Below are 456217 nucleotides of genomic sequence, written 5' to 3' on the forward strand. Positions count from 1 at the left end.
CTCCCCCCTCCTCCTCTCCACTCCTCCCTCCAGAGAGTGTAAAGTGCCCTGCAAGACACTGTCCAGGGCTAGGACATTTCAGCAACTCTGCTGCCCCAAATATTCTTGGCGCCTAATCCCCTCCTGAATGTGCCTGAGGCCTGAAAGAATCGAGATGCTTGGCTTGCACCCTCGAGCAGCCCGGACCCCAGGACAATTGGGGCTGCACATTTCCTTTCAAACTGGTGGGGATGCGGAACTATCCATCCCTCCTTTTGCACATACAGCTACATATTTTCTCCATGAGTTTTATTTGCCTTCCCGGTTTTCAGCATGAAAGATTTCTAAAATCCCACTGGAGGAGGAGTGAGCCCGGACCCCAGCAGTGGTGTCAGGAATGAAACTGGAGATCTGGACAGAGGCAGGGCTCTGACCTCCCCAGCTGTCCCCTGGAAAGGCTGGCTTCCTTGCAGGGAGCACTTCTGCAAAGTCACCTGACAGTCCCTGGCTGCAGGGCAGGGGGACAGGGACCACCGGGTTACTCAGGTCTGCGGGCTCCGCATCCTTCCTGGTGGGCTGAATTTGATCAGACCCAACCAGTTTGCCATTTCCAGTCTCCAGCTCTGACTTCAAGATTCTTCTCAACCTGGTGGCAAAGTCACGCCCGGGTTCCTGGCCACCACCAGCCTCATCACAATGGCTGGGGGGTGGTTACCCTCTACTCACTCCAACCTGCACTCACATCTCATTTTTTTCTCAAATTAATCTCCTGGGGGTGGGGGGCCGGGAGGGGCCTTTTCTGATTATTCTGCTTACCATGGGGGCTCTGTTCCCTGATAAGTGTCAATTGAAATGGTTCGTGTTGGATTCACAGAAACTATACTCATTTTTGAGTTACTGTACATGCTCTCGGAGGTTCAGATTTCACAGGTATGCAGCTAAACTCAGCTGTATCTATACCCTACAGTAGAGAACGAATACAGACGTTCTGGGGCATGTAGTCGGTGAGCCATATCGGGCACTTTACACCATCTCAGAGATTCCTGACACACACCCCACAGGGTTATTTCTATTTGCAGAGGAAAACTCCTGACTGGCCATAATCTGGACCCTGCTCTGCCTGCTTCCCCACCCGCTCCCCGCCAGACTGGGCCTCTGAGGGCCGGAGCACTGGGCCTGCTTCGGCCCAAGTTTCTGGGTGACCTCTTCGCACCTCCCTGAGCTCCAATTTTCTCCTCTATAAGAGGGCAGGGGTGACTCCTGAGGTCCCTTCATGTCCCACATGCATTTTGCTGGGGGCTGGGCACGGGGAAGGAAAGAACAGAACTGCCCCTCCCCCCCTCTCCGCTCAGGGACAAACCCTGTCCTCATTAGCACCTGCATTTGCTTCGTGCCAGAGTCGCCAGCGAGAGCCATCTGCACCCCTCTAGCCATTAACCCCAAGAGCCCCTTCCTGCTCATGCAGCCGGGGTCACTTTTAGGCCCTTTTAAAAAGTGACCCGTGACTGGCCAGCCCTAAGGCCCTGGCAGAGGCAGGCCTGTGAGCCCAGCCCGGGACCGCAGAGAAACGCCTCAGGAAGGCGCAGTGGCCTCCTGGCTGGTGATCAACACACTAGATGAGATAATGCCAAATTCCCTGAAGTTTTGCAGCCTGGAACTAGACGCCAAGAGCTTATTAACTCCATCCCCAGCAAGGCTCATTCCTGGGCTGCGAGCGGGGCCAGTAAACCCAGAAATGGAATTTCCAATAGCCATTTTCTTCTAATTGCCCTTCGTGGTTTTTTGCAACCAAGCTAAAAACTTTCCTTAAGAGAGTTAAGTAAACCCTCCTTGTTACCCTGACAAAGCTTCATGACTCTAATATGCCCGCTGGACACTAAAATACTCACCTGGTATACTGTTATTTTGCTAGTGTGTGTTGTTTCACAGGAGTCTTTCCTCCACTAGATTGTAAGTCACACAAGAGCAGAGAAAAATGCTATTAACACTTCTGTGCCTTCACTCCCACCACCACACTTACCGTGAGGCCACCCATGGGCTTCAGGCCCTGCGCTGGGTACTTTACAAATCAATAGCACATTTCATGACCATCACCTGCTGAGGCACGGCATTTCATAGCATTGACCATGTGCCAGGCATGTTGGTTATGTGTTTTCATACATCTATTAACTCATTTAATCCTCAAAATTAGCCTATGCGGTGGGCACTAAGATTACCCCGATTGTACAGAAGAGAACACTGAGGCACAGAGAGGCTAAGTCACCAGCCTGAGGTCACCCAGCAGGTGGGAGGGGAGCCAGCAGTCCTGGAGTTGGCGCTCTTCACCATCATACTCCACTGCCCCACCCCCTGCTGTCCTTGACACAGGGTTGACACACAACAGTGCTCCATAAATACTAGTTTCACTGGCAGACAGTTCCTCAGTTCACTCTTCGGCTTCATGTTTCAGACAGCCTCTCTGCTGCCTACGATTGAATTTCCTATCCGAGATCTGAGATTCGTGGCTTCTTCTGTCAGTGGGTAATAATAATCCTCTGCACTTGAACAATGCTTTACATTTTTTACAAGCGCCAACAGATCACCTCTCCCCCAAACACAAATCTGAGAACGTTCCTGTAATGTAAGTAGAACAAGTATGTGTAAGCCTCTTCTAATGAGGCGGAACCTTTACCCAGAGAGGTGGTGTGACTCACCCAAAGTCACACAGCTTTTCTGGGTTGAGGCTGAGGCTAAGACTAAAACCCAGGCTTCCTATTTCTTGGTTCACTCTTCTTCCCACCTTAGGAAGAGATGGCTACAAACACTAACGGGAGATTGGCTCTGTAGTGGAATTCCCCAGATAGGAATATATGAATATGGATGGAGATGGGGATAGAGATAGAGATCAAGATAGAGATAAATAGGAGAGGATGTGCAGAGGTGTGGAGATACCTGTAATAGGTACCATAATTTCAAAATTTTATTTAAATTAGTGCTGATGAGGGTCAAAAGATTTAAACTTTTTTTCCAATATTTTTAGATGGCATCAACATTTTAAAATAATATTAAATCCAAGTGGTTGAAAATTCAAGAATCACAAAATGGTGTGCAGTGAAAAGACTCCCTATCATGGCTTTTTATTCGAGGGCCCATCTTCTTCTCCAAGCCTCCCTCTTCTTTCCACACTTGGATGACCTACTGTAACAATTTAGAAACCTTACCCCCTCCCAGCCTCAGACCAGCTCCAATTTTCCTTCAAGCCATACATGATGGTGACTTTTATTTTATTTTATCAACAATAGATAATACATGAACATTGCTCAGGTTCAGAAAGTACCAAAAAACAATTATAATGAAAAGTCAGACTCCCTTTTTTCTCTGGTCCCCAGTCATCCAGAAACTGTTACTCCCTTCTCTTATTCTTTTCAATGAGAATCTAAGTATTTACAAGGATATCCATACATTTTTTCTCAACTAAAATTGTAGACTTATGCACACTTTTCCGCATGTGTTTTTTCACTGAACAGTCTATCTTGGAGATCTTTACATCTGTACTTATACAGCTCCCTCCTTTTAATGGCTACATAATATTCCATTGTATGGATGTACCACAATTATCTGATGGACCTTTAGTTGCTTCCAACTGTTTGCTACTAAGAACAATGACTCAACAACCATAGATAATGGCTGAGGCAGAGGCTGCTGGGTCTCCCCAATATCGGGGTTCCCCTTCTTCCATACGAGAGAATTTTATAAAGGCCACATTTCCCAACCTCCCTTGCGACTAGGTGTGGCCACGTGACTAAATTCTGGCCATGGATGTAAGCAAATGCATATGTGGGGATTTTTAGGAACCTCCCTTGAGAGAAAGCAAACGTACCCCCTTTACTTGCTTCATCTTTATCTCGCCAGGAAACATTGTGAAATGAACAAAAATAATTACTGGTGTCCTGTCCAGGGCCCACTTCTGCATTATATCAGACTCTGGCTGTCTTTGAGCTACTTTACAACTCTGTGAGTGGTCAAATACTGTCAATAATGCAAATGAGCCCCATTCATAAAAATGCAAATTACGTCAGTGGAGATGAAGTTGATCTCGCAGTGAATATTGATCCATTTTGCATCTAAGTTCACGTCAGCATTCTTGTGGCCTATATATGTGTATGTGTTCAGCTCTCCTTTGAACCAACTATGACATCTTACTAGTTCCCTCATTGAGTTAAATAACATCTTTACAATGTGTTTATTTTTACATTTGTATGACAGTTATGATTTTACCTTTAAAAACATTATCCTTTAATAACCCTTTTCTCCATCCTGCTGCTTGGAACACAGATGGTTCCATCTTGGACAATAAGCTTGAGACCACCCTAGACAGAAGGAGCCCGGGTGCCTGAGACCTGGGAGCACCCCACCCACCTTGGACTTCATCTAGACTTTTATGTGTAAGAAAAACACATGTCTGTCTTGTTTAAGTGACTGTTATTTGGAGTTTTCTGTTAGAGTGAAGCCTAACAGTGAAATGACTTCCAAGAGAAATTTTTACTAACAGAATATGTCGCGATTTCATCTTTATGCAGCTGCAAATTCTCCTTTAGACTGTTCTTGGCAGACATCATTAATCAATTCCCCCAGAGCCCTTACTCAAAATGCTTCTTCAGGTCACATTCTAAGTGGTCATTAGTATCAAAAAGAGTCATGAATGACTTTTAATTACTATTCCTGCTACAGGGTAACAAATCAGCACAAGTTTCTCAAATGTCCAGGTTCTAACACAAACTTATTGATTTAGATGCCATCTTAGTCCTGAGAAGACTTAGATCAGAAAACTATAGGGACCTATGTGAAGGCCTGTAGAGTTTCAGGATGGGGGATGGGGGGTGTCTCAGCCCTTCCCATCAGTCCAGGATGCACCCAGACCGAGGTCCTGGCCTGCGATGAGTTCACTCACAATCTTATACCCACAAGGTCACAGAGGGAACAAGTCACCTGGATGGATAAGTACCACCGGTGCTAGTTCTGGGTAGACTGGGGCAGGGCACAGTCATGACTTAGAAATATTGGCCTGCCAGTGGGTAGGGGGCAGGATATATAAAGAGACCCCAAACTATAGTTCTACACGTGCCAATCCAGAGTACAGTTGCAGAAAAAGCACTAAGCTAGGATCAGGGAAGAATCAGCCCTTTCAGCTCTGCTCCTAATTAGCGCTCCTTCACTGGGTCTCAGATTCCTCAGCTGAGACTGGACTAGGTGATTCCTAGGCCTAAAAGTATATACTTCTTTCAGCAACACAGTCTCTTGAGAGCATCTTCAGCTCAGCAGGGCCAGGTGCAGAGACAATCCTCGCGCCCACCCCCAACCCCAGGCAGCGGGGGGGCTCCAGTCCTGGCAGCTCCCTGGCAGCTAGCTCAGTGGTAGAGGAAGGGCTGGCGGAATCGGTGATTTCTCCAGACTGTACACAAACAGGAAGTCAGGGAGGGGTGATAATTGTTTAATCAGCTCTCTAGCAACACCTGTTGTGTTGAGTTTCCTCTAATCACACGAAAAGCCAGGCGTGCAGGGAATAACAGTTTCTTGTGCTGGTTAATGTTGATCGCGATGTACCATCAAAGATGACAGGAACAGTATTCCCCTGACAATTTTCTACAGTTCCCTTTCTCAAACTTCTAAAGCTACAAATGTCATTGATCAAGTAGGTATATTTTGAGTGTCTATTACTGGTGCTCACCAGGGTAAAACACACATTGAATGCTGAAGGGGAAAGAAAGAACTGGAAGGCTCACTCCTTGCCAGCCAGCCACCTACAACTCACGTTTGGGACAAGACCAACCTTCAGAGAAGTTAGCCGGCGAGAAAAGCCGAGGTGAGTAGGTAGGGTGCTAAGGGTTACAGGTGATCAGAGAGGGAGCGACCACTGCAGTCTGGAGTGACTCAGAGTACTCGGTGAGCTGAGTTCTGAGGGCAGCCTTGCAGGATAGATAAGATCCCCATTAAGTAAAAGAAAGAACATTGCAGGTGCAGGGAGTGGCACAGCAAAGGAGCGAGAGTAGAAATGTCCCTTGTATTTTCAAAAGGGAGACTAGTCTGGCTGGACCAGAGAGGTTGTGTTACACAGCAGGCGAGAGAAAGCAGAAATGCGGGCTGGGGGGAGGGCGTGGCTGGAGCCGTGGTCCTCAGCCTGTGCGTGCACCAGCGGGCTGGTTAAATCGCAGCTTGCTGGGCTCCACCCCCAGGCTTTCTGCTTCAGGATGTCTGGGGTGGAACTTCCGAATTTGCATTTCTAACAGGTTCCCAGGTGATGCTGATGCTAATGGTGCTGGTCTGGGGACCGCAGTGTGAGAACCACTGCACCAGACTGTAGAGGGCCGCGAATGCTGAGCCGCTGCAAGCTCCGGGAGATCTTTCCCCAGAGGAGAGATGGAATGGGAGTGGCGCTTTGTTTAATTTGTATCCTGCTCTTCTCCATTTCTATGAATAGCTTTCTGCCCTTTGCTATTGTCTGTTTGTGTAGACATAGGATCACTAGACCGTCAACCACGACCTACCACCTCTATCACACTCCCACTTCTCATTTCTGTGTGAAACACATTGTTTTAAAGAGAAATTAGCAGTCATAACCAGAAAACACTGTCCAGGTGAAGAGTTCACCTTCTTTAAAAATGCCGAGTGAGTGTGAGAAGCCCAGATGGGATCATTCCAGCGTTACTATTTGTGAACACCTATGTGCCGGACACAGTACTTCACGCTTTACGTACATTATTGCAAGGTAGGGATTATCATCCCCATTTTACAGATGAAAAAACTAAGGCTGAGACCAGTTAAGTGGCTTGCTCAAGATCACAATATCTAATATGGGAGTTCCCTGGTGGCCTAGCAGTTAGGATTCCGGGCTTTCACTGCCATGGCCCAGCTTCAATCCCTGGTCGTGGAACTGAGATCCTACAAGCCATGGGGCCAAAAAAAAAAAAAAAAAAAAAAATCACATCTGATGAAAGACAGAACCAGTACGCAAAACCAAGGTCTACCTTCTCCCCAGCCTGTGCCAGGCCTGCACCCTGTGGCCTGTCCTGCTCCGTCCACCCAGACCTGCGGAGAGCTCTTGCATGCTGTTTCAGCCCCTTCTTGTCAACCTCAGTGAGAACTGGCTCTCTGGGCAAAACGTCTGCAGGGACTCAATTTTGAAACCAGCCTCTCAGAAGTTCTGAGTGTCAGGCCCTCACCCCTCCGCACAGGCCCCTGGGGTTTCAGGGCTTCCTCAGTCCCTTTCCTTAGGCCCCTGACTCACCCATGGTCTCTCCTGGCACACTCTCCTCCTCAACCCCCTCGGGTCCTCCCTCACCTTCACTCAACCTGAGAACAACTGAGGGGACAGAATCAAGTCATCTGAGTCAAATAAGCCAGTTACAAAAGGAGAAATATGGTGTGATTCCAATTATACGAGATACCCAGAGTAGTCAAAGTCACAGAGCCGGAGAGCAGAATGGTGGTTGCCAGGGGCTGGAGGGAGGGGGGATGGGAGTCAGTGTTTAATGAGCGCAGAGTTTTAGTTGGGGAGAATGAAGAGTTCTGAAGATGATGGTGATGGGTGCACAACAATGTGAATGTACTTAATGCCGCTGAACTAACTGTATGCTTAAAAATGCTTAAGATGGTAATTTTTTTTTAAATTTTATTTATTTTTGTCTGCGTTGGGTCTTCTTTGCTGCTCGTGGGCTTTCTCTAGTTGCGGTGAGCGGGGGCTACTCTTCATTGAGGTGCGCGGGCTTCTCATTGCGGTGGCTTCTTTTGTTGCAGAGTACAGGCTCTAGGCACGTGGGCTTCAGTCATTGTGGCATGTGGGCTCAGTGGTTGTGGCTCGCGGGCTCTAGAGCGCAGGCTCAGTAGTTGTGGCGCACGGGCTTAGTTGCTCCACGGCATGCGGGATCTTCCCAGACCAGGGCTCGAACCTGCGTCCCCTGCATTGGCAGGCAGATTCTTAACCACTGCGCCCCCAGGGAAGTCCAAGATGGTTAATTTTATATTATGTGTATTTTACCATAATTTAATAAATGAATGAATGGAGGATCCAGTGATAGAAGACAATGGGATCTCCCGAGTCCCGCTCCAGGCAGCCTATATCTCCTGTATCCACTGCTCACAGAGGTGCAGCAGGAGGTGGAAATGAACATGAGCTGAGCGAGAGATAGACATGCTTGAGCCAAGAGAGGGGTGCGGCGGGGCAGTGCTGCTGACGGGCCAGTAGTGGAATAATAATGCTGTGTATGTGTAGGGTGCTCTTCAGTCCACAAGCTTTTTCACACACATGAGCTCGTTTGGTTGATGACCTGGCCAGGGCCCCCAGAGCAAAACCCTTCTAGAATCTACTTTCTCAGTGATATACGTGTGGAGTATGAACTTTCCCCTTGAAGCCCGGGATGAGAGCCCCAGCCTCACCTCCTCCTGTCCCCTGGGGCTGCTAAAAGCCCTTGAGCTCAATTCAGCAAACACTGACTGAGTGGGACATGGGAGCCCAAGGGCATGGGCAGGGACACGCTGGATGGCTGTGCAAACTTGGGCAAGTTCCTTGGCTTCTCGAAAGGTCGTTTCTTCCCGTGTGACATGGGAGCACTGTGATAGGAGCAAGGAGATAATGCATGCAAATACTTAGCACAAGCTCTCGATAAGTGAAAGTTCTTTGAGGATCTTTAATTGCCAAGGCCTGTTCTTGTAAGACCTTGTCCTGTCCTCCAGAAGTCATGGCCCAGGGAGACAGACGAGGAAAGGGCAGACACAGGTAAACACACCATGGTGGGCTGGGTGAGCGTCGAACGCAGCCAAGAAAGGAGGATTCATCCCTAATTGTGTAACTTCTCCTCACCAGGTTCTAAATTCCCTAAGAGGCCCTATGTATAGTGGTTAAGCTCTTACAACCATGTGGCTAGCCTGGATTTGAATCCAACTGTGTGATCTTGGACAAGTTACTTACCCTCTCTGTGCCTCCATTTTCTTATCTATAAAATAGGGATCCTAAAAATAGTGTCGAACTCATGGGGTTCCTATAAAGATTGGATAAATTAATGCTCAGAACAGTATCTGAAAAGGAAAAAGAGATATTCACGGCTTAGCTAGTCTAATCATTGGGTCTTTGACTTGTCTTTCGTATTCCCTTCTCCTTTGCTTCCAAATATCTAACCTCATTCTAGAAGGATTTAGGCAGCAGAACTGGGAACATACACTAAGTGCTCAAAAAACAGTTGATGAAGTTAAATGAACAGAGAATTTAAAGGCTTAATACAAAATCTCCCAAAGAAGCAAACAAATAGAGACGTCTTATGAAACAATCAAATTTGATTCCTGGTCGGCCTTCCTGTGCTAACTTGCCCTAATCTCTGATTTCCGACATCCGACGTCAACATGGTGGAGCCTCCTGCCAGAGACTTAATTCCCTGGGTCTCCATAGTCACTGGGCAGAGGAGGGGGCAGAAGAGCCATCTTTTCTCTCAATCCGAGAGCTGAATTGCTTTCCAAGGGGAACCACGTTCCCTCTCCATAGCACTGGTCTCCGCGAGGAGCTGGCCAACTCCAAAGCCCATAGAGCTTTAGGTTTTCCCAGGGCTTGGTCCTTCCCCTACCCACAACCTTCGGCAACTCAGAGTAGGAGAAGTTATTCCTAATCAGGACAAAGCCCTGGAAGCCCATTAGAATAACCTGCAACTACCTGAACACTGCATGCCCGGGTCCTCTCCTCCAGATTCGGTTCAGTAGGTCTGGGGTGAGGCCTGGGCATCCATATGTTTTAATGCTGCTACAGATCGTGCCGACGCTTAGCCAGGGTTCAGACCCACTCCACTATTTTCCCTAACGACTCTCGGCTTTAGCTACACGGCATTAAGCTTGCTGTACCTTGCTGCACCTTCACAAAGCTCTCATGTGTGTCATACACTAAGCACTCATGGCAGACAAGACATTGAACTGAACGCTACGGCAGCGGAAACAAAGATGAATCAGCCACAGACAGCACCCCCGGACCCCCTGTCCAGGAAGGGAGATATGGGTTCCCGCAAGACAGTGCATCTGACGCTAGGCTCAAACTTGTAACCAAAGGTCCTTCTCCCAGGATGGGTTGAGGATGAGGACCTGGGAATCCTGACTTCTAGCTTTGCCCATTTAAATAACATTCTCTCTGCAGAATCTCTGCAAGTTTAGATAGACTATTTTATGGGACTACCCTCCAAAAAAGCATAATACATTGTTTGAAAGTAAATTTATAGTGTATACAATATTCTGGGGGGAAGCACTCTGTTACTAAATGTTTCAGAAACAATTTACCAAACATTTATTCAGTGTAGCCCACAGTGGCTGAGCCAGCACTCATAACTGCTAGGGATGGCGACAAGTCCAGGACCGTCCAAATCCAAGCCATCAACAAATATTAAAGGCCAGTTTACAGCTGGAAGCAGAGAGGGATTCAAGTTAAAAGCCTCCCAATGACCACTCTCTTAAGGCAAATGTGACAAGCAGGGCCAAAGGGGTTCTAGGGAACCCTTCTCTCTATGACAACGCCAGTGGGAAAAGCATAATCACAGGCCACCTTCTGATGGCAACCCATGGCCAAAGGCAGCTGACACTGCCCAGGGGGTGAAATCCCAGTGGGGAAGACAAACTGAAACTTGATGATTTCAGGGTTAGTACCAGCCCCTACAACCCCACACAGACCCCGAAGCACTGTCCAACATTCTTGTTCTTGTCTTATTTTGCAATGCAAAATTGTCACAGCTAAGGGACCACATCATCTTGTACAATTCCAACACCTGGGCATACGCCAAATCTTGTTCTCTTGCTTCTAAACACTCCCCTTTTGCTCCGGGACGTGTAGCAGTGATTAACATGATTTCTCAGAGATCCACCACTGTCTGACATTTTAAATTTTGAATTTTTCATCAAAGTAGCTTTGGCATATTGTTTAGAAATTAGGTTCCAACTTTTAAGGCACATTTTACTTTAAAAATATGCATCTCTGTCTACATATCTGCATTTTGTAATATTTTTCATAAAATTAGTTGACTTCCACACGAGTTGGACTACAGTTCATCTAACAGTTGAGCCTTCCACAATAAACAGGGGATAGCAGTGACACCGCATCGTATACAGATGCCAGCTGTGTTCTCAAGTCAGGGACTAAGCAAACTGAAGTAATAGTCAAAATTGTCCTAGAAAGTCTTAAATCACCCACACCATGGAGTATGTATACTGTTTATGCTTATGTTTCTGTGTCCAAGGATCTTAATGCACCTTGAAGTTTGAGAACCACTGAACTGGATCTTTTTTTTTATAAATTTATTTATTTTTTATTTATTTACTTTTGGTTGCGTTGGGTCTTCGCTGTTGCCTGCAGGCTTTCTCTAGTTGCGGTGAGCGGGGGCTACTCTTCGTTGCAGTACGCAGGCTTCTCATTGCGGAGGCTTCTCTTGTTGTGGAGCACGGGCTCCAGGCACGCGGGCTTCAGCAGTTGTGGCGCACAGGCTTAGTTGCTCCGCGGCATGTGGGATCTTCCTGGACCAGGGATCGAACCCGTGTCCCCTGCATTAGCAGGAGGATTCTTAACTACTATGCCACCAGTGAAGTCCCTAAACGGGATCTTTATGGAAGGAACAAAAGGAAAGCCCCTATGTATTCACAACTCTTTCTGCTTTTAGAGAGCTATCAAATCCACTGCCATGAAAGGGGGCTGAATGGAGTGTTCTAAAGTGTTCCAGCTTTCCTGGAGGGTTTACTCCATTTGTTTAGAACTGTGCCTTAATCCATTTTAATTTGTTTGTCGTTGTGAAGATTAAGCCAGAAGACAGCCTCATCTTCAGTGGGAGGTAGGCTGTCAAGGGCCCTATAATAGTCTTACTCTGTTGAGATTTTCGAAACACACATTAATGACAGCAGTTCATCTAATCTCAGACACCATCACTTTTAAGATAAACCATTATTTTATCTATCATTAAGAAAGAAAAAATGCTGCCAATTAAAGTGTAACAGACATTTGTAAGATGTATCTGGAATTCATAGATGCTAAAAGGCACAAAACTGCATCTTAGACTCAAGGAAACAGCATAATGCTTTTAAACCTGAACCTAGACGGTAGGTATTATTATCCACATTTTGCAGAAAAGGAAAGGAGGAGAGGTGCAAGATTAGCCCCAGTCCCAGGGCTGGTACATGCAGCAAAGCTGGGACCCTGACTCGGTTTCCTGACCAGTTCTGGGCACCATCCTAAGATCCACGGTGGCCTCCCTCCCTCCCTTGGGCAAGGCAGCTTGCCTGGTGGCCGCCAGGAGACATCAGGGAAGGACATCCTCTTTGGGACCTCACTTCCTTTCCCCCAGAACCTCTACTCTCACTGTGCGCCCCAGGCCTTCCACAGACCCTTCTCCACCAGCTCCCAAACTGGACCCCTCATCTCCCCTCAACCACCCCTAACACTCATCACTAAGTCCTGTGGATTCTCCTAAATATTTCTCCAGTCTGCCCCCTCCATTCCAATTAACATGCCCCAGTCCTGTTCGTGCCACCTTTTGCCTGGATTCTAGACAGCCCTCAAATTGGTTCCCTGCTCTGGTCTTCTCCTCTCTAAATGCATCCCTGATAAATTCATTTCAAAATCCAATCTCTAATGAGACACTAAAAATGGCGACCCTTCAGCTTCAAATCCTTCCATCATGGCCTCTGAGACCAACGAGGAGGCACCCAAGCCTAGCAAGCCGGGCCCCCAGGTGTGGCTGACGTTCTCCAGCCTCACCTCCAACCACCCTCCATCAAACCTGGTACACCCTACCAGGTGTACCCAGAACACTCCAGCGTTGTCACTCACCTCTCTGCTTTTGCTCGCGCCGTTCCCTCTTCCTGAAATCCCTTTACCAGCTAATTCTTATCCATCTCTGAAACTTGCTGAGGAATCTTTTCTGACACAGGTCAGCAATCCATTTCCTTTACGGCTGCACTGGTGTCCGTGTACTGTCATGATCTCTTCTGTCTACCTCTTAGGGTGGATTTGAATCACCTGGTGGGGAGGAGCTGGGACCCTGGCTCATTCGTACTTGTGTGTGAGTGCCTAGCATAAGGAGAGAAGTCACGAATATTTGTAGAAGGAAGGAGGGCAGCCAGCTTTACTAGTTCTGTTCTACCCTCCTTCCCCAGTTTTACCTTTTTTTAATTTTTTAATTAATTAATTTATTTTTGGCTGTGTTGGGTCTTCGTTTCTGTGCGAGGGTTTTCTCCAGTTGCGGCGAGCGGGGCCCACTCTTCATCGCGGTGCACGGGCCTCTCACTATCACGGCCTCTCTTGTTGCGGAGCACAGGCTCCAGATGAGCAGGCTCAGTAGTTGTGGCTCATGGGCCTAGTTGCTCCGCAGCATGTGGGATCTTCCCAGACCAGGGCTCGAACCCCGTGTCCCCTGCATCGGCAGGCAGATTCTCAACCACTGCGCCACCAGGGAAGCCCCCTTCCCCAGTTTTAATGATGGGAGTTTTATTTTGTTCTTCTGCCTCGAACTCCATAGGTTAAAACTCCCCACGAGGCTTAAGGCATGGTCTTGACCCCTGCCCAGCAGCCACTTCTGCCAAATCGTGGTTGTCTCTCGTCCTTTTCTCTAGTCCTTAGTCCTTCCAGGGAACGGAGGCTGCCCTTGAACCTGAGTCTAAGACCGGGTTCCCAGTGCCTGTTGCCAGAGCCTGTAGCCTGCCAGGCTTTAGTACCTGCCAGGTACTAAACTACCTCCTTTAGTACCTGCCAGGGCCTGCGGGTCCGCTGGGGGTCTGGTCACCCCAGGCCTGGCCTGAGATCATGGCCAAAGACACAGGTGACCTGACTGCTCTCTGGAGTGGCCGGCCTAGGGTGGGGCTCTAGGGAAGGCGGGGCACCCTACCCCACCTCACCTGGCAGCCTGTGACTGGACTGAGCAGAGTTTACAAAACTGCTTCTTGCATTTGCTGTAACACGTCACCCAGTCTGGGGCAGCTTGCCTCTTCAGCACCGACTCCCACCCCACCTCCTGCAACTGTACGTTCATCTACTCAACGTTATACAGCCAAGCGAACCAGGTAGGAAATCCCTGCCAGCTTGGCCAGCCTGGAGGGAACTACCCACATACCTGTCCTCCCCCTCCCCAGGGCCACCAGGGGGGCAGTACGCCACCCCAGCTCTCCTCGCCTCGTGGACGAGAAGTCCAGATATCCAGATGCTAAGGGCTTACCTCCCTCAGCCACAGCCCGAAGATGCGATGCCAGCTCCCAATCCTGCCTGTGCTGGACAGCCCTGGCCCGGCCCTGCTTAGAAAGCCATGCGTATCACAACATACAAAAAAGTTTAATTTATTAAAAAAGCACATGGTGTTTCTGTTGCTAAGGAGCCAATGCACAGTACAGAGCCAGCGCGACACATTACTCTAATCATCTCTCTCGTGTCAACATAATTCAGGCCCCAGGGACATGTTTCCCCACATTTCCTGTCCCAGGTCCTCAAAACCAAAGACGACTATCCATATGCCAGGAAGATGTGTGTGTGGTGCTGCTTCAGACAGTGGAGACCAACCTGGCTTTGGAGTGTAGGGAGATTTGAGGGATCTAAATGCTTAAGTAAGAGAAGCAGCAAACTAATTAGTCTGAACAAGTCTTCCTTTCATATCACATGACTGAATGCAACAGAGTCTTGTATAACCAAGTATATTTTTCATCAGTGTCAAGAAATCACTTTTGGGCTTCCCTGGTGGCTCAGTGGTTAAGAATCCACCTGCCAATGCAGGGGACATGGGTTCGAGCCCTGGTCCAGAAGATCCCACATGCTGCAGAGCAACTAAGCCCGTGCACCACAACTACTGAGCCTGCGCTCCAGAGCCCGCGAGCCACAGCTCCTGAAGCCCGCGAGCCACAACTACTGAAGCCCACGTGCGTAGAGCCCGTGCTCTGCAACGAGAAGCCACCACAATGAGAAGCCTGCGCGCCACAACAAAGAGTAGCCCCCGCTCGCCGCAACTAGAGAAAGTCCGTGTGCAGCAACAGACCCACCACAGCCAAAGATAAATAAATAAAATAAATAAATTTAAAAAAATCACTTTCTTGCTTCTCTTTGCGTCCCAATTCCTTGTTCCAGAGATACTCATGAATTCGTGTGGCATTGGTTGTTGCAATGACAGCTGAGGAACATTTTGCAATATCGATTCACACTACTCTTAAATGTGTGTAGACTTAGGTCTAGATATAGCAAGAGAAAAGTGATATTGACTCTGTATATTGACAACTAAATGGATTAGAATCCTAAAGCTGTGAATGGTTTTATTTATATAAAAACATCTAATGAGATTTAATTAATTTTTCAAGTTAAATTAAAATTTTAGGGCTTCCCTGGTGGCACAGTGGTTGAGAATCTGCCTGCTAATGCAGGGGACACGGGTTTGAGCCCTGGCCTGGGAAGATCCCACATGCCGCGGAGCAACTAGGCCCGTGAGCCACAACTACTAAGCCTGCGCTTCTGGAGCCTGTGCTCCGCAACAAGAGAGGCCGCGATAGTGAGAGGCCTGCGCACCGCGATGAAGAGTGGGCCCCGCTTGCCACAACTAGAGAAAGCCCTCGCACAGAAACGAAGACCCAACACAGCCAAAAATTAATTAATTAATTAATTAACTAGAAAAAAAATTTTAGCTTTAAGTAATTTTAATTAAAATTTAATATTTATTAAATTATATATTTTTGCCTTTTAATTTCATGGATAATTTTGGATATTTTAGAAGAAGAATATTTTTTGAAAACAATTTAATTTTTTAATTTTTATATTTATTTATTCCAACTTATATATCTGATTAAAAATATATTCAATTTTTATACCTTGAATATAATTATAATTTATTGTGTAATTCTTTAGATCACTGAGGATATGAGATCACAGTAGAAACAGAAAAGAAAGTGGAGCTCAGAGAAAAGAAAAAAACAAAAGAAAAATAGAATAGAAAATCAGTAATGAAGGAAAATGTTACATTTTTTAAAACTGCAAACACTGAAAGAAAAGAGACTTCTGTTGAGCATGGCCTACCTACAATTTGAAACAGAATATTACAGATTCTTGATTTAGTAAAGATTCAAGACTTAACTACTGATCAAAACAATGAAAATTAGGGAGACAAATATTCCCATCAAATGTGCAAGCTGAACTTAACATTTTGCTAATAACTTTCAATCATATAAAACTCTGGCTTTACACATTTTTTTTTAATAGATCTTTATTGGAGTATAACTGCTTCACAATACTGTGTTAGTTTCTGTTGTACAACAAAGGGAATCAGCCATATGCATACATATGTCCCCATATCCCCTCCCTCCTGAGCTCCCTCCCACCCTCCGTACCCCACCCCTTTAGGTCATCACAAAGCACCAAGCTGATCTCCCTGTGCTATGCTGCTTCCCACCAGCTATCTATTTTACTTTCGGTAATGTATACATGTCGGTGCTACTCTCACTTCGCCCCAGCTTCCCACTCCCCACCCTGTGTCCTCAAGTTCATTCTCTATGTCTATGTCTCTAACGAAAAATCAGAAAGAGAAATTAAGGAAACAGTCCCATTTGCCATCACAACAAAAAGAATAAAACACCTAGGAATAAACCTACCTAAGGAGGCAAAAGACTTGTACTCAGAAAACTATAAAACACTGATGAAAGAAATCAAAGATGACATAAACAGATGGAGAAATATACCATGTTCTTGGATTGGAAGAATCAACATTGTGAAAATGACTATACTACCCCAAGCAATCCACAGATTCACTGCAATCCCTATCAATCTACCGATGACATTCTTCACAGAATTAGAACAAAAAATTTTACAATTTGTATGGAAACACAAAAGACCCCGAAGAGCCAAAGCAATCTTGAGAAAGAAAAACGGAGCTGGCTTTACACATTTTAAAATTTTGTTATTCTGAGGATATATTTGTCAAGCTAGGAAGCTAGCACATATTTAACCGTTAATTTGTTTCAATATTCAGATACATGGTATTCAGTTAGCACCTACACCACGTCCCATGAATGCTGGGGGCAGCACGTATATGAGCCTAGGCAGGAAGCAGTGTGTCTCAGTGGTAAGAGCACGGACTTTCAAGTTCAAATCACTGCTCCGTACTTACTAGCTAGATGACTTAACTTCTGGGAGCCTCAGTTTCCACATCTATAAAATGGACATGGTAAAACCTAGCTCGTATTATACGTTCCATAATGTAAATTTCCCTTTCACATTCTTTAATTCCTTATTCATGTTTCCCATCTGCCTTTTACAATCTCATTTAGCCTAATCCAAAGCAACAGTAGTTTCAGCCGTGCGCTTCCTTTGCACAAATGACTCCGCGGCTCCTTGAGATCCAGCTGGGACAAAGTACTTAAAGCGGTGGCCCTGGAAACCTCATTAAACTTGGCCTCTCCAAGGATACCAAGGAGCTGGTTCCCAGGTTTATGAGATTATGCATCCCCGAGAATTCTTCACAGGAATATAAGATGAGGAAATGGGAACAAGGCTACATCCCTGTTTTCTGGCAAATCCAGGGGCTCTGTAAGCCCTGGACATTTGCTGTACCGGCTGTCTGCATTCTCATTCTAACCAAAATCCAGCTGAATACCAGAGCCCCGTGAGGAGGCCTAGACCCCCTCGGCCTTCACCGAGATAAAGCACAGCATCATTTACCCTAAAAGCATAACACCAAAGGTGCCAAGGCAGCCCCAGTTCAAAAAGATGATGAAGTGCATGGCAGCCCTTCCTGAGTGTATGGAGTCTCAGCTGTCCGTCCCAATAGGCCTCTGCCCTAGCAGGTGAGACCCTCCAAAAGGACCTGGTGCAGGGCCTGTTCAAATGCTCAGTCTCTCTGAGGGGCTCCACCACCTTCCACAGCATCAGTGGGCTCAACTGGTTTGCACAGGGAATAAATTGAGGGGAACAGTGATTTCAGCCCTGTTCCCAGAAGATTACAAAATAAGGCATAAGAGGTGGCCCCCAAGCTCTGGAAAGGACACTTGTGAGAGTCAATAGGTCTGCTATGCACCATTTTACTCGGTCCACAGGTGTAAACCAGGACTGTCCAGGGCACACTGGGATGCGCTGTCACGCCAGTCATGGAGAGCTGAATCACTCCAGTAAGGATGTGGGGATCCGTGGCTCCGCTCCCCAACCCACCCAGCCAGCTGTCTTTGGTCTGGGTTGTGCTCAAAGAAGACTGAGCAATGTGGCCAAAGGAGTAAGGTGACAAGATCTTGAACTCCGCAAGTGGCCAGCTGTGTGACGTCTGTGTGACGTCGGCTAGAGTGGGTTTGGGGGCAGTTTCTCCACGTGGACAATAGGCTAAGAATACCCTCTGGTCCTGTTACACAGAGGAGGTAATAGGCAGTGTGAAAATATCACACACTCCACTCCCTCCTCTCTCCCCTCCTTTTAAGTCTGTATTCTCTGAAACACCTTGGACCCTCCTAGGCACATACTCTCCTGCATTGTTATATCTCAAATAAATAGCAAGTAGAGCTATGTGACCTTGAATGATTTTTTTAAGCTACTTTGTTATCTTTACTTGTAAAGTTTAAAAAGAAAAAACTCATGACCTTTCCAGCTCTACAATTCTTGACCTGAGCCTGAGCGAAATGCCCGCTAACTAATAACGATGGCTCTCCCTATTGATCACGACGCACCGGCCACTGTTCTCAACACTTTACCTCTATTTGCTCATTTCATCTCCCCAGCTACCCAGTGAAGTAGATATTATAGTGACCCCGTTTACCAGATGGAAAAGCTAAGGTCAGAAAGGTTAAGTTGACTTGCCCGGCATTAGACTGCCCAAGTTAAGGCAGTGCCTCTTCTCAGGTTCAAGGTTATTGATAATTTCAGTTTGGTAAATACTAAACGGTATCATAGGACATCAGTAATAGTCAACCCTTATGTATGTGGCGCTTACTATGTACCAGGCATTGCTCTCAGTGCATAACATATAGGAACATTTAATGCTCATGACATCTCTAAGAAATAATTATTATCACCTTGTTTACACACAAGGACACTGAAGCATACAGAATTAAGTAACTGCTCAAGGTTCCAGCTAGTAAGCAGGCTGGGATTTGAATCCAGGCAGCCTGGCTCCTTGTCTGTGTTACCAAGCACATTACGCTAACTCCACCTGGACGTTTTGTGAACATAGAAGAGGGACAATGAACCTGAGGCAGGGGTTGGGGTGGAGATCCTGGAGAAGATGTCAGAGAACTAGCTGGAGTTAGGCAAGTAGAACAGGGAAGGGCATTCCACACTGAAGGGATAGCATGGGCAAAGGCACAGCGGCACGAAGCATTACGGCATTCAAAGAAATGCAAGTAAGGCTAGAGTGAAGGGAGACGAGGATGGGAGAATTCCTTAGAGATAATGAGCTGTGTTTCCTTTTCTATTCTTTTTAACTTTCCTGAATGCCTGAAATTGTTTGTAATAAGAAAAAATTTAAAGCAATGTCACGCCTCAGTAGAGATCATACAAAAAAAAAAAAAAGGCATAAATCCACAGTGGACAAATGCATGGAGTCCAAGGGCACTGCCCAGCTCTGCCCGGCTCCTAGTCTCCTGGGTGGGGTTGGCAGGCAATGAAGTGAGAAAGGGCTCAGAGCATAGCGGCCGATTGCCAGAAAGCCCCTAGGGAGGGAATCAGAGCCCAGGGAGCCAGGGTGTATGGTTCTGGAGTAGCTGACTGTGATCTTTGGGCCAGGCAGGGAATCTGGTGTAGCCAAGCAGCAGATCACAGGCTGAGTAAATTGAAAATGTTCAATCATTCAAGGTTCAAGGGAGAGCACAGGTGTACAGAAGGGGAAGACGTGGAAGGTAGGAGTTAAGGAGCCCGAGGTCACAAAGCACCTGTGCCACAAGATGTCTCAAGAGTAGAAGCTCCAGGTGCAACCTCGGGTCCCTGCGGCAGACACATCTGCTGGAGCAGGACCGGCAACTCTGAGCCCGGGTGCCTGGCTGGCTCATGAGCATGGGTGCTGCAGTCTCTGGAAACCCCAGTGGGGTGGGACCTGGAGGAGAGGAAGAGGGGCTGGCCTCAACTCCTCAGGAAGGTGGAAATGGGCCCCTCAACCTGGCAGCAGCAAGGGAAGGGTGGGTGGCACAGAGAATAAAGAGTTTGGAAAGCAACAACAAACAACTACAAAAACTGGATCTGAATTGTTCTGCTCTCATTGCCTCTGTGATCTTGAAATTTCTACGTCTTTGAGGTTCTGCTAAAAAAGAAATGGGGCACTAACAGCCCCTCCGCCATATGGTTCCATGAGAATTGACTGACACCGTACCACCCAGCACACTGACCAAGCACACAGCAGGTGACCAGTCCACGATGGCTCTAGTTATGATTACGATTGTAAACGACTAGAAATGGAGAACGACGGTACTTCAGCCACCCAAAACTGGCACCATGTAAGGAAGACAGGAAGTCAGAGACCCTCAGAAGGAAAAGAACAAAGCTGTGAACGATCAGGGACCAGTCACACTTCTCCCCCCCAGGGATGGCACTGTTGGGTGATCGTCACGCTCTTCCTAAGATTTCTAGCAACAGCAGCACCGAGTTTCTTCCCCAGGCACTTTGAACCACAGAAAAGTTTTGCACCGGGGACTGTGCTAGAATAAGGCAGGAGCTGGGAAGATGAGCTTCCAGTTTCATTCAGGCTGATTAACCCTTCCCTAATAGATAAGAAGAAACACAACCCTGAGTGGAACCCTTTCCTGTCTGGCCTGGCAATGCATTTGCCATTTTCAAAAACAAAAACCTCTCCCTGAATAATTCATTATTCAAAGGAAACATCAGCCCAGAGAGCTCCACTCCATTTATTCCGGCATAAGTGCTAATCTTGGGCCCTGTGTGTTTTTGAAAAGGATCCACATGAGAAATCACTTTTTAAAACGTCGATATCTGAGAAGGCAAGCAGAGAGTTTAAAAGGGCCATAATTCATAAATCAGTGACGCCACCCTCCCGAGGAAGCGTTCTGCATTGACTGCTCAGCAATTCCATTTGCAACAGGCTGAAACATCTGCGGCCCCTGAGTCTCCAGCCAGAGTGGAGAGCCGCTGCCCCTCAATAATGAGGCAATGTTTCAGTGACCGTCAGAATCTTAGGTTCTTTGGGATTCAGGAACTGGGCTGAGGGATTACTCTGAGTTTTATCTAAATCTATTCGCTTCTGTTATGCACCAATAACCACAACCAACCTGAATCAAGCAAAAAACCAACGCTTTGCACAGTCATGACTCAGCGCCCTTTTCACCTGGCTGTTTAGCAAGGTAAGACCCTGTCCTCATCCATCACAGGCACCTGCACAGGTTCTGGCTGAGCCCAGATCCTGGACCTAAACCTACAGGAGTCCCTCAGTATCCGCCAGGGAATTGGTTCCAGAACCCAACCCCCGCCTCTCCCAGTGGATATCAAAATCCACGCATGCTCAAACCCCATAATTGGCCCTCTGTATCCTCAGGTTGCACATCCACGGGTTCCGCATCTGCAGATTCAACCAACCACAGATCTTGTGCTATGTTTTCATCGACGGTTGGTTGAATCTGCGATGCGGAACTCGCAGATACCCAACCCGCGGATACCGAAGGCCGACTCTATCTGTGGGGAAATTTAAACAATTGTTCCTTTTATTGATGGTTCCGGATGGCCTCAACCGAAGCACAGAGGTTGGCGTTGACCAGGGCTGTGCAAATAGAGCCCCACACCTGGCACTGGCTAGCTACCCAACATATGCTTATTCAGAAGTAAAAGCGAGAGCATTAGAGAGAAAATCAGGAAGCCGAGGAGGCCGTCTAGAAGTTGCTTTTTGACACAAACCTCACACTGCTGGAGGAATGCAGGCCGAAGCTATTGCTCAGGAATTCTGTGACAGAGAAACAAGAGACAGAACACCTGAGCGTCCTCAGGGTTTCCAAAGAGCAAGGCTTGGGGAAGTCTAGATACAATTTCTTCTTCCTTCTTCCTCTCTCAGCGTGCTTCCCTCCCCCAGAACTGTCTAACCAAACAGAGAACACAGGCTAGCAGCAGAAGAAAGAGAACAAGCGAGAAAGAAGAGCAGAAGCCCAGCAAACAGACCAAGAACAAGTGGGATTCAAAGCGGTACGTCTTCACCATTCACCCAAATGCAACAAATAGGAAGGATCCTTCACAGCTCTCTCACAGTCATCAGAGTTTTCCAATACATTTTGTTTATTGAGTGCCTCTTCTGTGCCCTGTTTTAAATCTATTCTGGAAAAAGGGAAGGTAAATAAATGGATTATACCACCTACCATTTATCAGTTCTTATGATAGATGGATGGATACATTAATAAGCATTATCTCATTCAATCCTAAAAACAAATATAGGATTATTGGAGGATAACCCCATTTTACAAGTGAGAGACCCTAGGCACAGAGAAGTGAAGTAAATTGCCCCAGGTCACACAGTCAGTGAGTGGTAGAAGTGGACATGAACTTGGGCAGTCTGGAGCCACAAGCCACACTCAACCACCACACTCTCTGGTGTCTTAGAGCTGGAGGAATAAGCTGAACAGGGGTGAAGAGGCGGGAGGGGCTATTTCTCTAGCTTTGTGTTTAGGATAGTGATGGGAAGTGCTAGTGACAATAACACTTAAGATTTATTGAGACCTTACTATGTGTCAACTGAACCCCATGTGGTCATTTACAACACCCTACAAGGTAGGCGCCATTATCCTCATTTTATGGATGAGAAAACCGAGATCCAGAGAGGTCCCGCAGTGGGCTTGTACTAGAGCCAGGATTCCCATCCACACAGCCGGTGGCAGAGTTTATGCTATCAACCATGATACTCTTGCTGGAGTTGGAGCTGGCCGTGAGTATCCAAGCTTCAGTACTGCTTTACTAGCAGCAAGGGCAGATCTGGGCACAGTAACCCCCCATCAAGACCAGGCTGTCTTTAAGGAAAGTACAACTGCTTTGTCAAGCTACCCATAAGATGGGGGGTCAAATTAGCTATCAGGATTCAATTCAGCAGGTGTTTACTGGGTTTCTATTTGGTTACTTAACTGACTCCATACTTCAAGAAAGAAATTAAAGAAAGAAAGGATATGGAAACAAATTAGGGCATTATAAAAGTACAGTGTATGTGTCACTACTATATTTAAAAAGGCTAACCAACAAGGACCTACCGTATAGCACAGGGACCTCTGCTCAATGCTGTGTGGCAGCCTGGATGGGAGGGGAGACTGGGGGAGAATGGATACATGTATATGTATGGCTGAGTCACTTTGCTGTGCACCTGAAACTATCACAGCATTGTTAATCGGCTATACTCCAATATAAAATAAAAAGTTAAAAAAAAAAAGTAGGGTGTATGTGGATCCAATTGGCACAAAGGGGTGCCTGAAAGAAGGAAGCAAGACCTCTTGGGTACAGGACTGGGCTGAGGGGCTGCTATATGGGCTCCGCTGGGCAAAGGGCTCTGGACCGGGCCCTCCACCTGCTAGGCTATGGCCTTTCCCCCATTGGAAGCCTCAGAGCCAGACTTACAGCTCCTGGGGTCTGTTCCATCTCTAGGGTGAGTTATTCCAAGTAGTGGATTTCAGTCTTTTAGTAGCAGGATCCTCTTTATCAGAAAGTCCAATATCTAAAATGGACAGAGGGAGCTGATCAGGTGGGAATGGGGGCTGGGGGCCAGGAGAGTGTAGGCCACCATGACCTATCCCTGCCAAGCCCATATAGGTCATGGGCACCTCTACAAGCCAATTTCTAAACCTCCCCTTGTCACCAAAGTGAGCTGGCTGTAGACAACAAAAGGGGAGAGAGGTGGACCTGACCTCCTTGGAAGGCCAAGATGCTTTTATAGGGGTCTAGAATCGAGTACAGGCCACAGGTCTCCTGGGCTGTGCCCCATCCTCCACCCCCATCCCCCAACCACCACTATCACCACACCATCTGGACCACAAAGTTATACTGTCAGCTGCTCGGTTAGAAAATCAACAACCTTGAAATCTTCCAAGGAAGGCAGAGAAAGAGATACAAAGTGTGTTCACAAATCAATTTTCCCAATGCCCAGAGCTTAGTACATCCCTCCTTAAGAGTGATAGCCTTCAAAGTCTGCAGAAGATTAAAAAGGAGCAGAAAAAAGTAGAGGGTTACCCAAGGTTGCAAGCACAATGGCCAGAATGTGTGTAAATACTGGAGTGGCCCTGTGCTGCTTTGGATCCCCTGATATAACGGCCATTTCCTGGAGCCCCGTTTCCTCTCATTGTGTTTCAGTGGAACAACAATGTTATAGTGAGAAGCTGCTCAGTCACATAGGTTATTTTAATAGATACATCCTACAAGCCTTGAAAACCTGCTCTATGCTCTGATAACAAGGCTAAATATATCACAAGCCCTAACAGTGAATTGGAGAATCAAAAACAGTGAGATTGGAACACACACGTGTGTGTTTTTTTCTCAGCGCATCCTGCAAGTTTTCTCACATTCTGGCCTCCTCGACACAGATTCTCATGATTCTTCCCCGGAGCTCGGTTTAAGTCGCTGCTCTCATGCAACACTGGAGAATTTTGCTGCATTGATTTATCTTTTTTGGCATCCCTCATTCAACTGCACATTTGATCTGAAAGCTGAAGGATGATGCTGTCATTTACGGATATGTGCATTGTTGCAAATACAAACATGCAGGTGAGAAAACACGGAAGAGCTAGTTACACACAGCTGTCTGTCCAGGCGGCCATCACAAAAGCTGATCCTTCCACAAACGATTTGGGAGCCCTGCCAGACCTGTAATTCACGGCTGCGCTTGGGATTTCCACTCTCAAGATCAGAGACAAATTTGTGGCATCCCAGGTGTTTGATCAAAGTTCTCCTTTCCTTCCTATCACTCCAACACGAGCAAATGCTACCGATTGGGTGTTCGATTTGTAAAGCTAATCTAAAGACAAATGTTGTCATTGTCTCCAGAAAGACGCTGATACATTTAAAAAAAAAAAGATATCCGAGCCCTTCAGAAAACACAGACTTATAACGAGCAATATTGCAGGCAAAATGTCTTACAGCAGTGTGGTTCTCAGCCCCGACTGCTCATTAGAAGCACCTGGCAGCACAGGCGCCATCATCCACATGGTTCTCCTGTGCAGCCCCGTCTTAAAGGAACACAGGGCTTTGGTGTGATGCTTCTGCAGGGATTTAAATCAGTGGTTCTCCACCTGGGTTGCATATTAGAATCTGCAGAATTTTTTTTTAAAACATCAATGTTTGGGACTTATCCCCTCCAATGATCCTGACTTAATAAGTCTGGGATGGGGCTGAGCCCTGATAGTTGAAAATTATTTGAGAATTCAGCCAGGGTTGAGGACCACTGGTCGAAGTCACTGTACTTCTCTGATTCACTTACCCTCAAACACATGAAGGTGGAGAAGAACTCAGGAAATTTATCTTCAGACCTTTTTTCAGATCTAAAAATCCAGAGAACAGCACTACTTTGCCTACCTTAAATAGGAAGCAAGTAATAAAGGCATCTGAGTGAACAACTGAATTTGACGTCATGATGGCCACGCACATCTTTCAGGCTGAGTGTTCCTCGGGCCCTCATGGGGAGCGTGTTCATTTCATTGCATACACCGTTGAAGCAAGATCATGTATCTGGTTTCTAAACCAACAGCAGATTAGAATCATGCAAATTAAAAGTGATAGAGGGGGCAGGTAGAAAAGAGGAGAGAGACTATTAGAAGCAGGTCCCCTGACTGCAGTGAGAAGTGAGCGCTAATAGGGAGGAGACAGAAAAACTGAAATCAGTAGACACAGCACAAAAGAAAGCATGAAAGTCGGGGTTCTTTAATGAAAGGACACTGTGGACATCAAGGTGCCACAGCACTGATAATCCTAAGAATAGTCCAGAGTCACTCAGGTCAAGTTAAATGATGCTCACGATAAAGTGGTTATGGAAGCTGAAATATATATGATGATTTCTCTCAAAACCAGTAATAATAAACAGCAAGTGCGATGAAAGGGATGAATCTTGAGCTCTTTGGAAATTACTGCCACCCAGAATGACTCAGCTCCTGAGGCTCCCAGGTAGCCACAGACTTCTGTAGGAGACATTTTAGCAGGAAAAGCTTCAGCTCGACCAAGAGGAAATCCACCTCCCTATCAGATTCAGGAGAAAGTGAGGCCGGAGAGGGGGAAATGGTGCTGGATACTCCTGACCCTCAGGGTTTCTAGGTACCGGGGCGCAGACACAGTCCTCTGAGCTCTCACTGACAACCTAAGATCAGGCCCAGCTAAGTCCCAGGGCATCCTTCTTGGCTGGCAGGACCTGATTGCTCTAGCTGGGCCTCCCATTAAATGGATCTCCAATGCACAGGGTCTCCAGGCCTGCAATCCCTTCCTAAGAACGTTCTCCCTGGAGGCCACGCTAACCACCATCTAGACAATTCTTTTAAATGCAAAGCCCTGGGATGATACCTGAATCCCGACCACTATTTATATTGTAAGGCCCTTGTTTTCACATTTTCCCCTCTGCAGATGAAATCTTATATGGAACCCAAATATATTACAAAGATAACATGGGACACCCCTGGTTGAAGGGCTCTTAGTAGCTGAAGTCTTGTTACTCCTCCCTCCCATTAAAATTCCATGAAACACCATTAGGAAACCATTTGGCAAGGACCTATCAGGTCCCCAACCCCAGAACCCCCCTACAGGCTAAGTCCGGCCCTACAGCCAATATTGCCCAGTGTTAAGGCTGGTGTGGAGGTGAGAACCCCCTCCTTACATTTTATCTTGTTAGGCTCTCTATTTGTTCCCCAAATCCATCCCCAAACCCATCTATGTCTGCCAATTGAGCTCTTGTACCTGGAACTTCATTTTGACCAAGCTCCTAAGTCCAGGCTCTGTTCCAGCTAACACAGATGTCAGGAAGCCACCTGCCAGCAGCTCTGCTCCCAGCAAAGCCTACAACCACAGCCTGACTCCTCCCAGCTGAGGGGACAGCACCTCACTTTCAAATGGCCTGGTGCAGAATTTCCTAAACCCACCACCAGGTAATTCACTAAAGGTCTCTAATGGATGTGTAGGTTTCTAAACCCATGGGATCCTAGTTCCTGGTGGAACCATCTGAGTTCCATCACATGCACCAAAGCCTCAAGTGATTCCTATAATTGGATGAGTTTGAGAAACACTGACTTCACGGTTACCCGTAAGGCTCAGGAACCAGAATGCCTGGGTTTGAATCCTGCACTTCTATTGCCATGCCGTTTCATGCAAGCGACTGAAGCTGTCTGAGCCCTCGGTTTCCAGATCTGTAAAGCAGGGGTAGTGACAGCGGCTTCCTTGCTGGGGTGTTGGAGGATTCGGTGGCCTAGAGGGCGCAGAAAACACTTAGAGCCCACCTGGCGCACGGTAACCCGCCAGGAAGGTTCGCTGCTATTGATAACGAACTTAGACCTTGCCGCCTTGCCCACCACCTCCGACCTCTCACACAAAATACTCTGCCTTCCCACCGAACCTCCAGCATCCAAGATCACTGTGCCCCGGAGGCCTATCCCGTCCCTGGGAGCAACCCCTTCAGGTCTACCCGGTCTTATTGCGGTGAAGTAAATTGTAGGCAGATGGAATCGAAAGATAAAATGGCTGAAAGGAGATACGAGGAGCAGCCAGAAAAAGACAGAGTGGGGTGTGTTGACGGTGTACAGAGACGGAAGACGGGGCAGGGACACAAACTTTGCCGATGTCACAGTTTTCTAGGAACCCCATGGAAGGTGGTTGAACAGCATCTGTCACTTGAACTGTCTCTTCACTGTAACCCCCCTCCCGCCCCCAGAGATGTGGGATGAATTCTACCGTATTCGCAGAGACATTGGGCAGCTGTCCAGGAGAGCCCGGGCTTCCTGGAAACCAGAGGACAGGGTCAGCACTGGGCGTCAATAACTCACTAGAGGGCCGCAACCCATGTTCCCCGTACATTACTTATTTCAAACAAAGATCCCAGCGGGTGTCACTGCAAGGCCTCGGCTCCCTGGAGAGAAGGGGTATCTATTCAGCCCCACGATGAGCCAGCAGGGCTGTGAGACTCTCAGCCCTTGGGCAGCGTCAAGGCAGCCTGGCCGTAACCTGTTGCTGTTCCTGCAGCAGAGCCCTAGAAGGCACCGGACAGTCACAGGTGAGCAGGGAGAGGGTTCAGGGCAGTTTCCTCTCTGTCTCATTCCAGTAGGCAGCGCAGCCAAGCCTCCCAGCGACCAGGCGCTGCCCGTGAGCTGGAGGTCAGAGTTTTGCTTCCGGCTGAACCACTGACATCTGCTGTTTCCTCTAGGCCTCACAGGGGCCTAACCCTGACGGCCGCCTCTCCATGCTGCTGGTTCTGCGGCGAATTGTTGCCAGGAGTTCAGATAGCAAAACCAAACTCTGCGAGTAACGTCTGAGTGACACTGTAAGAACAGAGTACTTTCCAGTAAGACCCTTCTCCTCTGCCCTACAGGGTGTCTCCCCATTTCACCAAGGGTCCTCAAATGTCTGCCCGTCACCTCCCACCTACAGTTTTCACTCTATATCCTCGCCACTTAGCTCTCTTCTTAAATAATTTTATTTTTGAAGAACACACATTATACTACTACTTAGGAAAGTTAGTATCAGTGATCATAAGCAATTATTTTTTTAATAAAAACAATATTCTTCTGAGGCCTTCTACTCTTGTTTTAAAAGGGAGATAACTATTAGAGACATATTACTGATACTCTGACCCCAACCTGAGAGTTTTTCCTTGATATGATCAGAAGGACTGAAAGAAAACTGGGAGAAAAGAAAAAAAATTATTTTTTTGGAGGTAGAATTATATGCTGTGCAACGCCCAGGTCTTAAGTGTGCACAGTTCGCTGAGTTTCACAAATGGATACACCTGTGTCACCGATGCCCCAATTAAGACAAAAAACTATCATTATCCTAGAAAGGTCTCTCATGCCCCTTCCCCTGCAACCTCTCCTGACGACCAGAGGCCACCACCATTTTCATTTCTATCTTCATAGACTAGTTTCTTCTGTTCTTGAACTTCATGTTATTGGCTCACAGTGATGGTTTTTTCATTGTTAAATAAAAGTTATGATAATGTCATACTTTTGTATGTGCTTGAAATTTTTCATGATAAAAATAATTTTTTCAGTTATGGAACACCCTGTCCATAACTTTACTTACAGTCTTCTTCAGAGACTTCAACGGCACTGAGACCTACAATTCGGGGCACCTTGAACTAATGAAAGGGGACGATGCCAAATTAGGAAATTGGATTCTGACTTGGCAAATCCCAACATGATGCTGATTATAGCGCTGATTTGCCAAATCTTCTCCCCTAAATCCCAATTAATCTGATTATCTTTTAAGCTCCCCGTAAAAAGTCTTCTCCTAGGCTTGCATTCCTTCACAACCAGCCCCATTCTTCCTCCTTCTTTGGTCAGGTCCTGCGCCCCTCCCCACCCACACGTGCCCCTCATCCCCAAAGTGGACCACTGCTCACGCGGCTCCCTCTGAGGGGCTGCTTTCCCACCTACCTCCTGCCCTGCGCTGTCCTTCCTCAGGGTCCCGCCCAAGGCCACACCTCTCCTCTCCTTTAAAATCAAGTTTACACTACACACTTGCACTTAGCCTTCCTTGCCTTCTGTTGTTACTTATAATACGAACACACCTTATCTCTTCAACTAGACCCTGAGCTCCTTGAGGGCAAGCACAGAATTATCTTGGCATAAATGAAAAGATACTGGAGATAGAGGAGTACCTAGGGGTGAATGTATGAGTGACTACCTACAGGTTCAAAGTCAGAGCCCTAAAGAGAAAGAAAGGAAGAAATGGTAGCAGCCCCAGTATTTTCAATGATGGCATTTTATATACAGACCAACACTGTTTCTGTGAATTTCCTATCACGGATTTCTGGGGCCCACTCTTAGAAATTTCAGATTTAACAAGTCTGGAATAGGGCTCAAGAGTTTGTATCTTCCCCAGCTCCCAGGAGATTCTAATGTCAGTGGTTCTGGACCACGCCAAGAGACATACCACCTGTGAACAGAGAACAAGTTGGGATACGGAACATCCTCACACCTAGAAGACCAAGCAAAATGGTGTTCCCGGATGGCATGCAGAGCCCAACTTGAGTTCTAGTTAATTCTACCTCTGTCCCTGGAGGTGGGATTAAACAATAAGAAAACTACTTGCATACGACCAAAGGTGGCACGAAGTAAAAAAATGCAGATAGAAGTAGATTCCCAATGAGGGCAAAGCTGAACCCCAGCAAAGGAAACCACAGTTCCTGACCTGGGACCTTGTCCTGTTTTCCTTATAACATTACACCATGGTGTTTTTCTGTTCCTGGAAGGAAAACCAAAAGTAAGGTAAACTTCAGGGTACAGCCTTGGGCGGGTGGGGCTGTGTGTGCGCACAAATGGACAGAATGATTTAGAAAATGTTTTAAATAAAAAGGCTAACCACAGGACAGCAACCAGCAGGATGATGCCAAGGGAACTGGCATTCTTACCACAACTAATAAAAACCCCAAGTATCTGTCCTCCGCAACCAGAGAACAAAGGCGGTGTTGACATGGCTGTGTGTGAAGGAGGGGGGAGTCATTCCAGCACTTAGAGCTTCAATTGAAAATAAACAAACAGCCCAGGCTGCCCAAGGACCCAGGCTGCCAAGCAGAGGCCGGGAGCACAGGCTGGCCTGGCCGCCGGGGCTAGGACATGGCTGTTTGTATTTGTAATCCAATTTGGATGGGGAAGGCGCGTGCAAATAAATTGATTATCTTGAAACTGTAAGAGCAAAATTCTCTGGGACGAAAAGTAATGAAATAATAAAGAGGAAGTACCTGAGTAGGTCAATTGAGGGCATGTGTCTTATGAACTGTTTCCGACCCAGTTTGCTTTCTGGATTCAAACATGAGGGAACCATACTAACAACTTACCAGAAATCACAGGCCAACTTGCAGGTGGAGGTTTGCTGAGTTTCCCCACTTGCTCTGTGTGTGTGTGTGTGTGTGTGTGTGTGTGTGTGTGTGTGTGTGTGTGTCCACGTATATGAGTATATAAAATCAGTCAAACAAACAAACAAAAAGACTCAAGAGGCTTTATGACAGAGAGCTGATTATCTCAATACAGTTTTTAGCTTGTGAGGAAGAAAAGTGGGTAGTTCATAAAAAACAACCAACTTTTCCAAATCTCAGGGTCAGACAAAAGCATACATTATCCTGAAAACACAGGCCTTCTATCTTAGATCTCTCTCCTCCCTGCTTCCCTGAAGGCTGGATTCAACTCTGCCTCTCCACGGTTACAATGGTGACCATTTATTAAGCATGTGGTATTTGCCAAGGGCTGGAGATGTACAGTCTGGAATGGCCATGCCAGTCCTGGGATTGGGGTTGTCAGCCCATTTTAGAGGGAAAGAAACTGAGGATCATAACCTAAGTGACTTGCTCAAACACCACATTGCTACCAAGTAGGATGTGAACCGAAGTCTGTCTTGGGTTTGTTTCATTAAACCACACTGCCTCCAGGCAAGGATGTACATACAGTCCCCCAAATCAGCATGGATTCCCAGGAAGTGGGCAGCTGAGCCTGTGAGTACTTGTTAGGCCAGAGTCAGAAGAAGGATGTGAACAAAAGGACAATAAGAAGAGCCCTGGTGAAGCACTGGTAACTTAGACAAGAAAGCATCCCTCCCTTAACTCAGCTCCAAAGACTTTATATGGCATATTTCAGAAGGAATAATCCCCAATTCACAAACTGCATATATGAAGGATGTCCTTCATTATGGACTTTACCTTGTGGGTAAATCATAAAAAATATAAGGATTTTGATAAAACTCAGACAGACATAACCGAAGACTAGGCCCAAACCTCACCTCTACTTATTACCTATTGATTCTGAGAGATGATATAATCCATCTACGAGTCAGATAATATTTTTTTTTAAGTGAAGGGGCAGGGGAGGGGATGGCTCAGGCAGAATCCCGGACCAGGTTATTACCTGTGGTCCCCTCCAGCAGGGAGGCTGATGAATCCAGTTTCTAAGAAAAGTAACCCCATCCTCTGGTATCCCCGACTCCTAGGAGCTCCGGAAAGTGATGATGAGAAACTATCTTTAATATTTCAGAAGGCCTAAAGAAAAGCATACATTTTACTGAGATAAGACTACATAGAAAATTAAGTTATCTTCTGGGGATGAGGTGGGAAGGAGGATTTGGAGATTGTCATTTAATTTCTAAATTAAATGATTCTTCTGCAGGAGTTTGTGATACAATGTGTAAAGCATTTCAAGAGCACGGGCAGTGTCTGTAAACACTGTCCAGATTTTTCCTAACTCTGAGCTGAGACAGTTAAGCTGTCCTCAGTGGGTCAGCAGTGTCAACTGGATGAATGAGTTGAGAAGAGGAAAGAAAAGCATTTTTATGGTGGGGGGTGTGTGTGTGTGTGTGTGTGTGAGTGTGTGTGTGTTTTAAGTGGAGATCTACTACTTATGGGAAGAAGGGAAGAAAGCCAGGGCAAAACCACAGGAGGAGGAAGCCATAGGCTGCCACTTGTCATGAGAGCCAGGTGCTGGTCAGATGATGGGATCTGATGGCCCCAGATGGCCCCCGGAAGGCGCTGATGAGATGCAAACCACGCCCCCCCCGCCCCCCAGCAAATGAGCATCCCAGAAGCCAACCCTACAGAGGTTTGGGGGCACCCCCGCCCTTTGTCTCCTACCTGCACCTAGGAAGAGCAAATCAAGGGGTTAACTTTGGGAGGCCCATGAAGGGTCCCCTTCTTTCCTAAAGCCACCACTCTTGCTCCTGGTCACCTCATTCCCCTACCTAAGGAGCTCCAACCTTTTTGCAAAGAAATCAAGTCTGATCCTTCTCCAGCCCCTCTAACTAACCACCTGATTATAAGAAATATAGGAACAGGGCTTCCCTGGTGGTGCAGTGGTTGAGAGTTCGCCTGCCGATGCAGGGGACGCGGGTTCGTGACCCGGTTCGGGAAGATCCCACATGCCGCGGAGCTGCTGGGCCTGTGAGCCATGGCTGCTGAGCCTGCGCGTCCGGAGCCTGTGCTCCGCAACGGGAGAGGCCACGGCAGTGAGAGGCCCACGTACCGCAAAAAAAAAAAAAAAGAAAGAAATATAGGAACAGAGGAACAGGTTAAAAGATACAACGGGGATACAATCAGCAAATTCAGAATGTGGGAAACTACAGGGCACATGACTCATTTCTTCAACAAATACAGGCAAAAACCAAAAAAGGAAAAGGAGAAAATAGAAACCTATGAATGAAAAGAGACTTAAAAAGCATCAACCAAATGCAATATATGGACCTTATTTGAATCATGATTCAAACACATCAACTGGCAAAAGGGAAGTTTCTAAGACAATTGGAAAACTTTGAACACCGACTAGATATTTGATGATATAAAGGAGTTCATGCTTTCTTCAATGAGATAGTGGCATTTTGGTTCTTTTTGAAGTGTTCTTGTCTTTTGAGATAGATACAGACATATTTACAGATGAAATGTTTGACGTCTGGAACATTCTTTAAAATAATCCAGTTGGGAGGAACCTATGGAGAGAGGTAGAGGTAAAACAAGACTGGCCATACACTCACAAACACTGAGACTGTCAGAGTAGATTTATTACACTGTTTTATTTTTACATATGTTTAAAAGCTTCCATAGTAAAAGACTATTTAAAAAGCTAAAAGGTGACCATAATATAGAGTTTTTATAAAATTTTAAAACTGTAGTTAAAATAATCCTATTTAAAATAACTCATACTATGACTGCATGGATTAATTTATGTATATATGAATGGGCATGTTTATCTATATAAGTTTACAGACATAGGAAATCTTCTGGAAGCACATACAGCAAACTTTTATCAATCCTGTTTTGGGGGGAGGATGGAACTGGAGGGAGGTATTTGTTTTTTACTTTACATACTTCTGCCTTATTTCAATTTCTTCCATCAAGCATGTCCCGCTTCTCAATTTACAAAGGCAGTGTGGGAGTAGACACAGTGACTCCCTGGAGCCCCCAGCCTAGCTCTCAAGGCCTCTGCATCCTGGACCTCCATCCATGACATGAGGCTCAGCTCTAGATTGGCTAATATTCCTTACTCACAGACAGCCCCATTCCTGTGCTACTTCTGTGCCCTCATTCACCAAACGTTTTCCTCCCATTCAGACTTCCAAATCCCAGCTCCAGACCCACCTCCTCCATCCAGGAAGCCCTGCTAGACTACCTCAGGGCACAAGGGGCTCTCCCTCCACAAGATGGCCAGGACCTGACAACACTTTGCCACTCTGTCTGGTTAGTACACTTTTAGAGGAAAACAAGCCATAATCTGCATACTACCTAGGAGGCCTACGACACAGGTGAGTTAAGGTACTTAACCTTTCTGAGCCTTGATTTCCTCGTTTGTAAGTGGGGATGCAGGTACCTACCTCATTGGACTGCTGTAAAGATAAGCCAGGGGAAAGCAGATCAAGCTCCCTGTGCCTATTTCAGAGGCTCTGTCTGCTATACACAAAACAACCCCTCTAAGACTTGCAGCTGCAAGTTTTAAGAGAATGGGAAGGGGACCTGAAATCCACTTGAATCCATACACTGGGAAGAACACTGTACTCAGAACTGCTCCTTAGTTTAAATGTTAATAATAGAAATAATGTGCTGGGGTCAGGAGGAGGAGCTCTGAAGGTCACACTCTGAACTCCCACTAGGTGGCAGTAGCGTTTTCTCGCCATTATGCAAATAGAGAGGAGGGCCATCCGAAGGGGAAAACATTCTTCTCATACTGATACAAAGGAGAACATTTCTATTAATTTCCCCATAATACTCAAATAGAGGTTAGCAGGAGAAAATGCACCAACTTAGAAGAACATCCATCAGTACCAATGATGAAACCCCATCCAGGATCCCTTGGTCTCTCTGTAGGGGTGGGTGGGAATGTTGGGAATAATGGGGGGAGGGGCAGCGGAGGGGATGTTGAGCGAAAGTGGAGGTACCGTCGCAAAGAGGGAACTCCAGTTGAGAGTGAGAACTTGCTAGAAGTCCAAACCATGACTCAACCTTCCTCATCTGAAGAGGAACATGAATGCGACCAATGGCAATGAGTCCCCCCTGTCAGGGACTCCTGGGAGCACAAACTCTGTGGACCTAAGCAGCCAGGCGTGTCCTCTTGGGAGATCAGCCTCCAGAGAAACATAGGTGGAAGATAAAGCCCTCCCCGGTTTTCCTTCTTCAGGTCCCACTGCCCAGAACCTCACACTGGCACCCCAGTGCCTCAAGACCAAATGAACTCCTCTGCCAGTTGACAGTCATCAGCCACTGGTCTGAAGTCCAGCCAGTGACCTACCAGGCAATGGACTTCAGAGAACATTATGTCACCCACCCTCACTCTTCCTCAATGTTCCCAATGAAGAAAATTAATCCCAGGAGGTGATCTGACAGGTTACTCCCAAAGCCGACCCTTCCCCCAGCTGGGCTTTCTCATCTGTGCTGTATTGAAGACACCTTTTCTCAAAAAGACTGTAGTTCCGTGAGGGCAGGGAAAATGTCATGGTTTAGCAGAAATACTGCAAATCGAGGTTCTGGTAGGAGGAAGTGCAGGGTGGTAATTAGGAATGTGGGGGGTCTCTGCAGTCAGGCTGTGTTCAAATCCTGCTCTCCTGAGCTAGCTGTGTGACCTTGAGGGAGTACTTAACCTCTCTGGGCATCAGTTTCCTCATCTGTAAGCAAGAGATAATATCACTGACTTAGTACATAGAGATGTTAATGAAGATTAAATATCAAGAATGTAAAGCACTGGCACTATGTCTGGCACATGACAGGGGTAAATGCGGTGTGTTTCAGTCCAGGTCCTGCTGTTCATCAGCTGAGGGGCCTGGACAAGTCACATTATCTCTTGGGCTTCATTTTCTTCATTGGCAAAATAGAGGAAGAGTGAGGGTGGGAGACGGTGGGTTATGTATTGTTCTCTGAAATCCACTGTGGCTGTGAGGTTCCATGATTCTCTGGAACACTTATCTCCCACTCGCCACAGGACATAGCTAGTGTATGAGTATGAGGAGAGAGAAATCCAGGTACTGACTCTGTGTACTTAAAACTAGCCCTTGCGGGCTTCCCTGGTGGCGCAGTGGTTGAGAGTCCGCCTGCCGATGCAGGGGACGCGGGTTCGTGCCCCGGTCCGGGAAGATCCCACGTGTCGCTGAGCGGCTGGGCCCGTGAGCCATGGCCGCTGAGCTTGCGCGTCCGGAGCCTGTGCTCCGCAACGGGAGAGGCCACAACAGTGAGAGGGCTGCGTACCGGAAAAAAACAAAAAACAAAAAAAACTAGCCCTTGCAACAACTGAAGCCCTCGCTCCTAAGAGCCCGTGCTCCACAACAAGAGAAGCCACCGCAGTGAGAAGCCTGCGCACTGCAACGAAGAGTAGCCCCTGCTCGCCACAACTAGAGAAAGCCCGTGCGCAGCAACGAAGACCCAACGCAGCGAAAAATAATAAATAAATAAATAAACTAAAGAAAACATAAAAACTAGCCCTCTATTGACACCCAGCTCAAACATTGCCTTCTCAAGGAAATTTTCCCTAACACCCCACTCCCACCCCATCCCCCTTCAACTAGGTTAGGTCCCACTGTTTTATGCTCTCATAACACTCTATACTTTGCTTTGTAATACATACCCCAAACGTCAACTGAATTATTGGTTGTGGATTGCAATCCCCATTTTGCAGATGAGCAAACTGAGAGTCGGGGAGCTTTTGCTATTCATTTAAGACCCCCACAGCCTGTAAGTGGCAAGACAAGATTCAAACCTGGTCAGTTTGACCACAGAACCCGCAAGATCTTTTCTCTATAACCCCATGTAGCTTATTATTTAATACTTGATATCTATAAAAGGATATTTATATGTGTGAGTTATGGAGAAGAATTCTAAGGAACCTAAAATCCAAACCAAACACTAGAATGGAGGCTTGAAGCTGCCCACGCACGGCTCTCCAATACCACCTCCCTGCCTTCCCCCACCCCAAGGGGGTGCTACCCTAAATTTGTGTTTGTTATTCTCTTGCTTATTTTCTCTTCTTCTTAACTTTGGATTGAAGTGGAATATATTTACAGAAAAGTGTGCAAGGTGACAGCACCTGCGTGACCGGTGCCCAGATCAAGAAACAGAGTAAGTCTACGGCATCCAGAGGCCCCTGGTACCCCGTGAGGTCACAAGACCTGCACTCTTCTCCCGAGGCCACGCTGCTCCTAAGGGCTGCTTATAAAATGAAATAATAAAATGAAATTTTAATTTCTACATTTTAATTTCTAATACATTTCTAACACACTGAACAATATCATATTAAGGCTGGGATCCTTCTCATAGGTGAGATAATCAGCAGAAAAGGTTAACATTCTAGGCTCTTGGGAGGAGTTTGCTTGGAGAGTTCTGGTCCAGAAAAGAACCAGAATCAGTCATCTATGAAAAGAGGCCAGTGGGGATGTCCAGCCATGTGAGGCTGGCCTCCTCTGACAGTTTTCTCCAAGGCACTCAACCGTGCTTGGACTTCTTTAAACAAAATCAGAGTGTAATGGGGGTGGGGGTAGGGTAGAGGATGAGGGGTAGCATCATTAAAGCCTCATGTGTGGTTTTGATTAGATCATCGGAATTAATAGTTCTCAGAGGCAGGGCTTGAGTCAAAGCAAATAAATTTGCAAGCAGACCACCTACTGGAAAATACCAAACCTGATGCTGGAGTTAAGATTCAAGTCCCCTAAGGAAAATCCGGCCAGATTATGTGGATGAGAGTCTAGGCTTGGTTAGTTTATTAAGATGCCCTGAGAAAAGTCACCCTTTGTCCTCTAATCTGCAAGTTCCTGGTTATTCATTCTCCTCGGTGGGCAACGGCAGTTTCCGTTCCTCTCAAGTCAACTGCATTTATTGAGGGTGTGTGAGGACGAACGCCTTGTATGATGTCTGATTCCTGACCTCAGGGAAAACGCCAAAGGAATGGCTGAGAAAACAAGAAGAATCTAAGTATGGTGGAGCTGGTGGCCAAGAAACAATGTCTTCTAGAAGAAGGGCTGAGTGGGGGAAGTTGGAACCGGGCCTTAAGCAGGGGCGGAGTCTCCATCAGACTGTCTCTTCTCAGAAGCTTCACTCTTCACTCCCACAATAAGTGCTGAATCCATTGTCTAACTAAAATATTGGAAGGCAGAATTATAATTCTATAACACTCCCGTGGTAAATGAAATCCAAACGCTCCAAGAACTAGTTCAATCCTACTGGGCTCTGTTATAACCCTTCAAACTTTCCCCTACAGTCCACGAAGATCTGAGGCTGAGGGAGAAGAAGCAGCTTGGGTCCCTGGTACCTGAGCGCATGCAGGGATGAAATGCCCTTAAATTACCACACGAAGCCTAAGTGAAGCGTTCCTGTCTCCGTGGAGACTTCCAAAGCTTTCCCTTCATTGGAACTCAATGTTCTGAAAGGTGCTCTCAATGTTCCTAATTATCACCCTCTCGGTGGCCAACAGGATTTTTTTCCTGGCCATTCTGGGCAAAAGGGATACCTACTTCCAATGAACACACGCTACTATAACCCAAGGCCTAGCTTCGTGTATCCTGGCCCTTCATGTTCAAAGATGATGCTACCTCTGTCACAAAAACCTACAGTTACATGTGCACCCACATTACATGGGGATTAACTCTCTATTTGCCGTATTTCCACACTTCTCTCTTTCCATTTTTAAGAACACATTATAGTTATAGGTTATATAGTGCTTTTCAATTCCAAACTACCAATTGAAGAAACACCCCTCTTTTGTGCATTATGTCGTTCCTCAAAACTGCCCTTCCATGCAGGAGGCCTGTGGGGTTCAAGGGGCCCGGTCAGTCAGCTGGGCCCCACTTTGGGGCCTCTCAAACCACAGGTCGAGTGGAAAAGTTTAATAAAGGCTTCACATCCTTCTTGAAAAAAAAAATCCATAGCTCATTTACGTTCCTGATTCGCGGATTTGTAATGTTAATTATTTTATGTAGTATGTATATCTAATCTCCATGAGTAGAACAGAAACTTCTTGAGCGAAAGGAATGAATTCACCCCTCACTGCATCTTCCTCGGCCCCCAACGTGATCCGGATGGTGAGTCCCTCTAAAATAGACAGGTGTATGCTCATGCTGGGTGGCTTTCAAACCTGTTCCATGTTGGTTCTCAGAAGCTTGGAACCCCAGCCTGGAGGATTGGGGAGGAGCCTGCAGGGGGACGAGAACGCAAGTCGCAAGTTGGTCTGGATCACACTTCCCTGCAGGCTCTCTTCACGGGAACCTACAACTCAGCTTGGCTGGAGAGGAGGGGAGGGCTGCAGTGGTGCCCGGGCCCTGGAAATCAGCTACCAATGTGTCCTTCAGTGAGTAGCCAGACCCTGCCATGGCTTTTTTGCAACCCCCTGGCTTACTTTAGCTGCTACAAGCATCAGGACCTGACGACGAGGTCTGCGTGACGACCAGGACTGCGTACGAATGCGGTCCTGGCCACCCAAGACCTCCCAGGAAAGGAAGAGCAAGACAGAGACCAGCCCACAGGAAACTGGGGGAGGGGAGCAGGACCCAGACAAGTGGGCTCAGCATCAAGTCTGGTTCTCTGTGCAGCTGGCAGGAACGTGAGGGCCAAACAGCTAGCTTATCAGTGCTGTTTTCTCCAGGGAAGAACAGGAAAGAGGCTCTGAGGCCAGACACATCTGAGGTTAAACCCAGCTGTATCTCTGAGTAGCTGCGGTCATGGGCACATCATTTATCTTCCTTGAGTGTCACTTTCCTCCCGGGAAAGATGTGCAGACACGTGAGATAATGCATACACGGTACCTGGCACATATCTCATGCACAGTACATGTTGAGGCTCTTCTGCTTTCTATGCCCGTGTTAAGTTTTATCGTAAATATATATACGTGTGTGTGTGTGTGTGTGTGTGTGTGTGTGTATAATTGTTCTAACACAAACACTTGGGGGGAATCCTTATCTTTGGAGTAAAACACCAGGTTCTATTCATGAGTCCCTCACTAACCTGATATGCGATTTCATTCATTCATCCAACATTTATTAAAGTGCCTACTATGTGCCGGGCACTGTTCTAGAGGCTTGGGCTATATCAACGAAGACAAGAGGGGAAGAAATCGCTGTCCTAGGAGAGTCTACATACTACTGGTAAGGAAAGTCAATTGTATGACATTTTAGAGTGTGATAAGTACTCTGGACAAAAAAAAACAGATAAAGCAGGGCGAGGAGGATCAGAATGGGGAAGGGCGTGGTGGTTTGAAGCAGCGTATCCAGGACGGCCTCATTGCCGGGTCATCAGAGCAAGACTTGAAGGGAGAGGTTCAGCTATCAGAAGTGATCCAGGCAGAGAGAATGGCCAGTACAGACAGGAAAGTGCCTCGTCCGTTCTAGGAACAGCGCAAAGGCCAGTGGAATGAGTTGGGAGAGCAAAATATAAAATGAAATCAGAGACGTAGGGCTGGGGGTACAGAGCATACGGGGCCATGTAGGCTGTTAGAAGAATTTCGGTTTTCACCATGACGAAGACCCATCATGGGAATCCAGGGAGACGAATAACATAATCTGAAGACTGTGTTGGCTGGGGCAGTGGGGAGGGAGCAGGGGTAGATGCAGAGAGACCCATGGGGAGGCCACTGCAGTGATCCTGGCAGGAGATGGTGGAGCCTCAGAACAGGGGGTAGAAATGCAAAGGAGGGGTCAGATCCTGGATTTCTTTCCTTCTTTGACCCTCAATTTCCCAACCTGTAATGGTCTCAGCACTCCCTTTCCATATTCCAGGGAGGTATAAAAATAAGTGGAAAACAACAACTATCTGGAAATGTTTGGGGCCACCTCGATTTAAAATGCCCCTGGAAACTCATGGTGGGATGAATAAATTCTTGCTGGTGGGAGGACTTCATGAGCCTCAAATATACTGCATGAAGCATGCGGATGGGGTTGGGGGGAGGGGGCCTTATGGAGTCCATCTTTCCGTGTGTCTGCCCACACACCCCCGCACACTCAGGGTAGGAAGACATAACCCCTGGAGAAAGGCAGATCTGTCAGGAGCCCAGCTAGGACACTTTTTAACCATGTGACCATGAGCGACTTATTTAAAGTCCACGAGGCTTAGTTCTTCCTGAGCAAACAGGATAAAACAGGGACAAATGAGGTTTAGGGGACAATGACAAAAACAAATGTGGGTAAAGTGCCTGTCACAATGCCCGGCACATAGTACAGTCTCAATAAACCTTAGTTCCTTCCTTACTGCTAATACCCCCTAGGAACCAATCCCACCTTGGGAAGAGAAAGCCACGGATTATCCACAATGCAGATGAATCCACTGGTAAATAACTGCGAAGCGTCTACACTGCTATTGTTGTTTTACTACCCTGTTTACCATGGATGAAAACAACTTCCTTCACCACACCCTGCTGGGACGGTGTCACTGTGCTTCCTCGGGTCAGCGGATACCCTGGACTTGGAGACAGCCTGGGGAATGGGGGGAGCAGGGACGCTGCTCAGAGGCACAGGGGGAAGGGTGTGTGCTGGCTCCAGGGATGCAGCCTGGGCTGGCCTCTCCAGGAAGGGGTCAAAGTCAGGGTGGCCAGGCCTCCTGGCTTGGATCAGCTGTCAGGAGTCAGGGATGGAGGGAAGATGGTCCCAGAGGCCAAGGCCTGTCTGTCTCCCCAGAGGCCTGCGGCTTCAGAACAACCCCTGGGCAGAACGCCACTCCTCCCCCCGCCCTGCTCTGAAGGGTCACACAGAAATCCATCCCTGATTCCTAACATTCAGCGCTCCCAAGGCAGATAACCACGCGGGGGGAGAAGGGGGCACAGAGCGCTTTGGCACAATGGAGGGAAGACAGGAGAGACGGGGAGGAAAGGGATGCGGTGAAAAAACCCCCAAATGCAGCCCTCAGCCCCTGAGGCCGTGCCGAGGTTGCCTTTGTAAGCCCTGCTGGGGTTCTGCCTGGTCCTGTGTTCAAAAGTCAAGTTCAACACATATTCAGGGAGGCCCTCCACAGCGGAAGGCTGGAAGTCGCAGGTGGCAGGGTGAGCCCCCCTGCCAGGCTAGCGTCAAATCACCTTCCCGGAGCTTGAGAAGCAGCTGCTGAGAGAGGGGAGGCCTGGACATCGTAAGCCCATCGCAGGGCCTGACCACACGGTGGTCATCCCAGTGGGGCTGGCCCTGGAGCTCCCAGGCTGACACATCCCTGGCTTCCTCCAGCCCCCTGCTCCTCCGAGAGAGGCCTCACCAACTAAGGCAGCACGGGGGGCCCCCCAGATGAGCGGCAGCAGTGGGAGGGGAGGGCTGGGGGCCCAGCAGGGAGTTTCTATTTCTAACCTGATGTGGCAGTCAGCGGCAGCTGTGGGATGACAGCGGCAGAGAGCTCTGACTGGTGAGCAGCGCGCTCTGCGGGGATGGTGCTAAGGACCCAGCCCGCAACGGGGGGCGCCTCAGCCATCCCACCCCAGTGCACCTCCTCCAGGGATGGGCGGCTCTACATAAAATAGCCCCTAGAGTCCCCGAGTGTTCCCAGCAGGGCAGGTGTGCTCAGGGCGGCCAGCGGAGAAAGAGCTGAGAAATTGGCCCTAGGCTGCCGTGGGGCAAACGGTCTCAGCAGCTTGGGTTTCCTCCCCATCATTTCGGAAGGACCGTTGTTCCCAAGGCCTATGCCTTTACAATGTCCCTGGGGACACCCTTCCCTAAAATTCTAGAATGATGGTGCCCAGAGGGGCCCAAGTAGTCAGTTCATTCAAGTCCTCATCTTGAGAGAAAAGAGAGGCCCAGAGTAATAGCTAAGGGGACAGTATGCCCTAATCATTAGGGCAGCATCTCGGGAGTCAGGAAGAGTGGGCTTGAATCTCAACTCTGCTTCCCGGTGCCCATGAGTTCCTGAGCTTCCACTTCTTCATCTGCAGGAGGAGGGTAAAGACAGCACCCCCTTTACACAGCCACTGGGAAGATCAGACGAGTTGTGTCTGTGATGTTCTACACCGTCTGGGCACAAGTAGTGGTGACTATTGCTACCTTCACCATCGTTATCTTCACCTAAGCCACACAGCTGGCCAGGAGCAAGCCTGGATCTGGGTCTCCTTTGCCCCCACTCCCACCTCGCCCCACCCTCCTGCAGCCTGGGTGCCCTTCTCCTGGGGGCATCCTGGGGACAGTGACACAGCCTCTCTGGCTGGCTCGTCCAGCAAAGGGCAGTGTTGGAGGGCTGTAGGTCACAGGAGCTAAGGCAGTTTCTTGGACTCATAGCCTGGAAAGAAAACCCCTTCCAGGGGCCAGTCAGCCAGTGCCCAAGGTAACCTGAAGGGGAAGGGACAGAGGAGCCGGGAGGAGACCACTGGGCAGGGCTCTTGCCTTCCCGGGAACGACAAAGCTGCCTGCTTTCAGAAAGGCTTTATATATCCAGCCCAGACATCTTACCGGCCACCTGCCATCACCACCCCATTCAAGCAAGCTCGATTCTGAACACCCAGCAAATAGGTCACTCGCTAGGCTGTCACAGGTGCAGAGCACCGTCTGGGGCATGGCGCCAGCACTGCCCACTTTACATTCTCCAGTGCCTTTCCCCATGAGAGCGGGAGGGGTCCCATTCTCTAGCTCAGGCTCCTCTCCCCTGAGACGCGCCCCCCTGACCGCCTTTCCCACTCAGAGTCTGTTCCTCAGAACCCACGGCTTGGTCCTCGATGGAGCCGACCACACGGCAGATGCTCAACTCAGTTTCTCCATCAACAACCTCTTGCTACACTACTTAGCGCTTCCAAGCATGATGGTCCCGCATAGGCTGCAAGCTTACTGAGGGAAGAGCCTGTCTCTCCTCAATCTCAAGTGTCCCCAGAAGGCTCAGGGCCAGGCAGAGTGACCAGAAGATGATCAGTAAGCTTTTTTTTTTTTAACTGATTAGTGAAAGTGATCAAGAACTAAGAGGGCAAGTGAACAAAATCTGCATTTCCTTCTCTCTGCGACCCTTGCAGGCAGACAGAACATCTCACTAACTTAGGAGAGTCCTAACGTTCCCTCGGTTCCACCAGCTCCCTTTTCTCTGTCCTATAACTCTCTGTTTCCCCTTTCTCCTTCAGTTACTTTTACTGCCCTTGTTTTTCCCTTGCTCTCCAGCTTTATGCAAAAGCACTAAATTAGGCACCAGCACGTCTAGGGGCTAATTCTGACTCTACTGCTTAACCTGGTCGAAGAAGCCACTCAGTCTCTCTGGGCCTCAGTTTTCCCTTCTGTCAAATGGAGACATTTCCAAGAGCTGCTGGGAGAACGAAATGATACAAGGAGGGGTTGCCCTCCCTTCCTGCCCCTTCCACCCATCTACCGCGTGCTTCCAGAGGGTAGGGGCAGTGGTTGGGCCCTAATGGCAATGACTGAGCATCCCAGCCAGGCAGCTGGAGTTACGCGTGTGGTTCTAGCTCTACTCTCTTCTCTCCACCCCTGGCAGCCTATGCAAGATTTGGGACCCTCGGAAAAGGCTTCCAGCAGGGGCAGAAAGGGGCTGGGGGCGTCCAGAAGAGGAAGAGGCACACCCTGCCTGCCCCTGGTGGTGGGCAGCTCCCCCCACAGCCACTTTCAGAATCACCCCAGTAAGAACCACCCCACTTCCCCTGTGTCTCAGGCAAGTGTAAAAGCGGAACGAAAGTTCTGAGAGAAGACAAAGGGGGAGGAAGGGGAAGATGGCCAGGATTCAGTCCACGTCACAAAGGGCTGCTCGCAGGAGGAGGAGAACCCTGGGCGGCAGAGCACATGCGGCGGCATCGTGCCCCAGAGGAGCCGGCAGCTGCGGGGAGAGGTCAACCTGGGGCCGCCAGCTTCCCCGTCTCCGCAGGCTCGCTCGGCGAGGAGCAACCTCTCGTTTGCCGTCTGCGAGGCTCTTCCCCAGCCCACCGCGAGCTGCAGCTTCTGCCAGGAAAAGGATCTGCTTAATGCAAGCCCTATATAAACAGATCCCGCTTGTTCCCTTTTGCTTTGCCTTCCTCCTAAGTCCATCCCTTTGTTTTCCCTTTAGCTTCTAGGGCATCTCCATCTTGGCCAACACAGGACAAGAAAGAATGTCAGCCTGGGGAAGCCTGAAATGACCATCCTCTCCCACCCCCAAGCTCCCTGTTCACCCAGGGTCCCCCTAAACACTGTGGCAGCCCCTCCTCATCCCTGAGTTTGGGGGTGGCCTGACCCAGTCCCGGAGTACTCTAGAGCTAAGTGGACTCCTGGAGAGAACAGTACAGTGGTTTCCAAAAGTCCATTCCTAATGCAGCCAAACTGGCCAGCCTAAACAATGACCAAACTTAAATATTTTCCACTCACATTAATCAGCTCAATAATTCCTTAATGACTTCCTAAGAAAAGTGTAAAAAAAAAAAAAAAGCCCTTGTTTGTTTGGATTTGGTTGGTCTTTTTCAACCGTGGTTGAGGATTTCATTGTCTCCGCATGGCCAGAAGCAGCCTGGATTTTTAGGAAGGAAGAAATAATCGGCTGCCAGTGGGGCCGGTTCTGGCAACCCACAGGTCAAGAGAGAGGGTGCAGTTAGAGGGCTGGCATCCCGGCCCCTGGGCTTCTCACTCTCTCAATTTCATCATCCACCTATGAAGTAAAGATAATCATAACGGCCACCACCTGTTTTTGTGGGTTTGGGGGCGGGACCACGGTTGTGCCAGCCTGGTCCTCCTGTGAAGGTATAAAGCTAAAGCGATATCCAGGCTGCTGATAAAACAGAAATTCATACTCCTGCTGGCCCCAACAGCACTGCAGAAGGGATGCCATGCACCTGACACCTCAGACTCTACCTCTAATGTTACCATCTCCATGACTGCAAACAGGACTCAAACACCACAATCTTCACGAACATAAAAGCTTGGGCAATACTCATACTTTGGAAACAGAAGAGTGACATTATGTCCCTAAAATAAAAAAGCCACAGCCAGGGTTGTGTTTTCCAGACAGAGGAAGCAGAATTTCCACCTTCCAGATGCATCTGGATAGTAATTCCAGCTCGTGCCTGACCGCTCAGCGCTTGACCCTAGGGAAGAGGAGCAAGCAATTCCACAGGGCAAGGGGCGTGGGGGGGCAGCTGAACATCGCCCACCGGGAGGGCGGCCCCTGAAAGCGGGTAGGAGCTCACCCCCAAGCCAATGCTCGGCATCCCCTATATAAGAACCACCTAGGAAAGGGGATAGGAGACCCGTGAGGACAAGAGGAGAGTGTTTCCTAGCCCTACCGCTTGCAGAATTGCAAATCCTTGGTGGTAACCCTGCGAGACTATTTACCCAGGCATCCAGGAGTGAGGATGTGCTTGAGTGACTGAATAGGGGGTAGGCACACGCTTGCGCCCTGGCAAGAGCAAGGAACCATGGAGACTGGGGTTGTGTACATGCATCTGTCCATCTGTCCCTCCCTTTTCCTCCTACGGTTTTATCCAGGGTGCTGGAATATGAGGGTTTGGAGACAAGTATGCACTTAGCAAAGGCTAACCGTCCACAGGTTAATCTATATCTGATTGATCCTAGACCCTAGGGATGACGCCAGCTAGCAAAGCACACCAAGATACATGAGCGCCGTATACAAAACTTCACGCTAAAGGCAAGCCGGCTTAAGCCCAGAGAAAAGAAAATAACTTACAAACTCAGGAACCAGAATCCCTCCACAATTCTGCACCACTGGTTAAACAAACTTAATGTCAGTGAGGAATAAACTACAGTCTCTGAGGGAAAAAAGTGATTTTGTTCACTTTGTTGGGGCCCTAGATCCTACTCACTTGCCATGTCAGTCAAGTAGGGGCTATTCACCAGCAAATGTGCGTGGCTATGTGCACGCACAACACTTAGATACACACACCGAAACCCACACACGTGTGTGTACCCATAGGTGTGTGCAGATATACACATATATACATATGTGTGCACGAGTACCCACACAAACCCACACAGACACATCACAAATGCAGATGGACACACACACAGACACACACACACACACACACTCCTTCCAGTCAAGCTGAAGGGGAGGCAGCATGACTGTGCAGTCATAAAACCTAACAAAAGGGGTAGAAGAGAAAATGGCAGCTAAAAAGTACCCATGAGGAGGAAGGAGAAAAAAAGCTCTTCGAAAAGCAGTTTGACTCAAATTTTTTTTTTTGCAGTACACGGGCCTCTCACTGTTGTGGCCTCTCCCGTTGCGGAGCACAGGCTCTGGACGCACAGGCTCAGCGGCCATGGCTCACGGGCCCAGCCGCTCCGCGGCATGTGGGATCTTCCCGGACCGGGGCACGAACCCGTGTCCCCTGCATCGGCAGGCGGACTCTCAACCACTGCGCCACCAGGGAAGCCCCGACTCATAGTTTTGAAGGCGCAAGGTGGGCAAGGATAAAAAGACCTTCATCAGGAGCGACAAAGGAAGTCAGCGCAACAGTTGGGCCTTGCTGGCTCCTACACAGAACAAACCCAGCCAGACTCCAGATGATTAAAACGGAGCTAAGCCGATTAGGGAATTGTACATGTGGATGGATTGCCCAGTTCACTGATAAATGGGAACAAATAACTTAAATCTTGCCCCACGGCTCTGCTGCCAAAACGGCCCACAATCTGCTAAACACTGAAACCAGGGCTTGACAAGACGAATGTGTCCGAAGGAGGACAGTCAGATGACCAATAACTATCGGTGGCTAAGCCCTGTCCTGGCAACGTGGTCATGTAAAGATGTCCAATCAGTTCCAGGCCACCAATAACCTACTGCGAGGCAGACACACACCATTTAATACGAGAAACAGTGTCAGTGGGTGTAAAATTTGTATAAAACTTTGTGGTAAAGCCCATAACTGCTGCTGCTACTTAGAGAAGGGACAGATAACTGAAAGTGAGGGTGGGCTTTCCTTCATCCTGGCATATGGAGGACACAGAGGATTTGGAAAAACAGAGGGAAGACAGCATCACTGCTCAATATCGATTCTCCTGCCCATCTGTCGGGAGCACTATTCAGTTGGGGCTCCAGGTAAGAAGGAAAAGAATTAACTCCCAACCCTGACTGTCCCCATTCAAACTCTCCCCTATCCTCCTACCCCTCTGGCCAACTGTCAGTTGCTTAAGCTTTTGTGGAAGGAAAATAGGGAAAGAAATGCTGAAGTGTCTTTCATTTCTCAACCAAATTGGATAGCGCCTGCAAGAAGAGAGCCAGCTGATGAAATGCGATATGGTTCCTTCCAGAACCCATCCCCATGGGACTCACACATAGACCATGTCATTTGGAGTTAATCGGATGTCTCTACAACTAATTAGAACCAGGCCAGGATAGGACCAAGGAGAACAGCACTTCCACAATGTACATTTAGCAATGAAATGGCTTTTGGAGGTTCTGTCCTTGTTTTGACTTTTTTCTATTAACAAAATTGTGAAACGTCCTCGGAGGTGGTTTCCACCTATCGGAAAACATCTGAGTGAAAAGGGTGTGAAAAGCTCATTCCCTCAGAGCTCCTTTTCCATGATCTCAGACATCTGGGCTTGGGTAACTACCCACAAGGCCCGGCCAGGATTTTTGCTTCTCACCAGGGCACTGGCACTGCTGTCAAGGAACAGCCCCTCTCCAGAAAGCTTCTGGAGGCTCAGCTCTCAGAGTTTTAACTCCTCTGCTTGGTATCAGGCTAAATGTTGCACTTTAGGCTATTTCTGCATGAATCTACTATTCCCACAAACGTTTCCTATCCCTCGGTGTTTCTACTTCACCAAGCTCTGGGAGGCAAACACCTGTGACAGCTGGAAGGGTAGGGTTAGAGAGGTCCTTAACTCCTAAAATAAAGCCCTAAGTCTTCCTCCAGTAAAATTATCCAGTAACGAATCCAACTCATGGATCCTTCCCAGCGGACGCCCATGCCAGGTAGCCAGCAAGTCATTAGAACTTCTGCTGAGAGTGAAGGCACATTCTCTGTAAGGCAGTTTCTTTGATCCTTCATAGAACCTGAGGGCAATGATTAGAGAAAAAGTATGCTCCAGTAGTTTAAGTGTGCTGGATTAGAAAATCCTTCTGTTAGTTATGTACAGCCCTCAGTACCACAAAGACTATGCCAGGGTCTTCCTGTATAAATTCTCTCTGTAATAGGAACTTGATTGATGACATACTCTGTTTCTACATACATGCCCTCAGAATGAGAAGAGGCAAGACTTTGGGATAAACACAACAAGGATGCTGAGATGATACACATTCCTGACATCAGCACTCTTCCAAATCCTGAAAGTGCTTAAAATGGCCCATTAAGAGGCTGATTAAAAGGAGACAACGTGGTACAAACATTTTATTTCCTTGCTTTTTTAAAAAAAAAAACACACACACAATTACAAAGAGCATCAATGTCTTGAGAGAGGAGGGCTAATTCCACCCTCCTTCCTGCAGGGAAGTTTTTGAGAAAACCGTTGCCTTCATCTTATTTTTGTGATTATTTGCGCAGATCCCATTCAAGTAAATAGTACATCTCTGAGGGAGGTAAACATGAAGACCAAAGTAGGTCAGGGGCATGCCATTTTCACAAATTTACTCAAGCTGTCAGACCTTTTTTTTTTGTCCCACTGCTAGGAACTTGAATGTAAGTGGAAGAGGCCCCTCTATGAAGCATGACGTAAGAGGCTCAGGATATGCTATTCAAAACTACCCTCCTGAGCTGTGACAAAGCAAGAGAGAGGCATGGACATATATACACTACCAAACATAAGGTAGATAGCTAGTGGGAAGCAGCCGCATAGCACAGGGAGATCAGCTCAGTGCTTTGTGACTGCCTGGAGGGGTGGGATAGGGAGGGTGGGAGGGAGGGAGACGCAAGAGGGAAGAGATATGGGAACATATGTATATATATAACTGATTCACTTTGTTATAAAGCAGAAACTAACACACCATTGTAAAGCAATTATACCCCAATAAAGATGTTTAAAAAAAAAAATACCCTCCATCCATCAGCCCATCCCAGGGTCTGAAATTCCATCTTTAAGATTCATTATAACTGGGGTTAAACAGTTACACCCCAGGCTCTTTTTTTTTTTCCTGGTCTTACTGTGATTTGTTTATCAAACTTCTCTCAACACCTCTTCTCTGCCTCTCTCTGTATCTCCATTAATTCTCTAGGAATTTCTCTGATTTTATTCAAAGTAAACTAGAAGGTCTGCAGGCTGGAGAAAAATAAGAGAATGGAACCAAGCTGCAAGTGGCCACAGGGCTTTCTCTCTTACTCAAGTGAGAAAGTGCTAGAATGGCCTCTCAATTCTTTCAGAATCGACAAAGATCTACACAGCACCCTGAACCCAAAAGGTAATAGTACATTGGTGCAAATCCTTCAGATTAATAAACAGCCTTCTCTTTTCCTTCTCCCAGTTGATTATCTTGGCCCAAAGCTTGGGGATGAGCAGGAAATTTAATTGACTATGGAGCCTGCAGAACTACACACTTCTATCCACCGCAGTTCAACACTGCAAATCCCCATAAACATGGATAAACTTGGGTACCTGCCAGCAACACAAGGGAACTGCTATGCTTGCCAGAGTCCTGAGAGAATCTCTCCCATCTCCAGTATTTCTTTTAAGTTTTCTAGTTGCCGCCTGGAAGTAGGTGGTTGCGGGGGGCGGGGGGGGGGGGGGGGGGGGGGGGGGGGGGGGGGTGGTGATGTCGGGTTGGAACCAGCCTCCATACTTGCAAGTTCACTGCAACAAGGTTCTTGGTTATTTCAGCTACCTGCATTGACCCAATGTAATTCCCTTTTCCTAAACTTGGTCGAGACTGGCTCTTCTGGCTGGAAGTGGGAAGGGGGTGGGGGGTGGGGGGGGGGCAGGAAAAAGGGGAAATCCCCTTCTGTGCAGTAATGCTCTGAGTTCTGAAAAGCAAACTCTGCCAACAGCCCAGTTCTGGGACGCAGCTCTGGGGGCAGCCCAGGATCCTGCTGGGTGGTCTCATTTTGGGGCCCGGGGTGTGGGGGTCAATGCTCCAGAGTTCTATTTCCATCACCATCAAAACTTCAGCCAAGGGCTTCCCTGGTGGTGCAGTGGTTGAGAGTCTGCCTGCCGATGCAGGGGACACGGGTTCGTGCCTCAGTCCAGGAGGATCCCACATGCTGCGGAGAGGCTGGGCCCGTGAGCCATGGCCGCTGAGCCTGCGCGTCCGGAGCCTGTGCTCCGCAGCGGGAGAGGCCACAACAGTGAGAGGCCCGCGCAAAAAAAAAAAACAAAAAACAAAAAACAACAACAACAAAAAAACTTCAGCCAAGATATTTGATCTCTTTTCATAAGCCCTTTCCCCCAAATGAAAGGGAAAGAGAGGAGGAGGAAGAAAGAAGTAGAAGAGGATGACCACACACTGCGGGGAGAAATACTAGGTACTGAATGAAGACTTTGGCAGCAAACCACAAAAGGTATTGCTACACAGCATAGTTGTCCTGTAAGGAAGGAGCAGAGTTTGAGAATGAGGCCAGTTTGGAGGTGGGTACCCTGTGACTTTGATGCAAATGGAGCATCTCCTCAGAACTCCATCCACAGGTCACACCTGAGAGCCCAACCTGCCTATTCCATAGCCCTTGGCCATTAGTTGTATCTTTCTATAAACATATTGTTTTTGTTGTCAATGAAACCTCTTCAGAGAGCAGCTTAATCTCCAGGCTTATTCATCATGTGACTTCTTCTTTTAAAAAAATGAGAAAAAAACCCACTGAAGAATTAGGTGCAAATTAATTAGAAACACATGGCGAAATTTCTCAGAAAGTTATACATGGCTTAACAACATGTTAAGGGTAAAACACTTCCTCCATCCGGGCTTGAGGATTGGCTGAGAGCAAGGTCCACATGTCAGCGGGTGGGTTCTGAGGATCTGACATCTAGAACTGCCCCAGGCCAAGGCCACAGGGAGGAAGGCTGGTGGCTCAAGTGGGGTCCAGGTTCTTCAGCATGTCTGCTCCTGATGGCAAAGAGAACCAAGAGATGCCAGAGGTCCCTCTGTCTCTAAGGCATTCACATCAACCCATTCCGTGAGATATAAGGGCAAGACCGCAAAGAATAAAGGGAGGAATTATAGATATTTTTGCTGTATGATTTCAACTTTCTTCTTCAATGTAGGCTAATTCATCTCCCTCAGATGGTAATTTCTTTCCACTCCAAAGGTAATAGTAACTCCTTCCTTTAGCCTCTGACGTGAACATAATAATTTGAATTTACTTCTGGGTGGGCTTACTAAATGAACAGCTGAATTGTTCTCAACTTTTATAGGTTTTCAGCAAATGGATAAAGAAAAATTTGGAGAGTTTAAACTTGCTGTCGCTCACCTCTTTCACTCAGCCTCAGATCTGAATTCCTCTGTTGGGTTTAAGGGCCCTGACCGTCACACTATACACTCTTTGAGCTGCAGATATTAACTTCCACGCACGCGTGTACATACAGGTCAAGCCTAAAGAGTGAACCCTAGTGACAACAGAAGCCGGTTAGCAGATTAATTCGTTCATCACTTAATTACTCCTCACGTAAGGTCCTACTTTGGCTGTAATTGTCAACTATACTCATTTCTTTCTTTGAACTAAATCTTCTACCTCCATTTACAGGCTCTTAGTAAAACATGTGCTTGAATTTCCTCAAGCAGATTAAAATTTCATCCATCTGGTACTGCACAAGTGTAACTTAAGTGAGTCAATAGTTTCACCCCATTGACATTCATACAGGTGGGCTTTGCTTTAAGAAACTCAGAATAAGAAAATCAGCATTTTTTTAAAAAGATAAAAGATGACTATTCTTGGTGTGGAAGTCCTCTTGGTTCCTCCAAAGAGTAACCAGTAATAAGAACTCCTGGGGTATTATAATTGAAGCACTGACCTCAGTCTAGCGGTGAGTGCCCACAAGCCTTTCTCGAGAATGAGGAGAACGCTGTAAATGATCATCTAAAGCATTTGCTCTGAAGGGATCGCACTTCGTGGCCTCAAAGATTCCTTCCAGCTCTGAGAGTCTGTGATTTGATACTAAAAATCAGAACCAGCCTAGAACATAAGCAGGATGGAAGGGTACGGGGAGAATGGGGTTAATTCAGTAAAAGGATTTTAGATCTAAGTGAAGAAATCCCAGGCACGCAGGAAAGCATCCACCCAAACAAACAATACACAAAGCTCCCAATCTGTTCATTTCAGGTTGGGATTCCTTCAACAAGGGGGTAGAATTCTTCCCTCTGCCATGAAAGAGACACTTTCTGCTCACTGATGAAATGAGTAGATTAAACTACATGCCCCTTAGGTCCTTCCTGACTCTGGGGCTCACTGAGTCTAGGCCAGAGGGCAGCAAAAGGGACTGGAGAGGAGAGGGGGGGCAATGACTGAAACAGTGTGAGGGGTTGTTACCAAGGGAGACTGGAGAATCAAGCCCTAGACTGGATATTACAGAATCCAAATGCTGGGACTTTCAGAGAGGAAGGGAAGTCAATGAGGGCTGAGGTCATCTCCAGAGGACATCCGGGGAGAGAGATGGGACATGGTCAAAGACTTGACATTTCCCGCACTTGGCTGTGTAGCACTGGGTCTGGGTTTGGATGATGGGGAAGAAGGATGATATGAAATCATTTCAGCCCTTACCCTTTGGCATAAACTTCTACCGGACAGGTCTCTGCTGTTTTGTACTGCAACTGTTCCTCATCTGAGGAGGAAGCACCTCTCCCATCCACACGCCCAAGCCAAAGCACGTCCAAGATCTCCAGGGGCCAAAGAGGGAACCACCTCAAAGGGCCCTTGGACCACTCTGGACCTTACGACCTGAGGGCTTCCTATAGCACAGGGTCTTCCCATTCTGGTCCTGCTATTTTCTCATCTGTAAAATGGGCTAATAGGTATGTGTTAGGTTGCTGTGCAGATTAAACAAGTAATACACTCGAAGCACTTAGCGAGCACTCAGTAAATGGCAGCTACTGTGGTGATGGAGAAATTAAGCCATCAGTGCACTTTCAGGTGTAGAGTCCCAGGTGAGAGCTGCTTACAATGTACCTTTTATTTATTTTTTTCATGGAAGTGCAATTTTATTTGAAAGACTGACCAATATACAAATGGTGGTTATTTGGACTTGGATATTCAACTGATATTTTCTCCAAATTTAACGAAGTGACTCTACCATACAGTATATCTTTTAGACAGCCACCTTCTTTGCCTTCCCAGGCCAGCCCTTCCAGCGACAGCCAAACACAAGAGGCCAAGTGGATCCCACTGAAAATACTGTCCTTCAAAAGCTTCAAAGAATAAAAAAGAGTCCTGGTGTTCCAGAAGGTTCCCTCTGAGCCTCTGAAGATGTGCATCCAAGGCCACCTAGTTCTTCTCATCCTGTTCCCAGTGACAGAGGTCAATGGGAGCCGAAAAGAGACCGAACAGGGGCGAAGGCAGGGATTTCAGCCTAAACCCGAGTTACTCAGCTGGTCACCAGCTTTCCCAACACAGGGGGACCAATTTGCCATCATCCCCAGATACACAATCTCTTCCTACAGAAATAAATGCACACTGATCCTGGGGTCCAAAGACAGCAAGAATCCCAAATCTGGGACTTCCCTCGTGGCGCAGTGGTTAAGAATCCGCCTGCCAATGCAGAAGACAGGGGTTCGAGCCCTGGTCCGGGAAGATCCCATATGCCGCGGAGCAACTAAGCCCGTGCGCCACAACTACTGAGCCTGTGATCTAGAGCCCACAAGCCACAACTACTGAGCCTGCGTGCTGCAACTACTGAAGCCCGCGCGCCTAGAGCCCATGCTCCGCAAGCCCCTGCTTGCCGCAACTAGAGAAAGCCTACGCACAGCAACGAAGACCCAACGCAGCCAAAAAATTAATAAATTAATAAATAAATAAATTTATTTTTTTTAAAAAAGAAGAATCCCAAATCTTTCAGAAGTAAGACAGCTTGGGACTTTTCTGGTGGTCCAGTGGTTGAGAATCTGCCTTCCAGTGCAAGGGACATGGGTTTGATCCCTGGTTGGGGTACTAAGATCCCACATGCCACGGGGCGACTAAGCCCACGCACCGCAACTACTGAGTAAGTGTGCCCTGGAGTCCCACGCGCCCCAAGTAGAGAGGAGCCCGTGCACTGTAACGGAAGACCCCGCATGCCACGATGAAGATCCCGCATGCTGCAACTAAGACCCAAGGCAGTGAAATAAAGAAAGAAAGAAAGGAAGGAAGGAAGGAAGAAGGAAGACAGCTTAACAAAATGCTTTCCTCCTCCATTGATGAGAGTGCAAATCTTAATGCAGTTTTCAAGTATTTTTGATAGGAGAAAATGGCACTGACACATGGCAGCTATGTCCCTGGAGAGTGGCTGAGCAGAGAGCCAACCAGGGGAACCCAGGTGAAGGGGTGGAATGGAACCAAGAGCCAGGCTTCACCCTCCCTCAGTCCCTGATCCGCGGTACCCCTGATGGGTAGCAGGAATTTGCTGGAAGGTCCTGAATGGAACACGGGCTGTAAAAACAAGAAGACCTGGACACTGCTTTTATGATTCTTGGAACGGACTGATGGGATGCAGACAGAACTGGTTCAAGCATAAAGGATGAGAAAGGGTGTGACTCTAGGGACAGACATGGCAGCATGAGGCCCAGAAGAAGAACCTTTGAGATCAGATGGGGAAGTGCCTTTCTCATACAAAAGGCCAGGGACTAGCAGGATACCCAGGACAAGCTTGAAACAGAAAACCTCTGCCAGGCATGATATGGGAGAGGAGGAGATCCATGGCCAGGGATTGGTCAGGCAGCCAGGACTCAACCCACAAGATCCCAAAGTGAGGCCAGCTGGAATCTTCCTCAAACTGGAGGCTTAAGAGTATATCTAAATCTCCACAAGCCCCAGTCTCTCCAATAAAATGGAGATAATAACAGCACACACCTCAGGAAGCTGTTCTGAGGATGATATAAAGAGAATGTAGGTAAAGTGCTTGGGACAGAGTAAACACTCAACAAATGGCAGATAGCGATAGTAGGAATAGTTACAAAGCCAACCTACTAGCATGTAATCTCTTCTGTACTCGTGCCTATCTTGGATTCATTTTTTTAAAGTAAAACTACCCTTTCTAGACTTCAAACTGCTTGAGAAATTGTCAGAGACAAGAGCCAGTGCTTTACGGCCTCAGTTAACATAGACCAAGGGATAGTGTACTAAGGGGTGCTGGTAACAGAGACAAGACCAGCTCCAGACTCTGGAATCAGACGTGTGTTTCCTTTTGTGTCCCAGGCCGCCAGGACACTCAGCACCAGATCTGATCCCCAGACAGGATAATTATATGCTGGACAGTGGGAACCCAGGGAGACAGGATCCACATCCTTTCCCTGGGTATAATCTCACCAGGACCAAGGAGGTTTCCCCTCTGAATTTCCACTAGAAAGGCTCCATCAGGATTTCTCCTCTGTCTACTCTTCCAGAGAATGATTCTCAGTTCATTTTGCATCAAGTCAGAGCCCCCAAAGCCACATAACTGGATCTTGCCAGCTTAGCCACTGGCCTGATTACCTTCACCGGGTCACACCTTGGCATTCAATCCTCCACATTCATAAAGGTTTTTGCTGCTGATGGATCAATGTCTATTACGCCCCTGTGTCTTTTGTATAACCTCCTACATGAGAAAATGATTTTGGAAAAATGTGCCAGGAAGAATTTTGCTTCCCCTCAGGAGCTGGTAGATTTTCCCCTTTCTGATCAAGAGAGCTACGTAATTAACCTGGTTTTCATCCTGGCCTGGCTGCTCCAAACCAAATTCAGGGCGCCATCAGAGCAACTAGATTAGCCACTTCTTTCTTTTTTATGGCCTCAATTTTCTATTTATGTTTGTTAACTTTCTTGTATAAGATGCTTCCACCCTTAGTAGACAAAGGCAGGGCGAGGATCAAGTTAAAGCAAAACATTCTACCCCTAATATTTTTACCTTTTCACATGCTGCTTCCTCCAGGAAATATTCGCTGACCACCCAGTCCACAGGATCCCTTCCTGCCCGAATGCTAGCAGCTCCTACTGCCCCTCGCATGCAGTGCTTTCAGATGCAGCCTCTTACCTGTGCACAAGTGCTAGTCCTCTTAACGGGCACCTAAGCTAGGGCCCAAGGGCTGCGTCCTGCGCTTTTTAGTACCTCCCATAAAATCCAACCCCAGTCACACACTGGGGACTAAAGGAATATTAAGTGCTTGACGGATCACCCAGTACAGAAACTCTGAGGGATTTAACCCAGGATTTCCCTAAGATCGTCCACCTCCCCTCCCCCAACCCTAAATGCCAAATGCCTGACATTCACTCAAACTTTGAACAGTACATGATGCCATGTGAATGCTTTTAGAAGATTACTCACCCACGCTGACTAGCTATTTCTGTCTTACTCCTGAGAGCATAACCGAGGCGCTTCTATACTTAAATCAAACAAGTGTAATAACTGACATTTCAGATTACAGCTAAGAGGAGGTCTGCCCTGAAAGAGGGTGCGCTAATTGCTGAACTTGAGGAACAACCGGCGTCTCCCAGCCGCTGCCGCCCCTGCTTCCCCAGGGAGCTCAGGTGCCAGGGCAGAGGCCCAGCCTCCCAAGGGCCGAGCAGCGTGGAAGCCTCCAGGCAGCGCCCAGCCAGCCTGGGCTCCTTCCCGGCCCCGTCCTGACACGGATAAATCAGAGCCATCTGGCTGGCCCCTCTTCTGACACATGTGTCAGCGCCTCTCCCAGCCTCCACGCCCCCTCCGCCTAACGCGTTCCTTCCGCACAGAACCTGGAGTCGGCTCCCCTTCAAAACGGAACAGCTCATGACAGAGTAAACCGATGACCCCGCGTACCTCTCCCGGGGCACCAACTGGTGCTGCCTCGTTCTGGCATATTCATTTCCTGCGTGTATCTAGAGCTGGGACTCTCCCTGTGAGGCATGAGCAGGAGAGGGCACCGTGCCCAACGGGAAAAGGAGAAAGTTTGGAAAATCACAAAGGTCCCTTATTTATTAATTTTTTTTTTAGTGCTTAAATATGCTTATTTGCTTTAAAAACTTCAATTTGGAAAAACTGCTCTGAAATTGTTTATAAAGTTATGATGCAATACTTGGAATAATTCTGTAAGTTTTTATGTTCAAACACTGTAATGGGGATAACACTTGAAAAATGAACACTTCACAGAAACTAGTTCAAAAAGATTTAATTTAATTATATAATTTTATATTACTGATACCAAGATTTTTGCCATTTCCTAGTGCAACATCTAGAACCACACATGCTTCTTTGACTCATTTCATTGCTAGGATATTATAAAGAAAATTTAAGGTAGCAATATGTGCCTTGCTTAATTTACTCAACTCTAGTCCATCAAGAACATACCTTGAACTTTTAACAGCCAGAAAACACTATCTATACAAATTAGTTTCAGTATTATTTGTATGTGAATCTTCTCCCTTATGGTTATGCAAATATTTTAATTTTCTTAATTTCTTCATATATTATTAGAAATTCAATTTTGTTGCATATTTCACATAAAGTTTTTTTAATCAGAAAAATAATTTTCTCTAAATTTTGAACTAGTGTATTTTAAACTGTCTAAAATTAAAGTATCCAAATTAGGTTTGTTTACCGTTTTTACTGAAGTATATAGTTGACTTACAATATCGCGTTAGTTTCAAGTGTAACACACAGTGACTCATATATATATATATATATATATATATATATACACACACACACACATATTTATGTGTTCTTTTTCAGATTCTTTTCCCTTACAGTTAATTACAAAATATTGAGTACAGTTCCCTGTGCTGTACAGTAGGTCTCTGTTATCTTCAAAGTTACCTTTAAATGACTGAATTCACTTTGTCATTTCAAACATGTGGGAGGCAGAACATGCTTAAGTCTCAAAAAGTACGAGCTTTAAAGAAAAGGAGGGGAACAAAAACTTGTATGTAAATGTTCACAGCAGTTATTATTCATAATAGCCCAAAGGTGGAAACAACTCCACCAACTGTCCATCACTGATGAAATGATAAACAAAATGTGTCATACGCAATATAGTGGAATAGCATTCAACCATAAAAAGGAACAAAGCTCTCTTGATACATGCTACAGCATAAATGAACCTCAAAAACAACATACTAAGTGAAAGAAGTCAGCTGCAAAAGGTTAGCATTCAGGGTCCTGCCCAATAGCAGATAATGATAATAATGATGATAAGGATAACAGCAGCGGCAATAACATTTATTGAGCACTTAATATATGCCAGGCATGGTTCTAAATACGTTTTGTACATTAATTGGTTTCACGTTCACTGTAATCCTATGAGATCTGGACTATCTCTCAGATGAGAAAACTGAGGCTCAGAGAAGTTAGGTAATTTGACCAAATGCTGCCCAGTTTCTAAGTGTGTGCATCCAAGACACACAGCCAGGCCGTCTGCATCCACCCCCTGGGCCCTCGGCCACCAGCCCATGCAGCCCTACTTCTTGATATTAGCCCTTCTCAAACTGCACCACTGGCCTTCCTTGTATGGCCTCTTCTTTGTAATTCAACACAGCTTGTGGATTCTATCTTTTAGGCCTTCTTATTTGGCACCTCTGTGCTTTTAACATTCTCTTCATTCTGACCAATTCTCAAAGGCAGTTCCTTTTGTTTTCGCCAGTACTAGCTTCCATCGAGGCCGGCCCTTCCTTGCCATCCTAACCTCCTTGAAATTGTCCGTTCTTTCTCTTCTCATTTCCACTGAAATGAAGCAATTCTAGTTCAGGAGTGGGCAAGTTCGCAATTATGACTTGTTTGATTGAACTGAAATGAAACTCTCAATCACCACTTTATTTGTAGCAGCTTTACTGAGGTATAATTAACAGACAATAAATTGAACACCTTTAAAGAGTAAACTTTGATAAGTTTTGACATATATATATATACACACCTGTAAAACCACCACTATAATCAAGACAATGAACATATCCTGCAGCCCCAGAAGTTTCCTCATCCGTCTCTGTGATATCCTCCTCCTGTCCCTTCTGCTGTTTTACTTTCTGTCACTATAGATTAGTTTGCATTTTCAAGACTTTTATACGAATGGAATCACAATATGTATTTTTTTAAATCTGGCTCTTTCCATCCAGTATAATTATTTTGAGATTCAGCCAGTTCTTCCTCTTTATTTCTCAATAGTAGTCCATTGTATGGACATACCACAATCTGTTTATCCATTCATCTCTTGACGGACATTTGAGTTGTTTCCGGTTTGGGGCTATTACAAAGCTGCTATGAACGTTCCTGTACGAGACCTTGTATGGACATATGCTTTCATTTCTCTTGGGTAAACACCTAGGAGTGGAGTGGCTGGATCACATGGCAGGTTTATGTTTAACTTTTTAAGAAACACTGCCAAATTGTTTCCCAAAGCCATTGTACAATCACCACTTTTCTAAGCCTGAAACTTTGCTTCTTTCCATCGTCCCCAACCCATCTCAGTATTTCTTTTCCAGCTAAACCACCAAAGCCCTGGGGCAAGAGCCCCTTTATCCTCTTCTTCCATCCTGCTCCATTATCTGGTATTTGGGTCCACGCTTTCTCAAAACCCAAGAACTTAGATAATAGGATGGCTCTCCATCTGATAAGTGAATGTTTATCTCGGCTTCAACCTGACTCATCCCCATCAGTCTCACCAGGAGCTTGGAGTGAGCATCATGTTTTAAAAATTTTGTAGCCACCCTTCCCTGCGGTCAGTCTATATAGTTCTCGGCAGTTCACTGTGTGTCTAGTGAACACCCAGAACTCGGTGGTTCCAAACTAATTAGCCACACCTTTTTATGACACCCAGCCATGGAGATTCAAAGCCTCCCCTGATCTTCCCAGCACCGAACCTGCTCTCTCTCCTCCTTCCCCAATTCTCCATGTGCCAATCAGTTCCAACTCCCTATAGGAGGGTTCTCCTGATGACTCCAGCACCCAGGGAGCTCTCCCTCCCCTAATTCAAAAGAAGCCTCCGTCTGAGCCATTTCTTTAGCACTCCCCAAACATAGCCTTGCATGTCATTGGGCAACTAGATTTAGTATGTATAAACCACAGTGGCAAGGCTAAGGAGGATGAAAAGAGAAACCAAGCATAAATGCCACCCTCATGCACCATAAAGTACAGATCATGGATAAGACATAGTTACAACTGAAATATTTCTAAGCAGCCTGGTAACTGCCATAAGACATTTGAGCCAAATGTCATGCGGGTTTGCCAGGCAGGAAAAGGTGAGGAACAGCACGTGGTTAAGGGTTTCTCAGCAAGATGGCAGCCAGGAGCAGTCACGTTAGAATGAAGCCCCATGGCTTGTGCAGGTTAGATGTACTATGATATTCAGGACCATCTCTGACTTGCTTTTGTACTGTGTGCTTAACCTAACTCACCACAAAGACCCCTCCCTTCTCTCCATTTCCTGGGCTGCAGTAATGTGTTCGCTGCACATTTACTGAGTGCCACTGTGTGTCAAACAGCAAGATGGTGAACATCACTGCCCCTGAGGATCTTCCTGTCCAGAGGAGGATAAGAATAAGGCAATAGCCCTTTATAATCCAGTGTGGTTGGTGCCCTGATGAAGCACACTGGGGACCACAACAGATGCACAAAGGGGGCTGTCAGGGGGTCGGGGAGGCAGCACAGGGGCTGAAATGAGGCCATGAGCCAAGCTCTCTCCCCTCTCCTCCAGGCCCTCCTTGTGGGTCATCTAGGGCAGCTCCATGCATAGTGTTGCTGCTTGGTCCCGAACCTTGAACCAATGGTCCAAAGCCCCCGGAAGCCGCCGACAATCAGGTCCCTGTCCAGAAGGTCCCTCCCCTCCCGGCAGCCTCATGATTCCATCCTCAGCCCAGCTTGAAGTTGGCAGCCCCTCTTAGCACCAGGCTGTGGCCCATATGGTAGTACAGCGGATGCTGCGTGATGCAGAACAGCTCTGCTTTCCAATCCACGTCAGCCCCAGCCACGGGTACACTGTGGCATTTAAACTGCAGCGAGGGACCTTTGATTTTGATGCGGAAGTTAAATTAGAAGCCTGTAACACGTTTGAAACACCTACGTGAAAGATGAGCATGGAAGCAGGGATGCAAGGGGGCCAGCCACAGCACATCAATATTTATTCATCATACCTCTGGCAAGAAACCAGGCCACCCAAGGGGACTAGGTGTGTGTGCGAGCTCCCAGAGCCTGCAGCTCCAAGGAATCCTTCCCCCCGCAAAGCATGGATGGAGGGTGGATTATTAACAGAGGGAGAAAGGAAAGCCCGTGGAGAATAAAACACACATCCCAGACACTCGAGAACACCCACAGCCAAGAGGCCTCGGGGCGAAAGACTCTGTTGCCGACCCCGGGCAACTTAGCTGCTTTATAAATATCTTCTAACAGATACATATTCCCACATGAAAGCAATTCACGGAGCTGGAAGTCACACGCCTGGCCTCCTTGCCTCTGAAGATCAAAGAAAAGAGAAGAAAGTTAAAGCGCATCTGTTTCTAAGACATAGACGTCTCTAAGCCCCCGCAAGAGAACTGCGCTCTTCTCACAAAGCCTAACTCAAAACCCGCTTTCCCTACTGTAGACACACTTCATCAGCCGTCGGCAACTAGGAGCAACTATCTATCCCCAACTCCCTGCAGATCCCCTGACCCTCCAAAATAGCAAGTTCGAAGGGAAAGGTACTTAACAGTCAAAGGCAATGTGGACATAGACCTTTTTTGCATCCTGATCCAACTGGAAGTTTTTGAACAACTGGGGAAAATCTGAATATGGTTTGAACGTTAGATGATACTGAGGACTTACTGTTGGGTCTGTGAGTTGTGATAATGGTCTTGTGGTTGTGCAAGAAATGTCTTTATTTTTTAGAGATGCAGTTGGAAATATTTGAGAGGGGAATGTGATGATGTCTGGGATTAGCTTTAGAATACTTCCACAAAAGAAGATGAAGCAAAAATGTTAAAAATCTAGACGATGGGTATATGGAGTTCATTGTTCTACTCTCCTGACTCCTAAAGGGCAGATGTATTAACAAGAAAGTTTTTTTTTTTAAAAAAAAAGCTTCAGGCAGGGAAGAATGCTACAGGCACACCAGCCAGCGTGACCACCTGACCTCAAGGGAAGAGTCAAAAAAATGTCAGATGCAAACCAGCAACTCAAATAGCCTGGGCCAACATCCAGAGGGTCTAGGACATTCCAAATGACAGCCGACCACAATAATGAATAATCAACATTATGACTATCGATATCAAGAAGATATTCGATTATTTTTTTCAGTATACTATGGATACAAGTGAAGGATGTTTACCTAAAAACATGGACAGAAATATTTTCGTTTCAACTTAGTACTTAAAGAAATGTAAAGTTTCAATTCCCTGGTACAGTTGGTTGCCAAGGTGTGGTCCCAGGAGTAGCAGCTTCAGCAACACCTGGAAACTTGTTAGAAATGCAGATTACCAGGCTCCACCCCAGACCTCCTGAATCAAAAATTCCAGGATGGGGTCCAGGTGCTTTAACAAGTCTTTGGGTGATTCTGATGCTCTTTAACCTGGGGTGCTAGGTGGGCCAGACATTGCTCTGAGCCTGTTGTACACACAGCAGTGGTGTAAACACACACACTCCTGCTCAGACAAACCCCGCTCTGCAGCCACTGCCAGGGCCAGAAAGCTGGTAGTGGAAGAGAAACAAAAAGACACAGCCGCCATTAAATGCCTGTGCCCTGGGAAGCCCCATACACCCTGAGGAGCCTCCCCCTAAGTCCACGCTCCAGGAAGCCCCAGAAACAGCAGGCGCCCCGTCTGCAGTTCAAAGGGCGCACACTCTATTAAAATGGATCGTAAATGGCTTACATCACCCACTAAATCCCAACCGCTGGGCAAACCCCACTGACAGCGTAGGGGCCAGCTGGAGGCTTCTGCAGGCACAGAGAAGTGGGGAGAGGTACCTGGGTCAGGGTGACCCGACTGGATGGAAGATAACACGCCTGCAGGTGTGGAGATGAGGAAGCAAGCGGGGAAGGACACACACCAAAGCAAGTCCCCGCTTCAGTGTTTAATTCATAAAATCACAGAATGTTCTAGCTGAAAGACAGAGATCGCTGAGGCCAGCTCCCCGATTTATAGGTGAGGAAACTGAGGCTCAGAGAGGCAAAAAGTGATCGTCCTAATGTCTTACAACCAGTGAGTGCAAAGAGGAAAGAGAATCCAGCTTCCCTGAGTCCCAGTGCTGATTTGTTCTATTAAACATGGGGGATGGGGCATCTCAAAGGGTATGGGGAGGGGGGAAGGTGAGTAGAGACCCTAAAGTCAAACTGCTTGTGTGTCAAACTTAGCTCCTCTACTTATAAGCCTTGTGACCTTAAATAAGTTAACTTCTTTGCGCCTCAGGAGGTTCCTAGTCTATAAAATGGGGATAATAATAACACCTGCCTCACAGTGGGAATACATGAGTTAAATCAGATAGATAGGCAGCAAAGGGCTTAGCACATAACAAGCAGTCATTAATTATGTTATTTATTACATACAATATTAACTTGTTTTAATGTCAGTAGTGGTAGCACTAGAAGTGAGATTACAGGTAATGTTTTTCTTTTTTGTATTTTCAAAAACTTGTAAGGTACACACATGTTGCTTCGTTAATTTTTGTTTAAGTTAATTACATTCATCAGGTATGTATTAATCCTATTCTGTCTGCGCAACCTGGTGCTGAATGCCATGGAAGATCAGAGAATAGAAGAAGCCAAAGGCCCTCCTGACTCACATCTGATTAGAGAAACAAGAGGAACTGTTTGGGAACTAAATCAGTACGTGATGTCAAGTGAAGATTTCACATATATATATATATATATATATATATATATATACACATACGCATATATATACATATATATACACACACACACACATATATATACATATGCATACAGTTGTCCCTCCGTCTGCAGGGGACTGTTTCCAGGACCCCAGCGGGTATCAAAGCCACAGATGCTCAAGTCCCTTATATAAAATGGCCTAGTATAGTCGGCCCTCCGTATTGGCAGATTTCGCATGGGTAGATGCAACCAATTGCTGATTGTAAACATAGTAGCTGAATATGCAGATGTGGAACGCGCGGATACAAGAGCTGAATGTATTCACGTACAAGTGTGGATACACACACATACACACACACACACACACACACACACACACACACACGGAGTCATGAAGAAGGGAGAATGAAGGGCGGTGATGACAAGCCAGGAGTCTCCAGGAAGGAAGTATTCCACACGGGGAAGAGAGTAAACAAAAGCACAGAGGGGCAGGCCTCCTTCCTGGAGTAATCTCCAGAAACAGCACCTGAAAGTAGTTTGGGGTCAGAATGATGAAGGGGTTTGCTAAAGGTCACACCGTTCATTTGTGGCACTGTTGGCCCCTCTTCAGCAAGGTGGCGTTGATCAGTGTCACACTAATTAGCCATTTGCCTACCACAAACCTGGAGAAATGCTGGAACACAAAATGGGTACATTCTGAAGTGTGGAAGGAAGGAGGGAAAGGCCTCAATCAGGAAAAGGGGGCCTGGCTATGGCAGCCCTGTGAGAGGGTCGCTGGGAACCCAGTGTCCACATGGGAACACTGGGGGCCAGGGTATAGTTTGGGAGCCTGAAAGGTCAAAATGGACAAACTCAGCCTGTCTCCACAACTGGCTATGACTTCATTGACCACTGATTTCTTCCCCTAAAGAAAACAGGGGTTGGGAAGAACCACGGAGATCTCTCATTTTAATTCAATTTAATACATGATTATGGAAACTCTAGATGCAAGCTTCCATCTAGGCACCCACGGGGATATAAACATAAGATATGGCCTTATTCTCGAGGAATGTGCAGTCTAGCTGGGAAAGCAGGTGTGTACAAACAGTCCTCATAGAATGATGTAATGATATGAGATGAAGATAATTAACACATCCTGAACAATTACCAGATGTCTCCCACACACATGTGCTTTTTATCTCAATTAACATTATTATGTACCACATGTCATCTTGGTCATGTACTGAGATTATGTCAAATGATTTCAGAACAACCCTATGATGTCCATACAATTATGATGGATGAAAGAACTGAGGGGAAGAAAGGAGCATAGCCAGGTGATGATGAGTGGAAGGGCATTCCCAGCAGAGCGAAGAGTAGGAACAAAGGCACAGAGGCTGGAAAGCCCAGGGGGCCCTTGTGGACCAAGGGTGGTCCAGCATGGTGGCAGGGAAAGGGTTCATGGGGAAGAGGATGGAAAGAGGAACCAGAAAGGAAAGAAGCGAGATGCAGAGGGTCTTAAACACAAAGCTAAGGAATCTGAACTCTCCAGGTAGTAGAGAGTCTTGGAAGTTTCCTGAAATGAAGAGTGAGTGACCAGCATGGCTCTGGTGACAACGTTCAGGTTGGGTCTGCAGGCAGACAGGCCACTGAGGGGCCTCCATTATTATCCCAGTGTATGATGTCAGGCCTGGTCTAACTCATGCCACCAACCAAGCACGTGATACTGACATATATGAAGCCATTCCCATATGCAAGCGTCCTTCTACATACTTCCATGTATTTCCTCATTCAATCCTCAGAAGAGCCCCATGATGCAGATATTATTATATCTTCATCTTATAGGGAAAGAAAACTGGGGCAAAGAAGGGTTAACTAGCTTGCCTAAGGTCAAGAACAAGGAGCTTTACATCATTTCACTTAATCCTCCAACGACCTTGATCAGCTCAAAGTCATACAACTTGCCCAGCTCGATCACTCTGATCCTGAAGCTGTACCCACCTTGGAACACAGCTCCCCACTAGAGCAGTGGGGCTGCAGATGTTGGTATGGAAAGGAGGAACCATGAGTGATAAAGTTGACAGGACACACACAAGGCCGCATACTATAGGTTTCCATTGATATGACTATCTAGAATCAGCAAATCTATAGAGATACAAAGCAGATTAATGTTTGCCAGGAGCTGGAAGAGGGAGGAATAGGGAGTGACTGCCTAATAGGTACAGGGCTTCCTTTTCGGGGTGATGAAAATACTTTGGAACTAGATAGTGGTGATGGTTGCACAAAACTGTGAATTTACCAAATGTCATTAATGATATATTATATATAGTATGTATTTTACCACAGTTTAAAAAAAAAAAAAAACCCTAACAGGAAAGAAAAACCCTTGGGGTATAAGGACAAGGGAATTGTTGAAGTTGGTATATTATTCACTACTTAAGAGCCAAGAGAAATCAGCCATGCTGAAAGAACTCAGGCTGCAGACAAGTAAGTTTTCCTTTAATACAGAGTACATGTTCTCCCCCCAGAATTCCTCATTCTTGTACATGGTTTTTGACCCCTACAAATATCTCTGGAAGAATACTAAGTGTGGACAAGGTAAGAGGTATTTCTATTGTCTTCCTTTTTTCAGCTGATGTCCTATCTTCTGGTAGCACGTGTGATGGAGAGGTGGTTTCGTGCAGCACTGGAAAGCAAAGACTTGAGAAATGAAGCAGAATCACGTTCAAGCCTGGGTTCCATCATCTACCACTTGTGAGATTCGGGAGAATTCACTCTGCCTCACTAATAATAGTACCTGTACTTCATAGGATTTTTATAAAAAATAAGTGAGATTGCATTCATAAAGTAGCTAAGCACTCATAATGTGGGTTATAATTTTATAAGTGTTAAAATATGCAATTCACATCTTATGAATGCCGTTCCATATCTGGAACTGTGGAATCCCTCTTGGAGGCTGGTGAAACCCTCTCTATAATGACTTCCCTTAGTTTTTGTCTGATGTTCATCTAAGTGGTTGGTCTATGTCCTGTAGCAGAACTGCATCCCATAGGCTTTGAGCCACATGCCAGCGACACTCCGGGGTAGACATTCAATCCCAATGAAACACGAAGCCCAGGGAGCTAGAAAAATGCATAATCCAAAGACGACATCTCTTAGCTTTGGACTACACTGTCATTTGTTTGTAGCATATTTCCTTCCTGAATATATTTTGTTCAGCCTGACACTGAACAGGTTGGCTTTTCTGAGCACACACCCGCCGTGGGTCAGGGAAGATGATTCAGGAGCACATTAAAATCCTGTTCCCTCCCTGTTTTGGCGCCCTGACAGTCTGCACTACACCGTTTACTCGGCTTTCAAAGGCACATCTCTCTTTGCTCTAGAGTTGCATTTGCCGCCCAGTCCAGCCCCTGGGTGTCTAATCCTTCAGAGTGGGACTGTCTTCCCATCCCCCTATCCCAGCACAAAGCCTCCTCTGCCCAGTGCTAACTTCCTGTTGAATCCAATTGATTAATGCATGTGAACAGCTCTGAGAAGTCCTAAGCTAGAAGCAGGACAGTGGAGATAACAGATTGGAAAAGCCAGAGTATCTGCCCTCCCAGTGAAGACTGGGTAAAGGAACCCCAGGTATCTGAGTCAGGCGGAGATCCGAATGCAGGGAGGGATCACATTTTGCAGAGTCAGGGGTGCTGGCGGTGGCTCGCTTGCCAGTCACAGGGGTTTCTTTAATGAAATCCAGAGAACGAGAGTGATGAGCAACACATGTGTGAAGCTGGCTTGCAAGCTCTCACACGCAGCCCGAAGGCCCAGAAGGTGAGGGGAGGCAGGCAGGCATGGCTTCACCTCCCGGTTATGCCATTGACTAGGCTGGAAGACCTTGAGTAAATTATTTGACCTCTCTGAGCCTCAGTCTCTTCATCTGTAAAATGAACGTGATCTTGCATACCTTCCAGGATTGTTGTGAGTTCTGAGAGCGGGTATGGAAAATGCCTGGCGTGTGTCCACAGGTCAGAAAAGTTCTTTCAAATTACCTGCCAGCTGGCATTTCAGGACCTTCAAATGCAGACTCCTATAATACTGTGTGAAGGGTTAGCAATGAGTTCCCAGTCAAAATTACCCAGTTGTTGCAAACCATATATCGGATAAGGGGTTAATGTCCAGAATATATAAAGAACTCTTCTTACAACTCAACAACCAAAAAAAGAAACCACCTGATTAAAAAATGGGTAAAGTACGTGAACAGATATTTCTCCAAAGAAGATAGCAAATGATCAATAAACACATGAAAAGGTACTCGATATCTCTAATCCTTAGGAAAGTGTAAATGGTGGCTACTGTCAAAACAAAGTATTAGCAAAGTATTAGCAAGGAGGTGGAGAAATTGGAACCCTTGTGCACTGCTGATAGGAATGTAAAATGGTGCAGCCACTATGGGAAACAGTACGGTGGCTGCTCAGAAAGTTAAACATATGATCCAGCGATTCGGCTTCTGGGTATATACACAGGAGAACTGAAAGCAGGGTCTCTAAGAGATATTTGTACACCCATGTTCACAGCAGCATTATTCACAAGAGCCAAAAGGTGGAAGCAACCCAAGTATCCTTTGATAAATGAATGGATAAACTCAATGGTGTGTGTATATATATATATATATATATATAATGAAATATTATTCAGCCTTAAAAAGGGAAGGAAATTCTGATACATGCTACAACATGGATGAACCTTGAGGACATTATGCTAAGTGAAATAAGCCAGCCACAAAAAGACAATTATTGTATGATTCCACTTATATGAGATACTTAAAGTAGTCAAAAATCATGAAGGTGGAAAGTATAGTGGTGGTTGTCGGGGTCTGGGGACAGGGGAGAATGGGGAGTTGTTGTTTAACAGGTACAGAGTTTCAGTTTTACAATGAAAAGAATAATAAAGATGGAGGTTGGTGGCGATTGCACAACAATGTGAACGTACTTGATACCACTGAACATTACACTTAAAAATGGTTAAGATGGTAAATTTTATGTGTATTTTACCACATTTAAAAAAAATTTGTCAAAAATAAAAGTGCATAGTTGTTTCATGCTATGTACTATAGGGATGAAAGAGAATGAGAAACAAATTGTCCTGGCCTCAAGGGTTACAATCTCTGAGGAAAGAAGATAAACACATGCAGAATGAGGCAGGGTACCATCTAATGTGGGTCAGTCCTGGAGAAATCAGAGAAGCAAGTAATCAGTGCAGCTGCAGAGTCAGGGGGACTCAGGTGGTGGGAACTAAAGCCTTGAAAGGTAGGAAGAGTCTAGAAGGGCTTGGGAGATAGAGGAGGGCATTCCAGGCCTGGGATTGGGAGAGGAACAATGTGAAAATCTGTCACCTTGGAGAGAAGAAGCCTGTTGAGAAATCATTTGGGTAGACAGGTTTTGATAGAGATGTGTAAAGCAGTCTTGAAGAAAAGCTGGGTTAAATGTCCACGTGATGCTGCAGGAAAAAGGGGGGCACTGAATGCTCTGGGGAAGGTGTATAGTATAATGTCTTGCATTTACCCAGCACCACTCTCTCATTATGTCCTTGTACTTCCACTACAGATAGTAATATTATCCACATTTTAGTGGGATAGAAACTGGGGTAGGGAGGTGAGCGACTCCTCTGGTGACACACATTTCATTAGCTGCAGAGTTCGGAATGGAGCCCTCCATTCCTGACTCCAAGCACAAAGGTATGAACTCTTCATTTTCTTGTTCTTTGTTCTATAAATATTTATTGAGCACTGACTACGTGCCAGGCACTCCCTCTTCTTGGACAGCTGAAGTGTGAGAAGACTATTAGATACCCAGGCAGGTAGATACATGAGTCTTAGAGGGGAGGTTTGGACAGACGTAAAAATTTAAGAACCATCAGTATATAAGATGTATTTGAAGCCATGGAACTGGATATAGATGATAGTCTTTCCTATAAATACAAATAAATGCTTGAAAGAAAGAAAGAGTGGAAAAAGAGAAATTCTCAGAAATGAGAGACAGGCATACTTAGGATTGCTGCCTAATTTCCTTCAGTTCCACTGCCTGGTTTCTCTTAACTATCACACGTGGGCACACAATAATTGACATAATTTACAAAAGAGAAAAAACATCATAGTACAGTAAAAGTCCACAGGTTTGTGGCTTGATGTATAATGACCTCTTAGACCATCCCAGTGACTCAGGGCTAGAGAGAGTTGAAACAAGGTGGAAAAAAAAATTAGATGCTGACCCAAACAAAACAAAATACAGAAACTGAAACTCTGACTCTCAGAAAGAACGCCGATATTGTTCTGGTTCCCCCATCTCACCACTGTTCAGATATTGGGGATGCTCTGGTCCACATCCATGATCTCCCTGGGAGACAAACTAATCAGGCTGGTCAGAGCCAACTCTCCAGCCCCCAGGCATCCCATTAACCACCAGAAACAAACTGACTGGGATTAGAAGTGAGATTAAAATTTTCTTAATGCCATACCCACTTCTGTTTGGGGGAGGTTATCTATACAGACCCTAAGCACAGAAAAGGAAAACCAAGTCTTTCAGTTTAAATGAGAAAACTTCCTCAAATTACAGCAAGATCCGGAGGTCAGATACCCTCAGGGCAGAGTGAGTGATGTGGATAGGGCATGAGAAAGAAAAGCTGTTTAAAACAGGGATGAGAGGGCTTCCCTGGTGGCGCAGTGGTTGAGAGTCCGCCTGCCGATGCAGGGGACACGGGTTCGTGCCCCGGTCCGGGAAGATCCCACGTGCCGCGGAGCGGCTGCGCCCGTGAGCCATGGCCGCTGGGCCTGCATGTCGGAGCCTGTGCTCTGCAACGGGAGAGGCCACAACTGTGAGAGGCCCGCGTACCGCAAAAAAAAAAAAAAAAAAACCAGGGATGAGAAAGGTAAACACACCAGAGCAGATGGAGAAAGGAAGCCTCGAAGGCTGTGATTCTAGGCACAAGTTCTGAGGCCACTGCAGGGAGAGGGGCAGCAGGCCTGTCAGAGCACAGTGAGACAAAGGGCATCTGGGTATCAGGGTTCCCCCGTCCCAGACTCACCACTTCCACCACCATCTGTCTCCATCGCCTCGGGAAGGGGCAGATTACGCAGAATGGAGTGGTCTCTAGAACCCCCAAGAACAAACAAGGACAATTATAAGAAGTGGTTGATCTCAGAGTCCCCAGAAAGTGGCCATCCTTCCCTGCAAACCTCCCCTCTTTGCACCAACTACACTACACCCCACAGCAATATCTAAAATTCCACTGGGGCAATTCATTCCTTTTGGTTCAACCAGAAAGCACATCAGAATCACCTGGAGAACTTTGAAAAATACAGTTTCTAGGGCACCACATGAGACTCACAAATCATATTGTCTCTTTTTTCTCATATCAAACAACACAGTTGGTATCTCTATTCCCATTTTACAGATGAGGAAACTAAGCTCAGAAACATTAAGCAAGTAACTCAACGTTACCCAGCTTGTGATGGTTGGGATTTGAACCCAGGGCTATCTGCCTCTTTCCCATACATTATTTATTAGATGCACTATCTGAAAAAACAACCGCCAAATCCACAATCAACTTAGCTCTCAGGAGTCAAGCTCCTTCCTGTACATTCAGGTCTCCGCACCCTTCACCAGGGCCCAGCGATGAGGTCATTCTGGCACTCAGGCTGTCTCTGGCCAGGCCAGCTTCCTATTTTGATGGCCCAGAAGCTGAGAGAACATCTGTAGGGACCAGGGCCGGAATCAAGCTCTCTGCAGAGTCTGCTAATGTGGGTGTGTTGGCTCAAACTATTTGGACTAAACAGAATCTAAGACCTCATGCTTGGGGCAAGGTTTTGAAAAGAAGCAGTGGGGGAGTGGGAGGGGGGTTACCCACGCCCACAATACGGATGTGAAGAATAAGTAAATGTACACAGATGTAGCCAGGCAGGGCAGGATCTGAAAGATAAACCAGAATTGGCTCAGTAGGAAGGGATGAGCTAACTTCCGACGTCAGCTTCTCCTGGTTGCTTTCTCCGAAGCAACTTCAAAGGCAGAAAAGCATCAGTCTAGTCTGGAAGGCTCCTGGACCCATCTGTGAGGGGTAGGAAATAGCAGGAGAGGAGAAAGACTTCCATCAAGATGCCCTTGGCCGACTCTTTATCCCCGATTCTTAGAATTTTTAGTGTTAATAAAGAGAAAAGAAACCAAGGCTATTCAGGCTGTCGAACTACGCCCCCTCTCCTGGATATGTTCTAAGCCTGCCTCTCTGAGACCAGGACAGCCTTGGCTATGTCCCCAGGCATGAGCTGTCAGCCTCCTCCCTCCAGACCTCAGCCGGCTCCTGAGTCTATACCTCCTTCAAGGAGGTAGATCCAGAGGCTCACCCAAGTCTATCGCTGCTAATAGCTCCAATATGTGTCTTAAGGCACCTGTTTCCATCCCTGAGAGGAAGCAGGGAGCACCCGGAAGCAGGAACACACGAGTCCTCTGCACTCTAACCACAGGTTGTCTTCCCAACATCACTACAGCACAGCGCACCCGCCGGTGCTGTCCGAGGCGGAGCAGGTAACTAGCATTTCGGGGGATTAACTGGGAGACCCTTGCATCTCATGACGTCGAGGATGGTGCCAGAGGCGCAGAGCCCTGCTGCACTCTCTGGCCGCAGTGGCAGTGGTGCTGACAGCCTTCCCGGCTAATCCAGCACAGGCTGTATTAGCTTCGAGCTCCCTCCTGAACTTGCCTTTCGAGACCACAGCCCACAGCCTGTCAGCAACGCGGTCCAGCCCAGGCACGAGCCCAAAACATGCACACGCCCATCTGCTGGGCTGGGCTGGCAAGATCTCCAACGTGATTGGTGGACCCTGGCTGGGGATCCACCATGTCAGAGCAGGAGAGCAGGCCTCGTTCTACCAGGGCAGTGCTGGCTTCCCCCAGAGGAGCTCCTGGTCTCTCTCTGCTAAAGCCAGGCCGCATTCTTCTGGCACTACCCGCCCCAGGAAGACCCTGATGTTCGTTCCCAGTGGGCTCAAGCCCCTTGTCTCACTCCCTATAACTGATTGAGTATTTTTGTGTAACTTAACTGGAAAGTGTCAGACCCATTTAGCTAAAGGCAAGCTATAAACAACCGCCAGGAGATGTTTCTTAGGAGCTTTCTTAGAACTAGAGTCTAGGCTTCAACCTTGTTTCCAGGGTATGTATTTCAATCTGATTTCCAACTCATCAAAAAAATCCTTTAGGCACAGTACTGGAATTCCCAAGGCGTGAGTGTTGGCATGTATCATTCAGAGTGGCTGGCATGTAGCTATACACAAAGAGGAGTTAGGAAACAAGGGTGAAAAGGCAGACCTTTCCATTAGTATGTTTACCTGGGTCATGACCATACTAGTTAATTAACTACTGCTTTACGTAGCAGGGTATAGATCTGGGTGTGTGGTAGGCTGAGTTCACCCATATTGTTCTTTGAAATTATTTGGTTCTTCTTGCCCTTTATGCTTCTATGTCAATTTTAAAATCAGGTTGTCCAATGTTGTAAAAAATGCTAGTTTAGATTTTGATTATAAAATTGAATTATTGACCTTATCAGATTCATTTGGGGAGAATTTCTATTATGTTTTCCCATTCAAAAGCACGGTACGTCTCTCCATTTATATAGCTCTTACATTGTTCAATAAAGTTGTATATTTTTTTCCATAAGTCTTTCACACCTAAAAAAAATATAAATATGTATATATGTATGTGTGTGTGTGTGTGTGTGTGTGTGTGTGTATATATATATATATATATATATATATCCCTTAGATGCTGAACACATAAAGGTCTACTCTGATCACTGCTCTTACCTGCAGCTTAGTACAAACCTGCCTCCATAATCAGTGACTCCTTGACAGGCAGAGATAGAACGGATCCCACCTGGGATTGCTGAGACAAGCTTCCTAACGCCTCAATTCCACCACTAGAGCTTTCTCTATTTTAGTTTGTAATCAGCAGGCAACATTTTTTTTTTTTTGGCAAGAGCATTATTTCAGAAAAAATTAAAATGTTTGCAGCTTATATATATTTTTAATGAGATGCTTTAAATCAGAAAATGTGATAGATTTCTACAGCTGAAAGTATTTCTAATTTTCCCGTCAGTAGAGACTTCCACGGAACAGAAGGCGACTAAACCTTCAGAAACCATCTGTCATTTGTATATTCTATAGTATCACCTGGTAACGCCTCACCTTTGAACAAATGTGGTCTGAGATGAGACCGAGTTGCGATGAGGCAGGAGAAATCAGAACATTTGGGGGTGCAGAAGGGAATAATCAGATGGGAATGTTAAAGTGAAATGCCCCCATTGTAATGAGATGAGCTGAGAGAGAGAGAGCGGGGAGGAGTTTGGGAGAAGAGGGAAGACACAGACTGGCATGAGACAGTCCCCTGGGGACACTCCTGGAGCCAAGGACAGGGAAGCTGTGTGGGGAGGACTCGCAATGGGGAAGGGGAGGAGGCATCTAAGTGGATCATAGAGAACAACAGAGTGGCCAGGGTGGCAGAGCAGCGGGGAGGGGGATGAGGGGGGTAGATGCTAAACACTGTGAATGGTCTTACTTTCCCCCTCTCCTGCCAACTGATCAGCCTCTGTCACCCATGCTGTGCCCTAAGCCCTCTACACCGATCCCAGATCCCCCTCATTCCCTAGAAAGCCTCCACCCCTGACTCAGCCCAAGGGAGGGGAGCTGGGACACAGCCTCCCTGTTCCAGTCTGATGGCGGCGCAGCAGAAGAGCCACTGATTCACTCAGCTCGGGGAGGGCTCGTTCCCTTCCCAGGGAATGCGAGTTATTCTTCTTCTTCTTTTTTTTTTTTTAATGTATTTATTTTTGGCTGCGTTGGGTCTTCATTGCTGCGTGCGGGCTTTCTCTAGTGGCGGCGAGCGGGGGCTACTCTTCCTTGTGGTGCGCAGACTTCTCATTGCGGTGGCTTCTCTGGTTGCAGAGCACAGGCTCTAGGCACACGGGCTTCAGTAGTTGTGGCTTGCGGCCTCTAGGCACGTGGGCTTCAGTAGTTGTGGCACGCGGGCTTCAGTAGTTGTGGCTCACAGGCTCTAGAGCGCAGGCTCAGTAGTTGCGGCACATGGGCTTAGTTGCTCCGGCATGTGGGATCTTTCCGGACCAGGGCTCAACCCGTGTCCCCGGCATTGGGAGGCGGATTCTTAACCACGGCACCACCAGGGAAGTCCATGAGTAACTATTCTTGAATGACTCCAATACTTTGTGGTTTTTCATTCTTGCTATTAGATTGTGGTGGTATCTCGAAGCTACTTAGTCCATCACAATCTAAAGTTTTGATGCTCATTAAGACGCAAATCTCATGGTCACTCAGGCTTGAATAGGATCTAAGATCAGGGGTTTTTGTTGTTGTTGTTGTTTTTATTAAGGTATCATTTACATGCTGTAAAATTCACCTGTTTTTGTGTATGGTTCTGTGAATTTCGACAAATATATACAGTCTTGTAAACACCACCACAATCAAGATATAAAACAGTCTATTACCTCAAAAATCTTCCCCTGTGTCCCTTTGTAGTCAATCCCCTACCCCTACCCCTACCCCACTCCTGGCATCTGTTTTCCAAACCTGAAGTTGCGCCCTTTTCCAGAATGTCATATACACGGGATCATATAATATGTAGCATTCCGAGTCTGGTTTCTTTCATTTAGCATAATACTTTTGAGCGCAATATCAGGTTTTTAAAGAGGATAGGAAGAAAAAGAACTAGAAGGAACTGGGCATTAGCTGAGTCTTCAAATAGTCCCCGAAAGGTCCAGGCAAAGGAAAGTAGGAACCCCCAAAATACAATCTGCCGCCTTTGCAGCTAAGGGCTGCCCCTAAATAAAAAGGGCTCACACACAGACGTAGAAAGACACTGGCTGCCTTGGAACAACTTAGGCTAACATGAACTGTGGTCAGAAGACACATACTTCAATTCGCTTTGTGATCCTGGGTAAGTCACTTAGCCTTTCTGAGAGTCACAATTTCCTTCTGTGTCCAATGAGGACCAGACCCAGCCAATCAGAGCACCACATCTCCTTGGCCACAGTGATGACCTCAGGGACAGACCCTCCCAGTGACTTCTGCTGAAGCTATGAAGAAAGATACCTCCTCTTGTCATTCTGTGGGTTCCTAAAATATCAATAGTTGAACTTAGGCCAGGAGCTGCAGGTGGCCATTTCCGCCACCACATGGGAAGAACTTGCCTGTGAATAGAGCCAGCCAGAAGACAGCAGCCTGCAAGGACAAGACAGCAATGTGATGACACCAATGTGTGAGCACCCTGATCCAACTTTGTTTCCATCTATCCCTGGACCGGGCTTGAACCAATACAGTCCCTTTATTTGCTTAATAAAAGTAATACACAAGCAACCTCACTGCTCAGAGATGTTGGAAGGATCATAAAATAACACCTATGACAGGGCCATGTAAACTACACAGATATATGGTGTTAAAATTCTTCTATTTCAGACTCTAGAAACATGATTCCCAATCCTGCACCTTTCAGAGCTATCACATCTTAATTCCCAATAACCCTAAGGCCAAAGGCAAAGCATTTGTTAGGCCACACATTACGGCCAAACATTCAAGACTTCTCAGCATGGCTCTTTGCAAGGTGACCGAATCCAGTCCAGTCCAGCCAATGCTTCCTGAGAACAAGGTACAAAGCTAGGATCTGTGGTTATATAAGGCTTAATAAGATACAGTCTTTATCATGAATGCAATTCAAAGGAGAGAGAAAACACATCTGGTTGGGAAAATCAGAATAAGATCCTTGAAGACATGTTATTCGAAAAGGGATGGGATTTCAAACAGTGGAGGAGAGCAGGAAGGCACAGAGGAAGGAAATACTCGGCTAATGCAGAAAACAGCAAATAAGTCCTTTGCTTCAGGTGTAGTTTATCTACAGGTATAAAGGAATTAAGTCAGAAAGACTGAGAATACTGAAGAAGACTGTAATTGCTAGGCAAGAAGTCATTATTTAATTCTAAAGGGAAGAGAAAACCCTGAAAGATTTGAGCAGGAAAATAACATAATTAAAACTGTGCTAATTAATGATTTCAATTAACATAATTAAAACTATAAACCTGGTAATAGTGTGTAGGCTGAGCTGGAGATGAGAGAGATTGGCAGCAGGGAGGCCAGTGAGAGGAAACCACAGGAGACCAGGCAACAAGTGACACGTGCCCGCACCGGGACTGCGCACAGGAAGATTTGGGTGGCAGAGACTGTCAGCACCAACAGACAGGACCTTCCAGGAAGTACTGAGGGAGAACAAGGAGGGAAAGGAACGCTATAAAGGGTGCAAGCCAGGGAGACCAGAAGAATGGAGGTGCGGTTACCATCACGAAGGGAAGCTAAGGTTAGGGAAGGGATTTTAAGTGCATTGCTGGATTAGTTGAATTTGGGATGCTGGGGTCATGTCCAATTGAGATGTCCAAGAAGCATTTAGAAATGCAAATAAGTTAGCAGATGGGGAAAGTCTCGGGACCCAGAGGGAGGAGAGAGGAAGAGCTGTGGGGTGGACGAGGTCCCCGAGCAGAACATGGAGAGCCTTCAGGAGAGGATGGGAGGGAGAATCAGCAGAGGGCACCTGGTTGGACTTGACTCTTCCAACCCTGACTGTCTACAGCTTGTGGCTCCAGGGTAGAAGGGGACCAGTGACGGCAGATGCTGGGGAGCAGCTACATGTCAGGGATGAAAGGAAAGGCACCCATGAAAGAGGCAGAAAAGGAGCCGAGAAATCAGAGGAGAACCAGTATCATTCTGCCAGGCAGCTGAGAGGAGCCATGAGCCTTGGACAAATGGGCCTCCACTTTGGGCCTCAGTTTCCAGCTGTATGGATGGACACACTGCTTCCCGCCCTGCCTCTCGGCCCACCCGTGTGAAAGGTAGACAGGTAACATGTGTATGAGTGTCCCAAGGAAGAGCACGGAGTGTCCCACGACTGGCAGGCCTTGATTCTGCCAGGGCAAGGAGGGGGAGGGGGAATGACTCCATGAGGAGTGTTTGGGGGTTCCTGATTCATCTAAAAGATGAGCGGACGCTCAGGCAAGCAGGCAGCCTGTAAGCGCGCCAGGACGTGGGCCAGGGGTAATTCATGCTCGCTCGCTCACCCACCGGCCGTCAGGATTTCATTCTGAAGACAGCTGTGTAGGAGGAACATTTGGTCTCAAGTTGGCAAGGCTGGCATATCCACAATCCCCCAGGGGAACCGTCCAGCCCCCTGTGTGGCAGGAGAGACGCTGGTCACCAGGTTCGGCCCTGACAGCACACAGCAGGAGAGGCACCCACAACTGACAGCTGCCCCTCCCACAAAGGTGACAGCTCCCCCTCAGAATGATGGTGCTCCTCTTCCCTCTCTGCCCAACCCATCCCCGAATTGTTCCCATTCTCCAAGATCCGGGTTTGGGCCTCACCTCCTCAGAGAAGCCTCCCCTGACTCCCCGTCTCCAAAATGATGCTTATATCCATCGGATTTCTAAAACACGTGAGGCTGCAGGACCCAGTCACTTATTACTGTCTAGTGTTCCTACTTGTTCATTCTTTCCATGAGACTTTCCGCACACTTTGGAGGATGCTAGGGGACAGGCAATGTGCAGGTCAATGGAAGGAAAGAGGTTCAGCCTCTCATGTTCTCCAGAAACTGGACTGTGTTAACAGGACTGAGAACGGCTCCTCAGGTAAAAACAACACCTGGCAGGAAGTGAGAGGAGCTTTAAAGCTGATGGAGATGTCCTCAGCATCAGAGAAATCAGAGCAAGGGGCAGACTCCAGGACAAGGGAACTCAGGAAAGGCTTCCTGGAGGAGGTGGCTTCTCCGTCTGATTTGCCTAACAGGTTGATTTAACCTTAAGCAACTGATTTCTTCTCATGCCCTTCTGGCCCTGGCACATGACAGCACTGAAGCAAAATGCTTTAGGCAGTGTGACCTAGCCACAGGAACACGGGCCCTATTGTCACACAGACCTGCCTTCCAACCCTGCCTATCACATAATAGCTCTCTAATTTGGGGCAAGCAACTTAATCTCTCACAACCTCAGTTTCCCACCCACCTATGAAATAGGCATGAAAGTACGTATGTCAAATGGAAACGGTAAGGAGTAAATGGGAAAATATATGGAAGGGCTTAGCACAGCACCTAGCACACAGTACGTGCCCAATTAGCGTTAGTTCCCTTCCCCACTCCCCCCCGCCCCCAATGCTAGAGTCTGAGCCCTGGCTTTCATGAGAAGTGTCTCCTGTCCTTGCTCCCATCCTCCCCAGGATAAGGGTCTGGCCTGCCTTCCTCATTCATTTGCATGTGCATCTTCAGACAAAATGTACAAAACAGTCACGTTCTAAGAGCCATTTCCTCTTTGGCGAACATTTGACTTTTCTGCCTCCTCCCATCTCCCCTGAGCTCCTTTCCCTTCCTATTACTCTTCCAAGAGCCAACACTCACACAGGTGTGTGTCATGAACCCCCATAACGGCTTTGCAGGCACTACTTCACTTAATCTGCAAAACAACCCTACGAGGTGAGCACCATCATTAACCCCGTTTCCCAGATGATGAAGCTGGGCACAGAGAGGTTAAAGGACTTGCCTGTGGTCACCGAAGCTAACAGGGAAGGGGCTGAAATGCAAACCCAAGCAGTCCCCATTCAAAGTCTACGTCCTTAGCCCCAGACTGCACTGCCCACGTGTCTTACAGTTTCGTTAGGTTACTCTTCGCAGGGACTAAATCACTCTGAGATATTTGTTCATACCGAGGTGATGATCTCTGAGGAATGCATAGAGCCATAGGAGAGCCTGAAGCAAGGAGCACATTTAACTCAAAGACATAAACTTCCAGTGGGGATAGCGATGGTGGACAGCCTTACCGTAGTCCCCAAAACACCCCCCAGGGTGATGGACCACAGACAGCGAGGCAGTCATGTCTGTCCCTATGGCTCCAGGGATCTGCCCACATCACCGGCAACTGTTTCCGCCAGAGGCTGGCCTGGCCTAGTGTCACAGGTTGGGTCCCCAGAGAGCCAACTCTGAGACGGACATTTGCGTGCAGGAGGTTTATTGGAGACTGCTCTCAGCATCAACCCCTGTGGGAGGAGTGACGGAAGCGGGATGGGGCCCAACGGACTGTGATGCAGCCTTAAAGGTCTTAGCCAAGTCTCAGGGGTGCTCTGCAGCGAGGATGGCTTTACAGAGCTGTCTCCCATTGAGGTAAGGGGGCAGGGCCTTTTGACTCCCCAGAAGCAGGTCATTCCATAGGGGCTGCCCCCAGGGAGGGGTGGACCTTGGGCCAGAAGGCTCTCTTCCTCTGAAGGCAACAGACTGGAAGAGAGGGGCCTGTGGTGATTGTGAGCCGTCAGTCATCCCTCCCGGCAGCTGGGGGAATGAATGCTTCAAGCCTGTAGGGGGTCCGTGCACCACGGCATCCGCCACTACCCTGAGGCTCACGGGTTATCTTGACACTAAAGGCTCAGGCCAAAGTCCTGCTGCTCCCAGGAAGGCGGGAGCACAGACCTGGGCGCCTCCCTCCTCTCCCACGTGTCAGACTCCAAAGATGCACCACAGTGCGGGCTGTTCCCCAGACACTCACTCACTTCCAATGCCCGAGCCACGCAACACAGGCAACCGTGCACTTGCCCGGACGAACATGCTGCCTTTCAGGATTGCACTCCTTGCCTAAGATGAGGGCCGACTGTAGACCAGAACTGAATTTCAGTTTAATGTTGTCCATCGGGCTGCAATTCCAACCCGAACAACCTAAACTGGGCACTTTTTAACCAATTCACGATCACCCAGCCTCGACGGCACGTTCCGTGCTATGCCATCTGTTGTATGGTATATGTCCATAAAAAGTAGGGGATGGTCCTGCCTTCAAGGAGATTTTCTTGAGACCACCCCAAGAACTGTTACACAGTAACAGTTCCACACTGGATCGCACGAGACACTGGCTTGCTGTGAAATCAGAGTTCTGAGAAGGCGGGGTTCAGCAGGCCTAGGGCAGATCATGACTCAGCAGACAGAAAGAGACCACAGGGTGCATCTGGAATCCACAACTCCCTAAGCCCTGAGCTCTACCTACCAACTGCCTGGGGTAAGAGAGAAGGATGGCATGTGGGGATGTGGAAGGGAGGAGAAATGGCATTTCAGGCAGCTACCTGGCCGACTCCATGACCTGCTTCAACTCTTGGCTCAAACCCCATCCTCTCAATGAGGCCAATGCTGACCGTATGTACTACTGACTAATCATACCCCAGCCTGCCCACTCCCTCAGCACCCAGGGGCTTCCAGTGCCCCTTACCCTGCTTGGTATTTTTTTTACCATAGTTTTTATGATCTCGTCACATACTATATATCATTTACTATTTACTCCGTTTAGTGTTTATTATTTGTCTTCCATTTAAGCTCCATGAACACAGGCATCTCGGTTTTCTGTACTGATGTATCCAAAGCTCCTTGAATGGAGTTGGAATATAGTAAACACTCAATAAATACTTGTTCAATGAATGAATAAGAGCTAGTATCTGTTGAGTACTTGCTATGTACCGAGACAGGCCAGCCACCAGGGAGGTGGTGGTGAGTGGCCAGAATCCCTGCCCTCACCAAGCTCACCATCAATCTAGTACTTTCTCAAACAAGCTCTGAGAGAGGAACAAACCCTAATGCCCTAAGCCATGGAGGTCAGCAAACTACGGCCCCTGGGCCAAATCCCAGCCACTGCCTGTTCATGGACATAAAATTTTATTGAAACATTAATTAATTTATTAACTCATTTATTTGCATTGTCTGTGGTTGCTTTTGCGCTACAATAGCAGAGTTAATTGTTTTGACTGGGATTGTATAGCCCACAAAGCTAAAAGCATTTCCTATCTGGCCCTTTGTGGCAAGAAGTTGCCAGCCTCTGATCTCGGGCGTCTATTAATCATAGTGAATTAGCATCTCTCCTGTGCATCTACAGTTGTCCTAGTTATGTACCGTCCTTGGGAGGATCGAGAAAATAGTCATTCATGTCATTTTGTTCTGTGCTCCAGATGTGGAATTCTACTTGAGAAAGAAAAGAAACAAACGAACAGGAAAATATCAAATAGTGTGTTAGGTACTGACTGGGGGAAGTGAGGCAAGATACCACAGAAGCACATAGAAATCTGCACATAGCCTGACATGGAGGATCCATGAAGGCTTCCTGGAGGAAGTGACATCTAAAATAGTATTACTGGACATCCCTGGTGGGGCAGTAATTAAGAATCTGCCTGCCAGTGCAGCGGACATGGGTCCGAGCCCTGGTCCGGTAAGATCCCACATGCCACGGAGAAACTAAGCCCGTGTGCCACAACTACTGAGCCTGTGCTCTAAAGCCCATGAGCCACAACTACTGAGCCCACGTGCCACAACTACTGAAGCCTACACGCCTAGAGCCCGTGCTCCACAACAAGACAAGCCACTGCAATGAGAAGCCCGCGCACCACAACAAAGAGTAGCCCCCGCTCACCGCAACTAGAGAAAGCCCGCATGCAGCAACGAAGACCCAACGCAGCTAAAAATAAACAAATTAATTAATTAATTTAAAAAATAGTATTATTATTGTTACCAGCACTACTACCAGCCACCAGGGTAGTCCCTGCACTTAAAGTTTTTGTTAAAAGGGTAGACCTCATGTTAAGTATTCTTACCATGATTTAAAAACAAAACAAGGGGGTGGGAGGGAGGGAGATGCAAGAGGGAAGACATATGGGAACATATGTTTATGTATGACTGATTCACTTTGTTATAAAGCAGAAACTAACACACCATTGTAAAGCAATTATACCCCAATAAAGATGTTAAAAAAATAAAAAAAAAAAAAACAAAAAAAACAAGGGCTTCCCTGGTGGCGCAGTGGTTGAGAGTCCGCCTGCCGATGCAGGGGACACTGGTTCGTGCCCCCGTCCAGGAAGATCCCACATGTAGCGGAGCGGCTGGGCCCGTGAGCCATGGCCACTGAGCCTGCGCATCCGGAGCCTGTGCTCCACAACGGGAGAGGCCACAACAGTGAGAGGCCCACGTACCACAAAAACAAAACAAAACAAAACAAAACACCTTAAGACAAACTCAGTCAATGAGACATCTCCAGACAGACGCTTTTTACTCTAATAATACTCATCTCCCCACCCCTTTGGGCATCTCTCCCAAAGGGGTACATTTACACATCAGACCCACATAAGTCATAGAACTGATGGTCCTAAAATATTAACCAGAAAACCACAGGGGCTGCTCTTTCAAAGCGAACACTCTGGGTCCAAGAGGCTGAGCTGTGAAAAGTAGGCCATCTCTTCAGCAAGTGGCCTCCATCTTTAAACCACGGGAAAACACCACGTGTCAATCAGGGGCAAAGACTGTGTGTCTCTCAGTGAAGTCATGCCGCCTTGCTACCCTGACGGTTGTTGTAACACCCCTCTTCTCTAAAAGCAAAGCAGAGCGCTCACTAACCATGGTAATCAACTGGCCCTAAAATACCTTCTTACCAGTCCCTAGACCACTGCCTGATACTTCTTCCTGGTTCAAAAGCACCCAATCTTCCATCATTTTCCACATTCCTATTTCCTTCACCTCAAAATTTTCATTAACAGTCTCCATGTGTCGTTTCACACCAGTGGGATTTGGTTTCCTTTCAGGAATATCTGGGGAATATCATTCTCATGGCCCATGAATGTAAAAGTTTATTTAAAAAATTTTTAAAACATTTTACAAATAATAACTCTCTGTCTCCTATGATCTGCTGGGCATATACACAAAGTTGATTTCTTTTTCTTGGGAGAAGTGTCTCTTAAGAGACAGAAAAGAAACTGGTGGTGATGAAAGCTCTTGACAGTTAAAAATGTTGTGCTCTGGGGCTTCCCTGGTGGCGCACTGGTTAAGAGTCCGCCTGCCGATGCAGGGGACGCGGGTTCGTGCCCCGGTCCGGGAGGATCCCACGTGCCACGGAGCGGCTGGGCCCGTGAGCCATGGCCGCTGAGCCTGCGCGTCCGGAGCCTGTGCTCCGCAACGGGAGAGGCCACAACAGTGAGAGGCCCGCGTACCGCAAAAAAAAAAAAAAAAAGTTGTGCTCTGTTAAGCCCCAAATGGCAATTCAGGCTTGGTGTCCTCGGCAACACTACTGTACCCCCAGTGCTGTTCTTCTGATGTGTGGTTCCCATTTTCTTCCTCTTTTCTAATCCAAGGTTAATGAAGGGACTCAAAAGCATCCACGCTTGTCAGTGTCGTTGCACTATAAAATTATGACCCTATATCCTTTAAAAAAAGGCAAAATATGCCCGTGACCCAAAGATCTTCTCCATAGTGATCTGTTTCCCTCATAAGAACCCAGAAGGGTCTAGAACCCTGCCTCCAGTTTGGTAGACTTCTAAGTCATTGCCAAGTCTATCTTTCTTGCGGTGAGGTGAACATACCAGTTTTATCCCTGTGAAGGATAACCAGAGCATCCCTCAGCCCCCACTCTGCATCAGAGTCACCATGCAGGCTGATCAATTACATTCCCAAGGTCCCTTGGACTATTTTCTGCTCAAACTTGAAAAATAAGCCCCGTAGAGGATGAAGCCTCTGGCACAGCCTAGAATCTCTGGTACAGATTCAAAAATGGCTACATTCTTGAGTATACATGTCTCTCCAATACTGTGTTAAAATTCACGTAAGCCAGAGGTCATAGCCTTATGGGGTCTGAGTAATATCCTTCAGGCTACTGCTATAAGAAGGGGAGAAGAAAGACAGAAAAGAGAATGAAAGGGAGAAACACAGATGCAATGGTGGGAGATGCAGGCAGGAGCCCCTCAGCTAGCTTAGCACCGCATCTGCACTGGTATATCCTAGGCCATCCAAATTGGGAACATACTCTTTGACAATAAAGATGATGCAACTGACTCCAGCTAAGAGGGCATGTGTTTGAGCTGGAGGTGGGTTTCATGGAGCCTTCCATCCACTTTCTCTCTACTATATCTTGCTCAGTCTCTCACAAACCAATGCAATAAGGGACTGCATTATGCCGTCCACTGCCCTAACTGCCTCACTTAACGAACCCAGGACTCCTGGTATCAGTGATGTGATATCAGCCCCTTTACATGCCCAGGATGATGATTCTGAACCACTGAAAAGGCTCTAAAGGAAGGGGCCCAGGCTCCTGACTCATCATGGCGGCCATGTACCTTTGTACCATAGTAGAGAAGGAGGTCCCCAGTGGGACAGGGGAAAGGAGAGAGGGTTGGAAATGGGGGAAGAAGTGAGAGCAGAGAGAAAACCTAACGGGAAAACTTCCTGCATCAAAGGAAGCTACGTGCACAACAGGGGCGTGTGAAGAGTGAGTGAGTGTGTCTGGCGTGGGAGTGTTGGGGGAGGGGTGAGGAGGGGGTGGGGTGCCGCTGGTTAACCACAACTGGCATTGCTTGCATTGTTATGCTTGGGTTTTCTAGACCAGCAACTAGAGAAGTTTCTGGCCGTCTAGGTACCAAGAAGGCAATTCAGGTCTTGTTAAAAACAGTTTCCCCTGAAATCAGGAGAGCGAGATGTCTCTTCACCCTAACCTTGATTCTTTGTCCTTTGAAGCCAAAAGCCAAAGCGCCTTTAATTTATATAGAATGGCTTCTCACCCATCACCTTACTCCCTTGATGGACTACAAAAGGCTTTCAGAAAGGATGTGAAGTCACACTTTAAAAAACATACTTAAACAGAGAGCGAGGCACGGTGTTTACACAATACTCCCCCTCCCGTAGCCTAGTTTAAACCAGTCAGGGCTTCAGCATCAATGGTGTCCTTCCTGGCTTCCCAGAGTTCTGATACAGTGTGAAAATACATGCCCCAAGCGTGGCGCCAAGAAGCAGAGACCACTGCAATGGCAAGAAACCAGTGTCATCAGGGCTTAAGTGACAGCCAGCACATCTGGGCGGAATGACAGATGTTGCACAAAAGCTTGGCCAAATCCTCTAAGCTACTGGGAATGCCCTCCCTCCCAGTCCAAATCCTCTTATCCTTGAAGGCAGAGTTCAACACGCCTGCCCCCTCGTCCTGGAAGCCTCCACTGGTAATACTGCACCCAGTGTCTCTCCCATTAGGGACACCCTCTCACATTTACTGCTGAGCACTCACTGGACATGCAAAGCGTTCTGCCATTGCTTGTTTTCTGTCCTCCAAATACACCTCGTGCTCGTGAAAGGACTTCCAAAGGGTTTTATTTTATCTCCCATTTCACCTTGCACTTGGCTCACACGGAATAAATAACTGTGGCTTAAATGTGTAAGTAAACCATTCTTAATGTGCACCTAATTCTCTTCTCAGGAGAAGATAGCACCATTGGCCTAATAAAGATCAACTATACCCAGTCATAGAAAATTAATTTCACCTTGGGCAGATAAGTAAGTGTACTATGACACACATCCGGGAATATATCCTCACCTAGAAAATTTTCTCAGCGAATGGCAGGTCTATTAATAAGAACTCTAAGGCCAAATTTTAAACTGAATGGAGCCTGACCATACTAAGCCTTCACATGCACTCTTATACCTGTTTCCCATCAGGAAAGTGAGGCTCAGAAAGGTTAAGTGGCTTAACCACGGTCACCCAGCCAACACACAGCAAAGTCAGCGATCCAGTTCCAATTCCTTTTCCACTGCCCTACAGCCACCCTACAAGGCCTTTCATGTCACCTGGGAAAACAGGAGGGCTGAAAGCACAGGCACTATAAGAAGCCAAAGGCTCCCAGGACACATCTGATTCGTTAAATCAGTAATATTTTGTTTAAGAAAAATAGATCCCGAGAAGCAAAACTAGGCAGTGGAGACCCCCGCACACTGTCCAGGATCTGAAGCCAGGCAGTGGTAACTAGAGCTTCTAGACTGTTTAAACTGCTCACAAAACAAGAACCAAAATCAGGATCTCCTAAAAGAATGTAAAAACAGGCCATGTCATCACAGCATGAAGAAATTAAAAGAACATGTGTTGGAGTGTTCAACTCAAAACCAGTAAGCTATCCTGAGCAGCAGAAACTCCACAGTGGGCAGAAGTGAATGGTGAATCATGACCGTCCACGGGCCAAACTGGCTATAGGAAAGAGGACGGTCCCTTCCCAAAGGACAGCAACAAGCAGCACACGCTTACCTTAGAGCACAGAAGCCCACAAGCACATCTGTGTTGAAAACTGACACTTAAACCTCGGGCCCTGAAAGATTCCTGGGGCTCAGGCAGGCACCCTCTAAGTACTTTCAGGAAAGCACATGGGAACTGGGTTCTGGGCTCACCGGGGCCTCTCTTCCCCTATTGCATATTTTAGCAGGGAGGATTCATGGCATTTTCTCCCAAGAATCTCCAGGGGTGGAAAACCACATGTGTAAACCATGTGGACTGAAAGCTCCGAGAGGGTAGAAGTCGCCTCTCATACTCTGCTTGTTTCCCACTGTCAGGAAATTCACAGGAAATGCTGTGAATTTAGCTTCTAACTGACAACAGTGTATTCCTGGGTTTCTATGAAGAGAGCCATGAGGTGCCTTTGTTACACACAAAAGGCGAGATTAGAACTCCAAATGGAAACAGGCCAAATCTGTCACCAGCACTGAATCACACCTGGTTAGTACACTCAGATTCAAGAGTCAGATCACGCGATCATTCCAGGAAGTGAAAGGACGGTGTCCCGTCTGCTTTCTTTCTTCTTCTTGTTTCCCAAGGGAGACTCACCAAGACCATCATCCCAAGTGCAGCACCCTCTTCTGCCTACATGAAAGTTCTATTGATTCCTAGCAGTGGTTCCCAACGTGTGATCCGGGGATACCTGGGGGTCCCTGAGACTTCTTCAGTTGGTTTGCAAGGTCAAAATTATTTTCAGAATAATACACACACATTCTTTTTGGTCTCTTTCACGCTCATACTCTCAGGAGTGTCCAGGGGGGTTTCCAGGGGCTACATGATGTGTGATATGGCAACAGTGCAGAAGCAGATAGAAGAATCCAGCTGACTTCTATTAAGCCAGACATTAAAGAGATTGGCAAAACTGTAAAACAATGCCATGCTTCTAAGATTTTTGTTGTGGAAAATGTAGTTAATATTGCACAAAAATATGCTCTTACATTAACATGAAATGGGTTTCTTTTTAATTAATTCGTTCTAAAATGTATTGGTTTTAATCTTAATGTGGTAAATATTGATAGATATAACCCACATAAACAAAAAAGTCTCTGGAGTCCTCAGTAATTTTAAAATATTTAAATTGAAATCATTTCAATTTTGCTCTTGAGACCCAAACGTTTGAGAACCACTGGTTCGTAAGAAAGATGCTCACATCCCATCTGTTTCTTAAGAAACTAAATCTGAATAACCCTGCTGCTTTCTGCCCATCAGACCCTACCCATCCTTCGGGGTCTAGTTCAAGCTCCATGTTCTCCTTCAAATCCTCCAGATGACCCAGCCCTCTAAGAATTCCACCCTCTGATCTCCCTGACAACTGGTTTTTCCATACCACCTAGCATTTCATCACACTCTGCCCTGTGACCTCCCCTGCATTATTGTCCTGGGTTACGTAACTCCTGTTATTTAACTTTCCCCAAGGGTGTGTCTTGCTTCCCAAGGCAATGTGGAACTGTGCAAATGGGTCCCAATCACAGCTCTGCCTCTTAACTAGCAGGCTGACCTTGGTCGAGTTACAAAGCCTGTTTCCTCATTTCTAAAACTCAGGGCAGGCAGACTTTCTGTGAACCACAGGCAATTACCTGCTCTACCAACACCACATAACTTAGGATTTTTCTGAGAACGAACAACCAACAACCTTGAGCTCCAAGCAAGGTGCTGGCGTGCAGGAGGTTCATCAGTCTTCTTCCCAACTGTGTTGCTATGATAGGCAGAAATGGCCTTAACTATCACCCACACTTATTAGGTGAATGAATGAATGAGGCATGAATCAATGCACAAAGTTGGGGTCTCACCGGGGTACAGTATGCCCTTCCTAGAGGGACACTAGGAAACAAGGGAGGGAAAAGAGGGCTACTGGCTTTTAGTGAGCATGAATTATTGGCATTTAGTGGGCAGGGACCTACCTAAAACTCCATCCACCCAAATGCCACAGATTTCTATCTCAGACGTGAACATCTTCTCAGCATCCTGGTGCCTCATACTGTACCTCTCAGGACATAAGCTTCTCCCTCACTCATAGACGAGGGGCCCCAGTGTTCCTGCCCAAGCCATTCCCGGGGGGGCTCTCCAGGGTATCCGCAAACCCCTAGGAGGAATGCCAGTTCCTCCAACATTCCAGGTGGTTAGTTCTCTCCCCAACCAATAGGCTGAAATGATGGTGCATCACTTCACTTACTCTCAACTCCCAGAGGGGTGGGGAGGTGTCTACTCCCAGCTTTGGGGGTGTGTCCCCTTCACCTAGTGCACCTCATCACAGTTCTCAGCCTTCCGGCCCCACTCCCTCACTCTCTCTCTGGCAGGCAGCCCACAGCTCCGTCAGAGAGAGACAGGAAGCAGACAAGGAATGCTGTTACTGTGTGAATTCGGATTCCACTGCTTCGAACTGTGATCCCTGGGAAGGGACTTCAGCAAACAAGCCCTGTGTGAACTCACGACAGGCAATCTGAGTATTTTAATTGTTTTACGGGGAGGCATGATTTGTTCGATCCAGGTTGCAAAGGAGTGAGAGGAAATTTCTTCCAAGCCATAACTACACGCTACGTGTGTTTAATGACTATATATTATGTATTGTGCACATGTATTTCAGATATATCACACCTTGAAATATTTGTTAGATAAAACCCTGACCCTGTCTTTCAAATGCAACTCACCATCAATTCATCCACCCATCCATTCAGTATACATTTCCCAAGTGCCCAGTGCCAACCACTGCATTCCTGAGAGTGGGAAAGAGCTGGAGGAAACAAAGATGGGCAGATGCCCAAACAGTTCTTCCCGTGGTCTACAGGACACCCTGGGGATATGGCCTAAAGGGGGGTCAGCCCTCCTGACTCCACTGATATCCTTCTTAAGAAAAAACTTTAAAATAAGAAACACAGTTTGCCCTCCAACAATAAAACTGTAAGATCAACACAATCATGAATCAGCATAAAAATTAAAAAGTCAATCACTTAGAATAGATCTCAACCAGATTCAACACTTTAACATCATCTCAAAAAAGTAAGAGGCTGGGATGGGGCTGGGGCAGGGGGGACCGACAAAGAGAGCGAGGGAAGAGGGAAATCTCAAAGCATACAATGACAGTGCCCAGCACTGCCCGCAAGGGAGGGGATTTTGTGGTGGGAATTGATGCCTCAGGCCTCCCCCACCTGTTGCTGATAAACCTTTTTTTCAAACTTTAGACTAACATCCAATTCTCCTTGTAACGGGATGAACTGACACCCCAACATTATACATCCGTTGCAAACACTCGGTTACCATTAGCTTCCCCAAATACCTGGAGCCTCTCTCATGTTCGAACCTAGTGGGTCCCAACTAGGAATGTTTTGCCCTGGATGGGGGGTATTTGGTAATAGCTGGAGACGTATTTAGTTGTCATAACTGGCAACAAGATGTTATTAGCATCTAGTGGGTAGAGGCCAGGGACGCTACTAAATAAACATCCTATAATGCAGCAGTCTGCAACTTTTTTGGCACCAGGGACCAGTTTCGTGGAAGACAATTTTTCTATGGATGGGGGGCGGAGGGGTGGATGGTTCAGATGGGAATGCGAGCGATGGGGAGCGGCAGATGAAGCTTTGCTCACTTGCCCGCCTGCCTCTCCCCTCCTGCTGTGCGGCCCGGTTCCTAACAGGCCAGTACCGGTCTGCAGCCAGGGGCTTGGGGACCCCTGCTACAATGCATGGAACAGCCTCCACAATAAAGAGTTGTCTGGTCTAAAATGCCAATAGTACTGAGGTTGGGAAACCTATAAACCCATGGTCTTGGTCTGCAAGGTTGAGAATCTTGATAAATTGACCAAAACAATGAATGCTACCCCAAAAGGACTGTTGACAACCAGCCATCAGCCTCTGCAGGTGGTCAATCTCTGCTCACCCGTACAGAAGGAGCCTTTTCTTTAATGTCCACAAGATATACAACCTGGGGCTGGGCACAAAGGCCAGTCACACACAGAGTGACCCTGTGACAACAGGTCCTCGGCCCTGTCCTCCACCTACTTAGTTAACGGACACATGAAGCCATTTACACAGCTGGAATGTCATTTGCTCAAAAAGTAATGACCAGCTAGTGGAAGCAGCCAGGCTAGTGGGTACTCCAGCTGCCTCCTTTCCCATCACAGGGGAAGAAGCAAAAGATGTGAATGTTAGTCGCAGACAACTTCAGTGGACCAAACGTTGTCATCACCACTAAAAACACAAGACATTAGGAAAGAAGCCTCAGTATGCTCTTCCTGAAGTCGAGAGAGATTAAAGACCTCAGACAGAAGGGACACATTGTGCTCTGTGGGACCAGCAAATATGCACAAAGACCAGCTATGCTTTGGGGGGAACCCAATGCTGGTTTCCTTATGCAAGCAAAATGCTCCAAACTATGGATGTGTCTGTGTTGACACACATGTGCCCTTGCGTAGACAGACAGAAAAAGACAGATGGTGAATAGGTAGATAGATGGTTGATGGATGGATTGAGAGAGACTCCCAGGTGGCTGGTATCCAAGTGCTCTCCTTAACTCACAGGTCCAGCTCTCCTCCCTGTCCAACGACACAGACACACCAACAACCTGGAAGCCAGAGAGGCTGCACTCTGGGTGACAAATGAAAAGACTAAGCTCCTCCTCCCACAAGCAGTTATGTCATCCTCACCTGGGCCCAGCCTGAGCTGGGAGGTGGAGGACACAGTGGGAGCCCCATCCGTTCCCTCAAGGACCTTGAACAGGTTGGGGCAGCTGGACTATCACCATGGCCTTGGCCTTGACCTTTGAAAGCTGGAGAAACAACCCTTCCGGAGGATTCTAATTCTGCCTGGGCCTCCACGTAACAGCTGAAGGTGAGTAAGAGACGAGTGCAGAGAGGGAGGGAGGGGACGGGAGGGTTTGCAGGCTTCAAAAGGCACTTTCCAGGTTAAAAACTGAAAACCGGATTTGGGCAGGTGGGACTCAACCGAGAATGTGGGGCACGGCCCTGGGAGGAGGGGCCTGGGTGCCTCTCCCCAGGAGGGAGGGCTTCAGGGGTGCTTTGAGGTGAGAGGCTCCAGGGACAAAGTGCAGAAAGGGAGGACAGGCAATAAAGACGGGCTTTATGGACTCCGTTTGCCTTCAGCTAACACTGCTCAACCTGTCCCAAACCATCAGACCCCATCCTGTCCCAAAAATAGGAGCGAGAGGAAATAACTGAGTCACCAGAGACAAGCAGTTTATGTGGTGAGGAAAGATGGCAAGAAGGAAGAAAAGTTGAACTAGCAGACAAGAGTTCAAAGTAGGAAAAACAAGACAACTTAAGCCACGTTGATAAAAAGTGAGCACTCCCAACACACACACACACACACACACACACACACATACAGTGCCATTATTCGCCAGGAACCAGTGAGAGCTCTCAGCTGAGGAAAGGACTCACCATGGTAGAGTGGTACATGCATGGGCTCCAGAGCCCCATAGACCGGGCTCAAAGCCTGGTTCCATCACAGAGAAGCCGAGTGATCTCGGGAGAGGTGGCTTACCTTCTGAGACACAGTTTCCTGCTCTGCAAGATGGTGACAAGGCCTCCTTCCTAGAGCTGTGAGGCCCGAGATGGTGCAGTGGTGCACTTCCCTGTTGGCGCAGTGGTTAAGAATCCGCCTGCCAATGCAGGGGACATGGGTTTGATCCCTGGTCCGGGAAGATCCCACATGCTGCAGAGCAGCTAAGCCCACGCGCCACAACTCCTGAAGCCCTCATGCCTAGAGCCGGTGCTCCGCAACAAGAGAAGCCACCGCAATGAGAAGCCCGTGCACCGCAACGAAAGGCAGTCTCCACTCGCTGCAACTAGAGAAAGCCCGCGCACGGCAGCAAAGACCCAACGCAGCCAAAAAATTAAATAAATAAATAAAGTAAAAAGAAGTGACATTTGAAAAAAAAAATCCATATCCACTCATCCCTATATAGATGGATTCTGAGGGGGCACTCAGAATCCATCCATATATGGTCCTCCCTTTCCCCACTCACCCCATCTTCACCCCATCTTCAGCCCCTCATGGTGGGATCCGTACCCCACCATGCAGACTTTATTTTTGAAAGAGATCCAACTCCTTAGAATATACTAGTCTGTTTCTATGGAGACAGTAGACAGACACTCCTAGAAAATTCCAGAAGAAGCCGAGTCTTTGTGAGAGACAGCAGGAGTCCCTCGCTCCTAAGCAAGGGACATTGCTCCATGACCATGAGGGACAGTGGATGGATGAAAGCAGGATGTGAGGGTCTTCCTCCAAGAGGAAGAGCTGGAACTGGTCAGAGAGAAAACCAACCATGTCCTTAAGGACACTGATTTCCCTGAGGATCTGAAGGCGGGTGACATAATTTAAGATTCAGTAGCTCCACCTGGGGGTGTCAAGGGGCACCAGGTGCTGAGGGGGTCAGAACAGAAAATCAAGAGAAGCTCCCTCCTGGTAGAGCTTTCATCTGGCAGCCCATACACTGGGGAGAGTCCATGGGAAAAGACGACAAAGTGCAGATCAAGGGAGTCCAGGGAAGCCACATACACAGCTGCATACAGTCGGCACTCAAAAAATATTTGTTAACTGAATGAATGATTTATTCACTCAATTCACAGCTTTGCGTCGCTCGCCTTCGGAAAAGCTCTGTGAAATCCCATCTCATTTTCTGCTAGGGAACAATTCCAGCCTGTTTCAGGGAAAACAACAAAGTCTGGGGAGGAACCTGTAAAGGCTGGAGACTGTGAAGCCGAGAGGCGAAGTGCCTTGCGGTTGTCAGTGCCACCCAAACACGCAGACCACGAGGCTGTAACCAGCTTACTCACAGATGTGGCAGATATTAATACTCTCAGGCCAGTGGCAATGCCTCCGGTCTGCCTTGGTTTTAGGGACACAGAAATTACACTCCAAGAACGCCAAGAGATTCCAGGACAGGCTCAACAGCCTCAAGGTCCGTCCACTGAGTCAGGGAGGTCATCTGTGAAGCCTAACCTTGATCCCCCAGGCTCCTCCCCCACATGATCCACACTCCCCACATGGACAGGACATCGCCTGTTTAACAGGCTTAACAGTGGTGAGACAAGAAAACCTTTTACTAGGCCACAGCACAATGAGGCAGGAAGGGAGGGAGGAAGACAGAAAGGCAGACATTGTTTTGAGTTTTTCATAACACTGAATATATTTCATTGAAAGAGCCATCCTTTATTCTGAGATATGTTTGTCTTACTTTTTGGATTTTCTATCTTGAACACACCAAGTCCTTTCCCACCTCAGAGCCTTTGCATATGCAGTTTCCTCTGCCTGGAACACTTATCGCCCTTTCCACCTCCAGCTCCTTCGCTCCCTCTGCGCCTCAGTTTCATTGTCCCTTCCACGGGGAGGCCTTCCCTGGACATGCCACTGGAAGGCAGCCTCCTCTCCTCACCTCAATCTTAGACCCTTGTTTTTCTTCAAATCCCTTCTTAGAACCTGTGCTTATTTATCAGCTTGTTTCGTGCCAATCCCCCACCCAACTCCAAGTCCCATTAGAGCAAGGGCCATTCCTGTTTTGTTTGCCATTAAACAGCCACTACTTAGCACAGCATTTGGAGCACACACACTCTCAATAAATGCTTATCCAATCATTGAATGAAAATGCTCTGTTTGTGAAATAATTATGAAGGTAAATTTATTTTTAAATTCTTACTTAGTAAAATTAAAAGAGCGTAACTCTAGGTTGGTACCTTCCCCTTTTTCAGGGGAGAAAGGTGGAGGGAGAGGAGGCATTTTGTTGCTTCAAGAAATGAAAAGTTTGCAAACCAATGCTTTATAGAGTAAGTCCTTTCGCATAAGCAAACATATTATGGGGTCCCTCTGTTAAAACCACAGACCTACTTCTGAAACAGATACCTATAAACAAAATGTGTGCAAATCCACATCTACTTCCAAAGAGACTCCCTTTCTTGGAGGTGTTTTATCTTCACTTCTCATTCCCCAACAGTGGACACTAATATCACAGCTTTAGCATCTTCTGCCTTTCCCTTTCCTTATCAAGCTCTTTATTACGTAGGTTTTAATTTTTCAACCCATAAACATTTAGGGGTTCCTGCTTAAGGAAATACCAATGGATCCTTTCTTTCAATGGAGAACCATTTCTGATCGCATTAATGATCTCTCAGTGTACGGATTTGGATGTTCGGATACTGAGTTTTCTTACAGCAGGGTTTACCTGTGCACTGGCTGGCTCCCCGGGGGTGGGGGGGGCAGCCTCCCGATCAGTAACGCAAGAAAAGAACACTTATCCCTGCAGCTACATGGGACATAATGAGTCTTTACAGCTCTCCATTTCCACCAGGCACTGCACAACTAGGTAGGGCACAGAAAAACATGCATTAGCAGCCATGCCCAGGCTTGTGCTCTCCCGTAGCTGTTCCCATCTGGCCAGGCGATCGGCCATGAAGTCCAAGGGCAAGATGTGCAAAACAGTGACGCCCTCCGTATGTCTAGAGCTCCATCCTAAACAAATTCTTCAGTAAGCATCCACTCACTGCTACAAGATCCTTGATGTGAGGGCGACTGCAGGTCATTTACAGGTAGAAAAACTGAGGCCCAGGGGATGAGCTAGCTTACTGAAGGCAGTGCTGCAAGTCAACCCCAGAGCAGAACTAGGATGAAAATGCAAAGGTGTCAGAGCCTTGAAATCATGATGTGCATTGGAGATGCAAGGCAACAGTGCTGTAGTTCTCATCATTATGTTTCCACTCAAGATCTCTGGGCATTGACCATGTGCCACAGGCTCTCCCAACCTCAAGGAGGTAGGCATGTGGCAGGGGCTGGGCGGTACAAAGGTAAAGGATGCATGGTCCCTGCCCATCAAGGAAAGGGAAGTGTACTAGAGGAGCTGACCATCTCTTTTAAACAAACCTGTACCGCACAATGGAAATCTAGAGCCTCGCAGCTAGGAGCCCAGACGAGGACAGCCTGACTGTCTGTAGGAGCAAGGAGGAGGGGGCATCTGAGCTACAACCTGAAGGAGGGCTTCGCTGGGTGGAGAAGAAGCAAAGGGCCATTCCAGCCTGAGGGAACAGTGTGCCAAGGCCCTGGCGGTGTGACACATCATGAAGGGACTGCAGATGTCTGGTGGCATCAGCCAGGGTCAACTAGCCAAAAGGCTCACGGGTCTCACTAAGGAGGGGAGATTTTCCGGAGGCCAACAGGACCTGCCTGCATCAGAGGTGTTAAACAGCAGGACAGCACGAACAGATCTGGCTAGAAGTTAACAGGAGCACCTGGGGACACAGATCAGTGAGAAAATATAATTGTTCAGGCAAGGGGGGGAGCTTGCAGAAGATCTGACCTTGTCACTTAGCTCAGTGGGGGAGCTAAGCAGAAGATCTGACCTTGTCACTTAACCTTTCACCTGAAAAGTGAAATAATAATATTTGTCCTGCCTCCCTTATGGGGCTATGATAAAGTTGTTAATCATAACAAAAATATAATAAAAATAATGACCAACATATATTGAGAACATATGTATTTTAGTTAACAAATAGATAGCATCTGATAGGTATCAGGCATTGTTCTAAGTGCTTTACAAACACTAGTCCATTTAATCCTCATAACAATCCTATAAAATAAGGATTTTAATTATCCCCATTTTACAGATGAGAAAATTGAGGCACAGAGACGTTAAATGACTTACACCAGGTCACACAGGCAGTAAGTAGCGGAGCTGGGATTTATATCCAGGCAATCTGACCCCAGTCCCTTCCTTGGCTCTTGGTCACATTCATGGCCTCTTGCTCGTCATGTCCCAGCACTGTGGTGAGTGCCTTATAGTCACTGTTTATTACTTTGGTCCTCACAATGATTCCATGAGGTAGGCACTCATTTTTTTTTTTTTTTTTTTGCGGTACGCGGGCCTCTCACTGCTGTGGCCTCTCCCGTTGCGGAGTGCAGGCTCCGGACGCGCAGGCTCAGCGGCCATGGCTCACGGGCCCAGCCGCTCCGCGGCACGTGGGATCTTCCCGGACCGGGGCACGAACCCGTGTCCCCTGCATCGTCAGGCGGACTCTCAACCACTGCGCCACAAGGGAAGCCCTGGGTAAGCATTCTTTCTGTGCCTGTTTTGCAGGTAAAGAAACCGAGACACAGAGAGAACCAGCACTTCGCCCAAAGTTACGCATTCTAGTAAGTGGTAGAGTTACAAACTGCACCCTGCAGTCTGCTTTTAACACACTGTGTGACTGCTTTTAACCGCCCTCCCCTCTCCCTTCATTCTAAAAGTACGAAAAACAGAAGGAGCAGCAACTCAGTGGAAGGCTGAACGCTGAGAGGAGTGGGCAAGCAGCCGGAATAAGTTTTTCTACCCAGTGTTAAGCAGAGAAGAGAGAAGGCAAGTTCCCCTCTCTCCCAGCACCCCTGCTCAGCCTGGCATACAAGTCAGACCCTGTCAGCTGGGCAATAAAACACCCCGATCCCTTGGGCGTGAGGATCTGCAGGCCGTGGCACTGGGAACGGGGCAGGGGGGTGGCAAACAATGATATCTCAGTCAGGTCCGGGCTTCACTGATTGGTCTTGGCAAAAACAAGATGTCAGTTAGCAACAGCTGTAAATCCTGGTGACAGCAGCGCCCCAGGCCCCAGGCACACTCTGGGCCATGCTGGAGCCGCAATGTCCAGAGCCTTCTCCTGCCACTTCTCGGGACTGGGAGTCCTGGCCTGGGGCCTGGCCATGGAATCATTAATCTATGGACTGGCTTCCTACGGAGGAAAACATGCAGGAAATTTTACCGAAGGAAACAGAGCTAAAAAATTCACCAGGGTTTAGCTAAGACCAGACCATTTAAGGCAGTGATTCTGAAGCAGGAGGGCAAAACCGCCAGGAGGACATTTTAAAGGTTCTGTGGGACTTTGAAGGAGCACTTATGAGAGGCTGAGTATCACAGCGGTCAAGGGTGTGGACTTTGAAGCCAGACTCCCTGGGTTCGTATCCCAGCTTGACCACTTACTGGTTTAGAGACTTGGGCATGTTCCTTCATCTCTCCAGGCCTCAGTTTTCTCCCCAGTTATAGGAGGATAATAATAGTACCTGCCTCATCAGGTTATGGGGATTCAATGAGTTAATATATAGAAAGCTCTGAGAACAGTACATCACACCTAGGCAGTGCTATATATATGTTGATTAAATAAGATAAATGGGCTGGGGGAAACATGAGACATCGCACGTCTCATGGTGGAGGATACCATCACGCACAAGTTCATGGAGGCCAGGGATGGGGACGAGATGTTTCTATGTCTTTTAAGAGTTTATAGATTTTTTAAAAGTTGAAAGTTACTGATTTCGGGTCCCAGGGAAAGTTGCAGTGCTATTCAACAACGTGCCACAGCAGCTATCCCAAGGCAGAGTCAGGGCCTTGGAATCCAGGATGGGGTGGCATGGCCCAAGGATGCTAGAAATTCCTGGGGTGTAGTTTATACTAAAGCTTTCAAAATTCACACTCAGAAATATCCAAAAGCATCCAGTGCACACCCAGCCCACTGGGCAGGAAAAGAATCACGCTGAGAGCCAGAGAAGGGTCTTGTCCAAGGTCACGGTAGCTGGCTGGTGTGGGAAAGGAGGAGGAGCCAGGGGCTGCTGGATCTGGAGCAGCTGCGACCACCTCGGCCTGTTGGCCGTGCCCCAGGGAGGCTGGGAGCCCAGCATCTAGGTCTCGGCATGGCTGAAGCAGCTGCCACCCGGGGCTGGCAGGGCCTGCCGTGCACCGGCCCCAGTGCAGGCTGTTCCAGACCAGCACCTGCCACCAAGCTCTGGCAGTCCCTAGAGACCTCAGGCTCAATCTCCTCTTTCGGAAGTGGGGATTGCGAGTCCTCACCTCCTACGTGTTCACACTGGAGGTGGCTCCGGGCCTGAGCACGAGTCTAGAAGAAGCAGCCCAAAAAGTTCCACAACCTCACTCGTCTCATCCAGACTGATTCCATGTTCCTGACTCAAGCCAGCACCTCTGTTGCTAAAACTGGCCTATTAGGGAAGCAGGGAAATCCCCAGATCTTCAGGGGCTCAAGGCAATTGAAGTCCCACCGTGCGCCGCCATCCACATGGGGTGTGAAGACCATGGCTCCTTCCTCCTTGTGACTCTGCCACCTTCAACTCATGGCCCCCACGATGACCACAACTGGCTGATACAAGCCAACGGAGGTGGAAGGCACATGGGGCGTGGCCCTGGAGGGTTTGCGGGCTAGCCCAGAAGAGCCACTTATCCCTTTCATCCATCTTCCACTGGCCAGGATTTAGCCACCTGGCCACGCCTGGCCATACCTGTCCATAAGGGAAGCTGGGAGGCGCAGTCTAGCTCTTTGCCCAGGGAACAGAAGAAAGAGGCTTTGGTGGACACAAAGGCCACCTGCTGCCATCGACCTCACGCCTTTGCTCTGTGGCACTTGATGGTCCTAGACTGGAGCCCCAGCTTAAGCTGGAGGATTGCTCTGCCCAGGTGACTTTAAAGGGAATCTGATGGCCCTCAATGTCCGGGCTATGACATGCAGGGAGGAGCGAGAGGGACAGATTGTAGCAGACGGGGAACTCTTCGAGGGCAAGAACCGTGTGGCAGCTCATGCGGCAGCCCCGCGTTCCTCGCCCATGGCCTGTCACAGAGCAAGCCCCCCCCGTGCGTGTCTGTCGAACAGGAGGAGGGGAGGACTGGGGCCTGCAGGGGTGCCAGGCACCAGCCGTCTTGCAGGAACACCACGGTCTGACTCACCGGAGCTTCATGCCTGGGATTCCCTGATCTACTTTGCAGGGGGGGAAGCAAGGAGAAGGGGACAGCCAGAGCCTCCTCTGCCCCCATACCCGCCCCCATGCCCAGCTCTCACGTCAGAGGCAGACTCTCGCCTCATCTGTGTGGGAAGGAAGAAGGAGCTGTTTCCATTTTATTTCATATTCATCACGAACTGTGTCCCACAGACATGAGAAGCCACAGAAGCAGCATTCTCCCTCCCCCACTGCAGCATCTCCAAAGCAGGGAGCCAGGAAAAACGTTGGTGAGGACACCCTTGCCTTCAGGGGACAGACAAAGTCCCTCCACCACCAAAGGGGCCAACAGAGGGGAGAGATCAAAAAGCAAGCACAGCTATTAGCTGGCTTTGTGACCTTGGGCAAGTGACAGATTCTCTGTCTCCATTTTTTCCCCATCTGTCAAATGGAGATAATAAAAGCTGTTCGGAAGTTAGAATGAGATAATCAATGTGTAAATGGCTCTGGAAAGTATAATGCTTTCTACGAGAATATAAGGTGTTATTATCCACTCACCCTTCATGCCTCTCCAGCAAATTCAGATGTTTGATAACAATTACAATCTGGCAAAGGCTCCGCCTCAATGAGTCGGAGCAACGTGGCAGCCTCCACATTTAAGAAATGGGTCCTGAGGCAGAAGCCCGTGCCAGACATAGGCCCGGTATGTTCTGGGATGCACGCTGTAATCAAGAAACATCTGCATGTAAAACAGCGAACTGTGATCCACGAGGATCACTTCCACCGCATAGAAGCCGACTCTCACAGACTCAGGTGTGGTATCTTTGAACTGCGAGGAACACACAGTCAGAAAAAATCCGAGACTTCTACACTCGGTGCGGACCCCAGTCCTTGAGGGAAACGAGCTAGTTCCCAAGTAAAAGTGGAAAACTGACTCGTGAAAGGCAAAACAGGTTTCTGTCTATCATCACTTATTTGGATTGGGATCTTCAGCAAGTTATTTAACCACCCCAATATGCCAGTTTCTTACTCAGAAGAGTACAGGATGGGGAAGCACTTTGGCAACTAAAAGACACTGATCAGATGAAAGGTATTTCTTCCCTACGAATCCCCTACAGTGTTCTCAGATTCCCTCACACACAGAAGACAGGGGTTCCCATTTTCCTTCTTCTGGAATTTAATTCACAGTGGTGGGTCTCATCTCTCCTGCAGCCAACACACAATGCTACCTCGGGATGAACAGGACAGAAGACACTGCTGGGATGAGACAGTAGAGGTTGTGACACCTGTAAACTGTTCATTCAGAACAGAAGCAAGAGCAAAGATCGTTCTGGATTCTAGTCTGACTCTTGCCAAGGCTGAGCCCAGGTTTCCAGATACCTTTCCAGACTGGTTGACAGATTGGGTAAGGCCTGAAACAAGGGCAGAGAGGATTCAGGGAAAAGAAGGGAAAGATGAGAATGAAGAAAAACAGGACACTTTCAGAGACTTATTTTCTCATTACCATTGCTGTGTACTTATTTCCTCTGTTGGAAGGGGAAAAAAGTTTTCCATTGAGAGTCTAGAGCAATTCTGTGTAATATTTCACTTCATAGCCTACTTTTCTTGCCAACTATGACAGCAGCTGTTAAGCCCTAGCCTCCCCGCCAGCCCTGTGGCAGTTCTACCCCAGCATCAACTCAGAATCGTCCCCCCCCCCCCCCCCCAAATCCCTGGGCTTCCATTTCTTCTCCTTCTACCCCACCCCCCCCAGCTTTCATCTGGACACGTTGCTGTTCAGGTGAAATCCCTGGTAGAAATAGTTTCCAGTCCTCAAACAATGGAAAATTCAAGCAGGACCAGAGATCCCTTTATCTGCAAAATGACCTGTGGGACAGAGTGAACAGAGCATAGAAAGCCAGGCGCAGAGCTGCAAAGCATACATCTAACTTGACACGTCTGATAGTTATACAAGCCGGCTCAGCACGCAGCCTCAGAACCATCTTAAAAAAGCCCCTCACGTCCCACCAGCCAGTGCGCTGGACAAACTGATTATCCTCTGCTCCAAGGCAAGACAGGAGGCTTAATCAGGTCAGCAGCATTTGATCTGAAAATAAGCACCTTCTTTTAACACTCCGTGGATTATAGGAATTATGTCTGGTAAAGCCACCTATACCACCATCATGTCAAACAATATTCAGGGATATTCAGCTGAGAGGAATAATTATAGAGTCAAATGCTATCAAAGCCACAAAATGAAAGCGAGCCCACCCATCACTCCAGAAGCTAAAGCCTTGAGGTTGATCTGACGGTGGAAAAAACAGACAGTTCTTAAGATTTTTCCTGCCTCCCCCCTCCTGTGGAGCCTGTAACCTATACTCGGGGGAGGGCAGGGGATGGTATGGTTGCAATTACACCCAGCCTTCTCTGATGGGGACCTATGCCCCCCTTTGCAGTCATTCCTATGTTTTCTGACAAGCCATCGTTTCCAGCTAAAATTTTCCACTCCTGGATTCAATTCAAAGGTGAATTTATTTTGGAAAGTCTGAGCCAAGTTTTTCTGCAACTTAGAGTTTTAAGCAGGTGAAAGAAAGGCTGCTACTTCCCCCCACATAAAATTATGTCCTGTGAGTACAGCAATAGTTCAGGCCCCTAGGGTTACATGGGGCCAATCTCCACAGATCCAGGGACAAAGTATGCATTAAATGTGGTGTGAAAAGATATGCCTCCAAACGTGATAGTGAATGAGGTGCTCAAATTTCATTTCGACCTATGCAAATAGTGATGATAGTGAATTGCAAGCGTTTGTAAGCTTTAGACTTCTCAAAATACTTGATCCCATTATCTCATACATACCACATGGCTGCCCTGGGGCTAAGAGGGGACCCACCCCCCCACCCCCCCACCCCAGCTCCCAACTGACAGATGGTAAAATGGGAGCAAAAGAGGGGCTGAGAATGACTTAAGGTCACATTACACCACGGTTGGTAAGTTCAAGACCACCCTCTTGACCCCTGGTCCTCCCGGGCCAAGTTTTATAGCCTTTAATGGTAAGTACAGGAGTTCCAACAGAATCTTAAAATATGGCGCTGAACTACGTTATCAAAGGTTCTTAAAACTTTGTTATCTTGTTTGGTATCTTCACAAATTAGGAGGAGGAAGAGACTGACATTACTGAGTATCCACACTTTCCAGACACAATACCAGGCACCTCATTCTCACCAAACTTCCACAACACTGGTACCACGATGCCCATTCTTCAGAGGAGGTGGATGAGATACCCAGATAGTACACGCGGACCTCAGAGATATTGCAGGTTTGGTGCCAGACCACTGCAATAAAGCGAATATTGCAATCAAACAAGTCACGCAAATTTTTTGGTTTCCCACCACAAACGAAAGTTATGTTTCCATGATACCGTAGTCTAGGTAGTGTGCATAGCATTCTGTCTAAACAATAATGGACATACCTTAATTTTAAAGTACTTTATTGCTAAAAAAAAGTGCTGAATATCATCTGAGTCTTCAGCGAGTCACAATCATTTTGCTGGTGTAGGATCTCACCTCGATGTTGATGGCTGATGACTGATCAGAGTCTGGTTCCTGAAGGCTGGAATGGCTGCGTCAATTTCTTAATAGAAGCCGATAACGAAGGCTGCCATACTGACTAACTCTCCTTTCACTTGAACACTTAGAGGCCACTGTAGGGTTATTAACTAGTCTAATGTCAATATTGTTGTGTCTCAGGGACTAGGGAGGCCTGAGGAGAGGGAGCAAGACAGGGGGAGAGCCAGTCGGTGGGGCAGTCAGAGCACACACGTCTATTGATAAAGTTCACCATCTTATACGGGCATGGTGCATGGCTCCCCAAAACAATGACAACGGTAACATCAAAGATCACTGATCACAGATCACTATAACAAACTAATAATAATGAAAAAGTTTGGAATATTGTAAGAATTACCAAAACGTGCCACAAAGACAGGAAGTGAGCAAACACTGTTGGAAAAATGTCACCCACAGACTTGCTTGATGCAGGGTTGCCACAAACCTTCAATTAAAAAAAAAAAAATCTGGGAACTGTAATAAAGCAAAGTTCAATAAAACAAGGTGTGCCTATAATTGGCAGAACTAGTACTTCCCAGTGGGTACTTCAAGTGGATCTGCTGGCAAAGGCCATGTCTTCACACTAGAATGCCAGGCTCAGGAAAACTGCAAGACCCCAAGTCACATTTTATACAGAAAAATCACTTTAGGATTTGCTAACAAAATCTAAACTAAAGACTTGTCCCTCCTTTCCTGTCCCTCTCCAACCGCCCAGTCTCTGAAAAGAGACAGTCATAAGATCTAAACAGACAATTCTCCAAAGAAGATATACAGATTGCCAACAAACACATGAAAGGATGCTCAATGTCACTAATCATTAGAGAAATGCAAATCAGAACTACAATGAGGGATCACCTCACACTGGTCAGAATGGCCATCATCAAAACATCTACAAACAATAAATGCTGGAGAGGGTGTGGAGAAAAGGGAACCCTCTTGCACTGTTGGTGGGAATGTAAATTGATACAGCCACTATGGAGAACAGTATGGAGTTTCCTTAAAAAACTAAAAATAGAACTACCATATGACCCAGCAATCCCACCACTGGGCATATACCCTGAGAAAACCATAATTCAAAAAGAGTCATGTACCACAATGTTCATTGCAGCACTATTTACAACAGCCCGGACATGGAAGCAACCTAGGTGCCCGTCAACAGATGAAAGGATAAAGAAGATGTGGCACATATATACAATGGAATATTACTCAGCCATAAAAAGAAACGAAATTGAGTTATTTGTAGTGAGGTGGATGGACCTAGAGTCTGTCATATGGAGTGAAGTAAGTCAGAAAGAGAAAAACAAATACCGTATGCTAACACATATATATGGAATCTTTAAAAAAAACAAAAGGTTCTGCTGAATCTAGGGGAAGGACAGGAATAAAGATGCAGATGTAGAGAATGGACTTGAGGAATGGGGAGGGGGAAGGGTAAGCTGGGACGAAGTGAGAGAGTAGCATGGACATATATACACTACCAAATGTAAAATAGATAGCTGGTGGGAAGCAGCTGCATTGCATGGGGAGATCGGCTCAGTGCTTTGGGACCACCTAGAGGGGTGGGATAGGGAGGGTGGGAGGGAGGCGCAAGAGGAAGGGGATATGGGGATATATGTACATGTAGAGCCGATTCACTTTGTTATAGAGCAGAAACTAACACACCATTGTAAAGCAATTATACTCCAATAAAGATGTTAAAAAATAAATTAAATAAATAAATAAATAAAATATTTTCTCTGTAATCATTTCTCTGGGCACCTCTTTTTCAAGTTTTGGACACTTTCTTCCTTGTGCTACCACTGAACCTTGCATACTTCCTATGCATTTGTTTTTGTACTTCTTACACTGTTCGGTAATTAAATGTTTGAAGTTCCATCTAAAAAAACAAAAACAAAGAAAACAGACGGTCATAGTCCAAAAGTACTATGGAATGTTCAGGGGATGGGGAAAGAATGAAATGGAACAATGTACAAGCCAGAAAACCATCCCCTACATAGTAATCCAGTAGTGTCCTTCAGATATACTACACTGAAGAGGCACATAGAGTTGTTTTTCCTATATTTAATTCTAAAGACAATGAAAGAAATTAAATGGAGGTAAAATGTTAATAATCTCAAATATTATACACTGCTCCCTGCCATGATTTCCTTGGCCTTTTTCTATGCAGGTATATATCACCCATGTGTCTCTGGGCCTGCCCCAAGTAAATGCTCAATGAATGTTGGATGGATGGATGGATAGATAGATGAATGGATGGAATAATACTGTTGTCAGTAATAATGCCTCCCAATCTAGGTGGAATTTAAATCTGTACTATTCCAGTCATTTGATATTTGGAGACATGTTTGTCATTTTAATACTTGTAACACAAGCTATTTTAGCTTTATCTTCTGTGAGCATATGGAGGAAAGAATATGAATGTTTTGTTGCAAGTGAACAGGCTGCATAGTTAAAGATAGTTTTCCAAAGATTGTGACAGAAGCCCAATTATTGTCTTTTTAAAGACAAAACAAATGTTCTAGGAAAGAATCTTTACAAGCATAAGTGGAGCTTTCTATTTAGGACAATAAAAAAAATCCAAAGAAGAATCATTCCATGAACATGAACAGAGGGCCTCTGTGTGTCCTTCAAGCGGGAGGTGCTCAGGAAATTCCAAATGAGCCCTGCCCTCCAGGAGTGTCAAATCGAGGTGTTCATTTATGGGCTAGAGAATAAAACTTAGGAGGAAAGGAAATGGTGTTGTGGTCTTTAACTCAGGTAGGGAGAACCTAACAACAGTCACCAGGAATGCAAAAAATAATTACACAGAAGCTGAGGCCCAACACATTCCACCCTTACTAAGAACAGCTAAATTTTAAGATTTTTAGTTAGGAGTAAGGACTGACTTCCTGAAAAAGCAAAAAGCAAAAATCCTTTCTGGTTCCAGTAGAGTTTTCAGTCCTATGGTCAGTATAAGGTTTTCAAATTGCTCGTTCTAGGAAGTTGTCTTCAGTAGGATGAAGGAAAGGGAATGGGGACAAAGAGAGGTAGCCCTTGCCCTGTGTTCAACAAGAGAAGCTCCTCTTGGATCTACCCTAGAGCTTTATTTAGGGAAAAAAGGGGAGGAGGATTCCTACTACTAAAATATAATAATAATTTTGGATACCACTGTTGTAGAACATTGGCTAAATCTCATTCATTAGTCATTCAATAAATATCTATGGAATCAGGTACAAAACTAGGTGCTTTAAGTAGCCAAGCTATGGAAACTACCTAAGTACCCATCAACAGATATGGATTAAAAAATGACATGGAAATGATATGACCGATAAGGGGTTAATATCTAAAATACATAAACAGCTCATACAACTCAACCTCAAAAAAACAAACAATCCGATTAAAAAATGGGCAGAAGACCTCGACAGACGTTTTTCCAAAGAGTTCGTGCAGATGGCCAACAGGCACATGAAAAGATGCTCATCACTAATCATCAGAGAAATGCAAATAAAAACCACAAAGAGGGCTTCCCTGGTGGCGCAGTGGTTGAGAGTCCACCTGCCGATGCAGGGGACACGGGTTCATGCCCCAGTCCGGGAGGATCCCACATGCTGCGGAGCGGCTGGGCCCGTGAGCCATGGCCACTGAGCCTGCACGTCCGGAGCCTGTGCTCCACAACGGGAGAGGCCATAACAGTGAGAGGCCCGCGTACCACACACACACACACACAAAAACACAAAGAGATATCGAACAGTTACCATCAAAAAGAACACAAATAACAAATGTTGACAAGGATGTGGAGAAAAGGGAACTCTCATACACCGTTGGTGGGAATGCAAATTGTTGGAGCCACTGTGGAAAACAGTATTGAGGTTTCTCAAAAAACTAAAAACAGAACTACCAAACGACCCAGCAATTCCATTCTTGGGTATATATCCGAAAAAAACTAAAACACTAATTTGAAAAGATATATACATACAATGGAGTACGACTCAGCCATAAAAAAGAATGACATTTTGCCATTTTCAACAACATGAATGGACTTGGAGAGTATTATGCTTACTGAAATAAGTCAAACAGAGAAAGACAAATACTGTATGATATCACTGATATGTGGAATCTAAAAATTACAACAAACTAGTGAATATAACAAAAAAGAAGCAGATTCACAGATACAGAGAACAAACTGGTGGTGACGGGTGGGGAGAGAGAAGGGGGGAGGGACAATATAGGGGTAGGTGATTAAGAGGTACAAACTATTATGTATAAAATAAGCTGCACGGATATATTGTACAACGTGGGGAATATAGTTAATATTTTATAATCACTATAAATGGAGAGTAACTTTTAAAAATTGTGAATCATTATATTGTATACCTGTAACATAATATTGTACATCAGCTAGATTTCAATTTAAAAAAAGAAAAAATGTGGTATCTATATAGTAGTCCCCTGTTAGCCTCGGTTTCACTTTCTGCAGTTTCAGTTACCTGTGGTCAACTGTGGTCCCAAAATATTAAATGGAAAATATCAGAAATAAACAATTCATAAGTTTTCAATCACACGCCATTCTGAGCAGGGTGATGAAATGTCACGCTATCCCGCTCCATCCTGCCCACTTGGCCAGCATATCTCGCCCCTTAGTCACTTAGTAGCTGTCTTGGTTATCAGATTAACTGTTGCGGTATCTCAGTGCTTATGTTCAAGTGACCCTTATTTTACTTCATAGTGGCCCCAAAGCCAGCAAGAGTAGTGATGCTGGCAATTCAGATATGCCAAAGAGAAGTCGTAAAGCGCTTCCTTTAAGTGAAAAGGTGAAAGTTCTCAACTTGATAAGGAAAAAAGAATCATATGCTGATGTTGCTAAGACCTATGATAAGAATGAATCTTCTGTGCGAAATTGTGAAGAAGAAAAAAAAATGTGTGCTAGTTTTGCTGTCGCACCTCAAACTGCAAAAATTACAGCCATAGTGCATGTTGTTTAGTTAAGAGGGAAAAGCATTACATTTGTGCAATAAGATATTTTGAGAAAGAGACCACATTCATATAATTTTATTATAGTATATTGATATAATTGTTCTATTTTATTATTAGTTACTGTTGTTAATCTCTTACTGTGCCTAGTTTATAAATTAAACTTTATCATAGGTATGTATGTATAGAAAAAACATAGTATATATAGGGTTTGGTACTCTCCAAAGTTTCAGGCATCCACTGGAGGTCTTAGAACATATCCCCTGTGGATAAGGGAGACATACATATAATGGAATATTACTCAGACACAAAAAAGAAGGAAATCCTGACATTTGTGACAACACGGATGAACCTGGAAGACATTATGCTAAATGAAATAAGCCAGACACAGAAAGACAAATAGTGTATCATCTCACTCATTTGTGGAATCTAGAAAAGTCAAACTCATAGAACCAGAGAGTTGAACTGTGGTTGCCAGGGGCTGGGGGTGGGCTGGGGGAAATGGGGAGATATTGGTCAAAGGGTACAGTTATAAGATGAATAAATTCTGGGGATCTAATGTACAACATGGTGATTATAGTTAATAACACTGTATTGTATACTTGACATTTGCTAAGAGAGTAAATCTTAAGAGTTCTCACCATAAAAAAAACCCAGTAACTATGTGAAGTGACGGATATGTTAATTTGATTGTAGTAAGCATTTCACAATCACTTCACAATGATCCCAATGTATACGTATGTTAAATCATCACATTGTACACCTTTAAAAAAAGTCATGTTGCATAACCTAAATACAGATGGCCCTGACTTATGATGGTTCGACTTAGGATTTTTCAACCTTACGATGGTACGAGATTGACACACTTTCAGTAGAAGTTGTACTTTGATTTTTGAATTTTGATCTTTTCCCAATATATCAATATGCAATATACACTCTCTCGTGATGCTGGGCAGGGCAGTGAGCCGCAGCTCCCAGTCAGCCACATGATCACAAGGGGAAACATAAAGTAGGCTTTGTGTTAGATGATTTTACCCAACTGAAAGCTAATGTAAGTGTTCTGAGCACATTTAAGGTAGGTGAGGCTAAGCTACAATTGTCAATAGGTTAGGTGTATTAAAAGTATTTTCGACTTGGTATCTTCAACTAACGATGAGTTTATCCGATGTAACCACGTCATACATCAAAGAATATGTGCATATATAATTTTTGTCAACCATACCTCAACAAAACTGGAAAAAAAATAGAAAAAAGAAAAACTAGATCTCAGAGATCAGCCTTCAGGAGGCATAAATCCCACAGCTCAGAGTAAACACAGCAACATCTGACTTGGCAACTTACTGATGCTCTCATTTGATCACCGGCACAGGACAGCATGCAGTGGCAGGTACTATCATCTTTATCTTACAGATGAGGACACTGACACTGACAAAAGGCAAATAACTTGTCCAAGGGCTGGGACTAGAACCCCAGGCCACCTGACACCAAGGCCTCCTTACCAGCTACCAAAACCACGTTGATTCAGGCTTCATTGGTAACTCCCCATTTCAGGTTTACTCACCTTTGTATTTGCTTTGTGATTTTGTATTGCGAGGTGAGTCTAATTTTCAGATACCAAGGAAGGAAGGAAATGATCCAGACCCATTGATGTCTAAGAATTCAGATGTTTTCTAAAACACTGATGTAAAAGATGGGCCTTTATCAGCCTGGAATGTAAGTGGGAATGGGAAGCTGCCTGGACCAACAGGAAGAGTTCCGCCTTCACCTGGGGCCATGCCTGGGTTAACCTACAACAAGTTGGGCAAAACTTTCTTTCTTCACTGTGTTATCCCTTCTGGAATGGCCTCTTCTGTAGTTCAGGCCTTTATTGCCCTAGTAGGCTCTGTGCTCTCCCCTCTCTAGATCAAAATTGTCCCCAGAGGATGTGGGGCATCAATCATTTATCCGCTAGTGCCTCTGCAAGTCACTGTGACCTACCTCCCAGGGCACCTGCATTTTAAAGCTCTGTCCTCTGATAAAGGGCCAGAGATCTTACCATAGGTGGACTGACCAGGGCATTTTTTTGAGCATAAGGAAGTAAAAATTCTCTACCGTAGCTATCAATAGTCTATCTATATAAGGCAGCCCGATTTAACTTTTGAGTTTTTCCAGTTTTTACAAAAAGAAACACAAAGTATGTGTGCATGCATACACACACACACACACACACACACACACACACACACACACAAACCTGAAAAACAAAATGGAATCTACCCAATAAGATAACAATAGTTACTGGACTATATTATTTTTCAGGTCTTGTTCTAGGTGTAAATATCTTATGTTTAATCTTCAACACAAGCCCTCATTTTCCTTTCTTCCTCACTGTATTAGTTTCCTAGGGCTGCCACAACAAAGAACCACAAACTGGGTGACTTAAAACAACAGAAATGCATTCTCTTGCAGTTCTAGAGACTGGAAGTCTGAAATTAAGGTGTTGGCAGGGCTGTGCTCTCTCCAAAGCCTCTAAAAGAGAACGCTTCCTTGCCTCTTCTAGCTTCTGGTAGCCCCAGGTGTTCCTTGGCTGTGGTAGCATCATACCAACCCCTGCGTCCATCCTCACATAGCCATCTTCTCCCTGCATCTGTCTTTGTGTCCAAATTCCCCTTTTATATAAGTATACCAATCATATTGGATTGGAGGCCACCCTAATGACCTCACCGTAAGTTGATTACATCTGCAAAGACCCTACTTCCAAAGAAGGTCATATTCTGAGATACTAGGTCAATACTAAGGTATCCTGGGTTAGGAATTTAACATACCTTAAATTGGGGGAGGGGGACACAATTCAACTCATAACACCCACCTATGAGAGAGTGATGACCTCAAGGTCCTACAAGGTCCTGGTCATAGCAACGTTCAGTTTCATTTCCTAGATTATCCTCAGCCAGGTGGAAGCACAGACTCAAATACCGTGAAGGAGTCTATGACATCAAAGATCAACAGTGCTGTGCTTCTCTTGCGGCTCCCTCTGCTTCAGACCTCCTCTCCCCAACTCTTTGCTCAACTCCTCCAAGGAGCTCAAGCACCTGACCCGAGGGAGCCTTCCCTGACCTCCCAGACCAGGTCAAAACCCCCTACTTCAGGATCTCTGCACACCATCTCTCTCTCCCTCATCGCCCTCATCACTGTTGCAATTTTCCATTTGTTTGGGGATTATCTGATAGGTGTCTCTCTCCGCTATCCGACTGCAAGCACCTCCCTGCTTTGCTCACGGCTGTCTTCCTGACTCTTAGCACAGCTCCCGGCTCTCAGGGGGGGCTCAGACCTTAGTCCTCTGTCCTTGGAAAGAAAACTCAGCTAACCAGTTTATCCTCAGCCCCAAGCAGCCTGGTTAGTAGAGGGCAGTCATTAGCCTTGTGCCCTAAGCCTTCCACCTTCACAGGCTGGGCCCAGACTGCCTCCCCTCTCCAGCCCAGCCCATGGCTGGCAATCGCTGAGAACGAAAGGGCTCTCACCCAGCGCTACCCCCTCAACTCCACAGCTCCCCGCACCCTGCATCCAGCCCTCATCAGTGTGGGAAACAAATGTCTTCACTCCCCAGTAGACACAAGAGGCGACATTGGCACTAGAGTTTCCCAGGGCCCTAAGGGGTGTTTCCACTTCACACCTTCCTCGGCGGCTGCCAGCCACACACAGTCTCCTCAAAGCCACTACTTTCTGAGGATTTAATTTCGTGCTTTTAACACCCTGCTCAACCCTGAACACCACACACACCTATATGCTTCTGAAATTCTCCAGGACCATCGAAAACACGGCAGGTTTCCTTGAGATCCGTTTTAAACAGTCACCATGGCTAGAGCAAGCTTGGCCCGTGTATCGATGAGGACAGCAGAGCTACGCCTATAGTGACCCAGCACCGGGACTGGTCCTTCAGCCCCCATCAGCAGCCCCTCAACCTGAGGAGCTCTGTGTGGTACCACGCAGGAAGGCCACGTGGCCATTCCTTCACTCTCACTTTGTAACTCGTATCGCATTCACTCCCTCAGACAACCTTTACTGAGTTCTTACAGTGTCAACGGAACAATTTAAGACAACGGGACTGATAGAGGGAAAGAAAAAAAACAGAGGTCCATTTTGTCCCTACCTTAGAGACGCTGGAGAGAGAGACAGGGAATCAGATAATGAGAAGACAGTGAGGTGAATGCCCCAACAGAGTTAAGTGCAAAAGGGCTACAGGGGGTGAGTTCTGGGGCTTTGGGGAAGCCCCTCCTCTGCCTGCAAAGGCCAGTAAGACAGGGAGGAGGGTGGGAGGGGGTGGGGGGCGTAGGGCAAAGCTTCCAAGCAGAGGCAAAGAATAAGATGTTATGGCAACAGCAAACCACACCACTTGCCTGTGGTGTAGGGTATCCAGTAAAAATAGAAATAGATGAAGCTAAAAAGATAAAACTGGGGGCAGTTCATAAAGGGTCTTATGATTAGCTGACAAGGCATAATTTGTTACCACTCCCTGGACAATACGTAAATCTTAACCTAAGACTGATGGTGAATTTTGAAGGTCACAGATGTTCATTCTCTCAAAAGGGGTGTCAGCACCTATTGCCTCTCTATATGATGCCTGTTCGGTTCACCTCTACATGCACAACCAGATCCGAAGAAACCCAGAGGACTCCAGGCCGCACGGCTGCCCTTGGTCACCCTCGGGGGCTTCCTCAGATTGGTGGGTTTTCCAGATGGATTCCTAAGCTCCGTGCATTTGCAATCATGCCCAGATACAAGAATTTGGATTTGAAAGATGGAATCTCATCCTTGTTGTTTCCTGCTCACATTGCCGACCTCTCTCCCCTCCTCTTCCGCTCTTTCCTCTTCCCTTCTCTCTTCCTCTATAATATTTTTTTTTTCCTGTGCTCACTGCTGTTTGCAACAGCTGCTGAATTTCACATATCTGGGAAGTCCATTAACGTGTTGTTTACCGGAGCACCGCATCGTTAGCAGAGATGTCGGGCAAAAGCAAGGCTGTCACCTCCCCCACCCTCCCCCCAGGGAGCCATAGCCCCACGCTGACTGCGGGGGAGGGGGGGACACTCCCCCCAAACAGCCCCTTCCCTTCACTCCCAGCCCCCAACTGGAGATTTCTGTTTTATATCAAGCCAGATTACATTAACTTTACTAAAATAAGATTCGAAATACAATTTGGGACTCTGGTAGAAAACAGATTCCATCAAATTCACCTACCCGTAATCTGGGCACTTTAATGTACATCTACGAAGTAGATAATCACACACAAAATCCTATTTTAACCTCTTGTCCAGAAGCTCGTCCACAAAATGAGCGGGGACTGTTCACATTTGTATGTGGCACCCAATGGAGCGCGTGTGGAAGATAAAGCTAGCACAGGCTTGGCGTCCACACCAATCGCAGATGCCTGGAAACTGAAAATAAGTCTACAGGGAGATGACACACGCTCACAGCTCTTTGGAAACTGGTCTCTTTCTTCTGTCAAAAGGCTGCACTCCATTCACACTGGCTGAGAATGAAGTCCTCAAGAGTTTTAATGTTCTGAGTTTCTTTCAAGGTAGAAAGCGAATCCACACACAATTGAAGAAACTGGGGACAAAGTTTACCTGCCTGCAGGAATATCTGGGTGCTGGTTCCTCAACACAAACCTCGCTGGGAATTGGGGTGGTGAGCTGGGCTGGTCTGGAAATTCATTCAGTTTTAAAATGGGAGCCTCAAGGAAAGGGCAGGGCTTAGAAACAGGAAGCTCCTTCCGGCCAGCTCCTGGGAATGGAGGTAGGTGAGGTCCTTGGGCCTCCAGGTGAAGCTGGCACCTGCAGGAAGCCACCTAAGGCATGAGGTAACCAGGGCCAGAGTGAAAACAGGGGGCTGGAGATGTCCCGTACATGTGCCAACCAGTCCACACGGAGTAAAGAGCAGAAGCCTGTTCTATGCTGGACCCCAATTTCTTCACTTTTGGGGGGAGGTTCTGGTTGCCATTCCCACTCTGGTTTGGTTTGGTTTTGTCTGTTTGCTTTGGTTATTTCACTTTGTTTTTGACAGTAGAAGTCCTTATCTGTCCTAGTTTAACGAAGAAGAAAACGGATTTACAGCCATATTTTGGCCCAAACCAGTAGAGAAGCAGAACACCATTAGGAGGCAGAGAGGGCAACAGTGTGAGCCAGACCAGAGTTTCCCGAAGCTCAAAAAAAAAAGAAAAAAGTCCTCAGGACCAGAGCCAAGCAGAATGTGGGCAGCCAGGAGGACGGGGCAAGGCCAGGGGTGACGTTCCCCTCCCCACCTCCCAGGCCTTCCCAGGCAGAGCACTGGCTTTGCAAGGAGGAAGTGATCACTTGTCATCTTCACCAGAGCATTTCATTTTATATGGAGGTATCTTCCTGAGTATTAGAGTGAAGTCCACCTTTGATCTCAGGGGATAATCCCCAGTATCACCATGGGCATGAATGGAAGAGCGGTCATAAAAGGACTTCCCTTCAGCTCTGTACCAAACATGGCCTTTTTTGGCTGGTACAGAAGCCAAGGGGGAAAGGACGTTCAGAATAAAAAAGGAAGTGGGGTTCAGAGTTCCAGGGGGAGAACAGGAGATCTGTGTCTAGGGAGCTGTGGTCACATGACCAAGCCGTGTCCTGAGCAATCGCTGCCTGGTCGTCCTTCCTGCACAGGTAAGGGCATTAGAGCTCTTCAAGTTCTGTGATGAGTCTAGAAATGTAATGAGAGGTCTGATGCTGGAACATCACACACAGACCATGTGGAACAATCTGACAGTCAGCATTCTCTGCTTCCTGCGAGAAGATTCTAGCTGGGTGGGAAAACTGAGATCCAAGTTCTCAGGTCTGCGCTCATCCCACCATCTTGCCAGCTCCCTGTCACACCTTTTGCTTATTCCAGACAAGGCTTAAATTTTTCAGAGAAAACGAAAAGAGGATGCCAAGTGGCACCTTCCTCTGCCCTGTGGCCCTGTGACTTCTCTCCTGAGAGCAGTGGGAAGATGGAGAAGCAGAAGCAAACCCAAGACGGGAGATGGAGAAATCGAAGAAGGCCTCAGGAGAGCAAAGACACACAGAGCACTGCAACCAAAAGCCGAAACGTGAGGGCAGGAGGAGAGTGGGTGTGCTTCGCTGCCTCCTGCCAAAATTCCCACAGGGATCTGGAAAAGCAAGGTGTCTCTTTTGTGGCCCCAGCAAATCTATTGCAAGGAACTGCAGCTGATATGTAACAGGGCCCCCCCAAAAGCCTTTTTCATAATTTAAAAAGTAATTATTTTAACCACTGATGTGTATAATAAACTCTTGTCAGCCCGACATTAAAATCTGTTTCTTTTCTCTGCTGCCTACCCCCTTCCCCACAAAGCCCTTGCTGCCCACGAGCGTGGCACATGTTCTATTATTGTTATTTTAGGATTTCTTCACGGAGCTCTGTGATGGGTAGTTATTTCATTAAGTGGTGGTGCATTTATCTAATACACACGCCATCTCCCCGCAGGAAAGGTGAGAAAGACTGCTACGCAATCGGCCTCTCCACCTCCGGTCTGGGATTGGGTTCTCTTCTGGGAGCGGTGATGGTTTCAGAAAACTCATTGTGGGAATAGGAAACATCCGAAGAAGAATGTTGTCGAGATCCTCAAAGGCTAAGGGCAAAAGACCAATGTTGGGGGGGGGGCGGGGAAAGAAGAGAAAAATTGAAAAACAGGTTTTTCCCCTCAAGCTTTACAGTAACCTACATTCTGCAGTTTGGAGGAATGAACCCAAGCTCCTGGGGGATGTTTCCTAACAGAGAGAGGAGAAACAGGAAGGAGGAAGTGCCCTTCCTGTAGGTGAGTTCCACAAGGGCAGGGAACACAGCCAACACATCTTTCATGAGCCGGTTAGCTCTACACAGCCAAAGTGAAGTAGACAGGAGAGGCAATTCTTTCTCCAAAACACTGACTTGCCCATGTGACCCCTACTCTATAATGTTCAGCAGCTCCCACTCACTCTCAGGAAAAAGTCCACTCTTCAGCCTTATACTCAAAGCCCTCCAAACTCCAGCCTCCTTCCTATCCGATCACATTCACTCCCAGATACAGTCCCCTCTAGTCTGGCCAGTCTTTTCCTTGTCTCATGGACACGCCACGTTGTTTCCAGCACGTTGACCATCAACCTGGGATGCTACTGCGTTTCTTACCCATCTATGCAATCGACCCATCATTCATAGTCCCACTCTTGTCTTCCACGAAGCCCTTCTCAACCACTCCAGCCAACACCGACCTTGCTTCTCCTTTCTGAACCACAACACTAGCACACATGCAATTCTCAGGGAACTCTTGTCTCCTCTACCAGCGTAGCACAGGCTCTAAGTCCCACGGAAGTCCATGAAGGCAGGGAACCCATCCCTCTTTTAGCTGGAAGCACTTAGCACAGGGCTGGACTGACTGATGCCTTTGGTAAGTATAAGCACGGCAAGGGTTGAGGTCACTCACTTCAGGCTTCCTAACCCCACCCCCACTCTCCTGCCCATTTCCTGGATCCAGATCCAGAAATTCAGATCTAGAGAGAGGTAGGGTGAGGAGAAAAGCATAGTAGTTCCTCTGGATGGTGACAGAGGGAAAATGGCTATTTCTAGGTCAGGTTCCTATAGCGATTTTGTTTACCCAGAGGACACATTAGTTCCTGGGTCAGAGAAAGACTGTCTAGGATGGCGGAGCTGTCCCTTAGTTTGGGAAACAGCCATAAAATGACAAAGTTAGACACTCTCTGAGGAAGTTACTGGAGCTGGGTGTGACCCTTCAGTCCCCGTGGCGGTGGGGTGCAGCAGAGGCCAATAATCACAAAATTCTGTGTCCACAGGTCAACTAGTCCATTTTCTAGTCTTCAGGGAGCCCCCCCACAAGAATGATCCTCATGGATTAAAAATCCCCACAAGGTTCACACTGCAGTCACACCATGACTCCTTACACTGTTCGCAAAATTCCCTTGAGAGTCTCAATTAAACTTCTCCTTCTCTCCCGGCTACACACCCCACAGCCTGCCGGCTCTTCCAAAACTCAGTTCACCAACTAATGATCCGCTTTTCTATCTTCCTGACTGACTATTCCTTCTTTTTACTCTGCTTCTTCAGGTGACCTGCCTTCTCTCTTCATCCTGGCAAGAAGTGACAGTGTACCCTTCTCTCCTTTTCAGGAGTGACAGTCCACCCTCGCTGCCACATCTCCCGCTCATCTCCTCAACCTCTTGCAATTTGGATTCTGCCCCCATCACTTCACTGAGAGGGTTTTCTCCCCATCAGCCTTCAGACAGAACACCAGCTGTCAGCTCTGACAGTCTCCTTAGTTTCCAGTCTTCTCGGCTAACGCAAGGCTGCTGCAGCCCTGCTGGGTGTACTCTCTCCTCTAAACTCTCCACTCCCTCCCTGCCTTTCGACCTGCACTGTCTCTTACCCCTGTCCATCCCCCGGGCATTCCCCAAGGCTTGGGCTTTGCCCCTCTGCTCTTCTGCCTCTGTCCCCTCTCTCTCCAGGTCACTTCATCCACTCCCATGATTCCAGCTAGCATGCTGGCATTCTCGCCTCCAACCTGGACCACTTCCTCCGGAGTGCTAATCTCAAGTTTCAGAATGTGTGCTGAGCCTCTACACCTAGAGCTACAATGACCTCAAACTCAGCGTATTTACAAACAAACTTATTATCTTCCCTTTCAAATGTGCTTTCTTCCTGAGCTCTCCCTCCTGTCGAAAGGCATCACCCTCCTCCCAGTCAATCCCACCATTAGTCTGAGGGTCAGCTCTCCCCTGACCATCTCCCCCTACCCGTCCATTGCCACCTTCCACCAACTCCCCAGCCCCCAGCCCACTCCTCATAATCTGTCCCTGACCTCTCACCCCACCACCATTTCCAAGTTCAGGTCCTCCAGAGCTGCCTGGGGCTCCTATAGAATCTCCCAACTGGCCTCCAGTCTCCAGATCTCCAATCCCGCCCTCACATTTCTGCCGGAAGCATCTTTCTTCCCAGGTCTAACCAAGTGTGCTTTCATAACTTTGCTCACACTTGGTTTATTTATTTATTTATTTGGTTGCGTCAGGTCTTAGTTGCGGCTCACCAGCTCCTTAGTTGTGGCATGCGAAATCTTAGTTGCAGCATGCAAACTCTTAGTTGCAGCATGCATGTGGGATCTAGTTCCCAGACCAGGGATCGAACCCAGGCCCCCTTCATTGGGAGCACAGAGTCTTAACCACTGTGCCACCAGGGAAGTCCCTGCTTACTGTCAGTTTGAAATGCCCTTCACTGCCTACTTCTCTAGAACTAAATCCCATCCTTCAAGGCCACATGCCCGGGAAAACTCCTCCACAGAGCCTTTATAACTTAACCATTCCACATCATGCCATAGGTGCATGTTTGGTATTGGGAGTGTGTGTATCCTTCCTTGGACTCTTACAACACAGTGCTTGGGGCTCTTATAGCACTGATTTCACCATCCTTTTCCATCAGTTTCCCTCATGAATTGGAAGGTACCTAAGGACAGGTGGGGCTGTGGGTTGAATTGTGTCCCCCAAAAAGGTATGTTGAAGTTCTAAGTCCTCACACCTGTGAATGTGACCTTATTTGGAAATAGAGCCTTTGCAGATGTAATCAGGTGAAGATGAGGTCATTAGGGTGGGCCCTTTATCCAATGACTGTTGTCCTTATAAGAAGAGAAGACAGAGGGAGGGAGACAGCCATGTTAAAGACAGAGCCAGAGCCTGGAGTTCTGCTGACACAAGCCGAGTAAAGCCTGGGGCTACCAGAAGCTGGACGAGGAAGGATTCCCCTCCAGGCTTCAGAGGAAGCACGGGCCAGCCAACACCTTGACTTCAGACTTGTAGCTGGCAGAACCTCGAGAGAATACATTTCTGTTGTTGTAAGCCACCCAGTTTGTGGTACTTTGTTGCCGGCAGCCCTGGGAAACTCACACAGGTTGGAACTGCATCTTAATTTCTCTTTGTGAACTCTCAGTATCCACAGAGTCCTTGAAACTCATTAACATCCCGGTGAATTCATGAACAAAAATGAACCACGCACACCAAGGAACTCTGGCCACGAATGCAGAGTTTTCTAAAAATTAATCCCTTAAACTTGAATGTATATTCATACTTAAACTATAATTTCCTAAGACAGAATTACTGACCCATAATCACTAGAACCTCAGCTCTGTGTTTTGTGTCCAGAAAGAAAAAGAGATGGGCTGAGTTTAAGCTACCTGTACCCTCTTCACCTGGCCTCCCCATACCTCATGGAAACGTGGGCAAAGCAGCTGGTGGGGCCTGCAGGTGTCCTCCAAGGGAGAGCAAGGCCACCCTCTGTGCAAAGCTGTGACCTTGGACTCATTAGCACAGGGCCCTGTTCCACTAAGCTGATGACCTCAAATACCAGCCAGCAGAAATGAGACTCACTAAAAGGGGCATGGGGAGTGGAGGCTGATAAGGACAGCGTCTCTCTTCACACGCAAAGTGAAGCAGAGTGTAATTATCAAGATGTCCATGCTGACACCAAAATGCTTGCAATTCAGCCAAGTGGACCCTTGAACCAAAGGCCTTTGGGAATGAACAGGGTGGGGAGAAGGTGGCTGAATTCGCCCGAGAATGAGTTTTTTCTCTTTTCTCTTTTTGAACACTGAAAGCCAACATGCTGGGGGCGTTCCAGAAAAACCTCTGAATGGAAAGAGGGGAAACACTCTCTTAGCTTGTGTCACTCCGTCTGTGTGTCTCCACTGGTGTGGTGGCCATAAATAAGGCTCATGAGTCACAGTGAAAACCCACAACCTCTCTGGAGACACAGCAGAGCAGCGGCAGGTGTGCCCAGCCCTGTTCCTGTGAGGAAACCAAGCCTGGGGTGGGTGGCAAGACGACCACCCCCTGCCCCACAAATGCAAATGGTCCATTCTTCCCTGCCCGGCTTAGAAAGGGGAACTGCCCAGCCTGGCCACGGACGGACACAGCTCGCTGATTTCCAGAAGCCCCCTCTCGGGCCTGGTTACAGCCTGTAGATCCTCAGTCCTAAAAACTCAGTGTTCCCCATGTGTGTGATTTTAAATAAAACAACTACTAAGCCATAAGAGGAGGATGTCCAACAAAGTTCAGGCTTTTCCCATGATGACTACTTTGAAGCTTTTTGGTAAACACTAAACATAAAATTCTTTCCAAGATAAATGTGCTGTGTCCCCACTCTGCCAGCACTTCATCTGCCTGGGGCTAGCTGAGCAGGGCCCACACTGCCACTGTCACTTGTTCTGCAGCTCGGGAGCACCTGGGCAGTCCACGATCGCCTTTCCACTGTCCCCTCTGCAACCCTGAGAGTGCAGGAGTCTCTTCACTCAGCCATTAGATACAGAGGGAAAATCACGCCACCCTCTACCTCCCTAACTGTGAACTCCCTTACTTCGGTCTCCCACACCACGTGCTCAGCCCTCTCTTTGAGAGGTTCTTCGGCAACCCCAAATGCTTCTTTTAATTTTCTGAAATGCAAAATCTCTAACATGTATTTATCATTTTAAAAGGCAGTGAAGTTTTGGTCTCAAATCTGATTTACCCATTTACTAATGAATGACCCAGGCGTCAACAGGGGTTCTCACTTGGGTAAAAATGACAGTGCAGGAGGCCCACCCTGTGGGAATCAACATGCTTCCTCTATCTCCCGCCTCCGCTGATGTAAGGACTAGAGTTTCATCTGTCGCCTCACTATATACGCACCTGTGGTCAAGAGCTGATAACAGGTGGGCTTCTATCTCCCAAGAGGAGCAGTACATGTGATTTGTAACAGCTATCTTTTTTTTTTCTTACTCAGATATCTTTTCACCAAGATGTTAAAGCCATAGGAATTTAGAGCTATAGGGAGTCGAAGGAAAGATCTATGGATATAAACTGACTCTTCATCAACAAGACATTAGTTAAACTAATGACTGAACTACGGATTATCATACTGTAGAGTCTTTAAAAGGAAGAAAGCAGATGGAGCCTATAGTTACAATTCCCAAAATTGTAAAAAGTTTGCAAAATGGTTAAGTAAAAAAGACAAGAAGCAGGACAGTGTGTATGACAATTATCCCATTCATTTTCAAGAGATATATACATAATACGCCTATAGAATATTTTCGGAAGGATATACAAGGAGCTAGTATAATGGTTGCCTCTGCAGAGGGAGCTGGTAGTCTGGGATAAGGGGAAAGGTCATTTTTCGCCATCTGCCTTTTTACTGTTTGAACTCTTTACAAAGTATATTTATTAAATCTTTTTAAATATTATAAATATATAAATGTATAAACACAAATAAAGCATAGATTACACACTTTTTATTTTTAACAGGGAGAGAGACCTTGAAACTGTCTAATACCTTCATTTCAACAATGAGGAAACCGAGGTCCAGAAAATGGCCTGAGGGTGGCTGGAGGCTGGACCTCTGGCCCTTCAGTTCTCGCTGCTCTTCCACAGCACTTCCGTATTCATGGCCCTGTTCCGGTTGCCCAGGGTTACCTGAAATCTACTCCCCAGGTAAATGAGGCGTCACTGCTGTTTGTTTTATTTATATGACATGCTTAAAACAGGGAATCTGTGATCCAGATTTTCTTTTAAATCAAATTCTATTCCCAAGATGCTACAAGTTGTGCTTAAATCTCTCCCTTCATGAAAAGCAAAGAAATGCTCCCTAACTCATTCACGTTTCTTTCACCCTGTTTTTCCTGTATGAGGTTTGCTCTCAACAGAGCAGGCAGATGGCTCATCTGTGCCTGCAACATTTGGTTCATTTTCCTTGTGTTCTTAAGGTTCTGGCCACATCAGTGAGATCTGCTTTGAAACATGAGCTCCCAAAAGGTCATCACCAATTCGCTTATGTTGTTGATGCTCAACTGTTGAATTTTGCTTCATGCAGGCATTTCAGAAGCCTTCTGATACAACAGTCTCTTCAGCTAATGCCCTTGACCCCAGGCCCAAGGTGCATTTGCTATCAGTGCAATTTATAAAACGATCGTAACACATCACTACAGTGTATTCTTCCAATCAGATAGGAAGCTCTATTTGAAATCCTGTTCCCCGTGCCTTATTTTTCTTGACTTAACCAATGCTCTAGCTGAAGTGTTACATAAGTCAGAGAGTTTCTAAATACTTGGTCTCTTTCAAGAAACCCACAAAATCAACACAATCATTTGGTGGTTTAGGTGTTTGCCATTAACAAAGCCCAGACCGATGCTCTATTTTTTATGCATAATGTATTCATCCAAGTTAAATTCTCTTTGTTTTGGTAAATTCTAGCCTCTGCTGTTTATGAACTCCCAGAATGGTTATTTTTTTAGGCCTTATTTGGGGGTTAAGAGAAAAAAAAACAAGGAAATATAACAAAGTATTTTAAAATGATATTTTAAAGAAGAAAAGAGATTAAAATCAAAGTTTGAGCCTCCGTGAATTTCAGCTTAACTTCTTCTAGTATATATCCTTTTCTGGACAGATATGAGCTATAACATCTTATTCTAGGACTTTCTTTTTTTTTGCAATACGTGGGCCTCTCACTGCTGTGGCCTCTCCCGTTGCGGAGCACAGGCTCCGGACGCGCAGGCTCAGCGGCCATGGCTCACGGGCCCAGCCGCTCCGCAGCATGTGGGATCCTCCCGGACCGGGGCACGAACCCGTGTCCCTTGCATCGGCAGGCGGACTCTCAACCACTGCGCCACCAGGGAAGCCCTCTTATTTTTTTTTAATAATAAAATCTTTCACCTGTCACCCATTAATTACTTGAAAATATTTCCTTCTGGCCTCCAACTGCTCAGGGACCTCCCTTAGCAATTTCCTTACCTATAATTATGCTGATGGGCTGTGTAACAGGTTGCATCATTATCTGTGTCAAATTAATGTTGGTGTGAAAGTAATGTCAAATCTGAGGGCTCTCCACATGCTGGACCCAGGAAGACAGCCCTAGGAGAGCTTCCATCTTGAGGCATTCGGGAAGGTCGGGCCACATGTCCCCAAGTGGTGAGGTGTGCTTTGACCCATTGCTCCATCTCTTGAGGCCCTGTGCCAAAAAGGCTACCAGCCATTCCATCACGCTGGCCTCCAAAGGCCTTCCAAGTGTTTCCAAACACAACTCTTGATACCAGAGTAGCGAAGCAGGTGTAAACCTAGCATGGCTGTGCTGGCTTTGCCCTGGTATTTCAAAGCACAGCCAATCGCTTTATAATTGAGACCGTTTTTCTGAAACAGCAGAATAATGTCCTGAATTTAAAGACTACCTTTCTTCTTCTTTCAGGCAGCCTAGCTTGTTTCTGAGATGTTCTTATACCAGCCATTTCAAGTCTCAGGAAACTAGAATCATTATTCCCACCTCACAGATGAGCAGAATGAAACACAGAGTAATGAAGACATTGAGATGAGGCAATGAATCTTCTCATACATATCTTTACACATAAATATTTCTGAAGGATAGCATTTCTGGAAGTGGAATTATTGAGTTAATGTGCACTTTTTATTTTCATAAAAGAGCATCAAAACACCCACCATGGAAGTTGTTCCAATTTATGCTCCCATTATGCTTGAATGTCTGGTTCCCTTCACTCTCAATGATAAATTTTTTTATCATTCTGATAGTTAAAAAAATTTTAACTACCATTCTGATAATCAAAAAACAAACAAACAAACCCTGTTGTAGGTTGAATATCTTCTTATATATGTGAGTAACTTTTATTTCTTTTTTCTGTCAATAATCTGTTCTTGTCTTTCCCCATTTTTCCATTATGTTGTTGATCTTTTATTAATTGATTAGAGCTCTTTATAGAGGATATTAGTCCTTTGGTTTGTTTTTTTTTTTTTTTTTTTTTTTTTTTTTTTGTGTGCGGTACGCGGGCCTCTCACTGTTGTGGCCTCTCCCGTTGCGGAGCACAGGCTCCGGACGCACAGGCTCAGCAGCCATGGCTCACCGACCCAGCCGCTCTGCAGCATGTGGGATCCTCCCCAACCGGGGCACAAACCCGTGTCCCCCGCATCGGCAGGCGGACTCTCAACCACTGCGCCACCAGGGAAGCCCAGTCCTTTGGTTTTTATACATAATTCTCTGTTCATTGTTTGTTTCTTGACTTTCTGATTGTCCATGAAGCTGTCAGGGACCTAGCCTCAATGAGGCCTGGGTTTTTTCAGTTTTTTGAAATTTAATATATAAATCTTTTTATTTATGATTTCTAGGGTTTGTGTTATACCTAGGAAGACTGTATTACCACAAGACTTTTAAAACTTGTCTTCTACTACATTTAATATTTAAATTTTTATCCATCTGGCATTTATGTTGGCATAAGAAGTGAGGTATTGTTCCAATTTTTGTTCTTCCAGATGGCTATCCAGTTGTCTCAAACTATTTATTGAATAACCTATCATTTTCCTTACTGATATAAAATGCCACCCTTATCTAAAGACAAAGTTTCCATATATATATCGGTGTCTTAGTTCTGGATTCTGTTCTATACTACTGATCTTCCTGTCTATTCAAGGGTCAGTATTATACTACTTAAATATGTATAATATCACTTAAAATATATAATATCCTGTAAAACTAGCTCATCTTAATTATTCTCACTTATCCTTGCTATGAATGGAGTCTTTGCTTCCACTCTATTTCCTATTTCTACCTGGTTGTTTTTCTCTAAAGCTATTTTTGTATATTAATTTCGTGTCGAACTACCTTACTGTACTCTCTGGTTTTTTATAATAAACAGTATATCATTTAGTATATAAGCATAGCACGTGCATATAATGATAATTCCACCTCTTGCTTTCCACAGGTATACTTTCTCTTGTCCAGGTGCCTCAGCGAGTACCTACAGAACAATGTTTAATACAGGCAGTGGTATTAGACATCCTTATTTTGTTGGCAGCATGACCCTTAACAATCCATGGAATCCTGCTTGGCTCTGTATTCTGCAGAAGCTCAGAGGAGAAAAAAAAAAGGAGGGAGAATATCAAACTGCCAATATCCACTCTGGGATGTGGGGGAAACAGAAGCAAGGAAATTATGAAGAAGGAAAAGCTTTTCTCTAGGACCATCCCACTGCACTCCCCCTGCTGGGTCTCTCTGGATTTCGGCTTGCCTTCCCCTCCCCTTTATTTGCCATGCTTGATAGGGTCAGGAGTATGTTTTGTGGATGACCAAAAACAAGGAACTAAGATTCCATTCTAAGAACTTGCAGGTGTGATTTCCTCGGTTATACCTACAAAATCTCCTGTACTTAAATTTTTAAATAACAATAATAATCAAAACATGCTAAGCTACAACTTGACTCTTGGGACTACTGGGTGGTCAGGGCTCTATCAACGGACAAGTTGCAACCAAGCTGCCAGAGGAGGACCTTCGCAAGCTCTATTACAACTGCCACAGCAGAGGATGGGTCTAGTGTACAGTGAACAGGGTGTCAGCCAATCTCATCCAAATACTACCCAGTCCATGAAAGCTTGTGTCACATCCCACCTCCTTTACAAAGCTTTCCCACATCCCTTTACCCCGTGCTTGGGGAGAGGCTGCTAGTTGCTTACCTTAATATCGAGTCTCCCCTCTTCTCCTCAGTAATAAACCTCCTGAATTTTAGCTGTGCATATGACTGCCTAGAATAAAGACTATATTTCCCAACCTTTCTTAAAAGGGAGAAAGTATGCCCTCCTTCTTCTCTTTCTCTTAGAATGACTATGGCAGCCACACTGGAGCTGGAGCTCTGGCAGCCACATTGGACCATGTGAGAGAGGACCACACACTAAGGATGGTGAAGTGGAAAGTTGGATGGACCCTGGGTCCCTGAAAGCATCTTGGAATACCATATCAGCCCTGATCAAGACTTCTTACCCTTGAAAAAATAAAACTTTGTCTCTTTAAGCCACTGTTAATTTAGGTTTTCTATCACATGCAGGCACACTTAATCCTAACTGGTACACACTGAGTAGGACCCTTAGTGATCCCCATATAAGGGGGTCTCAGGGCCCTTTCTTGCTCATGAGTAAGCCTTACCTTCCCCTCAACCCTGCTCCCTGAGGTCAAGGATTTCTTAGTCCTGCTTCATGCCAGGTTCCTACTCAGGGTCTGCAACACAGTGGATATTCAGTAAGTATTTGCTGAATGATAAACTCTGAGTGACACAAAAGAAATGCCTGTTAGTCTTCTATGCTTTCCATAGTGTAATCAGGAACACAGGGGAGGGCTTCCCTGGTGGCGCAGTGGTTGGGAGTCCGTCTGCCGATGCAGGGGACGTGGGTTCATGCCCCAGTCCGGGAAGATCCCACATGCCGCGCAGCGGCTGGGTCCGTGAGCCATGGCCGCTGAGCCTGCGCGTCCGGAGCCTGTGCTCCGCAACGGGAGAGGCCAAAACAGTGAGGGGCCCGCGTACCAAAAAAAAAAAAAAAAAAAAGAACAGGGGGGAAAAGAAAACTTTTCCTTACCCTAGGAAACCTGGCAATGGTTTTGTTAGCTTTAATTAACTCCCTGACATTCCCTCCTGGCAAAATGGTCGTTATTTGAATAACAGTAGTTGAGTCTCTTCTGTTTTCAGGAAATTTATGCCTAGTGACTAGGTAGAAATAAAGAAAAATCACAGAATTCAAATGAGAGCGCTCATGCAGATGGGTAAATCTCATCTTTTTTCAAAAGAATTTATTGTAATCCATGGTGACTATAAGAAGCTATTTAAACAATGTAGTATCTGATTCAGTCTCTGGTACAGAGAAAGTTTTCAACAGATATTTGCTGCCTTTATTGTTTATTTTCATTTTTTATTACATGTATTTTTTCCTTATTGCTCTTTCCCAATTTTTCCATCACAGACGGAAATTTAGCTCCTCCCTTCAGAGAAATCTAAGAAGCAGTGGCCAGTGTCACATGGGCCCTTTTCTCCTTGTCGTGGTTCAGCACCTTCCTGATCTTTTGACCACAAAGCGAATGGGACGCAAGGAAGAAGCCGGGAACAGATACAGTTGGAGCCTCCATATCCGCGAATTCAACATCTAAGGTTTCAACCAACCATGGAGAGAAAATATTTGAGAAAAAAATTCCAGAAAGTTCCAAAAAGCAAAACGTGAACTTGCTGCATGCTGGCAACTATTTCCATAGCATTTACATTGTATTAGGTATTACAAGTAATCTAGAGACATTTGAATATGCAGGAGGAGGTGCACAGATTATATACTTCAAATACGTCACCATTTTAGATAAGGGACTCGAGCATCCACCAGTTTTGGTATCTGTGGGGCGCTGGAACCAATCCCCGTCAACTGTACTCTCACCAGTGCCAGAGCCATAGCAGGCATCCTTTCTCACTCTGGATCTAGTCTCTCCTGACCTGTACCTTTCTACCCTCTCTTTCTCCTGCACAGTGCCTACTGTCAGGACACTACCAGCCACAGAGATCTTATTTGTAAATTCCAAATGGTGTTGGGTGGGGAACACAAGTCCCATGCATACAAGTCTTGGGCACAAGGATCACTCCATGTACACATTCTAAAAGGCACCCCTTCTTCTGGAAGACCCAGCCCCAAGTCTGGGCACCCGCTTGGCAAGAGAAATGAGAGTCAAGGTTCTGCCCACACCAGCCCCCTGACTAGGCGCCCTGGTACAGGAAACCCAAAACTGCAGCTTGGCCTGGCCCTGTAACTCACATGCTACTTGTGGGTAGTGGAATCGGTTTAGTAGATCCAGTCAACATTATTTAAATTAAGCCATAGGTTATTAAAATGGATCAGGTGCCTCTCACGTAGGAAGGTAAATATTCTTCCATTCCTCCTCATGTGTGCGCCCTGTGCCACAGGCAGAAGGTATTTCCTACCGTGGGCCTAGCTCGTATCTCTGAAAACCCAGGGTGAAGCTTGCCCGCGGTGCTCTCCTGAGTGCACAGGAGGCAGGCCTTCTCCTCCCGAGTGTCATCTCAGAATCGGGCCTGCCCATTCCTCAACTCCTTATGATTCCTTCACCAGAAGCCCAGGCCTTTCGGTTCACCAAGAAGACCCAAATTCAAAAGGCAAATTTCCTAAAAATGGGAACCCAGAGGCTTACAGTCATACTGGGGTCTACATGGCTGATAGCACATGTGTCGGAGAGTAAGTTTTGATGAAGTGACCATCAAAACCATCGCATTACTGAACGGAGGGGAGGGGAATGAAGATATCCCCACCTCACTTCACAATTTTGTCCAGCTCTGGCATAACTTCTCACTTCCTCCCTCCCCCAAGTCCCCCAAGACCAAGCCAGTTGTACTCTGAAGCTGTTTGTGGTGTTAGATGGCAAGAAAGATTGAAATTTCTGACTAGTAAGGCCTTGGGTTGACTTGGGGCTCTAGCTTCCCACATTATTTCTGTCCCCCTAACACCACAAATGATTGAGAATTGGCTGCAAATTTAGCTGCCCATTAATGGAAACTGTCTGCCTTGCCAAGGGATGGGAAAACGGGAGCCTCTACTACTACAGGCAGGCACTGGGTCCCCGCTGAGTGTGGATGAAAGGGGAGGGAGCATTCAGGACTGTCTGCAGACTGTTTGTTTTCTTAGACTTTATTCTCTTGGCAGCAGCGTCCAGTTCCAGCTCTAATGACTCGTTCAAGGTAAGAAAACGCCTTCTGAAATGTCCATAAATACTGCTCCCAAGAAACATTTCCCCAGCTCCCATGAAACATTAAGGCTTGATTACATCCCATCTCTCATTCTTTCCAACTCGACTGGCAGGTACTTGAGTGCAAAGACCTTAAGCATCTTCTTCCTGTTGTACTAAGCCCACAGCTAGGTTTAGAGTGAATATTTCCTGGCACCTGTCTCCTCAGGTATTTCTTTTCCTTATCTCACTTCCTCCCTATTCCTGAGAAAGGCAGGACTTGCAGAGACAGAGCCTGAAAATAGTTTTTCCTCTTCCATGATTCCAAAGAAAGATGTCTCACCTTTCCTAATGCCACTTGGCTGACTGCTTGGAGGGAAAAAAAAATTGTTACAGTCTATGGGGGTGTTAATTAGAATCAATTAACACTCAGCTGGCCTGCCCTGGCACTCAATTTGCTTGCAGGACTCACTCAGCCCTTATGAAAATCAAAGAAGGATCCAGAGAGGAAGAGATTCTGCAGCAATAAGAATATCCACCTACTTTCCTGACTGAATCTTCCAACCAAGCCTTGGCCAGCCAGCACCCCTTCACTCAGAAAGTAAAATCATCTGGATTTGTCAAGAGGATAAAATGTCCTAAGTTGCAGAGGGCATTATAAACGATCCTCCATTAAAAAAAAAAAGTACGTGAAGTGACAGATATGTTAATTAACTTAATGGTGGTAATCATTTCACGATATATAAGTATATCAAATCAGCATGTTGTATGCTTTAAATAGGTCCGTTTTTATTTGTTAATGATACCTCAGTATAGCTGGGAAAAAATATATTTTTAAAAACTGTCCTTCATTAAAAAATAAACAAATAAAAGACGTAAAATACTACTTTTTTAAAGGGCACAGAGATGAAGACTTTACGACTACACACACATGACCTTCAGTGAGCAGGATTTATCACATGTCCACTGCATCCCAGAAGCACCCCAACTCACCAAGGCAGAAAACTACAATTGGAAAGTCATCTGGGAGCCAAATCACCCCCTCACCACCACACAAGCGTCATTTTGAAACTTCCTACCTCACACTCTTAGATTGGCAACTTACACAAAGTCGGTGCTTACTGAATTTTTTTGGAAAAAAAAAAGTTATCGAGTCCAAACTTATCAAATTGTACACTTATCACCTGTACACATGTAGTTTATTCTATGTCAACGATGCCTCAATAAATCTGTTTCTTAGAAGTAGGCTCGATTAGGCAATTTATAATTGTTTGAAAAAAATACTTATATTTTAATAAATCAAACACCCCTATTTCATAATAAAAACAATCATCAAGTTTGCTCCCCATAAAGAGCGCTGGGAAAGAATTTGAATGGGGAGGAAAGCCTGTAACTACACCAACGGGGCAGTGTAGCTGGGGAGGAAAAAACAGATGCATGCCACGGTTGCTAATAACCCAAGACAGGATGTAATAAGTGCCAAATGAGTGACCCAGACAATACACGTTATAGGAGTAGCGACTGCTGACTGTATTCACTTAGGGGGAACCCAGCCCCTTTGCTGTTTTAAATACAGGGTGTGCATTCCTCTCACAGTCTCAGTGTTTGGATTCCCATAGGCATTACCCATTCCTGTCCACTCATGTGGGCCTGGTAGTTGTGTCACCAAGAAATGACCCTAGCTTCTGGTATCCCTGGTCTCACCCCCAGGCCGAGGAAGGGATAACCAACACAACTAGACAAATTTTGGAATATAATAACACAGATGAAATTGCCTAAGGAGTCAAACGGGGCATTAACCACAGGTAAAAACACTAAAACCAAAACAGATCTGATTGGCCTCTAGTGATGTGCATAAATTCCTACCCGGTCACTCTGAAAACTTTATGACTTGGTTTACAGATAAATATAACAGGACCAATATCTAAATGGAAATTTAAAAAAACACCTGGCTAAAGTCTAGAATAACTATGTGGCCCTCGATACTCAATCACAATCACTTCCTATCATGAGGAAAATGAAGAGTGGTTATAGTAAGTATAGGAAGAAAATACGATGTCTTTAAATGACATTTTATAGGTTGTAATGCCTAAGTTTCTCAAGGTTTAAAATATCTAACCTCTAGCACAGTGCCTGGAGCATAGTAGTCAATAAATGTCTGTTGAGTGAAGAACAAATATGATGTATAAGAACTGTAGAGTGTTTAGGACAAAGCTCTGCTTTATGTGTATCAGTCAGATTTTTTTATAAGCACCTTGAGACAACCATACCTCCTCATTTACCTTCACAAGCTGAAATGTAGAAGGCTATGGGCAAGTCTCTATAATATGGACATTTGTTCAAATGTTTTTCTGCTCTCCTGAAGATCATTCAACAGCAAGATGCCTTGGTTATGGAGGTATGCATATATCCAAGAGTGTGTGAGTTCTGGTCTAATGGCAGAAGTGGGCTGTGCTTTATCTTACTTTCCCAGTTTGGCTCTCCATGTCCTGAGCATATAAACAGCTTGACTTTAATGTTTAACCCTGGGCACCAAAAAACTATCAGTCAAAGGAACAGGTTTGAGCCTAAAGGGCTGGGGTGGGCATCCCTACCATGTATTAGCTCATATTTGGGATATCAGGAGGATGATCCTCTTTTTCCATTCTCCCTCCCAGTGAGGGGAGACAGGGGTATGCTGAGTCCATTCTATTAGCCTGAACACACCAGAATCTCCTAACTTGGAAAGAACAAATCTTGCAGCGAGGCCTCCTGTGATGGCTAGTGCTCACCATTTAAACTCAACAAAGTTGACAGCCTCTAGAAATTTCCCAATACAAATCCACCCCTTCATGATTTGTCTGGTGACTTTTATTGTTTCTAGGACAGCCAGCACCACATCTGTGAATGCTAGCTTCAAACCCATACCCTCACCCTTCATCCCAACACACACCTGTTCATCTCTGATTCTCTTTGCCTCTCTCTCTCTCAGTATACCCTCTCTCTCAAAATCCTCTATTAACATCGAAAGACGCTAAACCCCTTCCTAGATCTAATAACATGGAATAAAAGTGCAGGAAATAGGCAGAGCCTGGATTTGGAAAATAGATTTCCCATGACCTTTGCCCTATTGGGCAAAGACTTCACCTTCACCTTGCATAGTCCTCGGGCAAAACCCAGAAGGGCTGAGCTGAGCCAGCCTCTCTGTTCCAGCTGGCAGAAACCCAGATGACGGAAGAGCAGAGTGTCTACACAGGTCAATCAACAAACCCATAGCAGAGGCCCACATACACCTGCAGGCGCCGGGCTACCTGCTCTTTGCGATCACACGCTCCCCACACCCGCTTCATTGTGTAAATATCGCACATGTGCTTCAATCCACCCCATCTTTCAGCCTATCACTCAAGTTCCACTTCTTCTAGGACTTCCCCAACTATTAGAGCCCGTACACCCATGAGCTTGACCTTCTTAGATATATAGTGCTTCCTGTCTCTATCACATCCTTGGCACTTATTACAAATGGACTTAGATTTTAATATATGTGTACTTTATTTTCCAAACTGGATTGCAGAGGGCAGAGTTTTCCCTAGCAAAACCACCTTTTGCATAGTAGACATGCTATAAAACTGAATGAATGAGGAATAAAAACGAAGTTGGGGCCTGTGCCTACCCCACTACAGGTCTCAGAAGAAGATGTCTCAGTTCCAGTGGAAATGCATAATTAGGCTTCCGATACTGTGTTTTTCTTTTGGACCTAATGTGTGTGCCTGAAGTTGAGTATTTACAGCGAGAGATTTTCTATGGAAGTTCAGGGGCAGAGTTTATTGTAGTCACGTTGCCATTTGCTGCTTACATGTTTATGAAAAATTATCCTTTTGGGATGAAATTTTCCATGATTGGCTTCTGACCCAAAATAAGGGTGTTTCTTTCTCTTTTGGAAAATTTGAACAATATCCAGTCAGCCATGTAGGAGTTGGGCATGAGTGAAAAAAACAATGACATGTTTTGTCTTCCAAAATCAATGTAAGCCTTTCTTTGGCGTGACCAATTAAAAAACAACTAAACTTCAAAATGAGAAACTTTCCACTTGTCTAGGCTTCATCAAGGATGAACCTTGCTGATAATGAGATAATGGAAGGAGAATAAAGCAGAAACAATTGAAATATTTATCTCTTCATTTTATTTGCACTAAGTTTCCCAAATGCCCACAGATGCATGACTTCTAGAATTTAAAAATACATTGTATTTGTGAAATCTGAGTCCACTGAGCCTGAGCTTACACTCAGAGAAATGAAAAAGGTTTCCAGAAAATTCCAGGATAAATTTCTGAATGGTAAATAATTTAATTGTCTTGGAAGAAGAGTTCCCTCCAAATTTTCCTTAATATAAATGTTTTTGCCTTCTAACTTCTCATCTATAAAATGTCCTTACCTAATACTTGTTTTAACACTCTGATTTACCCAAGTTTACTCTGTGCCCTTAAAATCAGAAAGAAGTTTAGAAACAATTGGTGCCCTTAACTAGCACATGCATTTTTTATTTGGCAAGAGCTGTTGCAAAACATTTGCAATCTGCAGAATGTAACAACATTGGAGAGATTTTTAAAACCTGATCCTTCACTAGAATTATATCACACTAGTAACAAATACCAAAATAAAATTTTAAATCTTAACTTTGGTTTCTTTTATTTTTTTTAATTAAAAAAAGGACATTTTAAGAATATTTTGCACTATATAATTCAAAAGAATTGTACTGTATATTCCGAATGCATGTGAACATGGGTAGAATATTAAAAGTTTAAGCAGAAAAGCCCAAAATTTCAATAATGAAGTATTTACATACACATATAATCCAAGAAAACCAAAAAGAAAGACTTGAGGAAGGCAGAAAAGCCAGGTAAGTCAAAATTCCCTTGTTACAACAAAGAAACAAAGCTTTTCTCCTGGATCAGTGGATGAACCACCAACTTGGTTGATTTGGTCCTAAAGGATATTTCAGACTCACATAAAATAAGGTTGATATTTACACTGTGCGGGCAGAGAAGAGGGCAGGAAAAGCTAGTGATATGCTCATCTCACTTCCCACTATCTCTGCAGACCTTCTATCACTTAATTCACGTTTCAACTGTCCGCATGTTCGCTACCTTAAACAGCTCTATCTATTCCAAGATGAAATTCCCCAAAGCAGATCTAAAGCAGCCATCAAAGACCCCAGCACCCACAAAGACACCCAGAGCCATCCCATGGCTCAAGCCAGAAACGTGAGGTTCATCCTAGATGCTAGCCACCCTCGTCCCCGTGTTCAATCCACCGCCAGCTCTGCCTTCTCCGATCACTATCAGCCCTGCCAATTCCCACTCCAGGTCACCGGCATCTCTAACGGGTTAACCACCACAGTTCCCTAAGTTTTCAATCTATCTCTGGTCCATCCTCCAGGGTGATAAATTGCAAATCTGGTCAGGCTATTTCTCAGCTTAAAACTCTTTCCCTGGCTCCCCTGTTGCCCCCAGAATAGAGCTCAAACTCACAAATTGCTATGCGCGCAAAGTAGCTCCTCGTGATCCAAGGATTAATTCTTAAGGAAAGAAGGAAGAGAAGGAGGGAGAAAGGGAGGGAGGGAGACAGGAAGAGAGGGGGAGGGAGGGGGAGGGTGGGGGAGGGAGGGACCAGCTGACACAAAAAATCTTACTCTTGCCCAGGCCTCCAACCCACTCCCATCCACCACCCCACTTCACAATGCAGTCACGTTTTTAGTTTCTCATTTTAGGTCTCTGCTTAAATGTCATCTTCTCCCAAAAGCCTCTCCCTACCCCACAACCTAGTTCGAGGCCCCTTTAGAGTGGCACACGTCACAGCACTTCCATACTATGTAATTGCCCATTTGCTTATCTGTCCCCCAATTTGACTGGAAGGTCTCTGAGGTCAGGGTGCATACATCTATCATGACCTAGTTATATCCCTAGGGCCTGGTTTGATGCCTGGCACAAGGCAGGGGTTCCCTAATGATCTGTTGAATGAATGAGTGAATGATCTAGAAATGAGGAAGAAAAAAGGGAAGAATGGAGATGCCTGACACCTCCCTCCTTCAGCAACTAGCAGTGACTAACCACAGAAGGATGGGCGTGTGCTGCCTTTACTCCAAACCTCCCTAGAACCTGGACTGAGCTTTTCACTACCCTCTTCATAACCACAAATCTTCCATCACAATGGAACAATGTGTGTGTCTGGCAGAGAATGAAAGGGTTATGGTATCTGCACCCCCTGGTGCCACTTCCTGGCTTTCCTTTGGTGGGTGGGTCAGAATTTACTTCAAGCAGAACCATCCTTCTCTCTATCTACACTCCAGCCTTGAACTGAGTTCTCCTCTTAGTGTGAAAATATAGTCTTTATTGATGTCATTCTGAACTGCATGTGTTAGGCGAGGAAAGGGCTCTGCATCCTTTAAGAAATTATTAAAATGTTTTAAATGGTTTTGTTGCACTTGTTTGGGTTTTTAAAAATCTCCTTCACAGAGCAACACTTCAATCACTGTAATGCTTGCCCTGTGAGGCAAACAATTATCAAAATACAGGCTCCTGGGGGCACCTGCTCAGGTGAGCTATGAAACGTCAACAGGGCTGAACATCTAGCAGAGAAGCCAGGGGAGGTGGGGGCAGACATCCTGAGATTGCGGGTGATTCTGGTAATGATCCCCTCCAGTGACGCTGTCTTGGGGCTCCCTGAACTTCCCATGACCCAGAAGATCTCCCCACTCTGGTAGTAAATAACTTCGCCAAAAAACCCAACACACCTGGCATCCATTAACCACCATGATTGTAGAGCCGAGGCAGAAAGTCAACGTAGAGAGGCTAAAGCTGCTCGTGTCAGAGCCTGGAGTGGAGGCGGTGACTTGAGGAAAAGAAGCAAAATGCTGAGATACTTTCATTTCCACCATCAGAGTTTTGCCCCCTCCCCTGCCCGGCATGTGTTAGCTGGGAGCTTCCTGGTGGATGGCGGCCTCCCACCTGGGGCCCTCTGCGAGCTGAAGGCCAGCTCCCCAAGACCCCTGGGAATTCCCAGCGGTGCTGGCTAACAAGCAGAGGCCTGAATGCTTCTTGCATGACCTTCAGCCCAGCCCCTCCCCAGTCTCCCCTCCTCCCTACCTCAGATGATCAAAGATAACTGTGCCAAGTAGACCAGCTTGCTGAAAAGGAACAAAGTTGGAGGGAAATAAGGGGTGACCAAACGAGGAAATGCACCGCTGAATTTCCCCAAACCACATGGACCTTAAAACTCGTCTGACCGGTTTAAAAGTAGCTAATACCCAGGAGAATTTATTAAATGCAACTGTTATGATTCATTCAGATTCACTCCAATTCTGAAACAAGAAATGACAGTGAAATGACTACTCCCCCCATACGGTCACAATCCCCCCACTGCTCCTGAGATGGGATAAAGGCATGAACGCAAAGACTTACAGCATCATGTGTATCCACTGTCAGAAAAGGACAGCTGAAAAGAGTTGAAGGCTTAGGTTAAGATGATACAAGGCTTGCTGATCTTCCTAGTTTGAGGAAACATTTTCTAGAAAGGAGACTGCTTCACGTATGTGTACAAAGCGCTTTCTTGTGCTGGTCCTACTTTGCTTTGCAACATACAATGTTCTAGAGTGTTCTGTCTGTCTGTAATTTATGATGAAGTCCAGCCCCCAGGATCTGTCTGCTTTCTCCCTGGTCAGCCAGCCTCAGAAACTTCCACACCATCCCTTCCTTTCCTTCTCCAACATTTAACAAGCCTCGAATTGGAATCAGGTGTACGAATGACCTAGGGAATTCTTCCCCTTGCTGAGGCGAATGTAAATTAAGATACTGGATCCACAGCAGGCATAATCCAAACACAAAGATCTTGCTACCAAAAATAATCACTTTTCTCACCTACTTTCCAAACAGTTCAACCCCCTGCTTCCCTTTGCCTTCAAGTTCATCAGTTTGAGGCCCGGAGTTCTCCTAAAATCCTCAGGGGCACCAGAAGACGAGTTTCTACAGACTAAATTCAAGTCTCTTATCCCTCCGCTCCCCTTAGGCAGCGCCTCCCTCTTTTCAGGAAGCAATCTCTCTTTTACATTTGACTTTCCATAAAGAAGCTGGAGTTTTATTTTTCCTTGGCTTCCAGACTGTGCTTTGGACAGTGCCATAAAATTCCTCAGTAATTGATGGCCTGTTTTTCCTTTAAAGCGGAAAAGCACTAATCCCTCACAGACGAGGGAGACAAGCATTTCAGTGTGAGGTAATCTCGAGATACGTCCACTCAGCATAGGTGAGCTGGGTCCTGACCCACTGCTGAAGGTTTATGTGAAGACCCTAGCCCTTGACATAGTCTCAGTAATAGCCTGGTCACAGGACAGTACCTGGTTTGAAAGCTTCCTCTCCGCCAAAAAAGCTCATCTTCACCTATCACTGACATCTGAAAACTCCAGAGGTGGAGATATCGCCCTCTGGGTGAAGGGTTGCTCCCTCCCCGGCCTGTGTAACTCATTATGTGTGGACAACCCGGTGTAAATGAGTTTATCAGCCAAGAGGAACCCAGGAGCCCTGACTGGGCCCCAGGCGAGGAGGGGCCCTCAAAGACATGAAAACCTGAAATCAATCTTTGCCTCCTTCACGTTTTTTAACTGCAGGTCTGCTCCCACGATCACACTCAGATCTTTGCATGTAGCTTTCCCCCAATCTTTTCTAATAAACAGAAGGAAATGAAATATTAAAACATGCCTCCACAATAGAGTTGATTGGTAGCAACCCAGTAACAAGTGATTTCTGAAGAGAAGGAGCAAGAGTTAAATGGCACTTGGATACTATTCAGCCTGACCTGAGTCAGGAAGGAGGAGGAACCACGGGCCTCTGACCTCAGCCCATGTAATTCTATATGAATGACCCCAGGAAGCATAACATTAGCTTGGCGACTGCTTTATAATGTCACTGGCTAAAGACAGAACAACAATGAACTACTAGAATATCATGTAGAAAATCCTACTAATAAAAGCCCTGTTTGCACTCCTTTTTTCATATAAAAGCAACTGTCCAGCCTCAGCTTCTCTCCCTTTAGGGTCAGAGGCCTATAAACAACACTTGGGATCCTATTTTTAAAAAACAAAGGTTTAGACTTAATGATTAAAAGATTAACGGGGGCTTCCCTGGTGGCGCAGTGGTTGAGAGTCCGCCTGCCGACGCAGGGGACACGGGTTCGTGCCCCGGTCCGGCAAGATCCCACATGCCGCGGAGCGGCTGGGCCCGTGAGCCATGGCCGCTGAGCCTGCGCGTCCAGAGCCTGTGCTCCGCAACGGGAGGGACCACAACAGTGAGAGGCCCGCGTACCGAAAAAAAATAATAAAATAAAATAATAAGTAAATTAATTAAAAGATTAACGGAAACTAATAATGATCCCTTCCTGCTCACCACGTCAGTCTCCCTCGGTCAACAGCCCCAAATATGTAGTATTTGCTTTATATGGTAGAGGCCAGATTCTCAGATAGTACTTCCTAAATGATACTACTTCAAGATATATAAGGACTGTCCCCCAAACAGTGTTGTATGGCCCAATGAGTCTGGGAACACTATTCACTCAATTGCCATAAAGAAGACTAATGGAAATCAGCACATTAAAGGCTCTGAAAAGTCCTACAGTAAGCGTTTTGCTTTATTTAATCCATTGTTTGCCAAATCTACTTGACACAGCATTCCTTTTTTGAATGTATTCCTTTTTTGAAAGAATAACTTGTTTTATTCTGCAGAACACATTTTGGGAAACCCTACTCCAACTTGAAAGGAAGGATCTTGTCAGTACAGGAGGCTGAATTACAAAATCAACGTATCCTGACACTCCAGAGAATTCTGGAAGTCGGGGGAAGAAAAAGGGAACTTATTTTTTAAAAATTACCCCTCATCACGGTTTTTACCATCCCCTTGACATGTAAAGACCAACCCCAGAGAGACAGGCAAATGGTCATCTCATCAAACAGGCAAGTTTCAACTTTTGTCAGCCCAAAGGTGGTCTGATCATCTGCCCCAGTCAACAGCTGAAGAGCAAACTGAAAAGATAAATAAATAGATCAACCACCCTTACTAAAAGTTTTAGACACATGGTACTGGCATTAACTTATGACCAATAAATGGGATGGATGGAAAATGCTGGAGGATGGAAGCCTGGTAGGTGGGTGATGGTTGGATCCAATGTGGTAGAGCTATACAATCACCTTGATAGGAATGAGGAAACCTGTTTTCTCATATTTTCACTGTCTCTACTGGAGTTTTTACTTTGATCAAATCACCGACGTTCTGAGCTCTTAAGAGTTTTCCATCTATACATAAGCGTTAAGTGAATATCTCTTATTAAATAGCAGTTTTTGCATAATTTCAGCTGGAGGGAAAATGTTCCATGGACCTTTCCTCCATCTGATCATTCCTAAGAGAAAGAGAGAGAGAGAGAGAGAGAGAGAGAGAGAGAGAGAAGCAAGAGGAGGGAAAGAGAAAGGTAGGAAGGAATTTTTTCTTTTTTTTTTGTGGTACGCGGGCCTCTCACTGTTGTGGCCTCTCCCATTGTGGAGCACAGGCTCCGGACGTGCAGGCTCAGTGGCCATGGCTCACGGGCACAGCCGCTCTGCGGCATGTGGGATCTTCCTGGACCGGGGCACGAACCTGTGTCCCCTGCATCGGCAGGCGGACTCTCAACCACTGCACCACCAGGGAAGCCCTAGGAAGGAATTTTGATTCATCTGAATGCCTTTTGAATACAGCTTAAATGTACAAATATATAACGGTATTAAGTGTATAATGGTATTGATATCAATACTTTCTGGACCAGGCCCTGGGTCCCCTAGGTCCGTGTGTTTGGGAGACTATATACCTGTACCTGTGCAGTAAATAGCCTCATCCTAAAAACCAAGAGACCCAGGTCCTCATTCATCTGCCCCAGCCTCCAATTCATCATTTAACTTCCCTGGGTCTTGTTGTCCTCGAATGTTAAATTACGAGGGAGAACATCTATTTACCACCATACAAGTTTGGTGGGAAAATCAAGAGAAACAGTACAGGTTTTTGAACAAATGTATTAACCTTGTGCAGTGCCATGAGGGGTGAGGTCAAAACACATTATTTTCCAAAGACACCACATTCCTGATGAAAAAGTACAAAACTATCCTGTGCTGGCTGAAGTGTAGCTAGTGCTGGAGAAACCCACCACACATCACAGGGCACGAACTGAGCTCTCTAACCTTTAACTTCGGATAGTTCAACACATGAACACTGAGGCACCACTATCTGATACTGAATGCCATTTGCAGGGGTGTCAGGAGATGGGGGCTCTTTGAGAACATAAGGTATTTCAGTTCATCAGGTCACTTTTGCATCCTACATTGTTGTGAACTTGTTCACTAAGGAAGACTCAGGCAGGTTTTCCAGAAGCAGTCTATCCCACCCATTCTTCAAAAGCCACCACCTTTATGGAATTTTGGGGGTGAGGAAATTGGAAGCTTACTTTTTTTTTTTTTTTTGGGCTGTGTCGGGGCTTCGTTGCAGTGCGTGAGCTTCTCATTGCAGTGGCTTCTCTTGTCGTGGAGCACGGGCTCTACGCTCGCGGGTTTCAGTAGCTGCAGCATGCGGGCTCAGTAGTTGTGGCACGTGGGCTCTAGGGCACACAGGCTTCAGTAGTTGTGGCACGCAGGCTCAGTAGTTGTGGCACACGGGCTTAGTTGCTCCACGGCATGTGGGATCCTCCCCGACCAGGGATCCAACCCTTGTCCCCTGCATTGGCAGGTGGATTCGTAACCACTGCGCCACCAGGGAAGTCCAACTGGAAGCTTATTGAATGCAGGGAAACCTATCTTCTTTCCTTTCTTATCTCCCTCTTACTGGTACTCATCAAAAGTCTGTTAAATTAGAAATTGTGTTCTACGCCAATATTTCTCAAATTTTTTAAAATTTTTACTGGGACCCACAGTGAGAATTAAGATCATCATATAAATAATACTCACATAAAACTGAAGCAAATGTTTTCTAAAGTAATATTTATGCTTACTGCCTGCAATGCATTCTGGTCATTTTGACATTGTTCTATTCTATTTCCATATCTAAAATCGCTGTTTGAGAGCCACCTAATTGATCTCATGACCTCAGTGGATGGGCCCTGACCCGTGGTTTGAAAAACTCAACAAGATGTACCCTTATTCTCTTTTCTCATGTCTTTCCCCATCAAAAAGAAAAACAGATCCTCCTACAAAAAAATAGACAAAAGCTCCGAAAGTTCTTAATCGACTTAAATTTGAAAGGGTCAAATGATGCTCCCTTGTCTAAAATCCCAATTCCATCAGAGAAGTCACATGGCAGTCTTCACGGTATGCGGGCACCAACATGGCCCCCCCCTTCAGCCATCAGGGACAAGCGATGGTTTGGATCTCAGATAGTATCGGTGTAACATATCCATATGATTGATAACTAACAATGGAATTAATTATAAATATTATCTGGATTATATACATTTTGGTTTTTACAGATACTACCAGCCAGGCTGCTCTCTAAAAAAAGGCTTCACTAATTTATACCTTCACCAATAGGTTAGGACAAGACCCAGTTTCCTCTCACTCTGAAACTGAGGTGAGCGGTCTTTTCAAGTGGGCATCGCTTCACCCTTTCCTATTCCCAGGGGGCAGGCGCCAAGGCCTCTGCTTTGGAGCCTCCACTGCACGTAGCACGCCCCAGACACAGAGCAGGGCCGGAGGGCGTGACTTATGGATCATGTGCTCCTTCTGGGCCCTGAATCTCTCCCAGCACAGGGAAGGGCTTCAAAACACATTCACGACAGGCCTAATTTACTCTCCAGGCACTCAGGGGGCCTTCTCAGTCTCAAAAACTGCTGTACATCCCACCCACAGGGGACGACCACATGACTCCACTTTCCTGCTCTTTTCTGAATCACTGTCTTATCTGTCTTCCTCCCCTTTTCCCCTTAAAATAGTTGGCGTTCGGTTGTCTGTGCCCAGTCATATGATAAGCAGTGATAAAGACAAAAATTTTAAGAGCCAAGAAGGGATAAGGAAGCAAGGAGAAAGAGACATGTTCTCTTGCTTGTGGGGGTGGGCTTCTAAGACGCCAGTTTCCTAGAAACAAAGCCCGCAGATCAATTTTAAATCCTCAGCCCTAACGATGTGAGGGTAAGGCAGACTGTTTGGCTCAGAAATCCAAATGTTGCTCACCGCTCAGTTTTATCAGGGACTTTGGGGAGATAAGATCCACCCTAGTCCCTGCCAGGGGACAACCTCTAGTCTCAATTTTCCCATCTGTAAACTTCACATGAAAATGCCACACCCCTCCCCCAAATCCCAAAGTGGTTCATCATCGCTGCTTAACATGTGTGTGACATATTTCATTTTTCAGAGGTATAGTAAATGAGTCTTTCAACACCATGAGGTAGGCAGAGCCAATATGACTATTCCTATTTTACAGTAGAGGAAACTGAAGATCAGAGAGGTTACATTTCTTCCCCAAGGTCACACAGCTCATTAGCAGCAGAGCTGAGTTGATAAAGAATAAACAAGCCACTGTGAACACAGCACTCTGTGAATGTATGCTGGTCTATAAATGCCTGACGCAGACAGCAAATACAAACTCGGCAAACCACAGTCATTTCCTATGTCACTCATTACAACAAGAACTACTGTCTATCGGAGACACGGCCCTCAGACAAAAAGCAACCCCCAAGCCCAAGTCACCCTCCAACACAGAAAATCAAATCAAATGGACTCTGACATCATAAATCCCAAACCACATAATCTACAATTTATTTTTTACAATAGAATTAGAATAATAATAGCTAAAATTTTAAAGTGATTATCATGTGACAAGCACTTTTCTAAGCACTTTCTATGCATTATATTATTTATTCCAAACAACACAATAGTAATAGGTAGAGATTACTGACCTTGTTTTACGGATGATGAAGGCTCAGAGTGGTTACCCAGTTTGTCAAAAGGTCACACAGCTGGTTCAGTGGTACAACCAGGATTAGAACCCACCTCCCTCTAATGCAAAGCCTCTGCATTTAACCATGACACCACCTGCCTCAGTTTGCAGTGGCTGTGTTGCATCTTTCCCCTGCTTTTTTTCAAAGTCAAAATATATATTAAATAATTGGGGAAACCTGGGGTGGTGGGGGACAGAGGGAGTTTATGGGATTCTCTGTACTGCCTGTTCAATTTTTCTGTAAACCTAAAACTGCTCTAGAAAATAAAGTTTATTAATTTTTTTAAAAATGCTGAAATAAAAGATAAAAATCCTCCCCATGTATCAGCACTCTCTCTTGCCTTTTTCTTTTTTAAAGCACATACAGATGTGTGTGTGTGTGTAATTTTTAAAATATGACATTCTTTTCTGTCATAGAAGGAAGGAGAACACCCCAGAACAAACATCTAAAGGACATCTTTTTTTAGGTAAATCTTACTGTATTTAACGTTCAAATTTTTGGCCCAGCAAGTATCTATTATGTTCAAGGCAATACGCCAAGTGTTAGCACAAAATGGCACAAGTTTTTCCTCTCAGAGACCTTTGCTGCCTCTGTGAGAGAACAGAGACAGAGGGTATGGGGTCGTCAACAGCAGACACCAATACTTGTAAAGGGAGGGCACAGATGCGAAACCTCACCAGGATTCCAAAGGCCAAAAGAGCAGTAGCCTGGAGAGTTCTACGAATCATGGCCCAAAAAGGATGAGACTTGGTTGGGTGGCAAGAATATCCCAGGAAGATGGACATGGGGAATCAGAGCACAAGGAAACACTGGGTGCAGAGGACAGAAACAAGCCCTCGTGGAGGAGGTTCCTAGCGCAGAAGATGTGGGATCTGCTAAACGGGGAAGGGGGCAAGCCACGCAGGGCCCTGGATGTCTGGCAGGATGATGGGGCTGGACTCTACCCTATAAGCTCCTGGGGTGGGTGGAGACTATCCTTGGTTCTGAGCACCCAGAAAGGGGATTTAGTGCTACCGTACAACTCTCGCACAAATCCTCTGGATTCCGGAGAACCAGACTAATAAAGATACGAAAACCAGTCCTAAAGCTGCCGTCCTGAATTAGTACTCAGGCACCTGTAACAAATGAGATAGTCTTCTCTAAAATGAAAACTAGTACTAACGCTTTTTATAAACTAGGAAACCAAAGTTTGAGGATGTTAAGTGAATCTTCACAAAGTCATAAAGCTACAAAAGAACCAGACCTGCTGCTCCTGGGTGAAGTCTGAAGAAGGATTTGAAGGAAGAAAAGGACTTTATGACTGAAGAGAAGAAAAGGCAGTTTCTGAGAACTGACCCATAAAGAAGGGCAGATGAGCTATCTGCCACACTTATTTTTGTTATTTCAATATAAATTATCTAAAATGAAATCTGAGCTGAAAGACCAAGGGTCTTAACAGAAAATTAACCAGTAAATGTATAGTTCCTTATGAGCACACAGTAATCTTTTCAAAAGACTGGCTATTCTTCAACTCTTGGTACTCCTTAGCAACTCCAGTGTCTGGGTCAAAAGCAAAGTCTTACTCTCTAAATGGAGTGGCTTTGGGTGCCGCCAGCATTTCGGCTAGGACAACAGAGCGACCGGCATGCACTGCATTGGAGGCTGGGCTTACAGAAGACACACATAGTAGGGAAATGAAGTCAGATGCTTTGGCCCAGAGAAATGGGACATACACCTGGACCACAGCAAACTGGGCTGTTAAAAAACCCTCAAACCTCAGTTACCACATTAGGCTCACAAACTGATGCAGGTGTTGTTCAGGTCAAAATGCAACACTGTCTCTGCTTTTTAAAAAGGCAAGAGGGAGCAACTTGTTGGGAAGGTCTGTCCATCAGGACCAAAGGAGAGCCCAAGGGCAGGTCATCTATGTTCCCTGTACCTCCCACCCCAAGGGGTCACCTAAGAAGAGCTAAGTGTGGGATTCTAGTTCTGCACACTTGGAATTAGCAAACCCTGAATTCCTGTTGCTAGCTCATTTCAGGGAGGGAGGGAAGTAGGGACTGAAAAAGGTTTTGCTTAAGACTCCTTAGCTGGGAATTACTGAACAAAATCTTCAAAGCACAATTTTACCTGTATCTAGTAAGAAATATTAATTGCAGATATTTCCCAATAATAATTAACTACCATTTTTTTTAAAACTTCCTAGAAGCTGGGCACTTTCACATTTCTCATCTAATATTACAATAACTCTACAAGACAGCTATTATTCCCCTTTATAGATAAGAGGCTGGTACAGATATAAGTCAAATAATTTGCCCAAGATCATGCAGCCAAAACTGATAAACCAGAATTCAACCCAGGATGGACTGACTCCAAAGCCCACACAATTTTTTTTATGTTCATGAATTTGGACAAGCCACCACTCAATTACATGAAGGATGCTACAAAGCTATTCTCCATCTCTATTAGGCCTATCAAGAAATAAACAAAGGAAAATTAACTGGAAATACAGGATGAGAGACTGATGTTAGCCCTCAGGATAGTTTTCCTTGCTAATAAAGAGTTCAATATATCACGAGTGATTTTGTTCAACACTGTGCTCTGAGCAAAATTCCTAGAACATAGAAACTATTCAATATGTATTTGTTGAATGGCTGGCCGGCTAGTTGGCTGGCCAGCTAGACAGATGGATAGATTAATGAATGAATACCCCATGCTACTCACTGTTCCCTTTTATTGGATATCTTATTCCTTGGGGTTTTTTTGTGTGTGTTTTGTTACTGAAGCAATTATTTTTGGAATGCATTCTTACTTTAATCTCACTGATTTCCTGACTGCCCTCATAACCCAAAATGCTAGAAACTGCCAGTCCAATATTCTTTATGGTCTCCTTTCAACTTAGAGGCTCCCTTCCCTGTCTATTCAGATTCCATTTTCTACAAGGACTGGCTCCAAATCTTACCAAGAAGTCTCTGCCAACTATCAGAACCCACAGTAATCCCCCCTCCTGTGAATTCCCACAGTTCCTCGAGTTCACTTTCATAAAAGGGTGTTTTGAATCCCCAAGTGGCCCACTTGAGGAAGTCCATTCTTTCTTTTTTCTAATTATAATATTTTGCAAAATATGTCCACAAAACACTAGCTCTATGGTGCTAACAGTTTTTAACAAGTAAGAGCATTCTATGACAAAATAATTTTGGAAATAAGTGGTTCCACGCAGAGTTATACAAGTCCCTTTGCTACAGGCCATCTTGGAGTCTTTAATATACTAATGTGTATTTGACTCTGTAACATTTCCCAAACTCTTTGATCACAGCAACCTGAAACTATTTGAAAGATATGCTGGCAAATACTGGTCGATCACATGCTCCATCCTTGCTGGCGGATTGATGATTCGATCAGCTGCCCCAAACATTTTAGGTAATCATCAGTCTGGAAGGTAGAGAGATGGATTCACAGACCCTGCATTCTAGAAATTCTGCTTGCTTGTTTGTTTGTTTTTAGAATATCCTTTGAATGGCTCAAGGATACAGAGGGCTCCATTTTAAAAATAAGAGTATTTTTGTGGGCCTTGAACACTAGGCGAAGAAGTGAGCTTTCAAAAATAACTTTGTGATTTTGATCACAACAACGAAGAAAGATAAGGAGGGGAAAAGGCAGAAGCTGGAATTTTCTCAGGGGAGACAAGACTTAGCTACATGGAGACCAATAAAGATAAAATACTATCAAGTGCTAGGTTGAGCACAGTCAAGGCCCCAAATGCAGACAGCCAAGTCAGGATCGTTGTTCACACAGGCCTTGCTAAGTCTCTAGACTGTGCAAACTCCTGCTTTCACAGACGTGGAGTTTAAGGTCCAATGCCACTTGGTAATAGAAGTCACCTGACTCACCATTCAACAAATTTTTCAGGGAAAGAAGAAGGTATTAGCCAATCCAACTCTGAAGAGGTGAGGTCTAGGTGTCCCCAGGCTCTGAAAGTTTTGTGAAGAGCTCTCCTTCTTAGCTGTAATTTTGCATACCAGGACATTTGTGTTATTCCTTGATTAATATTGTGTCTCCTACTAGTCTATACACTCCATGAGATCGGGGACCAGCTTCTAGCATGGTGCCTGGCATATAAGGTATTCAATGAATATTCACTAAATGGCTGAAAGGATGGCTGGAACAATGAAGGAAGACTCCTCTTTGTCGACTGGTTAGAATCTCTTGTGGGTTCCACCATCCTTCTTTTCAGCACTGTACTGGATGATGAACTTCTAAGAGGGGCAGAAGCTAAGTTCGTCTGATGAAAGAGTGCTGCTTATTTAAGATTCTACAAGACAGACTCCAAAGAACCAACCTTTTACTCAACCCACGGATGAGTGAGTAGGTTACATGCACCTTCTGAGTGGCTCATACTCTGACTGGCGTTGAAGACACGTCTGCTCACAAGATGCTTATATCTGAGAATTTTTAGGGCAGTGAAACTGCTTCATATAATACTATCATGATGGATATATGTTATTACACATTTGTACAAACACAGAATGTACAACACCAAGAGCGAACCCTAATGTAAACTATGGACAGTGGGTGATTTTGATTATGGTATAGGTTCATCAGTTGTAACAAATGTACCTCTGGTGGGAGACGCTGATAATGAGGGGTCACATGCATACATAGGGGGTGTATGGGAAATCTCTGTATCTCTTCTCAACTTTTCTATGACTCCGTGACTGACGTAAAAAAAAAAAGTCTTTTTTTCCTAATATATAAATAAACCCAGAATTTATTTTAAAAGAAGAAAACAAGATGCTTACATCTGGCTGCAGAAAGACAATGGGCACCAAGAGTTGCTCTAGTCTGAAAAAAACAAACAAATCTATTCAAGAAGGACATAAGCAAACTCCAAGTCAATTTTTTCGTCAATAATTAATCATAGATGCACCCGCTAAACCCTTCTTGAACCTGATTACATCCTGAAGCTGGGTCAGTAGCTCAATGAGTTTATTCCTTGCTGGCAAATGAAAGTGACTTTTCACTAGCTTCAAAACTAACTCTCTGAGACTTCAAGGTGAGGTAGAGGGGACCAGGACAGGGGATGGGGGGGAGGTCCTCATTCCTGAACCTGGATCTGGTGACAGGCTTGTGCCCCTCCTCTTCCCAGGCAATAGATACTACAGAGCTCAATCGTATTCTGTCCGGAGTTTCCATTCCGTTTAGAGGTCGGCGAGGTACAAGGACAACAGTCCGTCCCTGTCCTTCCCGTTCTCCCAGCACAGTGCAGAGTTTTGCCCACTTTGCATGGTTCCTGCCAGAAAATTAGATTTCAAACAGGTGCAGCCTGCTAATTAGCATTATAATAGATTGTAATTACTTAACAAGCCCATATATACCCGGAGGGACTTGAAGAGAAATATAATGTTTTGCCAAGTGTAGCTTTTACTTATGTTAAATACTGCAGGCCTGCTCCAGAGTTCTTTTCAACTAAGTGAAACCCCTGGAAGCTTTGTCTGCATGTGCTTCAACGAGCTCTGTGAGTTCAGGTGCTGGAATGTAAAATTTCACTTCCTGTTGCTGCCAATTACAAAGGGTGTTGCATCTAAAGCCCTTATGAGAATTTAAACTTAGTTTTAAACTCTGCGAAGGAAAGACGAGTGGGCCTTTTCCTTCTCCCCCTATCACAGCACCTTGCATGGGCCCTGAGCACCCACAGGGTATACAGTTCCCTCCTTCAGAAACCTCAGATAATCATTTTGTTCCGTAATGGTTATACAGCATTTGTAGCCTTTACTTTTTATTATTTTAAATTTATTTTATTGAAGTATAGTTGATTTACAATGTTGTGTTAATTTCTGCTGTACAGCAAAGTGACTCAGTTATACATATATATACATTCTTTTTCATATTCTTTTCCATTATGGTTTATCACAGGATATTGAATATAGTCCCCTGTGCTACATAGTAGAACCTTGTTGTTTATCCATTCTATATATAGTAGTTTGTATCTACTAATCCCAAACTCCCAATCCATGCCTCTCCCATCTCCCCTCCCCCTTGACAACCACAAGTCTGTTCTCTATGTCTGTGAGTCTGTTTCTGTTTCACAGATAAGTTATTTTGTGCCATATTTTAGATTCCACATATAAGTGATATCACATGGTATTTGTCTTTCTCTGTCTGACTTACTTCACTTACTATGATAATCTCTAGTTCCATCCATGTTGCTGCAAATGGCATTATTTCACTCTTTTTATGGCTGTAGTACTCCGTTATGTATATGCACCACATCTTCTTTAACCATTCATCTGCCGATGGACATTTAGGTTGTTTCCATGTCTTGGCTATTGTGAACAGTGCTGCTATGAGCATAGGGGTGCAGGTATCTTTTTGAAGTATAGTTTTGTCCAGATATATGCCCAGGAGTGGGATTGCTGGATCATATGGTAACTCTGTTTTTAGTTTTTTGAGGAAACTCTATACTTTTTGGAACCTTTATTTTTTTGTGACAGCTTCCACCCTTAAAAATGGTTTGACAAGGACCTGCTGTATAGCACAGGAAATAATATTCAATATCTTATAATAACCTGTAATGGAAAAGAATCTGAAAAAGAATATATATATATATATATATATGTATGTCTGTCTGTGTGTATATATATATACATATATAATTTTTTACAATGTATATGTATAGTAAATCATCACACTGTACACCCTAAATGTATATAATTTTTGTCAATTATATCTCAGTAGGCTGGAAAAAAATAAAAAATAAAGAAACCTCAGACTTGATAGAGATGCTTCAGCTTGGTGCAAATTGCCTCATGGAAACAATACAGCATTCTCTCACAAAAAGATCCATCTTTAAGGATCCCATAGATTTTTATAAAATAAAATATCCTCTTCTCCTGCCTTATCCTTACTTCTTTCAACCATACAGAAAGATCGTTTAAGGAATTCACTCAACTGCTTATCTTACTGGTCTTCCCAACTAGACTTCCTACTCCTCAGAGGCAGGAATGATACCATACACCACTCTGTTTTATCAAGCCCCCAGTATCTACCACAGTGCTAGACCACAGAGGGTGCTAGGGGAATACACCTTTGTTTGACTAAATTCATTCTTTAACGCAATGGTGTGCCAGGAATTGTTCTGAGTACCAAGAATAGAGCAGTGAACAAAAACCTCCACATTTATTGAACCTCTGTTCTGGTGCTAGAGATGAAGACAAATAATAAAACTATATAATATATAAGATAGATAAGAGCTAAAAAGCAAAAATAAAGCAGGAAAGGAGCATATAAAGTTTCAAGGAGAAGAGTAAAATTTTAGACAGGATTGTCAGAAAAGGCCTTACTGAGAATGTAACATTTGAGTAAAGACTTGAACCATGAGGGTATCTGAGGAAGGAATATTCTAGAAAGATGGAATAGCAGGTGCAAAGACTGAGGCAGGAACATAGTGAGTAAGTGTAAGGGTGTCAAGTGGGTCAATGTGACTGGGAGAGGACTGAACGGTGAGGAGTACTGGGCCATGGGGTCAGAGAGGTCATAACAGGAGGCCTGACCATGGTGGCCTTACAGATGGTGATAAGGGTTTTTACCCTGAGAGGTCTGTGAGCAGAGTGACATGATCTGTTGAAGTTGGGGCAGGGGGTACCACTTAGGAGGCTGTTGAAATAATCCAGGCATGAGATGACTTGGACTTGGGCCAGAGTGGCGTCGGCAGAGGTATGGAAAGCTAATCAGATGTGGGACATATTTTGAAGGCAGAGACGAGAGATGTTGCTTGAGGGACTGCATACGGGGCAGGGTGCATGAGAATGAGAGGCGTCAAGAATGGCCTGGGCAATTGGAAGGATGGAGTTGCTGTTTCTTGAGATGGGGAAAACTACGAGAGGCTTAAACTGGGGAGGGGGGACATCAGGTTGGGACATAATTGAGTTTGAGATGCCCTTTATACCATCATATGGCCATGACAAGAAGGCAGTCGCATATATGAGTTGTGAGTCTCAAGAGCAGGTATGGGCTGGAATTAGGAATTTAGAGTCAACAGCACTGAGAATGTATTTAAACCCATGAAACTAGATGAAATTGCTACAGCAAAACCAAAAGAGCAGCTCCCAAATATTCTTATTTCCAATTACTCATATGCTTCAATAAATAATTAACCTTTGACTCCAGAGGTCACAGTTCTAGACTTTCCAAAACAACCTCATTTCAAGTAATTCTAATATTTCCAAAAAGGCAATTGTTAAGGGTAACTAAATCAACTTTATTTTTAGACAATGTGAGACTTCTCATATAAATACATTCACAAATCAAAGAGAAAAATATCTTTCACCAGACAATATGTTCTGATTTAAGATTCTAAAACTATGAATAGACGCACATAACCCTTCAATTATTAATAAAAATTGTTAGAATGTACTGTAGCCTGGCCCCTTGCTAAGAACTTTACATAGATTCCCTTATTTCTCACAGCAACCCTAAGAGGTAAGAACTATTATATTCCCATTTTACAAACAAAGAAACAGACTTGAAGAGCCTAAGTCACGTACCCAAAGACACACAGCTAGTGACTGGTCCGGGCATCCTGCAGTTAGAGCTCACAGATTCAGGGCGAGGGGCCCACTGAGGAGCTAGGGAGCTGATGGTCTTAAATATTCACTAGATCTGCTGCTGGTCAAAGACAGAGAAAGAGGAACAGGACAGACAGACAAGGCCTGACAGCCCATGAGGCTCGAGGCCCTTTAACTTCGGGCACCCAAAGTCAAGCAGCTCTCCATGATAGCACTGGATCAAGAATCACTCTTAGTGATTAAATAAGTAATTAGGTACCGTGGGGAGCAATATTTAATTAGATGGTTAAGTATTATATGAGTCGGTAGGAAGTAGAGCAGGGAGAGATCTGGAACCTCAGGTGCTGGGGGATGAATTCAAGGCATAGGTGCCCACAAAGTGGGTGTGGACCCTTCCCAGGGCTTCGGTGCCCCTTTCCAGACCATCCCACCTCACTCTATTTAAATGATAATAGAAGTTTTCAGAAATCCTCCGAAAGATTGCCTTACAAGAGTCCTGAAGACAGAGGAGATGGGCCTTTAGGCAGCATATATCAACACGTGCTCAGGCCACCAGCAGAGCAGACTCAGCTAGGGTAGTTTCACTGGAACACGTGTCCTCAGGCTCTGCCCAGGGCACCACCATCTGAACCACTAGGCCCCTCTGTTTGGCTTTGGCATTGTAAGACTCTCCCCAAGGGCTTTGGGGCCCAGGGGCATCGCCAGCCCCCCCAAGCCTAACCTCTCCAAAAGGGGCATCGGCCTATCCCCCAGGGTCAGCAGGGTGGGATAATTTTAAGAAGCCCTGTCAATGCGCTACTTTGGAAAAATGAAACAGAAACACTAGAGTCCCATTCCTTGCCAAATGAGACTCTCCGAATGAAAAACATTTTGGAGGCTAAGAAAAACTGGCTTCCTTAGGTCCTGTATAATAATCAACTCAGGAAAGAACCTTCTCTAGGGCCAGCCCCCTGGTAGGTTTAGGGGGACATAACAATGACAGCTATAGCTGTTAAACATTCACAGAGCCCTGACTGAGGGCCAGGCATTGGCTTATGCACTTGATGTGTTCCTTCTAGCCCCATGACAAGCCCGTTTCATTACAGGTAGGGACTTGTACTATCCCCACTTTTTACAGGGAAGAAACAGAAACACAGGTTATATCACTCCCTAAAGGTCTCGAAAGTAGTTGGTGGTAGAGGTGAGATTCAAGTCCAAGCAGCCAGGCTCCAGTGCTCTGCCCTTAGGTGCTCTGCCATGCCACCTCTCAGACAATGACTTTCTGTCATTAGCACTGTTATGAGTGCCTCTTCCACAGGATGAAGCATGGGAGTGACACCAACCAAAGATATCTTCAGAGGCAGGAAGGGGAGAACAGGAGAGAACTGAGGCTAAGGATATAGACTACTGAGGTGACAAAGAGCAAACTCCAGAGTGTGACAGGACTAGCCAGCTGTAGCGGCACGCTCCACCCACCCTCTCTGCCATCCCCCTGCTCCCCCATCATCTGTCCTGAAATGCAAGCGCGGCTCCAGCCAGCATCCATTCAGCCTCTGGTTCTCACGGGAATCCCAATACTTCTAGTCTACCCAATCCTGCTTATAAATCTTGCTTTAGGAACGATAAAAGTCCATTCAAAAATCTCAGGACATTTCTATGTACAAAGTCTTGGTACATTAATTATCTGGCGGCTTCTCCTGCCCACAATTTCTATTCTAATTCAGTGTTTCTTAAGGTATGGTCTGGTCAGAATCTCCAGGACATCTTGTTAAAAATGAGTATCCCTAGCACTCGTCCTAAATTACAGAATGAAAAGCTCTGAAGGTGGGGCAGGAGAACCTATATTTTTAAGCCCCTCAACCAGTGATTCTTCTGCACACCAAAGTCTGAGTAGCGTCATTATCTAGTTCGTAGGAAACAAGCTATGGCAATAGTATTTAATGGGATTCTGCTTCAAGTACAAATGCAATCTTCCCCTCTCTCTGTAATAAGCTTTCTTTAAAGCAATCCCTTTTGTCATCAGAACTGATACATCTCTCATGGTCTGGAGAATAATGATCTCAGCCTGGTTTTAAACATTCTAGAATCCACCTCAATTTTCTAAACTTTCTCCCGCTCCAGTGTTTCCAGAGGGTGGCCCCCGTAGCACTAATGATTTTAAGAGGCATCTGAGATAAACTTTTCTTTTTCTTTTAGAGGCCCAATGTTTATGTTAATATAAATGAAGAAAAATTGTAACTACAGTATCCAAACCTGTGATTTCATGAATACTGGGACTTCAGTGGGAAATAAAAGCATCAATGTTTAAAAATATTAAATAAATATGTCATAGTACAGGCAGTACTCAGATAAAGGTCTTAAATTTGGGAAACCTCAAACTTGCCTTTGTCCTTTCTGACAGGCACCATCCGTTCCAGCCATGTGTCTCTGACCACAGGCATTCTCTGCCTTTATTCCAGAATGTCCGTGCCCATGGAACACTATCTCCTCTTATAAATGTCTCTTTAAATGTTACCCATCATTTCACACCCAGTTCATGCCTCCTTCCAGGAACCTCCAGATTCTTCCAGCCACCCCAGCACACTCCCTTTTGGAATTCCTGTAACATACTTAAGGTACCACTCATTTATAACATAATCGCTACTTAAGTGTCTATATGGATCTATGCAGTGTCATTTCCCTAGTGAAACCGAGCCTCCTGAGAGTAACCCATGGTCTCTTTTACTCCTGGATTACCCAGAGAGCTAAACGTCCCTGGTTGGATCCGAGCACAAAACAGGAACTCAGTGACTACGTGGGAACTCATCATGTAGCTGAATGAAATGTTCCACAGCACTGAGAGAAGTGGCTGTTGCAGGCCCTCTGCATCTCCTTACTCCAGGCCAGATTTCTCAGCCACATCTCTCCATCACTGTCAGGTGAAGAGCACAGAAGCCAGAGCCTAGGAAATTCTACCCAAAGGTGTGATTCTGTGGGTGTCCCCTGGCTGACAGGGATGGGAAAGGTGACCTCAGCCATTCCAGTGGCAGCTTGTCTGTTTCCAAGGGCCAGTCACCCCTGCTGCTGCATCCTCACCCTCAGTCTGGAAGAACCAGAATGGCCAAAGAACCCTCGTGGAAACAACCACAAATGGGCAAACAGAACAAGCTCCACTACTTGATTCATCCTGTGACTTTGGCCTTTCCGTATCTCAAGTTTTTGAATCTATCCAATACCTGTCATATCTAATACATACTTGCTATAAGGCAAAAGAAACACTGATTTTGAAAGCAGTTTAAATTATCAGGTACAATAAAAACATCAGGGACCACAGCACATGACTCTGCAAGGAGAATTAGACTGGGAGGCCAGAGGGGTCAGTTCTCCACTGGGCCAGCCGTGAGCAATAGGAGGTGTGGTCCCTCCTTCCAACTCTGCCCCCTTTGCTTGTCACATGACCTCAGGTACCCACTTAGCTGCTCTGGGACTCAACGTCCTTGTCTGTGAAACTTGCCTGTGCACTAGATGATCTGGTCTAGGGCCAAGTTCCACGTGAATTTGAGTACCTTAGAGAATGATAGCCAAACAAGACTAGTGCCCAATGCACACTTCACTGGACATGCTCCAAAGTGGGGATGGTGCCCCAATGTGCCCAAGATTTGGGTGGGCCCCAGCAAAGCATCATCAGAGACACTCAGACACCTTTCCCTCCAACCAGCATCTGCATATGGATAAAAGCAGACCTGCTGTTCACCCTACCTGCTCTCTGCCTCACTGTCCAACTCCTTCATCTGAATACACGGCAAAACGCCCCATCTCCTCACTACCACAGTCATAGCTTTTTCTTCCCCTTCACGTTCTAAAACAACAACAACAACAACAACAACAACAACTTGAAAACCACAGGTTTTTGGTGTTAAGATTTGGCTTTGAAATTAGTTATACCTTCAGCTCCCCCTCAGACATGCACCGCTTTCATGAGTGAAAGGACTGGAGGCCAGTGTGGAGAGGAAATGGGGAATGAGTGGGAACGCCAGTGGTGCGAGGGAGGCAGTGGCAAGGGCCACTGGTGAACTGGAATGGAATGGAATAGCATTGTGTTCTTTGGGATTCCATAAAGGTTTGCCTGCTTCCCAAAGTGTAAGCCACAATCTCCTAGGGCTATACTTGGTGTGGTCTGTTGGAGCTTCCCTGTAAGCCCCGTAACCATGGTTTCGGGCAGACTACATCACAGCTGTGAGCATAAAGGGAAGAGGCTTCTTCCTATTTTCCCCTAAAATTCCATATCCTTAAAATATATATACATCTATATATGCATATATACGGGTGTACGTATATGTATATATATGTAAGGCGATATGCCAAGGTGATTCATGTGCAACCTCTGACCATAGGACAATCATGAAGTTATTCATTTTCAATAAGTAAACACCTCTCCATGAGGATCAGATATCTCTCTTTTGGGGTAGACCAAAAAACCCTGAAAACATATATACCCAGAGCCACACCTGCTCTTGGTGGAAACACGTAACAAATCTGAAAATAAAGAAATCCATTTCCTAATTGAACACCTTCCCCCTAAAAAAGAGCTAAAGCAAGCTTGCTTCTCCCTGCTTCTCTGAATGCCAAGGTTTAATGCATTTGGCTTATAGTAGGTGCACAAGGCCTGTTTCCAAGTCCCTAATATTTTGACAATGTCATCAATTAACTCAGTCTCATACTTAGTATCTCATTGCACAGTGTCTTGAAAATCAAAACAGGGAAACGACATAACTTGAAGTCGGATTCAAAGCACTGACTTCCAATTACTCACTAGCAGAACCATTTGTAGAATACAACACTCGTTCTGGATGGATAGGCAATGCATCGGGCAAAACCAGCTCGGCCGATGTTTCTGGGACCCTGGAGGGGACTAGAGGAGAAGACATTTTTCTCCCCGTATGTCAGCAGATGAGCTAACCGCCAGGCAAGAGAATAGAAACGAGCTAGCTTCCTCCCGGAGGGAAAGATAAAACAGCTCCTCAGTGCTACGCAGGACAAAGCCAGGACGTGCAAGAAGCCTTCAGTCTAGGGCTCCACGTGCCTCTCCGAGGACGGAGGAACCCACACACACACAATCACACACAGCCAGCCCACCGCGCGCCTGCAGAAGGCGCCGGGTTCTCCGCCAACCTTCAGCACCGGCGGCTCGGGGCTCCCAGCTTGCGAGCTCCCTGTAGCACCCGCTGTCTGGAAGGGGCAGAGGGCCGTACCCTCTTTCCAAGTCTCTTCTTCCTTGCCCCAATGCCTACTTCTTCCCAACTACGAAGTGGACTGTGCTTCCCCAAAGTAATTGAGACATACACACACACACCTCAGATGGCACTAAGACCCTGCGCCCCACGACCAAAGCCAAGGCCAAGAGTCTTCCCCCGGAACCCCAGAGCCGCGCTCCTGGACCAGGAGGCGCCCAACTCACCCAGTCCTCGAAGTGGCGGCTCCCGTTCTGCAGCAGCTCCTCAAACTGGATGGTGCAGTTGGCCACGAAGTCGTCGTAGCCGATGGGGGCATCATGGAAGACAGCCAGCTCGATCTTGCGCCCGTTACACACATCGGTGACGAACTCGTCGTGCCAGGCCGGGCTGTTGGTCTTCTGCTTGGTGGCCGTTTGGCCGATACGCGAATCGTCCACGTTGAGGGCGATGTAGGGGTCGAGAAGGAAAGTCTGCGGCCGGGGTCCCACCGCATGGCGCAGCGACCAGGCTGTGGGCTTCAAGCTCACGGCCTCGCAGATTTTGATCTTAAGAAGGCCATTGAACACTACCATGGTCGGGGCGGGGAGTGGGGGCCGGGGTCACTCCGTCCGCCCCGAGGGCAGGAACGAAGAACCGACGCCGCGGCGCTCCGAGCACGGGGACTCCTGGGTCCCCTCTCGCCCCACCGCACACTCTCCCTACACCTTGTAGCGTTGCGCCCTGGCGCGGGCGATTCTCAGCCAGTGCATGTATTTCCTCGCCGGGTTCCTAACGGAAAACAGGGAGGGGGGGAGAGCTGGGGGACGTCCGTGTTTGGAGCAAGTCTCTCCCCCCCCGCCCCAACAGCAGCACCTCCAGAAGAGGAGATGAGGTGCTGGCTCCGCTGCAAGCCGCGGGGGCTGTGTCGTCGCCTCGCCGCCTCACTGGGTCCGGGCTGCGGGGAAGCGGGCTCCGCGCCCGGCGCTTACCTACCTTTCCGAAACATAATCCCCGGGAAATTTCGACTCCGGGAGGGGGAGGGGGCGGTGAGACGGGGCGGGGACGAGAACCGGGGGCGCAGATTTCAACCCGGATCCTCTTCGCACACCCAGCGCCTGCCTCTGACCGCGCGGGGCGGGGGGATGGACCAAGGGATGTGCAGTCTATCCGGAGGGATGCATGTCGAGAGGAAATGGTCCTCCTCGGAGCCAAATTTTTAAAAATCCACAAGCCACACGGCCAGCCCGGCCGCCTCCTCCTGGGCGAAGCCGCGCCGCGCCTCAGTCGGCGATCGGGAAGCGCCAGGAGTCGGGAATCTCACATCCGCGCGGGGTCGGGAGTCGGGGTGGCCGCCGCTAAGGCTCGGGGCGCAGGCCGGCAGCGGGCGGTGCGCAGCGCGGCGGCGGGGACGGGACTGCGACTCCGCGCGGCCCCACCTCCCGGGCGCCGGCGCCCGCCTGCCGCGCTCCCCGCGTCCCAGCTCTCGGCTGCCGCTCGCTCGCCGCCCGCCCGCCCGCTCTCCCCCTCGGTCTCTTCTCCCTCCGTCGGTGTGCGAGCGAGTCTCCCTCCCTCTAATGCAGGAAATGCGCAAAAGACGTCAGTGTGTGTGTGTATGTGTGTCTGTGTGTGTGTGTCTGTGTGTGTGTGTGCACGCGCGCGGGCGCGCTCCTGTGTTTGGGGAAATAGAAAGTTTTGCCGGTTGGGGGAGCAGTACGGGAAAAGTGAGCCGAGGAGAGGACGACCGAGAGCGGGCGAGCCTGCCGGGGTCGCGGCGGCGGGCGGAGGAGCCAGACCGGGACCCCGCGCGGGACCCCGGAGAGTGGCGGCCTTGGGGGCTGGGGTGCGAGCCCGCCGGCTGTCGATACCTGGTCTGTGGTCTCCGCCGGGAGACGAGCGGGCCGCGCATCTCTCCAGGCTCTGTGGCCAACACTGTCTTTTAGAGCCGAGGGTGGAGAAGTGGCAGGGGTCGCGCAGCCGGAGAGGACTCGGGACCCTCCCCCGGCCCCACCCCTCCTCGGACCGTGGCTGGCAAGGGCAGCCTGCGGAGTATTGGTCGGTCTGTCTGTCATTCTGTCCGGAGACGCTCTGCTCCGCGGTGGTGGGGGAAGGGGGAAAGGGAGGGGCGTGCAAGGCTCCGTATGAGTTTTAAAACATTTATTCTCTCTTCCCTTTCTTTGGGGGCATTCTCCCTTTGGGGGTCTGTCCCAGACTTATCGGGCTGCGAGAAACTTGTTGACAAGTGAAAGCTTAGTAGCACCCTGGCTCGGTTTGTGTGTTTGTTTATATTTTACGAAGTGACTTCATATTTACTCTGGACCTTGTCTGTGCCCTTCTGGGCTCTGATCAGCGCGCTGACAGCGGCCGTCCCAGATGCGCGTAAACGGGGTGCGTCCTCCGAGGGGCGAGGGTCTGTGTCCGTGCTAATTTCCTCCGTAACCTTTAAACTCTCGCTGAAAGCCGCGGCGGCTGCTGATCACGTGAGGCGAGCCCTGGGCTGCTGGGGAAGAATTTCCTCCGCGGGGAGCCGAGGACTGGGAAGGCGGCCCGGCGAGGGACGGCCTCGCGCCTGGGGACACGAACCTGGGAGGCCGGGGCGGAGAGCGCGGAGGTCCCGGTGGCGGCCCTGGCTGGAACAGCAGAAGGACAGCGCTGGGAAGAGGTCATCTCCGCAACCTGCGAGCCGGGGGGTTGTGCAAACGGAAAAAGAAAACCTCGGCCCTGCCCCGTGTGCCAAGTCAAGTCAGGGAGTTTGTAGGAATCGTGGTAAGCTGAGTGTTTATCTCTCGAGTCTGGTTAGTGTCGGCCAAAATTTGAAACCCACCTCTCGATCACTTTTTCTCAGTGGAAAAAAGGTTATCATTGTGGCTTAAAGGCTTAAAAAGGCTTAAAGGCGAAGAAGAAGGCCGGCCCCTGGAACAACAGGATACCAAGTGCAGCACGCAGGTCGCAAAAATGATCCGAAAAGCCCCAGGCAGATCCTCTCCGAAGGCCTGCAGCCACCGCGCTCTCCTGAACTTAGAAGTAATTTCTCGAAGCCCGCCCTGTTGGATGGAGCAGCGGGGTAGAGAGAGAGCTACCAAGCAGTCTTAAGGACAATTGAGACCGCTCACATGTAAAATGTCGAGATATAAAAGTTGTGCCTTCCAGAGCCACTCCCACCAACTGGAGGCATATTTTAAAATCTGCCCGTTTGACAAAGCACAGATGGGATATCTCGTTGCTGTTTAACTTTATTTCTTTGATCATCAGAACTTTTTCCACCTTGTTTCTTACTGCCATCATTCTGTTCTTACTAAACATGTTTCCCCCTTCATGGGGCATGTGATGGGCGAGAATGGCAAATAGGGCTTATGTTTTAAAAATGCATTTGGGAGCAGAGCAAGAGCTAGAGAGAGATGACTACGATGCCTGACAAAGAGGCAAAATTGAAGGCCTACCAACAAACTCGGCCATCAAGACAAATAATATTTTAATGCAATATTTTTTTAAAAAAAATCAAAACGAATGTAGAATTCCAGGGTGAACATAATATCCAAATTTTGAATAATTTAAAATATTGCATTAAAATAGTCTTTGTATTACTGAGTTTATTGGCACCCCTGAAATTTTGTGCCCGAGATGAGGGCTTCACCTGCCCCACACCAGCCCCAGCCCTTTGGGGCGGTGGAGAAAGGCACAGATTTCGTGAAGTTAGGGATTCTTGAGTGTTTCACACCTTCTCTCTACTCTTTCTCTGGGTGAGTCCTATCTTACCTGCAAACAGAGAAGTACAGGGATTGAAGGACATTGGTCAAAATCCCTCCTCTTCTATGTGTTCAACAGGAAATACGTTTAGAATTAAAGACACACTAAACTTGAACTTTTGGCATGATATTAGATTCCCCCCACCTCCCCAGGCAAGAACCCCAATGATATTAAATAGGGTCTGTTGCCATCCCAGTGACCAGGCGTTGTTAAAACCAATAAGCTACAAGTTGCTAATCCCATATCCTTGGACCTGGGTAAGGTTACAGGAAGGCAGCATCCGCCTCTTAGCAGAATGTTTGTTACACCGTGTGAATAAATCAGCCTGCAGTCCTCAGATGCAGCCGATCCCAGGGTGACCTTTCCTTTCAATTACAAGTCTTTCTGTCTGGGGGTGGAGGAAAGTGGGGTAACTAAAAAACTTGGCCAAACAAACTTTCTGTTTTGTGTTGGAAGAGTATTTAAATAAAAAGGGAGAATGCTGGCTGTCTACATACAAACATTGCTAATTTCCTGCCCTTATTACATCCTTATTTCTAAATAAATCTCTCACCATCCTCCTCTCAAACTTGGCTGAATGAAAATATGTATCCTCCAGGGGCACCATGGAGATGCCAGACGTGAACCTCTTTAGGGGGAAACCCTTAAATTTACCTGAGGAGTAGGGGCAGTGGGTCTAAAATGACCCTCTGCTCCAGATTTCATGTGAAAAGAAAAACAAGCCCTTGCAGGGCAGAAGTTTTACAATGTACAATTCCAGTCAATAATTACTGCCTACTTCATCCTTCTCTTGGCCCCTGTATAGTCTTGAAAGACAGGACAGCCACAGGTATAGACATTCAGTAAAACACCCTTTGGATTCCGACTATGGCCTAGTTGTATTGTGATCTTTGGGAGAGGGAAGAGGAAGGGAAGAAAAGTGATAGAAGAATTTGACAAAAATGATCAGGATGGTGACCTTCTCCTTTTAAAATTAACCTCATGGAAAAAGGCTGATGGAGCAAGAGTCCCCAGGGCAGTGTGACAGTAGCCGATGGAGGGCTGCACCAGCCTCTGGGAGAGCACGGAAGAAGGATCAGCCCTTTGCCTGGGGCTGCCTGGGAAGGCATCACCCAGCAGGCCTAGGCTTTTCAACAGGAATTCCTTCAGAGGCAAAGAGGAGAGGAAAGGGCATTGGAGGCAAGGGGAACAGAGTGTATAAAGCACAGGTAGGTAAGAGCATGGCTGTTTGGGATGAGTAAGGGACCGGTGTACCTGGCCTGTGAGGTAAGAGGAGGTGAGGTAGGTTGGACTGAATAATTAAGGCCTTGTAGAGCCTGCAAAGGAAGCCTGAACTTCCTCCTTGAGAGACAATGATCCCTGTAAAGTGGAGAAGCAGCATAACTGGATGGATCCTTTCCTCTTCTGTAATTTTTCTCCAGAAGACTCACCCCAAACACAGGCTGTCGGAGAAACAGAAGCTCCAAGTCTGAGGATGCTTTACACTCCATCTGATCGAAAATGGAACGGTCTGCGGATATTGTTGAGCTGGGTAAAAGGAAGCAGGGAGGGGCGCCAGAACCTTAGACTAGCGCGTTCAGATTCATGGCCTTGTTGCTCTGCTGGTTGTCGCCGTTTACAGGATGTTAATGGCTTCTGCAAAGGTCTGCCTGGTCAGGGTCTCTCATACATTCCACACACGCTCCGTGAAACAGAGTGCAACCACCTGGGCCCTGTGATGGAATATGCAGGAGCACAACAGTAGAAAACCTTGCAGAGTTTTGTTGACCCTGCCCTGGCTCAGTCCCCACCTTAGTTCCAACCCCAATTCTAACCCCGCCCTAGGCCCACCCTCCTGTTTCTGGCCCATATCTGGCCTGCCACGTCTGCTTATTTGGGCCCTGTCTCTGCTCTAAACTCTGGTGCAATGACCCAGAGACCAGGCTTCATTCACACCCTGCAGAGGGATGGAGGGATCAGAGGTAACCCCATAGAGCTTAAAGGTGGATGTGGACAGGAGAGGGCCTGGCGCCCCTCCCTCCTCAGTCCCTTTGACCCTGAGCCCCACTCTCTCAGGTGCCATATGGAAAATAGTATCACATACCACATCTTCTTTGGCTGTGATGTTGGGCTGCATCTTGGGACTTTTAAATCCATGAATTAACCCATCCGTCTTTACTGAGTACCTGCTATGTTCAGAATACTGGGTGTTCTAGGGAGAACAAACAGATACGTGGATGATTCCTACTCCAGTGGGGGAGATAGAAAGATCAATTCAGGCAGTCATTCACATATTTAGCAGTCGGTATTGAGTGCCATGTCATCTAGAGCACTGAGGAAATGAAGATGATGACACACAGTGACCCTTTATTAGTTGGGATGGGCCAGTTCATGCTGCTCTAATAAACAGTCCCCAAATCTCAAGGTCTAAAAATAACAAGAGATCTCTTCTCACACTGCTGAAAGTCCATGGCAGGGTTGGCTGCAGGTCTGCCTCCGTATCAGCATCATTCTCACTCATTCACGTCATTCTCACTTTCTGGAACATAGCTAGTCACAGGCAGAGAGCAAAAGAACCTCTAGAAGGTCTTACTCAGGCAATTCAATAGCCCACCGGAAGTGCTAACCTCCATTTCTGCTCACTAGTTGTTGGCTAGAACGAGTCACGTGGCCTCCCTTCCCCAGACATGAGGGGGCTGGGAAGCTCTCCTACTCGCAGAGGGGAGGAGCCTGGACTGTTTGGTGAATAGCACTGAAGACTGCCCTAGACCCTGTCTTCAGATAACTGGTGCCTAGAGATAATTCAAGGTAGCACATAGTAAATGGCAGATAAATGACACAGTCAGAAAGAGCTATAGTCATTTAGGGAGAGCAGCTATCACAATCAGAGTGGGACTGTTTGACGTCCAATGGCCCTGGGCCACGGCATACAGAAGACTTCCGGTGACTGGAGAATCCTACCAAGTGTCAGACTAGCAACCACCTAAGCTCCTCTTCCCCTTCCCTCAATATGTCTAACTTCACAGGACCTGCAGGTCCTTCAAAAGCGACTTCAGAACCAAATCAGCACTAAGGAGGCATTTGGACTCAATAGAACTAAAACTTGTTTGTTTCACTCTGCAGGATTTGAGAGATTACCTGGCCTATATCCTTAATCCTTATTACATTCATCTATTAAATGAGGAAACTCAGTTCTAGAGAGGTTAACTGACTTGCCACACAAGAAAATTGAAAAAAATAATCATAATAACCAAAACACTATTTAGAGGTCAAAACCAATGCTTGCACTTACTAGTTTAAGTTCACTTTTTTTCTACATTGTCCTGCTGGAACCAATGCAATGCCATGTAATGATAATAACCCCAGTTCCATTTTAATACCTCGGAAACAAAATTTCTGCAAATCTAAGGTTCAGGTTTGTTTTAATGTATTGGTTTCAAGTTTAACTGGCCTGGGTGAAATACAATATTATAGACTTACAATAATTCTCGGGGGACTATGATATTGATAGAGGTCTTCCTGAAAACAAAAGGACTTTATTGTTCCTCAACTTCTCCATTTTTACCTCTTCTCTCCTAACACCAATCAGATGTGTTTTCGGCAGATGGTTTTATGATACCTGCACTAAGTATAGCAGCTGTTTCCCGAGGCTCCCCGTGGATATCTTATCAACTAGCAGAATGACTGATCTGACTGTTCAGATCAGGTTATAGATATCTAACAAGTTCTGGACATTTGATTAATCCATTTCTACTTCTAATTTACTTTTCAGGATCAAGGAGCTGGGGCTCCAGGGCAGGGAACGTTGCTTCTCGTTACCAATAAGGATCATGTAGTTATAACAAATGTAAAACCAGAACAGGTTAAATTCACAGGTTTTGTTACAACCAACATGTGATGCAGGGTGGCAATTCCTTCTCTCCTTTAAGGCCCAAATCTTCCGTGGGCCCGGTCCTTATTCCCCCAGCTGAAGCTATGCATCGTCCTCCCTGAACTCCCGCTACCACCTCCTCCTCACTTCTTATTGCCCAGTCAGCTATAAGTCTCTTATTTGGTACCTGTCTTAACTCTGCCCCTTCTCTGAAATATGACTCATCTCCATACCTGCTCCCCAGTACCTTGGACATGGTAGGTACAAGTTGGCGCTCTATAAATATTCGTCACAAGGATGGCCCTGTGAAATAAGAGTGTCACGAATCTTTTAGCCTCTCCCGTCCTTGCCCAGATGAGCGCCTTGGCGATGGTTGGCTCGCTCCGCTCCAAGGCAACCAGGGGCTGTAGTGATAAGTCACTGGGGCTGCTGGGCGGCGTCGCGAGGGCACCTCGGGGCCTGCGGCCACTGCGCCGAACTCCGCGAGCCGACAGCGCCCTCTGGCGGACGCGAGCGCGCCCAGCCCGGTTTTTCCGGCGCTCTGACCGCCTCTGCTTACTCTTGTGTCCACGGACTGGGGCTCCAAACTCTGGGAGCTCTAGGATTTCTTTAAAAGCTGAGGTCAAGGGGCAGACCACCTGGCATGGGACCATTGACTTTACCCACATGCCCATCGGGAGCAGGGGACAGATGCAGTCAGCGAGCACCTGCGGTATGAAAATACTGTGAATAATGTTCTTTTTTTTTTTCAACAACTAGACTTCTTAAAGTGAAGAATTATGTTCCTATCATTGCATTAGAGCAATAAGCCATCCGTTTGCCAGTTAAATCCATGCTGGGTCCAGGAAAAACAGAAATGAAAGAGTTGCGGTCCAGGTTTTTGAGGAGTTAGAACTCAAAGGGCCTCCCTGTGGGCCACAGAGACCGACCCTGCTTTTTTCTTGATTTAAGACGGCTGGTCAGTTCCCAAAGCTGAGGTGAGGGTTGTGAGAAATGGCCAAGGAACCCTGCTGGAGGAGTCGCATTCAGAATGGGAAGCACTGGGAGTGGCAGAGGATTGGGGTCCCCTCAGAGGTTACTCCCCTCATTCCAGCAGATAACTTGGTTTCCTTTTACGAAAAACACAGAAGCCATCATCTGGGGGCTGACCTGACTTTGCCACTTAACCCGACAACCACCTAGGAAGGAAGAAAGGATGAGTGTCATTTCTCCATCCCACCAGTTGTCACGGAAGCGGGTCCCTCCAGCTCAGGCCCCCACCTGTGCCCTGGATCCATTACCCACCCCTCCGTTTCAGGGACTTCACTGCTGATCACACCTCACTCCTCGCCTTCAACCTCTCCCTCTCCACCATTCCTTCCCATCAGTAAGTCTCACCCATCCTAGAAAATATTTTCGTCACCACACATCTCTCTCCAGCTACCTCTCAAACCTCTTCAAATAGACAAGTCTCACGTTGTCTATTTTCTTACAATCCACTCCCTCCTCAGCCCATGCCATGAGGCTCACTGAGCCCTCTCTCATGGAGGGGACGAGTCACCTCCACCCCGCTAAGCCCAGTTTTGGAGTGAACACCTCGCTTGGCCACTCTCTCGGCAGCATGGGATGCTGTTCCCCCTCTGTCCTTAAAATGCTCTCTTCCCCTGGTTTACGTGACATCTGAGCTCTCCAAAATGTTCTCCCTGCCTCCTTGGCTTCTCCTTTCCAGTTTCTTTTGTTCTTCTCTTCCTCTGCCCATCTCTTAAATGCATCCTTAATTACACCGCAGAACGCTAAGACAATAATGCAAATGTTTTCTCGATGAAAATGTCAGGTGAGTGACCATAGGTTCCGTACACTTTGAAGGAAGGAAAGATCACTACGGCCTAGAGTGGTAAGGGAAGCCCCCGTGGAGAAAGAGAGATGGAAAGTGGGCGCGGACATGGGGTAAAGTATCAGAGAGAAAGAGAAATGGCATTCCTGGTGGAGGAACTTCCCACTAAGTGCACAGAAGGAAGAAAAGATTTAATCCAAAACTATTAAGCATCTCTTTGCTAGGCATGGCATAAAATAAAAAAGGAAGACATGAGTCCCTAGTTTAAATTTTAGCTTACGTTCCTGTGAAATGATCAGAAAGCAACATAAGGTAGCATTTGATAGAGGTATAGATGGTGCAAAGAAGGAAGAGATCAGCACGGGCTTCCTGGAGATGGCAGGACTTGTGGGCTATATTGCTCTGTTTGAATTAGGGTAGGCTAACTGCTCTGTCAGAGATACAGCCTCTAATATATAAAAGCTCAAACACAAGAGACGTTTATGTTTTCTCACCTAACGGTATTGAGTGGGTGAATAGGTCAGAGGGGTGGCCCTGTCCCTCTCAGGCTTCCATAGTCACCCTGGGGATTGTAGCCAATGGACCCATCCATAAAGAGAAAAGAACATGAAGGATCATGGAGCCAGAAACATATTTATGGGCCAGGTTGCTCACATCCTATTGGCTAGGACTTAGTCACATGGCCACATATAGCTGCAAGGGAAACAGTCTGGTCAAGTGCCAGGAGGGTGAGGGGAGCATGGCTTTTGGTGAGCAAAGAGCTGTTTCCCACTTGGTCCTTTCCCCTTGGCTGGAGATTAGGATGACATTTGGGTTAACCTATAGTACAAATTTGATCCATTCTTCATTATCCTCATTCTTTCCCTATCTTATGTGTTAAAAAGAGCTACAAAGACTCTACAGTTGTGAAGAGAGATACAGGTGCAGGTGCGAGTCAAGATAAAGGTCAAGAAACAGGAGAAAGCAGTGTGCTGGGCTACAGTGTCTAGAGAGGACAGCGTCTTCCAGCCCCTCCCTGTCTCTGCCCATTAACATGCCAAGTTGCCCTTATCTTTGGTGAAAGTTGTGACGTGGTGGGAGACACCTGTTGTTTCCTGGTGGGGGGAAGTTCTCAACCCATAAGTGAACTTGGTCAAGGTCCTCCCTCCAGGTGACCTGGGAGATGCTGCAGGGCAGTGTGGGGTGAAAGTGAGTCACCAGGCGCAAGCATCAGATGTATAATAATACTGTTCTGTACTTTGAACTTCTAAGGAAGATTTTACGTCTATCCCTCCTTTACTACTCACTTCTCAACCACAAGTTCAAAGCAAATATTATCATCCCCCATTTTACAGAGGAGAGTAACTGGAACTCAGAGAAGGGAAGGGACTCAAGTGGACACAGGATCAGGGCCCAGAGCAGAACCTGGCTCCCTAGATGGGGCCTCCCACAAGACCAACCTTACCCCCTCTATCTGAGTATGATCAAGGCACTGGTGGGTGGCTCTTCTCCCATTTCCCTGGAAACTGAGTCTCCAAGGACGCCTCATTGCCCTGCAAGGCAAAGGCTGCTGCTCCAGCTGGTGGGTTGCACGGAGACATCGGCTCAGACGTGCAGGCCGTTCTACCCACCCTCAGCTGCCTAACTGGCCTGGGCGGTGTGGGTGGTAGTTAACGAAGGAGTGCTGGCTGGGGCACATTTGCATCCTGGTCCAGCGGGGAAGGCACTAAACATGCCCTTTGCCCCCTGAGGAACTTAGAGCTACTGGGCACCCTGCTGATTGCTTTTCCTGGGATGGGGTGGTGGTGGAGGGTTGGGGGGCACTACCTGCACCCCCCTCTGGGTGAGGATAGCTATCTCTCAAATTCTTATCTCACTGAAGGATTTTCTTATAAAAGTCAGTCTTTGTCTGCTTTTTTTCCCTTCCCCTCCCTTATCTTTTCTTTCTCCAAACCTGTTGCACTTCTGTCATTAACTTCTAACAAAGGAAGCTTTTCTGGATTGTTTTATTCTTGCAAATGCAAACAACCTAACCAGGAGAGTCAGGCCAGGCCTAGCGGAGGCAGGCCTTTGTTGGTGGGGTGCAGGAACCAAGCATGGGAGCCCTTTTCTGGGACCGGAGATCCCCCAGGGAGCTTGGAGGAAAGGTGGAAGCCCTGCCCGGGATGACATCCTGTTAACCTCCAGGCTGTGGCCCCTTCAGGGCCCTGCACTGTGGGAGGGTCGCTGAGGCCTGAGGTCTAGTGAAGGAACGAGAAAGGACATTTCCCTCTTCACTCCCTGAAAACCACGCCAGCTCCATTTCCTGACCTGAGTCCTGCACCCAGTTATTCCCTCTGCCAGGGCTCCCTGCCCCATCCTGTGGGTCTCAGCTTAGACAGCACTTCTTCCCAGAGAAACGCTCCCCCATCAGCCCTGAATACACGTTGTTGTTAGTGCTGGTCTACTTGTTGGTTTTCACCAAAGGCAGAGTTACAGCAAAGCTAATACAGTTTAAATTTCAGGGCCCTTCCCTTGCTCCTTCCAAGGCCCTGTTCCTAATTTTATGTTCCTAATTTTGTATTCTTTTTCCTAAAGGGGGCTTTTCAAATGTTTAAGCTTCAGGCCACATGCAACCCGGGTCTTCCTGTGGTATTTCCCATTGCTCTGCAAACTCCCTGATTCAGGGACTGTATGTCAGGTTCCCTGGGGTACTCTTAGGTCTCAACAGACAGGCTAGGCTCTCAGCAAACGTTTGTTAACTGAAAAAAATGAAAGGAAGAAAGGATCCTTGGCTAGTGTTTAGCAGACCAGGGGTTCTCATTAAGAGCCCTCAGCACTGTCACCTGGGCAACCTGGACAGGCTGGCCTGTCCCTTTAGCACAGTGCAGTGTGGAGTGGAGTCCAGCTTGGAAGCTCAGGGACTTAGTTCTGGGATCTGGGGCAAATTACCTGCCTCTCAGTGGGCCCTGGTTGATTCAAATGTAACAAGGTGTTGTAACAACCGCCTTATCGATTAACAATAGGCATTGTGCTACAGATGGGTACAGTGCCTGACACTGAGTAGGTCTTAGGAAATGCCTTTACATACTCACTCCCTAAGGCACTTTTTTTTTTTTTTTTTTTTTTTGCAGTACGCGGGCCTCTCACTGTTGTGGCCTCCCCTGTTGTGGAGCACAGGCTCCAGATGCGCAGGCTCAGCGGCCATGGCTCACGGGCCCAGCCACTCTGCGGCATGTGGGATCTTCCCGGACCGGGGCACGAACCCGTGTCCCCTAGCATCGGCAGGCGGACTCTCAACCACTGCGCCACCAGGGAAGCCCCCTAAGGCACATTTTATAAAAATCCTTTTTATCTCTAGCATTGACAGCCCACTCTCCCCATAGCCTTTTAACCATGGCTTCTGGATAGTGCGGTTTTGGTGTGAAGGGTCCAGGCACACAAAGGGATTTGCCCTGGGCCCAGCACCCCACTAAGAATGGCCCTGAGACCATGTATGGGGTACCCCTTCTACACTGCTCCTTCCTACGATAAGATAGAGGACTGTAGGAAACATTCAAGGAACTTGAATAAAAATATAAATAATAAGAAAACAAGTCACGTGGCTAACCAGCTTCCGTCTGCAGCTGCGGTTGAGTTTTCCAGCCATTTAACCCAACTGGAACCCTCAGTGGCTGTAAAGTAGTAATTATTTATCTCTGTCTCTCAGAGAAGAAACAGACTGAAATGGCGTGAAGCCACCTGCCTATCTAAGGTTCCAGGGTGGGCAGGCGGCAGACCCAGAACTGCAGACAAGGTCCATGCTCCTGCCACCCTGGACACGGCCTCCGGTCCCCGTCCCTTGGCGCAGGATTGGCACAAACACTGCTCCATTCGTTCAAGTTCCCACTCTGACTCCCTCGTCTCGTGGGAACCAGGGCACAAGCCAATGCAAGAACTGACCTTGCCAACACAGCCCGGAGTGTGTCATTGTGGTTTCTCTCTAACAAGAATAGAGAAGTGGTAAATGTTTCTCACGTTTTCCTCTGGTCTCGTCCCACATTCTGTGTTTGCTCGTGCCAGAGCTTGAAAATTCAACAGCAAAGAGGGTAGAGGGGGGAAGAAGGCAGGGTGGAGTGGGAGGGGCAGTTTACTACCATTTACTGCAAGGCTAGTCTCCTACTCTTCACTTCTTAAAGTAGTAATAGGAGTCATAGCAACAATAGTAGCAACATTAATAATAATGACAGTTAACAACTACTGGTTGAGAGCTGTGTGCCATGCATTAACACATAACAACTCTTTTAATCATTTAAACAGCCCAGTGAAATAGGTATTACCATATTTCTCCAATTCTAAGACATTTTTAAAAATCACCTTTTAGGGAATTCCCTGGCGGCCCAGTGGTTAGGACTGGGCGCTTTCACTGCCAGGGCTGGGTTCAGTCCCTGGTTGGGGAACTAAGATCCCACAAGCAGCGCAGCACCGTGCCTAAAAATAAATAAATAAAATCACATTTTAACATTTTATAATCCATGGTAATATGTCATATTATAATGGCTGGTGAAATTTTTTTTTAATCTCGTAGTAGTACATAAAATTAGGGTGCATTTTACAGGTGAAGCAAGTAGAATGGAGAAAAACTAAGCAATGTACCCGGGGTCCTACTGCTAGTAGGTAGCAGAGCCTGGATTAAGACACAAGTAGCCCAGAGTCCACCTGTTTGTTTGTCTGTTTGTTTTGCAACCTCAGGCATCCTGCAAGCATCTCCCCATAGGTCTGCCTATCAGGAACCGGGCTCATGCTGACTGCATACTCGGTAAAATAGGATATATATTTCTTTCATTCATACTGATTTTGTTTTAACTTGTACACATAACCATGATTCTGTCTCTCACAGAAAACTCTGAATTTAGAAACTGCCTGAAGAAAAACAGAAGCCCAATTAAACCTGGGTGAGCCTGTGGTAAGAAACAGGCATCAGAGATATGTTCCAAGAAAAAATCCACCCCTGTGGCTGCTTTGTAATTCTTTTGGGCTTATGTTACATTTGCCTTCTGGCCTCAGTTTCCCCAACTGTAAAATAAGGGGCCCGCACCAATCCCAAACTTTTTTTGATGGTGCATCCTTAGCATTTTAAACATTTGAGCACAATGTCTTCAATATATGTATCCCCTTTTTATTTACAAAGAGTGAAGTGTACTTGGATGTGTACGTATGTGTGCGTACAGTTCTATGAGTTTTAACACATGTATAGATTTATAAAACCACCACCCTAATCAATACAGAACAGTTCCATCACACACACCCCAAATTCCCTTATTTTAACATAGGTGAAATTCTGCCCCTCATGCCTGGCAACCACTGGTTTGGTCTTCATCTCAGTAGTGAATTGTACACTTTAAAATGATTAAAATGGTGAATTTTATGTAATGTGAATCTTATCTTAATAAAATAATCTGTCTTAAATGAGTTCATCATATTTGTGAGGATCTATTTCTAGAATCTTATTTTGTTCCATTGATCTATGTGTCTAAACTTTCACCAGGACCACACTGTCTGGATTATTTAGCTTTAGGATAAGTTTTGAAACTGAGTAATGTGAGTACTCGAACTCTTGTTTTTCTTTTTCGAAATTATTTTGGTTATTTTAGGTTCTTTGCCTTTCCACATATATTTTAGAATTGGCTTGCCTCTATCTACCAAAAATCCTGCTGAGATTTTGATTGTTATTCCATTAAATCTATAAAATCAATTGGGCCTTGTAGAATTGCCATTAATATGTAGGACATTCAGTTAAATTTGAATTTAAGATAAAAATAAATTAATATTTAACATCATAGCATTCCAAATATTGCATGGGACATAATTATACAAAAAATTATTCATTATTTATCTGAAATTCAAATTTAACTTGGCAGCCTGTAATTTTTTTCCTAAATTTGGCAACTTTAGTTGGGGGAGAATTAACACTTAACTATCTGAGTGTTCTAATTTATGAACATAGTATTTTTCTTTATTTATTTAGGGCTTCTTTGATTTCCTTCATCAGTGTTTTGTAGTTTTTATAGTTTTTAGCATATAGGTCTTACACATGTTTTCTTAGATTTATACCTAGGTGTCATTTTGGGGGGCCTAATATAAATGGTATTTTAGAAGATTTAAGTTTTCAGTTGTTCATCGCTAGTATATAGAAATACTATTGCTTTTTGTATGTTGGCTTTGTATTCTACAACCTTGCGCTACTCAACTATTAGTTTTAGAAACTTTTTTTTGTAAATTCCTTGGACCTTCCTATGTAAGCAGTCATATCAGTTGCAAGTAGGGACACTTTTATTTCTTCCTTTCCTTTTTTTCTTGCCTTATTGCACTGACCAAGACTTCAAGTACAATGCTGAATAGGGATCATACGAATGGACATCCTTGCCTTTTTCCTGATCTTGAGGAAGAGGTTGGTTTTTGTAGATACAGTTTATTAGGTTAAGGATGTGCCCTTATATTCCTAGTTTTATGAGACTTTTTTTTTTTTTGTCATGAATGGATGGGAATTTGTCAAATGCTTTTTCTGCTTCAATTAATATGATAATTTTTTTCTTTAGTCTGTTAATGTAGTGTACTACATAGATTGATTTTCAAATGCTGAATCAGCCTTGTTTTGGTCATCATGTATTTTTTTTAATATATTGCTAAATTTCATTTGTTAATATTTTGTTAAGGATTTTCACTTCTATATTCATGAAGGATATCAGTCTGTAGTTTGCTTTCTATTCTCATTTTCTAATTTAAGCATTTAGTGCTAAAAATTTCCCTCTAAGCATTATTTTAGCTGTATCCCATAAATTGACATGTGTATTTTCATTTTCATTTAGTTCAAAAGACCTTCTAATTTACCTTGAGATTTCCTCTTTGATTGCTTTCAAGACTAGATAATTTCTATTAACCTATCTCCAAGTTCACTGACTCTGGTCATTTCCACTCTGCAACTGATCCTCTGAAGTGATTTTAAAATTTTGCTTATTGCGTTTTTCAGTTCTAAAAACTCCACTTGGTTCTTTTTCAATGCTTCCATTTTTCTTCTGAGACTTTTTATCATTCCATTTGTTTCAAGAGTATTCACACTTACTTACTGGAGCATGGTTATAGAAGTTCCTTTAAAGTCTGATCATTTCAACATCTGTATTTTCTAGAAATTTGTGTCTGTTGATTGTCTTTTCCTTTGTTAGTTATTGAGCTGTTCCTGGTTCTTCATTAGTTGAGTACTTTTGGATTGGATCCTAAATGTTTAAATTGACATTTAAAATATCGTAAGAATTCTGTGTCTCATTTAAATCCCATGGAGAATATCAACTTTTTGTTTGCCTGTTTGTTTTAACAGGCAATAAGCCTTTTAAGTTCAGACTGCAGGGTCTAATTTGCCTCCTATGAGCTATGATTTCAATGTCCAACTTTCAAAGACTTTGCTGTGCTATTCAGATCTGTTGCACATCAGTGCCATCCAGTGACCAGTCTGAGATGTGTCTGGGTGATCTCCTCTATAGTTCAGTTAAGTCTTTGGTATGAATTTAGGATCATAGCCATGCATGTGCAGCTCAGGTGTGAGCCCAAAAATTGATACATACTTTATAGAATCCCTTTCCTGAGCTGCCTCTTGTCTAGTTTCCAAGGCTCCCCTTTCCTGGTCTTCTGATTAGAAATCCAAAGTTTTAATTTCCCTGTTCTGCCATTTACTTCCTGCAAGTGAGTCTACCTCTGGGGCCAAACAGCAGGAGAATATATAGAGAAAAAAAGCAATGGGGATTCTCCCTATATTTTTAGGATCACATTCCAATTGTGAGAGATGAGCAATCCCCTCCCTCTAGGTTTTAGGTGCCTATTGGCAGCCACTGCCATTACTGCCCAGATGTTATCCATCCATCACAGGACTGTAGTTTTATGTCTGGGGCTTGCCTGGGGCTCGAATGGGAAAGAAAGTTAAAAAAGAAAAAAAAAAAAGGTTGGGAGATTTTCTCAGATCTCTGTATCCCATAGGGCACCACTTCCTGCTCCTCAAACTTCCTAATCTTAGAGGAAAAGCTTTCAGCCTTTTACCTTTGAGTATAATGTCAGCTGTGGGGTTGTCACATATGGTCTCTATTATGTTGAAGTACATTCCTTCTATACCCAATTTATTGAGAGTTTTTAATCATGAAAGGAGGTTGTATTTTGTCAAACGCTTTTTCGGCATCTACTGAGATGATCATATAATTTTTATCTTTCATTATCTTAATGTGTTGTATCACATTTACTGATTTGCATATGTTGAACCATTCTTAAATCCCGGGGATAAATCCCACTTGGTTGTGCTGTATGATCCTTTTAATGTGTTATTGAATTTGGTTTGTTACTATTTTATTGAGAATTTTTACACCTATATACATCAGGGATACTGGCCTATAGTTTTCTTTCCTTGTAGTGTCCTTACCTGGCTTTGGTATCAGAGTGGCCTCGTAAAATGAGTTTGGAAGTGTTCCTACCTCTTTAGTTCTTTGGAAGAGTTTGACAAAGATTGATGTTAATTCTTCTTTAAATGTTTGGTAGAATTCACTAGGGATACCATCTGGTCCTTGGTTTTTCTTTGTTGGGGCAGTTTTGATTACTGATTAAATTTCCTTATTCATTATTGGTTTGCTCAGATTTTCTATTTTCTCATGATTTAGTCTTGGTAGGTTGTATGTTTCTAGAAATTTATTCATTTCTTCTAGATTGTCCAATTTGTTGGTGTATAATTATTCATAGTAGTCTCTTATGATTCTTTCTGTTTCTGTGGTATCAATTGTAACGTTTCTTCTTTTATTTCTGATTTTATTTATTTGAATCTTCTTTTTTTCTTAGTCTAGCTATAGGTTTGTCAATTTTCTTTATCTTTTCAGAAAAACAACTCTTAGTTTTGTTGAGTTTCCTTAAAACAGCTATTTTGAATTCTTTGTTGGGTAAATTGTAGATCTCCATGTCAATGTGGTCAGTTACTAGAAAATTATCGTGGTCCTTTGGTGGTGTCATGTTTCCTTGATTTTTCATGTTCTGTGAAGTTTTGCATCACTGTCTTGGCATTTGAAGTAGCAGTCACCTCCTCCAGTCTTTACTAACCTCTCCAACGTGTCCAAACTTGCATTTTCTTTGCTCCAACAGTGTGCTGGAACACCTCCACTGGAAATCTGGACTTCCACAAAGCCTCTCTCATCCACGGGTGATTGTCTAAGGCAATGTTTCCCAGGGGCTCTCAGTCCATGGTCAGGAAGGGCGGAGTCTGTTCATGGCTTTGAGGTCTGTATGCTTATTACTTGATGCACAGGTGGGCAAGAATACTCCCAGGCCCCTTGGCATGACACTGGATTCCACAGCTCCCACAGGCACTTTTGTCCATGGATGGATGCCAAATTGTTGCTGTTGAGGGGTGGGACACGACGAGGGACATCTTATTCAGCTTTGATGCTGATGTCACCCTGCTGGAAGATTTTTGCACACAGAAGCTAGGTCCGCCTCAGACTCCTCTAGTCCAGACAAAAACACCTCAAGTACATTCCACACATGACAGGGCTTAAAACCCTAGGGACCTCCTGGTTGTCCTTCTTGGGACACACTTAGGTTTTTCAGTGTCCCTTAAAGTTATGTATTAGTCATCTATTGCCATGAAACTAATTACCCTAAAACTTAGTTGATGCTTTAACTGTGTATTATTTTATATCATTTCTGAGTGTACAACTCGGTGATTTTCTTTAGTATATTCACAAGGTTGTGCAACCATCACTACAATGTAATTCCAGAACACTTTCATCAGTCCAAAAAGAAAGAGTCAGGAATCCACAAATAGCTTAGGTGGGTTGTCCTGGCTCTGGGTCTCCCATGAGGTCCCAGTCAAGAGTCAGTCATTTGCAGGCTTGACTGGAACAGGAGGATCTGCTTCTAAGAAGGCCCATTCACATGCTTGGCAAGTCACTGCTGGTTTTTGGCAGGAGGCCTGAGTTCCTGGGGGCTTTAGCTCCTCGCCGTGTGGAACTCTCCATAGGGCTGCTTGAACGTCCTCAAAATATGGCAGTTTGCTTCCCTCAGAGGTAGTGATCCAAAAGAGAGAGCAAGAGGGAAGCCATAACATGTTTTATGTCCTAATATCAGAATTACACACTATTACTTCCTCCTTATTCTATAGAAGCCCGTTACAAAGCACAGCCTACACTCAAGGAGGGAAGTTTAGTTTCACCTTTTGAAGGGGGCTGCATCAAAGAGCTTGCGGACATAATCTAAAACCATCAGTGTGGTTTTCAGAACTGGCCATGATGGCCAAGATGAAGTATGATTAGTGTAGTTGGCTGTCAGGCTATCACCTTCCTTGATCTGGACTTTAATCTTTTCTTAACACAAGTATGGTGCAGTGGTCAGGTACATAGTTCCCAAAGTCAAATTAACTGGGTTCAAAGCTTGGCCCTCCCCTTCCTAGTTGGGTGACCTCGGGCAAGTCACTTAACCTCAGATTCCTTTTCTGTAAAATGAAGATAATAACAGCCACTTACAGAGTTGTTCTGATGATCCTGGAAATGCTTGGCCTAATTCTCAATATGTTCTCAGTAAGCATTAACAAAACTCAAGATGGCGTACTCTCTTAAGCAGCCATTTCAGTCTGTTGATTCAATTAAGAGCTCACAGCCAACTCAGAATTGCTGTTTTGTTTTCACCTTATTAAACTATGAAGTCTGGTCTCTCATACTGATTTTTTGTAAATAACTTTTTTTTTTTTTTTGCGGTACACGGGCCTCTCACTGTTGTGGCCTCTCCCGTTGCGGAGCACAGGCTCCGGACGCGCAGGCTCAGCGGCCATGGCCCATGGGCCCAGCTGCTCTGCGGCATGTGGGATCTTCCCAGACCGGGGCACGAACCCGTGTCCCCTGCATCGGCAGGTGGACCCTCAACCACTGCGCCACCAGGGAAGCCCCTGTAAATAACTTTTTAATTAATTTTTATATTAAGATATAACTCACATGCCATAAAATTTACCATTTTCAAATGTACAACTCAGTGGTATGTAGTTTATTCACAAGATTGCATAGCTATCACCACAATCTAATTCCAGAACACTTTCATTATCCTCCAAAGAAACCTCATACCTATTAGCAGGCATTCCCCAATGCCCCCTACCACACCCCCTGCCAATCACTAATCTACTTTTTGTCTCTATGGATTTGCCTAGTCCGGACATTTCATATAAATGGAATCACATAATATGTGGCCTTTTGTGTTTGTTTTCTTTCACTGAGGATAATGTTTTTAAGGTTCATCCATATTGTAGCATGTATCAGTATTTCATTCCTTTTAGTGGCTAAATAATATTCCATTGTGTGGACATACTACCCAACCATCAATTGATAAGACAGTTGGGTTGTTTCCCTTTTCTGCTTTTGCAAATGCTGCTATGAATGTTCATGTACAAGTTTTCGTATGAACACATTTTCATTTCCCACGGGTGTATATCAAGGGGTGGAATTGCTGGGTCATATGGCAGCTCTATGTTTAACTTTTTGAGCCATCAAAGTGTTTTCGACAGCATCTGCACCAATTTTTACATTTCCACCAGCAACATAATTTCTCCACATCATAAATGACTTTTTTTTTTTACAATCAAAGTAGAGGTGTTCAAGATCAACTTTATTAAATTTCCTTTTATTGATTTCAGGCACATTTTCAGTAATTTGAGGTGATTTTGAACACTGGTTTTCCCGTTTTCCCAATCTTATGTTTTTATTTGATTTATTGATCAACCTGTTGCATAGAAATGTCAGCCTGATTGGAACTAGATGGGAACCTAATCCATATTTGTTCATCACTTCCATAAAGATATCATGAAAAACATCAGACATTTTGCTTACATCAAAAAACTCTTGATCTTTCAAATTTCCTACATTAGAGTGATAATATATAGTTATATGTAATATAGTTATAACCAGATTATAGTTAAAATGTAATTTACAGAAAGGAATTTAGTAATCAATAAATGAAGTCTCCTTATTTTAGATAAGGAAAAACAAAATGTGTGACTTTTCCAAGGTTACTAGGTAGCATCTGAGACATAACTTGACTCCAGTTCCATTTTTTACCTTGTTGTCCTTTGTAGTGTGTCACTCAGAGCACAAGTGAAGGTAATGTTCCCTGACTGTTGGCAGGGCAGTCATTTAGTATGCTGGCAAAGCAAGCTTCTCTTCAGTTCCTTCCCCCTCACCATAGCCACAACCTAGCCATGGCATAACATTTCTAGTGAACCTATTCTGGTTCCTTTTAATCACCTCTTTTTTTTTCAATTAAAATAAGCATGACATTTTAACTTTTTAAGTGCTAATAAACTGTATTTTTAATAATGTATTTTAAAACTTATGAATGGGAAAATTTGCTAGTCTGTATTTCCTATAATTTTCACTTTTGTACAAATCTTTCACCACATCTTCAGTCACCTCTTCCTTCATTATTTCACAAAAATTCCCCCAAGTGATTTTGTCATGTCTGTGTGTTTTAGTGCTGTGGTTTGTATTTGTTCGGGTTCAGAGGCTTTCACTCCTATAAACTATCTAGACATCATCTTACTATTCTTTTTTCTTTTATGGCAAACTTGAGCCCTTTTTTCATGATATCTATCCTACACTTTCCAATATGAATATCTTTATCCTTGGAGAAGAAACAAGCAAAATAAGGGTTATTATGGTTTTTTCTTTCAGTCATCTGCAGTTTATTCACTATCTTTTCCAAAGAGTGTCCTATTCCTTCCTTTTTCACTTTCTGTCATAGAACATACTCATTAAAGTCCTCTTTTCACAGTTCTCCCACATAAAAAAGGAGGAGGAAATACCTTATGTACTGATACGAAATAAGCTCCAGGATGTATTGTTGAGTGAAGCAAGCATAATACAGAATCATAAACATAGGCTACAATCTTTTGTGTAAAATTTGAAAAAAAGAATATAAGTCATACTTCATTGATTCTAAAATGCACATATTTTCACACTTTGAATGTCTCCGAAACTAGAATTCATTGTATAATAGAGGCAAATCACAGTTTAATTGACAGTGCTTTTTTAAAAATTTCTTTTGTAGTAGTATAACATACTATAATTATAGTATATGTATAATACATACCATATAATACAACACACCATATAATATATATAGTATATGTATATTAATAATATATAAACATAATAATGGCACATCTTCCAATCAATGGGATCCTAGGTTTGCTAAAGTATATTATTTCATTTGATTGCATATGCAAAGAATTTTCTCTAGGAGAATTTGCAAGAAACTGGTAAAAAAGATCACTCAAAGGGAGGGGAACAAAGTGACTGGGAAGCAGAGGTGACGATTTCTGTTGCATTCCCTTTTGTATCCTTCACATTTTTAATCATAATTATATTAATAAATGAAACATTTGAACAATAATTCAAACTCAAAAAGTGCAACTGGACATGAGTCCTCCTGATACCACTACTTCTGTGCAGATTTGTACATGGTTTTGTGATTGTTCTTAGTAATGGCTGTGCCATCACGTGCCCCAATCTCAACCCAAGTCCAGCATTGTGCCTGGCTGGGCACTAACTCCAACTGACATTGTCCCTTTCTCCCAAGTTTTCTGTTACTTGTAAATAATCAAGCAGATTTTTATTAGTTAAAATTAAGTTCACTATAGCTGTTCGCCTCATTGCTTCCTTCACATTTCTACTGATGAAATTGTTCTATAAGGCAAAGCATAAATATATCAGATGCTCTTCTTTTATAAGACATGACTTTCAGCAGAATCATCTAGCAGTATCTAGGGAGGGTGGGGTGAGAAACGTCTTGAAAAGTAAAAAAAAAACAAACAAACAGTTTAATTGGCACCAAAGCACTTGGCAACCATTGGGTTACCATGATAGCTCATTCCTAGTGTTTGCTAAATAAACCAGGAGGCAGCTGCAATGCATGACTCTAAGATGCTGGCAGTTACGTGTGTCACTAAAACAGCATTGCTGATTCATTTCTGTTGATGATGATATTTAGAAATGGAAGTAGCCACTTCCCAGACCACTCTGAATGTTTTATACACACAAAAGTAGTATTAAATCTCAAGTAAGCAAAATCAATCCTAGCAATTCCAGATGGCAAAGAATAGTTACCAAGTAGGGCCAAGCTGAGATCTCAGGCCTATTCCAAAAAGAACTCAAAAAGTTCAATACAGAATAGAGGCAGAATTTTCAGGGCCAGAGCTTTCAAGTTTGACATAGATAGGATCCTACCAGTGCTGGTTGGGTGTGGATAACAACAGGTTCCAGGGTGATTACCATCAATTCTTGTTGGCATTTATGGTTCCCTCTCATCAACAGGCAGGTTTGAGGTAAAGAAAGCTTAAAGGCCCAGCAGTAAAATGAACAATTTTCAGGGATTTGTGTGCTGGGGTACAGAAACAATACTTCCTAGAATTAGGACAGACTTACTTTTACATAAATTTACTTTTTAATAAGGTTGATTATTTAACATGCAACTGACATAAAACAGTTCCTTCTGATGAGAACTCAAGATCTACTCTATTAGTAACTTTCAAATATACAATATAATATTGTTTACTACAGTCATTATGTTGTACATTACATTCCTAGAACTTATTTGTCTTATAACTGGACGTTTTTGCTATATTATGAAATAGTTGGGACATTATTTTCAATATATCTTTGAATATGCACTCTTACTTGACCAGACTCAGTCTCTCTGGAATCCAGTTCATCCAGTTTATTTACCAGGAGGTTATTTAAAATATTTACAGCATGAAAAAAATATTTCAGGGTAATGTGCTATACAGCAATAGATAAATAATATATAAGCGTTTAGTTGAAGTAGGTATAAAAGTATTTTGCATAAAACTACTCTTTCAGTTTGTGATACATTTATTTAATAGTGCTCTGTAATTTGGGGTGAGTTTGGGTGAATGCTCTAAGCTTCAGTTTTATCACCTTAAAATGGGGATAAATATATCATCTATCTGCCTCAAAAACTATTTTAAAAACAAAACAAAAAAGTATATAATTACCATAATTATCTTACAAATATTAAGCAATCTGTAAGTATAAGTTATTTTCAGTTAATAAACTATACCATCATAGTCAGTGTGGCTAGCAGGAACTATCTGGTCTACCTTTTGGAAGGTGGCGTTTAAGGTTAAGCACCATAAAACACTGTAGAAACCCTACTGCTACAGCTCAGTCCTCTAAGCTTTCTAAATCAAGTACATGGTAAGAATTAGGCCAGTTTTTCCAGTAATGTATAAACACCCCATCAGAATCATCCAGTGTACTGAGATACATGTAGATGCCATGGTAAACTCATTCAGTTGGGATTTTGGGTGCTAGGGGCTGGAAATTAGCATTTAAAAAGAAGTTCTGCTGGTGATTCTTATGTGCATTAAAATTTGAGAAGTACTAGCTAATGATTTCTAGAAACAGGCCTGAAAGTTATAGGAATTATAGATCTGGGTCTCCTAACTAACAAAAGCTCATGGCAGGGACTTCCCTGGTGGCGCAGTGGTTAAGAATCCGTGTGCCAATGCAGGGGACACGGGTTCGAGCCCTGGTCCGGAAAGATCCCACATGCTGCAGAGCAACTAAGCCTGTGTGCCACAACTACGGAGCCTGCGCTCTAGAGCCTGAGAGCCACAACTACTGAGCCTGCGAGCCACAACTACTGAAGGCCACGTGCCTAGAGCCTGTGCTCCACAACAAAAGAAGCCACTGCAATGAGAAGCCTGTGCATTGCAATGAAGAGTAGCCCCAGCTAGCCGCAACTAGAGAAAGCATGCGTGCAGCAATGAAGATAAACACAGCCATAAATAAATAAATAAATAAATGTTTTTAAAAAAAGCTCATGGGAGAAAGTTATGAAAGGCCCTTATATATGCCACACCTACTTCTGCTAAACTCTCTTTCAGAAACCAACAGGAGTTTCTTGGTAAACTCTTTGGATTTTCTTATACTCAGGTCATGGTCCAGTCTAAACAAAATACCCACTTCTGTATGAACATTATGGTTTAGCTAACTTTCCACATAATTTGCTAAAAGCTTGTGCATGCCACTTTCTCAATTTTAAAGCATTCCTTTAGGGTGACAAATGCTGAGGGTATTTTAAGCTCATACTTTTATCATCCTTCACTGTGAAGTTAGGCCATTTTTCTACAAAGAATGTTTTCTGTCTGTGGTAATGGTCGTTTCAGGAAAATTCATGCATGTAAAAAGGTTGGTGGTTTTGATACCATCTGTTAGCTAGCCTCTTGAAGGACACTTGGCTGTGGTAGAGCTTTCTTCATAGTCAGAGGAGGAATCATTTTTCTGTGTGCTATTATGATGGCAGTTGCCTGTAATAACTCAAAACTCTTAAAGCCAAGTGTCATATTTAATAAAGAACTAGTATCCACAACATATAAAGAACTCTCATAATTCAACAATCAAAAAATCCAAGTAAAAAATGTCAAAATATTTGAACAGACACTTCATCAAAGAGGATACGTGAGTGGCAAATAACTAAACATTAGTCATTAAGGAAATGCAAATTAAAATTCTAATCAGATACTCCTACACACCTATTAAATGGCAAAAATCAAACAAACAGACAAATAGACAAACCTGACAATATCAAGTCCCTGTGAGGATGAGCATTTGGAACTCTCATGCATTGCTGGTGGGAATGCAAAATGGTACAGCCACTTTTGAAAACAATTTAGTAGTTTCTTATAAAACTAAACACTCACCATGTGACTCAGCAATCCTGTTCCTAGGTATTTATTTACCAAGAGAAATGAAAACACACGTCCACACAAAAACTTGTCCGTGAGTTTTCATAGAAGCATTGTTAACAAGAGCCAAAAAGTGGAAAGAAAACACCTAGATGTCCATCAGTTGCCGAATGGCTAAACAAACATTCACACAATGGAATGCTAACTGGCAATAGAAAGAAACAAACTACTGAAACATGCAACAACATGGATTCATCTAAAATGCCTTCTACTAAGTGGAAAAAAAAAAAAGACTCAAATGGCTACATAGTGTGTGATTTTGTTTACATGATAATCTGGAAAAGATGGAATTATTGGGACAGAGAACAATGAATGGTTGCCAGGGGGCTGGCATAGGGGAGGAGGTTGACTACACAGGGGCATTTTTTTTTTTCCTTAGGTGATGGAAATGTTTTATATTTTGATTGTGGTTGTGTTCCATGCCTGTATGTGTTTGTCAGAATAAAAAAGTTGAGTTTTACTCTATGTAAATTATACTCAATAAACTTGACTTAAAAACATGAGTACACACAAACTTGGACATAGACTGATTTGACACGTGATGCTTTTCTAAATTTGAATTCCAGCTAGTGTGTGAAGCTCCTAGTATTAAAACGCTGACTATAGGGTTCTGGATGAGTGTTTCAAACAAGCACCTTGCAGATAGTTCCAGTTTATTAAGCTGGAAGACGGGACTCAAGGTACTGCAAACAAACTACTAGTTCTGATGTATAGAGTCTTCAGACATGGCTCCCTGTGGTGATGAACAAAATAAATCTGGTCCCACTATACTGCCTTCCATTCCTTCCCTGCAACTCAACCAGCCATGCCATCATTAGGATCTCCTAATGAGCTCTCTGGGGTGTCTATGCCTGGATCTCAGGCCATTCAATGGATATTGTAGGCCTTTGAAGTGGTCCCTGGACACTTACTTGAGGATGAGACACTCACCAGGAGAAAATTTTGCAATATGTCTGCTCATGAGTGCAACTGATTGAGTGCCAGTGATTGAGCCAGTGACTTCGCCAGGCAGATGATAAGTGGAACAGTGGGCCATGCAATAGATACAGTGGTTTGTCGATGATTCAGACTTTTTTCCCCCTTAACATTGCTTTTAATTACATTCATTACAAAAATCCTTTGAGGATTTGTAAAAGATTAAGTGGACAAAACACTGAAAATTTCAGTTTTCAGCGAAAGATTAAAATTATATTCTAGCTTGATATGTAAATCCCACAATTTTACTTCACGTAAGATAAATTTAAATGTGTATAATCCTTTTGAATGATGCATGAATATCCATTTCCTTGAAAAATCTGTACAATTAATTTCCTCACGCTTAACTGATGCCTTCTCAAGATCCATTCAATATTTTTTCAAAACTCAGGATTTTAATCCCTTGAATCTTTTTTCTTTTACACAAAAGACTGACAAACTCACTCTGGGTTAGAGCATTGTCCTCAGTACTAGACTAGCACTCCGGAATTATGCTGCTGTTCCTAGCCAGAATGAAAGAGCAACAGGGAAGTCTAAGTTTGGGAACTCGTCTACCAGCCCAGTCCACCTCACTTGACAAGAAACCCCTTTCTCATTTGGGAAACAGAGGCAGTCCCCTCTCTGCTTCCCAGTGTCTTAGATTTTGCAGAAAATCCTCCATATTCCTGGCTGAGTTATTGAGGGAAGCTCATTGAAGCCAATGAGTTGTAGTGTTTAGGAATGAGAGCTTCTGATAGTGGGAAAGTGGATGGGCAGGAGGTAACACACACATTTATGAAATAGGGCTCAGTTTCAATTTGTACATCCTCTAATCTGAAACAGACTTTTTTGCCTTTGCTAAGTGATTGACTCTTAAGTGACAAAATGTTTGAATTTCCAAAAGTACACTTGATTTTTAAAATGGTAACCCCCCCTTCTGTGTGGCAGGAGCTTTAGATTACTTTTCTAGTACAAGGAAGGATTTTTCTTTACTCCAGGCACATTCTTGGGTCCAAGAGCTAGTCTACTATTTTATTGGGTACGTATTATTTGTAACGTATTATTAGACACTGTGTGGGTGGAAGGAGAAATTGGAGACGGGGAGACTAAAATGATTAAGACTTAGTTCCAGGACTTAGATCCAAATATCTTACAATTTAGTGGGTGAAACAGTTGCATCTATATTAAAAATTTTTGTTCTCATGGAACGTAAATTAGTTTGAAGTCAATAGGGAAAATGGCCTTGCTATGTTTTAGGTGGGTGGATAGTACTTTATTTAGTACATTTAGAGATTCAATGGTTCTTGAGCATCTCAAGGATTTTGAGTCTTACACTGGCCACCATCATGGAGAAAGAAAAGAACTTGCTTCAAGTTGGTGGTAGTATATGGATGTCTTTAAGAGTTCTAGATTTGGAGTAAGGCAGATCACTGGGTTTGAATCCCAGATCTGCAATTTAATAGTTGATGTGACTTTGGAAGAGTTATTTAACTTATCTATACCTTGGCCTTCTCATTTCATAAAAAGAGGATAATAGCAACATCTCACTGAGCTGATATGAGTTAAATACACAAATACATGTAAAAACATTAATTTAGCACCTGGCACGTGGTAGATGAGGAATGACTGTAAGTTATTACTATTATTATTACAGTAATACATACCAATAAATAGCATACAAAGAGCTATTTGCTTTGGAGCAATAAAATAAATAACCTCCAAGAAAATCCAAAACATGTTTTCATTACTCCCAAACTCTACTGCATTAGTCTCAGGCTGGTGTTCAGATTATTCCAGGCTGTAAGTCTAAACCCATGAATTTCTCAGAATTCAGCACTTAAGATCCAAAGGTAAACAAGAGACTGGGCAAGGTTCTAGAGAGAAAAGACAGTTTTTGCCGTGGAGTCTGGTTTATACCTAGTGATTACAAATTTCCCTTGACATATTTTAGTGGGAGTAGCTTTCTTGCAAAATTCTAAGGGAAATATGTTCTGGACAAACTTACTTGCCTTTGGAGTAGGTCACTACCTACATTAATTTTGGAAGATACTGCCCTAGCTTTTATTTTCCCCAGGTGTCTGATGTCTAAAACCTCACCAGGTTATTTACTTTAGCTTACTAATCTTTTTTCTTCCCCAGTTGAAAGACAATTCTCCCTGGTAGAGGAGAGGGGAATCAAGGTCCAACACTACGCTGGCCAGGCCCTACTCTTGTTCTCACTGGTAATGTGGCTACTCCCATGTACAACCTAGTCCTTGAATCTAGACTGTCTTGTCTGAGTCTCTGTCTCTTGTGGCTGTATCTAGTCCCCAGTCTTATTTGAAAATTCCTTCAGGACAGGAATTTTGTCAAAAGATTTTGTAGAATATTGGTTAAACTTTACCCACCTGTACCTTAAACCTACGTAGCACACTTCGACATCAAAAGTAGGTGAATGATAAATTGTAAATTGTTGTTGGTGATTATTATGACCTGGTTTCACTTCCCCATATCCTGAACTATAATGTGTTCTCTAGAATTCCTTCAGAACTAGAAATTGTGGAGCAGACTGATTGCAGCAGAGTTGCAGATCTACTGCAACCATTGCAAAACGCAACATAAGGCTGCAAATTAAGAAAGAAAAAACAAATCCCTAATCAATCTCAGAAATGGATCCTTATCACCAAGGATCTTAGATATAGACAAAGAGACCTGAATAAGGTTAAGGGGTCCTGTTTTCCTCCCCATTGCAAAAATTAGCCAATAAAATTTATGTTCATTGTGGGTGAATCTGTAGCACCCAAAGGGCCATTTCAATAGCTTGCTCAGCTCTTCAGCACTTAAGAGTTCCTGGAAATGATTCAGTAGCATGGAAAGCTGCTCTTTAGAGTCTTCTAAGACGAATCCATGGGGTTTTGATTTGCTAAATTCTAATCTAGACTAACAGCCTTATTTCCCTAATTTTACAATCTAATTTCTTTGGCGCTTAGAGTTTAATGTACTTTGTAAAAAACACAACACCAAAAAACAAGTCATTTTTCATTTCTAATGAGAACTGATTTTGAGAAAATATATTAAAGGGAAAGTGAAAGAAGAATTGTTTGGGAGACCTTTATAATAGCTTTTAAGTTCCGTTAGTGAAAAAAAGTGGGGCTTTGAGTATGGAAGTGGGGTTGAGATACTTGGCCTCATCAAGATAATAAGTAGGGGCTATTTTTGTTTTCTGGGAAGGGAAATGGAACTGCTGGATATGGAGGATAGCTCACCTAGGTTACTAGGTTATCAGGACTTAAGACACAGCACTTTTCAAGAATCTAAAAATGAAATGGATTTTTCCATTCTTGCCCCAAAAGGTTAGGTAACTGGGACCTGCATTTGCCTCAAGTAAATTAATTCAGTGAATATTCACCACTAATATGTGCGGGGTACCTTATCAGGTAAGGAGTGAGATGGAGGGGTAGGCCGTGGAAATAAATCCAAAGACATAAAGTATTTGCCCAGAGCACGAGTAAGTTCCTGAGAAAACCGGGTTTCCCAATCAGTGTGTTTGGCAGTGTACCAAGCTGCCTGAGATTCCTTTTTTTTTTTCTTTTGTCCTACCTGGTCACGTGGAGATCTTTCTTGTGATTTGGAGTGTTTGAGCTGTTTTGCCAGCGTTCAGCAGGTATTCTGTGAGAATTGTTTCAGATGCAGATGTATTTTTGATGTACCCGTGAGAGGAGGTGATCTCCCCTGTCCTTCTATTCCGACATCTTGATGGAAGCCTCCCCCAAGCTGCCTGAGAGACCAACGTAAGACAGTAATGACTCTAGGGCTAAACTCTCCCATAAACCTCAGGGGCTGCGTGAGGGCTTAACAGAAGAGGCAAAACTGGGATAGTTCCATAAGCCTCGAGCAAACCTTTACCTCAGGGTTTAGGAAACACCCTTAGGGAAGTTAATTACTGACATTTAAGATTGACGTTAGAATAAAGCTTGATTGTTTTTCGTTTTTCCACATTTGCAAATTACAAATAATGCAATAAACAGAAACATTCTTGATTAAACTTAAAAGAGAAGAAAATACAAGCAAAGCGGATTAACAGAAGATAAAGAAATAAAACTGGGAAGCCGTCGACCTTTTCAAGAACCTCACGACCCCCTCCGCCGGATGTGGGTAAATGGAGCTCCGCCCCCAGTCGACGAGCGGGTCCCAAGGGATCCTCGCTCTAGTTCCGCCTCCGCTTGGCTCGGCTCCACCCCTCTCCGGGAGCTGCGCGCCTATGCGGCGAGTCAGGGAAAAACCAGGCGGGACTTCCGGCGTTTGAAAAACTTCCGGCGGGAACCGGAAGATGTGGTCGCACACACAGAATCCCGGGCCTTCTGACACGCCGGGCGGGAAGGTGAGCTGAGCGTCCGCCTTGGCGGTCTTCCTGCGGGCTCGCGGGAGCCCGCAGGGCTCCGGTATTTTTGGGGCCATTAAGAAAGTTCTGAGCGCTCATTTGGGAAATAACATCCCTTTTTAAAGTGAGAAGTTTCATTACAGTTTACTGTCTGCAGTCTGTATCTCATACCGTACCCTCGAAAACCCCTCCTACCTGCCGCGTGTCACCTGGCGCGTCTTCTCAGACAAGCTCTTAGCGCAAAGGGGCAGACGTGGGAAAGCCCGGGCAGACCTAGATTGTTTTCAAACCTCAAATCGGAGATGGGGGAGGAAGCGCCCTTTTCACTATCAGATCATGGCCCTGGCAGAATCAGCTGCATCCTCAGTAGTGTGCCTGGCGCGTAGGAGGTACTGAATAACTGTAGAGGAAAGGAACGAATGGGAACACTCCAGGCACCTCTTCTCGAGCCTCCCATTCGCCAGCATGTCATAAATATAATGTATGTGCAATGGGAAACGAGCCTAGGCTTTGTGTTTGGGGCTCTGGGTTCTGGTCCTTATGCCACATAGATCTTCCCTTTGAGTAAACCATATCACTTCACTGGATCTCAGGCTTCTTATTCATAAAAGAGAATAGCAGGACTGTCTGATTTCTGAGGCTCTTTCCAGCTCTAGTATTTTATTTTTATTACTAAGTTAGGGATCTGTGCTGACATTCCAAGGACTTTTGTTGGTACACAGGGTAACTTCTTTAGGTGCCTCTTAAAAAGTTGTTCCCCCTGTTTTCCTTTAAGTTATCTAATTGTTGTTTTTACAATTTTAATGTAATATTTGTGTGTGTGCAGGTCTTTCCAGCCTCTCCTCCGCTTTTCACTTGCCCTGGCTTGGTGCCTCCTCTCAGTAACATCATAGCAACCTCCAAGTTATTGATTCTGAGTCAGCTTTCGTACCCACAGAGATAAGAGAGCTTGGAGGAGTGAAAATCTCAAGCCACTAACAATAGGGATGTTCTCTTGTACCATCACTTTTTCAAGAAAGCAATGAGTGCCATGTGTGATGTTGCCTAATAGTGCTGGGGAAAAAAATGTATATTCCTGTGTAGAGACTATTTATATATATATATTCTTATGTTCATTTGAAAATAGTTATAGAGCAGCTATTAAGTGCCAGGCTCCATGTGATACAGAAGTGAAAAAGACAAATGTGGTTTCTTCAAACTTTGTGGTGCTTACCGCCATGAAGTAAACGTGGGGAATGCAGACAATAAACAAGGATAATTATAGATTATGTTACATAGTACTGTATAAAGGAAATAAATAGTGTCCTATAATAATACTTTATCTGAGAAATGCATGTTAGGCCTAAAATATTGAGATCTAAGCGCTGAGAAGGAGCCAGCCTATTGATGAGCAGGGGGAATAGTGCTCCCGGCAGAGGGAACCTGGGGTGGGGAAGGATCACGCTTGTTACACGGACTGAAAGAATGTTGTGACTATGGCTGAGGAGCTACAGGGAGTGGTAAATGTGGTTAGAAAGGTAGGCAGTGGTCACTTCTTCAAGGCGTTCTAGAAGGCTGTGGTAAAAAATATGATTTGACTCTTAAATGGAGGATGGAATAGGAAGTCATTGAATGGTTTTAAAGCATTTTCTAAATGTTAGATTGAATGGGTTTGTGGAGGATGAGTTTTAGGAGCAGGAGTGGAAGCAGGGAGGCCAGTTAAGAGGCTATTACAGTAGTCCAGGTGAGAAGCGTTTGGGACTGAAGCCTCACTGGAGATCATCAAGATTTAAGATACATTTTGGAGGCAGAATTTATGTGACTTACTTACAGACTGGATGTGGGAGATGAAAGAAATAACAGATTTGCAAGGTTTTGGTTTAGCAAGTGAAACTTTAGAGGATGATGGTTATGTTCAGTATCTTGATGGTGGAGATAAGTATACATATGTCAAAACTTACCAAATCTGTACACTTTAAACACAAATAATTTATTGTATGTCAGTTATAGCTCAATGAAACTGTTAAAATTTTAACAACGTTCTAACTTAGCAAAGAACCATTCATCTTAGGTGGATGGTGGTGCCATGTACAAAGATGGGAAAGACTGAGATCCGAATGGGTTTTAGGACAAGGAATAGTTTATCAGGAGTTCCATTGTGGATATGTTAAATTTGGGATAACTGTGAAACATCTAGATGGTTTCATAGGCAGGCAGTTTATTATGTAAATCTGAATCTCAGAGGTAAGATTTGTGATGGAGGTATTAGGTTTGTTAGTATGTAGGTGATACAAGTATTTAAAACCATGCAAATGGATTATATTTTGGTTAATCTACAAATCCTATGATAGGAAATAAGAGAACATGGGAGGATTGGAGATGGACACTTCCCAGAACATTGGTGGTAAAACTGGAGTATGGATACCCCTGGGAGTATACATACCCCTGGGAGTATACCTAGATAGGTACACAGTTTTTAAGAAAGAATTTCTAAGTCCTTACCTTCTGTATATACTCTTTCTAAAACTGATTTGCCAGAAATAGGCCTATGTGTTCATGCATATTCTCCTTTCCCACCTCCTTTTTCAAATTCATATTGTTTTTGCTACTTGTCAAAAGACAAGTTCACCTCTTAATGGCAGCATTGCCTCCAGAGTGCCTGATAAAGGAGCATTTGGAAATATTTGTTTTAGGAAAGTCTTCTCCAGTGGTTAATTACAATTTTATGAGCTTCCCAAGGATTTGTCTACCCCTATTTATAACACATTTCTGTTCAAGCTGAAGTGTGGAGTTAGAATTGGTGCATGGTGGTCTGTGTGGGAAAGTTCTGAATTCAGGTGTAATGTAGAAGGGGGTGATGGGAGCGGATGATCTGGTTGGGCTGTTTGTCGAGGAGCTTAGCACCTTCAGCTTTTTATTCTTGGGCTGGTCAGATTCTCCAAAGAATCTTCCCATGCTCCTCCCTGGAGGGTAGGAGGCTTTTTTAGGAGCATAGTGGGGGAAGGGGGCCGGGAATCTCAGTTTAACATTCAGCCTGTATGGTTCCCATGTCCACAACTGTACTTCATGTCCTCTAGTCTAGAGACTTATTTTACCTTCTCCAGAGAATAAACCTCCAGACTTTTTCCTGGGGCAGTTGTTAATAGCACGAAGTGGAGTAGGGCATCTAGAGATATTCCTTTGCTTCAGACAGCTTACACCCAGCCCTGACTCCCTTTACCCTTAGTTCCAAGGTATCAGATACCATGTCCTGTGATTTTTTTTTTTTTTTGAGGATACTGCAGAGTAAATTGGTTTGGTTCTGAAATGCTCCCACTGCTGACTTGGGGTTTTAATTTTTATATAGTAAAATTTGCTAATCTTTTTGGCTTTTGGAATTTCGAGTCATGCCTAGGAAAACCTTAATTCTCCCACCTCCACTCAGAATTATCAAAACAGTCTTCTTTGCCTTTTGTAGTACTGTACTTTTATTTGGTACATTTAAATCATTAGTCAGTGTGGAATATATTTTAGTTCATGGTGTGGCAGCAAGAATTAAACACTTCTTTTCCTCCAGAGGGATAGCTGTTTGTCTTAATACCACTTATTCAATAATTCATTTCTGGACTTCCCTGGTGGCACAGTGGTTCAGAATCAACTGCCAACGCAGGGAACACCGGTTTGATCCCTGGTCCGGGAAGATCCCACATGCCCTGGAGCAACTAAGCCTGTGCACCACAACCACTGAGCCTGCGCTCTAGAGCCCGCAAGCCACAACTAGCCTGTGCGCCTAGAGCCTGTGCTCTGCAACAAGAGAAGCCATTGCGATGAGAAACATGCGCACCACGACAAGAAGACCCCGCGCCACAACAAGAAGCCCGTGCACCGCAACGAAGAGTAGCCCCCACTCGCCGCAAATAGAGAAAGCCTGCGCGCAGCAACAGAGACCCAGCGCAACCAAAAATAAATGAATAAATAAAATTGATTGAAATGCCACTCCATCATACACTGACTTACTCTTTCTGTTTTTGTTTTATTGTGGTAAAATACGTACAACACAGAAATCACAAATTATCCATTCCTTTATGATCAGTATCTAGGAGCACTTATTTGAGGAATGATGACCTTGATAAACATAAAATTCAGAAAAGGCAGTGAAGGAAAAGATGGAAGAATATCCTGTCTACTTCTTTTGTTGTCCTGGTTCCCCTCTGGGCACTCTCCTGTCCAGTAGTTCTGTACCCACTGGACTGAGTTGAGCTATAGCTGCCAGGGAGACATGTTCCCTTTTGTGACAACCACTTTGGTATTTCTGTGAGGTGTTTGTTCCTTCTCCAAGTGGAAGTTAGAACGGAGGCATTGTAACATATGACAGGTTTAGGAACTTGTTTAAAGGTTTACAAGCATGTCAGAGTCTAATGTAGTTTTTATGGTTTGACATACAGTCTTTAGGTAATAAAATTTATCAGCTAAAGTAAATTTGTTTACTTCCTGTATTGTGTGATGTCTCTGGTTATTTGAGTCCTTTTTTTTGTTGTTTTTTTTAGAGCTGGGCCTTTGAATTTGGGAAATGTTTTCTAGTGGCATTTGTGATTAATTATTTTACTTAAAAATTGTGAGCTTTTATTATAAGGGACTAGATTATCTTGTTTTAGGAATAGCCTGGCTGCTTATTCAGTCAGTCAGCATTGCTTATTTGACTGCCAACTTTGTAGATGGGCCTCTGCTTATACTGTAGAAGATAAAGAAGAAGGAAGGTATTTCTTGTCTTTGAGATAGAGTTTAATAAAGGACTTTATAATTTGCTTTCTGATAAATTATCAAATAATACTTGCAGTATATGCAAGCATATAATTCTAAAAAATGAAGAATTCTCACCCTACAGGAACTTATATGTTTCCAGAGATGGCCCATACTCATCAGGCTTTTGAAACCATGGGAAGGCTGTTAGCTGCCCTTATAATTGGCAGCCACATAGGAGGGGAAACAAGTGTTTAGGCTTGTGAATGACTGTCATTTTCCCCCGTGACATTTTCTAGCAGCAGAGGTATTGGAGTGTTAGTTTTGAATGGCACATCATTTTGTAGAGAAAATAAGTGATCAGTGATTTAAATCACACTGATTTCATGTTGTATTTCTTCTTTTAGATGTCATCATTGCCAAGAAGAGCAAAAGTAAAGGTCCAAACTGTGGTATCCAAAGATGAATTCTCTTCCTTCTCTGAGTTGTAAGCATACTGGTTTCATATGGGGTGGGAGAATGATGTGTATTTTAAGGCGATGCATTCTGCCATTTACTAACTTCTGAAGTCATTTGTGTTGAAGAAGGCTGTGTCTTTTTCATTCATTTATGTAACAAATATTTATTGAACTCATGCTGTGTCCCAGGCTGTGTTTAGGTGTTGGTGATAAACTATTGAACAAGGAGAAAGTGACCAACTAAATATAAAATATATACACTAGAATATAAGGTCCATGAGGGCAGTGGAGTTTGTTATATTCCTTTAGAGCACAGTTTCTCAACTTCAGCACTATTGACCAGATAATTCTTTGGTACAGGGACTGTTCTTTACATTGTAGGATGTTTAGTAGCATCCCTGGTCTCTACCCATTAGTTGCCAATAGCATCCCCTCCCCCACCTCAGTTGGGACAATCAAAAATGTCTTTAGACACTGTTTAAAAATGGAAAACCTCACTATGACTATGGTGTGACATGACCCACTTATTACTTAAGGTAATACATGATTTCTTATGTTTTGAGTGTACAGGTGCGTGTATTGGTTAGGTGAGAGGAGAACGGAGGGAGACCTGTGATTTATAACGTATTGGAGGGTGTTTTTGGTCAACTCTCTTGCTTTAGTTCTTAGCGATATCTCTTCATATTCTGTGTTCACATCACTTCATTTTATATTAAACGCCTTCTACCTTATTCTTTTTTCAAAAAACATATATCTCTTTTTCACCTTTAACATTTGGCTTCATTTTTTCTGGAAATTTTTCTGTTGTTTTACTTTTAGATCATCTGCCTCTGAAGATGACAAGGAGGATAGTGCCTGGGAGCCCCAAAAGAAGGTCCCCAGAAGCCGTAAGCTGCCTGTTTCCAAGGAATCCAAACTGAAGAGGGCGCCACGGGTGAAGAAGAACACCCTACAGACCAAAGATGGCTCAGAAGGTGTGGCTGTTAAGGAAGAGCTGGTAGGTGCTTTAGCTGGATAGAAGGAACACTGCTGTGCCTTCCTAATTAGTGATGCTACTTTCTCCTTACATGGATTAGGACAAAGCAGGTAAATGGCAAAAACTGCAGGGCAATGGTGCCTTCTGCCAGGGGCCTTAATAGTATTTACCATCAGATCCACCGTGTTGGAGCAGAAGGAATATTTATCAACTGGCACATATGTATATCGTGCTGTAAGCAAACACTGTGGCTACACCAATCTGGATTAAAAAAACCAACAACAATAAATTATAGGCTCTGTTGCAGTACCAAAAGGATTATGCATTTCCAAAATCATTCACTGTGGTATTCCTTTAAATAACAGCTTCCCTAGTTCATTTAAAAGAATACTCTTTTAATATGCAGTGGATGCGTGACTTCCCAGGGACTCATTTATCGTGTATAGAGGGGACATTACATCGTACCTTGCTGTACCCTTGGATAGGACATTTGAATCGATCTTTTCTCCTATCAGCCAGCACCTCTGTTTCTTCATCTTTGCATGCAAGCTTTTCACTGAACACACTTTTAGTGGGTGGGTGGGTAGGCTTTATCTATAGCTGAGAAAGTATTGACTTGTTGGCAGAATTTGGAGGTTTTTTGTTGAGCATGGCATAGCTGCACTTAAAAGTAGCTTGACTGCCTAATTAGGAAATATCTCTTAGTTCCGGGGTTCTTTGTATTGGGGTCACAAACCCTTTGAGAATTTGATTATAGTTATGAACCTTCTCTTCAGTAAAATGTACACATAAGTTTTAAAGTATGGTTCAAGAGCATACAGCTTAAGAACGCTTGTCATGGTGACTTCTTGATCCTTCCCATGGTGCTTGGTATATGTATATTTCTTTTAAAGGGAAAAAGGGAATTCACATAGAAAGTCTCTCACTTAAGAGATATTCCACAAGTTTTTTGGCTCAATCAAAGCACATAGAGCATGTTAGACTATTTCATTTCATTGGTTTGGCATCTTGTTCTTGTGTAACCACCACCAAACAAAATAATTGAAAACCCTAATTAGGTGGAGCTAGAATTGGTTTTGGGTGGAGGTAGAATTGGTAGCCTCTTAATAATTTAAAAATCTATGGTTAGCAAACATTGTAGACAAAATCCATCATTACTCAGTCTCTTCCTCTCCATGTTGCTGTAATTTGCCAGTCCATTGGCCATTCCTCTTCATTCTTTGAAGACTTTAGCTCCTGCTTTGTATCTTCCTCTCTGCATCTTCTTTCACTCTTCTCAGTGATACCCTCCTCCACTTGGATGAGCCTTCTAATACCCTGTGTTCCTGGTTCTTTAACCTCCCCACCTCCAGTGCCTTTTTCTTCTTCTCTGCCTTCACCACACCTTTCGTGAGCTCAACCTGAATCTTGTCATGACCAGAAACTGTGCTACCGCTGACATTTCTTTCCCTCCTATCTCACTTTTGTACCATCAGCTCATCATTTCCTGTTTTTCCAGCTTACTTGCTCAGGTGCCCTTACTGCTGTAATTTTGCAAATTTGTCACAACTTCTCATCAGTAGTTCTCAGCCTAGGGAACTTGAAAAAAAAAAAAAAAAAAAACCAATGCCCAGGCCCCTTTTCCAAACCAATTAAATCTGGAAAGAATTTTGGAGGTAGGCCTTGGCACCAGTGGTATTATTTTCTTAAAGCTCCTCATTTGATTTTTATGTACAGCCAGAGTTGAGATCCATTACCTAATTCTTTGACTCTAGGGCTCTGTCACTGTCCATCAGCCCTTTTCTTTTCCTACCTAATCTAGCCTAGATTACATAATCACTTTTTATTGAATAGTCTCACCATTTTGCCCTTCTTTTATTCGATCCTACATGGCTGATTAAACCCCAGCACTGGGTGAGCCATAGCCTCTCCTGCCTGCACTGAGCAGCTAACCATTGCAGGAAACAGTCTCACCAGTGGCCTAATTTGTTTTACTTTAGATTCATAATCTCAGACCTCAAAATTGCATCAGAAATATCTGGTAACCTCATTATTTTTCTTCAGCAGGTTTGTTTTTCCACCTTTTTCTCTTTTCTTAAACTTCCTGAATTCCTTTCTCTTCTCTCACTCAGCTGATGACATTGCCTTTTATTTATTTGAGAATATATGAAGTTTCCAGTTTTCTCACGACCAAGCTATCTATATTTGTGTTCACCTTCTGTCCTATTGCCATGGAGGAAATGTCATTCCTCCTACCAAGGATTGGTTCGCCGCTTGGGCTTAAGATCTCATCCACTCTTGTGCAAGGTCTCTGTTCCCTCTGTCATCTCCTTTCTTTTCTCTTGTCAACTTTTCTTCCTCAATTGCTACAAAGTATAAAATGCTGTTTTACATCTAACTTTTAAGAAGCCTTCCCTTGACTCCATATCCCTTTCCAGCTATCTTTCAAGCTCACACAATACAACACAAGGTCAAGGCCAAGGCCTGCTGACTGATTCAACTGGTAAAGATATTTACAGTGAGCCACTTTTTTGATCTAGACAGTTTACGACTTTCAGAGATAGCAAAAAGAATGGTCAGATTCTTCCTGGAGTTCTGGGTTTAGTTATAGGCTACATAATTACCATTTGAAATGTTAAGAGTGATTAAAAAACCCATGAAGGCAAAAGATAATGAACTGTGATTTTTCAGTGTGTCAAAGATTCAGGTTAAATATAAGGAGGAAAAATATTTTCATAGCTTATTAAACTTGAGTATGTCACTGAGGAAGGCTGTAGAATCTTAGAAGCTTTAAAAATGGAGAGTTATTTCCATATTTTTGTTTGTTTGTTTATTTTATTTTTGGCTGCATTGAGTCTTCGTTGCTGCACACAGGCTTTCTCTAGTTGCAGCGCGTGAGGCTACTCTTTGTTGTGGTGCATGGGCTTCTCTTGCTGTGGAGCACGGGCTCTCGGCGCGTGAGCTTCAGTAGTTTAGGCTCACGGGCTCTAGGGTGCAGGTTCAGTTGTTGTGGCGCATGGGCTTAGTTGCTCTGCGGTATGTGGGCTCTTCCCAGACCAGGGCTGGAACCTGTGTCCCCTGCATTGGCAGGCGGATTCTTAACCACTGCACCACCAGGGAAGCCCTTTCCATATGTTTTTGATCTGTGTTTTGATCTAAACATGTTTGGATTCACTTCTTTCAAAATTTTTGGTCTTTGGAATCCTTTACACTTTTAGAACGTACTGAGGACCCCAAGGAACTTTTGCTGAGTTGGGTTATATCTGTAAATATTTACCATATTAGAAATTAAAAATGAGAAAATATTCATCAATTAAAAAAATAATAATCCTATTACATGTTAATGCAAATAACATGTTTTAATGAAAAATAGGTATATATTTCCCCAAACAACAAAAAAATTAATGATAAGAATGACGTTGTTTTATGTTTTTGCAAATGTCTTTAATGTCTGATTTACTAGAAGATATTTGAAATAAAAAAGAAATCCCAGCCTCCACACAGATGTGTATTTGGAAAAGGGAATGGTGTTTTAATAGCCTTTTCAGATAATTGTAGATATTATTTTATACTATACCAAAACTCAGTAAGTGGTAGTTTAAAAGGTTTCATTGTGGAATCTGTAACCATACTATATTCTATTACATTAAAATCCATTGGTCTGTGTTGTTTGAATGGCTCTTTTACCTATGCATGATTTTGTAACGTTATATGTTGGTCATTTGGAAAATACTGGTTCACTAATTGATTTACTGTGAGACAACCACTGCACGTCAGTATGCATTGGCCTGCAGCAGAAGTGCTTTATGTGTACATTTGTGCTTTATGTACATTTCAGTACAGACTGTGAAAAAGATGTGCTTTCAAGGATTGAAATTTTAAAAATTAATAACTTTTACTGCTTCATTCTTAAGTGAAGCTGACCTTGTTTTATTGCAAGTGTGTGACAGTGAAGGGAACAGTGATTTCTAGTACAGCTTGGTGCCACTGCCTTGTTTTTTTGCTGCCATTGCTCTTGCACCATCAGTGAAATGTCAAACAGTGCCTTGGCATTATTATGAAAATAGTTGTGACCTTGCAGACCCCCTGAAAGGGTCTCAGGGGTCTATGAACAACACTGAGAAACCCTAGGTATATTTTGCCTGAAGACTCCAGAGAAGATACCTTTAAGTGTCTAATTTTTGACTGCTGGCTTTTCTTTTTTTCCCTCTTACTTTAAACCCCCCACCTTTAGTCATTTTACTTTTTCTTTATTTCTTCATCTACTTCCTTTTCCCTCTCCTGGGAGGTAGTCTGGGTGTGGTAGTCATGGTAATGATGGTGGTAACAGCAGATATTTGATTGCTTACCGTTAGCCCAGTGACATGTTCAGCACTGCATTTGCATGATATCACTTAATCTTCACAACAATCCCTTGAGGCAGGTGCTTTAATTATCCTGATTTTATAGACCAGAAAGCCAAGGGGAGAGATGTTAAGTGACTTGCTCATGGATCACAGATAGTAAGTAATGGAACTGGGTTTCTAAGTCAAGAACATGATTTTGTCAGCATTTCAGGAACCAATATATCTCTCGTGGGTGTTTTTACATCAGCCATGCTCATAAGAGTGGTGTATAAAACCAGAGTGCTGGTTTAATAATTAATAGTTTGATATAACCGTCGCAAGGAGTTAAATTCTTATGACTAGCACTGTCTCTCGTTGGAGGCTGAAGTAAGTAGGGAATTAAATAATAGTCAGAAATTTACTTGATGAGCATGGGCTCCGAATAGGAGAATTAGATAAATATTCATTTGGGTTTATTGAATGCCTTCTGTGGTCGAGGTACTGTGCTTGTCACAATGAGAACTGAATGTTTTAACTGCATGAGTCTAAGGTAATCTGATGTATCCATCTCACAGGAGGGCTGTCTTAACCATTGGGAGCAAATTACTCAGAATCTGTTTGCTAACCTTTCCTCTTCTTTGTATGTTACTTAGAATGCTGATTGTATTTGCTTTCTACAGTTCTCCTTTTTCTGTTCCTCTAGGGCTGACAACTCTCTGTATGATTGACACATTCTTTTGCTATGTCAATTAATTTGATCAGGTTATTATCAACTCTTATGGACTTGAGGAGGCATTCTATTTTTATACCTCTGTTCTTATCTATTATGTTCCAATTAAAAATGTAATACTTGGAGGGCTATTTAATGTATTATATATCATTTCCAGGTTAGGTGGTGGTGGGTGGGCATTAGGATGGAGGAGGTGTGCTCTTTATTATAGTTCCCAGTGTTTTCAGTAGTCAGTAATTATGGAAAATTATCTGATAGGAGAGAAAATTCAATATTGACTGAAATTTAGTTTGGGAGCAGTTCTTTTGTTTGAGTTTGTGCCATCTACATCACTTAGGTAACTAAAAACAGGCTAGCTTGTGAAATTGTGAACTCTGTGGGGCAGGGTCTGTATCTTATTTACTACTCTAGTCTCAAAATGAGTGCCAGATGTCATTGCTTCACACCTGAGTTGTCACCTGGGGGGAGGGGTGGGTGGTGCAGAGAGTAGCCCTCGGACACCTGCATGTACTGCTCTGCAGCCTCTTACTAAGGAAAAATGCCTGGTACTACCCTGCTGTCCTGCCATGTTTTGTGTTCTCTTTCTGCGTAAATTGGTGGCAGGTGTAGCATGTTAAGTTTTATGAACCTGTGAGTGTTACTCTTCTCCCTCTAAAGTGTTGACTTTTGCAAGTTTTAAATCTTGTTTTTTCTGCCAGGTGTACACCTATTCTCCACTTATTTAAAAAAATTAAACCTTCACCTGCAGTTGTGAAAATAATACAGAGAGATATCATGTACCCTTTATCACATTGACCCCTATGGTCACATCTTGTAAAACTATAGTTAAATATCACGCTAGGATATTGACATTGATAAATCCACTGATCTTATTTAGATTTCTCCAGTTTTATTTGTATTCATTTATATGTGTGTATGTGTATGTGTATATTTAGTTCTGTGCAATTTTACAATATGTGTAGGTCTGTGTGTCCACCACGCAGGACAGTCCTATCACAAGGATCCCTAGTATTGCCCTTTTATTGTCATACCTACCTCCCTCCCAACCTCCACCCCCATCTCTGACCCCCAATAACCACTAATTTTTTCAGGAATATTGTATAAATGCAATCATATAGTATGTAACTTTTTGAGATTGGCGTTTTCCCTCCACTCAACATAATTTCCTTGAGATTCTTCCAAATTATTGTGTATGTCTACAATTTGTGCCTTTGCATTGCTGAATAATATTCCAGAGCCATTGGTTTTTATCATCTAATTCTTGTGTGATCTCTTTGTGATTTGATAGGATAGCTCTGTGCCTATTGCTGATGTTGATTTGGAAGACAGAAAAACTAAATTGGAGACTGTGCAAACTCTGAAAACAGCAAAGATGAAACGGAAAAATTCAGCTCAGTCACCTTCAGCTCGGAGGACCAAAAAGCTGAAAGCTGATGAAGAAACCAACAAAGCCAGCAGCTTAGAGAGCGGGAATAACAGCACAGAGACACCGTCCACAAGCGCCACGTGGGAAGGTGGGTGCAAGAAGGAGGAGAGTGAAGACGACTTCACATGCAGTCAGTCCCCTCTGAAGAAAGTGAAGACGGAAATGTGTCCTCAGGGGCAGCCTGTCAGGTTTCCAGCAAATGCCAACAATATTAAGGAGGAGGTGGAAATGAACTGGGACATAGTACAGGTATGTGCAGCCTCTTTCTGTCACTTCAATTTGTTTGATTCCTTTCTTTTTGACTGGGATGGGGCTAGGGAAGGGCTGGGAGTTTTCAGTTCTCTTTTCACTTTTGCCAGTGGTCTCTGGAGGCTTTGCGCACTGGTTCCTTTCCTGGGTATGCGGTTTGGTATTATTGCTTATTGTCATCAGTTCTTTAGCTAAAAGCTGTGACCTCAGGCAAGGTAGATCTCCGCCTTGGTGTTCTAGTGAACATGTCCTATACAGACAGATTGCATCAACAGATTGGGCCCTCCTAAGTTCCTTGTTAAGTTTTTGCTTTGCACTTGGACTATATTGCCTATAAAAGCAGTGCAAGTTATTGTCATTGACCATTAGTACATCTGTTAACTCTTAGTGTAATGTTGTAATAGATGACGAACAAGGCCTAGTAATTTCTTAAAGGAAAATTTTATCCAAATTCTAACTTGAGCTGCCATAATTATATTTCTTAATACAGGAGAAATTGGATTTCTCCCAGTTTCTTTGGCTGGCTTTGGGGATGGTAGAGAAGACCTGAAGAGTGACTCTTAAACAGTGATTCTCAACCTTTTGTCTGTCCCAACACTCTGGGAATGGTTCAAACTTAATCATAGCAGTGCCCCTCTGTGTAAATGGGGATAACCTCCCTCCTTATTGTCTGTCCCATGGTGATTTGATGTGTACTCCTTTCTCTGCTGTGAATTACTGCTCTAGAGCTTAGTGTCTCTGCTGGGTAATACTGCTTCTCAGTCTCGGATTGTCTGTGTGTTACCTTTTTTTCAGAGGAACTTCTTTTTATCCATGCTGCCTTTTCTATTACCTATTAGTTGAACATCACCAGTAATTTTTAATTATGATTTTTCTTCTCTCTGACTTATTAAGGAATAGAATGTTGCCTCATAGCTTTCTTCTCCTTCTTGTTCCTGAACAGTTCAGAGTTTCCTGGAGAAACAGTATAATTAGGCTCCTTTCTATGCCTTCTTTTTCTTTTTTCATTTAGGCCTACAAAGAATTGTTTTAAAAGGTTGGTTCATGGCAGCCTGAATCAGATTCACCCTGAAGCCTTTCTTAACAGGCAGACTCCTTGGTTCCAGTCCAGACCTACAGGGGCAGGTGGATGTGTCCCACTTCCCTTCTCTTCTCCTTTACTTTTAAGCTTACCTCTGACATAGATCTACCTTTAGTAGCTGACCCTGAGCAGGAGGGAGGGAGGGAGGGAGGGAGGAAGCTTTCAAAGCCCAGGAAATCGCTTGAACTGTGGAAATAAATTTTACAAAAGGAAGTCAAGGGCTACTTATTTTATGAAACTTTGCTTCACACCCCTATCTCCTAATCTGTGTAACAGAGAAAGAGATGAAAATGACGCTACCTTTGCCAGCTGTCTCTTGGTTACAAGTAATAGAAACCTGCTTCTAATGAGCTTAAGCAGAAAAGAGTTTATTACCAAGGACCAGGGTCCTTTCAGAGATGCAAGGGACAAAGTGTGATCGAGTCTCCTAAAGGCCTTGAACCAAAAATTGGAAAACCGAGGACTCGAGGAAGTCATTTTCTCAGTTTTCTCTCTTTCAGAGGTTTCATGATCACCCAGTTTTGCCCCTTCTCTGTTTGTCTGAGTTGTTATTTCCTCTCAACAGACCAGATTTCCCCGCTTCTTCACTGAAGGTGGAAGATGACAGCTCCACAATTCATTTCCCATTAGTTTTAGCTTGTGAAGAGGGAGAAGTGTACAGAGAGAACAGGTTCTCAACTGCCAGAGGGTGAGTCGCAGAAGAAGAGCAGCCAGGAGTAAAAGCTTCATTTGTAAATCGGTAGCAGCAGTGTCCATGGTTGTGTTGTTTGAATATCAAATGGAAGCAAGTTTTCAGGTCCTAGAACTATTTTTATGGCCTTTGGCCATTACTATTTGGGTAATATGGGTGTGCTTGTCTTTCTGTTCAATTCCAAGCATTTTTTCTCCTCCTCCTTACTGAAAGTGATTTTGACAGCTCAAACAAGCCTATACTCAGAATGTGGCACTCCTTGCTTGTGAGTTGGGAGAAGCGGGTGCCTCAGCTGCCGCCCTCGCTGAGCACCCTGAGGACAACTAGTACGCTCAGCATTTTCTAGATCGGTTTAGGGAAATTGCCTGGGGAACTTTAGGTGTGATTTACATGTTTGGGTTTTTAAAAAATTTACCCAGATTCAGTCATCCTTGTCTAACCTTGAGTTACTTTTACAGACAAGTCTTTTAGTGTATGTGGACTTCCTGTCCTATACTTTTTATTCTCTATAAGCAGGAGAGAGAATCATTCTATCTTAGCACTGCATTCCTGCTTCCAAACATGTTTTACAATAGTGGCAGGTGTTAGGGGGAAAGGGGCTGAGAAGAGCGAGGGTCAGCAATGCCAAGTCAGACAATCAGGAAGGCTTTGAACATTTGAGTGAGGACCAGAGTCAGTGAAATGCCTGTGCTATGCATTTTATCTGTCACAAAATGAAATGTATGTCCAAGTTCTTTGGGGAAGTCCTAACAAGTTCCTAGTTAGTAAGAAATAGTCAATGGAAATTAATTGTATAGGAATTATTATTACTAATTGAACATGAGGGAAATGTCATTTATATTTCCTTCATTTTGTGTGCTGTTCCCCATGGACCCTACCCACCATGACACTTCGATCCTCTAAATGTTTTTTCTCTTCAAGGTGTGTTTCTCATTTCTGAAAAGTCCACAGCTTTTTCAGGAATATCACTGTCTTGTTTGGGGAGGGAAAACTACATTGTCAATACTTAATTTATTTGTAGACTTTACATATAAACACACTTTGTGTCTATTTCCTAATCAGGTTTGGCGATCACCAGACTCCTTGAGAAACAACCTACTTCAGCCCTTCCCCCAAGCCACACATGTGTGGTTGCCATTAGAAACTAGTTTTTGTTAAAGTATATTTTATCATTACACAAATATATTGTGAGTACCATAACCTTTGTAAGAATTTTAAGAGGTGACTAGCTACAAGCAGTTTTTGAGAAAATTAAATGCTCCCAAGTGGTGACTGTTGTTATGTAGTGTCTTTATTTTGAGGGGGGTGGGCGTGGAGTAGCCATATAGAATATCTTAGTAATGTTTGCTAAATTAGGGAAGAAAAGCAAGCAAAAACCCCTTTATTAGCCATTTTCCCCATTCTTGCAAGAAGATGATGTGGGATTATATAGGTGAAGAAGAGCATGGGATGAAAGTATAGGGGAAGGAAGAGGGACAGGAAGGAGGCAGGTGTCTCTGAGTTGGCTTTCTCGTTGCACTTCTACACCTAAGCATGCACCATCCGTTAGGTCAACCTGTGTGTTCCAGGAGGGATTAAGGAAAATTGTATTGGCCCTTTTTATTTTTATAATTTAGCTCGTGGTATTTATTATGGGCTTAAAAAAAACTTTCTGAAATATATGTATACATATATGCATATATATATATAAAATTGTACTTAAATATGCAACTCATGAATGTTCAAAATTGTAACCAAAGGGCTTCCCTGGTGGCGCAGTGGTTGAGAGTCCGCCTGCCAATGCAGGGGACATGGGTTCGTGCCCGGGTCCGGGAGGATCCCACATGCTGCGGAGCGGCTAGGCCCGTGAGCCATGGCCACTGAGCCTGCGCGTCCGGAGCCTGTGCTCCGCAATGGGAAAGGCCACAGCAGTGAGAGGCCTGCGTACCACACACACAAAAATAAATAAATAAATAAAAATTGTAACCATTGTAACAAGCTTTCAGATCAAGAAACAGAACATTACCAGCCCCCTACAATCCCTTCATACACTTTTTCAATCCTCCATCCCCTTGCCTAAAACCACTCTTCTGACTTCTAACAGCATAGTTTTTCCTTTTGCAGTCTTTAAGGAAGCTTATGTGTGTGGTAAAATAAGTGGTATAATAAAATGAATAGGTAAGGGAAAAGAGAACAGCAGTAATCAAAACTGTTTTAGAAGGGAGGTGTCCAGTTGCTGGTTTGATTTTAAATAAAAAATTATCTGTCAATCTGCTCATTTGAGTGTCATTTAATTTAGATGCTAGTTCTTTTAAAATGCTGCCTGTATGATTAAGGCAATAGTTTAGCTGTTGATACCCAGCAGTTTCCTTTTTTAACTGAGGAAATGGGAATATAGATTTTGAAGGAGGAAATTCTCATGCCACTTGCGGAGAAGGCCATTTTGTTGGAGGTTTTAGACAGTAGAGGACAGTATGAAGGCACCGTGTCTCATCGCAGTTGGATTCAGGAGGAAAAGTAAGGCGATTTGATTAATTTGTATTGATACTTGTGGCTGAAGAAAATCATCTTGCTTTGCACACAAATTTCTGAAAAGGAAATATAGCTTGTGGGACTTTGGGCTATTTACTTAACTTCTTTGGGTCTCAGTTTTTGTATCTGTAAAATGAGTTAATATTGAATATGTAAAAGTGTGTAGAGCATAATAAGCCCTATACAGGTATTAGCTTAAAACAACAACAGTCACAAAAAGTGTCTGTCTATTTAAGTCTTAGACGTGAAAAAAATATCGAGACTGCCTTCCTTTTTACTTTACCCTCATTCCTATTCACCAGTTAACTATAAAAATTATTAAAGTAATAAGTGTAATAGTTGAAATAAGTAGTAGTTTAAAAGTAAAAATTTTAGTCGTTCCCTGCCCATCCCTAAAGTTTGATCTCTACTTTTAACGCTTAGCTGTTTCTTTGGCGTTTGCCTCATCTGTCTAAAACACAGATGCTGGGCCCCACCCTAGAGGTTCTGATTCAGTTGATCTGGGGTGGGGCTCAAGAAGTTACAGTTCTAACAAGTTTCCTGATTATGCTTATGCTGCTGGTTTGGGAATCACATGTTGTGAACCACTACTCTAGTCCCCAAATCTCATTGACTCATAAAATGTCAAGGGAGTTTACAGGGTGGGGGGTTGACTCAACAGCTGAAATCAAGTAATGAGCAGATCAGTCATTGAGTGGCTTGATATTAAGTATAGGATAAAGTTCAAACTTTTTTTAGAATTCACCATCTAGCTCCATCCCTTTTTCCATTTCTCACTCATCTCAATACACCTGGTACATTTTAGCATTACTGAACATAGGAATTTTTTTAAATGTGCAGTGGTTCCTCATCAGTGGCTTTTGATATGCTCTTCTCTCTTCCTAGAATTCCTGCCCTCATTTGGCTGCCTGAGATACCTTCATTCCCTTGTTACTTTTCAATTTCTGCAGAGGTAGATGTTTCTTCCTCCCACGTGCTCTCAAAGAGCCTGTATATGCTTCTGTCAGAGTACAGATCACACTGTATTTTAACTGTCTACTTGAGTGTCTTTCTTCTTTCTAGCTTATAAGCTTCTTGGCAAGAGGGACTTGGCTTTTTACATTTTATTACTGGCTTAGTATGGTTATTGGCATATAATATGAGCTAAAATAAATGTTTGACTAAATTAAGACAGAAGAAATTGGATGATTTGGAGGCCCCAAAGTTGTGACTGCTTGTATGTAGTTTTATTATCCTTAATTTCAAGAAGCAAATTTTCATAAGCAGCAGTATACACTCTCAACACATATGATGCTTCTGGATTTGTCAGGACCTGGTACACTTCAGATGTGGGTCTGGAGTCTTAGCTGTCTTGGGCCCCTTTTAGTTAACAGTCACTGAACTAGTTTAGGATAGTGGGAGCCCGTGGGTTCTAACAATCACTCAGTTCCAAAATAATGAGCATTTTTGTCATTTTCGTGTCTTATGTCCATCTTTCAGAACCTGGCCTTTCAAGGGCCAGCTGAAATGCTGCCCCTGCAGCAAGCCTTCCTTGATTACACCAGGGAGATGGTTCTCTTCTCTGAAGATGTTATACCACTTATTCCCTGGTGTATTCTGTTTTATTTGTACTTATTTATATTAATGTTTTATCTTCCGTTCTAGATCGTTTATTCCGTGAGGACAGTGAAATTTGGGAGCAAGCTTGGGAAAGGATTTTAAAACTATGCTACAATGGTTGGACTTTTACTAGTAGTTGGGAAAGAGTCATTGAAGCTTATGTTCAAAAGAAGAAAAAGAGGAAAAAAATAAGGGACTTATTATAAATGTGTCTTAGAAGTATAATCAGTAGTAATGCAGAAAGGTTGGGTGGAATGCATAGAGAAAAAAAAAATGCTCTGTGGTTTAGATAACAGAAGATAATAGAAAGGGAGCTTGAGGGGAAAGAACAGACATTTTAGAAGTTCAGTTTGCTTCCTTGGTGACAGATTAGAAGAGCGAGATAGAGAACACACAGTGAAACTGAGGACATTGATTAGAATGCTTTTGGTTGCAATAAGAGAAAACCTATCTTGAACTAGCTTAAGCAATAAAGGAGATTTACTGATTTAGGTAACAGGAAAGTAACCTAAGTGCACTGCAATAGTCTCTCCACAATTCTCTTTGCACTGCCATCCAACTTCAAGATTCTACTTGTATAAACCATATTTCTCCCGAGGAAGAAATTGTACCAGGGTCCAGAGTTCTAAGCCAGATCTTGAGCGTCCTGCTGACTGGACTCATCTCTCTGTCCAAACTCTGGCTATTGTAATTCTAAAACAACTGGTTACTGAACAAAATGCTGTAGAGGTGGAGTTGAGGTCAAGTGTTCTTCAGCCACAAAGCTGCTACATAATGGGGAGGTATTGTTGGGGGAGATAACCACAGTATCCCCAAAGGTTTCTGTGGTAGGAGATAATGTTAACTGGAATAGGAAACAGGAAGAGGTACAGGATGAGAGAGAAAATACTAATGAACATGACTTTGTAGGGGTCAGGAATGATATCAAGCAAGAGGAGCATTTCTGCATGATGGCGCAGCCTCGTGAAGGCCTCTGAAGAGGGAAGCAACTGAGCTTGTTCTAGGAAGTGAACATTGTTCTAGGAGCAGCCCATTGGGGCTGGCTTCTAATGAGGGGAAGACTGGATAAGATGAGGTTGGAGAGGGACGCCCATGTTTTTTGGGTCATGGTAAGGACTTTGGATTCTAAATGCTATGGGAAATCATTGAAAGGTTTTGACTAGTCAGGTGACATGATCCAATATAGATTTTGGAAAGATAATTCTTGTTGTTTTATGGAAATTGACATAGATGAGATTGCTATGGATGCAAGAAGAATAGTAAAAGGCAGTTGCAGTAATCCTGGCTTGAACTAGACTGGGCTATAGGGCAGAAATGAAGAGCAGTAATAGACTAAAGAAATATTTTGCCACTAGAGTTGATTGATTCTTATGATAGAGTAGATTTAAGAGTTAAAGGAGTCAAAAGAGTTGAAGACTCTTAGTTTTCAGGCCTGAACTGGTAATTTGAATGGACATAATAAGGGGAAAACTGGAAGAGGAAGAAGTTTGAGAGGGAGATCACTTTTGCAAATGCAAAGTTTGAGATACCTAATAGGATTTCAAGAGGTAGGTCAGGTAGCTGGCTAAATGAGTCCAGAGCTCATGCAGAAGAGAGGTAGGGCTGGAGACGTAAAGCTGGCATTCTGAGAATGGGTGCTAAGATGTAGGCCTTCAGATATACAGTGCACAGAGGAATGAGGGTATCCTTAATAGTCTCTGGAGCTCAGCCATTTATTTCATCTGTAGTTTTGAAATTCAGTGTATTTTATATATTGACTTGATTTTGTTAAGCAGTTGACCATGTTAATGCTTTAATAATTTTTGAATTTTTTCTTACATTTTTGGTATATCTTGAGCATCAAGATTGAAATAATAATAAAGCTTATGCCTCTCATGCTTTACTTTAAAAAAATCGGCATGGGGCCTTCCATGGTGGCGCAGTGGTTGAGAGTCCGCCTGCCGATGCAGGGGACACTGGTTCGTGCCCCAGCCCGGGAAGATCCCACATGCCGCGGAGCGGCTGGGCCCGTGAGCCATGGCCGCTGAGCCTGCGCGTCCGGAGCCTGTGCCCCACAACGGGAGAGGCCACAACAGTGAGAGGCCCACGTACCGAGAAAAAAAAAAAAAAAAAAAAAAAAAATCGGCTTAGGTTTTGAGAACAGTTACTGAACAGTTACTGGAATTGCATTTTATTCTTTCTTTTCTCCAGGCTGACTTCTCTAAACTTTTCTGCTTACATGTACATTTTTGCTGAAACCTGTAGACTTGTTTTTTAAAAAATAATTATTTTGAATATGTAGTATATGGGAATGATACAAGATTCCAAAGATATAGAAAGATCTTCCTGCCCTAGTTCTAAGCTAACCAGGTACCTTTCCCCAAAATAAGCCATGTTCCAAGTTCTTGTAATTCATTCCATATCCGTTCATATAAGAGTAAGTTGAGTGGTATTCTGCTCCACGGGCATATCATAATTTATCAATTCCCCATTGTAGACTATTTTTTGCTGACTTCTACCATACTGGAAAAAATTCTTCAAAAAATATCACTGTAAATAATGTCATTTTCCAGAGGTATGAATATATCAGAACAAATTTCCAGAAGTGTAACTGGTGGGTCATAGAGTTTATACATTGTAAATTTTGATAGATATTGCCAAACTGTTCTTCTTCCAGAGGTTTACCATTGTACTTTCTCACTAGCAATAGTTGAAAGTGCCTTTTCCCATCACTTATGCCAGCACAGTGAGTTACCATCTCCTTCTTTGGTGCCAATCTGAGAGATGAAAAATGCATATCTCATTTGAGCCCTGTAGAGTTCGGGCAATACAGAGTGGTTTCGATTGGATTTTATAGAATGAGTGAAATGACTATTCTGTGATTGTCAGTATATATATATATTTCATACAATTTCCTTTTCTTCTTTTTTTAAAACCACAGCAGTTTGTTTCTAAGTGGCTGGAGAACATTATTTAATTGCTGTATTCTAAAACATATGTTATAATACAGATGTTTAATTTTCAGAGTTTTAAATCATTAAATATTAATTTACAGGTTTTATCTGAGAGAACTGATATTGAACTTTGGGTTTGTGCCAACGTTATTCGTCTCTTTAATGATGATAACACAATTCCCTTCATTATACGTTATCGAAAAGAGCTTATTAATAACCTTGATGCTGATTCCTTGAGAGAAGTTCAACAAACTCTAGAGGAGCTACGGTAAGAAACCTGGGAAGGGATGAGCTTTGTGTAAGGGGAAAGAGGGTGTGTGAGCCAATGAGGCGAAACAGTGAGGAAGTGAGTGATAGTATATTTTGACAGTTCCAATATTTTGTTTTCTTGATTTATTGTAATCTGGATATAGTCCCCTTCTGACAGAGGAAGCCAGCTCCATTTTACTTATTTAGGGGTGTGCAGAGTCCCTCTGCTGGTGTGTTCATGCATAGCTTGGGCATGTATCTGCAAAAGGTGGTTTGCATTATTAAGAGTCTGTGCCTATGAGTTTGAATGTCATCTTCTCTCATAGAAATGATTTTGCATAATGGAAAAATTAGAACTACCAGCAGGTAACTCAGAAAAATACATTTTAGTCTAAGTCTTCAATAGCTTACATAAAACTGTCCTGTTAATACTGTGAAGTCCCTAAATGGAGAGTTCTTTGGCTATATAGAGTTTGGTAGGAAATATGTATATTTCCTTTTTCTATTCTTTTATAGGGCATGGTAATTTAATGTTAGTGGATTGTGAGTTTTGTATGGTTATAGAATGGAAAGCACTCTTTAAAAAATTATTCCTCTGGATTTATTGTAATAACTCAGAAATAAGCATATAAAGGCTATAAAACTAACTGTATTCAGTAGAGTTTATTAAAACAGTCTTTACCATTCATTTATTTTTTGCATGTCTCCTACATGCCAAGTGCTGTGTTGTTGCTATGTGTGTTCTTCAACAAGGATATGATTTATATTGGATATAATCTTACCATGAAGCCATTTTAAAAGCACTAAGGGTTATTTTTAGAACGAGCCTAATAAGCCTCTGTGATTTTGGAGGAACTTGCCTCTCACTAACATTTTTACCCCTTTTGTTGAATTTCTTTTAGTGCCAGGAAGATTTAAATGCTAATATGTGGAAAGTTATATTTCATCAAGAGGCAAAATCAATTAGCCAACCCAGAAAAATAAATGACTAGTTATTCAAGTGGTTTCAGATTCCGATCACCCAGGGCCAGGCTAGTATAATCAAGCACCAAGGGACGCAAACTGGAGATCACAAGTCCTGTCTAAGAGGGGCAGCTGCTACTCATCTCCATCAGATTATAACATGTGGGGTTCTCTACCCAGATTGCTGTATCTTCCTATTTTTGAAAAACTGATAATCTGAATTTTTATGTAAAAAAATTTTGAGGTCAAACAAAATCATCTACAGGCCACATCTAGAAGTCCAGCAATTTGCAAATTCGGAAGTAAGCTTTCTGTTTGGTTGAAGGCAAAGTAATGAAGAAAATCTTAAGGGTTTGGGATCTGAAATTGGGGAAAGTGTCACAAACAATCAAGAATAGTTTACTTAAAAAAATTAAAGGTATTCTACCAGTTTTTGATTGGGTGGGGGACAAATAGGAGCTTTATGTCAAGATTAACATTATTATTTTCTTTTTCTCTAAAAACACACTTTAGCTGCAACAGAGTTCATTCTCTGGGTATCTATTAATAGAGGAATACATTAAATATTAGTAGAGGACTATTTCTCCAAGTAAGTGGTGGCATTGACTAGGACTTAGAAGATCTTTTTATATCGTACAGAGATTTCTTTTTGGTAATGAGGTATGGTCTCTACTTTTCTTGAGCTCAGCTTTTTCTATAACTAGAGCATTGGTTTTTACCCTATTAATTGCTACTCATAAATGAGTAGTGAAACTGATTTGGTAGGTCATTACCACTTTAACAAAAATGAAATAGAGAATAGAAAATATGAGTGCAGTTTCTGTGGTTAAGGTAAATATTATTTCATGAAACTATCATGTTTATTAACTGTTTATTAAATATGAAATTATATATGTGTATATACTGGGTTGCAAGGTAAAAATATTTCTTACTGAGGGTCACTTAAAAAAGTGAATCAAAAAATGATTATGGGGCTTCCCTGATGGCGCAGTGGTTGAGAGTCCGCCTGCCGATGCAGGGGACGCGGGTTCGTGCCCCGGTCTGGGAGGATCCCACATGCCGCGGAGCGGCTAGGGCCGTGAGCCATGGCCGCTGAGCCTGCGCGGCCGGAGCCTGTGCTCCGCAACGGGAGAGGCCACAACAGTGAGGGGCCCGCGTACCGCAAAAAAAAAAAAGATTATGATTATGGATAGTAAGAAACGTCTGAATTTTCTCTAAAGATGCCTTTCCTCTCCCTCATATGCAAGCCAGTAGGTCATTGGCCTTTTGTCGAAATGACCCTGGTAGGCTTCAGCCTCTGAAAACAGTCTTGGGCTACCAGGAATGTAGAAGACACAGAGGTGTGATCTAAGGACTGCATATTCTTCCTCATTAACTTATAATCTTCTGCCTTTCTTTTTTTTCATAAGTAGATTTAGTTTTCTTTTCCATCAGTCATTTTTAGTAATTTATATTATCATCTCTCTAACTTTTGCCCATCATTTTAGCAATACCATTATTAGGCAGAAATTATAAATCGTAACAGGTAATGAAATAGGATGAAAGGCTGTAATAATAATACATTCTAACGTATCAAGGTTTTGAAAATCAAGGAGAAACTGAAATACTGTTTCAGCTTGAAGGAGACTGTAGACACCTAGCAATTACATAAAACCCATTCTTAGCTGAATTCACTATCAAGGACATATATAGGAACAATTGGTGAAACTTAAATGAGATCTGAGGGTTAGAATATATCAGTATTATATCAATGTTAATATCAATTTTAATTACCTGCTTTTGATGGTTATAGGAGAAGATTCTTGTTTATAGAAAATACATACTAAAGTACTTGGGGATGATGGTAACTTATTCTCAAATGGTTCAGAGCGGGGGAAAAGTTCTTTTTACCTTACTTACAACTTTTCTGTAAGTTTGATATAGCTTCAAAAAGAAAGTTTTAACATATAGGTCTTGTATATTATAAAAGTTTCTATTTTCAGGGCTGTTGCAAAGAAGACTTATAACACAATCCAAAAAATTAAGAAGGAGGGGAAGATGTCTGAGTGCTTGTTAAAAGCCTTGCTGAACTGTAAAACTTTTGAAGAACTAGAACACGTGGTAAGGAATCCTTTTTATCTTTTAATGTAATACTTACCTCAGTATATTATGATTTGGGTCTTATAGTTAAAGAGCTTGAAATAAAAAGCTAAAGTCATCAGCCACCATCATTATTTAATTCAATAAAATATTCTTTATTCAGTAAATATCTATTAAGCACTTTTTTGTGATAGGCACTTGGGTTTATTGGGTTGGCCAAAAGGTTCGATCGTTTTTTCCCATAATATGGCTCTAGTAGCACTTAGTTGTCTTTAACTTCATTCAAAACAATTTTGTTAGATTGTATGTGACAGCTGTCATATCAGCGTGCATTTAAAAAAAGGACTTATCAAAACTGGTGAATTTTTGTGTAGCCATTTTAATATTAAAGATGAAGGAAAAAAGCAACATTTTCAGCATATTATGCTTTATTATTTCAAGAAAGGTAAAAATGCAACTGAAATGCAAAAAGAGATTTGTGGAAAAAAAGATTTGTGCAGCATATGGAGAAGGTGCTCTAACTGATCAAACGTGTCAAAAGTGGTTTGCGAAGTTTCGAGCTAGAAAGTTCTCACTGAACAATGCTCCACAGTAGGGTAGACCAGTTGAAGTTGATAGCGATCAAATCGAGGCATTCATTGAGAACAGCCAACATTATACCACGCGGGAGATAGCTGACATACTCAAAATATCCAAATCAAGCGTTGAAAATCATTTGCACCACCTTCGTTATGTTAATTGCTTTGATGTTTGGGTTCCACATAAGTTAAGCGAAAGAAACCTTCTTGACCACACTTCCACATGCGATTCTCTACTTAAACGTAATGAAAACATTCTGTTTTTAAAACAAATTGTGACGGGCAATGAAAAGTGGATACTGTCCAACAATGTGGAACGGAAGAGATTGTGGGGCAAGTGAAATGAACCACCACCAACCACACCAAAGGCTTGTCTTCATCCAAAGAAGGTGATGTATATATGGTGGGATTGGAAGAGAGTCCTCTATTATGAGCTCCTTCTGGAAAATCAAATGATTAATTCCAACAAGTAATGCTCCCAATTAGACCAACTGAAAGCAGCACTCGACGAAAAGCGTCTGGAATTAGTCAACAGAAAATGCATAATCTTTCATCAGGACAATGCAAGACCGCATGTTTCTTTGATGACCAGGCAAAAACTGTTACAGTTTGGCTGGGAAGTTCTGATTCATCCGCCATATTCGCCAGACATTGCACCTTCGGATTTCCATTTATTTCGGTCTTCACAAAATTCTCTTAATGGAAAAAATTTCAATTCCCTGGAAGACTGTGAAAGGCACCTGGAACTGTTCTTTGCTCAAAAAGATAAAAAGTTTTGGGAAGATGGAATTATGAAGTTGCCTGAAAAATGGCAGAAGGTAGTGGAACAAAAGGGTGAATACGTTGTTTAATAAAGTTCTTGGTGAAAATGAAAAATGTCTTTTATTTTTACTTAAAAACCAAAGGCACTTTTTGGCCAACCCAATACAAAGATGACTAATACATAGTCCTTGTCTTCAAGGAATTCCCAGTTGAGTGGGGAAAAAGGAGAGTAGGTAACAGAAGCGTAAGCTTAAGGGAGAGTGTGCTGAGCTGGAGGCATAGATGTGAGTGTCTGCAGCATGTAATTGGTATTTGGAACCATGAAAATGGAAGATTTCACTCAAGGAGAGATCATGGGGTAAGCAGGTCAGGATAGACATTGAGGAACACTAACTTTTGAAGCATGGGTGGAGGAAGGGAGAGCCTAAGAAGGAGACATGGAAAGAATAGTCAGAGAAGTATGAAGAGAATCAGGAGATGATGATACCCATAAAAGATTAAGGAAGAGAGTCATAGAAGGAGGTAATGATCAATGGTTAAGTAATTAAATATAGCAGGGAGTTTTGGCAAGATAAGGACTGAAAAATGTATATTTGGTAATTAGAGGATCATTGTGGATCTTTGTGATACCACTTTCAGCAAGGTGTGTGGAAAGAGAAGCCAGGGGGCAGTGGGTTGAGGAGTGAATGTGGACTAAGAAGTAGAAGCATTGTGTGAGGACATCTTTTAGAGGAGCTTGCTTGAGTTGAGGACTTGCAGTCCTGGCAGTCCAAGCACTGAGTTTGTGTGATGAGTGAATCCAAGCAGATAGCTAACTGTAAGCATGTAGAAAAGTATAAAGAGTCTGATAAGAAACAACTGTTTTCGTACAACTTGTATTCTCTGTTAGCATTAATCTTTGAAGGAAGAGGAAAGGGTTGAGAAGAGGATGTCTTTAGCATTCTCACATGTCCTCTAATTTTGTGTCCTAATTTTAACTTTTGCTTTTTAAAACTGAATAATTTGGTATGTTGTCTGACTTTTTTTCCTAGTCAGCACCATATAAAACTGGGAGCAAGGGCACCAAAGCCCAGAGAGCAAAGCAGCTGGGATTAGAAGGAGCAGCCAGGACACTGCTTGAGAATCCAGGGGACCTCAATCTGCTCTCTTACATTAGGCCCAATGTTAAAGGTACCAGCTTTACTTAATAAAGAGGTCGCTCCTGTTTCTTTCTTTTTTTAATTTGAAAACCTAGGTTAAAAAAATTGTTTCATTAAGTAATGATGATACAAAAGAATATTACAGCATATAAAGAGTAAATAATTCTAATAAAACAAATCCCAGTATACCTCCTGCTTAGCCATTCAGATTTCCTCTTTTAATGAAGTGCCTGTTCTACTCTTTTGCTCATTTTTCTATTGTGGTGTTTCACTTTTTCTTATTAATTTATAAGTATTTTTTAGATATTCTTGCTCAGTTACATGTGCTACAAATCTTTTCTCCCAGCTTGTAACTTCTCTTTTCACTTTCTTTTATTTATTTATTTGCGGTACGCGGGCCTCTCACTGTTGTGGCCTCTCCCGTTGCGGAGCACAGGCTCCGGACGCGCAGGCTCAGTGGCCGTGGCTCACGGGCCCAGCCGCTCCGCGGCATGTGGGATCTTCCCAGACCGGGGCATGAACCCGTGTCTCCTGCATCGGCAGGCGGACTCTCAACTGCTGCCCCACCAGGGAAGCCCTCTTTTCACTTTCTTTATGCTGTCTTTTGGTAAATAGAAGGTCTTAATTTTATCATAGTTAATTTATTAATCTTTTCAATTTTGTTAATCTTTTCTTTTTAGATAATTGCTTCTTTTTCTTTTTAAAGAATTTCCTTTATATCCAAGGTTATAAAGATCCTCCTGTATTGTCTTTTAAATTTTTTATTCTATTTCTAAAAACTTATTTAATTATAAAAATCATATCTACTTTTTGAAAAGAACTTCAACAATTCGGACAGACATGGATTGTAAAGTGAAGTCCTACTTCCACACTTCTACTCTCCATGAATAAAGTGTTTGTCTTTTTCTTAAGTGAATCTTACTTTCACTTTGTGTGTGTGCGTGCACAGGAGAGAATGAGAGAGGAAGGGGGTAAGGGAGAGATATTTCTAAGAAGAACCCAAGGAAAGTGTCAACTGATACGTGTCAAGGTATATTGGTTTTATTGTCAAAATTAGCCTTGGAGTGAGAGCTTTTTGAGTAAGAGTGGCTTTTTCCAGGGAGTGGAAAGGATTGAATGGGGAGATTGATGCTAGGATTGAATGGGGAGATTGATGCTCTGGTGATTACTACTCTCATTCTAGTTCCTTTTAGCCTTCCTTCCTTTAAGCTGGGAGAGTGTCTGTAGGGGGCAGTCTCTGACAACAAAATCTACAGGATGTATGTACTAAACTGTAGAGAATAAGCATACCAAAGTCTATGTTTATTTTATATAATCTGGCAAATGTGAATTTGCAATTAAAAAAATTATGTGTCTGTGAAAATATGAATATCTGCTCATACACAAATACACACATTCTAATATCTATATTGAAAAGGGCAATAATGAAAAGAAAAAGCAATGGTAAATATTTGAATTTAGAGATGGGTTGAAATGAGTAAAATTCAAGTTTGTTCTACTTTTTTCGTTATGTTTTCAAATGTTTGCAACTTTAATATTTTAATATTAACTGAGACCATATAGCCATGCGTTAAGATTAGCCACAGTGGGAACTATCTGTGCCCAGTGATGGTATATTTTCTTATCAATAGAATCAAACGTTGGAGCTTTCAGAATGTTAGATGCATAATGATTTATGGTCAGTTTTTATTTTTCTCTTCTGGTCTATTTTCTTTCCTTCCACTCTTCACCTCCTCTGGTACAAAGTTTTCCTTAATTCACACATATACTGAGTTCCTACTAAGTAGGTTTGATAACATAAGGTTTACAAATTGTTTTCCCCTGAATGATGTGGGCTTTACAAAAGCCCATTGTTACAATTGCAAAATCTATAATTTCCTCTTTCTAGTCTCTCTCATTAATTGGTCTCATTGTAGGTTCCATCTTTACTACTGACTTCTCACCCTGGTATTCTCATTAAACTTCGGGTAACGATGCTGTGAGGTACTTTTGGACTCCAGGAATGAATGCATAGTGAGTGGTTTTCTAGGATAAAGACTGATCTAGTGAGAAAGCTAACACAAGAGCAGACACTTACTGACTCCTGACTATGCGCCACAGCTGTTGTAAGTCTTTACGTATACAATCTAACACCTCTCAAAGGTAATTTGTTCCTGAAAATTCCCTCATAGGGAAACTCTCTTAAAATGTAAACAGGATTCCTATTAATTTCAGTGGCCAAATTTCTTTCTTTAAATTTCTTTGGAATAAATGCAGTTACATCATTAGTTAAGATCAGTTATCAGTTATCATAATACAACCCAACAAGGCATTTTCTCTTTATTAATTACTCTGTAAGTTTGTTCTCCTGTCCTCTTTGTCTTCTGTACTTGTTACTCACTAAAACCATACCCTCAGAAAAACATACTTATGATACTTAGTGCTTGTGTAATTCAAGTTTTAATGGAAGAAAAAAAAGAAGCTTTAATGAAAATAGAGCAATAAAGACAAAAGAAATAAATAATGCATTGCAAATGATCTCTCTCAGTGTATAAGTTCATATTGCAGGAGCCATAATGTACAAGACACACTGCTGTAAATTAGCAAACTGAAAGCACTTGGAGAGAACTTCATGTGCCATTGGTAGACAGTTCAGCTGTGAAGATGAACAACCACATAATGGCTCTTGTTTTGTGCTCATTTGAGGTTTGAGAAATTCAAATAGGTCATTGAAAATGTGAATAACTGTCTCATAAGCCAAAATAGGAATATTAATAAAATTATTTGCAAAGGAGAATTTTTGTAACTGGAATGAAATAGTATACCTTGGGATATGACTCTATTAATATATATTTCCTATAACCTATAATGCTTAATCCTATAATGCTTAATCTTTGTAAATACTTCATGAAGTAGATACTATTATTATTCCATTTTTATAGGAAACTGAGGCACAGAGAGAACAAGTAACTTGCCCAGGGTCATACATTTGGTAGATGGTGGAGCCAGGATTAGACCAGGCAGCTGGCTCCAGAGCTGCATTTTTCACCACTAGGTTATATGGTATGTTAAGGTCCTGTATTATTGTTTTTGGAGACTTGATTTTGTTGCTGAGGGAAGCTAGTCACTGCTATGATACTTTTCTGTCTTTTTGTTTGTTTGTTTTTTAAATTTTTATTGGAGTATAGTTGCTTTACAATGTCGTGTTAGTTTCCACTGTACAGCAAAGTGAATCAGCTACATGTATACATATATCCCCTCTTTTTTGGATTTCTTTCCCATTTAGGTCACCGCAGAGGATACTTTTCTGTCTTAAGTTTGTCAACTTAGGGTTTTATTTTGACTGGAATAAATTTATTGTGATTTATTTATAGATTTAAAAACCAATCTGTAGTTCTTGCTTTTGTTTTCCCTCTTACCCTTCTCCTAAAGGGCTTTCAGCACTCCAGGATATTGAAACAGGAGTGCAGCATATTTTAGCAGACATGATTGCTAAAGACAAAGACACGCTTGACTTCATTCGGAAATTGTGAGTAACTCTTAGAGTTTTCTACCTTGTGGACTCATGATGTTAAGGGTCGCATGGTTAGTGCTAACTCCAGTGTTCATTAAAAACTTAGTTTCAGACTTTTAAAAATTAAAATTTTTTTTTAGTAGCACAGCTCTCTGCTCAAACAACAGAACCCGAATACATAAAACATAAAAGTAAAGTTGCTTTAATTGAATTCTGGGCAGGGAGCCTGGAACTCTGCCTGTTCATCCTCCTTACCCTGAAGCATCTTAGCAGAGGCCTCTGAGGAACACAGTTTAAAAACCACTGCACTGTGCAATATATGCTACAGAGAGATTCATAACCATTTAGAATGGGTGGCATTGCTTTTTAAACGTATGGAGTTGTATGCACTTAATTTTATAATGTTTACCAGTGGTTGGGTTAACTTGAGAATGTTTAATATCAGGTATGGATAAAAGTGCTGACGTCAAAATGAATTTTAGCTGATGGAGAGAGCAGCTTATCCATAGTATCATAGTCCCAATTTATAAGAGAGTAAAACCCTTTGACCTAGACCCTACTTGGGCTTATGGATTTTATGCCTCATTAAAAAAGGATATTATTTTAAAAACCTTATTTTTAGGCACTCTGTCCTTCCTGTGCTTCTGTGTATCAGAGGACAGGGTTTGGCAGAGGTCTACTCTTCCTCTCTCTCCACATCTCTAGCTGTGTGAGCTGTGCAGAGGAGAGTAAAGGTGAAAATGAACCGGTTGACTACTGTAGCTTGTCAGGGTTTTTGTTAATGTAAGGGAGAGAATTTTTCTTTTTCCTCAGTGGCCCTCGCAGGAATGAGTTGAAGTAGGAGAATTGTGCAGGTTTTTAAATGTGTTTTTACAAGTAATTATGCTGCTGAAATTTGGTTCAATTTCATAAATTGTCATTGGAAGCTGTCCTAACACATCATCTTGTTTCCCTTCTTTTTAGCTTTTAATTGGTTCTGACTCTCTAACTCAGTGGTTAGAAAAGGATGATATCTAAGCCAGAGTTATTAGTCTCTTGCATAACTGCAAATAGTATCTGAACTCATTTAGGCATTTTATGGGAGGATTGGGTTGAAATATAAATAGATCTGGAACACCTATGCTAGCATGAATAGGCGAGGAGTCCCCTTTTGATGGGTCAATAACATTTTTATAGTTGAGCATCATTAAAACAAATCTCATGTGGTAAATCTCATTTAGTTTTTTGTTAATCTTCTTTCTATATAACGTGTTTCTTTACTAAAGCACATGTTAATAACTACTTAATGTTTGAATATTTGTGTATCTGAACAGGTGCCAAAATAGATATATTTGTATCCAGTCATCTCTGGCAAAGGTATCCTCAAAAAAAGTAAATGAAAAAGATGTTGATAAGTTTCTGCTCTACCAAAATTTTTCGTGCAACATAAGAAACATCCAACATCATCAGGTAAATAAGAAAACTGCTTATGCATGCTGATAGTAGTAATAATGATAATACCTCAGATTTGCTTATTTATTTACTAAAGAATTTTCAATCAACTATTTTCTTCCTTCATATAAATTTTTATAATATTGTTATATCCTCCCCATTTGACAAATGGGGAACTCAAGACCCACAGAAGTTAGTAAATGACACTGAGACTTACTAGCTGTGCTAACAGTATAACACTTCCGTATCTTGACTCTCTGGCTGGTGATCTTTCTTATTAGAGTTTCCTTCCCAGTATGCTTGGATTTGAGCTCAATTCTGGATCTTTTCCATGTGAAATACAAAATAGAGATAACTGATTTAGAATAAATAAAATATGAGAGATCTCAGTTATATAAATCATACTTATATCTCAGTCTTTTAATTTCACATTTCATTTTATTAATTTTTATCCTAATTGTAGTTATAGGTTATATATCTACATTGTGGAATGTGGCTTTAAATCATATAGAAAAAAATTTTTTTTACAAACCAAAAATACAGTAATACTGACTTTTGTATTTACCTGTATAGCTACCTTTACCAGTATTCTTTACTTCTTTGTATGCTTTTGAGTTACTATCTAGATTTTATTTCAGCCTGGAGGACTTTCTGTAACATTTCAGGTAGGGCAAGTAAACTCCCTCAGTTTTTGTTTATCTGTACAGTCTTAATTTCTCCTTATATTTTAAAATTTATTTTTAATTGTGATAAAATACATATAAACTTTACCATCTTAACTGTTTTTAAGTGTACAGTTTAGTAATGTTAAGTATATTAACATTGTGCAACCAATCTCCAGAATTTTTTTATCTTGCAAAACATAGATTTTCTGAATATAGAATTCTTGGTTAACAGTTTTTTCTTTCAGCACTTTGAATGTTACCCCACTATCTTCTGGCCTTAATGGTTTTGACGAGAAATCAGCTGTTAACCTCACTGAGCCCTTGCACATGATGATTGTACTTGATTTTCTTGCTACATTTAAGATTCTCTGACTTTTGACAATTTGATTATAATTTGTCTTGCTGTGGATCTCTCTGAGTTTATTTTTCTTGGAGTTTGTTGTGATTTTTGGTTGTGTAGTTAGATGTTTCTGATCAAAATTGGGAAAATTTTGGCCATTATTTCTTCAAATATTCTTTGATCCCTTTTCTCCTGGGTCTCCCATTATATGTGTGTTGGCATGCTTGAGAGTGTCCCACAAGTCTCTTAGCCTTTGTTTATTTCTTTTTTTTCTTTCTTTTAATTCTTCTCAGACTATGTAATCTCAATTGACATATCTTCAAGTTTGCTGATTCTTTCTTCTGATTGTTCAAATATTGAACCCCTCTAGTAAATTTTTCATTTCAGTCATTGTACTTTTTTGCTCAAGAATTTCTCTTTGGTTCTTTTTTATAATACCCAGCTCTTTATTGATATTCTGTATTTGTTGGGATAACATGCTCATGATTTCCTTTAGGACTCTGATTTCCTTTAACTTTGAGCATATTTAAGACAGTTAAAGTGTGTCTAGTAATGCCGAAGTCTGAACTTCCTCAGAGATGGTTTCTGTTAATTTCGTTTTTCTGTAAATGGGTCATATTTTCTTGTTTCTTTGCCTGCCATGTAATTTTTTGTTAAAACTTGTCATTTTGAATATTATAAGTTGGCAACACTGAAAATCAGATTCTTCCCCCCTCCCCGGCATTTGTTGTTGTTGCTGTTGTGGGGTTTTGTGGTTTATTTAGCGACTTCTGAACTGTTTCTGTAGTCTGTATTCTTTGTCATGTTTGGCCACTGAGGTCCCTGGTCTATTAGCTTAGTGGACAGCTAGTTACTTGACAGAGATTTCCTTCATTCCTAGAGCCAAAACAAATAACAACTTTCCTGGTCCTGCGTATTTGCTCTATGTTGGGGCACCCTTCAATGCTTAGCGAGGCTGTTTACAACTCTACCTTAGCCTTCACTTTGTCTTTGTGTGGAGCTCAAAGGTCAGACAGAGGTGAAAACTTAATGTCTTCCCAGGTCTTTTCAGAGCAGGTGTCTGTCTAGTCCTGAATGCGTGCATGACCTCTTAGATTTCCTAAAATATGTGGAAATTTAAAAAAGCCCCTTTCCTCTCAATTATCTCCTTTACTAGCCTCTTCCTTCCCAGGTTTTTCTGGTCTGTCTGATGGTTGCCCTGACTATAATCCCTTATCCCCAGGTGTTATCCCTTACCCCTTGAAACTGCAGCTAACACATTGCCTTTAAATACTTTGAACAAATGCCACCCAGGAGCTTCCTGGGGAAGCTCTGAGACAAGCAAAACAAAGGCAAGCCCTTGAGCCAAACCGTCAGGGAGCCATGAGACAGATCAAAACACATAATCACAAACTTTGGAGAATAAGGTCCATATTGCTCCCTCTGGTACTAGCAGAAGTAGGCTGTTATCTTCACTGCCACTGCTGAACTGCAGAGTGGAGGATGGTAAGTGGGTAAGTTAAAAGTGCTCTTTCACCAAAATTCTGCAGCTTCTTTAAGTGTTCCTCTGATTGTTTTAAGTTTTTGATTAGATTCCAGAGTTCTGAAAAAGTAGAATCTGGCAGTTCTTGCCAGTTTGTTGCTTTTGTAGAGGTTTGGAGTTTTGGAATTCCCTACTCCACCACTTTGGTGATATCACACCTGACAGCATCTTTAAAGTGTGGTGTGTATTCCCCTGTTCTATTCCAAAACCAGCATGTGGCCTTAACCTTATGAACTGTCCTTCTTTATCTTGTTTAATCGTTTTTAGCTTGAAGTCTACTTTGGTATCAGGATTGCAACCTGTATTTTCTCAATGGAAATTGATTTCACCCTTGTTTTACTCTTAGCCCTACAATTATATGAAATGCTTGCCCTTAGTCCTTTTGCCAAAATTTTCCAGTCTTCTTTTAAGCTGATTGAAGCTTATTCTCTAGTCTAGTATGTAGTTGGCAAAGTTTTTCTGTAAAGGATCAGGGAGAAAATATTTTAGACTTTGTGAGCTAGATGCCTCTTCCTGCAGCTACACAACTGCCATTGCAGCATGAAAGCAGTCACAGCTAATACATAAATGAATGAGCATGGTTGTGTTTTAATAAAATTTTATTTATGAAAACATGTTAGACTGGATTTGGTCCATGGGCCATAGTTTGCTGGCCTCTGCTCTTGTATATTTCTCAAGAAGATTTTATGTGTATAGTACAGGTATGCCTTATTCCGTAGTGCTTTTTGCTTTATTGTGCTTTGCAGATACTGTGTGTTTTACAGATTGAAGGTTTGTGGCAACTGTGTTTCATACAAGTCTGTTGGCACCATTTTCCAACAGCATTTGCTGACTTTGTGTCTCTTGTGTCACATTTTGGTAATTCTCTCAATATTTCAGAATTTTCCATTATTATTATATTTGTTCTGGTGATCTGTGATCAGTGATATTTGACATTACTGTTGTAATTGTTTTGAGGTGCCATGACTGCACCCATATAAGACAGCAAACTTAATTGTTAAGTATTATGTGTGTTCTGATTGCTCCATGGACCAGCTGTTCCCTCCGTCTCTATCCTCCTTGGGCCTCCCTATTCCCTGAGACACAATAATATTGACATTAGGCCATTTAATAACCCAACAGTGGCCCCTAAGTGTTCAGTGAAAGGAAGGAGTTGCACATCTCTCACTTTAAATCAAAAGCTAGAAATGATTAAGCTTAGTGAGGAAGATATGTCAAAAGCCAAGGTAGGCTGCAATCTAGGCCTCTTGTGCCAAATAGGTAGCCAAGTTGTGAATACAAAGGATAAGTTCTTGAAGGAAACTAAGACTGCTACTCTAGTGAACACACAAATGATAAGAAAGTGAAACAGCCTTATTGCTGATATGGAGAAAGTTTCAGTGGTCTGGATAGAAGATCAAATCAGCTGTAACACTCCCTTAAGCCAAAGCCTAATCCATAGCGTGGCCCAAACTCTATTCAGTTCTATGAAGGCTGAGAGTTAAGGAAGCTGCAGAAGAAAAGCTTGAAGTTAGCAAAGGTTGGTTCGTGAGGTTTAAGGAAAGAAGCCTTCTCCATAACATAAAAGTACAAGGTGAGGAACTTCCCTTGTGGCACAGTGGTTAAGAATCCGCCTGCCAATGCAGGGGACATGGGTTTGATCCCTGGTCCGGGAAGATCCCACATACCGCAGAACAACTAAGCCTGTGCACCACAACTACTGAGCCTGCGCTCTAGAGCCCATGAGCCACAACTACTGAAGCCCGCGTGCCTAGAGCCTGTGTTCCGCAACAAGAGAAGCCCGCGCACTGCAACGAAGAGTAGCCCCCACTCGCTGCAACTAGAGAAAGCCCACACGCAACAGTGGAGACCCAACGCAGCCATAAGTAAGTAAGTAAATAAATATTTATTAAAAAAAAAAAAGTACAAGGTGAAGCAGCAAGTGCTGATGTAGAAGCTGCAGTAAGTTATGCAGAAGGTCTAACTAAGATAATTAATGAAGGTAGCTACAGTAAACAACAGATTTTCATTATAAACGAAACAGCCTTATACTTGAAGAAGATGCCATCTAGGACTTTCATAGCTAGAGAGGAGTAAAATGCCTGGTTTCAAGGCTTCAAAGCTTCAAAGGATAGGGTCTTTCTTGTTAGGGACTAATGCAGCTGGTGACTTGAAATTGAAGCCAATGCTCATTTACCAGTGCTCTATAAATGGAACAACAAAGCCTGGATAACAGCACATCTGTTTACAACATGGTTTGCTAAATATTTTAAGCCCACAGTTGAGACCTACTGCTCAGGAAAAAAGATTCCTTTCAAAATATTACTGCTTATTCACAATATGCCTGATCACCCAAGACCTCTGATGGAGATGTACAATGAGATTAATGTTGTTTTCATGCCTGCTAACACAACATCCATTCTGCAGCCCATGGGTCAGGGAGTCATTTCAACTTTCAAGTCTTATTATTTAAGAAATGCATTTCATAAGGCTATAGCTGCCATAGATAATGATTCCTCTGATGGATTTGGGCAAAGTAAATTGAAAACCTCTAGAAAGGGGCTTCCCTGGTGGTGCAGTGGTTGAGAGTCCGCCTGCTGATGCAGGGGACACGGGTTCGTGCCCCGGTCCGGGAAGATCCCACATGCCGTGGAGCAGCTGGGCCCGTGAGCCATGGCCGCTGGGCCTGTGCGTCCGGAGCCTGTGGGAGAGGCCACAGCGGTGAGAGGCCTGCGTACCGCAAAAAAAAAACAAACAAACAAAAAAAAAAAACCTCTAGAAGGGATTCACCACTCTAGATGCCATTAAGACCACTTGTGATTCGTGGGAAGAGATATAATATCAATATTAATAGGAGTTTGGAAGAAATTGATTCTAATCCTTATGGGTGACTTTTAAGGGTTCCAGACTTCAGTAAAGGAAGTAACTGCAGTTGTGATGGAAATAGCAAGAGAAACAGAATTAGAACTGGTGGCTGAAGATGTGAAAGAATTGCTGAAATCTCATGACTAAACTTTAATTGATGAGGAGTTACTTCTTACGGATGAGCAAAGAAAGAGGTTTTGTGAGATGGGATCTGCTCCTGGTGAAGATTGTTCAAATGACAACAAGTGATTTAGAGTGTTACATCAACTTAGTTGATAAAGCAATGTCAGGGTTTGAGAGGATTGACTCCAGGTTTGAAAGGAGTTCTACTGTGAGTAAAATGCTATCAGCATTGCATGTTACAGAGAAATTGTTCCTGAAAGGAAGAGTCAGTCGATGCGGCAAACTTCATTGTCGTCTTCTTTTAAGAAATTGCCACGGCCACCCCAGCCCTCAGCAGCCACCACCCCATCAGATAGCAGCTGTCAACACGGAGGCAGGACCCTCCACCAGCAAAAAGATTATGGCTTGCTGAAGGTTCAGATGATGACTATGACTTTTTAGCATTAAAGTATTTTTTAATTTTAAAAATTTATTTTTAATTTTTATTGAAGTATAGTTTATGTACAATATTATATAAATTATAGGTTACAGTATATTCACAATTTTAGAAGGTTATACTCCATTTGTAGTCATTATAAAATATTTGCTACATTCCCTGTGTTGTACAATATATCCTTGTAGCTTATTTTATACAGAATATTAGTAGTTTGTACCTCTTAATCCCCTTATCCTATCTTTGCCCCTCCTTCTTTCCCTCTCCCCACTGGTACTCTAGTTCTCTATATCTGTGAGTCTATTTGTTTTTTGCTATATTCACTAGTTTGTTGTATTTTTTATATTCCATATAAAAGTGGTATCATACAGTATTTGTCTTTCTCTTTCTGACTTATTTTACTTAGCATAATACTCTCCAAGTCCATCCATGTTGTTGCAAATGGCAAAATTTTGTTCTTTTTTATGGCTGAGTAGTACTCCACAGTGTGTATCTATATCTGTCTATCTATCTGTCACATCTTCTTTATCCATTCTTCTGTTGATGGACACTTAGGTTGCTTCCATATCTTGTCAATTGTAAATAATACTGCTATGAACATTGGGGTGCATTTATCTTTTCAAATTAGTGTTTTTGTTTTGGGTGTATACCCAAGAGTGGAATCCGGGCCATATGGTAGTTCTAGTTTTAGGTTTTGTTTTGTTTTGTTTTTTAATTAATTATTTATTTATTTTTGGCTCTGTTGGGTCTTTGTTGCTGAGCATGGGCTTTCTTTAGTTGCAGTGAGCAGGGGCTACTCTTCGTTGTGTTGCGCAGCCTTCTCATTGCAGTGGCTTCTCTTGTCGCGGAGCACAGGCTCTAGGCATGCAGGCTTTAATAGTTGTGGTGCATGGGCTTCAGTAGTTGTGGCACGCAGGTTCAGTAGTTGTGGCTCGTGGGCTTAGTTGCTCTGTGACATGTGGGATCTTCCCAGACCAGGGCTCAAACCCACGTCCCCTGTATTGGCAGGCAGATTCGTAACCACTGTGCCACCAGGGAAGCCCTAGTTTTAGTTTTTTGAGGAACTTCCAAACTGTTTTCCACAGTGGCTGCACCAATTTACATTCTCAGCAACAATGTACAGGGTACCCTTTTCTCCACATCCTTTCCAACATTTGTTATTTGTGTTCTCTTTGATGATAGCCACTTTTAATTTAAGGTATGTACATCTTTTTTTTTAGACATAATGTTATTGCACACCTAGACTAAAGTATAGTGTAACATAACCTTTATATGCACTGGGAAACCAAAAAACATGTATGACTTGCTTTATTGTGATGTTGTTTTATTGTAGTAGTCTGGAACTGAACCTGTAATATCTCCGAGATATGCCTGTAATTCTGAGTTTTTACACAGTCACAATTGTTTCCTATGTCCTTGATACTTGAAGGATAGTTTAGCTCAGTAAATATATATATTTTTAATAATCCAATGATTTTTTTAAATTTTATTTTTTATTTTATTTTTGGCTACGTTGGGTCTTCATTGCTGCACGTGGGCTTTCTCTAGTTGTGGCAAGCGGGGCTACTCTTCATTGTGGTGGCTTCTCTTGTTGTGGAGCACAGGCTCTAGGCGCACGGGCTTCAGTAGTTGTGGCTCGTGGGCTCTAGAGCACAGGCTCAGTAGTTGTGGCGCATGGGCTTAGTTGTTCCGCGGCATGTGGGATATTCCCGGGCCAGGGCTCAAACCTGTGTCCCCTGCATTGGCAGGCAGATTCTTAACTACTGTGCCACTAAGGAAGCCCAGTATAATATTTTTTGTTTGCACTTTCTTTCCTTAAGTTTGTCAAACGTGTTGCTCTGTTGTTGTCTTACTTTGCAAGTTTTTTTTTTTTGTTTGCTTGTTTTTGAAATCAGATGCCAATCTAATTCTCTGTTTCTTAGAAATGCTGAAGATGTGGGTCCTGTGTTGTTTTATTTATTCACTTTATTGGTTTTATAGGAGTATGAGGGGGGGGATTTAGAATGAGGGGCCTGCCAGTGTTCTTTAAACCTGAAATTCCTCAATGAATCATTTTTTAAATTTACTTTTTCTTCCTTTCTGAATTTTACCGTTATAAGGAGAGGATAATGAAAAAGACGAGAATGCGTCGCTTTTCATTGATAATGTTTAGTTATCTTCCTTAAAAATGTAATTAAAAAAACTTACGGTGGTATAGATATGAAAAGGTATGTTATTATTCTGTGTGTGTGTGTGTGTGTGTGTGTGTGTGTGTGTGTAACATAACATGAAGAGTCTTCAGTTACGCTACAAATACTTCTTGAACACTTATTATGTATTGGTGCCTACTTGGGGTATGTAGATGACATGGTCCCTGCTGTTGAACTTTTGAAGTGTTTCTCTATTATATCGAAGTTGTTCTTTTTACCTTTGTGTACACTGTAAAATATGTGGTGAAATGAATACTTTTGATAATTGGAAAAATTGTTAGAAGAGTGAAATTTTACTTACCTAGCTATTGTCTACTGATAGAGCCTAATGAAAAAGAGTTTTTAATAAAGCCAGTGACTAAAATACTAAAATTCCTTTTGCAGAAATGATTTTGTGCTGGATTTTATCTCCCTTTATTTGATTTAATTTTATTGCAACTTTGGAAAAATATGAATACTTTTACTCTATTAAAACTTAGTCTTTCTAGTATTTGCTTGAAAACATTTTGGTCTCTGCATTCTAACTAGTGTGCTTATTAGCACATGTGGCATTCTGAGTTAGTTTGTGGTTGAATCTAAGTTTGTGACTAACACAGGCTTCTAAGTGTGACAGTCTTAAGACCTGAGAAAGTAGAACATTTTGGGAATATCAGTTTTGAAAAACGGACCCGTGTTTTGAGAACTTTCTAGTTATCTTGCAGGCTAGAGTGATGATATACTAGCTCACAAAGATGGATTTTTAATCCCTGTAGTGCTAAGGCCTCATGTCCCTGACTCCAGACTCTGTTTTTCAGCTTTCACCTAGATAGCCCAGCATACAGCATCCCAGAATACAGAAGTGAGGGAGAATGATGATAGACAGTGGTAAAGGAACAGCGGTACCTGGAACTCCTTCTCCAAATGCTGTGGGAAGAGCTGTTATAGCTGTCTACTAAATTAATTCTTCTAGCTGCATCTTGTTTTCTTTCTTCTCCACATTGGTCCTTAATGTGCTGCTTTCCACTACATGAATTTGTAACTCAGCCTTCCCATTCTTTTCTGTAGCTTCTTTCACTAATGTCTCACTTTCTTTGTCTTTTAAAATACCTGTTTCACATTCAGTACTGCCATCTACAGTAATTCTGCTTTAACTCTGTATTTACTTTCAACCTCAGTTTTTGCCCCAAGCTCTGTTTCTGCTACTCCACTCCCTTTTATACCATGGATCTTCTATGTTAAGATTTTTTAAAGTTTGACCTATGACTTTACTAGGTATGGTGGGAAAAAAAGCACCCTCCAATAATATATTTTGATACAATAGTGTATTTATATTTTTATTTATTTGGGTTTTTTTTTTTTTTGGCCGCATTGGGTCTTTGTTGCTGCACGTGGGCTTTCCCTAATTGCGGCGAGCGGGGGCTACTCCTTGTTGTGGTGTGTGGGCTTCTCATTGCAGTGGCTTCTCTTGTTACGGAGCACGAACTCTAAGCGCACGGGCTTCAGTAGTTGTGGCACGCGGGCTCAGTAGTTGTGGTGCACGGGCTTAGTTGCTCCATGGCATGTGGGATCTTCCTGGACCAGGGATCAAACCCATGTCCCCTGCATTGGCAGGTGGATTCTTAACCACTGCACCACCAGGGAAGTCCCTAATAGTGTATTTATATAAATCTGAATTAACTCTTTTTCCCCTATAATATTGTATTCTGCATGAATGAATTTATTACTGATAAATTCTTGGATGAAGAACTTTTATTTACTGTTCAGTGTTCCTTTCAGTATTTCAGAGAGCTGGCAGACATTGAAGATTTTGTCCAGCCCAAACTAAAGTTTATTTTGTATTAGAAGTTTATTTTTAACTGATTATTTTATTTCTGCCAATGTTTACCTTAGAAATTTCTCAAATATATTTAAAGAATTTTTTTAAAGTATCTGTAATTTTTTAAAATTTATTTATTTATTTATTTATGGCTGTGTTGGGTCTTAGTTTCTGTGCAAGGGCTTTCTCTAGTTGCAGCAAGTGGGGGCCACTCTTCATCGCGGTGCGCGGGCCTCTCACTGTCACGGCCTCTCTTGTTGCAGAGCACAGGCTCCAGACATGCAGGCTCAGTAGTTGTGGTTCACGGGCCTAGTTGCTCCGTGGCATGTGGGATCTTCCCAGACCAGGGCTCGAACCTGTGTCCCCTGTATTGGCAAGCAGATTCTCAACCACTGCGCCACCAGGGAAGCTCCAGTATCTGTAATTTTTTAAACTTTGAGGATTTGTTCTATATTTAACATTTTACTTGAAAATACCTTTAGAATTAATATAAATTAATGTTGCTGTTTTCCAGAGTGGCTATACCATTTTACCTTCCCACCAGCAGTTTATGAAAGTTCTGTTTCTTTACATCCTCACTGATACTTATTTATTGTCTATCTTTTTTTATATATAAATTTTATTTTATTTTATTTTTGGCTGCATTGGGTCTTCGTTGCTGCACGTGGGCTTTAGTTGCAGCGAGCGGGGGCTACTCTTCATCGTGGTGTGCAGGCTTCTCATTGCAGTGACTTCTTTTTGTTGTGGAGCACAAGCTCTAGGTGCGCAAGCTTCAGTAGTTGTGGCACTTGGGCTCCATAGTTGTGGCTTGCAGGCTCCGTAGTTGTGGCTTGCAGGCTCTAGAGCACAGGCTCAGTAGTTGTGGCACACAGGCTTAGTTGCTCTGTGGCATGTGGGATCCTCCTAGACCAGGACTTGAACCTGTGTCCCCTGCATTGGCAGGTGGATTCTTAACTACTGCACTATGAGAGAAGTCCCTGTCTCTTTTTGATTATGGCCATTTTAGTATGAACTGATTTCTCATTATGGTTTTGGTTTGCACTTCTCTTCTAACTAATGATGTTGAGCATCTTTTCATGTACTTATTGGACATTTCTATATTATCTTTGAAAAAATGTCTCTTTAGACCTTTTGCACATGTTTGTTAGGTTGTGTCTTTTTATTGTTGAGTTATAAGAGATATTTGTATGTTTTAGATATAAGTCCTGTATGTGATACATGATTTGTAAAACTTTTCTCCTGTGCTAAGTGCTTTCTTTTCAATTTTTTGATAGTATCCTTTGAGATATAAAAATTATAATTTTGTTGAAATCCAATCTATTTATTTTTTTCTTGTGTTGATTATGCGTGTGGTGTTTTACCTAAGGCCTTATGTAACTCAAGGTCATGAAGATTTTCTCAAGTATTTTCTTCTAAGCATTTTATAGGTTTGGTTTTTATATTAAGGTCTATGATCAGTTTTGAGCTAATTTTTGTGTATGGTGTGAAGAAGCTGTCCAACTTCATACTTTTGAATTTGGCCATCAATTGTCCCAGCATCACTTGTTGAAAAGACTGTATTTTCCCCATTTAATTGTCTTAGCACCCTTGTTGACATTCACTTGATGGTAGATGTATAGATTTATTTCTGGACTCTGAATTCTATTCCATTCATCTGTATGTTTATCTGTAATGCCAGTACCACACTGTCTTGATTACTGTAGTTTTGTAGTAAGTTTTGAAATTGAGAAGTGGGAGTCCTCCAGGTTTGTTCTTTTTTTACAAAATAGACTTGGTTATTCTGGGTCCCTTGCATTTCTATATTAATCTTAGAATTAGTTTGTCAATTTCTGCAAAGAAGCTAGCTGGGATTTGATAGGGATCACATTGAATTTATGAAGTAATTTGGGGATTAGTGCTATTTAGCAATATTAAGCCTTTTGATCCATGGACCTGGGATGTCTTTCCATTTATTTAGGTCTTCTTCAATTTTTTTTAAAAACAATATTTTATAGTTCTCAGTGTATAATTCTGAACTTCTTTTGTTAAATTTATTGGAAAGTATTTTATTTGTGCTGGTGGTATGGTAAATGGAATTTTAAAAAATTATTTTTAGGGTGTTTATTGCTAGTGTGTAGAAATTGATTATCCTGCAACCTTACTGAACTCTATTAGTTCTAATAGTTTTATAGTGGTTTCCTTAGGATTTTCTGTATACAGATCATAGTATCTGCAAATAGTTTTAACTTCTTTCTTTTCAATCTAGAGGGCTTTTATTTCTTTTTCTTGCCTAATTTCCCTAGATAGACCCTCCAGTACAATGTTGAAAAGCAAGTGCAAGAGGAGACACCCTTGTAATCTTAGAGGGAAAGCATCCAGTCTTTCACTATTAAACATTATGTTATCTGTGGAGTTTTTGTATGTGCCCTTTATCATGTTGAAGAATTTGCTTTCTCTTCCTAGTTTCTTGAGTATTTTTATCATAAACAACTGCTGGAATTTTCTCAAATATTCTTTCTGCATTTATTGAAATGATCATGTAATTTTTGTTTTTATTCTATAGTTATGATGTATTACATTACTTCTTTTTTGGATGTTAAACCAACCTTGCTTTTCTGGAATAAATCCCTTTTGATCCTTGTGTATAATCCTTTTTATATGTTTCTGGGTTTAGTTTACTAGTATTTTATTGAGAAATTTTACATCTATATTCATAAGAGGCAATGGTCTTTACTTTTCTCTTGCAGTGTTCTTGCAAGAACAGGGTAAATAGAGTCAGGAAGTTTTTTCTTCTATTGTATTTTTGGAAGAGTTTGTGAAGAATTCTTATTAATTCTTTTTTAAATGTTTAGTAGAATTCAGCAGTGAAGCCATATGAGCCTGGGTATTTCCTTGTGGGAAATTTTAAAATTACTAATTCTATCTCTTGTTATAGATAATTTTGAATTTTCTATTTCTTTTTTATTCTAGTTTAGAAGTTTGTGTCTTTTTAGGAATTTGTTCGTTTTATTTAAGTGATCTAATTTGGCATACAGTTGTTCATAGTATTCTCTTATGATTCTTTTTATTTCTATAACATTCATATTAATGGCCCCTCTTTCATTCCTGATTTTGATAATTGGAATGTCTCCCTTTTTTCTTTGGTCACTCTAGTGAAAGGTTTGTCAATTTTGTTGATATTTTCCAAGAACCACCTTTTGGTTTTGTTGATATTTTTTGTTGTTTTTCTATTCTCCATTTTATTAATTTTCCCTCTGTTCTTTATTATTTCCTTTCTTCTTCTTGCTTTAGGTTTGTTTGCTTTTCTTTAAGGAGTGTTTTTAATGTGTTTTAAAGCAATTGTTCTTTTAATATATTAATTAAAAGCAGAGACAGGTCGATCTGCATTTAAATTCCTCCTTTGCTACTTGCTAGCTTTGTGATTTAGGAAAAGTTAGTCTTAGAAAAATTATCATACAAGAGTAAGATGTTAATACATACATCACTGGTGGCTTTGAAGATAAATGAGTTAATGTATTTAAAGTGCTTAGATGGGCCTGACAATTAGTAAGTGCTCAATAAATGGTAACAGTAGTTATTAAATATTCCACTTAGAAATTTCCATGTTTGTATTTATCTTAGTAATGTTTTTTCACAAATATAAGAAGTATATCCTTCTAACTCTAGATGATCAAAAACTTTCAATTAATAGGATCTGAAATGAGATTTTTAGATCAACACTATCTCTTCCTGTGAATATTATAGGCTTTGTACCTGTATTTTATTTTGAAAATACTTGAAAAAATATAAAGAAATGATTATTTTTGAATACATTCTTGGTAAATAAATGAATACAAAATTGATATAGCTCTAGGCTGGATAACCACCCAGTTTGTTTCACAAATATTGACTGGTTAAATTGATCATTTATATATTTTGTGGATCATCAGTCTTTGCCATATATGTTTGCACTCAGATTCTGGCAATTAACCGTGGAGAAAATTTGAAGATACTGACGGTCAAGGTTAACATTTCTGATGGAGTGAAGAATGAGTTCTGTAGGTGGTGCATCCAAAACAGGTCTGTTTATAGATTTTTACAGAATATTCTTTTTTTCATTTTTAAAATGCTATATTGAGATCTATATGTACTGATAATGGAAAGATGTCCATTGTGTTAAAAAAAACAAAAACAGTGACAGGCAATGGATATAGTGTCTTGTAGTGAAGTGGATGGACCTAGAGTCTGTCATACAGAGTGAAGTAAGTCAGAAAGAGAAAAACAAATACCGTATGCTAACACATATATATGGAATCTAAAAAAAAAAAGGTTCTAACGAACCTAGGGGCAGAACAGGAATAAAGACATAGAGAATGGACTTGAGGACACGGAGAGGGGAAGGGGAAGCTGGGACGAAGTGAGAGAGTGGCATGGACATATATACACTACCAAATGTAAAATAGATAGCTAGTGGGAAGCAGCCGCATAGCACAGGGAGCTCAGCTCTGTGATTTGTGACCACCTAGAGGGGTGGGATAGGGAAGGTGGGAGGGAGACGCAAGAGGGAAGAGATATGGGGATATATGTATATGTATCGCTGATTCACTTTGTTATAAAGCAGAAACTAACACACCACTGTAAAGCAATTATACTCCAATAAAGATGTTAAAAAAATTTTTTTTTAATTTAAAAAGTACATATGTTGTGTATGTTTAAATAGGAAATATCTGGGAAGTACATAAGAATTATTAATAGTGATTATTTCTAGGGAGAGAAATATAATATATTTTTACTATAATCCTGTACCATATGAATCTTTTATAAAGAGTATATTTTCTTTTATGAAAAATGAATTAATAGAACCATACTGTATATAGTATATCTGAAATGTTTTGTTTATTAAGGATAATTGAATCAAAAATGTAATTTATCAGATATTATAGGAATAACAGATGAATGACTGAGGCTGGCTACTAGCTTTTTTTCTTTTTTAAAACTAGCTTTTAGTGCCAATGCATAGGATAGTCTTGTAAATTATTCTGTCCGCAAATGTCTGTCATATCACTTTGAGAAAATGCTACACTAAATGGTGCTGCTTTTTTCTTGTGGTAGATTTAAGGGGAACTATATCCTGTATCCATTTTTATTTTAAATGTGGGAAAATGAAAGCTAGATGGAGAGAGCCTATCTTTATCTATAGATACTGAATGTGGGGGAATATATTTCTTTGCCAAAGTGGAGAATATTTCTTTGTCTGTAATGGGTGAATAAAGCATGTCTCTGTCAAAAACATACGTATAGGCCCTGGGTCTTATTCATTTGTTTACAGTACTTTCCTGACCCCCCGTAGGTATTTGAGTTTGTGACCTCTGTCTTAATTTGTATGCTTCATTGTGCACATCTTACATAGCATGTATTTTGTATTGTGAAATTTAGTTAAAGTGAGGTCCTTCTTAGTTTTATTCAGCAGTGTTTAACTATTGAATTAGAGGAAGAATCAAGTTTTACAGTGATACCCTGTAAGGGAAACCCATTGTATTTCCTTTAAGTTTAGAAGTAATAAGGTCCGTGGCTTCGCTATACTGTTTCAGGTCCCTTCGAGTGCTAAATGAATAGATCACAGGAAGCCAGTCAAGAGACAGAAATTGCTGTGGGGTGAGGAAGAAAAAGGAGTTTCTGTAATGCAGGAAGTGAGTATAGCTGGGTCTGTGGTCTAAAGGTCACCGTGAATGAGTATAATTGAGGCATCCTTAGTTATAAAATAGACCCACAGCACTCTGTTCCAGGGAGGGGAGCAGTCACGCCACAGGAGAACCTTGAGGTTTAAGGAAGCCTACTGGGGTTTCCAGAGAAATTGGGTATCTAATGTTAAAGATTTCCATTTTTTTTCCTACAAGCAATGTGGAAACCTTGGTTTGGCTTTAAAGGGAATAACCCCCCAGCAGACATCGGATAGATTCATTATAAGAATCATTCCTTTAGGGCCTTCCTGCCTCTAAGGACTCTTTTCCTAGTGTATTGTCCCATGACCCAGGGCTGTCTATGTTCTCTCCTAACTGGCCAAGCTCCAGAGTATGGTGATAAGAGCCTCAGTAATCTGGCTACTGCCATACTTTCTAGCCTCATCTACCCCGCAACCTGATCCTGCAGCTTTATGCCCTTGTATTACTAATCTGCTTCTAGTTACTCGAGCTTATCATGCTCTTTCATGCCTCTAAGCTTTTACATATGGTATGGTTTCTTCCCAGAATGCTTTTATTCCTTTGTCTTACTTGGTAAACCACAATTCATTTTTTTAAAGCCGTCTCAGATGTTTCTTCTGGGATGTCTTTGTTTGACATTGAATTTCCCCAATTAATAACAACAACACAGCTATAAGTTTTATTGCACTTTGCTTTATTGTGCTTCACAGATATTGGGGTTTTTTGTTTTTTTTACAAATTGAAAGTTTGTGGCAACCCTGTGTTGAGCATATCTATTGGTACCATTTTTCCAATAGCATTATTTTTTTGGTTAAGGTATATACATTGTTTTCTAAGACATAATGGTATTACATACTTAATAGACTACATTATAGTATAACCATAACTCTTGTATGCTCTAGGAAACCAAAAACTTCATGTGACTCACTTTACTGTGATATTCACTTTATTGTGGTGGTCTGGAACCAAACCCACAGTATCTCCAAGGTATGCCTGTAACATAACAAAATAATATTAATAACTTTCTAATTCATATCCTAGTTCTCCCTACGTTTCATGCCCTCAGGTATAGGTGACAGTAGGGAGAAACAAGGATTTGGATGGAAGGAAGGATGTATGACCTGCCTAAAAGCACTTTCGTTCAAATTAAAAAACAAAACTAGACTCAAATAATACCCTTCTATGGAAGGGATTCAATTAGTTATTATTATGTAGCCTTTGGTGTATCACATTATAAGTAAGGGAGATGACAGTGCCCCTGAAGTATATTAATGGTTTATTAGGAACCATTGATAAAATATTAATGTTTTCTATTCAAGAGCCATTGAAGGACATGGGCAGAGATGCTGTAGAAGTAGGGAACACAGAAGTGGTAGGACTGAATTTGTTTGTCCTTTTTAGCTTGTGTTTTTCTCTTACTGTTCTTTCTCCAGTTTCTACTAACAGTGGGTTCTCTGGCATTTGTATTTATCAGTATGTATGCAGATACACTGCCTAGTAGAACAGTACAACCTGAGGAATAGAGTGAGTTCTACTCAAGGATGACAAGAGGCAAAGGTTAGAACAGAGTTTCTCCTTTGCTCAATCTACTTTAACTCTCAGGAAGAGATTAAGAAATGGAAAAAGAAGGACATAGTGCTTGTCTTAGCTTCAGCTGCCATAACAAAATACCATAGACTAGGTGGCTTAAACAACAGAAATTTATTTTCTCCCCGTTCTGAAGGCTGGAAGTCCAAGATCAAGGTCAGGCTGATTTGGTTTCTGGTGAGAACCCTCTTTTTGTCTTGCAGACAGCAGCCTTCTCATTATGTCCTCACCTGATGTGGGGGGAGAGAGAAGGGGGTATCTGATATTTCTTCTTTTAAGGGCACTCACTAATCCTCTCATGGGGGCCCTACCCTCATGACCTCATCTAAACCTAATTACCTCCCAAAGGCCCCGTCTCCAAATATCATCCGATTTGAGGGTTAGGGCTTCAACATACTAATTTTAGGGGACATAATTCAGTCTATAGCAGTGGTTCAGTAATTTTTTGGTGACTTTCTCATATCTTAAAAATTTTTACCATTATTAATAATGCCTTGGGGACTCTCCCCAGAATAGGAAAGTTTTTTCCTCCCTTAAGTTTTATGTGTTACCATGGTTACCAGGTTTTTAAAAATAAGAACTCCAGATGTCATAGTAATAATTTTCAGACATCACTGTCTCTCCTTACAGATTATGTTACTTTGGATTCAATAAAGTTTCTTCTCCCCTTTTCCACTTCCTCTCTGCTCTTCCAGGAGCCCTTTTATGGCCTTATTATTGTTACATCAGTTTTAGTATAGGCTTTTCTTTTTTGCAGGTGGAGACCACGTGGCTTTGCAAGGCCAGAGTTAATGAAGATCTTATACAACTCACTGGATGATTCCTTTAAACGCCTTATTTATCCTCTCCTTTGTAGAGAGTTCAGGTATGCATCTTGTCTTATTTAACTTTCTGGACTGTTTACTTTTATGTATGGTAATAGGCCCATTAAAGCGTGTAGTAAATATTTGTTGATCCATTAGCCAATCAAAAGAACTGAGTCATAATCACAGAGTCTTAAATTTAAGCATAGATTTCAATCTGTAGAGGCATTCACATGCATAGATCACAAAACACAGCTCTTAATTACGGTATACTTTTCAAATCTTGACCACTTAATGTGTACCCCTTCCAGTTCTGCAATACTAGTCTTGCAATTTGACAACCAAGCCAAACAAATGGTTTTATTGATGAGAGATTTGGCTTGGGAGAAACAAACTAAGAAGTTAATGGAGAAGTTAGTTGGCAGCAGTTTTAGAGGTAAAAGAGCCAAAAAAAGCATAAGGATATCAGGGGAGCACGTGATGAATGTATTACTATGAGAGAAAGCTAATATATATTAGCAGATGGAGTTGTTTCAATGAATAATTATCAGCAGTGATGAACAAATATTAGGAGATTATTAAGGTGACCATCTAAATGGACTAGCAGAAGAACTAAAGGTTACAAAGAACTGCAAAAGAGGTGAGGTACCGAATTGTTTTTAGGGGAGGAGGTGGACAGAAATGTTGGGAGGCAAAAACCCTCTTTCCTGCTTCTCTCTAGCCTTTGTCTTGGTAGTCAATGTTTAGACACCAGCCATGCCTTCATATATGCCTTTCTATTTGCTATAGATTTTCTTCATTCCCACTTATTTAGTGTTTCAGCAAGGGTCACCTGGAAACTATAGATTTCTAGCCATCTCTTCAGCCTCACTAGAATTTATAGCAGCCTTTATGTTTGTCTGTTTTTCTTTTACTGGACTTGGCCATTGACTTTGGAGGCATTTAGAGTCAGGAGTGAGCAGGTACTATTAAAAAGGACATATAGCTCCTTTGTCCAACCTCTTTTTTATCAAAATCATTCATTCTCTTGATTCATCCTTTTATCTTGTGTTCTCATGTCACATATAATGTCCAGTGGTGCATTTGACATTTTTGCATATATTTGATGTGAATAGCTTTACTGCTTGTGGAATAGTTTCATTGAGATTTAATGTGTGCAGTTTGCTGTGGGATTATTAATGTATAATTCTTCTCCGACTTCCATTAGCAGTGGCAAGCAAGAGCACTTTCCTCCTCTTTTTCTAAAATGCCTGTGGTTAAAAAATATGTCTTATTTCATTCCATAAGTTGGTTTGCAGACATTGTCTACAGATGTGTCTCTTCATAGAAATACTTGTAATTACCTGAAACAGCAGTTGAGGGGGAAAACCCTCAATTGATTTATTAAAGTAATTAAATTACTTTAATTCTCTAATTAAAAAGAAATTTGTCCAAATGCAGAAAAATTGAAAGAATCAGTAAAACAAAGGAAAAAAAAACCATATAATTTCACCACGTAGAGATAGCCATTGTTAACTAGACTTTTCTCCATTCATATGTGTGTATTAAAAGAGATCAAATAGACTATATTATTTTGCAGCCATTTTATTCAGTTGACTATATAAGATTCAGAGTCTACTTCTGCATTTTTGTTTCCATGACTGTCATGATCTTTCATCCCTGTGTCATTTTTCACACATACCTCTTTCATGAAAACTACATTATCAGTATTACCAAGTGCTGTCTATTATGCCATCTTTTATTATATCTTGAATTTTGCTTCCTCTTTATCTCCATCTTTACTAGGAGAAAGTATATCCATGGTTAGTTCAGGTTATCATCATTTCTTGTCTGAATTACTATACTAGGATCATAGATGATCTCTGTCTTGTATTTTCTAATACATATTCCACATTGCCATCCTTAAATTCCCATCTGATTATTTCATACTCTTCTACTTAAAATCCTTCAGTGGATCTTCTTTGTCTCCAGGATAAAATCCAAGCTCTTTAGAATAACCCTTTGTGGTCTGTGTTTTTCTTCCTCTGTAGCCCTTTGTCTTGGTATTTCTTTTTATTTTATCATATGAAGTTACTTGCTTTTTCTATAAATAAGCCATGAGCTTTGACATCTGCTGCTTCTATTGCCCAGAGTGTTTTCTCAATGCTCTTCAGCTACTATCCCTGCCTTTGTTTGCTTAACTATTACTTATCCTTCTTGATTCACCTGAGAAGACATCTCTTAGAAAGTTATCCTAATTTAGCTATCCCTACCGTGTGTTATACTCATCTGTTTATTTTTCTGTCTCTTCCACTAGACAGTGATCTTCAGGGTAGGGATTTTTTCAGCTTTGTATCTCTTACATCAATCACAGTACTTTATATAAGATTGAGTACAAGTGCTCACTCAATAAATAAAGTTAAACGTGAAGATTTAGAGATACCTGAAATGATATCTTCATGTTGCTTGGCTGAATGCAGGGAGAATGACAGTGAAATATTAGAGAAGATGAGAGAAAAGCCGTAAGAAGCTGAATTAAGCCAGGAAAACAAATGTTGGTTAGCTGTATGTGCCTTTAGATATGTAGATAATTCTACCTCAACGCTGATAGAAATGTGCCCTGAATTGCTTTTGCTCTTGTGGCCATTGGCATGCAGTTTGTTTTTAACCTAGGCTAATAGAGAAGACACACTTTTAATAAATTCTTTTGAGTTTCAGGAGATAATATGTTAAGAACTCTTGTTAAATAGGCAAATGGTGTAAAACTTAGTTTCCAAATGCCTTTAAGTCCAATAGAGATATATATTTTTATCCTAGAAAAAATTTGAAAATTAGACTTTTAATAGCTTCTCTGGATAAAATTGGGAAATTATTTATGTGAGACAGGGTTCTGGACTGGTATTAATATCTGTGGTCATGTCACATCACTGTGAGAATGACGAGGGGATAGATGTGGGGAATGGAATAAAGTGAGAAGATGGCCTTGAGATATATATAGGTGAGGGTATAAAACTAAGCATTGTTGGAGGAGGCTACTTATGATTCAGTAATTGACCACTAATTATGTGTTTATATTTTTAATCAGCTGATAAACTTTGACATCCCATGTAATGTCCAAATCTTTATACACCCTGTCTCTCTCATATACACAGATACTTTATACATGTAGATTTCTTATATAAGGGTGAGCAGATAGAGGAGTGTAGGTATGACAAACTCAGCAGGTTTGATACCACAAAATTGTTTGAGGTATCTGCATTACTGAGCTTAGCAAAAAGAGAGTCAATATAATTTTGTATGTGATTTTTTTCTCTTAAGTTATTTTGTTATAATGAATGCTCCAATAAGGAATAATTGTGTTCTTTTTCCAGAAGAAAATTTGAATGAATGAAAACTGAATACTTTATCTTTTTTCTTCTCTTTTTCTATTTCTAAAGATCTTAAGTTATTTTGTTATAATGAATGCTCCAATGAGGAATAATTGTGTTCTTTTTCTGGAAGAAAATTTGAATGAATGAAAACTGAATACTTTATCTTTTTTATTCTCTTTTTCTAAAGAGCCAAACTAACATCAGATGCAGAGAAAGAATCAGTAATGATGTTTGGACGGAACCTTCGTCAGCTCCTTTTAACAAGCCCTGTCCCAGGGCGTACCTTGATGGGAGTGGATCCCGGTTATAAACACGGTTGCAAATTAGCTATAATTTCTCCTACCAGTAAGCATACCTTTCAGCGTTTTATATAGAAGTTGTTTGGTTGGTCATAAATTTCACTTCATATACTTCATGAGGATTTGGAAATAATGCTAATTTTCAAGGAACAGAAGATGGTTTTCTCACAAAAAGCGATATAGGAATCAGGATGAAGCTTCCTGTTGGGCCTGTTTGTAGACTCAGTCAACATTTACTATCATTTATGCCCTTTCCTAGGTCACAATAGATATATTGAGGATTAACTGGGCTCAGACTTTAATAACTCTGCTTATCCCCCATCAACTTCTGTTTATACTGACTGCATTTATATATGATACATTTTGATTCTGTGTATATTTTATTTTTGTTTTTTTTAAAATATTTATTTATTTATTTGGCTGCATCGGGTCTTAGTTGCAGCATGCAGGATCTTTTTGTTGCGGCACACGGGCTTCTCTAGTTGCTGTGCGTGGGTTTCTCTCTAGTTGTGGCACGTGGGCTCCAGAGTGCGCGGGCTTAGTAGTTGCAGCTCACAGGCTTAGTTGCCCTGTGGCATGTGGGATCTTAGTTCCCCAACCAGGGATTGAACCTGCGTCCCCTGCAATGGAAGGCGGATTCTTAACCACTGGACCACCAGGGAAGTCCTGATTCTGTGTATATTTTAAATACCATGAGACATTTTTATTGTTTTGTCCAGTCAGTATTTTTTTTCCTGTTTACTCATTTATTTGCCCTTTCTATTATCTTCATTTCTTTCTGCATTTCTGTGTTTCCATTTGAGATCACTTTCTTTCTTCCTAAAACTCTAGTCTGTTTCTTTTTAATGTGGATCAGCTAGTGACAAATTGTCTCGTTTTTTTTGTCTGAAAGTTTCTGATTTGCCTTCGGTTTTGAAAAATATTTTTGCTGGGTGTAGAATTCAAGATTGGCAGTTATTTTCAGTGCTTTAAAGATGTCATTTCTTTCTTTCTTTTTTTTTTTTTTTTTCCTGGCTTTTACAGTTTCTGTTGAGAAGTCAGACAAAAGTCTTATTATTGCTCCTTTGAAGGTGATAATTTTTTCCTCTGCCTGCTAAGATTTTTTCTTTGTGGCTTTCAGAAGTTTTCTTATATGCTTAGCTGTTTGTGTGTGTGTTATTTATTTGTTTTGGAGGGAAGGGGATGTGAATTCTGCTTGAGGTTTGTAGACCTTCTTGCATCTCTTTCTGGAATTCTAATTACGTGTATTTTAGACCATTCAATTTCCTCTTCTATTTTCAATTCTTTTATTTTTTATTGATTGTCTTTAAGTTAATTAATCCTCTATTCTGCTATGTCTAATGTGCTATTAAATCCATCCATTGAGTTATTTATTTAAGTTATGTTTTTAAGTTTTTGAATTTCCATTTGGTATTTATAAAAAATAGATTACAGTTCTGTGGTGAACTTCTTCACCTTTTAATTTTTTTGATTGTTTACATTTTTCTTATGTTTCTTTTGGTTTAAGTTTTCATTCCTAGAATAACTTTTTCTTTCATATTTAATTCATTCCTAAGTTCTTTCATCTTCTGACATTTCTAATTCTGATTTATTTTATTCTCATTTTCTCTAATCTTTTTTTTTTTTTGGTAGCTTGTTCTTATATATTAGGTTACAGTTTTTCCTCTGTTTTGGGGCATATCTTTCTGTAAGGACATCATACTAGTCTTTTTTATTTCCTGATTTGAAAAATAATCATTCTATATGAAATTTGACTATGATCCTTTTCTGTTGCTTAGTTTTACATCAAATTAGTTTTTCTCAACTTTTAGGATGGAAAGCTAGCTGTATATCTCTAGAACTATCATTTCTACTTTTTCCAAACTATTGAGAAGAAAAACTTTATCTATTTGGATAGAGAGATAACCTTATACTTTCTGAAATTTGCTTTCCTATTGCTTTCTTTCCTTTTATCTAGACTTTTTTTCCCTTTTGTCCATACTGTCCTTACCTTGCTCAATGTGAATATGATGCTCAACAGTTTTTTCTCTGTGGGGTTTTGTCTTGAAAAGAATGTTCTACTTGTTAATTTCAAGAGTTCAGAGATCAGAGTTTTCCAGTCCTTTCTGAACTTACTGTGCAACCTTTGTACTGACCTATAAATGACAGTATGCAAAGGTCTTTTCCAGTTTTACTTTCTATTCTCAGATGGGCCAGTTTTGATTTCCAGGGAAGTACCTTCTGACATTTTGAGGCTTCCTCCAATCTCAGGTCCATGAGATACTCCATTGTTTCTCTGTGCCTCCTCCCACAGAAATGCTGATGCACATTGGTCTTGGTGGTTATTGGTGCATTGTTCCCACCTGCTCACCTTTTGTGTTTTGTGGGGATACTTTTTTTTTATAAATATAGTCATGGGCTTTTGATTTTGCTGCTCTAAGTTGCTCTTTCTTCATGCTGTGCGTTTTTACAATAAACGGGAAGTATATTCTGTCAGTGTTTTTTCCTGAATCTATTGAGCTATCATATGGCTTTTGTCCTTTACTGTATTTGTATTGTTTATAGAATGGTTCTTTTTAAAATTTTATGCACACATACATACATACATGCATATGTATTTTCAGTCTGTTTTGGTAAGACTTTTCCAAGAATTTATCCATTTCATCATTTAATCTAAATTAACATCAAGTTGTTTATAATAATCTCTCTGTATCTTTTAAATTTGTGCTGAATCTCTAGTTATACTCCCTTTTCATTTCTAATATAATTTACTTGTGTCATCCTTTCTTTTACTTGATTGGTATAGCTAAAAGTATGTATTTTTCTTAACAGGTGATTTAAATTTTTAAGCTTCATTGGTCCTCTCTGTTTTATATGTTTTTTTTCTATTTCATTAATTTCTGCTTTTTTAACTTTATTATTTTCTTCCTTCCACTTCCTTTGAGATTATTCTGTCGTCCTTTTCCTAACTTCCTAATTTGGTCACTTAGCTCATTATTTCTGTTCTTTAGGAGTTACCCTCAAAATTTAAAATATATTTCTGTCTGAAATATAGTACAGAGAAGCTCACAGTTCATAAGTATGCAGCTGAAAAAATTACATAAGGTAAAGAAATTTACATATCTACAACCCAAAGGAAGAAATAGAATAGTATTACAACACTCACTGATATATAGTAAATATTCAGTAAATGTTAGCTTTTACTATTTTTTTTTAATTTTATTTATTTTTTGGCTGCGTTGGGTCTTCATTGCTGCATGCAGGTTTTCTGGCTTTTTCTAGTTGCGGCAAGTGGGGGCTGCTCTTTGGGTGACTACTCTTCGTTGCGGTGCGCAGGCTTCTCATGTGGTGGCTTCTCTTGTTGCTGAGCACAGGCTCTAGGTGTGTGGGCTTCAGTAGTTGTGGTGCGCGGGCTCAGTAGTTGTGGCTTGTGGGCTCTAGAGTACAGGCTCGGTAGTTGTGGAGTATGGGCTTAGTTGCTCTGTGGTATCTGGGATCTTCCTGGACCAGGGCTCGAACCCATGTCCTCTACATTGGCAGGTGGATTCTTAACCACGGCGCCACCAGGGAAGTCCCAGCTTTTACTATTTTTGATGTTAAGTGTTATTAAAAATCATTTCTCTTTTAGTATCATGGCATATTATCTAGTTGATAATGATTTTTGTATAGCAAAACAGAGTTCTAATAACTTTGGAGGTAACAGAATTTCAGAATGCTTAAGGGGGAATCTGATTAAGGAATATGAAAGATTCAGACTGCATTTTAAAAGGTGAACCAGTCCCCTTTTCATTTCAACTTGCTTAATCAAATCAGTGGTGTGTTATGTTTTGTAATTTCTTACAAAATGGCCTTTTCTTTTCATTTTTTCCTAAGGTCAGATACTTCATACCGATGTGGTATACTTGCATTGTGGACAAGGCTTCCGAGAGGCAGAGAAAATAAAGAGGCTTTTGCTGAATTTCAAGTATGAAAATAAGTAACCTTTTGAGTATTTCAGTGGCTCAGCCAATCAGAGATATCTTTGAAGTCCGTAATTTGGTGGGAGGGATTAAGGGAAGTGCCTTGGTGTTAGAAAAGGAACCATGTAAAACAATGCTGGGGCAAATTGCTGGAGAACTCTACATTTGGAGACTCTGGAGGAATGCTACTCCCTTCCTCTGCCGCCTTCACTAAACAAAGGTGGTAATATGACCAAAAGTGAGATTTTAATTCTTCAGTTTGGGCCTTCTCTCTCTTTCTTTCTTCCTCCCTCCCTCCCTCTCTCTCTCTCTTTCTTTTTCATGGATCTGAGGAATGGATGTGGCAGTAGTTAGAGAAGCTTCAGAAATTACTTGAAAACATATCACATAATTCAGTCATAATTCTTTATTATGGCTTAGAATGTTCCAGAGTTTACTTACTCATGTCTAAATTTCATTCCTTCTAGATGGGAAGAAAGCTGACTATTCTTGAGATTGTGTGACCATAAGACATTTCTCCACTGCCTCCTATAATACCAAGTGCAGGAGCAGTGTCTTTGATTCTACATAAGTCTGCGTGGCCCCTGTGAGATAGTGGAGAGATTGCTTGGATATATGAGAGAATAAGAGCATCTTATAATACTGTTCGTGCATTCTGTCCATTTTCTCCTGATTGATTTAGAAGCGTGCCTTGATCTCATCCAGTTTCTCATTCTGTTTCTCCTTGAAGCTGCAGCACAGTGGTGATTGGAAATGGAACTGCCTGCCGGGAAACAGAAGCTTACTTTGCTGACCTGATAATGAAAAACTACTTTGCACCACTGGACATTGTTTACTGGTAAGGATGTTAGGAATGTTTGTTTTCTTTGAGAGGCAAAGGAACTTCTGAAGTTCCTTCTGTGATAAATTCTCCCTTGTCTTTTTAAGATGTACTTCTTATTTGCCCTCATATCACTTCTTCCTATTCATAAGAGCTTTGCAGGACAATGTAAAGTGTCTGCGTCTTGGAGAAATTGGCATTTCAGTATCCTGAAACCGCTCACAGATGCAGCAGGTTAGGGCTTACTTGAATTCATGGGATTTTCCAGGCAGTACTTTGTGTGATGGCTCTAGCTAACTAGTGACTAATAAGTAGAATGGTGTATAGGTCTAGCAGCTATAGACCATGGATAACTTAGCCTTCTTCTCCCAAAGTTTTGATGACTATGAGTCATTGGCCTTCAGAACTGAGAGCCAAGGTAAGTATTACAAATTAAAAGTGTTTCTTTTCTTTTTTTTTAAAACATTTCTGATGTTCGTTTCTTGTTAATCTCTTCATCACATGCTCTCATTTTGTATAGGCATACAGTTGACTTCTAAATAACTTTGTATTAGCATGACCCATTTCTTTAGTCCTGCTCCTAGATCTGTAGTAGTTTTGCTGTCATTCACCATTGTTTCCTTACTTTCCCTTTTAACCTCAAATGGCCACCTTTACCTTTTCCAAAGTATGGTAGAATGCTAAATCCTAAAGGGTTTAACTCAGGAGAGAAGATAGTTATAATAGATGATATCTAGGGGAGAGCATGTAAGAGCCATCTCCCACTGCTTTTTGAGAAATGTAATAACTAAGAATAGTCAACTGATAAGTATGGGATCAGGTTCAACAAAACAAAGCCAAAAGCCAACACAGGAAGAAGAATTCTAGGATCCATTCAGATAGGCCAAAAGAGAGGGGTCTTGTATTTAGTGTAATATTCCGTGTGCCAAGAGTATAATCAAGATGTTAGAAAAACAAATGCAGAGTAACCAAAGGGGATTAGAAGGTCAGGGACAAACTGTAGGTGCCATGGGATCATGGTTCAGTAAAGGATTAGGTTGAATAGTTTGGCTCAGCGTTTTTCCCTCTCCTTCTTATTCAGTTTGGTCTGGGAAATACTGTGGATCTTCTCTATTCTGGGAATTGCACACGTACCCAGTCCTTTTGAGAACCTACCATAAGGACCTGACATAGCAAATACAGTTTATTTCAGGCAACTTCTTTGATTTCTTTTTAACTTGTTCACATTAATTGGATATAAATATCTTGGGTACATTTATAGTGATTATAAATAGAACTTTCAAATTATTAGAAACATTAAATAGTGAAGACTTGTTGGATTTCACCTGAATTTGCTTACAGAGGCTCTCTTTCTTGAACTTGCAGCAGTATATGGTAGTAGAAAGAGGATGAGCTTTGGAGCCAGACAAATCTGGGTTCATCTTTTGTTGTCACCATTTACTAGTTATGCAAGTTTGGAAGACTTACTCTGCCTCTCTGAGTTTCTCTTTCCATCATTAAAATGGGGAATGCTTTTGCTTTCAGTAACATTTTGAAGTTTTCTTTATAATTATTTTTTATATTCAATATTAAAACTTTCTTTTATATGTCTCTCTTTTTGTGTTTGTATTAAGAATTACTTTACTACGTTACTTTATATCTCTATGAAGGAGCACTTTTTTAATGTTAGTTTGGTCCCCCAACCATAGTACAGAATTCTTTGATTGTTTATAATTAGTTTTTCAGTTCATTTTCTTGGATTTCAAGAGATATGATATGGTCATATCATCTGCAAAAGATGATGAATTTATCAGTTCTTTTTCTAGTTTTATACCTTTTTATTTTCTTCTCTTTAAAGGTATCATGCAGTATCTTTGAAAAGCTATTAAATAGTAGTAGTGATAGTGGATTTTTTTTTTCCTCTTTTAATTTTATTAGAATGCTTCTAGTGTTTCCCTTAAGTATGGTACTGCCTTTTGTATGTATTTTTTTTAAATCTTTTAAAGGAAATAGTCTTATTTATGAGTGTTTTAAAAATACTGATTCCTGTTTTATTATACTTTAAAAATCAAGAATAAAAGATAACGTTAATGCTTTTTCAGAATTTTGCCATAATAATTTTTCTCTAAAGAGGTTTTTTATCCTCTTTTGATCAATATGCTGAATCGTAAAAGTAGTAGATTTCCTACAATTGAACCATCTCTGCAGTTCTGAGTTGAACTTTTCTTTGTCGTAGTGTATTATTCTTTTAATGTACTTTTGGAATATATTTGCTAGTATTTTATTATGTGCTTTTGAAATCCTCAATGATGCAAATACTTAATCAGAAGTTACAGTGTGTGCTTAGGGAATCAGCTGTTCAACTTCATTTTGTTATCATTTTGCCAGTTCAACATGCCTTTATGAAGAAACCATATTTTCTCATCTACTGGTTTGAAATTACATCGCAAACTACACTTAAGTTGAAATTCCCATGCTTTTCTAGCAGTCATTTTCAACAGATAATCTGAACAGATTGTCTTGAACAGATAATCTGATAGGCATTCCTATAATTCTGCTCATCCTGGAAAACCTTTTCCAGACACATCCACCAGCACATTCCTTCTTATCTGTTCCTTCTAACAGCTTTTGCCCTGACCTACTTGCCATAGGTTAACATACACCATGATTTATCTTCTAACTTGTAAACCCCATGCATCCTGACCCATCCATCCAACTTCTTTCTGTCATTTCTCTTAAAATACCTTGTAAACTCTGATACTTACATCTCTTATGGAGGAAGTCATCCAGAGCTTCAAATCTCAGTTACCAAAGGAGAAAAAAAGTGGATTAAGTTGTAGAATATAACTATGCTAGATCTTAGTTTGTCACACGTTTAAAGTTGCAAGTGTTTGTGAAAAGAAATTCTACAGTATTATATGTGTCATTTGTTTTAAGTATGTGCTAGAATGATCTGTTCTTTTCAATCCTCTGGCCCATAGTAGGCGGTCACTTTATTTTTTGAGTGTCTGAATATTTGTTCCCATTCATTTTAAAATGTCACACTTGATTATTTTCTTCTCTCTCTTTTTTTTTTTTTTTTTGCGGTACACGGGCCTCTCACTGTTGTGGCCTCTCCCGTCGCGGAGCACAGGCTCCGGACGTGCAGGCTCAGCGGCCATGGCTCACGGGCCTAACCGCTCTGCGGCATGTGGGATCTTCCCGGACCGGGGCACGAACCCGTGTCCCCTGCATCGGCAGGCGGACTCTCAACCACTGCGCCACCAGGGAAGCCCTTCTCTCTCTTTTTTTTTAAAAAAAATCCGTTTTTCCTTGGTAAAAAATAGTGTTTTCTTTTGTGTAGCAATGGTAAAATTTATTGAAATGTAGAAATGGCTAGCTCCTTATGAGACATTTGTGTTTATATGCACTGTATCTGGTTTCTCCTACATTGATACCTTCTTAAATCAGGGTACTATGTTTTACTTATCTCTGCCTCCTTCACATTGCATATTTCTGTACTTATAGATAGATGCACTGCCTCCTTCACATTGCATATTTCTGTACTTATAGATGCATCTCAATAAATATTACTAATTTGAATTGTCAAATATTAACAGTAAAACTGTTTTTAATCAGATAAGTCTTTTCAAGGCTATAGACAGGAATTAATGTCTGCAACAATTACGGAAAATTTCCCCTCTGCTTAATGCTTTGGTAAACCTATGATGTACTGTTTTCTGTATTTTTTCATTGATATAGAAATTTGCATTTGATGGATTATAGACTTATATCTTGCCAAAGATAAATGATGATTTCTGAAATAAAAATATTGTATGGTTAGAGTTATATATTTATTAATGAACTATGAAAGAATTATAAGTAATCTCTAATACTTGCTGTCTTATATTTTAAACCATGATTGGCAAGATTCATGCTGTTAGTGGAAACATTGCTAGAAATCACAGCATTATGTACATTCTGGAGAATCACAGATACATGAAACCCCTCAAAACCTGGGAGCAGAAAATGGAAAATAAAATTTTGTGCTGTTAATTCAGACCCCATGCTTAATGTTTCTACTCTAAAAGCTGCAATATATGAATGACTTTGAGCAGGCAAATATAGAAAAGAAGAGAAATTAATTTTGCTTCCGAATGACATTATTCATTAGCATAGTGAAAAGAATTAGAAAATGGAATGAACCGATAAGGTGTGGTATGTGACGACAGAATGAGGAAAGGGAAGGGGAGCTGTGGTGGAGGATTGGAGTTTTAATTTTTGAGGTTAGATGTATACCAAGGGGCCTGGTCAGTGAAGGTTAAGCAGGTAGCCAGACCCTATTAGGAAAAAAGCGTTGGTTTTGGATATCTGTGGAATACACATTGGACCTCTTTCTTATTCTTTTATTTCAGAAGCATACCAGACATTTAACAGAAGGAAGATATAATTTTTTAAAATTAATTTATTATTATTTTTGGTTGCATTGGGTCTTTGTTGCTGTGCGCGGGCTTTCTCTAGTTGTGGCGAGCGGGGGCTACTCTTTGTTGCGGTGTGCGGGCTTCTCATTGCGGTGGCCTCTCTTGTTGTGGAGCACGGGCTCTAGGTGCACGGGCTTCAGTAGCTGTGGCACGTGGGCTCAGTAGCTGTGGCTCGCGGACTATGGAATGCAGGCTCAGTAGTTGTGGTGCACGGGCTTAGTTGCTCCGCGGCACGTGGAATCTTCCTGGACCAGGGCTCGAACCCATGTCCCCTGCATTGGCAGGCGGGTTCTTAACCACTGCGCCACCAGGGAAGCCCGGAAGATACAATTTAAGGAATCATGGCTCTGTTGCTTGAGATAACTTGATGTACCTTTCAGAGTATAACTTAATTGGAGGGAATAGATTGATCTTCAAAGGGTTAACTTATTTGTGAAAACTGCATAATAGTGAAACTAATGAGAATCTTTTGATTAAAATTTAAAAAACATATATTTCTTTAAAGATAATAATATTTATTATAGATTGATTGGAAAATATAGATAAGTGACAGGATTTTCTATTATCTAAACCGTTATTTATATTTTAGAGCATATTTCTAGATTTTTCTTGTGTGCGTGTGTGTGTGTATTATGAAAAGGAACTCACTGTACATGGTTTACAACCTTTTCCCTACTTAATATATTATCATCTTCTCATACCAATAAACCTGTCTCTATTTCAGTTTCATCATGCATAAAGTGGAATAATAATAGTACGCATCCTATAGAGTTATCATTGAATGTTAAATGAGTTTATATATAGTATAAAGGGCTTAGAACAGCACATTATTATTGTTATTAATGAGGTCAAATATCTTTTTATATATTTATTGGCCATTTCTGGATTTTTTGTGTATGTATGGATGGCTTGTTTGTGGCCTTTGCCCATTTTATTTATTTATTTATTTATTTATTTATTATTTTTGGCTGCATCGGATCTAAGTTGCAGCACGTGGGATCTTTCGTTGAGGCACTGGGTTTCTCTCTAGTTGTGGCACGCAGGCTCCAGAGTGCGTGGGCTCTGTAGTTTGCAGCATACCGGCTCTCTGGTTGGGCTCAGTAGTTGTGGTATGCGGGCTTAGTTGCCCCGTGGCATGTGGGATCTTAGTTCCCTGACGAGGGATCAAACCCGTGTCCCCTGCAGCAGATTCTTTACCGCTGAACCACCAGGGAAGTCCTTTGCCCATTCTTTTTTTCTTTAAGAGGTTTTCATCTTGTTCATAATTGCTTATCTTGTTCAGATTTGTAAATGTCTATAGTAATGATTAATCTGTCATAATTTCTGCAAATTTTGCTAATCATTTCCCCTGTTTTTGTGTTTACAATTTGAGCTGTATTTCATATCGAATTTAAAATATTATTTTCTCAGATTTGTCTATCTTTTTCTTTATGGCTTTTGAGTTTTGTATTATGCTTGAAACTTTTAAGTCTTCTGACTTTTTGTTTTGAAGCCACAAAACCTCATTATCCTCAGTTACTTGTATGGCTGCTTTGAAACTTTATTCTCCAAGAAACCAAAAATTAATGAGAGAACTTCAGTCAGCTTAGATAACAGAAACAGAGTAGAAGGCTGTTAGATAACCTGAGGGTAGTTTTGAACAAGGAATGGGTGCCGATTTCCCCCATTCTTTCTTAAGGCCTCTCTTTTCGCCAACTCTGGTGTTTTGTAAACAGCAGAGACACCTGATTTCTTCCCTTCCTTTTCCTCCCCTCCTCTCCTTTCCTGCTTCCTTTCTCCTTCCCTCATTTTTTTTCCTTCTTCCCTCCCTTTTCCCTACCTTACTTCTCTTGTTTGGTTATACCATATTTTTGACATCTCCTGTTGTTTGACAGCTGGATTATTTCCAATCTTTGATGTATCTTTAGTTTTAAACCTATCAGTACAGACTTATTGACCATAATTTCAGTATTTATTTATAGGCATGTTTAGTATGGTGTTTGTAATGAGCTGAGGAGAAAGGGCATTTCTGTTTCCAAATTTATCATTGACAACTCAGTCAGAAGAGTATAGCTATGTTGATAAGAAATAAAATATCAAATTGTTTATTGTTCCTTTTTGCTATTAGGTAGCATTTATACTGCTTTCTTTATTTATTCTACTTAAAATTTATTGGGATTCTTGAATCGGTGGAGTGATATCTTTTCATTCTTCAAAATCTCAGCCATCATTTTTCAAATATTACCTCTGTCCCATTTTTTCTCTCTGTTCTCCCTCTGAAATTCTAATGTCTATTCAGGCTTCTCACTCTATCCTCCATGCCTTTTAACCTCTTTCTTTTCATTTTCCATTTCTTGTTTCTCTGGGCTGCTTTGTGGTTGATTTCTTCAGATCGTTTCTCCAATTCACTAGCTTTTTCTTTAGCTTTCAGACCTGTCCATTGAATTTTCTTTTTCTAGAAGTTATATTTTTCACTTCTAGAAGTCCTATTTGTTAGTTTTTCAGCTTGAGAGATAATTGGCATATAATAAACTGCACATATTTAAAGTTTTCAGTTTCCTAAGTTTTGACATATGTGTTCTCCCATGAAACTATCACCACAATTAAGATAATGAGGGCTTCCCTGGTGGTGCAGTGGTTGGGAGTCCGCCTGCCAAAGCGGGGGACGCAGGTTCGTGCCCTGGTCTGGGAGGATCCCACATACCGTGGAGCGGCTGGGCCCATGAGCCATGGCCCCTGAGCCTGCGCGTCCGGAGCCTGTGCTCCGCAACAGGAGAGGCCACAGCAGTGAGAGGTCCGCGTACCGCAAAATAAATAAATAAATAAATAAAATTTAAAAAAAAGATAATGAGCATACCCATTAGCCCCCAAATTTCCTTATGTTCCTTTATAATCCGTCCTGCCTTCCCTGATCCCTCTGTTTCCCAGGCAACCTCTGATTTGCTTTACGTAGCTATAGATTAGCTTGCATCATCTAGACTTATATATAATTGGAATCATACAGTATATATTCACACAGTGCAATAATTATTTTGAGGTTCATCCATGATGTTATATATGCCATAGTTTGTTCTTTTTGTTACTGAGTATTCTGTTGTATGGTTAAATCATAATTAGTTTGTTCATTTACCTGTTGATGGATATTTGGATTGTTGCCAGTTTTTGGCTATTACAAATAAAACTGTATGAACATTCTTGTTCAAGTCTTTGCATGGACATATGCTTTCATTTATATTTGGTACATAAGTATGAGTGTAATGGCTGTGTTGTATGGTAGGTGTATGTTTACCTTAAGAAACTGCCAAACTGTTTTCCAAGGTGGTTTTACCATTTTGCATTCCCACCAGCAGTGTATCAGAGTTCCAGCTTCCCCATATTCTCATCCATCTGCTTGGTATGGCCAGTCTGTTAAATTTAGCTATCTTAGTGGATGTGCAGTGATATTGCAGTGTAGTTTTAAGTGACATCCTTAGCAATAAATGATGTTGAGCATCTTTATTTGCTTATTTGTCATCCATGTATTTTCTTCGTAGTATCTGTCCGAATCTTCTTACCATTAGAAAAAATTGGATTGGGCTTCCCTGGTGGCGCAGTGGTTGAGAGTCCACCTGCCGATGCAGGGGACACGGGTTCGTGCCCCGGTCTGGGAAGATCTCACATGCCACGGAGCGGCTGGGCCTGTGAGCCACGGTTGCTGAGCCTGCACATCTGGAGCCTATGCTCCGCAATGGGAGAGGCCACAGCAGTGAGAGGTCCGTGTACCGCAAAAAAAAAAAATTGGATTGTTTTTCGTCCTATTATTGAGTAAGAGTATTTTATATTTATTCTGAATACAACTCCTTTGTTAAATACATGTTTTGTAAACATTTTCTCCCAGTCTGAAGCTTACCTTTTCCTTTTTTAACATGGTCTTTGGAAAAGCAAACATTTTAAATTTTGATGAAGTCCAGTTTATCAATTTGTTTTATAAATTCTTGCTTTTTGTCCTGTTTAAGTAATGTTTGGAAAAACTAAGGTCACTGTGATTTTCCTCTGTGTTTTGTTTTATAAGTTTTATAGCTTTAAATTTATTTAGGTCTGTGATCCATTTAAAGTTAATTTTTATATATGATAAGCAGCTCTTTTTTTCTATATGGCTATGAATTATTCCAGTACCATTTGTTGAAAGATTTTTCCTTTCCGCATTGAATTGCTTTGACATTTTTGTTGAAAATCAACTGCTCATAAATGTATGGATCTATTTCTGGAGTCTATTCTGTTTAATTGAGCTGTATGTCTTTACACTAATCTTTGTATCTTTAATACTACTCAGTGCTGATTTGTGTAGCTTAATATGTGATGAAATTAGATAGTGTAGTCCTTCAGTTTTGTTCTTCTTTTTCAAAATTGTTTTGGCTATTCTAGGTCCATAGCACTTCTACATAAATTGTAGAATCAGCTTTTCAGTTTCTTCTAATGGGCCTGCTGGGATTTAGATTAGAATTAAGTTGACTCTATAATTTAATTTGTAGAAAACTGACATCCATCAATTTAATTTTTAATTTCAGTTTTTTTTTTATATCTAGAAAGTTTATATTTTTCAAATCTGCTTGATCATTCTTACAGTTTTTTACTTGTTCCTGAATATATTTTTAAACCTATCTTTTATTTCCTTAGTCATACTAAGAATTATTATTTTGCAGACTGTGATAATTCTGATATCTAAAATCCCTGCAATTCTGTTTCTGCCATCTGTTGTTACTGCTGGTTCTGCTTTGTTTCCTTTTCTGTTCGGTTAATTTTTACTGAAAACTCCTTATTTTCATGGAACTTTGTGAGAATTCATGGAGGCCTGGATTGATTGTGAATCGCTTGAAAGAAGATTTGCATTTGCTTCTGCCAGGCTCCTGTAGACACTTAAATTCTCAGCTTGAATTTTTTCCTGGCCACCCAGGTCGTGTGAATTTAGGCTGCAAACGAGAGAGATGGCTTATGGTTCCATATTCTTATCAGAGATTCCTCCTGTGACAAGGTTTGAGATAGTCCATTTTTTATTGCAATATCCTGGAGTTAGGGTACAGGGTATATACTTTGACCCTTATACTGCAGGTTTAACCCTTTGGGATATCGGCTTTATATGTGGGAAGGGAGTTGGGGGAATCATTTGTTACTATGATCTTAGGTGGACCCTAGGTTTTGTCTTCTAATCCTCTAGTTCTGTGAAGCTCTCTGAGGCCATAAAATTCACCTGGCTCAGCAATGCCCTCAGGTGAAAGCTTCAGAAATCAAGGTTTCCATGTTCTTTTTTTTAGCTTGAGTATTTTTATTTTCTTGCCAACTCACTGATGCATTTAAGAAGCTGTATTATATCTAGTATGTTTAGTTGTTTTCAGTAACCTGTTGATCCAGGTAGCCAATCTTCCCTATTACTGGCAACAAGGTCAATACTTGATTTTCTACTTTTAGTCTACTTTAAATTTCAAATTTGGCATTTTCAGACAGCAGAGACATAAACCATAAGGGAAAATTAGAAGATGATCATTTTAAATAATTTTGATTTACACTTTTTTTTTCTTTTGGCCGCACTGCTTGGCTTGTGGCAGTGAAAGCTCCGAGCCCTAACCACTGTACTGCCAAGGATTCCCTCAGTTTATACTTTTGAATTAAGAATTACTTGTTTCTTTTACTTGTTTCCTCTGGGTATGAATGCCTGTGAAACATGTGTGTGACATTTTTCTCTGTCAATTTAATAGTCTTTCTTTTCTTTTAAGCATGCTCAAAAGAGTTTTGAAAAATCTAGGAAAATACAAAAAGGAAAATAAAAATAATTTGTAATTCACCACTCCGAGAATGCTATTAATATTTTATTATATTTTATTCTAGTTATTTTAGTTATATATTCATTTATTTGACAAATATTTATCACATGTAAATGATTAATTGACTGAAGTAGACTCAGTAAGGTACAAGAAGAAAACTTAATTTCTATCCTACTCCGTAATCATGAGCCATGGCCCCTGAGTAGTTCTTTTCATCCTTGTCTGAAATAATGGAGAGATCTCAGCTTCTTCATTTCCTTTTAGTCATTAGAACAGTCTCATTTTAGCAATCAAAATATCTTCTCTAGTGTAATAATCAAAGCTCCAACTTGAGATAAATTAAATTCCATGTCCTTCTGGGAAATACTACTTTACTGTAGGGCTTTGCAGGGGGCTTGTTTAGCTTTCTCTTTCTTCCCTTCTTATTTTTCTCTTCTCCCCAATTCACTAGCTGAATTTTCTCTAGGTTTAGTCCTCAGAGTTGAGAATAGGGAAAAGGAGCATAGTCATACAAAGTGGGGACAGTTGCAGTCTAAGGATAGAGTCCTTTCGGTGGCCCATTTACCACTGCTGATTCATTCTTCCATGGGCTGTTTTTGAAAAACTTTTGTTTTTGTTTTCTGAGATTTTCACCAACAGCGTCCTTGAGCTGCCATCTGTGTGACTTGGCAGATATCTTCTCTGGCTGACTGGTTTTGACTCTCCTTCTTCAGATCCAGGCTTCAGACAGGCTGCTCTTCTCTGGTTCCTTTTGCTACTCAGTGCTCTTGGACAGAATCTCTTTCAAGCTACCTCCCACTTCCTCCTGCAGGCCCGATTGGTTCATACATCCTTGCCTACTCTCAAAGGGGGAACAGCAACTTATCCTTAGTGCAGCTCTCCCCTTTTTCATTCTCTTTCTCTCCTATGCTTGTTCTTACCTTTATTCTCTTTCTTATGTTCACATATTGGTTGGTCCCAGTGAAGCCCCATCACTTGGCATGGGGTGAGTGGGACACTTTCACATGAGGTATTGGAGCAGCCGGAGAAATGCCACAGCATTCCAACTATCTTTTTAAAGAAATTGTCTCTTTGAGCTCTAACTCCCTCCTGTCCCTCTCCTCAAACACGTACCCATTTTATAGGACGAAGTTGGAGGATTGCTAACGTTAGCAAAACAGGCTTTTGGGACTTGAGCCAGAACAAAACCATCCCATGTGCTCTCATACAATCAGCAAAGTACTGTTAGTACCAAAGTGTATGGCAGGCACAATACTATGTGCTGGGAGTAAGAGCAGTGAACAAGACAGACAAGGTGCCTGCCTTCTTGAAGCCTTTATTGTAGTGAGGAAAACAGATGAAAACGTGTGTGTGTGTGTGTGTGTGTGTGTGTGTGTGTGTGTGTTTGTGTGTATACTATGTCAGTTAGTGATAAATTCTATATAGAGAATTAAAAGCAAGGTAAGGGGATAGAGAGGGAGAAGAAGTGACATTTTTTGGTAGATATAGATATAACAGGTATTCTTTTAGTGATAGGAATTCTATTTGTGTGGTATGGTATATGAGATATATTTTAAGGAAACCACCCAGGCTGAAGTAAAGTGTGATGAATTTATATCCTCATTTATCTACAGCATCCAGATTCATGTCCTCATTATCCTCATCTTTTCCACGTCATATGAGCTCTCTAGGGCCATGTTTTTCAAATTGTAGGTTGCAGTCCATTGGTGGAAGGTGAAGGCAATGCAGTGGGTCCCAACAGCATTAAAAAAAAAATTCAATAGAAAAGAATAGAAAATAGAGTACATTTCATATAGTAAGGCTAAGTATTATTTCATGAATATTTGTTTTAGTTACATACATGTATTGTGTACTGGGTTGACATGTAGAGAGTATTTCTTATTGTCAATTCTTTTGGGTTCCTTGACCTAATTTCAAAGTGTGTGTGTGGCGTCCCCCTATATATAGTCCCCCATGTATAACAAGCAGTGCTCTGACACCAGCTGGGTGTCCTACCATTCAATTCAGTTCTTATACTATCTACCTAGAAATAACATCAGATTCCACAGGTTAAGGGCTCATTCCCACAGGACTGTTAACTCCGCCTCCACCCCCCACACTTCAGATGCCAGTCCCAAGCCCAGGTTGTCACCTGGACTTCTGACCAGCTAACTGGCTGTAGATTGGAGTTCCCAATCGATTAATTTCGATTAATTTGCTAGGGTGGCTCAAAGAACCCAGGAAAACCGTTTACTTACTTAAGTGGTTTATTATAAAAGGATACTATATAGGATACAGATGAACATTTAGATGGAAGAGATGTGTAGGACAAGGTGAATTAGCTTTAGAACTAGAACAGCCTAAATTGTTTTTTGGATATTAGTTTGATTATTATGCTTAATGACAAGTTAAGGTGTTATAGTATTTGTCTCACTTCTTTCTACAGCGATGGCTTTAGAAAATGTGCTGTGATATTCTAGGACTTTGTTTCCTTTCACCTACTGATACTCCTTCCTCCATTTCTTTGACTATTATAAACACTAGAGTCTTGTTTATAAGGCTTACTTTCTGGGATGTTTGTGAAGTTAAGTAAATTTAAAACTAAAATTGTTTTACAGCCAGTGTAATTTATGTTCATTTTGTTGAAAGGGCCAGAATATTTTTAAAATATACCTGTATAAGTACACCATTTCAGTGAGGTATGTTGGAAAGGAGACGTAAGGAATGAATAATTATGGTGTGTGTGTGGTTTTAAAATACTATTTGGATTCGGATTCAGTTTGACAGTTTTTGATCAAAATAAAATATGTTTTAGCAGTTTGTAACCCATGTGTTTCTGCATCTCCAAGTCCAACTTAAGTATCTGCAGGAATTACCCAGCCTCCCTCTCCCCGCCTTAACTCTTGGAGATCTTTGTTTATTGACTTAGATTAGAACTGGCCTAGAGCCCAGTGATGGTCATTTCACGTCTTAAGGTTTTTGGTTACAAATCTGCTTTTGTTGCCAGATCCAATAAAGATTCTTGGTTGTTTTTGTTAGTTTTATTATAAGTTCTTGCCAAAGATACAATGCATTGTAACCAAAACAGATGTTCTGTTTAGACAAGTGTATTTGCTATAACAGAACCAAAAATGTATATTAAATATGTTCAACATTAATGTAAGAACTGATGAACTTTGGAATGTTATGAGTGTTTTTGATAACCTTTAGAAATGAAAGGAACACTGCCTTATTTTGAACAATCGTTTTATATTTTTTCTCCATCCATATCAGTTTGTGTATGTACAGTCTTATATTCTTAGATCCTCCTCTAAACTAACATTTTACTATGATCTTGAAAGTAGAGTGGAGTTCACCAATTTCATATATACATATGAAAATACAAATAACATAGTTCTGTTATTTCTTAAGTACGTGCATCAGATAGATGCTGTTTTGTCATAGACACATTGTTGAGTAGAAAAAATCATTTTTAAGATTCTAATGCTTGTAAATAGGTAGGTGAAATAATTATACATTGATCTTTCAAAAACTCATGTATTTGGTGAAGTTAGCAACCATATTATAGGGTTGTAGTGTAGATATTTTGGAACTGTAAGTGACCGTCTCTGTGATTAGAGCCCAATTCAGTCCTGATTTACACTGAATTCTGTGTTATAGTGAACACAGATGTATAGTGAATACAAGAAGAATGTATTCGTATTATGTAATTTTACTTCTTTTTTAATCATAGTTTCTGGAATAAATTAGATGTGTAAATGCATTATCAACAAATTACTAACGGAATGAGTTTTGCCTTGAGATTGTCAACTCTTTGGCCTATTCTGATTCATATTTTTCTCTTTTCTTTGGCATTAAACAGCTTGCTTTTCTCCCTCACCTTTGGCCAGCATTGTATTCAGTTGATTATTTGGGAACATTAAAATTTTTTTCTTTATGAGAATTGTTTGGGTTGTGCAGAATCACTCTGGTTCTGTTTCATAGTTCAGTTGCATTAGAACAATGCAAAACTGCTAGAATTCTTTGTTGTTGACATCTTTTTCATTTGGTTATGTAGAACTTGAAGATTCTGGGGCCAGAAATTGGTATTTGTAAATAGTTTTTGAATCCACCTTATTTGTGTTTTATATGTTTTTTTTTTTTTGAGGGGGCACCTTTTGATTCTAATGTATTTTATGTGGCTAAATCTTTGTGTTACGCTTTCCTAACTTATTGAAATACCACTTTCAAGTTTCCCACATCCGTACATTTCTAAGGTTACACCCAGCTTAATTCCCATTACTTTTCCGCTTCACAGCACTTGCATTTTGAAGGGACCCTAACATTTGGGTTCACATTATGATAATTAGGTTTCAGGGGCATAGGGGATTAAAGATGTCTCAGGTCTAGTTGCAGAATAAAGTTCAGAAGCACTTGTAAAACTTGCCTGATTGGTGGGTAGAAGAGCTTTTATTTATTCACTGCTCATGCAGCATTAATCCGTATTTCATCAGGTACCTACAGTGCTGTAATTCTAGATGTGACCTTGGGACTTGATTTACTTCAGCTCCGTTTTCTTTATTAATGTGCCATGAAAGAGGTACATGAAAGATAGCCAACATCAAAGTACCTTTTAAAGTAAAATGGTTGATAGGAATTCCCTGGTATTTAACACTGTCTGTCAAATGTTTCAGCTGTTTTGCATCCTTTTACAAGCTATCGCTTGCTGCACTAAAAGAAATTTAAAGCAGTTGTTTCCAGTCTTGGGGGGGTGCTTCACGGTGGCAGTGGTGGTGGTGGTTGAGTGGCAATGGTTAGCTAGAGAAGAGAGTGAATGAAAAGTTAAGGACATATTCTTTTTCAACTGTGCTCCTCCCACGATGGCTTGTTTTTGTATGTTCCTTTGGGCTGGGGGTTGTTTAGTCCAATGTGGTACTTATGATCAGAATGATGAGGCACTCATCTGGGTTATAAGAAGACTTAAGAGGGTGACCAAAGAGAATTCATTAGACCTCTGTGAAAGCAAGAATAAAAGGCAGTGTCAGTATCTTATTAGAGATTGTTTAATTAGTTTAACTTCACAGCCTGTTTATTCTTTACTGAGCCAATTGAGAAAAAGCTTTTAAACATAGTAATGTGGGAAACTGAGTCTTAAGAAGAACAAAGGAAACAGGACTCAGAGGAGGTTTGCCATATGTATTGTGGAATATTTATTTTCCTGTAAACGCCTGTTTTAGAGGCTATTTATCGTCTCTGTTCTAGGCTGAATATATGGGGTAGAACTTCTCGTAGCTCAGTTTTGAAATTGATTCCTTCTTTGTTTCACAAATATTTGTTGGATGTTTCTCTTACTTAAGAAAAAATATTTAAAACCATTTTTGCTTTTTAGATAATCACAAGCATTGTTTGTGGATCTGTTCCTATCATCTTTACCATAGAACTAAATCAGAATAGTGAGGAATAGAAATTGCAGAATGTCATAAAATGAAATTTACTTGTTTCCAAATTTATACTTTATTTTCAACTTATTAACATAACCTTGACTTGTGGAAGTCTTTTAAAATCTATTGTAATAAAAACTTTTTTGTGATTAGCATCTGTTAAGATGTATTTTTATAGTATTAAAATGCTTTAAAAATAGCATATTCTCCTGATATTCTTTAATTTTGTTCGCATTTACATGTTTAACTTTTTATTCCTATATGGTGGGAAAATAAATTATAACCCAGACCTGGTCTTGGTGATTTATTGAACTAAAGTGTTTGGCCTATAAGGTATAAGAAACCAACACTACAGTTGACACAGAGGAGTTTGGTAATGGCCTTTTCTTTCTAAGGAAAGCAGATATTTGAGACAGACTGTCAACATAGAATGAGCTACAGAGGTTTCCTGAAGGGGGATAGTTTACTTAGTATATGTCGAAAGTGAGCAGTGTATTTAGTTTGCATGGCATTTGAGTCTGTGATTAAGGAAGGAGGTGGGAGAGGTACATCTTGTCCATTTGTTGATATAGGAAATCCAGAGCTTGCTGCCGTTGCCATAAGCCATATATGGCTCGCCCCTGGCATTAGAAAGACTGGCCTCTGGAGTTGAGAGAGATGGAAATTAGCAAATGAATAGTAGAATGAAAGCTGGAAGATGTATAGATTTCCATTCATGCCACAATTTTCTTCAACCCCTTACCCATCCCCCCTTCACAGTTAACAGCATCTTCTTTTGCATATAAGATATGTTCCTTTAATTTTTTTTTTTTTTTTTTTTTTGCGGTACGCGGGCCTCTCACTGTTGGTGGCCTCTCCCGTTGCAGAGCACAGGCTCCCGACGCGCGGGCTCAGCGGCCATGGCTCACGGGCCCAGCCGCTCCGTGCATGTGGGATCTTCCCCGACCGGGGCCTGAACCCGTGTCCCCTGCATCGGCAGGCGGAGTCTTAACCACTGCGCCACCACGGAAGCCTCCTTTAATAATTTGACATGACTCATCATAGTCATAGGGAATTGGGAGACAATGAAGCATGACACTGCCTAAAAAAGTCATCAGGATCTTTTTTTGCAAGGATTTTAGCTTTTCAGAGGCAGACTTGTGGAGTGTTTTGGTTGACATAGTGACTCATGCTTTGACCTTTTTTTTTTTTTTGAGGTTTTGTGTATCCTATCTAATTTAGGACTAGTATCGTTAAAAGCACATGATTTGGCCCTACTATTGCATTTATTATTATTCAGTATTATTGCATGATACTCAAACTTATTAACTATAAATTAATGTAAAGCTTGATCGATAAGAGTCAACATAGTGAAGGGTTGTAAGTGACATTTATTAGTTACTTAGTGATAAGCAGTTTGAGCTTGGAGGTGAGTCACCAGCTTAGCAGTTGATCAGTATATTTCTGACTGATTCTTAGTTTACTTAGTTATCTCATTTACCCAAAACTCTACTATTCTTCGAAGTATTTTTATTTTTCCTTTCAACATAATTTTCATGAACCGCAGAAGGGGCCATAAGAAGTTAGACTACACTCCCAACTTCCAACAGGTTTAAATTCAGATAGTTCCATGGTTTAAATCATGATGCGGCCATCATTGTCATTGTCATATTCTACTTGCTATTTTAAGCGACACTTAGTAACATATTGTGGATGTCTCTGGCTCAGAATTCAGATGTTGGTGTGACCAAAATGCAAAAACTTTGACGAAAGATACAGATGTGAAGAAGCCTCTATAATGTCTTCAATGTATAACAAGAAATACTTTAAGGATGTTCATTTCTATTCAAGCCACGTGCTCTAATTTCTAGGATTCAATGATTTCCTTCTCTTCCAGGTCCTAGGTTTATTTTAAATTAAAATTCACTGGTTATATAAGAAGAACCCTGATATCTGTTTTCTTTCTTATCTCCGCTCCTTTGTTAGGGGAGCCCTACCTCTTAAGCCTTTTGGGAGATTCTGTGTCTGGTTCTAAAAATGAAATGCTACTTTTAGGTGGTTTAGACTTTGGTGGGAAGAGTAATAATTAAAATTTCTATCAAGAAATTGGTATTTTTTCTATTTTAATAAAATTTTGTTGGATGCAGAAAGACTGGAAGGATGTTAAGGACCTCTCCTCAAATTTTTCAATTTGGGACTCGATATTTTTCTCATTCATGGTTTTTGGCAGGCAGGTATGAGAAGTTGATAGAGAAAACTGATCTGAGACTCTCTCAGGAACGTGTTGGACTTTTGAAGTATCTTAGATTTTTCAGGTTTGATTTCTTCCACTCTTTCATTTTCTTACTGCTTTTTTTTTTTTTTTCTTTTCTGTCTTCCTTCTGACTACCTTTCCTTAGTGAGAAGTGACAGGTTTTTGTTAAGTGGAAAAATGTAAACTGTATCTGTTCTGTTGAATTTAATATCTTGAGGGGGAGTTTGTCTCCAAAATCTGGTGTATGCACAGCATCCTTTTTTTGTTACTACATAGAAGTGAAATATTTCAGTTACCCTTTGGTCGAGCTCATCTGGACTCCTTCTCAGTTTCGTATACTGATATTTCTCCCACTGCTTTTGAATGATCTTACTTGAACTTCTGCTAGTCATCCTTTCTATGCATCCTTCTGTGCTCTTAGACAGCACCCAAATATTTTCTTCATTCCCTTTTTCTTCTCTTTATCTTCCTGTATCTTCTTTTCCTTGATAATTTCTCCATCCACTTCTGGGACTTCATCTTTTGCATCTCTGGGTTCTAAATCTACATCCTTAGTTTCTCCAGAGATCTGGACTCAAATTTCAGTGGCTTGCTGCCAGTCTCCTGAGTATCCCACTGTTTCAACCAAACTTAACTCCTTGCTTTGGCTCCCAATCCCAGTTTTCTTCATGTGATTTTTTTTCTTCTTTAAGCCCCTCCTTCGCTGATGGGCTAGCAATTCCTTGGGCCCCAAATTGGTAATCTTTTATTTCTTTTTCTGCTATATACTCCATTCATACTGTCAGCAAGTCCTGTCAATTCTCCCTCTGGAATGTTTCTCCTGTTTCTTTCTTTCAGTGTCTCGTGTTTGCTGGTCTTCTCCCTTTGAGGGTTAAGGCTTAAGCCTTTCATGAGCTGGCCTCAAGCTACTTTTCTAATATAATCTCTTATATTTCCTTTCAACCCAAGACATGATATTCATCATTCAAGCATTTGTAATCCAAGTCTACATAGTTATCTTTTTGGTATGCCATTCATTAAGTAATCATGTAATTTAATCTTATAACCAACAGTTGATTCATTATAAGAATTAGCACAGTTATAATTTATAAGCCTATATTTTATTAAATGTAAGCTAAAATATATCCATTTTCAATATTTTATTTTGCAAGGTAGTCTCATTTAAGTCCTCCCCTGATCTGCTCCTTTATTTACAGTGATATTTTGGTTCTTGTTTTCAGTGGATTCCACTTAAGTGCCCTTTCTCCTCTTACCAAGTATCCTCAGTTATCAATAATTGTTATATGCCAGGTAAATTGGAATATTTGTTGTTTGAACATGTGTGGTTTTCTTTTTTCTACCTCTTTTGTAGTTGAAAGAACAGGCTGTGGAGCCAGATTCAAATTACAGCTTTATTTCTTACTGCCACAATGACAAGTTATTTAATCTCTCTGTCGCTTCATCTCCAAAGTGGAGATAATAATAGTATCTACCAAAGGATTTTGGTTAAGATTATATGGGGTAATACATTTTAAAACACTTAGAATAATGCTTGGCACATAGTATGCAATTAATAAATATTAGCTGCTACTATTTTTATTATAACTACTAAAAAAATGGAATACCCTTTCCTCATCCTCTGCCTATTATAATCCTACCTATACTTCAGGGCCTGTCTGAGGTGCCACATCCTCCATGAAAGTCTTTTAGGTGCCTGCAGTTGGAATTAATCTTGTCTTCCTTTGTATCCTCACAAAACTTTCTATGTACTTCTACTATGACACTTAAAATATAGTGTTCTTTGTACTGTTCCTACTGTGTAACTGTTATCTGGAAAATCCCTTGTGTCTAGGGGAGGCATTGTTGTCCATGCTTTTAGAAGAGTACCTTGTTCAGTGTTTTGCCTGTGCTGGTACTCAGAAGTGTGAATTGATTTAAAACTGGTTAACCCCTCCCTCTACCTGCACATATGTATGTGGAGAGTACGTATATATATTTATTTGCATACATAATTCTTTTGGGCATCATGTACTCCTGTAAGGGCTGTGGAGGATACAAAAAATAAAAGGTGTGTTTTCCAGGTTAGAACCAAATGTTATCAGTACATTAAAAAATTTTTTTTAAAATATACCTTACAAACAAAAGAAAATGTATAATTTAAACAATTATATATTGTGTCCTCACCATTCAGCTTTTAAGACATATAACATTATCAGTACTCTTGAAGCCCCCCTGTCTGTCCCTCCTTCAACACATCTCCTGTCTCCCCTGCCAGAAATAGTCACTCTACTGAACTCTGTGTTAGTAATTCCCTTCCTATTTTTCATGATGGCTCCTTTATAGAAATAGAATCCTACTGCATGTATTCTTCTGTGAGTAGTTTTTCCTTTCTTATCCAAGATTATTTCATAGACTCATTCATTTTGATATATATACATATATAACTGTGATTCATTACTTTTTAGTGTTGCATTCCATAATTATACAGTATTTTTCTATTCTAGAGTTGATGGACATTTGGGTTCTTATTAGTTTTGTTTGTTGTTTTGGAAGCCTCAATTCACTTATTTTGTTTAAATACCACCTTTATTGAGATATAATTCACATACCATGCACTTTACCCATTTGAAATGTACAATTCAGTGATTTTTAGTATATTTACAAATATGTGCAGTGATTGCCACCGTCAATTTTAAAACATTTCATCATCTCAAAAAGAACCCTGTTCCTTTAGCTATCACTCCCCATCCCCTTCCTCCCAGCTCTAAGCAACCATTAATCTACTTTTTGTCTCTATAGATATCTCTGTTTTGAACATTTCATATTAATGAAATCATAGCATATATGGTCTTTTGTAACTGTCTTCTTTCACTTAGTATAATGTTTTCAAGGTTCATCCATGTTGTAGCATGTATCAGAATGTTATTTTTTATGGCTGAATAATATTCCATCATATGGATATACCAGTTTGTTTATCCATTCATCAGTTGATGGACATTTGGGTTATTTATACTCTGGCTATTATGAATAATGCTGCTGTAAACATTCATGTACAAGTTTTTGTGTGGACATGTGGGGAATTGCTGTGGTGACTCTTATGTCTAATTGGCTGAGGCAATGCAGACTGTTTTCCAAAGTGTTGGTACTGTTTTACATTCCTAACAGCAGTGTATGAAGGTTCTGACTTCACATCGTCACCACACTAATTATTTGACTTTTTGATTTATAGACATTCTAGTGGGTATGACGTGATGTCCTTGTGGATTCAGTTTGAATTTCTTTGATGACTAATGGCGTCCTGCATCTTTTCATATACATAGTGGCCATTTGTATAAATTCCTTGATTACATACCTATTCAGATCCCTTGCTAATTTTTCTTTTAGATTATTTGTCTTTTTATTACTGAGTTTTAAGAGTTCTTTATAAATTTTAGATACAAGTCCCTTATCAGATGGATGATTTGCAGATACTTTCTTCCATACTGTGGATTGCCTTTTTTACTTTCTTGATGATCACATTTAAAGCACAAAAGTTTTAAATCTTGCTGAAATCTAGTTTATCTTTTTTTTTCCTTTGGTTGCTCATGTTTTGAGGTCATCTGATGTAACAATCCTTTGCCAGATCCAAGGTCATGAAGATTTACTCATATGTTTTCTTCTAAGAGTTTTATAATTTTATCTCTTACATTCAGGTCTTTCATCTATTTTGAGTTAATTTTTGTATATGGTGTAAGGTAAGAGTCAATTTTCAGTTTTTTGCATGTGGCTATCCAGCTGTGCCTGTGACATTCATTAGAAAGACTATTTTTTCCCCATTGGATGATCTTGGCACCCTTAATGAAATCAGTTGACCAAATAAGTGTAAGTTTATATGTGGATTCTATTTTATTGATCTATTTGTCTATCCTAGTGCCACTTATCACACTATCTTGATTATCATTGCTTTATAGTAAGTTTTGAAATCAGGAAGTGTGAGTCCTCTGCTTTGTTCTTCTTTTTCAAGGTTGTTTAGGCTATTCAGGATCCCTTGCAATTCCATATGAATTTTAGAATCAGTTTGTCAGTTTCTACAAAGCAGTCAGCTGAGATTCTGATAGGGATTATTGAATGAGTAGATCAATTTGGAGATTATTGGAGATTGTTATTATTTTTTAAACAGTAAGTCTTCCAATCCGTGAACATGTTATGTGTTTCCATTTGTTTAGATCTTCTTTAATTTCTTTCAACAGTGTTTTACAGTTTTCAGAGTAAAAGCTTTATACTTCTTTTGTTAAATTTATTGCTAGATATTTTATTCTTCTTGATGTTACTATAAATGGAATTTTCTTATTTCACTTTTGGATTGTTCATTTCAAGTGTATAGAAATACAACTGATTTTTGTAATCTTGTATCTTACAACCTTGCTGAACATGTTAATTAGTTCTGACAGTTTTTTAGTGTATTCCTTAGGATTTTCTCTATATTAAGATCATGTCGTCTATAAATAGAGATAATTTTATTTTTTCCTTTCCAGTCTGGATGAATTTTATTTTATTTTACTTTTGCCTAATTGCCCTAGCTAGAACCTCCAATACAGTGTTGAATAAAAGTGGCCAGGATAGAATCCTTATGTTGTTCCTATTCTTAAGGAAAAGCATCCAGTCTTTCACCATTAACTGTGATGCTAGCTATGAGGTTTTTGGGTTTTTTTTAAAACATGCCCTTTATGTAGTTGAGGAAGTTCCCTTCTTATCCTTATTTTTTTTTAGTGTTTTTATCATGAAAGGATGTTAGATTTTGTGAAATGCCTTTTCTGTGTCTATTGAGGTGATCATATGAATTTTGTTTTTTATTCTGTTAATAAGATATATTACATTAATTGATTTTTGGATGCTAAACCAATCTTGCATTCTTGGGGTAAGTCCCACTTGGTCTTGGTGTATAATTCTTTTTAATATGTTGCTAGATTTGGTTTGCTAGTATTTTGTTGAGAATTGTTACATCCACATTCATAAGTGATATCAATCTGTAGTTTTCTTGTGCTGTCTTAGCCTGGTTTTGGTATCAGGGTAATACTGGCCCCATTGAATGAGTTGGGAAGTGTTCCTCCTTCTATGTGGAAGAGTTTGTGAGGAATTGGTGTTAATTTTTTTTTTTTTTTTATGTTTGGTAGAATTCAGTCATAAAGCCATCTGGTCCTGGTTTTTCTTTGTGGACAGTTCTTTGATTACTGGCTCAGCATCTTTATTTGTTACTGGTCTATTCAGATAGTCTACTTTCTTCTTAAGTCATTTTCAGTAGTTTTTGTCTTTTCAGGAATTTGTCCATTTAATCTAAGTTATCTAATTTATTGGCATTTTTCTTATTATTCCTTTAAAGTCATTTTTTATTTTTATAAAGGTAATAATGTCCTCTTTACATTTATAATTTTAGTAATTTAATTCATCTCTTCTCTTCTTCGTCAGTATAGCTAACAGTTTGTTAATTTTGTTGATATTTTCTAAGAACCAACTTTTTATTTCATTGAATTTCTGTATTGTTTTTCTGTTCTCTACTTCATTAACTTATGTTCTTATCTTTATTACTTCCTTCTGCTTGTTTTAGATTTAGTTTGCTCTTTTTCCAGTGTCTTACATGGACATATAAGTCTTTATTTGCAATCTTTCTTTTTTTTAATATAGGCATTTAGAGCTGTAATTTTTCCTCTAAGCAATCTTTCAGCTATATTCCATAATGTTTGGTATGTTTTGTCTTTACTTTCATTCAGAATACTTTCTAATTTCCATTTTTGATTTTTTTCTTTGACCAATTAGTTGAGTGTATTGTTCAGTTTCCCTATATTTGTGAATTTCCCAAATTTCTTTCTCATTTCTAATTTTATTCCATTTTGGTTGTAAAACATACTTTGTGTTATTTCTATCCTTTTAGTTTTTATTTATCACCAGCACTGCTTTAACTTTTTTTTTTTACTGTAGTATACATAACATGTTATTTATCATTTTAATTATTCATAAGTGTGCCATTCAGTAGTATTAAAGATATTTGCAATGTTGTGTAACAATTGCTACCAGCCGTCTGTATCCAAAACTTTTTCATCATACCCAACCCAAACTTTGTACCCATTAAATAATAATTTGCCCTACCACCTTTCTGCCCACCCCTAGTAACCTCTTTCTCCTTTTGTCTCTATGAATTTGCCTATTCTAGGTACCTTAAATAAGTGGACTCACATAATATTTGTCCTTCTCTGTCTGGCTTCTTTCTTGAGCATAGTATTTTCAAGGTCCATCCATGTCGTATCATATATCATTCCTACCAGCAGTGCACAAGGGTTCCAGTTTCTCCACATTCTTGTTAACACTTATTATTATCCCAGGTTTTTTTATGATTGCAATCCAAGTAGCTGTGATGCGGTATCTCATTGTGATTTTGATTTGCATTTCCATAATGACTAATGATGTTGAGCATCTTTTCATGTGCTTATTGGCTGTTTGTGTGTCTTCTTTGGAGAAATGTCTGTTCAGGCCCTTTATTCATTTTAATAGGCTTGTCCGTCTTTTGTTATTGAGTTGTAGGAGTTAGTTATATATCCTGGAACTGGTGCTCTCTTCCACTGCTTCTCAAGCTCTTTGCAGCTTTTTGGCTGCATTCTGGTGGTGAATGTGGAGATCTTGAAGCTGTCATCAAAGATGCCAAAAGCAAACTGCTCTTTGGCAGTGTGAACAGTTGTGAATCTTTCTCACAAGGTATCCTGGGCTGCCAAGGGTATCTCTTCCAGATGCTCTTCAATCAAACCAGATTCATAACTTGAACAGATATACTTCTGCAGGCATGGGCCTGACTGAACCCAGCAATAGCACAGAAGTACCACTGGGGCCACAGAATCTGCTGCTCCTGATTTTGCACTGCCCACTGCTGACTGCTTTTGGGCCCTCCTTGACTGACATCTGGAAATGCTTTTTTTTGATTAGTAATTTCCTGGGATGTAATTTTCCATTCTTTTACTTTTGTCTTTTCTGTGTCTCACGTTTTAGATATATCTTTTTTTTTTTTTTTTTTAAAGTGTAGTTTAGTCAGTCAAGTAGGAATGAATGCTCCTTGATGGTAGCTGTTTAGTTTAAAGAAGGGAAATTCTGCCTAAAAACACACAGGTCTGAATTTTTTTTTTTTTTTTTTTGGCCTCAATACTGTTTTATTTTAGTTCTTTTTTTTTTTTTTAACATCTTTATTGGGGTATAATTGCTTTACAATGGTGTGTTAGTTTCTGCTTTATAACAAAGTGAATCAGTTATACATATACATATGTTCCCATATGTCTTCCCTCTTGCGTCTCCCTGCCTCCCACCCTCCCTATCCCACCCCTCCAGGCTGTCACAAAGCACCGAGCCAATATCCCTGTGCCATGCGGCTGCTTCCCACTAGCTATCTACCTTACTACATTTGTTAATGTGTATATGTCCATGACTCTCTCTCGCCCTGTCACAGCTCACCCTTCCCCCTCCCCATAACCTCAAGTCCGTTCTCTAGTAGGTCTGCGTCTTTATTCCTGTCTTACCCCTAGGTTCTTCATGACATTTTTTTTTCTTAAATTCCATATATATGTGTTAGCATACGGTATTTGTCTTTTTCTTTCTGACTTACTTCACTCTGTATGACAGACTCTAGGTCTATCCACCTCATTACAAATAGCTCAATTTCGTTTCTTTTTATGGCTGAGTAATATTCCATTGTATGTATGTGCCACATCTTCTTTATTCATTCATCCGATGATGGGCACTTAGGTTGTTTCCATCTCCGGGCTATTGTAAATAGAGCTGCAATGAACAATTTGGTACATGACTCTTTTTGAATTTTGGTTTTCTCAGGGTATATGCCCAGTGGTGGGATTGCTGGGTCATATGGTAGTTCTATTTGTAGTTTTTTAAGGAACCTCCATACTGTTCTCCATAGTGGCTGAACCAATTCACATTCCTACCAGCAGTGCAAGAGTGTTCCCTTTTCTCCACACCCTCTCCAGCATTTATTGTTTCTAGATTTTTTGATGATGGCCATTCTGACTGGTGTAAGATGATATCTCATTGTATAGATATATCTTTTTTAAACACTAAGAGCAACTTTATAAGGTTGTTGCAGGGATTAAATGATTAAGTATTTTGAAGAGTACTCCACTGCTATGTAGCAAAGGCAAATTCCATCCTCTCTGAAGGGAAACCATGTTAAACTCAGACATCAAAGATTTTTCTGGAGTTAAAATTCCAGAGAAAATTAATCCATGCTTAAAAAAAAAAAATCACGTAATATATGTGCCTGAGTTAGCAGAAGTAACAAATTTACTTTTGAACCAACAAACATGCAGTTGTTGGGATTATCACATAAAGAATATAGTGTACACATGTTGAATGTATTTAAGGAAATAAAAGAGAGTAGAATGGAAGAGAGGGAGAGCACAGTGAAAATCAAACTTAATCAAAGATAACCTTGTAAACTCAAATGGCCACCCGGGCCCTTGGAAGCACAACAGGCCAGATGAACTTTTTGTTTCTTTTTTGCTTTGGTTAAGGTGTTCCTTTCCGTGTGCCTGTGGAAGTCAAGGTGTAATTTGAAAGAGATGTGAGGTAAGGTGAGGTGGTAGTGAGGGCAAAGGGGTACCCTTGTTGTACAGTTGAGCACCCTTGAGTATGGTAGTTTGGTAAGGGCTATAAAGTTGTTCCCTTTGTCTTTCCAGGAATAACTGATACTTATCTGTATTTGAGAAAACTAAATATTTTGTTTTCTTTTTCAGTGCCCTCCTAGGATCCATCCATTCCTTACCTCTTTTTTCAGCCTTGTTCATTTTCAGGAGCTCACATTGAGAAAGTCGTAGAGAAAGTCCAACTCTGTCATCTCTGAGCAAAATGAGATTGAAATAAATTTTTTTAGTTGTACAAACAAAATATGCTTTGGCAGTTTGTAAATTGGCTCATTAATGTGAACAAAATAATCAAACCAGATATTTGTGTTTAAAGTGATTTATTTGCTTGAATACAACTATGTTCTTCATATAGAAAAATGTGGGGTCATTATTCTGTGATCTGTCCTTTTCCAAACTGTTCCTTTATAGTATTTCAAAAAGATAAAGAAGATGATTCTTAAGAAAGCCCCGGGCATGTTGTAAAAATGCAAAGTGGAAGATTACTACCTACCTCATCCTTAGCTGTCGTTTTCCAAACAAAGTATTACCTGTATTCAGGTAATGAGAGGCATGACCTGGGGCTTTGAGACTTCTTCCAGTACCTCAGTTCTTTCTTCCCTCTTCCATTCTGCTCACAAATACCTGGATTGACTAGTGCTGCCAGCCTTGTTTGGAAATTTCTACATAATACTGTTCTGCTATTCATTCTGCTCAAAATAATCTCATGTAGCAGGGCTCAAGTAAGTTGGGAGGTGTTGTGGATAATTACTTAAATATTCGGTAGATTCTTTGAAGGGTCTGTATTGCATAGAAGAATAAGGTTAACTTTGATATTTTATAAGTTTTATATACTTGGATGATTTATTTAGCCTTTCAGTTTTCCTACCTGTAAAGATGTTCATGATAATAATACTTAACTCATAGGGTCGTTGTGGGGGCTAAATGTATTATTGTATTTTAATGAATCTAAGATGTTATCAGTTTTAAGACACACCATTTTTTTATGTACCTTTAAGAAAAAAAGTGACTATTAAATTATGACATTGTGCTTTATCATCACATAGAGCTTTTCGAATTACCTAGACTTACATTTTTTACCATATTTTACTCTTGTATGTACATAAAAAGTAAAATATCAAATTGATCAGGTTATTTCTGAAACTATATTCAAAGACTTAATTGAGAGTTAACTTTTTTGTAATGTCAGCAGGAAATTTCGACAAATTAATGCTCAGCGAATTCACTAGACCTACTCAGAGCTTGTCACACCAGCCTCTCCTTTCTCTGAAACAGCTTTCATCTATTCTGAGGGATTTAGCACTTTTCCTGCTTTTAGTTGCCCTGCTGTAACCTACTTATTTTTTAGACTTGTTTGTGATCACAGTATGTTAAAATGAAGACTCTCACTAATGTAAAAGTTGAAATTAAACATATTACAAAGCATTGTGACACTCGCAAAAATAGGAATAGAGATCACTAAATGCAATAGAAAATGCCAAAACAGGGCTATTTAGAAGATAAAATAAGCATAGGAAAACAATGGGAAGAATATATGTTTTAATAATGTTTGCATTTATTTTTTTAAATTTAAGTAATAATGCTGACAAGTGTGTAGCGAGATAGATATCCTCATATACTGTGTATGAATTAGTGTGTATGAATTAGTATAACTCTTCTGGAAAGCTGTTTTTTGGTGGAAATTTGTATTTTTTTATTGCTATGGTATACTGTGACTCAATATCAGTATATATGTTTTTCGCTATTGAGTTTTATACATTTTCAATTTAATAATTAGTAAATATTTACTAACATATAAGTTCCATGGGCACAGGGAAGTTTGGCCATTTACTCTTATCTCCTCCGGATATAGGGCAGCATGTAGCACATGGTACTTACTCATGTATTCTTGACTAAATGAATGGATTCTGTCTAACCAGAACTTAATGGGTTCTAGTATATCTTATCTTGCATTTACATTAACAAAATGCCTTACCCTACAGAACGATTTTAAAATCCCTTACAGCATATATATGGTGAAAGTTCTTAGTTTTTTTTAAATTAAGGCTTTATCTTTTTTTTTTTAATAGCAGTTTTAGGTTCACACCAAAATTGAGAGGAAGGTACAGAGATTTCCCTTCTTCTCCCTGCCCCACACACCACACATTCTCCCCCAGCTATTAACATCCCCCACAAGGGTGGTACATTTGTTACAATTAGTGAACCTAAATTGATACGTCGTAATCACCTAAAGTCCAAAATTTACATTATGTTTCATTCTTGGTGTTGTGTAGTCTGTGGGTTTGGACAACTATATAATGATACTTATCCATCATTGTGGTATCATACAAAGTAGTTTCACTGCCTTAAAACTCCTCTGTGCTCCACCTGCTTATCTCTCCCCCCACCTCCAAACCCCTAGCAACCACTGATCTTTTTACCGTTTCCATAATTTTGCCTTTTTCAGAATGTCATTTAATTGTAATCACATAGTATGTAGGCTTTTCAGATTGGCTCCTTTCACTTCGTAGTATGCATTGAAGTTTCCCCATGTCTTTTTATGGCTTGATAGTGCATTTCTTTTTAGCACTGAATAGTATTCCATTGTCTGGATGTAGCACAGTTTACTCACCTGTTGAAGGATATCTTGGTTGCTTCCAAGTTTTTGGCAGTTGTGAATAAAGCTGCTATATATAAACATCTGTGTGTAGGTTTTTGTGTGGTTGTAAGTTTTCAGCTCCTTTGGGTAAATACCAAGAAGCGTGACTGCTGGACTGTATGGTAATAGTATATTTAGTTTTGTAAGAAACCATCAAACTGTCTTCCAGAATGCTGTACCATTTTGCATTTCCACCAGCAATGTATGAGAGTTTCTGTTTCTCTGTATCCTTGTCAGCATTTGGTGTGGTTGGTGTTTTAGATTTGGGCCATTCTAATAGTTTTGTAGTGGTATCTCATTATTCTAATTTGCATATCCCTGATGACATACCATGTGTAGCATCCTTTCATAAGCCTAGTTGCCATCTGTGTTTCTTCTTTGGTGCAGTGTCTTTGGCTCATTTTTAAATAGAGTTGTTTGTTTTCTTACTATTGAGTTTTAAGAGTTCTTTGCATTTTTTGGATAAAAGTTCTTTATCAGATAGTTTTTGCAAATATTTTCTCTCAGTCTGTACCTTGTCTTCTCATTCTCTTGACATCATTTTTCGCAGAGCAGAAGTTTTTAATTTTAATGAAATCCAGCTTATCAATTGTTTTTTTCATGGATCGTGTCTTTGGTGTTGTATCTAAATACTGTAAGTCATTTCCACGCCCAAGGTCATCTTTCCTGTGTTATCTTGTAGGAGTTTTATAATTTTATATTTAGCTCTGTGATATACTTTGAGTTAATTTTTGTGAGGGTGTAGGGTCTGTGTCTAGGTTCACTTTTTTACATGTGGAAATCCAGTTTTTCTAGCACCGTTTGTTGAAAAGACTATCTTTGCTCCATTGTATTGCCTCTGTTCCTTGTCAAAGGTCAGTTGTCTATATTATGTGGTTCTGTATCTGAGCTCTCTGTTGTGTTCCATTGATCTATTTGTCTATTCTTCACTAATACCCACTGTCTTTTTTTTTTTTTTTTTTTTGCGGTACGCGGGCCTCTCACTGTTGTGGCCCCTCCCGTTGCAGAGCACAGGCTCCGGACACACAGGCTCAGCGGCCGTGGCTCACGGGCCCAGCCGCTCCGTGGCACGTGAGATCTTCCCAGACCGGGGCACAAACCCGTGTCCCCTGCATTGGCAGGCGGACTCTCAACCACTGCACCACCAGGGAAGCCCCCCACTGTCTTTATAATAAGTCTTGAAGTCATGTAATGTCAGCCTTCCAACTTTGTTCTTTTCTTTCAGTGTTATGTGGGCTGTTCTGGGTCTTTGCCTCTCCATAAGCACTTAACCCGGGAATAACGTAGGCGTTAGGGATGCCAACACCCCCCATGAAGTGGAAACTCCATGTATAACTTTTGACTCCCTCAAAACTTAACTATCAATAGCCTACTGTTGACCAGAGCCTTAACATAAACAGTCAGTTGACACATATTTTGTATTATGTGTATTGTATACTGTATTTTTACAATAAAATAAGCTAGAGAAAAGAAAATGTTAAGGAAATCATAAGGAAGAGAAAGTACATTTACAGTACTGTACTGTATTTATTGATACTATACATTTATGTCATCTGTTTCTAAGATGAATCATCCGTCAGTACCTACATCAGTATTGTCTTACATGATATAAAACACTGTAGATGTTATATAGTTAGTATTACTAACACTAGACATCAAAAGCAAAAAGGTAATATAAAAAAGAAATTCATATTTATAGATATAATGATTCAAGCATTGATAATGAAGAAGTAGCAACGTGATTGCTTTATGGTAGCCTAGTGTAATTGATAAGATTGCTTCATGGTGGCCTAGCCTATACCCTAATGAATGAATCGTTATAAAATTTTTGTGGCATACAGTATTAGTCATATTTGTAATACAGTATCAGAAATACTTTTTTTTTTTTTTTTTTTAGTACCACTTACCTGTAATGGTAGGCTGATATACAGTTTCTCCATTTAGGAGAAAGAGAGGCACACTGTGCAATAATGAAATTTTTTGAAAGCAAGGTAATAAAACAGTAAGAAAACTAACACATTATTAGTTTTATACTAAGTATCACTCTAACCTTATGCCTATGTAAGGCTAGGCTATCCACTTCAATACAAGTCTTGTGCACAATGTTATACACAGTGATTTCTTAGGTGGTGATGATGATGACACAAAAATGTCTCAAACAGTTTTGCTGTACAGTTACTATATTTTTACACAGACACACACATACACAACAGATAAGTTTATTAACTGTATGGCATAATGATTATTTACTATTAAGTGGAAGTGGATCATCATAAAGGTCTTCAGCCCCATTGTCTTCATGTTGAGTAGGCTGAGGAGGAAGAGGCGGGGTGGTCTTGCTGTCTCAGGGGTGGCAGAGGCTGAAGAGGTGGAAGAGATGGAAGGGGAGGCAGGAGAGGCAGGCACACTCAGTGTAACTCTACAGAAATACATTGTAATTTCTGCCTTTTGCTTTTTCATTTCTCTAAAAATGTTGCTATATGGCACCAGTCCCTCTTCCACTGTTTGCTTTAGTTTCAGAACCTGTATCATAGAAGGTCCATGTTGTAAAAGAAGTCAGAAGCAGTGTTGAATAATGGGAACCCTTATGTCAGATTGTATAATGTCAATTAGTTCTCTGGTGTTGCTTCTTCTACATCTTCTTCCTTGTTGTCTGGCACTGGGTTGGAAGCACTCACCTCCATCAAGTCTTCTGTTAATTCCTCTGGTATGGTGTCAGTTTTCTCTTGAATTTCTCCAAGATCCATATCTTGAAACCCTTCACCCCCAACCTTTTTTTTTGCCATATCCACAATCTCTTTCATGATGTCCTTGATTGGCTCTGTTGTAAATCCTGTGAAGTCATGCACAACATCTGGACACAGTTTTCCCCAGCAGGAATTTATCATTTCGGGCTTGATGGCTTTCATGGAGTTTTCTGTAACATAGTCATCTTCAGTGGTGTCATCCTTCTAGATTTTCATGATGTTCTTTCTATTGGGGATCTCTTCCATGGTGTTGACAGTCCTTTCCTTAGAGTACAGCATGTAGTAAGCCTTAAAGGTCTTTATGGGCCCCTTGGTCTAGAGGCTGAATAAGAGATGTTGTGTTTGGGGGCAAGTAGACCACTTTGATACATTTGGTGTCACACTGGTGGGGTTCTGGGTTGCCAGGGGCATTGTCCAATATCAAAAGAATTGTAAAAGGCAGTCCCTTACCGGCAGGGCACTTCCTGACCTCAGGGACAAAGCATCCATGGAACCAATACAGGAAAAGGGTGCTTGTTGTCTAGGCCCTCTTGTACAACCAGAAGACTGGCAGTGTTTATCTTTTCCCTTCAAGGCTCAGGGGTTAGCAGCTTAATAGAAGGGCAGTTTTGTTGCACAGAACAGTAGAGTTAGCCTATCCCTTTCTGCCTTAAGTCCTGGTTCTTGTCTCTCTTCCTTACTAATAAATGTCCTTTGTGGCATTTTCTCCCCAGAATAGGGCATTTTGGTCTGTATTAAAAATCTGTTCAGGCAGATATCCTTTCTCCTTAATAATTTTCTTAATGGCTTCTGGGAACTTGTCTGCTGCTTCTTGGTCAGCAGAAGCTATTTCTCCTGTTATCTTGACATTTTTAAAGTCAGATCTCTTTCTAAAATTATTAAATCATCCTTTGCTGGCATTAAATTCTCTCTTTCACCTTCCTGTTGTGTAAAGTTGTCATATAATGACTTCATTTTTTCCTCAAATCATTTTAGAGTCTATAGGTGTATGCCTTTCTTATAGCAATCCTGCACCGACATAAAAACTGCATTTTCAGTACAAGAAAGAAAGGTATTTTGCAAAAAGCATAAGGTTTTTGTGCCTGCTGGCATGGCTGCATTGATGGCTTCACAAATTTCCTTTTCTTTTTTTACATTGGTCCTTACGCTAGACTCATTTGTCTTGAAGTGGTGGGCAACCATAGTTGCAGACCTCAATCTATGGTATATATCAAGTAATTCAACTTTTCCTTATAATGTCATGACTTCTCTGCTTCTCGGGAGCACTTCCATCATCACTAGTTGTGCTTCATGTGGGTCCCAAGGTGTTATTCAAGGTTTACAGTATTGCACTAGATACAGTGAAAAATATGTGAGAACCACAAGAGATCACTTTTTACTGTGATATGCAATTTACTAGAGAAATGAACTGCTCAAACAGATGATTAGCATCACACAGTGTTTTAAGCAGATATTGCAACACTTGAGCTTAGCGCAGTAGCAACAGGAGGTGGCTATGGAATTATTACAGTAGTACAGTATGTAGTGCAATTAATTTTATGCAGTTATGATTTAATGCTGCATCTTTACATTTGTTTATGTTTCTCTTGACCAGGAATAGCACCAGGAATACAGTCCGTAAGTGTATGTGTGAATAAGTTTTGATAAATTTTAACTTTTCATGATAGATTTGTGTATATTTTATGATAAAATAGACTAGTATCTACATATATTTTATGCATTCATGACATATCTAACTTTTTCTTAATTTTCAAGCTATGCAGTTCAACTGTGAGTTTTTTTAATTGTTGCAATTCTTCAAAAAATTGTCCAATATATTTATTGAAAAGAATTTGTGTATAAGTAGACCTGTGCAATTCAAACCCATGTTCAAGGGTCAACTGTAAACTGTAGATTGTCCATATTCATAAAATAACTTGCTGGGATTTTGATTGAGATTGTATTGAATCTATAGATCTCTGGGAAGAACTGACACCTTGACAATATTGAGTCTTCTTATCCATGAGCATGGAATATTTCCCCCTTTATTTAGTTCATCAATGTTGTAGTTTTTTTTTTTTATAAATTTTATTTATTTATTTTTGGCTGCATTGGGTCTTCATTGCTATCTGCGGGCTTTCTCTAGTTGCAGCGAGCGGGAGCTACTCTTCATTGCGGTGTGCGGGCTTCTTATTGAGGTGGCTTTTCTTGTTGCGGAGCACGGGCTCTAGGCGCGTGGGCTTTAGTAGTTGCAGCATGTGGGCTCAGCAGTTGTGGCTCGCAGGCTGTAGAGTGCAGGCTCAGTAGTTGTGGTGCACAGGCTTAGTTGCTCCGCAACTGTGGGATCTTCCCGGACCAGGGCTCGAACCTGTGTCCCCTGCATTGGCAGGCGATTCTTAACCACTGTGCCACCAGGGAAGTCCCCAGAGTGTTGTAGTTTTACTCACTTGTACATAGATCTCATGCATGTATTGTTAAATTTATACCTAAGTATTTCATTTTTGGATGATAATGTAAATAGTATTTTTTTAAAAATCTATCTATCTATTGCTGAAGTATAGTTGAATTACAATATTTTCAGGTGTACAATATAATGATTCAGTATTTTTATAGATCATACTTCATTTAAGATTATAAAATATTGGCTATATTCTCTTGTACATTACCTCCTTGAAGTTCATTTTATACCTAGTAGTTTTTACCTCTTAATGCCCATCCCCTGTTTTGCCTTTCCCCCTCCCCCTCTCACCCCTGGTAACCATTAGCATGTTCTCTGTGTCTGTGAATCTGTCCAGTCAAAAGACTAGGGTGAGGGGGAAGGGTAAGCTGGGATGAAGTGAGAGAGTGGCATGGACATATATACACTACCAAATGTAAAATAGATAGCTAGTGGGAAGCAGCCACATAGCACAGGGAGATCAGCTTGGTGCTTTGTGTCCACCTAGAGGGGTGGGATAGGGAGGGTGGGATGGAGACACAAGAGGGAGGAGATACAAGGATATATGTATATGTATAGCTGATTCACTTTGTTATAAAGCAGAAACTAACACACCATTGTAAAGCAGTTATACTCCAATAAAGATGTTTTTTAAAAAAAAAAAGGCTAGGGTGGCAGATTGGATTAAAAAAAGACCCATCTATATGTAGCCTACAAGAGACTCCTTTCAGAGCTAGACACAGATTGAAAGTGAGAAGATGGAAAATGATATTCAATGCAAATGGAAACAAAAAGAAAGCTGTTGTAGCAATACTCATATCAGACAAAGTAGACTTTATTTTTTTTAATTTATTTTATTTTATTTATTTATTTTATTTATTTTTTAAAGTTTTTCTTTCATTTTTTTTTGGCTGTGTCAGGTCTTAGTTGCGGCACACGGGATCTTCGTTGTGGCGCGAGGGCTTCTCTCTAGTTGTGGCATGCAGGTTTTCTCCCTCTAGTTGTGGTGGGCTCCAGAGCACGTGGGCTCTGTAGTTTGCAGCACGTGGGCTCTCTTGTTGAGGTGCACAAGCTCAGTAGTTGTGGCATGCGGGCCCAGTTGCCCTGCGGCATATGGGATCTTAGCTCCCCAACCAGGGATTGAACCTGTGTTCCCTGCATTGGAAGGCGGATTCTTCACCACTGGACCACTGGGGAAGTCCCCAAAGTAGACTTTAAAACATAGTCTATAATAAGAAACAAAGAAGGGCATCATATAAAGATAAGGGGATCGATACAAGAAGAAGGTATAGCATTCATAAACATATATGCACCTGACATAGGAGCACCCAAATATATAAAGCAAATGTTAACAGAAAGGGAGAAATTGACAATAATACAATGACAGTGGGGGACTTTGCATCCTACTGAATGATAACTGCGTACACTATGCTAGATTGTCGGATTTTTTTGTTTCATCACTTTGAATATATCATGCTACTCCCTTCTGGCCTGCAAAGTTTCTGCTGAAAATGATAGCTGCAATATTCTCTTGTATATAACTCATTTTTTTCTTGCTGCTTTTAGAATTGTCTCTTTAACTTTTGACATTTTAGTTATGATCTGTCTTGGTGTGGGTCTCTGATTCATCTTGTTTGAGACTCTGTGCTTCCTGTACCTGGATATCTGTTCCCTTCTTCAGGTTTGTGAAATTTTCAGCCATAATTTCATGAAATACATTTTCTACCTTTTTCTTTCTTCTCCTGGGACCCTATCATGTGAATGTTAGTATGCTTGATGTTGTCCTAGAGATTTCTTAAACTATTCTCATTTTTTAAAGTTTGTTTTTCTTTTTTGCTGTTCTGATTGGATGATTTCTATTATTCTATCTTTCAGATACCTTATGAGTTCTTCTGTATCACCTAATCTGCTGTTAATTCCCTTTAGTGTATTTTTCATTTCAGTTATTGTATTCTTCAGCTCTGTCTGGTTCTTTTTTGTTTTCTAGTTCTTTGTTAAAGTTCTCATTGTGTCCATCTATTCTTTTCCCCAGTTCAGTTACCATTCTTATTACTGTTGCCTTGAACTCTTTATCAGGTGAATTATTTATCTCTGTTTCATTAGGGGTTTTTTTCTTCTGTTATTTGAAACATATTCCTCTCTCTTCTCATTTTGTTTATCTTTCTCTTACTCTGTGAAATTAGGTGAAACAGTTACCTAGCGAGGTCTTGAAGGTGTGTCCTTGTGAGGGAGTTTTCCTCTGCAGGATATGTGTGCCCTGTGGCTTTGGTGGGAGAGCTAGATCTGAAGTGAGCACGAGCTGCATCTTCCCCTCGGATGTGCTGGCAGCCACCACCTTGGTGGGAGGTAGGGCTGGAGCTGGAGGAGCTAGAGTCAGAGCTAGGTGCAAGTCAGGGCTTCCCCTGTTCTCAGTGACTGTCACTGCCCAGTTGGGGGTGGATTCAAGCCCAGTGGGCTGGGCCTGGAGCCCTGAGGGGATTGAGTTTCTGTGATGCTGCCTCAGCTGGGAGTGTCCAGGGCCCGAGGGCTTGGGGCTGTACTTCTGAGCTGTTGCAACTTTTTCCCCCAGTGTATGCGCCTTGGTTAGAGGCTGGGTTGGGGCTGGAGGGGTTGGAGCTGCACTACTGAACTGGTTCTGCTCCTTCCCAGGTATGTGCTTGGTCATGGCCAGGCCCACCAGCAGTTACTGCCTGTGCCCTGGTCATAGGCAGGTCTGTAGCCCAAGCCAGCTCCATTCCCTCCAAGTATGTGCACTACTGTTGGCAATGGTAGCCTCTGCCTTATGGGGGAGCAGCATCAGAACAGGAGGGTCAGGAACAGGAGCCCAGTACAGACTCTGGGGCCATCTTGGCAAGCTGACTAGAACACCAGGCAGTTTTCAATCTGCTGCCTCTGTGCTAGGACTGGGAACAAGAACGTCAGTGTGAGCACTCTTTAAGAGTAGAGTCTTGGTTTCTTACAGCTGTTCAGGAAGCTCCACTGGTTTTCAAACCAGCTAAGGGGGTTTGTTTTCCTGGTGTAGGACCCCAGGGCTGGGGTGCTTAATATGTGGCTTGAACACCTCACTCCTCAGGGAGGATCCTTGAGCCTGTGATATTTCCCCCTCTTCTAGGTCACCTGCTAGGGGTGTGCGTCCCAACTAGGTCGTTTTTCCTCGCCTCTCACCAGACTCTGTGTGGTTCTTTCTTTGTAGACTTGGTTGTAGAAGAGCAGTTCTGCTAGTCTCCAGGTCATTTTAAGTGCGAGTTGCTTTACATGTAGTTGTAGGTTTGTTTTTTGTTTTGTTTTTTGGGTTTTGTTTTTTGGGTTTTTTTTTTTGGCCATGCCACATGTCTTGCGGGGATCTTAGTTCCCAACCAGGGATTGAATCCGCACCCTCAGTAGTGAAAGCATGGAGTCCTAACCATGGGACCACCAGGCAGTTCCCTGTAGTTGTAGTTTTGATGTGTTCATGGGTGGATGGGGGCGGGGGCGGTGAGCTCAGTGTCTTGCTACTCTGCCATCTTGATCCTTCCTCCCTGCCATGGTATTGTGTTTTTAATTTCAAATTTAACTTGTTCATTCCTAGTTTATAGGAAAGTGATTGACTTTTGTACATTAACCTCGTATTCTGCAACCTTGCTATAATTGCTTATATGTTCCAGGAATTTTTTTGCTGATTCTTTCAGATTTTCTACATAGAAAATCATGTCATCTGTGAACAAAGTCAGTTTTATTTCTTCCTTCCAACCCTGTATACCTTTTCTTTTCTTTTCTTTTCTTGTCATGTTGTATAAGATAGAATTTCCAGTGTGATGTTGAAAAGGAGTGGTGAGAGGGGACATCCCTGTCTTGTTCCTGATCTTAGTGGGAAAGCTCTAGTGTCTCACCAATAAGTATAATATTAGCTGTAGTTTTTTTTGTAGATAGTCTTTATCAAGTTGAGGAGTTTCCTTCTATTCCTAGTTTACTGAGACTTTTTATCATGAATGGGTATTGGATTTTGTCAAATGATTTTTTGTATCTATTGCTATGATGATGTGAGTTATATAGCCTGTTGATATGATGGACTATATTAATTGATTTTTGAATGTTTAAGCAGTCTTGCATTCCTAGGATAAATCCTACTCATGGTGTATAATTCTTTTCATACATTGTTAGATTTGATTTGCTAATATTTTGTTCAGGACATTTGTTATCTATGTACAGGAGAGATACTGGTCTGTTGTTTTCCTTTCTTGTAGTGCTTTTGTTTGTTTTTAACTATATATTTTGTGAAATTGTAATGTGTCTTCTCTATGTGTACACTAAGTACTGACAAATTAAGAATACTTTTATTGTTTTTGTGTAAATATGTACTCCTATAAGCAGTTCAAACAGTATAGAGTAGTCTAAAGAGCAGTGTAGAAAATTATCTGTACTCCACCATCCAGAGGTCACAGTCATTATTTTGGTGAACATGAGTCCAAATATATCTGTGTTGTGTATGTTATACAATTTAACATTAATGAATACCTATCTTTTTCCTCACTCTTTTATGTGTTATAGATAATATCATTTTTTAAGGACTGCTGAATGCTATTTTATTGCATGTGCATATTTTATGGTTCTTTTATAGAATATGAATTTTTCTTTCCAGGGTTATTATTAAGCACACAGCTTCCATCTGTGAAAACAACTCCAACTACTAGTTACCCCTAGTACTTATTTTTCAAAAAAATAGTGTTCTGCCTTATAGTTTTGTTTATATGTTATAGTGTCTACTTTGCTCCCTTCCTAAGTGTAAAAGATTCTTATTTTAACTCTTGGTACAATCTGTATATTTAGTAGTATATCTCAAATCCCTTTTTTCTAGTTGAACACAGTAAGTTCTGGCACTTTCAAGTGAACTTATTAGATCTCTCCCTTTCCTTTTCCCTGTGTTTAGAGTCAAGGCTGAGTACTTGATGAAAGTGTTTTTTGAATGGAGGAAAAGGTAGGCAACAAAAAGGACAAGACAGGGTTTGCTAAAAAACATCACAGTTACACCCAGGGATTCCCTGTAGTGTGTCTCCAGGACTTATCATGGAGCGAATCAACTAACATTCACAGTGATTATGGAAAGGAGATTTTATGTTCTGCCTCTTGATGACATATTTAAAAAAAGTGGTGATGATGGTTTTTCTGAATATAGAGCTGACTTAGAAATAATCACAATACTTAGGTGATGTTTCAGGTCTTTCTCGGCTGCTCATTTTCCTTCTTCACATAATTTATTTTAGTTTTATACCTACCCTTTTATGGCAGTGAGCTATAGCAGGAGAAGTAAGTATCACAGTGATTGGTGAGGGGTTGTGGTGGTGATGTAGTCACTGCCTCCTTGGTAGGTGGTGTGTACAGTGCTAAGTATGAGAGCATAGACTTCAGAGTCCTACAGTCCTGGGTTTGAACCTCAGCTCTGCCTCTTGCTAGCTGTCTGACTTTGGACAAGTTTCTTAATCTCTCTGAGCTTCAGGTTTCTACTTAGTAAAATGAGAATAATACCTGCCTCTCAGGATTATGACGTTTAATGAGGTCTGTACTGTGCTGAATATAATAAATAGCTCAAAATAGTGGTTAAGAATATGAGCTCTTGAGTCAGGACTACCTGTGCTCATATTGTAACTCTGCCCTTACTAGTTGCATAACCTTCAGCACATTAGCTAACCTCTCTGTACCTAGGTTTCCTCAGTTGTTATATGGGATAATAACAGGGTGGTTGTGAAGATCAAAGACATTAATATGTATGCAGCACAGCAGTGTCTGACCCTGTAAATTCTAATACTCATTATATTATTATTTTATTATGGCTAATAATGTCTTCTTTCATTCTGAAGGGGTTTTACACTTTGTGTCCAGTAGGATAAAATTTCATCTACTCTCTTGTTCCCAGATTCTCACTGAATTTATTGTTCTTGAGCTTGAAGCACTATTAGTTTCCACGTGTCACATTGTTTAGTGATATGTTTTCTCATGAGATTGAGAAATTCCTTTTAAAATTAAAGAGTGACATACAGTGATTAAAGGACTGGATAAGGATATTTGATAAAAAATATGGTTTGTCATAGCTGTTCATAATCTAAGACAGACTTAGAGTTTTGGTTGAAAATGCCTTGAAAATTGTTTGTGCTATAAAATTTGAAGTTATAAGAAAGTTGTTTATATAAGGTATAAGTGATTAATAATTTTTAAAGCAGTTTAAATGAGAATTTGAACACTTCAAAAGGCATTTGTTCCAGAGAGCCTATGATAAAAATAAATATTTTCTCTGGAAAACCAGAGTCAGACTCTTCATTGATTTTGATAATGATGGAGCCTGAAGGTGTCAGATAGTCCCAACACCCTCCCTCCCCCATTCCATTTTATTCTTGCCGAGAAGGGTCCAGAAGTATGACGTGTATGTGTTTTCATTTCAGTCATGGATTGTGTAAGCATGTGAGAAAATTATTTTGCTACCTAATTTTACCTTGAAAGTTAGCTAAACTAAGTCATAATTAAATTGTCTGTGTTGGGATGTGTTTTTGAATGGTGTTTTTGCACTTTCGGAAATAACGTGTGGCAGTAAAGTAATCATTTTTCCTTTTCTTCCATAGGTGAGTTGCCTAAATTTTATTTCTCATATTTATTTTTGTTGAGATTCATACCCATTAACTTGTGAAGTTATATTTGTATTATTTAGTACTGCTGGTTATCCTGCCTGCTACCTCTCCACAATAAATTATCCTGGCTTCTGTGCTTTTATCAGTAGGTCACTGACTCATAGAATGTGATTTCATAAACTGGGAATTTGTGAAGAATTAAGTTACAGGAATTAAAACTCTTAGTAAGAATTTAAAATAGTTTATTTTTCGTAAAGAAAAAAAATGGGGCGGGGGGGAGTTACTCCCCTCAAAACTCAGGAACCGGGCTTCCCTGGAGGCGCAGTGGTTAAGAATCCGCCTGCCAATGTAGGGGACACGGGTTTGAGCCCTGGTCCGGGAAGATCCCACATGCGGTGGAGCAATTAAGCCCGTGCGCCACAACTACTGAGCCTGCGCTCTAGAGCCCGCGTGCCACAACTACTGAGCCCATGTGCCACAACTGCTGAAGCACATGCGCCTAGAGCCTGTGCTCCGCAGCAAGAGAGGCCACTGCAGTGAGAGGCACGCGCACCGCCAGCGAAGCGTAGCCCCTGCTCGCTGCAGCTGGAGAAAGCCCGCGCACAGCAACAAAGACCCAATGCAGCCAAAAATAAATAAATAAAATTAAAACGAAACAAAACAGAAAAACAACTCAGGAACCTTGCCTTCAAATATTGACTTTAGGAGTTTTACTTGGGAAAACTATTTTTACTTTATAGTAAATCACTTTGTGTTGTATTACGTATTTCTAACTTAAATCATGATGTACTTTTCGTAGAGTTGAATAAAAGAAGATTTTTTGTGTGTGTGTGCTGCGTGGCATGTGGGATCTTAGTTCCCCAACCAGAGTTCGAACCCATGGCCCCTGCAGTGGAAGTGGGGAATCTCCACCATGGGACCGCCAGGGAGGTCCCAAAGTAGATTTTAATAAGTTCTTTGATTCAGAATTCTTTGTAATAATGTCCCATGTATTTACTATTGCTTATCAAGTGCCATTACACCTCTTCTTATTTAGCTCTCATAGTAAACCCCTGGTTGTATTATTCACATTTTACAGGTTTGGGACCTGAATTGCAGGTTGATACGAATGAAAGAATTAGTGGAATGGGGACTCAAGTCCAGGTTACCTGATCTTAAATCTCATGCTATTTCCAGCACACGTGCTTTGCACCTCTCTGTTGTTTAAATATGGTGTTTCCAGAAAGTTTGGCTTAAGGAAATAAGCTTGCCTATTTTTAACATTCTTAATTTTACCTTTTACCTTTGATCGTTCATTTGGAGATGGTGGAGAAAATAGCAAAAAACATCTTAACGAAACTGAGTTTATATTCAGATTAATCCATTTTCATCTGTTTTTTAGCATTAAGGAATTTTCCTAAGTCATACATGATGTAGTATTGGAGGTAGAATACCCTCAAAGATATAGTCTAACAGCCCGTGTTCCAGAAGGGACTTGAGGCTGCGTGATCAAGCCAGCCAGATTTTGTTCTTTGTGGGCCCTAAAACTCTTTTAGATAGTTTTGTAAAGGTAGTGAAACGCAACACCTCTTTTGAATTTTCCACCTTCTTCAACTTTTAAATGTTTTCAAATTCAGCATGAACTAAATTTGTCTCAATGCTAAGTTGAAACTAATTAACTACTTTATTAACTGGTAAGGTTTTTTTTAAAGGGAGCATTCTGGAGGAGTAGAACTCTCTGGGGTTAAGCCGCCCTTGTTATGTAACTAGACTGCAGACTAGTCATATGTTCTCATCAGCACCCAGATGAGCCTGAAATCTCAGCAGGTGACAGGAAATAATCACTTAGGGATTCCCTTTGGCCTAACATAGTTTTATATGTTGAAGAAAGTGGAGTAAGAAAGAGAAGATCTCTCCACCACTTCTACTATGCTATCCTGGGGGTGTGACCTTGCTGGAGCAATGGGTTAAATGTTATAGAATAATAGTGGCATGAACAGGAAGGAAAGAGTTTGAAGGTGGAAACTGATTTCTTGGATTTGTAGGGGAGGAAAAACTCTTCCTTGACTCTCTTGAGCTCCCTGGCTGGACCTGAAAATTAAACTAACAAAGACAAATTAGCAGAGAAAAGCATACAAATTTATTTAATTATGTTTTACATGGCACAGGAGCCTTTATAAGGAAGTGAAGATCCAAAGAAACGGTTAAGCCTGAGTGTTTTTATTCTAGGTTTGTTGAAGAGTAGAAAGTTGTGGGAAATCATGATAGGAGACATAAAGGATATGAGCTAAGGGTAGTAAACTGGGGGAAACAGCAAGCTTGTGCTTTCGGATTCCTCTCAGTATCGCCCCATCTTTGGAGATAAGGGTGCTCCTTTCCTCCAAATATAAGGAGGACACCTCTCACATGAGAATCTTACGACCTGCTTCAGGGTAGAAAGGGAAGCAAATCCTTCCTATACTTGCCATTTCTCAGATTCCTTCAGCTTAAAATAATTATTCTGTCAAAGTGGCATATTTTGGGGTGACATATCCTGATTCCCTTTACTTTCTGATTTTGCTTCCTGTTAGCTGAGGAGTGTACTCCAAGGGTAATTTGTGAGTGGTTATTGTATTCTTGCTTGGTCCTTCTCAGAATGACGTTTTTAACTCTTCCCAGTTTCCTTGGGAACATAAACTAGATGTACATTAAGGGGATAGACCTATCTTTCCTCTAACAGTAGAACATAGAGGTCCATGTTTCCATGATTAACATAGGTGTGGTACAGGCTTAAAGAAAAGTATTATTCACTATGCGAATTCTAAACACAAAATCACAAGTTAAAAGCTCGTAATTGAAAGGATGATCAGTTGCTTTACCGGTGTTCTTTGTACTGTAAAAAGTTCGTTTTGTAGTTCCTGAGTTCATGAGCTCTCTTGTTGCTTTTAAAATGCAGTTAAAATGGAATTTGACTTATGAAAATTCAGGTTAAGAAAAGATTTTAATAAGTCCACCTACACATGAAGCAGAATCATGTTTTTTTTGTTCAAAGCCCCAATTGGTTGTCATTTGGAAATAGTAAAGACTTAGATATGTGCTCTTGGTATAAATGCCTGAATTTGGTGTGCCAGAAAATTATATTATTCTTTGAAATTTAAAAATCTCTCCTCAACGGATAAGTATAATTTAGTTTGTTGATAATATTATTCTTTATAGATTCAGGTTTTCTTTACATTGGGTTAAGGGATGGGCATTCTTCCTGAATAGACAAGACTGAAAGTTTCTAAGTCCAGAATTGTGGTTAGCAATAAGGATCTGGAAATTAAATATACTCAGGTCATGCAAATGTATGTAAACTAAGGAAATATAGTCTATAGGCAGCGAACTTGGGGAAATGAGAGTCAGTTACATGAAAAGTTTCTTTTCCTTTCTTTAAATAGCTTTCAGGTTTAGAGGCATACTTAGGAAAATGTTTTAACCATGAAAACTGCTTTGTTCAAGACTTAGGTCTTGACGAAAGCATGCGGGTCTGCGTATTACTTTGCTTAAGAGATGGTTGGTAGTGATGGGGGAGGAGAGAAAGGATTCAAATGTATTTCAGCAGCTTTGCAGGATAGGGCAAAGCCAAGAAAATAGCCATGCTGTGTGTCTTAAAGGGCCCTAGCGTGGGTATTTCACCTTGAAAGGGGATTAGCATTGGAAGTCTGTGATCATGTCAGACATTTGAAATTGAAGGTGGCTGTTGAAAATAATTCTTAACATAACTGGATTCTAGCAGTCTTGTTGGTGATGAAGTAAGTGGAGGGAACAGGAAATGATCTGTTTGCCATCGCTTGAGCCACAAAGCCAAGAAACTTAGTGTTTGGGAATGGAGACTTTAAAGGGCAACAATATTGGGAAATGTTTGATAATTCAAGTCAAAGAGGCTTTTTGTGAAAAGTGCAAAAGAACTGTATACGTGGGAATATATACATATCATTGAATTTTTGCTTTTAATGTCCCTTGCCACAGTTACAATTGAACCTTTTGATTACTTCAGTAGCCACAGGTCATATAATGATTTTTGCCAAACTGTAAGCCTAGGCAACTTAAGTACATGTCTCATGTAAACAGTCTTATTCTGTGAGTTTGTCTTGTTGCTTGTATTTCTGTCCTTTGAAATCAAGTTTTAGAACCTTTGGGGGGAAGTTCATGGACAACCAGTAGCTCTTTCTAGTACATGGACATGGCTCACATTTCTGTGGGTAGATTACAAATGTTGCACTATATAAATTCATCTGGACTATCAGGTAAAAAAAAAATACAGTATGATTTGGCTGCCAAAGAACATCTATTACCTCTGCACACTTGTGCTGCTAACAAATGAACACTTCAACGAGGCAGCCTCTGAGAGATAGGCAGCTTTCGGTAAAAAACCAAGTGAACAGGAAATGTTTTTCTTGGAGGATTTTAATAGAGAATATTAAATGATTTGTGGTGGATTTTATTTTCCTGAAGCAACTTCTACAACCCGAAATTCAGTCATATATTGTGCTAAGGGATGGGTGCACTGACCTTGTCAAAAAAGTAAGCAAGAATTTCATTTGACTTTGTTTTGTTAGTTCACAATACTCATGTATATCTGGATCTCTAACCTTGGCTTTTTATTACCTCTGTAATCCTAGGCAGTCATTCACTGTGAAAACACTCGTGTTTCTCTTTTTTCTTTGTATTTGTTCATTTGAAAAGCCTTTCAAAAGGAATTGCAGCCTGCATGTGATTATAGCTATCAGTAGCACTTAAACTAACTGCTGAGATGAAACTTTTCTTTGGGGGCCCTACTAATTTCAGATATCAATAGAAAAAGAAAAATTTTCCCCATTAAAACACCCGACTTTACTAATTGGTAGCTGCTCTTTGGGTTGAGCTAGATTCCTCAGGGACGGCATTTGATAGACTAATTTTTGACATTTTAATTTGACAAGAAACAATTCAGGGAAACAACTTAGGCATGTGCCTAAAGTCTTCTCTTGCTATGATTGTGATACTCAGTGCAGGGAATGCCTTTGAACGTCTGCAACACTTTGTAAACCCTGTGATCCATTTAATATGATAGCTCAAGCTCCTTGGCAGGTGTTTTCATAGGAGCTTCACCTAAAATACTCCTACATGGTTGAAAGAATTTTTTCTGTAGATGTTAGGATGTGGGGCTAATGCAGTAAATACTAATCTTTGTGACAAAAACAGTATTCCATAAGGACAATAAATTCAGGTATAAAATGTGAAAACTTTTTGGCCTCTTTTCTTTAATTATGTTATAATCTACATCTTTCTAACTCAGAAGTATTATTTGCTTTAAAAATTTTCCCTATGGCATTTGAACATGGTGGAAGAGACTAATTTCAGTACAAGTTATTTGGTGTGTATCTCTTTCTATATAACGGAAAATTTACATTTTTAAATAGAGAAGTTAAAGGTTGAAGAAAATATAGAGTGCATACACAATACATAAGCATGCATGCTAATTTATTTCTGAAAAACTGTCTTAGAAACCTGCGTTTCTCCAAGTATTTTGGAGAATATTTAAGGGCCAAATTGAAACCGAAGCATGTGTTTGAAAAATATCTGCTGACAGAAGCCTGGTTTCTATGCCTGAGAAATAGGTGAAAGAACAGAAAAGAGTGCTTTTTAGTTTCTTCTTTGTGAGTGTGTTTCTAATATGTGAGGTTTTGTTTTTTAACCAGTAGATAAGGTTGGAAATGGATACTCTCAAACTTGCTCATGATGGTAGTGATTTATTCCAGGTGAGGAAAATGCATTCATTTCACTACCAGTGTATCCCCCTGAGATTGGGGTGGGTGGATGATTTGGAGAAGTAGACTGCTTAGGGTTGATTGGTTATGTTCTGTTACTTCTTTACAAGTCATTATTACTTTGTATCCTACATAATTTAGTGAAAAAAAAGTTTTAATAGATTTGCCAGTCATATATGTGTATGTGTGCACTTGCTCACTCTCTCTTTCCTGAAAACATTTATCTGTTTCCCTTCCCTTCCCTTGCCTTCCCCGCCTCCCTTTCTCTCTTCTTTTTTTCCCCCCTCCCATTTAAATAAGGGAAAAAGAAGGAAAACATCTTTCATAGCATTGTTAAGAATGCCTATGACTATAAATGATTTGTTTTGTTTCATGAAGACTTAGGATTTAAATCACTTTTATATCCATTTTTAGTAAAATCACTTATGACATCTATCAATTCACTGTTTATAATTTCTCATAAAGAAGAAACACCACTATTCAGTTTTCCTCTAGGAGTAAAAAGTCAATGTTACATTAACACATGTACACTGGAGTTTGTATTCTAACATCTTTTTGTTTTTGTTTTTTTTAACTTTCAGATGAAAATGATGTTGGAATATGATACCAGTTGTGTGATGTGAAACATTAATATTACTTTAGAGATTGTAACTTTACTTGTAATTGTCCTAAGTTTGAGTTACTACACTAGAAATTAACAGGAAAAATTCACTGGAGCCCTTTGATATAAAATGTATTTTCAGAAAAACATCAAATCATTTAAAATTTACTTTGGAATGGAGACTTCATACTTAAAACAAACTTAGGGGAAATGAAATAATTTAAAAAGTTCTTTCAGCCATTGCGCACAGTTACTGTTGGATGTGATTGCCAGCACTGGGGAATCAGGAAGTCTGTAGTTTAAATTCTTCAGGATCAGATTATATCGCAGATTTTCTTTACACATGGTGTTAAGTACATATTAAGTGACTGCTATAACTTTCTTTTCCTTTCTTACCTTTGGGAATCTCAAGAACACAGCTTTAGCTTTCTTCTTATTTGTGTTATCTTTATATTTGTTTTTAATTTTCAAGAGTTTATACCTTCAAGCTACAGCATGACTAAGTATCCAAACAAACTTCTAACTTTCTTTAGTATATTGTGTTTTAAAAATTGTATAAATATCTACTGGCCAGGTTTTAAGAATTTGGGGCAGGAAACTTTATGAAGGGATAGGGGAGATGTCATTACTTTTAGGTAAGATTAGACCAGGAGATGATGTTTTTTCATTTGTTAGTTTTGGGATCTTCCCCCCCCCCCCCACTTCTGATTTCATCTTAGCATTGTTGAGATAAAATACATTTGCCCAAAATAAGGCCCAACAATTAAGATTTAAAATTGCCAGGGATACCAAAAGAGATATTAGAAGATCTTAAGTTTTAGAGAATGTTCAGTGACTTTTAATAAGCATAGGCTTAATTAAAGAGGTTGCGGTGAATGTCATTAACCAACTAACATTTAAGTGCCCTAGCTTGTACTCTTGCTTTTTTGTGGAATGAAAAAAAGTGATGACTTAGTATGACTCTTTACAATGACATTGAAAATTATGAGCTATCTGTTTCTGGCTTGTCCTAGTTCTGCTTTTATTTCATTTGAAATGTATACTAAATCTGATGCCAGCACAAAGCTTGTCCATTTCATGTGTCTGTTTATCATTTGCATGATTTTGAGCAATAAACATTCCTTGACAACAGCATCACACTTTGTTTTTACCAACACTCATCTTTACTCCAAACATGAACACAAATTGGTTTTTATCCGTGTTAATGAAAAAAACAAATTCTTCTATTTCAATGAGTAAAACAGAAAAGCATGAGATGCTGGGAAGTCTGGAATCAATTAAGTTAGCAAAGTGTGTAGGAAAAAGACAGCAGACATGGAAAATGATCACATCAAAATGACTTGTTTTATAGAAATAGAAACTTGCAGACTAAATGGTGAATAAGAAATTAATTTAGGAAATTTCTGTTTATTTAATACTTTAATTTTATTTAATACATTTGATTTTCAAACTGTAGAATATGTATGTGAGAATACTCTTAGTCCTTATCTGAATGTGGGTCTGTGTTAATTAGTATTTACTTTGATCCTTTCTGTGCCGTATATGTTAACTGGCCTTAGAATAAGATCGGAAAATACAAAGATGAGAAATTACTTGAACCAACTGCACAGAGTTGAAGAACAGTACCTTCTAGGTGCTTAGAAGGCAAGACAAGACAATGCAGACTCCAGTGAATTGTTTTAGTTTGAAAATATGCACAATTGTGTGGCAAATTAATACATTTCAGTGGTGTAGCCACAGGGAGTAAAATGTTAAGGAAGAATCCGATTTCTTTGTGCAATAATTGGAAGATCATGCTTGTTCTGGATGCTTCCAAATGTCCTCATTTTGACACTTTTATTTTAAAATACTGTTAACTTCAAGGAAGTCCTGGCTCTTGTTTGTGCTTTGTCTTTTGAGGTATGAGAGGAAATCAGGTGTTTTGAGGTATCAATCCTTGGCCCAGGGATCCTTTGTATATTCCAATAGAGTATAAAAACCTAAATGATATTGAATATTCTTTTCCACGGATGGTTATATCATTAACTATGTACTGTTCATCTGAATGAATCCTAATTTGTTTAGTTTCTGATGTATCTAACCAGATGACTTGACAGTGAATGCTCCTCCCTAAAACATAACTTGTTCTTATGCTTCTTTGGCATCTCCTGCTTTGAGTTTTCCTCAGAAACCATTACATTTTCATAGACTCAGATCTGAGGAGAAATAAAGTAGACCATCATGCCAATTACGTTAACCTCTGGGAACAAAAATGCTTATTGATTGACCTTCACAAACAACTTTCAAAAAGCTCCAAAGCTGGGCTTCCCTGGTGGCACAGTGGTTGAGAGTCCGCCTGCCGATGAGGGGACATGGGTTCGTGCCCCGGTCTGGGAAGATCCCACATGCCGCGGAGCGGCTGGGCCCGTGAGCCATGGCCGCTGAGCCTGCGTGTCCAGAGCCTGTGCTCTGCAACGGGAGAGGCCGGAACAGTGAGAGGCCCGCGTACTGCAAAAATAAATAAATAAATAAAATAAAATAAAATAAAAAGCTCCAAAGCTTTCTAATTATTGGGTAAACCTGTGAAAAGATGATTGGGAGGCGAGAAGTGGGCAGAGTGTAGGCATCTAAGTAGAAAGAAGCCTGGCCTAACAGTACAGAGACCAGTTTTTCCTTTTTGAGTCTTAGTTTCAGATGATCTTGATTTAATTTTATTTACCTCTTTGGTTCTTTCTAACCCCACAGGTAAAATGAACAGGGTACTTATGATCCTGACTTCCTTATAGGAGTTAAAACGCTTTTAGAAAACTATAGATATTATGGGAGTGCAGAAGATTCATATTATTTACTTCAGATTAACTGAAAATGACCTTGAGGAAATAATACTCACTTGTAGACTAAGCAAAGAATTCTATGGCAATTTTTCATCTCTGCATTGAGCCAGTTTGACCAAATTATCAGACAGGATATGGACAGGTGCCACTGCACTCAGCTATTTTCCCTTTTGTGAGAGCTCTGAGTTGAATGTTTCTCTGGGCAGCTTTGCAAATGTTTCTCACTGCAGCTTTTTCTGAGAGTGGCATCTGGCAGTAGATTGATTTAACCAAGTCTGAGGTTTGCTCTTTTCAGAATGTGCTCTCTAGGCAGCTTCTATGTGGCTCTGACATGACCACATACTGCTGCTGCTTTTCCTGCCTTCCAGCACCACATGTGAGGCTAAGGCATTCTGACACCTGCCATTTGGAAACCTTACTTGCTGAAAAATGTCAAGATTTTCAGACAAGATGAAGACAGATATAACTGATCATTCTTCCCTTTCTCAGGAATAGGCTGAGGGCATTTGTTCATAAATGGATGAATTGCTGAAGTGGTATAGTTCTGTTACTTTGGAGAGAGGCACACCGATTTTGTACAGAAGAGTCAAAGGTGTTTGTTTATGTGTTCTTATTCACTTTTGTACCTATTTGGCATGATACTAATTTGCTGTTAGTATAAGCAGAGGTTTTAGTGATTACTTTTTTGGATTTTATGGGATAAATGGTAAGAGCTGGGGTCAGGGGGTGCAGTTCTCCTTGCACCTTATTGTTATCAAGAACCTCACTAGGAAATTGCAGATTTTGGAGGATGGACTTCTGTTATGATCATATTGTCATACAGATACACACACTGATGACTGTCAAATTTTAAATGACCAGGAGTAAGACCTCCTGCTTGAGGTCCTTGCTGCTGCTGCTTCCTTTTTTTTTTCATTGAGCCTTAGTGTTCTAAGACCAGAGGACTGATTGCTAAATAAGGACAGGAAAAGTAGTGTAACCTGCTGAGTTTGTTCCACCTAGTAACTGGTATCTAACTGGTTGAAGAAGGGACTTGAACATGTCATAAAATGAAGGCTTAAAAACCTATTAACATTATTTTGCTTATTCCTACCTTTCAATCTTATGGATAAATTATAATTGGCTGTATGCTGTTGAGTAAACTCGTTCCTTTATTTCTTACATCTTGATCTTTATCTTGGATCTCAGGGCCAGTAACATCACAGAGATGATGATAGCTTAATTTTGTGTAATTTGGGAAAGATGTTCCAATAACTTTAGTTATTTTGAATTGCAAAAAATGTAAAAAGGTTGGATGAGATGCCCTGTAAGTTTTATTAGGAGCCAGACCATGTTGAGAGACTGTGGATCACTTGGGAAACTGTATTCTCTGACATCTCTTTGGACAACTTCTTAAGTGGCTTTGAGCGGCTCAGTGAAAAAAGGAGAATGAGTTTTGGCCAGCAGGCTTCTTCCTTGTATTGTAATTTATAAAGACTAGTAGAATAATAAAATCCATCTCCAGCAACTGAAAGGCAATGAGGACTAACGGCTTTTATGAGCAGGGTCCATGAATTAGAACATAAATATTTGAAAACATTTCATAGCAGAAGCATGGGAATTCTTCAGTATACAAAACTTCTTGCTTTGGGTCCTAGGTTGACTTGAATTATATAAAGAAGGATTGTTGTTGCAAATTTAAATGGGTTTTCTTTATCTTTTAACTGGATCCTTCTTATCATTATAGTTTTTCCATAAAATCACAAAATCTGTATCTTAGGTCATGGTTATAGAAATAGTGTGTTCATATAAGCTTCTTTTTCTTATGATTTGTTTTGTTATGATTTGTGGACATGGATAATCATCAAGAGGTAAACGTGTAGTAATTTGGGTTTCACCCTGGAAATGAATCATCTTAATATTGCTTATACCTGAATCAAACATATCCTATATTTTCCTGAAGTATGTTTTATACATTTGCAAGTTATGGTCCTAGACAAGATTTGAATTTTAGCTGCCATCTTTGGCTCCTCTTCACTTAAGGTACAGTGAATTTTCAACAAAGAAAGGGCTGTACTGGTATATGAATTGTTTTAAAATGCCCTGACGTGAAGACTAATAAAAATATCAAAATAAATCAAATGTATCTTTCAGGTAATATGCTCTTTTTCTATAATATCTTCTATGGTGCACCATTTATCTTTATTCCCATTAGTTTGTAAGGTGGACATATTTCTTATATTCTTAAGAATGGTGTCAAAAGCCATGGACTGACCAATGCTTCTGAAAACGCTGACATGGGTCCATGTTCTTTAATGCCAGCATGCCATCCAGCATTCCCAGGTAGGCCCACCTGCAGCTGAATTTATTCATTCCATAATGTATTAAAGCCAGTAAGCTGCAAGTTCTCTTTTCCCTTTCTCATAAAAAGAATAAGTATGTTTAGGATGGTAGTTCTGATAGGCTTTGCTAAAACAAAACAAAACAGAAAAGCAGATACTATGCATGACATTTACATATTGCTTATTGCAGATGGAAACCACTAAGCTTTCACATTTTTCAAGGGTTTACTATTTCTTTTGAATTTTTGAGGCATTTTTGTTGTTGTTGAGAAAAGCCGGCATAAAGCACTTGTATTGCAATAATAAAACTTGAAACTCATATGTAGTGTGGAGGTAAGGGAGTAGGCAGCAGTTTCTCTCACCACATCACTACACAGGACAGCAGAGGGGTGAGAGGGAGAAGCCAGGAAACTCTGAGATCAGCAGGGGGAGCTGAGCATCAAAAAACAGGAGATGCTGAAGCTGTGATGACCAGCATCATTTTCTTAAGACAACACTCAGGGATTTGTCATGATGGCTGGGCTTTCATGGGTGTGAAGTGTCTACAAACAGCGCCTTCAATTTAACTTTTGATTAAAGTCCTTAAAATTTAGGAAGTGGAGCTTGGATAGCTATGAGATTACGAAAGTCCTGAATATCCATTAGAAAAACCACAGGATGGAAAGAAAAAAAAAAGCCAGGCCATGAAGAAGGCTTCAGAGGTCCCTGCTAGCCCAGGGACAGACCCTGTAGTGTCCAACATCTCAGTGAAAAGGATATGCTTTCAAAAGGCAGAGGGTTAAGGGGAGGGGAGGGTGGGGCAGTGGAGGCCACTTTAGTTTGGGGTCGGGCTTTTCATTCAACCCGAGGATGTCTCTCAACTTGGAGAATAATTCGGTCCTCAAGAGCGCCTTAAATCAGCTATGGCTCTGCAGCACAGCAGCAGGAATGTTTAATAGATATATATAATAGATAAAACTTTCATCCAAAATAAAATAAAATAAAGATTCTTGCACCCCACACACCAGTTCCTATTCTGAAGTCAACCCATTTCTTGTGCTGTTAACACTTGACTAGTACTTAACTGGAAACCTAGATCCAAAGGACTGAAACTCAGTCTTCACCCCAAAATGAAAACAAACTAAAATGAGTAACTCGAGGTTTATGTAATGTAGTTCAGCTCAACATACATACCAGGAGAAAGGGGAAGAGCAAAGCTGGTGACGGAACACATTCAGCCAAGGAAGGTGCTTATACAAAGAGTGTAGTGGAATTTCAGGAAAAGCTCCATATGGACTCGCTGTGCACATCTGGAGGCGCCAGATCCTTCCATGGCACATCCAAGAACGGGGAGCTCAGGGAGGAGGCCGTTCCTGTCATTCCAGTTTTAGAAGCTCCACGTCAAAGATGAGAGTGGCATTTGGTGGGATGATGCCTGGGTGCCCAGAGGCAGTGTAGGCATAGTCTGGGGAGACAGTTAGTTTGGCTCTCTGACTCACGCTCATCTGGGCAACTCTTTCTTCCCAGCCTCAGATCACCTCCTTCTTGCCCAGCACAAACTTAAAGGGCTTGTTTCTGTCCCTAGAGGAATCGAATTTCTTTCCATCTTCAAGCATCCTGGTGTAGTGCACCACGCAGGTCTGGCCGTGCTTGGGGAAGGTGTGCCCGTCTCCGGGGAGATGGTCTCCTCCCTCCACTGCCATGGCGGAGGAGGCGGCGGACGCTGGGCAGCGGGCGGGCGGTGCGACGTGTGGAGTGGACGGAGAGTGGGCCTGGCGGCGGCGCCGCCCCTCTATCTTATCCCATTGCTCAACGGCGCCGCACGCACGCACCACCGCATGCCCCACCTGAGGCTTTAGAACACTGGCTCTCAAAGTGTAGTCCTAGACTTCATCAGTATTTAAAACTTTTATGTTTCAAAAGACCATTAGGAAAATGACAAACCAAAAATTTGGAGAAAATATTTGCAAATCATGTATCTGATGCAGGACTTGTATTTATACATAAAAACACTTATAAGTCAATAATAAGGAGACAAGCCAAATAAAAATGGGCAAAGATTTGAACAGATATTCTACTAAAGAAGATTGGGAAAGGCCAACAAAGACATTGAGTAAGTGTTCACATCATCAATGATTTAAAAATGTAAAATAAGCTAGAAGTAGATACCACTTCATAACCACTAGAATAGTTGTCAAAAAGGCAACAGCAAGTATTGTCAAGGAAATGAACAAACTGGAGCCCTTATTCATTGTACTTAGGCAGTTTCTTAAAAAATTAGACATGAATTTACAACCCAGCATTTCCACTCCTGGGAATATATCCAAGAGAAATGAAACATAAGTCTACACAAATATTTGTAAATGAATGTTTATAGCAGCATTATTCATAATACCAGAGAACTTGGACCAACCCCAAATTCTATCAACTGGTGAATAGATAAACAAAATGTGGTATTTCTAGAACAGTGGAATACTATTCAGCAATAAAAAAGAAGTACTGATACTATAGCATGAATGAATCTCAAAAACATTATGCTAAGTGAAGAAGCCAGACAGAAAAGACCACATATTTTATGATTCCATTTATATGGTATGTCCAGGCAGGTGAATGTATAGAGACAAAAAGTAAATTAGTGGATACCTAGGATTGGAGATGGGAATGAGGACTGCAAATGGGCGCAAAGGATCTTTCTGGATGGAAATGTTCTGAAGTTGGATTTTGGTGATGATTGTACAACATTTGCTAAAAGTCATTGAATTGTATACTTAAGATGGGTGAACTTCATGAAATGTAAGTTATACCTTAATAAGACTTTAAAACCTATATGGTCCTAGCAACATCAGCATCACCAGTGAACTGGTTAGAAATGCAAATTCTCAGCACCAGTGAAGCAGAAGCTCTGGGGGTGGAGCCTGGCAATGTGTGTTTTAACAACCTCCAGCAGATTCAGATGTAGGATTAAGTTTGATAACCACTTGAGAATCAAGGAAGGTTAAATGGAGATGTGAGTAGTTTTGGTACAGCTTATGTACATTCAGTCTACCCTGTTACTGTAACTGTAGGAAAGGTTTGAATTAAGGACTGTTGTAGTAGAGTTAAAGAAAATTACAGGGCAGTGGGAGTAAAAATAAACTGGCCTTTCATGTTCTTGATATGACCCTATGAGAAGCTTTATGATTGTGATGTTTGTGTACCACATATATTAGTAAATTCCTGTGTTCTTTTAGGCTTGCTGTTACTTAACAAACATAGCATAAACAGGTTCATTTGCCATAACGACAGTGGAAGTTTAGATCCTTGAAAGGAATTATTTCTCCTAAATATTTACACAGTGTAATATAGCAGAGCCAGAAATGTGCAGTGATCCCAAGAAAGTAAAGATCTGACCATAGATAAAGTAGTAAATGGAGCAGCCAGCTGAACTGAACAACTCATTTTCTCCCTCCATCTGTTCAGTGTACTTTTGAAAACCACGATTAGAAAAAGTGGTTGATCTAGAGTCGTCATCTTACATTTGGCCTGTGCTTTCAGAGTTTGTTTGGTTTTTTTTTCCCCTAGCATTATCTGGGTGGCCAAAAGAAATTCTAAAGTTTGAGGCTGCCCCAGAAAAGAGCCTGATGATTCAAACTGGAGACTGCTGGTTGGTGAATGTGTTAAGTGAAGTTTGTAGATAGGGTCCCTTAAGTGGGCGGTGATGACTTCTACAGAGGTATAAGTTCACGTCAGAGGAAAGTAGAGGTTGGCAGGGTGGGGGGTGGGAGGCAAAAACAAACATCAGACAAGGGAGAAAAAGAGGAGTGAGTAACAGGATGTGAAAACTGATAAAATGTATGTGACTTATTAGTGGAGTCCACTGAGCTTTTTAGCAGTAGCATTTGGAAGAATATTAGGGAATGTAGCACAAACCATTGTTATTTCCAAAACTTTATTCAACTGTAGGTAAAAAGAACTGGGCTGTTAGTTGCTGGCAAAGTGTATCTTGGCTTCTGTCTCTCTCTTTAATTATTTTATTTCTCATTATCTTTTTCCCTTTGCTTCTCTCTTTTTTGTTCTTTCTTAAAACTTTTAATAATTCACATTTTATTATTTAGCACTTATTATTAGCAAAATATTAGAATATTATAACCCTCTAAATTAGTAATTCTGATTCTGACTTCTGTTATTGGATGGATAATAAAGGAATAAAATATCTTGCAATAAGTTTCATTCTGAAAAGTCTATGCCGTAGCAGTCTGAATTCCACTTATTTATTAGTGGATAAATTCCTATAGATGTACTTAAGCTTAAAAAAAACATAGGGATAGAAAAGAAAAAAATAAACAAACTTCTCCCTTTGTAAGAAAACTCTCCAGTTCATACTCTTAGATTTATATCTAAATGTAGAGTTGCATTTGAACAAGAATAAACAAACACAGATAATCTGTTATTCTATGAGTAAATACAAGCTGAGTACCTAAAAATTTGACCGTTTTGGAGTTAACTGCAAGAATCAGGAGAAGCATACTTTTTGGTATGTTTGGGGCAGTAGGGATGGCAGGTAGGTTGACATCATGTTCTTTAAATCAGGACATTTCAAAATGTTGATGAAAGCACAAAAATTAGATCAGTATTTCTTCCTTGCCCTGTTAGTTTTTGGGAACTCGTTAGTAGCGAACATGGAATGCTTACAGTACTGCTGCAAACAACAGCCTCTTTCACAGTTAGTGTTCCGCTCTTTTTTTTTTAATTAATTTTACTTTTTTGGCTGCGTTGGGTCTTCACCGCTGCACGTGGGTCCTCTCCAGCTGCGGCAAGCAGGGGCCACTCCTCCCCGCGGTGTGCACACCTCACATTGCGGTGGCCTCTCCCACTGCGAAGCACAGGCTCCAGGTGCACGGGCTTCAGCAGTTGTGGCTCACGGGCTCCAGAGCGCAGACTCAGCAGCTGTGGTACACATTCTCAGCTGCTCTGGGGCATGTGGGATCCTCCCGGACCAGGGCTCAAACCCGTGTCCTCTGCATTGGCTGGCGGACTCTCAATCACTGCGCCTCCAGGGATGTCCCAGTGTTCTGCTCTTCAAGCCTGCTTTTCGTGTCTTGGTTCAGTGGGGCCCTTGTCCTTGTGCCTAGTCTAACACCACTTAGGCATCAGGCCTTGTGGTTGGTTGCTGCTGTGACTTTTTTCCTTGAGCTCCCTTTAGTGGTACTGTGCAGTACTTGTAACAACTTCATGTTGGACTCAAACATAAATGGGGAAAAAAAAATAAAGGAGGAATTTTTGTTTTTAAAAGGAAAACAGAAGACAGTGAAAGGAAGGGAGAAAGAAAATAAAAGGAATGCTTACCCTGAGAGTGGTGGAGACCGACAATTTCTGCTGGTTCCATTCTTTGTCAGAAACTGCTTCTACCTCAGCAGAGGGACTCAACCTACAAATAGAGAGAAGCTCTCCATCTTTGTCCTTCAGTTTGTTAATTGGCTTTCCCCTTGATGGCATTTGAAGGTACCAGTGATTTTGTCAAATTGAGTGGCCCACTGACAGCAGTAGAAGTGATTTAAGTGTAATATTTTTACACATTGTGGTACATTGTAGCAGCTCAGCATCATTGTGAACATAAACCAGAATCAGATTCTCATGTGGAATGAATACTATTGTTATGTTTATGGCCCAGAAGAGTCGGTAGCTGTTACTTTGAGGAACCCCAAATTCCAAATTACAGTTCTGTTTGGTAGTTGCTAATTTGGGGTTGTCCTTTTTAGGTTTCTTTTGTGGCTAGAAAGTGTTCATCTGATATGCTATGAGACACTGAAGGAAAAGTAGCCAAGGGAATTCTGTATTGTTGAAATACTGCTCAGTGGATGTGATAAGATGTCCATCCCGGGATATACTCACCCTCTGTTTGGTAGACATTTTAAGTTCTCACAGGCTTGTTATGGGTCTTCTGTGTAAATAATTACTGTACCATTGCTAGACTCGTTCTCTTTGGAAAATGCTCATTCTTTGAAAGATAGCTTAGAATTTTTTTTAAAAAACTGTGATAGTTGGAGAATGGCATCTAACTGGTCTTCCACCAGATGGTGCTAGTGTTACATACCTACATGTAAATTTGGTGCCATTGAAATCTTGAGGTGGTGTATTTCTGCTCTTTTTCTTTTTCACCATATTTTGCCTTTAGTGGTTTTTTTTCTCACACACACTACTTTCCTGGTATACAACTGTGTCACCTCACACCTTTTCTGTTGTGGGTAGTGAATTGATTGTGCTGTGGTGTTCATGAAGAATAACTTGGGGGTTGGATGCACAGGCCAAGGACTAAGTACAACTTTAAAATGTATATTATATGTACTTTCTTATAAAATTTTTCATTGTGCATTTGATTTTTATATGACCTGTATGTACAAATCAAGATTTATTCTTGACCTTTCTTTCATGTTATAAAACAATATCATAAAATATTATTATTTGAGGTTTCCTAGGAGTCATGTTTGGAAGTTATTACTAACAAATGACATATTTACCCACACTTAAGTTCAAAATAACTTTGATAACTTTAAAAGAAAGTTTGATTAAAAAAAAAAATGTTGGCTATTATGCAATATTGGATCTCCTGGCCAGGTAAATAATGGTCATTTGAAACTTAAATTTTAAACTTTTTCTTTTTACAAATAAATATTACAGTTATTGCAGAAAATTTTAAAGAAATAAAAATTCTTTTAAAGGAATAACTCATAGTTAAGTACTATTAATATTAACATAAACCTTTTTTTCTTTTGTATATACCTATATTATAAAAATATCAAAGTTGGTCTCATGTCTTACTTTTATAACCAGCCTTTCCACTTAATACATTACAACAGTAATTTTAAATGACAGTATAGGTTTTCATTAAAGAACTCTTTAATGATAGGCATTTTGGTTTCAGTTTCTTTTGGTCGGAGCTATGCTGTGATGAATAACGCTGTTTAAATTTTTGTGTAAATTAAAATTTCCTTCATATAAATTCTTAAAAATATAATAGCCAGTTCAGAAAGAATGTATATTCTTGTGACTTTTGATCTATATTTTCAAATTACCATCCAAAAGAGTTTTACAGTTTAAATATCTTTAATAGTATAGGATTTTATTTGTTCCCCTGCTTCCTTATCATCACCAGATTACCTTAGTTTTTAATTTATTTTTAATTAAAAAAATTTTTTTTTTGGCTGTGTGCATGGCTTGCGGGATCTTAGTTCCCCAACCAGGGATCGAACTCGTGCCCCCTGCACTGTAAGCGTGGAGTCCTAACCACTGGACTGCCAGGGAATTCCCATGTTAGTTTTTAAAGTGACTAGGTATTGCTCATTTGAGGCTCCCTGAAATGACAATTCATCACTAAATAAAGGAATTTAAAATTGCTTTGATTTTTTTTTAGAAATAAGTATCCTTTAAACATTAAACCCTAGAGCCCCTTTTATTTATGGTGGTTTGGTTTTTGGCCTTGTCTCCTATCCCCAAAATACAAACAGCTATCCTTTCATACTTCAAAACAGGTTCTCATATGCAAAGCAAAAACTTAAGATCTGTGTTGATTAACTTTTTATAGCATTTTCTGTTACTTGTTGAGAAACTTAGGTCATTTACCTACCCTTTCTTCATATGAATGTTTCTCAGCCTGAAAATTTGGAAAAACTTTTTAGATAAATTATTTTTAAAACTTTAGTGAAATGAGCTGTGCATTTAGTATCGGAGCTTTTTAGTACCTATTTTTTTCGGTGGGCAGAAGGAAAAGGAAGCTTCTAGATATTGGTAACACTTAAGCAATTCTAGTATACTTTTATAAAAAATGAGAAATCAGTTTTTATTAGTTTAAGCAAATATATCCTGGCTGATTTTTGATAGCTTACTAAATATTAATTGTGTTTTCATTTAAGTAGGTTAACTTTGAATTGAATTTTCTTGTTAACATAGGAAGCATGCAATTTATTTTAAAATAAGAAAAACAAAAAAGCTATTTTCATATTTGGGAAATAAGAAGAGGGGAGGAGACTCATATAGAGGCTTCGAGCAACCTTGTAAATGAATGTGAAAACTATTAGCCCAATAACTTAAAAAAACCAGCTAGTTTTCCTCTCTCATGAAAAAAATTCTCCCATCTCAATTTGGCAAAAGAAGTTGCCCTTCTTTTACTGTCAGAATGAATAGGCACTGTAAGAAAAGTACTTGCAAGCGCGGTTTTAAAAGATTCATCAACATACAATTTATCTTGGTAGAAGAGACTTATAAACTGTGGAGATATAAATTCTGTGGTTTAAACATATATTTGTGTAAAAAATAAAGTACATTATATTGATAAATGATCAGATTTATGTAACAGCATTGAATTTTACTTGAGATAACAAAAATTGGCATTTTTAACTTGCAGGGTTTTTGTTAAAATTTTTTAAATGAATTTAAAAGTAAATCCATCTATATTGTGGGCATTTCACTTGTTTTTTAGGTTATGAGTGTGTGGTTTATACGTATATATTTTCAGATTAAAAAGCCTAGAAAGACTCTAGAAAAGTGCTGAATTAGATAAAGTGCTTTAAAAATTATCAATTTAATTCTAAAGAATTAGCACATTAACACATAGATCTGGTAAAACGTTAAGTCCAGTGGTAGCTTCTGAAGTGTACTTTGATATATTTAAAGTTTCATATACGATATGTATCTATTTAGGCGTTTGTCTAAACAAACAATTTGAAAGGGCTTCAAGTACTGTAATAATCTCAAAACCTTTGAGTTCAGTTAGAACTGTGTCAGTTAAATTCCCCCAAAATTATAAATTTTACTCAGAGTCTTGTCTGCTTTATGGCAAAGTAAATAAAATAATCGAATTGCTAAGATTATGAGCCTAATCAGTTTACACCTGAGTGAAATTTGTTTTGTGACATATGATACGTATTAAATGTTAGATATCTGTATTTTGTGCAAATTTTACTTTTGCTTTCCTCAAAATATACTAGAGATAATTGGAATAATTTTCTAATAGTTTATTGGGAAACTTCCTAATAAACAGAAAGTGCCTTGTGAAATCTAGCATACTTTCTAGTTAATGTCTATCCTTGAACTCTAAATAGGAAAGAAAAAAAGGAAGGGGGGAAAGGCTATAACTTTTGTTCTTAGCAGCTTCTCCTGGAAAGAATCATCACCACTCCCAGCTTGATTTCTTTCACTTAACTCTTGCCACATATACTTCTTAGATCCTTATATGTTTTATATTGAAGTAATCAGTGTTGAGCTTTTTCTCTTCATTTAGATTATTTAAGCATTCTGATCTGTGCGTAGTACTGAACAGTTTATTGGACCCATGCTGTCTAGTAACTAAAGCATATGAAATTTACTGCATTTTGTATTGATTTAATATTAATGTTAATCTAAAATCTTTGGGTGCAGCGTGTCACATCTGTTTTGTATTCCTCTGTTTAAAAGAAGTGGCAATTTGGTATTTGGAGGAATATTTATTATCTGAGTGTTTTTCTTTGCAACAGTTTCCCTCAGTCTTTTGAGAATTATAACTTCCAAGAGACAGTGAATCACCCAGCAAATTCTCAGGTACCCAACTGCTGAAGCCCACAGTTAATGGGAACTTTTATTTACCATTTAAGTTCCTTTGCTCAAATAGAGGTAATTTTGGAGGCTTCTGGCAATGCCAGAAAATAAATTTGTGGTAAGATTTTTTAAAATATTCTTTTCTCTGCACTTCACAGATACTCTGGTTCTTTAGAAAAAAATTTGTTAGGCTGAGTGTTCATTTGTGTTTGAAACCAAATTTTACTTGGCTGATGGCTGACTATTCTTATTTATCCTGTTTCATAAAGGGGTTGGTTTTGTGCTTTGTATATAATATGCACCTCTTATTGTATCATGATGATGCTGTTGATGAGGAACAGGATGAGCAGCCTTGCTTTTCAGTTGCAGTGTTCATTTTGCCTATTATGAAATTTGGGTTAGTAGATCTTGGTTGCAAAAGATATAAATCTTCTCGTTGCCCCCAAATAATCTTCTCAAGTCTCTGTGGTTTATAATTGTTGTCGAAGTTCAATCAAGAGTTCTTCAAAGAACTCTTTGGAGTAGCGAACTAACCGTTTCACATTTTACTTATCAGTGTTGAGTTGTTACAGTGGGGCAATAATGTTAAAAGTTATCTGCTCAACTTGTCTAACAATTGAAGTAACTACTGAAGAGCAGAGAATGGGAGAGGTTTCTAAGAGTGGATTAAAAATTAAGCACTAATATGTTTCTGCTTTTGAATTGTGACATCTAGATGGTCACATGGTAGAGAACCAAAGGTATTGTAAATACTTAAAGTAGATGATGCTTCTTTACGTATTATGTCATAAAGAAAGCCTCTAATTTTAAAATGTTTGGTAAACTGTACAAATGTCAACCACTATACAACCGTCATCTGTAAGAGAGTGCTGCCATTGTGGATTGTAAAGTATATGGAGCCAAAGAAGAAAGGAACAGGATGATATGTGTGATGCTTTGGTTAAAGAAGTGATGAAATGAAGTGGTTTAACACCTGCCTGAAGTGGTATGTTTCAAGTTCACCAAAAGGATGATTTCAGACCCTCTTGAAAAGAAGTGGGATCCTGTCTGATCCCCTTCCTTTTCACATTGTGGTTTTTAATTATAACCAAGTAATAATAATGGCAATGTTTTTTTGTGTATATCCACATATGCACATATCCACACACATGTCTGTGCTTCCCAAGATGCTTTAGAATGATTCAGACGGGAGTCATAAATGTCAGTCAATAATGGATTATAAACACAAGAGGAGCTAAGCATTCTGAAAATTTTGATGTGGGCATCATGGAGGAGTATCCACTGTGTTCATTTATAAACTCTCTCTTAAACAGAAAACAACTGAATGAATTCATTATGGATTTAAGCCTGTGTATTTCCTATGTGTAGAAAATAAGCATTACTTAATCACTTTATGTTAATGTAAAATTAAATAGTATAGGTATCATTGAAATATAAAGAGAGTGCTTTGCCCTGCAGTTTTCTTTTCTTATAATACCTAGTCTCATTCATTTATTTTCTTGGGGCAGGTAGAAAGTTTGGAAAATGATATTCCCCTTTTCTTTCTTTTCAGTATCGTCAGTGAAGCAGGAGCATCAGTCTACAGTGTCAGCCCTGAAGCTAATAAAGAGATGCCAGGACTGGACCCTAATTTGAGAAGTGCAGGTAAGAAACTGTGGGTCATCACTAAAGCGTGTGATTTTGATATTTTGGACTTGTATTTGTAGCAAGCAAAATATTTAAATATCCAAGAAATTTTAGAAGATATATTGCAGTCATGTTAGAAAGAGTTTGATTGGAATAATACTGGGAATTATGGAAAAGAAGTAGAAGAATACTGCTTTTAAAGAACACTGCATAGTATTCTAGAGTGTGGTGAAAAATTAGCCCAAAACATCTTTAGTAAAATTAAATGCTAGAGAGTTAATAGTAAAAACAATAAAATACTCAGTTCTCTTATTATTATTGCAAAATATTACTTATTACAGCTTTTTGTTGGAGGAAAGTAATATATTAACATAAAATATTTAAAGTGCAAATGTATGAACATGCACAGACTTTCAGGCTATAGCTAAATATTTGTTAAATGACCAGTTTCTCTTGCCTTGCTAATAGGAATCGTCATTACTATAGTGTTTAAATCAGCCTGATTTGATTTTAGTTGTATAAAATTGCTTTGGTTTCTGTGATGTGGAATAGTTTAAATCTTGTGTGTGAAGAAATTAAAGATATTTTGAGGGTTTCCTGGTGGCACAGTGGTTGAGAATATGCCTACCAATGCAGTGGACACGGGTTCAAGCCCTGGTCCGGGAAGATCCCACATGCTGCGTAGCAGCTAAGCCCATGCGCCACAGGTACTGAGCCTGCGCTCTAGAGCCCGGGAGCCACAACTACTGAAATCTGCGTGCCTAAAGCCCGTGCTCCGCAGCAAGAGAAGCCACTGCAATGAGAAGCCTGCAATGAAGAGTAGCCCCCGCTTGCTGCATCTAAAAAGAAAGCCTGCGCACAGCAACAGAGACCCAATGCAACCAAAAATAAATAAATAAATAAATTTATTTTTTAAAAAGATATTTTGGTACATCTAATGACAATAATTGGTATCACAAGCAAAATATAGATCTGGTCAGAGCATTTTCCTATGTAATAGGTGGATGTTTAGACTACTTTGTTAGAAGTGGCTTGTGTATGTGTGTTTACTGATTTATTTATCTTTTTTAATGGATGTATAGTTGATTTACAATATTATATTAGTTTCAGGTGCACAGCATTGTGATCCAGTATTTTTACAGATTATACTCCATTATAACTTCTTACAAGATAATGGCTATAATTCCCATTGCTATACAATATATCCTTGTTGTTTATCTATTTTATATATAGTAGTTTGTATCTCTTAATCCCCCAATTTGGGGAAATTCCAAATTAGGGGAAATAGGCTTTTTATTTAATTTTTTTTCCTTAAATATTCTCATCAAATTTCATTGACTGTTCTTGAAATCTACACCTGATGAAACGTATTTGAAAATTTTTGCGTTAATCTAAAGTTAAAAACTTCTTTTTTGATCCAAAAGAACTTGTAGTTTCCCTTCAGTTGTTCATTCGACGACACAGTCCCCTGACTAACATGATCATCTTTTCTTTTTTCTTTTAAAAATATTTATTTTATTTATTTATTTTATTTTAATTTCTTTGGCTGCTTCGGGTCTTCGTTGTGGCATGCAGCCTTCTCTCTAGTTGTGACGTGTGGGTTTTCTCTCTCTAGTTGTGGCGCTTGGGCTCCAGAGCGCTTGGGCTCTGTAGTTTGTGGCATGCGGGCTCTCTAGTTGAGGTGCGAGGGCTTAGTTGCCCCAAGGCATGTGGGATCTTAGTTCCTCGACCAGGGATCAAACCCACGTCCCCTGCATTGGAAGGCAGATTCTTTACCACTGGACTACCAGGGAAGTCCCCTAAAATGGTCATCTTTTCAAACTCAGATCCCAGCTCAAAGTCTTGCTTCTTCAGGGAAGCTTTTCTCTGTGTCACATCAACTCAGTGTGGTCTCTGCCTCCTTGCCATGTTCTCTTTTGGTACTTGCCTTGTAATAACAATAGTAATAATAATAATAGGAGGAGGAGGGAGCTGCTAACACTAATCTTTTTAAAGCACTTAATATATATGAAACATTGTGATAAATACATTACCAGGATTATTTTATTTAATCCTCACAATTGCCCTATGAGTCATTTATTATTCCCACTTTACAGATGAGGAAACCAAGGCTTAATGAGGCCGCATAGCCAAGTGTGTACATAATATTTATGTACATAACTTCTGTAATAAAAGGATACTTTTCTTTATAGAAAATAAAATTCAGAGCCTCCCAAGTGAGCACTGAAAGGTAATCATCCAACAGGGCATTAGAAAAATATTATATAGGAGGTAGCAGTTCCTCAGACTTCCCTTTGCTAAGGGAGCTGCTATTTCCTCTTCACCACTGGCCCATGTGGGTGCATAACTGCCACAGTATTATAAGGGAACAAGATCACAACATTCTAACAAGACTATGAAAATAGGAAATAATAAAAAGGGGAATTGGTATATAGTCCTGGTTACTCTGATTTCAAAACCTAGTTGTGTCTTCAGTTTGTGATTCACTGCAGGTGTGCCATTTTTCTTTGTCTTAGCTTGTTTCCACATTGGCAGTGACTATGTTTGATCCATATCAACTCAAAACACCTATCTAGACATTCTGAGTCTTCAAAGTCTGGTCCTGGAAGCAAATATTGAAATTAACTGAGAGTCTCCACTCTTGGCTTTCTAGGCCCCACTTCCACTTCAGTTCCTTTTTTCTCACTAGGCATCTTTCTCTTTCCTAGTGATTGATGCCTGGGATGACTTCGTACTTCATCTGAGACCTGACCTATCTATGGGTGTGGGTTTTACCTTTCAACCCTCCATAAGTTTACCATATCAAATATAACAGAACCTCAACATTCATACAAGTGTTAAACATATGTAAGAAAATGACCTTTATCTTACTACATCTTCTTGACCAGTTTATCAGCTTATTGAAAACAGAAGTTACCCTCATATGTGCTTACATTCCCCTCATAATAAATTCATTGTACTGAGACAGTTTAAATTGGATGGATAGAATAGTAGATAGTTGGTATTAAAAAGTTTATTATGGATTTCTGATTTAAAATGAAGATTAAATATACCTTACTCCTTCACTCTCTTCTGAAATCTCATTAAAATGACAGTAACTTGATAGAATGAAGGCATAAACTTACTAGGACAAGGAGAATGGGAGAGGAGATAACAGCAACAATAGTTTTGAAGCTGGAAACCGGATGAGATCTAGCCAACTTGAGAAAGTGGAATACTGAGACAGCATTGTAGAAAACAGAGCTAACCTGAAATAGATCGTAGAAACCCTAAAGACTCAGGAAATGCACTAAGCACCTTTAGAAGTGTCTTGGGAGGGCTGAGAATGGGTCTAAAATAAGAGGATTGATTGAAAGTCTGTTTAAAAAGCAGTGAGATCAAGTTAAACATAGAATATCGTATAACCCAGCAATCCCACTCCTTGGTATATACTCAAAAGAATTGAAAACAGGTACTCAGCAAATACTTGTACACAGATGCTCATAGCAGCACTATTCACAATAGCCCAAAACTGGAAACAACCCAAATGTCCATCAGCAAGTGAATAGATAAACAAAATGTGGTCTATCCATATGATAGAAGGGTATTTTTAACCATAAGAAAGAATGAAGTAATGATACATGCTACAACATGGATGAACCTTGAAAACATGCTAAGTGAAAGAAGCTAAACACAAAAGGTCACATATTGTATGATTGCATATATGTGAAATGTCCAAAATGGGCAAATCTGCAGACACAGAGAGCTGATTGGTGGTTGCCAGGGGCTCGGGAGAGGGGACAATGAAGAGGGACTGTTTAATGTGTACAGGGTTTCCTTTGGGGGTGATGAAAATGTTTTGGAACTTGATAGAGGTGGTGGTTTGCACAATGTTGTAAGTATACTAAATACTACTGAATGATACACCTTAAAATGGTTAACTTTATGTTATGTGAATTTCACATCAGTAAAAAAAGAAGAAATGAATTAGACCTCCCATTCCACACAGTTGAGTAACTGTCCTTCTTCCACTTTTGCAGAAGACTGGAGAATTGTTCTCTAGAGAGGGTTAAACTGAAGGTTTCTACACTGGAGGACATGGGTTATAGGTGAGAGTGGGAATACCTACTAAAAAAAAGAGAGATTAAATAATTATTGACATGCTGTTGTAGATACCTTATGTGGGAGACTAGGAGATTCTGACTAACACAAGAGAAAACACCTAAAGAAACCTTATGTGGGAGACTAGGGGATTCTGACTAACACAAGAGAAAACACTTAAACTGAGATCAGAGATTTCACAAAGAATTGGCCAAATCACCCTATAGTGAAGCCCACAGTTGACAAACCTCACCTTTGAGCAAAGCACTTACAGTCAGCTTTTTAGTACCCTACTCCTGATGGGAAGTCTGGGGTCACTTAACATGTAAGGAAAACTTATGCTATTAAAGACAGATGCCAAAATATGGGGTGGGAGGTGGGGTACACTACATGGAAGAAATAGAGACTATACAGAAAGAAGAAAAATAAAGAAAAAGTTTGATATCCTTAGAGAAAAGATATTTCTTTCAAATTTAAGGGTATATTTGCATAAAGTAAAATTCACCCTTTTTAGGTACACCATCTATGAATTTTGAAAAGCTTGTACTAGTCGGGTAGCCACAACCACTGCAGTCAAGATATAGAGTATTTATATTAGGTCAGCAGATTTGTCAGCTCCTTATTGAAAAATGTAATTACTAATTAGAGGATCAAGATTATAATAAATTTGCATTAAGAGCAATAAAACTACATTTTAATAAGCTTTTTAGTGAAAAAAATTCCAACTTGAAGTTGTTGAATGAAATAAGACAGCATGGGGATTCCTCTGTTGCTGTCTGATGGCAAGAGGAAGTATAAAAAAGAAGTGAGTATTGGACTTTAAAAATAAAGATTTCCACTTCGGTATTCTCAGATAACAGAGTAAGGCAAATTTTAAAGAGAACACAGTTTAGTACAGTCTTTTAAGCAATACATTTATTTGCTCTAGAAGCTTTAAGCTTCTATGTATTTCATGGAACTGAAGACCAAAACCAATAGAACCCCTTTTGTTCTTTGGATATAAGATACCTTATGAATGAGGGGGAAATGTTGTTTTCAGTGCTACTGCATATGGCTCTCTGGTTGCTTACCTTTTAGGATGATAATCTTCACTCGGTCGAAGCTCCTTTTCCCTGCTTTTTACTGTCTTCCTTTACACAATATGTTTCATTTCCATTTAACAAATTACCATTTATTAAAAACAAAATTCCTATATGTACTTTTTTCCCTTTTTCCTTGGTCTGTCTAGTCTGCTACAATGCAAGACTCAATTACTGTGGCTTATAATATGACTTGCCTTAATGTTTTTTTTAATTGCACTTGTCCTATGCATTTCTTCCTTTCTATGTAAACTTTAGAGCCATTTAACTAATATTTTTCAAACTCTGTAGAAATACAGTGAAATTCCATTAAATTTATACCTTCATCCAGGTTATGCACATTTTATTTTTCTTACCTGCAGTACACACACACACACACACACACACCACAGACAGTGAATGGATTCTCCTTCATGATATTTTCTTATTGGTTGTTGATGGCATATGGTGGAGCATCAGTTTTTGTCTGGGTGTCTTGACACCAGCCAACTGATTGAAATCTTATTAGTTCTGATATTTTTTCAGTTGACTTGCTTGGGTTTTCTAAGTAGACAGTCATCATCTGCAAGTAATAATAATCTAGTTTCTGTCTTTTGAGTAATTATACCTTCTTTCTTTTCTCTTCCAATTGCGTTAACTAGAACTTCCTAAACAGTGGTAAATAGTCGCAGTGATACAGAGAAATGTGGACGTTACATGTGGGCAAAATAGTCAATATTTGCCATACATTTGGACAAACTGCATTTAAAAAATACATAACAACTTCATTGAGATATAGTTTACATAGCATACAGTTTACCCTTTTAAAGTATATGTCATCATTTTTTAGTATAGTCAGAGTTGTGTAACTATTGCCACTATCCAATTTTAGAATATTTTCATCGCCCCTAGAATCCCTATACACATTAGCAATCGGTCCCCCTTCCCCTCTTCTTCCCAATCCCTGGAAAACACTAATCTACCTTCTGTCTCTGTGGATTTGCCTATTCTGGATATTTCGTATAAATGGAATCATTACAATATGAGGTCTTTTGTGATTGGCTGGCTTCTTTCACTTAGCATAGTGTTTTCAAAGTTCACTCATGCTGTAGCATATATCAGTACTCCATTCCTTTGTATTGCCAAATAATTTACCATTATACAGGTACACCACATTGTATTCATCCATTTATCAGTTGTTGGATATTTGGGTTGTTTTCACCTTTTTGGCTATTATGAATAATGCTGCTGTGAACATCCATGTACAAGATTTTATGTAGACCAATGTTTTCATTTCTTTTGAGTATGTACCTAGGAGTAAAAACTTGGGGACACAGGGACATAGGGTAACATGTTACATAAGTAACATGTTCCAGAAGTCTTTTTGACTTCTTCTGCTATACTTTCCTCACCATTCCTTCTCTGCCTCTTTCACCATTTCCTCCTTCTCTTTTCTGTCTCAAAATATGAATGTGCCCCAAGTTTTTGGGCCATGATTCTTACTCCCTCTTCTTTTTTTTTTTTATCAGCAATCTGTTAAACTCCTTTTGCCTGAACTACTTATCTGTCTCTTACTTTCAGAAATCTTTTGTCAGCCTGATCATTATTACTGTTTATTGCATAACCCTTCTCTTGATTATCCTGCCAGCAGGAAAACACCACCATCTTTTCTCCAAAGCCTGAGCGTACTACTTTTCGAATTCTACTTTAAACAATGTTCATCTCTCTCCCTCCTCCTGCCTCCCATCTCTTCCATGCTTGGGTTTCTATGCTACACAGAATGAACAGCATCTGAAAGTGAAATGCCAATTCTAGAAATATTAGATCTATGTTGGGGGTTGTTTACTGGGTACAGTGTAACTCCAGAAGCCATTGGGACTTATTGTAGAATTAATATGTTATCTAGAAGCCATCATTTTAAATCCATTGTTGCTAATATTTAGCAATATTAGGATGAACAAAGGATACACTGGCAGTGAACTGTTAGGAGGGAATCTAGTAGAAAATAGTTTAAAAGCCTTTTGTGTATTTCAGAAATGTTAAAATATGGGATCTACTCACACAATTTCTAAGTTTAGGTTTTCATAATGTGGGTTTTCTGAAGGTGTAGATTTGAGAGATTTACCTATTATTGATATACTTTTATTGAATTTCTAATATTGCCTTCCTACACAGCAAACGTTCTGATGCCTGTTACCTTAACTTGGTCTACTGTTGTGGGTTGTTTTTTTAATCCGAAAATATTTTGGCAATGTATGTGCGTGTTTGAAAATCACTCTTATTGTATAATATATGTAAAGGCTAGAATAAAGAAATAATACAGTTGAGTTGTCCCTTGGTATCCACAGGAGATTGGTTTCAGGACCCGTCTCAGATACCAAAATCCAAGGATGCTCAAGTCCCTTATATAAAATAGCATAGTATTTGCATATAACCTATGCACATCCTCCAATATACTTTGAATCATCTCTAGATTACTTATAATACCTAATACAATGTAAATGTTATGTAAATAGTTGTAAGTGCAATATAAATAGTTGCTGAGAGCATCAAATTCAAGCTTTCCTTTTTGGAACTTTATGGAACTTATTTTTCGAATATTTTTGATCCATAGTTGGTTGAATCTGTGGATGTGAAACCCACAGATATGGAGGCCTGACTATTTGGTTTTAGAGGATATCAGGTATTTCTCTGGTGGCATATGTTTTCATATGACTATAAATGTGGTTATTAAAGGAAACCATTTCTCCTATAACCTGGCATGCTTGCACTAATTAACTTTTTATGAGATTTGATGAGAAAGGTGTATGTGAAGGCCTTGGAATCCCCATCTCTTCTGTGGGAGAAATAGGCAGATTGTAAAACATCAGCTTATTGCTCTCTAAGCTTACTTTGCAAGCTGCCATTGTCACTGTCTGTTAGCAGTAATCATAAAAGATATGAAAAAGACTTGAATGTGCAGTGAACTTTACGTTCACAGTAGATCTTATCTCTGATGAGAGGTGGCACAAATCACTGACTGGAGAATCTGATAGTTACGTCTAAGAAGTTGGCTTCTTTTACCAGACCTTGAACAGTTTAACACGAAAACAGGCATGGGGTTTCCTTTAATGGCCTTAGTGTTTTTACTTAATGAATTTATATTTCATCCAACCTTCTGTATGAGTAGGTGACACTGACTAGCTTTCATGTGTTTAGAAAATAAAAGCTGTTCATTTGTAAACACTCAATGCAACTAAATTTCTTTTCTCTAACTAAATCTATCTTATAAGCTAAATTAGTTATGAGATTTTGTTAATAACATATGGCTTTTAAAAAGATGATAATAAATGATGACTAAATAAAAATCATGACACGAAGGATGTTTAAAGTTAACTCTCAAGTCTCTTAAAAATGGAAAGTAATGGTCAAGAAAGAGATGTAATTAGGACTATGCATGTGTTAGGAACAAGCAGTTGGGACGTAGATCACTTCTCAGACTAATCTTGCAATCATATTCAAGGTGATTCAAGAGTATTCACTAATCAACTAACGATCTCTGATTGCAATAAGATATGATTCTATCATTTACTCATCTTTATCAGGATCTAGTCCTAATAAGCATATTTAATGTACAAATGTGTATCATGTTTATAGCAATGCAGGATTATTTAAAAGTAAAACAAATATCTACTTGTTCTTTAAAGTGTGAGGTGCCCTACTATACTATATTTAAAGAACAAACAGGTAATTGTATAAATATAGCAACTAAGTGTTTTATTTGTTTTTCCAAATGTATAACCCTTTCAGTGTGTTCGTGCTCAGGAATACCTAGGAGTTCTGGTGATATAATTAATCCTGAAATTTTGCATTCACTTTTTGTGTGGAAAAAAAAAAGGAACTCTGAAACTTGGTTAAATTGTTGGCCTCCTTGGGGGGAGGAATAAAGAGGGATAACTATGCATTATGAGGAACTAAAATAGTAATTATCTGGATACTGCTTTTACATTAAGCCATACTTGTTTTCTGATTCTGTTTTTTCAGTTTCCATAGCAAGGCGTGTACAAGATCCATTAGCTGAGCTAGTGAAAATTGAGCCGAAGCACATTGGCGTTGGAATGTATCAGGTAAAGCAGTGTGGATCATTTAATTTGTGAAATCCATCAGTACAGAGACAGTACTCAAACTTGGCATAGTAATTGTCAGTGGGAATAAGTTCCCATTTTCAAAGGTTATACAGTTTGTGGAAAGGTAGTCTATGTGTTACAAATTATTCAGGAAGGAGGGAGTTTTTTTTTCCTGGTCTTTATGATTTTGATTAAGGCTCATAATGGACTATAATCAGTTTAAAGACTATTAAAACTCTAGATACGACTAGTAACTTAATCTGAAGAGCCTCTCCTTTTAATGTCGCTGTAAAAATGGAAGGGGTGTGGAGAAAGGGGGGTATGTTGCCTCTTTTTCTAAACCAGTATGAGCTATTGATCTTTATTGATCTTTCAGGAAGAAGCCTTTGGTACCTACTGTGATTTTTTTTCCTGTTTTCATTCCTATTTGAGTATTATAGTTAGTTTTTGGTCATTGCCCAGTATGAGCTAAAACCTTTCATTTTTGTTACTGTTTAGTAGTAATAGTGCTTCTTGGTGTTGCTGCTGTATTTTCAGTTCTTGAGATTGTGTTCCTTAGGCAATTGAGGGCAGCACTAAATCTTGGCAAAATGAATCCATGTTGGCTTAAGTGGTCTCCAGAAACCTCAAGTTGAATTATTTTCTCTTTGATGAAAGTTCTTCTTAAGCCTGAAATAGAATATTACTCTCTATATAATTTTCATGAGATTTGAGTGATAGGTACTATACTTTCTCTAAGGAAATATTATATGAAGTCATGGAATCTGTGGCCACTAGAAATGGAAGAGACCTTTGAGATCATACAACCCTACCCTCCTCATCTGACAGGAAAAGAAGCTGTGTCCTAGAGTAGTTAGGATTTTTACCCAGGCTCACACCGTCAAAGCCTGGACTAACCAGTCATATATTGGGACTTAACTGGAGTTTTCCCATTGTACAGCAAGTTAGACCAAGAGGCATCCAAACCTTTAACTGGACTTGTTCACTGGCGAGGATGCTTCCTAAAGGGACTGATCTAGCTACAGATAGATAAAATGCCTAGTAACTAAAGAGTATACCTCTTATAGCAGTTTTATGATATAGGCATCATAGTTAAGAGAAATTATAGTTATATTAATTTAAGGTGAAGTTATGGAAGTTATGGAATACCTCGATTCCTTAGTGAAACAAAGGAAAGAGAGAGTCAAACTTATAGAGCCCAGGAGGCTAGTAACCTATTGGCATCAAAGTGGTCTTTAAGTAAATAGCAGGGACCTAGTCTCCAGATTTGGATTCAGAGATAGCATTTAACATGAAAACAGTTTGGAATTCATTCCAACAGCAATGAGAAGTAAAGGAAGAGTTTTAAGCAGAGGAATGCCGTGATCTGATTTGTATTTTTAAATGTTGACTCTGACTACTCCAGGTGAAAGATAATGGTGGCTTGGACAAAGTTAATGGCAGTAGAAATGGAAAGAAGTTAAATCTATTTTTAGGGACTGCTTGGTAATAGTGAGGGAAAAGGAGTTGTGAAGAATTTGCTCCAAAGGTCCTGAGGATGCCTGAGTGGAGCAGATTTGGTGAGGATAAGGTTAGTAATTCAGTTTCAAACATGTTAAATTTGAGGTGCCTGTAAGAAATACAGGAAACTAGGAGTTGGATATACAAGTCTGAGATTAAGAGATATGGCCATATTAACATTGGAGTACAGACTATTTAGCAAATAATGACACTAAGAAAATGATCAAAATGGTGGGCAGAGCTCATGATATTCTAACTAAATTACCACCACCACTGGCATATGCACAACACCAAATTCCGTAAGATGACAGAAAGGTTGTACATATATATCTGTACCTATGTAAACACTCACTTACATGAATCAATTGATAATAGTCCGGGAAAAATAAGAAAGGGTTCCATCAGTGGGTAGAAATTTGAGGAACTCTTTAAAGATATTAAGCCTGAAGAATCACATCCACAGAAAAATGAAACATGGTGGAGCCACACCCAAAAATATATACATCAGCAGGGTTCTCAAAGCAGAATCATATTCAAGTAGTGGGGAGGGGACCTGCAGGATTAGATAAGCAGGTGTGTATGGAGTGGCTAGGCCTGTGGAGACCCCCCTCCCTCAATATTCTGTGAGTCCCAGCTAAAGCACTGAGTATAACACAGAGGCCAGAGGGGCTGGGTGATCCCTCAAGTAACTTTTGATTGTCAGGAAGCTCAAGGAGTCTCTTCCTGGCAGGACAAACTCCTGACATGTACATGACACCTGGCATCATATCCCACATTATCACTCGAGGCACATGGTGCTTAACAGAAACAGCATACACAGACAAAGAGGGACTCTGAAACGATCTTGATGCCAAGAACCACTAAATGTTTGAGGAAAACCTATGATAGAAAAATGAGGCATCAAACTTAAAAAACTAACACCCAAAGAAACAATGAACAGGCAACAGACTCTGAAATAAGTTAAATTAACATTCACAGAGAGATAAGTGGTTATTGCATTTCTAAAACAAATATGGGATAGAATGAAATTAAACCAATGTAAGAATTTTAAAATATGATTGTTAAGATTTAAAAAAACCCCATATAAACAGGTGAAATAGAGTGGACACAGCTAAAAGCAAATTAATGAGTTGGAAGATTGAGCTAAGAGATTCCTTCCTTAGAGTGCAGTCTTAAACTGAAAAAGGTGGGAAGCATGAACAAAAAGTCATATGATGTAGAGCTCCTTCTAAAGCTTCAACATTCATCTAACAGAAGGTTCAAATAAACAATGAGTGAAGGGGAGTTATAATCACAGAAATAATAGAATGAAATTTCTCCAGTTGACAGACAAGTCTTTTGAAAAGGCCTAATGAATACTGCATAAAAGAGTAACAAAAGACCTACACTCAGATGCCTTCCTGTGAAATTTCAGAATGCTAGTAATGAGGAGGAACTAACTAAAAGCTTCCAGAGAGCAAACATAGTTTATCTACAAAGGAAAGAATCAAGTTGACATCAGTCCTATTATTGGTAAAAAACAAGTAATAGAAGATAGAAATGCAGTAGTTTTGAAGTTGTGAGAAAAATTTTATTTTGAACCTATAATTCTATATTCAGGCAAACCAGCAATTCAGTGTGAGAGGAAAATAAAAGCATTTTTGGATCTGTAATGATTCACCTTCTCTGGTTGTTACAGACCTTCTTTGAAAGAATTATTTATGGAATTACTCCTGCCTAAAGTGTCGGAGGGAGGGTCGGGGGGATGGGGCGGGGAGGGGGAATGGAGGTCCGAAGAAGGGAAAGGCATGTTGTGAGGAAACAGGATCAAGGTAAGGAAACAGTGGAGAGCTTTACAATACACACATATCCAGTAAAGTGTATTTGTATTGTTGAGTCTCATAGTTTTTTAACTATAATGTTCATCTTTAAATATATTAGTCTGGATCAGATCAACTCAACATGAGAGGGTATAAGAAAAAGAAGTGATGAAGTATTAGGATTCTTTTTCAGGAAAAACATAGCAACACATACATTTAAAAACAGCTTTATTGAGATATAATCACAAATCATACATACATACATACTTGAATAAATTCACCCACTTAAGGTGTACAAGTCAAAGATTTTTAGTATATTCATAGGGTTGTGAAACTGTTACCCTTAATTTTTGAACATTTTCATCACCCCAAAAGGAAACCATTAGCAGTCACTCTCCAGCGCTCCCTTCTTCCCCAGCCCTAGAGCAACTACTGATTTATTTTTTGTATCTATTGAGTTATCTATTCTGGATCTGTCATATAAATGAAATTATACAATATGTGGCCTTTTGTGACTGGCTTCTTTCCTTTAGCATGTTTTCAAGGTTCATCCGTAGTGTAGCATGTATCAGAACTTCATTCCTTTTTATGGGTGATAGTATCTCATTGGATATATACACCACATTTTGTTTATCCATTTATCAGTTCATGGAAGTTTGGGTTATTTCCATTTTGGGGTCATTATGAATAATGCTACTATGAACATTTGTGTACAAGTTTTTATTTTAATTTATTTTATTTGGGGTGGGTAGATTTAGCATTTTATTTTTAAATAGGTATTGGTTAGTGAGCAACAAGAAATTATTATTAGATATTCAGTTCTTAGGTGAGCTAGCATTGTTCAGTGGATCCATCCCAAACTAGTCTATTGGCTTTTTATCTAGAGAGATATGGATGTATAGTAAAACTGTGTACAAGTTTTTATGATGTATGTTTTCATTTCTCTTGAATATATACCTAGGAGTGGATTTGCTGTGCTATGTAACATAAGTTTAAAGACAGATGATGAAGTAGGGAATTTATTGGCCACAAATATACATGTACATATAACTAGTACATATTTTATTATTAGAGTTTGGTATTTTCTTGTTGATTTGTACACATTTATATATTGGTTTATATAAAACATTTACAAAACATTGACAAAGAGCCTCTACATACCATTCACCATGGATGAAATATAAATTTCTCTCTTTATCAAACAAACCCAAATTAGACAAGGGGTTATTATTTCAACCTAACAGTTGAGTAAAGTTGTAATAAAGTGATAAATATCTGTACAAGTAAGAAGGGTACAATGAAATGAGCATTCACAAACACTGCTGGTGGAAGTGTAAATTGTTATTTCTAGCGAATAGTTAATACCAATCAAGATGCACTTTAAGAAAAGGCATCCCTTTGACCTGGTAGTTCTTCCTTTAGGAGTCTCTTCTCAGGCAGTAATAAGAACTATTTCTAAAATTCACATACAAGTTTGCTGTTACAGCAAAATGTTGGAAGCAGCTACAATAGGAAAATAGTTAAATGAGTTATGGTATATCCACCAGTTGAAATATTTATACAACCATTAAAAATTTAGACTTTCAAGGCCGATTTAATGACATGAGAAATTGCTCTTGACATATTTTTAAATTGCAATAAAGTTGTTGATACAGAATTAAACCAATTTGTGTTTTAGAACTAGAGATGTGCATTTACATTGAAGAAAAAGGTTACTGGCTGGTGACTGATATTTATATCTTTGTTGGTGGTGTGATTAGGGAATCTTTTCTTTTCCTTTCCTTTCTTTTTTTTTTTTTACTTTTTTTCAAACTTCTTATAGTGATTGTGTATTAGGAAAGATGTGCTGTAAAACAAATATCTGTTTCCATTTCCTAGCCGATGGGCCACTTAATTTTAAACCTTGATACAATAGACTTCCGGTACGACCAGAGTGGGGCTGGATTTCTTTTTAGTTGGGACCTTTAAGTGCTTTTAGTATAAATTTAATACTTACATTTATTCTGATTTAAATTATGAGTAGCCGGACAAACGGTGCTGATTTTAAAAATGAAAGCTGTTCAAAGAATGTTAAATAGATGAAATAATAGAAGCTATAATATTATTTCAATAGAAACTAAAATACTTTTGGTTTAATAACAGCTAAAATGCTCAAGGCAGCACTCCAGTCCTTGTCTTAGAAAATGGGGAGAGCTGATTTCAAAAACACATGCCTGTCATTATTTCTGGAGAGAGAGGCATCCAGTGTGGTCGAATGACAGCATATCCCTAACTGACCCCTAAAGACTTTGCTGGAAAGTGGCTTGGTGTTACTCCCAAGAAAACACTCCAGGGTGAGAGCAGGATGATGCAGGGTTGGCTCTGTTGAGTTCTGTGGGACATGGGGAATGATGGTTTTAGCTTGGCCTTGTCATATCCTGAGAGTACAACTTGAGTACGTTGGATTTACTTGCTATTTATTTCTTCTTTGAACTGTGTTTTAGATACTTTCATGCTCATTTACACCTGTATTTGTTAATGAGTATGCACGGTAAAGTAGGAAAGACAGGGCAGTCCCCTTTCCTCCTTTGTGCCTCTCTGTTAGATCATTTGATGATATTAGAGAGTGAAATGGTTTTCCAAAATGAGTTTCTGGAACCCTCAGTGGATTTTCTATATCCAGGCCATCTTTATTCCTCATTATTATGTATAATGAGGAGTCACTGTAAAAGGAAAATCATCTTCCCAGCTGCAGTTTTTCATCATAAAAACTCAAAGGTGGGAATTTGTATTTTATTTCCCTACCCCCTCTGTGGGATCAGTTCTGGATAAAAACTAAACAAAACCAAAATAACCCAACTCTTCAGTGGTGACATTACTCTGTTAAAACCTATTTTATAGTTAATATTGTAGGGATTATGAAATGTTTTAGTTTAGGTATGTAAAGGGTAATAAGGATTCTCATCTGTCCTGTATTGTTTGTCCAAATCTTTTTAAACATTTTAATCCTTTAATTATGTGTTATTGTAGAGTGGAATATAGAAAAAAGTCTGTCCCATGGATATCCACTTAGATGACTTTACCTGGATTTTGCCCCCTATACTAAAGCAATATTTTGAAATGGATAAACGCAAATGTGAAAGAAACATAGAGGAAGTTGTTCTAGAAATTGGGCAGTATTCACATAGATGAGTTCCTTGACAAACGTTTTTACAATCTTGTCCCTTAACTGTAAATCCCAGGATACGGGCTATACTTGAATCCCTGATTTACCATTCAAACTTAGCCTTGCAATTTAGGTATTTCATTTATTTTTGACCATAACTGAGCTGTTTCTGTAATTGAACAAAAACAAGTAATTGACCTTGACTGGGAGCATGAACTCATATATTAGAATTTCCTGGTTATTCCTAAATTTAAAGTTTTAAAATGTCTTTTCTGGGTATGTTTTTTCACTTCTGGTTGAATTATGCTTCCTATGTTGAGGTATTAACTATAGTTTTCTCAGGTTCTTAGAAATCACTGACGATGTAATAAGCCATGCACATATGCACACACCCTAGTATAACACCATTACTTATCTTTAAAAGAAATGTGAAATGTTGGTGTGGTTTGAAAAACCTTTTACCAATAATACCTTAAATTATTAACAATGAAATAGGTAATTACCTTTGTCTTTTGTTTACTTACTCTTTGTATGTCATTGACCTTGGACAATGAAACTAGATCAATTTCCGTTTCTACTTAAGTTCGCCTTCTGGTTTCATACATCGGCACAAAAATCACTTTTAGGATTTCTAAAACTTTAAAGTATTTTCACAGTATTTTAAACTAGGTTTATCATGAATGATTTAAAAAAATTACACGACACTAAAGGTACTACCTACCATAATGGAAAAGATTTTTAAGTTCTGCATTAGAATCTAAAACATCTCTGAATCAGAAAACAGTACATAGAAAATCCACAGACAGGGAGAAGGTATTTGCATCACATAAAACCTACAAAGGATCCATAATTTATAAAGATCTGCTATAAATTAAGAGAAAAAAACAATTCCACAGAAAAATAGCAAGGGACGTGAACAGGCAATTGACAGAAGAGGAGACACACACAGAAAATAAAAATGTGAAAAAAATTATCACTCTGATTAATAATTGGGGAAATGCAAACTAAAGCCATGATGGGAAACCTTTCAGGTTGTCAAAAGTTAGTCTGACAGTTTGGATGTTAGCAACAATATGGAGCATTGGGAATCTTACACATTATTTGTAGAAATCTAAACTGGCACAGCCTCTTTGGAGAGCAACTGGAAACTAGTAAATTGAGAGACTGGGATTCTCTTCAACTTAATTTTGTTGCTAGATATTTATAGCCTTGAAAAACTCTCTCTCATGTGCACAAGAAGACATGTACAAGAATTTCACTGAAGCACTATTTATAGTAGTAAAAATTTGGAAACAGTATGTCCCTCATCTGGAAAACAGGAAAATAAAACTGTAGTATACTCAGATGGTAGAATATTACATAGGAGCAAAGATGACCCAATTAGAGCTACCTGTATTAATATGGATAAACCTCATAAGATACAATATTAAGAGAGAAAGCAAGTTGCAGAATATGTATAGTATTTTATGATTGGTATAAAAATTTTAAATATGAAAAATAATACTGTGTACTATTTATGAATACCAGTGTACAAAGTAAGAATATAGAAATAAGTACTGGAATCTAAGGTAGTGGTTACCTTGAGTGGGGCATGAGATGGGAGGGGAATGGGAACGGGGAGGGGTATAACAGGAGTTTCAACTGTATATTATATGTCTTAGGCTGTTTGGTGGGTACATGTTGTCCTTTATACTTTATAACTTTTTTGTTAAGTAAGTCAAATTTTATAAAAAGATGCAAGAAAGCTGGGTCAAATGATAAATGTGTTTTATCTCAGGAACTTTGGCTTTCAGTTGGTTTTAATTTCTGCCTTATATGTTGGTGTGTGTGTGTGTGTTGTGTGTGTGTATTTTACTGTGAGGATTTATGTAACCAGAAAAATAATAAAGCTATTTTCATTTTCCAGTGAAAATGAAAAAATACTTTTAATACTAGGTTACATTTCTCTTCATAATATTCTTTCAGATTTTCATCTTTAAGACTAATTTCACAGCAAATCAAATACTCTTTAATGCAGAGTTTTAACACTATATTTTTTCATTTCACAAATATTGGATTCTTCTCTGTGAATTTTAAGAATTAAATATTATTTGCTTTGCTCCATTACCTGAAATGGTCATTTCAGAGACATGGCCTAAGACAAACCTGTAGACTGTTATAACTTCTAGTGTTTATTTACAGGGCAGAGTTGGGTAGAACAGATGTTTAAGGGGTTATAGTATAATGTGTTGTAATAATGTTACCATAATATGACTAGCATTCATCCTATACTATTTTCTTTTCACCACTACATCCCCACAACCAACAGACTCCTAAATTACCTAAATTAGAAACCTTAAGATTAGGCAAGGGAGCTTTTAATAATCCTAGCCTACACTACCTCCCCAGATATTTTAGTTTAATTGGTCTGGGGTAGGCCCTAGACATCAACAAACTTTTTAAAATTCCACAGGTGATTCTAATGTACTGGCAGGGTTAAGAACCACTGCTTCTTAAAGTACAGTCCCTGGACCAGCAGCATCAATATCATCTGAGAACTTGTTAGAAATGCAAATTTTTGCACCCCCTTCCCAGACATATAGGATCACAAATTCTGTGGGTGGGGCACTGGAATCTGTGTTTTAATGGCTAAGGTTTGAGAACCACTGGTCTCTAATGCTTCTCAAGCTTGAATGTAAAAAAACCCTTCACAAGGTCTTGTTAAAATGCAGATTTTGATTCAGTTGGTCTAAGGTGGGGCCTGAGATTCTGCGTTTCTAATAGACTCCCAGGTGATACCAGTGCTGTTTGTCTGAGGATTATACTTCGAGTAGCAAGAGACCCTACTGAAAGCCTCTTGGGCCGTACCCCAGACCCGTTGAATCAGAATCTGATTTTAACAAGATTTCCAGGTGTTTTGAATTCACATTACAGTATTTGTAATGTAGAAGGAAAATCAGGACATGCCAGTATCTAAGGGGGATGAGAGCTTGAGAAGCAAAAATCAATATTGTAAAACACTGAAAAAAATAAAGGTAGGATAAGAACTAAAAATGTGTCTTTCATGTTTTATTATTTTTTATTGTTGATGGTGACCCTAACAAGAATAATTTCATTGGAGTAGTGGAGGCAGAAGTCAGAAGTAGATTGAGGACTGAATGAAAGGTGAGCACTTAGAGACAGGTATATACAGATCTTTAAAGGAGAGAATTTTCACAGGAGGTCAGGATTTAAATGTGTTTAAATGTTTATAGGAAGGAAGTAGAAACAGAGAGGGAGAAGTTGAAGATGCTAGAGAGAGAGGAAGCTAGATGCCTGAGGAGATGACACCCACAGCTTACCTAAGAAATAGGCTAAGGAAGGAAATGGACAAGAGTTCAGAAGAGAGAAGCTGCTGGGGTGGTGGGTGACTGGGAAGAAGTGGAAGAGAGCAGGACTGGGAGGGGTTGAACATTTTTTTTCTTTTTGAAGTAGGAGCCTACTGTTGTATATGCCTCATCCCCCACCCCAAAGAAACAGCTGCTAGTTTTAAGATTGCTGAAATCATAGTATTCTTTTGTTTACTGTCTCTCCTCTAATGGAATGTAAACTCTCACATGAGGACAAGGTGTTTCCACCTCTATCCACAGCTCCCAGGACCTGGCACACATAGATACTCAGTAAGTATTGTATTTGCTGAATGAATGAACGAATGGTAGATTATCGGTATAGTTGCTCACTTATTATATTTTTCACTCTGTTGTGAACGCACCATAAAATTTTATACCCTCTCGCTTAAAAATTTTGTTTGGTAAACTTGAAATGTTGGTTACTAGTATTTTTTTTAATGAATCTCTTTTCGGGAAAAGTGAGAACTTAAGGAGCAGAGAACATTAGAATAGCCATGTGGAGTGAGAATGGCTGTGGAATGTAAAGGATTGCTGGGGATGAAAGAACTAGTCTTCATAGCACGTATCTCTTCATTTCTTTCTTCCCAACAACACACATCCTTTTCCCTATGGAAATAATTTTTACCGGGACAGATCAGAGGGAGCATTTATATAGGAATGTTCTTTGATTGTGATTAAATTAGTAAATCACTATTTCTAAGGATCTATGATTAATACAGTATAATATCCTTATCAAAGAAAAATCTTTGTTGCCATGGAATTCATCAGAATAGACTCTTTCCTTTAAAGTGAAATTGTCTATTAAAATGTAAGCTTATGGAAATTCTTTAAAATTTCATCTTTGTTCTCCACAGAGCTCTAAGGAGGTTTTTAGTATACTGGTTAGGTCTGATATTGGTTGTACGTGGATGGATAGCCTATAGACGAAAAATACGATTGTTGCAAAGATGTTTAATTCTGGCATTCATATAGATATTACTATTTATTTTGCTGAATATTTGTATATAATTATGTGTGGATAATTGTTTGGCATACTAAAGAGAGAACCTGAGATGTAATTCTTTACTCAGTGCAAAACACTACTATCTGTATAATATAATAATGTTCATATTAGAAAGAATTATTGAAAACTCAAATGTAAGGATTGTGCTAGATAATTATAGCGATTGGGAAGAGAAATAAAATGTGTAAATATTAGGAAGGCCACTTCCGAGAATTTAAAAACTATGTTCTATATATCTGATATTGTTCAGGAATGTTGATCAACTCATTCCTCTAAATATGTGTGTTGGAGGTGGGTGTTGATCGTGGGCTTTGAGAATAGCACAGATAAATTTAATTACTAGTAAGATTATATTTTAAATTCAAGGGGAAGGCTTCATCATTATCATAGTAATAATATGCATTAAATGCATGATCCTATAGAAAGGACTGTGAGTTTGATAGAATTTAGGTCAGAAATGAACTGTCTGCAAAGTGATTGTAATGTGGTGCAGACACCGGAAAATGGGCCTTGTTCATTTATGGTATGAGTTCACTCATGGCACATTTGTCCAGCAAATCTCTTACGCTGTGGACAATTGTGTTACAATGTCTTTGTTCTGGTGATCATGGAAAGGAGTTCTAAGGAGAAAAGTCTGTATTGAGGAAAAATTATATCGATGAGAGTCTTTTTCCCTGGGTTTTTCTCAATAATTTTAAATAGCATTACAGGTAAGAAAAACTAATTTGCCTGGATTTATATAGAATGAAGATTGTTTCTCACTTCCACAGAAATAAACACGGGTTGTTTTTCTTTTTGAACAATTAACTTTAGAAGATATCTTTGGTTTTGGGTGAGATAGTAGGCTAGTTGGCTACCTTCTTTGTGCACTGTTAACTCTGGTGATATATTTTCTTTCTTTCTTTTTTAAAAATAAATTTATTTATTTATTTATTTTTGGCTGCGTTGGGTTTTCATTGCTGCGCCCGGGCTTTCTCTAGTTGTGGTGAGTGGGGGCTACTCTTCATTGCCGTGCGTGGGCTTCTCATTGCGGTGGCTTCTCTTGTTGCAGAGCATGGGCTCTAGGCGCGTGGGCTTCAGTAGTTGTGGCATGTGGGCTCAGTAGTTGTGGCTCGCGGGCTCTAGAGCACAGGCTCAGTAGTTGTGGCACACAGGCTTAGTTGCTCCGCAGCATCTGGGATCTTCCTGGACCAGGGCTTGAACCCGTGTCGCCTGCATTGGCAGGTGGACTCTTAAATACTGTACCACTAGGGAAGTCCCTCTGGTGATATATTTTCTTTAATAATCTAGATCAGGCTACCCAAGCTGTTTATTGTACAGTATTATTAAAAAAGATGTATTTTCTTTTCAAATGTATAACTGAAAGGGAGAATTTTCTCCTGCCATATACAAGGCTTTTGTTCATTATTTATTTGGAATAAATGGGGCCAGAGAGTATGAGTGCAGTTAGATTTCGTTGGAGGGCGGATTGCAAAGACTTTTTGAGGCATGATGTGCAAGTGAGTGTTTTTAAATCTCAGAGGTGTGATTGTGTCATAACAGCCATAACCTCTGGGCTTGCTTTATTACTTTTATTAAAACAAATCTGTATGGGGGTGCTATGTATATTTTGGTGATGAAGGAAATGAGGTGGTTAATTTATTATGTGAACAGCACTTTCAGCTAACCACAGCGTGATTCACTGAGAGAGCGGTGGAAAAGCCGAGCTCTGTAGAAATGACTGCTTTTTGATTTGTGGACCTTAACTTTCAGCACCAGAGCATGAAGTTTATCTACAAAATGGTTTCTTCCTTTTTTTCCCCTGTAAGGTTTTTGTCCAACTTTAAACTTGAAATTTTTTCCTTTATTTTATTTTGAGTATATAATGAATGTGAATGATCTAAATAGTTCTGCAAGTTAAGTGGGGGGGGGGAAAGAAGGGGGCTCATGTGTTAGGGTATTAGGGAAGTGGGTAACATCTTTATGGTTTCCAGGTAGCCCACATATACCTCAGAGGAGGACTCCATAAATAAGTCAATCTGCTAACCCCTCCACCAATGAGGATAGCTATCTGGTATCAGATATGAGTTAAGAAAAAGTGAGGCACCTGTTGTTCTTCCCTTTTGTTGGATGCATTTATAAACAAATGCTGTAGTAGAAAAGAAAATCAATCTTAGGTAAAACAGTCTCTGACAAATGTTTGTTTGGAAGTGGGGAGTGATTATGGGAGAAGGTGAGGATATCATGCCACCTAGAAGTACACACACTCTAGAAGGAAATTAACAGAACAGCCATCCACCTGATGAGCTTGTAGGGGTATAAAGCACTTGTTGTATACTCATAGCAACAGCCACTGAGAGACCAAGAAAAGGTTGTTTTCTCTGGAGTTGTGCCGTATCCAGCATCATCTGGTGATGTGAACCTGATGGAAAATAGGTCATCTTCCTGGCAGTATTTTTGAAAGACCCCTTCGTTTTCCAGATGTGCCAAGTGTCAACCACTTACAAACAGAAGGACTCAGAAATCAATCAGTCTTAACTGATAAGAATTCATTAAAGCATTTTATACCTGGCATATTACAAGGCTCTATGAAAGTAAGGATGACAGTCAGTTTTATATTTTCTCTCTGCTTCTTTGGAGTGACACACCACATATCTCTTCAGAGCCCTAAATTTCCTCTAAAAATTATGTCATTCACTCATAGCGCTTCCCCAGCGAGTTGGCAAAGGCCAGAAGAAACATTATTTGTATAGTTTAGAGACAGTGTAGAGGAGGGAGGTCCAGGCCTGTGGTTTATGTAAACAGGGTGGACTGGGAGGGGACACTGGCACCCCTGGTTATGTTGTTATTTAGTCATCACGTGCTGTCAGTCCTGGTGAGAACGTGTCCACTTTGAGACTGATTCAGCCACAGTGATTAGTTATGACCATCCATGGTCACAGTCTATGGTAAGAATTTAATTTTAAAAGGAATTGGATTGTAGGCAAGACTTAATTTTAATGACATTGGTTGGGCTTCTCAAACTTTCAGGTATCCTTACTAGTAGAATGAAACCATGTTTTGCACATTCCGAGAGACAGTATGTTTGACACCATGTGCATTTGTCTTCATCATGGTTTGGTTACTTTTTAAAGGATTGAGATTTAAAAATTGTAAGGACGTGGTTTTAAATAAAGTGGAACACTGTAGTTGAGAGTGAGACAGGAGATACCTTCCTGTAGAGAAATTCTGTATTTATCATTAAGTTTGCAAAGGAAATTTGGATTCTAGATTAAAATACTTGGTTAGTCATACCTAGGGCACATAACTATGCTCTTTGACATATGCCCCCCCTTGCAGTTGCGTAGTTATAATTCAGGGTGTGTTTAAAGGGAACTTACCTTAGACTGAAATTGTGTAAACGTCCTCACTGGTCCTTTCCTCATTTCAGTGTGGTTCAGTGAAATGGAACACAAAGCCCCAGTTCACCAAAGGGAGCTGTGGTCTTGTTTTGGTTTAGCTGCATTTGCTTTGTGACCTTGGGAAACTAATTTTACTTCTTCATGCCTTGTTGGAAAATAAAATAAGGTTATCTGTATGGTTTCTGAATGTTAAAAGGAATATATATATATTTCACATATATATTTCACATATGTATGAAAATGCCGAAAGGTGCATTTTATTTCATATGATGGAACTATCAAATATACAGATTCCATTTATGTTGGTGGGTTTTTTTTTTAAACCTTTGTGTTAAGGTTCTATTTATTTCTATTATTTATTCATATGCTGAGCTTCTCAAGTATTCCTAGAATCATTTAATTTCAAGTCACAAGGGACCTTAGAGGTCATTTAGTTCACACTAGCAGGTATAATCATGTTCATTGCCTTCTGCTAAAAGGGAGGACAGAAGAATCTGCAAGGAAAACTTCCAGAACAAAGGATCAGAGTGGCGGCATTGCTGTGCTCATAATCCAGGAATGAGGAAACAGGCCCATTGCCTGAGCTGCCTCATATAAATAGTAATGACAGGACGTGTTGCACAGGGAAAGATAGGCATTTGAAGTTGAATTAGAAAGTACACTTTAAACTTCTGTTAGTTATTACCTAGAGAATGTTTTGTAAGTCTGTAGTGCTTTACTTGTTATCCTTGCATATCTGATTCTTCTGTTGTGGTTCACATCTAATGTTTAAATTGACTCAGTATTTTGGAGGTGGGAGGGGAAGAGGGTAGAACAGTCAAAAACAAACACAACAGAAACAAACTCCTCACTTGGTTGGGATGCATGATCTGGTTATGGATTGTCAATAAGAAACAGCTGTTTGTTTGTTGACAGCCTGCCTTGCCTCGCCCATAATCAAGCTGTTTCTCATCATATAATTACCAAGTCTTTAGTATTTGAGGCTTGTTGTAGATTTATAGTTGGTTATATAGCATTTGCCAAAACGTCATAGTTTAGATAAAAAATTAGTGATTCCCCTGTAGTGATTCTACTGAAATGTGAATGTGGGTTGTAATAAAAGAAAGATGCCTGAAGAGGTTTCTGAAATTCATTTCAGGCTTGAGGGAATGTAGAGGGTGTCTTGTGTGTGTTTTCTAATGAGGGAGTTTCAGTGTAACTTCCCCGTCTTGTAGACTACTGCCAATCAGAAAAGGGTTCTGTGTTCTCTCATTTTCTCTCTCTTCCTCCCTCCCTCCTTCCTTCCTTCCTTTCCTTCCTCCCTCCCTTCCTTTCCTTCCTTCCTCTTTCCCCTTTCTTTCTTCCTTCCTTTCCTTCCTTTTTCTTTTTTCTTTTTCTTTCTTTTCTTTCCTTTGTTCTCTTTTCCTGAGTGTAGTTAGGCAGCACTGATGTGGGCAGCAGGATAGATTTTTTTTTTGGTGTGGAAGGACATGGTTTTGTTCCTTTGTTCCTTCTTTTCCTGTCTTCTTACAATCCTGTTCCAGTGTCGAAGCCAAGAATGAAAGGAAAGTTAAATTCTGAGAGTCCAAGGTGATGTTTCAGCCTCCTGGGTAGCTTTACTAGCTGAAAAAAAAAAAAAGGAAAAGCTGAATGTGCCTCTTACCCTAAAGAGAACCTATCGAGGACATTTTATAAACAAACCCCTTTCAATCTGGATTATGCTGAGTGAGGTCCATTTTGAAATAAGAGTAACCCTGGGTTTTAAGAAAACAAGCCAGAAAGGTGAGGTTTCTATTGCTTCATTTAGTTTTATTCTTCAAAATAGAGCAAAAAGGGTTTCTAATCATGATTAAATCGCAGCTTCTCTAGGAATGGAAAAGTTTCTCTCTTAATGAATCTTTTCACAGTGCAGTTACTTCAAAAAAACACCCCTTTAAAAACTGCGGTGCCACAAATTTTTATTTTCATAAACTCCAAAGTAATGCAACAATTTCTTCTTCCTTTGATAGGTTTAAGATTAAAATGGAATTTAGAATATTTTTAGTAATTTTTTTCTCTTTGATCTCAAAGGCATTACATAATTGATAGTCTTTCTCTATATAAATATGTATTTTTAAAGATAAATTAATGTGGGAAGAGTGCTTTTTTGTTATAGACGGTGTGACTACAAAAGGGAATACTTTAAAATTTGTAAAAAGTAAAATTTTGAGAAAAGTGTATGTATATATATATAGTTTTTATTTCTATTTGCATGTGTTTATGCTCTATCTTTCATTAGAAATCCACATATACTTTTTTCTAAAAGCATAAATCATAGAAATAGTTTACTTTAAAAGAATGTGTCAAAATTGCTTGATCTCTCATAGCCAGATGATCCCAAACTCAGTGGGAAATTGACTAACAATGATTTCACCAGGTGGCTAGTGGTCAGTACTTAAGATTATTAGCAGAATATGAAATGTTCTGAATTTGCATGTGTGTTTTAATATACCATGAGAATGACATTTCATTTTCTAATAGCTGCTTTAAGCTATTTAATTACAATTAGTATCAGGGCAAGACTTAATTCTTTATCTTAACACATGAACTATACCATGAAGTTGGAGTCCAAATTTAAAAGGTTATGTATGGCTTAACTGGAACAGGTAGGATGTGGTGGGGTGTAAAGATGAGTATTTTTATATGTGCAGCTGTGCATATATTCTTAGGGCCCTATTAGCCAAAATCTGTTGTCTTAGTAGTACTCAGGTACATAATTCGATCAAATGAATCACAGATGATCCATTTTAGAAGCACTTTACTATTTGGTGTCAGGGGAAGAGAATTTAGTTGTAATTTTAAGAACTTCATCCCCAAATTATTTAATGGTATATTAAATTTTAGCTGCCCAAAATCTGTGTGGACAAAAATTATTGTTATAAAGAAAAGATGTGCAAATTCTTATTCCAGCTGCCTTTTAAGGGGGGAAGGGAGAAATTTAGGAGATGTCACAGGCTATTATTACAGCTTTTTATCTTGTTTCTCTGTGTTACACTTTTTTCGGTGAAGCTTTCTCAAAAACTATGCTAAAAATCCATTATTATAGAGCTATTAAAATTACTGTTTTAGTATCCAGTGATTAATACCCATGACCTTTATTTTTGGATCAGCTTCATAAATATATACATTTTTCTGTGTCAGTCATTGTCTAGAATTTCATTTTTGTTCTGCTTTCTATTACATACCATGAATTATATGAAATTAATTTAATCACTACTGCAAACAGAAATTAAATGTGCCCTAATCCAGAGTTACGTTGTTTGCTTTTACAACTGTAAGTCATAAGTAATTAATTTTCCTTGGAAAATTAATTCACTTACCATTCCCAGTAGCATCATATGTTGACACAGGGTTATAGATAGTTTAATATTTTTCTTCAGCATGCTGGCCTCAACTTTAGAAGACCTTAAAGGAAAACAAATTAAAATTTACTCAACTGTATATAATTTGGAGTTATTTAAAATAAGTATTGTTGTTATTGCTATTATACAGGTGATGACTTGAAAATTATATTCAAACTTTACAAAATCTCCATTAGTATATTAACAAGTATGAAATTATATATTTTTTAAAGTTGTTCATATGACAGTAGCCATTAAAATTTTTATTCCTCAATTCTGAATGAAACAGTTTACTTGACAAGCAATCTGACAGCAGTAGCATGAAGAGTTTTACCATCACTTAATTGATGAGGAAGCAAAGTGAGTAACTTACTTGCTGAACATTTTGACCACTTAGGATAGCAAGCCATCATGTCTGATTCTTATAGAGCTTATTTTCAATATTTAACCCCAGTCAATAGAAAGATTTCCATCAAGGTCATCTTAAAACCTAGACTATGAAAGATATCTAGTTTTAAACCCCCAGATATTTTTTATTACATTGATTGCTCTTCTCTACTTCTTTCATCCTTTCCTGTTTAATACTTTTTTCCCCTTGCTTTCCAGAAAGGCTAATGTGGAAAATGAAATAGGTAAAAGTCTTTCAGTTAAATAAGTTAGGTTTCCCCTAGCTGCTTCTTATATTCTGGGAACTCAGAAAATATGGGCAAACCAAACTTAGCTTTTCTTTTGCATTTGCCAGGAGGTTATTTTGTAAGGTGATTTTTTTTTTTTTGCTGGTTCATAGAACTCTATAAAACATATAGTGTTTATTACTTTATTTATATTTATTTAAGTCACTAAGGTGAAACTCTAGTGATGGTGGCAGTGTTACAGTTTTAACAAGTGGGGGCTTATTTTATAAATGTGTCTTTGTGGCCATAGCTTTAAAAAATGCGGGGAGTTAGCAGTGAAATGCTCTTTATGCCTTTTGGAAAGCAAATTTGCTGTTTAATTCCAGTATAAAAGTACTACCAGAATACAAAATCACCACCATTATTTTTTGTTACTATTCATTGTCATACTCAGTTTTTGGATCTGTACTCTCAGGATTGAACTACATATATTCCAAAGCTGTATCAGGAAGAAAGTGTTTTACTTGCTACTTCTGTCCTAAGGAGGATGACAGAGGAGTCCTCTTCCCTGTACTTTGGAGGGTTTCTCTATCTGAGTGGCCTTCAGAATTATGATAATAATTTTCTTTTTTATCATCATCAGACAAAATGAAAAAACTACAGGTGTCAAGTCATGTACATTTATGTTTGTGCTCTGACCCAAATATGGATTGTTTCACAGTCAGGTTTAAGGGAAAGCAGGCTTTCAAATATAATTTATGTAGGCATCCCAGGCAATGGTTATTTTTAAAAACTTTATCCCTGAGTCTATTACCATATACCTGCAGTGTGATTATGTATAAATATGTATGATAATTCTGCATGCATTTTTACACAGTTTTAAAAAATGCCTCTGCCTTCTTTCTGAGATGAACACTACAGCTTTAGTTTATCCTTGTTTTGAGTGGAAAAGTAAATGTGTGTTTACAGAAAGTTGCTATTATCAATGTGCATTTTATTTCACAATATATTCTCTCAAAAATTACATTTAAATGAGAAGTTTGTCACATTGTTATTACCTTTTATTTTGTGTCAAAATGAATATCTTAGAGAAACATTTCAGTTCATAGTGAGCTAAGGAATGTAGAGGGGTTGCGTTTATGGTATGTGTACAAAAGAAGGCTGCAAGGGTGTGGAGAAAGGAAGTGCTGAACTTAGGCTGCATGGTATTTTACTCAAAGCTGGCAAAGGAACATTTTATGTTAAAATATATGTAAATTATGAATTCAAGAAACAGAGTTTGGAGAAGCAAAATTTTTTATTTTCCATGATTATTTTGTTGATTCTGATTATAATAGAAATGATAAGACTTGATGGTGGAAATATGAATTTTTAAAAATTGTATAATGTGGAGATAGTACAAAGTTTATAATTTGCTGAATAATAGTTGTGATATACATTAAAAACCGTGCTGTTTGTGGCAAGTAGACAAACAAGTGCATGTGTCTCATGAGGTTCTGAGGAACTTCGAGCAGACTCTGGTTTGAGATTGGTCAGTAAGATTTTATTTTTAATCTTTAAGCAGGGCGTAAATAATCTTGGTTATTTCTGAATAGCTCCCTGAAGTAAGGTAAAAGTGGGGTTTGCAGACTGCTGGTACATGTTGAAGAAAGATATTGATGTTTTATAACATGTTACTATTCAGTAGGGTCCCTAGCAATGCCACTGGGCAGAAAAGTAAATTTGTACCTAAAGAAATGTACAGCTATTAATTTGCATTCTCTTCCACACTATTCTCTCAAAAGACTAAATTTAAATTAGTTTCTACTTCTATTCACAAAGGTAATAATTAAACTAAGGTGATATATAGAAAGGTGAAATGGCAATTTACCAACCATCTGAGAATGACAGAACTCTCCCACGTCCTGCAAAGTTGAAATCATGTTCCAAATCATTATCCCATATGACCTTAATCTTACACATTGACAGTGGGATAAATTGGGTTATATTTTTGCTTTTACTAGAAACTCAAATCAAATCACAGTCAAGGTAGGGAGTACTGCGTTGGAATATCCTGCTTTTATGTTTCTGTTAGGTCCAAACGTTAACCTTTGGCTATAAAAAACAGCTCACCTAGACGCTGGCCTTTTCTTTTTTAGCACCATTCATAGTTTGGGGCCATTTTCAGTCTGATGTTTAAGAACTGTGCTTCAGAAGATGGTGTGTCTGTATAAAAATGTGAAACAATTTTATGATGAGTTTAAATGAACTGTTAATTGTGGTGGATGGATTTCCACATTTGTCTTACTAAACCTGCTAATCAGAATGTGAAAATGGGCAGGACAACCTTTAAATAATGACCTGTCTCCAAATTGTTGTTTCATGTTTCCATATTAATCCAGAGCATTTTTTCTCTAGTATATATATTAGAGGAATCATTTTTGAATTGAGGTTTTTATTAAGTTTGCAAAAACTCAAAGAACCTCTTAATAAACATTTACTACAGTAAGCTTATCATTTAAAAGAAAGGAACACTATTTAGAAGCTATTTAATTTTTTGGAGTTTAAGTATGTACCAAATTTATAGGAACCCTCAAAACATTACTGTTTTGTCTTTTTCCCTCATATATGTAAACAGAATGAAGTCAAAATTAACCAGTGATTCCTCCTCTGGAGTGATTAAAAGAAAAGTAATGTATTGTTGTGTTTGCTAACAAAAAGTCTGGACTTACTTTGAAGTTATCCTACATTCTATTATGCTATAATGTGGGGGGAAATACTCAAGGAATATGGAAGGAAAGACTGTTCTAGCTAATAAGAGAACTTCATTCTAGAGAGGCCACCACGGGATCTGTCGTGATTGACAAGCATTCTAGTAGAGTCTTACTTTTCTCTCTGTCTTTCTCTGTCTCTTTCTGTCTCTCTGTCTCTCTCTCTCTCTGTCTCTCTCTCTCTGTTTCTCTCTTTTTTCCTATAGCAGTGTTGAAGTCAGTCAAAGTATATATACAAAGCTGAGTGAATACCAGTTTACCCAGTACAGGGGCTATTTTTTCAGGAAGTCTAACTCAAACCAGATGTTTTGCCTAGACTCGGAGTTTGTTGCTGCCAAGCATCTCATCAGAGGTCAGAGTTCTGGGCTCGGGGCCCTGCTAGAATTCTTTCACAAATTGCTATTCGGTGAGGTTTTAATCCTAATGGAAAGAATAATGTGCTTGTAAAATCTGCAGTTATTACAAACACAGTATACATATTGTGGACTTCAAATGACTACATATTTCATTCCCATAAACAGGGAACGCAGATGAATGCCTTGTGTAATAGCTTTAGACATTCTAACTAAAATCTAGTGTACAGTTTATACCACATTAACCATTTGCATTTGTAATACCCCAGTAAAAGTAACTGTTGTCTTTGGGTGACAACTGGTTACCAACTCATGCCCACCCCCCGCCCAACAATTTTTTTTTTTTAAACAAGCTCTACAACCTCATACAGCTGTTTGAACACAAGAATTAAAAGCATTCGGAACTAAATATTGGATGCTCTCTTAGGAAGACCTATGGATGCTGTAGTACTAAGTGAAAAAGTTCTTAAAGTAAAGCAAAAGGTACTATTGTGCCAAGGCTTAACTATCACATATTTGGAAACATCTGTTAAAACTGAATTCATTTACTCAAATTCAGATAAAGAGGATGTATTTTCTCTTTATAATGGAGAATGTGTGTAGTATATAGCTGAACATGAGTGTAGTTCTTTTGGAAAGATTAAGAGAGATTAGTGAGATTTATTATATCTCTGCTTAATTTTATATACAAATACTGTTAGATGTTTATTTGAAGGCTTTGCTGTTGTTGAGTCTGAGCCCAAGAGAAATTCTCAGGTATACAAAGGTGAGTGAAACCAGGGAATCACAATTTGGGCTAGAGATAAGTATGTTAATGAGACCATACCTACTAAAATTAAATAAATCTGCGTTTGGGATAGATGTGTGTTAACATTTGTGTCAACAAAACACAGAAAGTCCAAATTTCTGAAAATGAGAGAAATTGAACTTTTTTATGAAGTAAAGGAAGACAGATTGTAGTGTCCCTGAATTATCTCATACCATATGAAAGCACTTTTTGGTTTGAACAGTTTGTAGCATTTATTTGGGGTTGGGAAGTCTACTTTCTAAATACTGCTTTTTTTGTTTTCATATTTAAGTGACAATAATATGGGGTACAATAAGTAAACAAGATTCAAACAAGTTCTCTAAATCTTACAAATAGATAAAAATTGGTCAACTGTGGGAGCCCCCAAAATTCTAATAGAACCTTATGGTATGGGTAGTGCCTTTTAAACTAGTTTTGATTTTACCTTTCATTTCTGTAAAAGAAAATCAACATTGATATCATCTTTACTGCACAGACAATTGCATTGGTATTGAGAGGAGTCATCATTTCTATGAACTTTAATTCTCCTATTAGCTGCCAACAAATTTTTAAAAAAGATTTGTTGAAATGTGTGATGTAAAAAAGAAAACGGGAGGGTATTTGTGTTGTATCACTTTCTTCAAGTTGTGGAACAATTTTTTAAAGTTATTTTCTGATTAATCTTCATGCTATCTTATGCCTCTGGAGGTCTAGCATGGTGGCAGATCTTCTGTAGAGTTATTTTCTAATGTGCATCTCCCTGAGTAAGTCCTATCTCCTTTCTATATAAACTCTCATAGTATATCATATTTACTACTCTGTTATTTAGTTTCACTTTATTACATCATGCTTATAAGGGAATTTTTCTTGGAAGAAAGGTGCAATATTAATGCATGGTATTTTTATCATCTTTGACATTCTGAAAAGTGAAATAATGTTTCTTTTTTATTTGTTCATAAACTATAATTGGTGGATTTTCCCCCCATAAAGTCAGGTGATACCCTCATCAATTTCTATAAAGAAGTTGAAATAAATGTCAAAACTTGAGGCAACATTTCATTCTGTATGGCATAATCATTCAAGTGCAATTAAAAGAATAGTCTGAGACTGTGATCAGTTAATGAGAAACAAACAATTTCATATTAATGAGTTCCCATTTGCCAATAATTCTGTCATTTGTAACTTGAATCAGTCATCACCCCTGCAAATAGCCCTTTCAAGACATTATTTGCAATTTTGTCCTCTGTTTTCTGTCCTTGATGTTGTGAAAATGGCCGTCTACTGTTACAGGAATGAAAAGAGATCCCATTCAAACATCTTTTGTGTTTCCACTTTCAGTGAAAAATGTTTTTCAAACCTGCAGCTGGTTATTTCTGCAGGAGTTCCCACTTATGCTCAGATTTGATTGACATTTTGAAATGGCAGCTTTTCATGAAAAGCTGTTAACTTGTAGAATTCAGTTATGGTACTAAGACAGACTGACTTTGTTCTGTGGCTGGGACCTGTCCAAGCTAAATAGAACCCTGCATCTGAATTTAATAGTGCTACTCAGCCAAGATAGGGCACTTTTGCCTTTTTTCCCCCCTCCAAAACTCTGATGCTTCTTATGTGTTCTAAAACTAACTTGATGGATATTCATCCCAACATCTTTCTGTTCTATAATTGCTTTTATTGACATATATAGTCATTCCCTTGTTCCCTCCCTTGAACATCTAATGGACTAGGACAGTGCTTTACTTTATGATGCTAATTGAGAAGAACTTATTTTGCAATTAATGTTACAGAGCACAGAAAATTTAGGAATATTGCTATTGTTTCTCCCAGTATAGAGGATCTAACATGTTTGTAAACATGTTGCTACAAGGACTTATAGATTCATTCATTATGTGAAAATATTTTGAAAAACATTTTGCATATACTATACAAATATAGTTTATTAATATTATTTATTAATTTACCTAACATATAATTATACCTTCAATTTCAAGGGCAATATACTATAAACCATAGGAGTCACAAAATACATGATTCCCGCCTTTAAGGAACTTTGAATTCAGTATCTTCTTATTATAGTTCACTGATAATTAGTGCTTCAAAATGCAATAATTTATTAACATCTAATAGTAATGATTTTTCGTTTTTCAAATGCGTAGCTGTTACTGTATTTGATTTTCATATAACAGTCTTATGAGATGAATAAGAAAATTTAGTATCCTGGGCCTGTGGGTTTTTTGTGTCTCATGCTATCTGTTGGGAAATGGAAAACTCTGGTTTCACTTCCAGATTTTTGGGCACTACTTGTTGTGCTATGTGGAGCTATTAACCCTAATATCTATACGTGATACCTGGTTTCACCTGTCTTAAGACAAGGAGCTGAGACAGGTAATCACTATAGATCCTGATCACCTTTATGAAGCTTTGATCTTCACCATCTCAGCTCACACCCCTGCACATTTAATTTAAATAGCTGATTCAGGGTGATTATACAGTTTGTATTAACTGTAGCTGGCATGTTGCTGCTGCTTTACTTTTAGGTGCATAGACTACATTCTGTAGCATATACACAAGAGTGTGAGCTAGTGCTGGACAGTATGCCCTCTGAGAATGTTGTTGTAAGATTCAGTGTTTTAACTTACAGCTCTGAAACAGAGAGAAATTCAGGGTTGATATTGGTTGAAATTATTGGCTAAAATGATAATTTTGATATTATCCCTAAATTTCAATATCTCACCCTGGTTTTGCTCCTCAATAACTTAGATAATTGAAATAAAATCATACCATATCCATTTGTATTAATATAGAAGATTTCAGAGGATCAATACATTATAACACATTATTAGTAAAATAATATAACTTTTTTTTTTTTTTGCGGTACACAGGCCTCTTACTGTTGTGGCCTCTCCCGTTGCGGAGCACAGGCTCCGGACGCGCAGGCTCAGCGGCCATGTCTCACGGGCCCAGCCGCTCCGCGGCATGTGGGATCTTCCCGGACCGGGGCACGAACCCGTGTCCCCTGCACTGGCAGGCGGACTCTCAACCACTGCGCCACCAGGGAAGCCCTAAAATAATATAACTTTGAAGTCATAGTGGCATTAATTTCAGAATCACTTTTTAAATAAGAGTTTAAATTCTTTTCCCCTATTTTGATGATGTGAAAGGAACAATTTTGGAATCTTAATTTGACATAAGTGTTACGGATACTCATAGACCCATAGTTGGTGAACAGGTAGCCAAAAAGGCATTCCTCTGTCCTTTTGGGGGAATGTCATCCTTTGTAACTATTTCAGTGTACAGATTGACACTATGTATAAAGGACCTTAAATTGTCCTTTTTTGTTTTGAACAATTCTTTTTTGGGGATTGTATCCCAAGGAAGTAAGTTAATTTAAAATTTTATGCATAAACATATTCTTATAGTATTACCTATAATAATTGAACTGAGAAAGAAAAGGAAAATGTTCAATTAGAAAAAAGACTGGATTAACTAAAGTGTGTCTATATAATTGAATAATCTACAATCATTTAATGTTTCCAAAGAATCTTAAATAAAATGTTCAAATAGTCAAAAAGCTGGATTTGTACTTGTATTATGGAAGAAAAATATACCTAGGAAAAGTTGAAGGAAAAATCCCTAAAAGTTGAGTTGCTCTGAATGATAAGGTTGCGTATATTATTTTCTTCTCCTTTATGCACCTGTGCACTTTCCTAATTTGCTATAATTAAAGCATGTATCTTTTATTTGCTGGAAGAAAAACAGGTTTATTAAATGAGAAACTTAGAAAAAAATAGTAGTGACACATTGGAATCTAGGAATCCTGTTTTCTAATTTCTTTCGGTGCAGCTTGAGGGCTTGAATAATGGTTGTAGTTCACAAGGTGAAAAACAATCACCTATGGGCCATATTCCACCAGCAGAGGATTTTGCTTGGCTAGCACTGGAATTTTATTTTACCTTTTTTGAAAGAACTTTAAATATATATATATATATATATATATATATATATATATTTATTTAGCTGCACTGGTTCTTAGTTGCAGCACGCGGGATCTTCGTTGCGGCCTGCAAACTCTTAGTCGTGACATGTGGGATCTAGTTCCCCGACCAGGTAACGAACCCGGGTCCACTGCATTGGGAGCACGGAGTCTTAGTCACTGGACCACCAGGGAAGTCCCTGGAATTTTAAAATAATTTAAGTTTGGATGCCTTTAGGAGAGGGCACAGTCCTCTCCAGTGTACCACCAGCCCCTACCCATCTCTGTCTCATTCCTGGCCTGATTCATACATTTATGTAACCTCCCAGGCCTCTGAGATGCAGATGTTTTTATTTGTACAGCTTTGTGCCTAGTGCTGAATTCTTCTGTCAGTAGTAGAAGGTCCACTTCGGTGCTTGGGTTTTGTTTTTGGTTTTGCTCACCCAGCACGTGATAATAGTGGTAGTGGTGATGATGTTGATCATAAGTTACCATTTGCTGAGCCCTTAGTATGTGCCAGTCTTATAATAAAACTTAAATTAATCATGTAATCTAATCTTCACCATTCTACAAGGCTAGGTGCTGTTTCTCCCCCATCTTTTTTATTTATTTATGTATTGGCTGTGTTGGGTCTTCGTTGCTGCGCACGGGCTTTCTCTAGTTGCGGCGAGTGGGGGCTGCTGTTCGTTGCGGTGCGCAGACTGCTCATTGTGGTGGCTTCCCTTGTTGCAGAGCACGGTTTCTAGGGCGCGTGGGCTCAGTAGTTGTGGCTGGCAGGCTCTAGAGCGCAGTCTCCATAGTTGTGGCGCACAGGCTTAGTTGCTCCGCAGCATGTGGGATCTTCCAAGTCCAGGGCTCGAACCCGTTTCCCTTGTGTTGGCAAGCAGATTCTTAACCACTGCGCCACCAGGGAAGTCCTCCCCTCCAATCTTAATGAGGAAACAACTGAAACTCCAAGATGTTAAGAATCTCCTAGTAATAGAGGCAAGATTTGAAGCTAAGTCTACTTGGATTCAAAGTCAGTGCCATTAATAGTTAAGTTGTATGCATAATGATTATACTTCAGCATCACTGAAAATCTTTAACCATCCTGTTTATACTATTGAGGAGGGGACTCTACAGTAACAATTGCCATTCTTGATTATGCATGAATGGAGAAAGGGTTTTTAGCATTATTCTTGATACTTTATTAAACAATAAACCATGTTAATTCATTTTTGGTTTGTAATTTTACATTATGTGTTAAGATATAGGGAGGAAATACTGGTGTATACCATGAAAACTTGGTATAAACGTTCTTCTTTATACTAAGGAATAGTATACCTATTTCTCATAAAATTCTGTTGACTTCAAATATGTTAATTCTGATATACTCAGTTTCTGTTACATAACATATTCAGGAACATAACGTAACCCCTACAATAACCATCTAAGTTTATAAAAACAAAGCTCTCTGTTAAATACTTTGATATACACCTTTCATAGTACTATATACCTAATGCCTAATATCTTAAATATGTTTTGTTTTACCCTTTGGTTTTCTTTTGACAAAAGAAACCAACGTGGGGGATTCTGATTAGAGGTAGAAAATTGGTTTCTATATGGAACAAAAAATATATGCTCTCCAGAATGTGTAATAATCTCATGAGGGTTAAGTCACTTAACTTTCATATCTAGGAAATGTGATGTGCCATTTAAAAATTATTTACGAGTGATGGGAAAAGGAAGAAAATCGCAGAAGTAACCTCTGCTTTAAACTCTTTAGGGAAAGGGTGTTCATTAAGCAAGTACTTTTATAATAAATATAACAAATACATTTATAAATATCTTGATGATAATTTTATCATAATTTATAACTTTATAAATACTTTGATAATGAATACACTTATTATACTGATAGTACATGGAAAGTTAGAAAAGAAGACAAAGCAGTAAGTAAAATCCTACCACCGATGGGTAACTGTTTAGAGGTGTGTAAGAGGTAAATGTTCTGAGTTTGTGCATGTCGAAAAGGTATTTTATTCTTACACTTGAATAATATTTTCACACGGTGTATAATTTTAGGTGGTTGAGATCATTTTTCTTCAGAGATTATATTGCATCCATTCTGTTGTCTTCTATCATCTGGTGGTATTGGTGGTGATCTGAGTCTCATTTCTTTGAGAGTGACCTGTTTTTTGCATCTTCCTTTATAAGCATGGGTGCTTGTCTTTTTCCATTCTTTGGGCTGGATGCTTCTTGTACCTTTATATTCTGAAGATGTCCTTCCACTCTGGGAAAATATCTTGTGTTCTGTATTTGATTTCTTGTCCTTTGTTTTCTCTAATTCTATTAAGGTAGGAATGGGACCTCTTAGATGGAACCTCTCTGTCTCTCTTTTCTAAAATTTTCAGCTCTTGATTTTTGTCATTGTCTTTGCTCTGGTGGAGCCCTCAATTTTATCTTCTAGTCATTTTATTTTAAATATTTCATTTTGGTAATCATTTTGAACTTCTAAAAAATGTTTTCTTGTTCTCTAATTCCCTTTTTACGTAATATTATGTTCTTATTTTTTGTTCTTTTTTTTTTTTTTAGCTATCATATTTTCTTTGATTTTCCTAAGAATACACACCAAAGAGATTTTCCCCTCTATCCCCATTCCTCCTGCTTTTTTTTTTTGGTCATTTATTTTTCTGTTTGTTACCTTGATATCTCTTAGGACAGAGACTTTTTCACTTTCTTAGGAGAACCTTGATGATCTCTTCCTGTGTAAGGATATGGCTTCATAGAACTGAATGGAACTTTGCTGTATGCAGGTAGAGTTGGTTTTATTAGCAGGTTTTGCTTTATCATGATCTCTTGAGGGGAGGTAGCTATTCTTAAACTGAGGAATGTGTACATGCCACATTTCAGAAGACTTTTTCCTTGGGGCAAACTTTTTAGTTTCTTTAGTGAAGAACCCTGCATTTTTTTCTTTTTTGGTGAGAGAAGAAGAAGTAAATATTTGGCTGGAAAGATGGAATAAATATTTTGGATGCTGCTTTTGGTGAATTTGGAGGTGTACCGGGTTGAGTAGTGTCTCCTCAAAATTCATGTCTACCCAGGACTTCAGAATGTGGCCTTATTTGGAAATAGGATCCTTGTAGGTATAATTAGTTAAGATGAGGTCATACTGGGTTGGGGTGGGCCCTAATCCAACAACTGGTGTCCTTGTAAGCAGAGAAAACAGACACACAGAGAGAACACCATGTGAAGCTGGAGATAGAATGTGAAGTGATGCAGCTGCAAGCCAAGGAATGCCAAACGTTGCCGGCAATGCTGGAAGCTAGGAGAGAGGCATGGAACAGATTGTCCCTCAGTTTCCAGAGAGAACCAGCTGCCGGCATCTTGATTTTGGACTTCTATGCTCCACAACCGTGAGAGAATAAACTTCCGTTGGTTTAAGCCACGCAGTTTTTGGTAATTTTTTTCGGTAACCCTGTGAAACTAAAACAGGCGTGCAGCAAACAAGCCTTAATGACCTGACCAGCGTACTCACCAGAGCTTTGAAGCATCTTTTGCCTCCTAGCCTCTTGCATTTGAGGACTGTACACAAGAATTTCAAAGGACCAGACCACACATTTGAAAACTCAGACTCGAGAAAAGGATTCCCAGTCCCTAGACTGTGAGATTTTAGGTTTAAGGAGTAGGCAAGGATCATTTCCTCCTCTTGTATAAATAGGGCCTGGGGAGACTCAGTCGTGTTATAGTGTAGCAGAGCTTTTGTCTCCACTGTTGTTATGCTAGCTGGCATTTGTGGTTGGGGGACAAATCCCTGGCCTGATAAAGAGGACTGGGCACTCCGGACTTGCATTTCCAGCACTGGGGACGTTTTGAAGTAGTGGCGTGATTCACCAGCCCAACTTTCTATCAGGTTTGTCTTAAGCACTGGACTACTCCTTCCATGATATTCTGTGCTGAAGGCCATCTCCTTTTGTGTGAAGTCAGCTTGCTGGGAATCGGTCTATGGCATGTTAACTCTTACCTCTCTCAGAAGGCAACTGTTTTATAGTCTGACTTTGAATTAACACTCCAATTAACACTCCAATTAACACTATGTGATCTCTGACATATCCCAGGACAGAGCCTCTCTAGAGCTTCTGCCTGACTTAGGGCAACTCGTAAGTCCCCCTCAGCTGGGTCCCCAGCATGAATGCATCAGCTTGCAACTTCCTTCTTCTGCCGAAAGACACCTTGAGGAAAACGTTGTCTTAGCCATTGAACTTTCTATAATAGCAGGTACCTCACAGAGGCTTAGGAAAGGAAAAAAGCCCTGGCCTTGTTTCTTTTTGAACTACCTTTCCATTTTTGTTACACTTTCCTGGGGAAAAGTTGTAGAACTCAAGCCTTTAAATTCAATCCCTGTTGAGATTAGAAAAGTTTCCTAGGTGAGTTATCAATAATTGAAAAGTATGTCTGACTTTTAGTAATAGCCATTATTAAAACAAGCATGGGCCCAGGCATGGATTTAAGTCACTGACAACATATGGTTTTCTGTGCCATCTATGCATTGGTTTCTGTAATGTGTTTCTAACTTCATGCATTGGCTTGACTAGCACTAATTCCTTTTCTACTTTTTCTTTACTTCTAGGAAGGTATTGCTTCTGTAGATTTCACTTGTACAGAGAAACTCACCTCATTGTGACCCCTAACCTGTGTAGTAAATCCTCTGAAATTAATTTTGGTTCTTTCTGATCTGTGCCCCCCACATGACTTCCCCCAGATTTCATTATTAGATTCTGACAGCCTTTTAAATTTGTAAGTGCCACAAATTTGTCACTAGAGATGAATGGGTAAAAAGAAAATTCCTTGCAGTAGAGGATATGGGTAAAATATTTCAAGCGACGGATCTGCATCAATAATGTTAATGTTTATAGGGTGATGAAAACCATATAAGTCTTAAGCCAGAATCTTGTTTCAGCTGAGTCTCAGAAATTTTGACCACAGAAGCCAAGGCACATTCCAACAACTGTTTTTTTTCAAGTTCTTTCCAACTAACTGAAAGACAGTTGTCGCTCTTGAATGCCTGAAACCTTAAATGCTTTTTCCTACTATCTTAGTTAAAAGCAAGGGAAATATTGTCTACTATTCCTGAGATGCCTCTTGTCTTCCTTGAGTTCCTAAAATGGAGAACAACTTTGACAGCATTATTTTGCCCCCATTTTTCATGTTCATCCCCTGGCAAGGTTTCTGAGAAATTTCACTTCGTTTTTTCTAGCTGACTTCTGGCCTCGCTTTCATGCCAGAAGGTTGCCTTTACTGAACACGAAACAATCACAGAGTTGTAGATTTTCCTTGTTTCTTACTGGTACCAAAGGAGTTCCCCCAGTAGTTTCTGTTTCTGGTGTAGAAGAGCATTAGTATTTGGGGAACTGAGAAGGACAATCAAAGGAAATACAGAAGAAACATAACTGAAATTATTCTCAATATGATTCCAGTTAGCATATGTATATTATTATTGTTATTTTAACTAAAAGAGAAAGATAAGAACTCTAAACCATTATAGTATGGTCTTTGGTCCATTTATTTGCATAATATTTGATATTTTCTCAAAAAACATATTAACTGGAAAAAAAAAGATTCATTAAAAACTAAGCTATTATAAAGTTTCCCTGCGAAATTAAAAGTAGTTCTTAGGTTAGGAAAAAGAAGAAAGGAATGTACAGGAAAGAAAAATACTAAGATTAAAAATTACCACTACCCCACCTCCATTCTAAGCCTGCACAGAAGGTTTCCTGACTGTCGGTGTTCTTTACCAAAGTCGTCTGGAAGTGATACCATAACAATATAGTAAGCATGATGATTTTACAATGGAAATTTCACATTACAAGAAGCATTATTTTATTACAAGTTGATTTGAAGACAGGTTTCTTAGAGCGGGCTGTTACATTACATTATCCTAAGTCAATAATAATAAAATAGTTAATTAGTGTTTATGAAGTACTTAATAGGGATAGGATGATATTACCCTCTCCTTTTTACAGTTGATGAGAGTAAGGCAGCAAGATGTTATATAACTTGATTGGTCTTCCTCATTACCTTTCATTCTCATTTGTTTCCTAAGGTTAGGATAGCATAGGCTCTGCAGTCTAGCTGCCTGAGTTCAAATTTTGGCTTTACCATTTACTAGCCTACTGACTTTGGACAAGTTACCAAGTTTGTCATAGTCTTTGTCATTGTCAGAGTCATCATCATTCCTAGTGTAGAATTGTAGTCTGTTAGCACTGAAAGTTATCTAAGGACTGTCAAACCCAAACCCCTTAGTGTCTAAGGAAACTGAAGCCTAAAAAATTAGGTGATTTATCCATCACTAGCTAGTGTTTTACTTACAACTAGAGCAATGATCTTTTAACTTTTTTTTAATATAAATTTATTTTATTTATTTATTTTTGGCTGTGTTGGGTCTGCGTTGCTACCCATGGGCTTTCTCTAGTTATGGCGAGGGGGGCTACTCTTCACTGAGGTGCGGGGGCTACTCTTCACTGAGGTTCGTGGGCTTCTCATTGCGGTGGCTTCTCTTGCTGCGGAGCATGGACTCTAGGCGTGTGGGCTTCAGTAGTTGTGGCTCACGGGCTCTAGAGTGCAGGCTCAGTAGTTGTGGCGCACGGGCTTAGTTGCTCCGCGGCATGTGGGGTCCTCCCGGACCTGGGCTCGAACCCGTGTCCCCTGCATTGGCAGGCGGATTCTTAACCACTGTGCCACCAGGGAAGTCCCTGATCTTTTAACTTTTATGTCCTTTCTACTCCAGGCAGTTTCTATACTTTTGATTTCAGGGCCTGATAAAATAATTTTTTAAAACATCTGTGGTTCTGGTAGCCTGTCTCCAATATGGCCCTCAATAATCCCTGCCTCTTGGTACTAACACTCTGGTGTAGTCTCTTCCTGCGTTGTACTGGTCTTTGTGACCATAGGATATGGCAGAAGGAATGGTATATCGCTCCTGAGACTAAGTTATAAAAGACACTGTAGTTCTGTCTTGAATGCTTTCGTTTTCTTGGATCACTTCCTTTGGGGGAAGCCAACTTCCATGTCATGAGCAGCCCTGGTAGATACTCATATGGAGAGGAATTGAGGCCTCTGGCCAACAGCATATGAGGAACTCAGGCCTTCTGCCAACAATGATGTGACTGAGCATCTTAGGAACGGATCCTTCAACCCACTCAGGTCTTCAGGTGATTTCAGCCCCAGTTGACATCTTGACTGCAACCACATCAAGAACTCTCACTGAGAGTCAGAACTACCCAGCTAAGCTGCTCCTGGACTCCTGACCCTCAGAAACTGTGTGAGATAATAAAAGTTTGTTGCTTTAAGCTGCTAGATTTGGGAGTAATTTGTTACACAGCAGTAGATAACTAATGTAGTAGAGTTGTGGAGAACTGACATGTTTCCAAATTTTTTCCTTATCACAAACAAGGAAAAGGGAACGGACTATTTTAGTACCAAAACAGTAGGAAAGTCATAATTCTATAGTAAAGGACGGTTGCTTAGATTGAATAAATTGATCTTGTTGAAAAACTTTCACATTGTTGTTTTTCTCATTTTGTTGTTGATCACTGAAAACTTTGTCATGAACTGGTATTTGGGAACCATGGTACTTCATCATACTGTGTTTCTATTAGCAGCTTTCAACTTTGCCTTTCTTTGTGTCCTCAGGTGTTTGCTGAATAAAGGAAAATTTGCTGTCTTTTCAAACGTCGCTATAGAAACACCAAACTGAGGAAACTCAGGTTGTAGTTATTTTTCGTGGTAGAAGGTATATTAACAGATAAAGTTCATCTGGGTTTAGATTTTCTCATCTGTGAATTGATGGGTTATACTATATATGATCTCTTATAAACCTTTCCAGTTCTAAAATTTTGAGATTCCAGTGGAAGACCTTTGGACGTCATTCTTTTCTCCTTCACTGTTTGCCAACAGAAGGGAGGTGGATAATCATAAAATCTTTGCTTTTTCCATTTTTAAAAATGCAGTTGTTTACAATCAAAATTGGAACTTGATCAGGACTAATATCATTACCCAGGAGAAAGAAGGAAAACTGCCAGTGGCTGGAACATACTCCTTTTCCTCTGACTCCGACTTGTGGATACTTATGTCCCAAACTCTGTACTTACTGTGCTGCTACTGTGAAGGAACCAAGCAGGAATGGAAATGTCTTAAAGTTTTCTTTGAGAGAGATTTGCATCTGTCATTCATAGCTGAGCTGGTTAAGTGACAAATCATAATTATTTTCAGTCTGTCAAGTAAAATGCTACAGTGGATCCTTCTTAGTGACAGAAGGATAGAAAAATTAGAGGGAAAGTGAAAAGGAGAAAGTAAATTATAGTTTCATGATAGAAAAGACTAGTGTCCTGTCAAAGTAAGTTGCCATGTTTCTTCAGAAATCTCCTTTTTTTTCTGTTATGCATAGACACTGTTACCATTTATATAAGATTTGTAATAAGAACAATGTGATACAGAATTTTAAAAACATGTCTATTTTGTCAGAACATTTTTCATCATGATAAGCCTTATGAATGAAGAGAAAATATCTTATAAGCAAAAAAATGTATTCCTGATTGATACAAAACTTTCCCTTAAAAAATAAAATAGCTGAAGCCAGTGGGGTTTTTTTGCAACCCAAGTAAGAGAGCTGGAATTTGCATTGCTAGATCAACTGATACTACTTATGCGAAACGGGGGCATGGTGTTTAGAGCTCCAGCTCAAGAGATAGACCCTTTGCATTCAACTATACCCTAGCAGTGTGACATTGGGCAACTTACTTAACCTCTCTGTGCCTGTTTCTTCTTCTGTAAAATGGAAATAATAATGTAACAATAATAAGAACCACAGGGTTGTGAGGATGAATTAAGTTAGCATTGTAAAATTCCCGATATATATTATAGTACCCAATATAAATATTTTCTGGTGTTATTACTACAAAATGGGTTTTCTTGTACAAGGATTTTGAAGAACTTTGACAGCTTAGTATAGCTTCTCTGTAACACTTTGTATTTTTCTCCCTTGTGGTAATAACAACTGTACCAAATTATGAAAATTCAACCCTGTCACAGACATTTACTTATGAAGTACCTGTCATTAAAGATTACATACCTCACCCAATGAAAATTACTACATGTACATAAAAAGGATTCTGGAGGCAGCATTTCTTATAAAATAAGTAGGTAGTTACCACCTTCTCTTCTTTTTTAAAGATGAATTTCAGAATTATTTGCATATAGGAACTGCAAAAGGTTTTTATTTAGCTATTTACAATATGCACATTTCCGCTTCTGTTCCTTGATGTTGCCAGATCCTCTCCCTACACTCTGCCTCCCTCTCAAGGTTTTCTATGTTTATTATGTTCCTCCCATTTGCGTGCTAGACAGTTTATACTTAGAATGCTTCACCACAGATCTCTCCCCTGAACTCCAAACTTCATATATCCACCCACCAACCGGAGCTCTCAATTTAGAGGTCTAGTAGACCTCTCAAACTTAATGTGTCTAGCAAAGAACTCTTGTCGTTCCTCTACTAACCTCCCTGCCTCCTCCAAATTTGAAACGAAAACCATTAACCTGTTTCTCTTTCATCTTACCCTATTTCTATAATGGCATCATCATCCAACCAAATAGTAAAGCTACAAACCTGTTTTCATTTTTTAAAAATCACTTTTATTAAAATCCTTGAGTCTCCCTTTTTTTGCTTTCTCACCCCCAATATTAATTTCATCTACCTCTTTCCACCCCAGCCACCTGACTCTAGACAACCGCCATCTCCCTCTGGATACACTGAAAAGTCTCTTACCAGGACTCCCTGTTTCCACTTTTGTCTTTTGTCAATCCATGTTCTGTAGCATGCTTTTTGAACATGTGTGTCAGATCTTGTCTCTGTTCTCATTGTAGTTAGAATAAAATTCTAACTCCTTGCCATGGGACCTATACGATCCTTGTCTGCTTCTCCAGGCTTATTTCTGACCACTTTTGCCGTCCTCATTGTGTTCTGGCCACACTGCCCTCCTTTCATGAACACTGTAGTTTGTTCCCACCTCAGGGCCTTTGCACTTGTTTTTCTTCATCCTAGAATAATCTCTCTGGCTCTTTCCATGACTGGCTCCTTCTCATTCCTCGTGTCAGTTTTAATATATTTCTTTAAAGAGTAAATTTCCAGTCACCCAGGTAGCCACCTTTAACTCCTTGGACTATCATGTTACTCTATTTATTTCCCGTATAGCATTTATCACAAGTTATAATTTTAATTTGTTTATTTAATGATATATGCTATCTATGTGTTTGCTGCTGTACTCTCATTAATTAGAACAAGGCCAGGTACAAAGTAGACACTCAGTAAACATTTGTAATGTATATTGACTGAATGAATGAATGAATTCATATAGAAAGTTTATTTTTTATTTGCTTGCTTTGAGTCTATTCAGGGCACTTCTAAGCTCATTCGCGGTGTTGGCAGAATTCATTGCCTGGCTGAGTGACTGAGATCTCCAGCTTTTTACTAGCTGCTGACTGTAGCCCGCTGTCAGGTTCTAGAGGTCACTCACAGTTCCTTTCCACATGGCCTTCTTCAGCATGACTGCTTATTTCATCAAGGCATTAGGAGAATCACCTTTCCTCTATAATGTAACCTAATCACTGGAGTGACAGCCTATCACTGCTGCCATATTCCACAGCTTAGAAGCATGTCGCAGGTCTTGCTCGCACTGAAGGTGAGGGGATTACACAATGAGTGAACAAGAGGAGGTGAATATCACGGAGGTCACCTCAGGGTCTGTCTGCTACAGTAATTAATGATAAAGTGTTGGTTTTCTTAAGTGATACCTGGGTCAAAGTGACTTTTAAAGAGAGTGAAGCTTACTACTTCTTCCCATTGGAATGGGGGACTTTGGTTGATTCTGAAGTTTTCCATTCAAAACAGCAGATATTTATTACAAACCTACTCTTATGGACAAAAGACACTCCTGCCTCAAAGAGAAGGAAAGAAGTTTTGTTAGAATATTATAAAAGGGAGGCACGTAAAAGAAGACAGCTAGACCACCTTTCCCTCCCATTTCTTCTCAATATCAGAAAAAAAAAAAAACTTTCATACTAAAATGGAAATAAGTTGCTAATTCACTTTAAAACCCAATTTATTTAAAATAAACTCAGTTCTGAACTGAGATTTACTCCAACGGAATATTACCCTTGGTGGTTTGAGGAATGAATAAGATGAATTATTTGCACTATGGTCCTGCTTGCATAGCTGATCCTATAAGGAGCAGTGTTTAGTTCTTATGCCCTAGAATTCTTTCCTTGGTAAAGAGGAGTTAGGAACATCTGTCTCCCACTTCTAAATTATAGAATTCTCTAATTTGTATTTTCTTTAACTTTATGACCTAACCCTTGTCCATGGCCTAGTTACTCTGGGGGTCAAATGGGTTTGATTTTGCCCAATTCTGCCATGACTCATACAGATACTTTGGGAAAATGAGTCATTATACTACACTGAGCTTTAAAGAAAAGATTATGTCTAAATGCAACATTTTCATATCAAAAAGTATTTTCTTCCCCAAACCCATTAGTTGTATCAAGGTATGTATCAAGGTATGCTTTTTGACCTTTCTGCTAGAGGTGCCTAGTCAGTTTCTAATCATGTTGACTATGAGATTGTCTATGGTAAATAAATGGATTCCCATAAATGAGTCTTACAAGTCTTGACCTGGGAGCTGGTGAGTCAGGACTTTCTTCCTAAGGGTTTCTTTGCATTCTGGGTCCAAATCTTCCAGCTTCTTTGGTCTTCTTTTATTATATGACAGGATGCTTGTACTTTAGCTCATGTTCAAAATGACAGAAGCTTAAGTTTAACTCAATTCCCAGGAAAATAAATACTTAAGCTTTTCTAATTAGAAGCATCAGCGATTAGTCTGTGAGTAAAGTCTGAGTTAACAGGACTCTTTATTGACCTAGAAACCTACCAGAAACTATTTGCCAGAGGATTTGGTGGCTTGGAGTGAGAGAGCCTGTGGCCATGGTCAGTCTTAACATGTTATGTTAGGGCATCTTAGATTTTCATTTTAAAATATCACCTTCTGAGCTTGCTGTTGATTGACTCCTGCTAAAAAAGTTTTTCTATAATATGAATTTAAATTGTATTGCTGTAATGCCCTCAAGCAATTCCATGTCACTACTGTCTCTTTTTATTTTAAGGTAACTCTTTTTTCTTAAACCAAATTCCCAACTTCAGCAAGAAGAATCCAAAAGCAAAACTGCTAGAAATTTGCCCCTGGTGTTCCTCCCTTTATCCAATTAAGTTGTAATTTATTGAGTACCTACCATGTGTTAAGAAGCATGGTGTTAAGAAGTGGGAATGCAGAGAAAAGTCAGATGGCCAGAAAACTCACAGAGAGATCCTCAATTAAACCAGTTTTCAAGGAAATACACATTAAAACAGTAGTGAGTGCCTACTATGTGCTAAGATACAGCAATGAACAACACATAAATATTTATTAACTTATACACACAGCAAACCTGTGTGAAGGAGATGATAAGTACTATGGATAAAAAAATAAAATAGGCAGTGGGGTTAAGAGTGGTGTGGGGGGCAGAGTTTTGGATCCCTGTCTTCACTCCCACCAGCGCAAGAGGCTAGGTGTAGAGTAATCATTTCACGTTCCGTGGAGCCCTGGGCTCTCTGTTGTCATAGTCGAGTAGAGGCAAGGGACTTGCAAACAAAAGGGAACCTTACTTTACCGTATTAACCTTCTACCCCCATGGAAACACGTTGATGTGGATCCTGTGCTGGTGGTGTCAGCCTCAGGTGTGATTGGGGAAAATTTACTGTGTAGTATTAATGGACTGGAAGCCAATTCATATCTGGCGGCATGTGTGGCCACGAATGAGTAAATGTATGTGTATTTGGGGAGAGAAAATGTATCTTTAGAACTTATTAATTAAATATTAACAAGGAACCTAGTTTCTACCATTTGGGCAGGAAAAAACCTTTTTTATTACTTTGCATTAGTACCTCCTTTTAACGCTAACCCCTGTCCCTCACCCCCAAACAGTTTAAACACCAGGCTGTCAGAATTTCTGTGCAGAAGGATTTTTCTCCCTCTCTCATATATGTACCATACAAACAATAGTTGCAGATCAGACTTCCTACACATCATGTTTTAACTTATTAGAAGGGAAATTTCCCTCTTGTGGCTAATCTTTGCACCCTAAATTTTTCTGAAGTCCATGTTTATGACTAAGCTATAAATCTATAAAAATGGAGATTTACTGTGGAAATGTTGACTCCTTTGTATTATGTTAGGTCAAAATGTCTAGCTAATTGGTATGCATTTGTTCGTGCATATGTCCTAAGCCAGGATTATGTTTTAGCCCAGGCCCTGTACATGGCCACACATGGGACAGATAAGTGTGGCTTAAGTTAGATGTGTTAATGTTTTTCTTTGTTTACAGTAAATTAGATGGTGTGAGGCACTGGTTTGGAAAAGTCTGTGGGCAAGGCAGACATTTAGGATTTATGGACCTTTACTTATCCAGTATTGCCCCTATCTTTCTTCCACCATGTCGACCTGTATCCACTAGGGGACATAGGAGCACCTACTAGAAGATGGAATGAAAGCCTGACTAGATTAAAATTTAAACACTGGGCTGTTATGATAGCATATGAAAAGACTCATTTTTTAGCTTCGTGATTCATGAAGAATTATACATTTTGTTTAAATTTTAGTCATCATGGGAAACTTCTTAAGGCAGGATCAGTATCTTATGTTAATAATTATGGAATGATAGCCAAACAAGCAGCTAACTAGCATGCTTGAGCCATTTAACTGCATGCTTTTTTTCATTAACTAAGTTCCCATGTGGTCTACTAAAACTATGCTGAGAATGATTCTGGCTTTGAAAATTACTGTATATAGAAAAGAATTACCTTTTGGGTTCAGGAGGTGAGCCACCTTGGGAGGACCTCTTCTATCAGATTCCAAAGAACAAAAACCCCAGATACCTGCTCTAGAGTTATGAATCCTGAGAGAGATCTATAGTTAAGGTATCACCAATCCCTCCTAAAATGATTATCTGGTCTAATTAGTTTCTAGTTCAGAAACTTAGGTTGGATTTTTGTTTATAGTTTTTTTTAAGTTATCATTTACATACAGAAAAGAGCAAAGTGATACACTGCAATGAATTTTGACAAATGCATAACCCACATCTGTGAAAATGTAGAGCATTTCTATCATCCCAGAAAGTTCACTCCTGCCCCTTCCCACACACAGAGCACTGTTTTGATTTTTTTCAGCACACATTAGTTTTGTCTGTTCTAGAATTTTGCATAAATGACAGTATACAGTTTGTATCCCATTGGACCCAAGTTCTTTCAATTCATCCATGTTTTTGTATGTATCAGCAATTTGTTCTTTTTTGTTGCAGAATAGTATTCCATTATATGAAAATACACATTTTAAAATCCTTTCTCCTATTGTTGGCCACCTAGGCTGTTCCTAGTTTTTGACTATTAATGAATAAAAATGCTATAGACATCCTTGTATAAGATTTGGGGGGGCCATATTATAAAATTTTCCCTTAGGTAAACATTTAGCAGTTGAATTGCTGCAAGTGTTTTGAAGCTCTTGAAGTGATTAGGTAATACACATTTTCTCTGTTTTGTTTGATATTAATATAGCTGCTTTAGTCCTTGTAGTCTTAATGTTTGCGTGATACTTTTTTTTCCATTCTTTTAATTGTAACCCATTTGTTTGTATTTATTGTGTCTCTTTGGGACAGTATATAGTTATATCTTGATTGACAATCTTTGCCTTTTAATTGAAGCATTTACATCATTAACATTTAATATAAGCATTAATATAGTTGAATTAAGGTCTACAGTTTTGTTGTTTCTTTTCTTATTTGCCCCATCTGTTTTTCTATCCTGTGTTTTTCCTTTTCTGCCTTATTTTGGCCAAAAAAAATTAAATAATTTTTAGCTTTCCATTTTAATTCTTCTATGGACTTTTCACCTAGACTTTCATGCTTTTTTTTTTTTTTTTTTTTTAGTGGTTACTCTAGGGATTACAATTTATATTCTTACCTTTTCATAGTCTGAGTTAATATTATACCACCTCACTACCCTCCATTCTTTGTGTGATTGTTTTCATATATATAAATCCCAAAGTATAGTGCTATAATTTTTGCTTTAAATGGTCATATGCCTTTTAAGTAAAATTAGGATACATATGCACACACATACACATGTGCATAGTCAAATATTTATCCACATACTTACCATTTACCACCTGGTATCAATTTTCTTTAGCGTGAAGAATTCTAACATTTTTTGTAGTGTTGGTCTGTTGGCTGGGAGTTCTCATTTACCTGAAAATGCCTTTATTTTTCCTTCATCTTTGAAAGATGCAGGATTTGGGGTTGACAGGTTGTTTGTTTTACTTTTGTTTTTTAATGCAACATTTAAAGATGTCATTTCATTGTCTCTTGACCGCTGTTGTTTCAGATAAGAAGTTAGCCATTTCTCATATTGTTGTTCCTCCATATGCAATGTGTTCTTTCTCTCTGCCTGCTTTCATGATTTTCTCCTTATATTTGTTTTCCAGCAGTTTGACTCTAATATTCCTAAGTGTGGTTTTCTTTGTATTTATCCTTTTTGGAATTCACTGAGCTTCTTGGATCTATACATTATGTTTTTCAAAATATTGGGGAAATTTTAGTCACTACTTCTTCAAATATTTTTCTACCCTATTCTCTCTTCTCTGATTACACATATTTAGATATTTTGATATTGTCTCACAGGTCACTATGGCTCTGCTTTTTTCCCCCCTCTCTGTTTTATCACTGTTCTTTAGAAAGGATAATTTCTGTTGGCTCTTCCTTCGTGTTCACTGACCCTTTCTTCTACTCATCTCTAAGCTGCTGTTAAACCCTTCCAGTAAATTTTTCATTTCAGATACTATATTGTCGGATCTGGAATTTCCATTTGTTTATTTATTATAGCTTCCATTTCTCTGCTGCTATTTTTTTCCCCATCTGTTCATTTATGACCTTGTTTTCCTTTAAGTGCTTTAAAGTTCTTGTCTGCAACCTACATTGGTTTCTATTCACTGACTGTTCTTCACTTTCACTCTGTTATGGATCATATTTGTCTGCTTCTTTCTGTGCCTAGTTATTTTTTTATTATATGGTGGACATTGTGGATGTTATGTTCTTGGGAGTGCAAGTTTTGTCTTCTTTTAGAGTGTTGAATTTTGTTCTGGCAATCAGTTAATTTATTATCAGATCAGATTGAATCTTGCAAGGATTATTATGTCATTTTAAATAAACTTTAAACTTTTTTTAAGAACAGTTTTTAGGTTTACAACAAAATTGAGTGGAAAAACAGAGTTTCCATTACCGCTCGTCCCCACATATGCACAGTCTCCCCCACTATCAGCATCCCACACTGGAGTGATACATTTGTTACATTCGGTGAACCTATATTGACACATCATTATCACCCGAAGTTCATAGTTATATTAAGGTTTATTCTTGGTGTTGTACAGTCTATGGATTTTGACAAATGTATAATGATATGGATCCACCATTATAGTATCATACAGAACAGTTTTACTACCCTAAAGATACTCTGAGCTATGCTAATCCCTTCCTCCCTCCTCTCTGACCCCAGGCAACCACTGATCTTTTTATTGTCTGCATAGTTTTGCCTTTTCCAGAATGTGACAGAGTTGGAATCATACAGTATATAGCCTTTTTAGATTGGCTTCTTTTCATATAGTAATAATATTATTTAAGGTTCCTCTATGTCTTTCCATGGCTTGAAAGCACATTTCTTTTTGGTATTGAATAATATTCCATTGTCTGGTTGTACCACAGTTATTTATTCATTCACCTGCTGAAGAACATCTTGGTTGCTTCTAAGTTTTGGCAATTATGAATAAAGCTGCTTTTATCTTCTGGAAAAGATTGTAGAGAATTGGTATGATTTTTTTCCTTAAATGTTTGGTAAAGTATACCAGTGAACCAGTCTGGAAAGGATTGTTTTATAGAGTTTGTTAGGATGGGTGTAGAGTAGCCCTTACTCTAGGACTAGAGTAGCCCCACTTCTAAGCCCTGGCCTTTCTGAGGTATCAACAGAGTATCTGAGTGATCAGTGAGGTCTCCCCACTGTGACTGGTAGAACATCCTATGTCTTCCAGCTCTGCAATCACAGGAATCTCTGTATAGCCTCAAACTTCCAGACAGCTGTTTTTTGCCTGGTTTGTAGAGTCTTGTCCTGGTGCCCTGGGTATATGTAGCTTAGTATTTAGCTAAATACATTAGGGGCCTCATACAGATTTCTGGAGCTCTGCTCTTCAAAGCTCCATTCCCTCTGGTATACTACTCTTAAAATTCCAGTCACTTCAGCAATCTTGAACTCTAGTCTCTGCTTCCCCAGCTCAGTAAAACTGCTGTGATCTGCTTCTGCCACCTCCCTGTGCCACAGTCTATAAAGTCTCTTCAGAAAGAGATTGTGGGCAATTGTGGAGGCTCAACTTATATAGTTCCCCTCTCTCTAGAATCATAGTCCTGCACTGCCAGTCGTCTAACATCTAAAATTAGTCACCAAATATATTTCACCCAGTTTTCTAGTTGTTCATGGTGAGAAAAGTACTCTGGTACCAATTACTCCATCATAGCTAAAAGTAGAAGTCTTGTCTGTTTTTTTCAAATAGGTCTTTGACCAGATATTAAGGTGCATATTTGTAGGCCAAGACTCCATAATGCCAGCGCATAAAAACTGCTGAAGTTTTGTGCTGATTGGAGATTCCAGAGGTTATACAGTGTCCTGGAAACAGAAATTCTGGTCATCCAGAGTGGGGAGACCTCACTGAACAGTTGTGGGGGCTCCTTTGAGACCCAGAAGATCTACGCCTTAGGAGTGGAGCTACTCTAGCCCCAGAGTCAGGGTGGAAGTTTCATTTAAAAAAAAATAGCTTCCATTTGTCTTCTGCAGAACAGAGAAGGCAATCATTGTCCTAGGGATCTTTCTGTCAAGTTAGCCCGAATAAATTGATTTACATTAAATGGTATAAATTAATGCCAACTGGGTGCCTAAATACTGAGTTAGCAATAAAGGATTCTTCAGCATACCCTTCATCTGCTTTATCAGAGGAGGAGGATTTACAAGGAGAACCTCTTCCTATGTTGTTTTTACCTGTTATGACCACTGGCCGTACTTTAATCTATGTTTCCAGATCTTTCAGAAAAGTACCTCCAGTGCAGAAATGCCCTTTGCCATCTTAATCCCAGAGCCCCATAGGCACAATGAACTGTTCATTGTAGCTATAGTTTATTCATTTAAAAAACAAAAATGTTCTCCTAGTGTTAAAAGAATTTTTTAAAACACTGTGCTTATGAAGAAATATTTTTAAAGTCTTTTTCCAGACTTTTTTCAAGAATGTCTGTCTGTTACATGTAAATATGTATGATCCAGTAGAGTTAGGACACATATGTTTTTAGAAAGATATTATTATGAGGAAAATATGGAACTTTGTTTAATATTCCCTCCCCTAAACATATGCGATTTTTACTTTTAGGAAATAGTGTTAAATACAGTATTTCTATGGTACTGAATGTTGTCTTAATCTTTAAAGGGACTATATAATGACCTCGTATGCTGGATTTGAAGATTTGGAGGAGGAGCTACTCTTAAGAATACATATTCTGTTTTCTCAAATGTTTTCCATTCTTCTGTCAGTCCTGTTTTTCATGGGTCATTCAACCCACACACCTCTGGGTGACTCTTTTAAACTGTCACATGTCAATCAAAGAAAAGTAAATGTAAGATGAGGAAATAAACTTGTCTTATTTGAAATTGGCTAGACTTTTCCTGTAAAGCTTTTTTGCATCTTCAGTTTCCAACTGCATTTTATATTTTGGCAATAGTAAGGGATAGGAAGGGACATGAGTGAGTAATAATTGCTAAAGAAAATACTCAAGAATATTGCGTCAGAAAACCACTTGGGAATAAACCTAAAATTTATATGGAATATGCAAAGTGAAATTTTGTTGCTATAGTCCATAGCCAGTGTTTCATCTGGAAGGATTTTTAAAACTAATTGTGAGATAATTTTAGTGCTTAGGACCAAAAAAAAAGAGCAGTTTGGATCAGCAATTCTTTAGAAGTTTGTGGTAGAACAATAATAACAATGTGGATTCTGACCTCAAAAAAGCTGACTAGCATAAATGACTGCTTATATTCCTTTTTAAAAATCTCATAAATTTTAGGTAAAAATCTAATTGCCCAAATAATGTTTCCTTGAATTCGAACAGTCTGTTTATAAAATTCAAATAATTTGCCCTGAAATTCAGAGTTAGGTTACTTTTTAAAAATGGAACAATTCATCTTTCCTGGCATCAAGTCTTTGACAGTTAGCACAATCAGTCCTGGGGTCCTCTTGCCTCTTACACTCATGACTGCCAGTAGAATGATGTGTCACAGCCCAACTTTAAGCAAATGTAAACTGAGCTTCTTGAAGACATGAAATTCATATGCTTTTTCCTGTACTTTCAACACCGAGCACAACTAGCACAGTGTCTGTTACATAATAGTTGCTTAGAAAATGTTTTTAGAATGACAGAATCAATGCCGCTACTTTAATGTCAGAAACATTATTATGAGGACAATATGGAACTTTGTTCAGTATTCCCTCCCCTAAACATATATGATTTTTACTTTTAGAAAATACTATTAACTCTTTAGTGCTTTTCTAAGCAAAAAGTTGGAGAAGAATGTAGGCAAAATCCAGGATTATAGATTATTATATTATAGATTATAGCAGAAATTTTTCTTACATGAGTCTAGATGCTAGAGGACTTAAAAAGTATTTCAACTCAGTATGTTGTTATCTTGGATCTTTTTTCTTACAGGGCATTTTGGTAAGATAGCTGTTCTGCCTTATGTTTTTTAATGACTTCATAATAGTTCATGTTGTGGTTGTTCCATAATTTATTTGTATCAGTACCTTCTGGGTGAATTTTTAGATCATACACACACACACACACACACACACACACACACACCTTTGCACATTTGTCTTGCTCTTTCCTTAGAATAAATTCTTATATATGAAGGTGCATGAAATCATACACATACGTCTTATAATTCTTTTGAGGATTAAATTAGGTAATATTATAGAAGACATAACAGTGCCTGACAGTAAAATCTCAAGAGATTTGGTATATGGTCATTGTTAGTTGTTTTCATTGCTTTAGTCTTCCCACTGGACTTCAAGCCCCTAAATAAAATGACTGCTTCAGTTAGAAAAACATCGGAGATCCCAACTGGGAGTGGCTTGAAAGATAAGGAAATGTATTATTCTTTATTAAACAATGAGGAAATTTCATTACTAGAAGGTCAGAGGAGGAGTGAGTCCAGAACTTGTCAATACAGGATTTCAGGAAAGAGAACCAAAGTCTTTCCATGTGTGCCACCTGCCATACTCATTGAGTCAGCTTTGTCCTGAAGCTGGTCCCAGTCACATAATATAATGCTTACTTTGGCTGCAGGAGTCGTACTTGAATGAAAAGAAGAAAAGACCAGCTCTTCATAAGGGTATATATTTACGAGAGTGAAGTCTCTTTCTGAAGGCCCCATCAGATTTACCCTCACGTTTCATTTGCCCTAATTGAGTAAATGGAATGGGACCACTATGATTGGCTTATACCATTATTTTTCATACCTTTTGATCATGACACACAGTAGGAAATACATTTTATACCATGATCAAGATACTCATCACACATATATTTGTGTATATGTACATGTCTCTCTATACAAACATAATTCACAATAAAAGCTTCTCAATATAATACTTATCCTTACTACCTATGATAAACTTAAACACTATTTTATTTATATTTAAATATAAGGTTTTTAAACCCTCAAATGCAAAAATTTGGAAAGACTTAATATATAGTATAAGCTATTCATGAATTTGTTCCAGTCTAGAACGCATGAGGACAGTAAGACTGTATGGTACACTACTGAGCCTATTCTAAATTTTGACTGAGTCAAGATAAATACTTTTTCACACAAATAGGTAATTGTGAGTAGTAAAATAATCTTAATAATAATTGATACATGCAAGAATCATCAGTGAATTCTACACTCAAGGAGACAGGATACACAAATGCATGAAAATCAGGAGTTGGGGATCATTGGGAAGCATCTTGGAAGCTGCCTAGCACAGAGTATAAAAAGATACATCTAAATGCAATGTGTGACCCTGGATTGAATTCTGGACTGGGAAGAAAATGATGTTAAGTAGAATTGAGACAATTGATGAAATTCGAGTATGGCCTATGCATTAGATAATATTACATTCTTGGTGACTTACCTTATTTTATTTATCATACAATGGTATGTAATACAATGTCCTTGTTATTGGGAAATGCACACTGACGTATTTATTTGAAGGAAGGCTATAAGGAAATGCTTTATACTACTATTGCAGGTTTTTTCTAAATTTGAAGTTATTTCAAAATTAAGTTATAAAATGCCAACAAATTGTTTTTCAACTGAAAAAAATATGTATCTAGTTCTTGAGTTTACATCCACTGAATGCATGATATGTATACTATGTCATGGTGTTTAATTCTTTCAATACATTGTTCGATTTGGTTTGCTAGTATTTTGTTGATGATTTTTGCACCTATATTCATAAGGAATATTGATCTATAGCTTTCTTTTCTGGTGGTATCTTTGTTTGGCTTTGATATCAGAGTAATGCTGACCTCACAGAATGAGTTAAGAGATGTTCTCTCCTCATTTATTTTTCTGGAAGAGCTTGAGAAGGATTAATGTTAATTCTTCTTTAAATATATGGTAGAATTCATTAATGAAGCTATCCAGTCCTAGACTTCTCTTTTCTGGGAGATTTTTGATAGGTCTGTTAAGATTTTCTTATTTCTTCTTGAGTCAGTTTTGGCGATTTCTTTGTTTCTAGGAATTTTCATTTTTTATTCCTTTGCAGTTACCTAGTTTAATTTATATTGAACAATAATGCATTTTTACATTGTGTACATATATTTGATTCAGTTTTATGTGAAGTTATATTTAAACCATACAAAATAAATCCCCCATACAACTGCCTTGCCTTGCATATCTGACCTAACATGCATTTATCATGATGATATTTTGAGCATTCCAGCTGCTTCACATCCTTATCAATACTTGGTATTTTTCATATTTTTCATTTTAGCCATTCTGGTGGGGATGTTTTTCTTTGGTTTTTAATTTTGAAGGTTTTAAACTATCATCTATAAGAACATCATTACTGACAATACATCTGGGGTCTGTCATTCTTATTGTTTTCTGTGTTTGTAAAATTATTATTACAATCAACTTTGTTCATAGGCAGAACACTGTATGCCATAAATCACAGCAAGATCCTTTTTGACCCACCTCCTAGAGAAATGGAAATAAAAACAAAAATAAACAAATGGGACCTAATGAAACTTAAAATCTTTTGCACAGCAAAGGAAACCATAAACAAGACGAAAAGACAACCCTCAGAATGGGAGAAAATATTTGCAAATGAAGCAGCTGACAAAGGATTAATCTCTAAAATATACAAACAGCTCATGCAGCTCACTCAAAAAAACAAACAACCCAATCCAAAAATGGGCAGAAGACCTAAACAGACATTTCTCCAAAGAAGACATACAGATTGCCAACAAACACATGAAAAGCTGCTCAACATAACTAATCATTAGAGAAATGCATATTAAAACCACAAAGAGGTATCACCTCATATCAGTCAGAATGGCCATCATCAAAAAATCTAGAAACAATAAATGCTGGAAAGGGTGTAGAGAAAAGGGATCCCTCCTACACTGCTGGTGGGAAAGTAAATTGATACAGCCACTATGGAGAACAGTATGGAGTTCATTAAAAAACTAAAAATAGAACTACCATATGACCCAGCAATCCCACTACTGGGCAAATACTCTGAGAAAACCATAAATCAAAAAGAGTACCACTCCCTGTGTCCTCAAGTCCATTCTCTACTTCTGCGTCTTTATTCCTGTCCTGCCCCTAGGTTCTTCAGAATCTTTTTTCTTTTTGATATTCCATATATATGTGTTAGTATGCAGTACTTGTTTTTCTCTTTCTGACTTACTTCACTCTGTATGACAGACTCTAGGTCTATCCACCTCACTACAAATGACCCAATTTCGTTTCTTTTATGGCTGAGTAATATTCCATTGTATATATGTGCCACATCTTCCTTATCCATTCATCTGTCGATGGACACTTAGGTTGCTTCCATGTCCTGGCTATTGTAAATAGTGCTGCAATGAACATTGTGGTACATGTCTCTTTTTTTTTTTTTTTTTAACATCTTTATTGGAGTATAATTGCTTTACAATGGTGTGTTAGTTTCTGCTTTATAACAAAGTGAATCAGTTATACATATACATATGTTCCCATGTCTTCCCTCTTGCGTCTCCCTCCCTCCCACCCTCCCTATCCCACCCCTCCAGGCTGTCACAAAGCACCGAGCCAATATCCCTGTGCCATGCGGCTGCTTCCCACTAGCTATCTACCTTACTACGTTTGTTAGTGTGTATATGTCCATGACTCTCTCTCGCCCTGTCACAGCTCACCCTTCCCCCTCCCCATAACCTCAAGTCCGTTCTCTAGTAGGTCTGCGTCTTTATTCCTGCCTTACCCCTAGGTTCTTCATGACATTTTTTTTTCTTAAATTCCATATATATGTGTTAGCACACGGTATTTGTCTTTCTCTTTCTGACTTACTTCACTCTGTATGACAGACTCTAGGTCTATCCACCTCATTACAAATAGCTCAATTTCGTTTCTTTTTATGGCTGAGTAATATTCTATTGTATATATGTGCCACATCTTCTTTATCCATTCATCCGATGATGGGCACTTAGGTTGTTTCCATCTCCGGGCTATTGTAAATAGAGCTGCAATGAACATTTTGGTACATGACTCTTTGAATTTTGGTTTTCTCAGGGTATATGCCCAGTAGTGGGATTGCTGGGTCATATGGTAGTTCTATTTGTAGTTTTTTAAGGAACCTCCATACTGTTCTCCATAGTGACTGAACCAATTCACATTCCCACCAGCAGTGCAAGAGTGTTCCCTTTTCTCCACACCCTCTCCAGCATTTATTGTTTCTAGATTTTTTGATGATGGCCATTCTGACTGGTGTGAGATGATATCTCATTGTAGTTTTGATTTGCATTTCTCTAATGATTAATGATGTTGAGCATTCTTTCATGTGTTTGTTGGCAGTCTGTATATCTTCTTTGGAGAAATGTCTATTTAGGTCTTCTGCCCATTTTTGGATTGGGTTGTTTGTTTTCTTGTTATTGAGCTGCATGAGCTGCTTGTAAATTTTGGAGATTAATCCTTTGTCGGTTGCTTCATTTGCAAATATTTTCTCCCATTCTGAGGGTTGTCTTTTGGTCTTGTTTATGGTTTCCTTTGCTGTGCAAAAGCTTTGAAGTTTCATTAGGTCCCATTTGTTTATTTTTGTTTTTATTTCCATTACTCTAGGAGGTGGGTCAGAAAGGATCTTGCTGTGATTTATGTCATAGAGTGTTCTGCCTATGTTTTCCTCTAAGCGTTTGACAGTTTCTGGCCTTACATGTAGGTCTTTAATCCATTTTGAGCTTATTTTTGTGTATGGTGTTAGGGAGTGATCTAATCTCATACTTTTACATGTAGCTGTCCAGTTTTCCCAGCACCACTTATTGAAGAGGCTGTCCTTTCTCCACTGTACATTCCTGCCACCTTTATCAAGGATAAGGTGTCCATATGTGCGTGGGTTTATCTCTCGGCTTTCTATGCTGTTCCATTGATCTGTCTTACTGTTTTTGTGCCAGTACCGTACTGTCTTGATTACTGTAGCTTTGTAGTATAGTCTGAAATCAGGGAGCCTGATCCCTCCAGTTCCTTTTTCGTTCTCAAGATTGCTTTGGCTATTCGGGGTCTTTTGTGTTTCCATACAAATTGCAAAATTTTTTGTTCTAGTTCTGTGAAAAATGCCAGTGGTAGTTTGATAGGGATTGCATTGAATCTATAGATTGCTTTGGGTAGTAGAGTCATTTTCACAATGTTGATTCTTCCAATCCAAGAACATGGTATATCTCTCCATCTATTTGTATCATCTTTAATTTCTTTCATCAGTGTCTTATCATTTTCTGCATACAGGTCTTTTGTCTCCTTAGGTAGGTTTATTCCTAGATATTTTATTCTTTTTGTTGCAGTGGTAAATGGGAGTGTTTTCTTGATTTCACTTTCAGATTTTTCATCATTAGTATATAGGAATGCCAGAGATTTCTGTGCATTAATTTTGTATCCTGCCACTTTACCAAATTCATTGATTAGCTCTAGTAGTTTTCTGGTAGCATCTTTAGGGTTCTCTATGTATAGGATCATGTCATCTGCAAACAGTGACAGCTTTACTTCTTCTTTTCCGATTTGGATTCCTTTTATTTCCTTTTCTTCTCTGATTGCTGTGGCTAAAACTTCCAAAACTATGTTGAATAAGAGTGGTGAGAGTGGGCAACCTTGTCTTGTTCCTGATCTTAGTGCAAATGCTTTCAGTTTTTCACCATTGAGGATGATGTTTGCTGTGGGCTTGTCATATATGGCCTTTATTATGTTGAGGAAAGTTCCCTCTATGCCTACTTTCTGCAGGGTTTTTATCATAAATGGGTGTTGAATTTTGTCAAAAGCTTTCTCTGCATCTATTGAGATGATCATATGGTTTTTCTCCTTCAATTTGTTAATATGGTGTATCACATTGATAGATTTGCGTATATTGAAGAATCCTTGCATTCCTGGAATAAACCCCACTTGATCATGGTGTATGATCCTTTTAATGTGCTGTTGGATTCTGTTTGCTAGTATTTTGTTGAGGATTTTTGCATCTATGTTTATCAGTGATATTGGCCTGTAGTTTTCTTTCTTTGTGACATCCTTGTCTGGTTTTGGTATCAAGGTGATGGTGGCCTCATAGAAGGAATTTGGGAGTGTTCCTCCCTCTGCTATATTTTGGAAGAGTTTGAGAAGGATAGGTGTTAGCTCTTCTCTAAATGTTTGATAGAATTCGCCTGTGAAGCCATCTGGTCCTGGGCTTTTGTTTGTTGGAAGATTTTTAATCACAGTTTCAATTTCAGTGCTTGTGATTGGTCTGTTCATATTTTCTATTTCTTCCTGATTCAGTCTTGGCAGGTTGTGCATTTCTAAGAATTTGTCCATTTCTTCCAGATTGTCCATTTTATTGGCATAGAGTTGCTTGTAGTAATCTCTCATGATCTTTTTTATTTCTGCAGTGTCAGTTGTTACCTCTCCTTTTTCATTTCTAATTCTATTGATTTGAGTCTTCTCCCTTTTTTTCTTGATGAGTCTGGCTAGTGGTTTATCTATTTTGTTTATCTTCTCAAAGAACCAGCTTTTAGTTTTATTGATCTTTGCTATTGTTTCCTTCATTTCTTTTTCATTTATTTCTGATCTGATTTTTATGATTTCTTTCCTTCTGCTAGCTTTGGGGTTTTTTTGTTCTTCTTTCTCTAATTGCTTGAGGTGCAAGGTTAGGTTGCTTATTCGAGATGTTTCCTGCTTCTTAAGGTGGGCTTGTATTGCTATAAACTTCCCCCTTAGAACTGCTTTTGCTGCATCCCATAGGTTTTGGGTCGTTGTGTCTCCATTGTCATTTGTTTCTAGGTATTTTTTGATTTCCTCCTTGATTTCTTCAGTGATCACTTCATTATTAAGTAGTGTATCGTTTAGCCTCCATGTGTTTGTATTTTTTACAGATCTTTTCCTGTAATTGATATCTAGTCTCATGGCGTTGTGGTCGGAAAAGATGCTTGATACAATTTCAATTTTCTTAAATTTACCAAGGCTTGATTTGTGACCCAAGATATGATCTATCCTGGAGAATGTTCCATGAGCACTTGAGAAAAATGTGTATTCTGTTGTTTTTGGATGGAGTATCCTATAAATATCAATTAAGTCCATCTTGTTTAATGTATCATTTAAAGCTTGTGTTTCCTTATTTATTTTCATTTTGGATGATCTGTCCATGGGTGAAAGTGGGATGTTGATGTCCCCTACTATGATTGTGTTACTGTCAGTTTCCTCTTTTATGGCTGTTAGCATTTGCCTTATGTATTGAGGTGCTCCTATGTTGGGTGCATAAATATTTACAATTGTTATATCTTCTTCTTGGACTGATCCCTTGATCATTATGTAGTGTCCTTCTTTGTCTCTTGTAACAGTCTTTATTTTAAAGCAATTTTGTCTGATAGAAGAAATGTTATTCCAGCTTTCTTTTCATTTCCATTTGCATGGAAAATGTTTTTCCATCCCCTCACTTTCAGTCTGTATGTGTCCCTCGATCTGAAGTGGGTCTCCTGTAGACAGCATATATACAGGTCTTGTTATTGTATCCATTCAGCCAGTCTGTGTCTTTTGGTTGGAGCAGTTAATCCATTTACATTGAAGGTAATTAGCAATATGTATGTTCCTATTACCATTTTCTTAATTGTTTTGGGTTTGTTTTTGTAAGTCTTTTCCTTTTCTTGTGTTTCTGGCCTAGAGAAGTTCCTTTAGAATTTGTTTTAAAGCTGCTTTGGTGGTGCTGAATTCTCTCAGCTTTTGCTTGTCTGTAAAGGTTTTAATTTCTCCGTTGAATCTGAATGAGATCCTTGCTGAGTAGAGTAATCTTGGTTGTAGTTTTTTCCCTTTCATCAATTTAAATATGTTCTGCCACTCCCTCTGACTTGTAGAGTTTCTGCTGAAAGATCAGCTGTTAACCTTATCGGGATTCCCTTGTATGTTATTTGTTGCTTTTCCCTTGCTGCTTTTTTTTTTTATTTTATAATTTTATTTATTTTTTTATACGGCAAGTTCTTATTAGTTATTCATTTTATACCTATTAGTGTATATATGTCACTGTTTGGGACTCTTTATGCTTCCTGGACTTGATTTACTATTTCCTTTCCCATGTTAGGGAAGTTTTCAAGTATAATCTCTGCAAATATTTTCTCACTCCCTTTTTTTTTCTCTTCTTCTGGGACTCCTATAATGTGAATGTTGGTGCGTTTAATGTTGTCCCAGAGGTCTCTGATACTGTCCTCAATTCTTTTCATTCTTTTTTCTTTATTCTGCTCTGTGGTAGCTTTTTCCACTATTTTATCTTCCAGGTCACTTATCCATTCTTCTGCCTCAGTTATTCTGCTATTGATTCCTTCTAGGGAATTTTTAATTTCATTTATTGTGTTGTTCATCATTGTTTGTTTGCCCTTTAGCCCTTCTAGGTCCTTGTTAAACGCTTCTTATATTTTCTCCATTCCATTTACAAGATTTTGGATCATCTTTACTATAGCTACTCTGAATTCTTTTTCAAGTAGAGTGCCTATTTCCTCTTCATTTGTTTTGTCTGGTGGGTTTTTACCTTGCTCCTTCATCTGCTGCATATTTCTCTGTCTTCTCATTTTGCTTAACTTACTGTGTTTAGGGTCTCCTTTTTGCAGGCTGCAGGTTCATAGTTCCCGGTTTTTTTGGTGTCTGCCCCCAGTGGGTAAGGTTGGTTTAGTGGGTTGTGTATGCTTCCTGGTGGAGAGGACTGGTGCCTGTGTTCTCATGGACAAGACTGGATCTTTCTGGTGGGCAGGATCATGTCCGGTGGTATGTTTTGGGTTGTCTGTGAACTTATTATGATTTTAGGCAGCCTGTCTGCTAATGGATGGGGTTATGTTCCCGTGTTGCTATTTGTTTGGCATGGGGCATCCAGCAGTGGAGCTTTCTGGTCGTTGATTGCACCTGAGTCTTAGTGTTGAGATGGAGATCTCTGGGAGACCTCTCGCCAATTGATATTACGTGGGGCCAGGAGGTCTCTGGTGGACCAATGTCCTGAACTTGGCTCTCGCACCTCAGAGGCTCAGGCCTGACACCCAGCCAGAGCACCAAGACCTTGTCAGCCACATGGCTCAGAATAAAAGGGAGAAAAAAGAAAGAATAAATAAATTAATTAATTAAAGTTATTAAAATAAAGAATTTTTAATATATTATTAAAATAAAAATAGTAATAAAAGAAAAAAGGAGAAGAGAGCAACCAAACCAGTAAACAAATCCACCAATGATAACAAGCGCCAAAAAGTAAACTAGGGTAAACATAAAAATCAGAAACTAGTCAGTCGCATACAGCAAACCCCAAGTATATAGTTGCTCCCAAAGTCCACTGCCTCAACTTTGGGATGATTCGTTTTCTATTCAGGTATTCCACAGATGCAGGGTACATCAAGTTGATTGATTGATTGATGTACATCAAGGAGATTTAATCCGCTGCTTCTGAGGCTGTATGGAGAGATTTCCCTTTCTCTTCTTTGTTGGCACAGCTTCTGGGGTTCAGCTTTGGATTCGGCCCAGCCTCTGCATGTAGGTTGCTCTCTGGCATCTCTTCTTTGCCCAGACAGGAGGAGGTAAAAGGAGCGGCTGATTAGGGGGCTCTGGCTCACTCAGGCCGGGGGGAAGGAGGGGTACAGGATGCTGGGTGAGCCTGCGGCGGCAGAGGCCAGTGTGACATTGCAACAGCCTGGGGTGTGCCATGTGTTCTCCCGGGGAAGTTGTCCCTCTATCACAGGACCCTGGCAATGGCGGGATGAATGGCCTTCCGCGAGGGGAGGTGTGGATAGTGACCTGTGCTTGTACACAGGATTCTTGGTGGCTGTAGCAGCAGTATTAGAGTTTCATGCCGTTCTCTGGTATCCGCGCTGCTAGCCGCGGCTTGTGCCCATCTCTGAAGCTTGTTTAGGCGATGCTCTGAATCTCATCTCCTCGCACACCCTGAAACAATATTCTCTTGCCACTTAGGCAGTTCAGGAGTTTTTCTCGGACTCCCTCCCAGCTAGATGTGGTGCACTTGCACCCCCCTTCAAGCTGTGTTCACGCAGCCAACCCCAGTCCTCTCCCTGGGGTCTGACCTCCGAAGCCAGAGCCTCAGCTCGCAGCCCCCACCCAATCCAGCGGGTGAGCAGACAAGCGTCTCAGGCTGGTCAATGCTGGTTGGCACCAATCCTCTGTGCGGGAATCTCTCTGCTTTGCCCTCTGCACCCCTGTTGCTGCGCTCTCCTCCATGGCTCCGAAGCTTCCTCCCTGCCACTCCCTGTCTCCGCCAGTGAAGGGGCTTCCTGGTGTGTGCCAGTGAAGGGGCTTCCTGGTGTGTGGAAACTTTTCCTCCTTCATAGCTCCCTCCCAGAGGTACAGGTCCCGTCCCTGTTCTTTTGTCTCTGTTTTTTCTTTTTTCTTTTGCCCTACCCAGCTACATGGGGAGTTTCTTGCCTTTTGGGAAGTCTGAGGTCTTCTGCCAGCATTCAGTAGGTGTTCTGTAGGAGTTGTTCCACATGTAGATGTATTTTTGATGTATCTGTGGGGAGGAAGGTGATCTCCACGTCTTACTCCTCCCCCATCTTGAAGGTCCTCCCTAGTTACTATTTTATGCATAGTATCAATAGTATGTATGTGTCAATCCTAATCTCCCAATTCCTCCCACCCACCCCCCTTTCCCCATTGGTATCCATACATTTGTTCTCTACATCTGTTTCTCTCTTTCTGCTTTGCAAATAAGATCATCTATACCATTTTTCTAGATTCCACATATATGAATTCATACATACGATATTTGTTTTTCTCTTTCTGACTTACTTTTTAAAATACTTTGCTTTATAACTCTATAAAGTTACTCTTTAACCTCTCTATCAATCCGTGGTCAAAGGGACCATCATTTATCAAAAGATCAAATGAGACATCAGTGAACAAAACACATGTTCCTGGCCAGTTTACATATTCTTCTCACATGATAATCTCGGTTGGCTGCATTTTTTTATTACACTGTTCATTCCATGTTAAGGATATGTGCAACAGGCTTGATGTGGTCTATTCTGTTTCTTTATTGATTTTTTTAATGCTGTGTGGCAAGCAACCAAATTAACTTTATGATCCACTAATTGGTCACAAGCCTCATTTTGAAAACCATTGGTTTTAACCGGTCATTATCATCTGCTGGAAATAGGGCCAGCTTCCCTAAAGCATATGGCCTTACAGAGGTTGAGTGGATGCATGAAACACAATCAGGCTTCTGTTTGGAAGGAGGAAAAGGGTGTTGGAGACTAGAGGTAGGATAGGCAACCAAGATTGTCTGCTATAGGGACTGCTACTCATTTAGATATCCTAAGCATCTGGTGTGTTTGGAAGTATGTGGAGTTGTTTGCATTTATTCTAGCGACCCCTAACTATTACTCTTAGTTTTTCCTATTTGCTTAAAGTTATGTCTCTTTCCTCAAATATTTTTTCTCGTTACTTTCATTGTACTTGCCTCTATATTGTCACCCATCTTCTACCCTCTCATTTTGTAAAGTCCCCTTTTCATTTTGCTGATTCTCATCTACTTAGACACAGAAAAGACTATCCAGCTTCTTAAAAGCTGTGGCTCATAAATAATCAGGTTCTTAGTGATGTCTTGGGTTTTACTTTATGATATTTTTCATGATTATATTTGCTTATTAGATTTTTATAATTGTGTCTATATTTTTAAGCTGTGGTCTGAGTAGTTACCAACTAGGTTATCTCTGAAAAACAAAAACAGTCTGGCAGATCAAAAACTTCAGCTGTTATTAAATGATAATAGTGTAATCACAATACCTAGAGAGTCTACTTACTATATTGTCTTCCTAAGAATTTAAGGTTATCAAACCTATCCTTGATTCCTTAAGACATATGGAGAGGAGAAGAATGCTGAATTACAGTTTCATGTCTGGGAACATTAACGGAGGATCTTTAATTTTAGAATTGTGAATAACATCAAGTGTTTTGAACCATTCACTATGGTAATCTGGCTTCAATTAACGAACAAATAGTTATTCAGATACTGCATTTCATCAATTCTAAGATGCATATTTTCTCACATTTTAACACTCTGATAGTAGGATGCATCTTCCAATTAATGATGTCCTCTGGTTGGCCCTGTGGCAAATCATGGTGTAGCATCTTCGTGAATTTGGTTGTGAATCCTGGAGACATGGCTGAACTGCAGGCTCTTCACTGTTCTAGTCAATAAACTGTTAAACAATGAAACATTTAAGGACCTTTAAGGAAAAGTAGGAGTTTTGTTGCTGTCTAAAATCTCTTGTGTTGAGATTAAGGTAGGACTACAGAATGAGCGTCTGACAGCTTGAAAGAAAATCTCAGAAACTATAGAGTATTACTCTTTTAAGAAATGCTGCATTATCTAGGTGCTCAGCAGCATAAAAGATAAAATGGGTGGAAGAATTTGGACATCTATGACTCTGACTTTACAAAGTGATACAGAAAAGTTGAATGTTTAATGTGAAGAAATTTCAGGAATACCTTAATCAGATTAAATTGCTTATATTTTCCTTTTTGTCTATGCATGATATATGATTTTAAAACTTTCTAAATAAGTCTAAAAGAGTTCTTTTAATTTTTATAAAACAAAAATTCTGAGTAACAAGAAAGCATTGTGTCATGATTTAATTGGTGGTATATCTTCTTTCTTAGTGGTATATAAAATAATGGTGCTTCTTATAAGCAGTAGTATCTTCAGTTTCATGAAATATGAGAGTTTGGTTTACTGTCAAATTTACTGAGTATTTGTGTTCTGCTTCCTATTATAATTCACTCTCTCCTGTTAAGAAGAACTAAGGGACAGAATACATATGCAAGTGAAGATAAGACTACAAGGCAGTGCGTGAATGATAGTGACCAGTATGGCTCAAAGTGTGCTCCCAGAACCAACAGCAACAACGGTACTGGGGAGCTTCTTAGAATGCAAATTCTCAGGCCCCACCTCAGACCTACTGAATCAAAGACTCTGGATGTGGGGCCTAGCAACCTGTGTTTTAACAAACCCTGCAGGTGATTTTGATGACAAGCTAAAGTTTGAGAACCCCTGCTCTGGCAGAATTTCACAAAAGGGAAAAATACTGGTGCTGTTATATTTGAGTCAAGTGTATGAGTAATTTAGAGAGTAAGAACAGATTCCTTAAGTTCAGCTCAATTACATTGGCTAACAATGTGTCTAAAAGAAATGAAGAAATTTACTTTGCTGTGTCTCAGCCTGCTACCAGTAGTATACGCAAAGGGACTAGTCCAAGAACTGTATGTTCTTTACTTTTTTTTTTTTTTGGCAGTGTAACATAACTTTGGGTTTTTTTTGAATTTTATTTTATTTACTTTTTTATACAGCAGGTCCTTATTAGTCATCAGTTTTATACACATCAGTGTATACATGTCAATCCCAATCTCCCAATTCATCATACCACCCTCCCACCCCCCCGCCCACCGCTTTCCCCCCTTGGTGTCCATACATTTGTTCTCTACATCTGTGTCTCAACTTCTGCCCTGCAAACCGGTTCATCTGTACTATTTTTCTAGGTTCCACATATATGCGTTAATATACAATATTTGTTTTTCTCTTTCTGACTTACTTCACTCTGTATGACAGTCTCTAGATCCATCCACATCTCACAAATGACCCACTTTCGTTCCTTTTTATGGCTGAGTAATATTCCATTGTATATATGTACCACATCTTCTTTATCCATTCGTCTGTCGATGGGCATTTAGGTTGCTTCCATGTCCTGGCTATTGTAAATAGTGCTGCAGTGAGCGTAGGGGTGCATGTGTCTTTTTGGATTATGGTTTTCTCTAGGTATATACCCAGTAGTGGGATTGCTGGATCATATGGTAATTCTGTTTTTAGTTTTTTAAGGAACCTCCATACTGTTCTCCATAGTGGCTATATCAATTTACATTCCCACCAACAGTGCAAGAGGGTTCCCTTTTCTCCACCCTTTCCAGCATTTGTTGTTTGTAGATTTTCTGTTGATGCCCATTCTAACTGGTGTGAGGTGATACCTCATTGTAGTTTTGATTTGCATTTGTCTAATAATTAGTGATGTTGAGCAGCTTTTCATGTGCTTCTTGGCCATCTGTATGTCTTCTTTGGAGAAATGTCTATTTAGGTCTTCTGCCCATTTTTGGATTGGGTTGTTGGTTTCTTTAATACTGAACTGCATGAGCTGTTTATATATTTTGGAGATTAATCCTTTGTCTGTTTATTTGTTTGCAAATATTTTCTCCCATTCTGAGGGTTGTCTTTTCGTCTTGTTTATGGCTTCCTTTGCTGTGCAAAAGCTTTGAAGTTTTATTAGGTCCCATTTGTTTATTTTTGTTTTTATTTCCATTACTCTAGGAGGTGGATCAAAAAAGATCTTGCTGTGATTTATGTCAAAGAGTGTTCTTCCTATGTTTTCCTCTAAGAGTTTGATAGTGTCCAGTCTTACATTTAGGTCTCGAATCCATTTGGAGTTTATTTTTGTGTATGGTGTTAGGGAGTGTTCTAATTCCATTCTTTTACATGTAGCTGTCCAGTTTTCCCAGCACCACTTATTGAAGAGACTGTTTTTTCTCCATTGTATATCCTTGCCTCCTTTGTCATAGATTAGTTGACCATAGGTGTGTGGGTTTATCTCTGGGCTTTCTATCTTGTTCCATTGATCTATGTTTCTGTTTTTGTGCCAGTACCATGTTGTCTTGATTACTGTAGCTTTGTAGTATAGTCTGAAGTCAGGGAGTCTGATTCCTCCAGCTCCGTTTTTTTCCCTCAAGACCGCTTTGGCTATTTGGGGTCTTTCGTGTCTCCATACAAATTTTAAATTTATTTGTCCTAGTTCCGTAAAAGATGCCATTGGTAATTTGATAGGGATCACATTGAATCTGTAGATTGCTTTGGGTAGTATAGTCATTTTCACAATATTGATTCTTCCAATCCCAGAACATGGTATATCTCTCCATCTGTTGGTATCATCTTTAATTTCTTTCATCAGTGTCTTATAGTTTTCTGCATACAGGTCTTTTGTCTCCCTAGGTAGGTTTGTTCCTAGGTATTTTATTCTTTTTGTAGCAGTGGTAAATGGGAGCGTTTCCTTAATTTCTCTTTCAGGTTTTTCATCATTAGTGTATAGGAATGCAAGAGATTTCTGTGCATTAATTTTGTGTCCTGCAACTTTGCCAAATTCGTTGATTAGCTCTAGTAGTTTTCTGGTGGCATCTTTAGCATTCTCTATGTATAGTATCATGTCATCTGCAAACAGTGACAGTTTTACTTCTTCTTTTCCGATTTGGATTCCTTTTATTTCTTTTTCTTCTCTGATTGCCGTGGCTAGGACTTCCAAAACTATGTTGAATAATATTGGTGAGGGTGGACATCCTTGTCTTGTTCCTGATCTTAGAGGAAATGCTTTCAGTTTTTCACCATTGAGAATGATGTTTGCTGTGGGTTTGTCGTATATGGACTTTACTATGCTGAGGTAGTTTCCCTCTATGCCCAGTTTCTGGAGAATTTTTATCATAAATGGGTGTTGAATTTTGTCAAAAGCTTTCTCTGCATCTATCGAGATGATCATATGGTTTATTCTTCAGTTTGTTAATATGGTTTATCACATTGATTCATTTGTGTATATTGAAGAATCCCTGCATCCCTGGGATAAATCCCACTTGATCATGGTGTATGATCCTTTTAATGTGTTGTTGGATTCTGTTTGCTAGTATTTTGTTGAGGATTTTTGCATCTATATTCATCAGTCATATTGGTCTGTCATTTTCTTTTTTTGTAGTATCTGTGTCTGGTTTTGGTATCAGGGTGATGGTGGCCTCATAGAATGAGTTTGGGAGTGTTCCTTCCTCCACAATTTTTTGGAAGATTTTGAGAAGGATCGGTGTTAACTCTTCTCTCAATGTTTGATAGAATTCACCTGTGAAGCCATCTGGTCCTGGACTTCTGTTTGTTGGAAGATTTTTAATCACAGTTTCAATTTCAGTGCTTGTGATTGGTCTGTTCATATTTTCTATTTCTTCCTGGTTCAGTCTTGGAAGGTTATACCTTTCTAAGAATTTGTCCATTTCTTCCAGGTTGTCCATTTTATTGGCATAGAGTTGCTTGTAGTAGTCTCTTAGGATGCTTTGTATTTCTGCGGTGTCTGTTGTAACTTCTCCTTTTTCATTTCCAATTTTATTGATTTGAGTCCTCTCCCTCTTTTTCTTGATGAGTTTGCCTAATGGTTTATCAATTTGGTTTATCTTCTCAAAAAACCAGCTTTTAGTTTTATTGATCTTTTCTATTGTTTTCTGTTTCTATTTCATTTATTTCTGATCTGATCTTTATGATTTCTTTCCTTCTGCTAAATTTGGGTTTTGTTTTTTCTTCTTTCTCTAGTTCCTTTAGGTGTAAGGTTAGATTGTTTATTTGAGGTTTTTCTTGTTTCTTGAGGTAGGCTTGTATAGCTATAAACTTCCCTCTTAGAAGTGCTTTTGCTGCATCCCATAGGTTTTGGATCATCATGTTTTCATTGTCATTTGTCTCTAGATATTTTTTGATTTCCCCTTTGATTTTTTCAGTGATTTCTTGGTTATTTAGTAACGTATTGTTTAGCCTCCATGTGTTTGTGTTTTTTAGTTTTTTTCCCTTTAATTGATTTCTAATCTCATAGCATTGTGGTCAGAAAAGATGCTTGATATGATTTCAGTTTTCTTAAATTTACTGAGGCTTGATTTGTGACCCAAGATGTGATCTATCCTGGAGAATGTTCCGTGCGCACTTTAGAAGAAAGTGTAATCTGCTGTTTTTGGATGGAATGTCCTATAAATATCAGTTAAATCTATCTGGTCTTTTGTGTCATTTACAGCTTCTGTTTCCTTATTTTCATTTTGGATGATCTGTCCATTTGTGTAAGTGAGGTGTTAAAGTCCCCCACTATTATTGTGTTACTGTCGATTTCCTCTTTTATAGCTGTTAGCAGTTGCAGTTGTCTTCTGTTTGGTGCAAAAATATTTACAATTGTTATATCTTCTTCTTGGATTGATCCCTTGATCATTATGTATTGTCCTTCCCTGTCTCTTGTAACATTCTTTATTTTAAAGTCTATTTTATCTGGTATGAGTATTGCTACTCCAGCTTTCTTTTGATTTCCATTTGCATGGAATATCTTTTTCCATCCCCTCACTTTCAGTCTGTATGTGTCCCTAGATCTGAAGTGGGTCTCTTGTAGACAGCATATAGATGGGTCTTGTTTTTGTATCCATTCAGCAAGCCTGTGTCTTTTGGTTGGAGCATTTAATCCATTCACGTTTAAGGTGATTATCGATATGTATGTTCCTATGACCATTTTCTTAATTGTTTTGGGTTTGGTTTCATAGGTCCTTTTCTTCTCTTGTGTTTCCCACTTAGAGAAGTTCCTTTGTCATTTGTTGTAGGGCTGGTTTGGTGGTGCTGAATTCTCTTAGCTTTTGCTTGTCTGTAAAGCTTTTGATTTCTCCATCGAATCTGAATGAGATGCTTGCCCGGTAGAGTAATCTTGGTTGTAGGTTCTTCCCTTTCATCACTTTAAGTATATCATGCCACTCCCTTCTGGTTTGTAGAGTTTCTGCTGAGAAATCAGCTGTTAACCTTATGGTAGTTCCCTTATATGTTATTTGTCATTTTCCCCTTGCTGCTTTCAATAATTGTTCTTTGTCTTTAATTTTTGCCAATGTGATTACTATGCGTCTCAGTGTGTTTCTCCTGTATGGGACTCTCTGTGCTTCCTGGACTTAGGTGGCTCTTTCCTTTCCCACGTTAGGAAGCTTTTCGACTATAATCTGTTCAAATATTTTCTCTGGTCCTTTCTCTCTTCTCCTTCTGGGACCCCTATAATGTGAATGTTTTTGTGTTTAATGTTGTCCCAGAGGTTCTTAGGCTGTCTTCATTTCTTTTCCTTCTTTTTTGTTTATTCTGTTCCACAGCAGTGAATTCCACCATTCTGTCTTCCAGGTCACTTATCCATTCTGCCTCAGTTATTCTGCTATTGATTCCTTCTAGTGTGGTTTTCATTTCAGTTATTGTATTGTTCATCTCTGTTTGTTTGTTCTTTAATTCTTGTAGGTCTTTCTTAAACATTTCTTGCATCTTCTCGATCTTTGCCTCCATTCTTTTTCCGAGGTCTGGATCATCTTCACTGTCATTATTCTGAATTCTTTTTTTGGAAGATTTCCTATCTCCACTTCATTTAGTTGTTTTTCTGGGGTTTTATCTTGTTCCCTCATCTGGTACATAGCCCTCTGCCTTTTCATCTTGTCTGTCTTTTTTTAAATGTGGTTTTTTGCATGTTCTTTACTTTTGATTCATATTTGATCTTTGTCTTTTCAGCACGATGTGTCTCAGACTCTACTCAAGGCCACACTGGATAGTGTTGTAGAAGAATGTGTCAGCTTTGTGGGAGTGGATATTAACATCTGTTCAGAAGTTTTGTTAAGGTGAGACAAGAAGTCTGTGGCTGAAGATCACAGAATCTTGAGTTTTACTTGCTATCCAGTTCAAACTCAGCTAGAGCAAGGGGACACGTGTATAAAGTTGTCAAGTATAGAAAAATCTGTGAGTTCATACATTGCTTCCAATAATCAGTCAGAGCGGAAGGCATCATTTAAGAAGAGTTATAACAATTCATGTTATTTTTAATACTGGAAATCTAACGTGAAGAACATATGGTGACTATCGAGTGCATTAATGTCGCTAATAGAATTTAAATTAGGTTAACATGGAAAAGAGCTGTTTCCCACCACAGGAGCGTAGATATTTTTCACTAGTTCAGTCTCTTGCTTACATCTGTCAAAGCTGGCAGTCACCAAAAGATAAATCCTGAGGGTTCAAGGTATGGTTACCATATTTTTACCTTGATTCCACAAGTCACATCTCAATATCTTCATTGTACTATGATCATGTCTTATACATTCTTTTTTTTTCCCCTGTGACTGTAGAAGAGCTGATTTTTTTGTTCCTCATCTTGCATTTATTATACAATTCTGCTGATGCAGCATGAAATTCTGGACCTCTGGAAAAAATATGGATCTTTTTGCTTTGAAATTGGAATAGCAGAAAATAACCCTTGCATTGTTAGGTGTTGCTTTTCTACCACAGCGACAAACATTCCATAATGCCATATATGGAATTCTGTAATAAAATTAAGATTCTCTAATCAACACCAAGCCAACTGTGTAATGATAGAGTTTTTATATCTTGAATAAGTACCTTTCTATAGTTCAAGTCTTTACTAATGAGAACAGGCTGATCAAAAAAATAGAATAGTACAATGCAGCTGTAGCTATTGTAACTTCTACTGCTAACTCACTTTGTAAGCTAACCAGGAATAGGCAGAATTATTACTTGATTCAGAAACACAAGGAATGTGAATAGTGTAGAGACATATGACAAGATGTAATTATAGTTGCTTTTATGATGCAAATGTTTTATATCATTGTCTTTTCAGATGAGATCTTTTCTTTCATTACTCTTAGAACAATTACATTGGCCACATAACTCATTTTGTTTACTTTTTTAGGCATATTGCTGGACTCAATGCCAACCGAGCCAAAAATATTATTGAATGGCGTGAGAAAAATGGGCCATTCATCAACCGAGAACAGCTGAAGAAAGTGAAAGGGCTAGGTCCAAAATCTTTCCAACAGTGTGCTGGTTTCATCAGAGTCAACCAGGATTATATTCGAACATTTTGCAGGTCATTATTGAAGTGTACGCTGTCTGTTCTATTATCAACCTCCTCTCTTTCTGTTACCCATCCTTCTCACTGGCATAAATCCTAGCTATTTGTTCATTCCTTCATTCAATATGTGTCAACTGTCTAATCTTTGCTAGGCACTGGGAATACAGCAGTGAGCAAATCAACAAATTCCCTGGCCTCATGAAGTTAAATTTTAATGAGACAGACAATAAATAAACTAGTAAAAATAAATAGTTTCAGATGTAATAAGTGTTATAAAAATTAAAACAAAGCAATATGATACTGCCTTTGGGGAGCAATAAACTGCTTTATATGAGTTATTCATTGAAAAGTTATTTGAGCTGAGTTTTGAATGAAATGAAGGAGCCAGTCACACAGGGATCAGAAGGAGGGCATTCCAAGCAGGGGAAACAGTACATGTGCAACATCCTAAGGCAGGACCAACTTTGGTGTATTCAGGAAATGAAACTGAGGCCAGTGTGATTGGAGCACCACAAGTGGGAAGGACTGGTATAAGATGAGGTAACAAAGAGGACTTCTCAATGACCACTTCATACTGACAGCTTTTACGCTAAGCATAGTTGGGTTTCCCCACTCCTTCCTCACTGAAAACTGGCCAAAGCATTAATTATCAGATGTGTCGATTAAGAGCTAAATCCTTGCTTTCTAATCCTGGTAGCACAAATGCAAAGAAATTTGGTAAGCTTCTTAGCATTTTGTAATCATGAAAGAATGGCTTTTATTTATTTGCTTCTTTGGGACTACCTGATTCATTCATGTGTATTTTTTTCTTTTGACAAAGTTATAATAATAATTTTTTTTTCCTGGAAAAGACTAAGGAAAAACCAGCCCCACTGGATAGTAGAATATATTATAAAGCCATAGTAATTAAGCAGTTTGGTTTTGATGTAGAAGCAGGTAGAACAGGAGTCTGAAATATATCAAACCCAGAGGGAATTTAGTTTATGATAAAGGTGATATTTCAAATAGTTGGAAAAATTGATTAATTATCCAGTAAGTGGCATTATGACAACTGGAATTTGGTATGTGTGGGAGAAAATACAGTCCTACCCCATACCTTATACCCAAATAAATTCCAGATGGATCATACACTTAAATGGAAAAAGTAAAACTCTAAAAGTACCAGAAAAAAACATGGGTAAATTTTGCAGACCGCTGGAGTAGTGGAAGTTCTTTCTAAGTAGACCACCAAACCCAGAAGCAAAAAAAACTGGGTTTCTTACTTTATGTTTTTTGAACACTTGGTTAGAAAATTCAAACAGTATAAAAAAGAATGAAATGAAAAGGGCACCTCAACTTGTCACTTCAAAATAGTTTCTTATATATTGCTTCCTGAAAATAAATTTATGTAAATTAATAACGTATTTGTTATTGTTAAATGCATACAGAAGGAATCATGCTATACCACTATTTGAAACTTGTTTTATTAGTTTCAGTAAAATATCTTGGATCTCTTTCCAAATACTACATATTGATTTATATATTTATTTATATCATTATATATAAATTATCATTTATATATAATGCCTGCACAGTATTTAATTTATAGATGTACTATAATTTAATCTAATCAGTGCCCTGTTGATGAACATTTGGGTTGTTTTAAAGCCTTAAATTTTTTCAACTGGTAACGAAGGACTTGAAGATTCATGAGTATTATATCTCCTTGATAGGTCATACTTTTATTCAGAATGCCTCTTGCTATCTCATTGACTGTTTTTTTACTTTGAAATCTTTTTTGTTTGCTGGCATTTTTGCTATATCTACCTTTTCAGAATATGCTTGGTATTTTTTATTTTCAAACTTTCTATGACATTCAATTTTTTATGACTCTTATAAACAAATAGATTTTCTAGGTTTGCTCAGTCTTACTAATACATTCACATTTATTATATTTATTGATGTGTTTGGACTTGATCTTCCATCTTATTATATATTTTCTCTTCATGCCTTCTGATTCTTTTCCTTTCATGCTGTTTGTTGGATTTATCAGTTAACACGTTTTCTCCCTGTTTCTCTTCTTGTCTTCCTTACTCATCTTTATCTCCTCTTAGTGATTTCAGTTTGTATATCTTACTTTTAAATTATCTTTAAATTTATCTTTTAAATTTATCTTTAAATTTGATTTGGATTGGTCTCTGGAGTTAATACGTTTCTCTGTCCTCCTCCTGGAGAAGACTAGAACCTTAGGTCTCTTTACCAGTCTTCCTCCCTTCCACACTATGTGCTATGGTGAGATGATCTGGGATTTTAGTTTCAGACTGTGTCCTTTTAATATATTTTCTACATTATTCATGAGCAGTTATTTAACCTAATAATATGGTTTCTGTGCACATCACTGTTTCTTGTAGCCCACATTATCATTTTTCGTGAATTCATTGTTTTTGCTGGAGTATATACTTAAGAAACTCTTTTCAGAGAGGGTATATTATATGGGTTGTACTTCAGTCCTTACATGTCTGAAAATGATTTTAATTTGAATGCTGCTTTGGCTAGGTATATGATTCTAGATTCAAAATCATTGTGTCTCAGACTTTTAAAATATTATTCCACTGTGTTCTGGCATCTGATGTTTGTCAGTAAGAAAACTGATGCCAGTCTGATTCTAGTTCCTTTCAATAATCTGTTTTATTTTTCTTTCTTAATTTTAAAAATTATATTCTAAAGTTTCCCCATGATATGTCAATATATCTTTTTCATTCTTTTCCCATTCATTCTATTTTATACTCAGTAGATTCCTTTGGGGAGCTTTTTCTTCAGCTCTGAGAAATCACCTTCGCCTTCTCCTTATTTAATTAATTTTCCTCCATTTCTCTCTGTTCTCTCCTAGAATGCCAGTTATACAAGCAGAATCACTTAAGAATGTTTTTGGCTTTAAGTAACGGAAAACCCTATTAACAGTGTTTAAGCTAAGTGGTAATTTCTGTGAAGTGAATGGTCAGAATCTGGTTGCTGTTTGTGTATATTTGTATGGCAGAGAAATAAGCACATTTTTAATTAAAGACTCTTTTCTGCCTGTCCCCTAACCCTCCCTCCCCCCACCGCCCCCATGTTGTTTTGAATGGTTACAGTAGTCAGCAAACTGAATCTGCTGGTGAAATGCAGGGAGTTGCTGTGGCATCTTCAGCAGGTGTTGAAGTCACAAATGAGAAGCAAAGCAAGAAGAAGAGCAAAACTGCAGTGAATGCTGTACTAAAGCCAAATCCTTTGGACCAAACTTGTATTCACCCGGAATCATATGACATAGCGATGAGGTAAGTCTGAGGCCTGTGTGAGAGTTTTCTGTGCCCAGAGTGAGTTCTCTACAGCAAATGGCCTTTGTTTTGGCATAATGGAGACTTTAAAAATATGACCATGTTTAACATGACAACATTTTTCAGAAGTTCCACATTGCTGACTTATGTGGCACATTATTTTATTTCAGTGAGGAATGAAACCATTATTCCTGGAGCAATGTCAAGCTCATAAACCCTGGTCCTAATGGTGAAGTGGGTGTAATGGAAATAGCATGGCACTCTCCTCTGTTTGTTTTGGAAATTAACAAGACACAAATGACTAGCACCTGGCTTAACGCTTATGCTTATCTAAAGATAAAGCCCTTTAGTAAACAGCCAACTCTCAGATTTCTTAAGAAATGTTGCCCTGCTTAGTTATTATAGAGTTTAATAAATGATGTACTTTTAATGAGCATACATTAATTAACACAGGGGGAAGTTTGAGTAGAAGGGAAAGTTTAATATTAGACATTAAAAGAGAAAACTTTGATACCACATTTGATTAGTTGAAAAATTTTAATTAGTTCAAAAACCATGACTTCCTACATAACTAAATATTTTAAGGCTTTTAGTGAATTAAATGACAGTGAGTTTAAAAATAGTGGATATTTTAATTTTCATTGAATCTAAAGTAAGATTTTTAACTTGTTTTAAAAATAATTTATATTTGATTATTTTAAGAAATATAATTTTAATTTCTTTTAAAAATGTTAAGATTGTAAAGACTACTGCACATTATAGAAAACTTAGAAAATAAAAAAAGGAAGTAAAAAATAATATTCTGTCAACATCAAAAGCAGTCGTATCTTTCTCCCAGCATTTTATTGTGAAAAAATTTAACATAGAGAAAAGTTGAAAAAACAATTTTGCAGTGAATTCCTGTATACCCACATCCAGATTTTATCATTTACATTTTACTATGCCTGTTTTTCCACTTATCTACCCATCTATTTGTCCATGAGTCCATCTCTTTCTTTATACATATTTTAAAGAAAATTGCAGACATCAACACACGGTCAGCTAATACTTTGGCATGTATATCATTAACTAGAACTCAATAATTCCTATTTTTTTTTCTTTTGAAGTAAAATTCATATACATTTTAATTATAAGTGTTCAAGAGCTGAATTTTGGCAAATAAATACCTACATCTGTGTAACCCAAACCTCTGTCAAGATAAAAAACATTGCCATCATCCTAGAATGTTCCCTTGTACCTCTTCCTAGAAAATCCCTGCCTAGCCTCTCAGCACTAACCATGTGTTCTCATTTCTTCAGCCAGATTAGTTTGCCTCTTCTTGAACTTCATGTAAATGATATCACACAGTGTACTCTTTTGTATAAAGCTTCTTTCAACATGTTTAGAGATTTTTAATTCATGTTGTAACATGGATAAGTATTTTTATTGCTGAATAATATGCCATTGTATGACTGTACCATAGTTTATTCTCCTTATTGAAGGAAGCTTGCCTATTTCCAGTTTTTTGGTTATTCCAGTTTTTGGTTATTATGAGTAAAGCTGCTATGAACATTCTTCTATAATTTTTTGTTGTTGTTGACATTTTTTTCATTTATCTTGGAAAATTACTTAGGAGAGGATTTGCTGGGTCATAAATCAGGTGAGTGTTTAGTTTTCTTAGAAACTTCTAGACTACGCTCCAGTGTAGTTGTACCATTTTACACTTCACCAACAATGCTAAGCGTTCTCTTTGACATCATTTGATGTTAGTCTTTTTAATTTTAGCCATTCTAGTATATGTGTGTATGTGGTAGTATCTCTTTGTGGTTTTAATTTGCATTTCCCTGGTGACAGTGAGCACTTTTTCATGTGCTTATTAGCCATTTGTGTAGCTTCTTTTGTGAACTATCTGTTCATATCATTTAGTCATTTTCTAATTGAGTTGTTTACCTTTTTTATTATTGAGTTGTGAGAATGTTAAAAACATATGCTTTTCCTTTTTTAATAGATCTTTATTGGAGTATAATTGCTTCACAATACTGTGTTAGCTTCTGTTGTACACCAAAGTGAATCAGCCATATGCATACATGTGTCCCCATATTCCCTTCCTCTTGAGCCTCCCTCCCATCCTCCCTTTCCCACCCCTCTAGGTCATTGCAAAGCACCGAGCTGATCTCCCTGTGCTATGCTACTGCTTCCTACTAGCTATTTTACATTCGGTAGTGTATATATGTTGATGCTACTCACACTTCACCCCAGTTTCCCCCTCCCACCCCATGTCCTCAAGTCCATTCTCTATGTCTACGTCTTTATTCCTGCCCTGCAACTAGGTTCATCAGTACCATATTTTTTTTTTAGATCCATATATATGCGTTAGAATACAGTATTTGTTTTTCTGACTTACTTCACTCTGTGTGACAGACTCTAGGTACACCCACCTCACTAAAAATAACTCAATTTCATTTCTTCTTATGGCTGAGTAATATTCCATTGTGTAAATGTGCCACATCTTATTTATCCATTCATCTGTCAATGGACATTTAGCTTGGTTCCATGTCCTGGCTATTGTAAGTGCTGCAGTGAACACTGTGGTACATGTCTCTTTTTGAATTATGGTTTTCTCAGGGTATATGCCCAGTAATGGGATTGCTGGATCATATGGTAATTCTATTTTTCGTTTTTTAAGGAACCTCCATACTGTTTTCCATAGTGGTTGTATCAATTTACATTCCCACTAACAGTGCAGGAGGGTTCCCTTTTCACCACACCCTTTCCAACATTTATTGTTTCTCGATTTCTTGATCATAGCCATTCTGACTGGCATGAGGTGATACCTCATTCTAGTTTTGATTTCCATTTCTCTAATAATTAGTGATGTTGACCCATCTTTTCATGTGCCTCTTGGCCATCTGTATGTCTTCCTTGGTGAAATGTCTATTTAGGTCTTCTGCCCATTTTTAATTGGATTGTTTGTTTTTTTGATATCGAGCTTCATGAGCAGTTTGTATATTTTGGATATTAATCCTTTGTCTGTTGTTTCATTTGCAAATATTTTATCCCATTCTGAGGGTTGTCTTTTTGTCTTGTTTATGGTTTCCTTTGCTGTGCAAAAGCTTTTAAGTTTAATTAAGTCCCATTTGTTTATTTTTGTATTTATTTCTGTAACTCTAGGAGGTGGGTCAAAAAAGATCTTGCTGTGGTTTATGTCAGAGAGTATATTTCCTATGTTTTCCTCTAAGAGTTTTACAGTGTCTGGCCTTACATTTAGGTCTTTAATCCATTTGGAGTTTATTTTTGTGTATGGTGTTAAGAAGTGTTCTAATTTCATTCTTTACATGTAGCTATCCAGTTTTCCTAGCACCACGTATTGAGAAGCTGTCTTTTCTCCATTGTACGTTCTTGCCTCCTTTGTCATAAATTAGGTGACCATATGTGCATGGGTTTATCTCTGGGATTTCTATCCTGTCCATTGGTCTATATTTCTATTTTTGTGCCAGTACCATACTGTCTTGATTACTGTAGCTTTGTGGTATAGTTTGAAGTTGGGGAGCCTGATTTTTCCAACTCCGTTTTTCTTTCTCAAGATTGCTTTGGTTATTCAGGGTCTTTCGTGTTTTCCATATGAATTGTAAAATTTTTTGTTCCAATTCTGTGAAGAGTGCCATTGGTAGTTTGATAGGGATTGTATTGAATCTGTAGATTACTTTGGGTAGTATAATCATTTTTACAATATTGATTCTTCCAGTCTAGAACATAGTATATTTCTCCATCTGTTTATGTCATATTTGATTTCATTCATCAGTGTTTTATAGTTTTCTGAGTACAAGTCTTCGCCTCCACAGGCAAGTTTTTTCCTAGATATTCTTTTTGTTGCGATGGTAAATGGGATTGTTTCCTTAATTTCTCTTTCTGATTTTTCATTGTTGGTGTATAGGAAAGCCAGAGATTTCTGTGCATTAATTTTGTATCCTACAACCTTACCAAATTCATTGTTTAGTTCTAGTAGTTTTCTTGTGGCATCTTTAGGATTTTCTATGTATAGTATCATGTCATCCGCAAACAGTGACAGTTTTACTTCTTTTCCCATTTGTATTCCTTTTATTTCTTTTTCTTCTCTGATTGCCGTAGCTAGGACTTCCGAAACTATGTTGAATAAGAGTGGCAAGAGTGGTCATCCTTGTCTTGTTCCTGATCTTTGTGGAAATGCTTTCAGTTTTTCACCATTGAGTATGATGCTTGCTGTGGCTTTCTCATATATGACGTTTATCATGTTGAGGTAGGTTCCCTCTATGCCCATTTTCTGGAGAGTTTTTATTGTAAATGAGTGTTGAATTTTGTCGGAAGCTTTTTCTGCATCTGTTGAGATGATCATATGGTTTTTATTCCTTAATTTGTTAATGTGGTGTATCACATTGATTGGTTTGCATATCTTGAAGAATCCTTGCATACCTGGGGTATATCCCAGTTGATCATGGTATATGATTCTTTTAATGTGTTGTTGGATTCTGTTTGCTAGTATTTTGTTCAGGATTTGTGCATCTATGTTCATCAGTGATATTGGTCTATAATTTTCTTTTCTTTTCTTTTTTTTTGCGGTAGGCGGGCCTCTCACTGTTGTGGCCTCTCCCATTGCGGAGCACAGGCTCTGGATGCACAGGCTCAGCAGCCATGGCTCACGGGCCTAGCCGCTTCGTGGCATGTGGAATCTTCCCGGACCAGGGCTCGAACCTGCATCCCCTGCATTCACAGGCAGGTTCTTAACCACTGTGCCACCAGGGAAGCCCCTCCCCTATAATTTTCTTTTTTTGTGATATCTTTTTCTGGTTTTGGTATTAGGGTGATGGTGGCTTCATAGAATGAGTTTGGGAGTGTTTCTCCCTCTGCAATTTTTTGGAAGAGTTTGAGAAGGATCGGTGTTAGCTCTTCCCTAAATGTTTGATAGAATTCGCCTGTGAAGCCATCTGGTCCTGGACTTTTGTTTGTTGGAAGATTTTTAATTATGGTTTCAATTTCATTACTTGTGATAGGTCTGTTTATATTTTCTAATGCTTCCTGGTTCAATCTTGGAAAATTGTACCTTTCCAAGAATTTGTCCATTTCTTCTTGGTTGTCCATTTTATTGGTATATAGTTGTTTGTAGTAGTCTCTTATAATCCTTTGTGTTTCTGCAGTGTCAGTTGTGATTTCTCCTTTTTCATTTCTAATTTTATTGATTTGCATCCTGTCTCTTTTTTTCTTGATGGATCTGGCTAAGGGTTTATCAATTTTGTTTATCTTCTCAAAGAACCAGCTTGTAGTTTTATTGTTCTTTGCTATTGTTTTCTTCATTTATTTCTGCTCTGATATTTATCGTTTCTTTCCTTCTACTTACTTTGGGTTTTCTTTGTTCTTCTTTCTCTAGTTGTTTTCAGTGTTGGGTTAGATTGTTTATTTGTGATTTTTCTTGTTTCTTGAGGTGAGATTGAATTGCTATAAAGTTCCCTGTTAGAACTGCTTTTGCTGCATCCCATAGGTTTTGGGTCATCGTGTTTTTGTTGTCATTTGTTTCTAGGTATTTTTTTATTTCTTCTTTGATTTCTTCAGGGATCTCTTGGGTATTTAGTAGCACATGTTTAGCCTCCATGTATTTGTGTTTTATACAAATTTTCTTCCTGTAATTGATTTCCAGTCTCATAGCGTTGTGGTCAGAAAATATGCTTGATAAGAATTCAGTTTTCTTAAATTTTCCAAGGCTTGATTTGTGACCCAAGATGTGATCTATCCTGGAGAATGTTCCATGTGCACTTGAGAAGAAAGGGTATTCTGCCACTTTTCAGTGGAATGTTTTATAAATATCAATTAAATCTATCTGGTCTATTGTGTCATTTAAAGCTTGTGTTTCCTTATTTATTTTCTGTTTGGATGATCTATCCATTGGTGTAAGTGGCGTGTTAAAAGTTCCCTACTATTACTGTGTTACTGTCAATTTCTCCTTTCATGGTTGTTAACATTTGCCTTATGTATTGAGGTGCTCCTGTGTTGGGTGCATAAACATTTATAATTGTTATATCTTCTTCTTGGATTGATCCTTTGATCATTATGTAGGATCCCTCCTTGTCTCTTGTAACAGTCTTTATTTTTAAGTTTATTTTGTCTGATATGAGTATTGCTACTCCAACTTTCTTTTGATTTCCATTTGCATGGAATATCATTTTCCATCCCCTCACTTTCAGTCTGTATGTGTCCCTAGGTCTGAAGTGAGTCTTTTGTAGACAGCATATATATGGGTCTTGTTTTTTTATCTGTTCAGCCAGTCTCTGTCTTTTGGTTGGGGCATTTAATCCATTTACATTCAAGGTTATTATTGATATGTATGTTCCTATTACCATTTTCTTAATTGTTTCGGGTTTGTTTTTGTGGGTCTTTTTCTTCTCTTGCGTTTCCCGCCTAGACATGTTTCTTTAGCGTTTGTTGTAAGGCTGGTTTGGTGGTGCTGAATTCTCTTAGCTTTTCCTTGTTTGAAAAGCTTTTGATTTCTCCCTTGCATCTGAATGAGATCCTTGCTGGATTGAGTAATCTTGGTTGTAGGTTTTTCTCTTTCATCACTTTAAGTATATCCTGCAACTCCCTTCTGGCCTGCAGAGTTTCTGCTGAAAAATCAGCTGATAACCTTATGGGGACTCCTTTGTATGTTATTTTTTGTTTTTCCCTTGAATTTAATTTTTGTTAGTTTGATTAATATGTGTCTTGGTTTGTTTTTCCTAGAGTTTATCCTGTATGGGACTCTGTGCTTCCTGGACTTGAGTGACTATTTTCTTTCCCATGTTAGGGAAGTTTTCAACTGTGATCTCTTCAGATATTTTCTCAGACCCTTTCTTTTTCTCTTCTTCTTCTGGGACCCCCATAATTCAAATGTGGTGTGTTAGCATTGTCCCAGAGGTCTCTCAGACTGTCCTCAATTCTTTTCATCTTTTTTCTTTATTCTGCTCCTCGGCAGTTATTTCCACCATTTTGTTTTCCAGCTCACTTATTCATTCTTCTGCCTCAGTTATTCTGTTATTGATTCCTTCTAGTGTATTTTTCATTTCAGTTATTGTGTTGTTCATCTCTGTTGGTTTGTTCTTTAGTTCTTTAGATCTTTGTTAAACATTTTTTGTATTTTCTCAATCCATGCTTCCATTCTGTTTCCAAGATTCTGGATCATCTTTACTCTCTGAATTCTTTTTCAGGTAGATTGCCTATTTCCTCTTCATTTATTTGGTCTTATAGGTTTTTACCTTGCTCCTTCATCTGTGATGTATTTTTTTTTGCTGTCTCTTTTTTTTTTGAGTGGGATTGTATCCCTGTCTTAGTGGTTATTTGGCCTGAGGCTTCCAACACTGGAATTTGGTGGCTGTTGGGTAGAGCTGGGTCTTGGTGCTGAGATGAGGACCTCTGTTTGACCTCACTCCAGTTAATATTCCCTGGGATCTGAGGTTCTCTGTTAGTCCAGTGGTTCCAACACAGACCTCCCACCACAGGAGCTTTGGCCCGACCCCTGGCTCGTGAAGCAAGATCCTGCAAGCAGCATGCAGTGGCAGAAAAAAAAGAGAGAGAGAGAGAGAGAACAATAACAAAGTGAAAAATAAAATTAGACTAGGAAACTAACAGATATGTTAGAAAGAATATAAAAATAAAAACATAGGTGAATCAACAACCAGAAGGTACAACAGTACCACAATAGTAAAAAAGGAGGGAAAAGAGAAAAAAAAAAAAGGCAAGGGGAAAGGCCGTGGTTGTGGAGGGCAGGGCCTAAGCAAGGGCAAGGTTTGGGCTGTGGGTGGGGCCTATGCTTAGGGCCCACAGGGCTGGAAAAGGCCCTGGGGGCTGTGGGGGGTGGGGCTTAGGCTCAAGGAGCAGAAGGGGCCCAGGCGTGTCCCCCCACCCCTGGTCTCAGAGGGCGGGGGACCTCACCTGGGAGCCCACCAGACTTCCTGGTTTCGAGTGGGCAGGCCATTCCTGCTCCTCCTCTCCTCTCCTGCTCCTCCAGTCCCTGAGGGCCCCTCCCACCTGCCTCTCCTGTTCTCCTGTTGACGTCCTTCCTATGCCCCCAGGACCAATGCGGCCAGGGATTGGCGGCAGGGGGCCTTGGAGGGCAGGGGACCAGCCTGGGAACTCAGCAGGCTACCAGGGCCCTAGTGGGCGGGGCAAACACCCTCTGCTCCTCACCCACTCCTCCTGGAGGGTCCCTCCTGCCTGCCTCTCCTGAACTCCCCTTGGCCTCCTTTGTATGCCCCCAAGACCAATGCGGCCAGGGAGGTGGGGGTGCCTTGGAGGACAGGGGACCAGCCTGGGAGCTCAGCAGGCTCCCTGGGCCCGAGTGGACTGGGCAGTCACCCTCAGCTCCTCTCCTGCTCCTCCAGAGGGTCCCTCCTGCTTACTTCTCCTGATCTCCCTGGCCTCAGGGGCGCTGATCCTGTCTGGCCTCCACTTCTCCTCCCCACTCTGTCCCCCACGTCCTACCGGTTCACTTGGGGATTCCTTCCGTCTCCTTGGGTGTAAGGGTCCCTCACCAGTGGCTGCCAGGTGTCCTAGTGGGGAGAAGATGCTAACTCGGCATCTTCTCACACCGCCATCTTGACTCTGCCCCCTAAAAACATATTCTGCATATTAGTCCTTTGTCAAATATATGTTCCACAAATATTTTGTCCCAGTTTGTGGCTTACATCTTTATTTTCTGATTAACGTCTTTTGATGTGCAGAAGTTTTTAATTTTGATGATGTCTAATTTATCTGTTTTTTTCTTTTATATGAAGTTACTGCTTTATTTGTCCTAAGAAACTTTTGCCTACCTCAAGTCATGAATCTTTCCTCAATGTTTTCTTCTTAAAGCTTGATGGTTTTAATTTTTTTTTAATGTAAATTTATTTTATTTATTTATTTTGGGCTGCATTGGGTCTTCGTTGCTGTGCACGGGCCTCCAGTTGTGGCGCACAGGCTTCTCATTGCGGTGGCTTCTCCTACTGTGGAGCTCAGGCTCCAGGCACGTGGTCTTCAGTAGTTGTGGCTCGAGGGCTCTAGAGCACAGGCTCAGTAGTTGTGGCACCCGGGCCCAGCTGCTCCATGGCATGTGGGATCTTCCTGGACCAGGGCTCGAACCAGTGTCCTCTGCACTGGCAGGCAGATTCCTAACTACTGTGCCACCAGGGAAGCCCAAGCTTGATGGTTTTAACTTTCACATTTAAGTCAGTGATATATCTGCAGTTACATTTTGTGTATGATTTGAAGTAGGGGTCAAGGTTCATTTTCTTTCTTCATTATGAACATTTAGTTATTCCAGCACCAGTTTGAAAAATAATAGCAACAACACAACTTTTCTTTACCCATTGTTTTGTACCTTTGTTGAAAGTCAGATGACTGTGTAAGTGTAGGTCTATTTCTGGCTCTCTATTCTGTTTCACTGATCTGTTTGTCAATACCACAGTATCTTTATTACTGTAGTTTTATGCTAAGTTTCTAAGTCAGGTAGCATCAGTCTTCCAACTTTGTTTTTTTAATATTGCTCTGAATAGTCTAGATGATTTGATTTTCCTATAAATTTTAGAATGAACTTGTCAATTTACATTAAAAAAAACAAAACCTGGTGGGATTATGATTGGGATTACATTGAGTCTAGGTGAATTTAGAAACAGTTGATGTTCTCATAATATTTCTTGAGTCTTTTCATCATGAACTTATTTTCTTTCTATTTATTTAGATCTTCTGTCATTTCTGTCAGCAATGTTTTTTAGTTTCTAGAGTAGAGGTCTTGCATGTATTTTATTAAATGTATTTTATTCTTTTCAGCACTATTGTAAATGGAATGTTTTTTAACTTGTTGCTAACTGTTTGCTGCTAATATGTAAAAACACAGTTGATTTTTTTATAGTAACCTTGTATCCCGTGGCCTTGCTAAATTCACTTACTAGTTCTTAGTGTGTGTTTGTATATTCTTTAAATTTCCCTATATAAACAATTATGTTATCAGCAAATAGATGAAAGCTTTACTACTTCTTTTTTAATCTTCATGCTTTTTATTTCTTTTTCTTGCCTATTACAACGGCCAGGACTTTCAGTACTATGTTGAATAAGAGTGGTGAGAATGGGCATCCTTGTCCCATTCTTAATCCTAGCACGTGGTTCTCCTTTTTTTAATATTAAATAAAATTGTGGTCTCATATTATAGTAATTGTATTTTTAGTGTTTGTTGTTTGAGAAGAGGCATATGTACACATGGATTTATAGACTTCTTGCAACAATTGACATCTCCATGGGCACTAAATTAGCATTTTGCTCTCTGCAAAGCCAGTGTCTTTTTTTAATTTTTGTTTGTTTCTATGATGTAGTTCTAATGTGGTTTATAAGTTTTTCTATTTGCTTTCTAATATAAGCACAAATTTTTTGTTTCTGCATATCCCTTTTTAAAAGACTAAATAATATTCCATCAAGTGATGGAACTGCAGTTTAGTAATAGTAGTACTAGTAGGGGTTCCTTATGATGGGTTCCTAGAAGTGGAATTACTCTGCCAAAGGGTTTGAAAGTTTATGTGGCTCTTAATATACATTGCCAAGTAACACACTGATTTGCAATGCCACCAGCAGTGTTCAAGCCTGAGAAATCTTGAGTTTCTCCTGTCAGACAGGACTTCTCTACCAGTTTTCACATGGGCTAGTTTCTGCATGTGGAGCATAAAAGCCCTACCAGTGACTGCACCCTTCGCTATGCTTCCTTTGGGAGTAGGCTTGTCTCTCACAAGCAGGGTACTTGAGGACTTTTTCATGGGAAATTTCTCTACATGAAGTTCAACTCCTGACCTTTAAAATCTGGAGACAGACTGGTAGTTTATCTAATTTTGCATACCATCCCCGTTATCCACTTTGGAACTGCGATGGTCTTTTCTGGCTTTCAAGTATACTTAGTAAAGACATCACCCAACATATAGGTAGTTCAAACTTTCATATAGCGTTAAAAAAGTGTCTTCCCAGGGAAGAAAAGCCCACTACGGATGTGATTAGGTCATCACTGGTTTGACTTCAGTTCTGTAAAAGTAAGTTCCATTGCAGTAAATTTCATTTTTAGTTATATTAGAAAAGCAGTAGGAACATAAATAGCTTTAATGCTACCCTACCATGATGTCACTCCCAGAAATACAACAAAATGTGAAGCCATTAAGTCGTTTTACTTTTGTATTTATGATATTCTCTCTCACATTCATATTTTAGAAAACTGAGATCATGGTATTTTGTAACCTAAGTTAGTCGTTTAGTGGTTTTAAAAAGTCTACTTTTTTTTTTGGACTACTTTTATTATTTATATTACTTAAAAGTTTTATTTACATGTAGGGATTCTCTATTAAATATTAAAGTGTTGTATGGGCTGAATTTTTTTCTAGTTTATTTAATTTTATATCTGCTTATAATGCTATTATGTTTTTGAAATATGAATGTTTAATTTTTATGAAGTAAACCTACTATTCTTTTTCATGCTTTTATGCAAATTGATCTTCTCTTAAGATATCTGATTTCTAAGATCAATTCAGTGTTCCCCATATTTTTTTTCATGTTCTTTATGGTTTCATTTTTTATTCTGTGAATTTTATTGCTGATGATTTCATTCATCACTTCAAATGTACAAAGCACTGTGGTGGGGGGCCTGAAGAATATAAAAATGAATAGAGGTGATTTATGGTCCTAAGGAGCCTACCAAAATAGGGAGGATGAAACTTATTCACAAATAACCATAGTAAAGGTCAATAATTAGTAAGCGTCCTTTGCAAAGCACAAAGTTGTTCACAGGAGAAAGATCTCATTTCCAGATAGGAGTTTCTTATAAGGTTTCTTGCAGGAGGTGACATTTGGGCTAGGTCTTTCAGCCAGTAGAAAGAGGAAAAAAGATGTTTAAAGGGTTGGAGACCAAAAAATATAGCTCAGGTCAGATTTGAGGATTAGTTAATAGTCCAATAAAAACAAACATTCATTGAGTATTTCCTCATTACCAGGCACTTTAGAAGCATCATTTTGTTTAAACCCCACAGCAATCTTAACGAGGTTAGTACTGTTAATATTCCCACTTCTTTAGGTATACAAAGTCTCCAATGGGTGAAGTAGATTGCCTAAGATAAGTCAGCTGGTGGAACCAAGATCTGAACCAGATCTATGACACTCCAAAGCCTGAGCTCACAATTAAAAAGCTAGTTTGGAGCCAGATTTAAATGTAATAGTAATGGTCTTTCAGATTTAAGGGAATCATACCCTTAAAGACAGTCTGTGTTCAGCACAGAAATGTAACAAGGCTTGTGTTTTGTGTGCTTCTAAAGGAAAAAAAAAACCAGAATATCTGTAATGTGCTAGCTTTGACTGTTATTCTCTATCATCACATGGCTGAAAGTAGACTCTCTCTTTCTTCTGGAGAAAACATTACCTCCTCCAATAAAGGAAACTTTGCCTATTTATTTTATTAAGGGATCTGTAAGAAATGGATTCTTCACATAGAGTATGTAGAATTTTATGCTGTTCTGCTGCAGGTATGATGTTTCCTGAGTATTGCACTGAAAAGAATTCCTTTCATTATGCTTTTTAGAATGAGACATGTACATTTCAAAATAAGCAGGTTGATAGTGACCACACTTGGTATCTTCTCATTTTAAAAGACAAGGAGGGTGAAGAGCAGGAGTAGCATACTCATCCTAGAATTACACTCACCTCTGCCAGAAGGTATTTTTAAGTAAGAGAGTAAGGGATAATTTGAGGTTTTTAGTAAATGTCCATTTAAAAACAGTAAGAAACTCCATATTATAGAAGATATAAGGGGAACATGGGATTAAGAAACCTACTCTTGCTACAGGTAGTTTTTATTTCAATAGTCCTTTGAACCCTTTCTGTTCTCAATCTCTTACTTGTTTCAGGATCTTCTCACATTTAGTTCATTACTTTACATTCCATGTCACTGAAAAAATTGAGAGCTACCTTCCTTATAATTGTCTCCATATCTTTATTCATTCTGTCCCACACTTCCCCAAGCTACCCTTCCATCACTTGATTCTGCTTCTCTTCCGATTCTCACGTCTCACTGGTTGTCGCTAAGGACACTTGACCTTGGCATTCTCTTGGTCTCTCTGAGTCATAGTTGCCTCACCTCTAAAAGTTGGTGTGGGGTAGTGTTAGAGTGACAGCCAAGTGAATAAGTTCTTTTAACTTTGTAAAATGTTATGACTGTCTCTTGTATCTTTAATGTCTCCATAATTTATCCCTTTTGTTTTGCCCCACAGACATATTGTTGCTCTGGTCTCCCACTCTTCACTTCCTAAAAGCTAAAAGCAGCAACCACTTTTTATCTTACTTCCTCCTAGAACTTCTCTCTTAGTGCTCCTTTTTCTCATTGCCAGACTTCTCAGAATTATCTGCCTCTAATTTTTACTGTTTGCTTTCTCCCAGCCTTTATAGATTGGCTTCTATCCTTACCACTCTTCTGGAATTACTCTCTCAACTAATGACCTCCTGATTGTCAAAATCAGTGGCCTCTTTCTGTCCTTAAACCACTCACCCATTCTGCAACATTTGACACCAGCAACTTACTGATCTTCTTCCATGACTGTTTTCACATTCTGTCTTCTCTGACTTCTTTCTCTGGCCCTCTAAATGTAGATATTCTTCAAGTTTTTACCTTAGTCACCTTCTTCTTTTATTCTATATTTTCCCCTGAATGACTGCATCCACTCACATGACTATCTTTATCTCTCACCCCTCCACTGCTAATTCCAATCCTATATTTCAATATCTCTAGTCCAGGCCTTTCTCCTAAGCTCTAGCTCTCCTTTTCCATTTACCTGTGAGAGATTTTCTCATGAATATCTTAGCAGCTCCAACTCAATATATCTAAAACTAAAACTTGTATCCTCCTTTCTCCCTCCCTTTATAACTCCCTCTTTTCCTCCCACTAATCCTCCTCACCGGCCCCATATATAAACAAGACAGGGCTTCCCTGGTGGCGCAGTGGTTGAGAGTCTGCCTGCCGATGCAGGGGACACGGGTTCATGCCCCGGTCTGGGAAGGTCCCACATGCCGTGGAGCTGCTGGGCCCGTGAGCCATGGCCGCTGAGCCTGCGCGTCCGGAGCCTGTGCTCCGCAACGGGAGAGGCCACAACAGTGAGAGGCCCGCGTACTGCAAAAAAAAAAAAAAAAAACAAGACAGACAAACAAAAAGGCTTGGTCTTCCTCTCTTATCCCATGATGAATAGTTAATGGCACTACTGTCTTTCCATTAATCAAGGCTGGAGTTAACAGATTGTTCATTCATTCATTCATTAAACACATACCTTCTGAGTGAGTACCTGCTGTATTCCAGGTACTGTTCTGCAATCTTGGAGTACATTCAAAGATCCCGGCTCTCAAGGAGACAGATAGTATACAACCAGCATAATAAATAAATTGTGTAGTTGATAAAGGTGATAAGATCAGTGGGAAAAAGAGAGCAGAGTAATGGGGATCAGGGTTACCAGGGTTATGGATAAGGGCTTGCCAATTTAAGTAGGGTGGTCAGGGTAGACCTCATTGACAAGGCGACATTTGAGCAAAGTCTTGATGGAAGTAAAGGAGTTAGCTGTGCAGATATCTGGGGGAAGAGTGTTCCAGGAAGAGGGACCAGACAGTGTAAAGGCCCTAATGTGGGAGCAGGCCTGGCCTGATCAAGGAATAGCAAGGAAGCCAGTGAGGCTAATGCAGAGTGAGCAAGGGAGAGAAAAATAGGAGATCAGGTGAAAAGGGCATTGGGAGGCTATTATAGGGACTTGGCCTTAATTCTGAGCCAGAATCAGGAGCCACAGCAAGGTTTTATGCTGAAGAGTGACATGCTCTGACTTACATGTTAAAAGGATCCTGTTGTTTGCTGTATTAGGGGGACTATAAGGAGTGGTGGTAGAAACAGGGAGACAAGTTAGACTAAGTGCAGTAATCCAGGTGAAAGATGTTGGTGACTGAGACTAAAATGATAAAAGAGTTGGTAAGAAGTTACCAGATTCTAGGTATATTTTTAAAGAAGAGTCAATATGATTTGCTGACAGATTGAATGAAGGGTATGAAAGACAGTAATTGTGGATATGAATGACAAAAATTATGTGAATGCCAGAGACACTGGAGGATGAAGTGGAAACTCGTTGTAAAGGAGGGCAATGGGGGAAGAGAGAAGTTAAAGAACTAAACTTTGATCACCACTCCCCAGTGGTGTCTTCTAGTCTCATGGCTTTAGGACACAGACTGATATGGCATTATTTGTTTAATGAAAGAATAAATGATAGAAATAAAGAATGAAAGATGACTACATAGGAGAAGACTGAGGAAACAGAACTACTTAGCAATTGACAATTTTGTTTTTATTATAAATTTATTTTTTAAATTTTATTTATTTTTGGCTGCGTCGAGTCTTTGTTGCTGTGTGCGGGCTTTCTCTAGTTGCGGCGAGTGGAACTACTCTTCGTTGTGGTGTGCGGACTTCTCATTGTGGTGGCTTCTCTTGTTGCAGAGCATGGGCTCTAGGCGCACAGGCTTCAGTAGTTGTGGCACGCGGGCTCATTAGTTGTGGCTCGCGGGCTCTAGAGCCCAGACTCAGTAGTTGTGGCACACGGGCTTTGTTGCTCTGCGGCATGTGGGATCTTTCCGGACCCGTGTCCCCTGCATTGGTGGATTCTTAACCACTGCGCCACCAGGGAAGCCCAGGAATTGACAGTTTTAATAGAGCAAAGTGAAGTGTCTAGCTTTATTCCAATTTAAAAAAAATTTTTATGTAGTCTAAACTGGCTGAGGTCAATGCAGTTGTGTAAGCAAAACTGTTGATAGAACCTCTTGATCATCCTTTCTGCCATTGTGTTGAGTAAGTGCTTCTTTGAGAATCTTTTGTGGATTGAAGGGATTTTAGGACCTCCCCAAGTTAAATCCCAAGCCTCCACAGAGTATTGTGTCCAGAGCCTGGGCTTTCCTAGATTTTACAGACTAGAAGACAGAGACAGACCATGACAGAGGATTATTTCCCATTTTCTACCGTCCTCCAGAAATTGCCACAGTGTCTCCATGTGTGAGTGATTTCATCGTGCTGGCTCTGCGGGCCCTGAGTGAAATCGCCAGCAGCCTGGGAGGTGGGGGGGGTTGCCACCCCCCACGCCTCCTCTGGTTTTGTCCTGCCATTCTGGTAGATCAAGAGAGCCAAAGGCAAGTGTCCGATTTCCCCTTTTGCTTGAACGAGGTACCAGGAGGTAGTGCTTTGTGCTGCAGATTATGCTGATTGGTACGTGTCACAGTGAGACCTGGCACTCTCCCAAAGAATCTGCTGCATTAAGAATTTGATTCACTCCAGATAGTTAAGCCTGAAAGTTGTTATGTTCTTGATTTAACTTGAGAAATGCCAGGAAATTTAATGTTAAATTTTTACTCGGCACTCATTTTGATAAAGCTTTAGCTAGTATTTAATTGTTATTTCTATTTTGGCCATCAGGGAAAATTTTTTAAAGGTTAGTTTCTAGAAGTGGTTAACAGCCTGTGTAGCAGGAATATGACATGCAGCACCAAAATGATGGACTAGGTAAGTTGTCTTTCGAGGGATGATTTATATCAATATCTGCACTATTCTAATAGTAATGTGATATTTCCTGTATTACTGAGGATATACCTATTTCTGACCCTTAGATCAATGTGGAAAAGTATGTTTTCAGAGAGTAAATAACCATTAACTTAAAATTCAGGTCTGGAACAGGAGTAATCATATAACCTCACAAAATATTTTCCTGGGGACAGGAGCTCTTCTGTACAAAAGCCAAGCACTGTTTATTCTTAATTTACGGAAAAAACTTGTGTCTGGTTTTTAAGACCAGAAGTTGCTCAAACAGTACAAACTTCCAATTATAAGATGGATAAGTTCTAGAGATCTAATGTACAGCAGGGTGATTATAGTTAATAATATTCTATTATATACTTGAAAGTTGCTAAGAGAGTAGATCTTAAATGTTTCACCCCCCAAAAAAGAAATGGTAATTATGTGACCCGATGGGGGTATTAAACTAATGCTGTGGTGGTAATCATTTTGCAGTTGTTAAGTGTATCAGATCAACAGGTTGTACACCTTAAACTTATACAATGTTATGTGTCAGTTACATCTCAATGAAGCTGGTGGGGAGAAAACCCACAAAAGTAGAATTAACCCAACAAGGATTCTGTGTTTAGATAAATGAATACATGGATCCCAACTGGTGCTTCTGGGCTAAAAGCAGTTGGGGGCCAAGGGGGTGGAGAGTCCCTTCGGAGGTCCTGCCTTGCTCTCTGCCATGGAGCTAACATAGTCAAACCAGACAGTGACTGGTGGCCCATACTGAAGACCTTTAATGACTGAGCAGATCTCAATCTCTGTTTCTTTCCCATTCCTGTTCAAGGATTGAGCACCTCTGAACTCTTTTTTTTTAGCATTGCTTTCAGAGGTTTTATCACATTCTTCCCAAGTTTAGCTTTCTGCCCAGCAAGAAGAGAAGCCTTCTAGCTAATAAGCAGCTGTAATACAGGGAGTTGAGGTTGTTTTTGTTTTAAAAAAAAACAAAACAAAATGGCAGAAGTAGAGCATTGGTATTCATAGTTTTGACTGTGAGCAACTCAGAAGGCCCATGACTTGTGGTGCTTTGTAATTTTTCGGAGGGGTAAGTCAGTCTAATGAGTATGTCTAGCACACCTCCCACATCTAAAATTCACTGCAGCTTTATTCTGCATTCACGTGCCAACTAACTTCTACAATGATAAAAACATGTTTCTCTGTGGGAAACTTTCCTGAAAAGAAACCCAGCTACAAATGCTGTAAAATAAATGAAGATTTGATAAACAGACCTAAAAAGTTACTTGCAAATTTGAAAGATCTTAAATTTTTCTGGACTTGCCTCACAAGAGTTGGCAGCATTCGGACATGAAAATTAAGGCAGAATCTTTTCTGGCTTTTGATAAGTGATGTCTTAGGATGTGTGTCAGTTAGTTACTGCACATTAACTTCTTCTATGGAACTATGATTAGACAATATTAGATTGCCTTTTCATAAAGAGACATAGCATCATAAAAGAGAGACCAAACCTAAAGATGATAAAAGGACAGATTACTAAAAGTGATTTTTGGTGTTTGTTTTTTTCTTGTTAATACTATAGTTAAAAACCCAAACAGCTTACTATAATTCCCAGGAAGTAACATTCATCATATTTTTGAAAGTGCTTTCACAAAAGAAAAAAATGATGAAAGAGATTCTACCCATTTGAGAATCAGATGACCAGGATGTGGGATACTTAGGAACTGATTGTCATGTCTGATGTCTTACACACTGTTCTAACACATGCTGCATGAAGTTTTGGGCAAGGCTAGTAGAGGTAAATAGGAGGTTTAAGAATCTGAGATGGTGCCTAACTTCCCACAGCTCACTGTAGAGGCAGTACAGTGCCAGACTGCTGAGGGTTCAGATCATGCCTATTTGATCTGGGAAAGTTATTCAGCCTCCCTCTACCTCATTTCCTTATCTGTTAAATGAAGATAATAATAGTACCTATCTCATGGGATTGCATGAATTAATATACATAGAATTCTTAGCACCTGGGACTGAGTAAACTATTGTTATTGCTATAGTCATTGCTGTTATTTTTGTCGTGATTGAGAAGGGGCTGTCAAGCTGACTCATAAAAGAAAAGGGGGGGGGGTTGATTTACAGCTGTTAGTTTCCGAGGGAAAAAAATGTTTTACCATGTGAGCCAGATATAATTAAATTATAATATAATTTAACATTGTTCATTAATGTTAACACTGGGTCCTAGAATTGAAGAAAACACTGTTTTCTCACCTGAGTATCTGGAGTAGCCTTGTAGTACCCAGTGGAACAGAAGTGAGAGGGAGTTGCCGACCAGCCATAAAGTTGTGCTTGCTTCAGTCTCTTCCAGTCTCCAAAGTATTTGCCCTTCTCCTTCTCTTCTTTTCTTCAGGTTTAGATCACTCAGTCTGGAGCCTGAAACTCAGTAGGGTATTGATTTAGTCTCCCATTATCTCCCTTCTCCCCTTCCTGTCCCCACTCTAGCTATGGATTTTAATCTTAGCCTGTCTTCTGACTCTCTGTGTGACCATAAGCAAATCCCTTTGACCTCAATTGCCCACTCTTTAAATGGAATAAAAATGGCTCTGCGCATTCAGAGGACAACTGGGGAGATTTATGGAAATGCATTTTCAAATTTCTTAAAAGGAGGATTCCTTGACAGGATGGAATTCATAGTAAAAAGGCTATTTCCCAAGGAAGAAAGTTCTTTATTACAGTACATGGGCTTTATCACCTAGTAGTGCCAGAGCTGTTTAATTTTAGCTCTGCTATCACTAGCCTGTATGTTTTTGAATACTACTTTTTTATTTGCCCTCCTCTTTCAAATATTCACAGGCACTAATCCACGTTATGGCTTTACAGACAGTAAATTAAATTACATGAATTCTGAACAGTGTTTTTGAGCTGTAGAGAGTCCGCAGCCTTTGAAACCACTAACTTAATTTTGTATAACTCTTATTCGGTAACTCAAAAAGAGCCAAACTTTTTCCTTTTGAATTTGGTTTAAAAAATAATAATAAATTGCTCCCAGGCAGTGGTCCTGGGTGCCAGATTTTATCTGGGATCTAAATCTTCTGTCTACATTGAAAATCTGCCAGAGTTAAGAGGTAAGCAATGCTAATGAAGATGTGATATATGACTTTTACCTTAGCTACAACCTTGTGGTCTCAGCTATGTGACTTTGGGCAGGTCACGTAATCTATCTGAGTTTAGATTTCCTTATCTGCAAATTTATATCCACAATAAATTGTTGAGAGAATTAAATGAACTTTAAATCTTTATTGAGCACTTTCAAAATATCTATTTGTCTGCATATAAAATCCTACCTCTAAAAGAGCAGATATAAGTGGAAGATTATTCCAATAGACTGTCAGTACTTAAATTAGAATAAGTTCATTCAAGGCAAAAGCTCTGTTACCATCTTTCATAGAGTCTTCTTCCACAGTAAATGAATACTTAGCTGAACACTTTTCTAAATTATTTTTAATTCACTTTAGCATTTTGTCACATTCCTTTGAAGAGCCTTGATTTTAGCAAATCTTTATCATTTGAGGGTGTTGTGTGTATCTGTGTGTGTAAGTATGAGCATGTTTAAAACAACCCAGACTCAATGGAAAGAGGATGATCACACTGAGTAATTGGGTTGTTTGGGGGTTTTCTGTGTTTTTTTAATGGGGATTATTGTTTTAACAAGTGTAATAAAACTGATTTTCCTTTGTCACTTGTAAATTTATTTCTAAGATAAGATTTTAGAAATCTTTAGAGCAGTAATCACAATATTCCAATACATGACGCTTTCCCATTTTTATATACTCACACTCATTTGGATGTGTGTGTGTGTGTATATATACACACACATACACACACATTTGGTTTTTTAAATTATATCTTGAATTATATCATAATATGTCATACCTAGTAAGTGGTTCTGAAATAGGAAAAGCTACGTACAAATCAATGCTGCTTATTCTTTGTGGCATTGGTTATTATTTCACTGGTCTTAGATTTTTTTTTTGATGTAACTATATAAGCAATGTCTTCTTCAACTATTTCTAAAGAGAAGATCATCCTAAATCTCACACTTTTAGAGGATATCACATTTTAACTGGCTTTTTTTTTTTTTTACGAAGTCAATTCCCTGTACTAAATTGCTAAAATAAAATAAAACAGCTTTCTAAGAATATGTTTGTTCTCCTACATACAATTAATGCAATGTGCATCGAGGATCCAGTTTCTGTGCACGTATCAATATAACAGCCTTTTGAAAAAGGAGGAAACATTTACTAAGTTCTTCAAAGTTAGAAGCAGGTAAAGTCTGATGCTTATAAACCAAGTCTTTTGGAAGACAAACTGCATTCCTTAATCTATGGCAGCTTCTCCTTTTTGGTTCTTCTTGTTTTTTTCTGCTGCTCATAGATCCAAGAGTGTGTTCAGATGCAGGAGGTGCTCCAAAGACACTCCGAATGTTTCCAAGCAATGACACTGAAAGTGCCCCCCTGCCACCCAGATAGCTGCATACCATTTAAAACTATACTTTCAGATCAAAGTCTATAAAGGCTTTCAGAACAACCTTGTTAACCCTTTCTGAAAGGGTTACATTTTTTAAAAGTTTATGTGCAGTATATAAGTTATCAAAAGCTATTAAGTTCTTATGAAAAATCACTTGCTATAACTTTCCATGGCTGATGATACACTAGCAAAAGCCATTTCAGTATCACCTTCACTAGGTACCTACTAGCTTCTAATTAAGCACAGTCGGTTGGTTGTTCTGTGGGCCTCTCTGTAAATGCACTCTTCTTGAATTTACTATTACTTGTGGATTTTGCACCAGCAAAGATTTTTAAGGATTCTGGCCCAGTTCAGCTTCTCGGTTTAACAAAGAGGTTAGAAATTGGAAAAGATTCTTTGATGTTGATGAAAGTGCAGTTCACACTGCCACCTCTTTGATTTGACTGCTGAAACAGCAGATGTGGTAAAGCCACACTCCTTTAAGTGAAACTAAAGTGTGCTGCTACACGCTCACCTGGGTGAATTTCAGCTCCTGGTAGATAGTGTAAAGGGGTAGCAGGTTTCCCTCCTTAGGCACATTGGAATTTATATTTAGTCTTTATTATTAAAAGCAGTAAATTTTTAAATATATATAGAATCTGTGGTTTTCGGTGTAACAAATTATTGCCGAACTTTTGTGTCCCACCTCTTCCTCTATAATCAGTTAAGAAGGCCAGGTTAGCTCTTAGAGTGTAAGCTCTCTGTTAAATCATTGACTGACGTCTGCCTGTATTGCAAATAATGACCTGCTTTATCTGTAACTACTTTTTCTAAAATGACTGTGCTCTTGCATTTATTGGTTTATTGATGTGATTACTTTAAGACAGTAAAAACTAATGGATAAAAATAAAGTGTAAAAGTCTCTTTTAAAAGTGTCCTGAGTGGATAGACAACTAGAAGTACTTTGCCCTTGCAGCATGGTTCTTTGCAGAGTCTTAAATCCGGTGTGTTTAGCCCACAAAGCACATGTTAATATTAAGTTGTTTTTAAAGTGATGGAGTTGGATCACCACGGTTCTTCTGTGCTCTGTGGGGTATCATGTTGCTTTAGTGTAATGAGTCCTGGGCTCCTAAATTTTTTTCTCCATGCTGGAAATGATTACATAAAACTGAATGGCTATATCTGAAGTCTTATGAATCTTGAGAATTTCTTATTCTTCAGGAAAAATATTACAAAGACTTTTCTTATTTTTTGAGGGGGAAAACTAGCATTTGTAACAAGTTTCTGTTAAAAATATCAGCGATTTTAGGTTATATAGCATTCTGTTTGAAAAACAAGCAGTCTTTCTGCTGCAAGGTCTGTATTTTAACTTTGTGCAGATGTGTGCTGAAAGAACATGATGTGCTTATTTGTTGCATTTATGCTACTTTCTTACTTTAAGTAAGATGGATGAAATTACATATTAAATAAAAACAGCAGGTCAGACAGCAGTCCTTAGCAAACTGAAAGCCTTCCAGAGACAGTGGAGAAAATGAGACTATGATTTTAATAACACATGGACTTTTGAGAGAATTGTCTACTTAAACGCATATATATAATAATTTCTCTGTGGGATTTATCAGTGTTAACTGTCTAATGTTTAAAACTAATCTGCCATTAAATTGTGTTGGTGAAATGTTACCCAAAGTATTGTTTTATATCTTAACCAAATATAGCACTTTAATTTTGATGTGACTGCGGTTATAAACAGACACACACTGATATGTATAGCATGAAACTCCAGTTGGTGAAAAGAGCTGTGTGGCCTTGGGCAAGTTATTTAACCTCCCTAAACCTCAATTTTCCCTTTCTGTATGATGTGATACCTACCTTTCAGGATTATTGTCAGGATTAAATGAGAACATCTATCAAGCACTGTTTTTTCAGAATATATTTTTCAGAACATGTTCACATACATTCTTACATTCACATAAAGTACAGTGTGTTTTTATATGGTACTTTTGAGCCAGAAAGTACTTTGTATTGTGTATTTCTTATTATACTCAATTGTAAAATGAAACTGTGTATTGGACATTACTTATCACACTCGATTCTAGAGTAAAAATTGAGAATAATGTAGAATAAATTATTCTTCCGTTATTTAAAGAACACATGTTTATTGAGTGGCTACTGAGCAAGAAACATCGTTTCCTATCATTTACAGTTGAATATATTTGAAATCCAATAATGGAGAGGTCAAACTCAAGCTATTCCCAGTTCATTTTATAGTCCCTCTCCCCTTTTGTTTCCTGCTTTCCTTTTTCTGCAACCCTGTTGTAACTTTAAGAAAGTTTTCAAAATAAAAAAGCATCTGACTTTGTTTCATAGTCATTTAAAAATGGGGTTGATCAATACTGAAGCATTAGCTAGGAGCACAATTTGGTGCTTTTTTATTGATTTCAGTTACCATTGCCCTCAGGCTTGTGTGTGTGAGGATGAAAATAATATATGAAATATGCACCCAGGTTAAACAAACCAATATTCTTTGTACATCTGTAACCACTATAAACAGAATTCTTTATATGGAAGTTACTTTAGGAGCAGTTAGTTACACACACACACACACAAACACACACACACACAACCTTAAGACTCCAAGTAGCCTCCTGAGCCAGTGTTTTTGTTATTGAGACCAAGACTTGTACATTACTTTGGGAAGTTTCTGCCTTTTAGTTACTTTTATTAGTTATAAAATGCTATTCAAGGTTATTATAGATTTTCAACTCATGAATATACTTTTTTTGGCATTTTATCAGTTGATTGTAAGCCAGAATCTTGGGGATTTGAAAGATGTTCTGCTAAATAGCCAGTTGCAGACCAGTCAAGCCAAGAGGGTAAATAGCAGGGAAGTCTGCTCAGCAGGGCCTGTTTTATTTAGAAAGTTGTGCAAGGAAGTTGGCTGTGGGCAGAGGTTGTCATGTGTCATCTGCCCCATCAGTCAGAGCTTTAGCAGCTGTTCCCTGTCACTAGGGCCCTTATGTGCTACTGCTCATCCATCAGCACTAACAGATACCGCTGCCTCTCCGTGGGCCAGGGAAGCCATGGACGCACAGAGATAAAGTGTGTATCTCACTGGCCATCAGTTGGGATGGAAGCTCATTTAAAAAAAGGGAGCCCAAGCGACAACTCTTTGGTCTTTCATTAAACCCTTAACCAAAATATATTCAAGAAAATAAGTTGGATTTTGGTGAATCTGTTTCTGACTAAAAATACAGCTTTGGAAAGGAAGGAGGAACCTCTTTGTTCGAACCCAAAGAGATGCCCCTGGCTAAATGAGAGTTGAGAGAGCTTTCTCCACCAGATAACAGATTATCACTACCGGATTATCACTGAAGAGGTCTTTTCTAGTTGAACACAACAATGTAAGAAAAGACTGAAAATCACAAGCATTCCTTTTGTGATCATGCAGCAACCTGACAAATGGGATACCTCCCAATTCTGATCATAGACAAGCCTCAGTTTCCTTTTCCCCTGTTTGTATTCCAGAGGCATCATTAGAGGAAAGGATTTAAGGGCATTAGTATCACTATCTGTCTGATTACTGTGTTGACATTTTTTAAGAGCCATTAATCGTAGGGAATGGAACTTGATGTAGAAAAATACCCAGCCAAGGAATATCAAGAAAGTAAGCTACAGCCTAATATTCAGATGACATTGAAGGGAAATTCAGCTTAACCCTATAATTGTTTTTTTCTTAATTAACTTATTACTGAACTCCAAAGCTAAGTAATTGAGAGGCAGCTGTACAAGCAAGGGAAATGGTAAACATAGCAAAGGGAAATGAAGAAAGACAAATGTTTTTATTTTATAAATATTGCAGCTATATAATATGTAAAGAATATAAAGTAATGTTCATCTTAAGATTATACAATTGAGGTCTTGCTTGCAATGCTTCCATTTTGGAAGAAAGTTAACTTTTTCTTTTTGATAATCCCCGCATATTTTTTCTATTGACTCTGAATGCTTAATGTACTTGATATTATTTAGTCCATGTGAGGCTTGACTGTTGATGGAATTTGAGAATTATTAGGTTGAGCGTATGCTTGCACAGGTAACACTGTCATCATGGGTACACAGAAGTCAAGAGCGATGATCTGGCATATGAATAGAGTGAGTTATTTGTCAAAAGCTGGCAATGCTTGTTGGATGTTTTGCCAGATTTTGATAGCATCAATTTATTGCTTGCCTAATAGATAATTTAAATTCAAATAAGTTTTCCTAACTGAAATTTTGGGAAACATGAAGCAAATATAGGTATCCTTATTTAGAAAATATAGATGACACTAAACTCTAATGAACATTGCACTGTAAGATGTTTCTGGTGCTGATTCTGAGCAGCTGCTTCATTGGAAAATAGCACAAAAACCTAAAGTTATCCCCTCCCTTTTATTCCCCCAAGACACATCATCTATTATGGCATGGGACACATAGTAGATTTTCAGTAAAGACCAATTGATTGATTGATACATGGATCTGAGATGAATAAGGAGTGACCTGTATAAGGAGATTGGAAAATAAGTAATATTATTAATAAGTGTTGGGTTTTTTTTTTCCTCTGCAGATTTTTGTCATTTGTTGGAGGGACACTGTGTGAGATTGGCAAGCCTGAAATGCAACAAAAAATAAATTCATTCCTTGAAAAAGAAGGAATAGAGAAAACTGCAGAAAGATTGCAAACAACAGTACACACCTTACAGGTCATCATAGATGGTCTCAGCCAGCCTGAGAGCTTTGACTTTCGAACAGGTAAACAATTGAACTTGAATAACAGCACCTTTCACTTGCATAGCTTACAATAATCCTAAGCCGTTGGATTCTCCCATTCTATCCATGAGAAAACTAAAGCGTAGTGACCTTCCTTCAAAGTCATCGCAGCCAGTTAGTATCCAAAGCCGAAGCTAAAAGCCAGGTCTCCAGAACCCTTGTCCCAGGCTTATTTCCCATCACACTAGACTAAGTGCATCATGCATGTGCTGGCATGTGCATGGAGGCATGTATTCTTCATGATCCTTTTGTAAACTGTTTTTACCTCATAAGAGTTAGAAGTCCAAGGTAAAGCATTCGATTCACAAACTAAAGTGAATCTTCTCCCTAAATTACAGCCTTCCAAGTTCCTGGATTCTATGTCAATGAACACATTTAACAAATAAGATACTATCTCTCTGTTTATTCTCCTTCTAACTAAAAGTCTCTCGGCTTTCAGCACAGGTAGATGGTGAGGGAAGTATAACAGCCATAGTTGTTGAGAGCAATGACCCGGTGAGAAGGAATTAAGGTTTCAAATGACCTACTTCCCAAGGAAATTTGAATAGGAAGCCCTTAGATTTAAATGAGTCTGTGCTTGTCTCACACCAGTTTTATGATACCACGTTAGGGCTTGGCTCTTTGCATTCTGGGTTGGGCTGTGTTGAGGTGGTTTCTTTGAAAAGGTTTAAGGGAATTTGTGCTAACCCAGCAAGCTCAATGCACCATTCCCTCAACTGTTGTGTAAGTTTGAAATTAATTTTAAGGTTGGAGAAAAATAAAATGAAACATACAGTAAGACCTGTGCCAGAAATGCAGGAGTAGAAGCCTCTGTGTGGTCCATCCAAAGTGAATATTTCAGTAGACAAATCCATCTCCCTTTGCAGGTATTCTTATGTGTGAATTCCACCTAGGTGTTATCTAGCAGGAATACTAAGTGAGCAGTAGTTTTCAAGCACGGTGGGATTTGAGGGTGCTATGCCTAGAACCACTACATTAGAGGGTTGGCAAATATGCTCTGTACTGGCTTTTCTTGTCCATCTTATTTTTCGGTCTTGGTGTTGATTGCTCCATTATCCCAGTTACACTGTAGACTCAGAGCAAAGATCAATACTCAAATTATATAGTTCAGCTAAACAACCAACAGCCAAGTTGGTCCTTACCTGGTTGAGCAGAAACAGATGCACCTGGGCTCTCAACTGAGCTTACCAGTTACTGCAGTGTTTATCATTGTGACAAGTGAAATTTCAAATAAATCTCTTTGAAACAAACTTTTGCCCTAGAGTAAGTCACAGTTTCCTAGATGCCTGAGAACTTTCGTTTTAATACTAAAAACATCCCCAGGAAGGGAGGCAGACAGTCTTACTTTTGAAGAGGCAGATAGTATTTTGGATGTTTCTGTATTACAGTATTTATGCTACATCTCTTTTCTTTTCTCCATTTTCTCAAAATTATTTCCTTTCTTGCCTCATTCTTTCTTCATACTCATCCTGTCTTCTGTTTTCCCAGTGACATAATCAATTCTATTTTGTTAACACTCTGGTTGCTAGTTTCCATAATTGGCTTCATCAGAGGCATCCAGGTGACAAAGGACTGAATATGTAGCCTTGGCAATCAAAGTGTTAAAGTTTGCCTGGTACATGGAGGATTTCTGATTTCTCAGTGACCCAGGCTGTCTTCAGAAACATGTTAAGTAGTTCTTGACTCTGATTTTCCATGCGAAATTAAACTAAGCAGCTGATCAGGAACCCTTGGGGAATCTGTAGCAGCTGGACCTCTGTAAGAAAGAAGGGGAAAAAAGTTTCTAAGCATAAAAACAATGCCTATGGGGCCTCAGAGACCATCCTACCTCTGACCCCGATCAACAACTTTGTTTCACTTTGCTTTGACACAGTCCTTGCCCAGTGTAATGGCACATTCAGTGGGTTTTTTGTTTTTGGAATTCACTGCTGCAGCATCAGGTGGAATTCTACACAATCAATTCCAATGTTAACATATTGCTTTTTTATGAAAAAAAATGAGATTTCAGGTTTAAAAAGGGTTTTTGTTTTGTTTTAAAGGCAAAACATGAATTTTTTAAAAACGTTGATTTCAATATGGTTGGGCTGTGGGAGGGGAACCAAGAGGTGACCAGTTGTTAATACAAATGTAAAGGATAGCTTCAACAAGTAATCAGGATAAAGGCAACAGCTGTGGAGGAAAAGGAAATGGAATGGGCGGAGGGGAAAATGAGGTCTTAGTAAAAGGAGATTGGAGCATAGAATGTGTTCTTTGTTATTAGAGTCAACATTCAGTAATCCTAGGAAAGGGGGCCAAGGGGAGCATGGGTAAATGGGTAAACGGAATCCACAGATAATCCAAAAGCCCCATTTAAATTGTAAGTTGTAACCTTCTCCACCGTAAAACATTTGTTGTTGTTTTTGTTTTGTTTTAACTAAAGCCATAATGATTCCTTGGCAGGCTTTGTGCCTACCTTTGGGTGTGTAGTGTTAATGAACAGAGAAATGTCCTGGAGTGAGCAAGGGAAGAGGGCTGTAAGGAACTTGAGAGCAGAGATCCAGCGGAGTGCCTGGCCAGGAGGTAATAATAGGGGTTAATAAATGTTGTATGAATTGAATTGAAAGAGGAGAAAGGAGATGAGGAGCTGATCTGGGTTTCTGAGCAATAGATAATCAAGAATCCATAAATGTTGGTTGGATAAATATATTCAAGGTGGATAGGAATTGATCCTTGAGTTCAAAATTTATGGGGAGAAGTGAGAAGACCATTTAAATTTCATACACATTTGACTAAACATTTAGTATGTTCTACCCCCTTTAAACAGTTTGAGAATTCAGGTACTGGGGGAAAAGCTCCCAATCTTCTATCTCCGAGGGTCTTATTTTCTCAGTGTTTGTGACTTAGCCTTGCATATTCATTGAACAAATATACTTTCTCATCACCTCCTCATAAAGAAGAAAATAAGACGCTGTGATCTAAAATTTTAGTCCTTACGTATAGTGCTAATGTTTACATGCTAGCAAGGTAGAATCTGAGGCGAAGGAAGTATCTGAGTAAATTTTCTTGAATTGTTTCTGCTTGGCACATGCTGTTTCTCCAACTAGGATGCCTCTTCTCTGAAGGCAGGCCTGTATCTTCAGCTCCTTTTACGTCCCCCCTCAATGCTTAATACTGGCCTGGGCACACAATCGACACATAGTCCATACTTACTCACTAATCTACGTTGTGTCTAACAGTGCTTTATTATTTACACAAACTGTCTTTTTTCCCCTTTCCTTGTAGATTTTGATAAACCTGATTTCAAGAGAAGCATAGTCTGCTTGGAAGACCTGCAGGTTGGGACAGTTCTTACAGGCAAAGTCGAGAATGCCACCCTATTTGGAATTTTTGTGGATATAGGAGTGGGGAGATCAGGGCTGATTCCCATACGAAATGTAACAGAAGCAAAACTTTCTAAGACGAAGAAGAGAAGGAGTCTTGGGCTGGGCCCTGGAGAAAGAGTGGAAGTCCGAGTACTCAACATTGACATTCCCCGATCTCGGATTACTCTGGACCTCATTCGGGTGTTGTGAGTGTGCCACTGGTGGCCAAACACTGATTTTTATTCCCTCATTTCTACAGTTTGGCAAGAATAAGTCAGATGTTTGTGAGCTCTAGATAGCAGATGAGAAAGAATTCACTTAATATCAGAAGTATTTTCCAGACACTTTCCTTATGATTCCTTCTGGATAAATAGAGAGCTAACGGTTTGATTTCTTTTCCCCTTAAAAAAAGCAACTAATAGACATCTTTATTTGGCTTTATGTAGTAATGATTTTCTGACCAAAATTTTATTTTTTATAACTCATCTTTGACTCCTTTTGCATTTTGTATAATAGATTGTTTCATTTCTACTTGCCAACATGCCTTGCTGGATTTGTATGGAACTATCTTCTTGATTTAAATTGTACAGTGTTTCTTGACAGTAGGGCTGGCAGTACTTAATCCTCTCTTTTTATAGATTTTTTTTAAAAATCAGGCCTTTTGGACTTGACTCATGATTTTCCTTTGCCAGACAAACCAGAGATATCCCAATAAAACAGATCCTGATGTGTTTGTAACCATCAAGTGAATAGCTCGAACTATTTCTCAGAAGGATATACGTATTGATCCCTACAATAAAATTTTGTGGCTAGTGATCTTGTTTTTGCTATGTTGATTCAGTGAATGATCTAAGAGTCAATCTTGATTAACGAAGATGTGGCACATATTCATACAAGTTTCATATAAGCCAACTAACTGTGCCTTTGGGGAAAAGGGAAGCCTCTATTAATTTGAAGAGTGACTTTCTGTTTGACTTATCACAGAAAGGCATATTCTTTCTTAAGCATTAAGATCAAACTCCAGATGGGGATAGAAATGGCCCGCCTAAAGATTCAATACAGATCAGGTGTGAAGGGGCAAGAAAAACAAGTAGATGAAGCCAGTCCTCTTAACTCTGTTTTTATTCAGTGGAGATGGTAAATATTAGCCTGACCATACAGGGTAAAAATGATTTAAACGGAGACCACACTGGACGGGTATCTTGTCCATTCTGGCTGCTGTGGTTCATTTCCCTGGTGGAGTCATTTGCATGACTGAATGAGTGCCTGGTTTTCTTCATGTGTAGTGAGTGGATGGTTGGCTAAGGAGGGTGACCAATCCTGCTTGTTTGCCTGGGACAGTCAGTCCTGGTAAATGCTCATTGTCCTGGCGTAATTTTTAACAGTGCCACTTTTTATTTCCAAAGTGCCCCATTTTGGATAATAAATCATATGATCACCTTAATAGTCACAGTCCCTTACAAAGTGGTAAATCGGACTGTGTTTATTGACAGTTCTGACTGGTGGTTTATTTTTCTTGAAATATGCAGCCTTCCAACCAGTATACATAGATATTTTTAATAAGTGGGTTCCTTAAAAGTTGTATAACTCAACTCCTGTTTGCCTGATGATTTCATTTCTGAAATGCTTTTTCTCTCTTACTGGTCTTCAACTGACAATGGATCTTAATGTTGTAACTTTAAGTTGATCTTCCCATTCACTCCTCCCAGTTTCTAGTTTGTAGATCAGTGACGAGTGATATGCACCTGAAGAGTTTTATTCTAAAGCATGCAATGTAATTTCAAGCAAATGACTTTTTTTTTAAATTGAGGTATAGGGGCTTCCCTGGTGGCGCAGTGGTTGAGAGTCCGCCTGCCGATGCAGGGAACATGGGTTTGTGCCCCGGTCCGGGAAGATCCCACATGCCGCGGAGCGGCTGGGACCGTGAGCCATGACCGCTGAGCCTGCGCGTCCAGAGCCTGTGCTCCGCAATGGGAGAGGCCACAACAGTGAGACGGCCGCGTACCACAAAAAAAAAAAAAAAAAAATTGAGGTATAATTGGCATATGACATTATATTATTTTCAGGTATTCAGCATAATGACCTGATATTTGTATATATTGCAAAATGATCACCACAAGGAGTCTGGTTAACATCCATCACCGTACGTAGTCAAACAAATGCTTTGGGGGAAAAGGCCTTCTTCCTGGGCACTTTGAATACAGGAACAGAGCAGTTGACAGTATGAAGCAGCTCTGTTGACCTGGTAGCTAAGCCCTTGGGGACACAAGGAGGACTTGATATTGCACTGGGTTGCATGATTTGTCCTGTTCAGCCCAAACGTGGTGCTCTATAAGGTGTAGGCTGGGTGAAGAGAGGCACATCTCATTTATCTCGTAACCGCAGAATGTAGCATCGTGCTTGGTGGTCAGTATGTCCAACTAGTTCTAGTCCCTATTCTACCAATAATCTACAGTATGCCTTTGAGCTGGTACCTCTACTTCTCTGGGCCTCCATTTCCCAAGTTTAAAATGGGGATGATGATAAAAAAGCGTTCATTTTTCCAGATTGTGTTAGTGGTCTCCTTTGTGCCAGGCATTGTGCTAAACACTGACCATACAATTATGATAGAGAAATAGAGATTATCCCTGCCCTTATGGAGCTTGAAGTTTATTGAAGAAGAAAGAATCATTAATCAAAAAATCATATAAAAATATAAAATTACAAGCATGATAAGCAGTGTAATGGTGACAGCATATAATAGATGGATTGACCTTTTCAGAAAAGTCAGAAAATGTTTCATTGGGGCTTAACTGAGATATGAAAAAATGACTGGAATTTAACTGGGACAGATGTTTTATTGACCTTAACAAGAGTTTTTTCTGATAAATGGTGGAGGTGAGAGCCTCATTGGAATGGGTTTAAGAGAGAGTAAGAGAAGTTAGATTGGAAATACTGAACATAGGTAATTTTTCAGGGAGTTTTGCTGTAAAGGAAAAAGAGAAATAAAAGAGTGACTGGAAGGGGGAAATGGAGTCCAGGGAGAGTTTTTGTATTTATTTCAAAGACAGAAGAAATAATAATATATGCAAATGGAAAGGATCCAGGAAATTTTGATACAGGAGACAAAGAGGAGAATTACCAGAATGAGATCACTGAGTGGAGGAGATTGGATAGAATCTAGTGCACAAGTGATTGGTCTAAGATAGGGATACAAAGAGTTCATCCATATTAAAAGAGAGAAGATTGAATATGTGGGCACAGATGCAGGAAAGAAGATAGATGATGGGTTCTCATGGAAGGTCTCTTTGTATTACCTCTATTTTTCTTACTGAAATATAAAAGAAGACTGAGACCAAAGAGCAGAGCAAAAAGGAGTTGAAAGTTCGAGAAGAAAAGAAAAGGTAAGAAAAAAGTGAAAAACCTAGGGAAACAGAGTATGATTTCCAGGCCGTGTTAAATGTTCTACCAGGTCAATTGAATGTAAGATCAGTCAGCTTGGTTATATATTTCTTCATCCACATCAACTATGTGGTACAGGTCCAGATTAGGTGGAGAGACGGATCTAATCAATCAGGTTTGGGAGTTTGCCAAGTGAATACAATAGAAAGAAGGGCAAGGAAGTTGAGGGCATGTGAACAATGAAATCACTGAACGTGGAATTTAAGCCCAATAAGAAGAAAAGTAAGAATATGAGGGGAGAGTGAGGAGAAGTGAGAAAGAATAGGATTGATGGATTATAGGTCCTGATGGAGCAAGTGTTATAGTGGGAATAATAGAGGGTATAATGGATGGGAAAGAGTGGTTGTCAAAAGTTGGATGCTTATTAACTCTGAAATTACAGTTTTGGGAGTGGTTTTGTAACAATGGGTAGGGCATGGTAGGGGGACAAGGATAAGCTCATTAGAGAAGAGGAAGTGAAAGAACTGAGAATTCAGGATTATCTATATGTGCAATGATTTTTGGAGACTGTCGCAGTAATGCAGGTATAAAGTAATGGTGACTTGGACCAGAATGTTAGTGTTAGAAAAGGTGAGAAGTGGTGGGATTCCGGATGCAGTTCAAAGGTAAAGGTATAGTCAAACAGGGTTTCCTGGTGTATTGGATGTAAGATGTGAGACACACAGGAGTCTAGGATGGTTTTTGGCCTAAGGAACCAGAAGGATGAAATTGTTATCTACTAAGATAGGAGGGAAGTTTTGGTGAAAAAGTTCATTTTGGACAGGTTAAATTTGAGATATTCATTAGACGTCTGAGTGGAAATGACAGGTAGACTGTTGGCTATTTCAGTCTGAAGTTCAGGAGAGAAGGCTGGGCTGGTAGTCAGCAGTGTATAACTGTACTTACAGCCATGAGACTGTTTAAGATCACCAATGGAATGAGTAGAAATAATACGGAGCAGAGAGAGATCCAAGAGCTGGGTTGTTGGAAATCTAAGACACTCAGCTGTAAATTCTTTGACCATCTCTGTAGGGGCAGGGATTTTGTCTTGTTGTGGCACAGTCCTCCAGATGTATATTCAGAATTCTCCCCTTCTTCCTTACTAAGGGAATTCTCATTTGAGGGGATCAATAATGTGACTAGTGGATGTGGATGTGGCCGTGTGATATAGCTCTGGCTAGAGAGTGTAGGCAAAAGCCATGGGGTGAGGTTCTAGGAAGGCTAGAAAGAGTTGGGGGGAGGGGGGGTCAGGCTCAACTATTATGCTTTTCTTATCCTTTGCCCTGGCCCTCCTTCCTGCTTGGATGCACGTAGAATGTGGAAGTGCTGGAGGGCAAACACTGCATCTCCAGCACTAGATAGCAACTGCTGAACAGAAAGACAGAAAGTTCCTGAATCCATCTTGGCATTGTGGAGGCACTAAAGCAGTCTTGAACTCACTGCCTACTCTAGACTTCACACTATGTGAGAAAAACAAGAGCTTCATATATTCATTTCAGCTATTGGGGGGCGAACAGAGGTTTACAGAAAAATGTATTCCCTGATATACATTTGTGCTGTACCCTACCCCCTCTACATGTAAAAATGCCTGGCATGTGATAGGTACTCACCGAATGTTGATTGAGTGGATGAATAAATAGCTAATAAAAGAGTTCAATAAAATGGTTACATATAAGTTTTCAGAAAAATCCAGTTTTCCTTAATCATGTTAAACAATATGATGGAATAAATGGTTCCTATATATTACAACAGCACACTATAAAATATCTAAAATAGGGCTTCCCTGGTGGCACAGTGGTTAAGAATCCGCCTGCCAATGCAGGGGACACGGGTTCAAGCCCTGGTCTGGGAGGATCCCACATGCCATGGAGCAACTAAGCCCGTGCGCCACAACTACTGAGCCTGCGCTCTAGAGCCTGTGAGCCACAACTACTGAGCCCGCATGCCACAACTACTGAAGCCCACGTGCCTAGAGCCCGTGCTCCGTAACAAGAGAAGCCACCACAATGAGAAGCCCGTGCACCACAATGAAGACCCAGTGCAGCCAAAAATTAATTAATTGATTGATTGATTGATTTAAAAATCTAAAATTTAATAAGCAATGTGCAAGATTAATATGAAGAAAAATTATAAAACTTTACTATTGAATATGAAATAAAAGCAGAATATGTTAAAGTATACTGTGTTCCTGGACTGGAAGACATGATATTGTAGAAAGATTAGTCCTCCAAAAATTATCATATCTAGATAGATAGATAGATATGGATAGATATAGATGTAGGTATATCTACTTTTGCCAAAATTTCAATCATCATTTCAATCAACTTTGCTTTTTGTTTGTATGTTTGTTTGTTTATTCAAACTTAAATTAAAAATTAAAGTTATTTGGAAGAGTGTGAAAAAGGTCAAATCAATATCTCAAAGGAATAATTGAGGTGGATGATATGGGGGAATTTGTCCTGTCAGATATTAAAGTATACGCAAAAGCTTCTATCATCTAAATAGTGTCGTACTAGCACAGGAATAGATAAACAGAAGAGTGGAATAAGCAGAGAATTTAAAATCAATGGGAATTTAATATATGTTAAAAGTGGCATTCCAGATTGGGGCAAAATCATATTGCCACACTAACACAAAAATTAGTTCCAGATGAATTAAACATAAATAAAATTTTAAAAGAACTACAAACAAACATAGAAGGGCTTTGAGAACTGACTAAATAGCCATGTTTTTGGCACACAAGAAAAAATAGAGGAAACATGGGCCTATAGACCTAAAAGTTCCATTCAGAAGACATTTGTTGGACACCTCCTATGAGACCCTGTGCCAGGTGCTGGAGATGAAAGATGAATATGGTATCTTGATGATGTCTGTAGCCTAGAGTTGGAATTTAAGCTGCAGCAAAGAATATCTTAAGTTAAATATCATGGGCATTTTGGAGTTAAACCTGGCTGCTATCTACTTCAGAATATAGTGTCATCCCATCTCATTTGAAGCCACAAGACCCTTTTGGAATGCTTGGTTTTGGATTAATGGAGTGCTTGTGTTGAGGGTGTCTATACATCTAACCCTGACCTCAGAGTTAGCACTTGTGTTAAAATTGGAGATGGAAAGAAAGGACAGGATGGAAAAACCAAAAATATATTTAGTTGATCTTTTTATTTTGGCTTCCTGCCTAAAATTAGTCATAATGAGTTGGATTTAAATAACAGATCATGGAGAAGTCCTGAATGACTGGGCTCATTGCCAAAGCAGTCCGTTCCACAGGAAGAAAGATATAGATTTCTTCCCACTCACTCATTTTACATGGTGAGGATGATTCTGTGCATGATGGCTGCATTTATTATTTAAAGGGAGAGTGGGATAAGCAGACTCTTGTCCTGTCAGTACTAAAAATTACCTTTTTAGAAATTAATTTAAAAACCACCCCCAGAAAAGATTTGCTGTTCTCTTACCTCATATCAAGAATCTATATAAGGATTGCAGTATCCCCCCACTAAATATTTTTTAAAGAAAAAAGTCTAACCCTGAAGAAAGAAAATAAATTATTAATCTAAATACTACAGGGAAACCTCTCAGGGAGCAGAGAATTTGTCACAACTATATATAGCTCATCTAATGTGACAGGTCTGAAATGTTTTGTAGCTCAATTCTACAGAAAAATCTAAAGTTAAAGATACAGTGGTAAGGGGAGAGATGGGGTAAGGGAGGGGAGAAAAAAGCATTGGAATAGCCCAGCTTTGTTTTGTCTCAAGTTTCAAGTCTTGTTTTATCCACGCAATTAGGCCAAGTATAAGTCTCCAGATTTGTTGCAGTATTTTTTTTGCAAAAGCAGTCAAGTAATGGAAGAATGACAGCCTGCTACTGAAAGCGGCCCACTTCTGACAAACTTTCCACCTCCTATGACCAGGTCTACAATAACTCAGGAAATTTCCTCAAGGGAGCAAGCCTTTGGTTGCCTTTCTCCCATCCCAGTGGCTGGTTCTTTGACCATTTGACATCCGCCCGTCTCCTTCCCAGGTTTAAGTCTCTTGGCAATGAAAGAGAAGGTGGCACCAGTGAAAGTCAAACCTAACGTTTGTTCAAATTCTTTGCTTCACAGGGTTAAAATGATTCCATGGAGCTAAAACTCAAAAGGCCAATTGAGTCAAATTTGGTATAATTTGCTACTTCAATAACCAAAACAACTAAGTAAGATATACTGTCACTTTACCTGTAGTAACACCCACAAGAAACATCTGAAGTTACTTTTGGTCATTTTCTTATAAATATATTTTTTTTCCTGATTGAAAATACATATATTATAAAAAGTATAAATAACGAAATATAAAAGTTGGAAAATAAAAGTCCCTTGTCATTTGAGAAATAGTCACCTTTTATAATTTATGTATATCCTCAACCTTTTTCTATATACACACTCCTTCATATATGAAGATTTTCTTAAAAATCAGGGTCAGATTATATATATATATTCTATTTTTTACAATATGTCATGCACACCTTTCCATATCAGTACCCCTATATCTACCTTAATGTGTTTCATGATAAGTGTATGAACCACTGCAAACAGTGCTTCCTATGGAGTTTCTGGCTGAGGAGGAGGCGAGTGAATCTGGGAGCCTCATAAACTGGCCCAGTACAGCCTCTGGAGCACTAGGACTGCGATTCCTCCAAACTAACTTAGCTTACATGATTCACCGCCTCATGAATTCACCGTCTCCCTCTTTTCCCCCTCTTATCCCTTGATCCTATCCTGTACTTGTGGAAATCAACTGTAACCCAGGCTCCCCAACCAGCTGTGAAGCAAGCCAGCCCCAGAACCTCGCCAGCCCTGGCCTCACAGTTTATAGCAGTACCAGGTAACCTAGGTGCTAAGGAAACCTCTGTATCTTCATTGTTTACAAGCTTCCCTTAGATTACTTCCCTCCCACCTAGATCTCTAAGAACACTGAGCAGAGGCCACAGATCCATTAAAGAAGAAAGTAGAAATTCAGAGCAGTGGGGAGATCTCTCTGCCTCATGGAGAGTTTGGCTCCTGTGTGATTGATACTGGAAGCTGTTGGAGTTGAAAATGGATGTGAGTCAGGGACCAAGAAAACTAAAACTGACAATTAATTGGCCTTTAACCCATCACATCTTTTAAAGAGGAAAACATACCCTTGATGCCCCACCCCATCCCCAAGATAAAAACATCAAAAACCATAGGAGAGGATATGCAAAACCAGACTGTGTATGTCTAATTTGACAAGGGTTATTTAAAATTAATTGCTCAAGGCAAAGCACAGATGAAGAGAGTTCCTTTGGGCTTTGGCCAAGTCTTCACTAATAAAAGCTGCTGGCCCCAGTGAATAGAGCCAGGACCAAGGAAAATAGTCTGCAGTCGAAAATTGGTCTCGGGAAACTTTACCTTGCTCTTCTTTGGGTTTTGGTTTTGGTAACAACCATTTAAAAGGTACAAATCAATGATTTTGAGTATATTCACAGAGTTCTGCAGCCATCACCACAATAAATTTTAGAATTTATTTTCATCACCCCAAGAAGAAACCCTGTACCCATTAGCAGTGGCTCCACGCCTTCAGCACTAGGCAGCCACTGATCTACTTTCTGTCTGTATGGATTTGCCGCTTCTGGACATTTCATGTAATTGGGGTAATATAATATGTGGTCTTCTGTGACTGGCTTCTTTCACTTAGAATACTGTTTTCAAAGTTCATCCATGTTGTAGCATGCATCAGTACTTCATTTCTTTTTCTTTTTTTTTTAACATCTTCATTGGAGTATAATTGCTTTACAATGTTGTGTTAGTTTCTGCTGTATAACAAAGTGAATCAGCTATACGTATACATATATCCCCATATCCCCTCCCTCTTGAGCCTCCCTCCCACCCTCCCCATCCCACCCCTCTAGGTGGTCACAAAGCACCGAGCTGATCTCCCTGTGCTATGCTTCCACTTCCCCCTCCCCGTGTCCTCAAGTCCATTCTCTATGTCTGCATCTTTATTCCTGTCCTGCCCCTAGGTTCTTCAGAACCTTTTTTTTTTTTTTTGGATTCCATATACATGTGCTAGCATGCGGTATTTGTTTTTCTCTTTCTGACTTACTTCACTCTGTATGACAGACTCTAGGTCCATGCACCTCCCTACAAATAATTCAATTTCGTTTCTTTATATGACTGACTAATATTCCATTGTATATACGTGCCACATCTTTATCCATTCATCTGTCAGTGGACACTTAGGTTGCTTCCATGTCCTGGCTATTGTAAATAGTGCTGCAGTGAACATGTGGTACATGTCTCTTTTTTAATTATAGTTTTCTCAGGGTATATGCCCAGTATTGGGATTGCTCGGTCATATGGTAGTTGTATTTTTAATTTTTTAAGGAACCTTCATACTGTTCTCCATAGTGGCTGTATCAATTTACATTCTCACCAACAGTACAAGAGGGTTCCCTTTTCTCCACACCCTCTCCAGCATTTATTGTCTGTAGATTTTTTGTGATGGCCATTCTGACTGGTGTGAGGTGATAAGTCATTGTAGTTTTGATTTGCATTTCTCTAGTGATTAGTGATGTTGAGCATCCTTTCATATGATTGTTGGCAATCTGTATATCTTTGGAGAAATGTCTATTTAGGTCTTCTGCCCATTTTTGGATTGGGTTGTTTGCTTTTTTGATATTGAGCTGCATGAGCTGTTTGCATATTTTGGAGATTAATCCTTTGTAAGTTGCTTCGTTTGCAAATATTTTCTCCCGTTCTGAGGGTTGTCTTTTTGTCTTGTTTATGGTTTCCTTTGCTGTGCAAAAGCTTTTAGGTTTCATTAGGTCCCATTTGTTTATTTTTGTTTTTATTTACATTTCTCTAGGAGGTGGTTCAAAAGGATCTTGCTGTGATTTATGTCATAGAGTGCTCTGCCGATGTTTTCCTCTAATAGTTTTATAGTGTCTGACCTTCCATTTAGGTCTTTAATCCATTTGGAGTTTATTTTTGTGTATGGTGTTAAGAAGCATTCTAATTTCATTCTTTTCCATGTAGCTGTCCAGTTTTCCCAGCACCACTGATTGAAGAGGCTGTCTTTTCTCCATTGTATATTCTTGCCTCCTTTATCAAAGATAAGGTGACCATATGTGCATGGGTATATCCCTGGGCTTTCTATCCTGTTCCATTGACCTATATGTCTGTTTTTGTGCCAGTACCATACTGTCTTGGTTACTGTAGCTTTGTAGTATAGTCTGAGGTCAGGGAACCTGATTCCTCCAGCTCTGTTTTTCTTTCTCAAGATTGCTTTGGCTATTCGGGGTCTTTTGTGTTTCCATACAAATTATGAAATTTTTTGTTCTAGTTCTGTGAAAAATGCCATTGGTAGTTTGATATGGATTGCCTTGAATCTGTAGATTGCTTTGGGTAGTATAGTCATTTTCACCATGTTGATTCTTCTACTCCAAGAACATGGTATATCTCTCCCTCTGTTTGTATCGTCTTTAATTTCTTTCATCAGTGCCTTATAGTTTTCTGCATATAGGTCTTTTGTCTCCTTAGGTAGGTTTATCCCTAGATATTTTATTCTTTTTGTTGCAGTGGTAAATGGGAGTGTTTCCTTAATTCCTCTTTCAGACTTTTCGTCATTAGTGTATAAGAATGTAAGAGCTTTCTGTGCATTAATTTTGTATCCTGCCACTTTACCAAATTCGTTGATTAGCTCTAATAGTTTTCTGGTAGCATCTTTAGGATTCTCTCTATATAGTATCATGTCATCTGCAAACAGTGACAGCTTTACTTCTTTTCTGATTTGGATTCCTTTTATTTCTTTTTCTTCTCTGATTGCCATGGCTAAAACTTCCAAAACTATGTTGAATAATAGTGGTGAGAGTGGGCAACCTTGTCTTGTTCATGACCTTAGAGGAAATGGTTTCAGTTTTTCACCATTGAGAATGATGTTGCCTATGGGTTTGTCATATATGGCCTTTATTATGTTGAGGGAGGTTCCCTCTGTGCCTACTTTCTGTAGAGTTTTTATCACAAATGGGTGTTGAATTTTGTCAAAAGCTTTTTCTGCATCTATTGCGATGATCATATGGTTTTTCTCCTTCAATTTGTTAATATGGTGTATCACATTGATTGATTTTTGTATATTGAAGCATCCTTGCGTTCCTGGAATAAACCCCACTTGATCATGGTGTGTGATCCATTTAATGTGCTGTTGGATTCTGTTTGCTAGTATTTTGCATCAATGTTCATCAGTGATATTGGCCTGTAGTTTTATTTTTTTGTGACATCTTTGCCTGGTTTTGGTATCAGGGTGATGGTGGCCTCGTAGAATGAGTTTGGAAGTGTTTCTCCCTCTTCCATTATTTGGAAGAGTTTGAGAAAGATAGGTGTTAGCTTTTCTCTAAATGTTCGATAGAATTCACCTGTGAAGCCATCTGGTACTGGGCTTTAGTTTGTTGGGAAGATTTTTAATCACAGTTTCAATATCAGTGCTTGTGATTGGTCTGTTTATATTTTCTATTTCTTCCAGGTTCAGTCTTGGAAGGGTGTGCTTTTCTAAGAATTTGTCCATTTCTTCTTGGTTGTCCATTTTATTGGCATATAGTTGCTTGTAGTAATCTCTCATGATCCTTTGTATTTCGACAGTGTCAGTTGTAACTTCTTTTTCATTTCTAATTCTGTTGATTTGAGTCTTCTCCCTTTTTTTTTTTTTTGATGAGTCTGGCTGAGGGTTTATCAATTTTGTTTATCTTCTCAAAGAGCCAGCTTTTAGTTTTATTGATCCTTGCTATTATTTCCTTCATTTCTTTTTCATTTATTTCTGATCTGATCTTTATGATTTCTTTCCTTCTGCTAACTTTGGGGGTTTTTTGTTCTTCTTTCTCTAATTGCTTTAGGTGTAAGTTTTGGTTGTTTATTTGAGATGTTTCTTGTTACTTGAGGTAGGATTGTATTGCTATAAACTTCCCTCTTAGAACTGCTTTTGCTGCATCCCAAAGGTTTTGGGTCGTCGTGTTTTCATTGTCATTTGTTTCTAAGTATTTTTTGATTTCTTCTTTGATTTCTTCAGTGATCTCTTGGTTATTTAGTAGCGTATGGCTTAGCCTCCATGTGTTTGTATTTTTTACAGTTTTTTTCCTATAATTGATATGTAGTCTCATAGCATTGTGGTCAGAAAAGATATTTGATACCATTTCAACTTTCTTAAATTTACCAAGGCTTGATTTGTGACCCCAGATATGATCTATCCTGGAGAATGTTCCATGAGCCCTTGAGAAGAAAGTGTATTCTGTTGTTTTTGGATGGAATGTCCTATGAATATTAATTAAGTCCATCTTGTCTAATGTGCCTTTTAAAGCTTGTGTTTCCTTATTTATTTTCATTTTGGATGATCTGTCCATTGGTGAAAGTGAGGTGTTAAAGTCCCCTACTGCTATTGTGTTACTGTCGATTTCCCCTTTTGTGGCTGTTAGCATTTGCCTTATGTATTGAGGTGCTTCTATGTTGGGTGCATAAATATTTACAATTTTTATATCTTCTTCTTGGATTGATCCCTTGATCATTATGTAGTGTGCTTCTTTGTCTCTTATAATAGCCTTTATTTTAAAGTCAATTTTGTCTGATATGAGAATTGCTACTCCAGCTTTCTTTTCATTTCCATTTGCATGGAATATCTTTTTCCATCCCCTCACTTGCAGTCTGTATGTGTCCCTACGTCTGAAGTGGGTCTCTTGTTGACAGCACATATAAAGGTCTTGTTATTGTATCTATTCAGCCAGTCTATGTCTTTTGATTGGAGGATTTAATCCATTTACATTGAAGGTAATTATTGATATGTATGTTCCTATTACCATTTTCTTAATTGTTTTGGGTTTGTTATTGTAGGTCTTTTCCTTCTCTTGTGTTTCCTGCCTAGAGAAGTTCCTTTAGCATTTGTTTTAAAACTGGTTTGGTGGTGCTGAATTCTCTCAACTTTTGCTTGCCTGTAAAGGTTTTATTTTCTCCATCGAATCTGAATGAGATCCTTGCTGGGTAGAGTAATCTTGTTTGTAGGTTTTTCCGTTTCATCAATTTAAATATGTTCTGCCACTCCCTTCTGGCTTGTAGAGTTTCTGCTGAAAGATCAGCTGTTAACCTTATGGAGATTCCCTTGTATGTACTTGTTTTTTTTCCCTTGGTGCTTTTAATATTTTTTCTTTGTACCTAATTTTCGTTAGTTTGATTAGTGTGTGTCTTGTCATGTTTCTCCTTGGATTTATCCTGTGTGGGACTCATTGTGCTTCCCAGACTTGATTGACTATTTCCTTTCCCATGTTAGGGAAGTTTTCAACTATAATCTCTTCAAATATTTTCTCAGACCCTTTTTTTCTCTTCTTCTTCTGGGACCCCTATAATTTGAATGTTGGCATGTTTAATGTTGTCCCAGAGGTCCTCAATTCTTTTCATTCTTTTTTCTTTATTCTGCTCTGTGGTGGTTATTTCCACTATTTTATCTTCCAGGTCATGTATCCGTTCTTCTGCCTCAGTTATTCTGCTGTTAATTCCTTCTAGAGAATTTTTTTTTTTTTTTTTTTTTTTTTTGGCGGTACGCGGGCCTCTCACCACTGTGGCCTCTCCCGTTGCGGAGCACAGGCTCCGGACGCGCAGGCCCAGCGGCCATGGCCCACGGGCCCAGACGCTCCGCGGCACGTGGGATCCTCCCGAACCGGGGCACGAACCCGCGCCCCCCGCATCAGCAGGCGGACCCCCAACCACTGCGCCACCAGGGAAGCCCCTTCTAGAGAATTTTTAATTTCATTTATTGTGTTGTTCATCATTGTTTGTTTGCTGTTTAGCTCTTCTAGGTTGCTGTTAAATGTTTCTTGTATTTTCTCCATTCTATTTCCAAGATTTTAGATCATCTTTACTATCATTACTCTGAATTCTTTTTCAGGTAGACTGCCTACTTCCTCTTCATTTGTTAGGTCTGGTGGGTTTTTATCTTGCTCCTTCGTCTGCTGCATATTTCTCTGTCTTCTCATTTTGTTTAACTTACTGTGTTTGGGGTCCCCTTTTCACAGGCTGCAGATTTGTAGTTCCTGTTGTTTTTGGTATCTACCCCCAGTGGGTGAGGTTGGTTCAGTGGTTTGTGTAAGCTTCCTGGTGGAGGGGACTGGTGCCTGTATTCTGGTGGGTTGGGCTGGATCTTGTCTTTCTGGTGATGTGCAGGGCCACATCTGGTTGTGTGTTATGGGCTGTCTGTGACCTTATTATGATTTTAGGCAGCCTCTCTGTTAATGGATGGGATTGTGTTCCTGTCTTGCTAGTTGTTTGGCGTGGGGCATCCAGCACTGGAGCTTGCTGGCCTTTGGGTGGAGCTGGGTCTTAGCGTCGAGACGGAGATCTCTGGGAGAGCTCTCACTGATTGATATTATGAGGGGCTCAGAGGTCTGTGGTTGTCCAATGTCCTGAACTCAGCTCTCCCACCTCAGAGGCTCAGGCCTGACACCAGGGCCGGAGACCAAGACCGTGTCAGCCACACGGCTCAGAAGAAAAGGGAGAAAAAAAAGAAAGAAAAATAAAATAAAATAAAATAATTAAAATTTAAAAAATAATTTAAAAAAAGAAGAGAGCAACCAAACCAATAAACAAATCCACCAATGATAACAAGCGCTAAAAATTAAACTAAGATAAACATTAAAATCATAAACAAATCAGTAGCAAACAGCAAACCGCAAGTCTACAGTTGCTCCCAAGGTCCACCACCTCAATTGTGGGGCAATTCGTTGTCTATTCAGATATTCCACAGATGCAGGGTACATGAAGTTGATTGTGGGGATTTAATCTGCTGCTCCTGAGGCTGCACGGAGAGATTTCCCTTTCTCTTCTTTGTTCGCACAGCTCCTGGGGTTCAGCTTTGGTTTTGGCCCCACCTCTGCGTGTAGGTCGCCCTAGGGCATCTGTGCCCCGCCCAGACAGGAGGGGCTTAAAGCAGCGGCTGATTAGGGTGCTCTTGCTCACTCAGGCCAGGGGTAGGGAGGGTGTACGGTAGTTATATATGGAATGTGGGGCGAGCCTGTGGCAGCAGAGGCCAGCATGACGTTGCAACAGCCTGAGGCGTGCTGTGTGTTCTTCCAGGGAAGTTGTCCCTGGATCATGGGATCCTGGCAGTGGCGAGCTGCACAGGCTCCCCGGTGGTGGGGGGTGGGGAGTTGTGGATAGTGACCTGTGCTTGCACATAGGATTCTTGGTGACAGCAGCAGTAGCGTTAGCATTTCATGCCCATCTCTGGGGTCCAAGCTGATAGCCACAGCTCGCGCCTGTCTCTGGAGCTCGCTTAGGTGGTGCTCTGCCTTCTGTGGGCACACGGGGAAGGAATCCCCTCTCCTCACGCACCCTGAAACTGTGGTCTCTTGCCTCTTTGGCAGGTCCAGACTGTTTCCTGGACTCCCTCCCAGCTAGCTGTGGCGCACTAGTCCCCTTCTGACTTCACGCAGCCAACCCCAGTCCTCTCCCTGGGATCTGACCTCCAAGCCGGAGCCTCAGCTCCCAGCCCCGCAGACAAGCCTCTCAGGCTGGTGAGTGCTGGTCGGCACTGACCCTCTGTGCGGGAATCTCTCCGCTTTGCCCTCTGCACCCCTGTTGCTGCGCTCTCCTCAGTGGCTCAGAAGTTTCCCCCGTGCCCACCCACTGTCTCCACCAGTGAAGGGGCTTCCTAGTGTGTGGAAACTTTTCCTCTTTCACAGCTCCCTCCCAGAGGTGAAGGTCCTGTCCCTATTCCTCTGTCTGTGTTTTTTCTTTTTTCTTTCTCCCTACCCAGGTACGTGGGGATTTTCTTGCCTTTTGGGAAGTCTAATGTCTTCTGTCAGCATTCAGTAGATGTTCTGTAGGAGTTGTTCCACATGTAGATGTATTTTTGATGTATTTCTGGTTAGGACGGAGATCTCCACATCTTACCGCTCTGCCATCTTGAAGGTCCCCCCACTTCATTTCTTTTTATTGCTGAATGATATTTTGCTGTATGGATATACCACATTTTTTTATCCATTCATTAGTTGAAGGACATTTGGATTATTTTCTACTTTTTGGCTATTATGAATTATTCTGCCATGAATATTCATGTACAAGTTTTCATGTAGACATATGTTGTTATTTCCCTTGTGTATATACCTAAGAGTGGAATTGCTGAGCCAAATGGTTACTCTGTGTTTAACCTTTTGGGGAACTGCCAACATGTTTTCCAAAGTGGCTGTACCATTTTACATCCTCACTAGCAGTGTATAAGGGTTACAGTTTTTCTTCATCCTCATCAACACTTCTTATTTATCAATATTTTTTATTATAGCGATCCTAGTGGGTGTGAGGTAGTTTTAATTTACATTTTCCTCCTGGATAATAATATTGAGCATCTCTTCATGTGCTTATTAGCCATTTGTATATCTTCTTTGAAGAATTGTCTGTTCAAACTCTTTGATCACTTTTTAATTAGGTTATTTTTTCTATATTGTAGGAGTTCCTTATGTATTCTCAATATAAGTCTTCTATCAGATATATGATTTATAAAACTTTATCCTATTCTCTGGACTTTTAAAAAATTTTTCCTGATAATATCCTTTGAAGAACAAAATTTTTAATTGTTAGGATGTCCAATTTATTTTTTTCCTCTGATTGCTTGTGCTTTTGGTGTCATATTTAAGAAACCACGGCCTAACCAAAGGTCATAAAGATTTACACCTGTGTTTTCTTCAAGAGTTTAGTAGTTTTAGCTCTTACATTTAGGTCTTTGATCCATTTTGAGTTAATTTGTATATGGATTGAGGTAGAGGTCCAGCTGATTCTTAATAATGTGAATATCCAGTTATCCTAGCACTGTTTGTTGTAAAGACAGTTCTTTCCCCATTTAATTATCTTGGCACTCTTATCAGTAATCAGTTGACCATAGACACATGGGTTCTATTCTATAGACATATAGGTAAATTCTATTTCATTGATCTTTATGTCTTTGCTTATGGCAGTACCATACAGTCTTGAGTACTTCAGCTTTGTAGCAATTTTGAAATTGTGTTATGTGAGTCTTCCAATTCTTTTCTTTTTCATTTTTGGCTATTCTGTATCTCTTGTGTTTGCATAAGTATTTTAGGATCTGCCTGTCAATTTTGTAAAGAAATCAGCTGAGATTTTGGTAGGGATTGTATCAAATCTGTAGATCAATTTGGGAAGTATTGCCATCTTAGCAATATTGAGTCTTCTAATCCATAAAACATGGGAGAGAAGTCTTTCCATTTATTTAGGTCTTCTTTAATTTCTTTCAACAATGTTTTGTTGTTTTCAGAGTTTAAGTTTTGTACTTCTTTTGTTAAATTTATTCCTAAGTATCTTATTCTTTTTGATGCAATAATAAATGGAATTGTTTTCTTGTACATATTCATTCTCTGAATGTTTGCTGCAAGTGTATAAAAATACAATTGAGGGCTTCCCTGGTGGCGCAGTGGTTGAGAGTCCGCCTGCCGATGCAGGGGACGCAGGTTCGTGCCCCGGTCCGGGAAGATCCCACATGCCGTGGAGCGGCTGGGCCCGTGAGCCATGGCCACTGAGCCTGCGTGTCCGGAGCCTGTGCTCTGCAACGGGAGAGGCCACAGCAGTGAGAGGCCCGCGTACAGCAAAAAAAAAAAAAAAAAATACAATTGATTTTTTATATTGATTTGTATTTTGCAAATTTGCTGAACTCATTTATTACTTTTAATCGTTTTTTTAGTGAATTCATTAGGACTGTCTGTTGCAAGATCATGCCATCTGTGAATGCAGATAGTTTACTTCCTTTTCAATCTGAATTCCTTTTATCTAATTTTCTTGCCTGATTATTCTGATTAGAACCTCCAGTACAATGTTGAATAAAAGTAGTGACAGTGGAATTCTTGTCTTGTTCCTGATCTTAAGGAGAAAGGAAGTATTCAGTCCTTTATCATTAAGTATGATTTAGTTGTGAGGTTTTTGTATTTGCCTTTTATCAGATTGATGAAGTTCCCTTGTATTCCTAGTTCTTCAATATTTTTATCCTGAAGGGTGTTGAATTCTATTAATATGGTGTATTACATTAATTAATGTTCAAATCTTAAACCAATCTTGCATTCCTGGGATAAATTTCACTTGGTCATGGCGTATGTTATAGGTTGAATTGTGTCTCTGGAAAAATGTATATGTTGAAGTCCTAACTCCCAGTAGCACAGAATATGACCATATTTGCAAAAAGGATCACTGAAGATGTAATTAAAGATGAGGTCATACTGAATTACAGTGGACCCTAATTTAACGTGACTGATGTCCTTATAAAAAGGAGAGATTTGGACACAGACATGCGCACAGGGAGAATGTCAATTGAAAATTGGAGTTACACTGCCACAAACCATGGAACTCTCAGAAGGTAGGAGAGAGACCTGGAGCAGATTCCTCAGAAGGAACCAATCCTGCCAACACATTAATCTCAGACTTTTAGCCTTCAGAACTGTTCCCTAAGCCCCCCAATTTGTGGTGCTTTGTTATAGCAGCCCTAGCAAACTTATACAGTGTATTCTCCTTTTTATATATTCTTGGATTTGGTTTGCTTGTGTTTTGTTGAGGATTTTTGCCTCTGTATTCATAACAGATGTTGGTCTGTAGTTTTCTTTACTTGTGATGTCTTTGGAGCTATTTTCTTATTGTTTCTCTATGCTTACCAGATACACCTGATCAGAACCTACTTCGGATTTATAGAAACTTACTCCCAGTGAGACAGAACCATTACTCCTATATAATTCTATTCTCTCTCCCCCTTTCTGTACTTGTTATGTTATATCATATTATATTATTGTTACGCCTATATATGTTACAAACCTAGCGATACATAAGTATAATTATTACTTTATATAATTTTATGTCTATTAAAGAAGCTGATAAAAGAAAGGACAGCAAGAGGAAAGCAAGAAACTCTATAGAGCTTGTTATATTAACCTCTTTGTCCATCATTCCTGGTTCTCTTCATTTGTACCTTATTTTCTAAGCAAAGAGGATCCTCTGAAGATTTTTGGTGGAGGGAAGGGGATGGTGGTCATTTAAATATGTAAAATTTGAGGACAGTTGTTCTGGCAGACACGTATAAACACATTGGGGTGGTACGAGGGATAGAAATTAGGGATATAAGTTAGGAGGCAGTTGAAGCCATCAAAGTACAAGTTCATGGGAGCCTGGATTTGGCCCGATTTGGGCTCTATTGCTTTGTATTTTGCCTTCTGGAGCTGGGAATGTCTAAGACAGTGTGAATAGGCACTGACTCAGAGTTGGGCATGGATAGGTATACTCATCAAAACTTGTTGATGTACTGAGGTCCATCCAAGAATGAAACCAAGATGGGAAAAAATGCCTGGTCTGGTGATTTGAGGGGCCTCAGAGAGACTTTCCCATGGGAAGCCTCTGTGGCGAACACGATGCCTAGCAAATAAAACCCATTCCAGGCCATGGTGATAAAAGAAAATTGCCACACAGCTATGTGTGAATGCAAGGCAGGAGGGGGGAAGGAGGAGAAGGAGAGATTCTTCCCCATGCACGTGTCCCTGCAGCTGTCAGGGATAAGGTTACAGACCGTGGAAGATAATGCAGAATTCCCCTTCCCTTTCTCAGGGCAGATGACCTTTCAGAAATTAAACAAATCAATTATGTGTCCTCAGAGGAGGCATGTTTGATTGCCTTGATTCAATGGGCTCCATTGTTTCAGGTGAAGCCAGGTGATTTAATTCATCATTGATATCCTCATTAAGAGGTTTTGTCTGTGAATTTTCCTCTGGAATAATTTCATAAGATCTGGGTTAGACATGTGTTTAAACACACACACGCACACGCACGCACACACACACACACACACACACACAATAAAGAGCATTCTCCCCTAAGTGCAGAGACAACATTGGTGCTATAGATCATACAGAGTGAGTGTTCTAGTACAAGGAAGAGGTAACCAAGACCTGAATAAGGTCATAGTGATAAAGGTTCACTTGCTGAATGCTCATGGAGATAATCGAGGGTAGCAAAAAATAATAATAGCAAATATTTGGAAGTTTAAAAATAACCCATCAATCAAAGAAGTAATGAAAGTGAGAATTAGAAAAAATGCTGATTAGCACTGCTGATTTCATACTACTGAGTGGTCTCAAAATCATTTAACATTGTGCCCCTTGACATCTGCAGAAGTGAATGCACGTCTTCTCTGAAGGAGAATTCTCTCAGAAAAGTTCAAGGAATATGATATCACAGTCAAAAATTTAAAACCAAACCAAACAAAAATAAGAAACAAACCACTGTGATAAGAGACAGCAGGTAAAAAACAGAGCCTCCACATATTGATATTATTAGACACAGATTATAAAATAAATATAATGTATTTAAATGAAAGAAGAGGTTGAACACATAAGCCATTTGAATAAGGAGAAAGAATATTTTTTAAGTGATCAAGTAGGTCTGATAAAAGAACTAAATGAATGTTTGGAAATGAAGAATATAATTGGAATTTTTTGCCATAAAGAAAACCAAAATTTTTACAAAGTCAGATATATCATTTCTGTTACCTTTATGTTTATTTTTTTAGTACTCTATTTAGAAGTTAGTTTGGTGTAGGTGAAAGACAGAATCCAATTTCATATTTTCCAGATGGCTACCCTCTTATCCTAATACTGTTTATTAAATATATCATTTTACCCCACTGATTTGAAATGCCAGCTGTATCAGAAACTACTCCCAGTATTTATCTACATCTGTTTCCGGGATATCTGTTCTGTCCCAGATCTGTCTGTTCGTGTGCTGGTACCAAACTGTTTTCATTACTATAATGTTTATCCTTTTTTTCAGTATCTGGTAGGGCTAGTCCTCCATCATTAGTCTTTTCTCACTTTATTTCCAAAATAATAGTGTTGGTATTTTTCTTGAGGAAGTTTGATTTATATATTTATTTGGAGAGGATTGCCATCATTTTCCATCATCTAAGAATGTCTTACTATTTATTCAGGTCTTTTTCAATGACCTTTCAAAGTGTTTCTAAGTTTTCTTCACGTGAATCTTGTATTTTTATTCCTAGGTATTCCATCGTAGTTCTTGTTTTTGTAAATTGAATATTTTCTAGGTAATTGTTCATATATTGGATAACTATTGATTGTGTTTTAATTTTGTTATCAGCCACCTTACTAAATTATCTTATTCTTGTAGTGATGATTTTTAAAGTTGATTTTCTGTCATAATATTATCTCACCTGCAAATAGTAATGTTTTCTTCCTTTTTCTTTCCTTTCCCTTGTAATCTTCCCTTTTCTTCTCTAATGACATTGGCTAATATCGGCCCAAGTTAAATAATACTGGTAATAATGTGCATTCTTGTTTTGTTTCTGATTTAATGAAACTCAGTGTTTCACTGGATAGTTTTTGGCATTTGTAATGATATATGTACTTTTTCATGTTAAGAAACTATTTGTCTATTTCTGTTTTATTAATAGCATTTTTTTAATCAAAAGGGATATTGAATGCTATTAGATACCTTTTCAGCATCTACAGAAATGTTCATGTAGTATTTCTCTTTTGATATATATTTAAGTTGTATTATATAGTAGATTCCTTAATATTATGTCATCTTTGCATCATTGATTTGAGTCTTCCTTCATCATGATATATATTTAATTTATGTGCTACTAGAGTCTATTGGCTAATGTTTTATTTACAATGTTTAGGGATTGGACCATGTCAGTATTACGTCGAATTGATGAAAAGATTTTGGAAACTTTCCTTTTAGTACTCTGGAACCATTAAATAATATTAAAGTTACATGTTCCAAAAAAAAAAAAGAAAAGTTACATGTTCCGTAAAGATTTGATAGAATTCACTTACAAAATTTTCTAAAAATTGACCTATTTGTAACTTTCTTCTTTTACTGGGGTCAGTTTTTTGTTTTGGCGGTTTTTTTTTTTGGCTGTGTTGGGTCTTCGTTGCTGCGCACGGGCTTTCTCTAGTGTGGCAAGAGGGGGCTACTCTTCGTTGTGGTGCGCAGGCTTCTCATTGAGGTGGCTTCTCTTGTTGCGGAGCACGGGCTCTAGGCGCACGGGCTTCAGTAGTTGTGTCTCTCAGGCTCTAGAGCGCAGGCTCAGTAGTTGTGGCACATGGGCCTAGTTGCTCCACGGCATGTGGTATCTTCCCAGGCCAGGGCTCGAACCCATGTCCCCTGCATTGGCAGGTGGATTCCTAACCACTGCGCTACCTGGGAAGCCCACTGGGGTCAGTTTTAATAGTTTATATTCCCCTAACTGATTATGTATTTGCATAAAGCTGAACAATATATTCTCTTACAATTTTTAAAATTTCTTAAGTATCTATGCTTATTTTTCTATACTCATTTTTCATATTTATATATGTGCTTCATTTATATTGTTTATCTAGCTTTGCTAAATTTTTACCTTTTTGGTTTTGTTTTAAGAACATTCTGGAGATATGTTTATTTGTTGTATAGTGTTCTATTCTTTAATTGTTGCTTTATCTTTAATAGTATCTCCTTTCTTTTGTTCTTAAGATTACTGTGTTGTTTTTTTTCTAACTTACTGAATTGGATACTTAATTATTTACCTTTTCCATTTGTCTTTCAATTGACAGAAGATATTTTTTGGTAGTTTCTTAAAGAAAGATTCGTAGGAACTATGTTCTTTGAGGATTTATATGTTTGAAATCATCTGCACGTTGCCTTTATGCTTAAACTATACTTTGACTGGAACTAAAATTCTTGGGTCATAGGATCCCTGAGAATTTTGAAGACATTAAATTGCTACAATGTTGAATGTTGCTTTAAAGAAGTATGAAGCAGCTTGATTTCTACCTCTTCCCCTTGAGGTGATTTGATTTTCTGTCTGAAAGATCATCTTTGAAGTCCGGTAACTTTATTAGGATATGTTCTAGTGCTGATTAACCTTTGTTGATTCTTTCTGGAAGATGGTGTACCTGTTTAAATGTACAGATTCAAGTCTTATATTTCAGAATAATTTTCTTGAATTACATTTTGAATATTTTTTATGTGCTTGAGATTGTTCCATCTTCTGAATGCATAACTGAATATCCCATCTGTCTTCCATGTATATTTTTCCCTATAACTCTTTAAAATTCTTTTCTTTTCTTTTTTCTCTTCTTTTGCTCAGTTTTGTTGATCCTGTCCTCCATTTCTTTAGCTTGTTTTCAACAACATTTATTCTTCTTTCTGCTATTTCCATTTCTGTATGTCATTACTTTTCTACATCTTTCCTGGGTTCATTCAAGTCAGTTTTATCTTATCCTTTGTTGTCTTATCATTTCTTACTTCAGTCCTTTTATCTGTGCTTTGGACTCTTGATTCATGGAGTCCACTTTTTCAGTGAATTATTTGAATCCATAAGAAATTTTTTGGTCACAGTTTTCAGCTATTCCACAATAAATTTTTTTCTGATGAATGCTGAATTTGTTTTGTTTTCTCCTTTGCCTTTTTCCTGCAGTGATTTTGTCTCCTGGTTCCTTCTTTTAAAAGTTTTATTGAAATATAATTCACATACAATATAATTTACCACTTAAAGTGTATCATTCAATATTTTTACATACATTCATAGGGTCATGAAACCATTCCTGGTTCGTTTTTTGGTTCTCTTTTTTGTACACAGAGTCCTTTCTGGACCAGTTACATGGGGAAGGAAAATGTGAGAGAGGTGTAAGAGGCTTTGAACAACCTCTGGACCAACAAGGCTTTGTCCTAACTTAAAACAAAGCCCTGCATATACAAGGTCTAGTGGAGTATTTTGTGAGTGTGAGTGTATATTCAAACTTTACAAAATTTTTATTGACTAGAATTGGTAGCTTCAGGGCCACCCATTAACCTTAGCTTCTCTATTATCTTAAAAATTCTTTTGCAGAATGTCATGTCTGTGTGGTTTCAAAAGGGATCATAGAGAATTCTAGAGCCAGTTTGCAAACCTCAGGCTTTTTTTTTTTCAAACAAGGAACTGGATTTTGCTCCTCAAGTTATACCACTACCTTGCAAAACTGTAGACTCTACTTGAGCTCTGCAACAATAGGTATCGTCTTTTGGAGTCCTTTCTCTGGTCAAATTTTCACTGCACTTGGCAGCAGCCCTTTATAAATATTAAAATTTAGGTCATGAGTGTTACCTGATTTCCTCCTAAATGGAGTTTTTATTCCATTTTTATTCTTATTGTTTCAGATTGGTTTTAGCAAGCAGATTCGGTCTTAGTCAACTCCAGCTGCTATAACAAATGCAACAGAAATTTATTTCTCACAGTTCTGGAGGCTGGAAGTTTGAGATCAGGGTGCCAGCATGGTTGGGTTCTAGTGAGGACCCTTTTCTGCGTTGTAAACTGCTGCCTTGTTGTGTCCTCACATGGTGAAAGGCTGAGATAGGAAGCAAGCTGTCTCGTGATACTTACAAGAGTAATTGCATTCATGAGGGCTCCACTTGCATGACTTCTCCTAACCCTAATTTACCTCCTCAAAACCCTACCTCCTAATACCATCACATTGGACGGTAGGGTTTCAACATGAATTCTGGGGGGAAACACACATTCAGTCCATAACAGAGTCAGAGATTTCTTTATTTTTCCATCTTAAAATGAGAGACTGCTCATTTTATTATTAATTTAGTTCTTTTGGTTATTTTTCAATCTATTTTTGGTTATTATTCAAACATATTTAAACTTCTATTTCTTGCCCATCAACTTTAGACTGTATGTATTTTGATTCACCACTTTGTAACTAAGAAAAAAAACATATCTGCAGTTCCTTCTCCTTTCTTTCTCTTTTTTCTTATATTCTCTATGTTGCCCTGCAACATCTGCTAGTAGTATTCCATTATTTTTACGACACTAAGATTTATGGCATTTATATTCTTCTTTGTAAGTATAATTAAGTGTCTGTACTTTTTTTTGTCTGTAACCTATTCTAAAACTGGAAAAAATAGAAATTGGTTAAATTATTATAGACTGTGTAAATATTGTGAACCGTGGAGTAAAATAGTATTATTGGAGCCTCAGAGAAGGAAACATAATCCTGTATCACTAACTCTTGAAGGAGAGTGTTCCAAGTCTCATGTCAAATGAATTATCTTTTTTATACTCTGAGGAAAAAAAAATATACTGTATTTTAGTTGCTTCACATTTCTTGTACAGTACCCCCCCAGCCTTTTAATTACCTTTCTTTTTTCTTTTCAATATATACATTATATAAAGGTTATTTATGATATATACAGTATATATATTCACCATAACTTTAAAACATTAATTTTCTTCACCATACTACCTTTTAATAAAATCTACTTTCTTCATGAAGATAACCTTTCTGGGGTCCGATGGGACTAGTTACTTTCTTTTGTTTCTTAATTCAGAGATAATTGACATATAACATCATATAAGTTTCAGGTGTACAGCATAATGATTCGATATTTGTATATATTGCAAAATGATCATCACACTAAGTCTAGTTAATGTATATCACCACACATAGTTACAGTTTTTTTTCCTTGTGATGAGAACTTTTAAGATCTACTGCCTTAGCAACTTTCAAATGTACAATACAGTGTTATTAACTGTAGTCACCATGCTGTACATTACATCCCCAAGACTTATTTATTTTCTAACTGGAAGTTTGTACCTTTTGACCACCTTTACCCATTTTGCCCACTCCCCACCCATTGCCTCTGGTAATCACCAATCTATTCTCTATCTATGAGCTCGGTTTTTTTGTTTTTGTTTTTAGATTCCACATATAAGTGAGATCATACAGTATTTGTCTTTCTTTGTCTTATTTCACTTTGAGGGCATTATACCCTCAAAGTTCATCCATATTGTTGCAAATGGCAAGATTTTCTTTTCTATGGCTCAATAATATTCTGTATACATATAAACATACCACATTTTCTTTATCCATTCATCAATGGACACTTCAGTTATTTCTATTAAAATAACACTGCAATGGACATGGGGTTACAGATATCTTTTTGAGTTACTGTTTTCATTTCCTTCAGATAAATACCCAGAATTGAAATATCTGGGTCATATAGTAGTTCTATTTTTAATTTTTTAATTGTCAACCAGGACCACAAACACCGTGTATAACACATTTGAACTGACAGATGGCATATCTGGTAATTCTTTGATTGAATGCCAGACATCATATATGAAAATTGTAGATATAAATTGAGGCCCTGGCTAATGTTTTCTTCTTCCAGAGAAGATTTACCTGCCATTTAGCAGGCAGTTAGTGTAGGGACATTAAACCAATCTGGGATGAGCTCATTTGAAGGTGGGTTTCAGTCTTCTGTGCATACTCTTCTATTTCCAACTGAGCCTTATACCTACAGTGTTACTCTTCCAGAGTCTTAACTGGAAGTCTGGGATGTATACGAGGGTCCTTCCTCATTGGTGGGTTCTGATCTCTATAATTTCTGTCACCCAGCCTGAGAGATTGCCAAAAGATCTGATTGGCTTCCCAGGTTCTTAGCTGACGCTCTTTGCTTTGGTCCTTTCCCTGTTGTACCTGATCCACTTAAGATCAGCAAATTCACTGAAAGAAATTTTTACAGAATATACCACTCTTCTCTTTGGGATCCTTACCCTTTAAGTCTTGTCAATGATGTCAGCTTCCACCTTAATAAATTTAAAAAAAGAAGAGCAAATGAAAATAAGCAGAAGAAAGAAAGTAGTACAGAAGAGCAAAAATCAATGAATTAGAAAACAGAAAAACAAAGTCATTGAAACCAGAAAGTGACTCTTTGAGGGAAAAAAGAAAAAACTTCTACCCAGACTGATCAGAAAAACAAAAACAACAATAAAACACAAGTTACCATTATCAGGCATAAGAGCAGTAATATAACTATAGAGTCTATTCATATTAAAAATAATTAAAGAGTAAAAGACTAACTTTATGCCAATCGGTTCAACAACTTAGATGAAATAGACAAATTCCTTGAAAAGCACAAACTACCAAAGCTCACTCAAGAAGAAATAGATAGCTTGAATTATGCTTTACCTATTAAAGAGATTGAATTTATGGTTTAAAACCTTCCTACAAAGAAAACTCCCGGCCTAGATTGCTTCACTGGGGAACTTAACCAAACATTGAATAAAGAAATTACACCTATTCTACACTTACATTTCCAGAATACTGAAGAGGGGGATACTTCCCAACTCATTCTATGAGGACAGCATTTCCCTGATATTGAAACCATAAAAATACGTGGATAAATATATTAACATACTGACAATATAAAACATTTATAATATTATCTTGAGGTGTTTAAAATATGTAGAAATAAAATTCACGACAATGATAGTACCAAGTACAAAAGGCAGGAGGAGAGAAAAGGAAATTAAAGTGTTCTATGGCCCTTGCATTGGTGAAAATACAAATTTATGTTAGATTCTAGTGAATCAAGATGCATGTTCTAATCTCTAAGGTAACCATGAAAAGAATAGTGAAATAATGCAAAAGTAGTTAGCTAATCAAAAGGGAAATGGAGTGATAATTATTTGATTCATCTCTTTTTAAAATGCAAGAAAGAAGAGTGAAAGAGCACAGAACAGATGAGACAAATATAAAACAAATAATAAGATGGTAGATGTAAACCCTAATACATCAATAATTACTTTATTTTTTTATTTTGGCCATGCTGCACGGCATGTGGGACCTTGGTTCCTGGACTAGGGATCGAACCCGTGCCCCCTGCAGTGGAAGCACAGAGTCTTAACAACTGGGCAGAGATTACTCAGTCTGGATGAAACAAAAACAAAACAAAAGCTGTGGTGCTCAAGCAGGGGAGCATGCAGAGAGAAGCAGAGGATTTGTGCCTGCAGGTTTCAGAACAGACTACCAAGTGTGTTTCTCAGAGTTGAGGGACTTATCCTGAAATGTAAGACCTGAATCCTTGGTGCACAATAACGAGGAAAATGGGTAGGCTGGTGACAGAAATTTCCACAAGACAAAATTTGGTTTTTAGGAACAAAAGGAGATGAACTAAATAAAGAATCATACATTTAATTCCAATATAGTGCATGCTGCTGATAAATGTTTAACAGCTGGCTCCCCAAGTGTAGTTCCAACATGGATGTTGAATAATATTTCTGTTGATGTTAACAAGTAAGATGAAAGTGAAATAATGAAGACATATGTTGGCGTTTCATTCATTCATCAATAGGCATGTGTGACATCTTTGCTGAGTTGGATAATGGTTTTTGAATATTAGAAGAATAGTTTGGTTTTTTTTATTTTGGGTTTTTTTATTTGCTATTCACAGTGTAATGGCTACAGACATGTCATATTTGTAAGTTTCATCTGCATTATTTACATTTTCTCTATCACTTTCTTAGCTGTAGACCAAGATTCAGCAAACTACAACCCGAGAGCTGCATACATAACTCTTCTAAATTATTCATTCAGATCTAAATATTACAGTGCCTTGACATGCACCAAAATACACGAATAAGTTCTTTTTAGTAGTCAAATATTACCATTTCTTTTTACCTTGAACTTCTATTTTTTTCCATTTCTTCCATATAATTATATCCCAGTGCAATATCATTGTTTAAAAAAATTTTTATTGATTAGCTTATCATAGTTCTCTGCAACAAAAATCATATATGTTAACAAGACTTATGTGGTAATCATTTTGCAGTATATACAAATATCAAATCATTATGTTGTAACACCTGAAACTAACGTCAATTATACCTCAATAAACATTTTTTAATTTGTTTTAAATTCCTATATCTTTAAGTCTCCTAAATATTAATAAAAGTTATTAGAAAGTTATCACTTAATGATATTGGTGAGGCATTTCTGTTAGTTCATGTAACTATAATATTCAAGTACGACATTTTCAGAATGAGACAGGCTTAGCGTCAATTCTGTTCCTCCTTTTAGTTTTTTTAGATATCAGAGCCGAGAACCCATGTTTACATAAATAACTTGATGGAGGTAAAAGGAGTTTCATTTTTAAAAATATCACCCAGGGCTTGGAAATTCCTTCAAGTTATATGCCAAAATCAAAAATTATAAGTGATCATCAAAAATTATTTTTAATGCTCCATCACTGACAACTTGATTAGATCCTCCCGCAATTTTGTTGAAACCCAGGAATTAGAAACCACACAATTTGCAAAAAATTTTGTTTCCTAAGTCTTTAAAGACATTCTTTTTCTCAATTTCTTGTAATTTTGCCCCAAAAAGCCTTTCCAAGACAAAATTTCTATTACTTATTCTTGTAAGTTTTAGATACATTTCATTTTTATAGCTTTTAAACTGAGATTTTTTTTAATTGGAAATTATAAATCCTTTGTGAACAAAGTATAATCGTGCTGAATTTCAGTTTTCTAGAATATCCTAAAATGTCTTAAAATGGGAAGACAGATGGACAGAGTTGGATACTTGACAGTTGTTAGAGATAAGTTAGTAATTTATTTAATGATTGAAAAGGAGCATGTTTATAATTACGTGTTTGATATTATTAGAAAAGCACATCAAAATCTGAGAAGGAGGAATTATCCCTAATTAAATAAAGTTGGTTTTATAAAGTTCAAGATACTATGTTCTAGTTTATGTTTTGGGAACGTTTTATCCTACACCTGTACAGCAGTAGATGTTCTATTTTTTTTTTAATAGACTTTATTACTTAAGAAGTTCTCAGCAAAATTGAACAGAAGGTAAAGAGAGTTCCCATGTATCCCCTGCTCTCACACATGCATAAGGTCCCCCATTATCAACATCCCCCACCAAAGTGGTGCATTTGTTACAGTTGTTGAATCTACATTGACACATCATTATCACCCAAAGTCCATAGTTTACATTAGGGTGCACTCTTGGCTTGTATATTCTGTGGGTTTGGACAAATGTGTAATGACATGTATCCACCATTATAGTATCATACAGAGTAGTTTCACTGCCCTAAAAATCCTCTGCACTATGTCAATTCATCTCTCCCTCCCGTCTAATCCCTTGCAACCACTGATCATTTTTTATTGTCTCCATAGTTTTACCTTTTCTAGAATGCGATAGAGTTGGAAACTCATAGTAAGTAGCCTTTTTAGATTGGCTTCTTTCCGTTACTAATATGCGTTTAAGTTTACCCCATGTCTTTTCTCTCAGACTGCAAGTTTTTTTTGTTTTGGTTTGGTTTTTTTTTTTTTTTTGGCCGCGCCACACAGCATGTGGGTTCTTAGTTCCCCAACCAGGGATCAAACCCACGCCCCCTGCAGTGGAAGCGTAGAGTCTTAACTACTGGACCACCAGGGAAGTCCCACCCCATGTCTTTTCATGGCTTGATAACCCATCTCTTTTGTGCTGAATGCTCTTTTGTGCTGAACCCATCTCTTTTGTGCAATACCATTGACTGGATGTATTGGTTTATTTATCCATTCACCTACTAAAGGACCATCTTGGTTGCTTCCAAATTTTGGCGATTATGAATAAATATGCTATAAATATCCGTGTTCAGGTTTTTGTGTAGACATAAGTTTTCAGCTTTTTTAGGGAAAGACCAAGGAGTGAGATTGCTGTACTTCATGGCAAGACTATGTTTAGTTTTGTAAGAAACCACCAAACTAAACTAAATATCTTCGAAAGTGCTGTGGCATTTTGTATTTCCATCAGCAGTAAATGAGAGTTCCTGTTGCCAGCATTCGGTGTTGTTAGTGTCCTGGCCAGCACTTTGTGTTGTTAGTGTTCTGGATTTGGGCCATTCTAATAGGTGTGTATTGTGGTATTTCATTGTTTTAATTTGCATTTCCCTAATGGCATATTATGTGGAGCATCCCTTCATACGTTTATTTGCTATCTGTATATCGTCTTTGGTGAGGTGTCTGTTAAGGCCTTTGGCCCATTTTTTAATGGATTGTTGTTTTCTTGTTGAGTTTTAAGTGTTCTTTGTTTATTTTGGATGGCTGTGCTTTATCAGACATGTCTTACAAATATTTCTCCCAGTATGATTTGTCTTTTCATTCTCTTACTTGTCTTTTTTTAAGAATGCAATTTAAACTACTTTGTGGAAAGTAATAGCAAAAGGAAAGTGTTAGACTATCAGTTAGTGGGGGACTTATAAAAAGTTTATTAATCATTGTTGCTATATGTATTATTTACAGTAGAATCTATAACATTCCTGTTATAATGTAATAGGAATATAAAAATTAAAGTAAATAGAAAATATATATAATAATATAAATCTAATAACTACATGGTGAAAAAGAATAATTGATCAGCAGGTAGTTGACTAGTAACAGTGAAAAGGAGACATATGCCCCAATAAAAAATAAATATTAGTTCATAGCATCCAACCATCTTTTGGAAAAAGTAATGAAAATGTTTCCCCTACCAGTCTGCATAAGTGTTCAAGAAAATATAAAACCCTAACTTAGATGTATATTTCATTTCCAGATGTTGCACTAATCTGCTAGAAGCATTGGAAGTTAGTGTGGAGTGCTTCACTTCCTCCTCCCAAAAATCATGCAGAAATGCATCTGAGATGGACTAAGGCATGATCCATGCCTTGAATGCAAATACTCTCCCAATTCCATCACCAAGAATGGTGGAAATTCAGAAAGAGTGATTTGTGGCAGATTGATACATCATTTAAAAATAAACGTTGGGACTTCCCTGGTGGTCCAGTGGTAAAGAATCCTCCTTCCAATGCAGGGGACATGGGTTCAATCCCTGGTTGGGGAACCAAGATCCCACATCCCACAGGGCAGCTAAGCCCATGTGCCACAACTACTGAGCTCGTGTGCCTCAACTAGAGAGCCCGTGTGCCACAACTAGAGAGCCCGCGTGCCACAACTAGAGAGAGAAAACCTGCACACCACAACTAGAGATAAGCCCGTGCACTGCAACAAAGAGCCCACGCGTGCAATGAAAGATCCTGCATGCCACAACTAACACACGGCACAACAAAAAAATAAAATAAATAAAATTTTAAAGAAATGTTAATACTAAAATTCGTAGATTAATGGGTGTAGATAAGATAGATAAGAGCCAGAGCTTTTCATAAATTTGTCCCTTGTGTACTCTCACAAGCTTCTTCCTTAAAAGCAATACATTATTTTTTTTTAATATTTATTTATTTATTTGATCGAGCCAGATCTTAGTTGCCGCAGGTGGGCTCCTTAGTTGTGGCATGCGAACTCTTAGTTGCAGCATGCATGTGGGATCTAGTTCCCCGACCAGGGACCAAACCCAGGACCCCTGCATTGGGACTGCAGAGTCTTATCCACTGCGCCACCAGGGAAGTCCTGAGGCAGTGCATTCTTGACAATAGTTATGGGGTAAAAGAGGTGAAATTAGTAAACAAAAATTGTCATTTCTTCTGCTGCTTTATGCTACAATGAATTCAGAACGTGGCAATTCAGGCAAAATACTCAGTTTCTAATGCCTTGTTTCAAGCTTAACATAAATGTATACAAGAGGAGGAAAGACATGAAGCCCTATTGAGGGTTTATGATGCCTTGACTGAAGGAGATTGTGAAAGGGTTAATGGGAAAAAAGAACTCACAAAACACCTCCTCAGGTACATTTTCTGGCAGATCAATTTTTTGGAAAGAGAATATATGGAAATTGAGGACGTGGAAATTGATACTGTTAAAACTATATATATACGTGCATATTCCTTAGGAAGTCTGCCCAGCGGTATGCACTTTTCATTTAAGACTAACAGAGAGAGTAGAAATGAGAAAAGATTGCAAAATGAAATGAAAGCAAATGAATGAGTAGAGGCTTAAAGGAGAAATAATAGTTATGGTAGACAAGCCAAGGAGTTCAATGTAAGGTCTTCAAAGAAGGCAACAGAAATAATGGACAGGACAAATGTATAAAGGACAAAAGTATAAAGATACACTTTATGAAAACTTTCCTGAACTAAAATAAGGGTATGAATCTTTATATGCAAATGGAGCATCCAGGAAAAACAGCCAGAATGGTCAACCTAGCGATATAGTGTTGTAAAATTACTGAACCTCAAAGAATTCTTTGGGAAAGCAAGGAAAAAAAAAATAGAGTAACTAATGGAAATGAAATCAGACAGGCCTCAGAGTGACTAAAAGGCAGTATGAATATACTTTTCTTTTCTCAAGAATTTTATTCCCAGCCAAACTATTATCCCATTACTATACTAAAGCAACCAGCAAACTGTTTTTTTTTTGTTTTTTTTTCGGTACGCGGGCCTCTCACTGTTGTGGCCTCTCCCGTTGCGGAGCACAGGCTCCAGACACACAGGCTCAATGGCCATGGCTCATGGGCCCAGCCGCTCCGCGGCATGTGGGATCTTCCCAGACCGGGGCACGAACCTGCGTCCCCTGCATTGGCAGGCGGACTCTCAACCACTGCGCCACCAGGGAAGCCCAGCAAACTGTTTAGAATATGCAAGAACATGGTAGAGGGGTTATTGTTTCATTGTCCTTTTTGATGAATAAGAGCATGCACTTTAGTTACCTAAGAGAAAACTGACAAAACTACAATAAAATGACCTGGTGGTAAGCATTAAATCTATTTCACTATAGAACTAAAATGAAAAGAAATGTGGGCTTTTTTGATTACAGAAGAGAATATATTCTAATCCAAGATATTATAAAAAATAAAGTAACAAAAGTTGGGAGGAGAAGGGATAAAGACACAGATGTTAGGGTAAGTATAACAAAATCTTTAAAAGCTGGGAGATCAATAGATATTTAATAATAGAGGTATAAAATATCTTTTTTATAATGATATTTTAAAATAAACTTTTTATGGAAGTAAAACATGTATAGAAAAATACAGAAATTTTAAGTATATATACTGTTGAATTTTCACAAAATGAATATATAATACGCCCATATTAAAAGGACCTAGATCAAGAAATAGGACATTACTAGCACTCAAAAGCCTCTTCTCACCTCCTCACAGTCACTCCAGGGCAACCACTATACTAATTTCTGACTATTTTAGTGTTGTCTGTTGTTGATATATTATGTAATTGATTCATATAGTACTATCATGTGTCTGGTTTCCTTTGCTTAATATTATGTTTTTAATATTCATTCATGTTGTCACATGCAACAGTAGTTCATTTATTATCATATATGTTCAGTACTCAATTATATGAATGTGTCACAATTTTTTTATCCACTCTGCTGTTGATAGGCATTTGGATAAGTTTTAGTAGGAGACTATTACGAATAATTTTCCTATGAACATTCCTGTACTTGTCTTTTTGGTAAACGTAAGCCTGCTTTTCTGTTGGAAATAATTATTTAAGTGGAAAATACAATGTATTGATTTAATATTTGCAAAAATATTATCCCTGTCATATAAACTGTAAACTCTGACTATTGATTTAACCAAATATTAAAGCAGAACTATAAAAAGAAAATGGGAGAGAGGAAGTGAATAGGTTTGAGAGAGCTATAGCTTTACCTAATGACAGGAAATCAATAGATAATGTCTAATATTGATAAATGAAGAAAGTATTATAAAAATATTATAAGGTTTACTACAATATTTACCATTTATAATATACAAAACCGAATTTAGATAGTTTCCTATACAAAAGCAAAATTTCTTTAAAATAATTTTTGTAAGGAAAATTTACAGGTCCACCAGTTTTTTGACTTAGAATATTGAAATATTAGGATATTGTTTAAAAATATGGTGATACTGTGAAAAGAAATTGCTGAAATAAATGAAAGTAGTTAGAGAGGTGGGGAGAACTTATTTTGTTGTAAGTCTCGTGGTACCATCCAACTTGTCTCTAAGCCCCCTGTACTATTTGATTTGTTCCCGTGTGCATATATTATTTTAGTAAAATTAAGGTTTTGTTTGGTTGCTTTTGTTTTGCACAAGGACAGCCAGCGATAATTTAACTCGACATCAAAGTGATTGTGAACCACATCTCTGACCAAACTCAAACTAAACATAGCCCAACTCACCTTCCCTTTAGCCAGATCCTAAAAATGCCCTCCACTACTCAGAGGCCACCCAACACTAGGTGAATGAGTCAGAGAGGAAAGTCAGAATGAAAAGAGACAGTGGTTTTTAACTACAGTTCAAGATCTTGCTTCTGCAAATTTTATGAAAACATGTGACCATATAAACACGATGTGAGGGCCCCTCCCAGGGTCCTGAAAGGAGAGGTGCAAGTGTGGGCTGGAAGCTGAAGCTTCGTGATAGAACTGCTCCTGGAAGCAAAGGCAAGAGAGTAGACTTGAAGACCCAGATCCGAGATCAGTTCTGCTTGTTGGGAAGTATGGGGTGGCAAGTACTTAACTTCTCTGTGCCTCAGTTTCCCAGCCTGTAAAGTGGTGATAATAAGTCCTCACAGTGTTGAACGAGAGGCTGATGAAATAATGATGACATCATCTTAATGAAATAGCAGCTAGCTTCAGTCAAAAACAGCTGTCCCAAATCCCACTGAGACCCCTGGGATCCTCATGTCTGTAATACCGTATGAATTCAGAAACTTCTGGTTATTGGTGGAGTATATCCTTAGGTAGCTCTGAAAAAAATTAATTTTGAGGGGAAAATATAAAATTCCAAATTATAGCAGCTTTTTTCCATCTTTGGTAAACATATGGAGCCACTCAGGTCACTGGGAAATTGTGTTCCGAGATCAGGCCTAATGAGTAAATGCTGTTCTAGATGTCTCCCAGAAATCTCAGCGAAGGGAGCAAGTTGTGACCAGGATCTTTCTCTTCTTCCTGTTATCTCTAAGAGGAAGAAGGCAGAGCCGGCCTATCCATAACTGGCTTGTTAGAACAAGACGTTAGCAAAGCTACATAAAATTCAGGTGTAGGAAAGGGTAAAAATCTGAGATTCTAACCCTCCATTTGGAATTCCTGTAGCAGTTTTACCTGGTCCAGATCATTCCGCTTATCACTGTGTTAAAAACCACTTTGTCCTGTTATCTGTTTCATGCTTAGGGCTTTGTAATTCAGGGTATAGATTGTGTCTTTTTCATTAACTCATGTTAACAAATATTTATTGAGTCCAACAAATATTTATTGAGTCCGTACTATACACAGAATTTTGTGACCATGCTAGGCAAAGGAGCAAGAAAGGTGATTAATCCATTTTCCTATTCTGAAGGAATTTAAAGTGCAGTCGCTGAGCTAGGAATTTACCCTACAGATATACCTGCAAGAGTTCACCGAGTTGTGTTACAAGGATGTTCACTGCAGCATTATTTGTAATAGGAAAAAAAAAACTGGGGTGAGGGGACAACCTAAATGTCCATCAGTACAGGACTAGATAAATTACAGTTCACCTTACAGGGTAACACTCCATCAGTCTTTCTTCACCTGGGTCCTCAATTCATGACATACCTTGTAGCCTTCGGGCCTCAAGAAAAGCAAGATGGACAACAAAGTGCATAGTTAATCCCCTTTGTGTAAACAAAACAGTACCTATCTGGTTACTTATCTGTGCAGAATGTTAGGTGAGCAAAGGCTGGCCTCTGGGCCCAGTCTGGAGCTCTTGAGATGGGCAACAGCAATGGCCTCAGTTACTGGAGTACAGCTCATGAGGATATAGGCCAAAGAGGCAGGTCCTCTCCTTGGTGCAAGCCAGGCCTGGCCTGTCTTTCTTGCCTCAGGCCCTTTCCCATCTCTTAGATGGGGCCCCACTAATTTGTCAGGTTAAGGATGGATTTAGTGTGGGTTCCACGGGAATGAGATCAGTAGGAAAGTAAACCTGAGGGAATTTCCAATTGGTCCTGACTCCTACTCCACCTGGCTGCTGCCCCAGAGCCTTGCTCTGGGATTGTTTCAGACCCTTCCTGTGCATTTACAAATAAAACCAGGCCGCTCTGGGCACGCTTCCGAGGTGATGCCTGGAGGCTCACACACTTGGGCCAGAGATTGATACGGTGTGTGCACTCCTGGGCCGATACAACTCTTTTGATCTATTTCCGAAGGCAGCTTTTGGTCTCCTGCTTCAAGTGATTAGTCAGGATCTCTTTTAGGAATTCTCTCCACCCATGCCTCCTCCCAGTGAGCCCTGCCAAATTTTCCTCTCCTTTAATGCTGCAGATTGTTCTGTTCCAAGTGACTAAATGGAAACTGTGTTCTTAATGCGCAACCCGTTACCTAGTCCTTTACATGCACCTTGCAATTCCTGTTTTGCATTTAGTATGGTAGGGCACCCTCTTATCACATCATCAGTCATGTTTCTAGCAAGGTTTTGGCCTATGGTTAGGGAGTAGCTTTGCTTCAGAGCTTTCCTTCCCCTGTGCATCCCCTGCCCTTCCTCCTGCCACCCCCAGCCCATTTTGGTGTGAGAATCATTGGGGAATCAGGGTGATAGCATTTGTTTTATTTTAAAATTTATTTATTT

At 40.6% G+C, this 456217-nt stretch overlaps 2 protein-coding genes, 1 long non-coding RNA gene and 1 pseudogene across 7 annotated transcripts in view; 1 reads left to right on the forward strand and 3 right to left on the reverse strand.

Moving 5' to 3' along the window:
* Positions 1-159018, reverse strand: part of PRKCE (protein kinase C epsilon) — a 510344-nt gene extending 351326 nt beyond the window's left edge. The window contains exons 1-2 of the mRNA XM_027113214.1: positions 158311-159018; positions 157563-158106 (exon numbers count right to left, since the gene is read on the reverse strand). Of these exons, the coding sequence (XP_026969015.1) occupies positions 157563-157910 (348 nt within the window). The 5' untranslated portion in view covers positions 157911-158106; positions 158311-159018. The remainder of the gene's footprint in view (positions 1-157562; positions 158107-158310) is intronic.
* Positions 127443-138762, reverse strand: LOC113623766 (uncharacterized). Its single transcript, XR_003434054.1, has 3 exons — positions 136757-138762; positions 136405-136502; positions 127443-128060 (listed from the first exon to the last, which is right to left on the reverse strand). It is a non-coding gene; the product is annotated as an uncharacterized LOC113623766 (long non-coding RNA).
* Positions 159019-188739: 29721 nt separating the features above from the next.
* Positions 188740-419275, forward strand: SRBD1 (S1 RNA binding domain 1). 5 transcript variants are annotated; one of them, XM_027113215.1, is made up of 22 exons: positions 188755-188809; positions 193915-193994; positions 194785-194962; positions 201264-201650; positions 210567-210733; positions 213660-213777; positions 216128-216266; positions 219647-219743; positions 221042-221177; positions 235005-235108; positions 239075-239182; positions 242658-242815; positions 246622-246712; positions 247438-247545; positions 310986-311077; positions 320221-320303; positions 330356-330385; positions 384617-384723; positions 385806-385982; positions 389078-389260; positions 414916-415100; positions 418380-419275. In XM_027113215.1, the coding sequence occupies exons 1-22, from the start codon at positions 188759-188761 to the stop codon at positions 418667-418669; spliced, it is 3069 nt and encodes a 1022-aa protein (XP_026969016.1). In that variant the 5' UTR covers positions 188755-188758; the 3' UTR covers positions 418670-419275. The 5 variants fall into 5 exon arrangements, with proteins under 5 accessions (XP_026969020.1, XP_026969016.1, XP_026969017.1 ...); XM_027113216.1 differs by having other exon boundaries at positions 389081-389260; XM_027113220.1 differs by lacking the exon at positions 188755-188809 and adding an exon at positions 189142-189290.
* LOC113623768 (peptidyl-prolyl cis-trans isomerase FKBP1A pseudogene) lies at positions 300926-301500 on the reverse strand (annotated as a pseudogene).
* Positions 419276-456217: the final 36942 nt, after the last annotated feature.

Source organism: Aethalodelphis obliquidens, unplaced genomic scaffold (genome assembly GCF_003676395.1).
Source record: "Aethalodelphis obliquidens isolate GAN/ISIS:26980383/991018 unplaced genomic scaffold, ASM367639v1 scaffold12, whole genome shotgun sequence".
Lineage (NCBI taxonomy): Eukaryota > Metazoa > Chordata > Mammalia > Artiodactyla > Delphinidae > Aethalodelphis > Aethalodelphis obliquidens.

What these genes read in the sequence shown, in the direction of transcription:
- SRBD1 (XM_027113215.1), top strand. Translation starts at nt 188,759, where the DNA reads ATGTGGTCGCACACACAGAATCCCGGGCCTTCTGACACGCCGGGCGGG. An exon ending in TGAACTGGGACATAGTACAG is followed by an intron (nt 201,651 to 210,566) that starts GTATGTGCAGCC and finishes ATTAATTTACAG; the next exon opens with GTTTTATCTGAGAGAACTGA. An exon ending in CATTAGGCCCAATGTTAAAG is followed by an intron (nt 216,267 to 219,646) that starts GTACCAGCTTTA and finishes CTTCTCCTAAAG; the next exon opens with GGCTTTCAGCACTCCAGGAT.